Genomic DNA, 576,716 nt, shown 5'->3' on the forward strand with positions numbered 1-576,716 from the left:
ACTTCAAACCAGTGAGCTCAGTGAGAGCAGGGGAGAGAAGGAGATGCCTCCAAACGCCGAGGAAACTGTTGCCATAGCATTTTCCTTCTCGATTCCTGCCTACCCTTCCTTCCCCCAAAGCAGCAACGATTTGTGCTCTACCGTGTTCTTTCAGGAATCAGATACATTTTCAGAAGACAGGAAGGACTCCAGGGATGTGATGTCTGCAGCACGTTATAACTCTGTACTTGGTAGGAACACGGAATAAGTCTGAGGCTGCTATTAAGTTTCTCAGGGCAGACTCATCTTTGCGGATGCAACTGCAGAACACGAAACAGACCCAGGGAGAATTGCAGCCCTTTAAAGCCCCATTGGCCCCCGACACAAGCCAAGCTACAACCACTCCCGCAACCCAACCGAGTTTCTTTCAGCACGCACGGCCGTGGACAGCTCCCTTCACCTCACCGCGCGGTCGATGCCTCTGCAGTGAGCTGACCCGAGCTCAACGTGCATCGGCCGGTGCAGCACCCAACACTGAGTCATCGGCAGCGCGCACCGCACACGCGCGTCCTCCCACCTCCCTCTCCGCCCCCTCCCTTCTCTCACCCCGGCCGGCTCCAGCGGCGACTTAGAGGGATTCCCTCTCCGACGGCCTCCGCAGCAGCACATCAGGCCTCGTTCGCTGCACCGCGAGCATGGATCTCCGAGCGAGGGCTGTTCCCAGCGTCAACAGACTTCGAGTTCTCCTGATGCTGTTCCGTGAGTAGTGTTTCTGCGACTGGGAGGGTGGGGTGTCCTTTTTGCAGAGAAAGAATCGGCAGATTAAAGCCAGTAGTTTAGGATCAAAATGTGGCCCAGGTATATCCACGGGGAGAGGGGGGTGTTGCTTTCCCTCCAGTGTCAGGAAGTTGCCCAGAGCCACACACCTGTATGGCATCTCCCACACAGGGCGCCAGGCGGTGGGGCTGGGGTATTGGCAACCAAATTTGGTGTAGAAGTTCAAGACGTAGAAAAAGACCAGGTGGTTTACAAATAAGCAAGGCTTTTACATTTTTTTTTAATTATTTTACTTATAACTTAACAACGACAGAGCTGAGTTTGTTGGCGCCAGGCTAGAGAAATGGCTGGCAGAGCGCACAGCAGCCGGCGGGGAACTTGCCCGCAAAACACGGTCTCAGCACTCTTGCTCTCTAGACGCGTGGGCTTGCTGGTAGGATTTGTTTGTTTGCTTCTTCCGCAGACGCAGTGGCTCAAATCATGGCAGAACAAGAAGTGGAAAATCTCTCAGGCCTTTCCGCTAACCCTGAAAAAGATATATTTGTGGTGCGGGAAAATGGGACGACGTGTCTCATGGCAGAGTTTGCAGCCAAATTTATTGTACCTTATGATGTGTGGGCCACCAATTATGTCGATGTAAGGAACTCCCCAACCCCCAGCCCAGCTTGCTCCTAGGGCACCAGGGGCGAAAGGCATCTTCCTTTAAGGCCCTGAGAAGACTGGGTCGCCAGCCTTTCCCCCTTCACGCGCCCCTGCAGGCTGCTCCCGAATGCTGCATGGGGGTTCGGGCTTGTAACGCCTTCTGCTCGCTCTGCCTGCTTTGAAAGTAAATCCCCTCTCTCTGCTTCCCTAACGCCCCTGTCTGCACGTAGAGCATCTAACCGCATGTTCCCGGACCTGGGAGCGCGCGCTCGCGCAAAGGAGCACCCAAGCGTGCAGCCTGGAGTTTGGACGCGCCTCCCTTTCCAGCCTCTGGGGGCCTGGCGCGCTGAGGGGGTGCGGGGCGTCTGTGTTCCCAGCTGATCACCGAGCAGGCTGACATCGCGTTGACCCGCGGGGCTGAAGTGAAGGGCCGCTGTGGCCACAACGAGTCGGAGCTGCAGGTGTTCTGGGTGGATCGTGCGTACGCACTCAAAATGCTCTTTGTGAAGGTAACTCCCGGGCGCGATACGCAGAGGTGGAGCAGACTCCGGGTGGGTGCCTGCAGGGACGGCCACTAGATTTCAGGACTGAGAAGGCGCGGGGCGACTGACGCGCACCTCCTCCTCTCGTTAGGAAAGCCACAACACGTCCAAGGGACCGGAGTCGACGTGGAGGCTGAGCAAGGTGCAGTTCGTCTACGACTCCTCTGAGAAGACCCATTTTAAAGACGCAGTCAGTCGTGAGTAGAGGCGGGCAGGGCTGGGGAGGGAGCCTGGGAGAACGCGGACACAGCAGGGAGCGCGGGTGTGGAGGCCAAATTCTTCCTGGATTTGAGTTTTGGAAACCTTTCCCTGCTGTACGCCCCCAGGCCAAGTCTGGCCCTGGCTTGCCCTAGGTGGAGGAAGAGGCTGGAGAGCTGTGCGTCCCCTCAGTCTCCGGTCTTGTAGATGCACTCTAAACCCCGAGGGCCCGAGGACCAGCGCGTCCCCTGTGGCTTGGCCCTGAATGAGATGTTCCTTGAGGGCCTGGCCTCCGCTGGCTGCTTCAGGAGGGCTACTTAAGATTTGCCCTTTAAAGGAGCACAGAGAAAGGCGAAGCTGTATTTTTATTGTCTTCCGTGCTCCAGGTTTTCTTCTCAAGTGCTAAAACTGCAAGGGGGAGTGCGACTTTCTATGTAGATGGGGTTATGATGGACATGGCATCTTTTTGCGCATGGCATCTTTTTGTGCATGGCATCTTTTTGTGCATGGCATTGTGTCTCAGGCATCAACTGCAGCCACCCCAGAGAGGATTCTGCCTCTTGTCTGTATTTACTACACTTCCAGCCCATCACTCCAACAACTCACCCACATCCTCTGAAAATATTGTGGCAAGAGGAACAGCCATCCTCCAAATAACAATGCTCGTTGTTTTCTAGCTGCAGGCACCATCAAAGACCGCATTTAAATTTATTTTTCTTTATAAATTGTCTAATCCACCCATAATGAGGTCCTAGACCACCCAGATATCTGAGTTGGAAAAAGACTTTTATTGAACACTTTTTTATTGTGGCAAAATGCACACACATAAAACTTGCCATTGTAACTATTTTCGAGTGTGTAATACAGTGACGTTAGTCACACAGTGCTGTGCAACCATCATTATGAGTCGGAACCGACTGGATGGCGAGGGGTTTTGGTTTTTAAAAAATGGGTCAGCTTTCCCTTTTTTACCCCTGTTTGTCACCACAGAAGAAAGAACATTTTTCATCAAAATTCATATTCAAGCATTTCTCCATTTAAGTTAGAAAAAGAAGCCAAACTTAAGCCAGAAAAGGAGGCTACCCTTGCTGTTGTGTGCCATCAAGTCCAATCTACTCACAGCAGCTCTATCCAAAAAGGCTGTCTGGGTGCAAGAGCATTCCCCAGGGCCCCGGCCAGCAGCCCTGCTTTGTTGAGGAAAAAAAAAAAAAAAATTTTTTTTTTTTTTTTTTTTTTTTGGTGGGACCAGAAAGAAATGTGGAAAAAAGGTCATTGTTCTTTCTGTGTCTTTGGGGTCTCCATTGTTAGGTTTTGGATAGTAAAATAAATAAATAAAGGCTGGGTTTTTAGTATCATTCATCTCTAAAATGAGTCGGAATTGACTCAAAGGCAATGGGTTTTTTTTTGTTTGTTTTTCATCTCCAAGAAGAAGTTCAAATTTCACATTTGAAAAGTCCCTGCTCAGGAGAGAGAGGGTGTGTTTTCCTTCATGCCCACCTGGGTTTGCAGATCCCTGGACCCAGCAAGGCAGCACAGAGGCCAGGAGTGGGGCCTGGACCTGAGGAACAAGAGCCATCCACCTGGCACAAGGGGTGGGTGAAGAGCAGCTGGGCTTCTCAGGAGCCTGGGCTCTAACCCTGGCTTTGGCCTTCGCTACAGCTGGGAAGCACACGGCCAACTCGCACCACCTCTCTGCCTTGGTCACCCCAGTTGGGAGGTCCTACGAGTGTCAAGCCCAGCAGACCATTTTGCTGGACTCCAGCGACCCACAGAAGACGGTCACCATGATCCTGTCTGCGGTCCACATCCAGCCTTTTGACATCATCTCAGATTTTGTCTTCAGTGAAGGTAAGGGGTGGGGGGTGGTGGCTGACTTCAGGGTGAATGGGGGAAGGGGACCTGCCAGAGCCCCACTTGAATTTTCCCTCTGCTGAGATGACACTGCTTCCTGCTGTAACATTTTCCAAAGACCAAAAACTAAATTGTATCTTCTTTCATCGGTGCCTCTTTCTTCCTTCCTCCTCCTCTCCCTTCTTCCTTCACTTAGGTTCTTCTTCTCTCTCTTTTCCTCTCTCTTGCCTTTTCGTCTTTCTACCTTTCTCTTCTCCCTCCCTTTCTTCCTTTCCTTCTTTTATTCTCTCCTTTCTTTCCTCCCTCCTTCCCATTCTTCCTTTATTTCTTTATTTTTCCCTCTATTCTTCCTTTACTTCCTTCCCTTCCTTCTTCTTTCCTTTGCCAAGATAAACCTCTTAGGGAGAGAAGTAAGAAAGTCACCTTTGCAAAAACCACAGTTCTGATGCAAATTTGTCAAGGAGAAAGCAGCCAAACATCCCAAGTTGTTAGTTATCTAGAGAGCCAAGACAATCACTTCGTCTTACTTATACTGTTTCCCGTGCCCCCTCCCCCCACGCACACAACTAGGAGGAGCTGTCACTTTAACTGTCACGTTTGGAGAAGGGTCTTTCATCCTCTGGGCCTCAGTTTCTCCATGTTCTGTCAAACACTCCCAGATGTAGATTCTAACACTGCAAGTCTGTTTTTGTGTGGCCAGAGTGCTATGGGGGGAGGGGTGTGCAGGTGACAGAGAGAGACACCAGGGTCTGCCTCCATCCAGCGCTCACCTTCATGCGGAGGGACACCTCAGAGGCTCCAGGAAGAGAAGGACCCCTGATGACTGAGTCTTTTACCCCCTGTGGCTTCTGCTGGAGGAAGGCGTCTTCTTAGTCTGTGCTAGCCCTGAAAGGGGATGGGGTGGGCTACAGCTGGGACAGATCCAGGCCGTCCACATTCCCTCGGTTCTGGGCACTCCAGCATAGGTAGGGTTTGAGGGAGTCCACGTTTATACAATTCGTCCAAATCTACTAACAATTTGCTTTGGGCAAAGGGGAGGGGTGGGTGAGTTTTCTATTTGTTCTCTATCTCATTTGGGGTAAGTTGTTAAAGACAGTTGGATACTGTGTTTTCCTCAGGAGTATGAAATGGGGCGGGGGGAGGATTCTGATTGTTTTATGTTGCTTTCCTTTTGGCTGAAAGAAAAGCTTGGCGATCTTCTAAAAAAACAGTGGAGCAGTTCTATTGTGCACACGTGGGGTTGCCATGAGTAAGAGCTGACTTGGTGGCAACTGCTTTATTTTATTTCCTTTGGGCTAGGGATCCCCGAATGAATCGTGTTGTTAGTTCCTGTGGAGTCGATTCTGACTCATGGCAACCCCCTGTGTGCAGAGTGGAACAGCTCCATCGGGTTTTCAAGGTTATGACCTTTCGAAAGCAGAAAGGTCTTCTGAGGATCCTCTGGGTGAGTTCAAATTGCTTACAGTTGAGCACTTAACCATATGTGCCTCCCAGGGACTCCCCCCCCCCAGGTGAATGCAACTATTCCAATGCTCAGGATGTCAGGGACTCCTCAGCTGTGTCACACACGATCATTTTTTCAAGGAATTCCGCTTTTATAAAACGGTAAAGCAATGCCACACTCACCTGTTCTCTTGGAAGGATGGGCTATTCCATTTTAATTAATTTTCTACAAAACTGAAACTAAACTCTTAAGTGTCAAGACCGTAAAATCGAAACAAGACAAAACAAAACGACTCGAAGTATTTACAAATTGTAACAGTGTCCTTCTTAAACTGGAAATAGTAAATGTAATTAAGCATAATTTGACTTAGAATGATTATTGGGCAGGGATTCATTATGAAAATATTGGACTGTATATCAGCAGTCCCCAGGGTTTCTACCATACTTGTTTTTAGGTTTAAGTGGGTGCATTTAGTCGTCTTTAGAGTCCCCGGGTAGCGCAAATGTTTAGCACACTTGGCTGCTAACTAAAAGACTGAAAGTTTGAGTCTACCCAGAAATGCCTCAGAATAAAGGCCTGGTGACTGAAAAATCGGCCAGTGGAAACCATATGGAGCAGAGTCCTACTGGGACACACATGGAGTTGTCATGAGTCAGAATCAACTTGAAGGCAGGATTTTTTTCTTAATAGTTTTAAATGACTTTTTTGTTTTTTTTGCTGGTCAGCTATTATGAGGAAATTTGTTACTTCTTGGCACTACTGCTGCTATAATTACTGCTTTCCTAATTCATTACCACAACCCTCCCTGCAGCCCTCCCTGGCCCATTTCCACGTTGTTGCTTATTCAGGTAGTCCTGACTTACAACAGGGTTCCGTTAGATGACTCCGTTTTAAGTTAGTTCTGACGTAAGTTGAATACCTCTTTTTTTTAGTTTTCGTTATTATTTCCCTTTAATATCAGCATTCTTATAAATCCAATCTTTGTACATCTGTAAGTGAACATCTGAGAATGAGAACATCAGCAAATTACATACTGAAACATTCTGTGTCGTACATATTACTAATGTTAAGATGTATAAAAAAAGATGATTGTGTTCGTTGTAACTTGAATGTGTTGTAAGTTGAGGACTTCCTGTATTCATCTATGGACTGAGAAATTAGATGGCATAAATGGTTAGCATTGTGTCCAAAATAAAAGTAATGAATACAGAATAAGAGCCAGGACCACTTTCCTAAAAGTCAGTGAAATTTAGCGCGTGGCCTGTAGTTACATCTTTTGTATGAAAACCAGATTGTATCAATTTTAAGATCCGAGGTGGGAGAGATTGCTGGGTAGACTTGGAGAGAGTATAAGCATGGCATGACACCTCCAATATATTAAGCACAAGCAAATTGCATTTGTCTCACCAGGCTTTTCTGGGTGATAATTAGGATGTCTCCTCCTGTGTGGTGTCCTAGGGATAAGCCAGGATAAACCCTGACACTCCTAGGGTGGAGCCCAGCCTCATTCAGAGTCACTCACTGGATCTATGTGCCTTTGTGTGGCAGGGGCGCTTTTGTTCTTGGCTTCTTCTGCCTGTGCCTCTCAGCACCTGCCCCCTACTGTGTTTTGTAAGAAATGCTTTTATTTGTCTTGGTAGAGTCTAAAAGCTTCCCCTTGGGATGTCTTTCCAGAACCCTGCCCTGGATCCCCATTCCCCAGAGCAGAAGCTTAGAGGGTTGTGAGTATAGCATACCCATACATCAGGGGTCCACTGCAGTGGTTTGTACATGTGTTCTGTCATGTGCCCATGTGTGTTTGGACAGTGGCCGTTGTCTAGCAAGAACCACAAGCTTAAGGATTTCCTATAAACAGCTTGTTCCCTAGGTAAGGGTGTCATACCTGGCAGTCCGCCGTTTCAAATTCTATGAGGCTGTATGAGAAAAGGCTCTATGAGAAAATCAGTGAGGCATTGATGGTTCTCTAGTAGAATTCTTGCCTTCCATGCGGGAGACCTGGGTTTGATTCCTGCCCAAGGCACCTCAAGCTCAGCTACCACCTGTCTGTCAGTGGAGGCTTTCGTGTTACTATGATGCTGAACAGGTTTCAGCGGAGCTTCCAACCAAGACGGACTAGGAACAAAACCTAGTGATCTACTTCCAAAACTAGCCAGTGAAAATCCTATGAGCCACAAAAGTCCAATCTGCAAACAAATATAGGAACGGTGCAAGACTGGGCAGTGCATGGCTCATCTTGAGTTGGGGACCGACTCAGTGGCAGCTAACAACCACAGCATGAGAAAAGCAAGGAAAGCTTAGTGAAATGGGCGAGTGCATACTCACAGGGGCCAAGAGCAGCCCAAATCAGGGTTAATGTCTTCACCACACAAGTCCCTTTAGTGCATTGAACTTGGCTTCTATTGACCCCGAAACAAAAGCCTCTTCGCCAAGCTTCTGTTCAGCTGTAGCACGCACAGGAATTACCTCGATCTTACTAACGAGCGGAGTCCGGTTCAGTGAGTCTGGGGGGTGGGGACAAGATGCTGGATTTACAGCAAGCTCTAGGTGATGTTGCGTGTTCAAGGCACCCCATGCATCTTAGCTGCGGTTTGATTGACCTGTCCTTCCACAATCAATTCATAGCCTGCTGCTTATCAGGCCCCCGGAGATTTCAGGCTGTGACGGGATGGGGGACAGGTCACCAGGAAGGCACAAACCAGCCTGGGTATTGTAATGGCTTGAATTAAAAGAAAGTTTTATGTATAAGGGGCCCTGGTGCACAGTGGTTGAGCATTTGGCTTCTAACCAAAAAGTCAGCAGTTCGAATCCACCAGCCACTCCCTGGAAACCCTATGGGGCAGTTCTACTCTGTCCTACAGGGTTGCTGTGAGTCTGAATCTACTCAGTGACAATGGGTTTGGGTTTTGTTTTGTTTCTTTTAATATTTAATGATAGAAGAAACATAATGAAACCCAAAGGCTGCTTCTGTTCCCCTTTGTTAAAGATTCATGTTTAACACCTAAAAACTTAACAGTCATTTAAAAAACACTATATACAGGCAGGTCCCTTTTTAATTCTTAGGGGGAAAAAAAACCCAAAACTGTTGGAAAGGTACTGAAATCGCCAATATATAATGGAGAAACTGAAGCTCAGAGAGGTAGAGTTACTTGGTAAGGGCTTCCTTCCTAGGCCTGCAGGGCCACGAAGAGAACCTGCTTTTGGGTGTGGTATCAGATCCAGGGCTCTGAGCCCACTCAGGGCCTCAGTGCTCCTGCTGAGTAATTATGATAAATATATGAATGCAATAGAACACCTTTAGGAAGTTTGTAAGCTATCCTGAATTCAGATGTTTTTTGTGATTGCTTGTAACAGCATGAGCGTGATTGAGAGATGACCCCTGATCTGTGTTACCCAGATCTGTAGGGAAAAAAAAAAGTGTTTTAGTGGAAGTGGACGTGTCTTAAGGAGCCCTGGTGGCACAGTGGTTAAAGTGCTCAGCTGCTTACCTAAACGTTGGCGGTTCAAACTCACCAGCCGCTCAGTGGGAGGAAGATACGGCAGTCTGCTTTAGTACAGGTTATGGCTTTGGAAACTCTATGGGGCAGTTTTACTGTCCTATAGGGTCGCTATGAGTTGGAATCGAATCGATAGCAGTGGGCTTGGGTTTTTGGTTCTGACATACCTCACTGTCTCTCTACACCAAGCGCCTACTAGAGTGCCTTATGGCAAACTGCTGTCACAAACGCAGGACATGTCACAAACGCTCTGATTCAGAGTGTTGTAGAGACCTGTGATTTACTTGGCACCTCTGATCAAGGAACGTGGCACCCTGGATATTTCTCCTTAGGGCCTCCTGAGTGCCATCCAAAGGGAGATAATCCCATTATTAATATCAATAAGACCATATTGAAGGCTCAGCTATGGTGCCCATGTAGGGCCACAGAGCTAACCAGTCATAGACTCCTATGACTTAGACTTCTACTGCCCTAGTGTCTTAGGTTGGGATCCTCCAAAAGCCAACCCTATGTAAGTATGGAGTAAGTTGTTTATTTAGGAGATGATTCTAGAAAGTAGGAAACCCTGGTGGCGTAGTGGTTAAGTGCTACAGCTGCTAACCAAAATGTCGGCAGTTCAAATCCACCAGGCTCTCCTTGGAAACTTGGGGCAGTTCTACTCTGACCTATAGGGTTGCTATAAGTCGGAATCAACTCGGCGGCAATGGGTTTTTTTTTTTTTTTTTTTTTGTAGAAAGTACTGGTAGAGGAGTAGGAAATTGAGATACGAAAGGGAAGGAAGCCAGTACAGGTATATTAATGAGCAGGTTACCATTGTGGGCACCTAGGACAGAGTGTAGGGCACGCCTCAGAGTTCTCCACCTAAAGGGCAAGGGAGCTAGGGTATTTATCCACCAACTCCCACCCGTCATTGGTGGCTGCTCTGGGACTTGTGGCTTGCCTTGCAGAGTGGCAAGAGCTTACTTTCAAAACCCATTGGAATGCGTGGAAATGATGAATGCCAAGAGGATAGGATGGGACATTGTCCATGTCTGTTACATGGAGGCACTGAGAAATATTGCATTTTCCCTGCCCTTGTGGAGCTTACAGTCTAGTAAGTGGGAAAGAGTGTGGACAAGGGATGTGTCATTTTCCTGGTACATGATGGGCATCAATCCATAATCACTTATCTTTTCACTTCTAATGCTTACATCTTGATGGGAGTATCTCCTTGTCTCCAGCTGAAGGTCTCCAAAGTCCATACAGCTTAACAATCTTAACAGCTCCTTAACATGCAAATGCATTTTGTTGAGGTTACAGAACTCCAGAACTAGCCCAGAGAAAATATGGAAAAGGGTCAAGCCCCTCTCTCTAGCCTGTCCTGGCTGACAGCAGAGGGAAGTGCAGCCAGGAAAAGACTTGTCCTTCCCCTCAAACAAGAACAGTCTGAGGCTTTAGAAGAGCTCTAGAAAGCAGAGAGTCTGCCTCTTGGCCCATCGCCCATGTTCCTTTGGGGTACAGTGAAGAACTCATGTAGTTTGTCTCCAGGCATAAATACAACTTTAAAATGCCATGGTCATCAAGCAAAATAAAACACAACGCATGTCTAGCAACCAGAACCTAAAATAAATCATGATTTTAATGGGAGCACATGGGTTTATGGTTGAGCGCTCCTTAGCTGGCAACCCACAGCTGATAACGGATGACTCCTTTCTTGTCTGATTTGTCTTCATTTGGTTATTTCTAGTGGCTAGACTGGTTTTTACCTTTTCCAGCTATGGGCCACCTACCCCGGGCCCTTATTTTGTGTACTCTAGGATGAGCCAGGGCTGAGTCATGAGGGCCCCAAATCCTGTGGAGGTGGACAGGGAATCAGGGGTCTTGGAGCATCGAAAGATGGATGTGGCCTGGGCTTAGCCAAGGGCCACTCTCCTCCTTCACCCAGTGCATTTCCCTAGGAGAGATCTAGGGCCTTCCTTGTTTCTAATCTCTGGGTTATGAAATCAGTTTATTGCACAGGATTTTAACACTGGGGTCCATAGTGTTTGCATATAGAACTCAGGGTTCATAAACTTCAATGGAAGGGGTCCTGGTGGTGCAATGTTGAAGTGCTTGGTTATTAACTGAAAGGTTTGCAGTTCAAACCTATCCAGCAGCTCCCCAGGGGGAGGAAAGACCTGGTGATTGGCTCTCATAAAGATTACAGCCTAGGAAACGCTGTGGAGCACTTCTACTGTCATATAGGTTTGCCATGAGCCGGAACTGTCTCAATGACACACAACAACAACAACAAATTTCAATGGACATATTTTTCATCTTTATTTTCACAAACGTCTAATTAAAATTTAGTATTTTCTGTAATTATAAATGCAAGTAGCAAATCACAGTAGTGGTAGCAGTATATGTGACCTTCTCACAAAAAACAATAATAGTTATTTTCATGTCACATTAGAGTTTTTGTAGATCTTTCAAAATAACTTTCATAGTTATCATTACTTGGCAATCACAGCATGCATACTGATACAGAAGAATATATATTGCTGTATCTAAATTATTTAAAAATATTTTAATAGTTAAATTTCAGTATAATCAGTTCCTTTGTAATTCTATGTGTTTTATTTATTTTTTAATGTATTTATAAACATTATTCTGAGAATTCATAGGTTTCACCAGACTGCTAAAGGGGTCCATGGCACAAAAAAAGATAACCACTGCTTTAGTGGATCTTGGTAAGTGTAGTTTTAAATGAAAAGGAATCAAATAAATTCTTAGATGCACAAAATAAGGATAACTAGTGTTCTGTCAAACGTTCGTTTTAGTTTTGTTTGTGTGCGTGTGTGTTACCTGTGTTCTAAGTTGTAAAGTATGTATTTCTTTTCCTGTGGATCACAGAGTTTGAAGGCACTGGCTTAAGCCTGGAAAGGGATAGCTTGTCCTTATTCTCTGGGTTTACAATCCGTTGACTAAAACCCTTGAAGCTAGATGTGTTTTAGAATTTAGAATATTTCAGAGTCTAGGAAGATAATATAGTGCGTGGTACGTGTATGTATAAGACCCAGAAGAGTCAGGACAGCCCCTTTTTGTAAACAAATATATTAACATGTCTGTTTCCTGCAGTGAACCCAAGGCTTTTCATGCTAAACACGGGGGCTACAAGGAGCTTGACATTAGTTCAAGTCAGGCTTTGCTGCCCCACATGTACTACAGAGTATTGTTGGTTTTCAAAGCTTTGTGGACAAAGGGATTGTGGGCAAGGGATCATGGACTGGGGAATTCCCGTTTATTTGACCACACAGTGGTTGAGGGTGGGTGAGGATGGGGATTCAGTATTCCTCATGATCATTTTTGATATTTCCTTGCTTTGATGTTGCCCCTTCTTTACTACAATGTATTTAGTTCAGGGATCTTTCCCCCCAAGGCATTGAAAAGCAATTTTTTTGAGAAATAAAGATCAATAGTATTTCAAATATAATTTTTTTTTTTTGCCAAAATATATCATGTGTTTCTTCTTTCTTAAAGAATGAGATATAAGATGTTTATTCCTTCTACTCAAATTGTTATCCACTTAAGGATTATACTTTTGGTACTTAAGCTTCAAAGACTTCCAGACTTAAAAGAATTATATACAAGACTTAAAATGTGCAAGAATTCCATCTTTACAGCTAACAATGACTAAAGCCCTGTTGTGTGCTAGGCACTGTGCCTGGCCTTCTTTATTACTGCGTTTGATGCTCACAACAACCCTGTGATGTAGGTGTTATCCCTATTTTACAGGAAACTGAAGCCTAGGTAGGCTAAGTGACTTGTCCAAGGTTACTTAGCTGGCAAGAGGCAAAGCTGGGATTTGAACCCACTTTTATCTGTCTCCCTAACAGTGTTCCATTACATCTGCTTCCTTTTATTGTGATAGCCTGGATCCATGGTGGATCCTATCTATTTATCATCTATGTATCTATCATCTATCTATCTACCTATCTATGTCTGTCTATCTATCTATGTATCTATCATCTATCTATCTATGTCTATCTATCTGTCTGTCTGTCTGTCTGTGTCTATCTATCTACATCTATCTATCTGTCTGTCTGTCTGTCTGTCTATCTATTTATCTATCGAAGCCCTGGTGGTGCAGTGGTTAACAGCTAGGCTGCTAACCAAAAGGTTGGCAGTTCGAATCTGCCAGCTGCTTCTTGGAAACCCTATGAGGTAGTTCTACTCTGTCCTATAAGGTTGCTATGAGTACGAGTTGACCCAACAGCACCGGTTTGGTTTTATCTATCTATCTATCTATCTATCTATCTACCTATCTATCTATCTATCTATCTATCTATCTATCTATCTATCTATCTATCTATCTATCTATCTATCTATCTATCTATCTATCTATCTATCTATCTATCTATCTATCTATCTATCTATCTATCTATCTATCTATCTATCTATCTATCTATCTATCTATCTATCTATCTATCTATCTATCTATCTATCTATCTATCGTCTATCTATCTATCGTCTATCTATCTATCGTCTATCTATCTATCCATCTATCGTCTATCCATCTATCCATCCATCCATCTATCCATCCATCCATCCATCCATCCATCTATCCATCCATCCATCCATCCATCCATCCATCCATCCATCCATCCATCCATCCATCCATCCATCCATCCATCCATCCATCCATCCATCCATCCATCCATCCATCCATCCATCCATCCATCCATCCATCCATCCATCCATCCATCCATCCATCCATCCATCCATCCATCCATCCATCCATCCATCCATCCATCCATCCATCCATCCATCTATCTATCATCTATCTATTTATCATCTATTCATTGGTAGATAAATGGTATAAAGAAGAGGAAAACATGACTTCACAAATTGGCCAGTGTAGCTTGGTAGCCAATATCCAGATTCTTCCTGACACAACTTACATCGCCATTCTTCACCAAATCTTCCTAGGCTGTCCTGCCCTCCACCCTGACCTGATCAGGGATTTGTGGCCACACTGTCTCAGAGAATACCACTTGGCCTTGTTCTCCAATGATTTAGCTACAGAAGCCCTTGCCTCCCAACACAACTCTGATCTCCTTTAGGATCTCCCATGCTGCCTAAGAAGGTGTATGCTGTACTGGGGCCTCCTGGCTGGTAGGTTACCTGGGTAACCAGAGGCAAAGCAAGAAGGAATGAGTTAAAATCGGAATCAAACAAGCTTGTCTGAGAGTCTGTGGGTAGTGAAAACAGTTAATTCACTTGGCTGCTAACCGAAAGATTGCAGAGGTTCAAGTCCACCTTGGAAGAAAGGCTTGGCAATCTACTTCCAAAAAAATCACCCATTAAAACTTCATGAAGCACAGTTGTACTCCGACGCACATGGGTCGCCATGAGTTGGAATTGGCTAGATGGTAACTGGTTTTACAGGCTGGCCTAACCATCCAGGTACTGGTTCTGTGGCAGGGAGAGTAAGAAGGGAAGAGGCAGAGGCTGGAGTCAGGAGGCCAATGTTGCGAAGATGCCTGGGGTCTGCTTTAGCAGCAGCCTGGGGTGATAAGAGCAGCCTGCATAGACTATAGTCCAGAAGGTTCTCAGGTCTTTATTATTTTGTGTATATGTGTGTGGTGGTGGGGGGGGTAGTGGGGGAATCATTTATCTTTTCTTTTTATAATTTAGCAAGGATTCAGCCTCCCCACTTTTATAGTCATTCTAAGTCACATAAAACCCAATGTATATTCTTAAGTAGGTAAGAAATGTATGAAGTTGCTGCTAGCAATTGAGTAAACCCCACAGCTATGTTAACATTACATAAACAACAGGGTGCTGTGATGAAGAAAACAAATAACCTCTGTTCTTAACAAAATCCCTGCCTCAGGAGACCCCATTGCTACTCATTAGTCTCTTTAAAGAGGAGATATGTTGTCATGGCCAAAAAAAAAAAAAAAAAAACCCTCTGCCTACAGAGTTTTAACCCACCACTCTTCCTGGTATGCTGTGTGATCCCAGCAAATCTCCTTCCTGGGAAAATGGGTGTATTGAATGGCAGGCTGATACTGACAGTGTGGAACACACTAGAATTAAATCGAGTAGGGAAAAAGAAAGTGTTGCTTACTAGTTCATTTCAATCCTTCTGGTTGGAATAAGCAGAAAGGCTCAGTTTAGCGCTAATAGATCCTTAACACTTACCTACCATTTGCCAAAGTATCTTAAAAATTCTTTATTAAAAAAAATTTCTCTTGAAGGTGTAGGGGGATGTATGCATGTATATGTTTATTTATTTTAAAGTTTTATTGAGGTATAGTTGACAAATAATAAACTGCACATATTTAAAGAGTACAATTTGATACATTTTGACCTATGTATACAACTGTGAAGCCATCACCACAATCAAGATAAGCAACCTAGCCATCGCCCCAAAATTCCCTTGCGCCCCTCTGTAATAAGTACCCAGCTCTTTGACGAGTATACAGATCAAGAACCAGAACCCAGTAGCCTACCTCTCTGCCCCACCTTGTGATTCTGTAGCCTCTTGATGCCAAGAGCTCAGTCTGCTAAGCGCTGCCCTAACTTTGCTGTTGAGTTAAGCTGTTTGAGTTCAGCTCTCGGGTTCATTTATCCCTGGGCAAATTACTTAGCCTTAGCCTCTTCTCCGCTACCTTATGTGTAAAAATAGTATTTACCTATTAAAGTTGTTATGGGAATTAAATGAAGTATTCTTGATGCTTAGGACTGAATGCTAACTTAGGACGCAGGAATGTTAAGTATACAGCTTTTAAAAAGCTATGTATTTGTGTGCAATTTTGCAGGCAAGATGAGAGGAGGGGCTGTGTCAACAGGGACCCTGGAGGAGCCTAGCACACAGCAGGTGCTCAATAAATATTTACTGGGACATTTTACCTTAAAAAAAAGTTGGTCTTCATGAAGAGATATATAAAACTTGTTTTCTCCAGTTTGAGGAAAAGGCCACCTGTTACCCACATGAAGCAAAAGAGCCTGTGAAAATGTGGTTTGGTTTCTAGAAATGCAATTCTGGTGGACCTTACAAACTCTCAGACCACCAAAAAGTTTCTCAAGAATTGTTTTTCTGGTTCCTTCTAAAAATGGAGGTACAAGGGCTAGTAAACTATCATGAATTAAAAAAAAAAAAAAAATTTAGGAGGGTATAAATTGAGCAAACTCTTGAGGTGCTGGTAATGTTTTTTTCTTGATCTAGATGCAGGTTACATGGGTATGTTCATTTGTGAAAATTCAGTAAAATCTATACTTACTTTAAAAAAAATTGATGTATAATTTACATACCTTAAAATGCACAAAACTTAGGTGTCCAGCTCCATGCATTTTTACATACTTGCAACCATGTAACCATCATTCAGATCAAAATTCAGAATATTTCCATCCTACCCAAAAGTTCCCTGTGCCCCTTTTGCCACATGTAAGCACTATTCTGACTTCTTTCACTGTAGACTTGGTTTTGGACTTCATATAAATGGAATAATACAATATGTACTGTTTTGTGTCTGGAAATTTTTACTCAACATGATGTTTTTGAGATTCACTCATATTGTGGCATGGAGCAATAGTTCATTCCTTTTTATTATTGACTAATTTTTTTTAATATCCATTGTATGAATATGCCACAATTTGTTTATCAACTCTACTATGATGGTCATTTTAATTGTTTCCAGTTTGGGGCCATTATAAATAAACCTTAAACATGTATGTTCAAGTCTTTTTGTGTCTATTATGTTTTCATATTTCTTGGGTAAATACCTAGGAAGGGAATGCAGGGTTTTAAGGTAGGTGAGTATGTTTGCCTTTATTAGAAATTACCAGTTACACGAGGTCATTGTACCATTTTACACTAGTGCTATAGAAGAGTTCCAGTTGCTCCATAATGGTTGCCAACACTTGGTATTATCAGTCTTTTTAAAAGCTGTAGATTTGCAAGCAATTCCCCATGTGTATGTTATGCTTTAATAAAAAGAGAAAAAAATTAAATCAACAATAAAAATAATGGTGGTTTGTTTCTAATGCTGAAAGACTGAAAATCCAAAGAAATCATCTGACTATTTGGTTCACAGATGCCAAGAATCCGGATATCTAAATGTTGCCCTATTCATACTGATGCATTTTTATTTTATATTATGCAGAAATTTTACAGAGCTTAGCCTTGGGGTTGAGTGAGAAAATATTTCTGCAAAAAGTAAATCTCCCCTTTAGAAATCTTTCCATCTTCTTTCCGTTTTAGTTTTGTTAGGAGGACTTACAGCTCAGAGTATTTCAACAGGATCTTACCACTTTTCTCCTTCTTTTCCATTTCAGAGCATAAATGCCCAGTGGATGAGCGGGAGCAGCTGGAGGAGACCTTGCCCCTGATTTTGGGGCTCATCTTGGGTCTGGTCATCGTTGTGACGCTCGTTATTTACCACATCCACCACAAAATGACTGCCAACCAGGTGCAGATCCCTAGGGACCGATCACAATACAAGCACATGGGCTAGGAACCATTAGGCAAGCAGTTCTCAACCCCTCCTTCCCCCAACTGGATCAGGTAGACAAACAAAAGCACTTTTCCACCTCGTACATGAGGATACACCAACATAGCTACAATCAAATAGGCCTGGGTATTCGAGGCTTGCTCAGCCTACATCCGTGCTTAAACCCAGGGATGGGGGGATTCTTTTGGACTCATGGGATGAATGGTAGTTGCTTTCTCTCCATGCTGGGGGAGGAGAAGGAGGAAGTCAGTTAGTTTTCATGCTCATGGAGGTTGGGCTTTGACTTTTCAACGGGCAACACACACAATTTGGAGGGGTATCTGGATTGGGAGTTTAGGGATTGAAAACACACTTCTTTGGGGAGGAAACCCCTGTAGGTTCAGAGGCAGAGGAGGTGCTTTTCTCCCTTGGACATGGCTGGGTTGCCCTACACACCTGTCAGCGCACACACAATACAGCCTCATGCTCCCTGCAGCAAGACCCCCGAGAGTGACCCATGCTTCTGCCTGGCGTTCCGCATGTCTAGTGATTGTTTGGGGAATGTCTCACCGCTCTCTGCACTCAGTGACTCTGCAGCACAAGAGCCTGTTTAATGTAACTATGCAGACTTATCTGGACTTCAAAATGTGTCAGGTCCAGGTAATGGGACCTGAAAAATCAATTCATGTGAGTTTGTTTTTCCAAATGAATTAAAGTCCACTACTGTCTGACCTTTGGCTTGCTTTCTTGAAAGAAGAAAACAAAACTAAAATCATTTCTTTGGTATCTAGAGGATGAAGGGGAAATAATTAAGGTGGATTTTTCATTTTAGCCAGAGGAAAAACACAGAAGGGTATGGAAGCAATAGGAGGAAGCTGGCTTTTCCAGGTAAAAACACATAAATTTATTTTGGCCAATATGTTTACTTCTAATAATGTTTCCTCTTGAATGAGTGGTCTCATATTACTTCTAGATGCTTCTTGGTTTTGTGTTTGACATTTCACTTTGAATTAAAAAGGTGGATTGAACATGGTAGCTTAAACTGAGGTTTATTTGAGTTAAAATATAATTTATGGAAACTTCCTAGAGAAATGCACATTTTGAACATCACTCACTTTCTAACCCCCACTACCTTCCCACACAATCTCCACTATATGACAGGCAGCTCATGAGTTCATCTGTCTGTTTCAACTGCTGACATGGCTCATCCTTGCAAGTTCATTATCTCAGCGAACCTTGATAAGTATCAGCTAGCTGCTGTTCTATTCCAGTTTGTCTACTGCTCCATCAACCTCAATCTTTCCCCTACATGTTGTCTCTTCAGTATCTGTGTGGTACTAGTGAGGAATAAGCCCCAATTCCTCATTAACATTGGTATTGCACCAGGAAAAGGAGACAGAGGGCTGGTGGACAAACCCAAGGATGATTTATTTCACTCTTTTATTCACCTGTGATCGTGTCACCCCCTGGGCTGCAAACAAAGCCATGCTATTTTGTAGCATCCCATGTATGCTTTGAAACCTTCACATTCTTTATTTAAAACCATCCAAGAATTTGGGGAGACGGGAACACTCAGCTGTAGCTAGGATTTCACAGTGAGTTACCATTCCTTTCTGTAAGTCCTTCAGGGAAAAAAAAAAAAACAACTTAAACCTGCCTGAGTCACACTTCTGAAAAGTTCCTTGTGTTTTTTTTAACTTGCTTTCATACCACATAGGACTTCTGGTTACTTTTGGAATCGTCATTCATTTATTCTTTCAACAAATAGTTTTGAGCACCTACTAAGTGCACACTCAGTGCTGGGTACAGGGTGGTGAACTTGAACTCGATAGCTTTAAGCCCACAGGAAGGAATGACAAGAAAAGCTACACACATAAACCTATCATTCTGAGAAAAAAGAGTGCCCTGGCTCTTTTCAACAGGAAAACATCCTGGTGTCTAAGCTAATTAAATTTTGCTGAAATTCAAATTTCTTAATTCTCAAAATAAGGATGACTTTTTGGCCTATCATATGCAGTATGTACAAAAATTATTACTATTATTATTATCATCATTATCATTCATCAGGTCGTCTTTATTGAGTTGTTCTAAAATCGAGTCTCAAACTCAGTCTAAGTTCTTTTGAACCTAGACATTTCTGTCAGCCTTGACTTTACCTCTATTATCAGGTAAACGAAATAAAGAGGGCCTTCAGGTGCAAGGCAGGAGAAATCTCCTCTGGGAATGACCGTGCCCAGCGTTCTCCCAGCTCAAGGAGAAGGCCACGTATCCAAAGGGACTGAACTCAACCCTGGGCCTCAGTCCATTGCCACTGCCCTGCCTTTTGGACCAGAATACAGCTGTGGCAATGGGTCGTCTGTCTGCCTTGCTTTCCAAGCTCAGAGCCGGGGAAAGAACACAAACATAAACCACAGATGTTCAATTACCCCATTAACTGTCATTTTTCATTTTTACTGGGTCTTTAAACATAACCGCCTCTGGGCACAAAAGGATGCTGGGTCTGGTTGCTGGATCTGCCTGCCAGGCCAGATGAACCACACGCAGACTTCTTTTGAGGGGAAGGGGAGTTTGATTTAAATTCTGGGCATGTTTCTTTACAGGATTCCCCCCTTCCCCCCACGCCCAGGAAATAGCTTCTAGTGAAGCTGCCTCCCATGGCAGGGAAGACTCAACTTTCACCCTGGGCCTCTGAACACCTGAGCTGTAACCACTCTCTCCTTGCCAAATGCCCAATCTTTCCTCCTATTGATGTCAACTTGCAAGTAGCAAAGAGGCATGAATGTGATAGAGAACTGTCAGTGGAGGAGTGGGAGGAGAGATGGAGGCTTGACCTGCAGCACCTGGTAGAGGCATGGTGCTGCGTTTGTATTGCGGGGTGTTTTCCTGGGGAGGTAGCCCAAACTGGTCTTGGGCCCAAATGTTTCCCTGGAATAATCTCCCAAATGACCTGAGCCAGAAAGACACAATTTTAAATCAGTGTGTCTCAAAGTGCAATTCGAAGCAGCCTGCGTCAGAATCATCCTATTTGTTGGTTAGGTGCCATCGAGTCGGTTCCAACTCATAGCCACCCTATGTACCACAGAATAAAACACTGCCTGGCCTTGTGCCCAGCTCACAATCGTTGTTATGCTTGAGCCCACTGTTGCGGCCACTGTGCAGTCCATCTCGTTGAGGGTCTTCCTCTTTTCTGCTGACCCTGTGCTTTACCATGCATGATGTCCTTCTCCAGGGACTGATCCCTCTTGACAACATGTCCAAAGTATGTAAGATGCAGTCTCACCATCCTTACTTCTAAGCAACATTCTTGTCGTACTTCTTCCAAGATAGATTTGTTAGTTCTCTTGGCAGTTCGTGGTATATTCAGTATTTTTCTCCAACACCACAATTCAAAGGCATCAGTTCTTCTTCAGTCTTCCTTATTCATTGTCCAGCTTTCACATGCATATGATGCGATTGAAAATACCATGTTTTGGGTCAGGCGCACCTTAGTCTTCAAGGTGACAACTTTGCTTTTCAACACTTTCAAGAGATCCTTTGCAGCAGATTTGCCCAATGCTATGCATTGTTTGACTTTTTTTTTTTTTTTTTTAATTTGTTTATTGTGCTTTAGGGGAAAGTTTACAAATCAGGTCAGTCTCTCATACAAAAAGTTATACACACCCCACCGTGCTCTCCCCTTAACGGGACAGCACATTCCTCCTCTCCACCCTGTATTCCCTGTGTCCGTTCAACCAGCTCCTGTCCCCCTCGTCCCTCTCATCTCACCAACAGACAGCAGTCACCCACATAATCTTATGTGTCTACCTGAGCCACAGAGTTCACTCCTGACCAGCATCATTGTCTATCTTATACTCAGGCCAATCCCTGTCTGCAGAGTTGGTTTCGGGAATGGTTCCAGTCTTGGGCTATCAAAGGGTCCAGGGACCATGACAGTCAGGGTCCCTCCGGTCTCAGTCAGACCATTATACCTGGCCTTTTTACCAGAATTTAAGATCTGCATCCTACTGTTCTCCTGCTCCATCAGGGATTCTCCGTTGTGTTCCCTGTCAGGGCAGTGATCGGTGGTAGCCAGGCACCATCTAGTTCTTGCGGTCTCAGGCTAGTGGAGTCTCTGGTTTATGTGGCCCTTTCTGTCCTTGGGCTTATATTTACCTTGTGTCTTTTGTGTTCTTTATTCTCCTTTGCTCCGGGTGGATTGAGACCAATTGATGCATCTTAGATGGCCGCTTTTTAGTGTTTAAGACCCCAGATGCCTCTAGGGTGAGACTCTTGAATCTGCGTTTTTACTAAGGTGATTCTGATGCAGGCTAACATCTGAAAACTTCTAGGCCCAAATGCTTCACCTATCATTTACCAACATGAAACATTAGCCAAATAGTTGGCTTCTCTGTGCTTATTTTCTCATCTGAAAATCTTGTGTACGTCCTTGTACTTGCAAAGTTGTTTGAGGAATCAAGAAAGTTAAATGTTAATTGGTCAGAGTGTTTGTCACATTGGAAATGCTCCATAAAAGGTATTATTAATGATATATTTCTAGCACAATACATAACAAGTGTATTTCAATTTTATCTGCTGTCTTAGTTATCTAGTGCTGCTGTAACAGAAATACCACAAGTAGGCGGCTTTATCAAACAAAAACTTATTTTCTCACAGTTTACGAGGCTAGCAGTCTGAATTCAGGGTGCTGTCTCCAGAGAAGGCTTTCTCTCTCTGTCGGCTCTGGGGGAACAGCCTTGCTCTTCTGCTTATTTCCTGGTTTCTTGGAGGTCTCCATGTGTCTTAGCATCTACCTTACCCCATCTCTCCTCCACTATTTAATCTCTTTTATATCTCAAAAGAGATGAACCCAAAATACACCCTGTACTAATCCTGACTCAGGAAAGGCAATCATTCCTGCGTGGGATTATAACCACAGGCATAGAGAGGTTAGGATTTACGGGACATATTTTTGGGGAACACATTCAATCCATAACACGTACCAAACAAGGGGGAATGAAAGATCTGAAGGGTCTAATGCAGGGCTTTTTAACCTGGTGTCCACAGTTTTCTGTGCCAGTATATTTTGAATTCAGACTATGTTTCTATGTAGGGATTACCCTTGCCTCCTCCAGACCAGTAAATTGCTTGGGGGTTTGTCAGTTTCAGGGGTAAGAATGGGGCAGGAAGGAATAGGAATCCATGAGCTTGAATGGGAAAAAATTACATCTTTAGTTATTTCTAACTTTATGTGAAAGGTAGAATTTCCTTCAGTTATGAACTCAGGCATCAAACTGCAGTCATATATGCAGGACTTTCTACTGGTGATTACTGTTGTCACCGAAAGACATCACCAATATTTTCATGTCACATAACACTTGTTGAAGATGCTGCAAAAGTCCTGTATACTCATTACTTTGGAATTATGGTCGTCACTAGATCCATCACAAGAACTGGCTATTGCATTATACCACAGAAGTAAAAACATGTTGATAACTATGCTTTAATTGATTTCTTTTGTAAGCCTATGCATTTCACTTTATGCAATTAAAAACATTTTTCTGAGAAGGGAAAAACGTTTTCTCTGTGGTGGGGTCCACAGGCTTCAGACATTCAACAGGGTCCAGGGTGCAAATTAGGCTAAGAACCCCATTTAAAGTGACTAGACCTGCCAGCTTGCCTCCTGGGAAAGGATTGGTACTTCTTGCCCCGCTGTCACAAGGGCTCTTGTGACAAATGATAAGTATTTATTAACTCTGATCATGTGCTTTCTAGACCCTACTTCAGGTGTTGGGGACATATCAGTGAGTGAAATAGGCAAAAATACCTGTCCTTATGGAACTGAAGTTCTAGCGTGGAGTGTGTGCGTGTGTGTGTGTGTGTGTGTGTGTGTGGTCCATTCAAGTATTATGAATAATGTGCTATCATTATCTAACTCTTCTGGGCCTTGGCTAGCTAAGTTAAGGAGGTAAGGAAGATCATACCAAGTCTTGAAGTCCTTCCTAGCTTTAAGTTTTTAGAAATGTTGGCAATGATGAGGAATAATTATGAAAGCATTTTCCACATGAGCTTGATGGCTTCAGTGTGTGTTAATCTCAATGACCATATCAAAGATGTTGGGTGATTGAATGAAAAAAGAAAGAATGAGTGGATGAATGAACAACTCACTAATGTAAAAAAAAATTTTTTTTTTTCACTTTATAGCTAGGAATCTGAGGTTGAAAGAGGTTAAGTTGCATAAGATCACTGAAAGACAGAATGACATTTGAATGTGAAATGTTCCCAATATACCATGCTCACTTGGAAAACCTTCTCTGGGGGGCACAGTCCAGGAGTCTTCTATATCTTAGAAGGGTTACCTCTGACACAACTATTTTCCTGTGCACATCCAGGCTAGAGGAACATTTCAGGATAAGGAATCCCTTTGCTTTTAAATCAGGATATTTTGATCTAGAAATAAGCATCCCATTGACTTCTTCAAGTCTTAGTTTTGATCTTAACCAGACCTCTTTATGTAGGGGATGATGGCAGTGTCCCACTCATGTTTCCTTGGTCCTTCATAGAGGTTATTTGCTAACTGTTTCTGTATATGCCAATGGCTTTCTGTGTCTCTCTCCTAGAGGGTATTCTTTGGCAGAGGGAACAACTTTTGCCCATATGCAGGGCAAGCCGGAAGTTCTGTGCGTTGATGTTCCAGGAGCAATTCTCACCCAGTGATGGTGGACAAATACCCCGGAACCTCCAGAAGGAAAATTGTGGAGTTTCTCTGAGAATGTCTCCAATGAGATTAAGCCCCAGTTGCCTGTTATGGTAACCTGCTCATTAATACACATTTTATTGACTTCTTTCTCTTCTTTGGAGCCCTGGTGGGGAAGTGGTTCAAGAAGGTCGGCAGTTCTAATACACCAACTGCTCCTTGGAAGTCTGATGGGGCAGTTCTACTCTGTCCTATACGGTTGCTATGAGTTGGAATAAACTCCATGGCAATGGGTTTGGTTTTGTTTTTGGTTTCTCTCTTCTTTGTCTCACTTCTCCACTTTGCCACTTGGGCTTCCTGGGGTCAATTCCTAAATAAAGTACTTATGTCTAAATCTTTTCCCTCTTAGTCTGTTGACAGAAAACTAAGTATCACCACACTAAGTATTACTAAGTATTATTATCCCATACTAAGTATTACTAATTAAGTATTATCACACTAAGGTGATATATTAGACTTGAAAATACAACTCAAAATGTATACTCTTCAAGGCTTGAATTGACCAACTTTCCTGCCCAATGTGAATTTCCTACTGTATTATGTTATTTTCACAAAATTTTTCCTGCTTCTACATTTTGTACCCACTTCAGACAATCTTTTCTCTGCTTGGAATCTCATTACTTCTTCCTTGATGACACAGTGCTGTTTATTTAGCCAGTTTGAGCAAGGAGTCTGAACTTATAGAGTTGTTAACTTTGTGGAATGATCTTATCTTTCCAGTAATTGCTACTGAGTGTATTCATCCAAGGGGGTAATGGGGACAAAACCATAACTCAGTCTGATCCATCCGTCTAGTCCAGTTTAAAAAATCAACCTCATTCTAATTCAAATGATTGCTCCTCTCCCTTGTTCAGGCTAAGCTTGCATTAGAGAAAGAGAAATAGGTAGCAATGGGTAGGTAGTGGCAGGAGATATGGTATGCTCTCTTATTCCCCATTTTTTTCTTCTAAATTCCTCCCCTAGATCATGGGGTCTCACACAAAACCATGGCCCAAGAGGAGTATTTTTGTTACCTACCTGGCTGTACTCAGCTGCCATGGAGATGCTATTGTGAGAAGGTAAGGTGCCTGAGTCTCATTTAGGTTCAGTCTAAAGACTGCAGCCCCTGCTATTGAGAAAGGTCTTGGTGTAGATGATATATTTGGTTTTCAGAATAAGGTCCAGCTCCACCCAGGTCCCTCCATTGGGAGGACCCCACTCACTGCAGAAAGCAGCCGTCTCATCCTTTAGTTTCCCCCATTAGTTCATGCCTCCAACGTACTCTCTCTATAGAGCAGCCCATTGCTTGGTTAAGCAGTTCATTCAGTTTAGCTCCATGTTCTCTATTCCCTCTCCCTGCTTCATTCAACATAGCCAAGGGAACCTGGTATTTTCTCTCACATTCTCCAAAACCTGTGGAGACCTGTGTGGTGAGGGGTTGCCCCACCTTTCTCTTCCCTGGAACACAACATACTGCACTCTTTCACATCCTGCATTTCTAGGCTATGTTCTCAGGGTTTTCACCTTCAGAAATCTCCAGATGAGAAATGGGCTCTCCATATACAAGTGTTCACTATGAGTCGGAATCAACTCGATGGCACTGGGTTATATACAAGTGTCCCCTCAACTTCATGGGATACATGTTCATGTCTTCCTTGTCATCCAAAGAGGGAAAGGGGCCCAACACTGGCTTCCAGGCTATCAGAAAGCTCTCCCAACTACACTCTCTCTAACCCAGGTACTTGGTTATATCCTTTATTGGCAGAAGTCCTCAGATCAGCATCTTTGGAAGAGGGAAGTGGAAAGGGAGATTTAGCCATGAATCTGGCATTCATTAAGCTTGGTAAGCCAGAACTGAATAATTCTCTTCTCAACAGTGGTGTCCATACCACAGTCTTACAGTATGTAATCTCTAGGGATGGAAATACTAGTCTTTGCTTTGTGTTATCACTATGCTACGTATAATTTCGTAGCAACTCATTTGCATTCCTCAGGATTATAAAGGAAACTCCTCAAGAAAAAAAATTCTGGAAACCACTGGAGTTTCCAATAAGACAATGGGGAAAAGGCAAACATTTATCTTTATTTGCAAGTGCATTTTCTGCCAATAGGTAGTGCTCACAAAACCTTTTAAGCTACAGTAACTTTTGGTAAACTCAATGAATACTTTAAAAAATACCCAGTGATAAGAAAATTACAGAAAAATTTCCATTACACTGTCAAAATGTTTGGAATCCAAAATCCACTATTTGTTCTGGTTAAAAAGATTTTTCCTTTTTTTTTTTTTCCTTTCTACTTCTATATAATCCTGTTTGAATTTATGTAATCTGTTTCATGAACTTTTAGGACTGCAATATTCTGGATTTAGACCGTTTTTATTACATATCTATATTAGCATTTTAATACTTTACATAAAACATTGATCTACTGAGTTTTAGGAAACAAAATTATAGATCCTATTTATGGTGATGCATTTCCAGTTTTGGGGAAAACCGAAAATCTGATTAGTAGAAGGTCATTTTATGCCTTTGTTTTTTTCCTTTTTTTAACTGTAATAAATAATTAGCAACCTATTAATTACAAAAATTCTTAATTATGCTTAGAGCAACCAGAGCATGTTCACAAATTTAAATTCATATTTGTTACAGTATATCGAGTCATTAAGAAAAGCCTCTGGTTTTCTAGTCTGGTAACAAATGGCTTTTGTTTGATGCATAATTAATAGAAACTAATTAATGATGACTATGTAGCTCTTCCAGAATTTTAAAGGCAAATCTATATTGGCCTACAGTTAACATGCAAATTCTTCCAACAAGCAACACAAAATGTATTGTAGTAGTCATTCATTTTTATCAACATTCAAGAAGATCTAGACAGCAGCACAACCCTCCTATGTCGGCAACACATTAAAACATGGTCACAACTGAAGTCAGACCATACCTGGTAAAACACCCCCCTCGGTAAATCAACCTCTACAGTCAGTTCAGACTTCCAGCACGATACATGAACAATAGCAATTAATACTGCAGTACAAAGGTAAAGAGACAAGAGTTTGGTATGCTAGCATACAGTTTTCAGAACAGCGACAAACAAAACCAAACATCTTGCCCTGTTCTCTCTCCTTTCCTTTTCTAAGACTGGAATTTTCATGGCCTCTTTGAAACATTCAATTTGGGGAACTAAGTCCATTGATCCTAGCACTGAAATTGCTCCTTGGAAGTGAAATTTGGCCACAAGGAACACCATACCCATTTGAGAGTATCCTAGGGGGAACATTCTACCATGCGTCCAGTGGTTTGCTCCTAGTAGCCTTGGAGAAATAGGAGATTTTTCAAATTATTTAGCTCTATCCCAAGGAGTAGTTTGGTGGTATACTGTAGCCCAAATTGTATTTTATTATTTTTTGGCCGAGTAAATGAAACGTGCACCACCATCACTCTTAATTCTTCTTCCATCATATAAGACACTTGTTAAAATAAGAAAAGAGTCTACTAAAGCTGATGGTGATTGAGATTCATTCAGTATTCAAAGTTCCTAAGGAATCGTTGGTTCTCTGAAAGGGATAAAAAAGTAGGAAAGGCTTTGTTCAAACTCCTGCTAGGAAACAAGTATTACTTCAACCAATACAATGGCTACGTGACATCAAAGTACTATAAATTATCAAAACTATCGTACAGAAAAATTACAAATTCATTGCAAAATACATTACACTGCTACCATTAAGAAAAAGTGCTTTTTTGTTTTCCTTTTTTTTTTTTTTTGCCAGAAAAGTATTCTTTCGAAATAGAAAATCCTATGCGTTACCCTGCATGTGGCCAGGATGTATCATAACGGAGTTTGTACTGAGTCCTTCTGACTTGTGGGATGAAGGGCTGAAAAATATAATGACTTAGTAAAGCTGTGCTTCAAATGACCTCACCAGCTGTCAGTGGAGAGATGTCTGTTTAAGACACAATTAGATGCCCTGGTCTGTCAAACCCTGACGGTCACCAAACTGTCCCACCAATCAGCTGGTCTTGAATGCACAGGCCTTTTGCAGTGGTCCATGAGTTCTTCACGTTCTTCTGAATTATTCTCATGATCTCATCTAGTCTTTTCACTTTCATGAATCCTCTACTCAATGATGCCTATATTGTCTCATGAGGGGAACGATGCAAGATGGTGGCCCTGCCAGTTTCAAGAATGGATGTCCGAGGAGTTCCTGGGCTGTGGCTCTTTGAGAGGGCTCCCTCACCAACATCAGGTCTAGGAATCCCCGCAGCACTGAAGAAAACTGCCAAAACACAAAGATGCATGCTGAAGTCTAACACAGAAACCCGACCCAGGTCGCCTAAAATGGTTTCCCAGTTAGGTCCTAGGAAAGTCATTCTATCAACAACATCAAATTCTAGAAAGTCACCATGGGGAGGAAGACACTGTGGAAGCCAAAGCAGGTATTGCCTTTTTTAACACACGGTATTTTCCTCACCTTCTTCAAGTTTGAAATAAAAGGGTTAAATAATAATGGTAATAATAATAATAAAATACACCCAAACCAGTTGGCATTGAGTCGGCTCCAACTCTTGGTGACCCCATGTGTTTCAGAGTAGAACTGTGCTCCATAAGATTTTCAATGGCTGATTTTTCAGAAGTAGATTGCCAGGCACTCAAGGTGCCACTGCGTGGCCTCAAACTTCCAATCTTTGGGTTAGCAGCCAGCTGTGTTAACTGTTGGCACCACCCAGGGACTCCTAATAACGACAACACCAGCTATTACGGGGTGTTCACTATGTACAAGAGGTCGCACACATGCTTTTATGGAGTGTGGTATAAATACAGAATAGTTTTATTTTTCTAATAATGGCAACCATCTAGGCTCTGTGGAATCCCCCCTCCCCCCCTTTTTTTAATAGAAACAAGCTTCCTTAAGGATATATGACACAGATAGCACTTTTTTCCCTTTTATTTCTTATGATTTACTTTTTCAAGGTATACCTTATATACATTCAAGTGCATAAATATAGGGTCACCATGAGTTGGAATTGCCTTGATGGCAATGGGTATACTGGTATAGCTCAATCAACTTTTACATATATTTATACATATTTACTCTCTACCTCAATCAAGATATAGAACATTTTTACCACTCTAGGACCCTACCTCAATACCCATTTCCCCTGTAAAAGGTCATCACTACGCTGACTTCTAATAGCATAAATTAGTCTTGCCTGTGTTTGTAACTTTACAGAAACAGAGTTGTATAGCGTGAACTTTCCTGTCTCAATTCTTTCTCTAAATATTAGGTCTGTGAGATTCATCCCTGATGCGTGCAGCAATAGTTTTATCCTTTTTGATGCTGTGTAGTATTCACTGTTGAAATACACCACACGTCATTTCTTCATTTAGAAACAGCCTTGTGAGGTTCCCACTTTTTGAACCATTATGATTAAAACTGTCAAGAGCCTTTTTGTACATGGCTTTGAAGAACATCAACGCTCATTTCTATTGCTGTGAATCTATTTTGATACTACATATTCTTTAGTCACTTTTCATTATTAAAACAGTCCAATTCAGTTAAAATTTCAATGTCCTGTTTGGTTCAAGCAGTCTCCTGTTTTTGTAGGTTCACACAACTTTTATGAGTTATTTTATTGCAGCCCTACCCTCAGATTTAGGAAAAGGAGACTCTACCATTACCAACTATTCTCCCCCAAAAGGCAGTCTCACATCTTCTTATTGTCATGAAGCAGATGTGAGGGGACGTGTGTGTGTCAATGTTTATGGTACTGATTCTGCAGAAATGACACCTCTAAGCAAGTCTTCCAGGGAGCTGACTACTACCACAGTGGTGATTCTTGAGCATCCTTTTTTTTTTCCTTTTCCTTAGCTTGGTCCAAGCTGACAATCTTGGGAAAACAGGGAAGACACCACTTGGTCCTTTATATGCATTACACTAACAATGACCTTCGCTGTGCTGCATGATCTAGCCCCTGCCTACTTCTCTGACCATCATGTCTTACTCTTCTCCCCTTGCTCACTTTGCTCCAGCCACACAGGCCTTCCTTCTCGGCTTATGGCCTTTGTATTTGCTGTTCCCTCTGCCTAGGACACCCTTCTCCCAGATCTTTGCATGGCTTGCTCCTTCCTTCTATTCAGGTCCCCGCTCAATGGTCCCTTCTCAGAAAGGTCTTCCTTCCCTCTTCAACCCAGACTAGCTTTCGGGACCAACTCTGTACACTTCCATCAGATCACAGAGTTTTATTTTCTTCACACATTACTGCTCTCTGAAAGTAATTCATTCATTCATTTATTTATAGTTTATTATCCACCTCCCCAACTAAAATGTAAGTTCTAGGAGAGTCAGGGAATCTGGGGTCTTGTGCTGCAATACCTCAACAATTAGAACAGCACCCAGCACGCAATAGCTGTTGAATGAGTGAGTGCTGAGTGCCTGGTTTACTCTTCTAACCAACCCAAGAGAAAGGAGCTATTGCTATCCCCATTTTACAGATGTAGAACTTCAAAGTCAGACAGGCGGAATCACTTTCCCAGTGAATGAAAGGAAGAGCAGAGATTTGAATCTAAGTGACTCTAATTCTAAAGTCCATGCCTGTAAACCAGGATCTACTGCCTGGATGAAAAATACCAGTCTTTAAAACCAAAAAATGGCTGACAAATTCTAGATCTATTTTGAACTTCAGCAACAGATGCCATTCCTACCTTGTGTAGGTCCTTCACTCTTGGAGGTAAACTGTCCCGTATCCTCTGCATTGCCTGGAGCGGAGGCTCATTGAAGTAGGGGGGCTCACCATCGATCATCTCTATCACCATGATCCCAAGTGACCAGATGTCCACCTGTTAGGACATCTGACTGGTTACTTCAGGCAAGGGGAACATGCTGATACGTCAGATGTGCTCATGGAACCCAAGAGACTCATACTCATAAATTAATTGTGGTATTTGTAACCTCTCAAAATTAGTAATACTGGTCTACCAGCTGAAGGGTTGGCTTAAGGAGTTTTTGCTAATGGTCTTCTTTTGCTTTTTAAAGACAATGTCAAAGAAGTTTCACCAACTTGGGATAAATGAATATCTTAACATTCTGAAGTTTAGAACTTCAGCTTTCGCCCTGTTGACTTTGTTAGTTAACTGCCTCTCAGGGCAGATGTGAAAAATATCCAAAGTTTTATATTATTAACATAAAGAAAAAAGTTGCACTTAAACCGTAATAAGGAGATTTTTTTACACATTCATAACAAAATGCAAGGAGCTGCATAGCATAGTGCAAAATATATTCTGATTCTTTTATTTATTGATTTTAAAAAAAAAAACAGGTCTATTTCCCCCTCTTAGAGGTTCTTTATTATTTAAAAGGAGCATGCACAAAACCTTCCTTTACAAAACCATTTACAAGGAATGGAGAAAAGAAAAGGAAGAGATGACAAGCAATTCTTTCTGGGTAAAGAACGGGAAGCTTGGACAATGAGAAGTCATAGCTGTGCTATAAATTTCCAGTTACAGTCACTTCCCATTATAGCCTCATTACACCACTTATCTGTTGGCTGCATTGCTATTATAAACCTTGCAGTGACCTTCACTGAGAATTTATGCTCTTGGGACCACAGTGAGAAAAACAAGTCCAGTACTCATTCAAGGTCAAACAAACATGGAAAAGAAAGCAGAGGCTACTTAATTTATGCCGATATACTTAGCTCATTGGTCCACACCACCTGTTACCACTCTTCTCTCTTAGAATCGCCTTCTGAACCATAATGTTTGGAAACACTGTCTGCCGAGTCAAAATCAACTTCTTGGCCTCCACGTGTATGTACATTTGTGTCTCAGAGATTTTACTCACCCCATTCCCACCCTAGGAAACCCTGGTGGCAGAGTGGTTAAGAGATGTGGCTGCTAACCAAGAGGTCGGCAGTTTGAATCCACCAGGCACTCCTTGGAAACCCTATGGGGCAGTTCTATCCTGTCCTATAGGGTCACTATGAGTTGGAATTGATTTGACGGCAACGGATTTTATTCCCACCCTAGACTGCTTTCCTCCACTCTCTCTGTCCCCTCATTTTCACAAACTCTACTCCTTAAGAGGTATGACTATTTCCTTTCCAGAGGAAATCAAAACTGTGCCAGATTTTTTAATATGTTATAATATTTGTATCTGATTTTCTATAAATAGGAGTACATTATTAAAAGGAAAAGGAAAACTACCTCTCTCTCAACTGCTCATTCAAATATTACCTCTATTTTCTGGAGCTTTCTCTAATCGTCTATCTTTTCTCTGACTCACCATGCCTGGTCATCTGTGCCTCTCTCACCACTTTTCAAGAGACATTGCCTTGCTTCGTGTACCTCTTTTACTACTGAGAACAAACAGGTCAGCATTTGAGTGACTCTCCCCCAGTGTCTTACATAGAGCTCTGTCCATTGCAGACCTCAATAAACAGCCCCTTGAGTAAACATGGCGATATCCTCAGTGGTGACCAGTCTCCTTTCTGCCATAAGCCACTTTGCATTCAGTCTAGTGAGTGGGGATCAAGCATGAGAGACAAAAACTCATCCCCGAGGTCTCCTGCGGTTCATAGCTGTCTCAAAACCACTGCATTCCTGAGCCTGTCCTAGGCCACGTTTCTCCAAGCTGGCTGTTATCCCCTTACCTCTGTTCCATAAGGTAGTCTAGAAATCACCTCAGGTGCCATCCAGTATGGAGTGCCAACTAGTGATTTCCTCTTTGGCACCTCTTTGGAGACTTGAGCACAGAAACCAAAGTCAGATAACTTTATCTGAAAAGGAAAGGAATACAACAGCTTACAATATTGTCTGCTAGATACAGGAACATATACATAGAATGTTTTAAGTTCAAAGCAGAACGGTCTCATTAACAGGCTTTGGGATTATTGGAGGAGGGGTTGGTCACAACTTTTTATTAGAAAGGTACAATCAATCAATATTAATGGAAAAATTTCCCATGAATCCATCAGGGTTGAGTTGTGAATGTTTAAATTCCTGCTGTTTGTATCTTTTATAGAATTATGAAACAAATAAAAAACATACAGATTAAATACAGCCAAAACAACAAATTTATTGAAACTCAAATCTACAACTTTAACTTAATATGACATGATGTTGTTTTAGTGTAAATAAACTGCTATTATCCATGTGATTTTGGTACAAACTACTGCAGTTTGGTTTCTTTTGTGTTCAACACATTTAGGTTTCTATGTATTATGAGATGATTCAAATAACCAATGTCTTTGCTCTACTGGAAATATTGTAAACCTTCATTATTACATGATACAGAGACAGCACTTTAAGTATTGGCTCCCCTTCCTTTTTGTTTTCTCCTTTGTCCACGAGGAACGAAGTTGCCAATGTGAACATTAACGTAGGTGGGAATACGAGCACAGAGACTGGGTGTCAGCACTTGGTAATCAGGGGTTAAAGGTGGTCATTATGATAACTTGGTGTGCATGTATATTATTTATTTTAGATTATCCTAACAAAAAATTTAAAAAGCTTTGATAATTCTTGCACAGTCCTCATGTCCTCTTAAGAATACACTGAAGAACATACTTCAGTGTCAGGCACCCTGCTAATTTAGGTATTCCACATGTCCAGGATTTGCCTTACATCTGAGAGGTGTGATTCCTGGCCATGATGACCTGGTGTAGACTTCAGATGGCCTTGTTCAAGACTACTGTGTCATTTACTGTTTGTGGTGATAACAGAATACAAAAAAGCACAATTAGGCAATGGTTCAGAATGACCATTTGAAGTTAAACTTGCTATAGATCAATGGTATGCGGGCACTGGCGGTTCAGTGGTAGAATTCTCACCTTCCAGGCAGGAGACCTGGCTTGGGTTCCTGGATAAGGTACCTTATACGCAACACCACCTGTCTTTCAGTGGAGGCTTGTGTGTTGCTATGATGCAGAACAAGTTTCAGAGAGCTTCTAGACTAAGACAGCCTAGGGAGAAAGGCCTGGAGATCTACTTCTAAAAACCAGCCAAGGAAAACCCTCTGGATCACAATGGTCTGTTATGGAACCAATTATGGGGATAGTGTAAGATTGGGCAGTGTTTCATTCCATTGTGTATTGGGTCCCCATGAGTCAGGGGCTGACTCGATGACAGGTAACAACAACAAACAGATGAATGACCTAGTCTCTAATGCACAAATTCTCTCTTGGTTCTCTTCATAGCTCTCTGAACTTCCTGTCTCAGTGTTTTCCTTTGGTTCTACCTCTTCTGCTCACACCTTAAATACTGGGGCTCCCTAGCACCCGGGTCCCAATTTTTACCTCTTTTAACATACTTTTGACAGTTTCCCTTTTTTCTCCCATGCTTAATTCAGATCTCTCTCCTCCATTCAAGGCCAGTATTTCCCATTAGTATATATTTTCATATGGAGGATTAAAGGCACCTTCAGCCGAACACAGTATACTGTCTCCATTCCAAAACCTGACTCTCATCTATCTATCCTGTCTTAGTTAATGGCACCATCATCCACCCAACTACTCAAGCTAAACCATGAGAATCATCCATTACAGCTTCCTCTATCTTACCCCAAATATTTTTAGTTAGAGTTTAAAAAATACATCTCTGTAGCTTCAAGACCCACAATAGTGATTGGTCTACAATAGGTTCTCAAAATCAAGGTTGTTGAATGAATGGATGAGCCTCAATCATAAGAGACGGAAGAGGTCTCTGGTAAGGAAGGATAATTGTGTTGTTATTGTTATAAGGATCAGGATCTCAAAGCAGAGGCCTCGTCTGGGGGTGTAATTTCCCCCCTAACATTTTATTATGATAATTTTCAAACATTTGGGAAAGTTCAAAGAGTTATAGTGTGAACACCCCTCTGCCCAATAAGTGGATTCTATAACTGTTATTATTTCGCTATTTGAGATTTATCTCTACCTATCCCTCTATACGTCCATGTCAGGGATTGAATTGTGTCCCCCCAAAATATCTGTCAACTTGGCTAGGTCCTGATTCCCAGTATTGTATGACTGCCTGCCATTTTATGTGATTTTCCTATACATGGTAAATCCTATCACTATGATGTAATAAGATGGATTACTGGCAGTTATATCTGATGAGATCTACAAAATTAGGTTGGGTCTTAAGCCAATCTCTTGAGATATAAAAGACAGACACGAGCAGAGAGACAGGGGGATCTCATACTACCAAGCAAGGAGTGCTGAGAGCAGAGCACAGCCTTTGGACCCGGGGTTCCTGTGCTGAGAAGCTCGCAGACCAAAGGAAGACTGGTGCATCACAAGCACCTTCCTCCAAAGCTGACAGAGAAAGAAAGCCTTCCCCTGGAACTGGCACCTTGAATTCAGACTTCTAGCCTACTGGACTGTGAAAGAATAAATTTCTTTTTCTTAAAGTTATCCGTTTGTGGTATTTCTGTTACAGCTGCACTAGATGACTAAGACATTCCATCTATTCACTTTATTTTTTGATGCATTCCAAAATAAGTCAAAGACATCAGAACACTTCACTCCTAATTCAACATGCCTATCATTAACTAAAAAAAAAAAAAAATCATTAACTGGTGGCATAGTGGTTAAGTGCTATGGCTGCTAACCAAAGGGGCAGCAGTTCGAATTTACCAGGTGCTCCTTGGAAGCTCTTTGAGGCAGTTCTACCCTATCCTGTAGGGTCACTATGAGTCAGAATTGACTTGACAGCAATGTGTTTAGTTTTTTTTTTTTTTTAATCATTAACTGGAGTTCAAAATTTATTTATAGTGTATATGACATTGAAATGCATATGGTAAAATGCGCACACCTTAAGTTTACTATGTGATAAGTTTTGACAAGTGCATACACCTATATACCTCAAACCCCTATGAAGATATGGGACATTGCCATCACTGGGCACATGTCTCAGGGTGTCATCTGGATATAGGTGGCATTCGGCCACCCCTGCAGAGCCAGCAGTATCAGAAAAGAAGATGGCCAAAAGATAAAATGCTTGGCAGCTGGGGTGACTGAAATCAAAGCATTATTGGAGGTTAAAGGGAAAAACTCAAGAAGTAAAAAGAGAAGTGAGGAAGAATGGCATAGGGAAGCCAAGGTGGGAATGACCAACATCTATGAAGGACCAGAGAGATTAAACCACATAAGAACTGAGAGTTACTGTGGTATTTGGCAGGATGGGGTCTGTGGTGATTCACAGCTGACGTGCTGAGGTAGGAGCAGAAACCAGGCAGTAGTGAGGTCTTGGTCAAACTGCTCTTCAAGAAATGAGATGTGTTTTAATGTAGATAGAAAAAAAGCCCTGAGGTTTAAAGAATGGGGCCACTGATGATAATGACCGTGATGATGATTATTATTCTAGATAAACCTTACTGAGCTCTTACTACGTGTCAGTTACCACTGAAGCATATGTATTAGCTCATTTAATTGCTCACAATAAACAAATGAGCAGGAACTACTATTTTCATTCCTACTTTACAGGTGAGTAGATCAAGGCACAGAGAGGTTAAGTCACATGCCCAAAGATATAGAGGTAGGAAGTTAGGGAACCAGGATTCCAGGATTCAGGTATTTAACCACAACTCTTGAACAATGGTTAAGAGCTCGGCTGCTACCCAAAAGGCTGGCAGTTCAAATCCACCGGCCGCTCCTTGGAAACCCTAGGAGCAATTCTACCCTGTCCTATAGGGTCATTATGAGTTGCAATCGACTCAACAGCAATGAGTTTGGTCTGTACCACAGAGCAAGTTTATGGGCTGAAAGAAGGGAGTTAGTGAAGTGGTAGAGGTTGAAAATATAGGTTCCTGAAAAGATGGAACAGAAGGGAAAAGATGGACAGTCTTGTTACTCAAAGCAGCAGTAGCAGCAACAGCAGCAGCATCACCTGGGAGCTGATTAAAATCTGTTTTCAGAGAAATTCTCTGCAGAACCTTCAGCCCCACCCAAGGTCAGGGTCTGCATTTTAATAACATCCCTGGACTACTGATGTGTACATTACAGATTGAAACACAGGAGACCACGGTTAGGCTGTGGAAAAGCAGGAAAGGGAGCATCCCATGAAGGGGTGAGGATGGGGAAGCATTTGTTTGCATAGGGTCTCATGTCTTCATTTCAGTATCATTGTGGAAGCCATCTCTTTTCGCTGAGCCCTGTCTTCCTACTGCTGAGGTGAACGCATTGCAGTCCACCTGAATGGCTTTCAAGGCCCTCCATGTAGTCTTTTCATGTAGCCAGCCTCACTTCTTATTTCTTCCTACACATACCAGAACTACTTCCAGGGATTGATGGGGTTCCTGGGATGTAGAACATTCAGTGCTAAATCCAGGAAGGTCCTGGGCAAACAGGGAGGAGTTGGTCCATTCCCAGCTTTGAGTTTTGTTCATGGTTCTTTACTTTCTTCTTGCATATTCAATTCTTAATCACTCTTTAAAGCCCTAATCACATTCCTCTTCCTCCAGAACTCTTCTCAGGTGCTCCTATTGATCTCTCCCTTCTCCACATTCCAGGGAATTTAGTGCTTACTCAATCTTGTATTGTTTTCTGGTGCTGATTTTGTTCCTTTGGCTAGAAAGTACACTCCTCAGGGGCAGCTGCTCTGCCTTTTAATTATGAAGCCCCACTGTGTTCCATAAGAGCTGGCAGCCTTACAGATACTCAATAAACACATGCTTCTAAATTGATTTTCTTTTACATTGACAGACATGTATAAGATAGTGGAGCAAGTGACAAAAGGCCCCATTGGTGCTCTTCTGAAATCATCATTGGCTTACTGAAAACAGCTGCTTCTAGAATCAAAGTTGGAATAGAGATGAAATGGGCTTAATATTTTGGAAATTATTAATGTGAATATTTCTTTTTCCATTTTCTTGTTTGTGATTGTCTCTCTAAGCCCAAGATTAGTAGTGGTGTGGTTTGGGGTTGGAGAGATTGAATTGCTCCAGATGAAAAGCTTGAGAAGGCTGGCTTAATGCAGAGATAACATTCTCAATTGCTTTGACATATCAAGAGTCAAACCCAGACAACTTGGATCATAGACTTTCCATGTGGAGGATGGCACTCAAAATGTACAGGTGGCCACAACAACGGACTCAAGCATACCAACGATTGTAAGGTGATGTAGGACTAGGCAACATTTTGTTCAGGCAACAAGTGACAAACTAGTGAGTACTGGCTGAATATCAGCCTTGGCCATGCCCAACACAGGCTTCATGGAGAGATGACACAACAACATGGGTGGAAGAGACCTTGAGGCAGTACTCCTGGTTCTCCGTGGCCTGTGTGTGGTGTGCAGGGATACAGAAGTCCTCCAAATTTCAGTGAGGAAGTCGGGAAATGCCTGGAACACTGGAGAAGAGGAGGTAGTCTCAAGGACAGATTTCAAGACATGTGGCAAAAGGCTGGAGCTATGAAATAATGCAGAGTGTCCTTTTGAAAAGCCCAGCAGATGATGGGATCAATTCTCCCTCAGTGGTCATTAGTCCAGGTAGCAGAAGAGTCCAGGCAAAGACCAGAGAGGAATAAGAAGATGGGTCTTATCTCCTTCACCTTGATGTCCCGTAAGTCACACTTAACTTTTGTTCTTCTAGACTTCATCTTGAGGAAGAGTGGAAGTGGGAAGAGGGAGTAGGTGGTGGTCACATCTGAATGACTGAGCGTTTTGGTTTCCTAGGACTGCAATAACAAAACACCACAAAGTGGATGGCTTTAAAGATCAGAAATTCATTGTCTTATAGTTCTGGAGGCTAAGAACCTGAAATCAGGGTGTCGGCCATGTTGATTCCTTCTGAGGGCTCTGAATCTGTCCCATTCCTCTCTCCTAGCATCTGGTGATGGTTGGTGGTCCTTGGGTGTTCCTTAATTTGTAGCTGTATCTTTACATGGCGGTTGTCTGTCTGTATCTCTACATATCTCCTCTTTTGTAAGGACACTAGTCATAGAAGATTAGGACCCATCCTACTGGAGTATGACTTCGTGTTAATCTTACTGACAACCTCTTCAAAGATCCTATTTCCAAATAGGGTCACATTCGTGAGTACAGGGGTTAGGACTTCAACATATCTTTTGGGGGATACAATTCAACCCAAAACACTGAGTTTTTAAAGGTATCAATTCAACCTTACAATAATATGTTGACCTTGACAGTCAATGTCTATATTATAGAAGTCAACTAAGTTATATGGACTGAATTAAAATATAGGTTAAAAAAAAATCTGGCCAGTGGAGTCTTATCAAGAAGAAGTCTGGGCTACTTTTAGGAAACAGAAACTACAATTGTATGTGTGTGTGAGAGCTCATTGCCAGTACTCTAGTGTGAGTAAACTTGCAACCCTATTACACAGATAGTAGAGGAGAAACAATCTTTTTTTTTTTTTGTACTTTAGATGATGGTTTACAGAACACACTAGTTTCTCATTTAACAGTTAATACACATATTGTTTTATGACACTGGTTAACAACCCCATGACATGTCAACACTCTCCCTTTTGAACTGTGGGTTCCCTATTACCAGCTTTCCTGTCCTCTCCTGCCTTCTAGTCTTGTCCCAGGGCTGGTGTGCCCCTTTAGTTTTGTTTTATGGGCCTGTCCAATCTTTGGCTGAAGGGTCAACCTCAGGAGTGACTTCACTACTGAGCTGAAAGGGTGTCCGGGGGCCATACTCTTAGAAGGTGAAACAATCTTGCTAATAAATTTTGTCTGCCTATAACGTTAAGATAAGAAACAAGAGAAATATGAATGGTTAAGGAGCTAAACATACCAGCATTTAGATATTGGCAGTTATTTATTTCATTATCTCTAGTGTGGGTTTCTCTTTCCAGACTGTAAAAAACAAAACGAAACAAAACTGACATACTAATAAATACCTCCCTGAGAAAATGTAAGATGAGAAGCTGAAACTCAACACTTGGAAGCTAGGCCTGTTCTTCTGCTGTAGGAGTATAAGTGCTTTTGAAGATTTTTTTTTTACTCATCCAAGTACATAAAAGTGACGATTTTCTAAAAGAACATAATTGCATACAACAGTCGCCCAAATAAATCTGCAAGCAGATAATGAGAACTCAAGTAATGAGTATAATAAAGCACTGTAGGCAGATCTTAAAAGTGAATCACTTAGACTCTTAGCTGAGCCTTATTTTAGATAGAAGTGTATAGCTTTGCTCTTTAGGAAACCACCCTTGCCTCTATAATACAGTTAGGCTAAGAGAACCTCAGCTAGTTTATTGCCTGTCCCCTTTAAGGAGAAGATACGGCTTGTTGTACATGGATCAGACAAAGAACTAGAGTTTAGGGCTCAGACAAAGCTGCCATGTATACCTGAGATCCTACTCCTCTATGATGTGCCCGGCCTAGCAGTCATTAGCGGCCCCACAGAGGACGGGGACAGGGTAAAAGAGGGTCTATTCATGGGACACCTACAGGTTGAAAAATAGAGTTTAAAACCCTTCCACATGTGGAAATCCTGTTGCATACGAGCTAAAGTTGTCTTGTGTCTGCTCCAGGTTTTTGGCAGAAGATGAATGTTTTTTCGCCTGGTGCCTGAGGACTGGAACTCAAAGTGCGTACCATTAGCATCATCTGGGAACTTGTTAAAAATGCAGGTTCTTAGGTACCACCCCAGTTGAAATGAATCAGAACGTTTGGGGAGCAATAATCTGTTTTTTAAAATTTTATTATGGCAATATATATACAATATTAAGATTCGTCATTTTGACTATTTTTGAGTGTATAATTCAGTGACGTGAACTACATTTACAAGACTGTGCAACCTTCAACACTATTTCCGAAACATTTCCATTACCCCAAATAGAAACTGAGTGCCCGTTAAGCAATAATTCCCCAGTCCCCTCTCTTCCCAACCCCTGGTAACTATTAATCTGCTTTGGTCTCTATGTATTTGCCTCTTCTAGATATTTCATAGAAGTGGGACCATACAATGTTTGTCCTTTTGTGTCTGACTTATTTCATTTAGCATCATGTATTCAAGGTTCACCCACGCTGTAGCATGTGTCAGAACTTCATTTCTCTTCATGGCTGAATAATATTCCATTTATGTATATACTAAAAAAAAAAAAATCAAACCCAGTGCCGTCGAATCAATTCCAAAGCATAGCGACCCTATAGGACAGAGTAGAACTGCCCCATAGAGTTTGCAAGGAGCGCCTGGCGGATTCGAACTGCCGACCCTTTGGTTAGCAGCTGTAGCACTTAACCATTACACCACCAGGGTTTCCATGTATATACTACATTTTGTTTATTCATTTATCTGTTGATGAATACTTACGTAGTTTCTACCTTTTGGCTATTGTGGATAACACTGCAATGAACAATGGTGAACAAGTATCTGTTTGAGTCCCTGCTTTCAATTCTTTTGGGTACATACCTAGGAGTGGAATTGCTGAGTCATACGGTAATCCTCTACTTAACTTTTGAGGACAGACGAAACTGTTTTCCTCAGCAGCTGCGCCATTTTACATTCCCGCCAGCAATGTATGAGGGTTTCAGTCTCCCCACATCCTTGCCAACACTGGTTATTTTCTGTTCTTCTTTTTTTTTTTTAATTTTTTTATGATAGCCAACCTACTGAAGTGGCATCTCTCTCATTTTGGATTTGATTTGCATCTCCCTAGTGACTAATGATATCGAGCATCTTTTCATGTACTCATTAGCCATTTGTTTATCTTCTTTGGAGAAATGTCTATTCAAGCACTTTGCCCATGTTTTATTGGATTTTTTTCTTTTTTTTATTGAGTTGTAGGAGTTCTTTGTATATATGAAAGTCTTATTAGGTCTATAATTTCCAAAATATTTTCTAAACAACAAAGGTTGTCTTTTTACTTTCTTAACAACGTCCTTTGATACATAAAAGCTTTTTATTTGATGAAGTCCAATTTATCCATTTCTCCTTTGGTTTCTTGGTCTTTTGGTGTCTTATCTAAAAATCTATCGCCAAGTATAAGGTTGCGAAGATTTACTCCTATGTTTTCTCTAAGAGTTTAATAGTTTTAGCTCTTATATTTATGACATTGATCCATTTTGATGTAATTTTTCTATATGAGTTCCCTGCCACCTGTCTATCTGTTTGTCGTACTGTGGTGACTTGTGTGTTACTATGATGCTGGGAGGTATGCCACAGTATTTAAATACCAGCAGGGTCACCCACGGTGGACAGGTTTCAGTGGAGCTTCCAGACTAAGACAGACTAGGAATCGACTTGATGGCACCTAACAACAACAACATTCCACAGTATGGATGTATCACTGTTTAGCCATTCATCCTTGGAAAGACATTTTGGATTATGATAAACAAAAACTGTTATGAACATTTTTGTGCAAGTTTCTGCATGAAAACAAGTTTTCATTGTTCTGGGATAAATGCCTAAGAATACAATTGCTGGTTGTATACTAAATCCATTTTTATTTTTTAAAGGAATTACTAAATGGTTTTCCAGAGTGGCCACACCATTTTACATTGAGTGACTGGTTTTATCTCTATTTTTTATTTTAGCCGTTCTGGTAGGTGGGTAGTGTTATCTCCTTGTAGTTTTAATTTGCATTTCTCTGATGAGTAATGATGTTGAATATCTCCCAACAAGAAGAGACGGCAGTACACCTGTGTAATAGACAGCATTTTCTAAAAATTCCCACAATAAGTCCCATTCCGTGTGCTCTTTTTACACTTAATTTTCCTCCCACTGAGGGGGTTCTCTATTCCCTCCCCCTTCAGTCTAGAAGAGATTGTGACTACACTGGGAGTGTCACTATGTGACCTTTGAAGCTTGGTCATAAAAGTGTCATACACCTTGTTTTCTTAGTACACCCACTCTTGGAATCAAGCCACCATGTTGTGAGGAAGCCCAAGCCACATGGAGAGGTCACACTGTGGTGATTTCCACTGACAGCTCCAGCTGAGCTCCCAGCCAACAGCCAGTACTTACTTCCTGACATGTGAGAAAGGCTTCTAGTTGGCTACAGCCCCAGCCATCATTCAACCACAAGTCAGAGCAGAACTACCTGGCTGAGCCCAACCATGGCAGAATCAAGTGAGACAATGATAAAATGACTGTTGTTGTTTTACAAGATTAAGTTTTGTGGTGGCTCGTTATATGGCAATAGATACACAAACATATCTTCTCCGCTATTTAATAGCATACTCCAACAGGTTCCTGTAAAAATGTACACTCAGCCTTGTCTTGGAGCAGCCACACTCCATCTCTGCTTTTTTTGCAAAGAAAAAAAAATGTTCTTTGATCTACAGAAACTGAAGAAACCCACTGGGTCAATATGGCGTACTGTTCTGAAATGTGGGCGAGCAAACTGGCCAACGTGGTCAAGAGGCACAGGATCCACTCAACATGCTGTTCCCTCTGCCTGCAACACTTCTGGCCACGTGGTTCACTTCCTCACATGTCTCTGCTGTAATGTCACCACCACAAGGGTACGGCCTTCTTCGTCCAGCCTTTATAACAGAGCACCTCCCTGTCACTCTCCATCCTTGCTCATCTAAATTAATAACTATAGAAATCTTAGCACTTATCACTGCCTTCTGCTGTCTGGTCATGATTTTACTTATTCTCACACTCTCTGATTCCCCAGGTAAGCTTGATGAAAGCAGTGATTTTGCTTTGTTCATCCTTAGGACCTAGAACAACAGTATCCGTCACATAGTAGGCATTTGGCAAATATTTACTGAATGAATGAATGAGTGAACAAACCAATAAGACTTGAAAGCAGTCACAATGTGTCTGCCCCTGTGAGCTCTTTGCTGGCTACATGGAGGTGCAGGAGATGTCTAAGACGTACATTCTGCCCTCGAGGATGACAACTGAATGATGAATAATCTTTTGGACAATGTGGGGTGGGGCGTTCTTAATGTCCACCAATGAAACAACGAATGATTGTCTAGCCTTATGTCTGGTTTTGACATCTGACGTGTACTCACAGCAAGGAAGAATTCACCATCAATATCCAGAAACAGGGAAAGAAAGCGTGGCTCTAAACTGACTGTCCTTCCTTGTTTTCTCTGTAGGCACTAGTTCCAAGAGCCAATGCATGGACCAGCCCAATGCTCTACAAACTGTGTTCTGAGATGGTGGCCTCACCAAGGTGCTTCTGGACTGAGTCAGGCCAGGTGAGGATTCCTGCGTTTTTCTGTAGTTCCTAAGTTCCATGGTAGATTGTGAAAAACTGCCACACATTCTTCCCTTCCCTGTCTCCACGCCCTCTTGCAATGTGACTTTGCAGTTTCTCCCATCTAGAGGTGAAGTCTATTTCCCTGTCCCTTGAATCTAGACTTGGCCATGGGACATTAACAAGCATGATATAAGCAGATGGTCGAAAACTGCTTGTACTTTGGGGTTTGTCCCTCCTGATGCTCTTGGGAACCTTGCCACAGCTGCCTGTGCTAGTCTGCTGAGGAGGGAGGGCTGGTGGCACAGTGGTTAAAGTGCTTGGCTGCTAACTGAAAGGTCAGCAGTTCAAACCTACTAGCTGCTCCACAAGCGAAAGATGTAGCAGTCTGCTTCCATAAAGATCATAGCCTTGGAAGCCCTTTGGGGCAGTTCTGCTCTGTCCTAGAGGGTAGGTGTGAGTTGGAATTGACTCCATGGCAAAGGGTAATCCTCTGGGGAATCTCTAGGTGGCGTAAACAGTTAACATGCTCAGCTGCTAACCAAATGTTGGAAGTTCAAGTCCACCAAGAGGTACCTCAGAAGAAAGGCCTGGAGATCTACTTTTGAAAAATCAGCCACTGAAAACCTTATGGATCACGGTATTATTCTGACTCATATGGGGTCGCCATGAGTTGGAATTGACAGCAGCTAGTCAGGCTGTTGGGAGATGAGTGATGCATGGCCCAGTTACTTCCATTGCCCCAGTTGAGAATGAGTGAATCACCAGAAAAATGAGTGAGGCCATCAACTGCAGGCTGAGCGGGAATGCATGAGTGAGCTCAGCTGATACCACATATGAGCTGTCCCAGCCGAGGTCAGCCCACACGCCAACTCACAGAATTATAAGCAATAATTGGTTGTCATTTTAAGCCACTAAGAATTGGGATGGTTTGTTAGGTAGCAAAAGCTGACAGACATATGCTCCGAATTGCTTAAAACATAAAAAAATCAGTGAGATCAGGGCAAAAAGTAGGAACTTATAACTGTTTATTAAACATAATCCCACATTTTCAAAATATGTATCTACGTACCTATAGGAAAAATGAGAAGTGGAATGATGAGTGATCTTTATTTTGTCCTCTATACTTTTCTGAGTTTATAAAATTTTCTGCAATAAAATTTATCATCTTTTTAAAACAAAAAAGAAAAGCCAAAGTGTTTGGGCAGTTTCTTCTGGCTGGCCTCTGATGTGACGTCAACTTTTTCTGTGTAGCTGAGGTTGTTGGGTTGTACAAGAGGGAGCTATCAAAGAGTTTGGCTGACTCCATTCATTCCAGGGCCGCAATCTGTGGTGGGAGTTTCAAGGGGTCAGAAGGGCCTCAGTGGGTGAAAATCTATGCTCCAGAACCCCTCCAGCGAACTAAGCCTTCTGAAGAATACCAAGTCATGATTTCTTGCTATTGTGTGTATGTTCTGTGCCCTGGTGTGGCTGAGTTTCAGCAATATCTTTAAAAAAAATTTTTTTGTTGTACTTTAGATGAAGGTTTACAGAGCAAACAAGTTTCTCGTTAAATAATTAATACACATATTGCTTTGTGACACTGGTTGTTGACCCCACAACACATCAACACACCCCTTCTTAACCTTGGGTTCCCCATTACCAGCTTTCCTGTCTTCTCCTGCCTTCTCGTCCTTGCCCCTGGGCTAGTCTGCCCCTTTAGTCTCATTTTGTTTTATGGGCCTGTCTGATCTTTGGATGAAGGGTGAACCTCAGGAGTGACTTCATTACTGAGTTATAAGGGTGTCTGGGGGCCATATTCTCAGGGTTTCTCCAGTTTCTGTGAGGCCAGTAAGTCTGCTTTTTTTTTTTTTTGGTGAGTTAGAATTTTTTTCTACATTTTTCTCCAGTACTGTCCAGGGCCCTCTACTGAGATCCCTCTCACAGCAGTTGGTGGTGGTAGCCAGGCACCATCTAGTTGTGCTGGCCTAAGTCTGGAGGAGGCTGTGGTAGTTGTGGTCCATTAGTCCTTTGGACTAAACTTTCTCTTGTATCTTTGATTTTCTTCTTTCTCTCTTGCTCCAGATGGGGTGAGACCAGTGTATTATCTTAGATGGCTGCTCAGAAGTTTTAAGGCCCCAGACACTATTCACCAAACCAGAATGTAGAACATTTTCTTTAGAAACTATGTTATGCCAGTTGAGCTAGATGTTCCCTGAGACCATGGTCCCCAGACCGTTAGCTCAGCAATTTGGTCCCTCAGGGAGTTTGGATGTGCCTGTGGAGCTTCCATGACCTTGCCTTGGACAAGTTGTGTTGGCTTCCCCAGTATTGTGTACTGTCTTATCCTTCACCAAAGTTACTACTTATCTATTGTTTATTTAGTATTTTTCCTTCCCACTGCATTCCCTCCCTTGTAACCATCAAAGATTGTTTCTTTTTCAGTAGCATCTTTTAAGCAGGTTGTAGTGACAGGAAACCCAGAAATCTGGGTCTGGAGATATGCTGGTATGCTGAATATATTCTAGATATCTTCCCTTCAGATCTATTCTCTTCCCTTCTCCAATCCCTGGGGGGCCAACTTGTGTTGACTGTATTGATGGCTTCCAGCTGGGTCCAGCCAATGGGGAAGACCAAGAAAGGAGCAAAATGAGGTTGGGGTATTTATTCCCTCAGCTCCCATTCTGCAGGTTCACTGTGGTCTGTCTTTCACTAAAGATCAAAGCACTCGGCAGGCAGCCCTCTTCACACAATCATCTCTATTTCCGGATTCCAGTAAGCAGTCTCCCACATCACCTCCTCAGGCATGGATGTTAAGAGTGGTACTCCATTCTGAAGTACTACACTAATCCTATGCATTAATCCTTATGATTTTTCTACATCTGCCCACACCTTTATAAACTGTCCATTTATCAAATTCTCCCTGAATTCCCCAAGTGGAACTTGTGGTCTGTTTTCTGCAGGGACTCTCAGAGATACTGCAGACATGCATATTCACAATAATAAGGCGGACACAGTCCTAGAACAGACAGTTTCTCTCCTCCAACAGAAATAAGAATGTGACAGGAAAGAAAAGAAGTTTCCATTACTTCCTACGCGCATTGCTAAGGCGGAAAATTATCTATCAAATTCAGGTCATAGGTAATTCTGACTAACAGGATGACACAGAGAAGAAAAATTTCCTTTTAGTAAGTCCTCTGGGAAGGGCAGTGGCTGACGTGGGACTGAGGAAAATTAGAATTATGAGAAAAGTGTTCTTAGGCGGATAATGCGCACAACAGACACTGAACCATGGAAGGGCCAAACTTGACAGTCTTACCCGGCCATCACTGGTCAGGAGAATGGAGTCACTCTTGATGTCTCTGTGGATCACTCCTTGGTGGTGAAGGTAGGAGAGGGCTCTCAGAACTGACAGACAGACGGTAGCTATCTGTTCTTCATTCATTCTAGAAAGGAAATGACATTCAAGGAACAAGGACAGGTTTAACATCTCTGAAATGACCAAGAGAGGTAGATGCCTTGAGTTCTTGTGAACCAGTCCATGCTCTCCAGCCCACGAATGGAAAATCTGCAGGCAAGGAAAAGCAAGTCTTTGGGCTCTTAGTCTTGGAACATAACATTCAGTGCCAACACTGCCAACACCATCCCTGGTACTGAGGATGACAGGGCCCAAATATAAACCAAAGGAAAGAGGCTCCCATTTGTTGGGTTTTGGGTCATCAATACCAAAGACTTCCATGGACTCTTAGATAATTCCTTGGGCATCGGCAAATCTCCAAAGTCCTACAGAGAGAGCATACTGAATAAGTGGGCTGAGGTGCCAGGTGGCTGCCAGGTGACCTTGAGCAAGGAGTTTCATTTCCTTAGTCTCTGTTTCCTCTTCTTGGAAATGGGACAACCAGTTCTCTTCAAGGCCGGACACAGGCAAATGGTCTTTGGACATCTAAACTCCCCCTTCTGTGACCTCTCTCTACCTCCCACCAACCCTCCCTTTCCCTTTCCCTTTCCCAGGAGATGGCGGTTTTGCTGTTCCAGGTCCCACTTGTTGTTGGAAGGAAATAGGACCTTGGAGTTACTAAACACTAAAGAATCCCTGGTTGCTGCAAATGGTTAATGGGTTTGGCTGCTAACTGAAAGGTTGGAGCTTTGAGTCTACCCAGAGGTACCTTGGAAGAAAGGCCTGGCAATCTACTTCCAAAAAAGCAGCCATTGAAAACTAAAGAACACAGTTCTACTCTGACACACAAGGTCACCATGAGTTGGATTTGACTTAACAGCAACTGGCAACAAGTGTGAATGGATGTCATTTTTAAATTAAATTTTATTTATTTTGTTCTTAAGAATGTACACAGCAAAACATATACCAATACACCAATTAACAGTTTTTAATCAGTGAAACACGGGAAAAAGAAAGGCAAAGCACTGTGTATGTGTGCCCACATTTCCTGCCCGTGCCCCTGTAAGGAAGGCATTCCTGGTTCAGAGGAGGTCACAAAGGCCAGGTGACGTGCCTAAGGTTACACTGCTGAGAAAGGCCAGGTCACAATTCAAACCTCACCTCTTTTTGAGTTGGAAACCCATGCCTTCCTGTTTTTCCCACTGTACCACACTGCCTCGAAGCTCAAAACAATTGATTTTTGTAACGAGTGTAATAATTCAGCCATGGGGAAATCTAGGTAGGAACAATTATCTAGACAGCTGGGGTCTCAGCATCATCAGAATGATTCACTCAGGCATTCCCTTTACTCCTTTACATGTACAGCTTCCCCCCAACACACAGCTACTGTGAGCCACAAATTAGGTAACAAAGGTCAAAGAGCTCCTGTGGTGGGTTTCCCTCTGCTTCACTAGGCCAGTTAAACACTAATCTCAGAGTTGCTGGGAAGGTGTGTTGTAGACGTGGTTAACCTCGACTATCAGTTGACTCTTTTAAGGGAGGGAGATTACCCTCGATAATATGGGTGGGCCTAATCCAATCAGCTGGATGACTTTAAGGGCAAAAATTGAGGTTTCCCAGAGAAGAACAAATTCTGCCTCAAGACAGAAATGTTAACTCCTATTGAATTCTGGAAACCCTGGTGGCACCGTGGTTAAGAGCTACGGCTGCTAACCAAAAAGGTCGGCAGTTCGAATTCACCAGGCACTCCTTGGAAACCATATGGGCAGTTCTACTCTGCCCTGTAGGGTAGCTATGAGTCAGAATCGATTCCAGCACAAGAGGTTTGTTTGTCTTTGGTATTGAATTCTAGCCTGTTAGCCTGCCCTGCAGATTTTGGACTTGCCTACCTCTACAATCACTTGCACCAATACCTTAAAATATAACTACCTGTGTATCTGTGGAGTCCCTGGGTGGCACAAAGGGTTAAGCATCCAGCTACTAACTGATAGACTGGCGGTTCAAACCCAGAGGTGACTGGGAAGAAAGGCCTGGCAATCTGCTTCTGAAGGGTCACAGCCGTGCAATCCGTATGGAGCGCCGTTCTACTCTGCACGCATGCAGGTGCCATGAGTCAGAATCGACTTGAAGGCGACTGGTTAGTCAGGTTATATATCCTATTAGTTCTGTCTCTCTGGAGAGCCCTGACTGATACAGGTATGCCCCGCTTTCTGAAAGCTTGCTCTACGCCTCTTCTTCGCTTTTAGGAAAGACCTCCATTAGTACCTGTTTTCCATAACTGAGAGAAATCCGAAAAGGATCTTTGCTTTTAAGAAAAAAGGTGAAAAACAGAAATAGCTTCCGCGTTCGTTTTGCAGCAAGCCATTAAAGAGGCAGCACGCCCACCCTGAGAAAGGCATCGCCTCCACCTGGGCTTCAGGGCCATCCGTAGCTCCCTGAGGGTGGAATAGGGTAGCGCCCTGGGTCTCCAACCAGTCCTCCCCACGCAGTGACCCTTCTTTTTCCGCCAGCGCACCCCTTCCCCACAGCTTCTTTTGTCCGCCCCCCTCTCTCCAGGCTCCTGGAGGATCAGGATTCCATAGTCTCCAGCCTCACAGAGAGCCTGGGCAGGCCAGCCGGGGGCTGCTCTCCGTCCCTTCCCCTTGGAGAAGTCACCCACCCTGGGGGCACCCCGGAGCCAGGCCAGTCGCTCCCCTCCCCCCAGCATGCACCATCTGCCGCCTGTCAGCCTCTGGGAGGGGAGTTTAGATCCTAGGTTCCCTTGGGCAGGGGGTGGGTGAGGTGGTGGGGAGGTGAGAGGGTGGGGGTGAGTGGGAGGATGGGGGTGGTGAGAAGGAGCGGCTGATTCGGCCCCTCCTTCCTGGCTTCTTCCCAGGTCCCTCAAGGCCTCTGCCCTCACCTCATCCCTGTCGGCCTAGTTGTGGGGGTGGCTCTCAGTTTCTCCAGGAAGACTGAGATGCTGGACACTTCTGGACGCCTGAGCTGGGGAGGGCGGTGATCCCTGGGGGGTGACAGCCGGAACTGTGGAAGGGGGTGGCCCTCAGGGCCTGTGTCCCAGTGAGGGTAGTCTCTGTCCTGGCCAAGCTCCTTCCCCCAGAGCTACACAGCACTTCAGCATCAAGCCACCATAGCTCTGAGCTGTGTCTGTGAGCATCTGTGCTGTATCTCGATTTCTCTTATCGTTCCTGCTTTTACTGTATGTTAGTGCTATTTGAGGTTTCATGTGTTATTTGGTATGGTTTGGTGGATTATTTTTTGGGTCTGGGAACGCTTAAAAATTTTTCCCATATAAATTAATGGTAATTGCTTCTATATGCCATTTGGGCTTATGAAAGGTTTCATAAGAACACTGTAATTTTCAGATAGTGGAGGGGGAACCTGTACAGCACCTATTAAACTATTATGCACACAGAGGAGGATGTCAGGGGGGACAGCGGGTGTAACTGACCAGAGCCCAAATTTAAGGACTGCCTTGGGAAGCTACAATAATAACAGGTAAATATTAGCTCAGATGGACAAGAAAACTGATAGACTTGAATGCGTGTTTTAGTCTTGTTGATGCCAGCAAACCCTGACTGAGTCATATTGGGATTCAAAAGTAAAACCCGAGGAGATAGAAGAACACTGAAGGCATGCAACTGATGAGTAAGACGAGGTATGCCCTTTGCTTCAAAGAACTCCTACAGCAATGAATCAGTCTCATCAAAGGCAGGTGAGAAGGAATGTTTTTGCCTGAGACAGAAAACCTCCACCTTCTGAGCTCTCAGTTTTGTGGCGAGTGTGCTGGACTGTTTGCAGATGACAATTTTCACATTTGCCCAGAGCACATCCCTCAGAGGTTGACAGCATCAGTGGCAGGGACAAGTTCAAAACAAAACCACCATCTTAAATATCATTCATTTTTCTTGGAACCCATAAGACGTTCATATTTCTTGGAACCCATAAGATTTGAGTTATTTGAAGCTGGCATAAAGGCTCTTCACTGGTCAACTATAACAAAACTTAAGATTGTACCTGAGCCCCAATCACTAACTGAAAACTCACCTCTGATTCCTAACTCTATGGTTTTGAAACTGAGACTGGGCCAAATGGAGAATGACTGATGCGTTTCTGCTTCTGCAGGGAGGAAAGCTGGCACGGGTGAAAGGTATCTCCGTTCTGGAGTCAACCCCAACTTCAAGTTCTGGTTCTGCTACTTATCAAATGTGTGACTTTGAGCAAGATACTTCTCATCTCTGACTCACAGCTTCATCATGTCAGACAGTCATATTAAACCTACTCATAGAGGTGAGTGAAGATGACATGAGATAAAGTATGAAGAACCTGACAGTGCTTACCCCTTTCCTTACCCTTCTAGACCCTCTGTTTCTTGGAAATCAGTACGATGTAATTTAACAAGGAACTACCTTAGCGCTCAAACTTCAGTACATAAGAAACACCTGAGAGTCGAGCATACTTGTGGATTTCCCTTCACCTTGAGTAGCAAGGATGGTTAGGTGTTTTATTAACCAACCAATCATTCAATAAAGCACTTCTTGAATATCTTCTACAGGAAACTCTCTGATTATCAGTTTAAAGATTTCAAATTCCAAATTGTGTTCCTTGGTACCCAATTTCTTCTTGTTCTCTGGCGCTACCCTACCTTTAAGGAGGTAAATTAGTTGACAAAAGTTGCAGAAAATTAGAAAATACAATGGGTTACAGAGAAAACCAACCCAAACCAAACCCGTTGCCATCAAGCCATTTCCAACTCATAGCGACCCTATAGGACAGAGTAGAACTGTCCCACAGGGTTTCCAAGGAGCAGCTGGCGGGTTTGAACTGCCAGCCTTTTTGTAAGTAGCCTGAGCCCTTAATCACTGTGCCACCAGGGCTCCAAGAGGCTACCCCTTAATAGGCTCCCATGGATACAAAATAAGAATCGAAAGGAACCTTGACAAAGGGAGAATTCTAGAGAGACATGTATCGCTATCTGCAGCTCCCTCAAAGCAAGAAAAAAGCCCCTCCTCTGGACATATTCTGATGAATTGTTTTATATGTAAATCACATTTGTTGTATTCTTAGGCTCCTCCAGGATATTTGTTTATACAAATTAAGATGATCTTACATGCTTTTTGGTGGGCTGGAGTGGGCACGTCCTACGTCTACACCAACAGGAATCTGCCAGCTGATATGCTGGCAATAAAAGTTCAGTATCTTCACTCACATCCCTTTGTTTTTAGATGGTCTACTAGAGACTGAGTGCTGTAGGGGACCATGACTGAAATTTTGCTTCAAATCAGTGGAGGAACAAGCAGCCTATTCTATTTCCTCCAAAGCTCTCCAATGCTTTCTTGTTACCTTGCTTTCCACCTATTGTTGCTCACCTGGATCCAAGTCTAATTAGGACACCATTAACACCCAGTGCCTCTCCTTCATGAAAATCCTCTCTTAGCTCTTCGGTATTTTATTTACCTGCGAGACCAAACTTAAACTTCAGGTTTCCCAAACTGATCATGCTGTTTTATGTGTCTGTGCTTTAGAACCTTCTTAAACTTTTAGAAACTTTCTGTGGTTCGTGAACCAGAAATATCGGCACCCCCTGGCAACTTCTTAGAAATGCAGAGTCTTAGGCCCCTCCCTAGTGAATTGGGAATTGCATTTCATAAGACCCATAGGTGATTTGCATGCATTTTAAAATTTGAGTAGCACTGTCTTAGCAAATACTCTTTCCTCTCCCTTCAATGTTGTTTTTCTCCCACTTACACTCTTAGCGAGCTCCTATTCTTGTCTCAAAACCCATCCCAGATGTCATCTTCTACTGGAAATCTTTCCTGACTCTCCCTGATGGAGATACTCGGCTTTCTTCTATGCTACTTATGAACACCTTTCTATTTTTTCACAGGTATTAAATATATTTATTTCTTATCTGTGACTTCTGTGAGGGAAGGCATTTGAGTCTAATTCATCTTGTGACTTCTGTATCCCCAGCATCTAGGAAAGAACATGGTACATAAAAGACATTTGACAAATGTTCCAGAGAGGCACTGGGCTGGGAATGAATCATTATTATTTGCAAGACTATTTAAAAACAGAATTGGAGAATTTTTTCTTCTACATATGTTCACTATCATGATGCAAAACTTTGATCCTCCACCTGGTCCATCTTTCCCCAGGTTCACTTGGTGGTATCCACACATGGAAATGGCATGGCAACTCAGGAGAACAAAGATCAGCTATAGAAATCTGTATACGTGACAGGAAATTCTATTATTTGTTACTAAAACTTCATTCCCAGCAGCTTGTTTAAATCAATGGGTGTTAATGAACTTCTGTAGGGCGGGGGTATTGAATGAATGGAACATACACGGATGCTATTATAATAGGTACTTCAGGGAATATAAGAAAAAGGGTAGTTGTGTCCCATGGCTCCGAAGTGCTTACAATTTATGAAGAGTTCATAAAGACTGTCATTAGGGCCTCATACTGGCAGAGAATTAAAAAAAAAAAAAAACCAACAAACCCATTGCCATCAAGTCAATTGTGACTCATAGTGACCCTATAAGACCTACAGAACTGCCCCATAGGGTTTCCAAGGCAGTAATCTTCACAGAAGTAGAGTGCCACATCTTTCTCCCATGAAACTGCTGGTGTGTTCAAACTATCCACCTTTAAGATTAGCAGCCGAATGCTTAATCACTGCACTACCAGGGCTCCTCACTAGAGAACAATAAATACGTTGAATTATTTCTCTAGATAATAAAGAAACTTACCTGGTATGAGTAACTATGTCTGTCAGCGCACCGCCTTCTAAAAATTCCATGACTACCCAGAGTTCATCACCGACAAGGTAGCTGTTGTACATGTCAACCACATTGTCATGGTGGTAATCCCGCATTATGACAACCTAGACAAAAGGGAAAGATAGTTTTTGATTTGTGAAGGTGAAATTTGGCATTTTTTCCTTACACTTGCACTGGTAGTGCAATTGATTGGGAGGTATTGATTGTACAGAATTTATTCAGTACTCTCCTATGGACAAAAAATGGCACTAAGGGTAAAGCTAGTAGAAATAAAAGGAATCAAGTTAGTAAATTCTGGAGAAATTGGGAGGTCAACCAGACACTAGAGGAAGAGAGAGAGACAAAAGAAGGAGCAGGGTGAGGGAACAGGCAAAATCATGGCAAGCTTTGCATTTACGAAAGGAGGTTTAGCTGATTGCCAAGGGGGATATAATCATATACTCCTAAGGGTCTTCTTCAGAATGTACTGTCCATACCCATTGCTGGTTTGCCTAGCAAGACAGTCGCCACCATATGGTAAGAGTCCCATAAGAAAATGAAGTAAACCATTATTAGGGGTAGGGCCACACAAGGCCCACCTAACCTTTCCTTGGGAGAAGGTGTGAGTTGAGTCAGAGAGGTTTGGGCTGAATACAAATAATACATCTTGAAGATAAAAATAGATGTCACCTAAGCATAAAACCACCACCCGTCTGTCAGTTTGTTGTATTGTGGTGGCTTGCGTGTTGCTATGATGCTGGAAGCTATGCCACAGGTACTTCACATACCAGTGGGGTCACCTATGGTGGACAGGTTTCAGTGGGAGCTTCCAGACTAAGACAGACTAGGAAGAAAAGCCTGGTGATCTACTTCTGAAAATTAGCCAGTGAAACTTCATGGATTACAGAATACCATCTGAGTCACTTGCTTTGGACATGACAATGGGGAAGACCAATCGCTGGAGGGGGACACTGTGTGAAATAGAGGGTTTACTAGGGCCTGGAAGACCCTCATGAGATGGGCTAGCACAATAGCCACAACAATGGACAGACACAGTTGACTCCATGCCAACTAACAACAACAACAAGGTATAAAAAGGCTAACTTGATACCTGCTTGTTGAATGAATTGCTGCCCAGTAGCTGCTTCTGTTGATTTTTTGGAGTTAATTTTAAATAATACATTATAGAGTTGTTTATCCATGTTATGGGGTGGCTTCAGGTCAGCCTCCAAAGAAGTGGGGTACACAATCATAACTGACTGCATTTTTACAGCTCCTCTTTACCGATCAAACAACCTCTGCACACTTTTGAGAGAAAGTTCATGATAGAAAGTGAAAGAGGTCAAGCAGCCATACACTGTTTTGGAATTTAGGAGACCTGGATGGTACCCCTTTGGCTAAAGACTGACACATCATTTCACAGTGGAAGCCTGATTCGATATCTTTAGGATTTTCAGTTTTCCCATCCGCAAAAGATCATCTGTCATCCCAAGACTCTCATAAAATTATGAAAGGGATATTACTCCAAAATGCTTGGTGTTTCCTTGACACAAGTTCTCATGTTTTCCCGTCCATGTGCAATTTAGAGCTCGCAAGTGATACACAACGTTAAAAGGCAAATGAAAAATGGAAAAACGTGTGTAACAAATATACAGAAAGGGGTTGATTGTTTAATAAAGGATGACCCAAACACACCATTTACCTCATTAAAAAGCAGCTCTCGTCTTTGTTGCTTTCGGAGGTCCATTTTCTTCACGGCCACTTGCTTCCCTGTGTGTTTCTCTGTGGCGATGCATACAATACCAGTTGAGCCTTCCCCGATTTTGATAAAGTTGTCCAAGTATTCCCTGGGGTCTCCTGGGCTGACCACCAGCTGCAACGCAGCCCGAAACTGTTCGTGGGACACCCTGGAGGGCTGCTGGTCTGAGGAGGAGCTCCAACTGGGTGGGGGGTAGGAGCTGGACGAGATACTAAGAGAGCTCAGATAAGAAGCTGTGGAGATGTACTGGGAGCTGGTCTGCAGAGAGGGGTGGTGGTACAGACTGGCTTTGTGGTACCCAGAGGGGTACTGGTGGCTGCTTGGGGAGTAGCCTGCTTTGCTTTGACTTTGAGGTAGTTTGGCGGGGCCCCTGGGGTAGGTGTCAGACCCAGACAGTGGAGGGCTGAGGACCATCTGTGCTCGGTCATAATCCACCTGTGAAGACAGAGAGGCTGGATTTGAATGTGAAGCAGCCAGTTGGCTAGTGAGTCAACCCACAGCTTGGCCGAGTGACCTTGATTGTGGGAGAAGCTTACCTTGTGAGGTTCCAGGGTCTCTCCTTCTATCATCATTTCTCTGCCCTTACAAACTCATCATCGAGCCTCTCCTTGCTTTCTTCCCCTTTACCCTATTAAATCCCCAGAAGCAAGGAGTAGAAGTTGTTGAGCATGTTGATAGTTTAAATTTTATAGCAAGGGGAGGAGTACTTAATATTTTAGAAAAAACCGTGATTCTCAAACACTACCAATTTGCATCAATTAATGCTCTGATCACAAATGTTAGCTGTTTCAAGAAGGGCCTCCATTTCTCAACAATCTGATGACTTTTTATTCTGTTACTGTCTGCACTTTAAGAAAAGTATATGGTTTAGAATTCTTACCATGTCCGGCATTTTACCACTTTATTGTACTTTTTACCTATCTGCCACCACTGAGGACTGTTTTAGGTATTATTTATTTGTTGATAAATAAATAGAACATTAAATGTCTTTCCATGAAAAATAGGTATTTCACTCATTCAACAAATACTTATTGCATTCCTAGAAAGTGGGGTAGGGGAAGTGGTACTATTTTAGATCGGGGCCTCAGGGAGGGTCTCTCTGATGGAGCAACATGTGAGCAAAGACCTGAGAGAAGTGAGGGAGCAGCCTTGTGAGTATCTGGAGGGAGAAGCCTCCAGGAAGGCGGAACAGTAGGTGCAAAGGCCCTGAGGTGCGTGTGTGTTTGCAGGGCTGATGGGATCAATGTGGCTGGAGCAGAGCAGGGTGGGCATGGATGAGACTAGGAGGAGATGACATCAGAGAGGTGAAAGGGAGCTGGACTGTGCAAAGACATTGATTGGATCTGATGTTCAGTTTAAATAGGAACCAATTAGAGCATTTTGAACAGCAATGGTACATGGCTCGACTTCAGCTTTAAAGGATTACTTTGCCTGCTGTTTAGAGAAATAACTGTAGCAGGGCAAGGGAGAAGCAGAGAAGCCAATCAGCAGACTCCTACAACATGAGCTGTGAGTCAGAATCGACTCAACAGCAATGGGTTTGGTTTGGTTTGGTTTGGACAATAGGAGCCCTGGTGGCTCAGTGGTTGAGCACTTAGCTGCTAACCTAATGTGTGGCAGTTCGAACCAATCAGTGCTGCAGGAGAAAAGACCTGGTGATCTGCTGTGAAGTTTACAGCCTAGAAAACCCTATGGGGCAGTTCTACTCTATCCTATAGGGTTGCTATGAGTCAAAACTGACTCAGTAGCAATGGGTTTGGTAAAGATAAAATAAAAGATTCAGTCCCTCAGTTACACTAATCATACTTTAAAATACATATGGCTGCTTACTACTGCACCAGCCAGTGTAGGCATAGAGCATTTCCATCATGACAGAAAGTTCTATTGGACAGCATTGTTGTAAGTGAATTCATTGCTTCTATGTAATTTTATTTTCTATGTAATACATTCATTCATTAGTTCATTCATACTAAAGATTAATGTCTGAACAGCTATTATGCACTAGGCACTGTTTCAGGGGCTGGGGGTTCAGATGTAACAATAATCAAAATCGATGGTATCTTGGCCTTCCAGGAGTTTACATTCTTGAAAAGGAGACAGATACTAAAGAAGTAAACCAATAAATATATACAGTATAATGTCTAGTAGGGATAAGTGATAGAAAGAAAAATAAAGCAGGGTGAGGGAACTGAGAGTAACTGGGTGCCATCTTGGATGGGATGGTCAAGGAAGGCCTCTCTGAGGGGGTGTCATGAGAGCTGAAACCTGGCTGAAGGTAGGAAACATGCCTGATACTATCTGGTGGTGGCAGTGGGGAGTCCTGGCAGAGGGAGCAGCAGAGGTGGGGATTCTGAGGCACAGACAACCTTGGCAGGCTCAAGGAACTGTAAGGAGGCCACAGTAGCTGAAGCAGAGAAGGTAAGTAAAAAATGTGGACAGAGAAACAACCAAGAATCAGATCATGTAGACCATGATACGGGTGTTGGTTTTTGCTTGAGTGAGATGGGAGCCATTGAAGATTGCTGAGCAGGAAGGAGTGACGTGATCTGACTCTCTCTGGCTGCTGGAGGAGAAGAGAAGTTGATGGCAATGAGTGGAAACCAGGAAGCCAATTAGGTTCCTGTTGTCAATGTGGGCTGAGAGTAGGGTGGTTGCTGTAGATGGGGTGAGAAATGGTGGGATCCAGAGTAGGGTTTAAAGATAGAGATGACAAGGTTTGCTGATGGATTGACTGAAAAGTCTGAGAGAGGAATCAAAGATGACTTCCAAGATTTTGGCCTGAGGAACAGGCCATTTAAATATATGAGGAATACCGGTGGCAGGAGTTTCCAAGATGGCTCCCAATGATCCCTGCCTCCTAACACATATCCTTGTGTAGTCCCTCCCACATTGTATCAGGTTCGATATTTATCTCTATCCACACCCACCACACACATATCAATTTTCCTTGTGTACAGCATAAATGCGGGAACTCAGAAAAAAAAAAAAAAATCAGCTGGATTTTAAGTATAGTATTTTCATTATAATACAATGCTCAATATAATTAAAGAAAACTTTCCTGCTTGTTTTGAGGATTCATGTATAGGAATATATATACCACCAGCACATTGTACACCTTCAATAAATGCTGGCCAATTTTATTAATATTATAGTTACTACCAATTTTCTTTTATATTCCCAATACTATGCTAAGCACTTTATGTGATAATAAAACACCTAATGTTTATTGACCAGCCACTGTTCAAATTCTTGCATGTAAAGTCAATCCGCTGGAGGTCATAATGACTAATGAATACAGTAGAAATGATGGGAAGTGCCTTCTGAGGCTAGGCCATAAAGACATTGTAGCAGCTTTGCTGTCTCTCTCTCTGATCACTTGCTCTGGCTTTCCCCGGCTGCCATGTTGTGAGAAAACTCAAGCAACCCTATGCAGAGGTCCACATGGTTGGAAACTGAAGCCTCCTGCCAAAAACCATCTGCTACCAACCATGTCAGCCATCTCGGAACTGGATATTCCAGCTTCAGTGAAGCCTTCAGATGACTGTAGCTCTGACTGATATCTTGACTGCAACCTCATGAGAGACCCCAGGCCAGAATTGCCCAACTAAGCCAGTCCTGGAGACTTGACCCACAGAAACTCTGTGACAGAACAGGTGTTTATTGTTGTTGTAAGTGACAAAGTTTTGGGATAATTTGTTACACAGCAGTATACAGATAATTAATACATGAGAGAAAACCAAGAGTTCTGTATTGTCCAAGTTTTAGAGAGTAATCAGGCATCCACGTAGAGATGATCTATAGGCAATTACACATGCCTCGAGTTCAGGGAAGAGTTGAGGCTAAAGATATAAAGCTGAGAGTCACCAGTGTTTAGTTGGTATTAAAATCCATGATCCTGAGTGTGTAAAAGAAGGTATAAGGACTTCAACATTTGGAGATTGGGAAGAGAATCTTGTAAAAAAGGGCAGAGAAGGAATGGCCAGTGAAGAAAACTAAGGGAGCAGTGTGCCCCGGAACCAAGGGAGGACAGTATTTCAAGAAGGAAGGAGAGATAAACCGTGTCAAATGTCGCTGGGAAATGAAATAGGTTGGGGCATGTTGCTCATTGGATCTGGCAACATGGCAAGCATTGGAAGCAGGCAGGTGTCTCAAGCTCCTGTCCCATCACACCACACAGATGGGGGCCAATTCCATCAAATCAGGGAGCAAGGTCCGCACACATTGAGCCTGCTACCGTGGCACCATTCTCCAAGATGACAGTGCTGTCTGCTGCACATGCCACCAGTGCTGCCCTTCTCTGCCCTGTGAGTTCCCCGACTCAGACAGCCACAGCACCAACCAACAGCAATCAGGGTAACTGCTAAGCCAGGGTCATGTCCTGGTTGCAGAGTGACAGAATACATGCTTGTAAGGGTCATAATTAGGGGTGAATTCTGACTCTGTATGCCTTTAGTCAAATCAGTCTCTCTGAGCCTCAGTTTTCTCATCAGCAAAATGGGGAAACCATTTTACCTCCCTTGTAGGGTTGTTTTGAGACTTAACTAATGGCCACCTAGACCAGTGTTTCAAAGAACAAGCTCTGGGTTCAAAACTTTTTCTGCCATGTGGAAGCTGTGTGACATTAGGCAAGTATTTGAACGCCCTGTGCTTTGGTTTTCTCATCCATAACATGGTTATAAAAATAATACTCCATTAGGTCATTATGAGCTCTAACGGATTGACTTTACATGCAAGAATTTGAACAGTGGCTGGTCAATAAACATTAGGTGTTTTGTTATCACATAAAGTACTTAGCACAGTACTGGGAGTAGAAAAGAAAATTAATAGTAACTATAATATTAATAAAATTGGCTTATTAATAAAATTGGCCAGCATTTATTGAAGGTATACAATGTGCTGGTGGTATATATATTCCTATACATGAATCCTCAAAACAAGCAGGAAAGTTTTCTTTAATTATAATATATTGAGCATTGTATTATAATGATAATGCTATACTTAAAATCAAGTTTTTGTTTTTTTTTTTTTTTTTTCTGAGTTCCTGTACTTCTGCTGTATACAAGGAAAACTGATATGTGTGTGGTGGGAGTGGATGGAGATAAATATCAGAGCTAAGTTAGACAATTAGGCTCCCTGGGTGATACAAGTGGTTAAGCCCTTGACTATTAGCTGCAAAGTTGGTGATTCAAACCCACCTAGAGGAGCCTCGGAAGACAGGCCTGGAGATCTGCTTCTGAAAGGTCATAGCCTTGAAAACCCTATGTGTACACTGCACCTAAGGAGTCACCATGAGTCAGAATCGACTTGATGGCAACTAACAACGGCAACCAGTCAGACAATTGGATTCTTCCTTTAAATTAAGCTCAAGATTAGCTAAGTCTGGCCTAGTCCTCAAGGCCAGGGCGTGAGATGTGGGATCTATGATTTTATGTCTGAAAGGGTGTCCTGGGAATCATCACGTGCCATGCAAACCCTCATCTCCCTGCATCTTCCTCTGAGGATTTGCTCTTGTATTTTAAGTGAAACTGAATTCATTTCCCAGGAGCATTTAGAGCCGATCTCAGAAGATATATTAAAAATACAAAAGCTGTATCCTATAGGACTTTCTAATGCCTCTTCACACCACATGGGCCACTTTTCTTCCTTATCGCCTGTCAGCAGTGTGAGCAGAGTCCAGGCTAACAGCTGGCACATGGATTTGAGAACATCTGTCTGCAGGAAGGGACAATTTCCAGTAAAAGATGGAACGCATACTAGTTCACTGGGAGCGAAACGTCTTTGAAATGAGGTCTTTGAAACAAACCAAGGCTATTGTCTTTCATGGCTGGCACTCTTAAAAAGCCATCTATGAGGTGCAATCATTCTCACAGGGAACAATTTTTACAGTCAAACTTGAGGTCTATTTGGCAAAGGTGAATGGACTGTTCACCTAAGGTGAGGGACATACCTTCCCTTTGGCTTCCATCAGCTCAAGAAGAGGATGGTGGATAAGTCACTGACTTTGTGAAGGAGAAACACATGGGTGACCCTGTTCAGGACTGGACTATGGCCCTCAGCTGGGTCTGGGTGAGCATCACTGGGCCACACATTTTCAGAGGCAATCTACCCCATTTTATAGGTGAAGAAACTGAGGCTCAGAAAGGTGAAACTGCTCCCAAGGAATCCAAGACAAATGGCTCCATACTCCCAAGAGGACTGTACAACCCAATTCTTCTGCTTAGGCCAGTCCTCACGCCCAGTGGGAAGGTGTCTCGATGGCCCAGCTGTTCAAGACACTGATACCGCAGGCCTGCTTTCTTGCCCACCTTGGCATTTCTTCCATTAACTGTCATTTCTCTGGTCTTTATAATCAAGGCTGGGACACTTTCTCCTTCTTAAAATGCATGGACATCATACTGGGAGCCAATGTAGGGCCCTTTCCATTAAGCGACTGCTCCATTAGAAACCTGACCTTGTGGGAATAGCAATGTAATAATAATGGTGATAATGATGCCTGACATTTATGGGGTGCTTTCCATGTGCCTGGGACTCTTCTAGGTACTTTAGGTACATAATTGCATTTAAACCTCAAATTTCTCAACCAGAAAAGACTCATAGTTTTCCCATTTCACAGATGTAGAGACTGAGGCACAGCAGGTTTAAGTAGATCGTGCAAAGGTCCCAAGCTACTAAGAGGTGGTGGTGTCACTGTAGAACTTGGACCCTCAATAAATTCACAGAGATAAGCTTCAATCATAAGAGGGGAACGTGGTTGGGCCAGTGGCAGGCTCAGTGTGCACTGATAACTAAAGGGATGAGGTCTGGCTAGGGTGTCTCATTTGGGGTCCAGATGTCTGAACAGCCTGGAGCAAAATGCAAGAATTAGGCCAGAAAATGATGGATGACAATGCCCAGAGCAGGGGGATAGAAGAAAAATTAAGGGATTAAAAAAAAAAAAAAAAAGAGCATTGGCTTAAATAAATCAGCTCAAAAGGAGTAATCATCACAGAAAAATGAGCTCACTATCTATACACCTAATTCACTTTTTCCGTTTTTGCTTTGGTCAGAGCAGAACTTGGTATTGGGTTACAACAATGACTGAGTCCAGGTGTTCTTCTGTGAGGAGGCCCCCTTGTGCTCTTACATAGCTCTTGAACTGTTGTAACTACTTAATTATCCTATTCTAAACTGTCTTCCCATTATAGTCTATTTTTGGAAGTGAGTGGGACATGAATGATGGATTTGTCTATACACATTGTTACATACACATGCTCACGCCTGGGAGAACAACAACTTGAGTAAGGCTTAAAATGTGCAACCTTTTCTACAACCTGATTTACAAATACAGTGTATAAAAAAAAAGGAGTAAGTTTGGAGCCCATATGAGCCAATTCTCGCCTTTCTTGTGGGAGGCCTGGGTTTGATTCCCAGCCTATGCATGTCAAATGCAGCCATCTGTCAGTGGAGGCTTATGTGTTGCTATCGTGTTGAACAAGTCTCAGCGGGGCACCCAGACTAAGACAAACCAGGGAGAAAGCCCTGGTGATCTGCTTCTGAAAATTGGTCAGCGAAAACTACGGATCACGACGGTTCCACCCTGTTGTGCACAGGGTTGAGGGCAGCTAACAACAACAACAACACAGTTCTGTGCGTAAGGAACGCAAAGTCTAATCATTTAGTAAAACCATAATGCAGGGATCTGGACTAGCAAGCCAAAAACCAAACCCACTTTCATCAGGTCGATTCTGACTCACAGCAACCCTATAGGACAGAGTAGAACTGCCCCATATGGTTTACAAGGAGCGGCTTGTGGATTTGAACTGCCAACCTCTTGGTTAGCAGCTGAGCTCTTAATCACTGCACCACCAGGGCTCAGCTCGGACCAGCAAAAGACACAGATATTTAATAAGTGTATCTCTCATTGTCCTTGCTTCCAACCATTTCTAAAAGATCTGTTATCTACCTTCACAGACCTTACATTGCCAAGGGCTCCAGGGAGAGGGAGCAGGGGTGGAAAGCTGCTGTGCTGGAGACAAAACAATAAAAAGGTACCACAAATGCTTTCTCCCCACCTCTCTAAAGAAAACAATCCCTTGATTTTGTGAGCAAGTAACTTCTTGGAAACAAGACCACGGTCTGCATAATTTCAAAGGGGATTTCCAAATGGCGCAATGTAATAAGAATAGATCCCTGGTTTTGCAAGTTATCACCCAGGCTGTCAAACTGCTTAGCCGCAGTGTTCTGAGGACTCTAATTGTCATTGAAAATCAGATACATTCAGAGAAGGAACTCTCTCTACAGGAATCTTTTCAAATACTGCCCGAACATATATGCAGTCTTGATTTTTCCTTTTAGAAATGGTTATTAGCATACACTGATACCTTTTAGTACACCATATGAATTCATCCTTAAAGACATGTGCTTTTCCATGTCTCTACTCAAACCCAATCAAAAATAAGAGTGATAAAATAAAAGGCTGTATTATCTGGGAATAAATAATCCCAGTTAAGAACTCCATCAGACCACCCCTTCCACAACGAGAGCAACATCTCCAAGGACAGGGTCAGACACAGGCTTGTGCTGGATCAAAATTATAAATAATTATAGCAATGAATTCATTTAATCAATCAATTTCACCAGTGGTGCGCTGGGGTGGACGGGGCATAAAACTCCACAAAGCTATCAACTGCTACGGTTACAGCTGGCTGTCAGCCAGGATGCCCCTGATCCATGTTAGTTAAACGCACATTAATCTGAATTTGGCAGAGTAATCAAGGACCTAACTGAACTGTGAAATTGAATTCCGCAGTAGAACATCACTGGGCCATTTTATGCCAAGGCTGGAAAAAAAGGCTTGGGGAGTGGGGGGTGGGGCGGGGAGAAAGGAAAGAAGGGGGAAAAAAAATCCTGCTGCAGCATCTATTTGTCACCGTGGCCTTCTGCACTAGTGACAGGGAGGCCACAGCTGGATCCTGCTGAACCGGGGGCGGGGCAAGTGGTGCAAGTCTGGCCACAGGATGGGGAATGCAGAACTTTCTATGAAGGATGGAGAGCCTCCTTTTAGGTGTCCTGTGGAGTTCCAGAGGGGGGAGGCAGCTGGTTCCAGTGCTCACATGTGATGCTCCAATACACCCTTTCAGAGCACAATAAAACAGAGTCTGCTCATCTCAAAAATGAAAAAGCTAGACTGGGTACTGCTTGCTTTTCATAAATCAAAACTTGCTGCTGTCTAGTCGATTCCAACTCACAGCAACCCTATAGACCAGAGCAGAACTGTCCCATAGGGTTTCCAAGGCTGTTACCTTTATGGAGGAGCCCTGATGGCACGGCGGTTAGGAGCTCAGCTGCTAACCAAAAGGTAGGCAATTTGAATCCACCAGCTGCTCCTTGGAAATCCTATGCGGGCAGTTGTACTCTGTCCTATCAGGTCACTATGAGTCAGAACTGACTTGATGGTAACTGGTTTGTTTTTTTGAGATTTAACCTTTATGGAAACAGACTGCCACATCTTTCTCCTGTGGCACCTCTGGTAGGTTTGAACTGCCAAACTTGCGGTTAGCAGACGAGTGTTTAAACTGTGCCACCAGGGCTCATTACATAAATCAAACACAGTATAAAAGTGAATCATAGGCCTCTATTATACGAGCAAGGAAAGGACAACTTAAATCATCCTGGCCTGACTCAAAGGAAAATGTAAACCAGACCAGCCTTGGCTTTGATAAAGGAAAACAACTGCTTTTAAGAATTCTAGAAAGAATCACTCACCCCCATTCTCTGCAGGGACATTTTAGAGTGTGGTAATTAGGGGAGGGATTCCCTGAGCAAACAGTTAATGTGCTCTGCTGCTGACTGGAAGGTTGGTGGTTTGAGGTGCCTTGGAAGACAGGCCTGGTGATCTGCAGCTACTCCCAACAAAATCAGCCATTGAAAACCGTCTAGATCACGTTCTACTCTGACACACATGGGGTCACTGGGAGTCCGAATCAACCCCACAGCAACTGGTTTTTGATGAGGGAAAGGGGATTCACTAAACCCAGTGGCTGGAATGTGTGTCTGCTCTCCTGGCCCCTCTGGCTGTGTGCTGTAATTCCAAATCTCCCTGGCCCGGGCAGGAAATGCTGCTGATGGGGGCAGGGGGCTACTCCCATTCGCCCTGGGGTGCACCTCTCTCTTGAGTTCCCGGTCTCTGCTTCTCTGCAGGGGCGTGTGCTATCCTCAGAGCTCCAGGCTGTCTCTGGGAACCCAGGCTGTCAGTGAACCCTTGTATCTTCAATCACATCCCAACAATCACAGCAGCCACTGATCCTGCTTGAGGCAAAACTTGGCCCAGCCATGCTTAGTTTCTTCCGAATTACGTTTTTCATTTACAAAATTTCCTAGCCTACCATATTCACCCTGAATGGATGACAAAGGTGCACAGCACACAACTTGAGCTGACGTTCAATTTCAGTAAAGGAAGCTAGTGTGCATTATAGCTGCCACTGTGAAGTGTCATGAGCAGGCCCCAGTGGGACCTAAAGAACCAAGGTGTCTCTTAAAGGTCCTGGCGCAGGGAGCCTAGGGTGTTGGTTAAGTTCTGGATGTCAGATACTTGCTGGCTCTCCAAACTACATGCATAGAAATCCTTCCATCATCTGTGGCATCGCTACAACCATTACCTTGGATTCCTATTTAGGCATACGGGGCCTTACACCTTAGGACAGGACGCCTGAAGAGTCATGTACTTCTCTGCCTTATAAAATACACGGCAAGAGTTTGGACAAGCAACTCCTGACCTCCACAAACAGGCAAAGCCTAGCTCTGTGAAGAAATGGCTACATCTGTGATCAGCAGGCTCAAGTGTGCGAGTATTTCAGGCTCTTTCCCCACCACACCACTGGATTGCTGTATCCAATTAACCCCCTGCAGTTGCTGCTTGAAACCACATCCGCTATTGAGGAGCAGTGCGACAGAGCATCACTCTGACCAGAGATCCGTCGCCACCCGCCCGCAGCCACTCGGAGGGGCTCTGCGCCTCTCGGGGGCTGGCAGGCTGCCTCAGAATGTTGTTCAAATGCGTCAGGGCCTGGGAGGGACCTGGGACACACGATGCAGTTTCGATTCACTTTGTTTTTCATTCGGCCATGGGAAAACCCACTCGAATGACCAAAATACAATCTACTGGGAGCCACGAGAATGTGGGCTGGAAGATGCGCCCATTCCTATGCCAAGGACACCTAAGTCTCCATCAGAAGGGACAGATGCGAATCATCTCTTTGGATGTTTTTGAGCCTCAGTGAACATCGTTTAAGAGCTTATATTTGAAGAAAAAAATACTAAAGGCAATAAACTCGTTGTGTTTCTCATGTGATAGCAAGTGCCTCTGACTTTAAATCCTCTCTCTCTCTCTGACTTTTGGTGCAGTTCATCAGACTTCACCATATTGTCATTTCATAGCCCATCAGGGCCCTAATGGACCTCTCAAAGGTCTCCTCTGCCATCCTCAGTCAACAAGGAGCTGCTGTTTTGTTCCTGAAGCTGTGGCTGAATCCAGGTCTGGTAAGTGCCACAGAGAACATGAGTCCCCAAGTTATCCACACAGGAAAACCGAGTACGGCTGGGTCAAGTGTTTTTTTTTTCCTTCCAGGGAAAGCAAAATCATGGCAGAACAGTGAAAAACAGTTACAGGGTGACCCCAGGAGGGAGGTCTGGAGAAGGGGCTACATTTTTCTCACACCTGCCTATCTCCATTCAAAAGCCCTTAATAAACTGTCTGTTTGGGGTCCCCCAGGCTGCAGTACAGGTCACTTTTACTGCCCTGTGCAAAGGAAACGGTGGGGTTGGTTGGAGATGTTCTGTTATGATGGTTCTTGTCCTAATGCAGTTACATTTTCTGCTCTCTCTTGGCAAGGGAGGCCTTGGGATTTCTTTTTCATTCTAGAGACTAGACTGAGCATTGTGGTGGCAGGACTGGGGTTCTCAGTCCAGCTCAGTCACTAAGGGCTTTGCAAGGCCTGGAGGAAGTCCCATGGCTGCTCTGGCCTTCTGTGACCCCATCTCTGAAGTAAGGACAGCCATACTGCAGACTGTACGGAAAGGCTGCAGCAGCAAAGTCTGATAGACTGTTCCAGCATTGTGAAAATGCGTAAAAGATTACACAGAGAGGGAACATTTCCCCAGGCTGGCGTTAGCAGATATGGTGAACATGTTTTCCAACCAGAAATATTGCTGTGAATCAGGGCCAATACAGACTGAGTGCTTGCCATGTGCTTTGTCCTTTCCATTTACTCCTCTCATTTAATCTTCATGACCAGTCAAATTGGGTACTGAAACACTTAATTTTACAGATGAGGGAGCTGAGGCACAGACAAGACCATACAGCTAACAAGTGCATGGCCCCAAGGAATCTGATTCTAGAACTGGTGCTTTCAAATGCCTTCAGTAAAGTCACACAGGAGGGTCACTGAAGGAAGAGTAAGGGCAAAAGCGAGCTTCAGAAATCTCTACTCTTCACTTGATCTTAGCCAAAGGGCTGAGAAATGATTAGAGATCTCTACTCTTAAGGCTTTCTTGGCAGCCTGGAGTTCCAGCTCGTACCCACAAACCACAGTGTGGGTGATGCTATGGAACTTCTCATTGTCCTACCGTGAAAAGACAGAACAAACTGTATTGCCTCTGCACCAACCCCCTCGTGAAGTCATTGCCCATTCTTTACCAGCAACATGAGAACTGCTTGCAGAATGTGTGCCTCGACCAAGAGGTCTCACGTCCATCTTTCTGCCCCTTGGCTTTCTTCCGTGGAAATGGGAATGTTTTGAAACACAGACTTTTGGGGTCAGATGAACCAAGTTTTGAATTCTGACTCAGTTGTCTGACTGCATATCCTTGGGAAAGTCTACAAAGATTTAACCTCTCTGAGTCTTAATTGCCTCACTGTAAAACAAAGATGATTCTGAATGCTTTCAGAATTTCAGAGGACTAAGTTGGGTAATGTTTGCAAAATGCTTGCCATGGTGCCGGGAACACAGTAACAGCATCACATCACAGCCATCATCAGTCTACCAGCTATGCTTGCAAAGTTAGGTACCTGCTCTGTGCTTTGCTCTGTCTGTTAACCTGTTTAATCTTCATGCAACCCTATAAGGCAGGAACTGTCTTTATGCCCATTTTATAGACAAGAAAGTAGAGACAGAGAAGCCAAGAGACTTGCTCAAGGTCACCCACCTAATGTCAATGTCAGGACTCAAACCAGGTGGCTCATCTCCAGAATCTACATACTTAACCACCAAAAAGTGCTTGATAAATGGTAGCTATAGAACAGTGGGGAGCCCTGGTGGCGCAGTGGTTAAGCGTTCCACTGGTAACCACAAAGTCAGCAGTTCGAATCCTTGGAAACCCTACGGGGGGCAGCTCGACTCTTTTGTATAGAGTCACTGAAGTTGAAATTGACTCAACAGCAATGGGTTTGGTTTATTTTTTTGGTAATGAACAGTGGTTCTCAACTGGGGGAAATTTTGCCCCCCATGAAACAGCTGGCAATGTCCGTAGACATTTTGGTTGTCACGACTGGGGGAGGGATGCTAATGGTATTTATTGAGGAGAGGCCAGGGATGCCGCTAAATGTCCTACAATGCACACAGCAGCCCCCATGACAAAGAATTACCCAGCCCAAACTGTCGATAGTGTCTAGGTTGAGAAACCCTGATGTGGATGAGACAAGCTGGTGCAACCCAGAGGGAATTTATTGCTGCTAAAAGGAGCTGGTTGTGAGGCATGCGGAGAGTTTGGTGCCCATGGAAACTCTCCCTGTGCCATGTGGAATGGTGAGAAGTAACATGTGGGAAGGCACCCAATGTCTGGGGAAGGGGGTAGGCCTGGAACCAGACAGATTTAGAACTGGGCCTCAGCTCTGCTATGAGCTCACTGACCAGGTGTTGTGAGCCTCTCAAAGCCCCTGGCTACTTGGCTATACAAGGCAAGGGGGCAAGAATTCCTGCCCAACAAAGGCTCCAACAAAGCAGTACATGTATCTGGCACACAATGAGTACATAATGAGCTGGCACAAATGTGATTACGCAGGGGGTTTCTCAGTGCTTGGAGCCCAGTTGAGGAGTGGATGTGCTGGGTCTGAACCAAAACACAGGAGCCAGCATCTGTCTCGTCCCTGGGGAGCCTGGGATTAGCAAAATCCAGTAAATGCTGACGAAGTCTCCAGCTAGTATCCCTCCCTGTGGGACACAGAGCTTGTCTGCACCAAATGGTGAAAAGCATTCTCTCTCCACAGCTGGCAGTTTTTATAGTTCTGTGGTGAGGAAGGTGCTACGTGGCTAGTGTTTTTGTTTGTTTGTTGCTTGGCTTAATTTTCCTCTCAGAAGTTTCATTTGCTTAGCCCCAGCAAAAAGCATTTAGAAGTAGGGAGATGGATGCCAGTAGCTATAGATTTCATAACATTCTCAATTCCTGTCACGCTAACAGGAAAAATTAGGTAGGTAGACAACAATAGAGGATTTTTACACTGTTAGCATCAGTATTGTTTCATTTTATTTCTTTAGGACAAAATGCAAGCTAGTGTCAAACACATACATACACATACACGTCCTCATTTTTGCTCCATCCAGAGATGTACGCAAGTTTTGTGATTTTTCTTCTTGTTGGGATGTAAACACCACCACCCTCCTCTAGAATTTTCCTTGAGGCAAGGCCAAATTATCTGAGTCGTGATCCCTATTCCTTCCCTCAGCAGGAAACCCAGATGTGATTGGGTAGATTTTTAAGAGTACCTAAGTCTTTTTAGAGAGATGTTATATTTTTAATCAAGTAAACGTTTTAATTACTAACATGCCATCCACCTCCGAACCTCCCACTAAACCTGCTCCTGAATTTCTCACGGCTTCCTGTGAACAGGGAGCAGCAACTTGCCCCTTTAGAATACTGATTATTAGGGCTGATAAAACCCTTGGTAGAAGCTCCCACGGGTGGATATGCTGTTTTATTTTTTACTGAACTACAATAGTTTCTATGGTATTTCTGGGTTTTACAAAGCCAGATTTCAGGACAGGCCCACTCTGCCTCTTATTTGGAGGTCTGTAGGAAGATGGACCCCGACATGTCTGTCAGCTTGTCATACTGTGGGGGCTTGTGTGTTGCTGTGATGCTGGAAGCTATGCCACCAGTATTCAGATACCAGCAAGGTCGCCCACGGTGGATAGGTTTCAGCTGAGCTTCCAGACTAAGACTAGGAGGAAGGACCCAGCAGTCTACTTCTGAAAAGCATTAGCCAGTGAAAACCTTATGAATAGCAGTGGAACATTGTCTGATATAGTGTTGGAAGATGAGCCCCCCAGGTTGGAAGGCACTCAAAAGATGACTGGGGAAGAGCTGACTCCTCAAAGTAGAATTGACCTTAATGACATGGATGGAGTAAAGATTTTGGGACCGTCATTTCCTGGAATGTACAAAGTACAAATCTAGGAAAATTGGAAATTGTCAAAAATGAAATGGAATGCATAAGCATCGATATCCTAGGCATCAGTGAGCTGAAATGGACTGGTATTGGCCATTCTGAATCGGACAATCATATATTCTACTATGCCGGGAATGACAACTTGAAGAGGAATGGTGTTGCATTCATCGTCAAAAAGAACATTTCAAGATCTATCCAGAAGTACAACACTGTCAGTGATAGGATAATATCCATACACCTACAAGGAAGACCAGTTAATACAACTATTATTCAAATTTACGTACCAACCGCTAAGGCCAAAGATGAAGAAATTGAAGATTTTTACCAACTTCTGCATTCTGAAATTGATCGAACATGCAATCAGGATATATTGATAATTACTGGTGATTGGAATGTGAAAGTTGGAAACAAAGAAGAAGGGTCATTAGTTGGGAAATATGGCCTTGGTGATAGAAACAATGCTGGAGATCGAATGATAGAATTTTGCAAGACCAATGACTTCTTCATTGCAAATACCTTCCTTCACCAACATAAACGGTGCCTATACACATGGACCTCACCAGATGAAACACACAGAAATGGACCTCACCAGATGAAACACACAGAAATCAAAATAACTACATCTGTGGAAAGAGACAATGGAAAAGCTCAATATCATCAGTCAGAACAAGGCCAGGGGCCGACTGTGGAACAGACCATCAATTGCTCATACGCAAGTTCAAGCTGAAACTGAAGAAAATCAGAGCAAGTCCACAAGAGCCAAAATATGACCTTGAGTATATCCCACCTGAATTTAGAGACCATCTCAAGAATAGATTTGACGCATTGAACACTAGTGACTGAAGGCCAGATGAGTTGTGGAATGACATCAAGAACATCATACATGAAAAAAGCAAGAGGTCATTGAAAAGATAGGACAGAAAGAAAAGACCAAGATGGGTGTCAGAGGAGACTCTGAAACTTGCTCAAGAATGTTGAGCAGCTAAAGCAAAAGGAAGAAATGATGAAGTAAAAGAACTGAAGATTTCAAAGGGCAGCTCGAGAAGACAAAGTATTATAATGACATGTGCAAAGAGCTGGAGACAGAAAACCAAAAGGGAAGAACATGCTCGGCATTTCCCAAGCTGAAAGAACTGAAGAAAAAATTCAAGCCTCGAGTTGCAATAATGAAGAATTCTATGGGAAAAATATTAAGAGACTCAGGAAGCATCAAAAGAAGATGGAAGGAATACACAGAGTCATTATGCCAAAAAGAACTAGTCGATATTCAACCATTTCAAGAGGTAGCATATGATCAGGAACGGATGGTACTGAAGGAAGAAGTCCAAGCTGCTCTGAAGGCATTGGTGAAAAACAAGGCTCCAGGAATTGATGGAATATCAGTTGAGATGTTTCAACAAACAGATGCAGCGCTGGAAATGCTCACTTGTCTATGCCAAGAAATATGGAAGACAGCTACCTGGCGAACTGACTGGAAGAGATATATATTTATGCCTATTCCCAAGAAAGGTGATTCAATTGAATGCGGAAATTATAGAACAATATCATTAATACCACACGCACGCAAAATTTTGCTGAAGATCATTCAAAAACGGCTGCAGTAGTATATTGACAGGGAACTGCCAGAAATTCAGGCCTGTTTCAGAAGAGGACGTGGAACCAGGGATACCATTGCTGATGTCAGACAGATCCTGGCTGAAAGCAGAGAACACCAGAAGGATGTTTACCTGTGTTTTATTGACTATGCAAAGGCATTCGACTGTGTGGATCATAACAAATTATGGATAACATTGTGAAGAACGGGAATTCCAGAACACTTAATTGTGCTCATGAGGAACCTTTACATAGATCAAGAGGCAGTTGTTCGGACAGAACAAGGGAATACTGATTGGTTTAAAGTCAGGAAAGGCGTGTGTCAGGGTTGTATCCTTTCACCGTAACTATTCATTCTGTATGCTGAGCAAATAATCCGACAAGCTGGACTACATGAAGAAGAACAGGGCATCAGAATTGGAGGAAGACTCATTAACAACCTGCGTTATGCAGATAACACAGCCTTGCTTGCTGAAAGTGAAGAGGACTTGAAGCACTTACTAATGAAGATCAAAGACCACAGCCTTCAGTATGAATTGCAGCTCAAAGTAAAGAAAACAAAAATCTTCACAACTGGACCAATGAGCAACATCATGGTAAATGGGGAAAAGATTGAAGTTGTCAAGGATTTCATTTTACTTGGATCCACAATCAACAGCCACAGAATTGGCAGTCAAGAAATCAAAGGACTCAACACATTGGGTAAATCTGCTGCAAAGGACCTCTTTAAAGTGTTGAAGAGCAAAGATGTCACCTTGAAGACTAAGGTGCGCCTGACCCAAGCCATGATATTTTCAATCACATATGCATGTGAAAGCTGGACAGTGAATAAGGAAGACCGAAGAACTGACGCCTTTGAATTGTGGTGTTGGCAAAGAATATTGAATATACCATGGACTGCCAAAAGAACGAACAAATTTGTCTTGGAAGAAGTACAACCAGAATGCTCCTTAGAAGCAAGGATGGCGAGACTGCATCTTACATACTTTGGACATGTTGTCAGGAGGGATCAGTCCCTGGAGAAGGACATCATGCTTGGCAGAGTACAGGGTCAGCGGAAAAGGGGAAGACCCTCAATGAGGTGGACTGACCCAGTGGCTGCAACAATGAGCTCAAGCATAACAACGATTGTAAGGATGGCGCAGGACCGGGCAGTGTTTCATTCTGTTGTGCATAGGGTCGCTATGAGTCGGGACGACTCGATGGCACCAAACAACAACAACGAGGAAGATGGAATCAAGAAATAAAGGAAATCACCTACCTTCCATCTTTCCTCCCCCTCCCTCTCTCACTCCCCTCTCCTTCCTTCTCTCTCCTTTCTTCCTTTCTCTCTTTCCGTCTTTCCTCTCTCTCCTTCCTTTCTTCCTTTCTCTCTCTCCTTTCCTCTCTCTTCCTCTTCCCTCTCCTCCTCCATTTAACCTAAAGTTCAGGTGGCCACAGGGACCTTTCATAGATTTTACTAGCAAATGAAGCTGAACCCTAGAAATAACATACACCTATATATATTTTTTTAAGATAATGGGAAAATGTGGGCTGGGTGGGACACCATACTTGGATTCTCTGTTTTGCACAACAAACTGAAACCTTAAGTGTGCCATGTGACTTTCTGGACCTCAGTTTTCCCTTTTGTGAAATGGGCAGTTGGGTATTGGTGGTGGATGCAATCAATCCCACATGACTCTAGCGATAAGGCTCCTGAAATAAGTGAATGAAGTGGGTCAGGCAGGGCCTGTGCTAAACTGAGGAGCCCACGCCCTTCTCGTGGAAGCAGTCCTTACCTCCAGTGGGTTCAATGTGAAAATGCGGTGTAGGGACACCATGTCTTCCCTTGTTTTCAAGAGAAGCCTGAAACCCAGAAATCCAGATTTCCACCTGCAATCTCCTGATTTTCCTAGACGTTGGAAATGAATATTTCCAATGTCAGTGAACTAGCTATAGTGCCAGGGCTGAAAGGTTGCAGCCACTGGACAAAATTTTGTCCATGGCTATGACCTACAACTGCTCCTTAAAACAGGTATTCAAAGAAACCACACACATACACACACACACAACGAAAACAACATTCTTTACCCTTAGATAAACCACCAATGATCAAACACCCAAGGATGTAACTGGACTCAGCTGCTAGAAAAAAAAAAAAAAATTTTTTTTTTTTGAACGCGTTAATTCACTGCTTTCGCTCTAGAATGCTGAAGAGGTCCCTTCATCCTGGGGCTCACAGAGAGTGATATGCACAGGAAATCAAATAAACTATTGCATGCTTCCTTATGCATTGTAACTACCAAATTATGTATAGTTTCCTACAGCTTCTGCCTGTTGGTAAATTAGACACAACTCTCTCCAACAATCACCTTGGCAAGAACATGGGAAGCTAATGCAGCCATGTCAACCTGACTGTGGAAGTTCAAAGAAATTAACACAGTTGGGGGGAGGGTATGGAAAAACATTCTCAGTATTTGAATTTTAGCTGAAGGTATATATTTCAGGCTTTTTATTTCCTTAGGATTTATTTTTAATTTTGTATGTTAGGAAATATATTGACAGTTTTTTTTTTTTTTTTAAAGTATGGCTTAAATCCCTCGCAAGATGTCCCTTCAACATCTTGGACTGGGTTTATGAAAAATAATAAGCAAAGGAAAAATATTGACTATCTATAATCAATAAAGCAGATGAATGCCTTGCTCATGAAGCCATTGAGGAGAGAGCGAAGGGCACAAACGTACATGATCCCATTGTTTGAAGTCCTGTTCCTCTCAAGGCTGGTCTGAGACCTCCATGTTATCCAGAAACCCATCCAAATGCCCATTGTCATTTTTGCTGTACAGGCAAGGTAGCCAAAACACTTCTAAGCCACCATGTGAAAATTAATGACTTGCACATTCTTGAAGGTATTTTCCAAAAGCCTTAGATGCTCTGGAAAAGTCTGTGCTTTGAGGGTCAGTAACTTCTCCAACAATGGTTCCCAAATTTTGGCAAATCACAGAACAGTCAAATATCAAAGCAAATTTTCAGCAGCTAACAATTAACAACAATAACAAAAAAATTACTGAGAGGAATGAAAACAATATAAGAAAACAAAAAGCATACCAAAAAAAAAAAAAGAAAATTAAATCCAGAAACCAGATACCATCATCCTCAAAATTTCATTAAAAAATAACATTTTGTCATAAAAATAATAGAAAAAGCATATTGTCAACATAGAGAACAGTCTCCTGAATTGAATAAAATTAGCCTTAATTCAAAATTAACCACATTATCCTGATTTTTTTTTCCCCTTTCCAGCAGGTAGTCTCTGTAAAACTTTGCGAAAGTCCAGATTTTGGGGGGCACTGAACTACACCATCTAATAGTTAAGAATTGTGTGGACGCTTAACAGAGAACTTAGTACACTAACAGAATTTTGATTGTGAGCATTCCAGACTATTTTTCCAATAGATGAAATTTCTTTGCCTTTTAATCAGAAACCTTGTAGGAGACCCCAAAAGTCAGATTTTTATTTCAATGGCCGTATGTACCTTGCCCTAAATGCTCTGCCCTTGGGTTATGTACGGAAATGAGGTAGGATTTCAATATGGATACTATCCAATAGGCAAATAAGCACTGGGAATCTGATTGTATCAGAAGGCCGTGCTAGCACCACCTCCGCGGAGCCTGTCACCCACTTAGTGGAAAAGGAGGGAGTGAACCTTACCTTTGGAATGCACGTTGTGGGCTCGGACAAGCGAGGGTAGGTGTAGGAGTTGTACGAGTGTCCTTGAGGATGGGTCTTAAATGCACTTGCTCCAAACGGCATCGTGGGCTCCTGGAGCCCTGAGCCTGACCTGGACCTCTGCCGCATGGCCGGCTGAGGGCTCGTCTGATGCAGGTAGGACGACTTTGGCCTCCTGTCGTAGTCATCCAGGCTGGGTCCCCACTCACTTTCGCTGTACGCCAGGCTTTCCTTCGAGCACCCGCTGGTCCCTGCAGTTCTAGAAGGAGTGAATTGGAACGGGTCTCGGTAGTCTAGCGGGGAGCTACTGGAGGCTCTGTGATAGTCCCACTTGAGGTCACTGTATTCACTTGGTTTGCTCAGGGAGTCCAGGTGTGTGTGATAATCGCCAGGAAATCTGGAAATATCGGATTTCAAAGGCTTCATGTCAGAATAGTAGGCCTCCCCGGCTTTCATTTTCACTACGTGCCCATTTTGCTTGGCCGCGTGGCTGCCTCTATAATACGGGTCCAAGTCGTCTCCGTAGGGACTCTTTTCCCTGTACTTTTCGGTGGTGTAGTCAGTCGTCGTATCGGATTCACTGGAATATTGTGAGAAGGTGGTGAAGCCATTTTCTTCCGAATGGCGTGGGCCGTGGCTGGAGGCTCCCTGGTCTGGGGTGGGTGGGCTTTCCTTCCTGAGGGAGTTGGAGCGAGTCACCGAGATGTTGTCGAAATCCTCTAGCAGGCCGTTGATGGAGGTTTCCTTGCAGGGTTTGTTTCCTCGAACGATTGTCTGAGAACATTAAAGGGAACAACTTTTAAAGAGACCATTTCATGCTTTTAAATTGATGGGGGACTTCCACCCCCATCCTATCCAGTTAAAACCACAGAAGAAAATAAACCCCAAGGAATATTTCATAATAAAATTAAAAATTTTTTGAAATATATTTCAGTGGCAAAAGAAATAAAATATTAAACAATATCTCAAATTGCAAAATTTTCCTCACCTCTCTCAATAGAGATCGAATAAATGCCATAGAGCCATTTAGAAGACTAGCTATAATTGTCTTCTTTGCCAGTTTATGGGCAGTCCCCTCCCCCTGCCCTTTCACCTAAATAATTGTTAGGGGCCCTTTGGTTGGTTCAGACTCATAGTGACCCTATAGAACAGAGTATAACTGCCCCATAGGGTTTGGCTGGTGGATGACGTTTTGGTTAGCAGCTGAGCTCTTAACCATTACGTCTGTCACCAGGGCTCCATCAACAATATAACACTTTAACCTAAATATAAACCCTAACGGTCTAACAATGTGCCGAGGACTTTAATTTTAAAAGACTACAACTCTTTCTTTATAAACAGCATATTTATCATTCTTTTAGATTCATTATCTAGATTTCCAAAACCAGAAAATCAAGACATCTAAATATAACAATATAACCAGAAATTAGTGCATCTGTTTTCCTTTATGGAAGACACATAAACAATGGAGGTTATCAGATTTCATAGAAGAGGAAGTCACTCTCCGAAACTGTAAATAGGGAACAGAACAAAGATTACTTGTGTGATTTAATTTGTGATCAAATGTGATATTTTATTATGTATAATGCTTGCTATGGTCACACTTTGTGTCTCATCATTGCGGAATATTGGCTGGCTCAGTAATGACCTGGTTGTACCTGGATCTTGGTGACAAATTGCCAAGCCCAAATATTCCCTTTAATGAGCCTAAATAACTCCGGAATACCAGGAACAGAAAGGAATCACAAACCACTGCAGCTGACAATGACAAGGCTTGCAGGAAAATACGATGAGGGCGGATAAGAGAAGAACAAAGAACAAAGTATTGGGACTTTGCATTTTCAGGATTTTACAAGAAAAGTGAGCAAGTAGCAAGAGATTCAAAAAACATCACAGCTGGTATAATAAACGGTTTAAGCTGGAGGAAAAAGTCCAAGTTGTCCTGGAGCACAGTTTTGATAGATCAGTGCTTTTCAAACTCTCCGTGGAGAAAGAGGTTTTGTTATTGTTTTTCCCTGGAAATACTGCTGGGCTAATACTCTTGGCCTGTAACAATTTCTTTTAAATAAGCTTTTTCTTTTAGAATAGTTTTAGACTTAGAGAGAAATTGCAAAGACGAGTTCCCATATACCCCTCACCTGGTTTCCCCTGTTGTTAACATCTTATATCACTCTGTTTGTTGCTGTTGTTGTTAGCTACTGTCTAGTTGGCCCTCTGACTCATGGCGACCCCATGCACAATGGAAAGAAATGCCGCCAGGTCGTGTATCCATCCCCATGATCAGTTGTGGAGTAGACTGTTGTGATTTTCAGAAGTAGATTTCCAGGCCTTTCTTCCACATTACATTGGTAGCTTACTATTAATTAAACACCACAGTTTATTCAGATTTCACTAGTTTTTTTTTTTTTTTTCTGTTCCTGGATCCCATCCAAGATACCACATTACATTTATTGTCCATGCCTCCTTAGCCTTGTCTGGTCTGTGACAGTTTCTCGAATTTCCTTGTTTTTGAGAACCTTTAATGTTTTGCCGTTTTGAGTATGTAGACTGTCCCTCAATTTGAGTTCATCTGATGTTTTTCTCATGGTTAGACTGGGGTTATTGGTTTTTGCGAGGAAGACCACAGAGGTGAAATGCCACTTTCATCACATCATAACAAGGGCACATGATTTACCACTGATGATGTTAACCTTGGTCACCTGACTGAGGGAGTGTTTTTCAAGCCTCCATTGGAAAGGCACCTCCCTACCCCTCCTTTCCATACTCTACACTTTGGGAGCAAACCACTAAGTGCAGCCCACATGGAAGGAGTGGAGAGTTAAGTTATGCCCTGCCTCCTTGATTGGGCATCTACATAAACTGTTTAGAATTCTTCTGCAGGGGAGATTTGTCTATTCTCCCCCATTTAATTATAAATGGGTGTTTATTTTATACTTTGAGTTATAACCTGAATTGTTTTGTTGTTAAAATTGTTCCAGCTTTGGCCATTGGGAGTTCTTTCAGGTTGGCTCTTCTGCCTCTTTGACGTGTCCTCATCCTTTTATTGTTTGAGCGCTTCCTTTCTTTTTGGCACTACAAGATGCTCCAGGCTTATCTTGAATACTTACTGCCCCAGTCCTAAACCAGCCATTTCTCCAAGGAGTCCTGGTTCCTTGTATTGGAGAATGGTATTAGAAACCAAGATCTGGGTGCTGGGTGTGCTTGTTGCTACTGGAGTGTCATTGCTTCCAGGCCCTTTCAGTGGACAGAGCAAGGATATATATATATATTTACTAATTGTATATACCCATTGCCATAGAGTCAATTATATATAAAAAAATACATACATGTATATAAGTATTTCTGTATCTATCCATGTATTTGTATTAAGTTAAACATGCGCTCATACGGATGTCTCTGAATCTGATCTAGTACCACATGGCTGATTCTACCCTCCTCCCTCTCCAACAGTGAGAAACGTGGCTCCTACCACCTGCTATTCATTCACTTATTTGTTCAATCCCAGTAGTTTCAAAATTGTTAATCCATAGTCCCTTGAGAAACAACCTTACTATAGTGCAGTGCTTACGTACAGTTTCTTTTGTCTTTAGTCTTACAATGTCCAGTCAAAACACTATTTTCAAAGTTATTTAGATTAGCATCATTTTCCCCATCTCCTTCAATGAAGTTATGCCATACATTTTTATACAGTTAGATTCTTCAGTTTGCTTTCTATCCCGGGATCCCCTGGCCCCCTGGTTAATTTTTAAGATTGCACATGTCAAGCTTCACTCTTTCTGCTGGTAAAGCTCTACTAGTGTTGGCAGATGCACAGCATCACACGTTCACCATTACAGTGCCATACAGCTCCGTAGTAGTTGCTCCACCCCCAAAAATCCCCTGTGCTTCTCCAAGTCACACATTACTCTGTCCCCAAACCCTTGGCACCACTAATCTATTTTCTGTCCCTCTAGTTTTGAGTTTTCCAGAATATCACAGGAATAGAATCATACGGTGCAGAACCTTTTCACTCTGGCTTCTTTCACTTAGCAAAATGAACTTAAGGCTGATGCCAGTTGTTGAGTTAACTGAAAGCTCTTTCACTGTTATCACTGGACAGTATTCTATTGTTTGGATATATCACTGTTTACCTCTTCACCGTTAAAGGATATCTTGGTTGCTTCTAGATTTTGGCTATTATGAATAAAACTGTAAACATTCCTGTGCAGGGTCTTGTGTGGACATAGTTTTCAAATCATTCAGGTAAATACAAGGAGCGCAATTGTTGGGTCATATGTTTAACTTTATAAAAAACTGCCAAACTATCTTTGAAGTGTCTTGTTAATGAGACCAATGGTGGGTCTCATTGAGTATTACAGCAATGTCAAGTCTCATAAAAGTTTTCTAAATTATTATACTCAACTTCTATACTATTCTCTTTGTGGACTGATAATAAACAATTCTGTCCACAGACCCTGCACTGTTTAAATCATTTATTTCAATGGGGAGAATAGAACTGAATGGCTTATTAGAAGACACCTGAGTAAATTCAAAAGAGACTGCTAGCCAATACAATGCCTCACCCTCAAAAGCTACTTCCAACAGCTCCTTGGAGTTTTATCACCAATTTGTTATCAATGGCAGGGTCTACTCTATCTTTGCTTAAGATTGGCTCCTACCATGGTGTCTTAGTCATCTAGTGCTGCTGTAACAGAAATACCACTAGTGGATGGCTTTAACAAAGAGAAATTTATTTTCTAACAGTCCAGTAGGCTGGAAGTCCAAATTCAGGGTGCTGGGTCCAGGGGAAGGCTTTCTCTCTCTGTCAGCTCTGGAGGAAGGTCCTTGTGATGCATCAGTCTTCCGCTGGTCTGTGAGCATCTCAGCGCAGGAACCTCAGGTCCAAAGGATGCGCTCTGCTTCCAGCGCTGCTTTCTTGGTGGTATGAGGTCCCTAATTCTCTGCTTGCTTTCCTTTCATCTCTTGAGAGATAAAAGGTGGTGCAGGCCACACCCCAGGGAAGCTTCCTTTACATTGGATCAGGGAAGTGACCTAAGCCAGAGTGTTACATCCCACCCTAATCCTTTTAACCACAGGCAGAGATTATGATTTATAACACATAGGAAAATCACAAAATGGAAGACAACTACACATGGCCTAACCAAGTTGGCACATATTTTGGGGGGACACAATTCAATCTATTATACATGGCAAGCAGAATATCCATTCTCTCTGGCAAGACAGAACCCTTCTTTAGTACACTATCATTGTCTGGCTGTGGGTGACTATAGGAGTGAAGAGTTGAATGTGTATATTAAAGGCCAGGCCAGGACGAGCTGGAGTATGTATCAGACCAGGGTCTTTGGGTAGTCTGGGGTCAGCTAGTCACGGCCAAGGGCACATGTAGGAAAAACTGTGAAGTAGCCGGGAGATAGGCTGTTCACCCTGCAGAGGAGGCACGGGTAGGCAGCCAGTTACCATGGAAAGAGAATGGACGTTGTAATCAACCAGGTTGAATTGTTTCTGACATTTACAGGCTGGATCACCAACTTTTCTGGGTTTTAGTGTCCTCATCTGTACAGTGATGACTGAATATCAGTTTTAGGTACTGTCTTAGGGTTTTAGGTGCTAGATCTACAGGGTTGTTGTAAAGTGCCATCAGGTCAATTTTCAACTCATAGCTACCCCATGTGACAAAGAACTGTCCCATCGGAATTTCAAGGCTGTAATCTTTATGTGAGCAGATCTCCAGGTTTTTGTTCTGCAGAGCCGCTGAGTGGGTTCGAACCTCTAATTTTTCCATTAGCAGCTGAGCATTTAACTGTTGTGCCACCAGGGGCCCTGTTGTCATGGAGCTCATATTTTATTGAGATATTAATTGTAGATTGCCCTCAATAGTACCTGTCCCAATATGTTGCTGGACTAGGGTTCATTTCCTTTCTCTTCTTGGCCCTATGTCTATATATAGATAGACCCCATGTGTGTCAGAGTAGAACTGTGCTCCATAGGGTTTGGAATGGTTGATTTTTTATAAGTAGAACGCCAGGCCTTTCTTCTGAGGGGCCTCTGGGTGGACTAGAAACTCCAACCTTTTAGTTAGCAGCTAAATGTTTTAACGGTTTATACTGCCCAGGGACTCCTTACATATAGGTAAAATTACATATAGGTAGCTAGCTATAAATATTTTTTAAACAATGAAACAATAACATAGTGAACGTCTGTCTGTTCTTAGAGAAAGTATTTTCTCTCATTAATTGTGCTATAAATGCTTTACATTTGGTAAATTGAAATACAAAAGCTCATAAAAAAGTATTTCACAGATTCTTTGTCCCCTGAGTGTGCTCTCTGAGATTTGTGTGGGAAATTAGGCGAAGCTGTTTCAACATACAAATTCACCTATGGCCTCAGAACTGGGGAGTCTGCAGGTTCTGGGCACTGGCTATTACACATCCAAAGGCGTACATCCGGTTTACAGTAGAAATTATATCAATTATATATTCCATTTGTTAATATGGAACAATAAATGTTAATATTACTGTTATGGACTGAATTATGTCCCCCCAAAAAATATGTGTGTCAATTTGGCTAGGCCATGATTTCCAGTATTCTGTAGTTGTCCTCCATTTTGTGATTGTAATTTTATGTTAAAGAGGATTAGGGTGGGATTGTAACGCCCTTACCAGGTCACATATCGAATGTAAAGGGAGCTTCCCTGGGGTGTGGCCTGCACCACCTTTTATCTCAAGAGATAAAAGGAAAGGGAAGCTAGCAGAGAAGGGGGACCTCATACCACCAAAAAAGAAGCACCAGAAGCAGAGTGTGTCCTTTGGACCCAGGGTTCCTGCCAGGAGAAGCTCCTAGTCCGGGGGAAGATTGACAAGAAGGACCTTCCTCCAGAGCCGACAGAGAGAGAAAGCCTTCCCCCTGGAGCTGATGCCTTCGCTGAATTTGTACTTCTAGCTTATTAGGCTGTGAGAAAATAAATTTCTCTTTGTTAAAGCCATCCACTTGTGGTGTTTCTGTTACAGCAGCACTAGGTGACTAAGACAGTTACCATAAGCAAAATGCTATTTAGAAGAAAAAATAAGAATTATCCATTGACTAAGACATGGGATTTTTAAAACAATGTAATATTTATTGTCTTTGTTTTCAATCTTAGGTTTATATCATTACCAGTTATGAGATGCTGGACAAGTGACTCAACCTTTTTAAGTTCTAGTTTCTTCATACATAAAATGAGAGAATAAATCCTTACTGCATAGGGTGAATGAGATGATCTAATGAAAGGATATGTATAAAACAGCTGGCATGATTCCTGGCTTATAGTAAGTACTAATAAATGGTAGTTATTTAATGTTTTATGGGTGAAATTCACTTCTAAATTAGGTTGATAATAATTTTTTAAAAAAGGAAGTTGTAAACAATGGATAGTTAGAAATATAAATCTTAGGTTTATCTGCTGGGAAAAAAAAGACAATTGATGTTGTACACTTAAAAAATTACTCTTAGCAATTTTAGATACAAAACACAAATTTTTTTAAACAGCTGTACTTCAAATTAATTAGAATTGTTATATAAATTAAATATAGATACCTCATTAAATCTAAAGAACTGAGTTTTTTCAAATTACAGCACTCTTATTGATATCTTGCTAAGAAATATCATAAATGAGTCAGAAAATTAACAAAGGTAGACCTTCAACAAAGGAAAGACTAATAAAAAAACTGTAGAATATTGATAGTGGTTATCTCTAGGTGGGGAGATTAAGGGTGATTTTTATTTTAGACCAGTGTAGCTCAAACTTCAACGTGCGCACCTGGGGACCCTGTTAAAAGGCCGAGTCTGATCCAGCAGGTCTGGATTCTGGAAAGGTCTGAGGTCCTGTGTCTCTAACAAGCTCCCAGGTGATGATGACTGTGCTGCTCTGTGGATCTCACCATGTACTCAATGGGATTAGTGTGTTTCTCAAATTTTCTACAATCAAGGTTACTTTTGTAATAAAAAAAAGACTAGAATACATTTTTCAGTATACGAAGAGTCAGCATTATACTCACATACACAGAAACATGCATATACCTCTACTATACATACATACGTATCTATATACATACATACAGAAACATATGTAATGTTCAATATATTACATATCTTGTTATGAACTGATGTCCCCCCAAAATATGTGTTGTAAATACTAACCTCTGTGCCTATGGAGGGAAAGCCCTGGTGGCATACTGCTTAAGAGCTATAGCTCCTAACCAAAAGGTCAGCAGTTCAAATCTACCAGGCGCTCCTTGGGAACCCTATGGGGCAGTTCCACTCTGTCTTGTAGGGTCACTATGAATCGGAATTGACTTGATGGCAATGGGTTTTTTAGTTTTTTTTTAAATGCCTGTGGTTATAATCCCATTTGAGAATGGGTTGTCTTTGTTATGTTAATGAGGCAGAATTAGTGTAGGGGACATCTTGAGTCAATCTCTTTTGAGATATAAAAGAGATTAAACAAAAGCTAGTAAGCAGAGATGGGAGAAGAGAGATGCCAAGCCACATGAAGGTCACCCAGAAGCAGAAGCTCAAAAGAGACGAGGACCTTCTTCCAGAGCTGACAGATAAAGACTTCCCTAAAGCTGGCACCCTGAATTTGGATTTTTAGCCTCCTTAACTGTGAGAAAATAAATTTCTGCTTTTTTTTTTGTTAAAGCTATCTACTTGTGGTATTTATGTTATAGCAGCAGTAGAAAGCTAAGACAATTATGTTAAATATGTATGCATATGGTGTTAAAATCATTTGGTGTTATAGTTGGCTGTTGGGAGCTACACTGTTTAATGTTTTCCCATTTCCTATGAAGCTGAAATATTTCTTAGGTTTAACCTATAGAAAGACAAGAACAAATTTAACGGATTCGGTCTTAAAAAATTTCATTATTTTGATATACCCACTTTGCATCACGATCTTACTATAAACCTATAAGCTTTAGTTATTTCTAAGTACACCTCCAGTACCATGAAAGTGATGATGATGAAGATGGCACAGGATCAGGCCACGTTTTGTTCAGTTATATATAAGATCACCGTGAATTGCAGCGGACTCGACGGCCACTAACAACAACAACCATGAAAGCGAAGCTATGGCTGCAGACATGGTGGCCGCATTCATAGGAAGGAATTTTAATCTACTGTTAAGAAACAAAAAAACCCACATCTCAATGAAATTACAACTCAACCTAAACATGGTCTTTTTTTGGAACTCATTTTTAGCATTTGAAATTGTTTGTCGATGGTGTAAATGTGTCACTTTTAAAGGAAGCAACGCTTTTTCTCTTTCAATAAAAGCTATAGGTTCAGTATTAACGAGCAGGGACTCACAATGTAAATCTTTATTAAAAATAAGCTGTTGACCTATTCTAAAAAAAATAAGAAAGAAAACAAAGGGAAAGAAGGTATGAGAGCCTCATTTCATCAGGAATCGAGGGAATATCAGCAATTTGTTTCCCTGACACTGGTTTCGCTTCATGGAATAAGTGGTACAGCAATAACCGTGAAATTTCAACATGCAGAATTTTACAACTTGGTTGAGCCAGGCTTCGAGACAGAGGAACCACTATTTATTTCTGTCAGTATCGATGTTTATGAAAGCAGAAGATTGTGCAGTTTTGTAGAGATCAATAATACAATGACTTCAGGAGTATCGGTGGACTTTATGCTACAGAACAGCCAGCCATTAAAAATCAATGCAACCCAGTCTATTTGGATTGGAAGCTGTGCCTCTCATTGTCTTTCCACGGTGCCCTGGACCATCTCAGCGTCTGCTCTGGCTCCCAGTGACAGCGGCCATATTTCATGGCGTCCCTCCAGTGGGCTGCGGGCCGCTGATAAGCTATAATGGATCTGTCTGTAAGAGCAGCTGTCTCCCCTTGTTCTCGAAAAGAGATGAAAAAAGAGCTCCGCGCTCACATACTGTATTAACCTTGACAATAATGAAGGGTGTAATTAACAGCTTTGCCCTAATAAGACCTCACATTTCTTGTTAAAAACAGCCTCCTTTATGCTCCTTAAGAATTACTTTGTTTTGTCTTTCTGGGTAAACACTTCTGAGGAGGCCCAAAAGCTAAATATTCTTGTGACTCAAGTATAAACCAAAGACTCACCCACTCACTCTCCTTTTAAACAGTCTATCTAGATTCTTACTCTGTTTGCAGGGAACCAGTTTCCTTTTTTTAAAATTGTAGTAAAAATATATATTCCAAAACATTTGCCATGTCAACATTTTGGCCTGCACAATTCAGTGACGTTAATTACATTCATCATGTTGTACAACCATCGCGTTCTTTGGTTTGTGGGAATCCAATTATCCCAGCACCACTTATTGAAGAGACTGTTCTTTCCCCATTGGATGGACTTAGCACTCATTGAAAATCAGTTGACCATAGGTGTACGGGTTTATTTCTGAACTCTCAATTCTACATCACTGGTCTACATGTCTATCACTGTACCAGTAGCAGATGGTTTTGATTACTGTAGCTTTATGTTTTGAGATCAGGAAGTGAGAGTCCTACTTTGTTCTTTTTCAAGTTTGCCTTGGTTATTTGGGGCCCCTTATAGTTCCATACAAATGTAAGGATTGGATTTTCTATTTTTGCAAAGAAGACGTGTAGCATCACAATAGTGCTCTGAGGTAGATGACATTATAACATCCTTTTCACAAAGGAGAAAAAAGAGGCTCAGAGAGGTCAAGTAACTTGTCCACTGTCACTCAGCTGGTAGGTGGGAGAGCCAGTGTTTGAAAGCAATACCTGCTCTTACTGATTACAAACACTGCCTCTTGATATACTATGAAAAACACAGCAAATCCTGTCAACATCCTCAACATTAACCTCTGAGGAGAATGGAAAGGGCATTAAAAGCAAGCAAGAACAAGCTCTATCTATTTGTGATGTCATAAAAGTAATGTACATATACACCTTAGTCAGGGATTATCAAATATTTTCAGAAACAAAACTTTTTAAGAAAGGGTGTTTAGAACTCAGAATTATGGGACTTGGGGAAAAGCAAGTTGACTGTTCTTTGAAATAATTAGCCTTCACAGCAATTTCAAAATTCTGTCGCCATAATAAAAGAAACATCTTGTTACATCATATTTCCTCAAGATTCTGACATTTAAAAATGCAGCAGCTAACAAAGTGCTTGTCTATGCATCAATGGACACCCCCTGAAAAACAAGCCAAATGATTAAATGACGCTTGAAATATTGCTAATCTGCAATGCTAAATGTCAAAATTATTTGCTTTCTCTTTATATAAAGAAGCACAAGGCACATTTATTTTATATTTGGTCAGCTAAATTTGAGTGTCCAAAACTTAAATTGCTGTTGTTTTTTTCAACTTGACATTTCAAACAATCTTTGTAAATGTGAATGTTATCTCTTCAAGGCATAATAAAGGTGAAGAAACTTGTTAATCTGGATATAAAACTGCTCTGTGGTTAAGTAACATTTTAAAGTATAAAGTTGGTTCTGAAGTTATGTACATATTTCAGAAATTGATTGGCCTTAGACCCCAAGGAAAAAGTATGCCCCTGTGGGAAAAAATGGAGCCCTGGTGGTCTAGTGGTTAAGACGTTGGCTGTTAACCAAAAGGTCGGTGGTTCGAATCCACCAGTCACTCCTTGGAAATCCTATGGGGAAGTTCTACTCTGTCCTACAAGGTTGCTAAGAGTCGAAATTAACTCTATGGCAACAGGTTTGGTGGGAAAAATGAGCGGAGAAAAGCCGGGCTCCAAATCTCGCAAATGTTTCAGAAATATGAAACTTCGTAGCCCACTAGAGATTACCAAACATTCCTACTTATTAGTTATACACTTGTCTTTGGTGATTTAAGTCAGAATAGTGGTTACCTCTGTGGTAACCTCTGTGCCACTGACTGAGAAGGTGAACAAGGGAACTTTCTGGGCAATGAAAATTTATATTTTGATCTGGGTTGCACCCACACAAATGAATACATATATAAAATTTGGCAAACTGTATGTTTATGATTTATGTCTTCTATTGATTTGTGTGCTCTTATGGCTTTCTTAGGAGTCCCTCGGTAGTGAAAATGGTTAATGTGCTTGGATGCTAACTGAAAGATTGGAGGTTTGAGCCCACCCAGAGCTGCCTCAGAAAAAAGGCCCGGTGATCTACTTCCAAAAAATCAGCCATTGAAAACCCTATAGAGCACAATTCTACCCTGATACACACGGGGTCACCATGAGTTGGACTCAACTTGATGGCAACTGGTTTTATTCTTTTGTTAAAAAACAGAGTGGCACCAAAGTAAGTGGCCTTTTCCAGCAAGTTTGCAGAACCCTGAGGGCAGCTTCTGAAAAGGCGGCACATTGGAGACATCCCAGGATGGGTGTTCGCCAGGCAGTTGTCATGGAAGAACGATGGTATTGTGGGGTGCGGCCATGGAGTGGGCAGCTGAGCCAGAGAGGAGGCAACGTCCATCGCTTAAACCTAATCAAACATATGGACTACACCTTGACTACTCTTGTAACTGTCAGCAATGAAATTATTAAAAGAAATTATTAAAAGACTCTATTGAGAGTTAGCAGACTCCTCTCATTCTCAGTCTCATTACCATTTCACCAGTAGAGCCTCCTGCCTCTAGCAGCCATGAGAAACCTGAGAATCTGTGCACATTTCCTTCCAGCACGGCAGAAGTGCCAACTCTTCATGTTACTTTCCTTTACATAAACCATCCAGAAGAAAATCATGTGGTTTTTCTTTTCTTTTGATAAATAAGACTAATTTTTCCTGAGGCTATATATGACCTAAGGGTGGTTTGCACTGAAAAGATTTTGTCTCTTTAAAACCCAATGAAAGATTTGAGAAAGCACTTGGAGGGTTTCTAATGGCCCTCAGGAAAGGCTGAGGCAGTACGTACTGCTTCTTCCGGCAGCTTGTACCGCACGGCTCTCAACCAAGGCTGTGCCCTGGAGTCACCTGGCGAACTTAGGAAAATTCTTGAAGCCAAGGCCTCTCCCCAGAAGAATTACATCTCAGGGGATGGTTCTAGTACTTTTAAAAACTCCCTTGGCGTTCCAATGTGCAGCCAAGTTTGAGAAACACATTGCTCTTAGAACTTCTCCCCCTGCTACACAGTGTGTGGTCCTCAGACCCGCAGCAGTAGCATCCCCGGGCAGTTTGTTACAAATGCAGACTCTGAGCCCCCATCCACATCTGCTGAACCAGAATTTGCATTTTAACAAGATCTCCATATACACATTAAAGTTAGACCAGCACTGATAAACCATTTGCCTTCAATTTACTTCTGAGGTTCACTTTTCACAACCCGACTATATCAGTTCAATGTAGATTTCGTGATCAGTTAGTTACCTCTGTGGTATCTCTTTATCTACCTAACTACTTACCTATCCATGGACCTATCCATTGACCTATATCCATCTATCCATCTACCTATCCATCTGTCTCTCTATCCATCTATCCATCCATCCACCCACCCGCCCATCCATCCGTCCGTCCGTCCGTCTGTCTGTGCATCCATCCATCCGTCCACCCATCTGTCCACCTACCTACATACCTTCGATAAAAACATTCCTTAGTTGGTCCCTAAATTCTAGATCGGTAGGGTGATTTCTCTGTTTTATTAAAAAAACAAACAAACAAACAAACAAAAACAAAACAAAACAGAGATCTAGAACTGAAAGGGAAAAATGACTGATTCCCAACACAAAGGGCAGCTGTGGGTATTACATTGTTAGAGCTTGTTCCGTAATTTTATGCTGGAATGTATTTGTCCTATTATATTCTAACATCCCTAAAAATAAGTTTAAGGCTGAGATGCAGAAGTCTGAAAAGAGTTTGCCAGGAAACCTCATCCACTCACTCAAGGGTATTAGCCGGAAGAGAAAGAGCCCTTTGCACCAGCGTAAAAAGACAGTCTCCTTCTCTCTAAGTGGGAGAAATAGCTACCTGGCCAAATTTGAAGAGAAGGTGATTCTATAACTTCTCTCTCCTAATACATGTCTTAGGAAAAGACAGCCCAGAAGAGATGAAAACAGTATTATCTTTCCTTTCTCCAGAATCATACTCCATCAACAGTGTTTTCCTGTGATGACCACTGATGTCATAGACAGATGCTTTAAGAAACAGGTCAAGTCCAGTCTTCTATTTCCTCTAGGAATGGTCTTTAACTCCTGGATCAGTATATTAACCAGTGTCTTCATATAAAAACCTCAGGAAACATTTATTCACAGGTTAGAGTTAGAAAGCTGTGCTTTCCTGGAGGAAAGATTGTTTCCGCCGCTCCTCTCTTCAATTGATGAAAACTTTGTCACTGTTTCAGCTGGACTGCCAGCTGGTTGATAAAACCAGATGTATAGCTTAACTATGGATTATGTTCACATGTGAGGTCTTCATGTTTGTGCTCTTTTCCAGTCTCTTTGTCCATGATTTACATTATTTCTTGGCCCTCACTTTTTAACTGTATTTATAATTTACCACACTTTTAGTATGTCTCATTTCATCACACATTAATGCCAGTCCTTTTTGGGAACAAAGTAGGTTTTAAAAACTTCCCCTCAATTACCAGTTCCAGTGTTTAAACTTCTTCCCTTTAAAAATAGATTTAAATAACCCTCAGCAATTTATAAATCCCTTCTTTCTATGTCTGGCCCATAACACTGGAGTAAGTCCATCAATTAGGATCCTTAGAAGGCTGCATTTACTTATTTAGAAATTACTAGCCCTCAGCGTGGAGAAACCCATTGCTGTCGATTCCGATGCATAGTGATCCTGTAGGACAAAGTAGAACTCTCCCATAGGGCTTCCAAAGCCATATATCTTTACGGAAGCCAACTGCCACATCTTTCTCCCGTGGAGCTACTGGTAGGTTCAAACCATCGACCTTTTTTTTTTTTTTTTTTGGTAAGCAGCCGAGTGCTTAACCATTGTGCCACCAGGGCTCCTTATATTGCACGGAGGGAAACCTAATAAAGAGCTGCCAACATCTTCAGGGCATTAGAGATCAATGATAGAGAAGTTGTGCCTCCTAAGGCAGTATATTACAGTGACTTGGGAGGCTTTTGAAAAGCCCTGTGCCCAGACTGCACCCAAAAGCAAATAAATAAGGACCTCTGGGGTGGAGCCCAGGCATCAGTATTTTTAGACCTTGCCCAGGTAGTTGCAATGTGCAGCCAAGGTTGAGAGGCAGAGTCCTCAAGCAGTACATCTCACACTGCAGTGTGCACGCACATCCCCTGGGCTTCTTGTGACCATGCAGACTCTGATTCATCAGATGTGGCATGGAGCACAAGGGTCTGCATTTCTAACCAGCTCCCAGGTGAGGCTGTTGCTGTTGGGCTGTGGACCACACTGTGAGCTGCAAGGTCCCAAAGATCAGATCAAGTTCCTTTAATGGCTGAGCTGTGGTAAGCTTATTCCCAGGAAAATGAGATCACAACCATGTCTAAGAGAGAGCCCTGGATTGTGAGTTCAGCCATCTGGGTTCTAGTCTGAGCTCTGTCGGTGGCAGCTGTGAAGCCTTTGTGAGTTGCTTTACCTCACTGGGTCTACAGTTTCCTGTCTGTACTGAGGGTGTTTGCCTGATTTCCTCCCAGACCCCAAATTTCTGTTGTTCTGAAGGCTCTCTTGATGTCTCAGCTGCTCCATGAATTATGTCACTACCCAAACCCAAACCAAACCCACTGCTGTAGACTCATAGTGACCCTATAGGACAGAGTAGAACTGCCCCCATAGAGTTTCCAAGGAGTGCCTGGTGGATTCAAACTGCCAACCTCTTGGTTACCAGCTGTAGCACTTAACCACTATGCCACCAGGGTTTCCCATATAGTTACAGCTCCTGCAAAATACTAAGTCTGCGAAGTGTCTGGCTTGCTAGACAATCTGACAGGTGCTTTACACCTTGCAGGGCAAATTATGTGCACGAACTGAAGTTTGTGGTCACTTCCCTGTACTTGTAAATTCCTAGAACAAGGCCCTCCATGTAAACAACTCCAAGGTTAGGCACATGAGCGCATCCTGCCACAAACCATTTGGTGTCCTGATACATTCTCCCTTAACAGTGTCAAACTAGATTAATGGCAGAAATGGCCCCACTTCTCCTCTCCCGTGTGTATCCATGCTCTTTGGCAGCTCCTATGAGTGAGAGATGGAGTCTGTTGCTCCTCCTCTTGATGCTGGGCTTGGTCACATGACTGACTCTGGCCAATACGATGCAGCAGAAGTGACACTATGCCTATTCAAGCCTAAGCCTCAAGAGGCTGTGCCATTCCACTCACTCTCTCTGAACTCTGCCCAGTTGCCATGTGAATGGGGCTAGCCTGGTAAATGACGAGAGACTGTGGAGCAGAGACCAACCATTCCGGGTGGCCCATCCAAGACCAGCCAGCCCCCAGCAACCCAGCACTGACCATAGACACATGAGTGAGCCCAGACAAGACTACAACTGCCAGCCAAGTGCACCCCAAATCGCTGACTTGGAGAAGCATGAGCAATAATAAAGGCTTATTGTTTCAAGAGCTTTAACTTCAGGGTGTTTTGTTACACAGCATTGTTTGCACTCATAGGCGACCTATCCGTTATTGATATTAGTCCATGCCACTGACTCTACATCTACTGATTTCTCTACTGGCCGGGAAGCTCCCAGCAAGGGATAAACCACTTTTATTTGCAAAATAGGCTGTCAAGGAAACTGACTCTTTCTTGCCCTCAAGTCCCCATGAAGGGTCTTCCACTGGAAAAATGCTTTTGGTCTCTCTTTCTTCCCTTACTCCCCTCTCTGCATGTGGCAGCAACAGGTCTTAGCTGACTGGGAAGAAGGTCAGGCACAAGAATAGCTCAAGGGCCCTTTTCCTCCTTTTCCTGGACAGTCTTCCTGTCTGCAGGACCTGTGCTGTACTTTGATGTGTTGAGGACAGGAGCCCCACTCTGACCCAGCACTGGCACTGATGAGTTTGGATGGAAGTGATTCCTCCTACGCTAGGCTGAGGTGCTCTCAGCTCTGCAGAGCTCTCTTGCATTTCACCTGGAGGGTGGGAGTGCAGGTGTGTACTGCGTAAAGGCTCATTAGTAAACGGGGCTTCATAGTAAGAAAGCTGATATCTGGATCTCCACCTATCTTTCCTGCAGTCTAAATACATGAGAAAGCCTGAAGAGATATTCACATTTTTCTGAACCTCATGCTCAAGTAACATACTTTAAACCAGTTCTGGAAGTGAGAAGCCAAGCAAGAGAGTTCCAGAATGGGGGGAGGAAAGGAGAGAGGTGCTACAAGTTGGATGGAGAAGAAGAGGGAACAGAAGAGAAAAAGGGTCCAAAATGGGAAGAGTGGGCTCTGTTACAATAAAGTTAGTCTATTAATCACTTGGAAAACCTGGTGAAGTAATGATTAAGAGCTACGGCTGCTAACCAAAAGGTCAGCAGTTCGAATCCACCAGGTGCTCCTTGGAAACCATATGGGGCAGTTCTACCCTATCCTATAGGGTTGCTATGAGTTGGAATGGACTCAATGGCAACGGGTTTGGTTTTTTTAATTAATCACTTACTGTGTACTAACCTCTATCTCTTGTTTTTAATCATCCCAAGAGCCCTGTTGTTGCTATTGTTAATTGCCATAGAGTCCATTCCAACTCATGGAGACGCCATGTGTGCAGAGCAGAACTGTGCTCCATAGGGTTTTCAAGGCTGTGAACTCTTGGAAACAGATCACCAGGCCTGTCTTCTGAGGTACCTTTGGGTAGGTTCAAACCACTAACCTTTCAGATAGTAATCAAGTGCTAAATTGTTTACAGCACCCAGGGACTCTGCCAAGAGCCCCAGGAGGCAGGTATCATTATGACCCGTTTTAAAAATGAGAAAAGTTAAATTGATTGCCCAAGGTCCCACAGCTCGTTAGTGGTTGTGGAGGGCTGAAATATTGTTTCAGCTCTTCACCGCCCTCCCGGTAATGATTATATATCCAACCCTTTGCACGTGGCTTTTTAGTGCCCAGCAGTAGAGTATGCGGAGTATATATATTCCTGCACCATTGACTTTGAGCTTGGCCATGTGACTTGCTTTGGCCATTGGAATGTTGGTGAACTAACACAAACAAAGGGCTTTTATTGTGATTGCGTGTTTTGGCTTGGCTGCTTGAGCTTCTTCCATCTTTGTGAAAAAGAACCTGAACTGGGTAGGTGTTTGTCCAAGAAGAATGCCAAGAGGCACATGGAGTAAACCTGAACCCGAACTAAAACCTGCAGCCAGCCCCAGCTGACCTGAAGCTTAAAGCAGAGCGACCCCAGCCAAGCTGCAGACTCATGAGCAAGAAAAATAAATGTCTATCATTATAAGTCACTACATTTTTCAAAGCTGTTTGTTACCCAGCATTTTTGCTGCCATAGTTGACTAATACAGTGGGGCAGCCAGGATCGAATTCTAGGACTCTAGGGCATCAGAGACCTCGCTCTTAGTTTCCCCAATATACAACCTAGGGAACGTCACTCCCATGGCTAGCAGTCATTGCACTCGGGGAGCCCAACCCCAGTGTCAGGATATGCCTGGCACAACTTAGATGCTCACCTGACATGAACTAGTCACCTTTATGGATGGGGACTCAGACTGATTTGTCAGATAATTCCTGGGAATCTAATGGTTCTTTGCTCAGTCCATTCTATTCTTATCGTTTTGCTCTGCTGGACTTTTCCGTGCTGAATTGGTGGCTACTAAGGGGCTTGGTTTTTTTTTTTTTTTTGGGCTTGGTTTACATGCAACCCTGAATAGAGCTGAAATTCTAAGCTGCTGCAGATCAGTGGACCCTGACCACAGCATCTGCACAACATGCAGACAGGAAAGTTGCAAGGACCCTGTCCATCAGCCAGTCTGGTTTCTTCTAGGCAGTGATTTGAACTTAATCCAAGAAGGTCCCCATCTTGTCTGAATGTACGTGTAATGGATCTTTAAAAAACAGGTAAAAATATCCATATTCTCAATCTGGTCTTTAGCCACAAAATAATAAAACAGAAAAAGTAAGCAAGCAAAACAAAACAAAGCAAAATCCCAAAATAGCACGTTATTATCACTCGTGCATTTTAGTTCCTATTTCTCTAAGTCACAGATGGTTGGGACGGAGGTGGTTTTGATGGGGAAGCAGAGTTGCTTTATTTTGCCCCATTCTGTCTTGGCACAGAAGCTGGGAGGGACCACTTTCAATATAGATGCAAAGCAAACTGGGAAGTGTAGTGGCCTAGAGGGGAGATCCTTCTGCAGTAAAAAAGAAATGGCCAGCTCTCCCATCAGCTACCAGCCCAATGTTCCTTTGGCTTTCTCGATAGGCTGGAACCTCAGGGAGCTGTGTGGCCACTTTGGCCTCGCCTGACAGGTGCCTCCAAGTGAGTAGCAGCCAGTCTTACCTGCTGAGAAGGCAGCAGTCATCCATCTTGCTGTCTATCAACTCCATCTCCTCTGTTTCCTTCCCCCTGCTTCTGCAAATCCCTTCTTTTTCTCCCTCCTTGTGCTCTGGAGGCTTCAGTTCTGCCATGATTTAACCAGAAAATTTGCCTATCCAAGAACCTGCAGGTTTCTCCTTCTCCCTGACTGATGTCCAGCTCACTCACAGCTTCTTCCCCAGAGGAAAATTCAAGACTGTCTTTCCACATTGTTTTCTTGAGCAACTAATGTCCTCCTACAACCTCATCAGCCAAGACTGTCTGGATCCAAGTTCCACTGTGCCTCCCTGCCTCCAGTCAGCCTCTGGAGTCAGGCTGTTTTTCTAGGTTTACTGACGACATCAGGGTGCTTATTATGCAGTACACACTGTTTTAAGTGCATGTGTGTTCTCTCTCTCTCTTTGTATTTAATCTTCATAACAACTCCAATAATTATTATTATCCCCACTTTATAGGTATAGAAACTAAGGCTTCTGGCTACAGAATCCATGTATTAACCAGTTATTAACACTTCGGAAATTCTTTTGTCTACCAGGAGTTATGTTAAGGGCTTTGCATATATTTTAAAACTTAATCTTTACATATAATCAAATTTAAACACCCATGTAAGATTGGAAGAATTTTTATCACCATATGACAGGAGTCCCAGGTGAGGAAACTGAGGCACAGAGGAGGTTAAGTGGCTTAGTCAAAGGCACATAGCTGGTTTCAATGGAAGAATCAGGAATTCAAAGCTCTTGCTCTTGAGTACTTACAAATCCCTGGTCCAGACCATTGCCTTCAAACCTGTGACCTTCTGTGGGATCCTTCTGCTGTGTGAACCCCTCAGGCTTGATCTCACCCACCCCTTTGCCGCCCACACATTGAAACATCACCTCTTTTCCTCCCTCCTTAGAGACCTGGGGAGAAGGGAAAGCGATGCCTGGTTTTGCTGACACTGTTTTCCTCCTTTTAATGGACCACTGAATGCTGAAGGCCAGGTATTATGTGCCGGGGGAAACTCAGAGCTTGTACGACTAGCTGTTGAGGCAATATCTGGAATTTGACCCCATTCTGAAGTACCAGATAGCCCAGTACAGGGAACTGCAGAGAGAACAGTTGTCCTTATTCAGGTTCTCCCGAAAGCAGACCCCAAGGAAGGACATTGGTGCAGGTTCTTTATTTGGGAGGAGATCCCAGGAAGCCACATGAGAGAGTGGGAAAAAAGCAACAGAAATGAGAGAAATCCAAAATGGTGCATTAATGGTCTAGTTGATGCTCTGGGCAACTGGGGCTTAGTGTTGGGGACCCTCTAAAGAGCTATATAGAATGCATGCCAAATTATCCCACCAAAGGACAGTAAAGCTGGGGTATTTACCCACCAACTTCTTCCCTCATTGGTTGAGCATTACATCTGAGGCACTAAATACCCGGCACTTCTGGGCTGAGCGGCACAGGGAAGGAGCAAACTCCTTTGGTGCCAGGGAAAGTCCTTGGGGCACAGAAGCAGATGGGCAGCTATCAGTGTGCACAAAATTGGTCCACTGAAGCTGCAGGTGAACTCAGGTGAATTCAGGGATCTGAATTAGGGCATCCACATGACCACTAAAATGGGCTTTGCACATGTAGGTTTAAATATTGGCTCTTCTACTTGTTAACTGTGAGGCCTTATGCAAATTGCAGAAGCCTCTCTCTAAGTATTAACTTCTTTGTCTGAAAAATAGACATAATGATATACTGCTAGACTGATAAGAGGAAGGATCAGGTAAGGCAGGATATGAATCAGCACCTGGTACAGTTCCAGGTATGTCAAGCGCTTTGCTGTCGAGTTGATTCCGACTCATAGCAACCCTAGAGGACAGAGTAGGACTGCCCCATAGGGTTTCCAAGGAGTGATTGGTAGATTTCAACTGCTGACCTTTTGGTTAATAGCCATAGCACTTAACCACTGTGTCACCAGAGCTGCTCCAGGTATGTAGTGGGCAACTATTGCTGCTTGCCCTATTGGGTTAAAAGTGAAGAAGATATGGATGATTAAAGGTCTTTCCCTAAAGTGCCGGATGCTTGGTAAGTGTTGAATGAAGGAATAAAAAAGCCCAAATCTGGATGGTGGCCTGGGTGAGACAATAACTACAACTGCAAGGCTGGATCTTTTAGAGCTGACAAAAAGGGAATGAACCTTTGGCATACTGTTTGGCATCTACTACAGCTGAAGCTACTTATCCCTTTGCCCTGGTAACTCCATTTCTGGATATATACCCCAAAGAGATGATGGGAAAGCTCAATATCTTCAGTCAGAACAAGGCCAGGGGCTAAATATGGAACAGACCATCAATTGCTCATATGCAAGTTCAAGTTGAAACTGAAGAAAATTAGAACAAGTTCATGAGAGCCAAAGTACAGCCTTGAGTATATCCTACCTGAATTTAGAGACCATCTCAAGAACAGATTTGACACGTTGAACCCTAATGACCAAAGACCAGAAGAGTTGTGGAATGACATCAAGGACATCATACACCAAGAAAGCAAGAGGTTATATAAAAGACAGGAAAGAAAGAAAAGACCAAAATGGATGTCAGAAGACTCTGAAAATTGCTCCTGAATGTAGAGTAGCTAAACCAAAAGGAAGAAATGATGAAGTAAAAAAGCCAACAGAAGATTTCAAAGGGCGGCTTGAGAAGATAAAGTATTATAATCACGTGTGCAAAGACCTGGAGTTAGAAAACTAAGGAAGAACATGCTCAGCACTTCTCAAGCTGAAAGAACTGAACAAAAACTCAAGCCTTGAGTGGCAATATTGAAGGATTCTATGGGCTGAAAAATACTGAAAAATGCAGGAAGCATCAAAAGAAGATGGAAGGAATACACAGTCACTGTACCAAAAAGAACTGGCTGACGTTCAGTCCTTGCAGAAGGTAGCATATGCTCAATAACCGATGGTACTGAAGGAAGAAGTCCAAGCTGCACTGAAGACACTGGCGAAAAACAAGGCTCCAGGAACTGATGGATTATCAGCTGAGATGTTTCAACAGATGGATGCAGTGCTGGAGATGCTCACTCGTCTAAGCCAAGAAATCTGGAAGGCAGCTACCTGGCCAACTGACTGGAAGAGATCCATATTTGTGCCTATTCCAAAGAAAGATAACCAAACAGAATATGGATATTATCAAACAATATTGATAATATCACATGCAAGTAAAATTTTGCTGAAGATCCTTCCAAAACGGTTGCAGCAGTACGTCAACAGGGAATTGCCAGAAATTTAAGCTGGTTTCAGAAGAGGACGTGGAATGAAGAATATCATTGCCAATGTTAGATGGAATCTGGCTGAAAGCAGAGAATACCAGAAAGATGTCTACCTGTGTTTTATTGACTATGCAAAGGCATTTGACTGCGTGGATCATAACAAATTATGGGTGACATTGCAATGAATGGTAATTCCAGAACACTTAATTTTGCTTATAAGGAACCTGTACATAGGCCAAGAGGCAGTCCTTCGGACAGAACAAGGGGACTCTGTGTGGTTTAAAGTTAGGAAAGGCATACGTCAGGGTTGTATCCTTTCACCATACTTATTCAATCTGTATGCTGAGCAAAATATCCGAGAAACTGGACTATACGTAGAAGAATGGGGTATCAGGATTGGAGGAAGACTCATTAACAACCTGAGATATACAGATGACACAACCTTGCTTGCTGAAAGTGAAGAGGACTTGAAGTACTTGCTGATGAAAATCAAAGACTATAACCTTCAATATGGATTACACCTCAATATAAAGAAAACAAAAACCTTCACAACTGGACCAGTAAGCAACATCATGATAAACAGAGAGAAGATTGAAGTTGTCAAGCATTTCATTTTACTTGGATCCACAATCAGTGCCCATGGAAGCAATGGTCAAGAAATCAAATGATGTATTGCATTGGGAAAATGTGCTGCAAAAGACCTCTTTAAAGTATTAAAAAGAGAAGATGTCACCTTGAAGACTAAGGTGTGCCTAACCCAAGCTGTGATGTTTTTGATCACCTCATATGTATGCGAAAGCTGGACAGTGAATAAAGAAGACTTAAGAAGAATTGATGCCTTGAATTATGGTGTTGGCAAAGAATATGGAATATACCAGGGACTGCAAAGAGCAAACAAATCTTCTTGGACGAAGTACAGCCAGAATGCTCTTTAGAGGCAATGATGGCAAGACTTTGTCACACATACTTTGGACATGTTATCAGGAGAAACCAGTCCCTGAAGAAGGGCATCATGCTTGGTAAGGTATAGGGTCATCGAAAGAGAGGAAAACCCTCAATGAGATGGATTGACAAAGTGGGTGCAACAGTGGGTTCAGGCATAACAATGATTGTGAGGATGGCGCAGGACCGGGAAGTATTTTGTTCTGTTGTGCATAGGGTTGCTATGAGTCGGAACCGATTTGATGGTACCTAACAACAACAACAGCATCCCAAAGAAATGCATAGGTACAATTGCTAAAAGAAATAACCAAAGATAGGTGATAGCTATAGTAAGACTGTTCTTAATAGCTCCAAACTGGGAATTACACAAATGGCCCAAAACTGTAAAATTAAAAATAAATCATGGTATCTTTGTATAAAGGATCACTGTACAGAAATGATCTGTACCAACATGAAACAATAAGGATGAATCACATAACCATAACACTGGGTGAAAGAAGTCAGGTATAACAGATCATATACTGTAGGATTCCTTTAAAATAAAGCCCCCAAACTGGTAAAATCTAGAGGGAATAGTGGTTACCCCGGCGTGGATCGTGAATGGAAGTGGGCCCTCGGTGGGCACAATATTGTGATTTTTGATCCGGTGTGTTCCGTTTGTGAAGATCCATGGGGCTGGACACTTAGAATTTGTGCACCGTTTTGTACATAGGTTAAACATCAATTAAAAGTTTTTAAAAGTGGAGGTGAGGGAGTATAGGTCTTGGTTTTTCAGCATTTCTAGGGCTTACAACTCCAGGCAATGCGAAATATGGAGACACCAAAAGTTCATTTCTGTCTAAGTAGATCATGAACAGCAAGACTTAAGAAAGTCAATCCGTTTTAGAAAATTAACTAAAATTTGGGGTCAAAAAACTTCTTGTTGAGGAGTTGTAGTCTTTGGTAATCCTAAATGGAATCCGGGTGGATGTTTTCAAAGTAAAGAACTATATTTTATATTCTCAAGCTACCCTCCCCCCAATGCTTATTAATTACAAAGAGAAATCGGTACTCTTATGGTGGAGAAACCTGCGGACACCACCTATACCAAGTGATCAGAGTGAACTCCACCAGTAATGGAACAAATGGAAATCATGTGCCACCTGGCCAGATGCAACAGAAGACACAACATCACGTCTTGGTTAGTCCTGCCAGTGGTGCATCACCTGAACCCAAATATGAGGACGCATCAGACAAAACCAAATTGAAGGACAGTCCAGAAAATAAGTGGCCTGTAATTGTCAGAAGTGCCAAGGTCAGGAAAGACAAAGCAAGGGTGAGCAACTCTTCCAGACTGAAGGAGCCATGACAGGAAAGAAACAGAACGATGAAACGCAACGTGTGATTTTCAACTGGGTCCTTTTGCTATAAAGGTCATTATGGGATAGCAAGAAAACTTACTGGGGCCAGAAGATTAGATGGCAGTACAGTATCTGTGTTGTCCCTGGCTAGTGTAAACGGTTAATGCACTTGGCTGCTAACAAAAAGGTTGGAGGTTTGAATTCACTTAGTGGCCTTGGAAGCAAGGCCTGTCAATCTACTTTTGAAAATCAACCATTGAAAACCCTATGGAGCACAGTTCTACTCTGACACACATGGAGTCTCCATGAGTTGAAACGGACTCGATGGCAACTGGTTTACACTATCTGTGTTAACGTCTTGATTTTGATGGTTGTATTGTGGCCATGTTGAAGGATGTCCTCTATGGCAGGAAACACACTACGGTGTTTGGAGGTGATGGAGTATCCGGTTGGCAAATTAATCTCAACATGTTCGGGATAAAAAGCTCTTTATACTGTGTTTACAGGTTTTCTGTGAAATTGAGATGTTTTTGAAATAAAATTTTAAGGCAAAGGAGTTTCCACGTGTGCCTTAGGAAGGAAGATTCCAGATACCAGAGGAATCAGTACAAGAACATAAGATGGAACGCTCCTTGGTGGAGTGAATTGAAAGCAACCAGAAATCCTCAGTTGCTTCCATCTGGGACGAGGTGTTCAGATACCTATGATCCCAACTCATGTCTTTTTATTTGATTTTCAATACCCTTTCTTCAAATCCAGAAAAAAATATTTTAAGTATCAAATACCTTCTCTGCAAAACCTGACAGAGTACTTTTCAAAGGGAAATGAATGTGCAATGTGCACATATTCTCAAATTAAAAGGAAGATTAATAGGGAGACTCTAAAATGAATTAATTTATGGGAAGCACCTGAAACACTGTTTGAATCATTTAGATTCGATTTGCTTTGCTGGACAGGTCCACTTCCACTGTGTTCAATTATCGGTGTTAGATTGGCCCTGACAACCCTAATGAATTAGACTGTTCAGCTGTTGCTCCTTCCTGGGATGCTACTGGAAACTAACACAAGAAAGAAAGAGGAGGAAGGTACAGCTCTAGGAATGAAGGACGCAGAGTGTCAGGAATAAAGCAAAGTATCCACAAATTTAGCAAATTAATGATGCTTCGGCACCAAATCCTAGTCATTGGCTGGAGTATGAATTCAACCTGCCTTCCCAGAAGGTCTGCCCTTTGCAGTCTGACACCCCAGCTCCCTGTCCCAGGGTATCGGCAACCTCATGATGCTGGCTGAGGCTAGGCTCTAAGTGGTCTCTCGAAAGATGAAGAGGAACTTCCCTTCACTTCCCCACTCTCTCACCCAAGTCACAGGCTCCAATTTGCAAGCTGACTAGTTGGCCTTCAGGTAGAATCTGACCATGAAAGTGAGTCCAGTGAAGGGGTCACCCCCAGTTGGACCCCCATTTGTGCTGCCCTAACTAACTGAGCTGTGGTGATCCATAGGGTTTTCACTGGCTAATTTCAGAAGTAGAGAAGTAGATCTTCCTAGTCTGTCTTAGTCTGGAAACTTCACTGAAACCTGTCCACCATGGGTGGCATATATATGAAATATCAGGGGCATAGCTTCCAGCATCATAGCAACATGTAAGGCACCAGTGGGACAAACTGACAGATGGGTGGTGGCAGGACCAGGCAACATTTTGTTCTGTTACATATATAAGGGTGCCAACTTGATGGCAACTAACAACAACCAAGTAAGCTAGCGCTACCTCCCTCCAGAGAATCAGAGACATCGGAGTTTAACTCTGAGCAGTCGCCCACGTAGCTAACCTGAGGGCAAAATATAACATGTGAAAACACTGATATTTTCCAGATAAAGACACCAGAAGGGTCTGAGCAGGCAGAGACATAGCCGTTCCTTTCCTTCTGTGAGGCCCGGGTTTGTGGTGAAGGATCACACTGGGCAAGGGAGCTCACTGGAGGGATGGAACTTGAGCTCTGAGACCAGCCACACACCATCAGCCTCAAAGGATAGGACGCAGGGACACAGGACTTCCATTCTGCATTTGGCCATGGGGTTTTACACTAGCAAAAAAAGAGGACATTACAAGTGATCAATTTTGTCAAATTTGAAAACTGTGTCCTATAGCTGGTGGATATTTAGCACAGGTAGTATATGCTTGTATTTAATATTCCAGTGGATCCTCCAAAATTGTTCCAAATGAAGTAATAAGAAACACACACAGGACAAATGGGTGAAAAAAACCAAACTCTTTGCCACTGAGTCGATTTTGACTCATAGCGATGCTATAGGACAGGGTAGAACTGCCCCAAAGGGTTTTCAAGGAGTGGCTGGTGGATTCAAACTGCTGACCTTTTGCTTGGTGACCATGCTCTTAGCCACTGAGCCACCAGTGCTCCAACGGGTAAGACTTTTAAATCCATTCTACAGGAGGTTTGGAATCTGTACACGACCATGGCAGAAGTAAAATGCCAAAAGACAATTTTCCCTTGCAGTAGCCAAATGTAGCAGGTTTTTTTTTTAAGTTGTTGTTGTTAGGTAGGAGCTGTTAACTGAAAAGTCAGCAGCACAAACCCACTAGCTGTGCCGTGCCCTAAAGATTACAGCCTTGGAAACCCTATGAGCAGTTCTCCTCTGTCCTATAGGGTTGCTATGAGTCATAACTGACTTGACAGCAGCGGGTTTTTTGGTTTGGTTTTGTTGTTTGGTGCCACCAAATGGACTTCTGACTCGTAGCGACCCCATGTGACAAAGTAGCAGATCACCGGGCCTTTCTTTTCAGCGGTGCTGCTGGGTGGGTTCGAGCTGTCAACATTTCTGGTAGCAGCTGAGTGCTTAACCCTTGAGCCACTAGGGCTTCTTCATTTAAAATTAGACACAGATATTGTTTTTTTTTTTTTTTTTTTATTGTTTTGTAAGGAGCTCTCGTGGCACAGTGGTTAAGCAGCTCAGCTGCTAACTGAAACATTGGCAGTTCAAACCCACCAGCCACGGGAGAAAGATGTGGCAGTTTGCTTTGTAAAGACTGTTGTTGTTCTTAGGTGCCATCAAGTCAGTTCCAACTCATACTGACCCTATGACCCCATGTACAACAGTAGGAAACACTGCCCGGTCCTGCACCATCCTCACAATCACTGCTATGTTTGAGCCCATCATTGCAGCCACTGTGCCAGTCTATCTTGTTGAGGGTCTTCCTCTCTTTCACTGACCCTCTACTTTACCAAACATGATGTCGTTCTCCAGGGACTTGTCCCTCCTGATAACATGTCCAAAGTATGTGAGATGAACTCTCGCCATCCTCACTTCTAAGGAGCATTCTGGCCATACTTCTTCCAAGACAGATTTCTTCGTTTTTCTGGCAGCCCATGGTATATTCAATACTCTCCACCAGTACCATAATTCGAAGGCATCAATTCTTCTTCGGTCTTCCTTATTCATTGTCCGTAAAGATTACAGCCTTAAAAATCCTATGGGACAGTTCTCCTGTGTCCTATTAAGTTGCTATGAGTTGGAATCAACTCCATGCCAATGGGTTTGGTTTCAGGTTTTTTAACAACCATTTTCAAAAGAACTCAGCTCTGCCCCCTAACGTTGGAGATAGATAAACGCAAATGCGGCAACTTAAAGAACAAAGCCAGTCAATCCTGACTCAGGGCGACGCCACGTGACAGAGCAGAGCTGTTCCATAGGGCTTTCCTGGCTGTAATCTTTACGGAAGCAGATCACCAGGCCTTTCTCCCACTGCACTGCTAGTTCGGTTCAAACCATCAAACTTGCAGTTAGTACCCGAGCTCAAGTGCTTTAAAATGCAGGCACATTTATTAAAATATCACTGAAATCAGGCTGAAACTACCCTGCTATACACAAAACCAAACTGAGCTAACAAAGTTCACATTGAATGTATTCAGAATTAGACTGGCCACGATAGAAGACATCAGTGAAATGGAAGAATTAGGCTGTGCTTTCCCGATAACCAGATTATTATAAAACACCTCCTTTCCGTGCTATCCCCACGTAGAGTCTGAGCACGGCTTTGCACACGAGGCGTGTGCTATCAGTTATCTTTGCTGTATTTCTGTAGCTTTCTCAGACAGTATTGCTGGGGGTAGGGTGAGGGACAGGGTCTTTTTGTGGTTGTTGTTTCCATTCCCTGACTATAGTGAGAAGTTGCCTGGCACAAGGTACTTGCAGGATTCTTCCTTAAAGTATTTAGTATATTTAACTGAGTAGCATATACGCGACGTGCCTAACATCTGAATGACAAATAGGCAAGTATAAAATGCTGGCATATTTAGAAGATCCTCTTTCTTTTTCTAATTTCCTCTTTGGTCTTCGTAGCAGACATGGCTAGTGGCCTGCCCAGAGTCCCTTCCCCCTTTGGCTTTTGGGTCCCCCCATCTGGCTTCTTGGTCCCCTCTCTGACCAGTTTTTCTTGGGAGCACTTCCTTAATAAACCCTTTGAACATGGATCTTTGCCTTAAGTTTTCTTTCAGGGAACCCCTCTTGAGACAGCCCTGTTCTCCTCAGTTCTTCCACCTTCTATTGGTTACGAGGGAGTCACAAGTCCACCCAGAGTAAGGGTAGGGAAGGTAGATACCACCTCTTGATAGAGAGGGTGTCAAAGAATTTGTGGCCAGTTTTTAAAATCACCACACAAAGCAACCTTGAAACTGTACTCTACAATACACTTACCTGGGGTGGGAGATGAGTAGAGAAGGAAACTAATATTTACCAAGTACCCATCATGAGTCTCGAATTACACAGGTGCTTCACATACATTAAAAAAAAAAAAAACAACAAAATCGAGTAGTTTTTTTGCTGGGTTTTTCACATACATTAATCTACAACAACCCCTGGAGTAAATATGTGCTGTTGTAGTTAGTTGCTGTCTGGTCAGCTCCGACTCATGGCGACCCCACGTACAACAGAATGAAATGTGGCCCGGTCCTGCACCACCTTCGTGATCGCTGGTACGTTGGAATCCAGTATTGCAGCTATGGTGTCGGTCCATCTCATTGAGTGCTTCCTTTGTTTTCTCTGCCCCTCTACTTCACCAAACATGACGTCCTTTCCTAGCAGCTGATCTTTTCCTGAGAACATGTCCAAAGTAAGCGAGCCAAAGTCTCGCCATTCTGGCTTCTAAGGAACATTCTGGTTGTATTTCTTTCAAGACAAGTAAGTATTATACTTCCCATATTACAGACGCGGGACCAGAGGTATGGAGATGTTACATAGCTTGTCCAAATCACACTGGTAGTAGGTAGCAGATGCCAAAGCCAGATCTGTCTCATGGTCACCCTCCAGTCCATGTATGCTTCTGGGGACACAGCAAGGGAAAGCGGACCTTAGGTTGGGAAGGGAACCAGAGTTTTCTTTGGTTTTAAAATGTTTCTGTTCTTTATGGTGGCACTTCTTAAACTATGTGTACGTGAATCACATGGTAAACCTTGTTAAAATGCTAATTCTGACTCAACAGGTCTGGGTGGGGCCTGAGATTCTTCATATAACAAGCTCCCAGAGGACGCTGGGGATTCTGGCCTGTGGCTCACTCTGTGGGTAATGGGACTGTATGGAATAACGGGGTTGTGCACTGGGGTGCCAGGCCCAGATAAGGCCTCATGACCCAAGAAAAATGTGCCTTCTCCCACACGGGCATGATAACCCTTAGCTGCGCTGTGAGCAGTTAGAACCTAAGGACAGAAGTACAGCCCAAGGGGTGGGGGACAGGTGGAGGTGGAACTTGTTAAACTTCCTTGGCAATCGGTCACACACTGCCTTTAGGAATTAAAGAAATTAAAGGGAAGGAGTTCAAAATTGCCATTGTCTGCTGGGTACTTTTTTTTTTTTAGTCCTTCACTTTGATCTTCCTGGAGTTATGTAAAAATATAGGTAATTGCAAGCAGCTGGACTCTTGCAATTTTGTGTGATCCAGACAGAACGAGGCTGAGAGGGTATAACTTTGTCTAGAAAAAGACATTGCCATAAATCAAAAGGGAGATGAACCAATTCTTCCAAGAGAGTTGATGGGATAACATTTGTTTATCTCAGGACAGCATTGCCTTCCCCAGTTAAAATGCAAATACGATTGCTCTTGTAACTGGAAACACCTACAAGTTAAAGCTTCCTTATGCCCTGATGTAACAAGGTAAAACGTTAAAGGCTCCACCCACTGCTGTATCCCTTCAACGTCAATTCTAAGTGTGAGGCTGTGCAAACTCTTTATGGACGCTAGATGGCGCCTTTGTATTTTTCTGGACAAAGCCAGTCGGTCTCAAAGACACTGAATCAAAATTCTGGGAGTTAGGCCCAGGGAATTTGTATTTTAAAGAACTCTTCCCAGATGACATTTTTATACTGCTCAGTCCACGTAATGTGCTGGCCTTAGAAACTGCTGACACAATTAAACCCTTAATTAAACAATGAGGAAATTTAGGCTTTAGAGACATTTACTCATTTTGCTGGGCGAGACTAGGATCCAAGTATCCTGACTGTTGCCTCAACTCAAGATGAGATTTTTTCTAATAGATTTTTTTTTTCTTGCACACAAACCCATTCTAAGCATCAAAGATCTCTTTAAACCTCTCAATTGTGTCCCCAGGTTGAAGACACGCCATGGGAAAAAAAGGTTGACGCTATTAAAATAAATTGTACAACTACTTAACATTCAATTGAACTAATATTTATATGAATCGGAATTGGCTAGACGCCAATGGCTTAATATTAGCATAAAAAATTTATATTATTATATTAGCATACCCCAGTGAAAAATAAACCTTTTATAAGTACATAGACCAATAGGCTTGTAATGTGGCCTAAATTCCGGTAGAGGGCAGCACATTCTAAGGAATACACAACGTTCGTTGCCGTTCTCACGGGAGAAGGAACAGGTCAAAGAAATGCCAGATGAAACCGCACGTAATAGAGTAAATATAACTTTAACACACGAGGTAGATGCCTAACGCATAAAGTTTAAAGTTACTTTGTGTATATGGATGGAAAAAACAGGTACCTTCTTTGAATTTATCCAGCCCACTTAATTTTTTTTACTTAATCACTGTCGGATTGGAGAAACACAACTGGGCTCCACCTGGCTGCAGCGTTTTCTGTGTTAAGATCCCTTGCCCAGTGTTATTGCTTGAAGCATATGCTAACACATACAACAAACTACTATGAGCTGGAACTAATTAATTCCATCATCAAATATTTATTGAGCACCTGCGGGGTGAAGGGCACAGTTCTATAAGTAGGAAGTACAAGCAGGTTAAAGAAAAGCTTAGATGAATGAATATATTCTTAACAGAGCACCTGTCTCTGGACTAGAGGTTATGAGAGGAGGTGAGGAAGGTAAAGGGTAGTTCCTCCCAGACTCTACTGTTTATTGTTGTTTTAGTTTTGGGAAACCAGAGAGGACAAAGAAGAAAAAAAGACATTTGGAAGAAAAGAAGTCATGGCTGTGTCCAGTCTTAGGAAACTTAGATGTCTAAGATATAAGAGAAAAACAATTCCACTCATTCCTCACTTCCCCTTGAAGGGGAGGCAACTGATAAAACCTGGCCACACTTCACATGCTCCCTTTCCACCCCTCCCAACACTCTCGGACACCATATCTCCCGACCAACTTCTCCTCTACTCCCAGTCCTTCCTGGCTGTCACTGTGCCCATCTGCTGTATCCAGCTCCCTTTTATGTGTGTAGTTGACCTCAAGGTGAGGTGAACACGAGGAAGAGAAGGAAAGGTGATGAGCAACATACTAGGTGTGCAGTCTGTCGCTATCTTTCTGTCTCTGTATGTTTCTGAGTGTCAATACTTGAACATTTTGAAAGACAAGGGGCTCACCCCTCCCCAAAGCAGCTCCTTTTCATTACTACAGAACATACATTGTTTTTAAATCTTGCTTTACTAAGTAGAACCCTTTTAGTGACTTCCTTCCAGGGGATTTCTAGAAGATATTGAATTCCCCTCTTAGGGTCATTCAGTTTTTACAGAAAGCCATGTGTGCCCTCCTTCCCTTGAGTCTTGGACAGAAGATCACCAGTGCACCCAACCAGTCATCAAATTGCCTGAGTTCTAGATTCTCCACGTTTTGGACAGGTTTCTTTGAATATACTTGTTAAACATGGTCCAGGGATGAAATGGAATGAAACCAACACCTTTTGGATGCAGGAGACTTTGTTTCATGACAAGGTAGGTACTAAGGGTCAGAGCAGACACGTGAACAAGATCACACCACCTTTCTTCTGCACCTTTTATTTTCCTACTCACAACACTGGTCACATCCACAATTACTTCCCCTCTGGGGTAAACGTTGCTAGAAGGAAGGGTTCATGCATGATTTATTCGCTGTTGTATCTCCAGTGTACAACACTGGGCTTAACATGTGGCAGGTATCCAAAACGTGTGTTGAAACAAAGTGACTTGAGAAGAATAGCAAGAATCTGAACTCAGGCATTTTCAGAAGGCTTGCAGAAGGTAGACAAGGACGCTGGGGTCATGGAGACCCAAACACTGCTCTCTTCCTCTCCATGTTCAGTTCCAATCTGTCTATTTCTCTGGACCAAATGGACAGCTGGACATGAGCAAGGCTTGGTCTCTGAGTTCAGATCAACAAAAAGAGCTGGTAGGAGCCCTGAGGCAAGTACTAGAAGGCAGGAGGAGACAGGGAAGCTGGTAATAGGGAACACAAGGTTGAGAAGGGAGAGTGTTGACATATCGTGGGGTTGTTAACCAATGTCATAAAACAATATGTGTACTAACTGTTTAAGGAGAAACTAGTTTGTTCTGTAAACCTTCCTCTAAAGTACAATTAAAAAAAAAAAGTGAATACTATAAAGGTATTCTCTCAAGATGTTAGTGATCTCAAAAATAAAATTGAGCTAAAAAAAAAAAAAAAAAAGAAGGAGCTGGTGGGCTTGCTTCTGCTGGGCTGGGAGAGAGCCTGAGCCACAGCTGTGCATGGTGGGAAGCAGAGATGGATCCTGGGAAGAAGGTTGCCCACAGCAATATGGGGACCCAAGAGGAAGGTGGACACTGGCACCATGATCTGCCTGGCTCTGGAGAAGCTACTACAGAACAGAAAAGATATGTGGAGTCTCCAACCTAGAGACTGAGAAAGTACAAAAGACTGCCAAAGAGGGAAGCTTCCTTCAGGTGTCTCAATGGGGAACTGGCAGACTCCCTGCCTTACACCACTGCTCCACAGGTATGGGACCATTTTGCTTTCCTCTAATTGTGGGACTACTGTCACACAGGGAAAGAAAAGAGTCAGACCTGGGCATAAATTAATTGAAAATTAAAAGAAAAAAAATCCCATCTAAGGGTGTTCAATAGCCAAAGAGAAAGGATGATGGCCCAGAACAAATTAAACTCATACCCAGCAAAATAGAGGAAGTAGGAGAGACAGATGACTTACATGTGAAAAGCAACAAGGGCATTTCTGATGATTTGAGCATGGTACAAAAGACAGTGTCTGGAATGAGACAATCGATTCAGTGTGTGGACTGAAGCAGAGGATGGCCACTGTTGAGACATGAAGTAGAGGCTGACAAGTGGAAAAAGAGTCTCAGAAATGGCACAGAAATAGAAAGAGATGAAAGTCATGAGAGGAAAGAGAGACCGACCACACAAAATAATCCAAAAACCAAACCCATTGCCGTTGAGTCAATTCTGACTCATAGTGACCCTATAGGGCACAGTAGAAATGCCCCATAGGGTTCCCAAGGGAGCAACTGATAGATTTGCATTGCTGACCTTTTGATTAGCTGCTGAGCTCTTAACCACTGTACCACCAGGGCTTATGCAAAATAACAGGAGCACCAAAAGAATAAAACAGAACAGATGGAGTACATATCAAATCACAGGCAATAATTTTCCTGAGCTAAAGAAAGACTGGTGCATACAGCTTGAAAAGGTTCATTGAGTTCAAGGCAGAACTGAAAATTAACAACAACAACAACAAAAAAGGCACACTTAGGCATCTCTTACACTACTTCCAGGAAAGGGAGAAGAATAAGAATGTCAATAGGGTTAGAGTCTAAAAACCTGAAGCTTAAAGAGGTGGAGTCCTATAGAAGAAACTGTTGACACCCTGACCCGATCCCCTTTTCCTAAGCCATGAGTGCTGGCAACTAAGGGCTCACAGCTATACACTGAGAACTGCCCACAGCCGTGTGGAAAGGCTTTATAGCCTCACCCAGCCAATCCTGGGAAGTTATGCACTTCACTAGGGTTGCCTGAAGCCAACAATTGACTGATAAGTGGGAACAAAATGGCAGGTCCAGCACCTCAATGTTAAATAGCCCTTTGGTGCCGTTCACACTCCAGAGCTCTCCCAGGATCAGGCTGAGGCTAGACTCCAAGTGAAACCACACCTCCACCTAGCTCGTTCTTCTGCCCTGTCCTGCTTCCCCTGCTCCGTCACAAGTTTCTCCTGTGGACTCTCCCTCAATAAAACACTATACAAGAATCCCCAGCTCAGGCTCTGCTTCTAGGGGACATAGCCTGAGAGAAGAAGACCGTTATCTGAAAAGCCTGCACGCAACAAGGTCTCATTCACTCATCAGCTAAACCCAAACCAGAACCAAGACCAAATATACGTACGATCATATGCAAGAAGGGTGAAAGCATGCCACCCACATACTTGTTCTAAAGATAATACCAAAGCTGAGACTCTACCCAAACAGCAAATGATCTAGATCTGACCTGTTCAATATGGTAGCCACTAGCCACATGTGATTTTCTAATTTTAAACAAGATTAATTCAAATAAAAAATCCAATTCCTCACATCATTCTCAGGTTTTCCGAGAGTATGGCCACCAGATAGCCTTTAAACTCAGTACTGAAGCCACTCCTGAGGTTCACCCTTCAGCCAAAGACTAGACAGGCCCATAAAACAAACAATAATACCTGTAGTTCAACCATGTATACAAGACTAAGTGGGCACACCAGCCCGGGGGCAAGGACGAGGAGGCAGGAAGGGACGGGAAAACTGGATGAATGGAAATGGGGAACCCAAGGTCGAGAAGCGGAGAGTGTTGACGTGTTGCAGGGTAGGTAACCAATGTCACAAAACAATATGTGTATCAGTTGTCTAATGAGAAACTAATTTGCTCTGTAAACCATCTAAAGCACAATCGAAAAAAAAAATCCAATTCCTCAGTCACTCATACCATGTTTCAAGTGCTCGGTGTCTCTATGTGGCTGCTGGTTACCCTACTGGACGGCACATACACGGAACGTTTTCATTACTGCAGAAAGTTCTACTGGACAGTGCTGATCTAAAACACTGACTTCAAGATGAGGTGAACACGAAGAAAAGAAGAAAACTGATGAGCAACATATATGGCGTGTGGTCTGTCACTATGTCTGTCTCTGTGTGTTTCTGTCTGTCTCTGCATGTAGCTGATTCTGAATGGATAAAGCAGACTATCTAGGAATGGCATACGATAGAATTGCTAAAGAAGTATTCTAGAAACACAATGTAAAGGAGATTCCAATAAGAGTTTAGTGTTAAAAGTATAAAATAATTTCATTAAAATTTAGGAGTCGGGGGTTAGGGTGATAAAAGTATTTCGAAGTTTCTTGGTGGCAAGGAGTGGGTAGGGGGAAGGAAGGGAATGGATGAAAGTATTCTAATATCTTGTCTTATTGGAGGAGGGATAGAGAGGAGATTCAGCATCCTTTGGGGGGACAAGGCATTTTATTGCGGGAATTAGTTGGAGTTTTGTTTATAAAGTATAGTAAGGTAGGAGGTATCTGATCACAAGGGCAGAGAAAGGCGAGAATTCATTAGTGAATGGAAAGGGGAACCTCTAAGTTAACAAAGGGAAGGAAGAGAATGAAAAGACACTCTACCAAATTAGCAAAAAATAAAGAAAAGGAGAAATAACAATGTAAACTGAATAAAGCATTAAGATGGTGGCAGTGGGTAGTATGGAAGAAATAAAATCAAGTCTATTGAGTCATAATACTACGTATAAAAGTACTAAAGTTTCTCTGAGTCTCAGTTTACCAGTCTGTAAAATAAGGATAAGCCTCACGTCCAAAAACTAAAATCCACTGCTGCCGAGTTGATTGTGATTCATAGCAACGCTACAGGACAGAGTAGAATTGCCCTCATAGGGGTTCCAAGGGAAGGCTGGTGGATTCGAACTGCCAACCCTTTGGTTAGCAGCCAACCTCTTAACGACGGCGCCACCAGGGCTCCACGTAGTAAGACTCAGATGAGGTAATGTGCATTCAGATATATTACTACAGTTAATCCTAGCCCTGCCCCCCAAAGTGAGTGTCACATCCCACAGGAAAAAAACAACCACCAACAAATCATGCATCTATTATCAGCAAATTGGGAAAGAACACACACGCCTGATAATTACACTGGTTTGTGGAAAAATAGACTTTGTAATTGGGCATAGAATACCTGTGGCCATTTTGCATATGCGTATCTTTTCACAAAGGTTAAAAAAGGTATCACTACTCCTATTCCTTCTCTTCCTCCTAACACCATCAGCACTTTATATTTGCAGGGAGCTGTTTTATTTTGATGGTCCCTGGGTGGCACCAACAGTTGGCACTGGGTTACTAACCTGAAGGTTGGCAGTTCAAACCCACCCAGAGGTGCTGTGGAAGAAGCCTGGTGATTTCCTTCCATAAAGATTACTGCCAAGACAAGTCCTGATGGAGCAGTCCTACTCTGCAACGTGGGTTGGCCATGAGTTGTAACTGACTCAACTGCAAAGTTTTTTTAAACATTTTTATTTTATTTTTATTTATTTATTTTTTATATTGAAGTGCTTTTTTGCTTTCTTGTTTGACTCAATCCACATGACAACTTTACAAGGCAGGTATGCCCAAGTTAGAGTTGAGAGAATGATGGCCCGGCAAGGGGGAGGGATTCATCTTTGGTAGAAAACTGGAAACGTGAACCGCTGTCTCTAGCACTACTGTTGAGAGGCAAAATGCTGAGCAATTCACCCATATCTTCTCTTGCTGAGTCACGCCCACCAACAGTGTGGGAGATGGTGCTGAGCCCAGGTATGTGGTGCGAAGTTATCAGGAGTTGCAGTTTTTGAGTTTTACTTTTTTTTTTTATCTGAATCTTTTGTGTTTGTGTGTTCTCCTTGGTTTAATTTCTCTCCACTCGTTTAGCTGCAAACCAAAAGGTCAGCAGTTCGAATCCACCAGCCGCTCCTTGGAAATTCTACAGGGCAGTTCTACTCTGTCCTACAGGGTCACTATGAGTCAGAATTGACTCGATGGCAACAGGTTTGGTTTTTTGGTTTTTGTCGCTAATTTATAAAGTCTTGTCAATTCCCCACTATATTTTTTATTTCTTAATTTAGAAGTCTGAAGCATGGCTGATAGGTTAAAAAAAAAATAGCGTCCTGTTTTAGGCTCATTGTTCATAAAACAGTATCACTGATAGAACCACAGGGATCACAGGATGGGGAAGGCAGAAAATTATTGTATTCAAGTCCATAGTTGCCAACAGCTCCTTGACCTAATTGGGCTCCAAAACTGCAAGGTGAGAATATAAATAGGTGAAATAACTATTGCTAGTAACTGTTCAAAAATTCCATGTTTATATAAGAAACTGGCACATTTTCCCCTTTTAAAGGCAGCAGACTAATTAATAAAAAATTAAATCAGCAATCAACATACATTTCCAACAATCGGCATGTTTTGTGGTGCAGTGATAGAATTCTCATCTTCCACGTGGGAGACCTGAGTTACATTCCTGGCCATTGTACCTCATGGGCAGCCACTGTCTCTCAGTGGAAGTTTGTGTGTTGTTATGATGCTAAACAGGTATCAGCTTCCAGGCTAGGATGGACAAAGAAGAAAGGCCTGGCGACCTACTTCTGAAAATCAGCCAATGAAAACCCCGTGGATCACAAAGGTCCAATCTGCAACCCATCATGGGGACAGAGCTGGGTTGGACAGTGCTTTGCTCCATTGTGTGTGGGATCACCATGAGCCTGGGGTCACCTTGACAGCAGCTAACAACAACAACAATGTGACCACTAAAACTAATGTTGCCCACAATGTAATGATAGGATAGCTTCATGGTTCCCAAACTACATGTGCCAAGGTGCCGCTGGGTATTTTACATTTTTGAAAGAAACAGCAATACTCAACCTGTGTCTGACACTTTGCAAATTACTAGCTTGAGGTCGTTCAAATGTCAGCATTAAATTGCACTTACGCTTTTTGATAACTTCATCATACACAGAGCTGTGTATCTGGTCATCGTCATGATGAAAAAAGCAAGTTTCCACAGGAAAATCAATGAGGAACAGGAAATGAGCGAGCATGTCTAATCTGCCTCCAAGGTTGGAAAACGTGTACAGTGCCCAACAGATCCATACATCTCATTAGTGCCTCCTCTAGGAGGGGAGGAACCCCTGGTGGCGTAGTAGTTAAGTGCTACGGATGCTAACCAAAAGGTCTGCAGGTTGCATCCGCCAGGCGCTCCTTATAACCCTATGGGGCAGTTCTACTCTGTCCTACAGGGTCGCTATGAGTCAGAATTGACTCGATGGCAATGGCTTTTTTTTTTCAAAGAAGGGTATAAAATATTTTTTATATCAATTTATGTGTATTATTTGTTCAAACAGCTACCAAGTTGTTAGGACAAAAATACTGTCTGAGGTGTTTGTATCAAACCACTGAATAATGAGCTGGTTGACTATTTCTTTTTGCCTAGGGGAGTCTCATGACAAAATTATTGAGACCCTAAGAGTGCTACAAACCAAGAAAGTTTAGGAACCCCGCACTAGGTGAAAAAAATGGAATCAAAACTGCAACGCATTGTAATCAATCTTGTTTTTCCTAATGGGTATTTGTGTTAACATTATGGGAAAAAAAAAAATCAAAATTCATAGTGGAGGGATGACAAGTGTTCCTTCCCAACAGTCTTCTATACTTGCTAACCTGTCTATGAGGAATCAAGGTCCCTGGGTGGTGCAAACGGTTTGCGCTCGACTAAAAGTTGATGGTTTGAACCCACTCAGCAGTATGGCAGAAGAAAGTCCTGGCAATCTGTTTCCATACAGATCACAGCTAAGAAAACCCTAGGGAGCAGTTCTACTCTGTAACAGCTGGGATCACCATGCGTCAGAATGAACTCGACACCAACATGTTTGGGCTTTTTTGTTGCGTTATTCTCCCATGCTGGAAAAAAATGAAAGGCTATTCAAAATGATTCCCATTCCCAAAAGGAGCAAATTTGCTTCTACAAATAAAAATATCTGCTAAATATACCACCAGTCTCATTTCTGGAGCAGAAGGTTTTATTGCGCTCTGATAACTTCTCCAGCCTCCCCCTCCGCACATGCAGGATCTGGCTGTATGACACTGAGGTTGTGAAAAAGTTCCTGTCTCTACATGCATCTCTTCTTGGTGTTGCTTAAAAACACGTCCTTATTTCTCACCCCTGCGGCCTTCAGGGCAGTGAACTTGGCTTGGAGTTTCCAGGCGGTGGGGCTTCTCAGTCTAACAGCTGGTGTGTCTAGTAAGATGCTGAAGACTGACAAAGCGGGGAGGCGGATCCTACAAAATAGCAGATGCTTCTCTCAGCTCCTGCTTCCTGGGGAAGTGACGGCCTGCAGCATCCTGCAGGTTCGAGGTGAAAAATCTCCTTGGAAACTTGCCCTTAGGAAATTCACATCTGAAAGCACGCTGGAAAGACAGCTATCTGGAGGGTTTTGCTGTTAAATCGACAGACTCCTGAGAAATCACATTTTGTATAACTTCGAGGGCTACCTATAAAATTGTTCTGGATAGTGTTCTGAAAACAACTGAGATGTACAGATACAGCTTTGTTTTATCAATGGTGAGGGAAAATAAACTCAAAATATTGCTTTCCTTCTAAAGGAGGCAGTTTATAAAATACTTTGTGCCTGGGATAATCGGGGTTGTTTCATTCATTTTTATTTATTGACTCTAATGGTTTAAATGTGGAAACTCTGGTGGTGTAGTGGTTAAGAGCTACGGCAGCTAACCAAAAACTTGGCAGTTTGAATCCACCAGGCTCTTCTGGAAACCGTATGGGGCAGCTCTACTCTGTCCTATAGGGTCACTATGAGTCAGAATGGACTTGACTGCAAAGGGTTTTTTTTTTTTTGGTTTAATGCTCTAAGTGGAGCTCTGGCGGAGTAGTGGTTAAGAGATAAGGCTGTTAACCAACAGGTCGGCAGTTTGAATCCACTAGGTACTCCTTGGAAACCCTATGGGTCAGTTCTACTCTGTCCTATCGAGTTGCTATAAGTCGGAATCGACTCAATGCCAATGGGTGTTTGGGTCCTACTATTGTATGTTGGGTGCGTTGGGGGCCAATGACTTGTCTCTTCAGTGTTACAAGTACACAGATGGAGAGGAATTTGCTCAGCAGCTGCGCTTCATAGATTATAGCCAGGCGTCTCATCCATGCCTGATCCAAATTTAGGTGAAAGGTGTTTGTAATGAGACTTAGGGAATCTTGACCTGGGGTGAATGTATTTTGCATGTGGGAAGGACACAGGGGGCCAGAGCGGACAGGCCCTAGGGTGACACCTCAATGATTTCTGTCTCTTGGTATTCACGGCTTTGTGTAATCCCCTCTCCACTGAGTGTGCGTAGGACCTGTGACTTGCTTCAAGACAAGAGAACATGGCAAAGGTGACAGGACAGCCTGTCTACAGTTGTGTTATATTATATGGCAAAGGTGATGGGAGGCACTTAGGTGATTATGCTATGATATATACATAAGGCTCTGAGCAGACTAGCTTTCTCTCTCCTGCTGACTTTGAAACAGCAAGCTGCCTTGACTTCTACAGCTGCAAGGAAATGTGTTCTGCCAACCACTGAAAGGAGCTTGGGTATGGATTCTTCCCCAGTCAAGTCTCCAGATGGGAATGAAGCCCAGCTGATGCCCTGATTACGGCCTCATGAGACCTCGAGCAGCGGACCCAGCTAAGTGGTGCCAGACTCCTGACTCACAAAAACTGTGAGATAATTGTCAGGAACACATAATTGTGTGTTGTTTTTAGCCCCTAAGTTTGTGGTAATTTGTTACACAGTGTCATGGATTGAATTATGTCCCCCCCCCCCAAAATATGTGTATCAGTGTGGTTAGGCCATGATTCCCAGTATTGCGTGGTTGTCCTCCATTTTGTGATTGTAATTTTATGCTGAGAGGATTAAGGTAGGATTGTAACACCGCCCTTATTCAGGTCACCTCACTGATCCAAGGCAAAGGGAGTTTCCCTGGGGTGTGGCCTGTACCACCTTTTATCTCTCAAGAGATGAAAGGGAAGCAAGCAGAGAGTGGGGGATCTCATACCACCAAGAAGGCAGCACCAGGGTCCCTGCACCTTAGAAGCTTCTCAATCAGGGGAAGATTGAGGACAAGGACCTTCTGCCGGAGCCATCCAAGAGAAAGCCTTTCCCTGGAGCCTGAATTTGGGCTTGTAACCTACTAGACTGTGAGCAAATAAATTTTTCTTTGTTAAAGCCATCCAATTGTAGTATTTCTATAATGGCAGCACTAGATGACTAAGACACACAGCAAGAGAAAACTAATGCAAATGTTCTCAATAGGTGATAGATTGAGTGTTTATAGCAAACTCTTAGACCAGTGCCATTTTGTGCACAGGTTTTTACAGTAAAAATTTAACGTTGTGAGTAGGTCTGGGGTCTTAAAAGCCTGTGAGTGGCCATCTAGGATACTCCACTAGTCTCACTCCTTCAGGAGCAAGGAAGAATGAAGAAAGCTAAAATACAAGGGAAAGATTAGTCCAAAGGACTAGTGGACCACATTTACCATGGTCTCCACTGGACCGAGTCCAGTACAACTAGATGGTGCCTGGCTACCACCACTGACTGCTGGGACAGGGATCACTGAAGAGGGTCCTGGACAGAGCTGGAGAAAAATGTAGAACAAAACTCTAACTCATAAAAAAAGACCAGACTTGCTGGCCTGAGACTGGAGAAACCCTGAGAGTATGACCCCCGGACACCCTTTCAGCTCAATAATGAAATCACTCCTGAGGTTCACCCTTCGGCCAAAGATTGGACAGGCTCATAAAACAAAACGAGACTAAAGGGGCTCATCAGCCCAGGGGCAAGGACTAGAAGGCAACATGGAACAGGAAAGGTGGTAATAAGGAACCCAAGGTTGAGAAGGGAGAGTGTTGACATGTCGTGGGGTTGTTAACCAATGTCATGAAACAATATGTTTACTAACTGTTTAATGAGAAACTAGTTTGTTCCGTGAACCTTCATCTAAAGTACAATAAAGGAATAAAATTTAACCGTGTAAGTAAAAAATAAAATTTAACCTTGTAATCCTATTAATTGGACAGTGATGTGCTACTTGGAAATTACCAAAATGATAGATATGACACTTGTTTCACCTAGGTCAACAGTACAGTCCTCACATTTAAAATGACATACAAAATGGTAAAAACCATAGGATTTGACAGCTCCACCAAAAATCCTACAGCTGCCATCTTAGCGCCCCAATTTCTGTAAGATGTTAAATGAAGATAAACTTAAATCTTTTACGTTCCAAGCATGTGTGGGAGTCGCAGAGAGCCACATGTGTTTTTCTTTTGATTTAGAAAGATTATTTTCAGTTAGGTCATCAGTGCAGGGAGAGAAGAGCTGGGCAAACAAGGCATTCCTGAGAATATCGTTTCACTTGATCTAGAATTTTCCAGTTGTCAAGGCACAACCAGTTCAGCTCCCAGGAGTACAGAGAGGACCACTCTGTGGGAAACTGACAGAGGCCTGGAGAGACATTTGTGATCCAAGGGTTTGCTGTTTGACCTTGAACCTGACCCGCTCACGGAGCAGCAAGGCCATTGTGGAGAGGAAGTGAGCAACGAGAGTTTGAGTGTTGGCTCCCTTGCTTCCTGGTCACTGACATTGGCTGCTGAAATATTCTGCCTAGTTCACTTGAGAAGACTGTCTGGATTACCTGCCTAATGAAAGACTGTGTAAGAGCTCTGAATACAACTAGAAAACCGAGTCACATGGCACCAAGGATAAGACACTGTAGTCAGAGAGGCTTTCAAATATTCTTGTCAGATCCCCAAGCATGTGAGAGTTAGTGGGCTAAACTGAGGCTTTCTAAGTGCAGGAAATCAGAAATTCATTATACACAGAAACAATACCTGACATAACTCCGTGGCCTTGGGAAAAACCACTTCATCTTCATGGGTCTAAGTTGTATCATTGGTTAAATGAAAAAACAGAACTAAGTAAGAAGAAAGGGATTTGTTTCCTGACTCAGCATCACTTCTGTGTGCAACCCCTTGCCATGCCCAAATACATTCCTGTCACTGGGAGGGAAGGTGGTCATAAGCTTGGATTTTCAAATCAGAGAGATTTGGGGTTTGAATCCTAGGCCTCTTCCAGTGACTAGCTGTAGAACTTTCAACAAGTTCTTTGACCTTGCTAAGCCTTGCTTTCCTTACCTCATTGATAGAGTTAATACCACCCACTTGAAAGGTTGATATGAGGGTCAAGTGAGATAGTGTATCAGTCAGCTGGTGCGATAATGCTGCAATAACAAGCCCCCCACACTCAGTGTCATGCAATAAGCATGGGGCTGGGGGGCTCCGTTTTAAGCTGAAGGCCTGCAGATGGCCTGGGGCGACTCTACTCCACGTGCCTCTCAGTCTTCTGGAATCACTGAGCTACTCAAAGCATATTCTTCTCATAACCATGGCAGATGTGCAAAGGGAAAGCCCAATCATACATTTCAGGCCTTTGCTCATATCACACTAATGGCCAAAAGGAAGGCACATGGCCAAGCCCAAAGTCAAGGTATGGGGAAGTACACTCAGCTCAGGTGAGGCTGTGATGAGGGGGATGAAGAATTGAGTTTAATAATTTAATCCACCACAGATGGTATATGTGAAGTGCTTATAGAACACAGCATCTGGTATACAGGGCCATGATTATAATTGATGTCTCCGATTATGATTTTTTTTTGCCAACTTTCTCGAGGCCATCAATCTTCCCTGTACTACCTGAGGCCAAAGAGAAAATGTCTCCTGGTCAAAAATACCACCATTCTACTCACCTGGCTGATATTGCAATATCAGACTCTCTCCTTGGAATGATGACTGTTCTTTTCCTGTGGTCTTTCTTTCAAATACAAGTACTTTGGGAGGGGGTGTACAAGGTAATCCTTAAACCATTAGGGTTGAAAGACCCAGGAGAGGAAAAGAAAGAATCCAAATGCAGCTCAGTCTCTGATATTAGGTCTGGGTTTGTGTCACTAAGAAATTGGGTGAATCCAAACAAATCAGTTAGTCATGCTAGTCAAGGTTTCTTCATCTATAAAACTGGGTCAAAACTATTCAACTGTCACCAGAATACGGCAGGTTTTGTATTCTCTATAACACTGTCCAATGTATGGTTACAATATTACTTCTCCATGTGGGTCAGGCCTGTTTCCTGGGCTCTTTGAACAAAAGCTGAGGGTAGATTTATACCTGCTTTGCCCTCACACTAGGGTCTCCTCTGGAATCGAGTTGGGATGAAATAACATGTTGAGGTAGCTACAGAAAGCTTGTATGTTGTCTTAGTTATCTAAACCCAAAAAACCAAACCTGTTGCCGTCGAGTCCGACTCATGGCTACCCTGTAGGACAGAGTAGAGTTGCCCCATGTGGTTTCCAAAGAGCAGCTGGTGGATTCGAACTGCCGACCTTTTAGTTAGCAGCTGAGCTCTTAACCACTGCACACCAGGGTTCCCTTAGTTACCTAGTGCTGCTGTAATAGAAATACCACAAGTAGGTGGCTTTAACAACAGAAACTTATTTTCTTCACAGTTTTGGAGGCTAGAAGTCTGAATTCAGGGTGCCGGCTCTAGGGGAAAGCTTTCTGTCTCTGTTGGCTCTGGTGGAAGGTCTTGTCTCTTTGAGCATCTGTTCCCGGGTGATCTTCTTGTAGGTTGGCATCACTCTGCCTGGGTCTCTGCTCTGCTCGCTTGTTTAATCTTTTTTTATATCTCAAAAGAGATTGACTCAAGATACACCCTACACTAATCCTGCCTCATTAACATAACAAAGACAACCCATTCCCAAATGGGATTATAACCACAGGCATAGAGGTTAGGATTTGCAACTCATATTTTTGGAGGGCATTATACAATCCAAAACATACGTATTCTGCCACGGTGTGGGGACTGCCCCATCTTCTCTTCCCTGGAGTTATATAAGCGGGACCAAGTCACTGCAGAAATGCTGGGAAAGGGATTTGAACTTGACAGGAGATGTTCAGAAATAGACCTAACCATCAATAAGTCATAAATAGCTTTCCAATATAGCCTATTATTGACAATGGCTTTAAAACGGTACAGTCTATTTCTGTTTACCCTGGTGGTAAGGGTGATTGGAGATGCTAGACTGCTGAGGGGGAATGACTGAGAGCTTTCATTCGAGCATGTCAGTGGTCCATTTTTCACTGGGATGCTGGGAGCCATCTTCCAAATGCAGAGTCATGGAACATGAGGTTCAGTTACTCTCTGTGTGTGCCAGTGAGTAGCAGATGCGGAACCTACCACTTGCAGATACAAAACTGCCACACTGGGTGCCAGGACAAATCAGCCGGGAGGCCTGGAGAAGGTGTTTGGTTAGCATCCCACCCTCTTCAAAATGGAAACAGGGATGAGTGAGTCCCTGCAGTGATAACTTTCCCATGTGAGTCCCTCTTCCTGAAGACCTCAGCCTTTGTTTGCTGGAGCAACAACTAGGCCATCTGAGCTGAAGTTTGCTCAGATTTTGAGAGGAAATGTTAAACTGGCTTAAGTAAAGCACTGCAGTAAAAGAAGGGCAGTATCTATAAGCTGTTGATGTCAATTTTTTAATTTTGAAAGTGGTATGTGTCTGTATGAGAGAGAGGAGAGAGGTTGACATTGATTGATTTAGGTATTTGGGGAGTGTCTCAGTCATCTAGTGCTGCTATAACAGAAATACCACAAGTGGATGGCTTTAACAAAGAGAAATATATTTTCTCACAGTCTAATAGGCCAGAAGTCCAAATTCAGGGCATCAGCTCCAGGGGAAAGCTTTCTCTGTTGGCTCTGGAGGAAGGTACTTGTCATCAATCTTCCCCCTGGACTAGGGGCTTCTCCATGCAGGAACCCCAGGCCCAAAGAACTCATTCTGGCCCAGCACTGCTTTTTTGGTAGTATGAGGTCCCCCTGTCTCTCTGCTGGCTTCTCTCTTTTATATCTCAAAAGAGATGGTTTAAGATACTATCTAATCTTGTAGATCTCATCAATATAACTGTCACCAATTCATCTCATTAACATCATAGTGATAGGATTTATAACACATAGGGAAATCATATCAGATGACAAAATGGTGGACAATCACACAATACTGGGGATTATGACCTAGCCAAGTTGACAGATATTTTGGGGGGACACAATTCAATCCACGACAGGGGGTGAGATGATATTCTGGCATGTGGCATGTTAAAATTCTAAGCTCATTGACACAAAATGGAAAACTGCTTTTCAGAAGTTTCCAGCTGTGGTAGGATCATAGAAATAAGAATGTATAATAAATCTGGCTTTAGTTTTGGTTTTCTCCTCTTCTCTAGAAAAAAAAATAAAAGATTACCTTCCCCAAATCTCCTGAACCTAGGCGGATGGAAGGCTTTGGGGCTGAAGCAGTATTTTCCTTCACAACCTCTTCAGAAGTGAGATGGTTGGGAAGACACATTGAAAATGGAAGGAGGGATTCCAGATAGTAAGTAACAGGCATCAACCGAGTTCTGAGAGCCCAAGCCTGTTAGCCTCACTGGTTTTGCAGGTGTAGAAATCTTAGAGATAATATTAGCAAAGGCTTAACCTGCCTTCCCAGGGAGAGCCTTGGTTCTAATCTTAACAGGCTCTGCTGCCATCCTTTTGAAGTTGCCCTTTTGATGAGAGGTTTTAAAATCTTGGTAATCTGCCCCAAAGCTTTCATTTTATAATTACATTTTGCTTTTCAATAAAATCAGTGCTCTTTAAAACACACGTACACACACTATTCGGTAAGGAGGTCTATGTTTTGCTTACGTGTCTTTTGATAATCTTATAATTGGGAGGACCCCTGCATCCGAAATATTCACACCCATTTAGCTAACATATCCCTAACGTTTGCAGGATGCTGTAGCAAATCTATGTGGTTGGTACACTTTAAATTGGATCTGACCTTTAGACGAATCAATTCATCGTATAATACAATTTCTTGTTCCAAGATCTGTGTCCTTCATGCATGGGGACTGAACAAAGAGTAACCTCCTCACCATGGCTAATAATAGCCCCCCACCATCTTTTTTTTTTTTTTTTTTTTTTACCATCTAGTCCCTGCTTGCCCCTCTGACCATGTCTTCCACCCCGCTCCTGGGCTCACTCTGCTCCAGCCACATGGGCCATCTGTTTCTCCTTCAAACGCCTCAAGCTCATTCCTGCCACATGGCCTTCACACTTGTTCTTCTTTACAAATGTAAAGTTCTCCTCCTTCCGGGTCTTCTCATGCCTGGCTCCTTTGTCACCTCCATAGAAGGACACCCCTCAACTAAATAGTTCCCCACATCCTCAGTTACTTTGTATTATTAGAATGTTTTATATTATTTATAATACTTGCTGCTACTGTTGCTATGTTGTTTTCTTATTTAAGTGATTGCTATGTGTCTTTCCCATGTGAATTCAAGCTTCATAAAACAGGGACCTGGCACCACTTCTTCACATCTGCAACTCTCTTACCTAAAACAATGCATGGCACATAGAAAACCAGAAAAAAAAAAAAAAAAACCCAAACCTTTTGCCATTGAGTTGATTCCAGCTGACTGTGACCCTACTGGACAGAGTAGAACTGTCCCATAGGGTTTCTAAGGCTGTAAACTTTATGGAAGCAGGTTGCCACACCTTTCTCCCTAGTGGGTTTGAACTGCCAACCTTTCAGTTAGTAGTGAGTGCTTAACCACTGCACCACCAGGGCTCCTTGGCACATAGCACTCAATATTTGCTGAATGAATGAGTGAAATTTATGTAACGTTTCTTAAGTTGTGGAGGTTTTCAGATGCAGTTCTCAGAAATGGCTCTGAGTTAACCAACAACTGTTGGTTATGCAGGAGAAGCTAAACTCAGAGGAAATAATAGCAACAACAACATGGTTATTCTCAAAAACAATACAACAATGTTAGGCCCTTCTTAGTGAGCATCTCCCAGCTTGTTTGAGGTGGTATTTGTTATGGGTTTAATTGTTTTTCCCCAAAATATGTATTGAATACTGGACCTTTGTACCCATGGGTACAATCTTGTTTGGAAATAAGGATTTGTCTTTTGTTGTGTTAATGAGGTTATAATTTCTGACAAAGAGATACACATGGGGGAAGATAGATGCCATTTGAAGGATGTCTACAAGCCAAGGACCTCAAGGAACCAAGGAACACCCAGGCTTACCAACAAGGAAGGAATCACAGCCCGAGACCTAAATTCAGACTCTAACCTCCAGAACTGTGAGAAAATAAATTTCTGCTCTTCAAAGCCACTCACTTGTGGTATTGTGCTATCTGTTGCCATCAAGTTGATTCCGACTCATAGTGGCCCTATAGGAGAGAATAGAACTGCCCCATAGGGGTTTCCAAGGAGCAACTGGTGGATTTGAACTGCCAACCTCTTGGTTAGCAGCCATAGCTCTTAACCGCTATGCCACAAGGGTTTCCTATTGTGCTACAGCAGTCTGGTAATACGATGGTAATCCTAGGAAGGTTTAAAAATAAGTATTATAGTGTAACCTTGAAACACTATAAAATACATTTGAAATAATGAGGAGATGAAGCTAAACCACACTATCAATACTTTGTAAGAGGCTAAGTGTTGGTGTAACAACATATTTTCTAACCATTTTATGTGGCTTTACTGTTTTGTAGTTCTACTCTCTCCTATAGGATCTCCATGAGTCGGAATAGACTCGATGGCAATGGATTTGCTTTGTGTTTTTCAGTGTACTGTTTTGTACTGGGGTTTTGTATGTGTACATTTACTCTTTTAAAGGTGTTTATGATGGAGCAATGGTTAAAAGCTTGACTGCTAACCAAAAGATCAGCAGTTCAAACCCACCAGCGGCTCCTCAGGAGGAAAGACCTGGAGATCTGCTCCGATAATGATTACAGCCTAGGAAACTCTATGAGGCACTTTTACTCTATTATATAGGGTCACTATCACCTCAACAGCACACAACAACAACACGGTTGAAGCAGCCAAGAAAATTTGATATATTCAATCTATGATTTTTTTTTGAAATATTTGGGAGAATTTGAATGATATTTAATGTATAATATAATTTGATTGGTGGAATTAATCTAATAGTTAGTAGGTAGTGGTCCCTAGGTGGTGCCAATTGTTATGTGCTTGACGACTAGTTGAAAGGTTGGTGGTTTGAGCCCACGCAGTGGTGCCTCAGAAGACAGGCCTGGCGATCTGCTTCCAAAAGGTCACAGCTGTGAAAACCCCATGGAGCAGGTCAACGGTGCACATACGGGCTCTCCATGAGTCAGAATCGGCTTGACGGCAGCTAACAACAACAGTAGTAAACTAAATACAGATAATAGAATGTATTCTCCACACACTAAAGCCTCTTGGATCTAGCAACACAAGCTTGCAAAGGAAATATTAGCACCTCCATTGTACGAACAAAGAAAATCCTATTCAAAGAGGGTAGGTGACTTATCTAAAGCTGTACCATTTGTAGCTGGCAGATCTTGGATTAAGACTCAACTGCTTTGTCTCCACGGCCCTTCCTTCCATTTCTAAGTGCCTGACTTGGGGAAGAGAAGGACATTGAATTTGATGTTGTAAGAAAGATGCTTCTGTGCTCAACATTTTATTTTAGTAGAACAGATCCAAAAGTAGAGGAAGGCGAAACCATGTTTCAAGAGGATAAGAAAATCATGGAGAATCCATAAGCTTCCAGAGGGGACCCAGTGGAAAACATGGAGATGAAAATGAAAGGACAGAAGCCACTCAGCTCAGCTGAAGGTCAGTGCATGGGTTTTATATTAGAGGCCACAAACAGGCATCCAAACCTGTGGCTGTTAAGACAATTCCAACTCATAGCGACCCTATAGGACAGAATAGAACTGCCTCAAATGGTTTCCAAGGAGTGGCTGGTGAATTCGAAGTGCCAACCTTTTGGCTAGCAGCCAAGCTCTTAACCTCTGTGCCACCAAGGCTCCACAACAGACAGCGGAGCTAGAAAAGGTCAGATGGGGTGGCCTTCAGCTGTCAGAAATGCTGGGAGTTTCATTCTGCTAAATGCACGGCAACCGTCTGATGTACAGTTTGAAGTTCCTTCACACCAACTTTCAGAATGTAGAGGAAGCACTGAGAGAAATCGCCCCTCTAGACTTAATTCTGACCAACAAGGAAGAGCATATGAGTGATATGTAAATGAGAAGGAGCTATGGAAGAAATTGTTACCCTGGGTCAAAGGAAGTCATGCTAGAAAATGTCTGGTATTTACCCTATATTTTAGGAATGCAGATTTCAAAAAATATTCAACAAAAAGGAGAATCTCATAAAAATATGACTAAGGAGCATGGAGTGGCCTTAAAACTTAAATACTGAATGCAAAGTTGTGGATCATAAAAATGAGGAAGAAAAAGTAGGGAATTATAGAGTAATTAAAGGTAGACTCATTCTTTGATGTGTTTTCAACATAAACTATGAGAAGGAGGAATACAAAATGGTGGCACAAGTCTTTAAGAACGGTGTGGTCAGACCGGAGGACTTAGTTCTATTTTACCTGTTTTTGTGAGGAGGATGGTTTTTAATGCAATGGTCAGGAGCAGAAGGTAAATGAAGAAAAGACAGGATTTTGGTTTTAGAAGATTATAAACTACCAGAGATGATGAAGATAAGGCAAACCTACTCTGCCAGTTTAGCTTTGGTTTCTCTATGAATCTTCAAACTTGAAAGAATAAAAAAGAAGATGGTTAGAAAGTATCTGAAGGCCAATTTCAAAAAGGAGATGATGAGTAAGGATCTGGACATTTTAAATGGCCTGAAGACTCTTGAGGATTGTGTGCTTTGCATTCTTATGTTTTTTTAAATTTTCTATGACACTGAAAGGGGTGGGATACTACATATAATGATCTTTGAGAAAGTTGTAGAGGCTGGAAGATTACCAGCCAGTGGGAGAATGCCAAAGTCCCTATTTTCAGAAAAAAAAAAAAAAAAGTGGGTAGTGTATAGTGTGTGAGGAGCAAATTGCAGGAGGCACAGATAACCAAATTTGATGTTCTACCAAAAAGGTTAAATATAGAGGTTGTTGTATAACTTATGCCTTAAGCCAGTAGTTCTCAAAGTTTCCTCAGGAGTCTCTTAAAATTACTGAGGACTCCAAGGAGTTCAGTTTGTGTTATATCTATCAATATTTTCCATACTAGAAATTAAAACTGAAAAAAATTTGAAACACAAGAATGGAAAGCACAGAGACCATTAGCTGTCAGAGTAATGTCATCACATATAGCTTCTAGAAAATTCCACTGTACAATTAGGTGAGAATGAGAATGAAAACAGCAAATGATGCCTTCATATTATTATGAAAATAGTTTTGATCTTATAGATTCTCTAAAAGAGACTGAAGGACCCCAGGGACTCTGGACTAGACTTTGAAAACCGCTGCAGGAAAACTTCTCACCACCCCATGCCCAAGGAGGTGTAAACACAGATGTCATTGACAATATTACCTGTAATAGCAAATACTTAGAAATATCCCTTAGTACAGAAATGGATAAATTATTAAGAAAACAAACAAAATTATAGACCAATTTTAAAATAAACTCATTTTCTGTGGCTCATGTACATTTATCTTAAAACAATGCAAGTTAACCTTTAAAAAACGGTGCAGGGGTGGTATCTGACCTCCTCCAACTTCACAAGGGGGAAGGAGAACCAAGATCAATAGCCCAAGGCTGATTCCTTTGAGGTGGAGGTCAGACATGCCTCCTTTCTCTGCCATATATACTAATTCTGACACCAACTGTCCCTCACATAGCACTCTCTACTTCTCTACTGGGTTCGATAATTCATTGCAATGGCCACACAGAACTTACAGACCATACTCATGATTGTGGGGTTTATTAGGGAAGTAATAGTTACAATTCAGGCTCGGGAACACTCAGGATACAGTTCTTCCATTAGGACAGCCTCTTCCAGCTGCTCTTGTAGGCTCACCTCTCCCTGGTCCTAGGCCTCTACCCAAAGGCACTCAGCTTTCTCTCTCTGTGGGCTGGGAAGCCCACTGTGCTGTCTCCTGCTACCGGGTCTTTGCTGCCACTGCTTCTCCTCAGCTTCAAAGTTACAGCTCTCTCTCTCTGTATCTGTCTCTGTCTCCTGCTTTCAGGAGCTTCTCAGCGCAGGGATCTCAGGTCCTAAGGACATGCTCTCTGATCCTGACTGTTCTTCCTTGGTGGTGATAGGATCCTCCCCCCTTCTCTGGAATTGGCTCTTTTTTAAGACAAAGTTAATCAGTTCTCTTAGTAGGCCACAATTACTCTATCACACAATCGCCTGGGTAGGAGTTACAAGACCGTGGCTAGAAAAGCCACACTGCCGTTGAGTCGACTCCAAATAGTAAGATACATTAGCATTTGTTCATTTTAGGTAGATGCACAAAGGCAGTCTGAATCCACCAGCTGCTCCTTGGAAACACTATGGGGCAGTTCTACCCTGTTCTGTAGGGTCGCTATGAGTCAAATCGATGGCAACAGGTCTGTATTTTTTAGCATTTTTTCAAATGCTTTCTAGGCTCTTACAGAGGGAAGAGCGACCCTTAAGTTTTAGCTTCACTCGTCCTAGAACAGTGGTTCTCAAAATATTTCCCACCCATGAGAGTCATCAGCGTCATCTGAGAGTTCGTTAGAAATGCATGTTATCAGGCCTACCCCAAACCTACTGAGTCAGGGTCTCTGGGGTGAGGCCCAGCAATCTGTGAGATCTGTTGAGCAAGAACAAATGTGACCATTCATCTTGCCCTTTAATGCATCTAATTAGGCAGGAATTTGGGGAATATTGCTTATGATATTCTTGTGAATAAAATGATGTTATATGAAGAAGGAGTTTCTTAAAGATATTTGCAAAGTGTTTTTAAAGGGAAGCCCCCCTCTCCATTTTGGGTGTTCAGGTTATTTTGGTTAGCCTGCTTAGACACATAAATTTTAACTTCTGTGGCCCAGGACAGGAACCATTCCTGAAGCCAACTCTTCAGACAGAGATTGGACTGGACAATGGGTTGGAGAAGGATGCTGGTGAGGAGTGAGCTTCTTGGATCAGGTGGACACTTGAGACTATGTTGGCGTCTCCTGCCTGGAGGGGAGATGAGAGGGTAGAGGGGGTTAGAAGCTGGCGAAATGGGCACGAAAAGAGAGAGTGGAGGGAGAGAGCGGGGTGTCTCATTAGGGGGAGAGTAATTGGGACTACATAGCAAGGTGTATATAAGTTTTTGTGTGAGAGACGAACTTGATTTGTAAACTTTCACTTAAAGCACAATAAAAATGATTTAAAAAAATTAACTTCTGACACAAGTCCTGCGATCCTGGGGCTTCTGGTGAAATTTCTGAAATTTTGGCTTGACAGCAATGGGTTTTGTTTTTTGTTTTGGCCAGTATAAACTTGTATTGATTATACATTACGTTGAAAATTTCTTCATAACTACCTAAATCTTCTCGGCGTGTGGCCCCTAGTCCAGTAGCATCAGCATCACCTGGGAACTTACTAGAAATGCAAATTCCTGGTCCCCACCCCAGTCCTACTGAATCGGGATATCTGGGAACGTAGCCCAGCAATCTGTGTTTTAACAAGCCTGGCAGGTGATTTTTGATGCACAGTATCATTTGAGAAACTGACCAAAAAAAAAAAAAAAAAAAAAATCCAAGTAGAATTTGTGTGTTCTTGGTAAAGCATGACTTGCAATTTAAACAGTTTCCAATATGAACAGCTGAAACTCTAACCAATCAAAGAAAAGACTTGGTTGCAATGGCCGATTCCCACTTAGAGCTAGCCAGCCTGAAGCTTACTGACATGAAACACTGAAGGACTGGCACTTTTCCCCAACATAAAGGGCTATATATGTCTTCCACAGGCTGTTTTAATGATGTCTTTTTCTCATTTTTCTTTGTCCACTTTTAGGAACAGTTTGACCAAATTAGAATTTTTGGTTCTACCTAACTGAAGTCACTTTGTCAAAATGTCTTTAAGTCCGCACAACTCTATCTGGTCAGTCTTGTCCATTAATTCATACCCTCTTATTACAAGGGTTGTTCTAACATGTGAGGTATAGTCTCTGTGGTTTACAAGACGTTGTTCTCAAGCGACTTGGAAGATATTTCCAAATAGTGGGATTATCCAAATTGTATGGCGTATGCTGGCCTCCTAAAAACCTTATAATTTACTTATTCTAGTGTCAATAATTTTGCCCAAGGTATGCCAACAGTACTAACTGCACACAGTATTTGGAGAGGAGATAGGGTCAACCTAAAAGAGTATGGTGTTTATAACAAACATTTTCATTTCATGGAAACTGGCTGCTCATTGATCTGGCATCAGGGTTAGAAAGCCCGTGAAGTGAGTAAGGAGAATCACAGGGCTCAGGATCTCAGAAGTTAGGAAACCCTGGTTCAGCCCTCAGTGGGGCTGACAAATTCTGCTAGAGGGATAATGAGCCAGCTCATTCAGGAGATGGAAGAAATGAGCTAGAAGGTCTTTTCCTAAGCTCTAAATCCACTCGAGCGTGGTGGATTATCACTGAGCATGGGTGTACCTTCGTTCACTGCTGGCCAGGACCTGCTAGGACCTGGACAAGTAAAAACCTACAGTGAAATAAATGATACTCTGTCCTCAACCATTAACAAACACACTCCTTAACAAGGAAGCACACATCCTGAGATATTAGCTAGGAAAGTACACTAAGACTGCCTCCTTCTGGGATATTCCTCATCCAGTGATAAGTGAACTCAAGGGTAAGAAAATAAACCCAAGTTTTACTAGGGCATTTTTCATTCTCCATGATGGTCAACAGCAGAGGACTTTTCTGGGAACACTGCCCATTCCATTTTCTGGATTTCTGTAAAAACTCAGGATATAAGAAAAATAATGAAATAAAACATGTATTCTTTCAAATTCCAAGTTCTTTTTAGATACTGGCCACCCTATTATTTGGTCATCACTGATACATTAGCCTTCAACTCTCTTAGGGAGAAAATTATCTTCGATTGTAGGATATTGTCCAATATTAACCAGTGGAGTGGGTTAATTGGTCAGTTTCTATTAAACATTAATCAGTACCTGTTTAAAATGGAAGATTCCTTTTGCTGGAAAGAGTAGATCCATACGTTCAATATCAGAAAAGAATGAATGAGATTATGCATGAATAATGGAATCCAAATTTTAATTTGGTCAGCTCAGGTGATATTAAGTATTCCCCATAATTTATCAGCTATGATCTTTTTTTACATCCTTTTAAAAATCAACCCACTTATGTTTTGCATATCATTTAAACACATGTAGTCAATAGTCATTTTAACTCCGAATAAGCTATGAGTCGGAATCCACTTGATGGCACTAAGTCTAGGTTTTAAGGTATTCACATAGCTCAGACATCTACAGATACAACAAGCAAGAGGAGAATCTGAACTTAATGCTTTGTCTGGATTACAAAACCCTGGAATGGTCGATTGGATAACACAACATAATTCAACTATGGTCCACCTCCTGTAGATAGCTTTTGGGCAATTATATCACGGTTTGTGGAATTCTTATCATCTGAGATATGGAAGGAAACTGCAATGGCTGGATTTTCTTTGTAGTTATTTGGCATATCTGTAAATACAACACATCTGCTTTCTGCTTTAATGTAAGGATTTTCATGAACATTCTTTACCAAAAATCTACTAGTCATTTATTTAAGGTAAATTATATCCTATCCTAGGCCACAAATTATTTGCTTTTATTTGAAATAGCTCTATTGTCGGCCTGGAGACAAATTTTATATATCTCTCTATATAGATGTGTATATATATATATATATATATATATATATATATATATATATATATATATATATATAGATGTATCTATCAGGAGGGACCAGTTCCTAGAGAAGGACATCATGCTTGGTAAAGTAGAAGGTCACTGAAAAAGAGGAAGACCCTCAATGAAATGGACTGACACAGTGGCTGCAGCAATGGGCTCAAACACAGCAACAATTGTGAGGCTGGCACAGGACCAAGCAGTGTTTCGTTCTGTTGTACATAGGGTCGCTATGAGTCTAACCTACTCAGTGTCACCTAACTACAACATATATATATATAATTACTGTCAAAATCTGGTAGTTCAAAGTTTTATATACAAGAAAAGTTTAAATTTTCTGAGGGAGAATGCAAAACAACCAAAGTTTGTCTAACATGATGTTTAATCAGAGGTTATTGCCAATATTTTAACCAGAGAGGGTGGATAACATCCTTCAGTGTAAAGACAAGCAAACACCACTTAAAGTAGAAACAAACTGTCCTATCTTGTGATTGCACTTTATGTGTCTGACTAAAAAAAAATCTGAGATCTGAAAGCTGAGACCCCTTTTGATATGCTGCAATTTACAATAAACAGTGAATATTATAATCATTGAAGGATGATTGGGCATAATCTGTGGATTTTCTTTTTTTTAATACACAGCTTAGGCATTTTTGTTGCTTGCACATAAAGATGGCGCACGTATCAAATAAGGACATGCTTCTTCAGCCAACTTACAAATGAATCCTCACCATACCTTCATGGGAGCCAGCTGGATGGGTGTGATGCACGAAGGATCTACCATGGGCTTCGGCCTGTTGGCTGTGTCTGCTAACAGGCTGTGCCATTGCTGAGGGAGGCCGGTAAATTTCTGTTCTTGTGGATCAAACCCAGTATGAACCCTGTGTTCAAAGTTGGATGGACCAGATATTTCAATCTTTTTCTTTTTCTTTCCAAACATGATGCAAAAACCTAGGAAACGGAAACAGAAAAGGGGCAGCTGTTTATATCATACTAGCAGAAGACCATAGAAGAGTTATTGTTAATTCACCCACAGTTACATCTTTTCAGTTATTTCTCTCTGTATACTAGCAGCAAAAGATGAATGTTGAGTTTTCAAGGTGTGGTAGATTAGATTTTTTTCATTCAAATTTTTTTGTTCCCTCTTTGCACGTGCCATGTTTCAATGAGAGTGGAGTATGGTTCTCTGTTCCACTGGCCTTTAGACTTGACTATGGAATCTCCTTTGACCAATGGACTGTGGATAGAAGAGACAGTGCACCTGTTTTGGGTGAAGGTTTTTGGAAGCACTGTGTGTTTCTTCATTCCTTCTTGTGTTCCTGCCACTTGCCATGAAGATCTCTCAGGTAGATGATGCTACCTTAGGTTCCAGAAGGAGAGACTCATGAAACAGATACATTCTCAGCCTCCGGTGTGGAGTCAAGCCCATTGTTACAGATTGAACTGTGAGCCCCCAAAATATGTTTTGGTGTCCTGACCCCTATACCTGTGGATATAATCCTGTTTGGGAATATGGATTTCTTTTTATGTTAACGAGGCCATATCGGTATAGGGTGTATCCTAAACCTAATCACTCCTGAGTGATATAAGGAGCAGACACAGAGGCAAGTGAGCACAAACTGGCAAAGATAAATGCCACGTGAAGATCACCAAGAAACTGAGGAATGCTGGAAGAAACAAAGATTTTCCCTAGAGCCAACAGAGAGAGAATTTTACCCTAGTGCCAGGTCCCTAATTTGGACTTCTAGCCTCCTGAACAGTGAGAAAATAAATACTCACTAGTGGTATTTTTGTTATCATGGCACTAGCAAAGTAAGACACCCAGGCAAGCCCACCTGAGCCATAGCTGAGCCATAGCTGAGCCACAGCTGACTCATGAGTAAGAAATAATTGTAATTAAGCCGTTGAGATTTTAGACTTGTTCGTTACCTGGCACTGTCAAAGCAAAAGCTGACTAGTACGTGTGTGTACTTAAAAAACATTTGTATGGAAAAAATATTGTATACATGATAAATAGGGTTAATAATTATACTTACCACAAAAAGTTATTATTAGAATTAAATGCGTAAACATTTTTAAGCACCTAGAAAAGCACTTGGCATAGAGTAAATGCTAGTTGCTTTACGACTTCACATGTTGGAATAGATTGTTACATGGAAAAATCTAATACACCAGTGAAGACCTGATTTATCAGTTAATACCTTGCAACTTCAGATGCTACTATCTGGCTGGTTGAGGGTCTAGGGCATTTTCAGTGTTCAGGAAATTATACAAGATAAGTGTCTCTATGCACTTCTTCCCAGGATTATTTAGTGAAACTAAAACACATTAAAAACTATAACTTGGTCATGTGTTGGACTAATATTTTAGTTAACTTTAGACATGACAATTGTTTAAAATAAGAGATGACCATTATTTCAGATAAGCCATTAGAGAAGAGCTCTTTCGAGTGTATTTATGACTGAACAAGCACTGGAAATGTTAGCCCAAATATTTTTAGAGCTGGAAGAGAAATGTACTACAATTCTGATTGTAAATTTCCCAGTGGTTGCCATGCCATTCAAGTGAAGGTATGAATGCAAAATATCAGTGAACTGATACTTCTCCACTTTTTAAATTAAGACAGCTGTGGAGAGCAAACCAATAGCTGAATTATTCTACCTACACTTTATCCTGTGATATTTCAAAACTGTAATTTAAATGGTAATAAATAATACAGTTTTAGATTTCTGGCAAGGTTGAGTTAAAGGGTTATAGAGGAAGCAACTTAAAAGGAAAATAGAAAGCAGTCTAAATCCTAAAGCAACATTGTTTTAAAGTTCACACTTAACTAAATGCAAGGATAGAATTGCCAAGAAGTATAAGATCCCATTAGCAATGGCCATTGCCCTGTTGACAATGAGGAATCCCACACCCAGGTGAAAGAAACAGATTTCTGGTGCCTTTTAGCACCCTGCAGCAGAGAGATACATAGTAGGGAAATGAAGATCTGCTTGGTAGATGGTTTTTTCTCTCTGATATATCCATGCTTTGTATCTGCCACGTTGCTAGACATTCAATGTATACAATTCCATGTAAAGCTTACAATAATCCTAGGAGGAGGTGTGTTTGGGGTCCCAAGCTCACCCCAAGGTTTGATGATTTCCTAGGAAAAATCACAAGACTGAGCATATAGTCATATTTATGGCTGTGATTTATTACAGAAAAAGGATACACAGCAAAATCAGCAATGGGGAAAAGAAAAAAGGTGCATGGAGCGACGTCCAGAGGATACTAGGTGCAAGCTCCCAAGTGTCCTGTCCCAGTGGAGTCACACAGGATGTACATAATTCTCCCAGCAATGAGTTGTGACAACACTTATGAAATGTTGCTTACCATGGAAGCTCATATTAGGGACTCTGCCCAGGGATTTACTGGGGGCTGGTCAAGAATACGCCCTCTGTCTAGTATGTACCAAAATTTAGACTCCTAGAAGGAAAGCAGGTGTTCAGAATAAACCATATTGTTTTCATAAACAGTTTAGGCACAATGAATATTTCTCATCAGGGAATGGTGGAACCCCTCCCCAAACCTAAGTTCCCAGGTGCCACTCATGGGCCAATCTAGCAAGCAGGTCTTTCTAAGGTAAGTAGTCTCAATCCTGCTATATTAATGTTTTTATGCACAAGAATTGTTATTATCATATCAATTTCCTCAAAGAGGCAACAGAAGCTCAGAGCCCAAGTTAGAAACTGGCAAAACTGGAGACTCAGAACTCCAAAGCATATGTGTTTTCACTCATAGGACCTAGAGCTATTTTAAGCAAGTAGGTGTATGACATTACAAGGTAAATTGTTATTCTTTTTAATTTCAATGAAGTCTGGCTTTATCAGCAGGGAAACAGCAAGTCCAAAGGCCCTGAGGTGGGACTGTGTGTGGCATGCTTGAAAAGCAACAGAAAGGCAACATGACTGGAGTAATTCAGAAGGAAAGAGGAAGGGTTAAGAGGTCTGAGGGATAGCAATGACTAGTTCATGCAGGGCCTTGTAAATGACAGCAAGGACTTTGGATTTTGGAGCAAGGAAATGTTAAGATTTGATGTATGATTTAAATGAGTGTGTGGTGTGAATGTTGTTGAATTAAAAACCCTACCAGGATCCATGGGATATATTGTTGTTCGCCCACTTTTTCCAGCTCTCAGATTTTTTGGAAAGCTGCTTTCCTAATGACAGTGTACAGTGCCTCAAGGCAGGGGCCTTTATGACTGTTCAAAACTGGAAAAAAATGGGTGTGGGCTGCAAATCACTGTTTTACAGGGTACTGTATGAGATGTATGAGGGAAAACAGAAAAATTTTATGTGGGAACCCATATGTCCCAGTGTACTCCAGTGGAACTCTGTGATTTTCAGGGTTCAAATTAGTGGGACGACATATTATCCCACTGGACTCTAAGGGTAGGCTTGTGAAAAGAGGCAGGAAAAAAAAAATCCACTACCTATCAAAAATTCAGACACTCAATGATTCAGCATGCTTCCATTAATGAAAACATATGGTATCAACAAAAAATTCAAAGCAGAAAATAATAGGGTCTTGGAAGGGCTAAACAATGTTATTGCCTCCTCAGGCAACATGATTTTTCATTAATTTAGCATTGTGGTTAAAAGCATCTGCCCAAACTGACTGGAACTGAATCCCAGTTCTGCTATGCCTATTAATTGTGTAATCTCAGGTAGCCTAGCTAGCTTCCTTTTGCCTCAGTATCCTCATTTGTAAGATGGGAATAATATTATTATCCTTACTCAGTTGGTAGTAGTGAAGACTCAGTGAAATAAGACTTATGGCTGGGTCATAGAAATGATCAATACCTGCCTCCCCTTAGTATTCAGTATTGGTTTCCTTGGCCTAAGTGTTTAGGAAATAGAGTAGGAAGGTCTCAGAAAGAGTTAGGACATATTCTACTACTAGCCTGGTCCAACCAGAGGCTCAGGTGCCATCACCCATCAAGTCAGGTGGTTGGGAAGGGGAAGAACACCATTTACTTGGACATTACACCACCTGTGAAAGTTCCAGTGTTCTTCAACATTTGATAACTCATGGCTCTGTCCTTTGCCCCATTCATGGTAGTGTTTTTGAAGATAATAGCATGGATATGTCCCAGGAGCTTAGGCTTTGCATGGGATTAAGTACTTAACAGAGATGGGGCATGTTTAAGATTGGGTGGAGCAAGGAAAAGATGAACAGGGTTGGAGTCCACCTATTAGATAATCTTTTTGTTGATATCCTCCTTCCTATCTCAAACAGCATTAGTCTAATACAATTATAGTTCCTGGGTGGTGCTTGACTGCTAGTCGAAAGGTTGATGGTTCAAACTCATGCAGCGGTGCTTTGGAAGTCGGGCCTGGTGATCTTCTTTGGAAGGGTCACTGCCTTGAAAGCCCTATGGAGCAGTTCTACTCCGCATGGCAACTAAAAACAACGACATAGTTGATCTCAAACTTTTGGCTGTGACAACTAATGAAGGGTCTGATTTTTAAGCCCTACAGTTAACATGAAGAGTTAATACAATTATTGGACCATAGAGGTTTTCAGTCATACACATAGCTGGTTACATAGAAGGAATAACGCCACAGAATTTAAAAAATAGTAATTTAATGTACATCCTAAGAGTGATTCTTTTCTCATTATCTTCCTCATGGAGACATTTTTCTTTTCTTAGCCTCGGGTCTATTTTTAAGAACTTGGTAAATGTAATAATGGATATTTAAGTACTTCAAAAGTGCCTACCTGTGTTCAGACAATTTAGGCTTAATGACTGACCTGTCACTGGTAGAAGAAAGATGGCTGTATGAAAAACCATATTGCAGAGGGGATGGCACCGACCACATCATTCCCTTGTTGAGATGTCATTGCCCAGAGACACATCTGTCATAGCCTCAGAATTATGAACAAAAGATTCACCAGGCTTTTAGTTATGATGCTTTTAAGAAAAAAATAAACAGAGATTATACATTTGGGATTCAGAAGTACATACAGAAAACTTGAGATGGGTTCATTTATAATTTAAAAATAAAGCTGTTTTCTAAGAAGAAAATTACCATCACTATGCCAAAGAAGATGTTTTAAGTCTCTTGGTTTCCCTTCCTTGGATTCTTTTATTGCAACGTCTCCTGGACATGACCTATAAGGCAGTAACTGGGTTCCACCAGGCACTGTCCACTCCAGGAAAGCTCCCACAAAGCATGTTGTGTCATTGTTAGGGTCCCTACTTGTATTGCATAGACACTCATGATGCAGTTGCTCTGTGGTCTGTGCTTGGTTTTCTGACCTGAGCCCTAATTCAACTACATTTGCCTTCTCAACAGCTGTAGCCACCTATCTTCTTTTGGGCATCTGACTTCAGCTTCCAATTTCTATTCTTTGGATTTGAACTTAGCCTTCATGCCTGACTCCTTGTTTCTTATTTGTCCTTTTCTACTTGTGTGAATCCTTAGGCCTTTCCCTCTGGTCAAGTTGTTTGAATCTCACCTGTCTCCTGGTTCTTCCTCATCTGAACTTTCTGATTCTGTCTTGATTCTGGAATCTGTGGCCACAGTTGGATTTGTCACATTCATTTACCTGAGTCTACTACACTGCCTAAACCTCAACATGATAAGACCTCTCTGTTCTTACTTAACTCTCCATTCTGGCTTCAACTCACCTATCCCATTTTTATGCCATTCAACATCCAGGACTGACAAAGGAATGAGTTGAGGAAATGTTCTTAAATTCAAATCATTTTTACACTGTCCATAGTGTTAACATAATGTTGAAATTGTAGGAAGAAAAAAATCATGGTCTTTAGAGTAGCACCAACAGGGTAGTCACTCAAAAAAAATTGCCAGGTAGTTACCAGAAAAATGTGTTAAATTTTATGATCAAAAGCTTCTATTTCAACATGGTCTCATCATGGGTTTACTTCCCCCTGTAGCAGCGACTCCCTAATCTGGAGACACAATCCAGACCTCTCTCATAAGGTCCAGATCTTCCCATGCTTGACTCTCAGGATCTCCAAAATATAACTCTTGATCTTCCTACTTGTTCTACCTGTTCTTCCTCTGGTTATCTCAATCTCAGTATATAGTACCACGCTGTATCGCAGTGCTGAATCCCCAAACCTGGGAGTCCACTCTGACTTCTCTGTCATCCTCCACATCCAATCCAATTCTTAATCCATTCTTCTCCCAAAGTGTCCGTTGAATCTATACATCTTTCTGATTCCTCACTATATTAGTTTCCTATTGCAGCAGTAACAAATTAACACAAATTTAACTGCATAAATAACAAAAGTTACTATCTTACATTACTGTCATCTCTCTCTTAGACCACTACAAAGTCTTCTAGCTAAGTGTCCCATCAACTAAGCTTGCCCCTTTCCAACTTTTCACCATCCTACAGTCAGATAGGTCTTTCCAAAATGCAAATCTAATTGTATCACTCTGGCCTAAATATCTGACAAGACTTTTCATTGATCTAGAAACAAAACCAAAGCTCATAAGGGTCCCAGGGGTCTACCCTTGCACATCTCTCTGTTGTTGTTGTTGTTGGTAGGTGCCGTCGAGTCAGTTCTGACTCAAAGAGATCCTATGTCAACAGAACGAAACACTGCCCAATCCTGCGCCATCCTCATAATTGTTGCTACATTTGAGTTCATTGTTGCAGCCACTGTGTCAGTCCCTCTTGTTGAGGGTCTCTCTCTTTTTCGCTGACCCTCTGCTTTACCAAGCATGATGTCCTTCTTCATGGACTGGTCCTTCCTGATAACATCTCCAATGTAATTGAGACAAAGTCTGTCCATCCTTGCTTCTAAGGAGCATTCCGGCTGTACTTCTAAGACAGGCTCGTCCATTCTTCTGGGAGTCCACAGTATATTTAGCATTCTTCACCAACACCAGAGTTCAAATGCATCAGTTCTTCCTTATTTATTGGATATCTCTCTAGCGTCATAAACCCATTCTCCTCCTCATTAAGTCCTACCACCCTGAGTCACCTTTATTCCCTTAAAGACTTCCTTCCCCCTCCAACTTTTGCCTCTTTCTGGTTTGGTCCCCACCTGCCTCATCTCACCCCAAACCCTAAGTTGTACTTCTGATCTCAGGTCAAATACCACTTCTTCAGGCGGAGGTCACTTTTTTATTTTCTCTCTCTTTTTTATTGTATTTTAGATGAAGGTTTACAGTAGCTTCTCATTAAACAGTTAGTACACATTGGTTAACAACCCCACGACATATCAACACTCTCCATTCTCAACCCTGGGTTCCCTATTACCAGCTTCCCTGTCCCCTCCTGCTTTCTAGTTCTTGCCTCTGGGCTGGTATGCCCCTTTAGTCTTGTTTTGTTTTATAAGCCTGTCTAATCTTTGGCTAAACGGTGAACCTCAGGAGTGACTTCATTACTGGGCTAAAAAGGATGTCTGGAGGCCAAACTCTCTGGGTTTCTCCAGTCTCTGTCAGGCCAATAAGTCTGGTCTTTTTTTGTGAGTTAGAATTTTGTCCTACATTTTTCTCCAGCTCTGTCCAGGACCCTCTACTACGATGCCTGTCAGAGCAGTCAGTAATGGTAGCCGAGAACCATCTAATTTTACTGGATTCAGTCTGGTGGAGGCCGTGGTAGATGTGGCCCATTAGTCGTTTGGACTAATCTTTCCCTTGTATCTTTAGTTTTTTTCATTCTCCCTTGCTCCCAAAGGGGTGAGGCCAGTGGATTATCCTAGATGGCCACTCACAGGCTTTTAAGACCCCAGACGCTACTCACCAAAGTAGAATGTAGAACATTTTCTTTATAAACTATGTTATGCCAATTGAGCTAGATATTGGCCGAGACCATGGTAGGGGGGTCACTTTTGAACTCCAGACTACCTTTCCTGTTATATTTTCCCATGGCTTCTTTAATAACAATTATTTCACTACAAAAAAGATTCTTTCGAATTACAGAAATGGTGCATGAATATGTGCCTGTGAATAAGTCAAACAACGAAGAAACACAGAAAGTAAAAACTAAACGTCAGTTACCACGCCTTTTTCCATCATAAAATCCCAAACCTTCTGAACTTTTTTCAGTTTGTTTTTGCCATCCCTAGAAAATTCACTACCTGAGTTTTTGTGCATAAATATGACCACACTGTGTATACTGTTGTGGTATTTGCTTTTCGTGTCATTTAACCTTTTTGGCAGCTAAGTTAAAAAAAAGAATAAAAGAAAAAAATATAAAAAAGAAAATCTTGGCTATCTTTCCATATCAGTACAACACACATCAGTACTTGCTTTTCTTTTTTCTTTAATCTGTATTTTTTGTTGTTGTTAGTTGCTGTCGAGCTCATTCTGACTGATGACGACGCTATGTGTGCAGAGTAGAACTGCTTCCTAGGGTTTTCAAGGCTGTGGCTTTTGGGAAGCAGATTGGCAGGCCTGTGTTCCAAAGTCTCTGGGTGGGTTCAAACCGCCAGTGTTTCAGCTGGTAATCAAACACTTAGCTGTTTGTGCCACTCATGGACTCCCAAAGTCTGCACAGAATTTAATACACTGGAATGTACTATAATTCGTCTATTGATTCTTTCATTGATTACCGTTTATGGTTTGTTTGTTTGTTGCTCCTAGTAAATCTCCAGTGAGATTCCTTGTTTATGTATCATTCTGCATAAACATGAGCACTTCTGTAGCACAGATCACTAGGTATGGAAATAATGGGGTGAAAGGCATGTATGTTTAACATTTTTAAAATGCTGCAAAATTGGCTTTCAAAACAACTGGATAACTTTCCTCTCCTATCAACATTGTTGGAAAGCAAAGTTGGTCTTCTCTAGTAAACCATAAACCCCATCATTTAATCCCCATGTTATCTGTGCGTGACCCATACTAGGTGATCAATAAATATTCGTTGAATGAATGAAAGGTCGCTGGGATGAAATATTTCAATTGATAAGCCCAATTGGTAGTTTAATGAGATTGGCTTTTAACAAACATGCAGCCCGTATGGTAAGATCAGCAGTGAGCGACAGGGCTCCAAATCCTCGCCTCAGGCTCGACTTGTGAGGAACCCACCTTCAAACACACAGCTCCTCAGAGGCAGAGTGGGGCAGAGTTGTGTACTTGCTTGAAGTTCTGGCAAGAGTAGGTTGACAACCTGACCACTCCTAAAGTCTCTAATTATGTTTTTTTTTTTTAATAAAGTATTAAGTATAAAAAATTATTCCCGTTGAAGAAGTTTGGTCAAAATATCAAGAAGGGGAATTCACTGCTATGAGTAAAGAATGCAACCTCATGGGTGGTTAAATACTAGAAATCTGCAATACAATTTTACACAAAGGATCACAGTTTTTTTTTCTTTAATTTAAATCATTGAGATGTGTCACTGAATTTTGCTTTTCTCCTCAGACAATCTGACACCCTGAACAAACAGGAACTCTACTCCTGACGTGTCAACTGCAAACTGAAATTTCCATGTGCTGAAATTCCAGCCGTAAGGTATAATTCTCACCTCCAGGCTCCCCTCTTCACTTTAGTATCTTCCTGACAGCAGATGTACCCAAAGGGAAGGACACCATGGGCTTGGTTCAGGCAGCCCAACTATAGCAGCAGAATAACAATAATTAGCTTCTGACATGGTACCTGAAGTTGCCCAGTCCCTTGGTAAAATCATTCCAGATTTTCTCATTTAATGCCTGTCATCTGAGGCTCTCAAAACCCGGAAGAGCCTGAGGATAAAGCTGGCAGCAGGGGGATGAAGGTAACCAGTGCACTACAGGCTTTCTCAGTTACACAGGAAGCCAAGGTGCTGCGACTGAATCGCACAGGAACTGGCTGCGTGCCAGTGGGATGTGACTTGCATTACAGCCTGACTATATCTGTTGTAGATGAAGATTATCTTAACACATCTCTCTATTCTTTCTTCCCTCTGTCCTCCCTCCACCTTTTCTTCAGTAAGTACTTTACTGAGCACCTATTAAATGTTAGGCACTGCTCTGGATGTTGAAGACTCAACAGAGAAACAAAGATCCCTGCCACCCTTATGCAGCTCATATTCCAGTAAGGAGAAAAAAGCTATAAATAGCTATATTACTTAGTATATTAGAAGATGATGAGACCTGGGAGAAAGAAAACAAAAAACAAAAATAAATAACAAAAACAAAAGAAACAGGGACAGGGGGCAGTGGTTGCTGGGATTAGGTTCTAGTAGCAATTATGTGGACAGGGATGAGAAGGTGTCCCTGAAAAGGTGATATTTGGCCAAAAATCTGAAGGCAGTAAAGGTGCAAACCAAGAGAACATCTTGCCAAAGAGTTCCAGGAAGAGAAAATGGCAAGTGCTTGGGCCCTGAGACATGGTTGGTATGTTCCAGAAATAGCGAGGAGGCTGGAGGCTGAAGAAAGGAGAGCAAGGTGGGAAGAGGGGAGATGGAGGGTCAGAGATGAGCTCTAAGTCAGTGTTTCTTCAAATATGGGCCCCAGACCAGCAGCATCTGCATCACTGGGAGCTTGTGACACATGCCTTTGTGCCCCAACCAGGACCTACAGAATTAGCAACTCTGAGGGCTGGGGCCAGCAATCTGGTTTTATCAAGTTTGAGAAGCAGTGACATAGGACATCATTGGTTGCTACAGGACTTTGGCATTTTTCCTGAGTGGAAAGGGTCGTCATTGGAATACTTAGTGACTTGGTAGGAAGTAAGAGTAATTTGGGTTATGACGTGAGTTAGCTGATTTTATTCTTTTCAGGTACATTCATTTTCCTAGACCACACAAGGATTGTATGGGGAAAGAGTGATTATTTATGATCTGCCTCCCTTAGCATGGCCTTAGCCTTTCAGAGCTTCTCTCTGGATAGTGGCTGGTCCTGGAAGAGAGGATGCCTTATGTCTTTGTGATGGCAACACACTGCAGTGGATGTCTGGGTTTACCTGCAGATCCTTCTCACTGTGACTCTTGCATAGAAAATTTTCTATATCTGAAGATTGAGATTTAGCATAATTTGGTGTCTACCTGATGGAGAACCAGTTGTTAACTCAGCAAAATCATGGCAGTAGTATACACCAGGCATCAGACATTAACAGCAACTGTGATTACTTCTGCTTGGTCAGCTTTTCTAAGAAAACATGACAGTGTGTACCATTTTCATTGTGATCCTGGGAATGCTAGCATGGAATTAAGGCACTATAGTGAGGAGTACCTAAAATGGTACCGGTGACAAAAAGAATGCTTTGTAATACATGTGGATTTCACATAATTCCCTTCTGTAATGTGGTGCTCACTCTGTGAGGTGTGTTTCTAGCCTGGGACTACATTTCCCAGACCCCTTTGCATCCCTGTATTGCCATATGACTAGTTCTAGCCAATAGAATGTGTGGGGATATGAAGTCACTTCCAGACCAGGGATTTTAGTTGGCTGGATGTAGAGAAAGATGAAACTCAACGGAGTGGTAAAGTTTCAAGGTGGAAGGAGCCCGGGTCTCTGAATAGCTGCATAGAAGTGATCCACCTGCTGACCAGGAGCACCTGCACTGGACTTCCTGCAACAGATAAATAAAATCTATTTGGTTAAGCTAATGAAATTATGGGGTTTAGTTGTTACAACAGTGAGCTTTACTCTAGTACACATCTCACTTTTTCCTGATAACATCATTAAAAAAAAAATTTTTTTTTTTTATGCTGTCTTCAAATAGCATTAGCCTCATATCAAAGAAAAAAAGGCCAAGTATTAGAATGAAAACACTTACCTAAGGTCACCCAGCTAGCTGGTGATGAACATAGGACCATACTAAGCTCTTCTGGCTTTTAATATATGGGTTTTACATTATATTTTGGAGTCTGTGTATGGCACAGTTAAGCACTTGGCTGCTAAGCGAAGGATTGGTGGGTCAAGTCCACCCATTGGTGCCTGAGGAGAAAGTCCTGGCAATCTACTTCCAAAAAAATCAGTCACTGAAAATCCCACAGATCACAGTTCCACTCTGACGTACGTGGGGTCACCATGAGTTGGAATCACCTTGACAGTGCCTGGTACTGCTACTGGCACTGGTCCCTTATATTTAGTGAACCAAGAATCAGACACAAAGATAAAGTAGTAGCGGTGGTGATGATTAGCCTTGGTAGCTCAGAGGTTAAGAGCTCGACAGCTAACCAAAAGGTCGGCAGTTCGAATCCAACAGCCGCTCCTTGGAAACCCTATGGAGCAGTTCTACTCTGTCCCATAGGGTCACTAGGAGTCGGAATCACCTTGATGGCAACGAGTTTGTTTTTTTCTAATGCAAATTTTCAGCAGTAAAAAACCTTGAGGAAGACTGTCCATTAACTTGTTAATAAAATCATTGCATATTTTAGAAGATGGACTCTACTGTGATACAGCAGCTTAAGCCTTGCTCCTTTAGACGTAAAAGTTAACAAAGGCAAAATGATTGCAATGGTAAGATCTGCAGTGGTTTGGGCCAATGTTTTGTTTTTACCAAATCTTGATTTTAGTCTAGAGGTTTGATGTTCCTAGAAAACAATCCCACTATACAGTGGCTGTTTTACCTGGGAAGGTAACATCAAGGAAAAAATACTGCTAGAAGAGTAACTCCTAATTTCCACATCTCAAAACTGTGTCTAAAATGTACTTATGTGAAGGTTCCAGCTAGAGTTACTTAAATAGCATTGTCATTTCCCTCTCTCTGTTATGCATAATAGTAACACTTTGAAATTCAAATCTTTGAAACATGCCCAAATGCGTTTTCCTCTCCCACTTATTGAAACTGTTCAATTTGGGTAGGTTTTCTGGATAATGGTGGGATTTTTAACTCTTTTAAAATGGAAAGTGTCTCATTGTTCCTATTTTCTATACTGTCAGAATTATGAAAGGTGTGAGCTCAGCAGAGATTGTCCTTCCCTTTGAAAATGTATGGCAGGGCGATGCATTGGAGCCCATATCCAGCAGGTTTTTTCTGATTTCTCAAGTAAAAACAGGGAACTTACATTACCACTGAGCAGGTCGTTTTTAGAATATATTCTTTTAATAGAGGAAGACAGGAGCTTTTTGAATGAAAAGAGGATTTAAGCCTGTTGCTTTCCACTTCTACTTTTCTATATGCAACTTTCATCACCTACTTGCACTAAAGCCCCAGACTGGAAGCTACCTTTTTCTCATCAGCAGTAGAACGAATAAATGAATTGTGGTATATCTGTATAATGGAATACTATACAGCAATGAGAAAGCACTATACAGAAAAATTAAGGTGAATTTCACAAACATAATGTTGAGTGAAAAAAACACCAGAAACAAAATAAGCCCATATTTTAAGAGTCCATATAGTCAATTTAGATAAAACTCAAGACAGGCAAAGCTCATCTATGATATTAGAAGTCAACACAGCAGTTACCATTGGAAGGGTTAAGAACTTGAAAGGAATATGGGAATGGGAATCTCTTGGGGAAATGTTTTTTTCTTTTCTTTTTAAATCTGGCTGCCTATTATATGATGTGTTCACTTTGTAGAAATTCACTGATTAGTCTCTTTCTCTGTATGAATGTTATACTTCAACTAAAAAGTTCAAAATATAATGATTTCTGTCCTTTGGTCTGGTCTGCTTCCATATGATGTTATGTGTCACCAGGAAATTAAGTCACTACGATGTATTTCCTTAATTTTTTTTAATTTTTCTGCTCCAAAAATGCCCATACCAAAACCAAACCAAATCAATTGCCATCGAGTTGTTCTGACTCATAGCGACCCTATAGAACAGGGTAGAACTGGCCCAAAATGGTTTCCAAGGAGTGTCTGTTGGATTTGAACTGCCGATCCTTTGGTTAGCAGCCAAGTGCTTAAGCATTGCGCCACTGGGGCTCCAAAAATGCCCATAGGAAGCTTCAAAATGGGTCAGACACAGGCATAACAGTCCCTTCCATCAAGGCAACACTGTACAATAGAAAGAGCCTTAGACAACATGTCATAATGCTTGAGTTAGAGAGGTGACTCCGTTCTGGGGCTCAATTATCTCACCACAGAGAGATGTGGAAGAGAGACTCTGTAGGGCCTAACCAAGCCAACAAAGCTCTGATTCCGACAAACAGAAGCTCATCATTTCCTCTGATTCTTCCAAACAGTTCAATGGATTGACATGTTCTTTTGCACATGAGCAAAGTGATCACAAGAAATGCTTCAACCTCCAGTAGTTCCCTACATCAGACCTCAAAAGATTCTATTGAACTCTAAAATTCTTCTGATGCTCTGGGAATTGGGACTTGGAAAATTAATAAGATTTATATTCAAAATGGCTGGAGAATGCAGTATTGCAGTATAATCTATGCAGAAACAGTCCTGGCTAAACAATGGAACTTTGCCAGATATCCTTTAAATCTCGTGGAACACCATTTGGTTTTTCAAAAAGAACCAAGAGAATATTTGCTGCTGCTGTTGGTTTTAATTATTTCTCCCACATTCTTCTATAATTATCAGCCCATATCTCTGGCAGTACTAAAGGTAATAGTCATGCATGGATGAGGGTTATTGTTTTCACAAAAATGGTTCTCAGCCTCCAGCTCCATGTTATATATCATAGTCTCTTAAATACAAGACTGAAGGACATTTAAAATCAGAAAAAAAAAATTCTCTGAGACATAGCTCTGACCCACAAATGTCAAATTATTTTATTAAAGAAGGGTCTTTCCATAAAAAGGGCACAGAAGGCAGATTTTTGCAATACAACTTGAGGAGGCAGAGTGTGAAGGAGCAATTTGATTGTCATCAGTGTGCAACAATTATTCAAAAGTTAAGTTATTTTATAGAACAGCAAATGTGACATTCCATTAACTATCCCACCCAACCTTCAAATCCCTTCTTCCTGGGTACATGACTACCTGGCTAGGAACCACAATTCCCAGACCTCATTACTGCTAGCCGTAACCAAATTCTTGCCATTATGATGAATGGAAAGGTTGTGTATGACTTCTAGGCCATCTGCTTAAAGATAGAAATGCTTGCCCTAGACTTGGTTCTTTTTTTTCCTTTTCATTGCCTGGAAATGGTGACAATTAAAAGAACTTTGGAAACCACATCTTAAGGATAGTAGAGCCTCAGTTAGCCTGGATCCCTGGATTATATTGTGGAACAGAGCTTGCCTAGGCTACTGAGAAAAAGAGAGAGAGAGAGAGATCTTCTTTGATACATTGTATGTATTGAGACTCTTTCTTATAGAATCTTAGCCCTTACCTTAACGCTTTCAGGACCAGCAGTATATATAGCTACCGCTTACTTTCTGTATCTCTAGGGTTCATTGGGAAGACGCTGTCCCACTGACAGTATGTACTGTTGGCAGGCAGGGTCCTATATAACAGTTTGAAACAGAAAAAAAAAAAAAAGGTATATGCTGCAAATTACTGTTTTTACAGGGTATTGTGTGAGGTGGTGCTGAATCATTGAATTTTTGGGTAGGAAAAACATGAATTTTCAAAATTTTTCATTTGGTACACATATGTACCTCCAAACTCTGGGGGTAGAATTTGTGTTCACAAGGGGTACACATATGTGCTTCTGGACTCCAAGGGTACCATTTGTGGAATGAGGCACAAAACAAAAACCATATTACCTACCAAAAATTCAGACACACTCAACGATTCAGTATGTCCTCCACTACTGAAAACATATAGTATCAACAAAAAATTAAAAGGAAAAGAAATAATTTAGTCACAACCCACTAAGAAAGTGCTATATGCTTGTAAATGAGCTGAAGAGGCAGAATGAGAGGGGAGGAGGAAGAGAAAAGTAGAGTTCATCACTTCTCAGAATAAAATGAATGCAAAAGAATCCAGCATAATTTAACAAAGACAAGACAATTCTACACATGTGCCCATTTAGAAGGAATAACTGGAGCTACATAATTGATAGTAGTCATTGGCTGTGAAACAAGTGTGATATAGCATCCTAACTATTTATAGGAAGCTATTAACAGAGAAAAGAAGTCCCTCACTCTTCAATACAAAGGAAATTTTGGAAAAAATCTCTGCAGCAAAAACAAACTAAGTGGGAAGTAATAAATGTTGACTTATGGAGTTATGTTGCTTGAGCAATGATACCAATTTTCTTGTTCTCTAAGAAGCCTGCCTACTCCTGGCTATGATACCCCCCTACACACACACACACACACACACACACACACACACACACACACACACTACAACCTGCATGAAACAATGAAACTACAAACAACAGCAAAAATTTGTTGAGTGCTTTGTACGTGTGTGTATCTGTGTGATCTGTTGTCTACCCAGTGGATGTGTGTATGTTGAGTTGATTCTGACTCATAGTGACCCTATATGACAGAGTAGAACTGCCCCAGAGGGTTTCCTAGGCTGAAATCTTTATAGGCTCAAATCGCCAGGTCTTTTCTCCCATGGAGCAGCTGGTAGTTTTGAACTGCTGACCTTTCGGTTAGCAGCAGAGCACTTAACCATTGTGCAACCAGGGGTCTTTATAGTGGATATAAGGGAGCCAATTCCTCCATGAACTTAAATCCTCCCATGGCTAGAAAAATAACATAATGTTGCATTTGCATACCGGGATGGTAACTACATGCCTTCAGCAGGATAGCATGCCATGAAGGCTGAACTATTCGCTCTTTTTCCCTTGCCCTTTCTTAGGACCAAGAAAAATGGCCAGGATTAGGTGGGCAGTCAGTGGTTGGATCAGAAAAAACACAAATGACCACTTGGAAAGGAAACCCATGAACTTTATCAGGGTGTAACACTGAAAGTGAGGACAGCATTTTTGTACAGTGCCATCAGTGTGGTTCTCCAACCAATAAACAAAAGCACCTTTTAGAAGTTGCATTAGGGTGCCATTTAATTGGCTGTTACAACAACTTCTGCCCTACTGGGAAAACTTATCGAAACACACGCATTTTTTCCAGTTTCAGCTAGTGATGCTGCATCTGCTAAGACATAGTTGCCTAAATGCAGAAATGAAAGGGAATGTCCATTTCTATAGGGCCCTCCCACTGGAGAAGGCACGATGGAGCACGGGTGCAGACGAGCGCTGACTCCTCTGGAGGCCTGTAAGCATGGAATGTCCAGGGCATATGCAAGAGGGTTCCCTTACTTGGATCCACAAGATCGTAGGGTCATTTTTTATGTGTCATGGAAGACAAAATCCAACGTTGTGCTAATTGCAGAAGTCAGTGGATATTTCTATAATAAAAGGCATTTGCTACAAGCGTGATTGTAATTGTTTCATACAATATATCTAGCAGACCTTTTAAGACTCACACAGCAAATGTTCAAATGGCAGAGAACATCCATTTTTTGAAGGGAAAAGGTCATTTTTTTTTTATTTTCTATTTAATAAAGTTGATTTAGGTTGGTTTTCTTTGAAGCCAGATTACTGCTATATTTACTTGTTTTTTTTTAAAAAAAATCCTTATACATTTATTTATACACATGACATTGTTAAATCCCCAGCAAGTGTCCTTCTTCTGGAAACATCTTGAAGAAACTGAATTCCACTTTGAAGTGGTTTGCATATGCCGTTTTCTTCAATATTTATGTGCAATCATTTTAGATGTGATCCTTCCTTCATTCTTCTGAGACTAGAATTTCCTCTTGCATTAAAATCTGAATAAATCTCTCCTAGAGGCATTTGTAAGAAGGTATGTAAATAAGATGATTTTATTTTTTATCAAGGAAAGAAACAAGGACTTGAGAGTATCATCAACTGAACAACACCCAAGCTAGGAACACACATGCCTTGGTTTGGGTACAGAGAATTGGCCACATGGGTATTTCCAATTCTTTGATTGAAGTAAAGGTGGCCCCGACTTTAAAACAGACCCTGGCCCCATTACAGAATTCCCGATCCTTCCATGAGAATCGGTCACATCCTGTAGAAAGCTAGGTTAGAAAGAGTTTAGTTACTAGTCTTTAAATGTGAAATTTCTTGAAGGAAGGAAGGAACAAAGGAAAGAAGACATTGCCATCGAGTTGATTCCGACTCATAGCAACCCTATGAGACAGAGTAGAACTGCCCCACAGAGTTTCCAAGGATGTAATCTTTAAAGAAGTAGACTGCTGCATCTTTCTCCCACAGAGCAGCTGGTGGGTTCAAACTGCTGACCTTCTAGTTTGCAGCTGAGTGCTTAACCACTGTACCACCAGGACTCCCAAGGAAAGAAGAAAAGGAGAGAATCAGAGGGGGAGGAGAAAAGAATTGGATTTTCTTATAGACCTAACCCTAGAAATAGTCATATACTAGAAATAGTCATATATTATGGATTAATTCGGAAACCCTGGTGGCATAGTGGTTAAGTGCTGCAGCTGCTAACCAAAGGTTTGGCTGTTCGAATCCGCCAGGTGCTCCTTGGAAACTCTATGGGGCAGTTCTACTCTGTCCTGTAGGGTCACTATGAGTTGGAATCGACTCGATGGCACTGGGTTTGGTTTGGTTTTGGTTATGGATAAATTCAGGTTTTGAGGGCAGCTTAGGAACATATACGTCACATACAGGTTCTACGCAAATTTTTACTTCAAATCATACTTACCCAACTCATTATTAAACTCTGGAAATGCAGCCCATTTATACATGTAACATTTATTGCATGTCTGGTTTATGTAGGTGCTTATGGTTGTATTATTCAATACATGTGAAAGCTTGGTACATAATAGATACTCAGTAAATTCTAGGAAACAAAAGTTAAATATTAGTGTATGCTCAATCCCAAAATCACACCATCATAGTGGGTGTTCTTTCCTTTTTACTTAAACCACATAAACAGGTGAAAAAAAAAAAAAAACCCCAAACCCATTGCCGTCGAGTTGATTTCAACTCATAGCCACCTATGGGACAGAGTAGAGCTGCCCCATAGGGTTTCCAAGGTTTTAATCTTTACGGATGCAGATTGCCACATCTTTCTCCCACAGAGCAACTGGTGGGTTCCAACTGCTGATCTTTCGGTTAACAGCCAAGCGCTTTAGCCACTGTGCCACCAGGGCTCCTCAAAAAGACATGGGAGGTGTAAACGCAAACAGATGGGCTCTTGAACCACAATCTGTATTTGCTAATGCTTGCGCAGAAATGGCTTCACCTACAAAGGATGCAGCAAACAGTTGTTGCTGCCTTAGATGGAAAAGGTATACTCGAAAACCCATGAGGTCACTTGCGATTCTCAAGGGTAGAGACTCAAAGTATACCTTCCACCTCCTGTTATCTCCACGTGTTCATCTCTGTGTAAAACCACCGCCCATACAAAAGGAAGAATTACATAGGAAAGAAAGAGATCTTAACACTGAGGGACAGATACAGAATGTTTTTAGTGTGGTTGACATCTTACTGCATTTAAAATAACTACACAATGCCAGTTGGCCTTCCTGTTACAACAGATGGAAGGAACTTACACTTTGTCCTTAATGTGTTTCCAGGAAAGGGACTTTAAGTCTGTTTATTATCATTTTTATTGGTAAAGAGATAAAGAACTCAAAAGAACTGAACCTCTCAAATCTCTTAAGTAAAAGCAATAACCTTTAAAACAAGGCTACTTAGTAGAACCTTCTGTAACAATATAAATGTTGGATATACGCACCATCCACTAAAGTAACCATGAGCCCCATATGGCTTTGAGCACTTGAAACGCGGTTAGTGCTATCAAGGAGTTGAATTTTTAATTGTATTGCATTTTAATTGCTTTATATTTAGATTTCAATAGGCACACATGGCTAGTGGCTACCCCATGGGACAGTGTATCTTGAAAGGCTTATCTGAGATAAGTGGTTAATATTCCCCTATAATTTATCTGATTGATCTAATGACAATTTACCTGTCACCTAAGATTTCCAAATATCTGTTCTTCTTAAAATAATCAAGCTGAAAAATTCCTTTCCAGCCTCTCCCTGACCATCAGTATACTATATTCCTGGTTTGTGGGACTTTTCTGTTTACAGATTCCTTCTGGGTAATTTGTCTCTGCTCACACTCCTACTGAATGGGAACCTAGTTGTTGTATACCACTGGACTTCACTCATCAGTCCCCTGCACTCTGGTGCAGTCTATTCATAAGCTGGCCAATTAGCAACAAAGTCTAGTGAGAAAAGTTACACTGGGCTAAAGGAAGACATGGATTTGGAATCAGAAAACTGGGAGATTTTGTTAGTTAGAATGCAAATGAGACCAAAGTAATATATTATGATTTGTTGTCCTATAGAAGGATCTGGGCAGTCTAATGGCACCATGTAAATTAGAATTATAAGGGCAGAAAAGCTCTGCGGAAGCCAGGAAGTCCAGCAGCAGAACTAGAACGAGAATGGAAGGGCCTTGCTGGAGGAAGTACATAATTATCTCAGCCCTTGACAGGCAAGACTAGTTCCAAAATCTGTTTCCACTATCGTCACTATTCTTAGATATTCTTGAGAACAGGGACAGACTATCCAATAACAAGGCAGGCACGGACTTACCTGTGTTTACTTCCTAGTCTGTAGGGCACAATTTCACCTGTTTTTCACCACATCAATGATGTAATGGAACCCACATGAAATTGTGCCCTACAGATTGGTACACCCATTGCCGTTAATATCTGACTCACAGAGATCCTAAAGGAAAGAGCAGAATTGCCCCATAGGGTTTCCGAGGAGTGGCTGGTGGATTCAAACTGCAGACCTTTTGGTTAGCAGCCTGAGCTCTTAACCACTGCACCACCAGGGCTCTAACAGCTTAGTAAGTAAACACAATTAAGCCTGTGAGTACCTTGCTTACTGTAAGCCTATGCGTACTTTACTTGCTGTCCAACCTGCCCGTGCTTGAGACCCTCGGTTTTAACAAAGACTCCTTATCCCTTTTTCTGAGTAGCCTGAGAAAGCCTCTGTTCATGAACCTACACAGCTTTTATAAACCTATGTGGAACGGAAACACCATCCATATAAACCTTGAGATGAACCTGGGTATCAATCCTAGAGAAAAAATGTTGTTGTTAGCTGTCATTGACTTGGCCCCCGAGTCATGGTGTCCCCATGCACAATGCAACAAAATGCTGCCCAGTCCTGTGCCATCCCCACGATCAGACCGTTTTGATCTATAGAGTTTTTATTGGCTGATTTCTAGAAACAAATCGCCAGGCCTTTCTTCCTAGTCAGTCTTAGTTGGAAGCTCCGCTGAAATCTGTCCTGCATTACAGCAACACACATGCCTCCACCGACGGGGTGGTGGTGGCTGCACATGGGGTGGATGGGCAGGAATCGAACTATGGCATCCCACGTGGGAGGCAAGAATTCTACTATCGATGCCTCATAGATGAAGAATACAACATAGGCTCTACGGGATGGGTTGCCTTTTCTTCCATGTTTCTGCGTAAGGCTTTTCCATGGCTAGGTAGTGCTTCTGCGTACTCTTTGCTACTGAAGTATTAATTGAGTCCATTATTTGAACGTGAGAGAGACCATATGGAGCGGGCTAGGACATCCTGGCTGGGTAGACAGAGGGTGGCAGAACCTGGCAAGATTCTCGATGTCTTAGGTTGGGTTCCTAGAAGCAGAGCCTGAAGCAGAAATTGGGATGCTTGTGATTTATTGAGGGAGTGCTCTCAGGGAAGCAGGGGAGGGGAGGATAAGAGATGAGCAAGCATATGGTCTTAGCTGGAGTCTAGTCTCAGCCTGAACCCATTGGGAGCTCTGGAGCACCCACTGTACCATGGGCAAGGGGGGCCAACAGTTTGTACTCTTATGTCAGCCAGTCATTGGCTATGAGCGTAGCATCTTGGGTGGAGGTGCTCCCGCTGGTCAAGGGCAATTCTCCATAGAAGGGGCCAGCTGTGAGCTGTTAGCAGCCAGTACTCACAGCAACTGGACGATGGCCCACAGGCCTGGTAAGGGGAGTCTGGAGATCTGGGTGGGGCACTTACAACATCTACTATACATTTCTTTCTAAACAGGAACTCCAGTTCCCAGGAGAAAATGCTGTATTTTAGAATTGTTTGTATTAAATTGAGCGAAGGGGCTTTTTCAAATGTAGAATGATCAAGGACTTGGAGATCCTAGAAGCTCTTAAGTAGGTAGAATTGAATACATATATGGCAAAAAATGAATACAAAGAGCGTGTCAAAACAGGCAAGCTGAATACCCACGGAGGCACTGAGTACACCCTTCTCTCATGCAAGGATGGCAAAATGAAGGGTTAGAATACTGTTAGAATACAGTGACAAATGCTTCAATTTGGACTAGAAAGAGCAAATGGAACCAAAAGTGGTTAGAACGAGGCATGGCACACAGTAGTGCTTCTAAATGTTTTTTCAACATTTAAATACATGAATTAATAAATGAGTGGATGGAACTTTCAATGAACCATTAACTGTCCCCAATATTAATTTCTTCCACATTCTGCTTATTCATTGAGTTCACATTTTTATTATTAAAATTTACCACAGGAAGGAATGTCTTTAAAGAAGAAAAGCAAACCATGTAGCATTCAAAATATTTATGTATCATAAACGTATTAGTCCACTGGTACCATGTGTCTCATTGCTCATTTTGCTAGTCACAAGGCTATTGGTAACAGCTTGTTGGGACCCATGTTCAGTTCCCACTTCTAAAACACTTCCTTGCAACACAGTTACAGCTGTAAATTGGTAAAGCAAGCCAATGAAACAAACCACTGCTTTCAGCAATACATTAATAATTTAAATTGGATTGATAAGCATCTTTCCTGTGAATATATAAAATATCATACCTGATAATTTAAAAATTTCATAATTTTCCATTTTTAAAAGACCTGTTACACTATGATTGCTGTCTCCTCAGAAAGAAACTTAGGAGAGTATTCAATATTCCTGGGAATTGTGTGAATATTGCTGATGTCATTTGTTTACAGACAAGCGAGAAAAGAGGGTGGTTGCAATTTCAGTTTTGTTGGAAAACATGGTTGGGAAGAAGAGGTGGAGGGAGAAGGAGCAATATGTCAGTGCTTTGAAAAGCAACAAATAAAGAGGAGTCTTTAGGAGAATACTGAAAGGTATGCACAGTAGACACACAGATAAACATGTCTTTGGAATATAGTCCTTTCTTTGATATAAAATAATTCTGACTGGTGATGATTAAATTCCCAGAGGAAAAAAGGAAACTAGGCCAATCAACTTTAATCATTTTGCTCATGGTTTTACGTATTTGGTAAAAACACACACATACCCCACCTACTATAGGTGGTTAATTTTATGTATTAAATGCATATCTGATACTCTGACAATAGAATTAGAGCAGTAGTGAGTCCAAATGGCTGTTGGCTAGTGTTTCAGGGACCCTAATACTTTGCCACTGAGGAATACCTAAAGACAGTGGGAAATTAATATATCTTCCTAACAGACCTGAGGGCCACATCCTTAGGGGCACACCAAAATGGTATTTTTCTTGCGTGGAGAGAGGAGGGAGTGGCACAATCTTCTCTTTTATCCTAAACTAAAACACTATTTTATTCTAATCTAAAGTAAGAATATTGCCTTTCGCTTCATAATATATTCTGCTTTAATAAAGCAGCTCAGGTTTTCCTCCACGCTCTAGCCCTCATCTCCAGCAAATCTAACTTAATCGACATTCTAATAAGATGCTATTCATCAGGTTTTCACTGGCCAATTTTTTTAGAAGTAGATGGCCAGGTCCTTCTTCCTAGGCTGTCTTAGTCTAGAAGCTCAACTGCAACCCCTCCACCATGAGTGATCCTGCTGGTATTTGAAATACCATTGGCGTGGCTTCCGGTATCATAGCAACATACAAGCCACCACGATATGAAACCTGGAAAATGAATAAAGAAGACCTAAGAAGAGTTGATGCATTTGAATTATGGTGTTGGTGAAGGATATTGATTATACCATGAACTGCCAGAAGAAGGAATAAATCTGTCTTGGAAGAAGTACAGCCAGAGTGCTTCTTAGAAGCGAGGATGGAGAGACTTTGTCTCATGTACTTTGAATATGTTATTAGGAGAGATCAGTCCCTGGAGAAGGACATCATGCTTGGCAAAGTAGAGGGTCAGCGAAAAAGAGGAAGGCGCTTAATGAGATAGGCTGACACAGTGGCGGCAACAAAGGGCTCAAACACAGCAACGATTGTTAGGATGGTGCAGGACCAGGCAGTGTTTTGTTCTGTTGTACACGAGGTCGCTATGAGTCAGAACCAACTCAATGGCACCTAATAACAACGATAAGATGTATCACATTGATTACCCAGCTTAATGTCCTGTACTTAGTGGAAGGAGCACAGGAGCCCCAGGATTGAGAGACTCAGGCTGGTCAACCCTCAGTAACACTCGCCTCCTCTTCCTAGTTCCAATCTGAGCGTCTGGGAACTCAAGGCTGGATCCCATGCTGTTGCACGCAGCCTTAGACATGAGTGTAACAGGCGAGCCCTGTGTTTGGCCACATGTATGCTTCTAAAACAACACTGAGCATGGCAACCCCTTACTTGGAAACATTCAGTGACTATCATTTGCTTGTAGACAGAAGATTAAATTCTTTTCAAAAGCAGCCAACTTGTCACTCACATTTTCTTTACCCAGTTCAGAAGGGATATGAGCTTTGATGGAAAAAATTATAACTTTATCTTTCTTCTTCATTAATTGAAATGGGGTATTTCCTTAAATTGTGTATGTAGGCAACAGACCGTAATAGTACTAGCAGTACTTGTGACTGTCACTCATGGAAATCACAGATATTTTCATATCACATAACAGTTTTTGCAGCTTTTTTTTTTCTTTTATTGTACTTTAGATGCAGGTTTACAGAACAAACTAGTTTTTCATCAAATAGTTAGTACACACATTGTTCTATCACATGATCTAACAACCCCACAACAGACATGTCAACACTCTCCCTTCTCAACCCTGGGTTCCCTATTACCAGCTTTCCTGTTCCCTCCTGCCTTCCAGTCCCTGCCCCAGGGCTGGTGCGCCCCTTTAGTCTTGTTTTGTTCTATGGGACTGTTCAATCGTTAGCTGAAGGGTGAACACCAGGAGTGACCTCATTACTGAGCTGAAAGGGTCCAGGGGCCATACGCAGGGTTTCTCCAGTCTCTGTCAGGCCAGCAAATGTGGTCTTTCTTTTTGAGTTAGAATCCTGTTCTGCATTTTTCTCTAGCTCTGTCCAGGACCCTCTATTGTGATCCCTGTCACGGCAGTCAGTGGTGGTAGCCGGCCACCATCTAGTTTTACTGGACTCAGTCTGGTGGTGGCCGTGGTAGGTGTGGTCCATTAGTCCTTTGGACTAATCTTTCCCTTGTATCTTTAGTTTTCTTCATTTTTTATCCAGCCTGCAGTGTGTGTGGCTTGAGCAAGCTCCAATGTCCAGAGAAAGCCCTCAGGAGAGAATCCTGGGTGCTTGCGGAAAGAAGCTATAGGCATTTAGACGAATGGTGGGTGCTAAGGGAATGCAAAGGGGCACCAACAGTGTCTGCTCCAGAATTGATATCTTCTGAAAATGTTGAATGTTATTTCTTCAGCTATTGCCTCTGCATTGTTTCTTCTCTCCTTCATACTTTCATTTACTAGACTTTCTCATTGACTTGTCTTTTATGTTCTTTTCTCTATATTCGAACTGTTTTCCTCTCCATGCTTCAGTCTGTATATTTTCTATCGTTCTATCTTTTAATTATTCTCTTAAATTTATTTTAAACCTATCTATTGAGTTGTTTATTGAATCACTAAATTCAGTCATCATATTTTTCAGTTCTATAATTTCCATATGGTTCTTTTAATGGATTCCAGTTCTCTGAAGAAATTCTTCATCTTATTATCTATGTTCTTGAATCACAGTAATCATGATTACTTTAAAGTCCATATATGATAGGACCAATAACTTAAGTCATCTGTGGGTCTGTCTCTACTATCCATTTTATTCCTTTTATTTTTTAGTTATTTGATCCTGCTCCTAGCTTTTCTGATAAATTTTTATAAATGCATATCAATGCCTTAGAAGAACTGTAATACTAATTTGGAGCTCTGGATAATATTATCTTCTTACATGAAAGATTTACTTTTGTTTTATGGCAGGCAGTTATATTAGGGGCAGATCAACTTAATTCCATCTGACACTAAGTTATTTCTGGTTTTCCATGTGTATGTGTGTTCTATATTCAGTATCTTATCCCTTGGCAGAGAGCCTTCTGTTTACAGGACCTCTTTGGTGTGCCCTGAACTCCTATTTCCATCTCTCAGGCCCCATGAAATGGAGATTGCTGGAAGTTTCTCTTGGCTTCCCAACTTCTCAGATAATGATTACTATTTGGGTTCTTAGCCTTTCAGACTTAAGCCAATTATTTTAACTGCTCTGAAATTTGGGAAGGAGGAATGAACCTAACATTTTTTTTTTTATTTGAGCAACTAAAATGATCCAGGTACAGTTTCTGATTATCTTACTGAAGCCCCACATGTATCTTATGAAATACATAGCACTGCCCTTATGTCCCAGATGAAAAGTCTGAAACACAGAGAGGAGAAGAAGTAACAAGCCATGGTTACAATGGTGGTAAATTAACTCCACCCCACTCTTCATGCCACCAAAGCCTGTGCATAGATATATGGACCTCCAAAATTAGTAAAATTTCCAAGATAAAAAAAAAAAAAACTGGCTTAATAATCAATATATACATTGCATTTTGCTTGGCATACTGATATCATTTAGGAAATAATTTAAGATAAATTATATAGTATCTCACTATTCCAAGGCTTTGAGTTTTCTTTTGTGTACCAAGTCTTATTAAGTGGTTTTTTTTTGGGGGGGCTATAACTTTTTTTTTTTAATTGTGGTAAATATACAGGCAACAAAACATTTGCCATTTCAACCATCTTCTCACGCACAGTTCATTGACATCATTATGTTCACCACGTTGTTTAATCACCACCCTTAACAGAAGCTCAGTGTCCCTGAAGTACTGAGTCATCCTTTCTCCCTCCATCCCTCCCTTCTGCCCCTGGTAATGGCTAATAAACTTTGGTTTCTATATACTTGCCTATTCTAGATATTTAATACAGCGGGATCATATAATATTTGTCCTTTTGTGACTGACTGATTTACACAGGCAAATTGGAGCCAGGATGACTGTGCAGATAAACAGAATTAATGGTCATTGACTGTATGATTTGAAAATTTCTAGTATGTTTTCCTTATCCTAAGCATTTTTATCCCTGACTTTTTTCAGTTGCTAAAATTCTATATTAAGCTATCTTTTTTTAAAATTCCCACTTCTGGAAAGAGTGGAGTAAATTGTTGCAAACAAACCCTTCTACCTAAAGCAACTAGAAAAGCTTGATAATCTATTTTGAAATTATGTTCATGGGCACTAGAAAGTTACCAACCAAAAATCAAACCCAAACCCATTGCCATTCAGTGTACTCATAGTGACCCTATGGTACAGAGTAGACCTGCCCCAAACAGTTTCCAAGAATTGGCTGCTGGATTCGAACTGTTGACTTTTCGGCTAGCAGCCAAGATTTTAACCACTACGCCACCAGGGCTCCAGAAAGCTACCAAGGCAGATAGAATTTGATGGGCCAGGATCTTGGAGAAGAGAGAGGTGCAAGAAACGAATATGCCATTCTGAGCTTCGTTTCCTCTTAAGGCATTTACTGGCTCATAAGAATTACAGCTACAGAAACTAAGAAGGCAAGCACAAAGGAGTAGCTAAAGGTGGAAACACTGAACTGAGATTTCAGCAGTCATATTGGTCTGGGGAACTAAAACTTGAACATTAGGGTTACAAAAACTTAGGATCCAAGATCCTGGAGAAATGGGAAACAAATAGAAGTGGGTCCTACAACCGTGTGCCATTTTCTGTTTTTGAGGCATCTAATACACTTTTTTTTTTTAATACACAGGTGTCAGAAAGGGAGGCCATCTCTATGTATTCTCTTTGTGAAGTTAAAGCAGGAAAGGAGTCTCTCCTCACCCACTGAAATAACATTCTACATATAGAATGATCCATGGATCAAGTAGAAGTTTCCAATTGTGTTCAAGCTCCAGGAGGGAGCTTTATGGATTCTGTGAAAGAAGCTGCTGGTTTGCCATTTGCCCTAACTTCATTACAGACATTAGGGTACAAGGGTTTAGAAACTTAATACCTAAGTATTTTGCAGTCTCAGTACATTTGTGTTCTAATAGTTAACCTGATACTCTTCCCGTCGGGGACTGATGCAATTCTATACTGTTCATTAGAAGCTGCCAGAGGAGATTATACAAAACTACTTAGAAATTCTGTTCAAATATTCACTCTCTCTCAAACTTCTATTTAACTAAAAATACCTCATACTGCAATTTAGGCTCCTGCCTCTGGTTCTGTTCTTCGAAGAAATGGAAAATATACGTCCTGCAGTCTGTGAATAATTATATTTTCACATAGAGTGAGACCTCATTAGCCATTCTCCTGGGAAGGAACTGCCTATATCCTAAGTCATTCATGTTGAAGATAATTTGTGTTTTTCAGAAACTTCAGAAAGCTAAGCTGCCTGCGTCTCCAGATGAAGGAAAATAAGACACACCTCTCAGCAGATACTGTAAAACTTGGGGGATTTATCTGCTGCCTCTTTTTCTTTCTTCTTTTTTAACCCATGGATTGATCTAATACATGGAGGTATGGCATAAACTGTTTCCTTTTTCTTCCTGGGCACATGGCTAGGCTATATTTCCCAGCCTCCCTTGCAGTTACATATGGTCATGTGACTGAGTTCAGCACTATGAAATATGTTGCTGTTAGTTGCTGTTGACCTGGTGCTGACTCACGGTGACCCCATGTGTGCAGAATACAACTGCTTCATAGGATTTTCAAGGCTGTTAACCTTTCAGAAGCAGATCGTCAGGCCTGTCTTCTGAGGCAACTCTGGGTGGGTTCGAATCGCCAATCTTTCGGCTAGTAGTTGAGTGTTTGACTGTTTGTGTTACCCAGGGTACATTCTAATAAAATACGTAGGAGAGTAATTCACTCCACATCCAGACATGGCCCACAGAACTCCCCTGAGGGGTTCTCAAGTCTCCTTTTTTCCCCATATGCCAGGTGACCCAGAGGAGAGTGGAAACGTCAGACAGAAGAAGCCTGGTTCTCAGACAGTGGGTGGAAGGGTGCCAACCAGGACCACTCCCATTGGACTATGAGGTAAATGAGAAATACACCTTCATTGAGCTAAGCCATTGGTGATTTAGATTGTTTGTTACAGAAGTTAGCCCACTGTGATTATAGCGAAATGGGAACCAGAGGCTGCAGGCAGTATATCTTGGTTGTTAAGAGCAAATTTATTCTCTGGAGCTAGATTGCTTGGGTTCAGATCATGGCTTTTCTACCTACACCACTTATATGACCCTGGGAAACTCCCTATAGATTCTGGCTTCCGAGTGAGTACATGGCAGGCTGCTAGACTGGGAATGTGTGCTTTGAACTGCTATGTGAAAAAGAAAGAAATGTTTATTGCATTAAATCACTAGAGAGTGCTGAAAGTTGTTATAGAGGTTTGCCTACTTTGACCAAATCAGGAGACATTGAAGATATGAAAGCCACCAAGCCATGGAAGATTTCCAGAAAAGGTAGCACTCAAGGTTTAGGAATGTGCAGAAAGGAAACTATTGATAATTCTTGATCATGAGTAATTTGGGGACATCAATTTACTAATGGGACATGGCTGACCTTCCTTCCACTGCCCTTTTCCCCTCTCCTAGGAATGTTTTCAGAGCCTTGGTGGCATAGTGTTTAAGAGCTTGGCTGCTAACCAAAAGCTTGGCAGTTCAAATTCACCAGCTGTTCCTTGGAAATCCTATGGAGCAGTTCTACTCTGTCCTATAGAGTCACTGTAAGTCAGAATCAATTCAATGGCAATTTTTTTTTTTTTAATTTGGTTTAGGAATGCTCTCACTGCATCCCGAATGATCTCTGCTACTTTCTATAAATATATCTCCATTCTCCACTCCCATCAAAACACTAATGACCAGACTGATTAAACTCATTCATGTGGAATGTTTCCTCAATCAGGCATTGGTACGTTTAAGCTTTTAGCCTAGAGAATGGCTTTTCCTCCTTTTTCCATGATTTCCGGTAAATACGGGTAAGACCTTAGTACTAAAAGCTGACTAGGAATATAGACCGGATGGCAATATTGGGACCTTCAGTATGAGGGGTAGGGGAGTATGCCTACCCGTTACTGCAGGTGCCTCCTCACTCTTTTAGAGGCTCCTGTGCAGAGGATCTGCTCTGAACTTCTCTCTGGCTATCTGCTCAGGGCTTACAGACACACCCTCCTTTCTTGCTGTTCATTTAATCCCGCCCATTTTTGAGTATAGCTTGGTCCTAATATCTCTAATCTTAATTCAGCTCTTCCCTTGCCTTTCCATCCCTCTAGCCCCACACTTCTGACTTTTTTTTTTTTTTTCCTAGCACACTGGATATCTTTCAAGCATTTTCTAGTTGTATAAACCTTATGTTGCTTGAATTCTTGCTGACTCAGTTTACTCATCTGAAAACAGGGACAACTCATCTGAAATTGGGTTGTTTTGAGGATGACAAGAGGTAATGATGCTCATAGCACAGTGTCTGGAACAGAGAAATGCTCAAAAAATGTCAGCTGTTACTATTGCTGCTACTGCTACTGCTGCTGCTGCTACTATTACTACTTGTTATTGTTGTTAGTTGCCATCGAGTTGATTTCAATTCATGGCGACCCCGTGTGTGCAGAGTAAAACGGCTCCATAGGGTTTTTAAGGCTATGACCTGTCAGAAGCAGATCTCCAGGCCTATCTTCTGAGGTACCTGTGGGTGGGCTTTGAACTGCCAACCTTTCAGTTAGAAGTTGAGTGCTTTACCGTTTGCATTGCCCAGGGACTCCTATTATTGTTGTTGTTGTTGTTGATAGTTGCTGCCGAGTCAATTCTGACTCATAGCAACCCCATATGTGCAAAGTAGAAGTGCTCCACAGGATTTTCAAGGCTGTGACCTTTTGGAAGCAGATCACTAGGCCTGTCTTCCAATGCATCTCTGGATAAGTTCGAACCGCCAACCTTTTAGCTAGTAGTTAAGCATTTAACTACTTGCACCACTCAGGGACTCCTCCTCCTCCTTATTTATTGAACATTTCATCTGTCAATTGCATCATCCATGTTCCGAAGCACAGTTCCATTCTGCCTGCATTATTTCCATCCCTGGCCGTGAAGTTTCTGATAAGAAGGCTATTATGCTGAAATCCATCTTCTTGATTAGCAAATGTTACTACATGCAATGAACAATATTCATTGATCCTTCTGCCTTCTCTTCTCTGAGCTAAACGAGCCTTGACTTTTTTTAAGCGGGCATTAATGCTGTAACTTTTTAATTATCTCTACAGTAGCTAAGAAAGTGCCTCTGAGTTCTTTAGTAATATAGAATATGACAGGGTATGCAGCAGGAGCCAAGACTCTAACGTTGTGATATGTAGAAATATCACATGGGCGATTTATTCTTTGTGTACTCTGCCAAATCCAATTTCTGCCCTCTTCTGTACCCTCAAAGGTGACTCACATGGACCACTTCACCCAGCCCCCCTTGGTGACTGAGTTTGGCCATTGGGAGGCATCGGGAGATGATGTGAGGGCAGGAGGAGAGACAGGTAGGGGCATTTCTTTCCCTCTTCCTGTTTTGGCACTTCATCTCTAGAAGTAGCTGCATCCCTCCATGATTAGAGCTTCTGGAAGAATACTTGCACCCCTTGTCCTCTTAGGGACAGTAAAAACGCTTCCTCCTGTCCCAGTCCCAGGGGTGTCACCACCCTTTGTTTGCTTCCTTAACCCTGTCTAAACCTCTGAGGGCATCCCTTGGACTGAAGTCTCTTCTTTTGAGTCACCTGGGCTGAATTTCCTTTCTTAACTGTACCCAGACCCATACATTTCTGAAGTTCGAAATTGCCCAGGAGCAGATCCTGAGGCAAGGGTTTTGTGCATGGAATTTATTTGGGAGGTTCACAAAACACTGGTAAAGGAAGTAGGGAAGTGATACGGGGAAGACAAGGCAGTCAATTAAGGGTGAGCTGTTAAGATAGTTACGACAGTGTGTGGTTAGGCTCAATTTCACTTGGGAACACTGGGGAAGGCTGCAAAACAGCCTATAGGGTGAAAACGATGTCCCTTCCTGAGAGATGAACTGCTGGAGAGCTATTCTTGGGGGTATGAATTCACTGGCAGTTCTTGCCTATCTCACACCCAGGCTGTGCAGCTTTGCTTAGGATGGGGAAAGGAAGCCTCAGCCCCCAGGCTGCATACAGCCAAAGGGTTCAATGTATATGGACAGAGCTCAGAGAGCATCTACTGCCTGTATCAAGCCTACCTCTTTTTCCTTTTAGATCCAGTGCCCAGATTCTGATTTTATGGAAGTTTGAGTTGCACCATCCCTCCTGGATATTAGCAAATGACAGACACTTTTACCTACAGTCTATCATTTTCCATTTCACTTATAAAGGATTTCTCATCCCCAGTCATGGCTCCTTGTGCTTGTCTTTATTGGATTTTGTTGTGACACTTCCAATTTTACCATGTCATTTTAAATTCTGATTTCCTCCTCTACACACTGAAAATACTACCTTACATGATTGTCATCATACAGGAACACTTTGGGATATTAACACGGTAGGTTCACCCAGGGTTCATGTTTTTCAGAAGCATAGGGCTAGATACACAAATATTTGGTATTATTTGTAAACACTACAGACTTTGGCTTCAAGATGCAGAGCTAGGCAAGGCAGACAGCCTTTGTTTTCTTCTCACCTGCAAACTCAACGTCTTCTGAGCACCCCTTGAAGAGCCAAAGTGAAATTTCTTGCTTCAAACAAATTCTGCTCCCCTCACGTGCACTTTGGATCATTTAAGAGATAACTGGGCATGCTCTTTGAACTTGAGAAACTTTCTTAAAGAGGATTTGAGATTATTGCAAAGCTTCAGGAACAGAGCGAAGATGCTGTCTGTCTACTTGATTGGTAATCAACCTTTACTCAGGATATCTCTGGTTCACCTGCTCAGGGCTTCTTTGACCTGGGTGGGCATGGGCTCTCCTGCTTCAGGCTTCCTCCCTGGTGCTGACAACACCCTTGTCTGCCTAGGCATGGCTCCTTCTTATGCTCCCAGTAGAGCCAGGTGCAGGCAGAGTCTGGGAAACTCTAGCAATCCCTCATAGTGCACCTGGAGGTAGATGTACACAGCATAACTACAGAATACGGATGAGGAAAGAATAAGGGCATATAAACACTTCAACCTTAGCTGTCTATGCCTGCTTTTTCATCAGCAAAAACAACCCAAGGTTGTTGTTAAAAATGTTATCGTATGAATGGAATACTATGCATCGATAAAGAACAATGATGAATCTGTGAAACATTTCATAACAAGGAGGAATCTGAAAGGCATTACGCTGACTAAAATTTTTCAGTTTCAACAGGACAAATATTGTTTGAGACCACTATTATAAGAACTCAAGAAATAGTTTAAACACAGAAGAAAATATTCTTTGATGGTTACGAGGGTGGGAAGGGAGGGAGGGAGAGGTGTGTTCACTAATTAGATAGTAAAAAAAATTAGATAGTAGGCAAGAACTATTTTAGGTGAAGGGAAAGACAACACACAATACAGAAGAAATCAGCACAACTGGACTAAAGCAAAAGCAAAGAAGTTTCCTGAATAAACTGAGTACTTCGAAGGCCAGAGTAGCAGCGGCTGGGGTTTAGGGACCATGGTTTCAGGGGACAACTAGGTCAACTGGCATAATAAAACCTATTAAGAAAACATTCTGCATCCCACTTTGGAGAGTGGTGTCTGGGGTCTTAAAGGCTAGCAAGCGGCCATCTAAGATCCATCAATTGGTCTTAATCCACCTGGAGCAAAGGAAAATGAAAAACACCAAAGACACAAGGTAATTATGAGCCCAAGAGACAGAAAGGGCCACATAATCCATCAGCCTGAGCCATCTCAGACTACATCAGCCTGAGACCAGAAGAACTAGATGGTGCCTTGCTACAACTGATGTCTGCCCTGACAGGGAACATAACAGAATCCCTGAGGGAGCAGGAGAGCAGTGGGATACAGACCTCAAATTCTTGTAAGAAGACCAAACTTAGTGGTCTGACTGAGACTGGAAGGACCCCTGAGGTTATGGTCCCCAGACCTTCTGTTAGCCCAAGAATGGAACCATTCCCAAAGCCAACTCTTCAGACGGGGATTGGACTGGACTATAAGATAGAAAATGATACTGGTGAGGAGAGAGCTTCTTGGCTCAAGTAGACACATGAGACTATGTGGGTAGCTCCTGTCTGGAGGGGAGATGAGAAGGCAGAGGAGGACAGAAGCTGGCTGAATGGACATGGGGAATACAGGGTGGAGAGAAGTAGTATGCTGTCTCATTAGGGGGAGAGCAACTAGGAGTACATAGCAAGATGTATATAAATTTTTATATGAGAGATTGACTTGATTTGTAAACTTTCATTTAAAGCACAATAAAAAAAATGTTATCATGAGAAATAATTTAAGACATTGCCTGGCAAAAAGTGCTATATAAATTTTAACTGTTATATTTTTCTATTTAGCTCTACTGACAGTTGCCAACTAATGAGAGTCTCAATTGGGTGTAAAGTACAGTTGCATTAACATAGAGTCAGTCCCAACATGTAGACAGTGGTCTCGATGTAGCTTCAGTCCCATGATGTAGATACAGTGGCCTTGATGTAGATTCAGCCCCTTCATTGTAGATACAGTTGCATCGACATAGATATAGTCCCATCATTGCAGACACAGTGACACTGATGTAGATTCAGCCCCATGATGTAAATATGGTGGCCATGGTGTAAATCCAATCCCGTCATTGTAGATACCGTGGCCTTCATGTAGATTCAATCTCATCATTGTAGACACATATTCTGGATCATTTGAAAATAGCTTCCTAGACGAACAACTTTATTTGCAACAGATAAGTGATTTTTTAAACCACTTCCAATGAGCCACCCTCCCTTATTGCTTTTTTTCCTTATAATTAAGGTCTAGAGGGGAATATTTTTTTACTCAGGTACTGCTTCATTTGTTTTATGAGTCAGGAGGTATCACTGTTCTATAAACACCCTTTCCTCTGCAGAAAGCTGTGGGAGGTTCTGTCTGCCACATCCCAGTCCTCAAACTCTGCTTCAGAAAGGGGAGGGAATCAGGACGCAGGATAAATTCAACAGTCCCTTGCTTCCTTTCATTCTGTGGCCAGCCTAATAATCTACTCAGTCAGATTCCAATTACCTGCAAACAGTGTTACAATGAAGTTCGATAGCAGATGGACTCTCTATTGATTTCAAACTGACTCTTAATCGTTTCTACTTCTTTACTCCTTTTCTTCCTTTGTATCTATATCTGGCAGTCTAACTCTCTCTTGGGTACACTAACCTCCCTTGCAACTGCACCAAAGCGACAATTATTCATGTCCCCAGTCTTCATGCTTCAAGTGTTTAATGATTTGGAACCTAGCAGTGAGACTTCTGATAAACAAGGGGCATCCTGAAAACTAGTTTGGAGGAAGCGATCTCTGGTAACTTGAACTAGATAAATGTATTATTCAGATTCTAAATCTTTACCCCAAATGACTTTTTTGATCCCCTTTGGAAACACTAGTGGCGTAGTGGTTAAGAGTTCAGCTGCTAACCAAAAGGTTCACAGTTTAAATCTACCAGGTGCTCCCTGGAAACCCTTTGGAGCAGTTCTACCCTGTCCTATAGGGCCACTATGAGTTGAAATCAACTTGATGGCAATGGATTTTTTGGTTTTGATGTCCCATAATTGATGCTTTAGGGTTTAAAGTATATTGGAACTTAGAGTAAGAAGAATAGTTTTACAGCCAAGCCCCTTTTGGGTATCTCTATGAATTCATGTGTATACGCATATGTATATGTCTGTACACACATGTATATATACACACATATACATATACACATGAATTCATAGAGATACCTACATATATATATGTATGCATACTTATAGTCCTGTGGAGAAATAACTAGAACACATCTGAGCTTCTGGGCTATTCTACTGCTACATGACTGCCAAACTGGCCTGCAGGAAGCAAGAGCTTAAAAGAACCTTTACAACCAAATGCCCACAAAAACATCATTTTTTTTCTTTTTCTAATTTATTTTATTCTGGTGAAAACATACAAAAGAAAACATACACCATCTCAATGATTTCTACATGTACAATTCAGTAGTATTGATCATGTTCTTCAAGTTGTGCGTCCATTCTCACTATCTTTTTTCCAAATCATTCCACTACCATTACCATAAACTCAGTGCCCCATAAACAAAATCTCCCCCTATCTCTCTTCTTCCCACCCCTGGTAACCACTAATAATCTTTGGTTTCTACATATATGTGCTTATTTCATATAAATGAGATCATACAATATTTGTCCTTTTGTGACTGACTCATTTCACTCAACATGATGTTTTCAAGGTCCATCCATGGTGTGGCATGCATGAGAACTTCACTTCTCTTTATGGCTGAGTACCATTCCTTTGTGTATATATACCACATTTTGTTTATCCATTCATCTGTTGATGGACATTGCAGTTGTTTTCACCTTTTGGCTATTATGACAAGTGCTGAAATGAACATTGGTATACAGATTTCTGTTTGCGTTCCTGCCTTCACTTTGTCTGAGTATATACCTAGCACTGAGATTTCTGGTCATATGGTAGTTCTATGTTCAACTTTTTGAGGAGCTGCTAAACTGTTTTCCATAGTGGCTGTACCATTTTACATTCCTACCAGCAATGGATGAGGGCTCCAGTTTCTCCATAACCTCTCCAATACCTGTTGTTTTCCATTTTTTTGATCTTTGCCATCCTACTAGGGTTGATGTGGTATCTCATTGTAGTTTTGATTTGCATCTCTCCAATGGCTAATGGTGGGGCCCTGGTGGTGCAGTGGTTATGAACTTGGCTGCTAACCAAAAAGTCAGTAGTTCGAATGCACTAGTCCCTCCATGGAAACCCTATGGGGCAATTCTACTCCGTCCTATAGGGTTGCTGTGATTTGGAATCAACTTGACAACAATGGGTTTGGTTTCTTTTTGGAATGGATAAGGATGCTGAGAATCTTTTCATGTGCCTTTTGGCCATCTGAATATCCTATTTGGTGAAATGTCTATTCAAGTCCTTTGCCCATTTTTTTACTGGGTTGTTTGTCTTTTTGTTGTTAAATGATATCAGTTCTTTTTTGAGGACAAAAAGGTTGTCTATACTAGATCTTTGAAAAAGTACACCCCTCTCCACCTTCAAAAAACTACCCCCTCTGGCCACTAAGTCAGCCAAAAGTATCATATAGGTAGGAAGCGACTGACTTAGGTCAGCTGATGAAAATGGTCAGGAGTTCTGCCCCTGCTCAGAAAGACAAAAGAGAGCTGTGGTCATGGAAGGAAGGAATCAAAATGGCAGCCAGGTTCTGTAGAGAATGGAATATGTAGAAAGCCACCACCTGGGGTTTTGCGGTAGCTGTTGGTAGTCAACACAACTTCTGATCAAACACAGCATTGGTATGGTATACCATTGTCACTTTTGAAAGGAGAAATATGTTGTCTTTAGGTTGGGTTCTCCAGAAGGCAAACACTGAGGCAAGGAGCTGAGTGCAAGTAGTTTATCTGTGAGGGATCCCAAGAAACAGTGGTAGAGAAGTGGGGAAGTGATTCAGGGAAGGGAAAACAGTCAAAGTAAGGTGAATTAATAATCAGGTTACTTCTGTGGGCAGCTGGGGCTCAATACTGCTAGAGACTTCTGGAAGACAGGGTAGAACGTGCTCAGAGTTGTCTACATCTACCCTTCGTCCCACCAATGGCTACAAAGCTGCAGTATGCATCCATCAACTCTTGTCCATCATAGTTTGAGGGGTGCTTCCAAGGATATTAATTCACACATAGGCTGAGCAGCCACAGAAAGCCAAAAGGATACAAACAGGGCAACAACAGTACCTGTGTCTTGTAGCTGCCTCACAAGTTCCCTAGAAATTCTCAGACATGTTTAAGAAGACATGCATATATAGGTAAGTTTCAAATGCAGGAGTCCCTGGGTTACCAAGGTGTAACCAGTAGAGTTGCAGTAAACTGGAGAACACCTGTACCAAACGATGGACGTGCTTGCTTACTGAGGACACTTAAAGGGTGATAGGAGTGGATGAGGAAAAGAAGAGGGAAGATCAAGAAGAAATGTCATTTAGAGTGCACAGTTATCTAGAAGATCTTAGGTAACTCTGCCACAAGAAATCACAGACTCTAGGGAAAGAAAGGGACCTATGATCATTATCAACCACCCATCCAATCTTTCACATGCTGTCTGAATGCCATGAACTTAAAAAAAAAAAACAAAAAACTTAGTATGGTTTAAAAAGGATACAATCTTATTTTTCTGTAACCGCTCCAAACAAACTCCTTTGTGTGGACCTCTTTTCCCTGTTATGGGCAAAAATTGGGGAAGACACCATAGAATTCTGGTCATTTTCAGTTACAAGGATCATTTAATTTTAAGAAAAAAAAATTTTTTTTTTTTTTTAATAAAGCCACACATCTTACTCTTTTACAAGGAAAAGACAAATGAAATCACAACATATGCCCATAGTAAGTCCTTCTTATATTCCCTATATCCAAAGAATAACATCTATTATTTTATCACAGAACATTTATTTCTTCCCAAGAGGACTCCACATTCAATCTGTAATTTAAGACGTTTTATTTTTATAAACACCTTTATTTGCGGTCACTCAGTTTAACCTTTGATTTAAGAACTAAGGCTTGGTGCCCAAAGGTTGGACAGGTGATCATAATTCTTAATTGTTCTTCAAACTGAAATGGAAAGGCTGGTCCCTCCCTCTAAAAGCCTTTTAGATTGCTAAGCCTACTTTATTATGCAGAATCAGGCCCAGGTACATATAGGTGGTCCTTCACTAATTGTTCAAAAAACTCTACTTATTTTACATCCTTCCCTCTAGAAAATTAACATTTACTAATTACTCATTTTGGTAGCATTCTTCCCCCACCCCCAAATTTTATTTATTTTGGTTTTGTTCTTGAGAATACACACAACAAAACATACACCAATTCAACATTTTCTACATGTGCAGTTTAGTGACATTGATTATGTTCCTTGAGTTGTGCAACTATACTCAACCTCCTTTTCTGAGTTGTTCCTCCCTCATTAACATAAACTCGCTGCCCTTAAGGTTTCGATCTAATCTTTCAAGTTGCTATTGTCAATCTGATCCCATACAGACAGTTCTTAAAAGATCATAATGCTCAAGGCAGATCTTTTTTTTTTACTAGTTAATCTCTGGTTTTAAGATGACTTCAGGGGGATATTTTTGGTTTAAGGTTTAAAGATGACCTCAGGGCGACAGTTTCATGTGTTCATCCACCCTCCATGGCTCCAGAAAGTCTGGAGTCTATGAGAATTTGAAATTCTGTTCTTCATTTTCCCCCTTTGGATCAGGATTTTTCTATTGAATTTTTGATTAAAATGTTCAGTAATGGTAGCTGGGCACCATCCAGTTCTTCTGGTCTCATGGCAAAGGAGGCAGCTGTTCAGGGAGGCACTTAGCCACACATTCCACATCTTCCTTCTATTCCTGACTTTACTTCTTCCTCTGTTGCTCCAGGTGAACAGAGATCAATTGTTGTGTCTTGGATGGCCACTTGCAAGCTTTTAAGACCCCAGGCACTATGCAATGAACTAGGAGGTAGAACAGAAGTACTAAACATAATATGAGGCCAGTTAGTTGGGATGTCCCATGAAACCATGATCCTAAACCTCCAAACCAAGGCTTCAGCAGCTACCCTTTTGTTGTTGTAAATATATCTTTCACACAACTTTTGCCAATTCAACTTTTCACAGGTGTACAACTTACTGACAGCAATTACGATCATTGGCTGTGGAACCCTACCATTAATCAATGTGATTTTTCCATCATCATTATTGGTGGAGTTCTTAAGAAGATTAATTTTCATGTAAAATAAAGCAGCTAGATATCAGGACCTGATATTGCTCCTAATTTGACTTTAACGTCAAGTAATAAAGCCACACTCACTGTGTGAAAGCAATGAGAAGGTTAAAGCTCACTAGTGCAGTCATCTTCTTAAATTGCTTGTTTGTGTTACATTTTCCATGCTAAAATGTAAAAATACATTCCTGGAACAGGATTCGGGGGTGTTAAGTGTCTCATTTTTGCCACTGTATGTGTACAAACCTTAGTTAGGGTCAACCATGATTTTATTTCTGTCAATAGTTAGAGTATGTTTTATTCCATGGGGTAAACTTCCATTTAATATGATTTACGTTAAGGCATTCCAATTCTCAGCGATTTTTTGAAATAGCAGGTCAACTTCATTTATTTAGTTATTTTGGATGAAACAACAAAACACTGTTTAGGAATCACTCATTATCCCAGTTCTTAAGTAGTCATCATGACTTTTTTTTTTTTTCACTAAATGTAAAATATACATTCAGAAACTTTGGAAATGTGTAATTATGGAATTTTTAAAAATTTATGTCTGGTAATGACGTGGTTCCAGAACTGGGAGGCAGGATGTTATCCTGGAAAGAATATGAGTTTTACATGGGTCAGTACTAGGTTTACACACACCAGCTGCATCAACCGGACAGACAGGAACTTCATTTCTTCAAGCTTTAGTTTCTTTATTTAAAAAAAAAAAGGTGTGTGTGGGGAGGAATGATAATAACCTTGTCCCCCAATCATAACAAGCTCACAAAACAAAAAGCCTATCTCTTGGGTTTACTATAAGGATTAAATAAAATTAAAAAATGTAAATTGACTACCAACCAATCATAGATCAATATAATATTTCTTAACTCTATTCTTTGTACTATGGAATTTGACTGAGTTTTTTTTTGTTTAATGCCAAGCAAAGAAATATGGCTGCTTTTCTGGCCCTATCAGTGACAAGTCATTTATGATGAGAGAATGCAATTGATTGTGAAGATGATTGATATTCCTTTCTCAAAAAAGGGATCAAATTTGAATTCCTTGTAAATCTGATATTATTCTTGATACCCTAAGAGTAGGAGAAGACCTTCTAAAATGATGCTCCAAAACACAGTGTGGCAAGGAGAAATTGATTTGACTTTTAATTCCCCAAATGGAGGAAGCCAATACAGAAATGAGTATTTTAGTAATCATAGCCGATTTCTCTCCTCCCTTTCTGCCCCCATTCTTTCTCTCTTCACCTCTCCTGTGTTCCCTTGTCCTTCCATCTCCATCTCTCTCTCCCTTCCTCTCTCTCTTTCATATGTGCATATACACATCCCAATGCATAATCTTAATAAAGCCAAAGAATGGTAATTACAGTCATTTCTAGCTCAAATAGCCATATAACATATTAAATTAGTGGAAGCTTGTCAGAAATGTAGAATTTCAAAGTAGTCATTCATGGTTATTATATGCTACTACATTGTAATTATACACTTACACACGAAAACCAAAAATGCATTTGACCAAACGAGTTTCGAGTCATATAGTTTTTAGTTTACTAGTGTTTTATAAGATACACATTAAGACAAACTTCCTACTAGTGAAGAAAACATCAGTATATGCATGAAGGGTTTTAAACAAGCTGTGTTGAGAAATTACATTTTCTAAAATAATGCCTTCATCTAGTTTATCATTTCAATCTAATGCAAATAATTGGATGCCAGTTGTATAAAATTATGATTTTCATAAATCTTTGGAATCATGTAGGACTATTCAAATCCCACAATCAGAACAAAAACAAAAAACAAATCCCACGATCTATAGAATATGCCAATCAACAAGGTCCTTTTTGTTTTTTTAGGTTTTTTGGATAGATTGAATCATATGATATGTGTATTAGCTAGACAAAATCTCTCTGAATATAGAAGAATGAACTGCTTAAACTTTGGGGTTCTATAATTCAGTGGTTATGATCATGTTTTCCATTTTTAATGTTATATGTTTAATGAGGAATTTCAGATTAATAAAATAGAATGATAGTCCCCCAAATCTCATTATAGTCAGCAATTTCAATAATTCAGCTGAAATCTATGGTTTTAGATATTGTGGGACACAGCCACAGCTTACTCTCTGTGTATGTGTGTGTGAATATATAGGTGGTCCCCAACTTTCAACATATTCAAGTTACAACGAACTGCACTTATGATCACCTTTTTGGTTTCCTTTTTTTTGTATATCCTGTCATTACTACATATAGTGTTGCAGTGGGTAATTTGCTGATGTTATTATTCTCAGGTGTTCACTCACAAATGTTCCGCTTTATGATTTACTGTTCAAAACACTGCTGTGTAGATTCAGTTTTCTGAACTAAATTCGAGGCTTCAGTTGCTTCAAAACATGGACCCAAATGCTGATCACTTTGCTGATGTCGATAGGCAGATTAGGAAAATAGTGGGATGTTACTGCAAAATATATAAAGAAAAAGAGAAAAGGACCGCACAAACGACTGTCATTAATTTTCTGTCTAGAAATGCCATCCCCATTCCCAGGCATAAGCCTTCCACAAGCAGAGTTACTACCACAAGTGACAAAATGCCCAAGCTGTCCAACTATTCTTCATCGTTGGAGGCACTTTTTATAATTTGTGTATTTTTTTATATAAGTGTTATTAAAATATACCTGTGGGTTTATATGTAATGTTTCCAACCCCCAAAGACAAATAAAGATCAGATTTATAAAGATACCGATAATAAAAGGCAATAATAATGAAAACTAAAAAAAGATGAGGCGTTTAACTGACATCAGAACCTACTTATGATGGAGTCGTCAGAATGGAACCCCATGGTAAATCGGGGACTACCTGTACATTTTAAAGGGGTGAGTTACTTTATTTCTGGGGGCAGGGGCTTGACTTTGTGTTTCCTCTTCTCTCTTTTTGTTAAACATTTTATCTAAGTAAAGCACACATTCAGAAAAGTACACAAATCACAAGGGTATAAAAAAAAATTAATAAATTTTCACAAAGGGCACACATTCCTGAAACCACAGGGCAGATCAAGAAGGAAAGTACCAGGATCCCCCGTAAAGCTGTGTCTGAGTCACCAGCTACACTAAAGACAAACCATTATACTGACTTCTACCACCACAGATCAGCTCTGCTTGATTTTTAACTTTATAGGAATAGAATCATACAGCATGTATTCTTTCAGGTCAACCTTCTTTGATTCGACATTTTGTTTGTGAGATTTATTCATGTCGTGGTATGCCACGTTATTTCTCATTGCTGTCTAATATTCCATTGTATAAGTATACCACGATTTGTAAGTTCATTCTACTGTCGATAGACATTTGGGCTGTGACCAGTTTGGGGCTGTTAGAAATAGCGTTGCCATGAACATTCTTATATGCACCTTTTGGTGAACACATGTATGCATTACTGCACTGGGTAGGTATATATATACCTAGGAATGAAATTGTTGGGCCAAAGCGTGTGTGTATTCTTGCCTTTAGTAGATAATTCCAAAGTGGTTGTGTAATATACACCCTGCCAGGGTTTATGAGAGCTCCAGTGGCTCCACGTCGCCATCCACACTTGCTATTGTCAATCTTTTTCATTACAGCCAGGCTGGTGGGTGTGTACTGGTATTTAATTGTGCATTTCCCTGATGATTAATGAATTTGAACATCTTGCACATGCATTGGCAGTCTGGCTATCCTCTACTGTGAAATATCTGCTCAAGTCCATTGCCCATTTTCCCATGGGGGTCTCTCTCTTTTTATTACTCATTTGTACGAGTTCTTTATAAATTCCAGATACAAGTCCTTTGTTGAATACACATTTTGCAAATATCTTTTTCCACACTATGGTTTTCTTCTTCACTCTCTTAATGGTGCTTTTGATGAACATGTGTTCTTAATTTTAATTTAGTCCCATTTAGATATCTTTTCCACTATTTTAATTACTTTCTGTGTCCTGTTTAAAAGTCTTTGCTTTCATCAAGGTCATACATATATTCTCCTACTTCGATAGAAATAGTATTGTTGAGGAGTACCTAATTTATTTATAAAGAAAGCATAATGCCTTCTTTTTCTCTGCTTGTATCTCTTAATTTCTTTCAAATTCTAAAAACAAAACAAAAACCCACATCATACACATTTAGGAAAACTCTATAAACCAATGTTGTCCAGTACAAATACAATGTGAATCACAAATGAAATTTTAAATTTTCTGGTAGTCACATTAAAAAAAATAAAATTAATTTTGATAATACATTGTATTTAATACAATAAATTAAAAAAAATTTCATTTCAACATATGGCAATAGCCAGATCTCAAGAGCTCAATAGCTACATATGGCTACTGGCTACCATACTGAGCAACCCAGCCACACACAGCTACATAAAAACAATAGCCTTCTTTATAAATATTATAATTTGCATACCTACAGATCAACCAATTTTCTATTCATATTATAAAAAAAACCCTGCTGCCGTCAAGTTGATTCCAACTCCTAGTGACCCTATAAGACAGAGTAGAACTACCCCATAGGGTTTTCAAGGAGCGGCTAGTGGATTGGAACTGCTGACCTCTTGGTTAGCAGCTGAGCTCTTAACCACTATGCCATCTGGGCTCCATTCATATTATAGCCACATATTTAAAGAATAACACAGTGGTTCTCAACAGGAACCAGCAGTCTGGACAACACCTGGGATTGTTAGAGAAGCAAATTTTTGGCCCCACCCCAGACATTCTGAATCAGAATCTCTGGAGGTGGGTCCAGCAATCTGTTTCTGTGATTCTGTTGCTTGCTTCAGTTTGAGAACCATGGGAATAACACAACCATATTTCTGTTTTGTACAATCATATTAATTGTAAATATACAGCTGTGTCTAAAGTGGATGCATTTTACTTTTTATATACCTTCAAATTTTTTTTTTTTTCATAGGTTATCATCTGACACATTCCAAATACAGCCTCTGATAGCATGACAAACAGTCTGCTACTCCTTGTGACAGACGTGTGGGAGAAAAGTTTCCTTTTTTGTTTGCTGATGATTTGCAATTGCCAAAGGCACCTATTAAATTTTCAGAAGCAAAGACTTGGGCCCACTGAGTAATAATCAGAGCTAGGAAACTGTATTAGAGAGAAAAGCAAATAACTACTTTCTCCTTATTAGCTCTGTATGAATAAAGTGAATAGATAAAGAGGTGCTCGAATAACTTTTTTCTTCCCCTCTTGGCTTGGGCTATCTGATCTTGAAAGACCCAATTTTATTAATGTCTCCTCAAAGGCGGGGCGGTGGGGGTGGGGGTGGGGGCCGTGTTTCTCACTGAAGTATCCCCAGCTCCCAGCTCAGTGCCAAGCACCTCGCAGGTTCTCAATAATTGTTTACTGAATGAATGGATGGGTACTTGATAAGCCCCCCTCTCTCTCTCAGATTCAGGAGTAGGAAGGCCAGTTAGCTCAGTTTCTGGAGTTCCCTTATTATTTTAGCACTAAATGAGCCGAACCATCCTGTTTTCTTTTCAATTAGTATCCCCTTGCCCCCTTCCCTTCCCCTCCCCCAAAGACTGCTCTTCCATCTAAAAGCTCATTCAGATGAGCTGCAATTTTAGAGGACAGTCTCCCTTATTAGAATGGAAACTTCATAAGGGTAAGGATTTTGTTTGATCCACTGTTGTATTCCCAGCATTTAGGCCACTGCCTCTCATATAACAGATACTCAATAAATATTTGTGGAAAGACAATTTTTTTTTTCTTCTTAAAATTTCTTTACACCCCTTTCCCTCTTTCTCCCACACATACTCATGGAAACCCATTGACTTTGTGTTTCTCCAGGCTGTTCTACTTGCCTAGCATGATTCCCATTAGGCTTTCTCCGTATCTGTTAAGACCCCACCAATCTTCCTGGCCCAGATAAAGCCTTCCCCTCTCAGAAAGCCTCTCCAGTAACTAAGGTCACAGTCATGTCTGAGTCTCCAAACTCCTACCCCACTCAATCCAACACTTGCTAGTATGATCTCTCTCTTTTTTTAATTATTACTTTACTTTTATTATGGTATAGCATATATAACAAAACATTTGCCATTTCAACATTTTACATGTACAATTCAGTGATATTATGTTCATCATGTGCAATGATCACCAGTATCCATTTCCAATTTTTTCCTTCACCCTTAACTCAGTGGCCCGTAAGCACTGACTCCCTCTTCCCTTCCCCTCCTCCCGCCACTCCCTGGTAACCACTAATAAACTTAGGTTTCTACATATTTTCCTGCTCTAGATAATTCATATAAGTGGAATAATAGGATATTTGTCCTTTTGTGACTTATTCTTTTTGCGCTGTTGTATTTCAGAAGCTTTGTTTTCTTCTTGAAGGTGAGAACCATGGCAGACACTTGGTTTTTTTTTAAACCTTCCCCATGGAAGTTTAGTTAGTGCATGGAACATATAGGCATTGATAACGGCTTGACTTAAAAGAAAAGCTTTTGGACAATATTTTTTGGTCCAGGGCAGTCCTAGTTTACTACTATTATTCTGGTATGATTAGTAAATAGCTCCTATTTTCACTCTCAAACCAGTTTGGTCAAAAAAATTATATGTTTTCCCAAGTTATGGCCAATACTGATACATAAAACATTGGCCATAAAGTGTCTCTAAGTTCTTCACAACAGCCCATGGCATTAGAGCTGTTTGACCACTGTGATGAATTTAACACATGTAATACCTTTTGTCATGAGTTGGAATCAACTCTTTGATAAGTTTTTTTTTTTTTTTTGGATAATATCTTTTGCTAGTATCTTTACTTATTTGAATTTATAAAAGAAGAAAAATTAGATAGTGTAGCAAGTGGGCTAGATGGCTTAATTAATCTTATCAGGACCCTAAACATAATGCTTAGGAACTATTCAGGTACATGCTCTGTTACTTTGATTACTTTTAAAGCCTTCTCACATATATGATTTCCTTTGATGTTTACAACACTCCTCTTAAGTGGATCAGGGTGGTAGATGCTGGTGTTCCTGTTTTAGAAATAAGGAAAAGCAATTCCATGGAGTTATACCATTTGGCCATCTAGAAAGAGGTAGAGGCTAGAATATAACTCAATGATTTATATTATATGTACATATTTCTTCCCATTAAAATACATGCCCTTTAGTTATTTTTTCACACCAAATGACACTCACCTTCCCAATGCAAAAGAAAACATTAGTTGCAAGGTAAAAAGTACTCCAACCGAGGAGCATTTACAGACATGACATTTGGTACAATTTCCAAACCACCGAGGAAATAATGACTGCACCTTGCGGTCACTGCACACTTTTCATGGTCTCGGGGTGCCTTTCATTTTCTTTCATGTCAAACATATAGAGTAGACAAAGCAAGTGGTTTCATCTTTCCTGCTTCACTTTGAGGAAGAAAAAAATCCCTCAGAGTGGTTAAGAAATGAGCTCAGGGCTGTACTGCAGCCTGTTTGTGGTGCAGCCAAAAATGACTTGGGTCACCTGAGTTTTAAATTAGTTATTGTCTTAGTTTGCTTGTGCTATCATAATGAAAATACCTCCAGTGGGTGGCTTTAAAGAACAGAAATCAAATTTCTCACAGTTCAGGAAGCTAGAAGTACAAATTTAGGGCATGGCTCTTGAGGAGTGGTTCTTCCTTGTCTATTTCAGCTTCTAGTAGGTGCCAGAAATCTGTGGCAGATCTGGGCTTGTAGCTGGCATCTGGCTCCATCATCTGTCTTCCTTTCCGTCCTCTGTGTGTGTCTCTGTGTTGATCCTGCTCGTTTTATAACTCTGAAGTGATTAGGTTTAGAACTGACCCTATTCTAGATTAAGCTCATTAACATAACAAAAGAAAATTCCTATTTCCCAGCAGGATCACATCCACAGGTACCACAAAAAAAAAAAAAAAAAAAAAACCCACTGCCATCAACTCATAGCAACACTATAGGACAGAGTAGAACTGCCCCATAGTTTCCAAGGAGCGCTTGGTGGATTGAAACGGCTGACCTATTGGTTAGCAGCCGTAGGTCTTAACCACCATGCCACCAGGGTTTCCATTCACAAGTACAGAGGTCATATATTTTGGGGGGACATAATTCAATCCATAATGGGCACTTCTGTTTGGCCGAAATGAAAATCGAATGGAATAAAATGCGAAGATCCCCTTGAAGCTTATTGTAATGAGACTTAACTTGCCTTTAAAATAAAGAAGCATAATAATCAAAAGATGACACGAAGACCATTTTCCAATTTTTATTATCTTTCTTACATCATAAATAAGCAAGTTAAGTGCTTTATAGATATTCTGCATTGTTTTCATTTTTCATGTTTTGAGCCATCACATTTGAACCATGTGGAGATATAACTGAGACTTTCAATTAGGGAAGAATCATTTAGGGATGCTGCTGAGAGCATCACCTGCATGGTGTGACCGCATAGCACCCTGCTCTTCATGTTCTGTACTTGCACCACATCTCAGGCTGCTGCATTTTCTGCTACATCAGTACAGTAGGCAAGTACTACCTACATATGTGTTTGGAATACAAAGCCTTGACTGTATCATCCAAAGCCCTTCCTGGCTTCATGGTTCCATATAGACTTCTCCTTATTCAGCTGCTCCTTTGGTTTCTATTGTAGATAGACTCTCCCTGGTTCACTTTCTGCCGTAAAGACCAGATGTCAAATAAAATAGATTGAGTGCTCTTTTAGCCCTGTCATGAATGTGCTTACCAGTCTCTGGGGCATGACAAACAATCTACACAGTAACACAATTTTCTAGTGGGGAAACAGATGGGGGTGCATATTTTCCTCCCCTAAATCTATTCCTTATCAAACTTTAAATAAATATTAAGCTTCTGAATAAAGGAGAGGGGTTACTCTGTTATCTTTGGCTGGGTTCTCTAAAGAAGCAAAAAGCAAAGCATATAAATATATATATATATAGAAATTTATATCAGGAAATGGCTTACATGATTGTAGGGGCTGGAACATTCCAAGCGTGTGGATCAGCATAGAGGTTTCTCCTGATTCACATAGCCACAGAGGCTGGTGAAACCAAGATCGGCAGATCAGAGAGCAGGGCTCTTGCTCACAGACTGTGAAGATCGACACATGCCAAGATCAGCAGGCAAGATTGCAAGGCTTCTCCTGATTCACATAGCAGCAGGGGCTGGTGAATGCAAGATCGGCAGGTCAGAGAGCAGGGCTCTTGCTCACAGACTGTGAAGATCAACGAATCCTAAGATCGGCAGGCAAGACCAAAAGGCTTCTCCTGATTCATGTAGCTGCAGGGGCTGGTGAACCCAAGATCAGTAGGTTGGAGAGCAGGGCTCTTCTCATAGGCTGTGAAGATCGACGAATCCCAAGTTTGGCAGGTAAGCTGCTAGCACAAGTCCCAAGAACTGAAGGTCAGATGAACAGGAGGCAACTGCACCATCCAGAGCAGCCAAAAGCCAGAATATCCACTTATATTCAGATGCAGACCACACCCCCAAGGAAACTCCCTTTCAACTGATTGCCTACTCACAGCAGATCCCATCATGGGGGTGGTCACTTGATCTCACACTGAGAATCATGGCCCAGCCAAGCTGACACACAATCTTAACTATCACATTTGCTATGTTTTTTTTTTAATGCGCAGAGACTAGGATGCTGCAAGAGGAAGATATCAGATTACTGTACGCAGAAGTAATGCCCCCAAAAGTGCCACTCCTTCAAGCTTGATAAGTTTTACAGACAACTCTAAATTTCTCTGAAGGCTGCATGAAATTGTATATTTCACAGCTGGAGAATGAGGAGGAGGACTGGAAGAACCTGGAATATCCCACCACATAGGAATCAGAATGCCTTCACGTCTACACTGGTGCATTTAAGAGGGAGATATCTCATGTTGACAAGGGATGGGGGAGGACTGGCTTTCAAGCACACAGTTTCCTCATATCTGGGAAAACAGAGATACTTTACAGCCATCTTGAATTATTCAGAGGTCATTCTTGAGCTATACAATCAGAAACTTAACCCAATGTATCACTCACTGTTAGCTATTTATTTATTTACTTTTCAATGCATATGTTGTTTTGTTGTGTTAGGTGCTATCAAGTCAGTTCTGACTCATAGCGTCCCTACGTACAACAGAATGAAACACTACCTGGTCCTGCGCCATCTTCACAATCATTGCTGTGTTTGAGCCCATTGTTGCAGCCGCTGTATCAGTCCATCTTGTTGAGGGTTCTCCTCTTTTTTGCTGACCCCCTACTTTACCAAGCATGATGTCCTCCTCCAGGGACTGATCCCTCCTGATAATATTTCCAAAGTACATTAGATAAAGTCTCGCCATCCTTGCTTCTAAGGAGCATTCTGATTGTACTTCTTCTAAGACAGATTTGTTTGCTCTCCTGGCAGTCCATGGTATATTCAATATTCTTCGCCGACACCATAATTCAAAGTCATCAATTCTCTTAGGTCTTCCGTATTCGTTGTCCAGCTTTCACATGCATATGCGGCAAGTGAAAATACCATGGCTTTGGTCACATGCCCCTTAATCCTCAAAGTGACATCTTTGCTTCTTAACATTTTAAAGTGTTCTTTTGTAGCAATTTGCCCAATACATCATTTGATTTCTTCACTACTCCTTGTAAAATGAAATCTTTCACAACTTCAATCTTTTCTCTGTTTATCATGATGCTGCTTATTGGTCTAGCTGTGAGGATTTTTGTTTTCTTTATGTTAAGGCATAATCCACACTGAAGAACTTGAAGCAGTTGAAGTATTTCATGCACACAGAGTACAGGAATCTTACCTCTAGAGTTTGATGAAAAACCAAACCCAGTGCCGTCGAGTCAATCCCGACTCATAGTGACCCTATAGGACAGAGTAGAACTGCCCCACAGAGTTTCCAAGGAGCGCCTGGCAGATTTGAACTGCCGACCCTTTGATTAGCAGCTGTAGCACTTAACCACTACGCCACCAGGGTTTCCAGAGTTTGATGAAATGCTTCATATATTTACTCCCATATAACCACCACCTGGATCATAAGAGAGACCATTCCTAGGATCCGGGAAAGCTCCTTTGTGCCCTCTGGAGTTCTATCACCATACATTAATTTTTTGAGTTATATAACCATATATTAGTTTTGCCTGTCCTTGAATGTCACATAAATCATACACAAATACTTTTATGTGTCTGGCTTCTTTCATGCAATATAATGTCTGCAGAATTCATCCATGCTGTTGTGTGTCTCAATAATGCATTCTCTTTTATTGCTGCATAGTATTACACTGATAAATTACATTAATTGATAATTACATTAATAAACTAAGATTTATTTGTCATTTTTCTGTTGTTGAACATTTGGCTTGTTTCCAGTTTTGGACTATGATGCATATATCTGTTATGAACATATCTTTTGGAGGACATAAACACTAATTTCCCTTGGACACATACACCTAGGAATGAGTTTCCTGGGTCATAGAGTAGGCCTGTGCTTAGCTTTCATAGATATGGTATCTCCTAGGCTTTTTAAAAAAAATTGTGATTAAAAATATATATAACAAAACATTTGGCATTTCAACATTTTTACATGTACATTTCAGTGAAATTAATTATGTTCATTATGTTGTGCTACCATCACTGCCATCCACTTCCAAATTTTTCTATCACCCTTAACAGAAACTCAGCGCCCCTAAGTAAGACCACCCCTTCTTCTGTCCCTTCCACCCAAGGTAACACTAATGAACTCCATTCTTTATACATGTCCGTGTTCTAGATAATTCATATAAGCAGGATCATACAATATTTGCTCTTTGTGACTGATTTATTTCACTCAGCATAATGTTTTCAAGGTTCATCCATTTTGTAGCATGTATCAGAACTTCCCCTAGGCTTTTAAGTTTTACTAGGGGAAAAAATTCCAAACCAACAAGCAAGCAAGTAAAAATAAATAAGATAGAAAAGTTATTTTCCTTGATGCAAAATAATCAAATTGCCATGCAGACAGGATGTACTTCTCAAAACTCATCAGTCTCAAGCTACATGCTGGCTTATTTGAACCTGTCTGCAGGCTAGATTCAGCTTGTAGGTTGCCTACAAACATACTTTGTTTCCCTACTTAATCAGGTTCTTTGCTTTTTGTATATTTTTTTAATAAACTAGGGTTTAAAAATTGGGAGATTTCACAGAAGAAAACTCCAGCTTTCAAGATACTCTTGAAAAATGGGACTATCTGGTAGACCTGAGGCCACGTTCCCATAGAACAGTAACAGATTGGAGTGAAGTAGGAGCTGCTGCATTTAGATGGGCACAGGCTCTCCTTTCTGCACAGTTCTCACCACTGCCTACTGGTCTACCCATTGGCTGGTCTCTATTGGCATAAGAACCCTTCTCCACCCTATGGCCAAGTCCATTCACATTTCTCTGACTTACAGTACAGGGATCTGGAGATTTCCAAAGTTAAGAGAGTTCCAGACAGTTTAACATTTGTCTTTTTACATGTTAAACTTTGAAATGTATAGAAAGCTTTCTACCATGTATTATATATTAGCCTGTTTCCAAGTAAAGGCAGAAATAAGAGGGATACGTCAATATATGTCAAAGTATATGTAGAATGTGTGTGTTAAATGAGCAGAAGGGAGTGTGTAGAGAGGGGAGCCAGCTGAGCTTGCTCCTTCCAACTAGAGAATCTTCACTCAGGCTATGAGCCCACAGGCCCGCTCTTCTGATCAACACCGAATAACCGTGTGGACAGGATATTTAGCCAGTGATGAGAAAAACAGCCCCTCTGATTCCTTCAATTAAAGATTTCCTGGACCAAACCCAGTTCTATTATGATTAGTGCCCTGGACACCTTTTAGTCATTTTCATGCTGTTAAAGATGTGAGTAGGGAGCCAAAGTTATTTCATTTTTGATACTATGCAGACTAGATAATGTGAAGGATCTGTCTGTGAAAGTAAAACTATATCTGGATATATTAAAAACATGATAAATTTTGCTAGGCTTTCTAGATAGTAAAGGAAATACTCGAGCCTTCCTTACCACCACCAAAAAAGAGACAGAGAAATGAAACCAGAGAACTTACACAGGAGTAAACTAATGAAAAAGGCTGGGTAGCCCTGAGGGAACATGACACAAAACTAACAATACTGATTGGAAGACCAAGACTTACACCTTTAGCAAGGCAAGATAGGGCAGTTAAGCCTAAGAGTCAGATCCTGGAGTGGAACCATGAAGAGGGCTAGAATGGTTCCTGACTCTAGAGAAAGCAATATAGGAAACATAGGAAAACATCCTCAATTTAGGTCCAAAGGATTCCCACATATTAACATCAATACTCAAACATTACCAATTACACAAGAAGAAATACCACCAAGAATAACAGTTAACAAAATAACGAGCAAATGGTTTTCTGTACCCATTGTACCTCATGAATTAGAATTTCCAGATAAATATGACTATGTATAAAATGTAAGCCAAAAAACCAAACCCGTTACCAATTCCGACTCATAGTGACATATGGGACAGGGTAGAACTGCTCCATAGGGTTTCCAAGGAGTGGCTGGTGGATTTGAACTGCCCATCTTTTTGTTAGCAGTTGAGCTCTTAACTACTGTGCCACCAGGGCTCCAAAATGTAAACAAAAAATTAAAAATAGAATAAAAATTAGAATAACCCTGTAATTACATCTTTGTCATCTGTGAACTGACTAGATGTGGAAACTTGGTAAAGAAGGAAAACGTTTCATGGCTCATGAGACTTGAATTTTTTTTTTTTTTCCTGATTATCCAAGTTAAGCAGCATCCCAGACATCTGTTCAACTGTTTGGGCCTAAAGAATTCCAGGATGTAGCAGCCATCGTCAGATCCCTGTGATTCAAGGAACACTGACTGGCAGTTTATTTGCTACCCATTATGCCAGTAAAATTCACCTTGCTTCTAAAGATAAGTGCTGCTACTCCGCTTCTGTCATTCTGGGTCCCATTATCCCAATGATATTAGTAAGCTCAATTCTTTGACAGCTTTACCGAACATCAACCCAAATCCATGGCTGACAGCCTTAACTGAGCCTTCCAAAGGTGCCACACCCCTCACCAGAGAACATCTTATTGTCTTGATGAAAGCAGTGTCCTCTGGGCCCTCTTGAGGAACACAGTAAAATGATAGACACGCAGATTATACCTAAATCCATTCTAACATCCACTCTAATATCTCTCCTCCCTGAGCTGTCTGACCCTTTTATCAACACTAGGCCAAAGAAGTTGTGGAATTTCCTCGCACTCATTAAAGGCCATCACAGCACACATGCTTCAAAGAACCAACTCAGAAAAATATCAAGATCAGCTCCAAGTGTCCTTGACCAAAAATTGAATCTGAAGTTATGAATGAGTGCCCCTAGCTCCATGAATCCTTCTCCCATCCAAATTTTCTTTTTTTTAATTAATATTATATTGTGTTTTCAGTGAAAGTTTACACAGCAAATTAAGTTCCCATTTGACAATTTCTATACAAATTGTTCAGTGACATTAGTTACATTTTTCACGATGTGTCCACATTCTCGTTAATTGCATTCTGGTTGTCGTGTTTCCAGGGCTCCAGTTTCCCTGCCCCCTTATCTTTTCATCTTTGCTTTAGAGTAACTGTTGAAATTGTTGACTTTTTGGTCTCATATAGATGGTTTTTTCATGGAGCACTGTACTCAAGGATATCCCCCCCCCCATCCAGCTTTATATGGCATCCCCAGTCTAACACACTCAAGTCCTACTCCCACATGGGTCACCTAGGTTCTGATGGTATGTATTAGCAAGGTACTTCAGTTTTTCAGTGTGTAGGCTATTTCTTTCTGGAGAAGGGTGGATACTTCTCTGCTTTGATCATACTCTAGTAATCCCTTTGGAGGCATTGAACAGTGGAAGAAAAAGAACTTAAGAAGAACAAGCATCATGTTATGAGGCACCTGCTTCAGGTGAGATCCTTGAGCAGTCATTAAGACAGGGAGGATATTTTTCTCTATCAAGGGAGAAAGGATTATTTCTGCTTGCCAGGAAGGTTTGGGGGAATTTAGGGACTCAAGGCCTTCAAGCTCACCCACACAAGTGAACCCCTCCCATATCTCAGCATCCTTATCAGGGTCTTGAGTTTGAAAGAAGAGATCTTACAAAGCTGTGCACTTGGTCTCTTTTGCATCTCTGCCAACCTTGCAGTCAAATGCTAGACCTGAATTTCATTACAGTCTGCCCTGCAACTGCCAGAGATAAGTCTTTTTTAACAATGCCATATGCCCTCTGGCTTACAGAGCAAACCTTAAGGTGGCCATGAACTACCCTCAGCCTAACATTTTCCTTTTGCAGGTCAGAAGTAGCCACCCTACTCCACAATCCTTATGATTATAATGGCTTTAATGTTGACTGTGTGCTGCAGCTCTGTGATTTCCCAACACGTTTCCCTCCACCCAAGCCACATCCAAATTTACTACAGGTGAGAGCTTAAGTAATTGTTAGCATACTGCATGCCAGCATTATTTTCATCCTAATCTAAGACTAAAAATGTGGTCCCTATCACTTTTGGACAGGTAGGTAATCTAACTCCCAAACCCCCTCGCTGGGTATCCTTTCTAGAACTACTTGTTTTAGCTCAGCTTCCTTAAGAAGCTGACCCCAAAGCAAGGATTAAGTGCCAATGTTTTAATGGGCATATGCATCCCAAGGTAGGAGACAGAAGAAAAGTGAGTGAGCAGGGAGGGTTAGGAAGCGATAGAAAGTGATAAGTTACTGCGTGGCCACTGCATCACCATGAACCATGAAGAAACACACAGCTTAGTAGCTTAGCCAGTGCACCTACTGGGTGACATGCGGCATCTCTGGACGTACTGTACAGAGAAATATGCCTTGGAACAGTCCATCAGAGGGAGAAATGGAGAGTGAATGGCGAATGTATCTGCTTTGCTCTCTTCTCTCTCTTATATCCCGTAAAACAAATCTGCTAAGGATCTAATTCGGTGATTCTCAATTGGATATGATTTTGTCCCCCAGGAGGACATTCAGCTAGAGATATTTTTATGTCTATTAAAAAAAAAAAAAAACCGTTGTCACTGAGTCGATTCTGACTCATAGCAACCCTATAGGACAGGGTAGAACTGCCCCATAGAGTCTCCAAGAAGCTCCTGGTGGATTTGAACTGCAGACCCTTTGGTTAGCAGCCATAGCTCTTAACCACTGCACCACCAGGGTTTCCTTTTATGTCTATAGAGATTTCTTATTGTCATGACCAGGGGATGCTACTAGCATCTAGTGGGTAGAGGCCAAGGATACTGCTAAACATAAATGCTCAGGATAGCCCCTCATAACAAAGACATATTTGGTCAAAACGTCAAGAGCGCCTTTGTTGAGAAACTCTGATCCAGGTGTTGGTAAAGTAAAGAGAACCTGAGATGGCGTGAAAGATGGGTCTGACAGAACAACTCAACAGTAAAAAAGACAAAAGACATGAAAGGCATTTCACAGAAGAGAAAACACAAATGGAAAACAAAACATGAAAGATTTTGAACCTCATTAATAACCAGGGAAATCAAATCATGGTAAGAAACCATTTCACACTCGATCGGCAAAAATTAAGATATTGCAAGCATTGAGGAAGATGGATTTCAAAGAGAATTCTCATATACTGCTCGTTGGGAGTGTAAGTTGATGCCATCACTTTGGAAAATAATTTAGTCTTACCTGGTAAGCCCAAGACAGTCCTGTTCTAGCACTGAAAATGCTGCATTCTGGGAAACCCCTCTGTTCCAGGCAAACTAGGAGGGCTGGTTGCCTGTCTCACATCCTAGCAATCTATTCCTATGTATATAGCCCTGACAAACTCCTGCACACATACCATGAGTCATATAAAAATGATAATATTATTCATAGTATAGAAAATTTAAACAACAGAAATGTCCATCCAGAGGAGAACTGATAAGTAAACTACAGTATATAAACCCAATGTAATATTATTAACTGTGAAAATGAACTACTGTTACATGCAACAAAATGGATAAATCTTAGAAACACAAATGTTCAATGAAATGAGCAAACATCATGTTGATTATATGAACACGAGACGATTAGTATAAAGCTCAAAAGGAAGCAAAAGTGATGGGCATAGAGATAAGTCATATTGGGTACAATTTTTTTTTTTTTTTTAAAGTAAGGAAATGGTACATACAAAATTTAGGATAGTGGTTACCTCTGGAGGTGAGGGGAGAAGAAAGAATGGGGAGCTTCCCTGGTCCCCAGTGAAAAATTAAGGAATAATTACGCCACTAAAAAAAAAAAAAGAGAGTGTTTATTCTTTGCATTTTGTAACTTTGTTGTGAGCGTTAACTACGTTATTTACTTTGTTTTGGTTGTGTTATTTTTTGCTTATTTTACCTCTTTGAAAAATAATCTTTGTCTCACTTTTCGGAAATAGGGAGCACAGAATCACCAAAATATGTGGGAAAGAAGAACGAATATAATGCATTCTCCAACCCAACAAGGGTAGATATTTTGGCCTGGGGTTTTCCATGTATGGGTCTTCCCAGCATTTATTTTGACCATCAAGTGCCAATTCTGCCTCCCAGGATCTTGAGATGCTAATGTCAGCCTGTTAAGCCTCACACTAAAATTTAAGGCACCTGCTGATCTGGGAGGTTACCAGGCTTAAAACTGAGGCCCCGGAGAACAATGAAAGTACCAGGGCTTTAAACTGGTTCGTTCCAGTTCGAACCCCTGCTGAGAATTTGCATTCCCACCCCAGGTATACTGAATCAGAATCTAGATTTTAACAAGATCCCCAGGCGATTCTTATGTATGGTAACTTTTGAGAACTTCTGCTGTACTAGTGGTTGTCAGAATTGGTCCCTAACCAGTAGCATTAGCATTGCCTGGGAACTTGTTAGAAATGCAAATTTGAAGCAGGGGTTCAAACCAGACTGAACTGGCTGGAAATGCTGGAAAGTACTTAGTTTAGAATAACTGTAGGCTAGGGCTGCTACAGTTATTATGAACAAGCTCCATACCTAAATCTGTCTTTAAGTCGAATTTGTACATAAATCAGAACAGTTAGGTCTGGTTCGTTTCTAATGTCAGTCAAATGTCTGTCTTGGTATATAGTATACAGAGTACCTTTCTATGCATAAAAAAATTAAGGAAACCCTTCTAGATGCACTAAAACATCTGTAACATAATAATAAAGTAATAATAATAATGTTTTGATGTGCCTCGCAAAGTAGTGCCCATGTGTTATTATGAACCATTGTATGTATCTTCTCCACAGTTGAAGGGCAAATGTTACCCAGGATGTTACCCAGAATGTTACTCAGAAGATTCTGTTCTATAAAATCGTTTTCTGGGGGGAGGATACAAAATTATTTTATTTGAAGGAATGGTACAAATGGAAGAACTTAAGCGGATGTTTGGGTACAATTTATAGAAAAGGTAAAGTCAGCATACATGCAGTGTCTTAGTGACCACGGAAGTCGCCCGTGTGGTTATGGGGCAGCCAGGCTAAGGCTTAACTCTCTCCATCACTGTTTCCCAGGGTGTGCTTGTCAAAGTGATACTCTGCCAGGCCAGATTCCGGGGCCCACAGCTTGCCCGAGGTGGTTATGTAGTCACCCAATTCCTTGAGGGATTTCACCTGCTCATTTAGGTAATGAGTCTCAATGAAGTCACACAAATGGGGGTCGTTCTTGTCAGTGGCCAGTTTGTGCAGTTCCAGCTGTGACTGATTCATACTCTTTCCCTAGTGTAATGCACACTCCATTGCATCAGCCCGCTCTCCCAGTCATCATGGTCTGGTTTCTCAATATCCTGAAGGAAGATTCCACCACCTCATTGGCTCTACGGCTTCACCGGTTTCTCAGCATGTTCCCTCTCCTTGTGAGATTGGTGAAGAAAATATGTGGCAAAATCCTTCATAAGCAATATCATTGCAGTCGAAGTAGTAAGACCTGAACAGGTAGACGCAGGAGGCGTAGAGCTCCTGGCTGATCTGGCACTTGATGGAGACCTTGAGTCCTGATTGTAGCTATGGTGCACCTGCGAAGAGGATGCGGCGGTCATGGCCGTGGTTGAGGAGCAGCAGTGGGGGCCTTAGGGTGTCAGGGGGGGCCGATGTGAGGGGAGTGGTCAGTTGGAAGGAGGTTGGCCAGCACCAGTTCTGTTCAAGCACTGTTGAAGCAGGAGACCACGGTGACTCTGCGAAGAATGTCTGTGTTCTATAAAATCTTTGAGACCAATTACTTTATTGTAGACTCTGAACTAAAAAAAATCTGTGTTATACCACCAGTTGCATTTCTGCTGGGTTTTGAACCCTCCTCAGCTGAGGCAGGGAGGGTTGGGGGCAGGGAGGGAGGTGCTGGGGCCAGATAGTTCATTCCTCCATCACCTCTTCACCCGACCTGTCAACCCCACGCACCAACTATGAGGCCCCTGCCTTGGGGTGCAAGGGAGAAAATACCTTGCAGGATGTGCTAAGAGGGAGCCTGGGGTACAGGGGTTGGGAAGGAGATGCTGAGGGAAACCCAAGTCTGAAGTTCTTCATGGGCCAGGAAACCATATGCACATACAGTCGTCAGAAATCTAAGACTGGTCCCCTCTCTGCTTCCAACACCAAAAGGCCAAGAGTGGCTGCAACAGTGAAATCCCACGTGTATAAGGTAGGGAAAAGAGAAGCCCAGAGAGGTGCTGTGCTGTGCAGCCCAGGGCCATTGGGATGGGGTGGGCGGGGCTGGGTAAGGGGGTGTTGCAGAGGCCTGCCTTGTGCCCAGCGTGGTGTACTGCCTGGTTGTGCTCGTCAAAGAGCGTGTCACCAGCACCCCAGCTGCTGGCAGCCACCATCTCAGGCACGCTATGTGAAGCAGAGTGGTGGTGTTTAGGGCACATGGGCAGTGGGGCTGGCCCTTTCCTAGTTCTGAGGCAGGCAGGTGCACGTGGGCTCTCTGCCGGCTGCTGTGCACTGTGGCTGGGCCCAGCATATCGCAGGGGCCCACCCAAGGACCCACTGCAGTACCTGAACACTCGGGAAAAGTGTAGCCCATCATGGGAACCTGGGGGCCCAAACACAGAGTTAGTGCTTTCCTGCTAGGCTTTACCGGAGCTGGTTCATAACTACAGGTTGTGGGTAAGTCAGACATTCCTAACCTGGGGACTACCTGTATTTAATTTACACAGTTCAGTCTCAGGGTGAAGAGATTCATAAGCTGAAAAATAATCACTTCATACACGTACCCCAACAGAAACATACATACACTGACCTCTGTATAAATAAATCCGTAAGTGTAAATGGTTAACGCACTTGGCTGCTAACTGAAAGGTTGAAAGTTCACTTGGAGGCACCTCAGAAGAAAGGCCTGGTGATCTACATCTCAAAAGTCAACCATTAAAACCCTATGGCGTACAGTTCTAGTCTGACACACATGGCGTCACCATTAATCACATCAACTCAATGGCAGCCGGTTTGGTTTTATGTCAATGAGGCCCAACTGCCTCACAGAGAGCCAGCCCAGAAATGTGGCCTTGTGAAAGTCTAGAGCCTTCCTTAGAATTTTAGTTTGGGGCAATAAGCCAAATCCTTCACTAGTGTCCACCAAACTCCACTCACTATGCTTCACGTGTTCATTGAAGGTGCATGATAGAGTTTCTGTGCATCATGCAGTCTGCACCATTCCCACATCTCCCTGAAGCCACAAACACACTCATGCTGAACAGTTCTTGCATTCAGGCCCACTCTCAACCTCATCCTTTTTTCCAAGGTAATTTCTTTCTTCTTTTCCCTTCCTCCCTCCCTGCCTTCTCTCCCTCTCTGCTTCTCTTTCTTCTTCCCTCCCTCTCTTCCTTCCTTTTTGAAGCAAACACAAATTCTACAAATACTCTTATAATTTTGTTAACTGCATTGCTACAGCTATCTGTCCATCCAACCATCCATTTATCTGTTGGACTAGCTTTGCTCATCTTCCCATTTGCTTACCATTTTTTCACAAACATATTATTCTGCCTGCAAATTATCATTCCTGTTCCCAGGGATGGATTACCCAATAAGCAAGGTATGCATGGGCTTACTTACTAATTTGTAGTGCACAATTTCACCTGTTTTTCACGACATCAAAGCCTGCTGGAAATGATCCTTGGTCACACAATGGTTGAGCACTTGGCTGCTAACCAAAAGATTGGTGGTTCAAACCCACTCAGTGGCTCCAAGGGATTAAAGACCTGTTGGTCTGCCCCCCAAAAGATTACAGCCTAGGAAGGCTTTGGGGCAGTTCTACTCTGTCCTATAGTATCTCTATGAGTCAGAATCGGCTCAATGGCACATAACTATAGCCTGCTAGAGAATTAAAAAACTACATGAAAGAGAACTGAGTTGCTTTAGCCACATCCAGCCAATTGCCAGATAAGTGAGTGAAGCCACTTTAGACTATCCAGTCCCCAGCCAACCTGTCAGCTGACTGCAGATGAATAAACAAACCTAGGTAAGATCATTCAAGTGTAGCCCAGATCAGCAGAACTCACTCATAGACTCATAAGCAATAATACAACACATATTGTTCTAAACCACTGAGTTAGGGGGATATTTGTTATGCAGCAATAGCTAATGGATACACATCATATTTCTTCCTTGATTGTATTCAATAGCCACATCATACCTCCATTATAGCCCTTGTAATGATAACATGTTTCCTTGTCTTTCTCTTCTACCAATATGTGAGTTCCTTGAGGGCAAGGGCAATTTTTTTCTTTTTAATCCCCAAATCAAACCAGTGCCTGCAATAAATGGGCTGCAGCCGTGATAAGGCACCTGATCTGGCTTCCTTCTATTCCCTGTCTTACATCCCCATTCTTCTGGTATACGGGCATCACTTGCCAAGTAAACACTAGTATCCAAATCCTTGTCTCATGGTGTGCTTCTGACCTAAGACACTATTACTTTTTTTGACTTTATCCTTATTGCTTCAGAATCCCAACTCTTCTCCCAGAGGTATGGGAGATGGGGAATAGAAGGGACACTTGCCTCTGGGCACAAGTCCAATGGGGCAACAGACAAGGAGTGTAATGGCATTCCAAGGCACCACAAATATGTAAGACATCTGACTGAGGCAGCCAGACAAGAGGGACACATATTTCTGCTGACACGTCACCACTATCAGTGCCTATTCATCTTGAAATTGGGATGGGTGGGCACAACTTAGAAACTGCTCCTGGACACTCGTTACCCTCACTATACCCCTGACTTCACAGACATTTTGATTTTGATTTGAAAAGCTTAGCCTTTTAATGATATCTCCAGCTAATCAAAGGTTGTATCCAGTCCAGTGGATGACAAGACCAATCACAGAATGCGGTGTATCATCTTTTTAGGTCTTCTCTGGCTTTCATCATTGCTCAATTTTCCATGTGTACAGTCATATATCACTTAACGCCTATGACACGTTCTGTGAAGTAAGACATTATGTAATTTGGACGTTGTGTGAATATTATATATTTAGCAAAGCTTTATGGGATACCTTTTGTTTCGCTTCCAAATCGTTACTTCTCTTTTGCCTCTTGCAGCTGCTATCACTAGCACTGGTTTCGCTGCACTTGGGAGCCATAATACACTTCACAGTAATATTTTTGAAAGAAAATTAAGCAGAGAGATAATGGTACAACACTCGAGAGATGCGTGATACACGAGATTGGATGTTGCTGCTTATGAGTTGAAACACACACTTCTATATTGTAAACTTTTATTTGTAAGTAGGGAAGTTCACGTTAAAATAATGCTAGAAAATACAGTACAGTACGTACATAAGCCAGTAACTATGAAGACATACCTATTATAGATTATTTTTTTATGTACTATACCAGTATACGCCTGGCAGCGTGATCACTTTGTATACAAGAGACATGAGATACATGTGTTGTATTCTTCCATCAGGATTTCTGATCTCTATTATAACCTTCTGGGACCATGGACATATATGCAGTCAGATGTCCCCCGGATGGACATTATGCACTGGATAGGTGTATAAGAATCAAGTTAACTTGCAGGTGTGGGGTAGCTCTGTGCTTATCTTGAAGGACATCTGGAACCATAATATTGATTCTTGCCCAAGACAAAGGTGAAATGTACTAGCTAGTGGTTTATAATGTGCTCCTTAAAGTCCAAAACTCCCCTGAAGGCACCTTGTATCAGCTTGTCTCTGCTGTTTATTTCAACAGTATAGATTGATGTTTTGTACCTGGCCACAAAGCCTGTTTTTTGCTAAGTGAGCTGTAGGATGTAAAACACGCCTCAGTAAGCTTGTGCTTTTGGCTTCCTTGAGACCATGGTATCTTACACGCATCTCGGTGGTTGATGACCGGAAGATGAAGAGCATCCTTGCAACTGAAAAAGGACCCTGGAACTGTGCCTGTATGTCTCAGGCCTCTCTGATGTTTGCTAGGTTTTCTTTCTCCTGCTGTACCACACCCTTTGCATTTATTATTGCCTAACTCTGGAATCTCATGAGTCCTTTCAATTATCTGACACTTTACAATTGCTGCATTGAGGTTGTTTTTAGGAGGGGCCTGGGGTAAGAAAGGAAGGGTTCCTATAGCACCCAAGTTTAGAATCATTTCAGAAAGTTGGGAATATTAGAAGTCAGGGCTCTGCGTTTTGCTGAGCTCTTTAAAGATTGATCAGCTGAGTTATCATAAATAATGATTCTAGACACAGTTTTGGGGTTGGTCCATGTTCCAACAGTGGCTATTGGTTCTTGCAAACTTGGACCTACTTTCCCAGATCACCACATACATTCCTCATTCTCCCACCCTCCCATGTATCTCTGCACAACGCTCACATTCTCCACGACATGAAGCCTTCGCTGTGCACAGCTTTAGTTCCCCTGGGAAACATTGCTTATACCTATATATTCTCATCTTTCTCAAACACCAATTTTAAGCTGTATTTTAGTTTTTTCTTCACTGTTCATCTAGAAATAACCCAGTATAAAAGTTTTAGTCCTGAAATCATACTTGATTGACCTAAACTACTAGTCCTCAAAAAAACTCGTATATCTAGAGAGGGACCTTTCACAAAGGCTACCTCTCAGCAGCTTGGACAACAATGTTCTTAGAAGTTAGGAACCATACAGGAAGCAGAAGACTAGCTGCAAAAGCCTTAAGTCTCTGAATGCTACAAGATAACCTGCCTATCACGAAAAGTTTCAGGGTAAAATTTTGTTTCTTTTCACAATTTGACACTAGCCCCTTCTATGTTTCAGAAGCAGCCCATAAATATATACATTGTAAGCAGTTTTTTGAAACATTGGAATAAATTACAATTTGACTACCCTCCTATAGTAAAGTCAGTTGTGCCTAATGGCAACTCCATGTGTTACAGAGTAGAACTATGCAACAGAGGGTTGTCTTGGCTATAATATTTATGGAAGCTGATTTCTGGGCCTTTTTTGTGTGGCATTTCTAAGTGGGTTCAAACCACCGACCTTTAGATTAGTAAGGATGCACAAACCATCTGCAACACCCAGGGACCTTATAGTTTGATTACTGTATATTAAAACACAAATGACCAGCACCCATACTCATTGCCATTGAAAAAAACCCCGTCGATTCCATTGAGTCAATTTCAATTCACAGCAATCTTATAGGACAGAGTAGAGCTGCCCCATAAGGTTTCCAAGGAGTGGCTGGTGGATTTGAACTGCCGACCTTTTTGATAGGAGCTGAGCTTTTAACCACTGTGCTGCCAGAGCTTCAAAGGAACAGTACATCCTATATACATGGAAATAGAATTATATTTGGGGATTCATTTAGAGTAGTGGTGGTCCCCATGTTCACTGCAGCACTGTTTACAACAGCAAAAAGATGGAAGCAACCAAGGTGCCCATCAACAGATGAACGGATAAAGTAGTGATGGTCATCTAGTTTAAACTAGCTGGAGCAAATCCAAAATGTATTTCAAATTCGTCCACTTTTTGCCATGTCTGATGCCATGCCCCTAAACCAGCTCACCATCATCTCTTTCTGGGGGTGACAGCACTATTTTCCACTATTACTGAACCGTCACGCCTACAAGTTAGTCACAATAAAGCAGAATTGTCTTTTGAAAATATAAGCTCCTTAACTCCTCTTCTAATGACTCTCCAATGGTTTCCCTCTGTAGTGGAGTAAAATCAAGACATTGTCCCATGCCTAAAAAGCTCTCCAACTTCATCTCCTACAGCACACATCTACAAGTCCTCTTATGGCAATTTCAGACTCGCTTTCTGAGCCTTGAGCATACCGATATGGTTCCTACTTTCGGGTATGTGGAAGGTCCTATCTTCAGGTCTTTACTCAGCTGGATCCTTTGCGTTATTTAGCGTAGTTCAAATTTCTCTTAGCAGTTTGCTCTGACACCCAAGCTAAAGTAGCCCCTCAATCATCCTATATCACAGTAACCTGTTTACCAGTTTCATACAGGTCCCTGGGTGGCACACACGGTTTGCACTCAGCTGGGAACTGAAAGGTTCCAACCCACCCGGCAGCACTGTCAAAATGCCTGGCGATCTCCTTCCATAAAGATTCCAAGACTCCAAACCAAACCCTTGAGTTGACTCCGACATATAGCAACACTATAGGACAGAGTAGAACTGCCCCGTAAGGTTTCTAAGGCTGTAAATCTTTACAGAAGCAGACTGCCATATCTTTCTCCCATGAAGCAGCTGTTGGGTTCAAACCACCAACCTTTTGGTTAGCAGCCTAGTGCTTTAACTACTATACCACTAGGGCTCCCTTCTGTAAAGACTACAACCGAGAAAGCCCTATGGAGCAGTTCTATTCTGTGACACATGGGTTGCCAGGATCAGAATTGACTCTATGGTACAAGACAACAAAATGACCATGTTCCCAGACATTGTCAACATCTGCCAGTTTCCTTTTCACTTATTTACTTATTGTCTTGGTCATCTGGTGCTGCTATGACAGAAATATCACAAGTGGATGGTTTTAACAAAGAGAAATTTATTTTCTCATAGTCTAGGAGGCTAGAAGTCCAAATACAGGGTGTCAGCTCCAGGGGAAGTCTTTCTCTCACTTATGGCTCTGGAGGAAGGTCCTTGTCATCAGTCTTCTATGGCTGAGAAGCTTCTCAGCTCAGGGACCCCAGGTCCAAAGGATGCACTATTCTTCTGGCACTACTTTCTTGGTGGTATGAGGTCTCCATGTCTCTGCTCACTTCTTTCTTTATATCTCAAAAGAGATTGGCTTAAAACACAACTTAATCTTGTAGACTGAGTCCTGCCTCATTAACATAACTACCTCTAATCCTGCCTCATTAACATCACAGAGGTAGGGTTTACAATACATAGGACAATCACATCAGATGACAAAATGGTAGACAATCACACAACACTGGGAATCATGGCCTAGTCAAGTCGACACATTTTTTTGGGGACACAATTCAATCCATGACACTTACTTATCCCCTCCCACTAGAACGTCAATGCCTTCAAGGGCATACCCTTGGCTTTTTTTTTTTGTTCATCATTGTATCTCTAGTGCCTAGAACAGTTTGTAGGCACGTAGATGTCACCTAATGAATTTTTGTTCAATAAACAAATGTATTTTTCTTTTTCAGTATTACATTTAAATTTAAATAAAACTTAAAAGGGCAAAACCATAACATAATGTATCCCCTTACCTTTTTGGGGATGGCTGTAGAGGAATTAAAGACTCCAGAGAAGTGTGGCTATTTCTGTCCTGCAACTTTTCATTGGAGTTCTTCAGTTTTCTTCATTTTCCTCAGTGTTCATATTGGTAAGAGGTGGAAACATCTCGCCACAGTGTATTTCTGTAACAAAACGTACCAACATGACTCAGAACTGCAACCAACATTACACTCTGTTTAAACATAAAATATATAACCTCGCTTACTTCCCATTCTCCTGCATGGTGTACATCATTTATTTACGGGTTCTATCATTTTCTCAGGCATGCAGCTACTGATAACTATATTACTACCTGGATACCTGCAGGCGGTGTTAGTCTCAGCACCTTGCTGTATCTGTGCCGCAGAACTTCTTATACTCTATGAAATTATTCCACTGTGAGTCCATTTTCCCAATAGATGGTGAGCCACGTGGGGGTGGGAATTGTGCTTTTGGTCCTTGAATCTTTTGCATAGGCATGAAAAAGCTGGGCAATGAATAAAGAAGACCGAAGAACTGATGCCTTTGAATTATGATGTTGGTGAATAATATTGAATATACCATGGACTGCCAGAAGAATGAACCAATCTGTCTTGGAAGAAGTACAGCCTGAATGTTCCTTAGAAGGGAGATGGTAAGACTCTATCTCACATACTTTGACCATAGGGCATAGACCAGTCCCTGGAGAAGAACATCATACTTGGTAAAGTAGAGGGTCAGTGAAAAAGAGGAAGATCGTCAACAAGACGGAATGACACAGTGGCTGCAACAATGGGCTCAGGTATAACAACAAGTGTGAGGATGGCGCAGGACCAGGCAGTGTTTCGTTCTGTTGCACATGGGATCGCTGTGAGTCAGAATCAACTCAACAGCACCTAACAACAACAATACATGCATTATATTCTCTGGGTAGTGCAAATGGTTAACACAGTCAGTTGCTAACCAAAGGTTAGAGGTTGGGGTCCTCTCAGAGGTGCCTCAGAAGAAAGAGCTGATGGTCTTTTTCCAAGAAATCAGTCATTGAAAACTCCATGGAGCACAGTTCTTCTGATACCCATGGGGTCACGGTGAGTTAGAATCGACTTGACATCTATTCATTTAAAAAAAATTTTAATATAAATATTGGTGGAATTAAAGTTACATGTGGATCTTACAAGTTCTTAGCTTTGCTTCTGGTTCAGTACAGTATTACCATTTGCATCAGTAAATAATAAATAGTATTGATAAGGACAAAAGGGACTAAAAACACATTTTATGGCTTCATGAAAGGTCCAGGAACTGACAGCAATTATTCTGTCCTATTTTTTTTTTTTATTAAAATACAAATTCCAGAGCCCAGTTCTTTTCTTCTGCCTCATATTAATCATTGCTCATCAAGTTTTCAGGCAAGTTCAAAGAAAATTTCCCTGAAAATAACTGTAGATTGATAGTCCACGCTGTCTGTTCTGGGACGACACAAATTACTTGCAGAACCCTGTTCCGCTTTTCTCATTGGATGATAATAAGAAATAGATGGTTTTATTTCATGAACTGCATCTGTTATCTGTAGGTATGCAATTAACACACTTAGGGGATTTGCATCTTCTGTATGAATACCAGTACACTGTGACACAAACAGTGGAGTGCTCATACTTTAAGTATTTACTTTGCTGTGCATTTGAAAAATATTTAAGACCCCCTTAGGGATATAAATTTATATTTTTGAGCTGTTGTAAAGATTTTCCAATAAAGTTGATCCCTGGATATTTTTAGACTGTGAATTTTAACCTTGATATATTTGTAAATTGTGGACCTTCTCAAAAGCATGTCCTATGTTTTAAACTATCATTGTTCAGATCAGTAGGATTTGCCGAAAAGCAGTGATGAGCATAGGTAACAAAACATCCTAGAAGGGTGGTTTTGGAAACCCAGTTCTCCTTATATGCTTTCACTTAGTTCAAGGCTGGTTAACATATGTGTATAGATAATTTCCTCTTCGAATCTTGTGATATTGTCTTCATATGTTTCTAAGTATCTGAGGACAAATCCCCTTGTCAAGGAATGCAATTTCAGGATTGTGATATTAACTTGAGTCACTTGAGTCTACTGAATAAAAATAATTCAATATATTTTATGAAAGTAATACCTTGATGCAGTAACCCAAAACTAATTAAATGCATCTTATTTATTTGAACACTTAATATCATTATATCATACTTTCCATATAATTAGCCAATATTTGCATTGAGTTTGCTTTGTAAGAATTAGTATTATTTTTAATTTCCTATCTACATTGCAACTAAGGAACCCTGATAGTGCAGTAGTTAAAACACTTGGCTGCTAACTGAAGGGTTGGTGGTTCAAACCTACCAGCTACTCCGTTGGAGAAAGATGTGCGATGACATATTGCAAATCACCAAATTAAAGAAATATGATATTTCATAAATGTACTTTAATACATGCCCTAATCATGGTAAGAGAACTCTCCTCTCAAGTTTCTATTTCTTTAAGCAAGCCACTAAGAAAGTTCAATCTATCTTTGATAAAACTATATTGCCATTACCGACTTATGAAAGTAAGCAGAATGTTCAGCAGACTATGTTCAGACAACAGCTATAACACTCTGAACTGCTGATAATATACATCTTAATATGAGGCACGGATGTCAATTAAACTTAATAGTTGCATTTACAACATTCAGTAGGAAGAGGTTGGCTTTGGCATCAACTGTGTAGCAGCACAATTTTTCTAGGAGCTTATTTACTTATCTAAAAAATAGAGATGGATACCATTTTCTGTAAAGAAGGGTTTTTAGGATAAAGTAGAAAGGGCATATGTAAAGTACCTGGCCAAAAGTGATTATTTAAAAAATGCTAGCTTTGATTTTTACTAAGTACAAAACCAACTTAAACAACATTTTAGGTAATTGGATTTAGCTCTTAAAACCAAAAACTGGTGACCTGCCACATGTAAAAAAACTGAAAGAAAAAAAAGAAAGTTCTAGCTCACCCTCATTTTGATTTACAGGCAAGAAAATCATTAATATGGTTGTGATATTGATATAAATGTGTGTTATAAAAACAGAAGTATACCATCAGAGCAGCATAACTAAATTCTCTCATAAGTTTATGTTGCTTTTACATTTCATTTTCATAGATTCTTTGGTCATTTGTCCCCTCAAAACCGGACAGGTTGACCATCAGGTCCTGCTTTATATATGCATTAAAAAATATAAGAAACACATTAAAAATGGTGCCAGGTTATGAGATCCGGATACATTATTGGGCTCACTGATAAATTGCTAAAAACAAACAAACAAAAAAAAAGATCCAAACTCTAAAATTCCATTTTATGTAAAACAGAACAAAGGTTTACTATCAACTATACTACTGCAAAAAGAGCCCTAGCGGTACAACAGTTAAGTGCTTGGCACCTACCTGAAAGGTTGGCAGTTCAAACCCACCCAAAACATCCCTGGGAAAAAGACCTGGAGATCCGCTCTCATAAAGATTGTTGTTAGGTGCCATCGAGTCAGTTCTGACTCATAACGACACTATGTACAATAGAATGAAACACTGCCTGGTCCTGTACCATCCTCACAATTATTGCTATGTTTGATCCCATTGTTGAAGCCACTGTGTCAATCCACCTTGTTGAGTGTCTTCCTCTTTTTCTCTGGCCTTCTACTTTATCAAGTATGATGTCCTCCTCCAAGAACTGGTCCCTCCTGATAACACATCCAAAATACTTGAGATGAAGTCTCTCTATCCTCACTTCTGAGGAGCATTCTGGCTGTACTTCCAAGACAGATTCGTTCATTCTCCTGGCAGTCCATGATATATTCAATAGTCTTTGCCAACACCATAAGTCAAAGGCATCAATTTTTCTTTGGTCTTCCTTATTTGTTGTCCAGCTTTTGCATTCAAGTGAGTTGATTGAAAATACTATGGCTTGAGTCAGACACGCCTTAGTCCTCAAAGTGACAGCTTTGTCTTTTAACACTTTAAAGAGGTCTTTTAAAAAGGCAGCAGATTTGTCTAATGCAATACATCCTTTGATTTCTTAACTGCAGCTCCCATGGGCATTGACTGTGGATTCAAGTAAAATGAAACCCTTCGCAAATGCAATATTTTCTCCATTTATCATGATATTGCTTATTGGTCCAGTAAGGAAGATTTTTGTTTTCTTTACGTTGAGGTGCAATTCATGCTGAAGGCTGTGGTCTTTGATCTTCATCAGTAAGTGCTTCAAGTTCTCTTCACTTTCAGCAATCAAGGTTGTGTCATCTGCATATCACAGGTTGTTAATGAGTCTTCCTTCAATCCTGATGCCACATTCTTCTTCATATAGTCCAGCTTCTTGGATTATTTGCTCAGCATACAGATTGAGTAAGTATGGTGAATGGATACAACCCTGACACACAATTTTCCCGATTTTAAACCATACAGTATCCTATTCTAATGACTGCCCCTTGATCTATGTACGTGTTCCACATGAGCACAACTAAGTGTTCTGGAATTCCCATTCTTTGCAATGTTATCCATAATTTGTTATGATCCACACAGTCCAATGCCTTGGCATAGTCAATGAAACACAGGTAAACATCTTTCTGGTATTTTCTGCTTTCATCCAAGATCCATCTGACATCAGTAATGATATCCCTCATTCCACATCCTTTTCTGAATCTGGCTTGAATTTCTGGCAGTTCTCTGTCAACGCACTGCTGCAACTGTTTCGAATTATTTTCAGCAAAATTTTACTTGCATGTGATATCAATAATATTGTTTTATAATTTCCACATTGTTGGACCACCTTTCTTTGGAACGACACAAATATGGATCTCTTCTAGTTGGTTGGCCAGGTAGCTGTCTTCCAAATTTCTTGGCATAGAAGAGTTAGCACCTCCAGAGCTGCATCTGTTTGTTGAAATATCTCAACTGGTATTCTGTCAGTTACTAGAGCCTTGTTTTTTGCCAGTGCCTTCAGTGTAGCTTGGACTTCTTCCTTCAGTACCATCAGTTATTGACCATATGCTACCTCCTGAAATGGCAGAATGTCAATAAATCCTTTTTCGTACAGGCCTTTGTGTATTCCTTTCATCTGCTTTTGATGCTTCCTGCATGATTCAATATTTTGCCCAAAAAATCTTTCAATATGGGAACTGGAGGCTTAAATTTTTTCTTCAGTTCTTTCAGCTTGAGAAATCCTGAGCATGTTCTTCCTTTTTGATTGCACATTTCATTATAATACTCTGCCTGTCTTTTTGAGCTGCCTTTGAAATCTTCTATTCAGCTCTTCTACTTCCATCATTTCTTCCATTTACTTCTTCTACTCTATATTCAAGACCAAGTTGAGTCTCTCCTGAAATCCATTTTGGTCTTTTCTTTCTTTCCCACCTTTTAGATGACCTTTTGCTTTCTTCATGTATGATGTCCTCGATGTCATTGCACAACTCGTCTGGTCTTCCATCATTAGTGTTCACTGTGTCAAATCTATTCTTGAGATGATCACTAAACTCAGTAGGATATACTCTAGGTGGTATTTTGGCTCTTATGGGCTTGTTTTAATTTTCTTCAGTTTCAGCTTTAAGTTGCATATGAGCAATTGGTTGTCTTTTCCGCAGCCAGCCCCTGGCCTTGTTCTGACTGATGATATTGAGCTTTTCCATCGTCTCTTTCCACAGATGTAGTGGATTTGATTCCTATGCATTCCATCTGGCAAAGTCCATGTGTATAGTCACCATTTATGTTGTTGAAAAAAGGTATTTGCACTGAACAAGTTGTTGGTCTTTCAAAATTCTGTCATGTGGTCTCCAGGGTATTTCTATAACCAAGGGCATAATTTTCAACTAACAAAACTTTTTCTTTGTTCCCAACTTTTGCATTCCAATCACCAGTCATTATCCTTTTGCATCCTGATTGTATGTTTGATCAATTGCAGACTACAGAAGTTGGTAAAAATCTTCTGTTTCTTCATCTTTGGCATTAGTGGTTGGTGCACAAATTTGAATAAATCATATTATCTGGTCTTCCTTGTAGATTTATGGATATTATCCTATCACTGAGAGCATTGTGCTTCAGGATAGATCTTGAAATGTTCTTTTTAATGATGAATGTGGCACAATTCCTCTTCAATTTGTCATTCCCAGCATAGTAGACCATATGACTGTTTGATTCGAAATGGCTAATGCCACTCTATTTCAGCTCATTAAGGCCTAGGATATCGATATTTATGTGTTACATTTCATTTTTGACAACTCCAATTTTCCTACGTTCATACTTCGTGCATTTCACGTTCTAATTATTAATGGACGTTTGCAGCTGTTCTCGTTTTGAGTTATGCCACATTAGCAATGAGGGGCCTGAAAACTTGGCTTCATCCATGTCATTAACAGGCAGTTCTTCCCCAGTTGTATTTTGATTGCTTTGCCACCTGAGGGACTCATCTTCCAGCACTATATCAGACAATGTTCCACTGCTATTCGTAAGGTTTTCACTGGCTAATTTTTTTTTTAGAAGTAGATCGCCAGGTCCTTCTTCCTAGTCTGTTTTCACCTGGAAGTTCTGCTGAAACCTGTCCACAATGGTAACCCTGTTTCTTTTTGAAATACCGTTAGCATAGCTTCCAGCATCACAGCAACATGAAAGCTACCACAGTGCAACAAACTGATAGACGATTGGTGGTCATAAAGATTGCCCAAACCCATTGCTGTTGAGTCAATTCTGACTCACAAAGATCCTATAGGACAGAGTAGTACTGCCCCATAGGGTTTCTAAACCTATAAATCTTTATGGAAGCAGATGACCACATCTTTCTCCCATGCAGCTGCTGGTAGTTTCGAACCACCGATCTTTTGTTAGCAGCGAGTACGTTAACCACTGTACCACCATGGCTCCTGTCATAAAGATTACAGCCTAGACTACCTATGGGGCAGTTCTGCTCTGTCACACAGAGTTGCTAGGAGTTGAAATCGACTTGACAGCACCTAACAACCACAGAAATATACTGTTACAAACAGTTACAATCCCTACACACTTTTTCCTTCACTTTCAAGGGTGACAGCTCTTCGGCAGATACATTTTAAGGTGGATTAGATGTAGAATGACATGATTTTTGGGCTCATCAGCCCTGCACCTTTACGTCTGTTGCTTTATTCATCCTTTCATCCATTTCCTCTTGAACCCAGTGGTGCAAATTTGTGTGAATAGTAGGTTTGATATGTAGTCTGTGTCATTACATTAGGAAAACAAGACTATTTGTCTCTGGAAAAAACAGGCTTATAACCTTGGCCTCATTAACACTGAGTTCTGGCCAACTGGACTCAAATTGGTTATGAAATCACAAAGGATGCTAAACTCCATTCGGTTAGTCTTCCAACAACTATGAGGCACTGAGGTAAGAAGAGAAAAATAAGTCAATTGTATGGAGACGATCTAACACAAAACTTATTTTTAACCTATCTTTTACCTTTCCAAAAGAAATTAATATGGATCATCCTTCTTAAAACTATTTTCACCATTGAGCCATTTTATAATTGCTTTTTCTTTGTATACACTTTATAATGTGGATTATTCTATACTCTCAGCTAGATACTTGAAATGTTCATATAATACTTTGAGCAATTCCATATCAATTCAAATGATGGGATCTGCTCCTTATCTAACAGGTAAGCTCTAGATACACAAACGGGTTTCATTACCAGGTTTGAGAGTGTAAAAGCCAAGCAGAAAAACAAGTTGGGCGAGACAGTTTCAAGTACTTGAAAACAATATCACCTTTGTTCTCGGCTACTCATCTGCACCTCTGTCATCTCCGTTGCTATATAAAATGAAACATTTATAGCCAGAGCTCGGCATCCGAACAACTTTCCTCACTGTTGGAATAAGGTATGTTCTGCCTCCGTGGGAGAAAAGTACCTAACAGAAACACTAAACATTTGAACAAATAACTTCTGGGGAGTGGCAATCCTAATCCGTTCAAAATCTGATCTTCTTTCATTCGCAGCAAGATAACTGTGACAGAGGGATTGCCTGTTTGCAGAAATTATTTATACATTTGCCGACTGCAGCGAAGCCTCTCCAGAGAAACTTTTCCGGAGCCTACAGGACTATATGCCACCTTTGGATTCCCTCAAATACGCACTGAGCACTATTTTGTTTTTCTTTTCAGGTCATACTAAAACCAGGTGTTAAAAAAAATATCTCATCCTTCTCCACAGGGAAAATATCCTGTTTGAATGTCTGGCCTCCATCTCTGAGGCATTTCCCCTGAGATGATGGGAGGATTGAGCTTGTCAGGGCTGTGAGCTGGATGTAATATTTTCATGTCAGTGCCCTTTCCACCTGGGACAGCAGTTTATAACGTGTTGGCTTTTATTTCATGGGTAACAATTTTTTTTTTTTTTATGCTGAACACCAACTGAATGATTAGGTTTGGATAGACTGGTTTTCTAGCCCAATAAAAAAAACACTTAAAGTTTCTGTTTGCTAGAAGTCCCAGGTTCTAGTTCCATAAACACCTACCCAAAACCAACCTCATTAACACCTGCTTGCTTTTTAAATTTAATTGACTAAATCGTTATGTGTCTGAGTTTCTTCATCTGAAATGCAAGTGGACTCGCACAATGGCATGTACTCACACAATTTTAGGAAGATGAAATGACTTAATGTATATGTAAGAACTTAGATACCTTAAAGCATTTTGCAACATTAGGTTTAAAACAGTTAATCCCTAATGGTTTGAATTATACAGAAAATAACTAAATTTAATCAGATAGAGAAAACAGTAAAAGATAACACCCCCAAAACTGTGTATTAGTAATGTCTAAGGAGGGTGAGGATTCTCTAACCTGCACTTCAAGGGGGCTGCATATATGACAAGATGTGAAAATGTGATGAGGCGTAGTAAGAGATGGAGAAGGAGAGAAAGAGAGACCACTCAGAAGATCCATTTTATAACCACTTCCACACTCTAAAGCAGGGATTCTTAACTGGCAGTATTAACTGTAGACCTCCAGCAGTCCTTAGATAGAATTCAAGGATTCCATGAATTTGAACAGGAAAAGAGTGGCATTAAAAAAAATACGGTAGGGAAAGTAGCCAGTGATCAGACATGCATGGCGTTATTGGTCATGGTAAAGACACTGGATTTTATTTTAAGTCTGATAGGGAAGCCATTGGAGAACTCTGAGCAGAAGATTCTGTGGTCTAATTTATTACATTTTAAAAACATTCCTAGGTATGGTGGGAAGAGGCAGGAGGGCAAGACTGAAAGCAGGGGTATTAGTTAAGGCACTATTTAGGTAGCTTGCACTAGTGTGGTAGAAGTGGAGACAGTGCAAATGGTCAGATTCAGGAGATATTTTGAAAGTGTAGATGATTTATTGGTAAGTTTGCCATGAGTGTGAACAACAGTATTTTGGTCTGAGCAGCGGGGTAAATAGTAGTGTCACTTACTGAGCTGGGAAACAGTTGGAGAGGAGCAGATCGATTAGGAAAATCAAGGGGTCAGATTTGGACAGCATGATAGATTGCATGCACACACAAACACAAAATGGTCTCAATTTGTCATCTTTCACTGTATCCATGACCTTTGCCATGTAATTTTGTAGGCCACTCCTTCTCTGACTCTGGATTTGTCTGTATGAGTTGATTTGGACAATGGACATTAGTAAACATGGTATAAGTAGAACTTGAAAAGTGCTCATGTTTTTCTGGTTGTTCTTATACCTCTGCCATCATCATGAAAATATGCCTGGGCTAACTGATGCAGAATGAGAGACATATGGAGAGAACGTGCATGGCCCTGGTCACCACAGACAAAGCCTTCCTAGATTAGCCAACAGCCATCCTACAAATGTGTGTGAGCCTCTCCAAGTCCACAGAGCCTCCTAGCTGATTTGCAGTTGACTGAAGGTGCAACAGCGAGCCCAGCTGAGACAAACTGAACTCTGAAGAGGTGTGAGCTAAAAATACATACATACATACATACATATATATATATATAAATGTGCGGCTGGTTGTTACCCAGCATTTTCATGGCAACAGATAACTGATACAGGATGTTCCTTCCTCACTCAAATAGGAGTAATGCAATTGCACCTCATGCCCAAAAACCAAACCAAACCTACTGCTGTCAAGTCGATTCCGACTTACAGCGACCCTATAGGACAGAGTAGAACTGCCCTATAGAATTTCCAAGGAGTGTCTGGAGGATTCAAACTGCCGACCTCTTGGTTAACAGCTGTAGCACTTAACCACTACGCCACCAGAGTTTCCCACCTCATGCCAGCCAACCCTAAAAGGTGTAGGTGACCGAATAAGGCTCTTACATTCTAGGCTGCTTGTTGAATACAAATAGAATGAAGTAGGAAATCAGTAGGAGTTCCTGGGTGGCGCAAACAGTAAGTGCTCAACTCCTAGCCAAAAGGTTGGCAGTTCGAACCTACCCAGATGCACTTGGAAAAGAGGTCTGGCGATCTGCTTCCAAGAGGTCACAGTCTTGAAAACCCTATGAAGCAGTTCCACTCTGCACACATTGAGTTGCCATGAGTTGGAATCTATTTGATGGCAACAAAACAACAGCAGAAAATCAGTAACAGACATTAAATCATAAGCAAATGGAAGAGTCACAAAATTTAGGGTCTCAGGTGCATAGGTCCATTCTAAATAAGGCCTAGGCTGGCTGGCTAAAACAAAAATTTTTGATCTATAGTTTAGAAAAGTTGTTTTTGGGTCAATTTTGAGAAACATTTATCAAGTGTAGGAATTCAGAGCCTTTAAAGTTTTCTTTGAATTGCCAACACTCAGCTATTCAGTTGTCATCAACGTTCTTACTGTCTTGGCTTCTAATATCTTTCCTGCAGAATAAGGAGTAGAGGTAGATGTATTATAAACCCAACGAAGCTAGAGGCTCAAGACCACCCACTTGTTCATGGACATCAAGACCATAGTAATGTGTTCATATGTTTTTGTAAAATATGCAAAAGTAAAATATTTTAACAGCAACTTGATTAAGCCAGCTCTCCCTTTCTACCACATTTCTGTATGGGGTTGGGTGGCTACAGGTGTTCCGTGGCTTCAGCTGAGGGTAAACTTGAGTTGAGGTTGCATTTGGTTTGTAATTACTGGGATTTACAAAATTAGTGCTTTGTAATTGTAATGTATGTGTTTTGCAGTCAACTACAGAATAGTTCAGTTTTTGCTGGTCATTCCAATGTAGGAATGACTTCCAGGAATTCTACAACCTCTCTATGTACTGACTGCCCCAGCATCGTGGCTCAGAGATGCAGTGCCTGAGGTCATACTGCAATAAAACTGGACCCAGCAGCACTAGACATACATGTGAAGAGGAGGTCTGCCTTTTATAAAGTTTCTTAAACCTTGCAACAATGGGTACAACAACATGTGAAGGACCCTAAAATTTATTTTCATAGGCTAAGATTATGTTTAGAAAGTTGAGAACATAAAGATAGAAGAAAACTGTGGTAGATTTATTGCAATGTAATTTTTCATACTTCCTTGTATCCACGCCTTTTGCAACATCTACCAGCAAGAGGTAGAGTCTGTTTCCCAATCCTTTTAACCTTGGCTGACATTGTGACTTGCTTTAGCTAACAGACTGTGATAGAAGTAACAGAGTATCAGTTCCAAACCTAGACATCAACAGGTCCTGAGGGTTTCTACTCTCTCTCGGAACCCTTCCACAGATATGTATAATATCCCATGCTAGAGAATTATGAGACACTATGTCAAGTCAAACCCAATTGTTCCAGCTAAGGACATTCTAAACAACCTATAATCAGATCCCCAAATGTATGAGAGAACCCAGACAAGATCAGCAGATGTAACTACTCAACTCAAAGCTGACTGTAGATGTAGGAGAGAAACCAGTCAATACTAGATAATTCTGCCAGCTGACTTGTAGATTACAAGCAATAATGAGTTCTTATTGGAATTGACTCAACAGAATCAAGTTTATTGTTTCAAGACATGAAGTCTGGGGGTAGTCAGCTAGGAATGACAGTAGAATGACATAGAACCTGCATCTCTATTGACCGTGGGGTCACCATTGTAGCCTGAAACTTCTCACCTAAGGTCTTATTTCATAAGAGAGGGAGGAAAAAAAAGCATCTTGTCTAAATCACTCTGACTTTTAGTCTGTCTTACTTGCCAACAAATAGAATTCCTAAGTTATACATAAGGGGCATGAACTACCAACTTTTCCACAGTCTCCACTGTGTCACCCATTTATGTCACCTGCCTTGCCCCTGTAAGCACTTGAATGTGAGACTTCTGCTCTACAGCCACATTTTCTAAGAAGGAGAAGAAAGATGATCTTTCAGTCTCATTTTGTACCAAGAAGCTCATTTAAATGTAATGGATTTTTTCTAAAGGAAGCATGTTAGAGGGAAATCATGTATTTTGTTTTTTCAGCTCAGATACTATACCCAAACAACCTGAGCTGGAGGCTTGCAGTGGTAATACCTGTGGGAAACCAAAGAAATAACTGAAATGATGTTTTTTAGAGCATTTTCAGCTTGCTATGTTGATGCCAGCTTCCCTATATTGTCAAGTGTTGCTGGAAGCTGGATGAAATCCATTTAGATCTGAATCATTTCTCTTAGAAAAAAGGTAGTAAATATCTAGCTTCAACTGTTATTGAAAATAAATGTGAAAATCCAGACTACTGTTTTCTTTAAAATATATACAGATGGCTATACATTTCAAGAGAATTGGAAGTTTCAACAAATGCTAACCCTGTTCTTCTAAAAAGTCATGATAATGCACGTATAAAATATTCAGTTATGTAATAAGCAGGCCTAAAGAATTATTAACAAATTTTGTATTAAAAACATAGAGAAAGTGACAAGAGAAATTAAAAGTGTATATCTCTTTGATAAAAATTAGCACTACTCAATTTGATGTGTTTATATTTAGTATTTTTAAACTGAATGGTAGTTTTCATCAATCAAATTATACCACAACAAAATGATTTTTAAGTTCTTAACTGGTACTCTACCCAATACTTTAGTATATGACTTCTGCATTTTCCTGTGGAATCTTCTACTTTTTAACAATACCTCACTTATATAAGAAACTCAAAGTCAAGGCTGTGCCTTCAACTTAGGTAGTTATTGTTTCATGTGCAGCACAAACCTTTAACAAAAAATTAAAAATATGTACATGTTTAAGAGTGCCTTAGGCTTCGAAAGTTCTTTGTAAAAGGTAAAAGTACTTAACAAAAAGCAGGAAAAGATATGATACTGTAGGGTGTGGCCTTACATGGCATACTGATTCTCATGGAATACAGTGAATGCATACACATGCACGCACATACATACAAATGCACACTAAATTGCAGACACCAGCAACCACTGTTACCCCAAACAAGCAGCTGTTTCATTAAACTCTTGATTGCTGAGTTCCAATTGTCAGCTGGTTTTCTGTGACAGCCCTTGATCTACTGAGCAGGGACAAACAAAAAATGACTGGAATTCATATGCCAGTGGTTGACAGGAAATATTTCTTGAAAACAAATATAAAGTCAGACCTGGGAAAATTTCTGTGATGTAAAATACAGCAAAAAGCAATGCAATAAGGTCCAGTAAAAACTGACATAATGGCAGAAAGCCTGAGTGGGTATTATATTGCCATGTCTTGGCATTGTATGCAAGAACCTGGGGTGGGGCGGTTCATTCACCAACAAATTTTGTTAGAAAGTATCTCCTTGGTGGAGAAGTAAGCTCTAAAACAGTGCTGTCCAACAGAAATATAGTGCAAGTCACAAATATGAGTCACATATGTAATTTTAAATATTCTAAATATCTTTAAAGAGTAAAAAGAAATGGGTGAAATTAATAATATATTTTATATAACCCAATATATACAAAATATCATTTCAACATATATCACCATGAGATAGTTTACATTCACTTCTTCATATTCGGTCTTGAAATCTGTTCTATATTTTACTAACACCACATTTCAATTCAGAGTAGCTATATTTCAAGTTCTCAGTATTAGCATGTGGCTAGTGGTTCCCACATTTGACAGTGTAAGCCTAAAGTAACCCTATGACTGACGGTGATCATTTAAAGATCTCTGCAGCAAAGCTAAGAGAAAAGGATGAGATTTTAAATATGATGGATTATGGGATTATCCAAGAAAAATCTGATAGAAATTATACTAGCAATACAAAAGCTCACACCAACTAGTTGAGCTTTTGTTTTTAAATATGCACCTTTTAAAAAAGATAGTTTGTACTGTGGAGTGAGTATATTACTGAAAATTGGCTTACTCTTAACTCAAATACTTTGCAGGCAGGGGAATTATTGGGATATTAAAATATACCAAAATAAAGCCCATTAAGTTTTAGTTAAACATCTTAAGGAAATACTAAACACATTTATTTAAATTCTACAATATGGATAATAAAACATAACAATATAGGAAATCTGAACTGAATATAAAATGTCAAAATTAATAACACAATTTTATAATTAGCTTCCAACGCAATCCTTAGTCTTTAGAATAGAATTCATTTACAATAAAGACTGACACACGAGGTCTTATTCAGAGTCAAGTGAGCTCTTTAAAATGATGTAGAGATTCATTAGGTCAACTAGAAGCCAATGAGGTCAGGTTGTATGTTAATAAAGCATAAAACCTCTAGAAAAAAATCAGTGCTATACAGAAAATGAAAAATTAAATACTTTCATAAAAGTTTTTTAAGTAAAAACTTAGTTTTGAACAGTTCATGTATGATAACATCAACAAAACACTGTAAGCCTTAAGGCTGCCAAACTACCTAATCACTCAGTAATACATAGATTGTGTGCTTCTTAGATTTTAATTTGCATCCCATTAGATTATAAGAATTTTAATAATTTGTACCAAATATAAACAGCAAAAGTTATACATTTTAAGAATGGTGTACACATGTTCATTTTAGAAAAACTGCAAACCACATAAAAATACAAAGAAAAAAAACACTCAGAATTCCAGCACCCAAGACATCGTTGACATTTTCATCTATATCCTTCCACAATTATACTAGCATAATAATTACCACCAGGTCTTTGTGAAATAATAACTTGATGTGGGCTATCTCTACTCTTGTAGATCTGATTCCTCCAATAGATTTGGATATTCTACTTGTTTTAGATTGAATTGTATCCCCAAGATATTTGTTGGAATTCTAACTCCTATATCTGTGAATGTAATCCTTTTTGGAAATAGGGTTTTGTTATTTGTGTTAATTAGATTAACCCAAGTAGAGTGGATTCAAAATCTAATCACTTCTGTGTAACAAAAAGAGCAGATTAGACACAAGGAAAACACACATGGGGAAGACAGACACCATATAAGGACATCTGCAAACCAAGAAGCCAAAAAACAACCAAGGCTACCGACAAAGAAGGAATCAACATGTTCAAGGCCCTGGTTTCAACTTTTAGCCTCTAGAACTGTGAGAAAAAGAAAATAAATATTCGTTATAGCATTTTAAAGTTGTAGCAGCCCTAGGTAACTAAGATACCCCTTGATACATATGTAACCACACATTTCCCCTCTCCTTCACAAGTGTCTGTCACCACACGTCTGTCATATTGTGGTGGTTTGGGTGTTGCTGTGATACTGGAAGCTTTGCCACCAGTATTTCAAACACCAGAAGGGTCAGCCTTGGTGCACAGGTTTCAGTGGAGGTTTCAGACTAAGATAGGCTAGGAAAACCTACTTTAGAAAAAATTGGTCGGTGAAAACTTTGTGAATGACAGCAGAACATTGTTTGACATAGTGCTGAAAAATGAGCCCCTAGCACTGGAAGGCACTCAAAATATGACTGGGGAAGAGCTACCTCCTCAAAGTAGAGTTGACCTTAATGGTGCTGATGGAGTTAAGCTTTTGAGACCTTTATTTGCTGATGTAGCACAACTCAAAATGAGAAAAAACAGCTGTAAACATCCATTAATAATTAGACCATGGAAGTATGAATCTAGGAAAATTGGACATTGTCAAAAATGAAATGGAGTGCATAAAGATTGAAATCCTAGGCATTAGTGAGCTAAAATGGACTTGTACTGGCCATTTTGAATCAGACAATCATCTGGTCAACTATGTCAGGTGTCTTAGTTATCTAGTGCTCTTCTAACAAATATACCACAAGTGGAAGGCTTCAACAAACAGAAGTTTATTCTCTCACAGTCTAGTAGGGTAGAAGTCCAAATTTAGGGCTCCAGTTCCAGGGGAAGACTTTTTCTCTCTGTTGGCTCTAGAGGAAGGTTCTTGTAATCAATCTTTCCCTGGTCTAGGAGCTTCTCAGCACAGGGACCCTAAGTCCAACGGATAAACTCTCCTTCCAGCTCTGCTTTCTTGGCAGTAGGAGGTTCCCACATCTCTCTGCTTGATTCTTTCTTTTATATCTCAAAAGAGATTGACTTAAGACACAACCTAATCTTGTAGGTTGAGTCCTGCTTCATTAACATAACTACCTCTACTCCTGTTTCATTAACATCATAGAGATGGATTTACAACACACAGAGAAATCACATTAGATTACAAAATGGTGGACAATCATACAATACTGAGAACCATGGCCAAGTTGACAGATATTTTGGAGGGGATACAATTTGATCCATGACACTGGGAATGGCAAACTGAAGAGGAATGGTGATGTGTTCACCATCAAAAAGAAAAGATTTCAAGATTCATCCTGAAGTACAATGCTGTCAGTGATAGGATAATATCCTTATTCCCATAAGGAAGACCAGTTAAAATGACTATTATTCAAATTTACATATCAACCACCAATGCCAAAGCTGAGTAAATTGAAGATTTTTTTTACCAGCGTATTCAGTATGAAGTTGGTCGAGCATACAATCGAGATGCATTGATAATTACTGGTGGTTGGAATATGAAAGCTGGAAATGAAGAAAGATTGGTAGTGAGAAAATATGGCCTTGGTGATAGAAATGATGCTGGAGATTGCGTGATACAATTCTCTAAGACCAATGACTTCTTCATTGCAAATACCTTTTTTCAACAACATAAACAGCAACTATACACATGGACCTCACTGAATGGAAAACACAGGAATCAAATCATCTATATCTGTGGAAAGAGATGATGAAAAAGCTCAATATCGTCAGCACAAGGCCAGGGGCCAACTGTGGAACAGAGTGACAATTGCTCATATACAAGACCAAGTTAAAGCTGAGGAAAATGAAAACAAGTCCATGAGAGCCAAAATATGAACTGGAGTATATCCTACCTGAATTTGGAGACCATCTCAAGGATAGATTTGATGCATTGAACACCAATGACCAAAGACCAGATGAGCTGTGGAATGACATCAAGGAAATCATACATGAGAAAGGCCAAAAGTCATGAAAAAGAAGGGAAAGAAAGAAAAGACCAAAATGGGTTTCAGAAGAGATTCTGAAACTTCCTCCTGAATGCAGAGGAGCTAAAGGAAATGGAAGAAATGATGAAGTAAAAGAGCTGAAGAAAAGATTTCAAAAAGACAGCTTGAGAAGGCAAAGTAATATAATGAAATGTGCAAAGACCTGAAGTTAGAAAACCAAAAGGGAAGAACATACTTGGTATTTCTCAAGCTGAAAGAGCTGAAGAAATAATTCAAGACTCAAATTGCAATTCCAAAGGATTCTATGGACAAAATATTTAATGACACAAGAAAAGCATCCAAAGCAGATTGAAGGAATACACAGAGTCACTGTACCAAAAAGAATTGGTCGAGTCGATGGTACTGAAGGAAGAAGTCTAGGCTGCTCTGAAGGCACTGGAGAAAAAACAAGGCTCCAGGAACTGACCAAATATCAATTGAGATGTGTCAACAAATGCATACGGTGCTGGAGGTGCCCATTTGTCTGTGTCAGGAAATTTGGAAGACAGCTACCTAGCCAATAGACTGGAAGAGATCCATATTTGTGCCCATTCCAAAGTAAGGTGATACATCAGAATGTGGAAATTATCAAACAATATTATTAATATCACATGCAAGTAAAATTTTGCTAAAGATCATTCAAAAGAGGTAGCAGCTGTACATTAACAGGAAACTGCCAGAAATTCAAGCCGGATTCAGATGAAGACATGGGACCACAGTTATTACTGCTGATGTTAGATAGATGTCGGCTGAAAGCAGAGAATACCAAAAAGATGCTTACCTGTGTTTTATTGACTGTGCAAAGGCATTTGACTATATGGACCATAACAAATTATGGATAACATTGCGAAGAATGGGAATTCCAGAACCCTTAACTGGGCTCATGTAGAACCTGTACATAGATCAAGAAACAGTATTTCGAACAGAGCAAGAAAATACTGCATGGCTTAAAATCAAGAAAGGTGTGCATCAGGGTTGTATTCTTTCACCATACTTATTCAATCTGTATACTGAACAAATATCCTGAGAAGTTGGAGTATATGAAGAAGAACGTGGCATCAGGACTGGTGGGAGTCTCATTAACAATCTGCGATATGTAGATGTCACAACCTTGGTTGCTGGAAGCGAAGAGCACTTGAAGCACTTACTGATGAGGATGGGTTACACCTGAACATAAAGAAAACCAAAATCCTCACAACTGGACCAATAAGCAACATCATGTGAAACGGAGAAAAGATTGACGTTTTAAGGATTTCATTTTACTTGGATCCACAATCAATGTCCATGGAAGCAGCAGTTAGGAAACAATGTAATGCATCGGGCAAATCTGTTGCAAAAGATTTCTTTTAAGTGTTAAAAAGCAAAGATATCACTTTGAGGACTAAGGCATGCTTGGCCCAAGCCATGATATTTTCAATAGCCTCACATGCGTGTGAAAGATGGACAATGAACAAGGAAGACCAAAGAAGAATTGATGCCTTTGAATTAAGGTGTTGGAAAAGAATATTGAATATACCATGGACTGCTTGAAGAATGAACAAGTCTGTCTTGAAAGAAATACAGCCAGAGTGCTCCTTGGAGAAGCGAGGATGGCGAGGCTTTATCTCACATACTTTGGACATGTTATCAGGAGGGACCAGTCTCTGGGGAAGGACATCAAACTTGGTAAAGTAAAGGGTTCACAAAAAAGAGGAAGACCCACGACATGATGGATTGACACTGGCTGCAACAATGGGCTCCAACATAATGATTTTGAGGATGGTACATTTTTTTTTTTTACAGGGCCAGGCAGTGTTTTGTTCTGTTATACCCAGGGTTGCTATGAGTCAAAAAGGACTTGGCAGCACCTAGAAACAACCACCACCACAACTGCCTACCAAAGGGTTGTAGGGAATTCAACGGTACCCTTATCTGGAGCTGATCTTTGAACATCTCTCCTCCCACTCCCTCCCCCTCCATCACACTCCAGACACCCACGCACATAATAATAAGACTTGTCTAAACACATCTCATTCTAATTTAGCTCAAACTTTATTGTTGTTGTTAGTTGCCATTGAGTTTATTCCAACTTAGGGTGACACCATGCGTACAGAGTACATATGTTCCATAGGGTTTTTAAGGCTGTGACCTTTCTGAGGCAGAATGCCAGGTCTACCTTCTAAAGAGCCTTTGAGTGGGTTCAAACCCACACTCTTTCAGCTAGTAATTGAATGCTTAATCATTTACACCACCCAGGGACTTCCAAAGCTTTTTAACTCTCCTTTATTTAAGAAGAAATGGTGATTACATAGAGACACAAATTATCAGCTTTGTTTAGTTATAACCCTAGAGCCGTAGAATAATCTGGAAGAGACATCATCTTCTATCTCTTTCTCAGTAATAATACTGGTGCTGGATGATACACATAACCCTTTGTCCTTAACTGTGCTTTGCTTTGTACCTGGAAGAACCTACTTTCTTAGACCTAGATTGAACAGTAAATATTTATCCAGTGCTAACAAAGAGCGGGCATTGGGCTAGGGATGGATAGTGAATTGTGCATGAATCAGACATAGTCCTTTAGCTTCTGAGAAGTAATAGTCTAGTTAGGAAGGTAGTTCATAAACAATGAAACAAATGAATACATAATTACAAACTGGGATAAATGGTATTAAAGTAATGGACATTGATGTTGAGATGGAGAATATGACATTACCTATCTTAGTTCTTGCTGTAATGACTCATTTCAGCAAGAATTCAGGAATTTTCCCACCTTCTTCACCACAGAACTTATCGTTCTTCTCAAGCAGAACGATCTGCACTGAAAGATCTTGCACGAGTTTTAACATACACATTCCAAATGATTTACTAACCTAGTGTCGATTAGATGGGAATGCTTTCTTTTTAATACAAAATAGAAATCCTTCCAGAGACCTCCATGGAGAAAAGGGTGACATGAGGGAGCTTTTATTAGACTTCCTATTGTAACGTGGAAATTTCTTCTTTTAACTCTACTATGGAAGCCCTGCCTATAAAACTGATCTCACATATGTTAAAAAAAAAAAAAAAAACTGTAATCCCAAAGCTTATGACAGCCTTTTATATTAAAAAACCAAAAACCAAACCCGTTGCCATCGAGTCGATTCCAACTCATAGTGACCCTATAGAACAGGGTAGAACTGCCCCATAGAGTTTCCAAGGAGTACCTGGTGGATTCGAACTGCCAACCTTTTGCTTAGCAGTAGCACTCATGAAATTTTTGGATCTTTGTTCAGCAGAAGCACTATGTTGAGCCCTCTTCTCATCAGCTCTTCTTCCTGAATGGCACCGTCATCTATCCATTGGCAAAAGCTAGACACCTGGAAGTTATCTGTGTTTCCACCTTCTTTCTAGCTGCCTCACCCACAAACCCACAAGCAGCCAAACTCTATGGTCTGCCAATCCCAGTTCCTAACTATCACTCAAATCCATCTTGTCCCCATCTCCTGTCCTCACCCCCATCCCCCAGCAAAGGACATCACCATCTCTTCCCTTGGGTTACTACAAAATGCTTCTTACTGGTTTCCCTAACTCCAGCCTAATGCAGCTCCAGTCCACTCTCTACACTGTAACCAGATGAATTTTCTAATATTCATAGCTGAAAGTGATACTTTAAAAAGCAAAAACAAAAACAAACAAACAAAAAAAAAACCCTTTAAAAGCATTGGTTTTCAATTTTGGCTGCAGATTAGAATTGCCTGAAAGCTTTAAAAAAATCTCATAGTTTAGGCTGTTCCCGTGACCAGGGATGTTTGTCCAGCCTGGCTGATCCTCCCCTTTCTATTTATCTATTGCTGATCACCCCTCTTGTGACAGAAACTTTTACATACTTAAATTATGCTTTGGCCTAATAGCCATTCTCTCCTTTCAATGGGTATATATTGCTTACCTCATGCATTTTATGTTAATTTTGCAATTTATCTCTATGAAGGCAATGTATTATCCTTATGTACAGGTCATTGGGAGGAAGAGGACACTTCAATGTTGCTTCCATGGGTCAGTAATGAATAACTTAATAAATGCAACCACATATTTGTACAAGCCCTTTATTGGATTCCAATACAATCTAGCACATTTCATCCTTCCAACAAACTTTAAACTAACTTTTCCTGTTCAGATTAGGAAACCAATGAAAAGATGTTACGTGACTTTTCCTTAATCACACATCTAGTAATGGACAAGGCCAGGATAACAAACAAACCAAACCCGTTGTCGTAGTTGATTCCAACTCATAACAACCCTGTAAGACAAAGTAGAACTGTTCCATAGGGTTTTCAAGGCTGTAATCTTTCCAGAAGCAGAATGCCACATCTTTCTCCCATGGAGCGGCTGGTGGGTTCAAACCACCGATCTTTAGGTTAGCAGTTGGATGCTTAACCACTGTGCCACCAGGGCTCCTAAGGCCAAGATACAAACCCAGATTTTCTGGTCCCAAGTCCAGTAGTGTTCCATCTACAAGATAAGTGTGAGTAAAGAAGTCCAATTTGTTTGAGCAATCGTGAACTTCAGATTCTCCTAACCTGCATTGTGCAATATGGTAGCCACTAGCCATACGCTCACTATCTTGATTGTCCTGATGGTTTCATAGTTATATAAATGTGTATACAGGTATCAAATTGTACATTTTAAATACAGGAATTTTTTTGTACATAATTTATACCTCAATAAAACCAAAAAACCCATTGCCGTCGAGTTGATTCCGACCCTATAGAGCATAATAGAACTGCACCATTGAGTTTCCAAGGAGCACCTAGTGGATTCAAACTGCTGACTTTTTGGTCAGCAGTCATAGCACTTAACCACTACACCACCAGGGTTTCCCTACCTCAATGAAGATGTTTAAAAAAAAAAAAAAAAGTAAGAAATCAGGTCCTAAGTTGTACTACTAATCACATTTCAAGTGTTCAGTAACTAAATGGGCTAATGGCTGCTGCATTCTCAGAGCAGATACAGGACATTTCCATCAAGGCGGAAACTTCTATCAGACAGCACTGCTCTAACTACTGTACTATAAAAGCATAGGGATTATTCGTCTTTTTACAAATTCCTCAGGAGCTTTATTCATTATTTGCAATACTCTGTAATATGTGCAAAATTCCTTAAATATCATGATGCCACAAAATACTGAAGAAATCTTTCATGTTTGGATCAATACAGGGTCTTTCTTTTTCTTTTTTTAAACCACAGCTTGCAACCTTTTTCTAAGTATGAGTTGACTACTCTACTTGGCTATAGCCATACAACGGACCGAGTACTCCATCTAGGTAAAATGATCACCATATTTAACTTCTCCTGAGACACACAGACGAAGAGAAAATTGCATGCATTCTGGGCACTATCCACATTTGTGAAATACATGATTAGACTGCAAATGCTAGACCATCTAACGCCACCCTTCACGTATTTTATAAAAGTGGAATTTAAAATCTTCAGAAACAGGTAAAGTACCTGCCCAAGACAGAGTGCCATTTTTAATGTATCCTTCACTTTCTGTTGATTTTTAAACAGTCTTTTCAAGAGCTAAATGGCATCAGTTTTTAATATGAACCTGCACCCCTGCCTCTGCCGAGCTTGTTGTCAGGCGTCAGAGATTAATGGCTTTCCTGGGGTTGAATAATCAAACTTTCCAAGCATAATTTGAGGGAACCCCAGACTGTTTGAATGACTGATAGAATGGAAGGCTGTTTTGTTTTCACAAGAGTCTAGTTATAAGGAAATGTTTAAGATAGAAGCATATTTTGCCACCATGATTCTCAATCTGGAATCAGTGAAGGTAGAAATGATAGTAGAAAGGCCTAACTAAGATCGAATATTTTCCCAGGAAAAAGCAGGCCCAAGCTAACCAAACCAGTGATAGTCTGCTTTTGTCTAGCTTTTGCTCGGTTTATTATCTCATGCTGACCAGCAACTCTATTTGGCAGTTGTAAATGTTTTATGTTTTTAAAGGCAGAAATAATTATTAAGAACTTTGGTACAAAATGGCTTTCAAACACAATCTATAAGGGGAAGAAATTAAAAGTGCTCTTTGATGGTAAAATGTTGGAGCCACTATGGGGCTTTATCAGCAAACACCTTAATTAAGAGCTAAAACCTCACTGGGATTAGGTGACTGTTGGCAGACAACAAGGCCCCAGCACAACTGGGGGATTAGAGGGGATCCTGGCATCAGACTGAAGGCTCTAAACACCTAGGGTTTATTCTGGTGTGGCGGGGGGTGGTATGTCTAAGACAAATAGGGATGCTCTAGAAATGATGTGGAGTCCCTGGGTAGTGCAAACGGTTAACACTCAGCTGCTAACTGAAAGATTGGAAGTTCAAGCCCACCCAGAGGCACCTGAGAAGAAAGACCTGGCAATCAACGTCCAAAGACTCAGCCATTGAAACACACCATGGAGCACAGTTCTACTCTGACACACATGGGGTTGCCGTGAATCAAAGCTGCCTCAACCATAACTGATTTTTAGAAACTATATGAAGGGCATATGCGTGGGAGTGGGGCAAAAGGCCTGGTTTCTATCCTGTTTCTGTGCCTACCCTGTTAGGTAACTGTGATAGATACAATTATTATTAGCTCCTTTATTCACACTTCTTGTATTCATGCTCTTTGCCATGTGACTTTGAAATTGCTGCGATAAAGATGAAGTATATCTCTCCACCTCTGTGACTTGTCTCGGCCAACAGACTTATGGTTTACCATTCCCAGGCTGTGTCAAACAAGACTTTGTGTGTTTCCTCTTATGGTCATGCACTATCTCCCTCACCATGAGAACATGCCTGGGCTATCCTGCTAGAAGACGAGAGACAAATGGAGCAGAGCTGAGTTGTCTCAATCCTATGCTAAGACCAGCCTGGATTACCCAACAGCCAGTCAAAGGCAATCATGTGAGTGAGTCCAGCCAAGCCAAGATCATCAGAGCCCCCTTGCTGATCCCCAGCTAATAAAAAAACTATGAGAGAAATAGAGCCAACGTGGCACCCTAAACAGACGTACCATGCCATCCCTCTGCAGCAAAGGCCCCCAAAACTAAGTAAAACAAATACAAACGTCAATCCTGGAACCCTAACATCAAATGAAGGGATAAATACTAGAATAAACACTAAATGGAAAAAGAAACTGATGGAAAAGAGAGAACAAGGAGGGATACAGAGTAGAGGTCCCCTGCCAACTAACACAGCACAGCGTGACCATCTTGAAACACAGCCACCAACACCCTGGACAGGGAGTTCCGGAAGGCAACTTCATGGAGCCCCCAACAGGAGACAGAGCACCTGGCAACCAGAGAAACATGCTTTCCCATCTGTTACCCTTCTGGTAAAGAAAAGCAAGAAGCCCCCCATTCCAGCAGCCCCCACTGCTGGGGTCCACAATACAAGTCTCCCTCACCTCCCTGGTCTGCTCCACCCCCTCCCACCACACAGCTTTATTTTTTATCTCTTTCTTCCTTTTCTTTCTCCCTGCAACCTAGCCCCGTACACCATCACCTCACCCTCTTCCCACCAGCCCCTGCCATGCCACCGTGGCTAGAGAGCCACTGGTCAGCCACTGCCCAGGGCACGCACTGCCCCTACCCGCCAGCTCCTGCCACACCACAATTTTTTTCTTTTTTCTTTTCTTTCTCCCTCCACCTAGCCCCAATTCCCCTCCCTTCCTGCCAGACCCCAATTCAGCCCATCTCCACTTGCTGAACCTCACTTCACTGCCATTTTTTCTTTCTTCCTTTTCTTTCTCCCTCCCACCTAAGCCTGTACACTATCTTCCCCACTTCCTTCTGGCCCCCACTGTGCAGCCGCAGCTATACAGCCACCGCCCACCACTGCCCTGGGTTCACCACACCCCCAACCACTGGCTCCAGCTGTACCATTTTTTTTTCTTTCTTTTCATTCGTTTCTTTCTCCCTCTCTCCTATCCCCATAAGCCATGTCCCCTCCCCTTCCACCAGCTCTTGGGTCTGCCCCACCTCCACTCACTGGCCCCCATTGCACAACCATTTTTCCTTTCTTACTTTTTCTTTTCCCTCCCTCTTAGCCCCATATACCACCTCCCCCCCACCCCCATAGGCACCTGCCACACAACCACAACTAGAGCACCCCTGGCACTCAGGCCCAGCACTGCACTGGGCCCATACCACCCCTCCCCTCCTGCCACTCAATCAGTTACTGAACAGTGGGAAGCAAGCCTGTATCGCTCCCCGTCTGATACCCCCACCCAACTGGAAAGGGGCTGTGAATTCTTCCACACTGCTGGGCCAACATAAGGAGGCAGACTGTGCCTGCCCAGCCTGACTACAGCAACCTTGCCAAACCAGTGCATAGTAAAGTAGGCTAGCCCTGCCTGCTGCTTCCCTGCACATCTGGATTAGGTAGTGAGAGCTGTTGTGCCCACAGACTAGCAAGCAGCAAAGCACTCCTAGCCCACCTGCCCTGACATACCAAAACAAAGTAAAAAAGGACAAAACATATGATCAATAAATAAAGAAAATAATAAGGCCTCAGAGACAGCAAACAATATCAAAACATAAAAAAAGCAGGACAAGATGGCTCTGGCAAGTGGCCAAAATAAAGAATCAGATAACTTTCTGGTAGAGGAAAAGGCAGTGGAATTACCTGATATGGAATTCAATAGATTAACATGTAGGGTTCTCCAAGAGATTAGGAAAGAGATCAAGGAAAACCCAGACAAAACCAAGGAAAAAATACACAAAATCATGGAAAACACAGACAAAAACCAATGAAAACATAGCCAAAATCAAGAAAAACACAGACAATGCAATAGAAGAATTTAGGAAAAGAACACAGGAAAAAAAGTCAAAATAAATAAACAGAAATCATACAAAAGCAGCAACTAGAAATTCAAAAGATAAACAACAAAATTTCAGAAATGGACAACTCAATAGGTTTTAGGAGCAAATCTGAAACAATGGAAGACAGAATCAGTGAAAGTGAAGAAAAATCCATGGACATCACTTTGAGGAAAAATCTGAGAAGAGAATGAAGGAAACCTAAGATTTACATGGGACACAAACAAGAGGGAAAATTTGAGGGTGATCAGAGTTACAGAACAGGTGAAGAAAATGAAAAACACAGAGAAGATTGATGAAGATTTGCTAGCAGAAAACTTTCCGAATATCATGAAAGACAAAAAGCTGATGATCCAAGAAGCTCAACAAACCCCATATATGATAGACCCCAAAAGAAAGTCACCAAGACATGTCATAATCACACTTGCCAAAATAAAAAACGAGGAAAGAATCCTGAGACCAGCTTGAGGAAAAAAAAAAAAAAAAACGAAGGGGGAAATGATAAAACTAAACTCTGATTATTCAGAAGAAACTATGCAGGCAAGAAGGCAATGGGATGACATGTATAAAAAAAAAAAAAACACTCAACCAAGAATAATATATCCTGCAAAACTCTCAAATACAATGGTGAAATTAGGGCATTTCCAGATAAACAGAAACTAAGGTAATTTGTAAAAATCAAACCAAACTTCCAAGAAATATTAAAGGGAGTCTTTTGGTTAGAGAACCAATGACGTCAGACAACAATCAGAGTCTAGGACACACGATAACATCAATTGGATACCAACTTGGGTTAAGAACTCTCAGTAATAAAACAAAGCTAAAAGACTTAAAACAGGGAAACAGACATCGGTCCGTAAAAAATGACAATGTCAGTACAAAAAAAGGGGGAATAAATGGTGTAAGTGTAGAACTCCCAAAGAGAGAGAAAGTCAAGGTGGTATCAAGTAGTAAAAGACTTGTTCAAACATAGGAAGATGAGGGTAAATTTCAAGATATCCACAAAGAAAATAATAAATACTCATCAAAATAAAAAAAAAAAGAAGAGAAACATAAATGCTCAGGAAACACAAAATCTATAATAATGAAAAAAGAAAATCCACAAACAAAAGGAACTCAGCACGGGAAAATAAGAAGAAAACATCATCACCGCAAAAACAGCACAACAACATGACTGCCAAAAAACTCATGCCTATTGATAGTTGCACGTTCTTTTCCAATGCACATGGAATACTCTCCAGAATAAACCACATTTTAGGCCACAATGCAACCCTCAATAAAATTCAGAACATCAAAGTAATACAAAACATTCTCTGTGATCACAATGCCATAAAGGTAGAAATCGATAACAAGAAGAGCAAGGGGAAAAAAAAAATCAAATACATGGAAACTGAATAACAACTTACTTAAAAACATCTGGGTAGAAGAAGAAATCAAAGGGGGAATCAAAAAATTACTAGAAACAAATGAGAATGAACACACATCATACCAAAACTTTGGGACGCAGCAAATGCGGTGCTCAGAAGTCAATTTATAGCAGTAAAAGCACACATCAAAAAAGAAGAATGGGCCAATATCAAAACAACTCAAACAAATAGAGAAAAGCAAAAGAAGCCCACAGCCATCAGAAGGAAATAATGAAGATTAGAGCAGAAATAAATGAAATTGAGGACATAAAAACAATAGAAAGAAGACTAAAAGTTGGTTCTTTGAAAAGGTCAAAAAGATCGAGAAGCCATTGGCCAAACTGAAAACAGAAAAACAGGAAAGGAAGCAAATAACCCAAATAAGAAGGGGAACATTACAACAGATCCAACTGACATAAAAAGGATCATAACAGAATACTATGAAAAATTGTACTCCAACAAATTTGAGAACCTAGAGGAAATGGGAAATTTCTAGAAATACACTACTTACCTAAATACAAACTGTGACAGAAAATCTGAACAGGCCCATAACAAGAGAAGAGATTGAAGAGGTAATTTAAAAAAAAAAAACAAAAAACTCAACAACAACAACAAAAAATCTTGGCCTGAGACAGCTTCACTGGAAAATTCTACCAAACATTCAGAGAAGAGCTCAAACCAGTACTACTCAAACTATTTCAGAGCACAGAAAAGGAAGGAATACTCTTGAATTCATTCTATGAAGCCAGTATAACCCTGATACCAAAGCCAGGCAAAGACACCACAAAAAAAAGAAAATTACAGACCAATTTCTCACATGACTATCCAGGGAAAAAAAAACCCACTGCCGTCAAGTCGATTTTGACTCATGGCGACCCTATAGGACAGAGTAGAACTACCACATAGACTTTCCAAGGAGCGGCTGGTGGATTCAAACTGCTGACCTTTTGGTTAGCAGTCCAACTCTTAACCACTACACCACCAGGGCTCCCTCATGAATATAGATGCAAAAATTCTCAACAAAACTCTAGCCAATAGAATTCGGCATTACATCAACAAAATAATATACCACATCAAGTCGGATTTATACCAGGTATGCAAGGATGGTTCAATCTTAGAAAACCAATCAATGTAATCTACCACATCAATAGAATAAAAGAAAAGAACCACATGATCATCTCAATTGATGCAGAAAAGGCATTTAATAAAGTCCAACACGCATTTCTGATTAAAAAACTCTCAATAAAATAGCAATATAAGGGGAATTCCTCAACACAATAAGGGCATCTATACAAAACCATATAGGGTCGCTAGGAGTTGGAATTGACTAGACCACAATGGTTTTTTTTTTTTTTTGGTTTTATATAAAACCAACAGCCAAAATCATTCTCAATGGAGAGAGGCTGAAAGCATTCCCCCTGAGAACAGGAAAAAGACAATGATGCCCTTCAACACCACTCCTATTTAACACTGTGCTGGAAATCCTAGCTATACAATAAGGCAAGAAAAATAAATAAAGGGAATCCAAACTGGTAAGGAAGAAGTAAAACTATCCCTATTCATAGATGACACGATCCTGTACATAAAGAAATCCAAAGATTCCACAAGAAACTACTGGAACTAATAGAAAGATTCAGCAGAGTAGCAGGATACAAGATCAACATACAAAAATTAGTTGGACTCCTATATACCAACAAAGAGAACTTTGAAAAGGAAGTCAGGAAAACAACATCATTTATAATAGCCCCTAGAAAGATAAAACACCTAGGAATATATCTAATTAGGGACGAAAAGACCAATACAAAGAAAACTACAAAACACAACTGCAAGAAACTAAAAGATACCTACACAAATGGAAAAAAATACCACATTCATGGACAGGAAGACTCAACATTGTGAAAATGTCAATTCTACCCAAAATGACTACAGATATAATGCAATCCCGATCCAAATACCAACAGTATTCTTTAATGAGACAGAAAAAGTAATCACCAACTTTATATGATAAGGAAAGAAGCCCTGGATAAACAAAGCATTATTCAAGAAAAAGAACAAAGTAGGAGGCCTCCCACTAGACCTGATCTCAGAACCTATTATACAGCTAGGGTAGTCAAAACGGCCTGGTACTGGTACAAGGACAGACACCAATGGAACAGAATTGAGAACCCAGACGTAAATCCATCCACCTATGGTCAGCTGATCTTTGACGAAGGACTAAAGTCTGTTAAATGGGGAAAAGACAGTTGTTTTTTTTTTTTGTTGTTTTTTTTTTTTAACAAATCGGGCTGGTAAAACTGGATGCCCATCTGTAAAACAACAACAACAAAAAACAGGACCCATACCTCCATCATATACAAAAACTAACTCAAAATGAATCAAAGATGTAAATATAAAACCTAAAACAATAAAGATCATGGAAGAAGGGATAGGGACAACTCTGGGGGGCCTCATACATGGTATAAATATTATACAAACCATAACTAACAATGCACAAACACCAGAAGATGAACTAGATAACCAAGAGCACCTAAAAATTAGAGGCGTAAGCTCATCGAAGTGTTCACCAAGAGTGAAAACGGAACTTACAGACTGGGAAAAAAAATTTGGCTATGGCATATCCAATGAGGGTCTAATCTCTAAAATCTATAGAATACCTGAACACCTCAACAAAAAAAAGACAAATAATCCAATTAAAAAATGGGCAAAGGATACCAACAGACACTTCACAAAAGAAGACATTGAGGAGACTAAGAGACACATGAGAAAATCTTTAGCCATTAGAGAAATGCAAATCAAAACTACAGTTAGATACTATCTCACCCTAACTTTACTGGTACTAATAAAAAAAGAAAATAACAAATGTTGGAGACATTGTGGGAACACTGGAACTCTTATGCACTGCTGGTGGAAATGTAAAATGATACCACCATTATGGAAAACGATATGGTACCTTGTTAAAAAGCTAGAAATAGAAATACCATAGGATCCAGCAATCCCAGTCTTAGGAATATATCCTAGAGAAATAAAAGCTGTCACATGAATAGACTTATGCATACCCATGTTTACTGCAGCATTATTCACAACACCAAAAAGATGGAAACAACCTAAGTGTCTATCAACAGAAGAATGGATAGACAAATAATGGTACATATACACAATGGAAAAAAAAAATTTTTTTTTTTTTTTATACACAATGGAGGAAACCCTGGTGGCATAGTGGTTAAGTGCTACAGCTGCTAACCTAAAGGTCGGCAGTTCAAATCCACCAGGAGCTCCTTGGAAACTCTATGGGGCAGTTCTACTCTGTCCTATAGGGTTGCTATGAGTCAGAATCGACTCGATGGCAACGGGTTTTCTTCTTTTTTATACACAGTGGAATACTACACAACAACAAAGAACAATGATGAATCCAGGAGACATCTAATAACATGGATGAGTTTGGAGGGCATTATGCGGAGTGAAACAAGCAAATCACAAAAGGACAAATATTGTATGAGACCACTATTATAAAAACTCAAGACAAGTTTTACATACAGAGAAAAACAATCTTATTCTTATGAGGGAAGGGAGGGCTGAGAAGGGGCAATCGTTAACTACATAGTAGCCAAATGTTAACTCTGATGAAGAGAAAGACAGCACACGATACAGGGGAAGTTAGCACAATGTGACCAAGGCAAAGTCATAGAAGCTTCCTAGACACATCCAAACACCTTGAGGGACAGAGTTATTAGCGCTGAGGGCTGGGGACCAGGGTCTTGGGGACATCTAGGTCAACTGGCATAACGTAGTTCATAAAGAATATGTTCTACATCCTACTTTGGTGAGTAGCATTTGGGATCTTAAAAGCTTGTGTGCAGCCATTCAAGATACATCTATCGGTCCCATCTCTTCTGGAGCAAAAGAGACTGAAGAAAACCAAAGACACAAAGAAAATGTTAGTCCATAGGACTAATGGGCCACATGAACTACAGCCTCCACCAGCCTGAGCCCAGAAGACTTAGATGGTGCCTGGCTACCACCACAGACCACTCTGATTGGGATCACAATAGGGGTCTCTGAAAAAGCAGGAGAAAAATGTAGAACAAAATTCAAATTCATAAAAAAAGACCAGACTTACTTGTCTGACAGAGACGGGAGGAACCCCTGAGATTATGGCCCCCGGATACCCTGCTAACTCAGAACTGAAGCCACTTCTGAAGTCCACCTTGAAGCTGAAGATTAGACAGGCCTACAAAACAAACAATAACAAACGTGAGGAATGTGCTTCTCAGTTCAATCAAGTATAGAAGGCCAAATGGGCAACACCTGCCCCCAAACAAAGATAAGAAGGCAGGAAGGGATAGGAAACTGGATGAATAGACATGGGGAACCCAGGGTGGAAAGGGGAGAGTGCTGACACATTGAGGGGATTGCAACCTATATCACAAAATGATTTGTGTATAATTTTTTAAATGAGAAACTAACACTGTAAACTTTCACCTAAAGCACATAAATAATATAGGCAAATATTATGATAAAAAAAAGAACCATGAGCAATAAACATTTATTGCAATATGCCACTGAGGTTTTGTGGTTCACTGTTGGGCAGCATTATCATGCATTGCTATGCAGCATTATTGTGGCAGTAGATAACAGATACAGCACCATGCTGAGATGCTTGAAAATGAAAAGTTTTAACTAGATGGTCCCTAAAGTTCCATACAGCTTCAGCCTTCTGCAACTGGACCAGCACATGGTCAAAATCTTTTCTCTATCACCTTGGACATATCTGTCACAAATTACACTGCCAAGCACTACCACCAATCTGGCCTCCTGTTAAGCCTGATTATGTAAGTTCTACAGTATAGGGTCTCTATGAATCAGAATCAACTCAATAGCAATGGGTTTGGTTTCTGATTTACTGCTAGACAAGGAACCCTGGTAGCACAATTAGTTAAGTGCTCGGCTGCTACCTGAAAAGTTGACAGTTTGAATCTGCCAGCAGGTCTGTGGAAGAAAAGACCTAAATAACTGCTCCATAAAGATTACAGCCTAGGAAACCGTACAGGGCAGTTCTACTCTGCTTTATAGGGTTTTTTTTTTTTTTTTGGTTTATGAGTCAAAATCAACTCGACAGCACACAACATTGCTATACCATGGGGGCAGAGGTGGTTCGGTGGTAGAATACTCATCTTCCATGCGAGAGACACAGGTTCGATTCCCAGCTATCGCATTTCATCCCTGACCATTCGTCAGTGAAGCCTTGCAGGTTGCTATGATGCTAATAAACTAGTTTCAGCAAAGCTTCCAGACTAAGACAAATTAGGAAGAAAGGCCTGGAGATCTACTTCTGTAAACGAGCCCATGAAAATCCTATGGATCACAATAATCTGACTGGCAACCGATCATGGAAATGGAACAGTAGCAAGCAGCATTTTGTTCTTCTGTGCATGGAGTTGCTATGGCTAACTTGAGAGCAGCTAACAACAATTGCTAGACAATTATTTGTTTACAAGTTTTGCATACTGTACCTTTTAAATTGTCTGCAAAATTGAAGGACAGGAGTGGCAAATTTACGGCTCTATGAGGCCCCATGAGACTCCAGATTTGCTGACAGAAAATAAAGAAGGAAGTAAGAAAGGAAGGAAGGAAAAGAAGGAAGAAAAGAAGGGTGGGAGGGAGGAAGGAAGGAATGAAAGGAAATAATGACAAGACAGAGACTCTTAAAGAATTGTCCACACTCCTTTACATCACCCTTGAACCCACTGCTCTTTCTCTCACCCCAGCCAACCTCACTCAGTAACATTCCCCTTCAGGTCCCTAAGGGAATTTTGAGTATTTTTCTAGCAACGGTTTGGTGTTTTTCAGTTTATCATGGTTAGCAATAAGAGCTTTGGATTAAGAGCCTGGAAGGATGAGTTCTGACCCACACTGTTGATTAAGAATGATAGGCCTGTGGGCAAGTCACTTAACCTCTCTTAGCCTCAATTTTCTCATCTATAAATTGACGATTCATATGTTCCCTGACTACTTCAGAGGGTTATCCCAAGGAGAAAATGTGGTAACATCTATAAAATTGCTTTTAAAAACCCTAAGGAAATTTACAAAATGTCAGGCTCTATCACGAGGACAGTTGCTAAGGACAAAGGTCCTTTTTAAGGGAGTGATAGGGCCAGCAGAGAAGAAATCCTGCCTCTTTCCTTTTCTGAAACCAATACAGGCAGTTCCTGGGTTACGAATGAGATCAGTTCCTACGTGTGTCATTAAGTTGAATTCGTAGGTAAGCTGGAAGAGGTGCAGATGGTTCTTATTTAGCCTTACATTAGTGCAAGGAAAGTCTCCAAGCTTTGTCAATGATTTAAAAGCTGCACGTGCAGGAAGTGAAGACGGTGGTGATCAGTGGCATCACTAGTGGGGTGCAGCAGAAGGTGGGGGGGATGAGGTGGGGAGGTGGGGGACAGTGTTGGACTGCACCAGGTGACACTGTCAGAGGGGGTGACACCTAAATGATTGTTATAAAATTTTTGTGCAGTGTTTCAGCACAAACCTATTTTTTATAAAAATATTCCTGTAGTTGTAACAACAAAAACGTTTTTCATAAGCCCAGTTACAAATATCAATATACCTAACAAGGCTAAAACTCCATGTGAATTTACATTTTGAATCTTCTAATGCACTCTTGGGAACCCTGATGGCGTACTGGTTAAGAGCTACGGCTGCTAACCAAAAGGTCGGCAGTTCGAAACCACCAGGCGCTCCTTGGAAACCGTATGGGGCAGTTCTACTCTGTCCTATAGGATCGCTATGAGTCGGAATCGACTTGACGGCAACGGGTAACGCACTCTTGTCGGAGCTGTCATTATTACCCAATTACAATGACACTTCGAATAAAGTGGTTTCATTGGCACGCTACAAGTACGTGTTGTTGCTTTCGTTGCTGCCAGTGTTTTTACAGTCACTGAGTTTGTTGAATTTTCTGGTGTTGTAGCTACAATATTGTGGTAATTAGCATGGGGGGGTGACACCATGAGTTACAGCCACTGATTGTGATGAAGAATTTGTTTTGAGTAGAGGTTGGCTCAATTGTTTCAAAGTGAGGGCATATTTACATAACATTAAAGGGCAAGTATGAGTTGTCTGTAAGTCGGACATTTGTAACCTGTAACCAGTTGTCTATAAGTCAGACTTGCTGTACTTTGAAAAATGTCAGGTCAACATTAGAAATAGCTCCTCAGGGATCCTGCCCTTTTGTCCTTACTTTAAATCCCACCTGGAAAAGAATAAAGAGAGACATAAAGGGAGTTTGGAGGCCAGCAGTGGTCCTAAGATGAGCAGGTCTTCTTAAGACACAGAGCAAGAAGAGTGAAATAAAGCAATGTGTTATCCAACCCTCACTAGCCCTAGGGCATTCAGATGTCACACAGAGTTGACCTTCTTAGAAAAGATTCTAAAAGGGATGTCTGTCCCACACACCTACATGTTACTGGGAATCTGTTCACAGCAAGGAAACCAAAAGACAGATGGCATTTTCAATATCAGGTGCCAAGTATGCAGCGATTCCTCCATGCAAAAGCCAAGTGAAGGAGAATCATCTTACTTTTACTACAGTGCTCATAACAGAGGTTAACAGTAAAACTAAGGCAGATCTGGCCATAAATAAAAATAGGAATCCCATTATTCTACCCATCATTCTCCCATTCGTCAGATGAAAGTAGGTTTTAATTGTGTGCAATAAAGGCATCCAAATGTCCCATAAATAAATTACACACACTGCTGATCATTCTCCGGCTGAAGTCCCTGGGGCATCTTCAGTATTAGCAAATACACCAAATTCTGTTCAAACAGCAGACATTATGCCCAGCACTCTTGCTGTGCCATAGTTCTCTTTCATTTCTACCATTTCTCTTATACCCCTTTTGTAGAAAACACACACACACACACACACACACACACACACAGAGTCATTTTAGGACCTAAGAAAATGATTTTATTTTTTGGATTTATTTACGTATTTGGTCTTCTCTAAATGGTAAGGTTTCAAAAGTGCTATCAATATCTAGTTATAATCATAATGAACATTCTCTAAATCTGTCTAAAAACAAAATTCATGTGTAGAAGAAAGGAAATTAACAAAGGGTCTGTCACTTGCTCCCTCCCTCCTTGGGGATGTTCCAAGGAAGCACTGACCTTAACAAGACTAGGCCTCCTTGTAAACACTCTGTTGGGATTTACTAGCTGGAAGACAACACAGAAGTTCTTATCCAAGAATGGTTTTAGTAGGATCATCCTGGTCTGCCTTGATTGCTTCTTGTAATTGACCTGCAATTTATGGATTTATGGGGAGCAGATGGCTAGAGAATGGACATCAGTCAGGTTCCCTACCTGAGTGACTAATGAAGTATAGAACAGAGAAGCCCTAAGTCTAAGTGGCTTCACCTGAATTAACTTGTCTCACACTTTTAGGCAGTGCTTGTTGGTTGCTTCTAAACCAAAATGCATTCCACTGCAAAAAGACAGACTTTGGGAAGCTCCATCAGAAGGTCCCTGCAGAGACAGATGTTGGATTGCTGAGAATGGGCTTAAGTTTTGCTTGTGTCCATCACTGATTATGAGTAATGGTTGATGTTGGTTAAGACCCACGATATTTTGTGGTACAACAATAGACTAGATACAATATCTATTTTCAAAGAATAAATGACATTTGAAAAGGAAATATCTTAATTCCTTGAAGTCTACGGTAGCCTGAACCATAGTCCCACCAAAAGATACCGACTTCCTAATCCCTAAAAAAAATCCCTAGAACCTGTAAATGTTATCTTACATGACAAAGACTTTGCAGATACGATTAAATTAAGGATCTTAGGATGGGGGATCATCCTGGGTTTTCCAGATGGTCCTTGAACGCAATCACAAGTATCCTTAGAAGAGGATTGTTGTTGTTGTTGTGTGCCCAGACAGAGGAAATCACTCACAGAGAAGAAGGCAATGTAAAGATAGGAACAAGAGATATTTGAAGATGCTGGCCTTGAAGATTACAGTATGTAGCCACAAACCAAGCAATGCCAGAAGCCAACAGATGCTGCTAGAGACAAGGAAAGGATTCTCCCCCAGAGCCTCCAGAGGGAGCATGGCCCTGCCCATACCTTGATTGCAGGCCAGGTAAACTGATTTGGGGCTCCTGGACTCCAGAATTGAGAGACAGAGTTCTGTTGTTTTAAGCCACCAAGCTTGTGATAATTTGTCATGGCAGCCACAAGAAACAAAGTCAATGCCTTAAAACATTAGTTCATTGAAAAGAAACAAAGAATCCAAAAAAAAAAAAAAAAAATATGGCTTCTTCTAGAGCAAGTAACTTATGCCTAAGAGCTCACTCAGCTGGCAAAACTGGCCTATGCTCCTAATGTAAGAGCCAGACAATGTAACCTCACTAAAAAAAAAAAAAAAACCCACTGCCGTCGAGTTGATTCTGACTCATAGCGACCCTAAAGGACAGAGTAGAACTGCACCATAGAGTTTCCAAGGAGTACCTGGTGGATTCGAACTGCTGACCTCTTGGTTAGCAGCCGTAGCACTTAACCACTACGCCACCAGGGTTTCCAAGCTAACTCTAAGTAATGTTAATTATCTGACATTTGGGGTTATCCATTCTTTTCCTTCTTTTAATTTCAGAGATTAATTGAAAGCTGTGAGTACCAAGTTATTTCTTATTAAATTGCCATCATTTAGTCAAAGGCTTAAAATGGTCCATTTATCTTTTTATATGTCATTTTTTTGTTCTGAGTGACACTATATCAAAAGCAATTTGCAAGTTTAATGTATAAAGCACATTTCACATATCACATACTTGTTATAAGAAGATGAACTGTGACCTTGGTGACTCAGTTTCTTTGAGAGACACCTAGTCCCAAGAGAAGAAAACCATTTTTGAAAGCTGTTAAATTTAGCAAACAATATATGACCAATTTAATATCTGTAACTCAGCTTAGCTAATAGGTTACAAAATGATTAACCTAATTTATTAGCTTAGTTATGCAGTCTTCCAGGTTCTCTTTATTCCTTTCTCCCATTAATTTTAGACTCCTCTGCCAGTGCTTCCCTAAGTGTACTACGTACATGAAACACCTGGGGATCCCGTTGAAATGCAGGTTCTGGTTCAGTAGGTCTGGTATGAGGCCTGAGAATCTGTATTTTAACAAGCTTCCTGGTTATACAAATGCTGCTGGCTCACCGACCCCATTTTGTGTAATAAGGTCTTAAGTGAATGAAGAACAGAAGAGTGAATTAACTCTGCTGAAATCCTCAAAATCAGAAAAGAAAAATGAGAAAAGAAAAAAGAAGGGGTAAATGTCAATGTTAACCAAAAATAAAAGGAAACTGTGAATCTAGTTTAATAAAATATGTTGGTTTTTCCCTAGTTGTTGCCCCAGATTTTTTTTCCCTAGAAATCGGTGATAAAGATGGGCATCGATCAGAATTAAGTTGTTAAAAATGATTCAGAGTGAGCCTAGTATTAATAAAAAGTGTTTCCAAAAATATTTTGATATCTTGTGTAGAGAACAGGGCCTTCCTTTTCTGGTAGAGGTTTTCCAAAGACTGGGAAGTCTCTTCGATTTGGTGTTTACAGGAGGAACTTGTCCGGGTATGTCCCTTTTGGTTGATGAACCTAAGGTAGGCACAGCCTCTCCCTGCCCCCTCAAACACACATCTTGACCCCTGCACTTAAGGAGCCCTCTCTCCATGAAGGACACCTCTGTCATGGTAGTGCAAGTCTTGGGAATGCATCTTCTCCACATTACCTAAATCCTTACCCAGTTATGTGTTCAGAAATGGCACAGACACTTCTTGAGCTGAACCAGAGAAGAACCTTCAACAGTGCCAAATTTCTATTTTTGTTCTTTATATACTTTTCAAATTGACATATAACTTACTAAGGTAAAGCGTACAAATCTTAAGCGTAGAGCTCAAAGGATATGTAGATATCTGTACACCCCGAGTGACGACAACCCAGACCAAAATCTAGCGCAGCACTCTTCAAGAGAACTTTCTGCAATGATAAAAAAGTTCCATAACAAAATAGAATATAATTACGTGCTGTCCAATATGGTAGTCCTTAGCCACATGTACTTACTGAGAACTTCAAATGTGGCTAGTGTAACTCATGGATTAAAATTTTATTTATTTTTAGTTAATTTACACTTAATTGGAAACCCTGGTGGCGTGGTTAAGTGCTATGGCTGCTAACCAAAGGGTCTGCAGTTGGAATCCGCCAGGCGCTCCTTGGAAACGCTACGGGGCAGTTCTACTCTGTCCTATAGGGTCTTTATGAGTCGGAATCCACTCGACGGCACTGGGTTTGGTTTTGGTTTGGTTTACACTTAATTAGCCACAGTGGCTAGTGGATGCCATATTGGACAGTGCAGGTCTAGAGCATTCTCAGCAACTCAGAAGTTCCCTTGTGCCAATATCTTATAAGGATAACCTCTCTTGTGTCTTCCATTTTCACAGGTTAGTTTTTGGTTGCTGCTATTTTAAATTTACTGTGATCAACACTTATAACTTTTAGTTGGTGTCAAGTCAATTCTGACTCATGGTGACCCTGTGTATCTCACAGTAGAACGGCTCCACAGGGTTTTTCAAGGCTGTGACCTTTCGGAAGCAGATTCCCAGGCCTGTCTCCCGATGTGCCTCTGGATGGGTTCCAAAAGCCAACCTTTTGGCTAGTAATTGAGCTCTTAACCATTTGTACCACTCAGGGTCTCCAACATTTATAGCTTTTAGGTCTGTGCTTTATTTGGATAAATGATGAGTAAACAATTAGGAAACAATCCCTTTGTTGAGGATGAGAAAAGCTGTTTTACTTCATTTAAAAGAATCATTATGATTGTTATTATTACTATTACGATAGTAATAATAACATAATAATTATCATTATTATCTATATCTACAAATGCTCCTTAACTCTTCCTAAGACAAACGACTTTTAAAGCTCTATTGAGAGCTACCAACTCATACACACACACATAACATTGAGAAAAAAAATGAAAGCCTCCACTTATTCAATATTCATTTAAAATACTGTTGTTCTTGTTAGGTGTCGTCAAGTCAGTTCCAACCCATAGCAACCCTATGTACAACAGAACAAAAGGTTCTGTGCCATCCTCACAATTTTTGCTAAGTTTGAGCCCAATGTTGCCACCACTGTGTCAATCCATCTCGTTGAGGGTCTTCCTCTTTTTCGGTGACCCTCCACATACATAGAATTTTCTGATGGGTTATAACTTTTATTAAAAACACCCCTCAGCATTCACCGTATCTAGTATTCGAATGTATACAATTGTTTTTATCTTTTTTTACTTACCAGGTTGAAAAATCTTGATGACTGTGATTATCTTAGATGTTTCTGTAAACCTGACAAAATCGCGACAGTGTCTTACACATTGCAACTATTCAGGGTCCGTTTATGGAAAGAAGGTGAGAATAAATGGGCATTCTACAATTAAACTAAAATGAATTTAAATGTTTGTTTTGAAATGAATGTTAATGTGAGGTCATGTTTTGCTGTTCCATAGATCAATGTGATAGCCTATTATTTCCCGCCTTTTGCAATATTAATTATCCACTAAATTACAGCTGGAGTCCCTGAGTGGTGCAAATAGTTAACATGCTCGGCTGCTAATTGAAAGGCAGGAGGTTCAGGTTCACCCAGAGGCACCTTGGAAGTAAGGCCTGGAGATCTACTTCTGAAAAGTCAACCACTGAAAACCCTATAAAGCAGTTCCACGCTGACTCATGTAGGTTCTCCATGAGTCAGAATCCAACTGGACAGCAATTGGTTGTTTTTTTTTTTTGGTTTTTAAAATTGCTGCTATTAAAATAGCCAGCACACAAACTATCTGTTATGATCAGTGACAGGATAAGGAACCTGGAGAACCTGCACAAGAATGTAAATCAAGTCACCATTTCCTTCATTAAGAAAGTCTTATACAGGAGCAACACCAACTGGACTAAACAGTTTCTGAATGAGTTACATTCTGGCATAAGCTTCTTATCTCTTCCATTACTACACTTTTTCTTTATTTTTTTTGATAGCATGTGTTTTCAGTATTGGAATTCATGCCGTCTTAGTCATCTAGTGGTGCTTTAACAAAAATACCACAAGTGGATCGCTTTTACAAACAGAAGTTTATTCTGTTATAGTAATAGGCCAGAAGTCCAAATTCAGGGCGTCGGCTCCAGGGGAAGGCTTTCTCTGTTGGCTCTGGGGGAGGGTCCTTGTCATCAATCTTCCCCTGGACTAGGAGCTTCTCTGCATAGGAACCCCAGGTCCAAAGGACACGATCTGCTCCCGGCACTGCTTTCTTGGTGGTATGAGGTCCCCCTGATTCTCTGCTCACTTCTCTCTTTTATATCTCACAAGAGATTGATTTATGACACAACCTAATCTTGTAGATTGAGCCCTGCCTCATCAACATAACTGTAGTCTATCACACCTAATTAACATCATAGAGGTAGGATTTACAACCCATAGGAAAATCATATCAGATGACAAAATGGTAGACAATCACACAATACTGTGAATCATGGCCTAGCCAAATTGATACACACATTTTTGGAGGACACAATTCAATCCATGACACATGCTTACTAATTGAATATGTTTAAACTTTTGGTTGGTAATATGGATTTTGAGAAATATGATCTGGTAATACTAGTCACCAATGAGGGGAGTAGCACTGTGGTACCACCTATCTGTGGTATGACAGTATACCAACGAGAGCTAGACAAGTAATTTATTGTATGTGCCTTTCCATTAGGTTACACAGGGAACTCTGGTTTTCCAAATACGACACAGAAAAACCAAAGCAAACCCATCAGGGCTCCCTAACTATCATACAGGACGCCATAATTATGCTTGCAAGCTTTATCTCACAGAAATAAAGGAAAAAGAAAAAAGGCAACGGTTTATAAAATTAACATTCAGGAATCATCACCTAATAGAATGCTCAACCCACACAATAATAAGGCTCCAACTCCAGTCTGCTGAGCTTCATGCATTTCAAAAGGGACCTAACTTGGTGATAAATGCATTAGAACCAGAATAATGCCTTACTCTCAGGTCCAACCGACCAAAACCCTTTGCCGTTGAGTCAATTCTGACTCATAGCAACCCTATAGCATGGAGTAGAACTGCCCCAGAGGGTTTCCAAGGAGCGGCTTGTGGATTCGAACTGCCAATCTTTTGGTTAGCAGCTGAGCCCTTAAGTTACTATTGGGTTAGTGGTATGCCAGCCATTTTTATGCCTCTGAGGTCCAGAGTAACCAAAGGGTTACCTCACTGCTGACCAGTACCAGTTTGCAGACAGCACAGGTCTCCAGACCACATTTGGGTATGGTACCACTACCCTAGACTCTAAGCTCTTTGAGAGATGTATTTCATAAAGAGCAATTACCCAAGAAGCACCATTGAGCTCCGACTTCCTAGTGCTTTATAGTTCCTAGCATTTAGCAAGTATCTGACAAAATATTTTAAATAAACAAATGTTTGGTCAGCTACGAGTCACCGATCTTCAACTCTACAGCACATCAACCTTTATCAACTACTGCACAAACTTTCTACCAGAAAGGAAATTCCTCTCTTGGTGGCGGCAGCCAATGCTTGCCTCCCTTATCCTCCTAACACATACAATGAGTATGATCAGAATATCATTAAACAGACTAACTTTGTTCAATGAGACTCTGTTTTAAGAAAAAAGAAGTGACATATTTTTAAACACAAAGACTATGGCATAACATTGAACCAGGATGTTCTAGTTTTAAAATTATGGTTATGATTTTTTTTTTTTTTATTGATAAAAGATGAACGGGGAAATGAATGAGACAAAACTTTGAAATCCTCCCAAATAAATGTCTCAGTATTTGTGTGGCACTGAGCAACATAATAATATAAGACAGTATATATCTGATTAAATATAACTACCCATTACATGGTTAGCATTTTCTATTGGAGTGCGTTAGTCATGGTTTTTACATGTGAGGGACCAAAAGGGCCCCACTTTAATTAAAGCTGAAGGGAATTTATTGAAAGGATAACAGTAGCTCACAGTATTTCAGGGAAGCCTGAAGATCCAGAGAGGAACGAAGGAGGCTAAGCAGTACGTGGACCATGAGTAGGATTCCCCTCCAGCACCTGCCCAGTAAGGCCCACAAGTGCTGTCGCAGACCACCCCAACTTGCACTGCCACCACCATCAGCAATGGTCACTACAAGTTCCTACTGGCCCCATGGCCCTAAGTGCCACCACTTCTGCCATCAAATGGATTCTCTCCCTCTCCTCTTCTTTGCATTGTAGTCTTGGGTAGTTTTATCTGATTGTAGAGGCCCATGCTACATGCCTGTGGCCTAGAAGCAAATGAAGCTGGGAAATTGAGTGTCTAGCTTTTTTGGCTTCTACAAACTCTTAAAGGAAGGTGCCTCCCAGCTAGAAAAGGGATTGTAGGTATTTTCCCCTCCCCCCTATTTACAAATGTACAGTTGGATGTGTTTTCAAACTCTTCATGCTAAAAGACTATCTGAATCATTACCAAAGTATAGATAACAAATCATTACTAATGTATTGAGGACCTCTAAGTAAACAGGTCCTCTAGCATGTTCCAAACACCAGATGTCTCTTGTTCAAAATGTAGTTCTTACGGCTCATAACATTTTAGCATAAACATGTTTGGATGTTACCCTCCCAGGGAAAGGCTTTGCAATATTCAACTTCCTCCACCATTTCTCCCTCTCCCAATGTATTTCCCAAGGCCATCATCTAATTAACAATTACAAAGCTCCCTATAATACAACTGCCTATGAAACGGCTGGTTTCTTCATTAGCGAGTTTCTTTTTTTCCTCATCTCTTCAGATTAGCAGCTGATAAGAGGAAATCAAAAGCACCTGATACCCATTTTTCCATGATGGAGAGATTTCATTTCTCTCTGAAGCATGAATAAAATTCAATTTCAGAGAGCTCTCTTCTCCATTTGGAAAATGAGGTTTGAACACTGAGGCTTTTATCTGGTAAAGACCCCTTTCTGAAAATGTTTCCTTGCAGTATATTAATTAATATATTAATACATTTCTTTTGTATGTGTCATCCCCATACACACAGCATCAGATGCATGCACGTTTAATTTCTTGAACCTTCACATTTAAACGTCCATCATATAAGAACATTTGTCATGATAGTATTTCTGGTGTACAACTGGGTATACTGTTATGAAAATATAGAAAGCAAAAAGATACATTGTAAAAGGAAAACTTACAAGGATTTCTGCTTTGTTATTTAGTAAAAATTTTGTGTAGGGAGTCTGCTCCGTAGGAGATCAATAAACATTTATCAAGCATCTACTGTGTGCAATGATGTACATAATCAGATAGTACTTTCAACTTCATGAAGCACATATTCTACTGGAAGGGATAGGCAATAAGAATGTAAATTAACGGACAAAATGAAATATACAAAGTGATATGATAGAAAGTATTGAAGGGAGTCACTTGGCATTTCAGGCAGTTAAGGGAGGACCCTTTAAGGATATATGACTGTATGACAGGGAATCAATCATATGACAAGTTGGAGAAGGAACATGCCAGGGGGAGGCCAAGCAAGTACATATTCCCTGAGACAGGACGGGCTTGGTACATTCCAGGACTTCAAAGGAGGCTGGTGAGGCTGGAACTGGGCAGGAGTCAGATCACGGTGAGACCTCTTAAGCCATAGAAAGGAGTATAGATTTATTCTAAGGGTAAGAATGAGAGGCAAGAGTTGATTTATATTTTCAAAGGAGCACCAGGTCTTCTGTGTGGAGACTGGATTAGAGATGTCCAAGAGTGGAAGTAGGGAGACAAGTTAGGAAGTTATTCTGTTCACCCAGGTGAGAGAGAAAAGTAGCTTACAACAGTGGTGGTGACAGGGAAATGGCAAGAAGTAGACAAATTTCAAAATTATTTTAGAGATAGGACAGACAAGAATCACTAACTGATTCAAGATGGGGAATCAGGGTGGGGCAGATTGTGTAAATGGTCATAATTCTCCCTCCCTTCCTATACTCAAACCCTTTGCAATACGACTTTGCAGCTCCTCCCATTAAGAGGAGGAATTGCTTCTCCACCCCTTGAATCTAGGCTTGGACGCACGATAGCTCTAGCCAAATGAAAGAGGTTGAAGCAAGATTGTGTCAGTTCTGAGGCTAGGTTTCAAGATGCCTGGTAGCTTCTGCTCTCTTGGAAACCTGCCACCACCATGAGAACAAACCCAGACTAGTGTACTGGAATATGAGAGGGAAACAGACCCCAATCATTCCAGCCATCCCAGCAGAGGCCGTTCTAGAGCAGCCACCCGCTGGCTGATCTGCCAGCCGACCTTAGACACATGAGCAAACCAGCTGAGAACAACCAAACCTAGCCTAGATCAGTATAACTGCCCAACCAATCTGCAGGGCAGTAAGCTAAATAAATGCTTGTTGTTTTAAGCCACTAAATTTTGGGGTAGTGTGTTACACAGCAAAAACCTACTGATACAAAGCCAAAAGGAAGAATCATGTATGATGTTTACATTAAATATTTTATAAAAGTGCCAAGACCCTACTCTAGAAAGTTTACATTTGTTTTGTTATTCTCTGGGCAGCCCTAAGGAAAGTAACATTTATTATAATTAGAGCCAGGCCATGTTATTTGAGCATGCACTCTAATGTGTCATTTGAGCCTGGATCGACATTAAGCTCTATGGCATACTTAATGATAAGTTCTTGTTCTTTAAGTTTCACATTAACTAAGAATGCCAAGTAAGAGTGCAAGAGTTTACATACTTAAAAGTTTTGCAGAGGAGTATTTTTGGTTCTAACTCTAGGTATCAATTAACATAGAGTTATCCACTTCTTATTTTACCAACTAAGGGTATTACCTTCTCTCTCTCTTTCCCATACATACATACACACACATTCATACTTACATATAAATGCCTCTACTAGTCCCATAGGTCCCTGGGTGGCACAAATGGTTTGCACTCTATTACTAACTGAAATGTTGGCAGTTCAAACCCACCCAGCTGTACTATGGAAGAAAGTCCAGGTGATCTGCTTCCATAAACATTACAATCAAGAAAACCCTGTGGAGCTTGGTTCTATACTCTAACACACGGGGTAGCCATGAGTTGGAATTGACTCAACGGCAAAGGGTTTGGTTTTGGTTTACTAGACCCATCAACCCATAAAAAGTGATGCTCCATAAAGGGCACCTAAGTTAAAAACAAATGAGGAACAGACTATATTTTCCATATTTTGCCAAGGCCTATTGAAAATACGGTTCCAAATAGGCGCTAATCTATAGGCTGTGGCAGAAGAAAGAGTACTGCAGAGAAGCACTTGGGCCATAGCGTGACCTTCATCAGGTCACTTCATTCTCTGTATCAGTTTACTCATCTACAAAAAGAGAATAAAGAGAAAAGAACCTTTGATGAATATCCCAACTCTGACGCTGTACAAGCTACAAAGGGAGGACCCTATGTTTTTTTGGGTTCCCGTTTGGCAAGTTACACCAAGCATAATACCAGGAACATAGTTAAGCTCAAAGTCTTTTATCTTTTCCATCCATCAATAATTTATATGGGACACAACATAAAGCCACCAAGGCAGATGCCAAAGGTAAGTCTCTGTCTCAATATTCTCTCAGATTAATTCCCAATGTAGCTTCAGCTCAAATGAGGAAAAAAGGAATTAAGGAAAAGTTATACTCTTATCTACTTTCATGAAGAAAGGTAGAAAGAGTGGTTGTGATGAAAAAGAAGGAGCCATTTTTTAACCATAGGGTAGAGGGTGAGAGGGGGTACAGAGCATCAGCATCATTGCCATTGTTTTTGTTAATTGCTGTTGACTCAATCCCAGCTCATGCTGACCCCGTGTGTACAGAGTAGAACAGCTCCATAGGGTTTTCAAGGCTGTGACCTTTCAGAAGCAGATCACCAGGCCTGTCTACTGAGGTGTCTCTGAGTGGGTTCATACTGCCAACCTTTTGGCTAGTAGTCACTTAACAGTTTGCACCACCCAGGGACTCCTTGATTATCATTAGGGAGCACATATCACATCATCCTTTTAATACCTTCTCCTGTGACTCAAGCTCTCACCACAGATGTTTCAATCCAAGCTTGACAACGCCTTCTCTAATTTTTTGTTTCATTTTCATATTAGAACTCTCATATCATTAATATGTTATCTATTTTTTTTGTTTTGTTTTTAATACCACATTTGGGTGTGTACTCAGGGGGAGTAACTACTGCTCTCATTCCCACCGACACACCCTGGATCACCACAGAGAAGGGAAGGGAAATTCTTCTGCAAAAAAGACAAAATCAAGAGCGAAAATCAAAGAAGAGGAGGCAGCATTTACGGAATTGGTGTTTAGGTACAAGAAAGGTTTAGATTGCTGGCGTTATTGAGTCATTTGTCATTCTGGAGTGAATCAACTAGATGCCAATGGGTTGGCTATATAAGTGAGAGTTTTCCCACCAAGTACCAGTACTTTCTCATTTTAGCCATTTCTTCATGGATTTGGACAAGTGCTAAGCAGTGAAGACCTCTCCAAACTAGAACCTGAAACTCTCCTCTATCAGTTAGCCTTTCTCCTGCCTGTACCACAGCTCACCTTAGCCTGTGTTGGAAGTGGCCACTCACGCTCTTTTTTGGAGAGCTTCTGCTGGAATATGATATTCACGGGTTGTTTCTTTATTGTCAGAGATGATTTTCTTGCTAAAGAGAGGTGATCCTCAACTTCAACCTGTTCTACAAGGCTGATTTCTGAATAACTCAGGTCGTACTGTAGTAAGCAATGAGGATATCAATGGGGACAAAACAGGAAAAAGAACTGACAGAATTATGTGGGACATAGTAATTGGGAAGTGTGATTAAAATTTAAGAAAGTAACCTGGTATAGAGAAAGATCTCAGACACAGGAGTCAGACAGACCTAAATTGGAACTTGTGTCATACCTCAGTCAAGACACTTAATGATTTTGCCTATGTGTGAAATGAAGATAAGGATATATCCCTGACAGGATATTGTAAAAATTTAATGACATAAAATAAGTATATCAAATAACTGGATTCCCATATAAAAGTGGAATAAACATTAGGAATTTTTAAGAGCTCATGTAACAGCAACACCAAAATAAATGTGGCCTCGGAGTTAGCTAATTTAATAGCACGATGTCAGAGCTACAATCAGTTTCTCTGTGATTTTCTTGGCTTTCCTCTCATTATCACAAGATGACTACCATAGCTCTAAGCATCGTGTTCTGACACGACATCATTTATAGCAGAAAGAAAAGGTGTGGGAGTTTTACGCACGTCTTTCTGCTTTATAAGGGTGGTAAATATTTCCCAGAAAACTAATCTCCCAAAAGACTTCTCCTGAGGACCCATGGGTTGGATTGTGTCATATGTCCTAGCTGCAAAGGATGCTGGGAAAGTCAATATTGGGCATTTTTAGCTTCTTTAGTAGCAACGGGGTTCTGTCAGAAAGGAGGAAGACTAGTGGGAAGGCAGTTAACACTTTCTGCCACATTATACAGAGTGACTAAAAAGGTTGTTGGAAAAAAGTATTGCCATGTAAGTTAAAAGTATTCAATGTTGGTTTCGTCTGTTCCAATACTGCCAATCTCTGCCCCATATGTACAGTGAATATTTGCCACTGTTGCTATCTAGACTCCACTTCCTGTTATGAAAGTTTCCCAGTTTCCTTTTGAGGAATCAGCATTCTCCCAATTTTGCATGGCCTTATTGGGAGATAATACCTGCCTCCTACTACTGAAGCACAGTGAAGCAAATCCTTCCTCATACTTTTTGGTACGGAAGGTGGGCATGTGTCTTAGGCAAGGCCAACTTTCATGACTTTGAGTTTTGAATGAGTGAGTCAAGGGCAGTTAGTTTGGAACCACCGAGGAGGCAGCAGCAGTGGGAGCCTGCCTGCTGACCCTCCTCTTCCTGCTGTGGGATGCTCTCCATGTTCCCTGATGCCAAATCTGTTTCTAGTGAATGGTAGTGATGCTCCACCCAGGTCCTCTTGATGGGATGCACCCATATCAGGCTGCTGTGCCAGCTTCTAAAAGCTCACAGTTGTCCCTTTCTTCAAAGACACTGCTGTCAGCAGACAGGAGGCCACGTCCTCAGGAGATGCCTGGGAGCAGTGATATGCTGGATCGACATCACTGGCTGTGTCTCACAAGAGCTCATTATCTATGTCTCTTCTCAACTCTGCATACAGTAGCTCTGTGTCAGTAGCTTGACATAGGCCATGGTGGGAGTATTTACACAGTGGGAATTGGCAAATGCTACAAATCAGGATATTCCCCCACATACACACAAGGGAGCCACTTTACCAGTACACCAGTGCCTAGGAGGTTATGCTTTACCCAGGGGCAGCCCACAGCCAATGAATGACTGACATAGGGGCACAAAAGGCTGGCCTGTGTGCCTCAAAGTGGGAGAATTCTCTGATGTTATGCAACCTCCAGAGCTCCCTACAGGATCAGGCTGAGGCTAGACTTCATCTGAAACCTTATTTTTTATTTTGCTCAATCCCTTCCTTTGCCTTTTCCTGTTTCCCTCATTCCCTTACAACTTTCTCCAGAGACCATTTCCTTAACAAATCACTTGTACAAGGATCCCCACTCAAGAACCCCAACTTAAGATACTCCTAGAGCACCCTTGGCAGCTGCTGTTTGCAAAGCCTGATGCCCAAGACTCATATCAATTCTTAGTCCTACTATCGTTCCAGTTTCTTTTTGCTTGATGTAGCTTAAGACAGGTTCTATTTTGCTCACAACCACTGAAATAGTAGGAAGTTAAGAAACATAGAAAGGAATTCAGTAACCCCCTTTATCTGTGGAGAAATGGCAAAAAAAAGTTTCAGAAAGCAATATATTCCAGAAAATCAAATTTGTGAAAACAAAACATATGATCTTAAATACTGCATTAACTGACCCAATGTGATGTATTAACAAAGATATTTAAAAAGAAAATGTAATCTTTTCAATTACAGTTACATTAGTACGATCCCAATAACTAAATGAAATACCCACACCCATTAAAGGCAATTATTATGTAATAAAACACTCTATTATACTCAGCCAGCTAAATCCTATGGAAAGAATCTCCCCAGCATAAGATATTATCACTCCAGAAATACCCTGCATGTGCGATCGGCTGCAGCAAAACCATCGCAAGTACTGTGGCTTCGAATTAACATTTTTTCTTTAGTGTCTCAAGCCTCAAAAGTCAATTATGCTTTGAAAACATCAAGTCTTTCAATAATTAAACACTTTCACATTTCACCCAATGAATATAACAACCTTAATTAATAGAGAGATCACAGCCTTGTTCACGTTAGCAACACCAATAAACACCTCAAAGGGTTCAACTGGAGGCAAGGAAATGTAGTCTTTGACCTGTCCTGCGGGTAGCAACTTTTCAAAGGTTTATAAAGTCATGGCAAAAAGATGGCACCAGCAGTGATCCAGCCATTCAGCTGACAGCCCAAGGGGGAAGCGTGATGCTTAAATTGCCCATAAATGAGGTGCCCTGGCAGGCAAGATACAGCAGTGTAAACACTCTCCTGGCCAGACTCCGTGCAGCTCCTTTCACAATATACGTGAGTTCCTGAAAATTTCCCTGTAAATTAATTCAATGAATGACTCTAAATCAAGGTTCCCTAATTAAAGGAACCCTGAGGTAAAAAGTTCTGAAAAGTGAAAAATCCTTTTTTAAAGCAAATAACCACTATCTAATTTTTTTTTTTTTTTAACTTATTTTTACATATGGCCTTTGATTAAGCCTACTAACCCACTGTAAAAACCATTTGCTAAGGACCTTTTCCTCATGGTACTTCTTATTATACTACGTATTTGTATGGTGGTCTGATTACCTAAATGCAAACTTCATGAAGACAGCCCTTTGTCTTGTTAATTGAGGGGCCACAGGGTATATAAATATGCTTGGCTAACAGAAGATGTCCATTCAATATTTGGTGGGAAGAGGGAGAAAGGAAAATAGGAAAAATGAAACCTAATTTTTACTGTCCACCATAGGTGACCCTACTGGCATTTAAATTACAGGTAGCATAGCTTCCAGCATAATATCAATACAGAAGCCACCATATGAAAAACTGACAGATGGGTGATGGACAGGTTTCAGTACAGCTTCCAGACTAAGACAGACTAGGAAGAAAGGCCTGTGGATCACAACAGAATATTGTCTGGTATGGCGCTTGAAGATGAGCCCCCTAGGTTGGAAGCCATTCAGAATACACAGTGGCCACAACAACGGGCTCAAACATAGCAATCATCACGAAGATGGTGCAGGACTGGGCAACATTTTGCTCTGTTGTACATAGGGTTGCCATGAGTCAGAGCTGACTCACTCGATGGCAACTAACAACAACAACAAAAACATATTTTTACTAGTAGAACCCACAATTGGTATACTAACAAAAATAACAGCAACGCATTTGAAGAGACATTCATAGTATCAAGGCTTTCAAAATATTGATAATCCAAATAATTCTGTCGATTAAGCAGAAGATAACATTTCTCTGATCTTGTATCTTAAAAAAATCAGAGGGACCTCATCTAGCAGAGAAAATAGGAGATCAGCTGGACCAGAAATTGAATCTATGTTCTCGATTTTCTGGTATACTGGTGGAACTGGCTTTCAGGGTTACTCAGAGAGAAACTATGACCCATGCCCCACATCCTTTAACTAGTGAGTCAACACAAGTATATTCTCCTAGACCTATGCTGTCTAATACAGAAGCCACTAGCCCCACATGGTTATTGAGCACTTGAAAGGTGGCTAGTTTGAACTGAGATATGCTGTAAATGTAAAATGCATACCAAATTTCAAAGATACAGTATAAAAAAAAATCTGAAATGTCTCCTTAATAATTTTATATTGTGTTATAGATCGAATTGTATTCTTCAAAAATGTGTCTCAACTTAGCTAGGCTATGGTTCCCAGTATTGTGTGGTTGTCCACCATCTTGTGAGCCGATACTATTTTCTCATGTGTTGTAAATCCTACCTCTATGATGTTAATGAGGCAGAATTAGAGGCAGTTATGTTAATGAGGCAGGACTCAATTTACAGGATTAGGCTGTATGTTGAGTCAATCTCTTCTGAGATATAAAAGAGAATCTAGCAGAGAGGAAAGTGACCTCAAACCACCAAGAAAGAAGCACTGGGAGCAAAGCACATCTTTTGGACTCAGGGTTCCTGCACTGAGAAGCTCCTAGACTAAGGGAAGATTGATGACAAGGACCTTCCCCCAGAGCCAAGGGAGAGAAGTCTTCGCCTGGAGCTGGCATCCTCAATTTGGACTTCTAGCCTCCCAAACTGTGATAGAATAAATTTCTATTTGTTAAATCCATCCACTTGTGGTATTTCTGTTGTAGCAGCACTAGATAATGAAGATACATTGTTTACATGTTGAAATTATAATATTTTAGACGTATTGGGTTAAGTAAATATATTATTAAAATTAATTTCACCAGTGTCTTTTTACTTTTTAACATGTCTGCTAGAAAATTTAAAATTACTTGTGTGGTTCATATTAATGGCTCTCATCAAGTTTTTTTTGAACAGCTCCACACTAAGGAATACACTACCTGTACATAGTGAAGGCTCCATACTGTCAACACCTGTAACTTCCCGCAAAAAGAGTTTTCATCAGGCTATCAGAACACCCTTAGCCCACGTTTGAGGCAAGTCAATAATGTCAAATAGTGAATGGCTCTAGAAGTATCCTTTGACCAATGGCAGGAAGTGAGTTGGTAGATAAATACACCAGTTTTTTTGCCTTTCAGTTGGGATGATTCAGACATGTTCTACAATATAAATAGCTCCTTGAGTTCCCCAGCAGGATTGTGCTTCAGTTGCCCATAATGAAACTTGAAAACCTGTTCTTCACTGAATTATTTCCCTTTCCTGTCTTACTTCCCCTCTCCCAACCATTTCTTGGAATCACTTCCGCCAAGAAACTGTTATACTTGCATTAGTACCCTCACTCAGGGTCTGCTTCTGGGAGGACACATACCAAGACAATATGAAAAACAACAATAACAAAAACCCAAACCACCTGCTAGACACACTCCATACCTTTTAATCTGCTAAGGTGTAGTGATATCCTTCATGACTTTCAGACCTATTATCCAGCGTTATCCAGATAGATTAAAATAAAATTCAATTTTGGGGCTATACCACATGAATATAAAAAGAAAATAGAAAAGTTAAATGTTATGAAATATAACACAGTTTTTTCCCCCCTAGATATATGATTGGAAGCTACCACATCCAGTCTTTAAGAAGAGCTTGTAGTTCTGCTATCTTCTTTGACTCTGGGAATCTCTGACTTTTTAAAAGGAGACATTAGAATTCAGAGATTCTGTGATTCCATGGAAGATTCTGTCAAACCTCAACACAGATTTAATCCTTAAACTGGATGTTTCATCATTTTCCCTTTATAAAATGGCCTGATTTAAAGATCGATGTAAATTAATGAATACACTGTAAAAACAGGCTTTTCACATGCCAGATCTTCCAAGAGCATTCTTATCCCCGGTCCTACTGATCTCTGTCATGCTGGTCTATTTTTAAACTTTAACTTAAATTCCTTTCAACTTCTCTGCGAGTGTGTTGGCAGTAATAATAAAATCAGCTCCCTGGATAAAATGCGCCCACTCTTTATTATTTCATAGGGTGTAACCCATCATCAAGTGTTTTCAGCTCTAGGATGAAGGTGACAAGAAGGATCAAACATTGAGTTTAGGTACAGACAGAAGTGAATGTGGATGCTTGCTGCTCTTGGTATAGAAACAACAGAATTCTTTGAGCAGAAGGAGTTCACTTCACAAGTTATGCGACTTTATAGCCTTATTTGGATTGCAGGCTCTTTTATATGCTTCAAAAAGAGCAAATGTATGCAACAGCTTTATAGGGCAACCAAGAAATACGTGCACGTCTGTTGTTCTTGGGGCAGCCTTAGCTGGAAGTAAGAGTGGTGCTAAATCATTTATCAGAAAATCCCAGGTGTGGATATCCTTCTCAGCCTGTGCATGTGGTCAACTCGTCATGCTACTAATGACAACAGAGACTCCAGCATTTCATAGTTTCTCAGCACAGGGGGCCAGAACATTAGCAGGGCAGGGAGGAGGTCAAACACATGAATATCTTCTCATCTACAAAAGACCAATAGATCTGTCTCCCTCCCCCAGTGCCAACCTGTGCATAAACAGTGATTCCTCCTTCCCATCCAGGTCAACCATGGGCTAACTCAATTCCTATCTTGTTTAACCTCACAAGAATGCTGAGAATGAAGTACTTAAGGCAGTGGTATGCTGAAGCCAGCTGGCACAGGATAGCGACAATTGATTATGTGCTCTTTCTCCAGCTCTACTACAATGACATCAAGTTAGTAGCTTGAAATTGGTCGCGGTGGGTACTTGCATCATGGAAATCAGCCAATGCTACAGCACAGGGCTTTTTATCTTCGGAGAGGAGGCTGTTAAACATTTACCAGTATACCACTGGTGCAAGTGGTCAAGCACTCTGCTACCAACTGAAGGGCTGGCAGTTCGAATCCACCCAGAGGTGTGTGGGAAGAAAAGCGTGGTGATCTACTTCTGAAAGATTACAACCGTTGAAAACCCTATGGAGCACAGTCCTACACTGAGAACACAGGGCGGTACCATGAGTCAGAACTGACTTGATGTCAACTGGTTAATATGATCTGGAGTCGTGGTGCAAATGGTTAAAACGCTCAGCTGCTAACTGAAAGGTTGAAGACCGAAGCCTACCCAGAGATGCCTTGGCAAAAGGGCCTGATGATTTACACCTGAAAAATCAGCCACTGAAAATCCCGTGGAGCATGGTTCTATTCTGACGCTCATGGGGTCGCCGTGAGCCTCAACTGACTCAACAGCAGCTGGTTTTTGCTTTAATACGAACACAGCAGCTTACTGAAATCAAAACTCTTCTACCAGTTCAGCAGAAACCCCTGCCTCCATCAAGGTCAAAAAATGCCCCAGTCCACAGGCTCTTCTGGCCATGAACTGATGAACTGTCCACTTCATCTTTTGCCTGGAAGCCTCCTCTAATGAAAAAAAAAAAAAAAAGGTCAGCAAAGCATTTATCAACACAAAAACAAGTTCTGGGGTTCAGGGTCCAGAACTCACTGAATTTAGTTCTAGGCCTCCCTTCCCAAAGAGGCTGCGCCCCTGCTAACGCTAACCACAACACAGCCCTTGAGGACTTCCTAATGTAATCTTCGTTTAGCTCCTAAGGACTCCTAATGAGAACCCAAGCAAGCATCCTTTACAGGAAAAAAAAATTCAAACGGGCAAGATTTCACTTAACACTCTGTCCTGAAGGTAATGCAGAAAAGTCACAAAAAATAAAAAATAAAAATAACCTAAAGGATATGGGAGTTGTACAAAATGCTGCAAAATCCAGCTTTGCCTCTTTACAGGTAGCCCCTGCAATAGGAATGAGTTCCGTTCCTAAGTCTGTCTTTAGGTCTTTAATTTGTACACAAGTCAGAACAGTTTGGTACCTTTTGTATCTACATCAGTTAGTCAAACGTTTGTCTTAGTATATAGTGTACATTTCTATGCATAAAAACATTAAAGAAACACTTCTAGATACACTAAAGCATCTTTAACATAGTAATACAGTAATAATAACAATGTTTTGATGTGTGTGGCCAAGGAGCACCCATTTGTTATTACGAACTATTGCATGTACCTTCTCCACAGATGAAGAGATACCTATAGGGTGAAGGTTACCTAAGATACTCAGAGGATTCTGTCCTGTAAAATCTTTGAGACCAATTAGATACTTTATTGTAAATTCTGAACTAAAAAATCACCTGAGGCAGGGAGGGCTGAGGGGTGGGTAGGATGGTGCTGGGGCCAGACGGATCATTTCCCCATCACCTCCTGACCAGACCTGTCAACCCCACACATCACCTGTGAGGTCCCTGCCTTGGGGTGCAAGAGAGAAAGTGCTGCTCAAGATGTGCTAAGAGGGAGCCCCTGGAAACCATATGGACATACAGAGGTCAGGAATCTAAGACTGCCCCTCTCCTTCCTGCCACCAGAAGGCTGAGAACTGCTGCAATAGTGAAATCTCACAGGGGTAAAGTAGGGGAAAGAGAAGCCCAGAGAGGTGCCGTGATGGTCCCTGGCTGCACAGTACGGACAGCATGGCAGGATGGAGTGGGCAGGGCTGGGTAAGGGAGTGCCTCAGAGTCCAAGCCTTGTGCCCTGCATGGCACACTGACCGGTTGGTTGTACTTGGAGAACATGTAGAGCGCGGCACCCATGTCCTGGTCACCTGCTGCTACCACTTACAGGCCCACCATGCAGAGCAGTGAGGGGGTGCTTGGGGTACAGAAAAAGTGGGGCTAGCCCCTTCCGAGCTCTGAGGGAGGTGGGTGCATGTGGGCTCTCTGCTCGCTGCTGCAGGCTGAGTCTGGGTTCACTATGTCACAGAGGCCCACCCTCCGCCAGCAGCCGCCCAAGAACTGGCTGAGGCGCCTGTGCAGGGGAGAATCGCAGCCTGTCCTGAGATCCTGGGGGCCAAACACTGAATCTGTTTTTTTCCTGATAGGCTTTAAGGGTGTTCAGGTTGTACGAAAGTCGGAAGTTGACTACCAGTATTTTACTACCTCTTTTTACTGCTAAACATCTGATAATAGCACCAAGTTTTAAGGAAATTACTCTGTAGCACATTTATGTTTGTAAGAGCCTATTATCACATCTTAGAGATAAGAATTCATCCATTTGCATTTTGGGAAGCGACTTTCATTTGGCAGAGTGAACAGATTACCATGATTATCTTCTGAGAAATGCTCAGCTCTCTTAGTGATTGTGCCTCACACCTTCTGGAAATCTAAGGTTCTTAGACTGCACACTTTCCTGTCTTAAAACACAGATTCCTGGGTCCCACCGCCACCGATTCTGATGTAGTATGTGGGTCCAGTGAATTAGCATTTCTAACAAGCTCCCAGGTATTGGGGATGCTGCTGGAAGGCAGACCACACTTTGAGTTGCCTTGTTCTGCACAATGCAATTGTTAGTTGCTGTCAAGTTGGCTCTGATTCATGGCAACTTTATGTCTAACAGAATGAAACATTGCCTGGTCCTGCCCCATCTTTATCATCATTGGTATGTTTGAGTTCATTGTTGAGGGTATTGTGTCAATCTATCTCATTGAGGGGTTTCTTCAGTTTCACTGGTCCTCTACCCAGCATGATATCCTTTTCTAGAGACTGGTCTTTCTTGATGACATGTCCAAAGTAAGCAAGGCTACACCTTGTGTAATTATAACATGATTTCATACAGAAAAAGGAACAGAAAGGAGGCACCCCTGGCTCTACACGAAGGTCTTTTGTTAAGCCCACAAGCAGCGTGGTTACAATATTTGTTCAAACGCAGCTGGGGAATGACACCCTGGAGATGGGGGAGAATGTTGCCTGGTGATGGGGAACACTGAACCGTTGAGAAGAGGCTCATATAAGATCCCAGGAGACTTTTTCAGATTCTATGGCTAAAGTTATGTACAACCACTTGATTCTCTATTCAATGTCTGATTTTGAGACATTTGGTAAAATAAAAACTTTTAGGTAGTGTTGTAGTGGAAAAACCACAAGTCTGTTTAAAAATAGAGAGTTTTATTATGGTGAAAAAGTGTTTTGCGAAATGGAAAACACAGCACCATAGTAATATGAACAGTGTTTCAGGGGGCTGTAGTGATACGAAGCTTATGAAGGAAAAAAACGTAAACAAAAGGATACAACGAAAACATTTTTTTTTTTTGGTTAACGTTTACAAAGTTACAGGTACAGGATTTAGCTGATGACTAAAATCACATGTTTCCTGGCTTCTAGAAATCTACAGTTTGTGTTAAATTGAGTTACTTTAGCGTAATGGTGGTGAGTTCTGCTGAAATCCAAAAGCGAAGAGCTTGTTGAAGGAATAGGATGATTATAAGAGAAAATGCTAAGTATTATTCTAATGTTTAAGGGAAAGGAAAAGGGCTTTGATACAGAAAACTATGTTAGTTAGAACAAAGGCTTGGAAAATTACAAGCGTGGTTGAAGGGGCTTAAGGGTGGTGTCTTCTTAGAATTGGTTTAGTTGGCTAAAGTCACGTGTTTAACACCTGTACAAACTGAAGCTTATCTCCCTTTAGCATAGGCTAGTTTTAACCCCATTTTCCTGGAGAACTGCTTATTTTCTAAGTTAAAGTGTATAGTGGGAAATTTTGCAGAGGTGACAAGCTGTATTATGTGATAGAAGCTGCATTTAGAAATCTGAGATGGAGTCACTTAAGACAATGAGAGATTTGATCTAGACCTTAGCTAGAAATTCCAGTCATGTCAAGAAGCCTCAGGCTCTTTCTCAATAACTACACAGCTTCACACTGTGATAAGATGCTCTCCTACTGGGAGGTGTCCCCCTGCCCTCATTTTTCCCATGGCTTGTACTGAAAGGTGTTTAAATATTTGGAATTAAATTGAACAGTCTGGATGCCCTTTCTGTGCGGCTTTACTGAGTAGCTGCAGCAGCTGGAGTGTTACAGCCATGTGAGGCTCATTTACTGCAAAAATGATGGCTTTCAATGAATCCAGTGCCACATTTTTTTTTTTTTTTTTTCAAAAAGCAGAACCAAAGAAGAAAAGGAGAAGCTCAAAAAGCTGATTCCAGACTTGGGCAATGAGAGAACAATGAAAACATTTAAAAACGACGTTATCATTTCTTTCTCCATACTAGTCATCGAGAGTTCCAGTGCTGAGGGCCGAATGGTTAGTTTGATCAACAATCGATTCTGGTAACAACCAAAAAAAAAAAAAAAAAAAGTTCTTGTTTTCAATTCTGAGCAAAATCATCCCACTCAGGTTTTCTGTTCTCCCATCCGGATACAGACTCTGAGAAGGCATGCAGGGTGTCAATATTGCTTATGAAAATCCATCACCCTGCTTCTGGCAGGATGGCCAGGATGTATCCCAGAAGTTCCTAACATGGAATCCCAAGTTTTTGATGGTTTAGAGAAAACGTATATTTATCTGAGTCTAAGCTTCCTTTTCATTATCTGTACCACCTGTATCAATTCATCCGACACTGACATTCTTCCCATGAAATTACAGGGCCTGTTCTAAAAAGATAGCTCATTCATTTAGCACTACAGGTATGCAGAGTAGTTTTCCTTACAGCATAACCATATAAACTATCACTACTGTCATTCAAAGGTGCTATATAGTGGTGCGGTGGTTAACACACTCGGCTGCTAACCTAAAGGTCGGAGGTTCGAACCCACCAGCTGCACTGGGGGAGAAAGATGTGGCAATCTACTTCTCTAAAGATTGTTGTTAGTGCCCTCAAGTCAGTTCTGACTCATAGGGACCCTATGCACAACAGAATGAAACACTGCCTGGTCCTGTGCCATCCTTACAATCCTTGTTATGCTTGAGCTCATTGTTGCAGCCACTGTGTCAATCCACCTCGGTGAGGGTCTTCCTCTTTTCCACTGACCCTGTACTTTGCCAAGCATGATGTCCTTCTCCAGGGACTGATTCCTCCTGACAACATGTCCAAAGTATGTAAGACACAGTCTCACCATCCTTGCTTCTAAGGAGCATTCTGGTTGTACTTCCTCCAAGACAGATTTGTTCTTTTGGCAGTCCATGGTATATTCAATATTCTTCGCCAACACCACAATTCAAAGGCATCAACTCTTCTTTGGTTTTCCTTATTCATTGTCCAGCTTTCACATGCCTATGATGTGATTTAAAATACCATGGCTTGGGTCAGGCGTGCCTTAGTCTTCAAGGTGACTTCTTTGCTCTTTAACACTTTGAAGAGGTCCTTTGCAGCAGATTCACCCAGTGCAATGCGTTGTTTGATTTCTTGGCTGCTGCTTCCATGGCTGTTGATTGTGGATCCAAGTAAAATGAAATCCTCGACAACTTCAATCTTATCTCCGTTTATCATGATTTTGCTCACTGGTCCAGTTGTGAGGATTTTTGTTTTCCTTATGTTGAGGTGTAATCCATACTGAAGGCTGTGGTCTTTGATCTTCATAAGTAAGTGCTTCAAGTCCTTTTCACTTCCAGCAAGTAGGGTTGTGTCATCTGCATAACACAGGTTGTTAATAAGTCTTCCTCCAATCCTGATGCCCCGTTCTTCTTCATATAGTCCAGGTTCTCAGATTATTTCATCGGAATACAGATTGAACAGGTATGGTGAAAGGATACAAACCTGGCGCACACCTGTCCTGACTTTAAACCATTCAGCATCCCCTTTTTTTTGTCCAAACAACTGCCTCTTGATCTATGTAAAGGTTCCTCATGAGCACAATTAAGTGTTCTGGAATTCCCATTCTTTGCAATGTTATCCATAATTTGTTATGATCCACACAGTCGAATGCCTTTGCATAGTCAATAAAACTCAGGTAAACATCTTCTGGTATTCTCTGCTTTCAGCCAGGATCCATCTGGCATCAGCAATGATATCCCTGGTTCCACATCCTCTTCTGAAACCGGCCTGAATTTCTGGCAGTTCCCTATCAATATACTGCTGCAGCCGTTTTTGAATGATCTTCAGCAAAATTTTGCTTGCGTGTGATATTAATGATATTGTTCTATAATTTCCACATTCAGTTGGATCACCTTTCTTGGGAATAGGTATAAATATGGATCTGTTTCAGTCAGCTGGCCAGGAAGCTGTCTTCCATATTTCTTGGCATAGATGAGTGAGCACCTTCAGCGCTGCATCCATTTGTTGAAACATCTCAATTGATATTCTGTCAATTCCTGGAGCCTTATTTTTTTTACCAATGCCTTCAGAGCAGCTTGGACTTCTTCCTTCACTACCATTGGTTCCTGATCATATGCTACCTCTTGACATGGTTGACTTCGACTAATTCTTTTTGGTATAATGACTCCGTGTATTCCTTCCATCTTCTTTTGATGCTTCCTGTGTCGTTTAATATTTTCCCCATAGAATCCTTCACTATTGCAACTGGAGGCTTGAATTTTTTCTTTAGTTCTTTCAGCTTGAGAAGTCCCAATCCTGCTCTTCCCTTTTGGTTTTCTATCCCCAGCCCTTTGCATGTGTCATTATAATACTTTACTTTGTCTTCTCAAGCTGCCCTTTGAAATCTTCTGTTCAGTTCTTTTACTTCATCAATTCTTCCTTTTGCTTTAGCTGCTCAACGTTCAAGAGCAAGTTTCAGAGTCTCCTCTGACATCCATCTTCGTCTTTTCTTTCTTTCCTGTCTTTTCCATGACCTCTTGCTTTCTTCATGTATGATGTCCTTGATGTCATTCTACAACTCGCCTTGTCTTCAGTCACTAGCGTTTAATGCATCAAGTCTATCTTGAGATGGTCTCTAAATTCAGATGTTCTCTAAATTTTCTAAAGATTACAGCCTTGGAAACCCTGTGGGATAGCTCTGCTCTGTCCTGTAGGATCACTCTGAATTGGAATCAAGTCAACAGCAACAGCTTTTTAGTGTAATTTAAGAGTCAGACAAAGTTTTTTTTTTTTCCAACTTTGGCTAATAGTACAAGATAATCTACACTGATGGAAGTTATAAAGGAGAAAGTTATCTTTAGGTTCTCTCCTTCCTGATGTCATGGCTTGTCATGGAAAACTAATCATCATCTTCTGGCGTGATGCTTAGAGTATTACATACACTGGATATAGAACCAGTACAAAAGCATGTTAACTCATAGATAGAAAATATTCTTCATAAGCATTGAACCTGTTATTGCTTACTAGAGAGTTTCTTCTCACTACTTTCGAGATAATGCATTAAAACAACAACAACAACAAAACCCTCAAATTCGTTGCCATCAAGTTGATTCTGACTCATAGCAACCCTATAGGGCAGAGTAGAACTTCCCCACAGGGTTTCCAAGGGGCAGCTAATGGATTTGAACTGCCCACCTTTTGGTTAGCAGCCAAGCTCTTAACCACTGCACCACCAGGGATAACTCTGTGAGCATGGCTGCCAGTTATTTTTGTAGAATAATCCAGATCATGGGTGGAAATGTATAGAAATGAATAAAATGGGCCTCTTTTAAATAGGAAACTCTGGTGGTGTAGTGGTTAAGTGCTATGGCTGCTAAGCAAAAGGTCAGCAGTTCGAATCCACCAGGTACTCCTTGGAAACCCTATGGGGCAGGTCTACTCTGTCCTATAAGGTCGCTGTGAGTCAGAATCAACTTGACGGCAAGGGGTTTCTTTTAAATAACAAATAACTCTGAGTGGATAGTCCCTATAGCAGAGACATTTACAGCACTTCAAATACCCATGTGTTCTCCCACATTTACCAATTGCCCTTGCAGCTAAGAGGGATCAGGTGAACAGTTTTGGGCAGTGACCTATGAGTGGAAGTGACATGTTGCTTCTGGACTGAAGCTCCTACAACTTTATGCACAAGCCCATTTCTCTCCTTCCCTCCAGCCATGATTATGAAGATTGAGTGTTGAGATGATGAGCCATAAGATGACAGTACCCTGGGCTGCTAAATTATTGCATCGAGAACAACTGCCCTGGAGAATGGCTTAGTTTACGGTGGACTCGGCATGAGTGAGAAATAAACTCCTGTGCTGGGCTGCTGTAATTTGAGGTTGTTTATTACCACAGCATAAGACTAAAAACCTAGCCTATCCTAAATAATAGTCTCGAAAAGACAGTTTTAGTCATTAAGTAATCAGATTTTTACACGAACAATCTTTTGGTTAACATGGTAGTTCAGTAATTTATCGATAATAATAATGGAGTCCCTGGATGGTGCAAATGGTTCACGCCCTCAGCTGCTAACAAAAGGCTGGAGGTTTGAGTCAACCCAGTGATGCTCTGGAAGGAAGTCCTGGTCGTCTACTTCCAAAAAACCAGCCTTTGGAAACCTTGTGGAGCCCAGTTCTGCTCTGACACACATTGGGTCACCGCGACCTAGAGTTGACTAAAAGGCAACTGGATTGTTAATCACAGTAAGTGCTTTGGTTGCCTACCGAACAACCTTTCCCAGCCCCACTCCCCCCTTCTCTCTCTCTCTTTTTTTTTTCCTCTGGGAGAGCCAAACTTCAACCATAAAAGGTAAAAATAATAGTTATTTTCAGTGATATTCTGGAGCGTTGATACTGGTTTATGGCAATGATTTGCTATGACTTGAGTAACTTGAAATTGGACATGGTGAGAGTATTTACACCATGGAAATTGGCAAATGACACAGATGAGTGGCCCTCCACCTCCTGCAGAGAGCTGGTTGCTAAACATTTACCAGCACATTGCTGGCTACTTTCTTTCCCAGAATCTGCATATCAGAGAGGGGCATGTGACCCATACTGGTCAATAGGACTTGACTGGAAATTGGATAGAGAACTTCAAGATAGGCTTCCCTCTTTATTAAAAATGAAATTTTCTATATGCCCAAAGGAAACACATATGATCATCAAAACTTGTATTAGAATGTTCATGTTCTATTTTTAATAACCCCAAACTGGTTACTACTTAAATGGACACTAACAACACATCAAATATCCAGAAGAATGGACAATGAAATACTGCAGAGCAATAAAAATGAATTATTTGCAATTACATACAAAAATGGCAATAAATCTCACCAACGTAATGACGAGTGACAGAAGCCAGACACAAAGCAGTACATCGTGTCTGGTTTCATTTAAAGTTCAAAACAGGCAAAAACTCATCAATGGAGTTAGAAACTAAAAACGATCCAACTATACCAACCTCTCTGACTGGGATCACAACACAGAGTCCCAGACATAAAGGGAGAAAAATGAAGAACAAAAAATCGAATTAATAACAAATGTCCAGGCTTACTGGCTTGTTAGAGACTGGAGGAATCCATGAGATGATGGCCCTATGACAACCCTCTGGAACTGCAGCCATTCCTGGAAACCACCTTCCAGGCAAGCAACAGACAGGCCTATAAAATGAGTAATAAGTGAAAAGAACGTGCTCCATAGAACAATTATACAAGACCAAAAGGGCAATATTTGCCCAAAAACATAGAAAAGAAGGCAGGAAGGGGTAGGAAAACCAGATGAAAGGAAATGGGGAACCAGGGCAGAAATGGGAAGAGTGCTGACACAGTGTGGGGTTTGTAGCCAACGTCATAGAGCACTTTGTGTACAATTTGTTGAAAGGGAAACAGATTTGCTCTGTAAACTTTCACCTAAACTACAGTAAAATATTAAAAAAAAAAAAAAGGATTACATCCAAGGGTGGGGAAAAAAAAAAGATCCAACTAGTTACATTTAGAGAAGGTAGAGATTGAGAAGGGGCATATGGGAGACATCTTGGGTGCTAATCATATTCTGTTTCTTGATTTGGATGCTGAGTGCCAGATGTGTTCAGTTCATGAAAATATATCAAGCTGTGTAATTACAGTACGTGCCCTCGATTAATGGCAACCCCATGCACCATGGAATGAAACACTACCCAGCCCTGTGCCATCCCCATAATCAGTTGCAGATCAGACTGTTATGATCCATAGATTTTTATTTTTTTTAATTGTGGTAAATATATTGATAAAACAATGTTTGCTATTTCATCAATCTTCATGTGTACATGCAATTCACTGACATTTGTTATGTTCATCATGTTGCCCAACCGTCACCATTCCTGCCTTTTTCTGTCACCCTTAACAGAAGCTCAGTATCCCCTAAATATTCTATCTTCTGACCCACAGGGCTTACATTGGTTGATTTTCAGAAGTAGATCACTAGGCCTTTCTTTTTAGTCCGTCTTAGTCTGGGAGCTCTGCCGAAACCTGTTTATTAGCATCACAGCAACACACAAGCCTCCATGACAGCTGGGTGGTGGCTTTACATCGGATGCATTGGCCAGAAATCAAACCCAGGTCTCCCACGTGGAAGGCGAGAATTCTACCACTGAACCACCAAGAGACTTTTCCTTCTTGTACAGCATGGCCTTCCTAGTATCTAAAACTATGCCTAGCAGAGTGTGGACACTCAATAAATGCTTTTTAAATAAAGAACTAAAGAAGGAATGCACATTTCCAGGCAACATTTAATTTTCCCACTAAGTACCTCTTGGCTATTTTGGGATTTCCTGGTTCTACCATTCTCAGTCACCCCTCTGCTTCTCTCTGCTTCTTCCTTTCAGACATGAATACCAAGCACGTCTGTGAGGTTGAGGGTTGATCCTCTTACTTGTACTTGGGATTAAGGGAATAGCTTGTCACCTAGTTTTATTCTGAAAGTTTTCCACGGGCTTTTAGTTTCGTTATCTAATTACCCCATCTGTTTTTATAAGAGGATTTAAAAAGATCAAAAAGTATGCCTCCATAACTGTTGACATTTTCCCAGAATTCACTCTAACTGTATTTTTTAAAAGCAGTTACAAAATCACACAAAGACACATTCCTTTTACCCAGAAAATAAACAGCTATAACTTATTAAGCCTTAACTTCTAATTACAAGCACAAGTAGCAAATCTAGCTCAATTAATGTTTGTTAGATAAATGTAAGTACAGGCATCCGGGGGTATGACTTGACCCACGTGATAAACGACTGGACATTGAAGCAGGATACATTTCTGAAAGTTTAGAGATAAAGCCTTCTTCTCTCTTCATCAATATACTGCCACATTATCTGCAAAATCTGCCTGTGAATATGCCATCGAAGGACAAGGCAGAGGCTCTACCAGCTCCTCCACGTCCCTGCCATTCTGCATAAGTACACAGGTATCCCTAGGACACGCCCTGCCCTTTAGTCATTGTACTAAAAATACTTCATTGCTACAGGGTGAAGACATTGGCTTTGACATAATTTATCAGATTTGGCTATAGCTTTTCCTCTTCTTTTTTACTTTCAGTGACGCTCTGAACTCTTCCCCTCAAAACTGAATCTGACAATTGCAAAGTAAAGAGATTTAAAAGAACAAATGGTCTCCAAGCTTTCCTTCAAGCTCGGTTAGACAGGCTTAATGTACCTTTAGCTCAGCTGTGGGCCAGGGAGCACATCTAAGGTATAAAGTAAATTGAAATGCTTCAACAGAGGTGATGGAAGAGAATGGCTTCACCTTTTCTCTAAGTATATGGCTGCTTTTCCTGTCCTTATAATCTATTTTAAACCACCAACCAGCCATTCCCCATCTGATGTGACCTCTGGTGTTGGGATGAAATATTTGTAGAGAAAGATACTCTTTAAAAACTAAATATGGTACAGAAAAATCAGTAGTAGCCAGTGGAAGAATATAGAGCCAGGAGACTGTGGAATGATGTGATCCCTAGATCACATAAATATATCAATAACTCTTTTGAAAAATTTTTGTTCTATGGGCAGTAGGAAAATGGGGTGGTAGCTGAAGGGGCCTATGGTCAAGAGAATTTCTTTTTTAGATGGAATAAGAGTATATGTATAATATAGAGAGTGGAAAACTAGTGATGCAAGAGAGAGGGAAGAGCTTCTAGAATAATATCCTTGACCAGGCAAGAAAGGATGGTGGTCTACTTCATAAGAGGAGGAGTTGGACCCCAATCTGAGCATAGGCAGTTCACTGTGAGGAACAGGAGTGAAGGCAGAGAAGATGGGGACAAATGCAAGGTCAGAAGCGTGATGGTAGAACAGGAGAGTGAATGGACTCAGGAAACTACCCAGCAGCTCTAACGACTCATGAGTGGTTTGTGGTCATGAATTTCAAGTGAAATCAGTCAGCACAATAGTATGTTTTTCTCCAGCTGTGTTTAGCTGGGAGAGTGCAGACAAGGAGTGAGTGAATTGTGAGTGGAATCAGCTTTTGCCGAGTACAAAGAAAGGAGAAAGGGGCAATGTATGCAAAATGCATGCAAGAGAGTAATTATGATTACGGAGAAGAAAATCTGAGCTGGAACAGGTGAAATGTGAGATCAGGAGGGGGATGAGGGACAGTGAAAGGTGGTAGGATCAATGGATTTTAAATTGCAATGAGGGTGAAGAATTGATACCACAATACTAAAGGGAATAAGGGCCCTCAAGGAGTTATCCTCACTGACACACAGGGCTCCAATATTAGTATAAATGGAGAAACAAGTTGTCAAGGATAGACAAACAGCAGAGAGTGTCACCCTGTGGTTCAAGTATGCATGTTGTTGTTGTTGTTAGGTGTTATCGAGTTGGTTCCAACTCACAGCGATCCTATGTACAACAGAACAAAACATTGTCCAGTCCCGGGCCATCCTCGCAATCATCGCTGTTTGAGCCCACTGTTGCAGCCACTGTGTCAATCCATCTTGTTGAAGATCCTCCTCTTTTTTGCTGACCCACTACTTTAACAAGCATGATGTCCTTCTCCAGGGACCGGTCCCTCCTGATAACATGTCCAAATTATGGAAGGTGAAGCCTTGCCATCCTCGCTTCTAAAGATGCATGAGAAATGCCAATTCAGATGACAGCTGTCTTATGAGAAAGACAAAACTGTCTTTAGTAAAACCAAAGATTAAAACAAGACAGAGAAGGGTTCCTAGGTATGTTCTCCTTTCTCTATGAGAATGTGGAAAAAAGAAAGCAAAACATCAACAAGAGGAAAAAGCATCTTAGAAACAAAACTTCTTGTGGCAGCCATAGAAATGACCCACATCCTAGAGCCTTGTCTTCTCCATTAAGATTCATAAAATCAGACTGTCAATATTGGAAAGTTCTTCCTTTTATACCCAACCTCATTTTACAGATGAGTAACTAAGACCCAAAGAGGTAAGAGTGGTAGGAGGCTTTACCTAAAAACCACATAGCTATAACACAGATATCTTGACTCACCTATCTAAAGAGAATATTACTGTTTTTGTATTGGGCTGAACCAAATGAAACGGACATTTTAGAAGTAAAAAATGGTTGAGTATAAGCAATTTCATTTCATTCAACCTGACGTATTCCATCATTCTCTCCACTATAGCAGAGTATCAAGATGGAACAGACATCAATAATTTTTAATAAACTATTGCCCAGTTGTCACACACTAAATCTCTGAATTTTATTAAGAAAATGTTTGCAAGTAGTGGGTGAAGTTAACAGCAAAGAATCTAAAACTGAAGTTTAATGTCTAGAAAGGAAATGATGAAGAATCCAAAGGTAATGGGTGACAGCTGCCATCTTGGAGCTGTAACCAAGAGATTAGTGGTGGCCTCAAAACTAAATTAAGGTGACCTGGGGGAGGCGTAATTGGATCATGATTATAATAAATATAGTGTTATGGCTAAAGAACTGTTTTGTGTCAACAAGGTGGAAAAACCAAAGAGTCAAATCCAAGAAAGAGGGTTCCTAGGAGTCATCTGTAGAAATGGAGGAATATTCCCCCTTTGGGATGGAAGCCATCACTCTACAGAGCTCAATGGCACTAGCCAAGAAGCTCAGGTCACCAACTCCAAAATCCCTCACTATGTGCTCAGAAAATCTCTGAGGTTGGGGGGAGAGGAGACAGAAACCTTCTCAAACTTTCTCCAGTGAAAGTAAAGGGAAGAGGCTGTGATTGATTGGAGAAAATGGGAACTTGCACATAATTTAAGCAGAAATTATGGATAAAAAATCAAAACAAACCTGGAGCAGTACCACAATGAAATAGATACCACCTAACACCTACAAGAATGCCTAAAAGCAGAAACATAAACAACCCCAAATGTTAGGGAGGATGTGAAGTGACTGGACATCTCATACATCACTGGTGGAAGTATAAAATAGCACAACCATTAAAAAAAAAAAAGATTTGGTGGTTTCGTACAAAATTAAACATGTATCTACCCATTACCCAGAAATACTTCAATATTTACCCAAAAGAAATGAAAGTTGTGTAAGATTATTCATAGATGTTTTATTGATAATAGCCAAAAATTGAAAACAACACAAGAAGTCCTTCAACAGATGAATGGGTAAAAAAATTGTGGCACAGTCATACACTGGGCTACTGTTCAGCAAAGAAAAAAGGAAGGAACTACTGATAACATACTGCAGTGGATTTCAGAGACATAATAAGCATGACAGTACATCCTTTCTAGATGAGTCTAAAATAACCAAAGATGATAGAGGTCAGATAAGTGCTTGTCTTGAGGGTAGGAGAATGACTGAAAGGGGGAATGGGGGGTGATGGAAATGTTCTATCTTGATTGAAGTGTGGGTTGTACATATGCATACATTTGTGCAGACTCACAGAACTGTACGATTTAAATCTGTGCCTTTCTCTGACTGTAAATTATACTCAATATTTTAAATAACAATTTAAAAACTGCATCAGTAGACTCTTTCCTATGATCAAGTTTCAGGACAGCTGGGCGAATTCTTTGCTGGGGTGTCTGATTCATCTTAAGTAGTTGAGGAGTGCTGTTCCATACCATAGGGTCCCATGGCCTCATTTCTCCTCCACAAAGTAATCTCCTCAAATCCTCTTGCTGCCATTTCTCACAGGAATAAATGGTGTGACTAAACATGAATCCTCTGATTTTCCTAGAAGTACAAAGTATTAACACATTTATTTCTTCTACACAGAATACTGAGCTTAATTGTAATTGCACCTCATATAGCAAAGTGTTCTTTCCACCTAACACTTTCCTTCATTTTTTCCCCCATGTACATAATAAAATTCCTTGCGAAGATCTAATAGGTAGGGATTGTGCAGTAGCACTAAAGTTCCTCTAATCTAATGTAAATTGATTTTTTCTTCAAAAATTGAACATTTAAGTAACTCATTATGAGAAGAGTTAAAATTTAAAATTTCAACTTCCTATAGTATACATTGGTTGTTGTGAAGGGTGCTGGGGGAAAAGTGGAAAGAAGGGAAAAAATATCAGGTAAACTAAAATTTAAATGTTTGTGCCAAACACTTGAGGAAGCGCTCTGCATATGCAATCTTATTTAATCCTCACAGGATCCCTGTGAAGTAGGTATTAACATCACCCAGATGATAGGTGAGAAAACCAAGGCTCATAGAAATCCCTATGCCCAAAGTTCCGAGCTACTAAAAGGTGGAGCCAGGATTTCATCCCAAGTCTGGAAAATCCCACAGCCTATAGTTTTGCTGCCTAAGAGGACGCCCATCCATTCACTTATTTAACAAATGCTTATCAAGTGCCCACTATGTGCCAGGCACTGTTGTAGGCACTAGGGAAATAGCTGTGAGTAACAACCCATTCCCTGCACTGTTGCAGCTTATATTCCATTGGACAGTGTGGTAGTTTTAAAATATGTCCAAAAGTTCTTTGATACCTTTCAAGAAGCGGCACTTAATTCTCCAATGGACTTAGTAGCTCATTGGTAACACACAGAATATGTCAGAAGAGGGGGTATATCGCTTATGAGTCACAGGTCATAATTATGGCTTTCTCTTTGCTTTCTCTTCTGAATCACTTGCTCTGGGAGAAGCCAGTTGCCATGTTGCGAGAGCACTCAGAAACAGTCAGATGGAGAGGTCCACGGGGTGAGAAACTGAGGCCTCCTGCCAACAGCCACGTGAGTGAACTTGAAAATGGGACCTCCAGCCCAGTCAAATCTTCAAGTGACACTGAAGCCCCGGTGTCACCCTGACACAGCCTTGTGAGAGAGCTTGCGCCAGAGACACCCAGCTAAATCATTCCTGAATTCCTAATCCATGGAAACTATGAGATAATAGATATGTGTTGTTTTAAGCCACTAAATTGGAGCCATTTGCTATATAAAAATTTAATAAGCATATAAAGATATACTCATTATAAGCTAATTGTTTAAGATGAGCCAGGAAGAAAACAAAAGACTGAAAGAAATGAAAAGATGCTGGTGCTATTTTAGGGATGGTGGAGAGTGAAGGCATCTCTGAGGTTTTAATTTTTCATTTGAGACATAAAGGATGAAAAAAGAAAAGCATTGATTGGATTTGGCAACTTGGAGGTAGCTGGTGCCCTTGACAAGACTAGCTAAAATGAAAGAAACCAAGGCCCAAAATATAGTAAAATGAAGAATGAATAGAAAGAAATATAGAAGCATTATATGCCTATGTGTTCCTAAAATTTGAGCTACAAGGAACAAAAACAGTGGGGAAGGTGGCGTGGGATATGAGAGGGCTGCCGTTGGTAATGGTGATGTTACCGTTGGTCTTTTAAGATGGGAAGAGCATTAGTGTATGGCTGTATGACGGGAAAAATGCAGTGAAAAAGGAGAGCATGAAAGGCAATGGTGTGTGATCTGGGACACAGACTGAGGGGTTAAGTAGGAGTGAGATTTCCTGCATCAGGATGGGAGGAAGTGGGTATGCTGAGCACTGGGATAAGTTCGTGTGAAGCTCTGTGGATATGAAGATGAGATAAATCCTGGGTCACTATGAGTCGAAACTGACTAGATGACACCTATCTTAGTGTCTTTATTTAAACAAACAAACAAACAAACCAAACCTGTTGCAGTCGAGTCGATTCTGACTCGTAGTGACCCTATCAGACAGAGTAGAACTACCCCATAGAGTTTCCAAGGAGTGGCTGGTGGATTCGAACTGCTGACCTTTTGGTTGGCAGCCAAGCTCTTATCAGGGTGAAATTCCCTTCACAAAGACGTACTAATTTTAATTATACAACTGCTAACTAAAATATTTACCAAAAGAATCCTAATTGCGTCCATTTTTATCTTTAATTTACTGTTGCGTGGTTTTGAGTCTTTCTCAAGGTCTTCCATGCTCACGTGTATAAATGCCCATGATTATGAACAAATCTGCCAATATTACCCTTTAATACTTTCATATTTTTGGTTTTCTAACATGTAGTTCTTTAACCTTTTTGTATATAAATTAAGGCAAGGTTCTTTCTACACAGATACTCAGCTGCCTCATTAATTTGGTTGTTTACCTTCTCTACACTAACTGGAAACACTACCTATACTAAAGTCTCATAAAATCATGACTCTGTTTCCAGATTACCAATTTTCTCCAGTGATCTATTGGCATATTCCTGCATATAGACTGTATTCTTTTTCTATAGTGAAATACAAAATACACTCAGGAAAGTGCATTAAATATATATAGACAGTATAATGAAAAATTATAAAGTGAATTCTTAGCTAACCACCACGCAAGTCAAGACAGAGAACATTACAAACCCCTCTAAACATCCCCCTACCAAAAAAAAAAAAAAAAAACGACAACCCTGAAATGTCCTTCCCCATTAGTAACTTCTTTCCCTTACATGGAACCATATCTAGGTCTTTGGAATAATTATTTCTTTGCTTCTCTTCACACTTTACGCACACACACATGGACACACCTAAACAGCATAGTTAATTCCCACCTTACTTTTAAAATAATGATAGTACATTTTGATATCTGGCTTGGGTGGACCTCTTTGCTACTCTTCTTTTTTCACTTTTCTTGGCTTATTTTGGGAATTTCCTTTTCCAGGTAAATGCTAGAATCCAGTCTGATAGTTCACAATATTCGATTAGCCTTTTGGTTGGTTTTGCGTTACACTAATAGATTATTTTCTGTCATTTCTAAGAACTTGACATTAGTGCGGGGAAGGGAATGGGGAGCTCACCTCTACAGATTTTCTATTAATTCTGTACTTAATGCTGCAGGTAAAATTGATAGCAATCCTTCAGTCCATTTCATTATTACAACAAAAACATCTGAACAGCATTGTTAGTAGGTTACCCACGAAATATCCTTATTTTCAATTACCACTAAAGGGGAACAGTGTCTATGTACCTTAACTAAAAATAATGATAATCATATACTCTTTACTAATAGCTCAATGCACAAAAAAGCCTGAGTCTGAATAACCAAGTATGTATAAGAAGAATTTGCATTCTGTATGTATATGTATATCTTATGGTAAAATGCATGTCTCAACTTATTAAACTAGACTTCCAAGTCTTGTCAGAACCATTTCTAAGAGATTCTCCTATACAGCTACTAACAGTGCCAGGCACATTTTCTGCATGCTCTGGTGACCAGGCTGCTAACCAGTTTGAGTCTCAAATAACAATTATGCCAATCAAAAGCAAATGTTATCCAAATCCTAGAGGATTCTGAGATATTTACCTTGTATACACCACCATTCAAATAAAATTGCCATATAGAACTGCCGCATAGGGTTTCCAAGGCTGTAATCTTTACAGAGGCAGACTGCCTCATCTTTCTCCTGTGGAGCGGCTGGTGGGTTCAAGCTGCGGACCTTTCAGTTAGCAGTGAGTGAGTGCATAACCACTGCACCACCAGGGCTCCTTACAGTTAATATGTGTATATTTATTTTTTAATTTATATGTGTATTTTGCCTAATCATATGTTAAATATTAATTTCTGTATTTTGATAAAAATATATGTAACTACACACAGATTTTAATTATTTTCTTCGCTCACTCCATTGTATCATCTGGTCTACATCCCTGGGAAACAGCTACTCTACACCATACAAACATTGTACAGTAGCGAACTCTGACCAGGCAGATAGAAAACTAACTTCCTTTGACTGTACTCCATCCATAAGTCACGTACTTTAAATGTTATAATCATATAATAAGTTACGGCTTAGTTCTCTCAACATTATCAAAACCCTAATGTGCTAGTTCTTTTACTTATCTGGTGTCATTATGGTGATTATTTTTCCTTTATTGACAGAAGTCTCGCATGTTGTGTCTCTTTTATAACTGTTCATGGAATGGGCGGTGTCTAATACAGCATAGTCAAGAATAAAGAAAAAGATTCAAATGAAAAATATAAAGTTTTAAACTGGCAGCTATTACTGACACTTATAAAGTATTATAATACTTGATGAGTGAAACCTCAACTTTCCAGAGTATCAAATCTTAATTGATCACATTTCTAAACAGATTCCGTCACTCTCTCGATTTTGGATTTTAGGAACAGAATTGGGTAGGCGTGGGAGAAAGGTATACATGGTCTTTTATGAATTTACTGTTGATAGCATGGTTTGTGTAAAAGACGTAAAGAAATGTAAGAGAAAATTTTGGAAAACTATGTGGGTCAGATCTAAAAGTGACGACTCCTTCAGAGAAGGCTGTCATGACAGTGGAAAGTTAAGAGAATGTGGCGTTTGTTTGGTCTGGAGTTTGCGAGGAGCAAGTAAGTCATGGGAGATGTCACCTATTATATTTGCCTAAATCAAAATGCCATAGTTACGTAACATCCAGACCAGACTTTCCCCCAAATTCTAGACTTCTGTATCCAAAAGCCTCCTTGACATCACTTGTCTAACAGACAACTTAAACTCAACATGTGCCTACCTGGACTCCTGATCTCGCTTCCCAAACCAGCACTACCCACATCTGTCCCCACTGAGGAGATGGCAACTCCTTCCTTTCAGTTTCTCATGCCGAGAACCTTGGCACCATTCTTGGCCCATTCCTCCTCTCACACCAACATCTAGTCCTTCAGGGAATCCTCTTGGTTCTATCTTCATAAAATATCCAGATTCCAACTACTACTCACTTTCTCCTCTGTCACCTGCCCGTCTTGAGCCAACATTCCCCTGAATCAATGCAAAAGTCTTGGAACAGGTATCTTAGTTTCTCCTCTTGCTCCCATATACTCTGTTTGCAGCATGGATGTCAGAATAAATTAAACAAAGAAACAAATAAAAACATGTCAAATTTTTGTTCAAAACCCTGCATTGGTCCCATATGTTATTCAGAGCAAAAGTTTAAGTCCTTACAATGGCCTTTAAGGCCTTACATGATCTGACCCCATGCCCCATGCCCCCGTTCGCTCTCTAACATCATCTCCTAACACTCTTGTTCATTTCATTCCAGCCACCCTTGTTTCCTGACAGGTGTACTCCCACCTCTGCTGTCTAAGCAACTGTCTATTCCCTCTTCCTGGAACATCATTCCCCCAGAGATCTACATGTTCCCTCCCTCACCTCTTTTTAATCTTTCTCAAATCTCATCTTCTTAATTATCCCCATCCTGACCATCCTATTTAATACTGGAACCACCCCTCCTCCTACCCTATTCCAGACCAGTCCCCCAATGCTTCTAATCCTGTTTTTCATTTCAGTAGCACTTATCACCTTCCATTATACTTCACTGGCTCTGAGACACCATAAGTTATAAATCCTATCATTAGCCTGCTACGACATACCAAATCATGACATGTCTTTGTTTGTATGATGAATCCAGATTTTAGGGATATTAAAAAGTGAAAATATATATATCTTAGAATCAATGACATATGGGTGGCAGGCAGTTCTCTATTTGGGAGTATTATTCTTTAGCTCTTACACAAGGTTGACAGCAGGTTGACAGGAGGGGAGCCACTGGGGACTCCAACTTCTGACTCCCATTCTCATTCATTCATTAAAACAGTCTTTTCTGGAAACTTACCTTGTGTTTAGGCATTGTGGATACAGTAATAGAGAAGAAACAGCTCCTGCTCTCGAGAGCAATTGTCAGGTTAGCAGGAAGCCTGACAATAAATCAGATATTAAATTACAGCATGCTAACTGCTGTGATAATTATAAGGTTCCAGAGGAGAGCCCTCAAGCATCACTATCAAACACTTCCAAAGCTAAAGCAAGAGCAAGCACGGTTGTCTACTTTCTCCTCTTTTTTGTTGAACTATGAAAATAGGAAAAAATCACAGTACTGACTTAAGAGGACCAAATAATATATCCAACTAAAGTATGTATGTAAGTATGTATGCACGCATCTATCTATCTATCCATCCATCCATCAATCATCTATTTTGTTTCCAAGTCCACATAGCTAGTTGCCTCTACCACCATGAAGTATGAACTCAGGTACCAGGTTCTTTTTCCATTTTTACCTCTTAGTACTATTTGATGTTCTGAACTCCTATTTCACCAATTCTAAGCAAGGGGTTAGGGAACACTGAGAACCTCTCTATCTCAACACCTCAGATTCTATTACAGCCTAGAAAACTATCAAGTAGCTTATCTTTCCCCTCAGGAAAGGTATCTATTTTTTATTGCTCCTTCTATGATATGTTAGGAGAAACAAGGATGTGTTATAGAACCCTGTGTTAAAGCAATGTCTGTTATTGTTGTTGCTAGGTGAGGTTGAGTTATTTCCAACTCATAGTGACTCTATGTACAATAGAATGAAACACTGCCCAGTCCTGTGCCATCCTCATAATCGTTGTTATGCTTGAGCCCTGGGTGAATCCATCTCGTGGAGGGTCTTCCTCTTTTTTGCTGAACCTTTACTTTACCAAGTTTAATATTCTTCTCCAGGTACTGGTCCCTCCTGATAACATGTCCTAAGTATGTGAGATGAAGTCCTGCCACCCTTGTTTCTAAGGAGCATTCTGGTTGTACTTCTTCCAAGACAGATTTGTTCATTCTTCTGGCATTCAATAGTATACTCAACAGTCTTCATCAACTCCATAATTCAAAAGCATCAATTCTTCTGTCTTCCTTATTTATTTATTGTCCAGCTTTTGCTGGTGGTTGAAAACACCATGGCTTGGATCAGGCACACTTTAGTCACCAAAGTGACCTCTTTGCTTTTTAACACTTTAAAAAGGTCTTTTGTGGCAGATTTGCCCAGTGCAATGTGGCATTTTATTTCTTGACTGCTGCTTTCATGGATGTTAATTGTGGATCTAAGTAAAATGAAATCCTTGACAGCTTCAGTCTTTCTCCATTTATCATGATGTTGCGTACTGGTCCATTTGTGAGTATTTCTGTTTTCTTTTTGTTGAGGTATAATCCATACTGAAGACTGTAGTCTTTGATTTACATCAGTAAGTGCTTCAAGTCCTTTTCACTTTCAGCAAGCAAGGTTGTGTTATCTGCATATAGTCCAGCTTCTTGGATTATTTGCTCAGCATACAGATTGAATAAATATGGTGGAAGGATATGACCCTGACCCACACCTTTCCTGACTTTAAGCCACGCAATATTTATTTTGCAGGTAATTAAAATATGACACTCCGAGTCAAATCTAAATAAATTAACTCCAGGACTCATAATTTTCAATACAATGTTATAACTCTCTGTAGGCAAGAAAGAAGAGTTAGAAATATTCTGTTAGTTGTGTCTCATTTAACATGATGCTCTCAAAGATCCTGAAGACCAAAGCAGCTTTCATCTCCCAGTTAATAGATTTACTCATGCTAAGAATTGGGGCAGTTCTACGCTGTCCTACAGGGTGGCTAGGAGTCGGAATCAGCTCGATGGCACTGGGTACTGGCTTAAGAATCTCTCATCTATAAAAATTCTTCTAACTATCCTAATTGCCATTCAATGCAGGAATCAAATTATTTTAACGTAGAACTTTGGCAAGAAATGGGGGTACATCAATCAACTACAATTCTACAACGAGACCATAATTTAAATTCCGTGGGAGGGTACAAAGTAAAATTAACCAGCAGATGCCAGCGTCTCCTGAGTAATCAACAGTGATATAATCAACCATAGGAATCTCAGAATAGACAAAAAATACAGATAATACAGATTTTTAATGGTTTAAACTTGAATTAAACAAATCATTCTTGATGCTCCAGTTTTATTTCAACAATACAATGTAGAAGCATGTTAAATTCTTTGCTTTGGGGATACCACTGCTGAGATACAGGATTTGGGATGGGAGAGTGGCACTGGAGAGAGATGGAGGTGGAACATAAATTCAGTTTTGGGTGTACGCTTAAGATACCACCCAGATGAAGACATCCAATGCAAGTTGGAAACACGGTTTCCAGCTCAGGGGAGAGTTTGGAGCTGGAGATGTAGACTTAGTGATAAACATCGTAGAGATCAATGTGAAAGCCACGGGAGTGGTTACTTGCATATAGGGAGAGAGTAGCCTGTGGACAAAGGCAGAGAAAAATCTCCTCAAGAGAATGAAGAAAACTAAGAGGAAATGGTGGGGGCGGGGGAGAGAATTGAGAAGGGAGTGAGGTAAGAACTTGAGAAGTCAGGTAGACAGAGGATAAAAATTATTCCACTGGATTTTTATGTTATTTTTTCCCTTTAGTAAGAACTCTGCCCTTGTGTGGGGTCACAGGTGGAGATCTACGAAGAAAAAGAATAAGAAAAATCTTGTCCCAGGTTGAGGAGAAAATGGAGAATACGCTAGTATTCCAAGATGTTTGACAGGGAAGACAAGTGGTGAGGAGACTTGTTAGTATATGTGGGTCAAGGAGAAGAGGCCAAGAAAGATACACTTTGAAGGGCAAAATGTAGGGCTTAGCTGGAGAAGCAAAGTCCTAGACCAGGTGAGAGAATATGAGATTAAAGACACAAAGTTTGCAATGGGTTTGATGTTATTATATATGAGACTCCATTGGTAGGGAAAAAAGCAGAGAAGTAAGGCACAGATGGACTGCATTCTCTGGGAAGTGGAAGGCAGGTTCATGTGCAAAAAGTGAGGTAAGAGACTAAAAGACAGATTACCATCCCATTGCTTGAGATTCCATAGTCCTCCTTCCCTAAGATTTCCTACTCTTTACAGAGGAACAAAGGAGCGGATTGAACAAAATGTAGTTTATTTTCAAATTAAGATGCTTTCTTTATTTTAATATCACATTCCCTTTCCAATAATTTCAGTAAGTCTTCATATTATGTTACATTCACTAAATTTCTTTGTGTCTTCTGACTTTCAAAATACACATTTCAAGTTACGGCTTTCACCAAATATCATAATCTCTAGATATTTTTTGAGCCTATAGCCTATGACCCCTATGAGAATTCCTGAAATTAATACATTATTCTAGAAAAAATGTAAAAATTTTTCCTCCATGATTATTAAACAGATTGAATCTACTTTTCTCCTCAAAGTTGGCAAATTAATATACGACTACATGTTAGTATTATATAAATTATCACTAGGCCTTCGTATAATCACGTGTGTCATGTATAACAACAAAATGCAAACAGAAACAAAAATCTTGGTGATAAGCGACAGTGAGCAAAGAATTTTCATGTTACAGCTTCAAAATGGTTATGGTAAAATATGCTAACTAAACTGAAAGAATCACAGCGTCTGTTTTGCCAACTTTTCAAGTTTACCAAATTCTCCTCAGTCATTCCTTTTCTCTCTGAGTGTATCTTCTTGGAAAATTATCAAGTCTCCAAGTAAAGATAAAATATTCTCTGTGAATATGGGAATGTTGAAAATGTTTCATTTGATAGAGTATTTCTCAAAAACTAGCATAACTAAGATTGCCATCTCAAGAGAAAAGGGGGAAAAAACAAGAAGCAGAAAAGTATTTGAAAAGTAAAAGCTTCCTTTCAGTAACTTAGGAAGCATTGGCAATCAAAACTCTAGTTAATTCAATCACATACTGTCACTTTCAAGATTATGTCCACTCCATCCAAGCAAACACTTAAATAATTCTGACATAAAGTAGCATGTCTGTGGATGACGGTGTTTGTGACGGTTAATTTTATGTGTCTACTTGGCTAGGCTATGCTGCCCAGTTGTTTGGTTAAACACTAGTCCAGACTCTGTTATGAAGTCTTTATATATGATTAAATCAGTTCACCATAAGTAAAGCAGATTACCCCTCATAATATGGGTGAACTTCATTCAATCTGTTTAAGGCCTTAGGGGCAAAAAGGGAGTTTTCCCTTCTTGTTGTTTGACTTACAGATTTGGGGACACAAAGCTGTGGAAATATCCAGCCTGTCACCTGACCTATGGATTTTGGACTTCCCAGCCTCCCACAATCATGTGAACAAATTCCTCAAAATAAATGTGTTTCTCCCTGTATAAATCTCTCTGGTTCTGTTTCTCTAGAGAACCCTGACTAAGGCAGTATCAAAAAGGGTAACCTTTGGACAGCCTCAAAGACAGTGCCTAGAGTGGGCTAAGCACACATCCCTAACCCTCCCACCTTGCGTGGCAGTCAGATACACCAACCAATGAGAAGGACTGCTCTAGAGGGCTTCACTCTTTACATCTGTCCATTCTCCATTCTTTGTGAGTAGACTTTTCTCCTGATGCTTGTCATATTACAGTTCAAAGACTACTGCTCCATTTCTGGACACCATGGCCCCATTCCAGCAGGAAGAATGAAGAAGGCAAAAGGCAGAGGGACTTCACATGTGACCCTTTTTAAAAGGCGTTTCCAGAATCTCAATCAACAACTTCACATTGACATACTTAGTTGGAAGGAAGGCTGGGAAATTGAGATTTTGTGTTTCCAACTTCAGTGGAAAGGGAGGTATGGGTTGTGCACATCTCACTAGGACACAGCTAATGCTCAACAAGGACTTAAATGTTGTTGAATGATTCTGTCTCCTCACCATTATACCTCATCTCATCTTGTGTCTTGCTTCCTTGGTCCAGAACAAATCCTTTCCCTATGTAAAAACCTTAACCTGCTATTTTAAGCAACATTTTCCTAAAATTGCAGTATAATATACATACAGAAAAGTGCACAATATATAAGTGTAGAACCTGATGAATTTTGATAAAATGAACACACTGATGTAAGAGGAAACAGAACGTTACCAAAGCACTAAATCCTGTTAAGTTTATATCATACCTTTATCTTGAGATAATAAAACACACCTATAAAATCGATATGTGTATAAAAAGACTTGTTGACTTATTTTATGGATAATGACTGTTAAAAATATGAAGACCTGGATTTTCAAAATACAGAATGTGTTTAAATAGGGTTTTTTTTTTTTTTTTTTTTTTTGTAGTTTTGTAAAATCCATGAAACTGGCCACTTGGAAGGTGTTACAAAAGAGTGTTCTGTTGGAATTTTACCATGTTCTCTGTAAGATAGCTACAGACAGGCCCCAGTAATCCTAGATGAATTTAAGCTGCACTGCACTGTGAAGTACTGGTTTTAAATAGGCTAATGGGTACCTCTAAGGGGTGTATTTAAGTATTTCTGGAATCACTCATCACACAGCTGCTGAAGATGGCAAGAAAAAATAATTCTCCCTTATATTATATTTAAGTCAATGAAAAAAGAGCACTGACAGAGTCACGGTGATGGCTTAGCTTTCCCAACAATAACTTCCCTAAAGTACAGTAAATTCACATATATTACCTCAGTTGTATCCTTTCGCCATACTTATCCAATCCGTATGCTGAACAAATAATCCAAGAAGCTGGAATATATGAAGAAGAATGGGGCATCAGGATTGGAAGAAGACTCATTAACAATGTGTGATATGTAGGTGACATAGCCTTTTGCTTGCTGAAAGTGAAGAGGACTTGAAGCACTTACTGATGAAGATCAAAGACTATAGCCTTCACTATGGATTATACCTCAACATAAAGAAAACAAAAATCCTCACAACTGGACCAATAAGCAACATCATGATAAACGAAGAAAATATTGAAGTTGTCAAGGATTTCATTTTACTTGGATCTACAACGAGTGCTCATAGAAACAGCAGTCAAGAAATCAAATGATGTATTGCATTAGGCAAATCAGATACAAAAGACCTCTTTAAAGTATTAGAAAGCAAAAATGTCACTTTGAGGACTAAGGTGTGCCTGACCCAAACCGTGGTATTTTCAATCACCTCATATGCATGCAAAAGCTGGAAAATGAATTAGGAAGATTGAAGTAAAATTGATGCCTTTGAATTATGGTGTTGGCCAAGAATACTGAATATACAATGGACTGACAGAAGAACAAACAAATCTGTCTTGGAAGAAGTACGTCCAGAATACACCTTAGAAGCAAGGATGACAAGACTTCATCTCACACATTTTGGACATGTTATTAGGAGGAACCAGTCCCTGGAGAGGGACATCATGCTTGATAAGGTAGAAGGTCAGTGAAAGAGAGGAAGACCCTCAACAAGATGGACTGACATAGTGGCTGCAACAATGGGCTCAAACACAGCAACGACTGAGAGAACGGTGAAGGACTGGGCAACATTTCGGTCTGTTGTACATGGCGTCTCTGTGAGTTGACTGGGCAGCACCTAACAACACCACCACAGTTTACTCTCACCTTGAGCATAAAATGACATTCTACAGATGAGAAGGCATAGAGAGGCCAAATTACTTGCCTGCTTTCAAAAAAGTTAGTGATCCTGCCCTACTTCTCATGCTTCATCTCCTAAATCCTCCCCCTTCTTGCCTCCCTCCCTATACTCCAGCCACAATAGTACCCTTGTTGTCCGCAGAAACTGCAGGCACAATCTCACCTCCGGGCCTGTGCACTGGCTGTACCATCTCCTGAAGTTCTTGGCCTCTAGTCTTCTCTCTCCTCCTCCTTTGAATCTTTGCTCTATACTTCTATTCCAGTACAGCTTCCTCTTTCGTAACCATTCCCCATGCTTACTTATTTTAAATGTTTGAGGCAACTCTTAGTCCAAGCAGGTGTCATTTTTGCTTCCTCTTGCTGCCAAGGCTCCATTTCTTGGGGACAGATTGCTACCAAACTGCTTTTCCATTCAGAATGCACACCAGATGCCCTCACAATTCAAAGTGAAATACTAAGTTCTTAACCATGTGAGGATTTACATTCTAAGTTTTAAAAAACTCACTTAACTTTCTACTCTTCTAATAGAACAAAGTTTCCATTAAGCCATCCTTTTCTGTTAGTCGTAACACATTGCTTATATACAGTTTTACTCTCCCCATCATTAGGTGTTAATATTTGAGGCAACTTCAAGAGCACCTCAAGCTAGACCCATCATGGACTAAGAAGGGCTCACTATATTTAGCAGATACTGCTGTTGCCACTGCTGGATTCTCTTTCCTAGTCCCATACATGCAGGTTGGGGGAATCCTCATGAAAGCAAAGAACTGTCTTCTAATTTCTTGTTGAGTTTCCGGGAGAGACTGAAGTAAGGCTTCCCTCTCCGTTAACCTTCAGAGATTGCTACAAAGTCACTTCTGAGGACCATATGAAGCGGCATCAGTCACAGATTACCCCAGAAATAATGCCAATTAGACTAAATAACTCAATTTCCCATAATCCCAACCACATGGGTTTATAAAAACATGCTGATCCAAGTCAGGAAAGGTGGGGGTCTTCCCACACTCAAAACCCACATCAAAGAATAAGCATCAGCTTGAAGGTAGTGAGGAGGGAACTGGCAGAAAATTTAACTTGAGGATCTCATTCCCCAGCATAGCTTTCTACCCCAACTCCAAAACAGATCTCCCGGGACAGCTACCAGGGTCCATCTCAAACTGTACCCCTCAAAACTTCCTCTACTGGTTCTGCTATTGTGTTTGAAATTCCTGCAACCAACTGCTTTGGTTCAAGGTTTTGAGAACCAAAGTTAAGACACAAACCTTAAAAGGGGCAGAAACATACTACGCCATAGCTTAAAATATAAATGACATATAAATCAACTAATCACATCTGTTTGCTAGTAAAAAAGCAAGTGTTGCAAAAAGGGGCTCAATGACAGATATTTGTCTTTGTTTTATGACGTGTTTCTATCGCTCTCTTCTTTTATTGTGATAAGTCTACACACAACATAAAATTTGCCATTTCAATATCTTTACATGTATAATTGACATTAATTACTTTCATCATTGTGTAAGTATCACCACTATCCATTTCCAAATTTTTCCATCACCCTTAGGAGAAGCTCAGTGCCCCTCAAGCAATGATTCCCTTTTTCCCACCCCTGGTAACCAATTTTGTCTCAATATATTTAGCTATTCTAGATATTTAATATAAATAGGATCATACAGGATTTGTCCTTTTGTGGCTGACTCGTTTCACTTAGCATAATGTCTTCATGGTTCATACATATTGTAGCATGTATCAGAACTTCATTTCTCTTTGTTGTTATGTGCCGTCGAGTCAGTTTTGACTCACAGCAACCCTATGTATAACAGAAGAAAATACTGCCTGGTCCTGCACCATCCTCACAATCATTGTTATACTTGAACCCATTGATGCAGCCACTGTGTCAGTCCATCTTGTTGAGGGTCTTCCTCTTTTTCACTGACCCTCTAATTTACCAAGCATGATGTTCTTCTCCAGGGACTGGTCCTTCCTGATAATAAGTCCAAGCAAGACGAAATCTCGCCATCCTCGCTTCCAAGGAGCATTCTGGCTGTACTTCTTCCAAGGCAGGTTTTTTGTTCTTCTAGAAGTTCATGGTATATTCAATATTCTTCACCAACACCGTACTTCAAAGGCATCAATTCTTCTTCCATCTCCCTTATGCATTATCCAGTTTTCATATGCATAGGAGGCAACCAAAAATACCATGGCTTGGGTCAGGCGTACCTCAGCCCTCAAAGTGACATCTTCGCTTTTTAACACTCAAGAGGTCTTTTGCAGCAGATGTGCCCAATACATCATTTGATTTCTTAACTGCTGCTTCCATGGGTGTCGATTGTGGATCCAAGTAATATGAAATTCTTGACAATTTCAATATTTTCTCCATTTATCATGATGTTACTTATTGGTCCAGTTGTGAGGACTTTTATTTTCTTTATGTTGAGGTGTAATCCATACTGAAGCTGTAGTTTTTGATCTTTATCAGAATGTGCTTCAAGTGCTTTTAGCAAGCAAGATCGCATCATCTTTTTTCAGAAGTAGACTGTCAGATCCTTCTTCCTAGTCTACCTTAGTCTGGAACCTCCACTGAAACCTGTCTACCAAGAGTGACCCTGCTGGTATTTGAAATACTGGTAGTAAAACTTCCGGTATCACAGCAACACAGAAGCTGCCACAGTACTACAAACTGACAGATGCATGGTGGCATTTCTCTTAATGACTGAGTAATAAACCATTGTATGTATATAGCACATTTTGTTTCTCCATTCAGCTGATAATGGACATTTGGATTGTTTCTACCCTTTGGCTATCGTGTGTAGTGCTGCAATGAACATTAGTGTGCAAGTATCTGTTTGTGTTCCTGCTTCAGTTCTTCTGGGTATATACCTAGAAATGGAATTGCTGGATTATATGGTAATTCTAAGTATAACTTTCTGAAAAAGCACCAAATTGTTTCCCACAGTGGGTGTGCCGTTTTACATTCCCACAAGCAATGCACAAGGGTTCTAATTTCTCCACAGCCTCACCAACATCTGTTGTTTTCCATTTTCTTGATCATAACCATCTTGGTGGACATGAAGTGATGTCTCATTGTGGTTTTGATGTGCATTTCCTTAATGACCAATGATGCCGAATATTGTTTCATGTGCTCATTGGCCATTCGTATCTCTTCTTTGATGAAACGTCTATTCAACTCCTTTGCCCATTTTTAAATTCGGTTGTTTGTCTTTATTTTGAGGCAAAGCGTGGGAAGAAGAAGAAAGGAGAGAGATAAACCTATTCAAGGCATGGGGAAGTGGGAGGACAGAAGGGCTGGGATGGGAAAGTTCCATAAAGGGAAGACAGTCTCTAAAATAAGCCACCTATGAAGACGTCTATATTTTATAGACTGCTCTTGGATCAAAGATGGAGAAAGAGAGAGAATGCTTGTAAAAATAAACTTCTACTAATTCAGAGACAATCTCAGGTTGAATCAAGGCTAAGAAAAAAGGGAAACAAAACTAATGTATCTGAACACTTGATAAAGAATAATGCTATCGTACATAGTCACCATAGGGCAGCTTCCAATTCAATATAAACTGCTACAAAGGTAAAAGGGTGAGACATGAGGATGTTTGTCCATATTCAAGAAAGCAACTACCTTTTCTTCCCCCACACTGCCTCCTGAGCTCTGCCATGATTACTTGAGACAGTACCACTCAGAAAATTGTATTCTCTGACCACACCTCCCTGTCTCCCCAGTTTTCTCACTTTCTTGCTCCTCGTACCCTGGCTTTGCAGCCTCCTCACTATCTCCAGTTCCCCTGGCAATGCATCACTCTATGCCACTTTCCCCTACTGGATCGCTTAAGGAACTCTAGTGACACAGTGTTTAAAGTGCTGGGCTGCTAACAAAAAGGTCAGTGGTTCAAACCCACCAGCAGCTCCATGGCTGAAAGATGTGGTAGTCTGCTTCTATAAAGATTACAGCCTTGGAAACCCTATGGGGCAGTTCTACTCTGTCCTATGGGGTTATTATGAGTTGAAATTGATTCTATGGCAACAGGTAAAAAAAAAAAACCCACTGCCATTGAGTCCAACTTGGAGCCAACTTGACAACAACAACAACATCCAGGCTCTAGGCTGAGATGTCCAGACATTACCACCTGTCCTAGAGACCTGAAGTGCAAAATGCTGCTGATCTTGGGAAGACTAAACTTTTCATCTTGTTCAAGCCCATATCAGGCCATCTCTAGGAGATAAGATAGGACACACTAGATATTATTCTTTCTGTTTCTAGTATTTTAAACTGCCTTTCTTCTGTTGGCACCACCTCACCTCCCATCCCTCCTCCTCCATAGGCAAAAAAAAAAAAAAAAAAACAACCATTGCTGTAGAGTTGAATTCCAACTCATAGCGACCCTATAAAGCAGAGTAGAACTGCCCCATGGGGTTTCCAAAGCTGTAAAGTTTTATGGAAGCGGACTGCCATATCCTTCTCCTGCAGAGTAGCTGGGGGGTTTGAACTGCTGACCTTTTGGTCAGCAGCTGGCTGCTTAACCACTGTGCCACCAAGACTCCTCCACAGGCTGTAAAGGTGCTTAATTCCCTTTCATGTTATAAATTGATATTTTGGCTTCTCCAAAACCCCATCTGGTCATCACTCCATTTCTCCAATCCCTCCCTTTTTACTGAGTTCCACAAAACCACAGCTTTCACTAAGGACATCGCATTCTTTACCACCTACTCTCATTGCCCCCTTGCCTTGATTAAAAAAAAAAAGGCGATAGTACTCTTATAATAATGTCGGTTTTGATTTGTTATTTACCAAAATCAGTGGTCCTCAGACTAGGAATGGGTGGGTTGCATTCCCTGGCTTCCATGACCTTCCTTCTCCTATTTTTGCTCCTCCCTCATGGAGATGGGTTTTCTGACCCCTTCCTTATGTGATAACAGAAGACAATATCCAGTTTCATTCTCTTGGCTTGATTCTCTTTTCATTGCATCATGCTCATTCACTGCCTTTAGTCACAATCCACATGTAAATTACTTTAAAACCTTAACTTTTGGACCAGGCATCACCGTTAGATGCCTTAGACCTCTGCCCCAAATTCCTTGCTTCTTGGACAGATCCACCAGGATGCCTTCAGTCAACACATCTGTCTGCTGCTGAACGCCTTATCTAACTTCACAAACTGGTCCAACTTCTCTTCCATTCCTTATTATGGTGGCCACTCACACTACCACCTAAACCAGAACCCTTGGGAGCCATCTCAGATTCCTGCCCCCTCATACCATCCCTACCCCTTGTCCGTACCACTTCAGTATACAAGAAACTTCCAATTGCTGGCCAAGCATTCAGAGGGTGGGCTAAGCAGGCATCAATCCTTTAAAAAGTGCAGTTTCTAACACAGCACTGATGTCTAAATCTAAACTATTATAATCAATTTGCATAGGCCTGCTTTCTATCTAAGGCCTATGGGCTGAAGATAAAGCAAAGAAAGACTCTTTATAAAAGTATTTGATTGGTAGGTCATGGGTGCATAAAAACAACTGTCCCAGGGACCCCCCTCTACTGACAGGATGACACCTCCATGGCTTCGCTCAAGCGGCTGGCTTCACCTGGAACGGCTCCTCACCATTCTCTGGAAGGCTTTGTCTCCTTTAAGGCCTTAAAAAAAAAAAATTGGCTTCTTCTGCCTGTACCTCCTGCAGAGCTAGAACAGACTCCTCCCTCCAGAATCCTTCTGCCAGTTATATCTCAGAACTTCTATTCATATTATTGCTCTTATTTATAGATCTATCTCCCTTACTAGACGTTAAGCATCTTGAGGGACAGGATTGGGCTTGATGACTATTTTGGATCCCTGCTACACAATGGCATATTCTACTAGTTTGTTAGATGGATAAATAAATCTGAGCTAACAACTTATGAAAAGAAGAAGATACTTCTGACACCTTTACATTAGCAGAGGAAATAAATGAAGATGTGTTGAGTATTTGAAGGATCCTTTCCAAGAAATAGTCTTTCATTAAAAGGAAGTGGAAGGAGAAAGCCACAGAATATAAAATTCCACAGAAGAAACTTAGTAATCATGGTCAACAAAATCCCTAACCTGGCTCTTGTATTAAGAACACATCTTGTATTAACAAGTCACAATAGCTCTAGAACAGAGTCAAGTGTTTTTTCAGAAGTGCTGTTCGTAGTAATTATAATCCCCAGCCCGTAAACAATATAGGGTGTTACTTTCACACAAGGATGTATTGAGGAGTTGCCATAAATATTTTAAGTGGGACAATAATGTATGGCAGAAATATCTCCAATTTAATTGTCAAGAAAGTAAGTGGAGATAATCCTTTTGAGAATATTGAATAACAGACGCCAAAGAAAAATATTTGAATAGAAGCCTGGAGAATATATTACCGTCTCAGAGATGACTGACATCCCATTTATATTTCACTATGTGTTAAAGTGGTAACCCCCTACAACGTGATTATTTTCAGAAGCAAGATTATTTGAGAGATTCATAAGTTACAGGAGATATAATTAACCTTGGATCAAGTGCAAGTTGGCAACTCAAATCCTTCTAGAAATCAAGCAGAGTATGACTCAATCAATCAAGCATGCTGGCTGGCAGAAAGGTAACAGTCAGGTAACTTAGATGATGCTTGCTTAGAGAAAAGGGAATAAGTCAAGTTTGCTCTACTGCATCAGTTGAGTATCTTGAAAAATTAGGGTTTAATATTTTTGACAGTGCCTCATCAATTTCTCAGCACAATGAGGATGCTATTGTCCCATGGAGGCAGAGATGTATATAAATCATATCAACATAGTAGTCACTCTCTCTCCCTCTTTGTTCCTTCATTAGTGTTACCTTTATTCGTTCAACAATTATTTGAATATTAATTCTGCAGTAGACACTGGGCTAAATTTTTCGGGATATGAACTACATAATCCTGTCCTATGAATCTCACCATTTGCTAGTAGAAGCATAAAACAAATGAGCAAACACATAAATGTTTCAAAAAGATAAACTTTTATGAAGGATATCTGTGTATGCTGTTACAAAATAACTTGTGGGTCAGGCTGCCTATGTATACATAGGTTAGTCAGATAAGGTGGAAAGGATGCCAACTCAGCATACTAGAATTCTGAAGCAAGTTTCAGGGGAACAAAAGGCAAGAGAGTTAATGGAGGTAACAAGGAAATAATTGTAAATCATTGAACCTATCTTCATAAACAACAAAGACAAATAGAGACAGTGCTAAAGGAAAGAGAAAAATGTGAACTAATAGATTGGTGGTCTTCTTGAGAGTGAAACATCATTGGTGGAAGTATATAACCAGATGAATAAGGACAGGAGGTTTGGTCAGAGAATAGGACATATGTGACTTTGGTATTGAAGGTGGTGGTATTTCCAGTCACAACAGGATCTGAGGTGTGGCCCCAGGCGGTGTGGTTAAGGTGGAATGGACAAAAAAGTCACTGGAAATGAGAAGATCAAAGAACTAAGAGACAAGAAAAGGAATTTAGACAACTCATTCTTCCCAGTTTTTGGAAAAGCTGATCCATAAAAATATTTGCTTAAAGTTGACATTTCACTTTTCTTTAAGGCAATGGCCCCCAAATCTGATACTTATCTTTCTTTTTTCCTCTGAGTAATACACCTGGCATTACGCAAATCTGTTGCAAAAGACCTCTCTAAAGTGTTAAAAATGCAAAGACTTCAATTTGCAGACTGAGGTGTGCCTGACCCAAGCCATGGTATTTTCAGCTCATATGTATGTGAGACCTGGACAATGAATAAGGAAGACTGAAGAAGAATTGATGCCTTGGAATTGTGGTGTTGGCAAAGAATATTCAGTATACCATGGACTGCCACAAGAACAAACAAATCTGTCTTGGAAGAAGTACAACAAGAATGCTCCTTAGAAGCAAGGATGGAGAGACTTTGTCACATACTTTGCACATGTTATCAGGAGGGACCAAGCCCTGAAGAAGGACATCATGCTTGGTAGAGGGTCAGCAAAAAAAAGGAAGACCCTCGACGAGATGGATTAACACAGTGACTGCAACAATGGGCTCAAACATAGCAATGATTGTGAGGATGGCATAGGACCTGGCAGTGTTTCATTCTGTTGTACATATAGGGTCACTATGAGTTGGAACTGACTCCGTGGTACCTAACACACAACAACAATACGCTCTAAATAAAGGAGGACTCATGACTTCAATATATGAGAGTCCCTTTTTTTTTCACTCCCGTTCCACCAGGTCTTCCTTTCCTATTCACAACTGTATCATTTTTCCTGCTAAACAATGACATTCTCCAACCCCCCAAATCCTCATTCAACACACTCCACTTAGAGCATAGCTCTGCTACTCAGAGAGCTTTGACCTTCTGGATCTAATATGTGGCTTCCACAAATATCCTCAGGTGTGTACAACAAATATTAACTTATTAACAAACCCAGACCCGGTGCCGCCGGACAGGAGACCCTGAATTTCCCCTGGTTATTCATTTTCCACTAAGCCACCAGGAAACCCTGGTAGCTTAGTGGTTAAGAGCTATGGCTGCTAACTAAAAGGTTGGCAGTTCAAATCTACCAGGTGCTCCTTGGAAACTCTATGGAGCAGTTCTACTCTGTCCTATAGGGTCTCCATGAGTCGGAATTGACTCGATAGCAGCAGGTTTCTGGTTTTGGTTTATTCATTTTCCAAGATGAACATGTCACCAGGCCATCCATGTTTTAAAGAGATCAGTCTCCAGAAAAAGAGAAGAAGACTGAGTTTCATGTTTCCTACTGGGAACTATTGCATATTTATAAAATTTCAAGCTGTATTATACATATTTTTATAACTGCATCTACACCAAAGGTATTTATACAACAATGATTTTCTCCATCAAACTGAAAAGTGTGCACCTGCCCAAGGTAAACTGTTTCAAAATTATTAACGAGTGTTTTTCATACAAGGATTTAAATGGCTTTAAAAATAACTTATGTAATTACAAAATCAATTCTGTTTACCATTGAAAATTGGGAAATAAAAAGGCACAATGAAATACAATCATAATCTCACCACCCCTAGGTATAAACTTTGGTAATATTTACCTTCTTTTTAGATATCCAATTCTGAAAAAAAAAATACATCCCACTGTATATGAGAAGCCCTGGTGGCATAGTAGTTAACAGCTTGGCTGCTAACAAAAAGGTCTGCAGTTCAAACCCACTAGTCGCTCCTTAGAAACCCTGTAGGCCAGTTCTACTCCATCCTCTAAAGTCACTATGGGTCAGAATCACTTCAACGGCAATGGGTTTTTTCGGTCCTGTATATGAAGTTCCCAGCAGTACCTGATTAACAAAGGTTTGTAGAACGGATGAATATAGAATACATTCTGTTTTGTTACCTACTTTAAAATGTCTTTATTTTGTTGTTGTTGTTAGGTGCCATTGAGTCAGTTCCAATTCATAGCGACCCTATGTACAAGAGAATGAAACACTGCCCCAACTTGCGTCATCCTCACAATCGTTGCTATGCTTCAGCCCATTGCTGTAGACACTGTGTCAATCCATCTCGTTGAGGGTCTTCCTCTTTTTTGCTGACCTTCCACTTTACCAAGGATGATGTCCTGCTCCAGGGACTGGTCCCTCCTGATAACATGTCCAAAGTACATGAGACGAAGTCTCATCATCCTCACTTCTAAGGAGCGTCCTGGCTTTACTTTGTCCAAGACAGATTTGTTTGTTCTTTTGGCAGTCTATAGTATACTCAGTATATTCTATTGTACATAGTGTCTCCATGAGTTGGAACTGACATGATGGCACCTGACAACAAGTATATTCAATATTCTTAGCCAACACCATAATTCAAATGCATCAATTCTTCTTCGGTCTTCCTTGTTCATTGTCCAGCTTTTGTATGCATATGAGGCAATTGAAAATACCATGGCTTGAGTCAGGCACACCTTAGTCCTCAAAGTGGTATCTTTGCTTTTCAACACTTTAAAGAGGTATTTTGCAGCAGGTTTCCCCCAATGCAATAGGTTTTTTGATTTCTTGACTGCTACTTCCACGGTTGTTAATTGTAGATCCAAGTAAAATGAAATCCCTGACAACTTTAGAGGCTTAGGGTTGTAGTTTCATGAGACATCCTACTTAACTGGCATAATAATGCGTTTAGTGTTTCTGTCCTACCTTCTAGTTTGTTGTGTAGTTTCTGTGATGTTAAAAGCTTGTAAGAGGACATCCAAGGCACACCTATTGGTCTCTATTCACCTGGAGCAATAGATATCATTTCATTCTACTAGGTTGACTAAGATTAAAAACAAACAAACAAAACAAAACAAAAAAATGTAAAATAACAAATGTTGGTAAGGGTGTGGAAAAATTGGAACCCTTATCTATTGCTAGCGGGAATGCAAAATGGTACCGTCACTGTGCAAAACAGTGTGGCAGTTCCTCAAAAACCTAAAAATAGAAGTACCATAAAAACCTGTTGCCATCAAGCCCGTTCCAACTCACAGCAACCCTATAGAACAGAGTAGAACTGACCCATAGAGTTTCCAAAGAGCATCGGTTGGATTCAAACTGCCAATCTTTTGGTTAGCAGTCATAGGTTTTAACCCTATGCTACCAGGGTTATTCCACTCTTAGGTAGAACACTTTGGGTGTATACTCTTAAGTATCTACCCCAAAAATTTGAAAGCAGGGACTCAAACAGAGATTTGTATACCGATGCTCACTGCAGCACTATTCGCAATAGCCCAAAGGTGGAAATAACCTTAAATGTCCATCAAAAGATGAATGGATAAATAAAATGTGGTATATAATGTAATACTACTAAGCCAGTAAGAGAAACGAAATCTTGATATATGCTACAATATGGATGCAGCTTGAATACATTATGCTGAGTGAAATAAGTCAATCACAAAAGGACAAATATTGTATGACCTGACTTATATAAAAAGACAAAAATGCAAATGTATACAGACCAAAGTTTATTTGTGGCTACCAGGGGTGGGAGGGAGGAGGAAAGGGGGGTTATTGCTTTGTAGTATTGAGTTTTGATTTATGTTGATGGAAAAATTGCATTGATTAAGGGTAGGGTTGCATAGCTGATTATTTTAAATTTGGTCAATAAGTTGTACACCTGTAAAAAGTTGAACTGGCAAAAGTTGTATAATAGACGTATTTACAGCAGTGATTTAAAAAATAAAGAAGTTGCTGAGGCTGCTATGTACAACCAAACACCTCATGGAATTTGGTTCCTTGTTTTGGAGTTTTAGAGTCACGGTTTTATGGGACATCCTAGTTAATTGGCATAATACATGTTTAGTTTTTCTGTTCTACTTCCTAGTTTTTTGCACAGTTCCTGGGGTCTTAAAAGCTTGCAAAAGGCTATCCAAGGCACAGTAATTGGTCTCTATGCACCTGGAGCAACAGAAGAAGAAGGAGAGTCAGGAATAGGAGGAGGAAATGGAATGTGTGGCTTATTGCCTCCATGAACGGCTGCCTCCTTTGCCACGGGACCAGAAGCGCTAGATGATGCCCAGCTACCATTACTGAACATTCTGATCAAAGATTCTTTAGAAGAATCCTGGTCAAAAGTAGAACAGAATTTCTACAGAATTTATCAAAGAATTCTGATCAAATGTAGAACAAAAATTCAAATTCTCATGGACACCAGACTTTCTGGAGCCATGGAGGCTGAATGAACCCCTGAAACGATTGCCCTGTGTAATATTTATACCTTAAACCTTTATACCTTATATCTTAAGCCAAAAATAATGCTGAAGTCTTCTTAAAAACTCAATATTCACCTTGAGCATTATGCTCTTTTAAGAACTACCAACCATATTTTTATGCAAACAATGTGCGCTTTCTACATTTGTTTGCCAACTGTGTCCTCCCCCCTCGAGATATTTTCGTAAACCCCACGATACTATCATGGCACTTATGAAAATATCTTGTTGGGGGAGGGCGCAGTTGGCAAACAAATTTGGAAAGTATATGTTATTTACATCAAAACATGGTATATAGGATCAAATTGACAACATCAACTTGAAATATTCTATAGGAACTTTATGGAGCAGTGAATTTACGTTAATGGGAGGGGAATAACTCAGAAATGAGGGGTGAGAATGGTTGCACAATTTGAAGAATGTACTCAAAGTCAATGAATTATACATGTGGAAACTGCTGAACTGGTGTATATTTTGCTGCGTATATTCTCAACAACAACAAAATAAATGAAATTTCAAAAAAAAAAAAAAGAATGAAAGGATATTTGTAAGACCGTGATTATACTATGATCCATAGAATGAAAACTTTTAGAAAAATACATTTTTAAGAGTGTTATTCTTAAATGAAAAGTATGTACATTTTTAATTTTGATAATATTGCACAAAATCTCTCTAAAATATATCACCATCATAGCGTAAAAGAATGTTCACTGCACTATCTTCTTGTGCCACAATTTCTTTAATTTTTGTCCATTTGATAGGTGACAATGGTATCTTTTGGTTGTTCTTTGAGTTGTTATTGTCCATTTGTTTTACTACATTTATGTCTCTAAAATGAAATGTACAGAAACAGGATAGAGGTATTTGACAACAACACATTAGAAAAGAGGTCAGAGCAGTTTTAGTTGGAACGTGCAACGACTCTATGGTGTGATACCGTTCCATTAATAAAGTGTGTCCCATTCACCAGCAGTGATAGTCCCATTCATTTCTATCCTGGAAAGATTTTCTAGGGTCTTATATTGAGTTCTGGATAACACACTTTGAGAGAGGTACTTATAATCTGGTACTTTGCCATGACGATAAAGTACCTTCCTGAGGCCAATGAATATAAGACGTAGTTAAACATTTTGGAAATATTTGGCCTAAAATGGAGACTTCCATGGAGGGAAGAGAATGTAGCAAAAAGAAATTACCATGACACATGTAAAGAAATATCTGAATAACTGATGGATGATAGACTACAAAGTTCATCATCATAATTAAAAAAAAGAAAGATTTGAGAGTAGAATTTATAAGGAGACTCTTACAACCTATGAAAATATTTCCTAACAAAGTAGAACTGTCTTCTCTAATCCTCTAGAGTTTTAGACTGAGGTTGAATGATAATAGCTAAGGGCTAGAACAAGGATCTTTACCTTCTTCTCTAACTTTGACATCACTGATGATTTGAGGGTACAAACCCCGTTTTCATAGAGATAACTCACTTAATCTAGTTCTCTCACTGAAATTTCTAGCATGGTCTGTTTTTCCAACCAAATGATGTGAGTGTCTCATTTAGCTCTCAGCATAGAGGTAAATGCCACTTTGGTTTATTAAACTTTTAGTTTATTACCCAACCATTATCAAAAATGTATATTTAAATTTACAACTGTTTGTCTTGAAGCTTAATATCTATTTGAGCTTCATGCCTACAGGATGGCAAGAAGAATGTACTCAGAGGCCTATTACTTCCCAATTTCCTTGTGGTAGGACTAGCATTGACAGAACGACAAATATTTCCAGTAAGTGAAAAATGAATATTTAATACTGGACCTAGTGTCTGAATTTATAAAGATGCAGTTCATTGTAGTTCTTTCAGAAGATTCTCTTCAACTTCTCTGGCTGACGAAATGACAGACTGTGGCCTAGCAGCCTTTGCTATCTCCACAATCTACTTTCTAAGAATAAAATCTAACTCTTGAGTGTCAACCTGATGCCAACCTGCTCAATTCCTAAAGAGATTAAACCAATATCACTGTCATGGATTGAATTATATCCCCCCCCCCAAAAAACATGTGTATTAACTTGGCTACGCCATGATTTCCAGTATTCTGTGGCCGTCCTCCATTTTGTGATTGTACTTTTATGTTAAAGAAGATTAGGGTGGGATTGTAACACCCTTACCAGGTCACATTCCTGATGCAATGTAAAGGGAGTGTCCCTGGGGTGTAGCCTGCACCACTTTTTATATCTCAAGAGATAAAAGGGAAAGGAAGCAAGTAGAGAGTTGAGAACTTCATACTACCAAGAAAGCAACCCCAGAAGCATAAAGCATCCTTTGGACCTGAGGTTCCTGCACTGAGATGATCCCAGACCAAGGCAAGAATGATATATTACAAGGTCCTTCCTCCAGAGCCGACAGAAAGAAAAGGTCTTCCCTTGGAGCTTGCACCCTGAGTTCAGATTTCTAGCCTACTGGACTGTGAGAGGATAAACCTCTTTTTTTTAAGCCATCCACTTGTGGTATTTCTGTTACAGCAGCACTAGATGACTAAGACAATCACAAACATGACTAACTGGCTTCTCTCATGTATAAACCCTCCTCCACCAAGGAGTTAGAGATTCTACATCATACACCTAGCTCCAGAAGGACAGAGAACATTGAGAGTGGCCAAATGCATTGTAGAAGCTAAACAGTAAAAGACATTAATATAAAGACACATGTTGAAAAGTCAAAGACTATGGGAGAGACAGTATGGAAAGGCATCTAACAATGGTCAAGGTAGGTAAAAAAAAAAAAAAAAAAGAAAGGGATATCTAATTATCCAGTTTACTCTTACAAACCTTTACTTTTACAACAAGATACGGAGCTAGTAAACAAGAAAGATTCTGGGGAGAGGTCCTACTGTTTTAGAGATCCTACTATGTTACTACTGGAAACCCTCGTGGTGTAGTGGTTAACACCTATGGTTGCAAACCAAAGGTCAGCAGCTCAAATCCACTAGGTCCTCCTTGGAAACTATATGGGGCAGTTCTACTCTGTCCTATAGGGTCCCTATGAGTTGGAATATATTGGACAGCAACTGGTTTGGTTTTTGGTTATATCACTATTGTCCCTATGGGAAAACAAATCACGAAAGCCTTATACATAACCCTTGTCAAGAAGGTTTTTCAGGTCATGGCTGAGAATAATTTAATGGGTCACTCTTCTTCTTCACTACAATCTGAAAGGAGAAGAGGGTCACTGGCTAGAAATATTGACTCATCCATGAGGAAAATGTTAGATAGTTGTTGTTGTTAGGTGCCACCAAGTCAGTTCTGATTCATAGGGACCCTATGTACAACAGAACAAAACACTGCCCAGTCCTGCACCATCCTCACAATCGTTGTTACACTTGAGCCCATTGTTGCAGCCACTGTGTCAATCCATCTTCTTCAGGGTCTTCTTCTTTTTCACTGTCCCTCTACTTCATCAAGCATGATGTCCTTCAGGGACCGATCCCTCCTAATTAACATGGCCAAAGTATGTGAGACAAAGTCTCACCATCCTCTCTTCTAAAGAATATTCTGGCTGTACTTCTTCCAAGACAGATTTGTTCATTCTTTTGGCAGTCTACAGTATATTCAATATTCCTTGCCAACACCATAATTCAAAGGCATAAACTCTTCTTTGGTGTTCCTTATTCATTGTCCCACTTTTGCATGCATATGAGGCAACTGAAAATACCATGGCTTGGGTCAGGCACGCCTTAGTCCTCAAAGTGACATCTTTGCTGTTTAACACTTTAAAGAGGTATTTTGCAGCAGATCTGCCCAATGCAATGCATCCTTTGATTTCTTGCTGCTTCTTCCATGGGTATTGATTGTGGATCCACGCAAAATGAAATCCTTGACAAGGTCAATCTTTTCTCCGTTTATCATGATGTTGCTTATGGGTCCGGTTGTGAGGATTTTTGTTTTCTTTATGTTGAGGTGTAATCCATACTGAAGGCTGTAGTCTTTAACCGTCGTCAGTAACTGCTTCAATTTCTCTTCACTTTCAGCGAGCAAGTTTGTGTCAGCTGCATAATGCAGTTGCTAAAATGAGTCTTCTTTCAATCCTAATGCAACGTTCCCTTCGTATAGTCCAGCTTCTTTGATTATTTGCTCAGCATAGGATTGAATAAGTATGGTGAAAGAATACAACCCTGACACGCATCTTTCCTGACTTTAAACCATACAGTACCCACTTGTTCGTTCAAATCACTGCCTCTTGATCCATGTACAGGTTTCTCATAAGCACAATCAAGTGTTCTGCAATTCCCATTCTTCGAAATGTTATCCATAATTTGTTATGATCCACAATGTCAAATGCCTTTGCATAGTCAATAAAACACAGGTAAACATCTGCTTTCAACCAGGATCCATCTGACATCTGCAATGATATTCCTAATTCCATATCCTCTTCTGAATCCAGTTTGAATTTCTGGCAGTTCCCTGTCATAGTACTGCTGTATCTGCTTTTGAATGATCTTCAGCAAAATTTTACTTGCATGTGATATTAATGGTATTGTTTGATAATTTCTGCACTCAGTTGGATTACCTTTCTTTGGAATGGGCATAAGTATGGATCTTTTCCAGGTGGTTGGCCATGTAGCTGTCTTCCAAATTTCTTGGCATAGACAAGCAAACACTTCCAGTACTGCACCCATTTGTTGGAACATCTCAGTAGGTATTCCATCAATTCCTGGAGCATTGTTTGTCACCAGTGTCTTCAGTACGGCTTGGACCTCTTCCTTCAGTACCGTCGGTTCTTGATCATATGCTACCTTCTGAAATGATTGAACGTCTACCTATTCTTTTTGGTACAGTCACTTTATATATTCCTTCCATTTTCTTTTTATGCTTCCTGCATTGTTCAGTATTTTGCCCATAGAATCCTTAAATATTGCAATTTGAGGCTTGAATTTTTTCTTCAGTTATTTCAGCTTAAGAAATGCTGAGTGTATTCTTCCCTTTTGGTTTTCTAACTCTGAGTCTTTGCATATGTCATTATAATACTTTATTTTGTCCTCTTGAGCTACCCTTTGAAATCTTCTGTTCAGTTCTTTTACTTCACCATTTCTTCCTTTCGCTTAAGCTACTCTATGTTCAAGAGCAACTTTCAGAGTCTATTCTGACATCTATTTTGGTCTTTTCTTTCTTTCTTGTATTTTAATGACCTCTTGCTTTCTTCATGTATGATGTCCTTGATGTCAATCCACAACTCGTCTGGTCTCCAGTCATTAGTGTTCAATGAGTCAAATCTATTCCTCAGATGGTCTCTAAATTCCAGTGTGATATATTCAAGGTCATACTTTGGCTCTCATAGACTTGTTATAATTTTCTTCAGTTTCAACTTGAACTTCCATATGAAAAGCAGTTGATGGTCTGTACCTCAATCATTCTCTGGCCTTGTTCTGACTGATGATATTGAGTTTTTCCATTATCTCTTTCCACAGATGTAGTCGATTTGACTCCTGCATATTCCATCCAGCAAGGTCCACATGTATAATCGCCATTTATGTTGTTGAAAAAAGGTATTTGCAAAGAAGAAGTTGTTGGTTTTGCAAAATTCTATCATGTGATCTCCAGCATCATTTCTATCACTCAGGCCATATTTTCCAACTACTGATTCTTTTTTGTTTCCAACTTTTACATTCTAATTATCAGTAATTACCAATGCATTTTGATTGCATGTTTGATCAATTTCAGACTGCAGAACTTGGTAAAAATCTTCAGTTTCTTCATCTTTGGCATTATTGGTTGGTGTGTAAATTTGAAGAATATTAAGTGGTCTTCCTTGTATCCATATGGATATTATCCTATCACTGACATTGCTGTACTTCAGGATAGATCTTGAAATTTTTTTTTTTTTTTGGATGATGAATGCAATGCCACCTCTCTTCAATTTGTCATTGCCAGCATAGAAGACTATATGATTGTCTGATTCAAAATGGCCAGTACCAATCCATTTAGCTCACTAATGTCTAGGATATCGATGTTTATGTGTTCCATTTCATTTTTGATGATTTCCAATTTTCCTAGATTAATACTTCATACATTTCACATTCCTATTATTAACGGATGTCTGCAGCTATTTGTTCTCATTTTGGGTCATGCCACATGAGCAAATGAAGGTATTGAAAGCTTGACTCTATCCACATCAGTAAGGCTGGCTCTACTTTGAGGAGATAGCTCTTCGTCAGTCCTCTTCTGAGTACCTTCTAACCTAAGGAGCTCATCTTCCAGCACTATATCAGACAATGTTCCACTGCTATTCATAAGGTTTTCACTGGCTAATTTTTTTTCAGAAGTAGACTGCCAGGTTTTTCTTCCTAGTCAGGATTAGTCTGGAAGCTCAGCTGAAACCTGTCTGCCATGGGTGACCCTGCTGGTATTTGAATACTGGTGGCAAAGCTTCCAGGATCACACCAACATGCAAGCCCCCACAGTACGACAAACAGTACACACAGCTAATTCCTCCTTTTCGTCTTGTTCCTAAAAGTGTCATTGAAACTTCAAACTCTGCCAAGTATGTATGCTCTTGTCAATCTTAAAAGTTTATGATATGCTGAAGACAAAAATAATTAGATTGCACATCCTGTATTAAATATATCATGGACTACTAAAAGAACAAACAAATCTGTCTTAGAAGTATAGCCAGAATGCTCCTTAGAAGCAAGGATGGCAAGACTTCATCTCACATACTTTAGACATGTTAATCAGGAGGGATCAGTCCCTGGAGAAGGACATCATGCTTGGTAAAGTAGAGGGTCAGTGAAAAAGAGGAAGACCCTCAACAAGATGGATTGACACAGTAGCTGCAACAATGGGCTCAAGCATAACAGTGATCACAAGAATGACACAGGACTGGGCAGTGTATCGTTTTGTTGTACACTGGGTCACTATGAGTTGGAACTGACTCAACAGTGCCTAACAACAACAAACAATGTATCTCATGAAATAGCCTGTTGTGTTCTAAATGAAGATTTTCCTATTCAGTACATACAGCAGCAGCAAATTTTTAGACCAAGCTTCTGAAAGACTTGCCTAATCACTTGGAAAGAAATTCATGAAATTCATTTCTGTAAAAATATAAGATAGATTTTCTATATAGTATATAAAAAATAACCAGGTAAATTATTTTTACCAGCTAGAAAAACTAAAAATTTTCTTCCTCCCTTCATCTCCACCATGATTTCAAATTCATTTTTAATTAAATGTGATATTGGCAAGATTTGTAATTAAATGTTTGAATATAATAAAACCTTATTAATAATAAAAACTTATTTATTCAGACTAGCTGTAGAAAAGTCCAGTATGAATTAAGTTATCTCAATTCTGGATAGGCTGAAAGAAATTAAGATTCATTAATTCTATGTATTAAAAGTAACTCAAATTGAAGTAGACGGTCAGAGGCAAAGAATTGTGCCCTGCTGATATCAGGGAGTGAAACCTCAGGGAGCAAGAATGAGGGGCACAGGAGTTGCAAGAGGGAAGCAAGAAGAGCCAATTCAAAAATGGCTAATTTCACTTACTCGCATGAGATCATCCTCTAAGAAGCCATAAGGAACACTGCTTAGGACAGTTGGCATAGGGGAAGAAAGAAGCAAGTATGTTTTGAGTCATTTTTCTTTCCCATTGTTCAAAGATCCATTCTTTGGGGCATTAATTTCTCCACATCTCTACATTGTGCATGCATGCGCAACAAATGGGCTACTGTGGTATCCCATGCTTTGGATATAAACAACAGCTACCGGGGCAGGGAGTCCCTGGGTGGTACAAATGATTAATTGAAAAGTTGGAAGTTTGAGTCCACCCGAGGTAGCTCAAAAGAAAGGCTTGGTGACCTACTACCAAAAAGTCAGCCATTGAAAGCTTTATAGAGCACAGTTATACTCTGACACATGTGGGGTCACTATGAGTCAGAATTGACTCAACAGCCATGTGTTCTTTACCTGGGGCAGGAGGCAAGAGCCATATGGCTCAGGCGTAATGTAAGATGCAGCCAGGTTGTACTCATGAGATGATGGCTGGAGCCCACACAGATCTGGTGGCTGCTGCAGTAACTGGAAGAAGAGGTGAGGCCAAGAGGATCTGCAGTGGCATAAAAAGGATGTCAAATGAAGCCATCATTGGAAATATGGGGGAAGGAGCTAGTGTGTACATCTATCTGCTTTCATATGCATTTAAAGTGTCTGGAAATGCACAATACATGGGAAGTCAGCACCAGTGGACTAAACCAAAAGCTAAGAAGTTTCCTGAACATGATCACTTGGAGGGGCAGTGTAGCAGGGCGGGGGTCTGGGGACCATGGTTTCAGGGGATGTCTAGGTCAATTGGCATAGAAAAGTTTTTGTTTTTTTTTAATTTTTATTGTGCTTTAAGCGGAAGTTTACAAGTCAAGTCAGTCTCTCATATAAAAATTTATTTACACCTTGCTATATACTCCTGGAAACCCTGGTGGCATAGCGGTTAGGTGCTAGGGATGCTAACCACAAGGGTCGGCAGTTCAAGTCCACCAGGCGCTCCTTGAAAACTCTGTGGGGCAGTTCTACTGTCTCGTATGGGGTCGCTATGAGTCGGAATCGACTCGACGGCACTGGGTTTGGTTTGGTTTTGGTTATATACTCCTAGTTGCTCTCCCTCTAAGAAGACAGCACACTTCTTCCCTCCACTCTCTATTTTCGTGTCCATTCAGCCAGCTTCTGACCACCTCTGCCCTTTCATCTCCTCTCCAGACAGGAGCTGCCCACATAGTCTCATGTGTTTACTGGATCCAAGAAGCTCACTCTTCACAAGTATCATTTTCTATCCCACAGTCCAGTCCAGTCTCTGTCTGAAGACTTGGCTTTGGAAATGGTTCCTGTCTTGGGCTAACAAAATCTGGGGACCAGGACCTCCGGGGTCCTTCTAGTTTCAGCCAAACCATTAAGTCTGGTCTTTTTACAAGAATTTGAGGTCTGCCTCCCACTGCTTTCCTGTTGCCTCAGGGGTTCTCTGTTGTGTTCCCCTCCAGGGCGGTCATCGGATGTCACCAGGCACCATCTAGTTCTTCTGGTCTCAGGCTGATGGAGTCTCTGGTTTATGTGGCCCCTTCTGACTTTTGGGCTCATAATTACCTTGTGTCTTTGGTGATCTTCATTCTCCTTTGCTCTAAGTGGGTTCAGACCAATTGATGCATCTTAGATGGCCACTTGCTAACATTTAAGGCCCCAGACGCCACTCACCAAAGTGGGATGCAGAACGTTTTCTTAACAGATTTTATTATGTCAATTGACCTAGTCATCCCCTGAAACCATGGTCCCAAACCCCACCCCTGCTATGCTGGCCTTCAAAGTGTTCAGTTTATCCAGGAAACTTCTTTGCTTTTGGTTTAGTGCAGTTGTGCTGACCTCTCCTGTATTATGTGTTATCTTTTGCTTCACCTAAAATAGTTCTTATCTACTATCTAATTAGTGAAAACCCTTCTCCCTCCCTCCCTCCCCACTCTCATAACCAGCAAAGAATATTTTCTTCTCGGCTTAAACTATTTTTCTTGTTCTTATAACAGCGGTCTCATACAATATTTGTCCTTTTGCAACTGACTAATTTCACTCAGCATAATACCTTCCAGATTCCTCCATATTATGAAATGTTTCAGGGATTCATCATTGTTCTTTATCAATGCGCAGTATTCCATTGTGTGAATATACCAAAATTTCTTTTCCTCTGATAGGCACCTTGGTTGCTTCCATTGTTTTGCTATGGTAAACAGTGCTGCAGTGAACATGGGTGTGCACATATCTGTTCATGTAAAGGCTCTTATTTCTCTAGGATATATTCCAAGCAGTGGGATTGCTGGATCATATGGGTTTGGGTATGGTAGTTCTATTTCTAGCTTTTTAAGGAAGCGCCAAATCGATTTCCAAAGTGGTTGTACCATTTTACATTCCCACCAGCAGCGTGTAAGTGTTCCAGTCTCTCCACAATCTCTCCAACATTTATTATGTTTTTTGGATTAATGCCAACCTTGTTGGAGTGAGATGGATTCTCACTGTGTTTTGATTTACATTTCTCTTAATGGCTAGTGATCCTGAGCATTTCCTCATGTACCTGTTAGCTACCTGAATGTCTTCTTTAGAGAAGTTCCTGTTCATATCCTTTGCCCATTTTTTAATTAGGTTATTTGCCTTTTTGTTGTTGAGTTTTTGCAATATCATGTAGATTTTAGAGATGAGACACTGATCAGAAATGTTAAAGCTAACAACTTTTTCCCAGTCCGTAGGCAATCTTTTCACTCTGTCGGTAAAGTCTTTGGATGAGCACAGGTGTTATCTAGTTTCTCTTCTGCGTTGTTAGTAATGTTTTATATACTGTTTATGCCATGGATTAGGGCTCCTAGCGTTGTCCCTATTTTTTCTACCATGATTATCGTTTTAGATTTTATATTTAGGTCTTTGGTCCATTTTGAGTTCATTTTTGTGCGTGGTGTGTGGTATGGGTCTTGTTTCATTTTTTTGCAGACAGATATCCAGTTATGCCATCACCATTTGTTAAAAAGGCTGTTTCTTTCCCATCTAATCAACTTTGGGCCTTTGTCACATATCAGCTGCTCATACGTGGGTGGATTCATGTCTGGATTCTCAATTCTGTTCCACTGGTCTATGTATCTGTTGTTGTACCAGCACCATGCTGTTTTGACTACTGTGGCAGTGTAATAGGTTCTAAAATCAGGTAGAATAAGGCGTCCTACTTTTTTGTTCTTTTCCAGTAATGCTTCATATGGAAGGGCCTCTTTCCCTTCCATATGAAGTTAGTTATTTGTTTCTCCAACTCATTAAAAAAATGTCATTAGAACTTGGATCCGAATTGCATTGTATTTATAGATCGCTTTTGGTAGAATAGACATTTTTACAATGTTAAGTCCTCCTATCTATGAGCAAGGTATGTTTTTCCAATTATGTAGGTCTCTTCTGGTTTCTCGCAGTAGTGTCTTGTAGTTTTCTTAGTGTAGGTCTTTTACGTCTCCGGTAAGATTTATTCCTAAGTATTTAATCTTCTTCTGGGCTACTGTAAATGGCATTGATTTGATGATTTCCTCTTCGATGTTCTTTTTGTTGGTGTAGAGGAATCCAACAGATTTTTGTATATGTTTATCTTGTATCCTAATACTCTGCTGAACTCTTCTATTAGTTTCAGTAGTTTTCTTGAGGATTCCTTAGGGTTTTCTGTGTATAAGATCATGTCATCTGCTAATAGAGATACTTTTACTTCTTCCTTGCCAATCTGGATGCCCTTTATTTCTTTATCTAGCCTAATTGCTCTGGCTAGGACCTCTAGCACAATGTTGAATAAGAGTGGAGATAAAGGGCATCCTTGTCTGGTTCTTGATCTCAAGGGGAATGCTTTCAGACTCTCTCCAGTTAGGATGATGTTCGCTGTTGGCTTTGTATAAAAATTTATGCTGAGGTATTTTCCTTCTATTCCTATTTTGCTGAGAGCTTTTATAATGAATGGATGTTGAACTTTGTCAAATGCCTTTTTTGCATCAATTGATAAAATCATGTGGTTCTTGTTTTTTATTTATATGATGGATTATATTAATTATTTTTCTAATGTTGAACCGTCCCTGCACTGCATACAAAAAACCTGGTATGAATTCCACTTGGTCATGGTGAATTATTTTTTTGATACATTGTTGAATTCTATTGGCTAAAATTTAGTTAAGGATTTTTGCATCTAAGTTCATGAGGGATATAGGTCTATAATTTTCTTTTTTTGTGGTGTCTTTACCTGGTTTTGGTATCAGGGATATGGTGGCTTCATAGAAAGAGTTTGGGAGTATTCCGTCCTTTTCTATGCTCTGAAATACCTTTAGTAGTAGTGGTGTTAATTTTTCTCTGAAAGTTTGGTAGAACTCTGCAGTGAAGCTGTCCAGGCCAGGGCTTTTTTTTTGCTGGGAGTTTTTTAATTACTTTTTCAATCTCTTCTTTTGTTATGGGTCTATTTAGTTGTCCTATCTCTGTTTGTGTTAGTTTAGGTAGGTAGTGTGTTTCTAGAAATTCATCCATTTCTTCTAGGTTTTCCAATTTGTTAGAGTATAATTTTTCATAGTAATCTGATATGATTCTTTTAATTTCAGTTGGGTCTTTTGCAATATTGCCCAACTCATTTCTTATTCAGGTTATTTGCTTCCTCTTTTATTTTTCTTTTGTCAGTTTGGCCAATGGTTTATCAACTTTGTTACAAAGAACCAGCTTTTGGTCTTGTTAACTCTTTCAATTGTTTTTCTGTTCTCTACTTCATTTAATTCTACTCTAATTTTTATTACTTGTTTTCTTCTGGTGACTGAGGGTTTCTTTTGTTGCTCTATTTGTTTGAGTTGTAGGGATAATCCTTTGATTTTGCCCCTTTCTTCTTTGTGTGTGTGTGTGTGCGTGTGCGTTTATTCATATAAATTGACCTCTGAGGACTGCTTTAGCTGTGTCCCAAAGGTTCTGATGGGAAGTGTTTTCATTCTCACTGGATTCTATGCATTTCTTTATTCCATCCTTGATGTCTTCTATAACCCAGTTGTTTTTGAGCAGTGTATTGTTCAGTTTCCAAGAGTTTGATTTCTTTTCCCTGCTTTTTCTGTTATTGATTTCTACTTTTATGGCCTTACAGTTAGAGAATCAGAATCGACTCGATGGCACTGGGTTTGGTTTTTTTGGTTTTTTTTATGGTCAGAGAAGATGCTTTGTAATATTTCCATGTTTTGGATCCTGCTTAGGCTTGCTTTATGACCTAATATGTGGTCTATTCTAGAGAATGTTCCATGAGCTTTGGAAAAGAAAGTATACTTGGCTGCTGTTGGGTACAGTGTTCTGTATATGTCTACGAGGTCAAGCTGGTTGATTACGGTATTTAGATCTTCTGTGTCTTTACTGAGTTTCTTTCTGGATGTTCTGTTCTTCACTGAAAGCAGTGTGTTGAAGTCTCCTACTATAATTTTGGAGCTGTCTTTCTCTCTTTTCAATGCTGTTAAGAGTTTGTTTTATGTATCTTGCAGCCGTGTCATTGGGTGCATAAATATTTAATATGTTACATCCTCCTGGTACCTTGTCCCTTTAATCTTTATATAGTGTTCTTCTGTATCCTTTGTGGTGGATCCAACTTTAAAGTTTATTTTGTCAGAAATTAATATTGCCACTCTTGCTCTTTTCTGATCATTTTTGCTTGATGTATTTTTTTCCCATCCTTTGAGTTTTAGTTTGTGTCTCTAAGTCTAAGGTGTGTCTCTTGTAGGCAGCATATAGATGGATCATTTTTTTTTAATCCATTCTGCCACTCTCTGTCTCTTTATTGCTGCTTTTAGTCCGTTTCCATTCAGCGTAATTATGGATAGATATGAGTTTAGTGCTGTCATTTTGATATCTTTTTTTGTGTGTTGTTGAGTTTCTTTTTCCCACTTAATTTTTTGTGCTGAGTAGTTCATCTTTACATATTGTCTTTTCCCCTTTATTCGTTGTTGATTTTGTTTCTGCTGAGTCTCTATTTTTCCTTGTATTTTATTTTGTTGAGTAGGATTGTTAGTCTCCTTTGTGGTTACCTTAATATTTACACCATTTTTCTGAGTTTAAACCTAACTTTTATTTCTTTATATCACCTTGTCTTCCTCTCTGTATGAAAGATCTATGACTACATTTTTTTAGTCCCTCTCTATTGTTTTAATGTTGTTTTCTTTTACATAATGACATCACCATTTCCCTGTTTCAGGCTTTATTTTTGTTTTTTATCTTGATTTATTTTTGTGATTTCCCTATCTGGGTTGACATCTGATTGTTCTGTCTGGTGTTCTCATCTTGGGTTGATACCTGATATTATTGATTTTCTAACCAGAGAACTTCTTTTAGTATTTCTTGTAGTTTTGGTTTGGTTTTTTATGAATTCTCTAAATTTCTGTTTATCTGGAAATGTCCTAATTTCACCTTCACATTTGAGAGACAGTTTTCCTGGATATGTGATTCTTGGCTAGGAATTTTTTTCCTTCAATGCTTTATATGAATCATCCCATTGCCTTCTTGCCTGCATGGCTTCTGCCTAGTAGACTGAGCTTATTCTTATTGACTCTCCTTTGTAGGTCACTTTTCATTTAACCCTAGCTGCTTTTAAAATTCTCTATCTTTGGTTTTGGCAAGTTTGATTATAATATGTCTTGGCGACTTTCTTTTAAGATATACCTTATGTGGAATTTGATGAGCATCTTGCATAGATATTTTCTCATCTTTCATGATATCAGGGAAGTTTTATGCCAACAAATCTTCAACAATTCTTTCTGTGTTTTCTGTTATCCTTCCCTGTTCTTGTACTCCAATCATTCATAGGTTATTCCTCTTGAAAGAGTCCCGCATGATTCTTAGGGCTTCTTCATTTTTTAAAAATTCTTTTATCTGATTTTTCTTCAAATATATTGGTGCCAAGTGCTTTATCTTCAGTCTCACCAATTCTGCCTTCCATTTGGTCAATTCTGTTCCTCTGACTTTCTGCTGAGTTATGTAATTATGTAAACTTTATTACCAATCTTCTGAATTTCTGATTGCTGTCTCTCTATGGATTCTTGCAGCTTATTAAATTTTTCATTATTTTCTTGAATAACCTTTTTAATTTCTTCAACTGCTTTATCTGTGAGTTTCTTAGCTTGTTCTGCATTTTGCCTGATCTCCTTCCTGGTCTTGTTCCTGATGTCTTGAATCATTCTGTATAATAATCTTTTGTATTCTGCACCTGGTAATTCCAGGAAGGCACCTTCATCCAGAAGATCCCTGGATTCTTTGTTTTGAGAGCTTGTTGAAGTGATTATGGTCTGCTTCTTTATGTGATTTGATATTGACTGTTGTCTCCAAGCCATTTATAAGTTATTGTATTAGTTTATCTTATGTTTTCTTACTGTATCCTAGCTTCTTGCTTTGTTTTGTTTTGATATGCTCAAATAGGTTGCTCCAGTGAGCTTGCCTGATTATTTTTGCCTTTGAGGCTCTAACTTCCTGTCACCAGATGGCTAGAGCCGTTGTCAGGTACATAAGCCTAGGAGTCCATTCACTTTTCTTGTATGGATTCAGCTCAGGTGTCCAGGTAGTTGGTCATCAAGTGTGTGGTACAGGCTCTGTCCTACAGTCTTAGAGGGGCAGCAGTAATTGGTGTAGGTACTGGTGTCTGGTTGCAGCAGGAGGTCATGCTCTGGACAAGGCAGGGGGCTGGCAACTATCCCAAGTGTCTGTGAGGAAACCGCGTCCTTGTTCCCTAGAGTGCACAGGTGGGTGGGTTCTGCAGATGGTCCATGGGCACCCAATGCTTTTGGTTGTAAGGACTGGGAGGTAGCAGTTATCCTTGGACCCCTGTCATGCTGGATGACCTGAGTGGAGCCACCAGTCCTTAGGCCTCTGATGTGGGTAGGTGAGGACCCTATTTAATAGGCAAAGTGGTGTCAAATATCAAACACCCACCTCTCCACCACACAGCTGAAAGACTTGTAGTCTGCCAAAAAGGGCCTATTCTCCTGAAACAGGCCAACACAGGACTATGCAGAGGTGAAAGGCACTCAAAGTCCATAGACCATTTATGCCTGGACAGGAGCCGCTTCTGTCCTGAGCACCCCGGTTAGTGGAGCTAGCAAATTATCTTTTCCCCCAACTGTGAATTTATTCCTTCTCCAGGGCTTGGAGGATGGCTCTAGGTGCTCAACAGGGCCTATCTCAGGCCCAAGGAAATTAACAGCTGCTGATGCTTGCTTGGGGGCTGAGGGTGCAGTAAAATATACGCAAGTACTTAGCTTTTGTCGAGAGCTCCATTCTTCTTTTGTTCCAGAGGTGTGAGTAGGTCATGTGGCTGGCTGTTTCTCCCTGAGGAAACTGTGGCCGAACACTACCACCAGCCTACTGCAGTTGTTCTCAGGGATGGTGCCTGAGGTCTCCCTGTGATCCAGGTCCAACAACTCCTCTCTACTTCTGAACCATCTCTCCCTTCCCCTGTCACTCAGTCCATTTTCTAACTTTGCCTTTGATGTTCAGGGTTCCTAGCTTGTCATAAATATAATCATTTCATTTGTTTTTTCATGTCTTTGTTATAAAAGGGTTCACCAGAAGAGTCTGACCATTCCGCCATCGCAGCCCCGCCTCCCCAACTCTGGCATAGGAAAGTTTTGCATCCCCCACTTTGGTGAGGGGCGTCTGGGGTCTTAAAAACCAGCAAGTGGCCATCCAAGATGCATCAATTGGTCCCAACCCACCTGGAGCAAAGGAGAATGAAGAACACCAAAGATACAAGGAAAATACTAGCCCAAGAGACAAAAGGGGCCAAATAAACCAGAAACTCCATCAGCCTGAGACCAGAAGAACAAGATGGTGCCTGGCTACCACCAATGACTACCCTGACAGGGAACACAACAGAGAATCCCTGTGGAGCAGGGGAAAAGTGGGCTGCAGAACTCAAATTCTAGTAAAAAAAAACAAACTTGATGGTCTGACAGAGACTGGAGGAATCCCAGAGGACATGGCCCCCAGACTCTCTGTTAGTCCAGAACTAAAACCATCCCTAGGCCACCTCTTCAGATAAAGAATAGACTGGACTATAAGACATAAAATGATACTCATGAAGAGTGTGCTTCTTAGCTCAAGTAGGTACATGAGACTGGATGGGCAGCTCCTGTCTGGAGGTGAGATGAGAAGGCAGAAGGGGATAGGTGCTGGTTGAATGGAACCGGGAAATCCAGGGTGGAAAGGAGGAATGTGACGTCACATTATAGGGATGGCAGCTAGGGTCACATAACAATGTGTGTATAAATATTTGTATGAGAAACTAACTTGAGCTGTAAACTTTTACCTAAAGCACAATACAAATGATAATAATAATAAGATAAAGTGTCTGGAAAGGTACCCAAGAAGCCCTGGTGATGTGGTGATTTAAGCACTCGGCTGCTAACCAAAAGGTTCGTGGTTGGAACCCACCAGCTGCTCCATGGGAAAAAGATGTGGCGGTCTGCTTCTGTAAATATTGCAGCCTTGGAAACCCTATGGGGCAGTTCTACTCTGTCCTAAAAGGTTGCTATGAGTTGGAATTGACTTGTGGGCCATGGGTTTGGTTTTTATTTATTTATTTGGTTGGAAAGGTACCCCAGCAACTATTAGCACTGGTTACCTACTGTGGAGAAATAACCTCATAAGTGGGGAAAGGGACTTACCTGTGTACATTTTTATATGTTTTAATTTTTGGACAATATGAAATGTTTCCTATTCAACAAATTAAATCATTGAAAAATTAACAAAATCTTGAATAAGAAATGGGATTTAAGCTTATATTTAAAAACCATACAGAAGAAATATATAATCTTGGGAGTTGGAGAAACTGGGAGTTAGAGAGGGGCAAGAAAGTTAGGAGATAATATCATTGCCCTAAGCTGCTCATTTTTTCCAAGTGGGGGTTTAAGATATTGTACATTAATCAAGAAACATTAGTGTCAAAATATTATTTAAAGCTAAACTGTAACCAACAGAAGAAATGGAGCTAGAAATGGGGGAGTTAATTTCATTTTATTCCCTTCTGTATCATTTGAAATTTTCAACATGTGAAAATATTACTCTAATATTAAAACACTACTTAATAATTTTTTTTTAAAGTATAAGTTTTGGGGGAGTGTGCTGTCACATTACAGGGATTGCAATTAATGTCACATAACAATATTTGTATAAGTTTCTGTACGAGAAATTAACTTGAGCTGTAAACTTTCACCTAAAGCACAATAAAAATAAATAGAATTTTTAATCTATGCCCCCAAATACAGGCTAAACACAGAGACATTAAAGTGCTGCTGCACAAAAATCACCATTAACCCTAAACCAAACCAAAAAACCCAAACCAGTTGCCATCAAGTTGATTTGGACTCATGGCAACTCCATGTGTGTGTCAGCGTACAACTGTGCTCCATAGGGTTTTCAAAGCTGTGACCGTTTGGAAGTAGATTACCAAGCTTTTCATCTGAGGTGCCTTTGGGGAAGTTCAAATCACCAACCTTTTGTTTAGTAGTTGAGCACTTAACCATCTGAGCCACCCAAGGACTATTCACTAACCCTAAAAAAAAAAAAAAAAATTCACTAACCCTAAGATACTATTATTTAAAGGGCACCAAAGTTTCCAGTAACATTTAGAAAACAATTAAGGACAGCAACAACAACAAAAAACCCAAGCACTTGTAAATCAAAATACTGCCACTGTTCTGAAAGAAAACAAATACTACACAGGAAGAGCTTATTTTAAAAATGTGGGTTTACTAGAAATTGACATCCAGAATTAACAGCTGCAGTTGCCTGAAACTACAAAACCCCTCTAACAGGAAATCAATGACCACTGACTACACCAAGCCCAGTAAGCATGAAATGATATGCAAGGGCACATTGCAGCACATATTTGAGGGCTGTGACGTGCAACACTCTAGCAAAGTACTCGAGACACAGCAGTTTTCCTGAGAGTATAGGGACAAATGCTCCTTCCGTAAAATGGAGATATTCTACATCCAAACGATTAGAATGACTTACTAAAGACAAGGAATAAGAAATGAAAAACACAACAGCCTTCTAAATAAACCTTCTCCTATATAAAGGCAGATCAAGAGGATGCTGGGAAACGGATTTCCTCTGCTACTGGTACCTGCTGCTGTCAAGTCGGTTTGCACCTGCGATTTAATCTGAACGGATTTTCAGGCACACTCCATCAGAAAACATGATGCAATTATATACCTGCATTAAAGTATCAATTGTAAAAGAAAAATAACCTTCCAAGAGACACGTTGTCGGAAAAAGTCAAATTAAAATAAATAGGGACATTATAGTCTGTATGTTGTTCAGAAACCAGTGAATCCCTTTCTCAGTTAAGCATTCCTAACTCCAACATCTTTTTTCAGAAATAAAAGCTTGGAGCCTTTGCAGAAAAAGGCACCCCCCCCAAAAAAAAAAAATCTGACAGTAAGGCACCATATATGGGCTAGAGAAGTTCATTATCTCTGTAGTATAAAAGTGAATAAAGGCAAAGACTAACAAGGAAAAACATCCACATATCTAATTAAGGTTTACAATGCCTCCAGAAGCGCACCTGGAAGGCAATGGAGTCCTAGCTTTTGTGGTGACATCCTAGGACCTGGCCACTCACAGTATGGTCTGTGTAGAAGCAGCAGCTGTGTCAGCTGGGAAATACTGACTCTCAGGCCCAGACTGGCTGTATCAGAATCACTTTTAGCAAGAGCCCCAAAGATTCCTATTCTCACTGAAATTTGAGAAACACTCTCCCGGATCCTCAGTCTGGGGACGCTGACGTAAAATACAGATTCCCACATGCCTTCTCAGACCTATTGAATTTGCGGGATCATTTTTACTGAACAATCCAGTTAAAGAGCAAACGATGTTACTTTTCTGTTGAGCTGATGCAAAACTGTGTTACTGTTTTGGCAGCCCCATCATAATGATGACTGAGATCTTGGGGTCTAGGTATACCGCTGTATTTTAAAAAAGAGAAAATACGTATATACCATGAGACAGTGAATACTTTTAGAAAGGAAAGTAATAGCTAATACAACTGAATGATCACAGCAGGCGAGTGACTTATTTTTCCCTCCCATCAGGGTATTAATTAATTATCCACGCATAGTTGGACTCTATCTCTTGAAAAATGCCTTGTCTTCAATGGTGCAATATTTCTCAAACATTTAATTATTTACATCCCAACTTCTTTATTTCTGCCACATCCCTATACCACCTGTACTATTATTTATTACAATTGTATGTAACCAATTTTAAATTGACTCACTTTTAAAAATTAAACTCATCCATTGCCAATAAATTCATGAAATCACAAGTTTGATGTGCCTCTTACATGTTTTTTAAAAAAAAAAAACCCACTGCCGTTGAGTTGATTTGGACTCATAGTGATCCTACAGAGCAGAGTACAACTGCCCTATAAGGTTCTCAAGGCTATAAATATTTATGGAAGCATACTCTCACATCTTTCTCCCATGAAGTGGCTGGTGGGTTCGACCTTTAACCACTCATATATGTTTACCCACTGCCATTGAGTCAATTCTGACTCACAGTGACCCCACAGGGTTCCCAAGGCTGTAAATTTTTATGGAAGTAGACTGCCACATCTTTCTCCCAAGAAGCTGCTGGTGGTTTTGAACTGACGACCTTTCAGTTAGCAGTCGATTGCTTTAACCACTGTACCACCAGGGCTCCTTTCATATATGTTTAGTACATATTCAAAAAAATTCATAGCTATTATTAATGATGTCTAAGTTTTAAACTATCTAATATAACACATACCACAAGTGGTACCTGAACCCCCTTTTGGAGGACATTGTTTAAAAGGCTATAAAATTAGGATTTTATTCTGAGTAAACTTCTCTGACCTCTTGAGATGTCAAACCCACAGGATCCTGATTATCTTCCCTCTGTTTATTTTCTGTTCTGTAAGCATTTCCGAACACCTAATCATGGCCTTCTGATGTTAAAATGATATTGTCACTTCCTCCTAAGAGTTTACTCACTAAAGCACTTACCCTTGTTGGTTGGAGTTAAGTCTGTGGTAGCAGACATCCCTCATTACTCCTTCTACCTTTCAGGTAGTGGTTCTCAACCTTCTCTGTACCTGAAGGGCCTTCAAAATCCTGGTGTCCAAGCCATACCTTAGATCAATTAAACCAGAATCGCTTGCAGTAGGGCCAGGACATCAGGATTTTGATAGCTCCACAGGCGAGTCCAACCTGTAGCCAATTGCACTCCTTTAAAAAGACACAAATATCAGCAAGACAAACAAGGACACTGAGGCAGTATTTAGCTAGATTTAATTTAGCAGATAAGTGCTTTATGGACATTCCCAGATACTGCATTTTGTATTTCCAACTGCATGACACCAAATTCTAAATAAGGTTTGACCAGTAGCTACTAAAATTGTGCAATTGCAAAATGCACCCTATTCACTATTACCCTAAATAAAGAATCCATTTGTATTGCACCATGTTGGTATGGTGGGCAGTGTGGGGGCCTGCCCTGGACACAGGGGCCCTGCTAAGCAGTGGCCCCACACAACACCCTGGTATCTGACCAGACTGCCCCCAGTGCTGTCGCTAACCCAACACCACCCAAGTGGGGCCCTCCCCAACGGACTCTCCAAGAGCCTTGGCCCTCTGCCCATCCAGACCAACTATTTCCTAGCCCCTGGAATACCACAAAAAAAAAAAAAAATTTTTTTTTAAGGTCCCAGCCCACTGAATGATGGACAAGACGGAGTAAGGAGAGGGGCCTCCCAAGAACTGAGGTTCCTGCCAGCCCTCTTCAACCCCCAGCTCCCCAGGGCCAAAGTGGATCTAATGCTCAGACACAGCTCTCTGGGCCAGGGACTCTTAACCTTTCACATTGTTTCCCTGTCCCTCTGTCTATCTGGGCTACTCCTGTCTCTCTGTTGGTCTATTTCTGGGAATCTCATTACTGTAGGCCCTGTGCCTTTCCAGTCGGTCATTCTCATACCATTGCCCCTAACCTGATCTCTTACTGTAAAAAACAATCATATATATTTATGCAACTGTCAGTTTGTTGAACTGCGGTAGCTTACACGTTGCTGTGATACTGAAGCTATGCCACTGGTATTTCAAATACCAGCAAGGTCACCTAGGGTTGACAGGTTACAGCTGAACTCCCAGACTAAGAAAGACTGGGAAGAAGGATCTGGCAGTCTACTTTTGAAAAAAATTGGTCAGTGAAAACCTTATGAACAGCAGTGGAACATTGTCTGATATAAAGCCGGAAGATGAGCACAACAGGTTGGAAGGCGCCCAAAATACCACTGGAAAAGAGCTGCCTCCTCAAAGCAGAGTCGACCTTAATGATGTAGATGGAGTCAAGCTTTCAGAACCTTCATTTGCTGGCGAGGCATGACTCAAAATGAGAAGAAATAGCTGCAGACATTCAGTAACAATTAGAACATGGAATGCAGAAAGTATGAATGTAGTTAATTAGAAGTTGTCAAAAATGAAATGGAAAGCATAAAGATTGATATCCTGGGCATTTGTGAACTGAAAAGGACTGGTATTGGCCATTTTCAATCAGACAATCATATAATCTACTATGCTGGGAATGACAAACTGAAGAGGAATGGCATCACATTCATAGTCAAAAAGAACATTTCAAGAACTATCTTGAAATACAATGCTGTCAGTGACAGGATAATATACATACTCCTACAAAGAAGACCAGTTAATATGACTAATATTCCAATTTATGCACCAGCCACTAAAGCCAAAGATGATTTTTCCCAAATTCTGCAGTCTGAAATTAATCAACATACAATTAAGATTCACTGATAATTATTGGTGATTGGAATGCAAAATGTGGAAACAAAGAAAAAGGATTGGTAGTTGGAAAATATGGCCTTGGTGATAGAAAAGATGCTGGAGATTGCATGATAGAATTTTTTAAGACCAATAACTTCTTCATTACAAATACCTTTTTTCAACAAGTGACTATACATGTGGACCTCACCAGTTGGAAAACATAGGAATCAAAATGACTACATCTGTGGAAAAAGATGATGGAAAAGCTAAATATCATTAGTCATAACGAGGCCAGGGTCTGACTGTAGAATGTACTGTCGATTGCTACCATGCAAGTTCAAGTTGAAGATAAAGAAAATTAAAACAAGCCCATGAGAACCAAAATACTACCTTGAGTATATCCCACCTGAATTTGGAAACAATCTCAATAGATTTAACACACTGAACAACAATGATTGAAGACCAGATGAGTTGGATGATATCAAGGACACCATACATAAAGAAAACAAAAGATCATTAAAAAGACAAGAAAAAAAGAAAGACCAAAATGGATGTCAGAAAAGACTCTGAAACTTACTCTTGAACATAGCTAAAGTGAATAGAAGAAATGATGACGTAAAAGCTGAACAGAAGATTTCAAAGGACAGCTCAAGAAGACAAAGTAACATAATGCAATGTGCAAAAACCAGGAGTTAGAAAACCAAAAGGGAAGAACATGCTCAGCATTTCTCAAGATGAAAGAACTGAAGAATACATCTGCAATGTTTGAAGGATTCTATGGGCAAAGTATTGAATGACTCAGGAAGCATCAAAAGAAGATGGAAGGAATACACAGAGTCACTGTACCAAAAAGAACTGGTCAATGTTCAACCATTTCAGGAGGTAGCTAGCATATGATCAAGAACCAGTGGTATTATACATGACATAAACAGTATACAAAACATAACTAATAATGCACAAACCCCAGAAGAGAAACTAGATAACTGGGAGCTCCTAAAAATCAAACACTTATGTTCATCCAAAGGCTTCACCAAAAGAGTAAAAAGATTACCTAGGGACTGGGAAAAAGTTTTTGACTACGACAATTCTGATCAGCACCAGATCTCTAAAACCTAAATGATAACTTCAAAAACTCAACAACAAAAAAACAAATAACCCAACTAAAAAATGGGCAAAAGATATAAACAGGCACTTCACCAAAGAAGACATTCAGGTGGCTAACAGGTACATGAGGAAATGCTCACAATCATTAGGCATTAGAGAAATGCAAATCAAAACTACAATGAAATACCATCTCACCCCAACAAAGCTGGCATTAATCCAAAAAACACAAAATAATAAATGTTGGAGAGGTTGTGGAGAGACTAGAACACTCATACACTGCTGGTGGGAATGTAAAATGGTACAACCAGTTTGGAAACTGATTTGGCATAGAACTACCATATGATCCAGCAATCCCACTCCTTGGAATATATCCTAGAGAAATAAGAGCCTTCACACGAACAGATATACACATACCCATGTTCACTGCAGCACTGTTTACAACAGCAAAAAGATGGAAGCAACCAAGGTGCCCATCAACAGATGAATGGACAAATAAATTATTCAGTGGAATACTATGCAGTGATTAAGAACAATGATGAATTCGTGCAATATCTTATAACATGGAGGAATCTAGAAGGTATTATGTTGAGTGAAATTAGTCAATTAAAAAAATAAATTCCAAAAGGACAAATATTGTATGCAATCACTACTGTAAGAACTCAAGAAAAAGTTTAAACACAGAAGAAAATATTCTTTGATGGTTACGAGGGTGGGGAGGGAGGGAGAGGGGTATTCACTAATTAGATAGTAGACACTCACTTTGGCGAGTGTCGTCTGCGGTCTTCAACATTAGCAAGCAAGCATCTAAGATGCATCAATTGGTCTCAATCCACCAGGAACAAAGGAGAATGAAGAACACCAAAGACATAAGGTAAATATGAGCCCAAGAGACAGAAAGGGCCACATAAACCAGAGACTACATCAGCCTGAGACCGAAAGAACTAGATGGTGCCCGGCTACTACCAATGACTGCCCTGACAGGGAACACAACAGAGAATTCCCGACGGAGCAGAAAAACAGAGAGATGCAAATCTCAAATTCTCATAAAAAGACCAGACTTAATGATCTGACTGAGACTAGAGGGACCCCAGAGGTCATGGTCCTTGGACCCTCTGTTAGCCCAAGACTGGAACCATTCCTGAAGCCAACTCTTCAGACAGGGATTGGACTGGACTATAAGACAGAAAATGATACTGGTGAGGAGTGAGCGTCTTGGCTCACATAGACACATGAGACTATGTGGGCAGCTCCTCTCTGAAGGTGAGATGAGAAGGCAGAGGGGGACAGGAGCTGTTTGAATGGACATGGGGAGTACAAGGGGAAAGGAAGAATGTGCTCTCATTAGGGGGAGAGCAGCTAGGAGTACATAGCAAGGTGTGTATAAGTTTTTGTATGAGAGACTAACTTGATTTGTAAACTTTCACTTAAAGCACAATAAATTAAAAAACAAACAAAAAAGAAATGGATTCAGCGCTGGAGGTCCTCATTCATCTATGCCAAGAAATTTGGGTGACAGCTACCTGGCCAACTAGTTGGAAGAGATCCATATTTGTGCCATTCCAAAGAAAAGTGATCTGACAGAATGCAGAAATTACCAAACAATATCTTTAATATCACATGCAAATTAAAATTTTGCTGACAATAATTCAAAAACAGTTGTAGCAGTATACTAACAAGGAACTACCAGAACTTCAAGCTGGATTCAGAGGAGAATGTGGAACGAGGGATATCATTGCTGATATCAGGGGCTCTTGGCCAAATACCACAGAATACTAAAAGATTGACTATGAAAAAGCATTTGACTGTGTGGATCGTAACAAACTGTGGAAAACATTGAGAAGAACGGGAATTCCAGAACACTTAATTGTGCTCATGTGGAACCTGTACCTAGAACAAGAGGCAGTCGTTCGAACAGAACAAGAGGAGTACTGCGTGGTTTAAAATCATACTTATTCACTCTGTATGCTGAGCAAATTATCTGAGAAGCTGGACTATATGAAGAAGAATGTGGCACCAGGATTGGTGGAAGACTCATTAACCACCTGTGATATGAGACGACACAACCTTGCTTGCTGAAAGTGAAGAGGACTTGAAGTGCTTGCTGATGAAGATCAAAGACTACAACCTTCAGTACTGATTGCACCTCAACATAAAGAAAAGAAAAATCCTCAATACTGGACCAGTATGCAGCATAATGATAATGGAGAAAAGATTAAAGTTGTCGTGAATTTCACTTTTCTTGGATCCCCAATCAACACCCATGGAAGCAGCAGTTGAGAAATCAAGTGATGTATTGTAGTGGGCAAATCTGCTGCGAGAGACCTCTCTAAAGTGTTGAAAAGCAAGGATGTCACTTTGAGGACTAAGGTGTGCCTCACCCAAACCGTGATATTTCCAATCACCTCATATACATGGGAAAGCTGGATAAGGAAGACCAAAGTAGAATTGATGCCTTTGAATTATGGTCTTGGCAAAGAATACTGAATATACCATTGACTGTGAGAAGAATGAACACGTTCTGTCTTGGAAGAAGTACAGCCAGAGTGCTCCTTGGAAGCGATGATGGCCAGACTTTATCTCATGTACTCTGGACATGTTATCAAGAGGGATGAGCCCCTAGAAAAGGGCATTATGGTTAGTAAGGTAGAGGGTCAGCAAAAAAGAGGAAGACCCTCAGCAAGATGGATTGACCCAGTGGCTGTAACAATGGACTCAAACATAGCAATGATTGTGAGGATGGCACAGGACCGGGCAGTTTCATTCTGTTGTACATAGTGTCGCTGTGAGTATATATATGTGTGTGTATATATGTATACACACACATATATATATACATGTATATATAATAAAAACCATATATAGTTCAAATAACTTTAGAGATATGGCAAACACTATGGAAATTAGCTCATAAAAGAAACATCTGGCAGCCACATCAGCACTGGAAGCAGTATAATAGTTTATATAGATAGCAGGATTTCATATACTACGTGCTGCCTAAGCAGTACTTGAATATCTTTTTAATGGCTATGGAATATTTAAAATGAGTATAATGAGTACGAGATTGTTTACAAAGAGCCGGCCAATGATCCTCTCCTTACAAATTAATCTGGCCCAGAATATGACAGAATTTGATTTCATGAAAGGTACTAATCATTGCAACATTGTGTACTCACACCACTTTCCTTTTCCTGTGACTTCCCAAAGATTATCTGACTATTCTAAAAGCTACAACATCTACCTATACTATGGCATAAAAACAAACTCATTGCTATTGAGTTGATTCAGACTCAGTGACCCAATAGGACAGGGTAGAACTGTCCCACAATGTTTCCAAGATTGTAAATCTTTACGGAAGCAGATTGCCACACCTTTCTTCTGCAGAGTGGCTGATGAGTTTGAACTGCTGACCTTTTGGTTAGCAACAAAGCACTTAATCACTGTGCCACCAGGACTCCTTTGATGAGTACCATGGAATAAAACCCATCGCCGTCAAGTCGATTCCGATTCATAGCCACCCTATAGGACAAAGTAGAACTGTCCCATAGGGTTTCCAAGGAATGGCTGGTGGATTAGAACTGCCACGCTTTTGGTGAGCAGCTGAGGTCTTAACCACTGCGCCACTAGGGCTCCAGACCATCGAATAGATTTATGCAACAACATGGATGAATCTCAAAATAATTGTGCCGAGTGAAAGAAAAATGTACAAAATATATGATTCCATTTATATAAATCTAGAAAATACAAGCTAATAGTATAACAGAAAGCAGATCAATAGTTGCCTGGGATAAGGGATGCAGGAAGAAGAGGGAGAGAGGCATTGCTGGAGGCAAACGCAAACTTTTGGGAATGACATATATGTTCATTACCTTGATTTTGGTAATGGTTTCATGACTGTATACGTATATAAAATCTCAACAAATTGTACACTTTAAATACACATAGTTTATTGTGTGACAATTTTATCTCAATAAAACTAAAAAATAAATAAAATATAAACAACACCTCTACCTTCAAAAGGCTTACATTTTGATAGCTGGGCAGAAAATATTTGAATAAACAAGTACATACCATGTAGTGGTAAACATTAAAATTGAAATCAATTAGCATGATGTTCACCAAAAAGTACATTCAAGAATGCTCACAGCAGCACTGTTTGGAATAGCCCCAAACTGGAAACCATCCAAATGCCCATCAACAGTGGATTAAGTAAATAAATACATTTTGTGGTATATTAAATTTATTTATTAATTTAATTGTGGTATATTCCCACAATGGAATACTCCACAACAAGGAGAACGAATGAACAACTACTACACATAATGACATGGAAGAACTCACAAAATGCTGAATGAAAGAAGCTAGGCCCAAAGGAGTACTGCTTCTATGTTTCCAGTCTTAAGCAATGTTGATAGATGTCCGGATGGCAGTTACCCTTGGGGTACAGTGACAAGAAGCAGATGGCAAGGGGGCTTTTAGAGGCTGGTGATGTTCTCTTCCTTGACTTGGGTGCTGGTTACACAGGTGTGTTCACTTTGTGAAAATTCATCAAGTTGTACTCTTAAGATTTGTGTACTTTCTTTTTGGTATGTATGTTAAGTATTGATAAAGATGATATTCTACGTAAACGAGCAATGAAGTCACATGATGTGATAGGAATGACTGGCTATTTTAAGTTGCATACCTAAACATCTAGCAAACACCTCTCCAAGCAGGTAGCATTTAAGCTGAGACCTGAATGAGCCGGGTATGTCAAGTTCTTGGGCTCCGCTTATTCCAGGAAAGGTAATGGCAAATGCAGGGAGTGTAAATAGGAGAACCCAGGAGACAATGGTATGCAATGAGGTCATAAAAGGACATCATAGGCTATATAAGGGATTTAGTTTTTATTTAGATCCAATATGAACCCACTGGAAGGTTCTCCAAAGGAAATGTTGAGAACGGATGTGTTTTTCTGAGTTTCCGGATCTGTTCAAGCCACAATTTTGTCTTCAGTAAAATGAGGATAATGTAAAGATTATAATGCATATGAAGGGCTTAATACAGTGCCCAGCAGACCTTCAAAACTGGTTGTGGTTCATATTACCATATTTCACTGAATCTAAGATACTGGAATTGCAAGATGAGCCATTACTTTACGAATCATTAGAAAGAAAAAGAGTTGGCAATTAAAATACTTATCACTCAGAATTTTTAGTTTATGCCTTTTAAAAGAGTTCTTTTAGACTTCCATAAGTTTTTCATATGTCACTCTTATGCATATACAAGACAGAAAAATACAAGCAAAATCGATCAGTTATTCCCAGAATTTCTTCCTATTCTGAGTCTGACAGTTCTGAATATTTTGGACTTAGCATCCTCAACTTCCAAGTCAGAAGAACTTGTACGACATGAGGGTGGCCCCCTGAAAGTCACGGGATTGCTTTTGCCATCCACACTATTAGCTGGGCTGTGTAAATCTGGGTTAATACTTGCATTCACAACCTGAATATGTATGCCTGCCCCTCAGAAACACAGGGAGTGGAAACTGAAATGCATTGTGGAACACTTGGAGTTTCTTAGGAAGAAAGGCACTGCATAGGGTCTAGGTGATGTTACTGGGCTGTCCCTCCTGGAACGGCTCTCCAAATCATAGTCATTTCTCCAACCCCTATGCCAACAGTAATGCAGTATGCTTTTTATTTGTTTCATATGTCAAATCCTTGTTCGGATATAATTTTGTAATGGTCCCATCTCTGTTATGACTCCTTGTGTTCTGGATTTACTGTTGTTCTCACTGCAGCACTTAAAAAAAAAAAGTACTTAGTGATTCAAAAATAAGTCCTTCTATGGTTAAAGGTCTACTACTGTAATTCTTTTTTTTTTTTTTTTCCTACTATTTGAAAATATTCCTTTCTTCTCCCTACTAAAACGATAATTTTATTTAATTCCACAGTCTACTCAGGGGAAAATAAAACCCAATACTTTTCTATTTCAGATGCCAGATGATAACTTCTGCTTAACTCTTAAACAACTCAAACCAACCGGCCATTTCTCTGGTTTTCTTTTCCTTGAGGCCAGACGCACAGCTTCTCATAATGGATTGTGAAGGTTGATTTTACAAAGCAGAAATTAGGTGCATTATTCGAGAGCTCAAAAGTCATACTATAGTAAACCGGTTGCTGTTGAGTCTATTCCAACTCATGGTGACCCTACATCTATCTGTCAGGGTAGAGCTGTGTTTCATTGGATTTTCAATGGCTGATTTTTCAGAAGTAGATCACCAGGTTTTTCTTCTCAGGCTCCTCTGGGAGAACTCCAACCTCCAAACTTTTGGTTAGGAACCCAGTACATTAACCATTTACACCGTCCAAGGACTCCCACATAGAGCAGAACTCCCAATCCTGAGTAACTTGGTCAGTGAGATTTAATGCAAACTCTGAACTACTGGAGATTGGAACTTAAGGGTCTGAATTGCACTGCAACTATGAGTGCGGGCTCTGGAGAGAGGCTTGGCTGGGTTCAGAAAGTGTGAACCTTGGGCAAATTGTTTTACTTTTCTAAAGCTGCATTTTGTCATCTGAAATATGAGAATTAAAGTAGTACCAATCTCATGGGACTATTCTGAATGTAATATCTGATACATTAAGAGTGAAAAAAAGGCTAGCTGTGATTACTATTCCTATCAGTTCTATTATTCTACTCAAACTACCACTACCCAAGCCAATGCAGTGTGGGGAGAATAATAGAATAGGAAATAAAAAAAAAAAAACCAAACCAAACCCATTGCCGTCGAGTCGATTCCAACTCATAGTGACCCAATAGGACAGAGAGGAACTGTCCCATAGAGTTTCCAAGGAGCATCTGGTGGATTCGAACTGCTGACCCTTTAGTCAGCAGCCGTAGCTTTCAACTGCTATGCCACAGGGTTTCCATCAGAATAGGAAACAGGACACCTAAATCTCATCTTGTATCTGCTACTGCTTGTGACTAAACACATCTCTTGACTTCTCTGGTATTTCTTTGACAGAAGCTAAATCATGGTATAATATCAGTTTAAAAATTATACATATAAGGGCATGGGACATAATGACATCAATGTGGTAGAAGAGGGGCCTCAAAACCAATATAACTTCAAGCTCTAAGTTTCCATGATTTCAAATCTATACAATAAAAAAATCTCATTCAAGTGAAGAACTTTCAGTTCCACAAGTAGAAGAGCCTCATGTGCTACCATTTACTGATTGCCGACTAATGGCCTAGGTCTGCGCTAACTATGATTCATTTCTTCACTATTTCATTCAACGCATATTTTCTAAACCCCTAATATGTGCTAGGTCCCACTCCAGGTCCTGGGAGTAAAATGCTAAACAAAACAGATGAGGTCCTTGATCTCATGGTGTGGGTATTTTAACAGTGAAAGAGAAAAACAAAAAATGAACAAGGTAATTTCAGACAGTGAAAAGTACATAGAAAATAAATCAGGGTCACATTTGGGGATGCAGATGCTGATAATGAGATTCCTAGCAGTATTATTCATTTTTTACTACTCAGGGAAGCAAATGAATTTAATCAATTTGCACTGTTAGAAAGGGACCAGGCAGAGGCCTGGGACCCAAGTCTGCCAAGTGGAGACTCCAATGTCTCACCTACTCTGCAAGCTTCCTTTGTATTATGAGGTGTTGCTCGTAACCTGCCACAGTTAGTACAAAGTTGTACTCCAGGTCCACCCCTGTGATTTTTATCAAATTCCAAACCTGTCAGTTCTGAATCAATGACATCTCATCAGGCATGGGTCAGGTATGACCAGCTCTCAGCAGCAGTACCTTGTCTGTGGGATCACAAAGCAGCTGGGTCATCAGCTAGCTACTTCTGTCACCTAAAATTCAGCTGCCATTTAGAAAACAAATATTCAACTGCTTCTATTGTGAAAAATGAAAGAAAGTTAAGTTTCTTTTGAAAAGCAAAACAGAAAAGAAGAAACGCAAATTCAGAATGAACACACCCATCAAATACATTTCTATTTACTGTTCTTCCCAATTTGATCTGGAAGAAAATTGTCCCAGGCAACTTTTTTTTTTTTTTTTTTCCTGGAAGGAAACAGAGGTCTTAAATCTCTTCTTCTCTGGAGGAGAGAGTGAAGGAATATACAGATTCTTCCAGATGGCAACCCAAGAATCCCCAAAGGAGATAAAAGAAAGGAAATGATAGGGACCTGAGGACCTTCAATTCGTTAACGTGGGAACAGTGGCTCACAGAGCTGAGTCTTGGAGGGGCTGACTATCGGCAAGAACCAAGAACTCAAACCATTTCAGGGAAGCAAACATACCTGCACAGATGCACACAGACCCTAATGTTCCTTAGGCCACTTAATGAAAAAATGAAATGATCATAAAGTACATATCCAATACTATTCCATGGTGAATTCTAGAAACATTATGGTCTCAGAGGATCTGAGGTCAATCATTAGCTAGGATTCTAGATTTGCCATTTTCCCAGAAATGCATGAATATCCAAAACAAAACGAAATAGTAGTCAGGTATCACTCTTAAGATAGACAGAGCATAGGCTAGCAAAAAGGATGGCAGAAATAAGGCATACAAGGGTATTGAACATTGTTACAACTAAATAATAATGGCCAGAATAATACATAATAGTCACTGAAGTCTGCTTACGCAGATGACACAATCTTGCTTGCTAAAAGTGAAGAGGACTTGAAGCTCTTACTGATGAAGATCAAAGGCCATAGCCTTCAGTATGGATTATACCTCAACATAAAACAAAAATCTTTACAACTAGGCCAATAAACAACATCATGATGAATGGAGAAAAGATTGAAGTTGCCAAGGATTTCATTTTACTTGGGTCCACAATGAACACCCATAGAAGCAGCAGTTAAAAAATCAAAAGATGCATTGCATTGGGCAAACTGGCTGCAAAAGACCTCTTTAAAGTGTTGAAAAGCAAAGATGTCACCTTGAGAACTAAGGTGCGCCTGACCCAAGCCATGGTGTTTGCAATCGCCTCGTATGCCTGTGAAAGCTGGACAATTAATAAGGAAGGCTGAAGAACTGACGCCTTTGAATTGTGTTGTTGGCGAAAAATATTGAATATACCATGGACTGCCAAAAGAATGAACAAATCTGTCTTGGAAGAGGTACAACCAGAATGCTCCTTAGAAGCAAGGATGGCGAGGCTACGTCTCACATACTTTGGACATGTTATCAGGAGGGATCAGTCACTGAAGAAGGACATCATGCTTGGTAGAGGGTCAGAAAAAAAGAGGAGGACCCTCAACAAGATGGACTGACACAGTGGCTGCAACAATGGGCTCAAGCATAGCGAAAAATTGTGAGGATGGTGCAGGACTGGGCAGTGTTTCGTTCTGTTGTGCATAGGGTTGCTATGAGTTAGAATCGATTCAATGGCACCTAACAACAACAACAGTCACCACGGTTACTTTCCAATTAATTTTTTCCAAAAGTTGAACTGACCTAACAAAGTATGAAGCTGTATAGGGCAGCACAATTCTAAATCACTAAAGAAAACTATATTCTGTATGACAAAGAAAGGAAATATCAGGATAATTTGGGGGCTTGAGTTGCATACATTTGATGTTAGTTTGCAACAATATGTCCCCACTAACTCACATAAGTTCATTTCCATGAGAAACGTTTAGGTTGCAGTTATCACTGATTTTCCTCTCATTACATTAGGTTCAGCATATGCAAATGACTTTTCATTTTAATTTCAGACTAAATCAGTATGTCAACACAAATCTATTTCTTACCAAGGTTCTGAAATAGAAGTAGCAGTACAATGGCAAAAACTAGGGCACAAAGATGAAAAACTAAGAGTACAAGAGCATGAGAATAAAGAATTCATGTAGATTGTCTTTGGAAATTGGTAATTCATTTCCTGGAAGGACATATTTAAAATATAATCAGTCCAGTACATTAAGACTGTCAAAACTATGACACAAGAGAAATTTCACTGGGAAAGAAAACTTTGTGGAGTCTATAACTACATTGGTCAGTTTCACCTTTATTCACTCTAATAAACATTTTTTTTTCCCTACCCACATCCATTGCTCTGCTTCTGATAACCCACCCACTGCCATCAAGTCAATTCCAACTCATAGCGACCCTATAGGGCAGGGTAGAACTGCCCATAGGATTTCCAAGGCTGTAAACTTTACGGAGCAGAGTGGCTGGTGGGTTTGAACTGACAACCTTCAGGTTAGCAGCTGAGCTCTATAACCACTGCACGATCAGGGCTCCTTTTCCTCATAACAGCACTCTGATAATCCTTATGGATCCTTACTACCCCCATCTTCAGTACAGGTGGTTTTGGAGAAAGTAACTCCATTCTAACTCTAGGGGTGAGTTTGGACCCAGGTGGTGCCAAAAAGAGCAACACACTCCTCAAGATGCAATAATTAGACTAGGAATGAGCACTGACACATGCCCCACGACAGTCATATCACTGGAATTCAATCCTGAGACTTTTGTTGGAACTACTGGGCTAGAGAGCATTTCCTGCTGGATTTAAAGTTAGCAAGATCTAAACCTAGAGCTGTAGAGAGCCATCTTGCCAGCATAACAGGACAGCCTATCTGAGAGTGAAGCCCACACAGAAACACACAGAGCTGAACGATAAGGAAAGATGGCACCATAATAATATTCTTGAGCTCCTGAACTCAGTCGGATACCTGGACTTTTCAGCTGTACAGGTCAATACTTCCTTCATTTGCTTGATCCATTTTGAGGCGGGTTTCTATCTCTTTCAACCAAAAGAATTCTGTTAGAGGTACTCACTCTCCACTTCCCATAGCATCTAGCAGCAAACACAAACTTTAGCCTATAGAGGAATCACCCAGTATTTCCTCCCAGTAATACAAGCTCTCATGAAAATGAATCAAGAGGTAGAATTCAAAGAAAAGACTATTTTCTTTAAATGCATTTGAGAAATTTGTCATCTTCCCTATATACAGAAAGCCTCTCCTACTTTATTTTAGATTCTAAATAAATTTGGCCAAAATTTCTTTTTCTGGTAGATACAAAGAAAATAGGCACTTGGAATTTTACTTCACAATCATGGTTTCATTAATACAAACTGGTGGAAGTACGTGGAAATGCTAGGTCTCTGATTGACTCAGTCTCTGAATTTTTGCAGAGGCCATTTCATGCCAACTCCACTTGCCTCTAACTCTGCCATCTCCGTTGCTACCACCGCCACCACTGCCACCTCCCCTTTCAAATTCAAGAAATGGCTTTCCTCCTTCTTCAGAGATAAAAGGAGGAGCCTTAAACAAGAACTCCTTCAGCTTCCCAACACCAAGTTTCCCTGGATCTACCCCATCCTGTCATTTCCTTCTGTTCCAGTAGAACAGTCCCCTCTCTAGAGCTACTCCCTCCATGTGTTTCTGGGTACCTCCCTCCACACTCTCTCAATGGTATAAATCATCAGTTCTCTTAACTTCATCTTCCATCTCCTTCTCTCACCTGAATCCTTGCCATCAACATTTAAACACACTCAATTCCTCTCATCTTTACATAAAATGTTCTCCCTCAACCCCATATACTACTCCAGCTACAACTTTCTCTCTCTGTCTCTCTCTCTTTTTTATTTTTTTCTTAACTGTTTTCAGTCCTTCATGGTCCTAGCAATCACTGATATGACCATGTCAACTTTGGATCCCCTTCTTGCTCCACAGTTATTTCAAGCAGATGGCAAATTTTAAAAACACTCTCCTCACTATCTTAAACCACTTCAACAGATATGTTCTTATCAGGGAAACCATCTAGGTTATTTTCAAAATTCCCACTCCAGGCTCCTAACTGCCTACCCAATATCCTCCTGTCTTCCTGACCAAATACATTTTCACCATCCAGCTAATATTTGCTGTATGCCCATAAATAAATATGACTGAGGCTAACCTATCGACCCTCAGCGTGCTTATTACAATCTCTTCTTTCTCCATGCAAAACAATTTTCAATTTGGGGTTTCTAGCAAGACCTATACTCAAAATCATTTTTATTATTCATGTCAATAGATATACTTTTTATTATGTATTTTTCAATTTACCCTACTGCCATGGTATCTATCCTAAAAATTGTCATGGGCTTGAACTACATTATATGGGACATAGAGTTCCATTAATGCCTTAGGAAAGCCAGCTTACCAACTGGTCCACCAATGCCCTACAAGAATGTAATTGCATTACATGGGTAAATGCTTTACTCCTGGGGAATATTTTACCCTTCCTGTTTCATAACAAGGTCAGCTTCAGCCTTACTTCTGTTCTATTTTTCAACATTGGATGCATTTAGCAACTACATGTTTAATTACCTAAGACTCCAATTCATCATCTACAGTTATATTGTCTCATTCATTTGGGGTGGAAATGACTTTGGGTACCACTTACCTCTTTTGTTCAATGCCCTTTTACCAACTGTGCATGAGTTGTCCTTGTTTACACAAGTAGACGGTCCAACCAATATATTGTATTGGCTGTAAACAGTTGGCTAGCAAAAAAGAGGATGTTTTACAATGACTTCTGAAGGACCTCTGAAGTTTTCCAGGCACATGCTAAGGGGACAACAGGTATGAATGTAGCAAACTCTGTTCATGTCCACCCACATGCAAATACCCTATTGGCATCCAAATGCCAAAAACTGTGTGACTGGGAGCTTTTTCAAATCATGGAATGAACAGCAGAACTTCTAGCAGAGGAATTAGCATCCCTTGGGAAGACCCTTCAACCAATGACAGATGGGAGTTGGTGTATAATGCCCAGCTCCCCCCTCTTCAGATGGACTTATTCTGAGGCATGAGTTTTACACCATTTCCGTTTCCCCTGAGCATTAAACTTGAGTTTTGAAAGAATTTCCTTCTTTCTGTTGCTTCTCCTCTCTTTGGCTGCTGCTCATTGAACTTTCCAAATAAACTACTTGCTCTCAAATTCTTGCCTCAAGGTCTGCTTCTGGGGGGAACCCAAACTAAAATAGAGAAGATAAATGGAATTAGTCTTTAGAACCTGAGGAAATAATTACAATTAACAATGTCCAAAGCTTTACTCCTGGTTTTTCCCTGGAAAGTTACTTCTCCTGGTCTTCACTTTCTCAGCTGATGGCAATTCCATTCGTCTAGTTGCTCAGGACAAAACCTTGGAGTTATCCTTGATCCCTCTCTTTCTCTCATACCCTTTACCCAATTCTGAGAAAATCCTATCATCAAAACACATGAGAAATGGGTCATTTCTCACCACCTTCCCTGCCGCAAACCTGGTCAATCACCATCATCTCTGACCTAAATTACTCGATGTCCTTCCGAACAGTCTCCCTGCCTTCATGCTTTATCCCTCTCAACAGAGAAGCCAAAGTGACTCCCATAAAATTTGTCCTGTGGTCAAATCCTTCCAATAGGTCCCCATCTTGCCCAAAGTAAAGGCCTCGGTGTTTACCTTGGCCTCCGAGGCTCGACATTTGACCCCTCAGGTCCCTGACCTCATTTCCTTCTGCTCTCCTTATTCACATTGTTCCAGCCACACTGGCCTCCTTGCACTTGTTAAAAAAAACCAGGCATTCTCTACCTTGGAGCCTTTGCTTAGGCCATTCTCTCTGTCTGGGATGCCCTCCAGTAGTTACCTATATGAATACTTCTCTCACCTCCTTCAAATGTTACCTTCTTAATGAGGCCTACCCTGACCATCCATCCCAGCAATCCTGATCCCCTTCATCCCAGTCTGTTTTCAAAGCACGTATCATCTTCTGACATTCACGTTGTTGTTGTTAGGTGTCATCAAGTTGGCTCTGACTCATAGCGACCCTACGCATGACAGAATGAAATGCTGTCCAGTCCTGTGCCATCTCTACAATCGTTGTTAATCCTTGAGCCCATTGTTGTAGCCACTGTAGCCACCTCGTTGAGGGTCTTCCTCTTTTCCACTGACACTGTACTTTGCCAAGCATGATGTTCTTCTCCAGGGACTGATCCCTCTTGACGACATGTCCAAAGTGTGTAAGACTCAGCCTCGTCGTCCTTACTTCTAAGGAGCATTCCGTTTTTTCTTCTTCCAAGACAGATTTGTTCATTCTTTTGGCAGTCCATGGTATATTCAATATTCTTCGCCAACGCCACAATTCAAAGGCATCAATTCTTCTTTGGTCTTCCTTATTCATTGTTCAGCTCTCACATGTATGTGATGCAATTGAAAATACCATGGCTTGGGTCAGGTGCACCTTAGTCTTCAAGGTGACATCTTCTTCTTCTGAAAATCATACATTTACTTATTATGCTTATAGTTTACTGTCTCTCCCTCCATCAGATCAAATCAAACCTGTTGCCATTGAGTCTATTTCGACTCACAGCGACCCTACAGGACAGAATAGAACTGCTTCATAGGGTTTCCAAGGAGTAGCTGGTGGATTCAAACAGCTGACCTTTTTTTGGTTAGCAGTCGAGCTCTTAACCACTGTGCCACCAAGGCTCCCTCCCTCCATAGGAGTATTTTTATCTGCTATGTTCACTGTTGTGCCCCCACATGCCTAAGTGCCAACCTAAATAGAACATAGTAGGTGCTCAGTGAATATCTATTGAATGAATGACACTGAGTAACCATTTAGGAATGGTTATTGTAATAGCTGTTCCCTATAGTTTATCTAGCCTGGTCAAAAGAAAAAGAAGTAAGCAGTTGCCATCCTAATAGACAGATGCAGTTATCTTTGCTTATTTTAATCCTATTAGTTATGTGATTAACTTAGAACAGAAGTTCATTTTTGTTTTTGTATTCTTCTGTTTTACAGTGACACCTATAGTAATTGCATACCTTGGCCCATGTAGAAAAGAAAACCTTCTTCAATGGGTGGGCTGTGCTCTGTGTTTAAAATAAAATTAGGTCTGAAAATAAATGGGAAAATACTGTCTAAAGTCTTCTCTCACTCTTCTATCCCAAGTAAATAAAAATTTCAGGGACAGCTCTGGAATTTTTTATCCCATTTGTTTTTCATTATTCTTTAGAAAGGTACGGTGATATCATTATTCTTAGTCTCCCTGGGTAATACTAATGTTGATTTTGAGATTCTTCCAGCCATTCTATAGAATGCATATCATTTACAAGGTTCTGCTTCAATACTGTGGGAATATTTACATACTGAATATTTTACATTTTCCAGATGAAACTATCATATGAAATAAAAACATCCTTTTGAGTTTTGATAATCCTTAACTCCAGTAAGCTCAAGACTATATGATTGCTCCCACCCCATTTTAGTTTAATTCATATGGAATACAAGTGGAAATTTTTTATAATCATCCAGTGTTGAAAAAAATATTGAAAAAGTTAGTTACTGAGGCCTAGCTATACAAATATTTCCACCAACTAGCCCAAAACTCGATCCTTTTAAATAAAACTTACACCACACAGGAGGCCTTATTCTTGATTTTTTTTTCTAGGAGAGGATTATAAAATGCATCTTTCTAAAATGCAGCTTGTCTTATATTTAAGTTTTTAAATAAATTGGCCCGTATTTTCAAGAAATAAGATTAAGAAGGCACATTATATAGGGATAAAATAATCCAAAAACATACAGCAATCCTTCCTCTAATCCAAAACTAACAAATTCAAAAACCTTCAGGGACAAAGAGGGTAATGTAAATGGTTCCTGGGGGAGCAGTGGTTGAGAGTTCCATTTGCTAATCAAAAGGTAGACAGTTTGAATCTACCAGTTGCTCCTTGGAAACCCTGCAGGGCAGTCCTATAGGGTTGCTAGGAATCGGAATCAACTCAACATCAACGGATTTGGTTTGGTGTTTTTTGGATGTGGAAGGCAAGTGCTACTCCATCACTCAGCCAAGGTGGATGAATGCCATGAGGAAACATGGTCAGTGTTGCCAAATTGTACTTTTCTGTGTGTATGAATTTGTCTTTTTTTTAAAGAGAAGTGAGAAATCTGGATTTAAGAGTACATTTCACACTCCTGGAAACCCTGGCAGCATAGTGGTTAAGAGCTACGTCTGCTAACCTTTTAAAGGTCGGCAGTTCGAATCCACCAGGTGCTCCTTGTAAACCGCTTGGGGCAGTTCTACTCTGTCATATAGGGTTGCTATGAGTCGGAATCGACTCGACCGCAACGGGTTTGTTTTTTTTTTTGGTTTTTCACACTCCTGTGTGTGAAACAACAAATTTAGGCCACAAGAATAGAAACTCTGCTCTAAAACAGGATCACCAAATGTTTAGTATCTAACAGAATACTTTGTTGCCATTGAGTTGATTATGACTCATGGCGACCCCATGCGTTATAGAGTAGAGTTGCTCCACAGGGTTTTCTTGACTGTAAACTTTACAGAAGCAGTTTGTTAGGCCTTTTGTCCTAGTCCATCTTAGTCTGGATGCTCTGCTGAAACCTGTTAAGCATCATAGAAACTCACAAGCCTCCACTGAGGGATGGATGGTCACTGTGCAGGAAGTGCACTGGCTAGGAATTGAACCTGGGTCTCCCACATGGAAGGCAAGACTTCTACCACTGAACCACTAATGCCCTCAATTGCTGTCAACCTGCTCATATCCCTTCTGGATACCACGCTAGAATCTTCTGTCTTTGGGAATCCTGTCGCAAATATATCTGACCAGAAGCCCAAAGAGTCCCCTGAACTCACATTGGGGAATTCCTTGCTTGAATCACTTACTTTGATTCATTTCCATTCCAAATCTTCCTAATTTTTTTTTTCACTTTACAGTGCATCTGTAACTGTAGAAAAGGGAGCCCTGGTGGTGCAGTGATTAAGCACTCAGCTGCTAAGAGAAAGGTTAGTGGTTGAAACCCACTAGCTGCTCCATGGGAGAAAGATGTGACGGTCTGCTTCTGTAAAGGTTTCAGCCTTGGAAACCCAATGAGGTGGTTTTATTCTGTCCTAAAGGGTCTGCTATGAATCGGTTTTGGATGGCAATGGGTTTCGTAACTATAGAAACAGTGATGCTAAATACTTGGGCAGAACTGAATAAAACCCAGCTTTTAGTATAGAAATCAACTGATGTTCCAGCAGGGGTCACATCACCAATCAAGCATATTCATACCACGTTTGGGACAACACAGCAGAACGTGTCAGGTGCATCTAGTAATCAAATAATTATTCTCAGTGCTTTTCAAGAAGCTCCATCGATTTACTGTCTTGGTGGAGAGCTGGCTCATAACTTACCATTTGTCTCATCACCTTCTCACTTTTCAGCGTGTTTAGAATCTCCTTATCTCCATACCCAATACTGGAGTTTTTGTTTCTCTCCAATCAGAAAAAGCTTGGGGATATTAATCTTTTCATCCGCCTGTGTTTCATTTATAGAAGATAGAAAACTTAGTGTCAAGCTTATAGAATTTCTAGTTTCCACTCCAGAATTTTAAATCTTGGCATTACTCTTTTGCAAGTATACCCATATTTTTTTAGCTTGGGTAACATCCATTCAGTCACAAACATTTATTAAACACCTGATGTGTGTCTGCATACTGTTAGAGATTCAAAGATGAAGAAACAAGATATCTGCTTTAGAAGAGTCTCTAGTCTAGTGCAAGAGGGGTGACAAGTAAGAAAAAAAACACCTACAAAGCAATGTAGGGAAGGTTTTGGGAAGGGTAACCCACAGCCATGTGGAAGAACCTTATTTGCAGGAGAAGAGGCCAGATGGATAGGAAGATTTCAATGAAGAGGTGATAATCAAATGTCTACTTTGGGGTGGGCGTGAAGACAGGAGGAATGGCTAGGAGGCTGACACATTGATCTAATTGGGAGTTGCTAAGGGGTGTGACAAGTCAGGAAAGGAGTGCATCAGGGTTGTATCCTTTCACCATACCTATTCAATCTGTATGCTGAGCAAATAATCTGAGAAGCTGGACTCTGTGAAGAAGAACTGGGCATCAAGATTGGAAGAAGACACATAAACAACCTGCGTTATGCAGATGACACAAACTTGCTTGTTGAAAGTGAAGAGGACTTGAAGCACTTACTGATGAAGATCAAAGACAGCAGCCTTCAGTATGGATTATACCTCAACATAAAGAAAACAAAAACCCTCACAACTGGACCAATAAGGAACATTATGATTAAATGGAGAAAAGATGGAAGTTGTCAACGATTTCATTTTACTTGCATCCACAATCAACACCCATGGAAGTACCAGTCAAGAAATCAAAAGACACAATGCATAGCGCAAATATGCTGCAAAAGACCTCGTGAAAGTTTTGAGAAGCAAAGATGTCATCTTGAAGACTAAGGTGCACCTGACCCAAGCCATGGTGTTTTCAATTGCCTCATATGCGTATGAAAGCTGGACAATGCATAAGGAAGACCAAAGAAGAATTGATGCCTTTGAATTATGGTGCTGGAGAAGAATATTGAATATATCATGGACTTCCAAAAGAAAATCTGCCTTGAAAGAAGTCCAACCAGAATGCTCCCTAGAACAAGGATGGTGAGACTAAGTCTCACATACTTTGGACATGTTATCAGAAGGGATCAGCCCTGGAGAAGGACATCATGCTTGGTAAAGTAGAGGATCAGCAAAAAAGAGGAAGATCTTCAACAAGATGGACTGACACCATGGCTGCAACAATGGGCTCAAGCATAACAACGATTGAGAGGATGGCGTAGGGCAGTGTTTCATTCCGTTGTATACAGGGTCTCTATGAGTCGGAACCAACTTGAGAGCACCTAACAACAACAACAAGGGGCATGGCAGTAGGGAAAGAGAGAGGCATATGCAAAAAAAGTTTAAGTTGATGAGATTTAGTGACTGCCTGGCTGTGAGGGAGAGTGGACTGTACTTGGAGTAGCAAGAAGATAGGATACAACTTGAAGGTAGATATTGTCTTAAAAACTCTTATAAAGGGTAAAACAAGTAAACCCTTCTATTTAACTGAAATCATGAATAGATGTTATTCAAATATTATTGGAAAATTCCTTTTATCATTTATTTCCATGCCTCTAAAACCTAAAGAAGAAAGAATATTGTCCTAAAGACCACATGGATGAGGAAAGCTCTAAGTTCATTTTCTCTAAAGTCTTTTTTTCTCCCCTTTAACTCTCCTCCATGAGTATTTTTATTTTGAGAGGTTAAATCATACCCACATAACAACTGTTCCTACTTTGGAGAAGAATTTTTCTTTTATACAAATGAACTATAAGTTTTCTACCCATTACTTGCAGGAAATTCTCGTCCTGGGTCAGTAAATTGCATTGGAGCTAAAAGATTAGGCAGGTGGCAACTCCCTTGACAGTTAAGAAAAACTAGCTAGAAAATCAGACTCTTACACCAATACCCATCTGTATGACTCAAATGAGCATTCATATAAGCAAAAAATCAAGTGCATCCAGAAAATAACTAAACATACACAAAAACCAATTCAAAATGGATCAAAGACCTAAATATAAAACCAAAAATGCTAACGATCATAGAAGAAAAAATAGAGTCAGTGCTAGAGGCCCTACTACACGTCATAAACAAGATACGAACCAGAAGATAAGCTAGATAACTGGGATCTTCTAAAAATTAAACACTTATGCTCATCAAAAGACTTTGCCAAAGGAGTAAAAAGAGAACCTACAGACTGGGGAAAAAATTTTGGCTATGACAAAGGTCTAATCTCTAAAATCTATAGAAAAACAACACTTCTACAACAAAAAGACAAATAATCCAATCAAAAAACAGGCAAAGGCTATGAACAGACAGTTCACTAAAGAAGACATTCAAGTGGCTAACAGGCATATGAGGAAATGCTGGAGATCACTAGCCATTAGAGAAATGGAAGTCAAAACTACAATGAGATACCATCTCACCCTAACACTACTGGCACAAATAATAATAATAATAATAATAAACAGTAAATAAATGCTGGAGAGGCTTCGGGGAGATTGGAACTCTTATGCACTGCTGGTGGGAATACAAAATGGTACAACCATTTTAGAAAATGATATGGCATTTCCTTAAAAAGCTAGAAATAGAAATACCATAGGATCCAGAAATTCCACTTCTGGGAATATATACTAGAGAAATAAGAGCCATCAGACAAATAGACATATGCACACCCATGTTCACTGCAGCATTATTCACAATAGCAAAAAGATGGAAACAACCAAAATGCCTATCAACAGATGAATGAATAAACAAACTATGGTTCATACACACAATGGACTACCATGAAAAGGTAAAGAAAATGATGACCCTGCAAAATATCTCACAACATGGATGAATCTGGAGGGCATTATACTGAGTGAAATCAGTCAATTACAAAAGGACAAACACTGTATGAAATCCAAACCAAAAAACCCATTGCCGTTGAGTCGATTCCAACTCATAGCGACCCTGTAGGACAGAGAACTGCTCCACAGAGTTTCCAATGAATGCCTGGTGGATTCGAACGGCTGACCTCTTTGGTTAGCAGCTACAAACTACGCCACCAGGGTTTCCTATATGAAATCACTACTATAAAAACTCATGAAAAGGATTATACACAGAAAGAAACAATCTTTGACGGTTATCAGGGAGGGGAGGGAAAAACACTAATTAGGCCAAAAAAAGAAAGAAAATAGCTAAAGATTTCCTAAATAAAAAGTATATAGACCTTGAGTTTTAATTGAAAAGTGAAACAAGTTTTGGCTCTCTCATAGATCTTATATTTGGAACCCAAGTATGAGTGTGAGTTCCTTTTCTCTCTGTCTCTGTCTCTCTCTGTCATTTTCTACATTGCTATTAAAAGGGTGGTGGAACACATAAGGTTTGGAAAAAAGTCTTCTAGATTCAGCTGGACAGTGAAGTAATAGTGAGTAGAAATATGAGCCAGCACCTTGTACAAGAAACCAAGGCACCTCTCATTGACAATTTACCTGTATCACCAATGACACAAATGGCAATTCTATTGAAAATTGGAACAGGGAACCCCATAGCTGATATCTGGTTTAAATAAGTTAAATTTGCTTCTTGTATAAGCAAGAAATGCTAATTTTTGGTCTTTCAGTTAGTCATCGGTTAATCGTGGTACTGAACCCAGCAAGGCAGCCAATGCATCCTCTTGCCTTTTCAAGAGGAAATTTGCATGAACAGAAACGCTGAATCAGAGGATTTGAGCGGATTGGAGAATCAAAGTGGTTTGATTAATCCAGTGATTTTTAAATTATTGAAGGTTCAAGGACTCCAAACAAAAATTCTCTTCTTATCCACAGAGTTGCTGTACACCACAATGTTTATGAACTTTCAATTCAGATGACCCAGGCTTTGACTCCCATTTTCTACCTCATCTAGCTGTGTGATATTGTGCCTCGAGTGTCCTATTTTATAGTGCTCTTTTGAAGATTAATTAAGACACACAGGTAAATTACCTGGATTAACACATCATGCTCAGTAACTGCTAGCTATAATCACAGAAGTGTAATACACTTTTCTCACAATCTATATTGCTGTTGCATGGATAGCTAATTGTGTGCATGTGTGTGCGTGTGTATGTGTGTGTGTGTGTGTGTGAACAATTGAGTGTTACCTTTCAGAAACAGACCTGAGTAGGGCTGCTCCTAACATCTGAGAAGGTCGAGGGCAAGAGTACAACTGGAGTCCCCGATACTATATATCTAAATATTTTAAAATATTAATCAAGTTTAAAACTATTAAACGTGTTCTATCTAGCCTGACAAATGTGCCTGCGTAACATCCTAGAAGCCAGGTTTAAATTTAGAATACTTGAATTCCAGACCACGGCAAAGCAGAGTGAGCCAGCCCCCAGGCCCAGCCCAGCTCCTTCTCTGTCCACCCTGTTCTCGAGCCCCTGGGCGTGGACTACAAAGTCCACGTGTCCAAGTTCCATCTACAACTCTCATTAATAGTCTTCCCTCAGTACCCCTGGGGACCCAGGAGCCTTTTGAGCAGGGAATCCCAAGGTCCCAGGTACCCAAAGCAAGGTCCAAAGGGGGTCAAGGGCTCGATGGCCCACGGGCTCTTTGGTGCAGAAGCGCATGTGGTATGGGTGCTTAGAGGGTGTAAAGGGAGGAGCAGGGTGCTCTAACGTGCAGGGTCAGGGAAGGTCCCTCTTGGTAATTCAAGGCTATTTTCTCTGACATGTTTTCACTACAATTGAAGAACAGTTAATTAACTCCCCTCCGCCTCCCCCCCCCATTTATAAGTCTTTCATCACAGATGCCCCATAGGGTTTTCAATGGTTGATTTTTCAGAAGTAGATCGTCAGGCCTCTCTTCTGAGGTGCTTACGGGTGGACTCAAACCTCCAACCTTGCAGTTAGCCAAGTGCTTAACTGATTGAGCCACCCAGGGACTCCATCATACTCCATCACTTGCCAAATATAAGATCATTCAGAAAAAGAGCAGCACAGAATTGTGCTGGTGGCCAACCTACTTTCACGCTATACCTCTTGGTTCTGCTAAATGCTTCTGTTCAGATTATCTTTTCACTCCTCTCTTCCTCACCTTCACAAATCCTGCCTGTACATGAGGATCAAGTTGAAAAAGCCACACTGCTCATGACATGTCACTGCTGACTGCAGTAGAAAGAAGTATCTCCCGTTTGGGACACTTCCATTGTACATTTTTTATCATGTACATCAAAGGGAACATTGTACCCATTGTGTGCTTGTGTTGGTCAGAATTCCACACGACAGTGGAGGACCCCTAGGGGATGGAGGGAGGGATGACTGGTATTCAACCTCTTTGCCTTCAAGATCTGGGGTAATGGGCCATTTCTGTCTGTCTTTTCTGTATTGGTTTGGTTTGCTTTTGGTTATTAAGCATCCATTCCATCTTTTTTATTTCTTTCATTGAAAAACAAATGGTGGGCTTACTAATCAAGGGGCCCTTCCCTCCCTGATGCTGTGTGGGCTAGTGTGGGGGGTAAGACCCAAGCACAACACCCAGCAAGCTATGCTTGGACGGAGCCTATTGCTCTAATGCCTGGTATCTGGACTCTGAGCTGGCTAGCTTCTTGTCTGCTTCCGAGCCTGGTTTTATCACTTATTTATTTGTTTGTTCCCCCCCTCCCGCCCCCACACCCTAGCAATTCCTTTAGCTATCTGATACCCTTCAGGTAAATTTGTTGTGCCCAAGTTCGGCAGAGTTTCTTTCCTTTATTTGTATGCAAACTAAGAGCCATTGCTGATACACTTGGCAGAGCCCCTGGCACAGCAGATAATCAACGAATGTTTGTTGCATAAATGAACAGTTATGACCAAAATGTGTATGGCCTCCATCTTTGTAAAACAGTGCTTTTTTTCTGACTCATAAAACAATGTGATTATTAACTAAATTTTGAAAAATCTGGAAAGATATAAGAAAGAAAAAGCATCAATCTTCCTACTACCCAAAGGTAATTACTGTGTAACCTTTTTACGGTTTTCTTCTCAGCTTTTTTATATGTCCATATGATGTCTACATTTCACAAAACATATATCATTGGTATGATACAATATATGCAGTACTATATTTTGATTATTCCCACTTAAAATTTTGGCAAGCACTGTTCCATGTCATTACATAATCTTCAAAACTATCACTTCTAATAACTACATGACAGTCTATCGTTTGAGGACCTTAAAACATCTTTAACTGGTCCCTATTTTTAGGTATATATTTTTTTAATTTTCGTATTATACAATATATTATAACAAGCAATCCTCTATATAAAGTTTTGCCTGAATTCACTTCCTTAGCAAAGACTTGAGAGAAATAGCTGTGTCAAACAATTTGAACTTCTAAAAGCTTTTGATAAATATTTTCAAACTGTTCTCCAGGAAGGTTGCATCCTGTAAGCCTCCTACCAGTTGTGAATGATAATGACCTTCTTATTGTAACCCTGCCAGTCCTGGGTGTTTGTGTTTGCATATACATATATTTTTGCTCATTTAATACATGAAATATGGCACCTCGGTTTTGTTTTAATGTACACTTCTCTAATAGTAAGAGCAAATATTTATTAAATATGTGAATCGGCCTTTTTATTTCTTCCTTTGGAATTGTTTATTCAAATACTGGGACAATTCTATTGGGATACTTACTTATTTGCAAGAATTCTCCAGATGTTGTTATTATATTACCTGTCTGACATGATTGCTGTCAATATTTTTCTCCACAATGATTTTCTGCTTTAAAATATATATCATTCACATAGGATAATTTAAAATATACTCAAATCTATCTTTTACTTTGTGATTCTTTCCTTTGATTTTATACTTAGAAAGTCCTTCCCATAAAATCAAATATTTTCATCTAGCCTTTTTTTTCTTTTTCAATTTGTATGTAAGCTTTTCCATTTCTTTGGAATCTAGTTTAGTGAGTCATGTGAGTCAAGGCTCTAAATTGAATGTTTTCCACATACTCAGCCAATTACATCAACTACTTTTGTTACGTAATCTGCACTGTTTCATAATGCTTTCTCCATCACATTTCTATTTACAAAAGCCACCTGGGCCTGTTTCCAGGCATTTTACTCCATTGAAATATCTACCGATTCTTTCACCAGTATTACATGGCTATCACGCCTATAGTTCAATAATTAGATTTGTTTTTATTTCTGGTTGGGCAAATCACCACCTCTACCCTCTCCATAACTCCCACCACCTCCACCTCTCCGCCATCTCTACACCACTTCCATCTCCACCACCATCCCACACCAATTCTACCACCAACAACCACCTCTATCGCCTCCACCACTTCCCTAGCAACCACCACCTTTACCACAATCTCCACCGCCACCACCAACAACGATCACTTCTACCACCTCCACCACCTCTACCACCACCGACCACCTTCACCACCTCCACCACCTCCCCATCACCGCCTCTACCACCTCCACCAATAACAACCACCGCCAGCACTTTCCTATTAACCAACATCTTTACCTTCATCTTCACCATCACCTTTACCACCACCATCACTCCTACCACCTCCACCACTACCACTACCACTACCACCACCTCCAACACACAGCTATTCTTTTGCCAAAAAAATGTGGGCTATTCTCATATAGTTATTCTTCCAGATGGATGTTTGTTGGAACCATTTTGTCAAGCTCCCCCAAATCACAATGCAATAAAACTATATAATTGATCTGAGAAAAATAACCATTTCTTAATATCCATCTTTCTACCCAAGAATAAGTAAGGCATATCCTTCATTTGTGTCTAAGTGAAAATGTATAGCTTTCCAAATAGGTCCTTGCATATCTTCATTACTCCCAAGTATTTCATGTACATTTCCTATTTTTCTTAGGTAATTTGTATTTTTGTGAATTCATGAATAGAATCATTTTCCATTGTATTTTACATTTGGTAAATACTAGCCTTTTGGGTAGCCATTGATTTTTGAAAATATATCTTATAACCAAACACCTTACTGAAATCTCTTATTTGTTCCTTTAGGTTTTAGCTGACCCACTGGATAGCCATCATTCAAAAAAAAAAAAAGACACAATGTCTGATTTCTGCTGGTACTTACATGAAAAGCTTTATTAAATCATATGCATTAAATGATATTTTATTATTTATTTAACAAATCACCTTTAATGAGAAAAATAAAATGACATGAAATTAAGGCCACCCTAGAAATCCAAAATGTCACCTTGTGTCAACACAGGTTGAACCAAATCCACTGTCCTTGGGCACTCAGTCTTGCTATTCGAAGCCACCCAAATGGGCTCTAAGTGAGAGAGACATTAAGTTATCTTCCCTTTGAGTTAAACAGAACAAATAAAACAATCGAGTTGGTGATTATGAATTCTGATAACAGTGGAAGACAAACACACTGGGAACTTGTTACTATAGAAAGAGCAATATGTCTCTTAATTTAACCCTAGAGAAAATGGCCACGATGACTTTCAAAATTAAATAGGTCCACCCACCCAGATATATTCAGAATGTCATTACAAGCTCTTCCATATATGGGTAGATTCCTTTTTCCCCAGGTAAGTGTAAGTTTCCTAGATTTACAAACAGGATAACAATCCCAATTAATTATTAATTCTTCAAATATTTGCTGTGTTTCTATGTTATTGGGAAGGATTAGAGGATTATAGTGAGTCTTAGGGATAGGGACTGTAGAGGACCTGGCACATAAGAGAAACAATAAATATTATTATTATTTTTATTAATCTTTAGAAGGCTAAGAGTCTTTTTATCACTGTCTTCCTGGGTCCTAGCATGGCAAATCAAATACACAAGTCCAATGAATATTTGTTGAGTATCTGTCAACTGACTGATGTATTTTACAAAATCCTCAGTTGCCAGAAAATATTTTGATTCAATTCTTAACTGCTAGCTTAAAACCAATTCCTAGAAGATGCATTTGTTAAAGCCAAGAACACTCTTCTTTTGAAGTCAGAGTGAGATTCTAAATTGCTCTTTTATACAAGTTAGTTTCTGAAAAATCAGACCTTTAAACTGGCACAGAAAAACATTATGAGGGAATTCATTCCTTCACTCATTCATCAAACATTTAATGAGCATCTACTGCATGCAAGACACAAAACAAATGGCCATCACAAAGCTTACAGACATTAAAAGTATAACCAAACAAATAGATTGGTAGTTGAAATTGAGGTAAGTGCTATGGAAGAAAAGAAAGGGGTGATGAGAGAGTTGGATTAGTGGGAAGGCTAGGTCAAAGAAGTGCAAAGGATAAGCAGAACTTTGACTGGCAAAGAATAACGGCAAAGAATAGGAGGAAATAATTGGAATGTTTAAGAAACAGATTGCAGGTCAGTGCGATGGCATTGGGAGGAAGACATGTTGAAGATGAGGCTGGCCCCGTACCCAAGACTTCAGGAGTCTCTGTAATCCGTCCCAGCTGTATGGATGTGTTGTATGCAGGGAATTCACATGATACTGCCTTTTGTGGATGAGAAACTAGAAGGATCAAGAAACCAGGAGGTCTTCTTAGGAAGTTATATTAGTAGCCCAAGTGAGAGATGATGACTTGGAGTTTGATGGTGTTGGTGGTAGAGATGGAATGGAGGCTCCATTGAGATATATTTAGAAAACAAAATTTATAAGACCGTGTGATGGTTTTGGATGTGAAATAAAGGGAATGGAGGTGTCAAAGATGATCCTCGGGCTTCTGGCTGAAGCAACTCCATGGACGATAGTGCCATTTACAAGGATAAGAAAAACTAGAAAGGTGTTAAGTTTGGGATATTTTTGTTGCTGTTGTCATTTTGGTTGTTTTCTTTGGATTTTTGCTCATTTGTTTTGCATTGTGTTGGTGGGGTAGCAAAAGGGAGGAAAACCATATCAAGAAATCAGTTTGGGACAGTACATTATAGATAAGATCTGAATCCTGGATTGTCTGGGTTTCCAGATAAGTGAATCTGTGTAAGTGAGGTACCTCTAAGCTCTGTTCTTCCCTTCACCACGGAAGGGTACATAAACCCTCAAACAGGTTAGTTGTATTAAATTATTTTTAAGGTCTTTTTTGACCTTATCTACTTTACTTTACCTTCTTCTTTTAGGCTGACATAATATTAACATTGTCATTAAAATGGTTCATAGGGATTTTGGGAAGATTAAATGCAATCACATGTTTGAACCTGACTAGCATAATATGGGAGCCCTGGTGTCACAACGGGTCAGCGTTTGGCTGCTAACCAAAAGGTCGGCAGTTCTACTCTGCCCCATAGGGTCACTATGAGTTGGAATCAACTCGACAGCAATGGGTTTGGGTTTTTCGGGTTTAACATAATATGGGGCACATAGTATAGGTTCAATAAACATCCATTTCCCTTCCCCTTATAATGGTCATCACTATTTCCCTGGCGGTTAATACTATAAGTAATCTTCACACTTACCTATTTAGGTATTACTCTTCCTACTTCCAGGTTTGTTTTACAGATGAGGGAACTGAGGCTTGCGAAAGCTAAATAGCTTACCCAAGATCACAGAGATAAGTGTGGAGGAGCTAGAGTTCAAACTCAGCTTTGTCTCATCGAGATGATACCATATCCTAGAACACCCATTTCTAGTACCAGTAGTGTTGGTGTTTTCAATGCGTGCAATGAAAATTCACACTCATCACCAAAGTAATGAGTTGCAATCAATCAATCAATCTCTATCCATTCACAGAGGAACACAAAAATTTTATTCTAAGACCAATGGTATCAATGAACTTGCCATCAACTTCTATTGCTTCCATTAGCAATGCTTCTGCTTGGTACATACGTATTCCAAGTCAAGGATTTACTTAAATGCATTTTTCTCAAGCATTTCCCATTTTATTTTGATGATACTGGCTCATTTTTGCCACCTAAGGAGACCAGAAAAATGAATAGTGTCAGTGTAGAAGTGTCTCTAAACTTCATATTCACAGATGTCCATCCTTTATATCATAAAGAAAAAAATTAAAATGTTGAATACATACAAATGTAGGAGAGAACTTACAGGATCATGTCAATTCCCTGAATGGGATATGCAAATGTAAGGTTGTAGTTAGGGACTGGTTTCATAGAATTCTAATTTAGAAGGAGCCTTTAAAGAGCATCTTGTCCTTCTAGACTCAGGAAAGAGGGTGTACCCTCATGCCACCAAAACAGAGAAGAGAAAAGAAGGTGCAGAGAGGTTCTCTAAGTTCCCTAGGACCCTACGACTATTTCCTGGTAGCATCTTAGCTGAATGCCAGGTTTCCTGATTCCCCACCCCCCCAAACTGTATTCAGTCTTGCAAGCTGTCATCAACTATTAACAATGACACTTCTCTCTGGCTTTATGCCAACTTCTCTTTCTCTTTATTGCCCTGGCCTTGAAACGTCCATCATAAAAAAAAAAAAAAAAAAGATAGCACCAATACTTTCAATGTCCTTTACTGATATGTAATGTTGAGGCATTAACTCATGTCCTATGTTTAAAGCTCCAGCTAAACACGTTTCAAGAGAGGTGATCAGGCTTGTCCTCCAAACCCAAACTGGGCACTGATGGTCCCTGGACTTTTCAAGTTTACCCTCCAGGAAGCCAAAACCGCTCACAATTTTGACAAGAGTTTGGAACCGAGATCCTCTTCCACACTCTGCCCACACCCGTGCCCACAAGCAGAAGTTGGTTCTCTCCATTACAACCCACCACGCGCACACACACATACCGAGGCAAGTAACAAAGGAAAACACAGCCCTATAAAGGCTCAGCTATTGGTTCTTCCAGTCCACACCTGCCAAGAGACAAAAATCATACCGGAATCCTGCCCTGGCAATATGTCCAACACTACTCGGGAGAAACAGGCATCGTGGCACCCCCGGGCGTGCGCGGCTGTATACACAAAAGAACCGGTGCTGGGCTTGCTAGAGGTCCGGGGTACCAGCGCGCTCCCCGGGCTGCTATCTAGGTTTCTTCCCCACGCCCTCTCGCCCAACAGAAAGGAACTACCCTTTATTTGACCCATAGGGATCCCAAGCTGAATGGTAGCGCATGGGGGGTGGGGGGATAGTCCTTGGATCCCTTCCTTCTAAGCAGCCGGTCCCCAGCCTTGGGCATCTCCTAGGAGATGCACAATCGCGCGCTGTCACTGATGTCCTCTTCGCATCCTCTCCCGGCAAAGCAAGATGCCCCGGGTCCCAGCCGCGCGCATCCCCACAAGCGCCCCTCCCCGTGCGGATGTCCACCCAGGCAACCCCGCCAGGCGCGCCTGCCTACCTGGTGGCTGGCTGTCAACGAAGCGCGGTGGCTCATCCCTTTCTTCTCCTCAGCCGCTACATCGCTCCGAGCGCCATGTTCCCGGTCTCCCCGGGCGCACGCTGGGGAACTACTACAAGCTGAGCAGGGGCAAGGGGGGCGGGGGCCAGAGGGAGGGGGTGGGAGGTAGAGCCACAGCTTTCTACTCTCCACCCAAAGCTCCTCCCGCTACTGAGCATGTCCGGCTGCCGGGCTTCGCCCCTAGGAGGACGTGGCAGGAGCACGCGCCACGACTCCGGGTTTTCGTGACAGCCGGGGAGGCGAGCTGGAGCGGCGCAGGCCGTGGAGAAGGGGTGGGTCGGGGGAGTGTCGGCTCGCCCTACAGCAGAGTGCGGGGCACGCAGCCCTTAGCCGGTCACGCTTTTCCCTCTGGCCTCTCCGCGGGGGCAGCTCGTGCGCGCCCTCCCCACACCCTCCGGGTTTGCCGAACTGTTGCGCGTGCAGGACAAGGCCGGGCTGAGCTTCGCTTAAAAAGCCAGCAAGGGGGAGGGGGGGAGGAAGGGCGGAGCCGAAAGGCTGATCAGCTGCTAGCAGTGGGGACCACCTGGACCGGCACTTCTCAAACTTTACTGTGCCTGTGAGTGAAATGTAGATTCTGATTCGGTTCTGGAGAGGGGCCTGAGATCCCACATGTCAAAGAAGCTTCCAAGTGGTGCTGATCCTCCACACTGGGTAGAAACGACCCGGACAACTCCTCATGGGTGGCTTGTGAGTGGCTGTCCCTCAATCAGCTGTCCCAGAAATGGTCTCTGGCCCCACATAGGCCCCTTCTACCTACAGATGACTTGGTAACTCCACAAATGTAGTAGCACCTGGGGTTGCTGTGCCCTCTAATACCGAGCTCTGATGTCCCAGCCCTAACTGGCTACTATCTGGTTTAGAAAATGAGGTCTGGGCCTCTTGCTGCCAACTTTGCTCGTTAGCCACCACTGAACTGCTCCACTAAGTGTGAACCAGTGTGCCTTGCTTGTTCCCCAGTCTGGGCTTCAAAGTGTCAATTTATTGTACATGTAATGATAGGGCTGGGAAGCCCTGGTGATGCAGTGGTTAAGGACTACAGCTGCTACCCCAAAAGTCGGCAGTTCAAATCCACCAGCTGCTCCTTGGAAATCCTATGGGTCAGTTCTACTCTGTCGTATAAGGTAGCAATGAGTCAGAATTGACTCAGTGGCAGTAGGTTTTTTTTTTTTTTTTTTCGGTTTTTACCTGACTAAAAAGAACTGACAGATTCTGATAAAAGGAGGGCAATTTTTGTGCCAAGAGATGACAGGCTTTTCTCTTGAGTGATGCTTGGGCTAAAGCTTCTAACGTATCTTGTGGTTCTACTTAAATCCTCCAGTTACCCATTCCCCTCCCAGCTCCCAAAGGCTCCAGCATCGTCAAGAGTATTCCCTGCCCACACGACAGTGAGAGAAAGACATGAGGAAGCCAGGCATGAATTTTCAACCTTGGAGAACAAATACTAAGAGTAAACAAGTCATACCCTCTTCTGTCCTCAGCTGCCTCAACAATACACTTATGAGCTAGTGCATATGGTATCATGGGAGCCCATAACTGAATAGATAGCAGATTACAAAATGAGGGTTTGTATCTATCAGTACTCTATTATACTCAATAACCATAGACTGTTTTCTCGTTAGTGGTGGAATAGTTATCATTTCCCCTTGTTTGTCTTCTGTTCACTTAAAACCCTCATGCAGCAGCTTCTGTATCAGAACAGGAATTGTGGGCTAAATGGTTGATGACTTTTCTTCCTCAGTACTCCTGTGTATGGTGGGGAAATATATCATGGCATATCGTACACTCATGGTGTACCAATCAGAGGAATAGGAGTCTCCAAACCCATCTCTTTAATTCTCTAAGCTGCACACATAGCCCTAACTACCCACCTACCACCCCCACTGCCACCTGCACCATTATTTGCATAAATATTTTCTATTTTGATTTTTTTGTATGTGAGTGAGCACAGATGCAAAAGAAAACATATTCACAGAGTTATTTATTTGTTGGCTTGGTGGTATCAATTAAAATTATGCTTTGAAATACAGTGCTTTGATCATTTAAAATATCTCTCCTATTATATATAACGCTTGTGTTCATGTGGTTATTTCTACTAGATAAATACTATGATTATTGTTAGCTGCCTCAAATTCATTTTGAAAGTTTGCCAGGTAAAAATTATAAATTAATACTAATAATATTTCTGTAAATACTTTATTGCATTAAGTGCCAAGGGATTTCTTTTTATATAATGTCTTTTCTTGATAAATAAGTGGAACTTAGAGAAGTCATACAGCAAAGTATCTAAGTAGGGCAGAAAATTTAGGAACTTAACTTGTGATTCTGTCTTTTCAACTCGCTGTGTGAACCCGAGAAATTAGTGAGCGTTCTTTCTTACTTTCCTCACTTTTGCAGGCTGGCTTCCGCATGATGCTGGCTCTGAGACAGAGTTTAGCATGCAGGCTGTTGATTAAGGAGTGCCCTTGGGCCCAACACCTATGGCTGAGAGATGGTGGAAGCAAGAGTGGGCACAGGGAGAAGTCAAGCTGTGACACAGGCCGATGACAGGCTTGGCCAACCTCACAGGGAGTTCTGGAGTGAGAGTGGCCCTCAGAGTTCCCCCAAGATGGGCTGAGATGGTCTGGTCTTTGTATCGCCTTGTGAATCATTGCGTATGGGCTGCCCCTGGAAGGGGCTTGAACTTCAGATGAGGCAGCTCCCTGAAGCTGAGGCAGTGGAACTCAACTGATTTGCCAGAAAATTTCAAAAAGTGTAAATTTTTAAATAAGTAATGGCTTTTCTAGCCAGCTCAGGGATTTAAAGGTTGGGCAATAACCTGTAATCAGAAGTTGGAAGTATTTTATCTGATTATTTAGTTGTCTAGGTATATACATTCTTTTTTCTTATGTGAAGAATTATAATCTATTGAGCAGGCATATATTCATTTTCTGCTATTCAAGAAGTCTTTTCTCTGCTATCAAAATCTATAGTTAAAATCTGAAAGCTTTGGGATATTAAATATTAGATTGACCTAGAAGAACATGTTTTTCAATAAAACAGACCTACCCATTGGTCAATATTTCATGAAAAACTGACCTCAACCAATCTTATAAAAAACCTGTGGAAAAATGTACCTCAGCGGTAGTAAACTTAGTAGATGAGTTGAGGAAGATGTTTAAGACAACACACTGGAATCAAGGTTCAGCTTACTCTCCCTACTATTTACTCTCCCCCATGCTGTTAATCAGCAGATAGCTTGTTGTTGTACTGTTAGGTGCAATCTAGTCAGTTCCAATTCATAGCGACCCTATGTACAACTGAGCAAAACACTGCCCAGTCCTGCGCCATCCTCACAATCATTGTTATGCTTAAGCCCGTTGATGGAGCCACTGTGTCAATCCATCTTGAGGCTTTTTCTCTTTTTCGTTGGCCCTCTACTCTACCAAGCATGACGTCCTTCTCCAGGGACTGATCTCTCCTGATAACATGTCCAAAGTATGTGAGACATAGTCTCACCATCCTTGCTTCCAAGGACCATTCTGGTTGTATTTCTTCCAAGACAGATTTGTTCAATCCTTTTGCGGTTCATGGCATATTCAATATTCTTTGCCAACACTACAATTCGAAGGCATCAATTCTTCCTCAATTTGCCTTATTCCTTGTCCAACTTTTGCATGCATATGAGGTGATTGAAAACACCATGGCTTGGATCAGGTGCACCTGAGTCTTCAAGGTGACATCTTTGCTTTTCAACACTTTAAAGAGGTCTTTTGCAGCAGAAGCAAATAGCTGGCATCCTTCAAAGGTCAGTCACAATAATAATGGAACCAGCATGGATTCCAGAAAAGAACTGGGCATTTGCTAGATTATTGGGTTAGAAGAAGAACAGGAGTTGGAAAAGAAGATTTCAACTAACATAAACAAAAAGCTTATAGGATATACATCTGTCTTGGTCATCTAGTGCTGCTATAACAAAAATACTGCAAATGGACGGCTTTAACAAAGAGAAGTTTATTCTTTCACAGTCCAGAGGGCTAGAAATCTGAATTCAGGGCACTGGCTCCAGACGTAGGCTTTCTCTCTTGGTGGGCTCTGGAGGAAGGTCCTTGTCATCAGTCTTCCCTTGGTCTGGGAGCATCTGAGTGCAGGAAGTTCAGGTCCAAAAGACGCGCTCTGCTCCCAGCACTGCTTTCTTGGTGGTATGAGGTCACCAACTCTCTGCTTGCTTCCTTTTCTTCTTGAGAGATGAAAGGTGGTGCAGGCCACACCCCAGGAAAACTCCCTTTACATTGGATCAGGGATGTGACCTGGTAAGGGTGCTACAATCCCACCCTAATCCTCTTAACATAAAATTACAATCACAAAATGGAGGACCACCACAGAATACTGGGAATCATGGCCTAACCAAGTTGACACACACATTTTGGGGGGGACGTGATTCAGTGCATGACAACATCTAAAGGAGAGTTTAGACAAATATTTTCCCATAGTTTCAAAGAAATTAAACATAATATAAACTAATTAAAAATACAAATACCACAAAAGAAATACAAGGATTTAAAAAAACAATAAGACCAAAATGAAAGAGAAATTGTGAGAGTTCAGGAAAAAAACTAAGTTATCAAACCATTTGAAAGATAAAAGCCACATTAGAAATAAGTTTAAGAAATAAGACTAGTCCAGGAGCAGGTGGCTTTACTGGTGAATTATACCAAACTTTGAAGAATGATTAGTACCAACTCTTCTCAAATTCTTCCAAAAAATAGAAGCAGAAGGAACACTTCATAACTCATTCTATGAGGCCAGAATTACCCTGATACCAAAGCCAGATAAAGATATCGCAAGGAAGAACAATGAAAAAATGACATATCAATATCACTTATGAATATAGATGGAAAAAATCCTTAACAAAATACTAGTAAACCAAATACAACAGCTTATTAAAAGGATTATACGTCATTTCCAAGTGGGATTTATCCCCAAAATGCAAAAGAGGTTCAATATAAGAAAATCAATTGATGTAACACACCACATTAATAGAACAAAGTAAAAGTACTCTATTTGCAGATGTTATGATCTTATATATGGAAAATCCCAAAGAATCTATAAGAAACTTACTAGAGCTAATAAATGAATTCAGAAAAGTTCCAGAGTAAATATCAACATGGAAAAATCAGTTGTGTTTCTGCACAGCAGCAATGAACAAGCTGAAAAGGAAATTAAGAAAATAATCCCATCTAAAACAGCATCTAAAAGAATAAAATAGCTAGGCATAATTTTTTTTTTTTTTTTGTAGAGGCATAAATTACTCATGGACGTGAAAGATTTATACACTGAATATTATAAAATATTACTGAAAGAAAAAGAAGACCTAAGTAAATTGAAAGATATCTTATGTTCATAGATTGGAAGACTTAACCAAAGTACTCTTCAGATTTGACACAATCCCTGTCAAAATTCCAACAGCTTTTTTTCTAGAAATAGGAAAGTCGATCCTCAAATTCATATAGAATTGCAAGAGACCCTGATAGCCAAAACAGTTTTGACAAAGAAGAACAATGTAAGAGGACCCACACTTCACAATTTCAAAATGTTCTATAAAGCTATTGTAATCAAAACAATGTGGTACTGGTATAAGGCTAGACATACAGACCAGTGGAATTAAATTGAAAATTCTAATTCTAATGCATCTATGGAAAATTGATTTTAGACAAGGACGCTAATTTCATTCAATGGTGAAAGAACAGTCTCTTCAACAAATGGTGCTGGGACAACTGGATCTCCACATGCAAAAGAGTAAAATTTGACCCATATAGCTTATCATATACCAAAATTAACTCAAAATGTCTCAATGACCAAATTATAAGAACTAACATCATAGAACTCTGAAAATAAAACATAAAGATAAATTTCAAGACTTTGTTTTTGACAATGGATTCTTATATATGACATCAAAAGTATGAGCAATAAAGGAAAAAATAGACTTCATCAAAATTAAAAACTTATGTGCATCAAAAGACTTTATCAAGAAAGCGGAGAGTAAGCAGGGCCAAGATGGTGGAGTAGCCAGATGCTTCCAGTAGGCCCTCTTACAACAAAGACCCGAAAAAAATGAGTGAATCGATTACATGTGACAATCTAGGAGTCCTAAACATCAAAGGCAAAGTTGAGGCATCAGACTGAGCACCAGGGGAAGGGAGAGACAGTTCAGAAGCAGCAAGGAGTTGCCAGACCTGACCTGGCAGGAACCGGCACCCCACAGGCCAGATCCACTGGCATGGTGCGAGCGTGGTGAGACAAACAGTGGTGCTCGGGATGTGTTTTCCACATTGGGAGAGATGAGGCAGCGGAGGGTTCACTCATGCCTCCAGGGTCAGCAAAGAGAGGTGCTCTCAGCATAAGTACTTGCATCTAATCTACTCTCCAGACCAAAAAAACACCCCTTTGGAAAAAACTCTCTCATTTAACTGACCCCTCCTTGCTCTACACTGGGTCTTGAGCCAGCTTCAGTGATAGTTGCTTTCCCTGAGCTGAAGTAAGATTTGCCATGCACCTGAGCCATCCTCCCAGCCTTGGAAAAGGAACAAACTAACAAACAGGGGGAAAAAAATAATCTGCCAGCTCCCCTAGGCAGTGAACTCAGGGTAGAAATAGCTCCTTTACCTAGGCACAGGCATAAGTGGTCCACAGATTTTGAATGCCTTTCAACCCTACCTAGAACTGTGTGGGTCCATTTCAACAGCGCAGGTCCTCATTAGCATAGTACAACAGTGTATATACCTGAAGTCTAACTTCAACTGTTTTAGCTATAAGGTGGTGAGGCATGTTCACGACATTTGATACCACTCTGCCTATTATGCAGGGTCCTCACCTACCCACAACAGGAACCTGAGGACTAGTGGCTCCACCCACAACACCTAGCCATTCATGATAGGGGTCCAAGAATAAGTGATGCTTACTAGTCCTTACAGCCAATGGCATTGGGTGCCCATAGTCTGGCTGCAAAGTTCTCCCACCTAGGCACTCTAGGGAGCAGGGACACGCTTTCCTCACAGACACTCAGGGGCAGTTGTCAGTCCACTGCCTTGCTCAGTGCATGACCCCCTACTGTACCCAGATACCTGTGCCTACACCAATCACCCCTGCTCATCTAAGACTGTAGGTGAGAACCTGTACCACGCACTTGGTGACCGACTACTTGGACACCTGAGCTGAATCCATACAAGAAAAGTAAACAGGCTCCTGGGCTCATATAGCTAGTAACAGCTCTAATCACCAGGTGACAGGACATTAGAGCTTCAAAGACACCAATAATCAAAGTAGCTCACTTGAGCAGCCTATTTGGGCATATCAAAACAAAACAAAACACAAAGCTAGGACACAGTAAGCAAACATAAAATAAATAAATACAATAACTTATTGAAGGCTTGGAGACAACAGTCAATATTGAATCACATAAAGAGGCAGACCATGATGGCTTGAGCAAGCTCCCAAAACAATCAAGAAATCTTCTGGATGAAGAAAACTTCCTGGAACTACCAGAGGTGGAATACAAAAGATTAATATACAGAATTCTTCGGGAGATCAGACAAAATACAGAACAAGCCAAGGAACACACAAACACAGCATTAGAGAAACTTACGAAGATTAGGCAAGAGCATAATGACAAATTTAATAGGCAGCAAGAATCCATAGAGAGACAGCAAACAGAAATTCAGAAGATTACCAATAAAATTACAGAATTAAACAACTCAATAGAAAGTCAGAGGAGCGGAATGAAGGAAGTAGAAATCAGAATTAGTGAGACTGAAGATAAAGTACTTGACTCTGACATATTTGAGGAAAAATCAGATAAAAGAATTTTTAAAAATGAAGAACCTGAAGAATTATGTGGGACTAGATCAAGAGAAATAACTTACGAGTGATTGGAGTGCCAGAACAGTGGAGGATACCAGAAAATGCAGAGAGAATTCTTGAAGATTTGTTGGCAAAAAACTTCCCTGGTAACACAAAAAATGAGAAGATATCTATCCAAGATGCTCATTGAACCCCACACAAGGTAAATTCCAAAAGAAAGTCACCAAGACATATTATAATCAAACTTGCCAAAACCAAAGATAGAGAGAATTTTAAGAGTGGCTAGGGATACACAAGAAGCCACCTAGATAGGAGAGTCAATAAGACAAAGCTCAGACTACATAGCAGAAACCATGCAGGCAAGATGGCAATAGGATGACATATATACAGCCTTGAAGGAAAAAAATTGCCAGCCAAGAATTATATATCCAGCAAAACTATCGCTCAACTATGATGGTGAAATTAGGACATTTCCAGATAAAAAGTAGTTTAGGGAATTTGCAAAAACAAAACCAAAATTACAAGAAATACTAAAGGGAGTCCTCCGGTTAGAAAGTCAATAATATCAGATAACAACCCAAAACTAGAACACAGGACAGAGTAACCAGATATCAAACCAAAGACGGAAATCACAAAAATAAATCAAAACAAAAATGCTCAAAACAGGGAAACAGACATTATTATGTAAAAGATGACAACACTAAATCAAAAAAGAGGGACTAAAAAATTTACTCATAGATCTTTCATATGGAGAGGAGGTCAAAGTGATATAAAGAAATAAAAGTTTGTTTTAAACTTAGAAAAATAGGGGTAAATAGTAAGGAAAGCACAAAGGAAACTAACAATCCTACACATTAAAATAAAAAATAAGAAAAACATAAAGACTCAGCAAGTAAAAAAACAACAAAAATGGAAAAGACAATATATAAAGAAAACCTATTCAGCACAGAAAATTAAGTGAAAAACAAAAACTGTCAACAACACACACATCAAAATGACACCGCTAAACTCATACCTATCAATAATTACACTGAAAGTAAAAATGGACTAAGTACACCAACAAAGAGACAGAGAGTGGCAAAATGGATTAAAAAAAAAAAAGATTCATCTATATGCTGCCTACAAAAAACACTCTTTAGACTTTTAAAGAAACAAACTAAAACTCAAAGGATAGAAAAAAAAATTATCAAGCAAACAACAATAAAAAAAGAGCAGCAGTGGCAATGTTAATTTCCGACAAAATGACTTTAAAGTTAATCTACCACAAAGGATAAGGAAGGACACTGTATAATGATTAAAGGGTCAATATACCAGGAAGATATAACCATAATAAATATTTACACGCTCAATGACAGGGCTCCAAAATACATAAAACAAACTCTAACAGCATTGAAAAGAGAGATAGACAGCTCCACAATTATAGTAGGAGACTTCAATACACCACTTCTGGTGAGGACAGAACATCCAGAAAGAAGCTCAATAAAGACATGGAAGATCTAAATGCCACAATCAACCAACTTGACCTCATAGACATATATAGAACACTGCACCCAACAGCAGCCAAGAATACTTTGTTTTCCAATGCACATGAAACACTCACCAGAAGAGACCACATAGTAAGCCATTAAGCAAGCCTTAACAGAATTCAAAGCACCAAAATATTACAAGATATCTTTTCTGACCATAAAGCCATAAAAGTAGAAATCAGTAAAAGAAAAGGCAAGGAAAAAATCAAACACATGGAAAGTGAAAAACACTTTGCTCAAAAACTACTAGATTATACAAGAAATTCAAATGGAATAAAGAAAATTCATAGAATCAAATAAGAATGAAAACACTTCCCACCAGAACCTTTGGGAAATAGCAAAAGCAGTGCTCAGAGGTCAATTTATATCAATAAATGTACACATACAAAAAGAAGAAAAGGCCCAAATCAAAGGATTATCCTTACAACTTGAACAAATAGGAAGAGAGCAGCAAAAGAAGCCCTTGGGCACCAGAAGAAAGCAAATAATAAAAATTAGAGCAGAATTAAATGATATAGAGAAGAGAAAAACAACTGAAAGAGTTAACAAGACCAAAAACTGGACCTCTGAAACAATTAACAAAACTGATAAACCAGTGGCCAAAATGACAAAAGAAAAAAACGAGAGGAACCAAAAGACCCAAATAAGAAATGAGATGGGAGGTATCACAACAGACCCAGCTGAAATCAAAAGAATCATAACAGAATAGTATGAAAAATTGTACTCTAACAAATTTGAAAACCTAGAGGAAATGGACAAATTTCTGGAAACACACAACCTACATAAACTAACACAAACAGAGATAGAACGACTAAATAAACCTATAATGAAAGAAGAGGTTGAAATGCTAATTAAAAAACTCACAACAGAAAAAAAGCCACAGCCCTCATGGCTTCACTGGAGAATTCTACCAAACTTTAAGAGAAGAGTTAATATCACTATGGATAAAGGTATTTTAGAGCATAGAAAAGGATGGAATACTCCTAAACTCATTCTATGAAGCCAGCATAACCCTGATACTAAAACCAGGTAAAGATACCACAAAAAGAGAAAATTACAGACAAATATCCCTCATGAACTTAGACACAAAAATCCTCAACAAGATTCTAGCCAATGGAATTCAAAAACATATCAAAATAAATAATTCACCATGACCAAGTGGAATTCATACCAGGTATGCAGGGATGGTTCAACATTAGAAAAACACTCAATGTAATCCATCACATAAATAAAACAAAAGACAAGAATCACATGATCTTATAAATTGATGCAGAAAAGGCACTTAACAAAGTTCAACATCCATTCATGATAAAAAAACTCTTAGCAAAATAGGAATAGCAGGAAAATTCCTCAATATGATAAAGGGCATTTATACAAAGCCAATAACCAACATCATCCTAAATGGAGAGAGTCTGAAAGCATTTCCCTTGAGAATGGGAACCAGACAAGTATGCCCTTTATCACCACTCTTATTCAACATTGTGCTGGAAGTCCTAGCCAGAGCAATTAGGCTAGAAAAAGAAATAAAGTGCATCCAAATTGTTAAAGAAGAAGTAAAAGCATTTCTATTTGCAGATGATATGATCTTATACACAGAAAATCCTACAGAATCTACAAGAAAACCACTGGAACTAAAGCAGGAGTTCAGCAGAGTATCAGGATACAAGATAAACACACAAAAATCAGTTGGATTCCTCTATACCAACAAAGAGAACATTGAAGAGGAAATCACTAAATCGATTCCATTTACAATAGCCCCCAAGAAGATAAAATACTTAGGAATAAATCTGGTCGGAGATGTAAAAGGCCTATACAAAGAAAAACTACAAAACACTCCTGCAAGAAACCAAAGGAAAAACCGTATGTGGAAAAACATACCTTGCTTGTGGATAGGAAGACTCAACATTGTGAAAATGTCTATTCTACCCAAAGCGATCTATAGATACAGTTCAATCTGATCCAAATTTCAATGGCATTTTTTAATGAGGTGGAGAAACAAATCACCAACTTCATATGGAAAGGGAAGAGGCCCCTGATAAGTAAAGCATTACTGAAAAAGAAGAACAAAGTGGGAGGTGTCACGCTCCCTGACCTTAGAATATATCATACCACCGCAGTAGTCAAAACAGCCTGGTACTGGTACAACAACAGATACATATACCAATGGAACAGAATTGAGAATCCAGACATAAATTCATCCACCTACGGGCAGCTGATATTTGACAAAGGCCCAAAGTCAGTTAAATGGGGAAAAGATAGTCTCTTTAACAAATGGTGCTGGCATAACTGGGTATCCATCTGCAAAAAAATGAAAGAAGACCCATACCTCGCACCATGCACAAAAATGAACTCAAAATGGATCAAAGACCTAAACATAAAATCTAAAATGATAAAAATCATGGAAGAAAAAATAGGGACAATGCTAGGAGCCCTATTACATGGCATAAACAGTATACAAAACATTACTAATAATGCACAAACACCACAAGAGAAACTAGATAACTGAGAGCTCCAAAAAATGAAGCACTTATGCTCATCCAAAGACTTCACCCAAAGAGTAAAAAGACAGTCTACACACTGGGAAAAAAATTTTGGCTACGACAAATCTTATCAGTGCCTAATCTCTAAATCTGCAAGACACTGCAAAACCTCAACAACAAAAAGGCAAATAATCCAGTTAAAAAATGGACAAAGGATATGAACAAGCACTTCACCAAAGAAGACATTCAGGCAGCTAACAGATACAAGAGCAAATGCTCACAATCATTAGCTATTGGAGAAATGCAAATGAAAACTACAATGAGATATCATCTCACCCCAACAAGGCTGACATTAATCCAAAAAACACAAAATAACAAATGTTGAAGAGGTTGTGGAGAGATTGGAACACTTATACATTGCCGGTTAGAATGTAAAAATGGTACAACCACTTTGGAAATTGATTTGGCATTTCCTTAAAAAGCTAGAAATAGAACTACCATAAGATCCAGCAATCCCACTCCTTGGAATATATCCTAGAGAAATAACAGCCCTCACATGAATAGATATATGCACACCCATGTTCATTGCACACTGTTTAGCAAAAAGATTGAAATAACCAAGGTGCCCATCAACGGATGAATGGATAAACAATTAAGGCATATTCACACAATGGAATACTATGCAAAGATAAAAAAAAAAAAGATGAATCTGTCAAAAATCTCATAACATGGAGGAACCTGGAAGGCATTACGCTGAGTAAAATTAGCCAGTCACAAAAGGGCAAATATGGTATGAGACCACTATTTTAAGAACTCAAAGAAAGGTTTAAACACAGAAGAAAACATTCTTTGATGGTTTCGAGGGTGGGGAGGGAGGAAGGGAGGGAGAGGAGTATTCACTAGATAGTAGACAATTATTTTAGGTGAAGGGAAGAACGATACACAATATAGGGGAAGTCAGCACAACTGAACTAAACCAAAAGCTAAGAAGTTTCCTGAGTACAACCAAACACTTTGAGGACAGAGCAGCAGGGGCGGGAGTCTGGGGACCAAAGCTTTCAGGAGACATCTAGGCCAATCGGCATAACAAAGAGTATTAAGAAAATGTACTGCATCCCAGTTAGGTGAGTTGTATCTGGGGTCTTAAAAGTGAGCAAGCAGCTGTCTAAGATGCATCAATTCTTCTCAACCCACCTGATGCAAAGGAGAATGAAGAACAGCAAAGACAGAAGGAAAATATGACCCCAAGAGACAGAATGGGCCACATAAGCCAGAGACTCCATCAGCCTCAGACTGGAAGAACTAGATGGTGACCACCTACCACCAATGACTGCCCTGACCGGGAACACAACAGAGAATCCCTTGTGGAGCAGAAGAAAATTTGGATGCAGACCTCAAATTCTAGTAAAAAAAAAAACATGCTTAATAGTCTGACTGAGACTGGAGGAACCCTAGATGTCATGGTCCCTGGACTATCTGTTAACCCAGTGCCGTCGAGTCGATTCCGACTCATAGCGACCCAAAATGGTTTTAGCCCAAAGCTAAAACCATTCCTGTAGCCAGCTCTTTAGACAAAGATTACAGTGGACTATGAGATATAAAATGATACTGGCGAAGAGTGTGTTTCTTAGCTCAAGTAGACACATGAAACTATGTGGGCAGCTCCCGTTTGGATGTGAGATGAGAAGGCAGAGGAGACAGGAGCTGGTTGAAAGGACTTGAGAAATACAGGGCAGAGAGAAGGAGTGTGCTGTCACATTGTAGGGAGAGCAACTAAGGTCACATAAGAATATGTGTACCAGATTTTGTATGAGAAACTGACCTGAATTGTAAAGTTTTACTTAAAGCACAATTAAAAAAAAAAGTGAAAAGGCAACCTACAAAATAGGAGAAAATATTTGGTAACCATATACAACTCAACAACAAAGTGACAAAAATCCCAATGAAAAAAAACAAATGACTTGAATCAATATTTCTCCAAAGATATACAATTGGCCAATAAACACATAAAAAGATGTTCAATGTCTTTAGTCATTAAGGAAATGCAGATGAAAACCCCAATTAGATACCACTCCCCTCCATTGTAGGATGGCTGTTATCAGAAAAACAGAAAATAACAAGTGTTGGTGAGCATATGAAAGAATTGAAACCCAAATGCATTTCTGATGGGAATGTAAAATGGTGCAGCTGTGATGGAAAACAATTTGGCACTTCCTCAACAAATTATACATAAAATTGCCATATGACCCAGCAAGTCTACTCCTAGGCATATATCCAAAATCTTGAAAGCAGGGACTCAGACAAATACTTGTAAGTGAATGTTTGTTGCCACTTCATTCACAATAGCCAAAAGGTGGAAACAATTCAAGTGTTCATCAGCAGATGAATGGATAAACAAAAAGCAAAATGTGGTATATCCATACAATGGAATATTATTCAGCCATAAAGACAAACGAAGTTCTGATACATGATACAACATGGCTAAACTTTGAAAATATTATGCTCAGTGAAATGCACAAAAGGATAAATATTGTATGATATCACTTATATTAAAATATCTAGACCAGGTAAATGCACAGAGACAAAAATTTATCTGTAGTTACAAGGGACTGAGAGCGGAGGAAAGTGGAGAGTTATTGCTTAATGAATACTGAATAGATTGTGTTTGGGTGATGAAAAACCTGGGGGAACAGATAGTGGTAATGATTATATATTATATATTATATATATATAATATATTATGGTGAATGTAAATTGTACACTTAAAATTGGTTACGATGGCAAATTTTGTGTTATGGCTATTTTACTATGATAAAATGAAAAGAAAAAAGACTAACTGAACTGCAGACACAGTGATAGACAGTACTTAGATATGAGGTAATAAAGTATAAAACCTATCATGGTAAAATGATATGGAAGACAAACAAACAAACACACGTGCAACCAGTAGTCTACTGGAGCTGCCCTGCACCAGCTTGCGAGAGCTAATTAGTATCTCTGTCTAACTCCACTTTCGGTAACGTCACCTTGGTAGACTGAAATCAGTGGTGGAATTTATACTATCTGAATCTGTGAACACTACAAATCAGAGCTTTGTGTTTGTTTCCAGAGAGCCAATTGTTGAACATTTACAATCTTTCTCAAAATAAAACTGAATGAAATATAAAAAAAAAGCAATCAAAGATATAATAGAAGTTGATTTTCTGAAATAAAGTCTTAAATCTGCAGTACAAAATAAAACAGTTGTCCTGTGGCAGGAGGTGGGGGCGGGGAATCAATACAGAGCAACTAACCTCAAAGCACAATCGGGTCAAGTTATAGAACTACAAAGACAAATAATCTTTGGGGCATCCAGGCAGAAAAGGTAAGCTACGTTCAAGAAAAAGAAAATTAGGCTGCGTTTAGATTTCTTCACAGCATTCCAGCATGACTGAGGGAAAGTTCTGAGGATACAAAAGAGTGACCCAAGTATGTTTGTTTTGCCTAGCCGGGCTGTTTTTTAAGTTTTTAAGTCAATGGTTAATTGGTTCAAACATATAAGAAATCAAGATATATAACAGACCTGAACCTTTGAAAAAAACTCTACCTCATCATGAAGTCCACTCATTTAAGACATCAATTAATTAAAAAGAAATAAATAAGAAACTTCAAGAATATTGAAGCCACGGTGAAGTGTTGTGATAATGATGAACAAATCTATTTTTAAACGAATCTAAGTCTGAAAAACTAAGTATTTAGGGGTATTAGAGCAGAACATAAATATCAAAAACCTTGTCAATGGAAACATTTTTGTGTAACTCACTAAAACCTAGAGGTAGTGAAGTTTTAGGGAACTTTAAGTGCAATAATTTCTTTGTCTTCCTCAGCAAAGGTCAATAAATATCATTAAAGTTGACGCAAACAGAATAACAACAAAAAAAACCACCTCCAATCTCATCATGGTTTTTTGCAGTCTGTTTTTCTTACGTCAGAGTATATTTTCTCACTCATGTTGTGAAGAAACATTTTTTCTGAAATTCAGAAGTTACTTCAGGTATACTTTAGTTTTTCATTCCATTTCCTTTTAGAAAGATTAAATATAATTTAGTTTTAAAGTATCGTGCATGGTACTATCCATATATAAAAAGAAGTCTATTTTTCCTATTTATCACCACTTCACATTTTTAAATATATGGGAAATTTTTTGGAAAATTATTTATTGCAGGGTATTTCTGACAGAATTGATGCCTTTGAATCATGGTGCTGGTGAAGAATGTTGAATATACTGTGGACTGACAGAAGAATGAACAAATCTGTCTTGGAAGAAGTACAGCCAGAATGCTCATTAGAAGAAAGATGGTGAGACTTTGTCTCACATGCTTTGGACATGTTATCAAGAGGGACCAGACCCTGAAGAAGAACATCATGCTTGGTAAAACAGAAGGTCAGCAAAGGATAGGAAAACCCTCAATGAGATGGATTGACACAGTGGCTGCAACAATGGGCTCAAACATGGAAACAATTACAAGGATTGCACAGGACCGGGCAGTGTCCCCTTCTGTTGTATGCAGGGTCACTACGAGTTGGAGCTGACTCAATGGCACGTAACAATTTCTGACAGGAAGAATTTGCTTGATTATTTACTCACTATTCTGCAGTTTTCCAAATCACTTGCATTTTTAAAACAATGAATAACATGTTTTTTAAAAACTAAATAAGTCATTATCCTTCTAAAAAAATCTCAACAATATTATTCTTTTTTGTGATGTATTGCCACATTGCAGAATATAAACATGGGATGAAAATAGATAATTAAAATAAATTTGGAATAAAGACACAAATCACCAATATTGGGAATGCAATAAGAGATATACTAAAAATCCTCTAGCCATTAAAAGGACAATATGTGAGTACTAAGAACAACTTTATGGTCAGAAATTTGACAACTTTGGAGAAATTTACCACCTCCTCAAAATTCATTAGTTACCAAAACTTAAAAAGATGAAATACATAATCTAAAGAATCATTAAAATTGAATTTATAATTAAAAAGCTTCCCCAAAAGAAATCTCTAGGCCCAGACAGTATCACTGGAGAACTCTATCAAACATTTAAAGAAAATTAACACCACTTTTGCATAAACTCTTCCAGAAAATAGAACCGGGAACACTTTATAACTTATTTTATGAGGCCAGCATTACCCTGATACCAAAACCAGATAAATGCAGTATATACAAAGGAAAGAGGGGGAAATATAGATCAATATCTCTCATTTTAAGTTTGATTAAATATTAGCAAACTGAATCTAACAATGTTTAAAAAGAACTATGCACCATGATAAAATGAGGTTTACCAAATGCAGAATTGATTCAACATTCAAAAATAAATCAATGTAACTCGCCACGGTAAAAAACAAAAATAATATAATCTTATAAATGGACACAGAAAAAAAGCATTTGACAAAATCAAACACCTATTTACACTAAAAATGCTCAGCAGGTTAGGAATAGAGGGGAATTACCTTGACTTGCTAATGGGCACCTACAATAAAGCTCCAGCTAACAGCATACTTAATAGTGAAAGAAGATACCTGTTCTCACAACCCTTACTCAACATTCAAGAAACAAAAAACAAAATGCTTGATGTTGACTCCAACTCATAACGACTTCATATGTGTCAGAGCAGAACTGTGCTCCACAGGATTTTCAGCAGTTGATTTTTCAGAAGCAGATCACCAGGACTTTCTTTCAAGGCACTTCTGGGTGGACTTGAATCTCCATTCTTTCAGTTAGCTGCCTAGTACATTAACCATTTTCACCACCCAAGGACTCCTTACTCATCATAGTATTGGAAATTGTAGATACTGTGATAAGGCAAGAAAAATAAATAGTAGCCATCAGATTGGAAAGGAAGAGATACAATTGTCTCTATCTGCAGATGCTATGATGGTCTTATCTAAAAAATTCCAAGGAATCTGCAAAATAACGCACAAAACTCATAAGTGATTTCAGCAAGGCAAGGCTACAGTATACAAGATCAACACACACACATGCAGAAAGTAATCACATTTCTATACATTAACCATGAATATGAGGAAGGTAAAATTTAAAACATAATACAATTTACAATTGCTTCAAAGAAAATGAAACAATTAGTGCTGGCAAAACTGGATGTCCATCTGCAAAAAAATGAAACAGGACCCATGCCTCATACCACACACAAAAACTAATTCAAAATGGATCAAAGGCCTAAATAGAAAACCCAAAACTACAAAGATCATAGAAGAAAAAATAGGATCAACTCTAGAGACCCTAATACATGGCATTAACAGGATACAAACCATAACTAAGGACATACAAACTCCAGATGATAAGTTAGATAACTGGGATCTTCTAAAAATTAAACCCTTAATCGTCAAAAGACTTCACCAAAAGAGTAAAAAGAGAACTTACAGACTGGGAAAAATTTTTTGGCTATCACAAATCTAACAAAGCTCTAATCTCTAAAATCTACAGGAAAATCCAACATCTGTACAACAAAAAAGGCAAATAATCCAATTAAAAAATGGACAAAGGAAATAAACAGACACTTCAGCAAAGAAGACATTCAAGCAGCTAACAGACTCATGAGAAAATGCTTGTGGTCATTAGCCAATAGAGAAATGCAAATTGGAACCACAATGAAATACCATCTCACGCTGGCCGTACTGGCACACATCAAAAAAACAGAAAATAAGAAATGTTGGAGAGGCTTCGGGGAGATTGGAACTCTTAAGCACTGCTAGTGGAAATGCAAAACGGTACAACCATTTTGGAAAACGATATGGTGCTTCCTTAGAAAGCTAGAAATAGAAATACTGTATGATTTAGCAATCCCATTCCTACAAATATCTCCTAGAGAAATGAGAGCCATCACACGAATAGACATATGCACACCCATGTTCATTGCAGCATTGTTCACAATAGCAAAAAAAAAAATGGAAATAACCTAGATGCCCCTCAACAGATGATTGGATAAACTAACTATGATACATACACACAATGGATACTACACAACGATAAAGAACAATGATGAATCTGCGAAGCATCTCACAACATGGATGAATCTGGAGGGCATTATGCTGAGTGAAATAAGTCAATCACGAAAGGACAAATATTGTATGAGACCAGTATTATAAAAACTTATGAAAAGGTTTACACACAAAAAGAAACAATCTTTGATGGTTATGAGGGAGGGGAGCAGTGGTGATGGCAAAATACTAAGCAGACAATAGATAAGTGGTAACTTTGGTGAAGAGTAAGACGGTACACAATACTGGGGAAGCCAGCACAACTTGTAGAAGGCAAAGTCATGGGAGCTCTAAAGACACATCCAAACTCCCTAAGGGACCGAACTACTTAGTTGAGGGTTGTGGGGACCATGGTCTTGGGGAACATCTAGCTCAATTGGCATACCAGAGTTTATAAAAAAGTGTTCTACATTCTACTTTGGTGAGTAGTGTCTAGGGTCTTAAACGCCTGTGAGCAGCCATCTAAGATATTCCACTGGTCTCATATCTTCAGGAGCAAGGGAGAATGAAGAAAACTAAAGATACAAGAAAAAGATTAGTCCCAAGGCCTAATGGACCACAACTACCCCAGCCTCCACCAGACTGAGTCCAGTACAACAAGATGGTGCCTGGCTACCACCACTGACTGCTCTGACAAGGATCACAACAGAGGGTCCCAGACAGAGCAGGAGAAAATGTAGAATGAAATTATAAATCACAAAAAATGACTAGACTTACTGGCCTGACAGAGACTGGAGAAACCCTGAGAGTATGGCCCCTGACACCCTTTTATCTCAGCAATGAAATCACTCCTGAGGTTCACTCTTCAGTCAAAGATTAGACAGGCCCATAAAACAAAATGAGACCAAAGGGGCACACCAGCCCAGAGGCAAGGACTAGAAGGCAGGAGGGACATGAAAGCTGGCAATAAGGAACCCAAGGTCGAGAAGAGAGAGTGTTGACATGTTGTAGGGTTGTTAACCAGTGTCATAAAACAATACGTGTACTGACTGTTTAATGCGGAGATAGTTTGTTCTGTAAACTTTCATCTAAAGTAAAATTAAAAAAAAAGAAAAGAAAATGAACTAATCAGGTATACACTTAACAAAACACGGATAGGATCTGTCTGCAGAAAATTACAACATAGAAGTGAAACAAATCAAAGACCTAAATAAATGGAAAGACATACCATGTTCATGTGATGGGAGACTCAGCATAGTAAAGATATCAATTCTCCCCAAGCTGACCTGTAGATCCAATGCAATTCCTATCAAAATTCCAGCATAGTTTTTTATTGGTATAGACAAGCTTATTTTAAAATTTATATAGAAAGGCACAGACCGTGCAATAACTAAAACAATTTGATAAAGAAGAATAAAGTGGAAGGGATCACTCTACTTGATAGGAAGATTTAGTCTATAGCTACAGTAATCAAGACAGGATGGTATTTGGTGAAAGAACAGACAAGTAGACCAAAGAAACATAACAGAGTACACAGAAATAGACCTACACCAAAATGACCCACTGAATTTTGCCAAAGTTGAAAAGCAGTTCAATGGATAAAGGATAGCTTTTTCAACAAATGGAGCTGGAATAATTGGACATACGTAGACAAAAAAATGAACCTGTGCCCAAAATGTAAAACATAAAACTATGAAACTTTTAGAAAATGGGTTGGAGACAAGAACAGACATTTCACTGAAGGATGTATGTATATATATATATATATATATATGGCAAATAAGCACAGGAAAAGATGTTCAACATCATTAGATATCAGAGAAATGCAAATTAAAACCCCAAAGAGATATCACCACATATCTATCAGAATGGCTAAAATAGAAAATAACGACAACACTAAAAGCTGCTGAGGATGTGGACAAACTGGATAATTCATACATTGCTTTTAGGACTGGAAAGTGGTGCAGCCGCTCTGGAAAACAGGTGGAGAGTTTCTTATAAAACTACGTACGTAATTGTTGTATGACCCAGCAATTGTATTCTTGGGCATTTATCTCAGAGAAATTAATCTTCTGCTCAAATAAAAGCATGTACAAGAGTGTTCATGGCAGCTTTATTTGTTGGCAGACAAAACCTAGAAACATTCCAGATATCATTCAGCAGGTAAATGGTTAAACAAACTGTGATAAATATATACTATGGAATACTACTCAGCAATAAAAAGAAACAAACTATTGATCCATGCAAAACTTGCATGAATCTCCAGGGAATTATGCTGAATGAAAAAAGCCAATACCACAAGGTTACATACTGTATGATTCAACCTTTAATTTTTCTAAATGGCAAAATTTTAGAAATGTAGAACAGACTGGTGGTTTCCAAGGGTTCGAGAAGAGTTGAGGGTATGGGAAGATGTGGTTATAAAAAGAGCAACAAGATGGATCACTGTGGTTTTAATCCTGTTGTATACCTTGACTGTAGTGGTAGATAAAAGTACTTAGACAGGTGATTTAATTGTATAGATCTACACACGTTCACACACTCACAAACAAAATTAGTGCAAGTAAGACTGGGAATATCTGGATAATAAATAGAATCAATGAATTGTGTCTATGTCAATATCCTGGTTGTGACATTATGCTAGTCACAGCAATTTCCCTAGAACTGACTGCCCATTTGTGAACATCTTTCTCTTAGTCTCTCACTCTTAATAAATAGTTGATCTCTTTATTGTCAAAGTCTTTTTGTTTTCAACAGTGACCAGTGCCTAGTTCAGAGTTTGGCATATAGGACTGGGCTGTCTAACATGGTAGCCATTAGAGGTTTTCTGCTTATATGTCATTTACAATATCATGATAAAAGAAAGAATTTACAGTAGTGGCTTTACTGTAGTGTAGAAGAACTAGTCACATGGAATATATAAAGCTTTAGAGATACAGGTCATGGGAAAAAGAAACTTTTAGGTTAAACATCATCTGTGACTTCAAAGTGAGTAAGGTCCTTAGGGAAAAAGAAGGCACATTCTTGAGGTTTGTTGGTTTGCAGGGGTATGTTGAATAAGACATCCAGAAGTCTTGGAGTGTTGACCAGACTTCTGGGGAGTTGTTTAATTTTAACAACACCCAAAAATGAACCCTTGCCTTCCAGGAGCTCACAGTCTACTTGAAGGGCTAGTAAAAAGTATTAATAATTACAAACTAAAAAAAAAAAAAAAATTTTTTTTTTTGTATGCCAGTGTAGGATTGTTCAAAGGTATTTTGAGAACAAAAAGCATGGACACCTAACACAGCTTGTGTTAGAGAGATCATTAGAAAATGCTTGCAAAATGAAAGACCCTTGAGTTGAGTCTTCAAGGGCAATCAAAGTAGAGCAGATGAGTTAAGGCAAGACTGGGTAGGAGAGATATTGTCCCAGGCAGAGGGAGCAGAATTTAGAAATACATGCAGATCTGAAGGATATTCATGAAAAGCAAGTGTTTGGTATGTTAGGGCAAAGTCAGTGTACCTGGAGAGATAAGAAGGTGCTGGTTGGTGAAGGGTCTCAGATGTCATGCCTTGTGGACTTGAATTTCATCATTAAGATCATAGAAATACCATTGAGATGCTTTAAGAAGGACATAATTAGGTTCACATCTTTAAAATGTCATTCTCCAAGGGGTGGACTGGAATAAGGCAAGACGCCAGATAGGGAGCAACTGGCGTACCCAACAAGAAAAATAATTAAAGGCTCAAATATGGTAGTGGAAGCACAAGTGGGAAGAAGGGAATGGATTTGATTGAATTAAGAAGTAGAATCAAGAGGATATCCAAACAGATATAGGCGATAAGGGGCAACAAGCAATTGAGATGTTTTCCAGGCATTTGGCTGTGATAACTTCATGGATGATGGTGCTATTGGCTGAGATCGTTAATGAAAGAGAAAGAATGGTTTGAAGTAAAAGATGTATGGCTTGACTTTTTTAATGTGTTGAGATTGATGGGCCCAGGAAACCTCCAGGATCCACAGATGTCAAGTAGTCGGTAAGAAGAAGAAATTTGGGGCTGACAAGAAAGAATGGAAGAGATGTTAGTTTTAGTGTTAGCTGAAGCTATAGACATAGTTAAGATTGCCCAGGGAAAGTGTATTGAGTGATAATGGCCAAAAACAGAACTCAAGCAAACATCAGCATGAAAAGAGTAGGCAGAAGTGATCATGAAGACCAATGAAAAAGAGGACTTAAAAAAATCTTTGCTGTGGAGTCGGTTCTGACTCATGGTGACCCTATAGGACAGAGTAGAACTGCCTCATAGAGTTTCCAAGGATTGGCTGGTAGATTCGAACTGCCAACCTTTTGGTTAACAGCCAAACACTTAACCACTATACCACCAGAGTTCCAAAAGAGGACTAGAGAGGTAATATGAGGAAAACCAAGAACAATGCTAGAGAAGGCAAATGAAGCAACAGCTTCTATGAGGTGGGAGGAGTCCACCATGACAAATTCTCATAGAGGACTTTCTCTCCCATTTCCCTCACCCTCACCCAAAAAGAAAACATTTTGGTGTCAGCACATGAAATAGATAGACATCAATAGAACAAAAGACTCCAGAGCAAACCCAAATCTATAGGAGAAAAAAAAAGAAAAAAATTTAGTTCATAATAATGGTGGCATTATAAATCAGTGAAGAAAATATGAATTTCTATTGGTGAAAGAGTATAGCTGAAGTTCTGTAGAACTGAGCTGTAAGTGCCAGAGGCTTTAAGCAACAGTAAATCACTCTATCCTGTTTGGTTTTTTCCTCTTTTTGAAAGTGAGACCTATGTACTTTTAAGATCATGGACTTCAGTGAAATTTGTATGAAATCCCTTAAATGATTTAGGTAGAACTTCACTCCAGGACAAGGTTATGAATTCCAAATGAGATGCCAGATCTTGAAAAATTAAAATATCCACTGCTTATATATTATAGCTCAGAAAATATGAGGCGTGCCAGCTGAGCAATTAAGGCCTTTTGCTTGTGAAAGTAGTTAATACACAAGTGTGTATAATTACTTCTGTCTTGCTGAAATCCCAGTATGCTCATGAATATCAATACCAGACATTTTTTTCTGTAAGAAGGAAAACATCATCAACACTACCACCATATAAAGGCTATTCTCTAATGCATTTCCAAAGTATTGTTTAATTTTGAGGTCAAAGGGTGGAAAATAAAGCACAAGCTAAACCACCTATTGTGTATCTACAGCCACTTTGTTGTGGTCCCTGGGCCATGCCCAGCTGATAAAAAATTATGACTCAGTTGTCATTTAGATAAGTTGTCAGCATGGAGACAGCATGGATTCCTTTGGAGGGATTATAGGACACCTCTTTGCTTTGCACAGACCTACTGGTTTAGAGAGAATCAGGGATTCGATGGAAGATCTGAAGAAGACATCACAGGCTCACACCAAAACAAGTTCTGTCTCTATTGAACCCACCCTATTTACATCTTACTTGGGTCAACAATCAATATCCATGGATGCCCCAGTCAAGAAATCAAAAGATGTGTTGCATTGGGCAAATCTGCTGCAAAAGACCAAGGTGTTAAAAAGCAAAGATGTCACTATGAAGACTAAGGTGCACATGACCCAAGCCATGGTGTTTTCAATCACCTCATAGGCATGCGAAAGCTGGACAATGAGTAAGGAAGACCAAAGAAGAACTGACACCTTTAAATCGTGGTGTTGGAGAAGAATATTGAATACACATACCATGGACTGCCAAGAGGGTGAACAAATCTGTCTTGGAAGAAGTACAGCCAGAATGCTCCTTAGAGACAAGGATGATGGGACTATGTCTCACATACTTTGGACATGTTATCAGGAAGGATTAGTCCCTGGAGAAGGACATCATGCTTGGTAAAGTATTGTTGTCGTTGTTGTTGTTAGATGCCATTGAGTCGGTTCCAACTCATAGCGACCCTGTGTACAACAGAACAAAACAGTGCCCAGTCGCCCTCACAATCCTTGTTATGCTTAAGCCCATTGTTGCAGCCACTGTGTCAGTCCATCTCATTGGGGGTCTTCCTTTTTTTTGCTAACCATCTACTTTAGTAAACACTGCCAAAGAACTTTCCAATTTCTTCTCCCACTAGCAGTGTACTGCTCCACATCTTTGCCAATATTTGACATTTTCTCTCATTTTATTTTAAGCCAACCTATTTACGTTGCCCTGATGACTAATGAAGTTGAACACATTGTCATGTTTTATTGGTCATTTAGATATAATTGTGTGAAGTGTTTTTAAACCATTTTTCCCTATTGGTTTATGCTTTTATAACTGATTTATCATTCTTTATATATTCTAGATTTGAGTTCTTTGTTGGTTATGTTTTGCAAATATCTTCTCCAACTCTGTGGTTTACCTTTCTATCCCTAATAGTGTATTTGATCAACTGAGCTATCAACTTTATTCCAATGCCATTTCTATCATTCTTTTGCTCATCAAGTATTTATTAACTGCTACATACCTTGGCACCTTGTAGATATTGGGGGGAAATAATAAGCGCAATGATTCCTGTTTATCCTGGTCCTGAAGAAGTTAATATAGTTTACTTTCACACTGAGCCTATTCATCTTAATTATTTAAAGAATGTGGAAACATATCATTTTGAGTGTTTTAGGATTCTGTTTTCAAGCATATTTACTAACCAGTTTGTTAGGGGTGTGTCAAATCTCCTCTGTTCTACCACTGAAGACTGGAACAGAATGTTAGAGAAAGGCAAAGGTATTGTTGGTCTACTTTTCAATCATATCATGTTTATATTATTTCTCTGGCCATAAATGTTTTCACTGCCAATCAAAAATACATAATGGAGAACTTTTGGTTCCCCAGAAGCAGACCCTAAGATAAGCATTCGTGTGCAATAGTTTATTTATAACATTGTTATGGATTGAATTGTGTCCCCCAAAATGTGTATCAACTTGGATAGGCCATGATTCCCAATATTGCGTGGTTGCCCACCGGTTTGTGAATCTGATGTGATTATTCTGTGTTGTAAATCCTAACCTCTATGATATTAATGAGTCAGGATTAAAGACAGTTACATTAATGAGGCAAGACTTAATCTACAGAATTAGGTTGTATCTTCAGGCAATCTCTTTTGGAACATAAAAGAGAGAACTGAGCAGAGAGGAGAGGAACCTCATACTACCAAGAAGAAGAATTAGGAGCAGAGCACATCCTTTGCTCCCAGGGCCCTTGCACTGAGAAACTTCTAGACCCAAGGGAAGATTGATGACAAAGTCGTTCCCCCAGAGCTGACAGAGAGAGAAAGCCTTCCCCTAAAGCTGGTATCCTGAATTCAGACTTCTAGCCTCCTAGACTGTGAGAGAATACATTTCTCTTTGTTAAAGTCATCCTTTTTGGTATTTCTGTTGTAGCAACACTAGATAACTAAGACAGATGTGAACCCAGGAAATAATGGTAAACTGGGAAAGTGAGGCAAGGAAGAAAATGTAGCTAACAGAAAGTATGTTATTAAGCTAGTTTCTACTCTTGGAAAAACAAACAACAACAAAAACAGACCAGTCTCTGTGAAGTTGATTCTGACTTATGGCAATCCCATGTGTTGCAGAGTAGAAATGCACTGCACAAGGTTTTCAAATCTGTGACCTTCCAAAATCAGGTCATCAGGCTTTTGTTCCAAAGTGCCTCTGAATGGGTTTTAATCACCAACCTTTTGCTTAACTGTCTGTTACACTGAACTGGATCTTAATCCTATTGGGGAATCTGAGAGCAAGTATAGAACACATGCTTTGAGTTAATTCATCTGTATGGTGTCCTAGGGCTGCTGTAACAAAATACCACAAACGGTTGATTATAACAACAGAAATTTATTGTCTCACAGTTCTGGAGGCTTGAAGTCCACATCACCAGGTTGGCTGGGCTATGTCCCTTCCAAAATCTCTAGGGGAAGATCCTTTACTGTCTTTCCCAGTTTCTCGTAGCACCAGGCATACCTTGGCTTGCAGCTGCAGTGTAACTCCCATGGAGTTCATCATATGGAGTTCTTTCCTCTGTCTCTCTCTCTAATGTTTCTTCTCTTGTATTAGGAAACCACTCAGATTGGATTAGGAGCAACTCTACTTCAATATGACCTCATGTTAACTTTACTGATGACATCTTTAAAGACTATATTTTCAAATGTTCACAGGTACAAGGGGTTGGAACTTCAATGTATCTTTTTGGGGGGACACAATTCAATTCATAACACCATCCAAGAGGGTAAATGAGCTGGGGTATTTATACATGGACTCTTATCAGCTGCTGGTTCAAGTCTAGTCCTCATTAGGGGGTGGGTGTTAACTCCCCAACACACTCAGCCTTCCGCACCCTCAGGAAGAGCAGGTTCTGTTGCTAGATCAAGCTCTCAGAAAAGAATCACAGCTTCTGGTGGTTGACAATTCATATTTTTGGTGCTAAGTTATATAAGATCAGTTTTATAAGATAAGATGCTGAAGAGAACTTGAAAAATAAAAAATATCTTAGAGGATAAAATAAATATGCACAAAACTGCATTTTCTTTTGGTCTTTTCTTCATGTGAAAAGATCTTGACTGCCTAGCGATTACACAAGAGAAGTTAAATCTCTTAAAACTTTCATTCCAATTATTCCTATCACTATTTGCATGTTAGTTGGCAATGGTGTCTGCTAGAATGATCTTTTGTTAGAAGGACACTGTCTTAGGTTGGGTTCTCTAGAGAAGCAAAACCAGTGAAGTATATACATACATACATATATATATGTATGTATATATATAAAGAGAGAGAGATTTATCTCAAGGAAATAACTCACACAGTTGTAGAGGCTGACAAGTCCCAAGTCTATGGATCAGGCATCAGGCTGGAGGCTTCTCCTGACTCATGTAGCTGCAGGACCTGATGAAACCAAGATTGGCAGATCAGAAGGCAGGCTGCTGGTTCATGGGATGTGGAAGCTGATGAATCCAAGATTAGCAGGTAAGACAGCAGCCTGCTGGCTCACAGGCTGTGGAGGCTGATGAATCCCAAGATCGACAGGCAATACAGCTGGCTCGAGTCCCAAGGACCAGAGATCAGATAATGTTGAACCAGATGCAGAATCCTGAGCAAGGAAGTGAGCTTTGCCAGAATATTGTCAAGGATTTCATTTTACTTGGATCCACAATCAACAGCCATGGAAGCAGCAGTCAAGAAATCAAGAGACACATTGCATTGGGTAAATCTGCTGTAAAGGACCTCTTTAAAGTGTTGAAGAGCAAAGATGTCACCTTGAAGACTAAGGTGCGCCTGACCCAAGCCATGGTATTTTCAGTTGCATCATATGCACGTGAAAGCTGGACAATGAATAAGGAAGGCCGAAGAAGAATTGTTGCCTTTGAATTGTGGTGTTGGTGAAGAATATTGAATATACCATGGACTGCCAGAAGAATGAACAAATCTGTCTTGGAAGAAGTACAACCAGAATGCTCCTTAGAGACAAGGATGATGGGACTATGTCTCACATACTTTGGACATGTTATCAGGAGGGATCAGTCTCTGGAGAAGGACATCATGCTTGGCAAAGTACAGGGTCAGCGGAAAAGAGGAGGACTGTCAACGAGGTGGATTGACACAGTAACCACAACAGTGGGCTCAAGCATAACAAGGATTGTAAGGATGGCACAGGACCAGGCAGCGTTTTGTTCTGTTGTGCATGGGGTCGCTATGAGTCGGAACCGACTCGACAGCACCTAACAAGAACAACAACAAATATATATATATATATAGGATACAGGCCGAATCCCCAAGAAAATGCCCCTTACAACTGTTTGGCTGATACCATGAGATCACATCATCGAGAATGACTACACCATTACATAACTGCGAAACTACATCATTACACAACCGTCGAACCACTGAGAATGGTGGCCAAGCCAAGTTAACACACAACCTTAGCCATTACAGACACTATCCAATTAAAACTATGTGTATATGTAATAAAAAAAAAAAGTATATGTAATAGGTAATGATTAATAAAATACCCACAAATAAAAGAGTACTATAAAAAAACAAATTTATTTTGCTGTCACATTTAAGGAGTCTGATGGGTGTCAATCAATGGCTGAAATGATGTTCTATGTCATCAGAGACCCAAGCTACTGCTATCTTGATGTTCTTCTAGTCATGGTTTCTATTCCCAAAGTTATCTCATTGTCTACAATGGCTGCTGGGGCTACTGCTGCTCCATTCTTTCATTACCACCTAAAGGAAAGAGGACAGTCTGAAGAAAAGATGTAGTGCACTTCTCACAAGTTGCACATCCTGCCTCAACTTACACTCCATTGCCAAGAACTTGATTACATGGTCAGATTTAGCTGCAAAGAAGGCCATGTCCCCAATTAAAATGGAAGATTTATTACTAAAGAAGAAGAGAGGAAAGAGATACTTGGAGCAACTTTCACTTTCTTTCCCCCAAATTAAAAAATGTGAAATGTGAATTTTTAAAAATCTAAAATGCCACTATTTGGACGTAAAGAGAAATCAGTTTTTCCCTTAGACCCCCTCCTAAATTCAAAATTAGCTCAGAATCTTATCAAACTTAAAACAAATGTGATAAATCAAAATATATCCTGCAAATACCAGGGGTTGTAGCTCAGTGGTAAAGCACGTGCTTCACATGTACGAGTTCCCTACTTCATTCTCTGGCACTTCCACTTCTCCTCTGGGGCCCTGGTGATACAGTGGTTAAGCATTTGGCTGCTAACCAAAAGGTTGACAGTTTGAATTCACCAGCCGCTCTTTGAAAACCCTATAGGACGGTTCTATTCTTTCAGAGCCCTGGTAGCCTAGTGGTTAAGAGCTCAGCTGCTAACCAAAAGGATGCCAGTTTGAATCCACCAGCCACTCCCTGGAAACTCTATGGGGCAGTTCTATTCTGTTCTATAGGGTCTCTATGAATCAGAATCAACTTGGCAGCAAAGGGTTTATGAGTATTCTAGTGAATGTGAATTAGAATTTTACATAATGCTTTCTCTTTGATACAAATAATGCTATAGAGATGACCATACAGCTTTAACACATGTGAAAAAATTCTCCAGCGTGAATTTGTGTTTGATAGCATAAAATTTATGAACACATAGAGAAAAATTCTCAACCCTGAATTTGTTTTTATAAGTCTCATTTCTCATCAGAGTGGTATTCTTATTCAAGGTATTCATTTGGCTTCTGAGTCTCAAGTTGTAATAACACGATAAACATTTTGAAGTTTCATAATTACTGGGAGCATATATAGTCCCTCAGAAAACTAATTGTAAGGTTTTTGAAAGAGGAAAGGTATGTTCAGGTAGACTTTCTCTCCCCAGAAGAAACAAACTCAAGGAAAAACAGACCATTGGCATTATTATTGCCCATAAATTCAGAGACAGATTTTGTGGTTAGAAAGAAAACCATAGGTCTCTTGACAAGGGAGATAGGTAAAAGCCAAAAAATTTGAGGTTCTCCTTGGGTGATTGCGATGGACGATCAAAGATACAGCTTTTTCATATTGATTGGGCTCATCTTTCTGGAAACCAGAAATGAGATTCATCTGGAAATTTGCTAAAGAAGAGCAGATGGGGTTCTCGTTATCACAACCCATCGATTGTGTATGTGTGTGTGTTTGCAAGAATAATATTACCGGAAACCTGGAAGTTCATTTTTATCTAACGATTTAACTCCAGATTTACTGTCTGTGGATTCTTCATATGAGGACAGGAAGTTTCTTAAAATTTTTCTCAGTGTTTTTCTTTCCTTTTTTAATTTGGAAAATAAGGAGGGACCTGGAATTATAGACCAGCTAGCATGACTCTGTATCTAGAAAGGCTCTGGAGCAGTTCATTCACAGCACATTTGTAAGCCACCTGAGAATAAACATATGCTAATGAGCAGCAACAATAATTTTTCTTAAGTGAATTATACCAAACAGCCCTTAATGTTTTCTTTTCACAAAGCTAATGCCCTGTCTCGGTTATATAGCGTATCAGTTAGCAAGTATCAAATGTAAAAATACTTGGATTTGTCCTATTTATAATTAGCACCTTCCTCAAATCCTCATTCTCATAGACCCCAGATCTACATTGACAGCAGTCTTAAGGACCTAGTTTATATTTTTCCCTTCACTATATCTCTTGTTACTATCTGCTTTGTCTTTATCATCTCTAATGTTGGTCTCATTGTTCCTCTATTTCATCAACTTCCATTTCCATCCCACACAATATACTCACCAAATAGATAGGTAGATAGACAGATAGACAGGTAGATAGATAGACAGATATAGATAGCTGGCATGGAGCTGTCTCCAACTCATAATGAACTTAGGTACAACAAAATGAAATGCTGCCCGGTCCTCATCATCCTCACAATCGCCAGCACGTTCAAGTCCTTTTGTGCCAATCCGTCTCACTGAGAGTTTCCTTTGCTCTCACTGGCATTTTATTTTACCAAACATGATGTCCTCCTCTGGTGATTGATCCTTTCTGATGATGTGTCCAAAGCAAGCAAGTTGGACAACGTTGTATCATAAGGTTTTCATTGACTAGTTTTCAGGTGCAGATCATCAGACCTTTCTTCCTAGCCTGTCTTAGTCTGGAAGCTCCACTGAAACCTGTCCACCATGGGTGGCCCTGCTGGTACTTAAAATATTGGTAGCATAGCTTCCAGCATGACGGCACATGCAAGCCGCCAGAGTAGGACAAACTGACAGACCAGTCATGGACTCAGTCTATTATTATATTTCCTAAGTCCCCAAATAAGTTGTTTTCAAGTCTTACAAAAGATCTTCATCATCCACTATCTTTCCCAAACACCCAAAAATATTATTTCAAGTTCAGGACCATGCTGAAGTCACTGAGACGCTTAGCCTTTTTTTTGGAAACGTCTTAACTAAGCTGACTAAAAGGGCTACATTTAGTTTTACTCATTTTCTCAAAAAGGTTATAAAAATCCATGGAACCCCTTAGTTCTGGCCCTAAATTTCAAAGACAGAAAGGCATGAGACAATGCCATTAAAAACTAAGTCACTATTAAAAAAAAATATTAGATGATTGCAAATACACACTGAGACTGGATCTTGGTGCAAAATAGAACTTTACTTTTCTCATTGAATTACCCATCAGTCCCTCCAAGGTCCATCTTATGTAGACATTAGGTGATCTCTCTCGTTCTTACTCTTTCCCCTGGTTCCTTCCACAGTTTTATGCTATGCTCCACCCTTTAGGGTCTCACTACTCCACCAATATGTTCCATCTGCTCCTCCTCCCCTCTATAGAGATGAAGAATCTTTATCAGGTCATTCAGATACTGTGAAGCATCTGGAGATGGCATCAAGGCCTCCAGTTTCTTTCCCAGAAAAAGCTCCAAGTTTAACAAAATGTTCACCTGTTAATATAGACCAACTCTAAAACATAGCTTAGGGACAATTTTATGTTACTGAAGGACCTTTTCCCCAGAAAGTGGAAAGGGAAAACAAAACACTTTGGGGATAATTTAGACTAAATGAGTTGTGGGATGACATCAAGGACATTATACCTGAAAAAAACAAAAGGTCATTAAAAAGACAGGAAAGAAAGAGAAGATAAAGAGGATGTCAGAAGAGACTCTGAAACTGGCTCTTGAACATAGAGTAGCTAAGGGAAAGGAAAAAAATAATGAAGTAAAAGAGCTAAACAGAAGATTTCAAAGGGCAGTGCAAGAAGACAAAATAAAGTATTATAATGACATGTGCAAAGACCTGAAGGCAGAAAACCAAAAGGTAAGAACGTGCTTGGCTTTTCTCAAGCCGAAAGAACTGCAGAAAAAAATTCAAGCCTAGAGTCGCAATACCAAAGGGTTCTGTGGGCAAAATACTGAATGATGTATGAATCATGAAAAGAAGGTGGAAGGAACACACAGAGTGGCTGTACGAAAAAGAACTGGTCCATGGTCATCCAGTTCAGGAGGTAGCATACGACCAGTACCAACGGTACTGAAGGAAGATGTCCAAGCTGCCATGAAGGCACTGATGAAAAACAAGGCTCCAGGAACTGATGGAATACCAACTGAGATGTTTCAACAAACAGATGCAACACTGAAGCGCTCACTTGTCTGTGCCAAGAAATTTGGAAGAAAGCTACCCGGCCCATTGAATGGAAGAGATCCATATTTGTGTCCACTCCCATGAAAGGAGATTAAATGGAATGCAGAAATTATCAAACAATATCATTAATATCACACACAAGTAAATTTTTCCAATTAAAAAATGGCTGTCGCCGTACAACGACAGGGAACTGCCAGAAATTCAGGCCAGATTAAGAAGAGGGCTTGGAATGAGGGATACCATTGCTGATGTCAGATGGATCTTGGCTGAAAGCAGAGGACACCAGAAAGATACTTACCTGTGTTTTACTGGCTTTGCAAAGGTATTCAACTGTGTGGATTGTAACAAATTATAGGTAACATTTTGAAGGATGGGGATTTCAGAACACTTAATTGTGTTCATGAGGAATGTGTACATGGACCAAGAGGCAGTCATTTGAATAGAAAGAGTGGATACTGAGTGTTTTTAAATGAGAAAAGTTGTGTGGCAGGATTGTATCTTTCCACCATACTTATTAAATATGTATGGTGAGTAAATAAACTGAGAAGCCAGACTATATAAAAAAGAACACAGGATCAGAATTGGAGGAAGACTCATTAACAACCTGTGATATGCAGATGGTACAACATTGCTTGCTTAAAGCAAAGAGAGTTGAAACACTTACTGATGAAGATCAAAGACTAGAGCTTTCAATATGGATTACGCCTCACAATAAAGAAAATAAAAATACTCACAAATGGACCAGTAAGCAACATTATGATAAATGGAGAAAAGATTGAAGCTGTCAAGGATTTCATTTTACTTACATCCATAATTACGCCCATGGAATCTGCTGTCAAGAAATCAAATGATGTATTGCATTGGGCAAATCTGCTGTAAAAGACCTCTTTAGAGTGTTGAAAAGCAAAAATGAAACTTTGAGGACTAAGGTGTGCCTGACCCAAACCATGGTATTTTCAATCGCCTCATACTTTTTTTTACATATGCATGCAAAACCTGGACAATGAATGAGGAAGACCGAATAAGAATTGATGCCTTCGAATTATGGTGTTGGTGAAGAATATTGAATATACCATGGTCTTCCAGAGAAATGAATAAATCTGTCTTGGAAGAAGTACAGCTAGAATCCTCCTTGGAAGCAAGGATGAGACTTTGTCTCAGGCACTTTGGACATATTATCAGGAGGGACCAGTCCCTGGAGAAGGACATAGTGCTTTGTACAATAGAGGGTCAGTGAGAAAGAGGAAGACTCCAACAAGATGGATTGACACGGTGACTGCACCAATGGGCTCAAACATAGCAACGATTGTGGGGATGGTGCAGGACTGGGCAATGTTTCATTCTGTTGTACATAGGGTTGCTATGTGTCAGAACCGATTCCAGTGCACCTCACAACAACAACAAAAACCCTGGTGGCGTAGTGGTGAAGAGCTACGGCTGCTAACCAAAAGGTCGGCAGTTCAAATCCACCAGGTACTCCCTTGAATCCATACAGGGCAGTTCTACTCTGTCCTATAGGGTTGCTATGAGCCAGAATCTACTCGATGGCAACAGGTTCGGCTTTGGTTTATTTAACAAAAGCAACAACATATTTATGCTATTTTAATCATTCCCAATTTTCAATAATCTGCTTTAATTTAATCTTCTTACAGCATTGCTGGAGAAAATCAGAGAGGAAGCTGATTTGACTCACTACAAATTTCTATTCTGTAACTTCACTGAAGTCAGGGCAAAAAGACAAGTCTATCTTCCATGGAAGCTTAAAGAGCCCTGGTGGCGAAATGGTTAAGTGCTTGGATGCAAACCAAAATGTTGGCAGTTGGCACCCCTGGAACCTCTGAGGAAGAAAGACCGGGCAATCTGCTTCCCTAAAGATTACAGCTGGAAAACCCTGTGGGCAATTCTACTCTGTCACATGGTATCGATATGAGTTGAAATCAATTCAATGGCACCTAACAACAACATGGAGGCTTATATACAATTTTCTCTTAGGTGCCCATTCTTGCTTCCCCAAAATCTCTCCGTTCCTTTTCTCCACAAAACTGTATCTATTTATACAGTGATAAGTGTAAGATTAGCAGACATGCATTCATTGCCTTATCTCTTCTTTCATCTATTCAGCCAATTGAGCAACTACTAAGTGCAATGTACTGTGCTAGAAACAAAACAATAATTACAAAGATCCCATGCAAGGAAGTAAAAAATTTAAAGAAATTGAATGCAAGAAGGACTGGATGGCTGGAAAGTTGAAAACAAAGGGCTTTGGAGTGAGGCTAGAGATGGGAGTTGGGGCCCAGTTCCTGCAAAATCTTGCAGGCTGTGTTAAGGAGTCTTGGCTCTACTTTCCATCTATAGAACAGGAAAAGGCATTAAAGGGTTTTAAGCAGGGTGTGGGATATAAACGCAGAAGAAAATCCTGAAATCTACTTCTAAGGGGGAAAAAAATTGCCATTAAAAACCCTATGGAGCACAGTTTTAGTGTGACAAACATGGGGTCACCGTGAGCCGGGATGGACTTGACAGCAACTGGTCAACTGATTTGTGGTATGTAAAAAATCAGAGTTAGCTTTGCAAAGCTCTCATGTTGTGACTGAGTGCAGCATGCATGGCTTTGAGTGGGATCAGAATGAATGCAGAAATCAGTTACAAGGCTGGTGCAAAAGTCCACGTAGGAGATGAGGTAACCTGGCCTAGGGTTGCGCAAAAAGCCATGGAGATAAGTAGATCTGAGGGATATTTAGGAGGTTAATCTACAGGACTTATTTGGATATAAGATGTGAAAGAGAAAGAGTTGTCAAAGATAATTTTTAAGTTTCTATTTGGCAGAATTGGGTAGATGAGAACCAGGTTTATAGGGACAATATAGACCTTGTTGATGACCTCTAGATTTTTTTTTTTTCCTGTACAGAATTTCATTTTACTGTGTATTAGGCTAAATTTCACTAGAAGTTAACCTGAGACAAGGATTTAAATGCAAGTAATGTTTTTTTGTTGTTGTTTTTTTGGGCAGGGGGAGATGTAAGTGTGGAAAGTAAGTGGAGAAGTAGGAAGTAAGGAAGAGAAGAAAGGGAATCCAAAACCTGCTGAGGAACAGTTTTTCCTTATTGGCAGCTAAGGCTCATTCTTGCAGGGGACCTCCGGGAGATAGGGAGAACAGGCTTCAGAGTTGTCCTACCTGAGGTATGAGGGATCTTGGATGTTTATATTCTAAATCATGTCCATTATTGGTTAAAGGACCCTCCCGGGGGCATTAACTCATGGAGCTTCCGGCCTGTCCTGTGCTCTATCCAATGATGCTTCTAGAAGCCAGAGAAAGCATCACACTTTCTCAAGAATACATCACAGTGAATTGGAAAGGTGAATGCTGAGTGATATGGGCAGAGCAGGCTCAATGCATGTTTCCTCCCAATTTCTTCCTTTAGTATTTTTAATTTCACCATTTCTTTATTTACTCTCTCTTGATAATTGCATCCTTTATAATTCCAGCTGTATTTCGCAATTTTCTTTCATTGCCACATTTCAACTAAGTCATTGACCCATGAATTCTTTGATCTTCAAGTCAAAGTGATACTTTCTATATCACTCCACAACCATATTACTTGTTTTTTTATTATAATGAGACAACAATTTATTAAGTATGAAACCAAGTGTGATTTTATGCAAGCTGTGATGAAAATAAGAAGCTAGTCCAAAAACATGCAAAATATAGTTCACATTGAGAAACAATGAAATGGGGCTATAAATAATACTGGTTTAAAAATTTTCAAAAGTAGCTCACAGTGGCTTGGTCTTAAACCAGAAAAAGAAAGCAAGTTGGGTGCTGTAGAGAACTTAATGCAAAATGACTCATTTTTATTAGTGGTTTCAATGAGGGAGTTGAGAACACATTTTATAGTATTAGCTGATATTGCCAAGTTGGCAGCAATTGCCAGCACTTTGGAAAGCAGAAATACAATATCTAATACACCATTGGGCACAGACTAGATGTTCCAGAAATACTTGGTGAATTGATGGATTAAAATCCAGTATAATCTTTGTAGATATTCTTCATAGATCCTATGCCAAACTGTTCTGTTTCCTTGGGACCCATCCTCACCCACTCCCTCTTCGAAGATGACTTCCTGTCAAATCTTATTACAATCAAGGTCATCTGATTTTGGCTCCCACTCTTTCCACTTAAAAAAAAAAAAAAAAAACCCTGAACCCCTGGTAGCATAGTGGTTAAGTGCTACAGCTGCAGTTCGAATCTACCAGGTGCTCCTTGGAAACTCTATGGGGCAGTTCTGCTCTGTCCTAGAGGGTCACTATGAGTCAGAATCAACTCGATGGCAACGGGTTTTGTTTTGTTTTTTTATTTCCACTTTCCCCACCAAAGGAATTTCTGTATAAACTCTCCACTCTTTCTAATCCTCCCTCTCCTACTACAATCCCTTCTTCTACCTCAACCAAGTGCCTTCCCCTCCCCATCTCTTCCATTTTGAAGTTTTTCCTCTCCATTCCCTCATCCTCTTGGCTAGAAATCTGTTCAAGTGTCCCATATAAAAACTCATCTGTTCCCCTTGATACTACTACTCTCAGCCCCTCAGTGCTTCTCTGGAGAGTAACAACCTATACCCACACCTCCACCGCCTCCTCCTCATCTTTTTTTTTTGTTAATCCTTCTTGCTTAGAAGGAGCTGAATGTAAAAACTGTCACACAACCTTTTATATCCAACTCATGACACAGCTCCAGTCACTTCATAGGTAATAACTGAAGGACTAGTCAGCATTTTGCAACTTCTCTTCCCCCGACCCCAATATTTCTTGAAAATCTGCTTCATTGTCTTCTTCCACTGGTTTATTAATTCCTTTCAGAGTTCTCCTTCTTTAGCTCTTTTTCTTAACATGTTTAGTTTCTCTCAGAGTTTTCTTCTGTCATTGGCCCTTTTCCCGAGGAGCTCTTTTGCTCCCATAGGCTCCACTATCTCTCCAGATTACCTAGGATCAAAACCTGAGTCACCTGTGAACCCCCTTTCTCTTGCTTATCTCTCACCCATATCTCTTAGTACTGCCTCTTGTATAATTTATAGTCTGTGAAAATTAAACAATTTGTTGTTTTTCTAGCACTCCTTGAACCTTCCTACCTTCATGCCTTGGGTCATGCAGTTTCCACCGCCTAAGGTGTCTTTTTTTCCCTTTTTCTCTTTTGCCCTTTCTCCATATCCACATTCCCAATTCTGCACATCCAGAAAAGCCCAACACAAGAACTCTCCTTCCTAAAATCTTTCCAGATATCCTGCAGCCAGAAGGCATTTACCGCTCCAAAAACTCCCATGCTACTTTATCTGAACTTCCCCATAGTACTCATCACTCCCTCCTATGTACAAGTTATGTGTCTATGTGGCATCTCCCCATGCTGCAGCCCGTTCCTGTCCTTCAAATGAATCTAAGATCAGTCATATATACAGTTCATCAGGAGTTGGTAGAAACACATCGCACACACAGGAACTCATTTCTGGAATCGTGCCAGACTACCTATTTCTTCTTCCATATTTTTGTACATTGTCTGTTATTCTCTCAGCTTTGTTTTCTAATTCCCCTTCATTTCATCACTGGGACTTCGACTCCACTCACAACACACCTTCTACTTTTGCAGTCCAGTTGGAAATGCTTCATAACTACCTTCGGATATAATTTATATTACTCTTCAGAATAATGAGCCATCTTAAATTTCTTTCAGCAATGATCTATAGTTTATAGAGTATAAGTCTTCACTTCTTTCATTAAGTTTACTCCTGGGTATTTTATTCTTTTAGATGCTTTTATAAATGGAATTGTTTCCTTGATTTCCTTTTCAGAGGGCTCATTTCAGTTATACAGAAACCTGACTGATTTTTGTGTGATGACCTGGCATCCTGCCACTTTGTTTAATTCATTTATTAGCTCTGGTAGCTTTCTTGTGGGTTTTTGGAGGTTTTCCATATAGTAAGTCACAAAAAGACAAATATAGAATGAAACCAGTTATATTAAATAGTATAATAAACAAACGTATAGAGACTAAAGTTTATTATTGGTTACCAGGGTTGGGAAGGAGGGGGAAAGAGGACGTTATTGCTTAGGGGACTGAGCTTTTGTTAAGGGTGAGGGAAAATTTTGGAAACAGTGGTGATGGTTGTACAACGTAATGAACATAATTCATGTCACTGAATTGTATATGTAAAAAACATTGAAATGGCAAGGAAAAAAATGTGCCAAAGATATTCCAAACCTCATCCCAGAGCTTATAAACTTTCTGGATTCCAAACAGGGTAATGTAACCAGATGATAGAGACCAAAATCTTCTTGAAGTCAGGTACCAAGTTTTGTGCATTTGTTATTATAGCTAATACGAGTCCTTTAACATAGTGAACGCTTAATAATAAAATTTTAACTAATCTATTAGATGCTTTACATAATAATGTTTAAAGGAATTGGATTTGGGGTAGCATATTTTGAAGGGCATAAGAAGGCAAGGAGTTACCAAAATCACATATCATTCCTGCTAGAAGCTGCCTAGAGATCACCAACATAAAACTAATTAAAAAAAAAAAATCACAGCTTCATTGAGGTATAATTAATATAAAACAAATGACACACGTTTGAATTGTATGATTTGGTAAGTTTTGACATATGTATACGTCTGTAAAACCATCACCACAATCAAGATAGTGCACATGTCCATGACCCCCAAAGTATCTTTGTACCACTTTGGAATTACTCCCAAAATGAAACTTATTTCATTACGCAGATTATGTTCTAGCAGATTATTGACCACGGCATTGTGTACATTTAACCAGGCCCAACTGCAAAAAAAAAAAAAAAAAACCTCAATCAGGGATATATAAGGTCCTTCAGTGTTTCACCTGTAACGTTAGGTACCATCAAGGCGGTTCCGACTTACAGAGATGTACAACACTGCCCAGTCCTGCGCCATCCTCACAATCTTTGCTATGTTTTAGCAGCCACTGTGTCCATCTCACTGAGGATCTTCCTCTTTTTTACTGACCCTCTACTTTACCAAGCATGATGTCCTTCTCCAGGGACTGGTCCCTCCTGATAACATGTCCAAAGTAGGTGAGATGAAGTCTTGTCCTCCTTGCTTCTAAGGAGCATTCTGTCCACACTTATTCTAAGGCAGATTTGTTCGTTCTGGCAGTCCACAGGATATTCGATATTCTTCACCAACACTGTAATTCAAAGGCATCAATTCTTCTTCGATCTTCTTTATTCATTGTCCAGCTTTCACATGCAAATGAGGCAATAGAAAATACCACGGCTTGGGCCAGGTGCACTTTAGTCCTCAGAATGACGTCTTGGCTTCCATGAACATTGCGGATCCAAGTAAAATGAAATCCTTGACAACTTCAATATTTTCTCCGTTTATCAGATGTTGCTTGTCGGTCCAGTTTTGAGGATTTTTGTTTTCTTTATGTTGAGGTGTAATCCATACTGTTGAGATGTAGTCTTCTGTATTGTTGTTGTTAAGTGTCGTCGAGTCGCTTCCGGCTCATAGAGAGCCAAGCACTGCTTAGCTCTGCGCCATCCTCGTGATTTTCATTATGCTTTAGCTCATTGTTGCAGCCATTGTATCAATTCATCTCATTGAAGGTCTTCCTCTTTTTCACTGACCCTCTACTTTACCAAGTGTGATGTCCTTCTCCAGGGACTGGTCCCTCCTGATAACATACCCGTAATATGTGAGACATAGTCTCACCATTCTTGCTTCTAAGGAACATTCTAGTTGTACTTCTTCCAAGAGAGATTTGTTCATTCTTTTGGCGGCCCATGGTATATTCAATATAGGGTGTATATATTGAATTAAAAGGACTCATTATACATTAGGGAGCTTGGCCCGTAATGTATAATGAGTCCTTTCAATTTATTTTGGGCTAATATTTAAATTATTCTTAGTTGCATTCTTACTTTTAAAGGAGGAACTTCCTTTTCAAAGTTTGGATGAGTGTTTGAGGCAGCATGGTGGAGCCATTAGGAGGAAAAACTAAGAAATCCATTTCTATGTGTCCATCCCCAGTCTGTACATCTAACTCACAGATTAAGTTATTTGCTCCCCAAAGGGAATGGGCCCCCACCCCCCTTGCTGGTATTGCAAGGAAGCTATTTTCTAGCAGAACCAGAGAGCTTTCACTTCACCATCGGAGCCGCATGAAGATTACTAAGATTATTACAATACCGATTTCTTATACTAAAATTACCGAGAATGTAATGCTCATGAAAATTAAAGAAGATACGGTTATGGGGTGGGGTGGGTGGCAATTATACTTGGATCCTGAAGTCAGCAATTAGAAAGAATAGACACTGGCAGCACTTTTATGCAGGTGTATTTGGGGTGGATACTCATTTATTTCTTCTAGTGAGGAAAGAATTACAGGCAATTTGAGGTTTCCATCAAAGAAATTCTATACAGCAGGCTGTAGCAGGATCAGTAGATTGCTCCCCAGGCTAGAGCTCTGCATTGATACGGATTAGAAAGCACCAGAAAGTTACTTCTTCAGCCCCTGAAAGAATATCTTTCCCAACATGCAGACTGGAACTAAAGAGAGTGTACAGATACTTTATGGGCAGTAAGAGAAATTCTCATACTACTCCTAATTCGAAGATGACTCATTAGAAAAAAATTAGGGCTATAAAAAGGTTGAGCAAACAAAAGATGAGATGTATCATTCTTAAGATACACAGCAAGCCAATACTTAAAATAAAAAATACTCTAAAGTCTAGAAAATAAGCATAAAGATGGGAAACATGATGTTTATGCTGCCAGCGACATTCAGAAAACCACACATTGCACAATGTAAAAACTTAAATATAAGCAAACTGCAGGTAAGAAAATACCTAAGTAAGAGGAAGAAAGAAAATTCAAAAGACTGGAGTAAGGTAATAATGCACAGAAATCTTCATATTACTCTTAAAATCTTTTAGTAAATAAAAGGGAGATATGAGCTAATGAAAGGGATGGGTGGATGGATAGATTAATGTTGATGGCAGATGATGTACATAGGGGCTCATTATATCACCTCTAGAAGTCACAAGAGTATTTTTGCTTGGTGGAAGGATCACATACAAAATTCCACTTGCAAGGGAGTCTGGGAAATGTAGTCTTTGGCTTTCAAGCTTCTGTAGACATGCTACTCAAAGTATGTTCCATGTACCTGCAACAGATTATGAACTGTTTGTTACTTGTCCATGAAAAGATAAACACAGAAATTGAGAGCAGATATTTAGAAATCTTTTTATCTGACAGGGTAATTTTACATATGTTGAATCTAATATTTTTTAAAACAGAGCAAAAATTTTTGTTTTTTATTTCATTTTTTTCTAGTAGTTTATTGTATTTTACAAAAGTTTTTGGTCTATGACAGATTGAAAAGGATGATACTTCACCACTGCTTTTTAATAAAGTACTGGCCAGTGAGCTCAAAGTTTGTTTCAACGGGTGCTGAAAAAACCAATGTATAAAAAAATTTTTTTTTCTGTATAAGATAACATAAAGGCACTCTCACCTATGCAAGGATGTAGAAAACATAAGACTTGATAGCCTACCTGAAAAAAAAATTCGAGATGGATCAGAATAAAGACTCAAGAATGGGAAAGTAATGATATAAAAAAACAATTGGTGTGTATTTAAATCAGTTAAACTTAGGATTGTAAGTATGGTTGAAACATAAAGATTTTTGTGATGAATCTTTTTCTTTGTAAGGGTCTATGGTCACTGGCCTCCAAGATGGCGCCATATGATCCCAGCCTCTGATATTCACTCCCTTATGTAGTTCCCTCCCACACTGAGTAGGGCTGACTTGTGTGACCAATGGGATATTGTGAAAATCATAGCATAACTACAAAAGCAAGATAATAAAATACATTACAGCTTCAACCTTGCTCTCTTGGATCACTTACTTTGGTGAATGCCAGCTTCCCTGTTGTGGGAGCATTCAAGCAAACCTATGAAGAGGCCCACATGGTAAGGAATTAAGACCTTCTGCCAACAGCCAACACCAACCTACCAGTCATGTGAATGAGCCATTTTGGAAGCAGGTCCTCTAGCCCCAGTCCAGCCTTCAGATTACTGCAGCACTGACCAACACCTTGTCCAAAACGCCATGAAAGACCCCTCATTCATAACTGTCCATCTAAGCAGCTCCCAAATTCCTGACCCAAAGAAACTGTGAGATAGTTTAAAACTTTATTGTTTTAAATTTAGGAGGTAATTTGTTAAAGAGTGAAGATATATTTTACAGGGTAATTTGTTACACAGAAATTGGTGACTAATACAATGGAAATATTTTTATTATAAAATAATATAAATTGGTGTAAAAATAATACAATAAAAAAATGTAAAGTGTAACACGTAGAAGTCCTGTACAATCCTATCTCATAAAAATGATCAATGCTGAACTTTCACTGTTTTTACTCTCAGATTGTTCGATGTGTATATATGTGTATATAAATATAGTTTATTTTAAAATATAGATCCATATAGCTGTTCTGCAATTTTCTCTTTCATCATAAAAGTGGGCATTCAATATCTTCCTAAGTCAGTGCATAGAAATTGAGCTCAGTTAAACATTTTATTAGCACATAAAAAGAAAAAACCAAACCCACTGCCGTCGAGTCAATTCTGACTCATAGCGACCCTATAGAGTTTCCAAGGAGCGCCCCATAGAGTTTCCAAGGGTTGCCTGGAGGATTTGAACTGCCAATCTCTTGGTTAACAGCTGTAGTAATTACCCACTACTTTTCCTGTTGTAAACTGTTTTTCTCTAAACCCTTTGTGTCCTTTATGTTGCAAATGCTTTCATCATGTTATCATTTGTCTTTCAGCTATGCTTGAGGTGTAACCCAAAAACCAAAAACCAAACCCAGTGGGGTGGAGTCAATTCCAGCTCATAGCGACCCTATAGCTATACAGAAAATTTTAGTCTCCCTACATTGTCCTTTAGATTTTTGACCTGGAGGTTATCTATATAATGTTTTTCCTTTACATCCCTCGATACAAATATATATATATGTATGTATGTATTTCTCCATTTTCTTAGTTATTTTTAGGTTTATGTTGCATTTGAAATATTAATCTATCTGTAATTCTTTTTATATATGGTATTAGGTAACTACTCTTACTATTCTCCTAAACACTACTCATTTATCCCAAACCATTTGTTTAACTATACTTTTTTTTTTATACACTCAACTTGAGAATTCTGCCATATGTTAATTTCTTATACACACAGGTCTGTGTTCAGGTCTGTTTCTAGATCCTGTATTTTTTTCCATTGATCTAGCTAGCAATTCCTGTACCATAAAAAACCCAGAAAAACCAAACCCAGGGCCGTGGAGTCATTTCCGACTCCTAGAGACCCTATAGGACAGAGTTGAACTGCCCCGTACACTTTCCAAGGAGCCCTGGCAGATTCAAACTGCCGACCCTTTGGTTAGCAGCCATAGTGCTTAACCCCTACGCCCCCAGGGTTTCCTGTACCATAAACACTTTTTTAAAAATTATATCTCACAAGGAAAATACTCTGTCTTTATGTTTCCAAATTTTACTGTGTTCCATATTTATTCTCTACTACAACCTTTCTGGAAACCCTGGTGGTGTAGTGGTTAAGAGTTCTGCTGCTAGCCAAAAGGTCAGCAGTTCGAATACACCAGGCACTCCTTGGAAATCATACAGGGAGTTCTACTCTGTCCTATAGGGTTGCTGTGAGTTGGAATGGATTGATGGCAACACGTTTTGTTTAATAACATTTCTAAGTTTTCCCCTTCAGTAACTCAAAGTATCTCTCCATTTACTCAGGTTTTCTTTCATATGTATTTTTTAAAGTTTATAGTATTCTATAATATTCTTCATATTATTATTACGTATTTTTCGTTAATTCTGTAAAATGTTAGTTTCTCCTGAGATTGTGAATGTGGTGTTTTATGTGTTTTAAGTGACATAAAGTTATTTATTTTGTAAAATTGTCTTGTATCCAGCACGCTCACTCATCTCTCCTATTAATTTTTCTGTTGATTCACCGTGTAACTTTAATCAGTACACCAAGTTATTGACCTTATTGGTAAATCATTTCTATTTTTTTTTTTTTTTTTTGGACTATTGATCTGTTTGGGATTTTTACTTCTACTTGAGTTATTTGGTAATTTCCATTTTTTAAGAAAACAGTATTTTCAAATCTACAGAAATTAAATTTTCAAATTTTTCATTACCTTCCTTTTCATTCAAAAGATTGGATTATTTCTTTGGGGGGATATTTTTGGTTTAAGGTTTAAATATTATCTCAGGACAATAGTTTCAGAGGTTAATCCTGCCTCCCCTGAAGTCTTCTTAAAACTAAACAATAGTTTAGCTTAGCTAGTAAAAAAAAATCTGCCTTGAATATTACATCCTTTTAAGAACTATCTGTATGGGATGAAACTGACAACAGAAACTCAAAAAATTAAATAGGAATCTTAGGGGGGCAGAGAGTTTATATGAATGGGGGAGGAACAACTCAGAAAAGAAGGGTGGGGAATGTTCACACAACTCCAAGAATGTAATCAATGCGATGTAATCAATCAAATGGAATCAATGTCACTGAATTGTACATGTAGAAACTGGTGAACTGGTATGATTTTCTGTATATTCTTAACAACAACAATAACAAAATAAATACGATTATAAAAATGAGATTATTTTATTTCTTTTTCTTTGTCTTATTAATCGTGGCTGTTTTCAAAGGGCCAGCTTGTAATTTTCTTAAATTTTATTTCTATTTAATTTTATTTAATAATTCTACTCTTTCTACCTTGATTTGTGAATCTTGTAACTGCATGAATTCCTTTCCTCCATTAAAAAAAAAAATTATTTATTTATTTCTTTTAGCATCTTCAATTGAATTTCTAACTCACTTCTTTTAAATCTTCATTGTTAAATAATTAAATGTTTATGGATGAAATTTTCACACTTGATTACAGATCTGGTCATATTTGTTAAATTTTGATATGCAATATATTTCTTGTAAAGAAGATACATGGTAAAACTTTTAAAATGTTATATATATATATATATATATACACACATATAAACACACATATGGAGCCCTGGTGGTGCTCTGGTTAAGCAGGTTGGCAGTTTGACTCCACCAGCTGCTCCTTGGAAATGCTACTGGGCAGTTCTACTCTGTCCTATAGGGTCCCTGTGAGTCGAAATAGACTTGATGGCACTGGGTTTTTATATACACATACATATATATGTAACAGGCATATTGTAATTTAATTGAACAAAACTCTTAAGCTCTCATAGCTCTTAAGCTCCTCAGTTCTTCCTTTGAGAAAGGAAATGTAATCCAAACTAAAGACAGCTGGTAAAGAAAAAAACTTCCTTTAATGAACATTCTAAGGACGAAAAAATCTCTGCCTAGCACAGGATACAAAAAGCATCGTTATGTTCTGATTTTCTCTCTCACTCTAAACTAGAGGTGTAAAAAATTTTTTTTTTCATTTTTACTTTTAACATCTGCTGTGAGCTTTGAAAGGCATGTGAGAGGATCATCTAAGTGACAATAGGGTTAAAATAACTAGTTTTAGTCCAAGATGACAAAGGAAAAATCCCGTTATGCTGCTTCATGTAGATTAACATAGGGTGAAAAATTGCCCGGTAGCTGTATCCAGTGAAGGGTTTCTCTCCTGTGTACCTCCTTTGTATTTTGTGTAGCCAGGCTGGAGAAAATGAGCTTACCCGAGGTGCTGTGGTATTCATGAGTGACCGTGTACTTAAGGAAAATGGAACTAATGAAATACCAAACTCACTGTGGTTAAGTGTTGTGTAAATTGTTAAGTCATTTTCATCTAATAGTACTTAAACTCTTTAGAGCTTTTTATTGGTTGCCCACTATCTCTTATTGCTTCTACTACCAAGTTTTTATCATCCTACTTAATTTTATATACATATAAAAGCTGATATTAATAGTTCAGTAAGGAGTGTCAAAGAGTCAAATCTTACTCATTTTTTCATTACGCTAAACACCTTTTCCATTTACAAACTACTTCTTATGAATGAGAATAAAATTGGAAGGCATTTGGAGATTAGAAACACTGCTAGAAAATTAATTTCCCTGTCCTTGTTAAAAGAAGCATATGATTTTCCATTTCTACTTTTATATAAAAGACTTATCTATACTAATACTCAGTTTATTTGGTTTCTCTAATTTCTTACTTTCTCTGGGCTATAAACAGTACTCTAAAGAAGAGAGGAGCATAGAAAGCACACATCTCATTTAACGCATAGTGAGCAAAGGGCAGAAAGAACTTTTGCAGCCCAACGTTTAAGTGAAAGGGCCTTAAGAACAGTTTCATTTTGGCCATTTGGAAAGTATATGAGCATTATTATGAAAGAGCATGTCATAAAAGCAAATTTAATTTAAACCAATGCCATTTTTCTTCCCCACAAAAGAAAAAAAAAAAAAGTAAAGCAGCATTTCCTGAATTTAAACAACAACAAAAAATTTACACTCTGTAAAAAGAGAAACTACAGACTGGAAAAAAAAAAGTTGGCTAATCTCTGAAATCTATAGGAAAATCCAACACTTCTACCATAAAAAGTCAAACAATCCAACTAAAAAATGGGCAAAAGATATGAACAGATGCTTCACCAAAGAAGACATTCAGGCAGCTAACAGACTCATGAGGAAATGCTCATGATCACTGGCCATTAGAGAAAGGCAAATCAAAGCCACAATGAAATGCCATCTCACCCTGACATTACTAACATGATTAAAAAAATAAATAAAAACAGAAAATAACAAATGTTGAAGAGCTTGTGGAGAAATTGGACCCCTCATGCACTGCTGGTGGAGATATAAAATGGTACAGCCATTTTGGAAAACAATATGGTGCTTCCCTAAAAGGCTAGAAATAGAAATACCATGTTGTGTTGTTGTTGTTGTTAGGTGCCGTTGAGTCGGTTCTGACTCATAGCGACCCTATGCACAACAGAATGAAACACTGCTCAGTCTTGAGCCATCCTGACAATCACTTTTATGCTTGGGCTCATTGTTGCAGCCACTGTGCCAATCCACCTCATTGAGGGCCTTCCTCTTTTCCTTTGACCCTGTACTCCGTCAAGCATGATGTCCTTCTCCAGGGACCGACCCCTTCTGACAACATGTCCAAAGTATGTAAGATGCAGTCTCTCCATCCTTGCTTCTAAGGAGCATTCTGGTTGTACTTCTTCTAAGACAGATTTGCTCATTTTTTTGGCAGTCCATGGTATATTTAATATTCTTCACCAACACCACATTTCAAAGACATCAATTCTTCTTCGGCCTTCCTTTTTCATTGTCCAGCTTTCACATGCCTATGATGCAATTGAAAATACCATGGCTTGGGTCAGGCTCATCTTAGGCTTCAAGGTGACATCTTTGCTCTTCAACACTTTGAAGAGGTCCTTTGCAGCAGATTTACCCAATGCGATGAGTGTTTTGATTTCTTGACTGCTGCTTCCATGGCTGTTGATTGTGGATCCAAGTAAAATGAAATCCTTGACAACTTCAATCTTTTCTCCCTTTATCATTATGTTGCTCATTGGTCCAGTTGTGAGGATTTTTGTTTTCTTTACGTTGAGGTGCAATCCATACTGAAGTCTGTGGTCTTTGTTCTTCATTAGTAAGTGCTTCAAGTCCTCTTCACTTTCAGCAAGCAAGGTTGTGTCATCTGCATAACGCAGGTTGTTAATGAGTCTTTCTCCAATCTTGATGCCCCATTCTTCTTTTAGTCCAGCTTCTTGTATTATTTGCTCAGCATACAGATTGAATAGGTATGGTGAAAGAATACAAACCTGGCGCACACCTTTCCAGACTTTAAACCAATCAGTATCCCCTTGTTCTGTCCGAACAACTGCCTCTTGATCTATGTAAAGGTTCCTCACGAGCACAATTAAGTGCTCTGGAATTCTCATTCTTCGCAATGTTACCCATAATTTGTTATGATCCACACAGTCGAATGCCTTTGCATAGTCAATAAAACTCAGGTAAACATCTTCTGGTATTCTCTGCTTTCAGCCAGGATCCATCTGACATCAGCAATGATATCCCTGGTTCCACATCCTCTTCTGAAACCAGCCTCAATTCCTGGCAGTTCCATGTCGATATACTGCTGCAGCCATTTTTTAATGATCTTCAGCAAAATTTTGCTTGAGTGTGATATTAATGATATTTTTCTATAATTTCCACATTCTGTTGGATCACCTGTCTTGGGAATAGGCATAAATATGAATCTCTTCCAGTCAGTTGGCCAGGAAGCTGTCTTCCATATTTCTTGGCATAGATGAGTGAGCACCTCCAGTGCTGTATCTATTTGTTGAAACATCTCAATTGATATTCCATCAATTCCTGGAGCCTTGTTTTTCTCCAAAGCCTTCACAGCAGCTTGGACTTCTTCCTTCAGTACCATCGGTTCTTGATCATATGCCACCTCTTGAAATGGTTGAACATCAACTAATTCTTTTTGGTATAATGACTGTGTATTCCTTCCATCTTCTTTTGATACTTCCTGTGTTGTTTAATATTTTTCCCATAGAATCCTTCACTATTGCAACTCAAGGGTTGAATTTTTTCTTTGGTTGTTTCAGCTTGAGAAACACCAAGCGCATTCTTCCCTTTTGGTTTTCCATCTCCAGCTCTTTGCACCTGACATTGTAATACTTTACTTTGTTTTCTCCAGACGTCCTTTGAAATCTTCTGTTCAGTTCTTTCACTTCATCAATTCTTCATTTTGCTTTAGCTGCTTGACGTTCAAGAGCAAGTTTCAGAGTCTTCTCTGACATCCATCTTGGTCTTTTCTTTCTTTCCTGTCTTTTCAATGACCTCTTGCTTTCTTCATGTACGATGTCATTGATGTCATTCCACAACTCGTCTGGTCTTTGGTCACCAGTGTTCAGTGTGTCGAATCTATTCTTCAGATGGTCTCTAAATTCAGGTAGGATGTACTCAAGGTCATATTTTGGCTCTTGTGGACTTGCTCTGATTTTCATCAGTTTCACCTTGAACTTGCACATGAGCAATTGATGGTCTGTTCCGCAGTCAGCCCCTGGCCTTGTTCTGACTGATGATATTGAGTTTTTCCATCGTCTCTTTCCACAGATGTAGTCAATTTGATTTCTGTGTGTTCCATCTGGTGAGGTCCATGTGTATAGTCACTGTTTATGTTGGTGAAAGAAGGTATTTGCAATGAAGAAGTTGTTGGTCTTGCAAAATTCTATCTTTCGATCTCCGGCACTGTTTCTATCACCAAGGCCATATTTTCCAACTACTGATCCTTCTTCTATGTTTCCAACTTTCCCATTCCAATCACCAGTAATTATCAATGCATCTTGATTGCATGTTTGATCAATTTCAGACTGTGGCAGCTGATGAAAATCTTCTATTTCTTCATCTTTGGCCCTAGTGGTTAGTATGTAAATTTGAACAATAGCCGTATTAACTGGTCTTCCTTGCAGGCATATGGATATTATCCTATCACTGACAGCATTGTACTTCAGAATAGATCTTGAATCGTTCTTTTTGATGATGAATGCAACACCATTCCTCTTCAAGTTTTCATTGGCAGCATAGTAGACTACATGATTGTCCAATTCAAAATGGCCAATATGAGTCCATTTCAGCTCACTAATGCCTAGAATGTTGATATTTATGCATTCCATTTCATTTTTGATGATTTCCAATTTTCCTAGATTCATACTTTGTACATTCCAGGTTCCAATTATTAATGGATGTTTGCAGCTGTTTCTTCTCATTTTGAGTCATGCCACATCAGCAAATGAAGGTCCCAAAAGTTTTACTCCATCCACGTCATTAAGATTAACTCTACTTTGAGGACACAGCTCTCCCCCAGTCATCTTTTGAGTGCCTTCCAACCTGGGGGGCTCATCTTCCAGCACTATATCAGGCAATGTTCCACTGCTGTTCGTAAGATTTTCACTGGCTAATGCTTTTCAGAAGTAGACTGCTGGGTCCTTCTTCCTAGTCTTAGTCTGAAAACTCAGCTGAAACCTCTCCTCTATAGGTGGCCCTGCTGGTATCTGAATACTGGTGACATAGCTTTCAGCATCACAGCAACACACAAACCCCCACAGTATGACAAACTAGAGACATGTGGGGCAGAAATACCATATGATCCAGCAATCCACTCCTAGGAATATATCCTAGAGAAATAAGTGCTGTCATACCAATAGAGATATGCACATCCATGCTCATTGCAGCATTATTCATAGTAGCAAAAAGATGGAAACAACCTAAGTGCCCACCAACAAATGAATGAATAAACAAACTGTGGTACGTATACACAATGGAATAGTATGCAACAATAAAGAACAATGATGAATCTGCGAAACATCTCACAACATGGGTGAATCTGGAAAGCATTATGCTGAGTGAAATAAGTCAATCACAAAAGGACAAATACTGTATGAGACCATTATTATAAAAATACATGACAGTGTTTCTACACAGAAAGAAACAATCTTTGATGGTTATGAGGGAGGAGAGGGGAGGTAAAAACACTAACTAGATAGTAGATAAGTGGTAACTCGGGTGAAGGGTAAGACAGTACACTATACTCGGGAATTCAGCACCACTTGACAAGGGCAAAGTCATGGAAGCTTCACAGACACATCCAAACTCTCTGAGAGACTGAGCTACTGGGCTGAGGGTTGGGGACCATGGTCTTGGGGGACATCTAGCCCAACTGGTTTAACATAGTCTATAAAGAAAATGTTCTTCATTTGACTGTGTTGAGTAGTGTTCGGGGTCTTAAAAGCCTGCAAGCAGCCATCTAACATACATCTATTGGTCCCATCCTGGCTGGAACAAAGGAGACTGAAGAAGACCAAGGACACAAGGAAAATATTAATTCAAAGGACTAATGGACCACAACTACCACAGCCTCCACCAGATTGATTTCAGAACAACTAGTGATGCCTGGTTACCACCACCAACTGCTCCAGCAAAGATCACAATAGAGGGTCCCAGACAGAGCCGGAGAAAAATGTAGAACAAAATTCAAATCCCCGCCCCCCTCCCCCCCGCCAAAAAAAAAGAGAGACCAGGCTTACTAATTTGACAGAGACTGGAAAAATTCTGAGAGTATGGTCCCTGGACACCTTTTTAACTCAGTACCCAAGACACTCTTGACTTTCATCCTTTAGCCAAAGATTAGATATGTCTATATGGCCAACAATAACACACTTGGGGGATATGCTTCAGAGTTCAATCATGTATACGTGACTAATGGGCATACCACCCCAAAAGCAGAGACAAGAAGGCAGGAAAGGACAGGAAAACTGTATGAGTGGAAAGCGGAAAACTGGGGTGGAGAAGAGGAGAGTACTTACACATCGTGGGTTGGCAACCAATGTCACAAAATAATTTGTGTATTAATTATTTAAAGAGAAAGTCATTTGATAAGGAAAGTTTCACCTAAATCACAATAAAAAAAAAAAAGTATACCTGTATTGTCTGCTCTGGAGCCATGACTCTGGCTTTCATTAAGCTTTTAGTTTGAAAAGAGAAAGAATTTCAATTTGGTGGGACTGACACACTAGAGGAAGGTTGGAGATATTATGAGCCTTGTGCTTTGGCACAGCTCAGGTAGTTTCTAGCTCCCAGTTCTTCATATAAGATAATAAGAAGAATGCTAAATCTGAGATTCTAAGAGATCCAACTTGATTTAATCCTGAAGAACATATGGTGTGCATTCCTGTTTTGGTAATCGTGTGCAAAATTTTTCCAGAATTTTCTTAAATTCTCATTTTTTATCCTCTTCTTAAACCAGTGAATTTAATACTGTTTCAGTTAGTAATAATACTACATGTCCTTCTACCTAAATAATAATTTTCTATATTTTCAGGTAGTGCATTAAACTTACTCAGCAAGGAAAAAAAAATTTTTTTCTTTAAGCAATAGACATCATGAATCTGCTAGAACAATCCCAATGAAAAATTTCTTAAAATTAATACATTGATTATAAAGGAAAGGAGTGACTACTTGGTGAATACCTATATCATCTCAAGTCTTTCTCTGTATTTTCTTATTTATCCCTCATTAAATGAGGAATCCTTGAGGAATCACCAACTTAGAGGTCAGGAAACTGAAACTTAAAATCAATGGATAAATACTGAATGAATGGCCACTTGTGTGAGCCTAAAACTCATTTTCTTTAAGAAGTGTCCTTGTCCTATGACTATTCACATCGCTTCTTGTATACCTGAAAAATTCTTACTCATCCTTCTAGACCTTGCTCAAAGGTCAACTGTCCTGTGACATTCTGAACTCTCTGAAGATATTATCATTTTGGCACATAGAAAAGGTACCGCCATTACCTGTTCACGTCTCACTCTGTTTCTGAGCCTATAAAAGCTCCTGAAAAGAAAGGATATCTTATCTTTTTATTTTCAGGGTCTAAGTAGTTTGGTCCATAGTAAAAACCTAAGAAATGTTTTTGAATAAATAATGAATATATGTATGCCTCTCTGGAGGGATTCATTTGAGTTGGTAGGCTCTCATTTGAAAATCAAAATTGACTGTTGAAGTAAATATGTATGTATTATCACGTTAATTACATGATACTTGAAAATTAAAATCTGACTGTTGTGGTAAATACATAAATGCACATTTTATTAATGACATGATGTTTATGCTTCTTGCCTAGCTGACATAAGCTTTTCTGCAGATATAGCTGTTGTATTCACTGGCTTTCAGAGTGCAGTGATGATAGTGATCTGAGAGAAGGGAGGACCTTGCAGGCTGTCTTATGGGAGACGTACAGTGGTAGACCACTGACATTACGGTGTAAACCACAGAAAACAACTTTGGTTAACTGAAGTAAAAAATGAATGTTTATATTGGTCAGCTTTTAGAATGAAAAGTAATTCAGGAGAATCAAGTTTGGAAAATAAGCAGTAATCAAGAGAAGCTTAGCTGGGAACATAGTCAAGATAGGCTCTTTGAGTGCCATTAAGGACAACTGGTAACTTCTCATTGAACTTTGGACCCTCAGTCACACAGCTGCCATGGAAAATTGTCTTCATCTTTCAAAATCCTGGATGGGATCATCCCACTGTTTCAAACTAGATCACGTGATCATGACCTAATTGCCAGGGAGTGAGGAAAGAGAATATTTGCCCTCTTTGTCTTCCATGGTGGAAATTACGCTCTACAAAAAACTTATTTTCTGATATTCCTTAAATGGGAAGAGTAGATCCTTGCAAATTGATGTCACAGTTAGGTGCCATCCAACCAATTCTGACTTATAGTGACCTGATGTACAACAGAACAAAGCACTACCTGGTTCTGCATGATCCTCATAATCACTGTTATGCTTGAGCCCATTGTTGCAGCCACTGTGTCAATCTATCTCATTGAGGGTCTTCCTCTTTTTCACTGACACTCTACCAAGCATGATATCTTTCTCCAGGAATGATCCCTCCTGATAACATGCTCAAAGTATGGGAGACATAGTCTCACCATCCTTGCTTCTAGGGAGCACGCTGGCTGTACTTCTGCCAAGACAAATTTGTTCTTTTTTTGGTAGTCCATGGTATATTCAATATCCTTCACCAACACCATAATTCAAATGCATCAATTCTTCTTCGTTCTCCCTTCTTCAGTTTCTAACTTTCACATGCATATGAGGCAATTGAAAACATTTAATTTCGCTCATTAGGAACTCATACATAGATCAAGAGGCAATCGTTCAAACAGAACAAGGAAATACTGCATAGTCTAAAGTCAGAAAATGTGTGTGTCAGTGTTGTATCCTTTCACCATACTTATTCAGCCTGTATACTGAGCAAATAATCTGAGGAGCTGGCCTATATGAAGAAGAGCAGGGCATCAGGATTGGAGAAAGATTCATTAACAATCTGTGATATGCAGATTACACAACATTGCTTGCTGAAAGTGAAGAAGACTTGAAGAACTTACTGATGAAGATCAAAGGCTACAGCCTTTAGTATGGATTACAACTTAACATAAAGAAAACAAAAATCCTCACAACTGGACCAGTAAGCAACATCATGATAAATGGAGAAAAGATTTTCATTTTACTTGGATCCACAATCAATACCCATGGAAGCAGCAATCAAGAAATCAAATGAAGCATCACATTGGGCAAATCTGCTGCAAAAGACCTCTTTAAAGACCTCTTTGCTAATAATCACATAAAAGTAATAATAATAATGTTAGATTGCTGTGATGGCTTAATGAGCCCCCAAAATCTAGATGCTTGGCATATAGAGAGCTTCTGACAAAGATGGAGGCCAGACTCCATTTTTGTTTTTTACTGCTTATTTTGAGCTGACTCTCAAAAGTCAGGTAGCCAGAATACCTCAGGGAGCTTGTGAACTTCCTTTCCTTCCCCTCCCTCCCTCTCACAACATGCTTCCAGTAAAGATATTCACTCAGGCTGGCCCTCGAAATATCCATAGACTAGCAAGAAGTTAACTGACTCAAAGTTTTTGATTAACAAAACAATGCTTAAGGGTCTCATAATTGGTGTCTGTTAAAGTATGATTTTGTAGATGTCAACCAATCAGAATTTTTCCTTGTAAGTTCCTGGATTTTTCTGTACTCTATAAAAAATTCTTTTTTGCTGGAGTACTTTCGTGAATCATTACAAAGTGCTGCCCAATCTGGATTACTTTATTCCTTCAAGAAAACTCTTTTGCTTTAATCTTAACAGAGACTCCAGTTTGCTCTTTGACATTTTCTGGCGTCAGAAGTGGGATTTGAAGGTGCCTTATCGTCAGTGTCCCTGAGAGGTCAAGCATCCAGTGTTCTGGTGCCAACAGGGGCCCATTGAGCTCATCTGTGTCCATGGTCTCTCAGGAATTGCTAATGTAAGCCCCCTCAAATTTAGAGCTCTACTTTCCTGTGTTGAGCTCTTTGAAATTTATTGGAGAATCTGTTTCATTTTGTTATTACAAGAATTTGCCTCTGCTATGGAGCCTTTTTTTTTTTTTTTTTATGGAGCCTGAGATTTCACAAACTCGACAACTTCTATGACAGCAATTTACCAACTTACCCAGAAACTCACACTAAAAAAAAAAAAAAAATTTCTTTCTTTTAGTGGCAGTAGTGTGAGTTTCTGGGTAAGTTGGTAAATTGCTGTCATAGAAGTTTTCGAGTTTGTGAAATCTCAGGCTCCATAAGATTTTGTTGAATCAAGGAGTCCTAAATGTTGAACAAACTTGAACCTCCTTTGAAAATGAGAAAAGCCATATTTCGGGGCAATGTGAAATTCCCGTATGGAACTCCTGCTCAATATGTAGACAAGCACTATGGTTCTGCTAACTTCTTATACCTATCCGTTTGGCATAATCTCACTAAGGACAGTCTGGAAAAATTGTGGACAGTTTTTGGTTCTTTTAAATTATCTAAATTAAGTTTTCTGAACAGTAAATTAGAAAAGAAATGCTCCCAAATTAAGCAGAAACAAAGAGATGCCTGTTTTAGTTGGTATTTTGAAGCCTCTAGAAGATGTGATGAAAGTAACATCTTTGGGATAAAGTTTCTAGATTAACTAAAAAAAATACAGAATTGCAATGCTAAATTTCTATTCCAACTACCCAAATTTTCCCAGGGCCATCCGTTTCTTTGCTGGCCGCATCTCCTTTATATCCTCTTCTGTCTTCTTACTTCTCTGATACTACTAAAGAGTCCGCTAATTACACTCTCTCTGAACTTCCTTTTTTTCTCTAAAGAACCTATGGAGAACATAAACCATATTCCTGAGACACTGCTTTTAAAATCCATCCCAGTGTGGATATTGAGGGTCCTCCCCACAATACTTTTACCCCCTAAAGTTGCTCAGAATTACATAAAATTGTTAAAGATTTCCCAAAACTGTGGGGGGATCCTTACATGTTTGCTGAGGAATTTAGAATCCTTGCTGAGGCTTACCAGCCTGGACTCCCTGATTTGTATCAGCTAGTCCACATGATAAATGGGCCAGGGGAGGCCCACTTGTGGTTAGAACAGGCTGGATGGAGAAATCCCAAAGATAATTTAGCTCTAGGCCTAAGTAGAACAGCTGCCCAAGTATTAGAATATTTTCAGGCTATGAGTAAAAAATTAATAGAGGCCATTCCAAAGGTTTTCCCCATAATAATATGAAAAAAAAATTTTTTTATAAAAAATAATATATTAGAAATTCAGTCTTGCATATGGAAAAAAAAAAGAAAAAATGTTTATGCTTACAAGATCAGATTATTTCAAAGTTTGCTGAACATTCCAGGATTGATCCATCATCCTTTGGGGCTATATGAGCTTTCGATTCAATATTCATATCTGGTCTCAAACCTGAACTTTCTGCCCCGGTAAAAAGACATTGACTAGATTGGAAAGCAGCTCCCATTGCTGAGCTGGCCAATTTAGCTCACAAACTTTCTTAGACTTTGGAGACTAAGCAAACCTCCAAGGCTAATAAATTAATGGCCTTACAACTACAACAATTACAGTCTCCTAACCAAAAAAGTAAACCCAAGCCCTTTGAAGGCACTAAACCAGGTACTTGCAATTATTGCAAGAAACCTGGGCATTGGAAAAAAGACTAAAAAGTCAAAGAACAATAAAAAGAAATAGCTGAAGTCAGAGACCCTTCAACCAGATATGGAATGAAGGGGTTCTGGGATACAACAGGGAGTTTTCCTATACAGGCACTAAACCCACAAGGAGAAACTACTATGTACATTAATTGAGAGGCTTGCAAATTTTGTGTTGATTCTGGGGTTACCTTCTCTGCAATTAACCCTACTTGTTTACAAAAGCCCCTGCCATGGAATGCTAAAACTACAAAAATCATGGAGGTTACAAATCAAGAACAGACTTTGATTCATTCAAAGCCTGTTCCAATATTCGTTGACCCTATTTAAGATTTACACCCCTTTCTGCTTATCCCTGACACTCCTGTTAACTTATTCAGCCATGACCTTTGGTCTAAATGGGCCTGCTATTTACAGTTTTCAGAATAAGGAGAAATATTATTGAACTTACCAGATTTCTCCCCCAAAGGGGGTAAAACCTCTTAATGAAGGATCTGAATTAGAACAAATTCAAAGGGAAGAAGCTGCTTGCTGTTTGCAAACCATGCACAAAGACAATTTAACCCCCATTTCACTCTGACCTATTTTTCAGCTATTCTTAAAACCTTACAGACCACCACATCTACTGATGTGGGACAAGTTTTAACAACATAAGTCATTAAAATTCAGATAGGCTCCTAACTTTCCAGTAGTTACAAATCCTCATTTACTACTTTCTAATGTTCCTCCAAATGCTATATTTAGTTGCCAGAGTGTGTAAAGTTTACAATTGGCCAAGCCTTCTGTTAAGTATTTAGGTCATTTGATTTCTGCAGAAAGCATTTCTATTGATCCTAAATGGAAAGAAGCTGTAGTAAACACACCTGCACTAGGCTTTTCTATCACCTAGGTTTTTCCTTGTTTATACAGGAAGCCTCTGGAAACACTTCAAGTGTTTTAACATCAGAAGCCAATAGACTATTACAGTCTGCAGCTTGACCCCGTAGCTACAGGATACCCACCCTTCCCACCCCCATCTCAGGGCTATTACTGCCACAACCAAACTAGTTGAAAGCACTGCAGATATAGTGCTGGGAAAATTTCTAAATGTTAATGTTCTCCATGTAATATCTGCTATTTTTAATTCTGCTTTGACCCAACATCTTTCTACCAGTTGACCCACTCCCTATGAAGTGCTCCTCTTGGCTGTACAAGAAATTTTCTAAATGTTTATGTTCCCCGTGTAGTGTCTGCTATTCTTAACTCTGCTTTGATCCAACATCTTTCCACCGGTCAACTCACTTCCTATGAAGTACTCCTCTTGGCTGCACCTAATATTAGCCCACATTCTGTGTCTATTTAAATCACTCACTCTCCTTCCAGAAACTGACAATAAGCATTACTCAACAAATGATTGCTTAAATTTAACTAAACTACTTTTACCTGCCTAAAAAGATTTGAGACCAACTCCTTTGGCTAATCCTGATTTAATTCCACTTGTTGATGGCTCCTATTTAAAACCTGATACTACTGGCTCTCACTATCAGGATGGTTATGCCAACATGACCTCTACTGTGGTTCTTGAAAGTTAAGGCCTTCCTAAAGCTACTTCAGCCCAACAAGCTGAGTTAACCGTTCTTACCAGTGCCTGTAAACTTGCTAAAGAAGGTCCATGAATGTTTGCACAGATTCTAACCATGACTTTGGAATGACTCATTTTAGCACGTTATAAAAATAGACTCTTTGCAATGATGGGAGGACCCATTTTACTGGACAAGTAATTAAAGAAATATGTAAGATTTTTCCTATTTATCAAAGACTGTATTGCCCTTACCATCCACAATCTCCCAGGCTAGAGGAAAGAACCCAGCTGGCCAAAGTTTCTGAATCCCTGACTTTATCTTGGATTAAGGTCCTCCCTTTAGTCCTAAATTTGAGGTCCACTCCATTTGGGCCACAAAAGTTAACCCCATGTGAAATTATTACTGGAAGGCCTATGACTTTCCTTTATTTTTCTTTTATTCTGATTCCAATTTAATTCAACCAGAATTAATGAAATATTGCCAGTTTTTTATTCAGTACTGTAAAGAGCACCTTTCATGAGTCAAGGAAGATTTGACAGCCAAAATATAGAAATACCAAAATGAATTATTATTGAACCAGGTGACCATGTATATTGGAAGAGACACCAATTAAAAAATTCCCTGGAGCCTTCTTCGAAAGAACTTTATTTTGCTCTTCTTATTAACTCTTGTGCCAATAAATTACAGGGAGTTAAAACTTGGATCCACCTATCCCAGCTTAAGAAGGTTAAAGTCCCTGCATCACTGTCAAACCTACTGATGGACTTAAATTGAAGTTCAAATGCCCCAGTGGGCAGAAGCAGACAACTTCAAATTAGATGGCTCCTTCCAAGATCACAGAACAAGATTTAATGCAATCTGCTGAAATTTTTGGACTTTGTTTCCTGTTTACTGGTATTTATTTATTTATTATACTCTTGTGGTATTATCACTTGTTTTAATATCCTCTTTTTCCATGCAAATAACTGCAGGAGGAGTTTGATTCATCATAGCTATTATTTTTATGACATTTGCCTTATTGTACTACTTTCTAGTTAGTTTTCTTACACTATGAGGCCTTTCTTAATTATTTTCTTACTGTATATTGTGACTCTTGATGATGCCTGGCATTATAACACTTTTGTTAGATTAGCTCAGTCAGTAGCTAGTTCCTGTTATCTGACTATCAGACATACTAATTCAGACCTTTTAGCTATGCCTGTGTTTAGCTATAGTTCTATACCTGATTCTATTATAAATCCTAATATTTCCTTTAAACTGGCTGTGTGTATCAGGTTGTGGCACCCTCCAGAATTACTAACAAGCCCACTAGAAAACTATGTAGGTTCAAACAACCCCTACGTCCAACTCCCCTTTTCTTAATATTTTTAGTTGGCTACCTGCTGAATTTGGCTCTCAGCTACATTCAGTTTTACAAACTGGATTAATTCTCTTACTAATTATAACAATTATTACAGGATTAATCAAATGTTTTATGAAATGTTTATCAAACACTTGTACTCACAGTGCAACACTGTTTGCTATGTGAAAGGTCATGTATTTTGAAGAAGCAGCAATTCCTTAGAGAACAGTTTGGTTTTTCACCTTGGCTGATGCCCCTCTATGCCAAGTATTCCTATTAATTTGGCCCAGCTCTTACACACCCTTTCTTATAAGATCACAGAAGCAGAAGTCCTAGCTATAGCATGGTGAAGACAGAACAGATAGTGTCCAGCTGTGTTTCATGGAAAGCATACGTGGTCTTAAAAGCCTATTTTAAATAGGCAGCCATCTAATAAATGCAAGGAAAATAAGTCCATGCACAAGAAAACACTCTCATAGTGATCAGTAAATTTCTGTAGAAATTCTTCATCAGAAGGGGTGGGGGGTTTTAAAGGAGCCACAAAAATCTAGGTGCGTGGCATAAGGAGAGGCTTCTGACAAAAATGCAGGCCAGACTCCATTTTTGTTTATTGCTTATTCTGAGCTGGCTCTCAAAAGTCATCTAGCCAGAATACCTCAGGGAGCCTATGGGCTCCCCTCCGCTCCCTTCTCACAGTATGCTCCCAGGAAGGATATTCATCCAGGCTGGCCCTCAAAATATCCATAGATTAGCAAGAAGTTAACTGACTCAAAGTTTATGATTAATAAAACAATGTTTAAGGAGTCACATAATTGTCTGGTGTCTGTTAAAGGATGATTTTGTAAATGTCAACCAATCAGAATTTTTCCTTATAAATTCTTGGATTTTCTATACTTAAACTCTATAAAAAATTCCTTTTGCTGGAGTATTTTTGTGAATCCTTACAAAGTGGTACGCAATCCGGATTACTTTATTCCTTCAATAAAACTCTTTCGTTTTCATTTTAACAGAGAATCCAGTTTGCTCTTTGATACCTTGCTGGTGCTGAACTCTGGGGAGTCTATTTCTGGGCTGTCCTCTTAAGCCTTCTTTTCATATCCGTAGTACAATATGACCCTTTGTTACTTCTGTTCTAGGAGTTTGCAGTTGGCTTCTATTGGCTTCTTGTTCCCACCCCGTCAAATCATGATTCAACACCTCCAGTCTACCCTTTCTGAGATGCCAGAGTATAGGCAATGACCATGTGATTTCTTCCTCAAAATAATAATATCTTTTGCTTTGGAATAAAGTCCAAATTCCTTTAGGTAGGACTGGATTTGTTGTCAATTTATCTTTTCAGGGTTTTCACATTCTCTGGTCCACATCGGTACTTTAGACAACATTCTCAAAGGACACTAGAAGTTACTAGAGCATACTTTTAGCTACAAACATTTCTTCCAAATATTTACTCTGTGCCTAGCTACAGGAGAGGTAACAATGAATGAGGACTGGTTCCCTGCATCTCAGGTGTGCGATTCAATATATTTAACACCAAAATGGGCATGAACCAAATAGGACAGACAACCAAGCAATTAGAATTTGACTGTAAACAAGACCCTATCCAAATCTATGAAAGAATTTATGATGATCGTCCTTTGGAGTAAGTCTGCCTCTTTTCTGTGTTCTTATACCTTTCTGTCAATACATATAACACATTGTGTCTGTAATTTTTTACATTTGTCTGTGCCTTTTTCTCTCCCTAGATTCTTGAGAATAGGGACTCTAATCTTATTTGTCTTTGTGTTCTCAAAATATGTAGCCCAAGACTTTTCAAATGGTAAATAGTCAACAAATACCTGTGAAATTGAAAACCATCAGTTTTAAGTAGGAGACAGAGAGTGAGATATCTCAGTGCAAAGCTGTTGCCAGTGCTTGAGACTTACCCCGTTGACAATCTGTTATTACATCAGTCTGTGTTACCGAATTACTGCAGGGCATCACAAATTGTAGAAAACCATGATTTGCAAATGTTTATTTTAGCCTTGGTTAAAGTTAAGGCACTGTTTCAGACTTTTAAAAAGTCAACATAAATATGAACACACAATGACTGAGGTGCACTGTGATAGAAAGATTGTTTTTCCTTTGGTGAAAAACAGAATTAAAAAATAGTAAACTTACTAAAGGGCAATAATGGCCAATAATAACAATTTACCATGTACCAGTTCCTATACTAAGTGCTTTATGCATGTAAACTCATTAATTCCCGTGATATCACTACGAGATTAGAGGAATTATTGTATAATCTTTTTATTGATAAGGATTTAAAAACTGAGAAGTTAAGTGACTTGTCCAAGGCCAGGTTAGCTAGTAATTGTCCAAGCTAGGATTAGGACCCAAATCTGTTCAATTCTATTTTATGTACTATATTTCTTATCAGGGTATTTTTACAGGGAGAAAAAAAAACTAACTTGATTTAATTGAACGTTAACAAATTTAGCACTGACTTAGCCAGGGTTGCTTTTCCTCTTCTCTTTTTTTTGTCCATTTATGACAAGTTACACCAAACTAACAAAAATTTTAATGCTTTTGTGTAGCCTTTGAGGTTCAGCCAATTTGGACAGGACAGGGTTTGAAACTGACATAAATAAGCAGTAATAAGTAAAAAGGAGAGCAAATCTTAAGCACCTTTGGGAGGATAGAGTTGAAGGTGGAATGATGTGCCTTCAATTAGTTGCCATCATGGTACCCTTCATGGAGGCCATGTGGCTTAGCACAGGGAGGTAATCATGGAGTTGGAGTCAAAATTAGAAGTTAAAATCTGGCTTGATCTCTTACTATTTGGACTCCCACAGGCAGTTTACTTAACTTTAATGAGTTTTTATTTTCATTTATAGAAAAGAAATAATATGAACCATATGCTTCAGAGTGACTAAGAGGATTGTAAATGGCATATATAAAGTGCCTGGTGCACAGATCAATAAATGGTAATAACCATGATTCACAGGACTTACTTTTTGTGGAGGCCATATTCAAAGAGAAAGGCCCTCAATGAGATGGATGACACAGTGGCTGCAACAATGGGCTCAAGCATAGCATCAATTGTGAGGATGGCGCAGGACCAGGCAGTGTTTTGTTTGTTGTACATAGGGTCACTATGAGCTGGAACCGACTCAACATCACCTAGCAACAACAATGTATTCAAAACTAATTGGTTTTTTACCAGGGGCATAATATATTGTTACATTCCTTCGTTATATTGACATTTTCTCCTTAACATGAACTGGATTGCAGTGAATTACCTAATATGGCCCTTTTAGCCATGAAGGGTCTTGTAACTCCCATAAAATGATTGGGTAGAATTATGCAAATAAGGTACTTGTGGCCCACCAGGGAAATTGGACAGCCTACTAATAATATAAATAAGGTACATGGAACACTTGTGGGGATGAGACCATGCAAATAAGGTGTATGGAATGCTAACAAGTAGATAGGTCAATTTCGCCATCCTGCTAGGCTTAAAATGAGGCAATTCCAAAGGCTGGGGTTGGGGGGGAGGAGAGAAGAAGAAAGAAGAGCCAGGAGGAAAGCACATCCTTTGGACCTGCAGTCCCTGCTCTAAGAACCTCCTAGACCCAGGAGACAGAGAGCTGTAACACAGGAGATGGCATGAGATGGCAACAAGCAGTGGCAAATGCGGCAGAGAAATGGCTGCAGGAGAACCAGAAGACTGGCATGAGATGGTGTGGTGGGCTTCCTACCCATGGAGTGAGGTGGCTACAGTGGATGTGCCGACACATGGAGACAGTGAACTGAGCACCTTCAGGCCCAAGGGTTACTGGTGGAGTGGGTGCCTCTGGGCACTTATTGGCAGAGCTAAAGATCTCTATAACACTTGCTCAAGCAGGGCAGGGGCTGAGGGCCAAGGAGCTGAGAGCCAAGAGAGAGAGGCCCACCCTCAGGCATGGCTGAGAAGCTGTCCTGACTGAAGAAGTGTACCCTAAGTCATTACTGAGTTGTAACCTGCTACTTCCCTAATAAACCCCATAACTGTGAGTATAGTTTGTGAGTTCTGTGGCCATCGTAATGAATTATCTAACACAGCAGAGAAGTAGACAGTGAAGTAGGAGGGACGACTGGTGGCAGAATTGGTTAAAAGGTTGGAAAGAGGAGGTATGTCTGATCTCCACCTCATAGGATTCACCATCTTGGGCTGATGATGATCTTGATTTTCATTCCTCACCCTTGTGAAGCTTGAAGAAGTCTGAAGCTGCCAAGCCATTTTTACATGAACGTACAAGCAGGCCTTACTGCTTTGTAGCAATATAACAGAGATGCAGTTTCTTATGCCCTCCTCCATGCCCCAAGATCCAATGCACCTCTTGTCATGGCATATGATAGGCTCAGTAGAGCCTGTGTTGGGTGCTCGGTTCTCACCCTTCCACAATGTATTATGTCTAAATGACCATAATACTTCGTGGTTAGTATTGGGCTTGTTGTGAATATTTTTGCATAATTTGAAAAAATCTATTTATAAAAAAGAAACGCTGGTCTACTGAAATAAAATTTCATCAGTGAAATTTGTATAGAGACAACATGAACAAAAAGACAATTGAAAGTATCAAGTGTGGGGGGTAGGAGTTAAAATGTCAGATGAGGCAGAGATGTCAGCTAGAAGGCCACAGAAGACATTGCTACAGGGCTTGTCCTTCGCTTTTTGGAGGACCAGAAATTAATTTTTTTTAATGGCTGATTTTTGTTTTTTCACTTTATTGTGCTTTAGGTAAAAGTTTGGAGTGCGAATTAGTTTCTCATTCAAAAACCAAACCTGTTGGAGTTGAGTTGGTTCCAACTCATAGTGACCCTACAGGACAGAGTAGAATTGTCCAATAGTGTTTTCAAGGAGTGGCTGGTAGATTTGAACTGCAGAACTTCTGGTTAGCAGTTGAGCTTTTAACCACTGTACCACAAGGACTAGAATTTTGATGAGTGTAAGTATTTAATTTTTAGGAGCTCCCAGCTACCTAATTTATCTTCTGGTGTTTGTGCATTGTTAACTATGGTTCGTATTCTATTTATGCCATGTATTAAGGCTCCTAGTGTTGTCCCTGTTTTTCCTTCCATGATCTTTATTGTTTTAGGTTTTATATTTAGGCCTTCGATTCACTTTGAATTAGTTTTTGAGTGTGGTGTGAGGTATGGGTCCTGTTTCTTTTCTTTTTTTTTTTTTTTCACAGATGAACATCCAGTTTTGCCAGGACCATTTATTAAAAAGACTGACTATTCTCCATTTAATGGACTTTGGTCCTTTGTGAAAAATCAGCTGAACATAGGTAGATGAATTTATGTCTGGGTTCTTGATTCTGTTCCATTGGTCTATGTGTCTGTCATTATACCAGTGCCAGGTTGTTTTGATTGTTCTGAGATCGGTTAGTGTGAGGCCTCCTACGTTGTTCTTTTTTTCCCAATAATCCTTTCCTTCCATAACTGAGTGACCAGCCCTGCCCACTTGGATAAGGTGGTGAGAAGTATCGTGCTCACAGATGAGCAAGCAACAAATCATGTCTAGCCTGCCCAGACGTAACCAAATAAAAAAGCAGGATGAAACAAACAAATCTACAATCAAAAATGCTTCAGTTATCTGGGCCTCTTTCCTTTCCATATAGTTGGTGATTAGTTTTTCCATTTTGTTAAAGAACTAGTCACCAACTACATGGAAATTTGGGTCGGGATTGCGTTGTGTTTGTAGATCACTTTAAGTAGGGTTACTTTTCTACAATGTTGAGTCTTTCTATCCATGAGCATGGTATGTTTTCCCATTTATGTGGGTCTCTTTTGGTTTCTTGCAAGTGTTTTGTAGTTTTCTTTGTCTTTTGCATCCCTGGTTAGGTTTATTCCTAAGTATTTTATCTTTTTAGGGGCTATCATAAATGGTATTGTTTTCATGATTTTGAAGTTCTCCTTCTTGGCGTATAGGAATCCAACTGATTTCTGTATGTTGATCTTATATCCTGCCACTTTGCTCAATATTTCTATTAGTTTCAGGAGTTTTCTTGTGAAACCTTTGGGGTTCTCTATGTATAGGATCATATTATCTGTGTATGGGGATAGTTTTATTTCTTCCTTTCCAATTTGGATGCCGTTTATTTCTTTCAGTTGCTTTATTGCTCTAGCTAGGACTTTCAGCACATTGGTAAATAGGAGTGGTGATAATGGGCACCCTTGTCTTGTTCCCATTCTCAGGGGGAAATGCCTTCAGACTCTGTCTGTTGAGAATGATGTTGGTTGTTAGTTTTGTGTAGATGCCCTTTGTTATACTGAGGAATTTCCCTTCTATTCCTATTTCATTGAGTTTTTTTTTTTAATCAGAAATGGGTGTTGACTTTATCAAATACCTTTTCTGTGTTGATTGAGATGATCATGTGATTTTTTTCTTTTGTTCTATTTATATGGTGAATTACATTGATTGATTTCCTAATGATGAACCATCCTTGCATACCTGGTATGAATCCCACTTGATTGTGTTGTATTATTTGTCTAGAATTTTGTTGAGAATTATTGCATCTGTATTCATGACAGTTATTGGCCTGTAATTTTTTTTGTGTGTGTGTGGTGTCTTTGCCTGGCTTTTGTATCAGGGTTATGCTGGCTTCATAGAATGAATTCAGGAGTATTCCTTCCTTTTCTATGCTCTGAAATAATTTGAGCAGTAATGGTATGAGCTATTCTTTGAATGTTTGGTAGAATTCTTCAGTGAAGCTGTCCATGCCAGGTCTTTTTTTGGTTGGGAGTTTTTTTTTTTTTTTTTTTTTTTTTAATTGCCTCTTCGATGTCTTCTTTTAGCATGGGTCTGTTCAGATTTTCTATCTCAGCTTGTTTTAGTTTAGGTAGTAACATGTTTCTAGAAATTTGCCCATTTCCTTTAGATTCTCAAATTTGTTGGGTTACAATTTTTCATAGCATTCTGTTATAATCTTTTTTTTTTTTTTTCAGTTGGGTCTGTTGTAACGTCTTTCATCTCATTTATTTGGGTTATTTGCTTCCTCTCCTGTTCTTCTTTTGTTAGTTTAGCCAGCGATTTGTTGATTTTGTTGATCTTTTCAAAGAACCAATTTTTGGTCTTATGGATCCTTTCTATTGTTTTTCTGTTCTTTATTTCATTTATCTCTGCTCTAACCTTTATTATTCCCTTTCATCTGGTGCCTATGGGCTTCTTTTGCTTCTCTCTATTTGTTTGAGTTGTAGGGCTAATATTTTGATTTTTCTTACATTCTTTTTTGATGTGTGCTTTTATTTCTATAAGTTGCCTGTGGAGCACTGCTTAGAACCCTAGTAGTGCAGTGGATAAGTGTTACACTGCTGACCAAAATGTTGTCAGCTCGAATCCACCAGTCACTTCTTGGAAACCCTATAGGGCAGTTCTACTCTGTCATATAGGGTCGCTATGAGTTGAAGTCTACTCAAAGGCATTATGTTTATGGAAGGACTGCTCTTGTTATGTCCAAAAGGTTTTGGAATGATGTGTTTTCATTCTCATTTGATTCTAGGGATTTTTCAATTCTGTCTTTGATTTCTTCTTATTATCCAGATGTTTTTAAGCAAGGCCTTACTCAGTTTCCATGTATTTGATTTTATTCCCTTGCTCTTCCTATTAATGATTTCTACTTTTATGGCATTGTGATCAGAGAGAATGTTTTGTATTATTCTGGTGTTTTTGATTTTATTAAGGGCTGCTTTGTGGCCTAAAATATGGTCTATTCTGGAGGAAGTTCCATGTATATTGGAAAAGAATGTATAGTTTTCTGTTGTTGGGTGCAGTGTTCTACGTATGTCTATGAGGTCAAGTTGGTTGACTGTGGCCTTTAGATCTTTTGTGTTCTTGTTGAGTTTCCTTCTAGATATTGTTTTACCAAGAGTGGTGTGTTGAAGTCTCCCTCTTATTGTGGAAATGTCTGTTTCTCTTTCCAGTGCTTTTAGAGTTTGTATTTTGTATGTCGGATCCCTGTTGTTGGGTGCATAGGTATTTATTAGGGTTATGTCTTCTTGGTGGATTGTCCCTTTAATTGTTATATGGTTGTTCCTTCTCTTTCATGGTTGATATAGCCTTAGTCTATTTTGTCCGAGATTAGTATTGCCACTCTTGCCCTTTTTTGGTTACTGTTTGCTTGACATATTTTTCCTCCTTTTGATTTTTAGTATGTTTGTGTCTTTGTGTCTAAGGTGTGTCTCTTGTAGACAGCATATTAATGCATCATGTTTCTTTCATTCATTCTACAATGCTCTGTCTCTTTGTGGGTGCATTGCAGCCATTTGTATTCAGTGCAATTATTGATAGGTAACAGTTTATTGCTGTCATTTTTTTTTTGTGTGTGTGGTGCTAACGTTTTCTTTGTTCCTCTTACTTTTCTTTGCTGAGTTCCTTGTTTGTGGGTTTTATTTCTTTACTATTATAGATTTTGTGTTTACTGAGTCTATGTTTTTCTTCTTTTTTTTATCAACAGGTTTGTTAACTTTCTTTATGGTTACCTTGAAATTTACTTTTATCTTCCTAAGTTTGAACCAGTCTTTTATTACTTGATATCAGCTTGACTTCCTCTCCATTTGAAAGATCTATACATACATCATTTATTCCCTCTTGTTTTGATATTGTCATTATTTACAGAGTGACTTCTCTGTTTCCCAGTTTTAAGTCTTTTAGCTTTATTTTATTATTGAAAGTTCTTTACATAGTTTGTTATCTGGCTGATGCTATCGTGTGTCCTATACTCCAGTTATTGGCTGATGTTGTTGGCTCTCTAACCAAAGGACTCTCTTTAATATTTCTTATAAGTTTGGTTTGGTTTTACAAGATCCCTTAATTACTGTTTATTTGGAAACATCCTAAATTTGCCATCATGTCTGAGAGAGTTTTGCAGGATATATTATTCTTGGCTGGCAGTATAGTTTTTTTTTTTTTTTAATTTCAAGGTTTTATGTATGTCATTCCATTGCCTTCTCACCTGCATAGTCTTTGCTGAATAATCAGAGTTTAGTCTTATTATGAAAACTCTGGTAGCATAGTGGTTAAGAGCTAAACAAAAGGTCAGCAGTCCAAATTCACCCTATGGGGCACTTCTACTCTGTCCTTTAGGGTTGCTTTGAGTCAGAATTGACTCACTGGCAATGGGTTTGGTTTGGTTTGGCTTTAGTCTTATTGTCTCCCTTTTACATGTGACTTTGCATTTTTCTCGATTCTTTGTCTAGTTTTGTCAAGTGTGATTATGATATGTCTTGGTGACTTCCTTTTAGGGTCTATCTATCCTATACAGGGTTCGTTGAGCTTCTTGGATAGTCAGCTTTTTATCTTTCATGACATTTGGGAAATTTTCTGCCCACAAATATTCACCAATCTTCTCTGTTTTTCATTTTCTCCCCTTGTTCTGGAACTCCAATCATGCACAAATTTTTCTCTTGATTGTGTCCCACATAATTCTTAGGTTTTCTTCATTCTTTTCTCTGCTTTTTCCTCAAACAAAGTGGCATCCATGGGTTTGTTTTCAATTTAGCTCATTCTGTCTTCCATTGTTTCAAATTTGCTCCTAAAACCTTCTACTAAGTTGCCTATTTCTGAAATTTTGTTATCTTTTGGATTTCTAGTTGCTTTTCTATTTATTTTGACATTTTGTTTTTGTATTCTTTTCCTGAATTCATTTATTGCTTTGTGTTTTCCTTGAGTTTGGATATGTTTTCATTGGTTTTGTCTGTGTTTTCCATGCTTTTGGTTATATTTTCATTGATTTTGTTTGTGTTTTCCTTGGTCTCTTTTCTAATCTCTTAAAAAAAAAAAAGCCCAAAAGATTAGTCTTTTGAATTCCATATTATGTAGCTACACTGCCTTTTCTTCTACCAGAAGGTTATCTGCTTCTTTGTTTTGGTCACTTGCCGGGGCCATCTTGTCTTGTTTTTTTTTTTTTTTTTTTTTAATGTGTTTTGATATTATCTGCTGTCTCTGAGACATTAAGATGCTATTTTCTGTATTTATTGATTGTATGTTTGCTTTTTTGTCTTGATTTTTTGTTTTGTTTTGATATGTCATGGCAGACAGGCATTGTGTGCTTTGCTGCTTGCTCATCTGTGGGCATGATAGCTCTCACCACCTTGTTCTGGTGGGCAGGGAATCAGCAGGAAGGGTGAGCCCACTTTCCTGTTCACTGGTTTAGTGAAGTGGCTGTGGATGGATTGGGCTGGTGCTGGCTCCCTCATGATATTTTTCTAGCAGCGTGGGAGCATTCATAGCCACTTGCCAGTTGGACAGGTATGTTGGACAGCGAGTAGTACAAGCTCACTTCCCACTGTTCAGCAGCTGGTTGAGTAGTGGGAGGGGAGGGGCAGTGCAGATCCAGTGTGGCAGCAGACCTGAGTGTCAGCGATGCTCTAGCCTTGGAAGTGTGATGGGGGCTGGTAGAAAAGAGGCATTGTGGCATATGGGTCTAGATGGGAGGGTGAAAGAAAAGAAAAGAGATAGAAAACAAGGGTGGCATAGTGGTAGCTGGCAGGTGGAGGTGGGACAACTCCAGGGACTGGTAAGAATGGGGTTAGGTAGAAGGGAGAAAGAAAAAAAGGAAAAAATTAAAAATAAAAAATGAAAAAATAAATGGGTGCATGGTGAGATCAGTGGGTGGGCATGAGGCAGACCTGGGGCAGTGGCTGGCCAGTGTGCTGGTGGTATTCTACCTGCAACAGCACGGCAGGGAAAATGGGAAAGTGGGGTGGTGCCATATGGTGCTAGGTGGGAGGAAGAAAGAAAAGTTCCATTAAGTGTTTGATCTAGTTCTTCATCCTTTCATTTGAAGCGCAGTGTTCCAGGATTGATGTTTGTTTCTGCTTTATCTAGTTTTTCAGGTCTTTGCAGCAGAGATATGGCATAGTACAGCTACGTAGGCACCACATAGGCTCTGCCCCACCAGAAATTCATTTTTGATGTTATACCAAGAAGTGATTAATCTCTGACTCTAAACAAGAAATCTTTTGAAAGTGGCAGATTATTCAGATTGGCAATACAATAAAAATAATAAACTATGCTTTAGAGCCCTGATGGCACAGTGGTTAAGAGCTCGACTGCTAATCAAAAAGGTTGGGAGTTTGAATCCACCAACTGCTCCTTGGAAACCCTATGGGGCAGTTCTACTCTGTCCTATAGGGTCACTATGAGTTGGAACCTTGATGCAACAGGGTTTTTTTTTTTTTTTTTTTTTTAACAGAGTCATACTTTTCTTAACATTGTGCTAGGATGATCTGTCTACATGGCTTAGAGTATTCTCATACTTTGAGAGCAATCTTCTAGTACTTCATGTACTCATTAAAGAATTCTTATCTTCACACCCTTAGAAATGTAGTCATTGATGTCTTCCACCTAAAAAGAAATTAGGAAAGGAATTTGAAGTATGTCATACTTAATTCCATTAATGCAGGCGATAACACTGATGCAACTAGTAAGAAATTAATTCTGGGGGATGAGAGGGTGGAGTGGAAGGAGGATTGGAGGGAGTGAAACCTCCAAGTCAAGCCATTCTAATACACCCTCCATTCCATGGAGACCCAGCCTACAAGACTAATTTCTGCTAGCTAACTTCAGCAAACCCCAGCCTCCTGTCATGATACCTTGAGCCTCCTCCCATCATCACTCTTTCCCAAGGGCTTGGCAGTGACCTGGCTTTTGGAATAGGGTCTAGCTCTGAAATGTACCAAGACTCTTGCTACTCTCCAGCCTCTGCTCTTTGGTTTTTGTATCTCACAGTGCAATGACTTACTTACCCACTTGAAATCCTACAGATGGAAATAACCCAAAAACCAAATCCACTGCTGTCAGGTTGATTCCAACTCATAGCAACCCTATAGGACAGAGTAGAACTGCCCCATAGGGCTTCCAAAGCTGTAAACCTTTGGAGAAGCAAATTGTCACATCTTTCTCCCGAGGAGCACCTGTTGGGTTCAAACTGCCGACCTTTTGGTTAGCAGCCAAGTGTTTTAACCATTTTGCAACCAGGGTTCCTTCCTGATAGAAATGGTAACCTGAAATATGCCCGAACTTGGTGTCATCCCTAACTTTGACCATCACTTTTCCTATCAGGAACAACTTCCATCAGATATGCTTTATCACTCCTATATGGCCCCAGTTGTCTTCTCTCTCGTAACTGTCCTGCCAAGATGTCAAGAGTTCCCAAACATGAGCTGGGACAAGAAAGTCCTGGTGATACATTTTTGAGACACCAGGCCCTGAAAATCCTGTGGAGTGCAGTTTTACTCTGAAACGTGGGGTCACCGTGAGTCAAAATCAACTCATCAGCAATAGGGATTTTCTATTAAAAGTAACTAAAATCTATACAAACAGGTATAAAATATAACTCTGACTTATAATACACAGATATATACAACTACATCTTAAGTAAAATATTATTAACCCCAGAGTAGGAGTTGGGACAATAAGTTTCATTTGCTTCAATATTCTCTATGTTAGCTTTTTTAAATTGGGACTTCTGATTTTAACATGACTAATTGATCACATGCCTTTCTTTTCTATACTTCCTGAAATTTCACTAAGAAAAAATGCAGGTATTAAAAAACAAAACAAAACTCTAAACCCATAAGGATAGAGAGAACAGGAGGCGAGGCATTAGTAGATGAATAATCTCAACTGCTACTGGAGGAGAGACAGGCAGAAGTGGTAGCTGATCCAGGTATGCAGGGGGTCAGAACAAGAAGAAGAAAGTTCATTTGCTCTGTGTAATCCTGGAAGGCGTAGTATTTGGAGGCACCAGATACATCAAAAGAAGTAAGATCTGGTGTTGAATGGCAGAGTAACTATGTAAAGACCGCATATGGGGTATGTGACAAGCCCAAACAACACACTACTTCTTAGTGCTTTTCTCTTCAACAAGAAATAAAGGCATGTGGGAGAAAAAAAAAAAAGAACAAACAATTGAACAGGCTGATTAAAAAAAAAAAAAAATCTGGAGAGAAGAGAGACAATGAAGGAAATGGAAAAAACTTAAAAACTATAACTAGTACCCTCAGAGAAAAAAGAAAATATACATCTATGATACAGGAAACAAACACTAGGGCAAAAAACACATAAAAAAAAAAAGATCTTGAGATTTTTAAAAAATTATGGATACTGAACTCTAAAAGTGTAGTGGAAGTTTAGAGAAAATCTCTTAGAAAGATGACCCAAAAGAGAAAAAGGAAAATAGAAATATAGGAAAGTTAGCTAATTCCAAGTTTGTTTTGCCTGGTTTGTGGAAAGAATATGTTTCAAATTAGCATGGTTGTATGGATGATAGAATCCCATGAATTTCTTCAGATAATAAAGTTGCTTCTCTAGTGTGGTCAGAGCCCCAAGTTACTTACTTGAGAATACACCCTGACTTCCAAAGCCGGAAGACTCCCACATCCTTTACCTTGGCTGAGCTCTGCCAAAGCCTGAAGACTTTCATGATCATAATCTTTGCCATTCTGACTTGGGCCTTATTTAAATAATACTCAGGCCACGCCTCCATCAGGGGTGAACTTTTGCTGAGGTAAAAAACAAACTTCCTTAGTGCTCATGAAACTGTTAGGCTGCTGATTGCTGCATGGGTCAATAAAGGGTGGAATCATCCACATTGATGCACCATCTGATTGCTTAAATGTGAAGACCTGTGCACACTATATATCAAGTTCCAGGTGAAAGCCTGGGCCAGTAGTTCTACTAAGCTTCATATCCCTCAATGAAAGTCTTTCTGACTTTGTAATATTCTCAGTTCAATCCTGTCGATTCTTGCTCCCGTCAACTCATCCTCCGTCTCAGACCTGCCACCTACCTTTTAAAGGACACTACAACCAATCTATCACCCACACTAGAAACTGGAGTGTCATCCTATCATCCTAGAACTATGCTTCTCAAACCTTAATATTACAAAAATGCAGATTCTAATTCAGTACATCTAGGGTGATGCCCAACTGTCTACATTTCTACCATGATTCCAGGTGAGGTGATGCTGCTTGTCCAAGGATCACCCTTTGAGCAGGAAGGGACGAGACATATATTCCCTTATCCTCTCCACCTATCAGTTACTAAGTCCTATAGTTCTATCTCTCAATAAATCTCCTCTCCACTTTTCTTACCGCCATTGATGGGGCCAGGCCAGGATCCCTGCTCCAGGTGGATCAAACGATACCTTCTTAACCAGTTTCCCTGCTTCTAATCTGACTTCTCTAAAGGCAATAATTTTGCCAGAGAGATTCTTCCTTCTCTTCTTCCTCCTATCATCCCCCCATCCTTCCTCCCTTCATTTCATCTTTATTTTCTTCCTTTCTTCCTTCTTCCTTCCTACCTCCTTCCCTTCCTTCATCTCTTCTTTCTTTTTCTTCTTATCCATCCATTACTTTTCTTATTGCAAAATAGGAAACATAAATTGTAGAAAAAAAATCAAAATCTTCCAATCACCCATTATTTTACTACCTAAAAATAGCCACTGTTAACCTTTTAATTCATATCTTTTCTCTCTCACACACACAAATTGGATCTCACTTACACTAATTTGGTAACTGCCCTTTTCAGTTTCTTATTAAGTTTACTTCCCATCAACTTCTTTCCCAGGATACGGGTGTGATGGTTTCTCTCCCTTCCCTTACATCCTTCGATTTTTTTCTTCAGTTTTTTCATTAATGCTTCAACTCCTTACCGTTAGCCTGTAAGAGCCTTTGATGTCAAGTCCCTGCCTAGCTTTCTATTTTCCACATTTGTCACCCGTTTACTAATTCATACTTTCTTTGTGTGTTATTCTGTGACCCACTTATCTTAGCCAGCCTTTTTTCCAAAGTTCATGATTACATAGGTTATAACTGTTATCAATCCAATAAACTCTATGTATGTGTGTGTAGTAAAACTGTTTGCAAGGAGTTTTCTTCCTAACAGTTCACCAGCTTGGTTGCTTAACCAATTCTTTTTTAAGCAAAATTTTCTCCATAAATGGTTCTTAAATTTTAGTGTTTATCAAAGTTACCAGAGGGACTTGTTAAAACACAGATGGATGGGTCCCACCCCCATAATTTCTGATACTCTAGGTTTGGGGTGATTTCTGAGAATTTGCATTTCTAACAAGTTCCCAAGTGATACTGATGCCTCTGGTCCTAGGACCACACTTTGAGAACCACAGCACTACATAAATAGCACAAGAATAAATGTCACTGCAGGCTGAACAGCACACACTCCAAATCCTCAGAGTCCTGGTAGATGAGGTTGTTCTGTGATTACTAATTTCCTCCAAACTAAACATTCTTATTGCCTTCTCCTATATCTCCATTGTAGCACTAGTGATTGTACCAATATCTTGTAGCCAAATGAGAAGCTGTTTTACTAGAAATTCTTCCAATTGTGTTTGTGTACCTGTTTCAATGTAACTGTCAAGCTCTCTTAAAATGGCTTTTTAAAAACTTGTTTGCTTTAGTTTTTGAAAAAAATAAAAATAAAAAAAGCCTTCTCCATATATATATATATGTCTTGTGTGTTTGCGTGTGCATGTATATAAAAAACAAACCTGTTGCCGTTGAGTCAATTTTGACCCATAGTGTCACTATAGGATAGAGTAGAACTGCCCCATAGGTTCCAAGTACTCTTTATGGAAGCAGACTGCCACATCTTTCTCCCACGGACTGGCCATTGAGTTAGAACCGCTGACCTTTCAGTTAGCAGCTGAGAGCTAAACCTCTGCGCTGCCAGGGTTTGTTATGTATGTGTGTGTGTGTGTGTGTGTGTGTGTGTGTGTGTATTGCCCTCGTTGAGGAGATTCATAATTTTCACTTCCATTGAGTAATGCCAGAGATTGTTGCTTTTTCAGTCTCGCAAAATGGGGAAAGAAAAGGGAGAATACAGGGTAGAACAGGCAATGGGCTTCTCACCGTAGAAAACAGATTCCAACCTTTAACTCTTAGAGCTTGGATTTGAGTAGCCAAAGAAGATTTCCTCCTTCAAAACCCACCATATTCCATGATAATAAGAAGTACAGGCCTTGACCAAAGTGTCATTTGTTTGGAAACTGATATTTGGCAAGCCCTCATACAGCAGAGAGGTGACGGTCACAAAATCTTTTTGACAGAAAAGGAAGAAAGCAGAAAAAGGGAGAAGTGGTAGAACAAAGTTCAGTGAAGGATAGAGATGGAATGAAGAACTGCACGGTAACATCTAATGGGACTCAAACAAAACAGGTCACAGTAGGCTAACAAAGTGACTTCAAATGCCACCAAGACATTCTTAACAAGAGTGGGAAGATGAATGTAACTGTTCTTATTGTATAGCAGGAGAACCGTGTTCTCCTAACCATTCACCTGGCCTTGTGAAAGTCACTTCCTCTCAAGTGGTTTTCTCCTCTTCAAGCATTGGGCATTCTCTGTGTCAGGCTGACAATTTTGCCGAGGAATGAATTCTGCGTTGTTATCAGAATGGTACCAAGAAAAGACAACTGTGCTGGGGTTCCTGAGAATGGGGTTCTAATCTTGGCTCTGCCTCCAACAACTGTGTGCATGAAGACCAGTCAGTGATCCTACTGAGCCTCCCTCTCACCAGTGAAATGAGAAGGTTTGGTTAGAGGTTCCAGGATGCTTTCCAGCTTAAAGGTGCTGTGGCTGTATCTCTTTACACAGAGGAGCTATTTATGCATCTCTTTAAAACTCTTCAAATAGCTACAATACATGATCATAAGACTGTCAAACTACATCATAATTGCCAAGCTGACACACACTCTTAATGATCACAGTCCACCCCTTGTCAGCTTGGCACCTGTACACATCTCCTTAAATCATACTTAATCTCTGAATAAAGACAATTATAAAGTCATACTGGACACCGAAGGTGTATTGCTGGCCTTGCCAACTGAAGAAAACTTCTAATGAGCCTTTGAAACTGGAATCAAGTAAAAGGCATTGGCCAGATCAACAGCTGCATACCAGCACCAAGGGATGCATTAATTTGCTAAATCAATGAAACCACATCTGGAACAGCAGCTGCAATTGGAGTCACGACCTCATTAAGTTTACAATAATCCACAGTCATTCTCCAAGATCCATCTATTTTTTGCACAGGCCAAATAGGTTGAATGGGGATGTGGTAGGAATCACCAGCCCTGCCTCCTTGAAGTCCTTGATGGTGGCAGTAATCTGTGCAATTCCTCCAGGAATGAGGTATTGCTTTTGGTTTACTATTTTCCTAGGTAGGAACAGTTCTAATGGCTTCCACTTGGCATTTTCTACCATAAAAACCCTTATTCCACATGTCAAGTACCAATGTGGGGGTTCCGTCAATTGCTGAGTATGTATATTACGTTTATGCAGTCTGCAACTGGGGAAATTTCTGCAGGATAGTTTGGGGATCCACTGGACTCACTGCATGACAGACCTGAGCTAAGGCTCTGCTAATATCATGACCTCCGTATGCCCCCACTCCCCTGACTGTTGGCTGACAGTGACCTTTTGGGTCTCCTGATATTAGTGTCAGTTCAAAGCCGGTGTCTAGCAATCCCCCAAAAGTCTGATTATTTCCTTTTCCCCAGTGAAGAGTCACTCTCATAAAAGGCTGTAGATCCCTTTGGGGAAGGCTGGGAGAAAGATTAATGGTATAAATTTTTGGCAGTACCATAGGGTCCTTCCTCCATAGGACCTGGGCTCCCCTTCATTCAAGAAATTGTGGGTCTCTGCACTGGCTCAAGTCTGGTAATAGATTGAGGAGTCGTGACTCTCTATTCTGCCAATTTTAGTTAGAGTGCCATTCATTTGACCTAGAATTCTTCCAGTTGTACAGATCAAGTAAATATTTAGTTGATTTCCCATCTATTTCACTCCTAGGGACACCATGTCTAAGTGGCCAATACCAAAAGTCCATATAAGTCATATTATTCTGATTACTATTTTGACTCTGTTGTCCATTATAGGGGAACCCTGGTGGAGTAGTGGTTAAGTGCTATCGCTGCTAACAAAGAGGTCAGCAGTTCAAAACCACCAGGTGCTCCTTGGAAACTCTATGGGGCAGTTCTACTCTGTTCTATAAGGCCGCTATGAGTCGGAATTGACTTGACAGCAGTGGGTTTTTTTTTTTTTTTTTTTTTTTTTGTCCATTATAGTAACTATGTCCACTTCATCTTTGGCAATGAAGTGCAACCACTTGGCCACTACTACCGTGGGGTCCAATAGGCTTAATTTTAGTTAGGTGTCTTAATTCATTTAGGACAATTCTTACTATCAAATTTGACTTACATAAAACAGCAGTTACAGTAGTCTCTTCAAGAATGCTGGGGATCCCTTTGCAAATTTGCTCCTCACCATTGTGGTGAAAGGTCTGTTCTCTGGGCATTTCATGTGTGGGTCTGTGGGTCCAATCTGATAAACCCACTCTAATATGCCAATTTCCCTAAGCCTTTAGATACCTTCTTCTACAGTATACCCAGGCAGGTCTGGCATTTCAACTTGATTTAGCATAGGCAACCACTTAATCCATGCTTCATGGAACAAACCAAATAAACTATTAGACCCTTTTCTAACCTCTCAAGCTGAAGCACTAAAGGAAGAACCAGTGCTTAAAGGGACTATATCAATAAACTGAGACTGATTCAACTTTTATGTTTCTCTTGCTATTATCCCACACACTTAATAGCCATTCACATACACATTCCCCAACTTTCTGTTTGTATAGATTAGAAAAATCAAGCAGTTCTTTTGGAGCATAGTGTATCTCTTCTTGGGTCACTCTTTGCACTTCATCTCTTGGGGTTTGCTGAGACTTAAGTCTAGTTATAGGTCTAGAAGCAAAAATGGGTGGTGGGGGTGGGTCCAGGAGACAAGCATCAATGTCTTGTAAGGTATCTGCCTCAGGCGATGCTCCAGGCAATGCTCCAGACACCACCCCAGGTGATATCTCAGACAAAAGCTCTTCAGACACAGCTGGCTTAATCTTATCAGATGAGAGTGGAAGGGATAATGATTTTACTGGGAAGGATGGCTTAGCAGACAAAGATGATGTAACCTCTTCAGATGGGAGTAAGAGGGCTGGTTCTTTTGTCAGGAGTGATTCAATGGAATTTAAGTGCTCAGTGTACCCAGCCTCCTGATTATCTCCAAATATGTCCCCATTCCAAGTTTCAGGATCCTATTTCTTCCCAATCAATGCCCTCACTTTAACTTCAGATGCCGCCTGAGGTTGGGAATTCAATTGGCATTGTAATTCAGCTACTTCTATGATAAGACTCTATGTTTGGGTTTTGGCGATATCAGCTCTGTTACTACAAGAAACAAGAGTTTCTTTCAGGGCACAAGTGGTGATTTTCAGGTCTTTTATGCAGTGCTTGAGCTTTGACACTGAAGCCCTGAGCTCCTTTCTTTCTTTCACCACTTTGTCTACTGAAAGTAGGACCAACTAACCAACTTCCTTGTACTTCTTTTTCTGACAAAACTGTAGCAAATATCAACTATGCAATCACTCAGAGCCTCATTTCTTACAAATATTTGACTTATTGGTGGTGATTTTTGTGTATTTCTATTGCCACGTCATACCATGGGTTAGCAGTGTCCTCTTTACTCCTAGAGGCAGAGTCATCAGTGCCTTTTAAGTCTAGCCAGACTTGAGATCCAGTTTAGAAAACTCACCATTACAGTTTTGTTTCTCTGGAACCACTCATGGTACCAAATGTCTTAGGCTGAGTTCTCTAGTGGAAGCATATATATATACTTCACTGGTTTTGCCACCCCCCCATGTATATATATACACATATGGAGAAAAAAAGAGAGAGGTTTTATTCAAAGAAATGGCTGTCAAGTCCCAAATCCATGGGTCAGGTGACAGGTTGCTGTCTCACGAGCTGCGGGAGCCAGCAAATCCCAAAATCTGCAGGTCAAATGGCAGGCTGCTGGCTCATGGGGCTGTGGGAGCTGGCAAATCCCAAAATCTGTAGATGAGAGGACAGGCTGCTGGCTCACGTCCCAGGAACCAAAGATCAGATGATGACAAGTCAGATGCAGAATCCAAACAGAGTGAACTTTGTTAGAATATCCATATATATTGGATGTAGGCCACACCACCAAGGAAACTCCCTTTTCAACTGATTGCCTATTCACATCAGATCACAAAATGGAGGATGATTACATCATTACAAAACTTCCAAATTACATCATCACATAACTTCCAAACTACATCATTATGTAACTGCCAAACCACTGAAAATCATGGCCCAGCCAAGCTGACATACAACCTTAACCTCACACCCATGCACTAAGGGAGGGCATGTGGTCTCTGTATTTTGTTGGTAATTTCAAACCCTGGTACAATATTAGGCGTGTAGGATGATCTGAATAGAAGATCTTATAATCTGATCATGCCATATTCTGTTAGTAGAGCATATAATATCCTATTTTCATACTTTTTTAAGCTTCCAAAGTAGCATTTTCCCAGAGTCTAAAGATGTTGGAGAATGTGATCAGTTCTGATAAATTCACCAGCTCCAACAGTAAATATAAAAGCATATGTAATTGTGATTTGGTATTTAGTGCTCATGAAAGCTTCAGTAATTATTTACAAGTGCATTTGTATTATTATATATTTCTATTAGCTCACCTATATTGGGTACATATCGTCCCTTTCACTATGTTAAGTGTATGTCACTAAAAGAAAAAAAAAAAAAACTATGAGAAAAGAAAACATTTCTGTACCCATTTTTCAGATAGAAATATTGAGACACAGAGAAGTACAAAAGGTTTAAATGCCATGTCTAAGTCTGACAGTAAGAAATGACATGGTAATATGCATGTTGCTGTCATAGAATTATGAGATGGACAGACTTAAAAGGCTGGATTAAAATTCAGGGTTCCTGACTTCTAATCATGTACAGTTATCATACGTCAGAAAATATTATTGTTAGATCTTTGGGCCCCCTGAAATTCTAAGTGAACTTTGTTATGTTTGTTATGCTCCCCAACACCTGGTAGGAATGCAGGTAGATCCCCTCTGCAGAGTCAGCTAAACTTGATTAATTAAGGCTTAGCACAAATGCACACAGATGCAACAGGGTGGTGCAAACTTCTCTTAGGTTCCCTCTCAGGTCATGTCCAGTGAAGCTATTGGAAATTCTATTTCCCTCAATCTCCCTCCCTCCATCCCTTTCAACCCTTCCTCTTCTATAGTTCCAGCTTCATTCCTGTGTTTACTGGCATATCCTGTCCTAGATATTCACCTTCTTCAGCACACAGAACCTCAAACTTCCCTCCCGTGATTACCCCTCTTAACAACTGTGATATGTATTTATGCCAGAAGACCTCTTATGTATTGGGGTGCAGGTATGGAAAGAAAAAGCAGACATACAGAGGAGGGAGAAGGCTGCTCTGCACACACACCAATGCATTTTGCAGGGAGGAGAGTCCATAGCATTGTCTTGTTGCCTCATTTAACGTTGATATCCAAATGCAATCAACACTTAATGAACTAAAAGTGCGGAAACCATTTTACAAAATCAGTGACTGTGTGTTGTGTCTAAATAATATGTTCTGCTTCCATTGAGCAGAGGTAATTATAATGCATTGGGATATCCCTCATCAAGTTGAGAACCAGACTTGGTCAATGCCTTCCTAATTCTATCTACAATTATGGCAAGGTCTTTTGTAAGCTGATTAAATAATTATTCTGTGTTTAATAAATTAGGTATCTAACTCGACTTCTAATCCATTAAGTTAATGAATGCTACTTGTTCTTGGCAATTGTGAACATTAAATGATATAGTTCCACTGCAATATACATTGTATTAGCCAGCTTTGGTTTGCTTTATTAAAAACATCTTGGAAACTTTCCCTGCAGAAACTATCACCCATCCTCTTGGCCTCCACTCGTTTTTTTACCTCTTGGATTAGCCCCAGGGCTGGGACTGGGTGAGGCAAGTGAGGCTCCTAGGATGACCAATTCAAAAAAAAAAAAAAAAATTTTTTTTTTTTTAAGGAGGCACTAATTCTCAGGGTCATTCAAGTGCTGGGCTAATCATTCTAGCTGTCATTGTAGTGGGAAAGCAACCATAGACAACACATAAACAAATGGGCATGCTGGTGTTCCAAGAAAACTTTATTTACAAAAGAGATGACAGGCTGGATTTGGCCAATAGTATGCTCACCTCAGCTATAGACTATGTTATAAAATATTTTACTATAAGCCTTCCCATCCATGGCATGTCAGTATGTTTAACTTTTGCATATTTATCCTTGCAATTTACTCTTCAAAAGAAATTATTGAGCACCTGCTGGGTTCTGGCTAGCATTCAGAAATGTTTGGTCTGTCACAGTGAATATGCTCTAATTCTTCTTCTCCAGGAAGTCCACACAGTTGAAGGTTCTAAGATAGAATTATATTTAGGGAAAGGAAGCTACAAAAGAGAATGTATTCAACTCCACCTGGGGACTAAGGAAAGGATTTGTACATGAAGTTATGTTTGTTATGGGAACTATAAAATACATAAGATTTTTCCAAGTAACCTGAATGTTTCAGGCAGATGATGGGATCAGAAGGACCATTTTAAGTTCAAAAACCTGCAAGGAGTTCCAGATGGATAAAATCGAGCCTTTTGGAGGGATGGATTTTGTCAGAGAAAGTAGACAAGGATCAGTTCATGTAATGTCTTAGACTTTATATCAAAGGAGTGTTTGCTTTATTCCCTAGACAATGAGAAGTCATCAAATGATTTTTTGACAAGGAAAAATATGATTAGATTTCTATTTTTAAAGGATCAATCTGATGGTGGAATTGAGGATTGACTGAAAGGACATGAGACTGAAACCAAAAACCTCACTTAAAAATATTATTGACGGGGGAGATCTTGTAAGATGGCAATGTGAGCAGCTCCATGCTCCCATCCCCCACAGCAACACACACACACACACACACACACACACAAAGCAGAAACTGGCAGAACCAGCCCTATCAATACTCCAGAAACCAGCTGAAGTTTTACAGCAAGTATTTAACACTGAATCAAGAAAAAGGCAACATGTAAATGGTAGGAAACCTTTGAAATTTTATTCATCTGCATGACAGCCATCTTAAAGCTGTGGCATCACTGAGCCTGGTTTCTGGCTCTAGAGGGAGCAGAAAAGCAGTTGCCATTGAGTTTATTCTGAATTGATAGAGACCCTATAGGACAGAGTAGGTTGCCCCATGGAATTTCCATCCAGCGGTTGGTGGATTCAACTGCCAACATTTTATTTAGCAGCCGGGCTCTTAACCACTGTGCCACCAAAGGGAGCAGAGCAGATTTTATTTGCAAATTACTATGTGTGTATCTTAACCTGTCTTGTGGCAGCCTCAGGGCAGAAACAAGGCTCCCCTCACAGGTTGGCCTGTCTCAGAACTCACTCAAGGGTGAGGGGCAAAGGACACCATCAAAGGCTTTAACTTCCTGTAGCTGCCTGGGGCTAAAGAGCAGGGCTTTGAATCTGTTCTTTGGGTTCGCACCCCTGCTGAGAATTTACATTTCTAACAAGTTCCCTGCTGAGAATTTGCAGTTCTAACAAATCCCCAGTAAGTTATATATAAGAGTGACCTGGGATCTTGTTAAAACGTAGATCCTGATTTAGTATATCTGAGGTGGAAATGCAAATTCTTCAGTGCGGGTTCAAACCAGAATAAACCAGTATGAAGCCCAGCAAAAGGATGAGATTAAGGTATATAACAGGTGTCTGAAAGCTAGAAGGAGAAGCCAGGGTGAATTCTACCAATCATTTAATTAATGTCACTGCATTGTATACTTAAAAACGGTTAAAACGGCAACTTTTTTGTTATATCTATTTTATTACAATAAAAATTAAAAAAAACAAACTATTGCCATAGATCAGGTGAGAGAGATAATCAGGGCTTGAACTAAGATTATAAAGGAGGGAATAGATATGTGAGATGTTGGGGTATTTTAATCAGTAGACTTTTTACTACCTGGCCCTGAGGAAAAGGGAGTCTGGGTGAACTTTAGGAGTACACCTTGGATGACTTGATCAACTGTGGACCGTTGACCGAGATCGGGCATGCAAGAGGAAAAATGGCTTTGGGAAGACAGACCATAGGTTATAGTTTCGAAAAGTCAATGTGATATCCGTTTGCGGAAGTACTGTATTCTGGGGAGTTGGGCTTATGTATTCGCAAGTAATATAAAGATGTAGGCATATAGAGAGTGGATAAAACTAGACTGGTGAAGAGATCACTCAGTATAGATTCTGGAAAGAAAAGAGAAATTCCCAAGAGTAGATTCTTAAAAAACCTCAGCATTTAAAGCTATTTAAAAGGAAGAGGAGTACTGAGAACAATCAGAGAGGTAGAAGAAGAATCCAGGAGAGTGCACACAGTCATGAATTAAAGAGAGGAGTTAGTTTCAAGAAGATGAAAGAGTCGGTAAAGACAAGTACTTCAGATAAATATAATGAGACATGGAAAATTGCCCATTTGATTTGAAAACCAGGAGGATACTGGTAGCATTTCCCAAAGCATTTTCAGGGTAGTGGTTAGAGGGAGTTCTACTCTGTCCTACAGGGTCACTATGAGTCGGAATCAACTCAACAGCAATGGGTTTGGTTTTGGTTGGTTGGAGGGAAACTAATTTCAGAAGAGTGAAGTGAACATGTTGGGACAGAAAGTATAAGCTATTCTTTCTGAAGTGAGAAAAAGGTAGGAGACAAAAATGTTAACTAGAAATAGACACAGATTCAACGAAAGGGTTGATTAAAGGCAGGTGGAAACTCCCATTATAAAGGGAGAAGTTGAAAATACCTAAAAGATTAGTCAAAATCAATACAGCAAAGAGATCAAATGTAGATCAAAAACACAGGTGGAGGATTAGCCTCATAGAAGAGAGGCTGCCTCCTGGGACAGGCAAGTGCTGAGAGTGAGATAAATTTCTGGTGTCAAGACTAAAAGCTGAGAGTATTCAGATTTTAAACTTCTCTTTGTTAAAGCCATCCACTTGTGGTATTTCCGTTATAGCAGCACTAGGTGACCGAGACAATTCTACATCTTCCTCAGTTTTTAAAGAAATAAAGATTTGAAAGTGCATGTCATCTCTGACAGCTCTCAGTTTCTCTCATCATTTCCAAATCTCAAAAGTGCTCTTAGCCAAGTAGTTTACAGACTGTATTTTTCAATCCATAGCACACACTGCTTCTTGTCTTTGAACTTTGGTAGAGACTTGGTCAAAATGATTAAAACCTTGCACACATCGAATAAATAAGAAGGTGGAAGACCATGTAGTGGTTTTCCTTTTGTTTCCAGAAAAATGTAACTGTTTTAGAGTCTTTCTTTGACTTAACCCTGTGCCTTGTGCTAGTCTATCAGGAATCTTTAGACAGAGGGTGGGGAGAGATGCATTTGTTGATGAATGTTAATAAGTGTGTGTTGTGTTATTAGTGATGAATTCAAAACTTAAGAGTATTTTCCCTCTGTGCATATCCATTAGCCTTTTTTTTCCCCTTTTTCTCAAATTGGACCTTCCACTAAAATCAGTTACCACTGAGTTGATTCTGATTGTTCCAAAAAAATAAACTCAATCTGCTCCCTCTTGCCTGTTCCCAATGTGTTGAGCCCTTCTGAAACAAGTAATAAAACAAAAATAAAACCCGTTGCTGTTGAGTCAATTCGGACTCATAGAGACCCAATAGGACAGAGCAGAACTGCTCCATAGACTTCCAAGGAAACAAGTAATAGCCAGCTTTAATTACACATGAGGGATGCAATTCCCTTCACTGAGCAATCTGGGGGTGCACAGGGCAGCAGAATCTCCGTTTGTGCATACCAGTATCAGTTGCAGTCAAGTCAATTCTGACTCATTGCACTACCTGTATCAGAGTAGAGCTGTGCTCCACAGGGTTTTCAACGGCTCAGTTTTTGAAAATAGATTGCCATGCTTGTCTTCCAAGTACCTCTAGGTGGATTTGAATCACCAAGCTTTTGGTTAGCAGCCAAGTGCATTAACCACTCAGGGACTCTAATTGTACCTTAGGTGTTCAGAATAGGACTTAGCATAATTCTCTGCTCTTGATGTGCTGTGTTACTGATCCATACACAGCTCTTTTTGAGTTATCTATTCATTATTCATTTACTTTTAGATTATGTAATAAAGGTCTAGGACCCTTAATTCTAGAGCTAGAAATTTATATACACTTGCTTCTATGTACTTCTTCCTTTTCTCATTCTTTTCTCCTCCCCACAAGTAACCACCATCCTGAATTGTGTTATAATTTATATATACAAATTACAAAATTTTATGTCGATTTATTTAAAAAAATGGATGTAAATTTAAACAACATATTGTTTAGTTTAAACTGTTTTTGAAATTTCTCAGACAGGTACCATGTTCTGTGTGTTCTTTTGGGACTCGCTTTTTTTATTCAATATAGGGGCCCTAAAGTTCTTCTAGGAGCCCTGGTGGCATAGTGGTTAAGAGCTTGGCTACTAACCAAAAGGTCAGCAGTTCAAATCCACCAGCTGCTCCTTGGAAACCTTATGGGCATTTTTACTCTGTTCTGTAGGATCGGTCTGAGTCAGAATCAACTCAACAACACTTAACAACAACAACAATAAAGTTCTTCTATGTGATCACTGTATAATATTCTTTGAATAGGCTTCTCTTATTTATGTTTTCTCTGTCTTTGGACATTTCAATTTCTTTCCAAATTTTTGTTATTACCAACAATGTTACTGTGAACCTTTGTGTACACATCTCCTGGCACACATACGGATGAACCTGTTTCACGTATTTAAGAATACAATTGCTGAGTCATATGACCTACTTTTTTCTATTTTTCAAGATAATGCTATTTCCCCCCACCCAAATTTTTGAATACATTTACAGCCCCACCATCAATAAATCAGAGTACTAGTTGCTTCACATACTCTCCAAACCTTGGTATTGTCATTCATAGAACAACTTTAGGTTTCGAAGGGTCTTTTGGGCTTAGAGTTAAATTTCACCCTCAGCTTCCATTCCTGGGTCTCATCTAAAGATCCACGTATGTATTGATTTAGTACTTTGACCTTAGGGCAATGCTAGTTCTCCCAGCTTCCTGGGTCCTGTGGGGGTCTCTGTCACTGTAGCCCTCTGCCTCTCACTCCAAAAGCTCCTGGCCTGATTCTCATGCGTGCCCACCTGGTTCCAGAGATGTTTTTGCCAGTTGCACCTCTTGCTCAGCCTTTCTGCCTCAGAAGCTGAGGCCCCTTGCATCCTAGTTCCCACCTTCCTTTACCCCCTTTGTTTGTTTTGAAGAGGATGCCTAGAGATTTTCCTACCTCCTGTGAGATTAACAGTGGCCCAAATGCATATGGTACCTGGGATCCACTTGTTGCGAATCAGAAGGGTGCCTTAGAATAATACTTTGTCACGACCTGGAAAAGTCCTTAGAGTTAAAACAAGAACAACAAACCAAAACAAGTGCCTAATCTTTATTTTGAAATAATTTCATACTTACAGAGAGTTTCTATATACACTTTACCCAGTTGCCCCTAATGTTAACATATTACATAATCACATAAAACCAGAACTTGTTTGCATTTCACCACTTTTTACTTAAATGAAGATTCATGTTCTTCAAACATCCAATCCAGGATCCCACATCGCATTGAGCTGTCACATCTCCTTAGTTTCCTCCAATCTGAAATAATTCTTTCATCTGTCCTGTTATTTATGATCTGGGCATTTTTAAAATGTGGTAGTCTGTTTCTGTATTAATTTCCTCTTTCTGTGTAATAAATTACTGTAAACTCAGTTGCTTAAAATAACACAAACCTACTATCTCTTGGAAACACTGGTGGCGTAGTGGTTAAGTGCTATGGCTGCTAACCAAAGTGTCGGCAGTTCGAATCCACCTGGCACTCCTTGGAAACTCTATGGGGTAGTTCTACTCTGTCCTATAGGGTCACTATGAGTCAGAATTGACTCGATGGCACTGGGTTTGGTTTTATCATCTCACAATATCATATGCTAGGAATTGGATACTCTTTTCCTGGGTTCTCACAAGCCTGAAATCAAGGTGTCAGCAAACTGTGTCCTCATCTGGAAGCTCAACTAGGGAAAGATCCTCTCCCAAACTCATTCAAGTCATTGGCAGAATTTAGTTCTTTGCATCTATAGAGTTGAAGTCTCCATTTTCTTGTTACCAGCTCCTAGGGGCCACCCTCAAGTCCTTGCCTCATGGCTCTCCATCAAAGGCCCTCTCAAACTCTTATGCCTTGAGCCTTTTCCTTCAGCAATGGCCCAGTCCCTTTTAAATACTTACCTGATTAGGTCAGGCCCACCCAGGATTATCTCCCTTTTGATTAAAGCAAAGTCAACTGATTTGAGATTTTTATTACATCTACAAAATATGTTTACTTTTTGTAACATAATGTAACCTGATAGTGAGAGTGAAATCCACTATATTCACAGCCCAGACCATAATGCCTACACTCAAGGGGAGGGGATTACTGAGGGAGTATATGCAGGGGGGAAACTTGGTGCTATCTCAGGGTTCTGTCCACCAGTTAGACATTCACACAGTTAGACATTCTAGTTAGAATGAGGTTAATACATCTTATTACATGTAGTATTAACCTTGTATCATGGATTGAATTGTGTCCCCCCAAAATAAGTGTCAACTTGGCTAGGCCATGATTCCCAGTATTGCATGATTGTCTACCATTTTGTCATCTGATGTGATTTTCCTATGTGTTGTAAATCTTACATCTATGATGTTGTTAGGTGCGGTCAAGTCGATTCCGACTCATAGCGACCCTATGCACAACAGAACGAAACACTGCCCGGTCCTGCGCCATCCTCACAATCGTTGTTATGCTTGAGCTCATTGTTGCAGCCACTGGGTCAATCCACCTCGTTGAGGGTCTTCCTCTTTTCCGCTGACCCTGTACTGTGCCAAGCATGATGTCCTTCTCCAGGGACTGATCCCTCCTGACAACATGTCCAGAGTATGTAAGATGTTAATGAGGCTGAATTAGAGGCAGTTATGTTAATAAGGCAGAACTCAATCTACAGGATTAGATTTTGCTATAAGTCAATCTGTTTTGAAATCTAAAAGAGAGAAGCAAGCAGAGGGACATGGGGATCTCATTACCACCAAGCAAGAAGAGCCAGGAGCGTGTGTCCTTTGGATCCCAGGTCCCGGTGCCAAGAAGCTCCTTGACTGGGGAAAGATTTACAATAACGACCTTTCCCCAGAGCCAAAAGAGAGAAAGAATGCCTTTCCCTGGACCTGGCACCCTGAATTCAGACTTCTAGCCTCCTAGACTGTGAGAGAATAAATCCTTCTTTGTTAAAGCCAACCACTTGTGGTATTTGTGTTATAGCAACATTAGATAACTGAGACATCTTGATTACTGATTAAGACATGTCTGCCAGAGTTAAAATGTGTGTTTTTTAAGATGTGTCTGTTCAAATTGTTCTCCACTGTGAAGTTACTATTTTCTCCTTTAAAATGAATATTTGGAGGAGATACTTTGAAATTATGCAAATATCCTATTTCTCCTCATTCACCCATTAATATTAATGTCCATCAGTGGATCGTGCCTGCTACAATTATCACTGTGGTGTTTGCCTAATGTTCAGTTCATATGTCCCTCGTTTCTTCTGCATTTATTAATTATAGCTACACTGTAAGGAAGAGCTCTGCCCTATGTCTCATTAACACGTGTTCAACTATTTATATTAACATGGACTCATGGATATTTATTTTATTTTATGAGTTAAACTCCAATCTTATGATTACTTTTTTGCTAAGATTGTTCAGCTTTGGGAGCTCATGAAGGTGGCTCCCATGTCGTTTTGACAGGCTCCCATCCTTTTTCAAATACTTCCTTACTTTCTTCCATCACAAGATGTTCCAAGCTAATTCTGTATTTTCCTTACCCCAGCCCTGGAATCAATCACTTTTGCCAAGAATCCTGATTGCTTGTATTGAGAAATGGTGTTTAAAAATTAAGATCCGAGCTCCGGGTATACTCATTGTGTCTAGGCCTTTTCAGCAGACAGAATCATGAGATGTGTGCACATATACAAGGACTAGAACAAACTGTTTGCTTCATTTCCAAATCTAACCCATTCTTTAAGCCCTGAGGCAATTGTCCTTTGTTCTATGGAATCAACCTTGACACCCCAGCTAAAGGAATATTTCACTTTTCAGAAATTGCACAGAACTTCATCTGTGTCATTTATGACTTTTTCCCTTGGATTATGTGGATTTATATCTGTACATTTAAGCTGATGCTCAACTGTCATTGCCTTGAGAACAGGATCCAGTTTTAAGTTTTGTTTTTAACATGGGACTTTTCATAGTGTTTTGCATATAGGGAAAACCTGGTGGCCTGGTGGTTAAGAGCTAGGGCTGCTAACCAGAAAAAAAAGGTCGGCAGTTCGAATCCGCCAGGTGCTTTTTGGAAACTCTGTGGGGCAGCTCTACCCTGTCCTTTAGGGTCACTATGAGTCAGAGTCCACTCCACAACAGTGGGTTTGGTTTTGGTTTTGCATACAGAATTGGCAATAAAACTTGCTTTTCTTGGACGTTGCACATTTCAAAACAGGTAATTATTTTATTTGTGAAAAGAAAATTAATTTCAAGAAGGATTGTAGGTCTTCTCATTATAATTATGCAGCTTAGAAGGCAACAAAGTTAGTAAAGCATGTAGAAGGATGTCTATAATATTGTAGATAAAATATACAATTTCCTCCCCTTGTCACTTACAAAATTCCATTCTCAGAGGAATGATTTAATGATCTCTCAATAATCTAAATTAATTAGTCCAGTCTAAATGAGCAGCTATCTTCTTGCTTCCTTTTTGTGTCTTAGAATATAAAACAGCCATTAGAAATAAAAAGACCGATAAACTTGGGACGGAACTAGTCAAATATTCATTTTATAAATCAAACTTAATATTTGTTTTGCTCTTTTAATTATGAGAAATCATCAACATGTCACTTTCCTTTCTTCTGCTGAGATTTATTAAAAAAAAAATATCCCCTTAAAAAAAAAATTTTAGAATATCGATTGAATTATGCTTTTTAAAACATGTTTTTGTTTTTCTTTTAAAAAAAACTTTTGCAGTTTGGTAAGTCTTTTGATATTTTGAAATATTTGCACATACTTATTCAAGAAGCCAGCTGGCCATATGCCATCAGAATGCTTTTGAGATGTGTGTGCGTGCAGAAAGAAAATCTTTTATTGTAAGTTCTGTCTTTCTCTCTTCTCTATCCCTGAATTGGCAATGTCATGACGATCGTATTTCACCCTTAGGCTAATCAGACATTTATTCAGCATCCAGTCAAGCTTCTTTATTATTTTGTGATTCTAATCTTGTTTCCTGGCATTAGAGCACACGCTATTGTTGGTGGCAAGGTTAATAAATATCATTGCTCTAAGAATTACCAGAAAAAGATCAGTTCATCTTCTCCACTTGATTCCTTTTCTCAGAGTTGGGTCATTTCACTCCACCTTCAATTCTTTAGAACCGATTTGACCCTAGACAAAAGATTCAAAGTGTTCATAACACTCTGGTGCTCAGAATCAAATCTCTCCTGCTCCAACTCTGAATGGTCACTGAACAAAACCAAACAAGTTGCTGCTGAGTCGATTTCTACTCATAACCCCATGTGTGCAGAGGAAAACTGCACTCCATAGAGTTTTCAAGACTGTGAGCTTTTGGAAGGAGATTGCCAGGTGTTTCTTCCAAGGAGCCTTGGGTGGGTTTGAATCTCCAACCTTTTGATTAGTAGTTGAGCGCTCAACTGTTTCCACCACCCAGGAACTCCAGAATGGACATCGGGCCTTTGCAATTTTTTCCTAGGCCTGGTTCCCACTTTCACCCTAGTCCTTGCTATTGGATCTCATATTGTTCCCTGTCATGGCAAATTGCTTAATATCCAAGTATTTTTTGTTGTTGTTGTTGTTGTCATTAGGTGCCGTCGAGTCAGTTCCGACTCCTAGCAACTCTATGCATGACAGAACGAAACACTGCCTGGTCCTGCGCCATCCTTGCAATCGTTGTTATGCTCAAGTCTTTTTCAGGATCTAGGAACCCACCTTTCTCCTATCAGTCAACCTCCCAGGGTCTGGAGACTTTCTTTCAAGGAATATCCTGAACAATTCCTCAGATACCTACTTGAGTTTCTCAGAACTTACAGAAACTGTGTGTGCAATATAAAATGCATTAGGCTGTAGGAGGTGTATGTTCGAGTCTATTCAATTCAACTCAACAAAGATGTATTAAGCAACTACAGTGCTAGATATAAAGATGAATGAGATACTGAAATGCTCTCAAGGAGTTCCTAATCTTGTTGAGGAGGCCAAGGTGTAAATACAGTATATCAGCATGTGTTAAGGACTAGACATATAACCTACTCAGAGAGGAACAGCTCAACAGCTTAGAGAAAGGAGTCATCAACCATCTAGAAGGAAACCATGGCGGTGACAAAGCTTCCATGTGTATAGGATGATGCTTGGATTCTGACCTTTAGCAGTTAGGAGCTGTGGTATATTGCCTTACTGGCCCCAATTTTCACTATTCCCTGTATGCATATCCTTTGGCATGACCTGTGGGCAAGGTTACCTGGACCATTTCCTAACATGGGGCTCAGCCACTAACTCAGTGATTTTCTTTGGCCAGTGAGAAATTAGTGGATATAATATAAGCAGAAATGTGGAATAGATTTGCACATTGCTTTTGTGCTTCTGTCCTCACCGTAAGCACATGATAAGGCTGGTCTTCTTGTCCCAGGAGGGATGTAGGTGCTGAGTCAGGGAGAGGAAATAATGCAAACATTTATTTCAGTTGAGATGCCCACTGGATAACCATGTGGATATATTCAAAAGAATTTTGACCAATATGCCTGGAGTCCCAGGGATTGGTCAGGGTTCAGGATCTTTGGGTGTAGCTTGTAAGCGGGTATTTAAAGCAAAAGAGTGAGTGAAATTACAATGAAAATTCATAGAATGAGAACATACCAGATCCTGGAAAACACTGGCATTTAACTGGCAGGGTGACTAAGACAATTCAGGTAAAAAAAAAAAAAAAAAAAAGACAATTCAGGTAGGAGATACAAAATAATGATCAAAATAATGATCAAAACATTAGAAGAGATTCAGTAGAGTGTGGGATCTTGGAAGCCGCTCAGGAGTTTCAGGAATAAAAGAATGTCTCCAGTGTCAAATACTATAAAAATATAACAACAACAAAGGTAATAATGATAATAATAAAAAATGTGGAGAATTTGCTTCATAAATTATTTCTAATCTTCACTATACCACTGCAAGCTCGTTATTATCATCACTGTTTTTACTGAAGTGGAAACTGAGGCTAAGATGGGTTAATTTACTAGACCAAGATCATGCTGCTAAGTGTTTGTGTGAGGGCTCTGACCTGGTCTTCTAAGTAGAAGCCCTGCATTTGTCTTATTGTTAGGAATAACAAAAAAGCTCATCTGTCCTACTGATTTCAAGATGTAATCCTCTAGGGAATTGCACTATCATTTATGTGATTTCTGTGCTTGCTTTGTCTTTCCTAGAAAATTTTAAGCTCTTGGAGCTCAGTTATAGGCATAATAACAATAACAACTACCTCAATTAACATTAATCAAACATTTGCTATGTGTCAGACATTGTGCATTGATTTTATGTACATTATTTCAGGAAATACTCAACAACTCTGATATCCCTACTTTACAGATGAGAAAACAGGCTTCGAGAGGATAAATAACTTACCTAAGGCATGGCAGAGACTACAAGTTTCAACCCAATACCATTTCTCCATTTCCTCTCTGGTAATAGAACCCCAATTTCACTTGGGGCAGCAATGCAGCTAGCTAAAATGTCTCCTTTCCCAGATTCTCTTGCAGTTAGGTGTGGCCAGGCAACCAGGGTGTAGCCAGTGAGATATAAACAGAAGTATTATGTAGAACTTGAGGGTGCGTAAAGGCAGTTGACACTACAAGGAGTGAAGCATTTCTCAAGATAAGCACTTGTAACCCTCTGACTTTCTTCCTTGGTTAGGCCTTCAGTGATCACTTGATGGCTTCAAGCTCTGGCAGCCATTTGGGACTACACAGAGAGTGGCCTTGGGGATAAAAACTATCTACTTGGAAGGTAGAGTGACAAAATAGGAAGAGCCTGGGTCCCTAATGACCTTAAGCTATACTTCAAATCCAGAACTACTACCTTTACACTTCTATTACGTGAGAAAGAAATACATACATACCGTTCTGCCATTTTAGATTTCTGTCACTCTCAGCCTGACCTTACCCCAACTGATGCATATCTCACAGATGATAATAAGAGATACTGCTGAGATTCAGTACTAGGCAATTTGTTTTTTTTTTCTATCGTCAGTGCCTAACTGCATGATAAGTACATTGTATTCTTTGCTTAGTGTGACCTTATGATGGAACTCCTTATTGAGGGAAAAAAAAAAAATGTATATTTTTCTATACTAAAATAATCCTTCCCAGGGTTTCCTTCCATGATCTGCTTTAGCACATAAAAGCCACGAATATATTGGTATCCCCTTAAATAATTAGAAAGTGTGATAAAGATATTTCTTAAAGGTTTCAGATGCTTTTCAAGATTCTTATTATATTTGACATTGTTCCTGTTGTGCATTTTTCTCATTTGCAACCCTGTATCATTTTTTTTATCTGAGGTTTCTATCATCATTCGTTCATTCATTCAGCAAATATTTATTAAGCACTTCCTGTATGCTAGGAATTAGTCTAGTCGCTGGGGCCAGGAGAGTGAATAAAAGAATGATCAGTTTACATCCTTGTGGAGGGGAAGCGAGGAGAGGACAAACAATAAATAAATATAATACGTCAAGTAGGGATAAGTTTTATGGAAAAGTGCAAAAAAAAAAAAAAATAGAGCAGAGCAAGGGGATAGGGTCGCCAGTGTTAGGTAGCTATAGTCTTTAGTAGGAAAAAAAGGCCTCTTATAGATGGTGCCTGGATTAGCTTCCTAAGACTGATGTGACAAGGTACTACAAAATGAGTGGCTTAAAGCAACAGAAGTGTATGGTCACAAAGTTCTGGAGGCAAGCAGTCAGAATGTAGGACCATGCTCTCTGCAAAACCTCTGGGGGAAAATCCTTGTTGGATTTCCCAGCTTCGGGGGGCCCCAGAGGCTCCTTGGCCTGTGGCAGCTTAACTCCATCTTCGCATGCTTGTCTGCCCTCTTTGACTCTCTGTTTCTGTGTCTCTTCTCCTCTTCTTATAAGTCATATTGGAGTAGGGCCCACCCTACTCCAATATGACCTTAGGGTAACTAATTACACCTTCAAAGACACTATTTCCAAATAAGATCACATTCGTAAGTTAGGGAGTCAAGACTTCAACATATCTTTTGGGGGGGACACAACTCAACCGATAACAATGCCCCTTCAGGCACAAACTTGAAACAGATAAGAGATCAAATCAAAGACCTTTTGCTTCCCAGCCAAGGGTGCCAACATACATTTTTAGTTTGGGAATGGACATATCCTGATGACAGAAGATTAATACATTTCTGAAAACATTCTACATCGTGCTGAACAAATTTAAACACTTTCTGTGGATTTTCCTGAACATCTGTTGCCCAACATTCCCAACTGTACAATAACTGGTTTGTTTTTTCTTTTACTTTCCATCTGCTGTGTTACCATGAAAGGAGCCTTAGTAACGCAGCAGTTAAAGCCATTGAGTGCTAAGAGAAACGTCGGTAGGTTGGAAACCTCCAGTGGCTTCTCTGGAGAAAGACGTAGCGGTCATTGAGGTTTGCAGCCTTGGAAATCCTATGGGGTCGCTATGAGTTCGAATTGACTTGGCAGCAGTGGGTAGTTTTGGTTTGGTGCTACCATGTCATTGTACCAAGAATCCAATTACTTCTTTCCTCAAATGGGATGTACTTTTTTTAAACCAACTTGAAGAAGAGAATGTAAAGGAGTAATTGAGTGTATGTGGGAGCGTGGGTATGTGCCTCAGGTGTGCAAGCACCCATCAGATGGGAGCTGGAACACACGAGATAATCCTGATATTCGTTTGGTAAAAGGATTGAAACTTCTAAATATTAAGCTCAAATTCTTCTTCAAAACCAAAGCCAAACTCGTTGCCATCAAGTCAATTGCGACTCACAGTGACCCTATAGGACAGAGTAGAACTGCCCCGTAGAGTCTGCAAGGCCGTAATCTTCATGGAAGCAGACTGTCACATCTTTCTCCTGAGGAGCGGCTGGTGGGTTTGAACCACTGATCTTTTGGATAGTAACTGAGCACTTAACAACTGTGCTACCAGGGCTCCTTTCTAATTCTCAGTTCTCTTAAAATACAAACTTCCTCCCAGTGTCATGGTCATATATGTAAATGTAGTTAGAAAGAGAAGTAGGAGGAGATTTGAAAGTGGTAAAAGGAAAGATAATGAGGCAGCTGCTGAAGTTTTTTGCAAAAGGTTGGAAAGACATCCCTCAAGGTTTAAAAACATGATCTTGTGGCCTTTTGCCTTTTGGTTTCCTTTTCCTCATCTACTGAACTAATGAGAACGCGGATGATCTGAAGGTCAAGCATTTTCCGCAAACAGAAAGTCCAGAGTTAACAGCCCTTGGCTTTGCCCTTGGACTGAAATCTATCCGCCTAGCACAGACCAACAGAAACCAACATTCCTGTCATCGTTTACTGGAAGCACCTCAGAAGCCTGCGCTGACTGGCAATATTCATCATTGAAATCAAAGTTAATAATTTCCATTTCCTGTGTGGAAATGTACACACTTCTAGGACAGTATACTCCGTCTCTAAAGAGGACTACACACTGAGTTTTGAGTTTAATTGTGGTAGATAAATCGTGCCGTGACATTACCGTCTTTGCCTCCTGATCTAGGATAAGCACCTCCTAAGATGCTGCTATTTTCCTACTTTCTAATGAGACAATCGTAAATAAATCTTTTATTGGTCTTTGTTGTTTATGTTGATCAGAATTTGCTAAAAGCAGAGCCTGAGACAAAATTGAGGGGTAGGCGACTAATTGAGGCAGAGTTCTCAGGAGAATAAAGGTGGGAAAACTAGGTTAGAAAATGGGAAAAGAGATAAGCCAGGACATGTTCTCAGGTGGTATCTAGCCTCAGCCTGATCCCACAGGGAGCTCTGGAGCATGAGCTCTACTATTCTCACTTGGTCTTTTGTACCCTGGTGTCTGTCAGTCATTGGCTGAAAGATGCCCGCCTCTCCTGGAGGGAGAGCTACAACCAATGGTAGAAGACAGCTCCCACTGGCTGAGGGCAATTCTATGCGGAAAGAGACAGTTCTGAGCCATTAACAACCAATATTTATAGAAGCTGGCATAAGGGTACCCTGACCATGTTGCACCAGCCTATGTCTTTTTCATCCAGGATAATTCTCTGCTTACCTTATTTTGTGATGTTCTCTCAAATTTCCTTATTCCTAGAACTTTTGCTTTTCCTTCAATACTCAAGCTTTTTGTTCCACTCCTGAAAGTCATGAATAATTGCATTATTCTGTGAATAATTGATTCAAACTGTGAATGAGTAATAGTTTATCAGGAGGGACTAGACTTTTCCATTTTGTAATCAAAGCAACTTAATTCAAAACTAGTACCCTGAGACCCTTTTGGAGTTGTATACAACACAACAAGGATTTTCTAAGTCTACATTTTTTCTTCTTTTGATTATTCTATGAATAGCTTGGGACAAGAACCGTTATATTTGCTTTTCTATTCCCAGCATCTGGCTTGGTTCCTAGCATAGAACATTCAACAAATGCTAATGAATAACTGAATACATAAAGAAATGAATATTAGGGGTAGGCTTTTCAGATATGAAAATATACTGTAAGAATCCAAAGACTCAAAGGATTGAAATTTTGTAGGGACCAGGCAGGTGATGTAAATATATAAAAGGGGTTGATGGCCAACTGGAGCCCATACAATAGACTACAGATGCAACAGCCACTATGAAACCAAAAAACCACACTCACTGTGGCTGAGTCAATTCTGACTCATACCGATCCTCTAGGACACAGTAGAACTGCCCCATAGGGTTTCCAAGGAGCGGCTGGCAGATTCGAACTGCTGACCTTTTGGTTAGCAGCCAAACCACTGTGCCACCAGGGCTCCAACAGCCACTACCAGATAGTACATATTAGTTGGAAATGCTGGCCTAGATGGTTCTTTCTCTCTTTTTTCCCAGTGAAACCTAGAAATAAATTCTTTTTTTTCATATGTAGACCAAAACCAAACTAAACCCATTGCTGTCCAGTCGATTCCAACTCATAATGACCCTATAGGACAGAGTAGAACTGCCCCATAGAGTTTTCAAGGAGTGGCTGGTGGATTTGAACTGCTGACCTTTTGGTTAGCAGCCATAGCTCACAGAAGCTCTTAATCACTGCGCCACCAGGAATCCTTCATATGTTGACCCCAAAAACCAAACCAAACCCAGTGCCATCGAGTCGATTCAGACTCATAGCGACCCTATAGGACAGAGTAGAACTGCCCCATAGAGTCTCCACAGAGTGCCTGGTGGATTCCAACTGCTGACCGTTTGGTAGTGCTTAACCACTACACCACCAGGGTTTTCATATGTTGACAGCTAACAGAAATACTTCTTGACTGGTAACTACCATTTTTCCTGTTTGAGTGAATGACTTAAGAAAAATGGAGAAACCGCGGAGAAATATTATCCCGTCATCTCTTGACCCCCTGCCTCTGTTTCCCCTCCAAAACCTTCTGCTAATCAGAAGTAGCTCAACCAAGAGCATCCTTAGGATTTTCCCTACAAAACCCAGCTTTGAGTCTTCCTGTCCTGATAACAGAGTCTTATTCTACCTTCTTTATTCCTGCTGATGCCTTAAATGTTTAAGGTTATTGTTCCCAAGCCTTAAATTCCTCAGCTCCCTTGTTTTCCATTCAACCCTTGAAGTTCATTACCACTCTTCTATCAACCTTAAGACAGGTCCCTGGCTGTAATTTGAAGGGGGTCTCTGAGAACACCTGGATATTCCTTTGCAATATTTTGTGTATATGTGTCTATGGAGAAGTTTATAATTTTTGTCAGATGCTAAAAGGAATACTCTCCTGTCCTGGGTGATTTCATTCACTCTTGAAGCTTCACCTGCACTTACCTGTACCTTACAGCTGGTCCAAACATGTTCCTTTCCCCTCTTTTTAAAAATTTTCAATGGATCCCCTACTGCCTCTAAAATAAAAATGCATATTATTTAGATTAGCATAGAAGATCCTTCATCATCACTCTCAAACTTTGTACCATCATGCCCCATCAATTGTAAACTATTCACAGTCTTGGGTTCCCTCATACTTTCATGCGACCAAGACTTTCTTTCCATTTGCACATGGACTGCTAATATTTATCCTTGGGTTGGGATGTCCTAGAAGTAGACCCTAAGACAAAGACTTGAGTGTTTTTTTTTTTTTTTAATTTGGAGTTGATGCCAGGAAGCACCAATAAAGGAGGGGAAAATGAGGCAGAGAAAAGAAATTCAGTTAAAGGGTGTATTATCAAGCCAGTTAGTGCTGTGGGAAATGAGCTCAATCCCATCTAAGAACTGTAAGAGATAGTGTAGAACAACTTCAGAGTTAACTCAGCTGTAAAGTAAGGAAGCTGGGGTGTTTAGCCACCAACTCCTGGAAGACATTGGTTGAGGACTGCTCCTGGAGCACTTCAGGCGGCAATTGAGTGTGCTTCCAAGGCCAGGAAAAAGCCTTCAAGTGGTGATTCTTAGGTGTTCCTAGTAAGTGCTTTTAGCAGAGAGGTGAGCACTGAGGGAACATGGAGAGGGGATATGGGCAGGGTAATCTCAGTTTCTACTACAAAAATCTGAATGTAGAGATGACACTGTAAACAGAAAATCAATGAAAACTAATCCACATGAAGTTCTCCAAGGGTCCTCTTCCCTGTTTGAATTATAAACCTATCCTTTAAGCTTTCTTAGTGTCCTATGATAACTTCTATAAGCATATTCACCACATACTTAAGCAAGTATGTATTAAGTAGCCACCATGCACCAGGCATTATTCTGGACAATGAGGGTTTAGCAGCAGAAAGGACTGGCATTGGACAATCGATTATGTATGCGATGGATGTCACACACTTCACACACCTATAGCAAGTTGATCACTTGTTTTACATCTGTAGATATGAATTCTCAGCCCTTACATCATTACTCATTATGAGTCTGAATCGACTCAGTGGCACTGGGTTGGGTTGGGTTTACTCATTATGAGGAGTCCCTGAGTGGCAAAGCGTTAAGCAACTGACTACTAGTCGGAACTTTAGCAGTTTGAACTCAACCAGAGATGCCTCGGAAGACAGGCCTGGCGATCTGCTTCTGAAAGGTCAAAGCCTTGAAAACCCTATGAAGCAATTCTCCTCTTCACACATGGGGTCACCATAAGTCAAAGTCAATTCAACAGAGCTAACAACAACACTCATTACCTGGCACAGAATGGGCTTTCAATAAGCATTTGTGAATGATTGGTGAATAAATGAAGCACATTTCCCAGGCTTATTGCTGTTGTTAGGTGCTGTCAAGTAGGTTTCAACTCATTGTGGTCCCATGTACAACAAAATGAAACACTGCCCAACCTCACAATCATTGTTATATCTGAACCCATTGTTACAGCCACTATGTCAATCCATCTAGTTGCAGGTCTTCCTCTTTTTGCCGGCCCTCTATTTACCAAACATGATGTCCTTCTCCAGGGACTGGCCCCTTCTGATAGCAAATCCGAAGTACCTGAGACGCAGTCTCACCATCCTCTCTTCTAAGGAGCATTCTGGTTGTGCTTCTTCCAAGACATTGTTCGTTCTTCTGGCAGTCCATATTCTCTGCTAACACCACAATTCAAAGGCGTCAATTCTTCTTGAGTCTTCCTTATTCATTCTTTGTGTGCATATGACACCACTGAAAAATACCATGGCTTGGGTCATGTGCACCTTAGTCGTCAAAGGGACATCTTTGCATTTTAACACTTTAAAGAGGTCTTTTGCGTCAGATTTGCCCAATGCATTGTCATTGTTCTTATTAGGTGCTGTCGACCCAGTTCCGACAGTATGTACAACAGAATGAAACACTGTCGCTCCTGCACCATCCTCACAATCCTCACAATTGTTGGTATGTTTGAGCCCATTGTTGCAGCCACTGTTTCGACCCATCTTGTTGAAGGTCTTCCTCTCTTTCACTGACCCTCTCTACTTTACCAAGCATGATGTCCTTCCCCAGGGACTCTCCCTCCTGATAACATGTCCAAAGTATGTGAGACAAAGTCTTGACATCTTCATTTTCAAGGGGCTCTCTGGCTGTATTTCTTCCAAGGCTAATTCATTCTTCCGGCTCCATGGTACAGTCAATATTCTTCATGAACACCATAGTTCAAAGGTGTCAATTCTTCTTGAATCTTCCTTATTCACTGTCCAGGTTTTGCATGTATATGAGGCAATTGAAAATATCATGGCTTGGGTCAGGGGCACCTTACTCCTCAAAGTGATGTCTTTGCTTTTTAACATTTTGAACATATTGCCCAATGCGATACGTCATTTGATTTCTTGACTGCTGCTTCCATGGGCGTTGATTGTGGATCCAAGCAAAATGAAATTCTTAACAACTTCTCTCTTTTCTCCATTTATCATGATATTGCTTATTAGAACAATCGTAAGGATTTTGCTTTCTTTATGTTGAGGTATAATCCATACTGAAAGCTGTAGTCTTTGATCTTCATCAGTAAGTGCTTCATGTCCTCTTCACTTTCAGCAAGCAATGTTGTATCATCTGCATATCACTGGTTGTTAGTCTTCCTTCAGTCCTGATGCCATTTTCTACTTCATATAGCCCAACTTCTCAGATTATTTGCTCAGCATATAGATTGAATAAGTATGGGGAAAGGATAGTACCCCGACACACATCTTTCCTGACTTTAAATCACACAGTATCCCTTTGTCTGTTCTAATGACTACCTTTTGGTCTTTGTTCAGGTTCCTCAGGAGCACAATTAAGTGTTCTAGAATCCCATTTGTCTTAGTCATCTAGTGTTGCTATAACAGAAATATCACAAGTGGATGGCTTTAACAAACAGAAGTTTATTCTCCATCCATCTTCCCTAGAAGCTTCTCCGTGCAGGAACCCTGGGTCCAAAGGACATGCTTTGCTCCTGGCGCTGCTTTCTTGGAGGTGTGAGGTCCCCTGTCTCTCGGCTCACTTCTCTCTTTTATATCCCAGAAGAGATTGCCTCAAGACACAATCCAGTCTTATAGATTTGAGTCCTACCTCAAAACACAACCGCTGACCATCCCCCCATTAACATCATAGAGGCAGGATTTACAACACATAGGAAAATCACATCAGATGACAAAGTGGTGGACAAAATTGGGAATCATGGCTGAGCCAGGTTGATAAACACATTTTTGGGAAACACAATTCAGTCCATGACACCATTCTTCACAATGTTCTCTATAATTTTTTGCAATCTGCACAGTCAAATGCCATTGCAATGTCAATAAAACACAGATAAACGTCTCTCTGGTATTCTCTGCTTTCGGTCAAGATCCATCTGACAACAGCAATGATAACCCTCATTTCAGGTCTTCTGAATTAGAATGGAATTTCTGGCAGTTCCCTGTTGATGTACTACTGTAACTGCTTTTGAATGATCTTCAGCAAAATTTTACTTGTGATATTGTTTGATAATATCTGCATTCTGTTGAATCACCTTTCTTTGGAATGGACACAAATATGAATCTCTTCCAGTCAGTTGGCCAGATAGCCGTCTTCTAAGTTTCTTGGCATAGAAGAGTGAGCACTCCAGTGCTGCATCCATTTGTTGAAATGTCTTTACTGGTGTTCCGTCAATTCCTAGAGCCCTGTTTTCAACAATGCCTTCAGTGCAGCTTGAGCTTCTTCCTTCAAGTGCCATCAGTTCTTGATCATATGCTTCCTCATGAAATGGTTGAATGTTGACCAATTCTTTTTGGTACAGTGACTCCGTGTATTCCTTCTATCTTCTTTTGATGTTTCCTGTGTCGTTCAATATTTTCCCTGGAGAATCTTTCAATATTGCACCTCAAGGCTTGGACTTTTTTCTTCAGTTCTTTCAGCTTGAGGAAGGACAAGCATGTTCTTCCCTTTTGGTTTTATAACTCCAGGTCTTTGCACATTTCATTATAATACTTTACTTTTTCATCACGCACTGCCCTTTGAATTCTACTTCCTCAATTTTTTCATTCACTTTAGCTACTATATGTTCAAGAACAAGTTTCACAGTCTCTTCTGACATCCGTTTTGGTCTTTCTTGTCTTTTTAATAATTTCTTGCTTTCTTCATGCATGATGTCCTTGATGTTATTCCACCGCTCATCTGGCCTTTGGTCATTAGTGTTCAATGCATCAAATCTGTTCTTGAAATGGGCTCTAAATTCAGGTGGGATATAGTCAAGGCTGTATTTTGGCTCTCCTGGACTTTTTCTAATTTTCTTCAGCTTCAACTTGAACTTGCATATGAGCAATAGATGGTCTGTTCTACAGTTGGCCCCTGGCCTTGTTCTGCCTGATGATATTGAGCTTCTCCGTCATCTCTTTGCACAGATGTAGTCAGTTTGATTCCTGTGTATTCCATCTGGCCAGGTCTGTTGAAAAACGATATTTGCGATGGAAAAGCTGTTGGTCTTGCAAAATTCTATAATGTGATCTCTGGTGTCATTTCTATTACCAAGGCCATATTTTCCAATTACTGAACTTTCTTTGTTTCCAACTTTCACATTCCAACCACCAGTAATCATCAATGCATCTTGATTGCACGTTGGTCAATTTCAGCAGAAGTTGGTAAAAAACCTTCAATTTTTTTCATGTTTGACCTTAGTGGTTGGTGCGTAAATTTGAATAATAGTCATTTTGATCATTAAGGTTGTGTGTCAAACTTGGCTGGCCTATGATTCTTCGTGGTTTGGCAGTTATGAAGTATTTTCGCAGTTGCATAATGATGTAATCACCTCCGTGATAAGATTGGATATAATGTGATCACCTACACGATGAGGTCTGCCATGAGTAGCCAATCAGTTGAAAGGGATTTTTCTTGCGGGTATGGCCTGCATCCAGTGCAGATGGATTTTCTGGCAAGGCTCTAAGGCTTTTGCACAATCTGGATCCTGCAGCCGGCTCCTGTTCATCTGGCCTCTGGCTCTTGGGACTTGAACTAGCAGCTTACTGCCAACCTTGGGGTTTGTTAGCCTCTGCAGTCTGTGAGCCAGTAGCCTTCCAACTTACCTGCTGATCTTGGAATTTGTCAGCCTCCAAAGTCTGTGAGCCAGAGGCCTGTTGTCTGACCCAGATTCACCAGTCCCTGCACTTATGTAAGTCAGGAGATGCCTCCAACCTGACCCATGGACTTGGTACTTTCCAGCCTCTACAACCCTGTGAGCCATTTCTTTGTTATAAACCTCTGTCTCTCTCTGTATATATAGATGGTTCACTGGTTTTGTTTCTCTAGAGAACCCAGCCTAAGACAGTTGTATTAACTGGTCTTCCTTGCAGGCATGTGGATATTATCCTATTAGTGATAGCACTGTTCTTCAGGATAGAACTTGAAATGTTCTTTTTGATGCTGAATGCAACATCATTCTTCTTGAATTTGTCATTCCCGACATAGTAGACCATGTGATTGTCTGATTCTAAGTGGCCAATACCAGTCCATTTCGGCTCATTTATGCCTAGGATATCAATCTTTATGTGTCCCATTTCATTTTTGATGACTTCCAATTTTCCTAAATTTACACTTGTACATTTCATGTTCCAATTATTAATGGATGTTTGCAGCTGTTCCTTCTCATTTTGAGTCATGCCACATCAGCAAATGAAGGTCCTGAAAGTTTGACTTCATCCACATAACTAAGGTTGACTCTGCTTTGAGGAGGCAACTCTTCCTCAGTTGTCTTTTGAGTCCCTTCTAACCTGAGGGCCTCAACTTCTCACACTATATCAAACAGTGTTCCGCTGCTATTCATAAGATTCTCACAGGCCAATTTTTTCAGAGGTAGACTGGCCAGGTCCTTCTTCCTTGTCTGCTTTAGGCTGGAAGTTCCACTGAATCCTGTCCACTGTGAATGACCCTGCTGGTATTTGAAATACTGGTGGCATGTCTTCCATCCTAACAGCAACAGGCAAGCCACCACAGCACAACAAACTGATAGAGAAGTGGTGGTAGGCTTATTGAAAGCCCTTCATTTGGAAACTGTGAGGATGCTTAACAGTTCCAAGTTGAGCCAAGCACTTAAACTCTACTTGCAAACCGAGATCTGGGAAATCACTGCCCTACTTTGGAACATGCAACTTGTCTGGTTGCTTTTGCATGGTATAGTAATCTCTGCCTAGCTGTCACCCAGAAAGAGTACTTAGTACACTTCCAAATAGCATGTTTTTTTCAGTAATCTCAAAACAAACCGACTTTACAGCCAGAATCGTCACAGTTGAACAGCTGTAATTAAACTCAGGCCGGAGAGGCAACATTTCAGTCTTTAAAAGTAATTCCCAATGTGAATCTTTAGGGATGCTACCCTAGTGAGCCAAAACCAGAGGAGAATGAATCCCCTCCGGACCTTTTGGCATCGTCAAGAGCAGCCTAATGTATGGAGAATTTTCTTGATCATTTTATCTTGTCACGACTGAATTTTTTGTATGAAGGAATATAGTGAAATAAAAATTCAAAAGAAGTATTTCTGGGTTCAAGAATAGAAAGGTCCTAAAAGACTTGTTAGGAGTCTCAGTTTCAAACACATTAAAAAAAGAAAGGGCATTTTAATTATTCTACAAATGTAACTGTAGTCTATTTACTATTTATTTCTCTGGCGATGCCCAGATTTGCAACGACTCCTGTTTCACTGAGCAGTTTTCTGCCTGAGTGAGCCACCTGTTGGTCATTCCTGACAACTGCACCATAATGAAAACTTTCAAGGATGCCTGGTGGTGCAGTGGTTAAAGTGATCGGCTGCTAACCAAGAAGTTGGCGGTTCAAACTCACTAGCTGCTCTGTGGAGAAAGATGTGCCAGTCTGCTTCCATAAAGATTTATAGCCTTGGAAACTCTATGGGGCAGTTCTGTTCTGTCCTATAGGGTCACTGTGAGTAGGAATCGACTTGGTGGCAGCATGTTTGGTTTGAGTTTTGTTTTCTTTCCATGTGTTCCCATGCTGGAATTTGCTATGTAGAGCAGGAGTTATTTAATTTTGGTGTATCTCAGCAACACCTGGAGAACTAACAAAACACCAAGGGGATCAGGCTTCTTGAATTAGGACAGGGGCTGGGGCTTTGCATTTTTACTAAGTTCTGACACTCACTGAAATTTGAGAATCACTGCCTTGGATTATGCACGTGGGTTTTTCTCAAACATTTTGATCAATTACTTTTTGCTGAACACCTATGAAAGTTTTCTTTTAAAATTTCAATCTAAAACATCTATTCTAAAATTTTCTTTTAAAATTTCTTTTTTTACAGTAATAACAGTCAAAAGCACATATCATTAAAACAATTGGAAACCATTTAAATATTAGTCTAATGAAGAAGTAACATTTCATTTTCTTTTAATGGAGAAGAAGCTGTAATCGAATTACTTTCTAAGTGTTCATGGAAAACCTGCAAGCTATTCTCAGAATGGTGGTTTATCATACACTGGTCTCGTATATCATACCTTCCTTTAGTTTTCAGATAGGGTCGCTATGAGTCAGAATCGACTCGACAGCAGTGGGTAGAGTGGACTTAAGTTATAATCTTACATCAAGTCCCTCCATTTTCTATATTCCAAATTTGTCTTCCAGACTATACTTCTTTTTATTGTAATTTAAATTCTGTTTATTTAAAGGGCATTCATTTATTCCATAGCATTGTAAATCATTTCAAATTACATGAGATAAAATTAAAAATAAAAGCCAGGTCATATTATAGAGGGAGGCTGTAGCTCAAAAGATGATTTTCCTCAATAGCAAATTAAAACACACACACACACACACACACACACACACAAACGTTAGAATTAAATTATTTGGCTCAAATATGAATAACTTCTAGTCAAGTTGAAGAAGAAATTCTGTAAAAATAGTAAACCATACCACTTCAAATCCACCAGAAGGGTTGCAATGAAAAAGACTGACCACATCAAGTGTTGGTGAGGATGTGGAGCACCTGGAACTCTCATACATTTTGTTTCAGTGTAAAATGGTACAATTACTTTTGAAAAAAATCTTTTATAAAGTTAAATAGTTATGGTATAACTCAGCAATTTCACTTCTGGATAGTTACTCAAGAGACATAAAAATATATGTCCATAAAAAAACTTGTATAAGAGTCCTCATAACAGCTTTACAGATAACAGCAAATACCTGAAAATAATTCAATGTCCATCAACATGATAATGGATAAAGTAATTATGATATATCCAAATAATGGTATGTTATTCAGAAATGCAACGGTACAGCAATATGGATGAATCTCACAGTCATTATGTTGAAGAAAAAGAGCTAGACACAAAATAGTACATAGTATGTAATTTCCTTCATATAATGTTCAAAAACAGGCAAAATTAATAAAAATCAGAGTAGAGGTTGCTTATCAGACGGGCTGAAATGAGACATAAAGGAACTTTCTAAGATGATACAAATGTTCTATATCTTGATTTGAGTGATGTTTTTCTCAAAATTTGTCAAATTTTATACTTAAGAACTATGCATTGCTCTGTATATGAATTTTACCTCAAAAAAAAAAATTGGATTTTGAATCAAGTGAAATGTTCAAATAGTCCATTTATTCACTGTCTTAGGTAGAAACATGAAACCAGCCTATGAAGTGCCCTTTGTATGGCTGTGAGAAATAGATGCGTGTGTGCGTGCATGCCCACCCACACGGTGAGGGAAGAATTGAGGAGCTGATAAACCTGAAACTGAAAAGGGTCTCGTAAAAAGTCTGATCCTGTTGCGCATAGAGTCACCATGAGTTGTTGGGGACTGACTAGAGAGCAGCTAACTGCAACAACTCTAGATCTACCAAATCAGAAATTAGGGGTGGAGCCCAGCCATCTTTGTTTCAACAAGTCCTCTAGGTGTATCATATCATATGAGTTGGAACCAACTTGATGGCAAGGGTTTTTCTCCCCTTAAGCATTTTTGATGCGTTATATAGTTTGCCCACTAACGTGGAAAATTTCTTTTGGGATATTTCAGGATCAAGTCTTCCTGGATTTGGATTTAGAGTCATTGGTGTCTGAAGCATTTCTCTTTTTGTATTGTTGTTAGCTGCCTTCAAGGCAGCCCGAGAGTCATGGCGACCCAAGTACAATGGAACAAAACACTGTTAGCTCTCAGGCTATCCCCATGATTGGTTGTGGATTGGACTGCTGTGATCCATAGGATTTTCACTGGCTGATTTTTGAAAGCAGTTTGCCAGGCCTTTCTTCCTAGTCTTTCTCAGTCTGGAAGCTCTGCTGAATTTGCTCAGCATCATAGCAACATGGAAGCCTCCACAGACAGATGGATGGTAGCTGTGCATGAGGTGCCTTGGCAGGGAATTGAACCCAGGTCTTCCGAATGGAGCATGAGAATTCTACCACTGAATAACCAATCTTTCTCTTTTTATATAAATCCATTGCCGCCAAGGCAATTCCGACGCATAATGACACTACGGAACAGAGTAGGACTGCCCCAAAGGCTGTGTGATCTTTACAGAAACAAACTGTCACATCTTTTTCCCAGGGAGCAGCTGCTGGGTTCGAACCACCAACCTTTTGGTTAGCAGCCCAGTGCTCAACCACTGCGCCACCAGGCTCCTTATATAGTGGTATTAATTTTTGTCTTAAGCAATGATGAGCTTTCTTATCTTTAGTTGTGTATGGATTTTATAGGATATCTCTGCTTTTTGTAATTCTTCACTCATTTCTTGAATTCTCTGCCTATAAGTTTTCATCTCCTCTGCAGCTGATTACGTTTGCTCTTTCTTTGCCCATTTATTCTTACTGAGCCAACTTCTGTTACAGAACTATATTTTTATGTTCCTTAAGGACCCCTACGTTGTACTGCAAGGTTTTGCGTTTATTTTCCTGTAGAGCTTTGCTGAACGCAGTGAACAATTCTCACATTGTTTATTTGTTCTTCCAGTTCATGCCTGCTTGGCATCTCATCACTCATTTTGGATAGGAAGTGGCCTTAGTCTTTTCCAGCTATTGTTAACAAAGATTATATCCAGGAGATATATATCATCTGTCATCTCTGATTTATTTTATCTTTTCACTCTGGTGAGTTGCCAGTTATTTCAGCTGCCCAATGCAATTATTCAAAACTTCAAATTCTTTTTTTTTTTTTTGTAAACAAGAGTTGCTTCTACATGTTTCTGTATTTTATAATAAGCTGTTATTTGATTGGTTTGCTCAGCTCAGTGGTGCCCTCACTCCAGTTTTCTGTTTCCTGTGGTAATGTTCCATAGTCTGAAGTCTTGATTTTTTTTTTCTCTTGAACCTCCTAAGGGTCAGACTTCATCTTAGCTTTGCTGAGTTAATGTCATAGGCTATTTGTTACATTGAAAATTTTACAGCACTCCTTGAAAATATTTGTAATACTTCTGTAGACTTTTGGCCTTCCAATATCTTATTCTGTTTGATTTTGTTTCACTTATTTGTTTTCTTTCATGTTTTGCATTCTGTATTTCCTGTTTCTCAAAACAGCGAAAAGACTTTCTACCAACATTTCATTCAATTTTTGCATTTTGGGGAGGCTACTTATTTTCCTTGGCTGGGAAATGATCTTTGTTTGCTTCATTTGAGACTTCAGTTCCTGGAGAGTCTTGCATTCTATTTCTTATTCTTCAATGATTATCAAAGAACTTTCTTCTAGAGTAAACTTGATGCTGTCAAGTTGATTCCGACTCATAGTGACTTAGGAACAGAGTAGAACTGCCCCATAGAGTTTCTAAGGAGTGGCTGGTGGATTTGAATCGCCCACCTTTTTGTTAGGAGCTGATGTCTTAATCACTGCACCACCAGGGCTCCTCTTCTAGAGTAGGGGCTAGCAAACTATGGTTCACAGGCAAAATCTGTCCCACTGCCTACTTTTGTAAGTTTTATTAGTACACAGTTATGTCCATTTGTTACCTACTGCCTATGGCTTCTTTCATGCTACAACAGTAGAGTTGAGTAGTGGTTGTGACAGAGATACATGTCTTCTACCATTTGCACAAGACTGGAAGTTGTCTGTGCCTCATGCATAGCAACTCACTATTGAAAGGAGAATGGCACTTCTAAGGTATGCTTGTTGTTAAGTGCTGCCAAGTCAGTTCTGACTCATAGTGGCCCTACACCTGGGCCAGCCCATCTTCACAATTGTTGCTGTGTTTGAGTTCACTGTTGTAACCACTATGTCAGTCCATCTCATTGAGAGTCTTCCTCTTTTTCGCTGACCCTCTACTTTACCAAGCATGATGTTCTTCCCCACGACCTTGTCCCTCCTGAGAACATGTCCAAAGGACGTTAGACCAAGTCTCGCCATCATCACTTCTAAGGAGCATTCTGACTATACTTCCTCCAAGACAAGTTTGTTCATTCTACTAGCAGTCCATGGTTCATTCAATATTCTTCACCAACACTGTAATTCAAGTGCATCAATTCTTCTTTGGTCTTCCATATCCATTGTTCAGCTTTCACAGGCATATGAGGCAATTGAAAGTACCATGGCTTGAGTCGGGCCCATCTTAGTCCTCAAGGTGACATCTTTGCTTTTTAACACCTTAAAGAGGTCTTTTGCAGCATAATTGTCCAATGCAATATGTTGTTTGATTATTGACTGCTGCTTCCATAGGTGTTGATTGTGGATCCAAGTAAAATGAAATCCTTGACAGTTTCAATATTTTCCCCATTTATCATGATGTTGTTTATTGGTCCTGTTGTGAGGGTTTCTGTTTTCTTTATACTGAGGTGTAATCCATACTGAAGGCTGTGGTTTTTGATCTTCATTAGAAAGTGTTTTAAGTCCAAATGGTGTGGTGGGGGCAGTGTCTGACCTCCTTTCTTTACAAGGGGGAAGAGAATCAAGATCAACAGCCCAAGGCTGATTTCTATGAGGCAGAGGTCATATATACCATGTCTCTCCAATCTTTTTACCATCTGACACCAGCCATCCCTCCCATGGCACTCTCTACTTCTTTTCTGGGTTTGATAATTCATTGAAATGTCCACACAGAACCCACAGACAATACTCACAATTATGGGGTTTATTAAGGAAATAACAGGTTAGAATCCAGAATCAGGAAGGACTCAGGTTATGGTTATCTAATCAGGACGACCTCTTTTCAATTGTGCCTACAGGCAGGTCTCTCTGTAGTCCTCAGCCCCTCAGCCAGGCCTTTCTCCTGCTCAGGCAAGTATTACAAAGCTCTTTGGCTCTGCCAGTAAGTGCCCAGAGCACCCCAGTCTGCTAGGAATCCTCAGCCAAAAGGCGCTCTGCTCTCTAGCTCCATGGTTTGCCAAGCCTAGCTCCACTGACAAGTGTCTGGGGGCACCCCACTCCTCCAGCAAGCCTCCTGCCCGAAGGCACTCAGCTTTCTCACTCTGTGGGCCAGGAAGCCCACCACACTGTTTCCTGCTGGTCTCCTGGTTCTGTTGCCTCTCCTGCCACTGTTTCTCTGCTGCTACTTCTTGCCTTCTCTTACTTTCTCCAGCATTATAGCTATCTCTCTTTGTCTTCTGAGTCTAGGAGGTTCTCAGCACAGGGATCCCAAGTTCAAAGAACACATTCCACTCCTATCTCTTCTCAGTATTGAGGTTGCCCAGTCTGCCTCTGGGATGGCTCATTTTAAGCCTAGTGGGATGGCAAAACAGACCAATCTCCTTGTTAGGTTCTATATACCTTATTTGCATGGCCCCACCCCTACAAGAGTGCCAAGCACCTTACTTGCATTATTAGCAAGGTATCTAAACTCCTTGGTGGGCTACAAGTACCTCATTTGCATAGCCCAACCCAATCATTTGATTAGAGTTACAAGACCATGGCTAAAAAGGCCATATAAAAGCATCCCATCACACTGCAGGCCACCCCCTGGTTTTTCTAGCCATGTACTTTTATACTTGGAAGATAAGATCCCCCTTTTACCAGTTCAAAACAGTCATTAACAATTAGCCCTCCAGTAGGACAGTCTTCAGGGTGAGGTTACTCAGGCACTATCCAGGTCTGCTGCAGGTATCTATCTGTTCTGTTCAGGTTATCCAAAAGTCATCTTGGCTTCACCCTTTCTGGTGTTTGATAAAATTTAACTGAGAGAAGATTATTCCCTTACTCTGAGCCTTTCAAGGTATCAGCATAGCAAAACCTTTAAGGGACTTTATGTTCAGCCACTCCATCCCAGCAGTGCCTCCCCTTTGGTCCATTCTTTCACAGTTACTGCTTCTACAATTATAGTTTTTACAATTACAATTAACCCTGTTAACAATCAACACTCACAACTGAATCATATAATCCTATCAGCATCTTCACCCATCCTTCCTTCCCTAGACCCATCAGGAAAAGAGGAAAGTATTCAATGGGGATCCTCCCTTGTCCCCCTCATTTTGAGTCTAAGCATACTCACAAAAGCATGTATGCCAGCCACTTCATACCTTTATCTCACCTTATTTTAGATAGCCAGTGTTGAAATTGCCCATCCCTATTTTTTTTTTATTTTTTATTTTGTTGTCTTTATCAAACTAGTACTCTGAGGAGACAAGCATGTTCCTTGATTTCAAGAATCTTCTGTTCCAGTTGGACATCTTTCTCTTCACTAGATCAGGTTCTGGTGGGCTCTTTCATAGCCATCCAAGCTAAGTTAATGGGTACCAGCCATGGAATTGGGAGCCCACACATGTCCCTGCACTTCAGACCAGCTAACCCCTTCTCTCTCACCCCTGCCCCCTATGAACTAAGTCAATGTGTGCCTGTGCAACATGTTCAACCTGAGCACATCGTTTCATTGCTGCACCTCCTCCACTTTCGCTCATAGAGTGGACCCAGGTGGTCACCACAATCCAGCATAGTAAACTGTCTACTTGCAGGCTCCCTTTAACTTCTAGTCCTAGAAGGGGTTCTTTTGATAGGCACTAACTTTTCCTGCCTCAATGCATCCAATGTCAAATTGCTTGCTTGAAATTGAAAAAGCAAAACAGTCTTTTTTTTTTTTTTTCCTGCAGGTCCTTCCTTAAAATGCAAGTTTCCTCCTCTCCCAGCAGTTCTGGGTAGGTATGTATGTCATGGACAGGAACTGCCAGAAATTCAAGCTGGATCCAGAAGAGGACATGGAATGAGAGATATCATTACTGATGTCAGATGGAGTCTGGTTGAAAGCAGAGAATACCAGAAAAATATTTACCCGTGTTTATTGATTATACAAAGGCATTTGACTATGTAGATCATAATAAATTATGGATAACATTGCAAAGAAAGGGAATTCCAGAACACTTAATTGTGCTCACAAGGAAACTGTACATAGATCAAGAGGCAGTCTTTCAAACAGAGCAAAGGGTTACTTTGTGGTTTAAAAGTCAGGAAAGTTGTGCGTCAGGGTTGTATCCTTTCACCATGTTTATTCAATCCGTATGCTGAGCAAATAATCCAAGAAGTTGGGCTATATGAAGAAGATGTATCAGGATTGGTGGAAGACTCATTAACAACCTGCAATATATGGATGACAAAACCTTGCTTGCTGAAAGCGAAGAGGGCTTGAAACACTTACTAATGAAAATCAAATTCTACAGCCTTCAGTATGGATTACACCTCAACGTAAAGAAAACAAAAATCCTCACAACTGGACCAATAAGCAACATCATGGTAAATGGAGAAAAGATTGATGTGTCAAGAATTTCGTTTTACTTGGATCCACAATCAACACCCACGGGAACAGCAGTCAAGGAGTCAAATGATGTATTGAATTAGGCAAATCTGCTGCAAAAGACCTCTTTAAAGTGTTAAAAAGCAAAGATGTCACCTTGAGGACTAAGGTGCACCTGACCAAGCCATGGCATTTTTAATCACCTCATATGCATGTCAAAGCTGGACAATGAATTAGGAAGACCAAAAAAAGAATTGATGCATTTAAATTATGGTGTTGGTGAAGAATATTGAATATACCACGGACTGCCAGAAGAACTAAAAAATCTGTCTTGAAAGAAGTACAGCCAGAATGCTCCTTAGAAGTGAGAATGGCGAGGCTTCGTCTCATGTCCTTTGGACATGTTATCAGTAGGGATCAGTCCCCAGAGAAGGACATCATTCTTGGTACAGTAGAGGGCCAGCGAAAAAGAGTAAGACCCTCGATGAGATGAATTGACACAGTGGCTGCAAAAATAAGCTCAAACATAGCAACAATTGTGAGGATGGTTGCAGGACTGGGCAGTGTTTCCTTCTGTTGTCCAAGGGTTGCTATGAGCCAGAACTGACTTGAGGGCACCTAAGGCACCTAACAACAACAACAATACAAAATGCCTACATTGCTAATAAGGAACCCCCTGGAAGAGGTTAGTGATATTCCCTGTAGAGAGGTTGTATTTAGAGGTCTCAATGGCCAATTTGTTAATATGGTAAGATCCCCAAGGGCAGTAACTGTGTCTTGTGGTTATCTCATACTTAAAAATAACTCTTTTTACAGTGAGTATGCACTAAAGAGAATGAGAACTCAACCCTTGGAAGTGTTCATTATTCTCATTTTGCATCTTTTGGTACACACTTTGTTCTGAGGATCTATAAAAATATGCTGAGAAGGCACTGATGCAAAAAGTAAGGTACAGAAGTTTCAAAAAGATCAAACTATAATATATACTATGCTTATAATTTAGTAGTTTGCAAAAATGACCCTAATCCTCTACCCTCTTCCTAAATCCCTTCCCAGTGTGATTCTACCACACCTCCCACAAAAATATTTCCCCACCCATTAAATCCAGGCTGGCCTTGTGATTGGCTTTGCCCAATAAAAAAGGGGGCAAATAGATGTTGAGCTAGTTCTGAGATTAAGCCTCAAGAGACCTTGTTTTCTCCTATCCTTATTCTTAGATCCTGGCCACCAGCAGGAGATGAAGCCCCAGCTAACTTGCTACAAGATGAGAGCTTATAAAAAGAGGGCTCAATTGCCTGTTCTAGGGCATCTAGCCTCAAGCTGACCCACTGGTGGACAAGGTTCTCATGAGAGAGCTCAGCCCAAATCAACAGAACCACCTAGCCAACCTGTAGATGCATGAGGAGTAATAAAGGGCTATTGTTTTAAGCCACTAGATGTTGGATAGTCTGTTTCTCAGCAACAGTTAACAGATGTAATTGTCTTCTAGAAAAAGTTATCTATCGTTATGTTAATATGCTAGGCCAGCCCAGGGTAAAACTGTATATTCCTCACAAGCTTGTATTTGGAGCTCACATTACTTCTCTTTTTGGCAGTCTTCCTAACCAAACAGTAGTTTCTCAGCGTCTCTTTAGATAGATATCGAAATTCATAGTTCAGTTCCCTCAATTTTTTACTTCCATGTTTGTTGTTCATTCATGCTAAAGTGTAAATGACTAACAGAACATTAAAGAATTTTTCTCTTTAAGGGACTTCTGCATTTCAACTGAGATCAGGGTTGTTTTAAGTTGCTTCAGGGAATGCCATGTAGCAAAAGGTGGGGGCAGAAGAAAACATCCAGAAGCGGGGAGCTCTGCGAGGCTGAATTAAGGCCAGTAAATACGAGGAAAGAAAAGGGCTGGGAATTTCAAGCAGGTGAAGTAACTTGTTTTAATTGAACACTTGTTACTGATAGGCACTACGCTGAGCACATTACTATGATATCTCAGGCATTCATCACAGCAACCTATTACATATTTCCTATTATTTTCACCATAATTACATTTTCTAGGTTACACAGTGATGTAAGTGGGAAGGTTGGATGTTAATTCACTCTGACTCTGAGGTTCATGATTTTTCCTCTAGTAAATATGAGAAAGAATGGGGTTCCAAACAGTTAAGTAATTAAAGGGTGTTCCAGATTATAGCCACTAGCAAAATCTGAGGACTAGCTGAATTCAGTAAGCAGTAGATGGATTAGATGGAAAGTGGCATGAGTATAATTTTCAAAAACACGTGTTTTTGAAACACATATGTCAGTGGGTATACATTGAAGAGAATGAGAACTCAACCCTTGGAAGTGTTCGTTATTCATATTTTGCATCTTTTGTGCACATTTTGTTCTGAGGATCTATAAAAATATGCTGAGAAAGCACTGATGCAAAAAGTAAACTACAGAAGTTTTAGAAAGATAAGATCAAAATATAATATATACTACTATGCTTATAATTTTTTTTTATAATTTAGTGGAGCCCTGGTGGCAGAGTGGTTAAAGAGCTCAGCGGTTCAAATCTATCAGTGGCTCATTGGAAAGCCTATGGGGCAGCTCTACTCTGTCCTATAAGGTCACTATGAGCCGGAATCAACTTGACGGTAATGGGTTTTTGGTTATAATTTAGTACTTTGCCAAAAAGACTTGTGTCAAGGATATTTTTAACTCATTAATGGCAGAAACAACAAGATGGTAAATCTGGTTACAAGGAGAATCCAGAAGACCGAAGCAAATATTGTCAGTGAAAGAAAATGTTGAAATAAGGTTTCTAAGTTAAATACAAAACTGGTTAGTGTACTTGCAGGATAATAAAAGTTTTACCACCCTATGGTATAGGATAAATATCATTCACAACTTCTCAGTTTTTTTAGAGGTTAACATTTAACTTTATAGAGTCTGAGCTCTAATCAATACTAAATCAAAAAAAGGCTCCTTATGGTACAGTTGTTTTGTCCAATTTCGTAGCCACTAGTCACATGTAGGAAACCCTGGTGACGTAGTGGTTAAGTGCTACGGCTGCTAACCAAAAGGTCAGCAGTTCAAATCCACCAGGCGCTCCTTGGAAACTCTATGGGGCAGTTCTACCCTGTCCTATAGGGTTGCTATGAGTCAGAATCAACTCGACGGTAACTTTTTTTTTTTTTTTGCTTTAGTCACATGTAGCTATTTAAATGTAAAATTAAATTAAATAAAGTTATATAAAGTTAAAAATTCATTTTCTCAGTTGTACTAGCCATATCACAAGTGTTCAATAGATACATGTGCCTAGTGGCTACCTTACTGAATAGCTCGGATATAGAACATTTCCATCGTCACAAATGGTCTATTGAATAATACAGCCCTAAAGCATCATCAGCTCAGAACCCTGGTGTCACAGTGGTTAAAGCACTCTGCTGCTAACCAAAAGGTTGCCAGTTCAAACTCACTAGCTGCTCCATGGGAGAAAGATGTGGCAGTCTGCTTCTGTAAAGATTTATAGTCTCAGAAGCCTTACAGAGCAGTTCTACTATGAGCCAGAATTGACTAGGCAGCAACAAGTGTTTTTTTGTTTTGTTTTGTTTTTAAGGGCATCAGATGACCTGTAGGTGGGCCATACTCTAACATGACATGAAAAGGTCAAGTTTTGGATAATTTTCCTGAATAGCAGGAACCTTTAATTGCAGAAACTAGGAGTTCCGTTGGAAGAGCCATGAAAATTGAGATTAGAGGTTAGCTGTGTGGCAGCTTGCATGCCAAAAGGTTTTTTTGAGATATTTGCTTGGAGTTCCACCATGGCCCAGCACACTTTCAAAGTAGTTACCACATGGTGGCTGGGATGCTATGTGGGCTCTGATGGTGCTCACGCATGAGCCTGTTTCCCTAAAAAAGTGGCATCCTAAAACAATGGTCTTTAAATGCTTTGCTTTCATACCCCCAAAATAATTTTGAAAAACTGTACATCCACTTGCAAATTTTAAGTTGAATCCAATGGCTATTGTAAATAATAGCATTTTAAAATAAAACTGTTACATCATATTTTAAATATAACCAAAGAAATCTAAGTCCAAATGGAATTTTGAAATTTAACATCATAGAAATCATACACTAAAAAAATACAAATTCTCTTATAATAGAAAATTTACATAATTTCTTTTACTGCTTGAGATAAAATTTTTATTGTGGTTCCCCCACAAAATTATCCTAAAGCAATTTGTTTTATATTTTAAAGTTTTTATTGATCATTCTGTATTTTCTTAAGCACCAAAGATATGTATAATAAGTTGAAGTTTTTTTTCTACTGGTGATTATTATAAACGTTGAAATATTTAAAAATATATTAAAATAACATTGCAATTAATAATACACAATTGATCAAATCATGTAAATATACTATAAATTTTGATTAAAGTTATCAAACATAAAAGTAAATTTTTATTGAAAATATATGTCTTAATGAGATAAATGGAATTTTTTACCAATTCATGTATTTGTGGATATTTTATAAAGTACACAAGTATTTCTTTATAGCTAAAAGAACATAGGGCTGATAATGTTCTATTTTTATTCTTTTTCATAGATATATTTGCTGTGAAAGCTGGCTCTTGTCAATACGTAGATACGATTGGAAGAAGCTTTGTTATAGCAATGACGTTCAATTATTTGAACTTTCCAAATATATGCCAGAATCACGTTGTGATCTATCATAAAAATTATTTAATACTTCCATCAACCATGAACTCAATTCGATCCTCCTTCAATTTTGCTGTAAGGTCATGATTGGAAACTCCAAGTTTTGTAAAAGGTTTTTTTATCCCAATCACTAGATTTGTTCAATATCTCAATATCTGGGAGGAATAGCCAAAAGATTTCACCAAGTATAATTAAACGCTATTAACTATGCTCATTACTCTTTCAACTAGACGTATCTCATATAGCCCAATATACTCTGAAAAGGTTGGTAAACACCTTTGCCAATTAGTGTTTTATCAAATACCTTAATAATATTACATGCTTTAATCTTTTTTTTTTTTTTTGGATTCATGATCTCAGAACTGCAGATCGATTCATGGAAAAGTCCCCTGAATGACCTAATTGGCAAAACCAGGCTCATTTTTAAACCTATCAGCCAAACACATCTGACCTGTCAGAAATGTTGGGACATCATTTTTCAATTCACGTAGATATGTTCTGATGCATATCAGAGTATCCGTCTTCCAGGATGCATCTTATAAGGCATATTACTGAAAACAGGATAAAACATTTATTGTTTTGTGGTAAGGTACCAAAACAAGATAATAAATCAGTATGCTGCCTCTCATTCTTTAATTTGTAATTATTTAGTCTAGCAAAAATTATACATTATTTGTGAACCAAGGAGTGTGATAGAAAACGTGGGATTTGGTGCCCACACATGTGAACGCATCATATTTTGGTATCCTGCTTTTGAAAATAACAAAATAAGACTCATGCATTAAAAATTAGAAGGAACTTCTTAAATTTCATGAGATAGCATGATCAAACTTTCTCTGTGTATTTAATTCAAAAGAAAAGCATAAACTGCTAAGAACAAATTGACCTGACAACCAGCATATAATTTAATTTTATGTTTTTAATTGGAAGAAAAACCATTTCACAGTTATTAGATGAAATTGGATAAGGTTCCTATAATTTAGATAAATAGCTAGTTATTTGATAAAATAGGCTTTTATTCCCTTATTTAATAACAACAAACATGAAAGAAATCTCATAAAGTTTTATGTCTGGTTTTTATCAAGAACAAGCAATAGTCGTAGAAAAAAAATTAAGTGAATTGGAGTTACTAACTTGCACCCTTCTTTCATTCAGAGTTGTTTACTTCCTTGATAATTATCTTTTCCTGGGATGAGAGTTGAGACTAGACTGAAAAATTGCCTATATTTAAACACGAGAATGAAATCTAGCTTTCCATATTCCTTAGGCTCTCTTGCTTTGTTCTCATGGAAATCTACCTCTAGAGGGATTCCTTCTTTGAGAGTAATCAGGGATTTAAGAGGTTAGGTCACTCACTTCCACCTCCCCACATCTGAATTAAGAAACATTTAAAAATGATACTCTGATAGCCCAAAACTAAAACCTTCCCCAAGCCAACTCTTCAGACAAAAATTAGACTAGACTATAAGACAGAAATGATACTGGCAAGGAGTGTGCTTCCTGGCTCAAGTAGACACATGAGACTGTGTGGGCAGCTGCTGTCCCGAGGTGAGATGAGAAGGCAGATGGGGACAGGAACCGGTTGAATAGACAGGGGAAATACAGGGTGGAGAGAAGGAGCGCACTGTTACATTACAGGGAGAGTAACTAGGGTCACATAACAATGTGTGTATAAGTTTTTGTATGAGAAACTGACTTGAATTGTAAACTTTCACTTAAAGCACAATTAAAAAAAGAGAAAAAAAATAAAAATGAACGGTAATGAAACACCCTATGTAAAAATCTAAGGGACACAAAAGCAGTACCTAGGAGAAAATGTATAGCATGTATCAAGAAACTGAAAAGGGTATGAAATAGTGAGCTAGCGTTCAAATAAAAAATATGGGAAAACATTGAAAGAAAATCCAATAAACTTAGGAAAAAGGGAAGATTAATGTAATAGCATAAATCTATGAAATTCTGAATAATACAAATAGCTAAGATTAAGTAAAGCCAAAAACTAGTTTTTAAAAAGCATAACAAAAAGGACAGAATTGGTGGGGGGAGGTGTTTTAGTTGTTAGCTGCCTTCAAGTTGGCCCGGTACTCATGGTGACCCCGTACACATCTGAACGAAGAGATGCCCAGTTGCTGCCTGGGCAGGAGCCATCTCCGTGGTCATTTGAGGATGGGACCATTGTGATCCATTGGGTTTTCATTGGTTGATTTTCAGAAGCAGATTACCAAGCCTTTCTCTCTAGTCTGCCTGAGTCTGGAAACTCCACTGAATGCTGCTCATCATAGCAACAGGCAAGCCTCCAGTGACAGATGGGTGGTGGCTGTGCAGGAGATACACTGTCCGGGACTCAGATCTGGGTCTCCTACGGGGAAGGTGAGAATTCTACCACTGAACCAAGAATGGGGGTGAGAGAATGCAAATAAGCAAATACCCAAAGGCAAGGAGAAAAGCTATACATGTAACAGAAATTTAGACTTAAAAAAGCATACTATCTATTACTCTATGTCTACGGATTTGAATACCTAGCCGGAATACAGAAACTCCTAGGAAAATAAAAACTTCAAAATCTGGTGAATATAGAGAAGACGTAAATGGAGCAGTAAGGAATTAAAGAAATTAAAGTAGTTGTCAAAAAATCCTTTTACAAATCTGGGAGTTTCCAGTCATGAACTTTCAGCAAAATTGAAGGAGGATTTAATCCAGTTCATAGCTGATGGAAATATTAAATGGTTTTTATGATAGATCACAATGTGTTCTAAAACACCCCAGGTTCAACTGGTTTTACAAGTATTAGCTTCCAAATATTTAAGAACTGGCTAAGTCCTATTATTTACCACTTTGTCCAGAAAAAGCTGCCTTTTTGTAACTGACAAAATAAAACTGAGTTTAGAAATGACTGCAACAATCAAGCGTCATTAAAAGTATTTAAGGAAGGGAGTGATATAAACAGATATACTATTTAAGATCACTTTTCCTGCTGTGTGGGGCACGGGCTAGATGAAGGTTAAAGTGCAGACAAGAGGAGGTCAAGTCAGGAGAATGTTGTAATAGTCGAGGTGAGAGGTGATAAGGACCTGAACTAAGAAGATAACAGTGGTGGTGGAAGAGGTGGATTAGAGAGTTTTTAAGGAATTAGAATTGACAGGTCTTAATAACTAATCAGCCATGAGAAGTGATGGCAAGGGAGGACTCCAAGGTGACTGCCAGACTCCTGGCCCAGGGGACAGGAGGAGTCACAGTTCCATTAGCCAGGATGAGGGATAGCGAAGTTCAAAATAAAAAGGAACCAAATTGATGATGTTGAGATGCCATAAGTCCCCAAAGCAGATGCCCAGTAAATAGGTGAATATCAGGACTCAAATTGCAGGGAGAAAATCTGGGCCAGAGATTTGAGAGGTTTCAGTAAATAGAAGGTAATGAAAGGAACAGACATTGCTGAGATACCTCAGCAGCCAAGACTGTGTACAGAGTGAGAAGGGCAGGGAAGGAAAGACGACCTTTGCAGAAATTTTCAGAGCCCCTCAAATCTCCTCTGCTAGCACTTGCTGCTCTCCACCTGAGGCCATTTTTCAATGAACATTGTTGCAAGCTGGAAATGCCATAGAGTTAAACCTCTAGGAAGGGCCCTCAGCCAGTGAGGACTGGGCATTGGCAGATAAATACCCCAGCCTCCTTCTTGCTCGGCTGGGGCAGATCTGAGCTACGTACACTGTGTTCTACACTCTCAGGGCCCCCCAGTGTGATTAAGCCCCAGTTGCCCACAGTGGTAATGCACTTTTTATTGATAATGGACCTTTGACCAGCTTTTCTCTTGTTGTCTCACTTCCCCGGTCTCATACCGTTGTGCCCTAGGACGACTCTGAAATAAACCACCTGTGCGCAAATAATTGCCGCAGGGTCTGCTTGTGAAAAAAATCCAAACTCTCACTGGGAAGGAAGAGCTAGCAAGGGGTGGGAAACTTTGCAAAGCAGTAATATTTGGGGTCTGGAAAACAGCAAAGGGGCTGTAGAAGAGACTGAAAGAGGGCAGCCATTATGATGCCATTAAAAGAAAAGAGAAATTAATTTTAAAAAGAAAGAGTCACTTATGGTGTCAAATCCTGCAGATAGAGCACAAAAGATAATAAATGGGAGCTGTCTATGGACTTTTTAGCAAAATTGGGGTTCTGGTGAGCTTGAAGAGCTCTCATTGCAGTGAGGGTGGTACAAGCTGGAAAGCAGTGGAGTGAGCTGTGATTGCAGGCGATTGGTGTATACAGAATGTTTATATTAAAGCCAAGAAACCAATGAAACAGGAGGGAATTCAAGACCTGCTTCTTGAGTAGCCCTGTAGTCCTGTGAGGAAGCAGAGCAAGACTTTTTCTCTACTTAAAGAGCACTTCTCCCTTTCATGATTCTTGGGATATAGAATATCCCAGCCACTTTTTATGCCTCAAGATGGGAGGCTTTTGAAATGCATGAAACTCAAGAACCCTGAGTTGGAGCCTCATTTTTGGGTAGATTGAGCATTATCTTAGGTGATGTCTCCTGGATATGTGAATTTTCTAAACTTTTGACAAGGTTTGCCTTTGTTTTTGTGAGATAATCCTCAACACTGTATTTCCCAGTTACTGTGTTCTCAGGAGAATGTACTTATCACGAGAAAAAGCTATTTTCAGTCTTCATTCAGTCATACCCAAAACCAAACCCATTGCTGCTGAGTCAACTCTGATTCACAGTAACCCTGTGGAACAGAACAGAACTGCCCCCATAGAGTTACCAAGGAACGACTGGTGGATTGGAACGGCTAACCTTTTGGTTAGCAGCCAAGCTCATAACCACTGCACCACCAGGGCTCCTCATTCAGTCACGGTGGCCATTTTCTCCCTGATGCCATTCATTGTTTCCACATGTTACTGGCTCCCTGCTTTTCTAGCTTCTCATAGTAAATAATGCCTTTGCAATAAGGAATAATGTATTGTAGTGGTGCTTTTCAAGAGACTCAACTCCTATAAATCACTCTTAAAAAAAAATTTTTTTTTTTTTAAATCACTCTTACAGTATATTTAATCTTATGGCCCAATCATTGCTTCCACATATAACTGTGAGCACTTCTACAGTGTTTCAGGGCAGCTGTTTCTGCTTCTTAGTACTGCCTTAGTTATAATGAAGAATACATAGTACTGGTAATTTTCCTGAGATTCAAATTCATTTAGTTTTATTTATTTGACCCATCAGTACTGCTTCTGCAGTAATGAAGAATGCATCGTAGGGATAATTTTCCTGAGATAAAAAATCCCTTGGCTTTATTTATTTGGGCAGTAAGTATTGCTTTTGCAGCAAGGAAGGGTTCATTGTACCATGTTTTGAAAAGTTTCATGAAAAATAATAAAAAAAGCTAAGAAGAAGGAGACTAGAAAAAAATGTGTGTGTGGTCATTGCCAGGTGCCTTCATGTTTTGCAGATTTTCAGGAAAAAAAGAAAAGATTTTATCACTGACTTATATTGGCATGATTTATGACATCAAGGGTCCTGTGGAACATATGTGATGCTGGGTACTGGGTATCAAAATCCATAAATCATAACAAAAACTCTGAATTGGCTTTTTAATCAACATGTCTCCCATTAGTGAAAACACATGGTATCAACAAAAAATTCAAAGGAAAACATAATCAAGCCTTGGAAGGGTTATAATGGTGATGAAAATCAGGCATGGTTCCTGCACCCAACTCCTTCTAATATAGTACTGGTCCAGTAAGGTGAATGAGAGTAATCAAATACTTAAACAAACTTACTAAAAATTGCATCTGGATTAATGCTTTGAGAAACAGAGAGATATGAGGTGCTTTGAGAGCCCAGAATTGCAATTTGTCATAGCCAGGAAGGCAGGGTCAATTGAGGTAAAACAGAATGAGTAGTAGAAGTTCTTATCAGGGATGGAGTAGTGAAGGAAGAGGACTAAAGACTCAGAGAATATCATGTGCAAAGGGTCTGTAAGAGGAGGGAGCATGATAAAAAGGTAAAAAAAAAACTCCAATGCTTGCTAAAATAGAGCACAGGTCAAGAGCTATAGAGGGAGGTAGGGCCTGACAGATGCAAGCTTTGCTGGCTATTTCAGAAAGCATGGATTCTATATTAAAAGTAAGAGGAAGTCTAAGAAACCTTTTAATGGGGGGAAGGGGAGGCAGGAATGGGTGTTGGGATGGTAGATGGGAGCACGTCATGATCACTCTGGTTCCTAAAGAGAGAATGGATGGAAAGGGGCAGTAGTGGGTGAAGTGACATCAGTTAGGGAGGTACTGCTGCAGTCCTGACAAGAGGTAACAATGGCCAGAGTTCAGGTGGTGCTAGTGGAGACTGGTGCCAACGGAAGAATTCAAAAAAATATTTAGGAGATAAGAGATCAGAAGGTCTTGTGTCTTCTACAGGAGTATGAATGTAAAGAGTTTCAACAACATGAATGGGAACTTAGGCAGAATCCAGAACTCACTCAGGCTAGAGTAACAGGGTCATCAGAAGATATGTCATCATACATCATAGTATTAGGGTAGGGGTAGGAGGATAGTTGCTGGTAAATGAGTCAGTACAAATTACCGTACCCAGACCTATTGGGTCAAAAAGAGGTCCTCATGATGACAGGTATGGAAGGCTGCATTAGGGCAACTTGAGGCCCAGTTTGGGTCAGGGAGGTGAGGATCCTCAACATTATAGGATTACCGAAGCCATCAGAGGATCACAGAAAGCCTGAGATCAAGACCTGTTTTCTACCTATTGGCCATTGGATATTCATTCATTCATTTATTCATCTATTAATTCATCAATTCATCCAACTGTTTAACAAATATTGGAGTGCTATTATGTGAAGTCTCTATGTTAGATGCTGAGGAAATGAGAAAAATGGCAGATAAGCTACTGCTTTCATGGAAAGTAGCCATTGATGTGCTGGTAAATGTTTAATGTCTCACTCTCCCTTCTCCCTTCTCCCCACATCAAAGCCTGCTTTGTAGTTTTTGCCTGTGTCCATAGAGTATCCCCACCATGGCTGATTTCAAGTTGCCAACATGATGTCAACTGGCTCCAAAATTCCTGTACATTTAACAATTGGCTCTCATTACCTGGTAAAAGTGGCTCAGCACATCACTGAAACTTACACTGTAGTGGGAGAGAGGAGAAGTCAATAATCAAGAAGGAAAATAAATAAGAACACTAATTTATTGGTAGCTAGTGATCTACCACTCCGTCAGTTTGTCGTGCTGTGGTAGCTTGCATGTTACTGTGATGCTGGAAGCTATGCCACCAGTATTTCAAATACCAGCAGGGTCACGCATGGTGAACAGGTTTCAGTGGAGCTTCCAGACTATTATGGATTGAGTTGTGTCCCCCTAAATGTGTATCAATTTGGCTAGGCCAAGATTCCCAGTACTGTGATTGTCTACCATTTTGTCATCTGATGTGATTTTCCTATGTGATGTAAACCCTACCTCTATGATATTAATGAGGTGGGATTAGCGGGAGTTATGTTAACAAGGAAGAACTCAATTTACAAGATTAGATTGTGTTTTAAGTCAATCCCTTTTAAGATATAAAAGAGAAACGCAAACAGAGAGACATGGGGACTTCATATAACCAAGAAACAAGAATCAGGAGAACAGTGGGCACTTTGGACCTGGGGTCCTTGTGCTGAGAAGCTCCTAGGACCAGGGAGATTGATGACAAGGAACTTCCCCCAGAACCAACAGAGGGAGAAAGTCTTTGCCTGAACTGGCATGTGAATTCTGATTTCTAGCCTACTAGACTGTGAAAGAATAAACTTCTGTTTGTTAAAGCCATCCACTTGTGGTATTTCTGTTAAAGTAGCACTGGATAACTAAGACACAGACTAAGGAAGACTAGAAAGAAGGACCTGGCAATCTACTTCTAAAAAAAATTGGCCAGTGAAAACTATATGAATAGCAGTGGAACATGGTCTGATAGAGTGCTAGAAGATGAGCCCCTCAGATTTGAAGATGTTTAAAATAGGACTGGGGAAGAGCAGCCTCCTCAAAGTGAGTTGACCTTAATGATGTGGATGGAGTAAAGCTTTTGGGGTCTTCATTTTCTGATGTAGCATGACTCAAAATGAGAAAAAAAAAAAACAGCTACAAACATCCATTAATAATCAGAATGCAGAATGTCTGAAGTATAAATCTAGGAAAATTGGAGATCAAAAATGAAATGGAACACATAAATATTGATAATCTAGGCATTATTGAGCTGAAATGGACTGGTATTGGCCATTTTGAGTCAGACAGTCATGGTCTACTATGCCGGGAACAACAAATTGAAGAGAAATGGTGTCCCATTCATCATCAAAAAGAATATTTCAAGATCTATCCTGAAGTACAAAGCTGTCTGTGATAGGATAATGTTCATACGCCTACAGTTAATAATCAGAATTGACTGATAACAAAGGGTTTGGTTTTGGTTTTTTACAGTTAATGTGAATATTATTCAAATTTATGCACCAACCACTAACGTCAAGGATGAAGAAACTGAAGATTTTGGCTAACTTTTGCAGTCTGAAATTGATCAAACGTGAAATCAAGATGTGTTGAATAGTATTGGTAATTGGAATATGAAAGTTGGAAGTAAAGAAGGATCAGTAGTTGGAAAATATGGCCTTGGTGAGAGAAACAACACTAGAGATAGCATGATAGTATTTTGCAAGACCAATGACCTTTTCATTGCAAATACCTTTTTTCAACAACATAAACAGCAACTATACACATGGACCTCACTGAATGGAATACACAGGAATCAAATCAACTACATCTGTGGAAAGAGACAATGGCGAAGCTCAATATCATCAGTCAGAACATAGCTAGGGGCCGACTGCAGAACAGACATTAATTGCTCATATGTAAGTTCAAGTTGAAGCTGAAGAAAATTAAAACAATTCCGTAAGAGCCAAAATACAACCCTGAGTATATTCTACCTGAATTTAGAGATCATCTCGAGGATAGATTTGACACATTGAACACTAATGACTGAAGACCAGATGAGTTGTGGGATGACATCAAGGACATCATACATGAAGAAAGCAAGAGGTCATTAAAAAGACAGGAAAGAAAGATCAAAATGGATGTCAAAAGAGACTCTGAAACTAGCTCTTGAAAGTAGCTAAAGTGAAAGAAAGAAAAGATTAAGTAAAATTGCTGAACAGAAGATTGCAAAGGGCAGCTCAGGAAGACAAAGCATAGTATTATGATGTGCAAAGACCTAGAGTTAGAAAACCAAAAGGGAAGAACACACTCAGCATTTCTTAAGCTGAAAAAACTGAAGAAAAAAATTCAAGCCTTAAGTTCCAATTTTGAAGGATTCTATTGAAAGATTCAGGAAACAGCAAAAGAGGATGGAAGGAATATGCAGAGTCACTGTACCAAAAAGAAGTGGTCAATGTTCAAACACTTCAGGAGGTAGCATATGGTCAAGAACCAATACTACTGAAGTAAGAAGTCCAAGCTGCATCGATGAAAAACAAGCCTCCAGGAAGTGATGGAATACCAACTGGGATGTTCCAACAAATGAATTCAACACTGGAAGTGCTCACTCATCTATGCCAAGAAATTTGGAAGACAGCTACTTGGCCAACTAACTGGAAGAGAACCATATTTGTGCCCATTCCAAAGAAAAGTGATCCAGTGGAATGAGGAAATTATTGAACAATATCATGAATATCACGTACAAGTAAAATTTTGCTGAAGATAATTTAAAAAATGGTTGCAGCAGCACATTGACAGGGAACATCCAGAAATTCAAACCAGATTCAGAAGAGGACATGGAATGAGGGACATCACTGATGATGTCGGTTGGATCTTGGCTAGAAGCAAAGAATACCAGAAGGATGTTTACCTGTGTTTTATTGACTACACAAAGGCATTTGACTGTGTGGATCATAACAAATTATGGGTAACATTGGAAATAATGGGAATTCCAGAACACTTAATTGTGCTCATGAGGAACCTGTACATGGATCAAGAGGCAGTCCTTTGAACAGAATAAGAGGACACTGCGTGGTTTAAAGTCAGGAAAGGTGTGTATCAGGGTTGTATCCTTTCACCATACTTATTCAATCTGTATGATGAGCAAATAATCTGAGAAGCTGGACTATATGAAGAAGGATGGGGCATGAGGATTGGAAGAAGATTTATTAACAACATTCATTATGCAGATGACGCAACCTAACTTGCTGAAATCAAAGAGGACTTGATGAAGATTAAAGCCTACAGCCTTCAGTATGGATTACACCTCAACATAAAGAAAACAAAAATCTTCACAACTGGACCAATAAGCAACATCATGATAAATGGAGAGAAGATTGAAGTTGTCAGGATTTAATTTTACTTGGATCCACAATCAATGCCCTTGAAGCAGTAGTCAAGAAATCAAATGACATATTGCATTGGGAAAATCTGCCCCAAAAGACCTCTTTAAAGTGTTAAAAAGCAAAAATGTTACTTTGAGGACTAGAGTGTGCCTGACCCAAGCCTTGGTATCTCCAATCACCTCATATGCACGTGGAACTCCGGTTGTGCAGTAGTTAAGAGCTTGGCTGCTAACCTAAAGGTTGGCAGTTCTAATCCACCAGCCTCTCCCTGGAAGCCCTATGAAGCAGTTCTACAGTGCCCTTTAGGGCAACTATAAGTTGGAATTGACTCAGTGGCAATGGGTTTTCAATGGGTCATATGTGTGTGAAAGTTGAACAGTAAAAAAAGAAGACCAAAGAAAAATCAACACATTTGAAATAATTCATAAAATAAGCCATAATAAAAAAAAATAAAATAACCCATAAGGTATTGGCAAAGAATATTGGACTGCCAATATTGTGGACTGCCAGAGGAACAAACAAATCTGTCTGGAAGAAGTACAGCCAGAGTGTTCCTTAGAAGCAAGGATGGCAAGACTTTGTCTCACTTACTTTGGACATGTTATTAGGAGGGACCAGTGCCTGGAGAAGGACATCATACTCGGTAAAGTAGAGGGTCAGTGAAAAAGAGGAAGACCCTCAACAAGATAGATTGGCACAGTGGTTGCAACAGTGGGCTCAAACATAGCAACAATTGTGAGGATGGTGCTAGACTGGGCAGTGTTTCTTTCTGTTGTACCCAGGGTCTCTATGAGTCAGAACTGACTTGATGATACCCAACAACAGCTAGTTATAAGTGTGAAGGGAGACGTAACAGGATGCTGTGATAGGAAATGATAAAGGGGGAAGTGTGTCTTTAGTTAAAGTGGCGAGGCAAGACCTCTCCAAGGAAGAACACAAACTGAGACCAAATAAATGAGAAAAACCAAACAAGAGTATTCTAAGCTAAGTGAACAATGAAGCAAAGCTCCTAGAGTTTGGGGTATTTATTTCTCTATTCCGCCCTCTGAGGGAATTCATTCAGGCTGAGTTCCTCCACTGAAGTTCACAGCTTCTTTTCTCCTGCTTTTCCTGCTCCCACCCTTTTTGGTAATGCCTTCCCACAATGACCTTGAAATTGGTCATGTGACTTGCTTAGTCCAAGGGGTCAATCATGGAGCAAGTACAGGTTTAAAACAGCATTTGTGCATCTCCATGTTTACTCCTGCTCCTCTGCCTTCAGGGTGAGAACATCTTAGAGGATGAGAGAGATGTGGAGCAGAGCTAAGCTGGCTTAGTTGGTGCAACCAAAACCCAGACATGTCAGAGAGTCCAGCCAAGATCACCAAAACTTCCCAGCTGACCCACAGCTGACCACAGACCCATGAGTGAGCCCTGCTGAGCCTAGGTCAGATCAGCAGAACTGGCCAGCCCACTGTAGACTACTGACAGATAATCAATGATTTTAAACCACTAAATTTTAAAAGGAATCCCTGGGAGGTGCAGATGGTTAAGTGCTGGACAGCCAACAGAAAGGGTGGCAGTTCAAATCTATCCAGAGGCACCTTGGAAGATGGGCCTAGCCATCTGCTCCTGAAAGGTCACAGCTTTGAAAACCCTAGGCGTAGTTCTACTCTGCACACATGTGGCTCCAGGAGTCGAAATCAACTAGCAAGTTCTAAGATGGTTCGTCAGGCAGCAATAGCTAATACAAATGGCTTCTTAATGTATTTTCCCAAGTTGACAGCATGGGATAATACACAGATCAACAATATGGAGAGTAAGAATTTGTTTGTAGGAAGACAAGTATTTTTCTGTTCAGATGACAACGACAGCGAAATCTGCGAGAGCCAGAACTCGACGGGGCTGCCTTGTTTTTCCAGGTCTGGCAATTTTCTGCCTTTGACAGGTTTTCCAGGTCTCAGAAGTTTTCTGCCTTTGACAGGGTACAGTCTTTCCACTTTCCTATTGCTTTCTCTTCGTGGAAAATACTTGAGTTTTGCTTCTCTGACGGGTTTTTGCCTTACAGAGTTTCCAGCTTTCGCACATTTTACTGTATATAGAAGCCCTCAAGTGTTTAAAAATTTAGGGAAATGGTACCTTTTTATTTATAATTAACAATAAATTAATATCCCTATTTCAGTAAATGTATGTCTTAGGGCAAGGCAGAAATGGGAATCTGTCTCTGCAAGCATAGATTTGTTTTTCAGCTCCAATTAGCTCTAGAAAATGCACCCGCTGGTCTCGTTTTCTGGGTATTGGAATCAGATATATGTGCCTTTGCTGGTTTCTCCATTCTTCAAGAGAGGGCGATTTTATAAAAAGCTTTAAAAAATAACATACTGTAATGTTATCTGCCTTGCAAAATCTGTGCTGTCTCTGGCCAGATTTAGTTTTTCTGCCTTCTTCCCGTGTAATCTCCCCTCCTGCTCTGCTATGCTGAGAGAAGTTGTGCGTATCCTTTGTATGGAAAACACACACTGTGTCTATTAACTTACGCGGATTCCTTGGAAATCCAAACAAAGGAGATTTAAAAAGAAATGGACAGTATACTCAATTTCTCTTGGGCCTACGCTATTTATTTTAATTTACTCTGATAAGATTAACTGAAAACCTATTGCCGATGAGTCAATTCCGGCTCATAGCAACCTTATAGGACAGAGTAGAACTGCCTCCCCACCTCCCCCATAGGGTTTCAAAGGAGCCAAACTCTTAACCACCGTGCCACCAGGGCTGATAAGATTGGGCAGAGGAAAAATCGTGTGTTAAAAATAGCATGTATTGTAATAAATAAGTGAATAACCAGTTGACTTTTATTGACTTGTGACCTTTGGGCCTGGAATATAGTAGGTAACCAAGAATTGTTTGTTGAGCAACTAACTTAAAATTAACACACCTAACCAAACCAAAAACCAAACTGGTTGCAGTGCAGTTGATTCCAACTCATGGTGACTCTACAGCACAGAGTAGAACTGCCCCACGGGGTTTCCAGGAAGTGCCTGGTGGATTCCAACTGCTGACCTTTTGGTTAGCAGCCATAACTCTTAACCGCTATGCCACAGGGTTTCTTTAGGGACCTATTTAAGGAGCCCTGGTAGCGCAGCGATTCAGTGCTCAGCTGCTAACTGAAGGTTTGGTGGTTTGAACCTACCAGCTGCTCCACAGGAGAAAGATGTGGTAGTCTGCTTCTGTGAAGATTTACAGCCTTGGAAACTCTATGGGGCACTTCCAAGGGTCACTAGAGGTCAGCATCCACTCAATAGCCCGGAGTTTGGTTTAGATGTGTAAGTATAAAAAAATATATTTGGATTAAGTACTCATCCCCCAAATAATGCTCAAAATGTTCCTATAAACCTGTGTTGTTTCATCACATCTAATCGCTGAGAAATTTACAGCAGTTCCAAGCAACGTATCAAAATAATTTTCATCCCTAAAGTTTGAGGAGGGAGAATTTTTCTCGTTATGCTCATCTATGGATTAAGCCCACCTCACTCTTGTCCTGTGAAAGGGGAATGCTTTGAAGACCAACTGCTGAGAATTTAGCTTTTTTCTTCTATGTTGATTATTTTTACAAAGGCTAATTTGCCTTAAAAGCTGATGATCATGGTAGAAGGACAATGGCAAATTGCTAAAACGTTTACCTTTAAGTTACAAGCACAGGCTTTGTGTAGGTATTTTTTTCAAATCTTGATTTTAAAATGCTTTTTGACAAAGGCAAATTAAAAAGCGAGGGTCATCTGTTAGTGCTAGATTAATTTTAAATGGGTGTTGATCATATGAGGAGTATACCTGAATGAAAATTGCTCACAAATCCCGCTTCAGTAGAGACTTTACATTCCTAAAATGTTCTCTTTGTACACATAAATTAGTGTATGAAGAGAGCCTTAGAAGGCTGCATGGAGCCTTGTAACACTACTTAGCAATAAAAAAGAACTACTGATACATGCAACAGCATGGATGGCTTTTAGACATTGCAATAAGGGAAAGAAGTGTATCCCAGAGAGTACATACTGCATGATTCCATTTATATAAAGTCTAGAACACTTGAAACTAATCGTGATGGTAGAATTCAGGAAGTGGTTACTTCTGGGAAGAGACTTGACTGGAAAGTGGCACGAGGGAACTTTCTGGGAGTGATGACAATGTTCTATACCTTATTTTGGGAGGTGGTTATACAGCCATATTTGATTGTCAAAATTCATCAAGCTGAACACTTAGGAACTGTATGTTTCATGTAAATCACACTCCAATTAAAAAAAAAATCAGACCTTCAAAAAATTTTGAACGTTGATATCTGGAATATAAAAACAATGGTTGATTTTATGATGGGAATATTGCCAATTAGAGAGCAGATATTCTCAAATAGACAGAGCACTAAATTAATGGTGGTTGACTAATTGTGCTGGAAACAGCATTCAATTTTGTGATGAAATGGGAAAATTCGCACACAAAGAAATTGTGAAATTTGTAGAAAATTGAATAAGCATTAGGAGACTATGGGTGTGCGACTAACGGAGTGGACAGGTGCAATGCATATGTAACCCCTTATAGTGATTATAGCTATCATGTGGATGTATGGGTGTTTATATCCATAATTAGTTTCCGTATTTCTGTAGAGAATGGTATTCTAAGATGGTGTCTAGAGCTAAGAGCCTGCCTGAGCCCCTGGGCCCATAACTTTTTTCATTCTGAGAAGTTCTTCTATTTTGGGATTCTGCATAAAATTTCATAAGGGAAAGAGGTTTTGTGGTTGATGAATTTTTCACTGCAGAAATCAGTATACTAATTCTCCTGAGGTAGGTCAAGAGAATATGTTTAAAATTTTTTTCCAGTAACACATAGTAGTTAGCAGTTATAGTGGACTCTTCTAACCCTCCACACACACACTCTCTGTCTTTTTTATTGCGGTAAATATATATGTAACAAATCATTTGCCATTTCAACGTTCTTCACAAGTGACATTAATTATGTTGTTCAATTCTCTTAGTTACTCCATTTTGTGACCAGAGGCATCCCTTTTCATATTGGCAATTCCAACTCAAATTCATAAGAAGTTGCTATATTTCTTCCTAGAGATGCTGTCTACAAACTTTGTTATTATAATAACTTGTGTTCTGACTGTATAGACCAAATTTTTCTCATGGAGTGGATGACCAACAGTGTTGAAATATAACAGATTTTCGCATGCTTTTTTAGAAACTCTTTCTAGAAAAGTGATTTTCAGTTATCAATTTCTGAATCCTGTTATTAGCAATGTTCCAAATTTAGGGCAATTATTTTTTAAACTTTTGATTTAGCAGCAACTTTTTTTCAAAGAAATTTTACAATAAACCCAATTAAAACAAAGAAACCTGTAATGCTAGAGCTTCTCTGGTTGCAGTGGGCTTAGAGAACTTGGACTCTCACTCACTTGGTTTTACCATCATTCTCTGTAGCAGCCACCAAGGAACCACAACATAACCCAAGAGACTACATAACGACACTGATTTAGAGCAGCAGTTCTCAACTACGAGGGATATTGTCCCTCAGGGAATGTTAGGCAATGTCTGGTGTCTTAGACTGGGTTCTCTGAAGAAGCAAAACCAGCTTAATGTATAAATATATATATATAGAGAGAGATTTGTATCAAGGAAATGGGTCACACGGTTGTAGAGGCTGGAATGTCCCAAGTTCATGGGTCAGGCTGGAGGCTTCTCCTGATTCACACAGCTGCAGGGGCTGGTGAACCCAAGATCATCAAGTCAGACTGCAGGGCTCTGGCTCACAGGCTTTGAAGACCTACAGATCCCAAGATTGGCAGGCAAGAGGGCAGGTAAGCTGCTAGCTCAAGTCCCAAGAACAGGAGATCAGATGGACAGGAGCCAGCTGCAGGATCCAGAGAGAGAGAAAAGCCTTTGAGCCTTGCCAGAAAGTCCAACTATATTGGATTCAGGTCACACCTCCAGTGAAATTCCCTTTCAACTGATTGGCTGCCCACAGCAGATCCCATCATGGAGGTGATTGCATTATATCAGATCTCATCATGGAGGTGATCACATTATATGAGATCTCGTCGTGGTGGTGATCACATCATTATTCGGCTGCCAGACTACACACAACGGCCAAACCGCTGAGGATCATGGCCCAGCCAAGTTGACACATAACCTTAAAGATCACATCTGGAGACATTTTGATTTTCACAATTGGGTGGAGGGGCTACTAGAATCTAATAGGTACAGGCCAGGGATGCTACTAAGCAGGCTACAATGCACAGGATAGTCTCCACAACAAAGAATTATCCAGCCCACAGTATCAGTAGTACCGAGGTTGAGAAATCCTGATTTAGAGCAAGGTTTAAAGAAACATAAACACGTATGTTTTGTTCCATCTAAGGTTAAGTTCAGCAAAATCCACTTAAATATATTGTTATATTATGGGGTAAAAATACAGGGTTTGCCTCTGATTCTTACATTTCCGAACGATTGCTTGTAGCATCACTTTAACTACTTACCTAGCACTAGTAAGAAAAAAACACTGTAAGGTGTCTCCTCGGTGCTCTAATATGGGTCTTGGCATACTTGGTCTACATTTTTCTTCCCTAGCTGGCTTCCTAGGGGTCAGAACTATCAGCCTCCTCACAGCTCTAAAGCAAAAACCCACTAAAACCAAACCCACTGCCGTCGAGTCGATTCCGACTCATAGCGACCCTATAGGACAGAGTAGAACTGCCCGACAGAATTTCCAAGGAGCGCCTGGTGGATTCGAACTGCCGACCTCTTAGTTAGCAGCCATAGCACTTAGCCACTACTCTCTAAAGCAAAAGGCAAAAAAAAAAAAAAAAAAATGACCATTTTCTGAGAGCATTGATGCAATCATGGCTCAAATTGCTGACTATGCTACCATTACATCCATGTTACAGATAATGAAACTAAGAAGTAAAAATTCTTTGTATAAGAGTGTTTTCCCCATAAATGGAGAATAATACCTTTCTGCCTATAAGACCTAAAATAAGTGTCCACTGTTTAGGACGACAGATCTAAGTAAACATTTCCACCAGGTTTTATTGTTATCAAAAAATCCACCCCATTGCACAATCAAGCAACAACTCATGAAAAACAAAGCAATGGATTATTAACACATTTTCAGTGCCAAAAGTTATAAGGGCTACGTGTCAGTTTCATGTAATACTATTAAAAGAAGGATTTTTTTTTTAACTCATCATGTTAGAACTTGACTAATTAGAAAGCTAATTTGTAACAACACCTTCCAGTCCAAAGACAAAATGGCACAGGCAAGTCTGCATGCTTAGAGTGTTATGTTTGTTTTTTAAAAATATGAACCTTTTTAAGTTCTGATTCTGCACATGTGGTCCATACATGCACTTGCAAACTCCCTCTATCAAGTTAGTTATTGCTGCATAAAAACTACCCCGAAGCTTAGTGGCTTAGAACAGCAACTGTGTATTTAGCTCATGAGTTGAGGAGTGGTCATAATTCAGCAGTTTAGGCTGGGCTCAGTTGTTTCAGTTGGGTGCTGATTCTGGTCTTGTCTAGGCACCCTCATGCATATGCAGTCAGCAGTATATCAACTAGATGGTCCTGCTTTTTGAGGTTGGCTAGTTGTTGGCTGGAACAAAATGAGTACTACTAGATTCTCAACCAGCAGGCTAGCCCTGGTATGTTCACATGGAGGGGTGAGAATCATGAAAGACTTGAGCAGAAGCATGCAAGACCTCTCGCAGACTAAGCTCAGAACCATCACGAAATTGCTTTTGTTACATTCTTTAGGCTAAAGTGAGTTGAAAGGCCAGTGCAGATTCAGGAGAAGTCAACTCTACCACTTAATGGGAGGAGCTGCAAAGTCATATTGCAAAGAGCATGGATATGGGGCAGAATAGAGAATGGAGGCCATTTATGTATTCAATATGCCACACTTGACCAGCATGCTGTTGTCACCTTTAATTTCATGAGATTGGGCTTCCTCTGGGATGACTATCAGAAGGACAGTGTAACACAATTCAGAAGTACATGGGGATCGATTCCTAACAGAACAAAACCAGAACCAGTGAGAGGCAGGAAATGGAAAGCAGTTAGTAAATTTATTTTCTCTTCCTCCCCCTTGTCAGACTTTTCCAAGATGTTCTGTGTCTTCAGAAGATCTCTCCTGTGAACAAGCTACCAAACTTTTAAAAAATTGACCAGCTCTGAAATGCTCCTCCTTGTATTTTCTTCCTCAACTTCCTTGCCTCTCCCCTTTTCTTCCTTCTCACTACAGTTGCACTCTCCAATAAAACATGGAAGGACTAGATGTTTCTTCATGACAAAATACCCCAAAACCTAGTGGCTTAAAATGGCATGCTTTTTATTTAGGTCACAATTGTATAGGTTAGCTATTTGGATTGGGCTCAGTTGGGCAGTTCTTCTGTCTCAACTATACTCACGCACACATCTTTAGTAAGGTGTGAGTCTGGCTAAGGGTTGGTTAAACTAAGATAGCTCATTATTGCTCTCCATGTACCACATCCTCCAGCCTGCTAGCCCAGGTTTGTTTTCTTGGCAGCTGGGAGGGCCCCGAGAGAACAAATGGAAGTAAATTTAAGGCCTAAGCTTGGAACTGCTGCATTATCACTTTCACCACATTTCATTGGTCAAAACCCATTATAAAATTAGCCCAAACTTGAGAGGTAGAGAAATAGAGTCTGCCTCTTGTTGAGAGGAACTTTGAATACACATTTCAAATATGTAAATATAATGAAGAACACATATTTGGGACATTTTTGCAAGTCTCATAATTTTTAGTCTACGCAAGCACATAAATTTTGTTTCAGGCTTTATTTTTTATGGGAATCAGGACATGCCAGTGTTTATCACAAATTTTCTTCTTCTTTTTGGTATAAGCAGTATTAAACTAACTTTGATTAAAATGAAAAAAAGCAAGATATTGCACATAGTCTTGCCACCTCCGCAATATAAACAGCCCATTATTTTCCAGCTTTCTTTTCTAGTTCTTTTCCACATGCATACAAAATGTTACATCAATATATACTCAGACCCCTTTTTAAGCAAGGCTGGATATAGGAAAAATATCACTTATAGCATACTCTATTTTCCTTCACTTAGCCCCGTATCGTAGCCATTTTCCACTACTAACAGTACAATACTCCAAATTTAAAATAGTGTGTTATCAATCCCCTCAACAGACATTAGTCTGTTTTGTTCTATTATTGACTCTTTGGGGCTTTACTATTTTAAAAAATCCTAAAAAATTTATACATAGAGCTTTTCTAACCTCTGCTTTCTTTAGGATATTTTTAACAATCAGGGTAACTGCATCAAAGACCTCATGAACTGGATATGATTTGAAATATCACTTGGTACAGAACATCATACAAAAAAATAAGTTCTAACAATAATTGGATTGTTAATTTTATAATTTTCATGCAATCTATGGAAAACAGATGAGTTAATGAATTGCTTGATTTTGTTCATTCAAAAAAATAGTTGTTATATGCCTGACATCACTGTAGTCTTCATGAATACAAACACGAATAAAATGTGAAATCTACTTCAAGAAGTTTTCAGTTAAAAAAAGGGGCGACTCTGAAGCCTTACTAGTCTGCTTTTGACAAATTGCTTAACAATTTCTGAGTCTCATCTGTAAAATGTGTTTAATACATTTAATTGTAAAACATGCTTCATAAGATTCTTGTGACCATAAAATAAGAAAGTGTCACTTATGTTAATGATTCTTATTATCAGGTTTAATATCATTGTAATTAAATTAAGAAATCAAAATTATATTTTAAAGTTATGATAAATAAAACAATGTGATATTTGAGTAGGAATGTTGTTGTTGTTGTTAGGTGCCATTAACTCAGTTCCAACTCACAGCGACCCTATGCAAAACAGAAGGAAACACTCCCCGGTCCTGGGCCATCCCCGTGGTTGTTATGCTTGAGCCTATTGTTGTAGCCACTGTGTCAGTCCAGCTCTTTGAGGGTCTTCCTCTTTTTCGCTGACCTTCTCCTTTGCCAAGGAAAATGTCCTTCTCCAAGGACTGGTCTCTCCTGATAACATGTCCAAAGCATGTGACACGAAGCCTCATCATCCTCGCTTCTAAGGGGCATTCCGGCTGTATTCTTCCAAGACAGATTTGTTCCTTCTTCTGGCAACATGATGTATTTAATATTCTTTGCCAACACCATAGTTCAAAGGCATCAATTTTTCTTTATTCTTCCTTACTCATCGTCCAGCTTTTGCATGCATATGAGGTGATTGAAAATACATGGCTTGGGTCAGGCACACCTTAGTCCTCAAGGAGATATCTTTGCTTTTTAACACTTTAAAGACTTTTTTTTTTTTTTGCAGCAGCAGATTTGCCCATTGCAATGCGTCATTTGATTTCTTGGCTGCTGTTTCCATGGACGTTGATTGTGGATCCAAGTAAAATGAAATCCATAAGAACTTCAATCTTTTCTCCATTTTTCGTGATGTTGCTTATTGGTCCAGGTATGAGTATTTTTGTTTTCTTTTATGTTGAGGTGTTGTCATGGATTGAATTGTGTCCCCCCAAAATATGTGTCAACTTGGTTAGCCCATGATTCCCAGTATTGTGTGGTTGTCCTTCATTTTGTGATTGTAATTTTATGTTAAAGAGGATTAGGGTGGGATCGTAACACCTTTACCCAGGTCACATCCTAGAGCCAATGTTAAGGGAGTCTCCCTGGGGTGTGACCTTCACTACCTTTTATCTCTTAAGAGATAAAAAGAAGTGGGAAGTGAGCAGAGAAGGGAGGACCTCATGCCACCAAGAAAGCAGTGCTGCTGGGAGCAAGAAGTGTCCTTTGGACCTGGGGTCCCTGCATGGAGAAGCTCCTAGTCTGGGGAAAATTGATGAGAAGGCTGACAGAGACAGAAAACCTTCCCCTGGAAGCATCACCCTGAATTTTGACTTTCAGCCTACTTTACTATGAGGAAATAAACTTCTCTTTGTTAAAGCCATCCACTTGTGGTATTTCTGTTATAGCAGCACTAGATGACTAAGACAGAATTTGGTACCAAGAGTGGGGCGCTGGTCTAAGAGATATCTAAAACGTGGAAGCAGTTTTGAAACTGTGAATGGATAGAGTTGCAGCAAGGCAGAGGACCAGCAGCAGCAGAGAACCTGGTGCTGCAGAGAAGCAACAGTAGCAGAGAACCGGCAGAAGCAGAACCAGGAGACCAGCATGAGATGGTACTGAAGCTGACCCATGGAGCAAGAGAGCTGAGTGCCTGTGCACAGGAGGCATCCTGGTGAAGAGGGGTGTCTCTAGGCACTTATCGGTGGAGCTACTGAGCTTTGGAATACTTCTCCCAGCAGTGCAGATGCAGGCATGAGGCCCAAGGAGCTGAGAGGCCAAGAAAAAATGAAGCAAAAGCTGAAGAGACAAAGAACACAAGAAGCCAAGCTGCCTCAGTCTCAAAAGGTATGGCCATGACCTCAGGGGTTTCAAAGGTGCAGCTGTGGCCTCTGGTGTTTCTAAGGGTGGAGTTGCCACTCAGAGGGACTAGGAAATGGTGTGCTTAAAGCCAAGGGAGCAGAGTTGCTGTCCCAGTGGGCCTGGAAGGTGGAGCTGGAATCCAGGACAAAGGACCTCCACTCAGAATCTGGAGAGTGTGGCCAATACCTAATGTCTGGAGGGGAGGGCCATTGTGTAAATTGTCTCAGAGGATACAGGATTATTTCACAAGCCTTGAGGGCTAGTGTAATATGTTCTGCTCTCTTGCTTGGTGCCTGTTAACCCTTCTTTTTTTCCAGTTTCTCCCATTTGTAATGGAAATGTCTGGCTTGTGCCTGTTCTGCCATTATTCTTTTGGAAGCAGATAACTTGTATTCTAGATTTCACAGATGGAGAGGAATTTTTGTATTTTGGGCTTGGAATTAAAACTTTTGCTATGATATGATGGAATGAATATGTTTTGCATGTTGCAAGGATGTGATTTTTTGGGGGCCAAAGGGTGGAGTCATGGATTGAATTGTATCCTCCAAAAATGTGTCTCAACTTGGTTAGACCATGATTCCCAGTATTGTGCAGTTGTCCTCCATTTTATAATTGCAATTTTATGTTAAAGAGGATTAGAGTGGGATTGTAACACCCTTACCTGTGTCACACCCTGACTCAATGTAAAGGGAGTTCCCCTGGGGTGTGGCCTACACCACCTTTTATCTCTCAAGAGATAAAAAAGGAAAGAGAAGCAAGCAGAGAAGGGGGGACCTCATACCACCAAGAAAGTAGTTCCGGGAGCATGGTGCTTCCTTTGGACCTGGAGTCCCTGCGTGGAGAAGCCCCTAGTCCAGGGAAAGATTGATGAGAAGGCCGACAGAGAGAAGAAGTCTTCTCCTGGAGCTATTGCCCTGAATTTGGACTTTTAGCCTGCTTTACTCTGAGGAAAAAAATTTCTCCTTGCTAAAGCCATCCACTTGTGGTTTTTTTAGCACTAGATGACTAAGACAGGTGTAACTCACACGGAAAGTTGTAGTCTTTGATCTTCATCAATAAACGCTTCAAGTCCTCTTCACTTTCAGCAAGCAAGGTTGTGTCACCTGCATAATGTAGGTTGTTAATGAGTCTTCCTCCAATCCTGATGCTGTGTTCTTCCTCATATAGTCCAGCTTCTCGGATTATTTGTTCAGCATACAGATTGGATAAGTATGGTGAAAGGATACAATCCTGACATACATCTTTCCTGATTTTAAACCACGCAGTATCTCCTTGTTCTGTCCGAACAACTGCCTCTTGATCTATGTACAGGTTCCTCATGAGCACAGTTAAGTGTTCTGGAATTCTCATTCTTTGCAATGTTATCCATAATTTGTTATGATCCACACAGTTGAATGCCTTTGCATAGTGAATAAAACACATTTTTTTTAAACATCTTTCTGGTATTCTCTGCTTTCAGCCAAGATCCAGCCGAGATCAGCAATGGTATCCCTCATTCCATGTCCTCTTCTGAATCTGGCCTGAATTTCTGGCAGTTTCCTGTCAATGTACTACAGCAACTGCTTTTCGATGATCTTCTGTAAAATTTTACTTGTGTGTGGTATTAATAATATTGTTCAATAATTTCCACACTCGGTTGAATCATCTTTCTTTGGAATGGTCATAAATATGGATACTTTGCTGTCAGTTGGCCAGGTAGCTGTCTTCCAAATTTCTTGGCATAGATGAGTGAGCACATCCAGTGCTGCATCCCTTTGTTGAAACATCTCAATTGGTATTCTTTCAGTTCCTGAAGCCTGGTTTTTTGCCAATGCCTTCAGTGCAGATTGGACCCCTTCCTTCAGTACCATAGATTCCTGATCATATGCTATCTCCTGAAATAGTTGAACATTGACCAAATCTTTTTGGTATAGTGACTCTGTGTCTTCCTTCCAGGATTTGGAAAAAATACTAATGGAACAATTTAGAAGCAGATTCATACTAAATAAGAAATTAATATTTGTTAGAGGTGGCACTTCAATTCAAGGGAAAAATTTAGCCTGTTAAATTAACACTATCATCTCTCAGTTTGGGTAAGTAAAATTAGGTACCTACACATACCATTAAAACAAACAAACAAACCCTGGGTAGATTAAATTTCTAGACATAAAAGTGTAAGAAAATATAGCAGAACATGCTTGGGGTGAGGAAGTTCTTCCTAAGCAAGACCCCAAAACCCCAAGCTTGTAAGGGATTGACAGGTTTGACTTCACAATTTTTTTAAACTTCTGTAAAGTGAATGTAATATTATAAAATGAATGAAGACTGGAAGGAAATGTGTATAACATATAAACCAAAACAATGAAACATGTTGCTGTTGGGTCGATTCTGACTCATGATGACCTTATAGGACAGAGTAGAACTGCTCCATAGGGTTTCCAAGGAGCAACTGGTGGATTCAAACTGCCAATATTTCGGTTAGTAGCTATCATGGACTGAATTGTGTCCCTCAAAAATATGTACATGAATTCCCAGTACTGATTCCCAGTGTTGTGTGATTGCCCACCATTTTGTCAGCTGATGCGACTTTTCTATGTGGTGTAAATCCTACCTCTATGATGTTAATAAGATAGAATTAGTGGCAGTTATGTTAATGAGGCAGGACTCAATCTACAAGATTAGATTATGTCTTGGGCAAGTCTCTTTTGAGATATAAAAGAGAGGTTTTAGTGGAGAAACAGAGGGACTTCATGCAACCAAGAAGCAAGAATCAGGAGAATAGCATATCCTTTGGACCCAGGGTCCCTGTGCTGAGAAGCTCCTCGACCAGAGGAAGATTGATGACAAGGACCTTACTCCACAGTCAACATAGAGAGAAGGCCTTCCCCTGGAGCTGATACCCTGAATTTGGACTCATAGCCTACTAGACTGTGAGAGAATGAATTTCCATTTATTGGAGCCATCCACTTGTGGTACTTCTGTTACAGCAGCACTAGATAACTAAGACAGCAGCCAAACTCTTAGCCACTGTGCCACCAGGGCTCTGTTTATAACGTATAGAATGATTAAAAATAGATAACATTTCTGTAATGTTCAGGTTTCAGCTGCAGAAAACAAAATTCACACTAGCTAGTTTAGGCTAAAAGACTCTAATGCAGGGAATAGGCTGTGTAGAAAACCAATGTAAGGACTAAAAGAGGAGAGATTATTTCCTGCCTCAAAACTGTTCCGTCCCAGGTGTGATCTGGAAAGCTGCCTCTGCTGCTACTATAAGGAGCGAACACACCCAGAAAGAAGCTGCAGGTACTGCTGACAGAAATTCAAGCTACCCTGGCCTGATTCGGGAAAGTTGCTTTCATTAATAAAGGAAGTAGCTAGATCAAGAAGCCACATGATGGATTAGGAAGTTGACACTATATGCACTGATCGCAGAAATTCACGTCTGTGAAACATATGTCCCGGACCCTGCCTCTCCCTCTCTTCTAAACAATGTACTATGTAATTACATCGGGTTGGTGGCTCTTAAATTATGTCCAGTACTCAAAGTTCAGGGGAATCTGGGAATGGTAGTTTTTACCTTCCCACCTCTGCATGCTGGAAGTTCAGTGAGTCAATCCACAGTTTCCACCACCATCCCTAAAATGCAAACACTTCCTACAAATATATAAGAAAAGGATGATGAGCCACTTACCAAAAATATTTCACAGAAAAAGAAATACAAGCATATTGTGATCAATCCTTCCTCATTTCTTGTCAAAAATTACGGTAGTATCTACATTGCTCATTAGTGTGTGTGTATAAAAGATCCTGGAAGAATACTCTTCATACTATTAACAATTTCTTCTAGGATAGTGGGGTTGCGGAGAGGGAGACATTGATTTTTACACTGCAGATTCTTACATTGTTGGAATATTTTACAAGTTAAAATGCTCTTATAACTTAAAAAATGTATGATGTACCAAGGAAAATGCTGTCAACAGTTATTCAAGCTTTATACTGTCACTTAAAACCCTCATTCCAAAAGCTGTCAACAATAATTTCCAGGTTTATCATCCTGAAATATCCCAGAGGCCTAAAAACTTGCATAGGAAATCTTCTAAGATTGTATCTGTCTGATAATCCTCCAAATGTCAAGTTAATTTAATTAACCTTGAACTCTTCCTAGGCCTGCGCATACCACAGATAATCTTAGCCCATTGTAGCGCTCTGCTTCCAGTTGACGAATAGACGTTATGTGCTAATGAACGCGGCTCCCAAGTTCCAACCTAATAAAACGCTACTCAGGACCTTGCCAAAAAGAGCTAAAATATAAATCTCCGGTGAAATTTTTCAGGCTACTCCTTGACCTAAGGAAGTAAACACAAACTTAAACTGTGCTAGATATTTAAAATTAATAATAAAAATAGCTTGTAAGTCTGTTCTTATTTTCCTTTATATAAACTGCCTGAATTCCGTACACCTCACTCTGGTTTACTTTTGGCCCTGAGTATTTAATGAGAATGAAAATCATACAATGCAATTTTGGGGCAGTTTGCTCCTTTAAGTGATCAAACTCAGACTTAGTGGAAATGACAGTCTATTATTGTTATAGGCAAGTGTCCTACCCTCATCAAAGCCTGTGAGGGCAAACCAACACTGAGAATATATTTTCAAAGAGCAATATTCAGTTTTGTCTTGCACAAATCTTCTTTACACCCAAGCTGATAAGAGCTGTCCAAATCATTTAAATTGAAGAAATACTGGGATAATTCCAATCTGGTATGTATAAACCTAGAGGAAAAACTCTTAATAAATTAATCTCTAAACTAGGTGGAAATTAAAAAATATGCCAATTAGAGGCTGATAACTATAACAAATGAGGGAAAGTTTAAAATAAAACATATTCTTCCCAAACACGGTTTTATTTTATCCCTTGGAATTCTTCCACATAAATAAATATATTCCCTAGAAATAAATGTTCTCTGAAATTCGTATTTTTCCTTCTTTGCAAGTGACAGTCATTTCAGGCAAAGAATTCCCCACCCATCTTGATTCCATGGTTATGATTTCCTTCTTAACTCCCTCCTACTCATTATTATCCTTTTATTGTTTGAGAAAAGCCTCGTTGCAGAAACAAGCCTTAATTCCTGAAGCCTCAAATTTGTTTCGTGGAGACCGTCCTGGTGAGGCGCCAGTTTGGATCGGTTTGTTTTAGGTAAGGAGTCCCTGGGTGGTGCAAATGGTTAATTGCTCCACTACTAACCAAAAGGTTGGTAGTTCAAACCCACCTACTGGAGTGGCAGAAGAAAGACCTGGCAATCTGCTTCCAAAAGGTCACAGCCGTGAAAACCCTATGGAGTGCAGTTCTACTTTGAGTCATGCAGGTCGCCATGAGTCAGAACTGACTTGACGGCAACTGTTTTTTTGTTTCAGGTAAAGGATTCTGGGCAAAGAAGGAATGCCACGTTCTCTGCAGCACTGGTTTCTGTTAAAAGTAATAACCATCCCAATCACACATGTACCATTCCAGCCCCATAGCAATGTTGCCAGAATAAATCATTGAATTTCTGCTCACTTTCTCTCCTTTATTCGTTTTCCTATTTATCTAATTCCCACCCTTCATTTAGAGCAAGTTTAAATTCAACCAAGACTTTTAAGATTCCTCAAGCTTTTCTGGTCTGTAGATTTCTTCTTGTTTTTATCAATTAATACCTGCAAACTTCAAGTGTTGTTGAGCTCAATTATTCTCATATCCTTAATAAGTTTGTAAGAATAGTGTCTGTTGTCCAAAAGGAGATTGAAAATGCTTTTAGGCTAAAGTCCTAATTCTAATACTTTTTTTTTCCTGTTTTTAAAAATTAAGGATAATCCTCTGTATTAAAAAATACATTTTGACAAACATATACTGTGATGTAGCCACCATCACAAACAAGACGTAAGGCAATTCCATCACCTTGGAAAATTCCTCCATGTTCTTTACCTTCATCCCCTCCCCACAGCCCTAGCTCCTGGCAGTTGCTATTCTGTTTTCTGTTCCCATAGTTTTGTTTCGCGGCAGTGTCGAAAAAGATGGAATCGTACAGTATGTACCCTTTGGAAGCATAATACTTAACAGTCAACCATGTAGTTCATTCCTTGTTATTATCAAGTAGTATTCCATTGTGTAGATGTGCTACTGTTTGTTTATTAACTCCAAGCTGAAGGACATTTGAGTTATTTCCTTCTTGGCAAATGTGAAAATAACTTATAAACATTCATGTACAGGTTTTTGTGTGAATACAGAGTTTCATATTATTTGGGTAAATATCTCGGCCTGATTGTTGGGTCCTATTTTTTTTTTTTATAGTACACGTATGTTTAACTTCTAACATATTTTCTAAAGTACCCCACAACCTGGCATGCTGCCTTATGTAATTGAGGCATCAGCTGGGCTCCAATCCCTTAGTGGTCTGGGCAAATTTGGTTCAGACCACTACCAAGTGCACAATCTCAGTAAAATTAAAGTTCTCCTTTCATGTAAGCTTATTTTCAGGAATGTTGACTTTGCTACATCCTGGGTCCATTCATGATGTTCTCCCTCAACAACTCACCAACGGAATTTGCTACATCTTCCAATTACTCATATAGTGTCCAGCCATATAAAAAAAAATGAGTAAACATTGTAGATTTTACCGAAAGATCATGGAGGCCATAAAGTATGTGTGTCAAAGGGTTACGTTGTACACCCCACAACAAACAGCAGAAAACTGCTTCTTAGACATTCCTGTTCTTTCATGGAGTCCCATCTTGAACAATTCACCATTCTGGCTTCTTACTGCTTTTCCCTCTTTTAAAAGCTAGTCTTATTAACATCTCTCCCAACCCCAAAGCAATTTTCCTCCAAAAAAAAAAAAAAAATTTTTTTTTATATTTAGGGAGGGGCCCTGGTGGTGCAGTGGTTAAGATTTCAGCTGCTAAACAAAAGGTCAGCAGTTCGAATCCACCAGCTGCTCCTTAAAAACTCTATGGGGTATTTCTATTCTGTCTTATAGGATCACTGTAAGTCAGAATTGACTCGACAGGAATGCGTTTGGTTTTGGGTTTTGGTTATATTCAGGGCAACTCAGCTGTCTGTAGTTTTTCTTCTCAATGGTGCATAACCCAATGCTGGCTAGTCAATTCCAACTCTTGGCAACCCCACGTGTTACAGAGTAGAACTGATCCGTATGGTTTTTTTGGCTGCAGTCTTCACAGAAGCAGATTGTCAGGACTTTCTTCCATGGTGCTGTTGGGTGGGTTCAAACTGCCAACCTTTATGTTAGTTAGTAGTCAAGCTCAAACCATTTGTGCCACCCAGTGGTACATGTGTGCACTCTCAGCCGAACAAATACTTCCCCATGAAGATAATTTCCCCTACTTAGAGAGCATCACAGCATTTGCTTTTTGTGAAAGATGCTATTCTCTTTTTAATTTTTATTAAGTTCTTATTCCTCAAAAGTTAACTATTCATTTATAGTACAAATTGATAACTTAGTGTATCAGCTATTAACCAAACCCATCGTTGTCAAGTCTATTCCAACTTATATGACTGTATAATAAACCACCTCAAAATTTAGTGGCTTAAAGCAACAAATATTTCTATTTCTCACAAGGTCTCAAGTCAGTGAGGCAGTTCTTCTGGTCTTGGCTAGTTTCACTCGTGTCTTGGCTGGGTAGATAGCTCTGCTGTTCTAAGCTGGGCTTTATCACATGCTTCGGGGGTTAACTGGCTGGAGGATGTTCTAATATGGCCTTGGCTGAGACTAATGAGTTTTCAGATACACTGCCTCTCATTTTTCAACAAAATAGCCTAGCCTGCTTTCCTAGCAGTGGTAGGGGTCCAAGGGAAAATGTGGACAGATGCAAGTCTTCCTCAGAATTGATACACTGTTACTTCTAGCATTCCATTTGACAAGCAAATGACAAGGCCAGCCCAGATTCCAGGGTGGGGAAATAGGTTCCACGAGCCAATGGGAATCTATACAAAGTCACATTACAAAGAGCATGCGTATAGAAAAGGTGAAGAATTGGAGACATTTTTACAATCAATCTACCACACTTATATAACCAGAATATTTTATTAATTAAAAGGTTTGATTTTCCTATAATTCTAAATAAGTAAATGTTTTACTTTATTCAGCTCATAGACACAAACCTAATTAAAGTAAAAGTCACATAACATTAAATAATGTTGTATTTTTCATACTGAAAATCTAGAGCTTAGTATTGAATTTCTTTCGATTTAATGAATACACATAACCAAAGTTGAAGCAGTGCCACTATGATATTTTTTTAGTTCTTTTAGTCAATATCTTTGAATCTATTAAATAAATATTAAAATAAATATTCAAAGGGTTGCTGTAAAAAAGTTGACTAGAAAGAAAATATGAAATAAAAAAGCAGTTATCATTTAGAAATCCTCTAATATGTCCCTTTTTTGGAGGGGGAGTTGATTTCATGAAGTTATACGTGCACACGGTTTAAAGAATAAAATAGTTCTCCAGTACTTATTATGAAAAACACGGTCCTTTATATCCTCCCAGCCATTGTCCTCTTAAGGCAAGGAAACATTATCAAATTTTTTAAATTTATTCTTTTGGTTTAGACATGCATATTGCTTATAATGTATGCTTATATTGGTATTTCTTGATTTTTCACTCTTGGGCATTATCTAGTATCTTCCTAATATAAAAAACAATGACTTACCTCTCCTGCATTTTCTGGCTCCCTTATCTCCCCCAGACATGAACCTTGCCACTCTCCCTACCCTCTGTATAGCTTTGTCCCAATTTGGGTCAGAACAATGTGCAATTATTATCATACAAGTGTTATCCACAGCTGAGCCATGTAATATACCAAAATTACTTTTCATTTCTTGCAAACTTTTCGTTTTTTCTGCAATTAAAAATTGTGTTTTATTCCCTTAATTTTCTGTTTTTTAGCAATTCAAACCCAAATTCCCTGCCAATTATTTATCTCTCCCTTTTAAATGTTCACATATATCAGTATCCAATAATTTTATTTTCTGAATATACCTACTCCTCACTTATTGACTATCTCTATGCAGCATTTAGCATCTATGACAACAGTAGAAAACTACTACCTGATGATTTTGCACATTAATGGTGTATATCTAGCAGTAATCTAGAACGCCCAGGCATGAGGCAAGAGTAATGCTGGCTTGATGGTTAAGGTTATGTGTCAATTTGGCTGGGAAGTGATTCTCAGTGGTTTGGCAGTTACGTAATGATCTAATTTGGCAGTTATGCAATGATGTAATTTGGCAGTTATGTAATGATGTAGTCATCCTCCATTTTGTGATCTGATGTGGTCAGCCTCCATTTTCACGTAACAACCTGGTCTTTGGAACCACACCTAACCACATTGATAAGTGAGGAGTGGGTATAAATTTTCTTATATTGAGCCACCTTTGCATTTCTGGGATTAATCCCACTATTTTATTTAGGATTTTTGTATTTATATTCATAAGAGATATTGGTCTAGAACGTGGAATTTTTGGTGCAAAAATCAGAACTGCCCTGGGCAAAATGGGATGGTTGCTCATCTTAGCTTGGGCAACACTCTTTAAAGGTCCCTGCTCTAGTCCTTCTCTGCTAGTGTTCCTCCCCACACAGTCAAGGGAACCTGCCCTTACATCTAGGCCATGCTTTGGAATTCCTGTCCAAATGCCCCAAGCCTGCGTCCATGGCCTGTGTGGGCCTCTCCTGTCCTCCAGTGTTTATACCCCTAGAACAAAGAGATGGGCAAGGACTACAGTGTGCAGAGGCTTGAATGAAGCTTCAACAGAAGAGCTGGGTGAGCACAGGTGCTCATTTGAGGCCTTTCCCTGAGAGATGGAACCGGGATGGGAAGAGAGGGTAGGCCAGGAGCTATAAGCCCGCAAAGGACTCTTGTTTCAGGATCTGCAAATGTCAGGTGCAGACCTGAATATCCCTGTTTTCAATATGACATATACCCTCAACTATGCCTAGAGTCTTCCAGGCAAGGGGCCTCTCAATTACTCTCTCCTGTAACTAAACTTCTTTATCTTACATCTGTATTTCACCAAGGTACAGATGAGTGACTGCTCAGGTACAAAGAGTGGACAGTAGGATCTTGGAATCAAACCTCCTTAAGAGACTTCTAACCAATCCATCTGGTTTGGCCTCACTTTCACCCCTACTTCCAGGGGTACCCAATGTTGTCAGTTCCTGAGTCTATTGGAGGTCAGTGGGCTGTTAATTGGCTTATAATTTAGTCTGCTAAGTTAGTCATCTATTTCAGAACTTCCAACATCTTGTGGTCTAGTTGCCTCTCCTGGCCTTTGTATGAGTAGGTCTTATCCCTCCAAAAGTTACTTTATGATATGTTAATAAGGTTTATGGGGAGTGGGAAGAAAGCAAAAGTGTGTGTTTGATCACCCAGCTCTACTAGGAAGTTGAAATACAAAAAATATTTCTGGCAAAGGAGTAAATGATAATAAAAAAAAAATCAACTTGGGGAAAGGGTAAGGATGAGAAGTGAGAGAGAAACAACCAAACTCTATTTGACCCACTAATGACATAACATCCTGAAATTACATGAGATAACATCTACCAGCTTGTTTGCCACCAAATTTGTTATATCAGCAAACACACAGCTGCTCTGGAATTGGCTGAGAAAGCACATGGAATTGAATTTCTTTCCAAGATATTATTTCCGACCTCTGCTGGTGATAAGCTATAGAGATTATGCTGTTTTATATTACAGGTGAGTGACAGAAGCAATGGCAAGCTCTCAAATGGTAAGAAAAATAATTGATATAACATTTTTAAAGATTAAATATTTTAGGATGGCAGCAGCAACGCAGGCCCATAGTCTCAATTCAGCCCAAGTCGCTAGAGATGTTCCATTTCTGGAGCAGTGCAGGCTGTTGCAGCCACGCAGGACTGGAACCCTCTGAGTGTGGAAGGACAGGGTTCTCTGCTGGGAAGCGCCATGCAGCCACCAAACCACCCTTTTCTGGCCATGAAAAAAAGTACCAGTTAAAACCCACTTCCGTCACGTTGATTCTGCATCATAGCAACCCCATGTGTGTAAAAGTAGAACTGTGCTCCACAGGGCTCTCAGTGGCTGATTTTTTGGAAGTAGATAGCCAGGTCTTTTTTCCCGGGTTCCACTGGGTAGACTAGAGCCTCCAAACTTTTGGTTAGAAGTTCAGCATGTTTTTGTTTGACCACCCAGTGACTCTGCATGAAGGCCAAATGGAGCAGCAGGTATTGCCTTCAACTCAAGCCAAGCCCTCATTAGGAGCCCAGGGAAAAGGCATTGACCTTGACTATGTACCTAATATGGATTCGTGTAATGTATGATTTCACTGAAACCTTCCAGTAACCCCATTTTATAAGCAAGAATGGAAGGCCAGAGAGGCTAAGTAATTTGCTCACAGCTCACACTGGCTAGTCAATAGTAGAGATGAGCATCACATGCAATTCTGTCTAGTTCTTTTAAACATTCTGCATTAAAAATAATCAGGAATCTAGGCAGGGGAAAGCCTTCTGTCTATGGTTGGTACTACTGCTTCCCAGGCAACAAGTTGAGGGGCCTTCAGACAAGCTTTTCTCCACCCGAATACAGGTGCCCTGGGTCCACCTGGCAACGTGAGTTAAGGAGCAGAGTGTGTGTCTGGCAGATACAGCCCTCTTGATGGTGTAGTGCAGCCTGCTTCCCCCATAGGCAGCGCCCAGCTGGCTTTCGGAGTTCAAATCTTCTCTCACGGAAGATCACGGGACACCATTTTAGGGAGAATGGATTCACACCATTAAGTGTAGTGACAAGATCTCCTTGTCTTGATATTCTGTAACTTTTTTCCCTTCTAATTGGCTGGGCATGTTTCACATTAAAGACCTCAACCAACAGAGAGTAGATGGGGTCATCGTATGGTAAGATTAGAGAATCTTTTTCTTTCTGGGTTTACAATTTATTTTTAATCGTTTTCGTTGTTGTTGGGTGCCGTTGAGTCAATTTCAACTCCTAGCAACCCCATGAGACACAGTAGAACTGCCCCATAGGGTTTTCATGGAAGCAGATCGCCAGGTCTTTTTCCCGCAGATCTGCTGGGATTAGCAGCGAGTGCTTAACCATTTGTACCACCAGGGCTCCTTTTTAATCATTTAAAAAAAAAATTTTTTTTTTTTTAGACTACTTTTAATCCAGTTCTCCACCCAACCCCACCCCCACCCCCAAACTCACTGGGTTAGGTTTTTTTCATTCAGGAAAAGCTTATACAAGTCATCTTAACTACTAGAAGACTTAATGAAGTACTTGAGATAAAAGTGCCCATTATCGTTAACAACAATTCACCAAGGCCTTGTGGGGGATCTAAGAATTGAGTAGGGCTGGGCCCCACGTAAGAGTCAGAATCGACTGGATGGCACTGGGTTTGGTTTTTTTGGTTCGGGCCTCGGGTCTTCAGCAATACACCCCGGAACAGCAGGGTGGGCAGTTCTCCAGAGGAAAGGATGTCTGAGAGCTTGCAGCCAACACTTGCAGCACAGGGTGAAGGGTGTGCCTCCCCAACAAGCACAGGGGGTCAGGACAGCCAACCGAGCCACCCTCAGCCCAGCCCCCCAGATGCACAGGCAGCAGCCCACTCAGCTGCTCTCTAGTCTCTACTTCTCTCTGACAGTCCTTCCTTCCCTTATGCTACCACTTTCAAATAATCGTTTTTTTAATTGGTATTATTCAATTTTTTTTGAGACATTAAATTATTGAATATGATAAAAAATATCAAATGAACCTCAATCATATGATCATCATCCAGAATTAGCAACTATTAATATTTGGTTGTATTTCCTTTCTGGAGTAAATGAAATGTTGCAAACATAGTCCCCTTTTAATCAGACTTTCTTTGGGTTCCATTCCCCAAATCTCTCCCCAGAGAATAGCGGTCAGCAGTAGGTTTCCATCCGTTCCACTTTTATACCATTACAGATAACTAGAATATGATATATGCATGTTTGATTTACATAAATGGTATAAAGTGCATCTAGCTCCCCCCCCACCCCCACTTTTACTTTAAATTATGTTTTGGAGACCTAGTCATTTAATTTGTGTACATTTATGTATTCTTACACACACATAACAGTTATCCTTTTGGCTGCTGTATAGTATGTTATCGTATGAACATGCTGTATTTTTTTCAGGAGTTCCTGAGTGGTGCAAATGGTTAAGTGCTCCACTGCTAGCTGTGAGGTTGGCAGTTCAAATCCACCCAGAGGTGCCTTGGAAGATGGGCCTAGCTTCCGAAAGGTCACAGCCTTGAAAATTCTACTCTGACACACTTGGGGTTGCCACGAGTTGGAGCTGACTCGATGACAATAGCAACAACATGTCTTATTCATTCCCCCATTAATGGCTATTTAGGTTGCTTTAATTTCTCTGTTAACATAAGGATGTTTCGGCAAACAGCCTTGAAACATCAGCTTATGTCTATGTGTAAGAGTGTATCTAATGGGGATCCCCAAATTGGAATTGCTGTGTCAAATGTTAAGCATATTTTTAATTTTATGCTGCCAAGTTCCTTTCTGAAGTGAGTGTTTCATTTGACATTCTCAGGGTAATGCTTGAAATTTCCATTTTTTTCAATAATTTGCCAAGACTGAGTTGTGGCAGACTTTTTTGTTTTTGCCCATCAGATGGTGAAAATTATATTTTCTTCTTTTTGTTTTTTTTTTGTTTTTTTCTCATTTCCCTAGAAGCTAATTAGGTTGAGTTTCTTTTTAACTGTTGATTGGCCTCTTCAGTTTCCTTTCCTATTTTTCCTTAATTTATAGGATGTTTGCTCATTCATTTATTCACAAGTCACTCCTTCAGCCAATATTTATCAATTGCTAATACATTTTTTTAAAATACATTATGGCCAGGAACTTTTCTAGGCACTGTGGGTACAGTGGTACACAAGATAAACTAAGGCCTCTACTTTCTTGGAGTTTGTATTCCTGTGGAGGAGAAAAGAAGCAAGAAATAAATTAATTAAGAAACAAAGACATTTTAGAAAGTAAGTGCCAGAATTTTAGACCATGAAGAATATAAACATGGAATGTGACGGTGACAGAGAAGGAGCAATCGTTTATAGAAAGGCTCCCTGAGGAGGGGACATTTGAGCTGAGATGTGAATGACAAGAAGGAGCTAGCTATGTCCAAACTGTGGTGGAGATTTCAGCAGAGGAAGCGGCATGTGCAAATGTCCTGAGAACACAAGCTGAGTGTGTTCTGAGGAAGGACTGAAGGCCTGGTGGTTGCCTCCCAGTGAGAAAAGTGCAAGGAGTAAAGAGGTACTATCTGAGAGGTAGCAGAGGCTGGGTCAGGCAGGGACTTTTTGTTCATGCTGATTTTGAAGTTAATCTTTCTTCTTCTTTTCTTTCCTTTTTTGGTGTTTCTCAGTCAGCAGAAGAGCATGAGCTAACATGTATATGCATGTTTGTGTGCATGTGTGTGTTTATAGGAGATGTGGGGTGCTGGGAATTCAGTAGAGAAAGGTTGTAGGAAGATGGAACCAATGATAGGTATGTGATGAAATGGCACCTTAGTCATCTAGTGCTGTCATAACAGAAATACCACAAGTGGATGGCTTTAACAAAGAGAAGTTTATTTTCTCACAGTAAAGTAGGCTAAAACTCCAAATTCAGGGTGTCAGTTCCAGGGAAAGGCTTTCTCTCTCTGTCAGCTCTGGAGGAAGGTCCTTGTCATCAGTCTTCTCTTGGTCCAGGAGCATCTCAGGGCAGGAACATCAGGTCCAAAGGATGCGCTCTGCTCCCATGCTGCTTTCTTGGTGGTATGAGGTTCCCAGCTCTCTGCTTACTTCCGTTTCCTTTTATCTCTTGAGAGATAAAAGGTGGTGCAGGCCATACCCCAGGGAAAGTCCCTTTATATTGGATCAGGGATCTGACCTGGGAAATGGGTACATCTGCTAGGAGTTGAGGATTAGGATTAGAGTGTGTGTCTGTGGGGTGCAGGAGGAGGCAGGACTCTGCTGAAGGATGCGGGAGAGTGTAGTCTGATTCACTTATTAAAAAGGTTACTCTAGTGCTGGGTGGAAAATAAGCCAGAAGGAGGCAAGAATGGAGGTGGGGCATCCAGTTAAGAGGCCATTGAAACTAGCCAGGTTTGAGATAATGGTGGCATGGACTAAGGTCTTAGCAGTGGAGATGACGAGACGTGGACAGATTCAGGACATACTGTGTCGGAAGATGTGACAGGACTTGCTGATAGATTGGGTGAGGGCTGGGAGTTGACAGAATTAAAAGGACTCCTTAGGTTTGAACAACTGGTTTAAGTGGTGGGACCATTTATTGAGATAGTCAAGACCAGAGGAGATGGGAATGAGTAGAAATAAATAGCACTGGATGCAAAACCTCCTGGGATGGTTGAATGACCTGGAACTAATGCCAGTGTCAGGGACCTAGAGGTCCCTAGAGACTATCTCAAATCTCTGGTAATCAGAATGATGTTCCTGAGAAATTATAGATCAGGAGTTGAAAACTGCATCAATTCCAGTTATTGAACTCCCAATTCCTATTATTCAAGAGACTCTTGTGAAAGGACTACATACAGAGATTTGGGCAGGGTTAAAGGAATCGGTAGGGAAGGTGTGGTCTCTGGGGACTAGCAACAGTGTGATCCAGGATCTAGCAACAGTGGGATGCTGTTACAACCTCTGGGTCTGAAGGGGTAAAGGGAGGAATCAAGGTTAATGGAGCCTAAAGAGACTCCCAACAAAACATGGCACAGAGCAGGGAGGGAGGCAGAGGAATAAACACCCTGACCTCTCTCTCCTTATACCATCTTACCTCCTTCTGCTCTCTCAAACCCAAATAGAAGCCAGAGGGCAAAGGAGTTAGGACCATGAGGTCCATAAGAACCAGTACCCCTCACCCCTAGGTCATAGAGTAGGGCAGAAAAGGGAATAAAATGGATGTGTTTGGGGGAGAAAAGTTGGCAAATGGAGACTGAACTGCAATGCAACCTATAAGATGCTTTCTGTGACCACATGGAAATCCCTATCCATGCTGCTTTTGAGGACATAAGAGTTGGCAAAATACCCTTTCCTCTCTCCACCACCTCACCTCATCCCTCCCAACCATGTTCATAAGAGACAGTGGGCTATCAGTTCCCACTTTTCCCTATTCCAGTAAAATAAACAAAGAATGATTTCATTCAAAATTTAGAGTCCAGATGATCCCTGTTCATGTCTGACTTCTTACCTAGATCTACCATCGTCATAACTTTGACCTTCTTAAGGGCTCCCTACTGTTTAATGGATAAATCCTATTGTTTGTCTTGGATTCAAGGTCAACATACACAATTTGGTTTTAGCCATCATCCTAGATGTTTCTCCTACTGTTTCCCCCCAAATAGGCGTAGTCAGTCTGTAATATGGCCTTGCAGTGTCCTCACCTCTCTGCCTTTATTCTTGCCCATTTCACCTTGTAAAAATCCTGTCTTTTTTTTTTTAAGGGCCAAGTGAAATGTTGCTTACTCTGATGGTCCCCCTGTAAGCAGCTCCACCAGGCAGGAGTCTTCCCTCTCACTGCTCTCTCTCGTATCGCACGCAGCCTGTCCCTCGTAAATCAAAATCATGAGGGTTAGGGAAAGGAATTAAGGCCAATGTACATGAAAGGTGCTCAGGAGTTGAAATGTATTATCTCATTTACTCCCACACAGCAATCCAGTGCAATCAGCATGATTATCCTTATGGGGAAATGGAGGCTAAGAGGGGTGAGGTGCTTATGACATGCGGATTACAGTCACTCACAGCAGAGATAGGTGTTATGATCTGCCATTTCTCAGGTAAGAAACTGAGACTCTGAGAGGTTAAAGTAACTTTCCCAAGATCTCACAACTAATAAGACAGAGGTTGCTTTCAAACTCTGCTCTGTGTCCTAAGGCATCACACAATGGTCCTCTCACAACAAAAAAAAAGGAAGAGAGGGAGGAAGGGAGGGAGGGAGGGAGGGAGGGAGGGAGGGAGGGAGGGAGGGAGGGAGGGAGGGAGGGAGGGAGGGAGGGAGGAAGGAAGGAAGGAAGGAAGGAAGGAAGGAAGGAAGGAAGGAAGGAAGGAAGGAAGGAAGGAAGGAAGGAAGGAAGGAAGGAAGGAAGGAAGGAAGGAAGGAAGGAAGGAAGGAAGGAAGGCGGGCGGGCAGGCGGGCAGGAAGAGAGGAAGGGAGGAAGAAAAATAAATAAATAAATAACCACTGGCTGCCCTCTCTGTCCAATTTCATGTAACATTGTCTCACTTCATCCTAAGAACAGCCCTGGAAAGGAAGGAATGCTAAATGAAGACAGAAAGCAGAGCACATGGAAAAGACTCAAGCCCTATCAAAGAATTGTTGGTGACTTCAAGTTAAGTCCCCTCTCTTCTCTCCTCCTCCACTAACTTGATCTGTTGATAGCATTACTCTATAAAGAATGAGGTTAGAGGGTTATTTAGTAAAAATTGCCTCCATGGGTCTTCCAAGAGGTGGTCCTGATAGGTTTGGTAGTGACCCCCCCGGAAGAGAGGTGGATGCGTTCTGCATCGCGCATGGTGAAAAAACACTGGCTCCTCCTTTGCTGCCACCATCTTGCCGGTAAATTTTCATTGAGTCTTTATTCATAATAATCCATTGTCATGAGTTCTGAGATTTAAAATGTGGTTCATGGTTTTCTTATTCTGGCATCTACCTTGAAATACAGTTGCATACCCAACCAGAGTTGGCAGGAAAATAAAAATCCAAATTTATTTTTCCCTCTCACTTGACTCAAACACAACATTGATCACACCCAGGTCAGTGCTAACCTACTTCTTTATGCCCACTAATCTTTTTCTGCAATACCCAGATCTTGCCTTCCCCCAACATTTCACCCCTATGGTAGTCAACCAAATATTATGAGACTTACTTTCATTTTCTAAATAGACAACCAGGTCACATAATATTAATAAAATAATATCTAGTCCCTAGGGCTATTCCCCTTTACGTATAAATAACTGACTGTAAAATCCTATTTTATTATAATATAATACCTCCTACTGTTTTATTCAAACCCTAGCAGGAGAAAGGATCCTGCTGTGATGGTTCAGTGGAAGACATTTAATGAAGAGTCAACTTACAGAAATGTTGGCAGAGCTAAAGGAACCAATGAGAAAGGATAAGACATCCAGAGACTAATGACAATGGATGCTGGTATCACTCATAAACCTGAAGGGACACAGGGAAGTGACAATGTTACTAGAGCCCAGTGAGAACTGAAGTCTGGTGGATGCTATAATTATGAAGGACAAACATTTCCAGAACTGGGGAGCCAAAGATGGCAGGGAGTGGGAAAGAAACACCTTGAGCTTTTTTTCTCATCCTCTGATCTCCTGCACAGCTTCCTGCTGGCCAAATTCAAAAGGAAGCCAGGTGGCAAGAGAAGCAGGTAATACAACCCAGAGTGATCAGCTTCCTGGAGCACAGAACAGAGCAGAGAAGGCTGAGGACCAACGGAAAATAGCCCCACACCTACCTCCCTTATTTCATAGATTGCTACCATCAACGATATCACCATTCTAGCAGTACATTCATTCATTCATTCATTCAGCCAATATGCACTCACTAACTGCATTCTTAAATCATGGGAGATTTAAGAAAATTTAAATATAAGTTCAATTTATATTTAAATATAAACTTGAATATAAATTTAAATGTAAACAAAATGTACTGATAAGAAACAGATGATCTAGTTATATGAGAAGACATACCTGGTTAAATATACCTTTGGAAACATTCCATTGACTTCCTTGGTATTCTGCAGTGGGCGCTTTTTCAGGAAATTTATTTTCATAAAACTATGTCAGTGTTGCCTCCTGGTAAACTGTATCTGAACTTTCACATAGATTGTACTTCAGTTGATGCTGAAAATCTATACTCTGGCATGCTTTAGAGGGTTCAGTCTTGAATTTGTTGATCTTAAACCTTTTCCAATAGCACATGTTTACAGGTACTTGAGAGAAAAAATTTAGTAACTTAACAATTCCTCATGAGCCTATTTTTTAGAATATTATCGTTATATTGAGTTGGAATACCAAAAACAAGCCCTTCTAGACTAACTTTAGCCCATCTCTCCACTGAAAAGCCTTCATTAAGCTATGGTTTAATTGAAGGTCAGTATGAGAAATGACTGTGTGAAGCACGTTTCTGCTTACTCAACAAAACTGCATTTATAGATGGCATCTATTATATCCTGCAATGTTCCTTATGTAAGAAGCCACATAAATTGCTACGAGAAGAAATTCTTTGAAAATGAGAGCACTAGTTTTGTTTCCCTACTTACCACAATTACTAAAGCAACTATTTCAAATAGGGCTTCTAGAACATTGCTACTGTAGAGTGATTCCTGGATTCTCTTTAACATTGACTTAAAATGTCCTATTCTATATTTTTGAAAAATATATCACTTCTAATTATTTTTTAGAAGAACGTATAATATAAATTAAGAATTTGGAGCTAAGGAATGTGTAACATTTATTATTAGGTTTATAACATTTGTTATTAGGATTAGAATAATTAAAAAATATATAAGCCATATCCACATATAATATATATCTATGTATTCATATATATATATGAATATGGATACATATGTGTATAGGATATATATGTGTGTGTTTGGGTATGGGTGTGTATGTGTATATACATGCATATTGCATAATATATCACAAACGGAAAAGCATCATGTGAGTGATAAAGACAATTCATAAAATAAGTCACTTAGGAAAATTTCACAACTTGTTGAAGAAGGTAGCTAGGGATTCATCTATTAGCTTATTAGTCCCATAAACATTATTAAACTGTTCATAGGTGCTAAACAAGGAGCCCTGGTGGTGCAATGGCTAAGTGCTTGGCTGCTAACCAAAAGGTCAGCGATTCAAACTCACCATCCGTTCCACAGAAGAAAGGTGTAGAAGTCTGCTTCCGTAAAGATTTACAGCCTTGAAAACCCTATGGGGTGGTTCTACTCTGTCCTATAGGTCTCTATGAGTTAGAATTGACTCAATGGCAATGAGATGGTCTATCTAGATGGGAGTGTTCATGAGTAGATATTTGACTTGAAAAAGAACTCCATACACGGTGTTAATTTAATTTTTCTACAAACTGTTATCTCTCTGTCACACACCTGTCAACTTTCATGATTGTTGCAAAATAATTCTTAGGATTGATTGCAAAATAGCCCCAATTTTTTTACCCCTTCCTGTTTCCACAGAGGGAGGTGGTATCTGATTCCCCTCCACTTGAATTGGGCTTGGCCTTACGACTCATTGACCAATATCGTGTAGAGGAAGTGAAGGCATGGCAGGTCCGAGCTTAGGCCTCAAGAAAAGTTACACGTTTCTCCTTTCTGTCTTTTGGATTCCTTCTTTTTCTGTGACATCAAGCCCAGGCTAGCCTGCTGTGAGATCTTAAGAATTAGTGATGTCATCCTAGCCAACGTCTCAGACATGTCAAAGGACACAGCCATAATCAATAAAGCTGCTAGTTGACAAGCAACTGACTGAGATGAATGAGTGAGCCCCAACAAGCCCAGCTCAGATCAGCAGAACCATCCAGTTGACCTGAAGTCTTATAAGAAATAACAAATTATATTGATGCTTTATATCACTCAGTATTGAAGTGTTTTATTATGCAGAAATAGCTTGCTGAAGGATTCAATAAAAAAAAAAAAAAAAAAACAAAGTATTATGGAACCATAGAGGAAGATGAAAACAAAATACTCTGTTATAAAGTCAAAGAGATTTCAGTTCCCAGCTCTACTGTTAACTTGCTGGTGCCCTCAAGCAATTGATGTAAGCTTTTTGGATTTTGGTTTTTACATTCATGGTTTAGATAAAATAAGGATATTTCTGGTTAAGGATGAAAAAAAAAAAAACATTTTTATCCCACCCCCCTTTTGATACTCACCAGGAAAACAAACAAAAAGAATGACAAATAGAGGAGAAATATTCCCTTTATAAAGAGAAATGTGTACCCAAGAAAATAAAAAACTTATGTCCACACAAAAATTTGTACAAAAAATTTTATAACAGCATTTTTCACAATAGCCAAAAACGGAAACAACTCAGATGCCCAACAATTGCCAAATGGGTAAACAAAATACAGTATATCCAGTGATGGAATACTATCCAGCCATAAAAAAGAATGAAGTACTGATACATACTACACCATGGATGAACTTTGAAAAAAGCCATTATGCTAAGAGAAAGAAGTCACATATTATATGATTCCATTTACATGAAATGTCCAGAATAGGCACATTATAGAAGTGGAAAGTAGATTAGCAGTTGCCAAGGGCTGGGGAATTGGAGAATGGGAAGTGAGAGCTAACAGGTATGGGTTTTCTTTTTGGGGTGGTGAAAATATCCTGAATTGTACTCTTCAAAAGGGTGAATTTTTGGTATATGACTTATCTCAATATAAATATGTTTAAAAAGAGAGAATAGGGGTTACAACCTCAGACCATAGACTGTGTGATACAGTTGCCCAATACTGCAAAATATGCATGAAAGTGAGAGAGGAGGCTAAGAGGGCATGCATCACCGCACACATGAAGCAAGATAGAAGAACTCTGGTTGCTATGCTAAAAGGTCTGCCCAAAAGTTCTTTGAGGAGAGCATTGAATTCTGGGCATGTTGAGTAGGCCACTGGAAAAATTGTTTTCTCAACCTATAGAATCTAGTTATCTACCACTCAGGGAGGTAGAGCTGAAGGGAGAAACTTTTCAGTGAGCCATAGTTATTTCTTATAATTTAGGCTCCTGGGTAAGAGAGACTGCAAGAGGTAAAGCAAGATAAAAGAAGGAAGAGAGAGAGTGATTGTCAGATTTAAAAGGAGAGCTTAGATTTAAGGGATTTAGTTGTGCATCACACCAACTTCTGAGAGCGTAGCAGTAGAGATATAACTCTAAGGCCCAAGGAAAAGAAAAATTTATTAAGAGCATACTGGAAGTATCATATTTTATCAGTGCTACGGACTGCCCCACAAGATTCCTTCCTTACCCCCCTACAACATTATCCAGTATATAAACGCCGCCATTCAAAATGAGTATTAACTAGGTACCAGCTTGAAAACCATTGACAGGTCCAAAACCTCTTGCCCTTGAGTTGATTCCAACTCATAGTGATCCAATAAGACAGAGTAGAACTGCCCCATAGGGTTTCCAAGGAGCAGCTGGTGGATTTGAACTGCCAACCTTTTGATTAGCAGCTGTAGCTCTTAACCAAGGCACCACCAGGGCTCCCCGAACCTCAGAGATAATACACTATTCTGGTTCTAATGCATTTAGCATCAAGGTGGGTCCCTTTTCAAATACGTGAAGCTCAGTAGACCAGAGTTGGAGCCTCATTTTTATGTAGGCTGAACATTCTAATTGGTGATGCTTCCTGGACATGTTAGTTTTGAAAACTTGTACCTTTTTTTTCCTTTATTTCTCTGAGATAAGGCTTGCAAGCATAATTACAGCTTTCCTGTGTGACAAAGAGTCCTGATGGGTTTGTTTTGTTTTTTTCATGTCATATTTGGAAAACCAGAGGTTCTCCATGTAACCTAATGGAAAGGTGCCTGCAGTAGATTGCTTATCTAGCTCTCACTAGTATATTGTCATGCCACAGAACAGTGGTGCTACGGTGCCACTTGCCTCCTTGGTGGCTTGTATTACCAGATCATATTCCTCAGAATCCATATTACCCAACCAAATTTTTAAACACACGGAATTCATAAGCGTACATCTCAATACTGAAAACACACGCCATCAAAAAAAATTTTTTTTTAAAGAGAAAAAATGTAGTAGTGAAAGGGATAAAATGAGGGGAGGAAAAACATAAGTAAAAGGTAGATGAAGAAAATACATCTCAGAGGAATCCTAGAGAAACATATCCTGTTGTTGTTAGCTGCCGTCGAGTTGGCCCCTGACTCATGGTGATCCCATGCACAAAGAAACCAAACGCTGCCCCATCCTACACCAATCCTATGATTGTTTACAGATCAGATCATTGTGATCCATAGGGTTTTTGCTGGCTGATTTTTGGAAGTAGCTCATCAGGCCTTTCTTCCTAGTCTCTGTTAGTCAGGAAGCTCTGCTGAAACCTGACCAGTATCAGAGCAACACGCAAATGTCCAATGACAAATGGGTGGTGGGTGTGCATAAGGTGCATTGGCTGGGAAACAAAGTTGGGTCTCTTGAGTGGAAGGAAAGAATTCTACCACTGAACCACCACTGCCCCCGTAGAGAAACACATAGTTCTCCATATTCTCAAAAAAGAAAAAGAAAAAAGGGGGGGGGGAGGACATATACCAAATACACCAAAATTACTCCAAACGAAAAAAGTTTCTTTTATTCCCTCTTGCAGGGTAAGCTCAAAAAAAAAGAAGCAAGAGTTGAAACAAAAAGATTGGAAAGCTATAGAAAGAGATGAAAAATTAACTGTCAGAGCTTAATATAAAAATAGAAATATAAAAGCATTGTTGAGATGAACAGCATATTAATAGTAATGAACACTGAAACCTAACTGCTAACCATACAATCAGGATCATAATGGACAAGTTTGAGGAAGTCACAGAATACAAAATGGAAAACAACAATAGAAATGGTTATAGAGGAGTCGATACATGTGGAAGACACGCAGAGGAGATTAAGTTTGGATGGCCGTCAAGACATATTCTAGTGGAACTACAGTTTCAAGGATAAAGAATCATATGGTCAGAATTGAGGTAGAAAAAGCGACACACAAGGGGGGGAAAAAAAGGTTTGGCTTGTACTTCACTGCAGAAATAATCAATACCAGAAAACTAAGGTTTATAAATACCTGAGGAGAAAAAAGTGTGACCAAAGAATTTCATACCCTCTTAAGTTGTCTTTCAAGTATACAGACAAAATACAGACATTTCGTGTATGTAAGTGCTCATGCCCATGAAACCTTTTTGGAAAAAGGAAACTCTTAAGGATGAAATGCATTGTCTCTTTCCACAGATGTAGTCGATTTGATTCCTGTATTCCATCTGGTAAGGTCCAGGAGTATAGTAGCTGTTCATGTTGTTGAAACAAGGTATTTGCAATAAAAAAGTTGTTGGTCTTGCAAAATTCTGTCATGCAACCTCCGGCATCATTTCTATCACCAAGGCCATATTTTCCAACTACCGATCATTCTGCATTTTCACCTTTCCTGTTCCAATCACCAGTAATTATCAATGCATCTTGATTATGTTTGATCAATTTCAAACTTTGGAAGTTGGTAAAAGTCTTCAATTTCTTCATCTTTGGCATTAGTAGTTGATGCCTAAATTTGAATAATAGTTGTATTAACTGGTCTTCCTTGTAGGCATATGGATATTATCCTATCACTGACAGCATTATATTTCAGGATAGATCTTGAAATATTCTTTTTGACAATGAACGCAATGCCATTCCTCTTCAATTTGTCATTCCCAGCATAGTAGACCATATGATTGTCTGATTCAAAATGGTCAATACCAGTCCATTTCAGCTCACTAATGCCTAAGATATCAATGTTTATGCATTCCATTTCATTTTTGATGATTTCCGATTTTCCTAGATTCATACTTCATACGTTCCGTGTTCTAATTATTAATGGATGTGTGTGTGTTTGCAGCTGTTACTTCTCATTTTGAATTGTGCCACATCAGCAAGTGAAGATCCCAAAAGCTTGACTCCATCCATGTCATTAAGATCTACTCTACTCTGAGGAGTCAGCACTTCCCCAGTTGTATTTTGAGTGCCTTCCAACCTGAGGGGCTCATCTCCCAGCACTATATCAGACAATGTTCCGCTGCTATTCATAAGATTTTCACCGGCTAATTCTTTTCAGAGGTAGACTGCCAGGTTCTTCTTCCTAGTCTGTCTTAGTCAGCTGAAGCTCAGCTGAGACCTGTCCACCATGGGTAACCCTGCTGGTATTTGAATACCAGTGACACAGTTTTCAGCATCAAGCAATACACAAGTCCCCACAGAACGACAAACACCCAAGCCATGATATTTTTAATGGCCTCCTATGCATGCAAAAGCTGGACAATGAATAAGGAAGACCAAAGAAGAAGTTATACCTTTGAGTTGTGGTGTTGGCGAGGGATATTGAACATACCATGGGCTACCAAAAGAAAGAGCAAATCTGTCTTGGAAGAAGTACATCCAAAATGCTCATTAGAAATGAGGATGATGACCGTTCATCTAATATACTTTGGACATGTTAGCAGGAAGGACCAGTCCCCGGAGGACATCGTGCTTAGTAAAGTTGAGGAACAGAGAAAAAGTGGAACACCCTCAACGAGATGGATTGCCACAGTGGCTGCAACAATGGGCTCAAGCATAACAAGGATCATGAGGATGGCACAGGACCCAACAGTGTTTCATTCTGTTGTACATAGGGTCACTATGAGTTGGAACCGACTTGAGGGCACCTAACAATAACGACAAGAGTGAAATCCAGTGAATTCAGAGCTGAGTAAAAATAAAGAACTCAGAAATCTTGTTGTCGGGTACGGTCAAGTCAATTCTGACTTACAGAGACCCCATGTGACAGAACAGAACTGCCCCATTGGGTTTTATTGGCTGTGATCTTTATGGAAGCAGATCACCAAGTCTTTCTCCTGCAGAGACAGGTTCAAATTGACAACCTTGTGGTTGGTAGCCAAACACTTAACCATTGCACCACCAGGGTTCCGTGAACCTAGGAATAGACAAAGTAATTGATGGTGACTATTGAACACATTTAAAAGTGAAACACATTTAAAAGTGAAACTAAGACTAAATAGCTGTTAGAATTATGACTGCAAAAATAGTATAAATACAGTCAACACGTATAATTCATAAAAACTCTGGAGATAAAGAAAAGCATGTTATCTTGCTAATTTGCTCATTTTTGAAAGCAAATAACACTGAATAAACTTAAAAAATATGACTAATTATTGAAGGAAGGTCTAAAGATGCTCGAGTCAATTCTCAAATGTCGAAGCCAAAAGGTTATTCTTCTTAGTTCTACAACTGTTTCTTAAAGCAGAAATGACCTGGTGAAAATTCTAATAAACAACAACCAAAAAACCAATATCCCATGTTTATAGGCTTTTATACCTGAATTTTGAGCCTTGCACCAACCCAGTGAGTGTGCCTATTATCTTTATTTGTCCCTCAATATGATCTACTCTCCTTTCTCAACCCATACTGCTCACCAGGAGGCTGACTCATGCTGGTTGCATACAGGGAACTTCTGTGCCCTCTGACTTGGTTGCTTTGGGCCAAGTGGGAGCCCCAGTAAATTAGAGGAAAGAAAGAAACAGAGATTCTTTATTTCCCTACAAGATAGCCTTGGCCTGGCTCTGTGCATCTACTAAAAGTCAGGGCTCCTGCAAGGCAGCCAATTCTACAGGACTCCCCCTCCTTCATGTTCTGGTAACCACCTACTTCCTTCGTCACTTTGGCTACAACAAATTCCACTATCATTGATCCCCTCTACCCACACTGTTGTGGACAGCCTTTTTGTAAAGAAACCCTCCTAGAATTATCCTGATTGAAGTTGGCTAAGCATTCTTATTTCCATTAAATTGTTGTTATTATTAGCAGTCTTGGAGTTGTTCCCGTAGGTGTTTCTCCATAGGGTTTTCTGGGCTCTAATCTTTATGGAAGCAGTTTGTCAGACCTTTTTCCACAGAACCACTGGGTGGGTGGTTCGAACTGCCAACTGATTGCAAACTGCTTGCATCACTCACGTTCCTACTTATTTCCATTTTAAAGATGAGAGTAAGCCATTGAAAACCCTATGGAGCACATTTCTACTCTGACACATATGGGGTCACCATGAGTTGGAATCAGCAACAACTGGACGGTACAAATTCTAGGCCTAACTGTCATCCCACTATATTGTTCTGCCTCCTAGTCTAGAACTAGACGTGGTTCCAGCCTAGCTTACAGCAGGAACAGTTAAGGCACCCGCTTGTGATCTTATGGTCTGAAAAACTTTAATTAAATTACTTGAATTTAAGAATTTATGTCTCTAACTAGTTTGGTTAAATTAGAAATAAGTTTGCAATGGCTTGTACAACAGTTTCAATATTATTCTTTAAATCTAATTTACCGATAATATCCTGGATTATAAGCAGATATGCAAGAACGAGGAACAGTTGCGTGAGGGAGAAGTGCGAGAAGGAAGGCCTAGGAACTGACAGCTGACTTCAGATAACGCTGCAACGGAGAAAACCTAGGCTGTTACTGATGGGCCACTTGAAGGCACTGGATGCAAGGGAACACTAACAGGGACAGCTAAGTATGGGACAAAGGTAAGTGAGGGTAATAGACAAGAAAGACTAGCCATGTGCAACTCAACATTAGCCATCACCTTGCTATGAGGACAGGAGCTGATGACAAACGGCATACCGCAGAAGTTTCATAGCTCCCAAGATGCTCTTAACTAAGCCAGGCACTCATCCCCCAGGGGCTGTGAATACTGGATGCTAATGGCTCCCAGCTGGGGTCGCTGTGACTCAGTTGACTAGATGGCAACAAGCACCAGTATTATGTGTGAGAGACATCACTTCAAACAAACAAACCTGTTGCCTTCGAATCAAGTCCGACTCATAGTAGCCCTATAGGACAGAGTAGAATTGCCCTATAGAGTTTCCAGGGAGCACCTGGTAGATTTGAACTGCCAACCTTTTGGTTAGCAGCTGTAGCTCTTAACCACTATGCAACCAGGGCTTTTGAGGCATTGCTTACATATAGTCAAATATCAGGAAGCTGTGGGTGAGACTGTTTGTGCTCACTACATTTGTTGAGAAGCCAGTCCTGGCCTGGAGATCATTACACCCAACTTTAAAACAATCTTGACTTATGTTTGATCTGATCATTCCGTGCCACAACAATTTAGCAAAAAATGTGACCAGAACAAAGTCCTCCTGCTTTCTCCAAGTGCGATCTTTACGTGAACAACATATTCATAAAATTCTTCCAAGATTACAAAAGATAGTATCATGTATATGTGCCAAGTACAGTCTCTAGTTCTTTTTAGCCAAGAAGGCAATATGAACTTATAAATCTAAGTTTATTATGTCTATTCCTGAAAGCAGAAACAATACTTGAGGTTAAGGAAATAAAACTGAATTAAGATAGTTAATTTTCCACTGTTATTAAACAGTTAACTTTATGGGCCTCCTAAAATGGCTCATTTAGTCACACTATAATATAACAAAAACCAATAAGAATTTGTCATTTATGGTTCTTATACAACTCGTTATTTTGAAGAAGACTTGAGGAGGTAAGAAATAAAAAAAAAAAAAATCTTAAAATATCTTCTTAATAATGGTGAGCTTTTTTTTTTTTTTTATTAAAGGAACATCAAAACTGCTGTACAACGAAGCTGCTCAGTAGAAAACAAAAGTATGGTGATAAAAGGGAAACCATGAGCTGCGTCCGTAAAAAAAAAAAAAGTGGCATTAGGTAAAAACCAAAAAAAAAAAAACACGTTGCGGTCAAGCCTCTTCAGACTCACAGCGCGCTTAGGTGAGTGATCACCAAAATTCTCACGACAGCAAATCAACAGAATGGGCCAATAGGTGGCGTTATTGCAACGTGTAGTGCCTGGAGAGGACCAAACGAAGGAGACAGGCTGGAAAAATATTTGCCAGCAAGAACGCAGAACAAAAACACACCCCTAACTTCTGACTGCTCCAGAAGATGGCAGTATCATTTCTTCATCTCTCCCGTATGAGCTTAAGCCCTCGCTTGTCACTATCTCATTGAATGAATTGAAATGCTCAGTTTTTGTGTCCCTGTTTTCCTACGGAAACCCTGGTGGTGTAGTGGTTAAGTGCTACGGCTGCTAACTGAGAGGTTGGCAGTTCGAATCCGCCAGGCGCTCCTTGGAAACTATGGTGGAGTTCTACTTAGTCCTATAGGGTCGCTAGGAGTCGGAATTGAGTTGATGGCAGTGGGTTTGGGTTTTTTTTTGGTTTTGTTTTCCTACGGAAGTCACAAGCAAGAGTTTCTATTTAATTAAAAAAATTTTTTTCAATAGATCCCTGATATTTCTCAACTGATGTGAAAAGCCATGTTGGCCCACAGGCAGAAGAGGGAAAGACCCATTGGGATGGAGACTGTTAAAAATAGAGGGTGGCGAAATCTCAAAGTGCATCTGACTTCTACAACTTCTGGTAAAATCATTTTCCAGTTATGTTTTAAAAATATAGACTGAAATAGCTCCTAAAGTAAAAAGACAGAAAATTTGCAAATTTTTAAAAAAAGGAGTTCCAAATAGCTCTCAAGAGAAGGGTTAGCCATGCTAGAGGAAAGGGAAGAAACGTGAGTGGTGAATAAATAGTAAAGAATCTTTAAAGCTTTGCTTTTTTTTTTTATGCATGGGGAATGGATTTGATTTTTTTTTTTTGCTTCAGTGAGGTTTATCATCCTAGCATTACTTTTGTAAAATCCATCCTAATTCTTCAGAAAAAGATCCAGGTGCATAAAGGAAGTCATCTTGGGATTAAAAATTAGACACAAATAGTCAACCAGATTGTGAAGATTTTTCTGTATTTGACATACATTTTAAAACTGATTGGTGGAGACAAATGGTTTCTGAATCCAGTGGTTTCCAAAGAAGATACCAGTCTCATCAAACTAATCCATTAAGTGCCTAAAAATTATTACTACCCATCTCAATCAAACAAACAAAAAAAAAAGCGATAGTGCATAACAAAATGAGAAATAAGAGGCAGCAAAAATAATGCTTCATAAAATTTATGAAGTTCTTTCTAGACACTATGTTACTCAATAGTCTCGGCAACCCTTTCAGATAAGCAAGATAGCTAATAACGATAGCTTACGGGTATTGAGTGCGCCGTAGGATTTTTAATGGCTGATTTTTTAAAGGTAGATCACTCAAACCTCCATCCTTTCAGTCAGCAGCCAAGTGCTTTGAGTAGTCCCTGTACAAACCATTAACAGGCTTGGCTGTTAACCGGAAGTTTGGAGGTTAGAATCCACCCAAAAGTGCTTTGGAAGATAGGCCTGGTGATTTACTTCTGAAAAAGCAGCCGTTGAAAGTCCTATGGAGCACAGTTCTACTCTGCCACACGTGTAGTTGCTATGAGCCAGAGTCCACTTGTTACTGGTTATATTTACTGAGTGCTTTAGTGGTGCCAGAAACTGTTTCCAGCACTTTACATGTATTAATTCATTCAAATATTAAAGTAACCCTATAAGGTAGGGATCACTACTTGTCTGTCAGTTTGTCATACTGTGGTGGCTTGTGTGTTGCTGGAAGCTATGCCACCAGTATTTCAAATACAAGCAGGGTCACCCGTGGTAGACAGATTTCAGCAGAGCTTCCAGACTAAGATAGGCTAGGAAGAAGGACCTGGTGACCTACTTCTAAAAAAAAAAAAAAAATGGCGAGTAAAAACCTTATGAATAGCAGCAGAACATTGTCTGATATAGTGCTGGAAGATGAGCCCCTCACACTGGAAGGCAGTCAAAAGATGACTGGGGAAGAGCTGTCTCCTCAAAGTAGGGTCAACCTTGATAACATTGATAGAGTAAAGCTTTTGGGATCTTCATTTTCTGATGTGGCATGACTCAAAATGAGAAGAAAACAGCTGCAAACATCATTAGTAATCAGAAGGTGGAACGTACAAAGTGTGAATCAAGGAAAATTGGAAGTTCTCAAAAATGGAATGGAACACTTGAAAATCAATATCCTAGGTGTGTCTGACCCAAGCCATGGTATTTTCAATCACCTGATATGCATGTGAAAGTTGGACAATGAATAAGGAAGACCAAAGAAGAATTGATGCCTTTGAACTATGGTGTTGGCAAAGAATATTGAATATACCATAGACTACCAGAAGAAGGAACAAATCTGTCTTGCAAGAAGTACAGTCAGACTTCATCTTACATACTCTGAACGTGTTATCAGGAGGGACCAGTCCCTGGAGAAGGACATCATGCTTGGTAAAGTACACTGTGAGTGAAAAAGTGGAAGGCCCTCGACAAGATAGATTGACACAGTGGCTGCAGCAATGGACTCAAACATAGCAAGGATTGTGAGGTTGGCACAGGACTGGGCAATGTTTTGTTCTGTTATACTTAGGGTCACTATGAGTCAGAACCGACTCTATGGCACCTTAAAATAACAATGAGGTATGCACTATTATTGGCTCCTGTTTAGAACTGAAGATATTGAAACACAAAAAAGTCAAGTAGCTTCCCAAGGGTACACAGCTAATAAGTGGCCAGCTTAAAACACCAGCAGGCTGAAAGACTCCCTCAGTCACTGAATCACCATTTTTAGAGATAAAGATGTACATTAAAGTTTATGTAATAAGCTATTAAAAGTGGAGCTGAGTTTATAACCCAGGTCTTAATGATTTGTGGCTTGATGGTCTTCCCCAAGTTATACTGCATTTTCATTTAGGCCTTTTCTGAATTCTGTCTGCCAAAATTATGTTCCCATTGCATATGAGTGCCATACTTCTGTGCATCTGACCAGCATGCTGTTTGGAATTCCATGCCCACTCGTCTCTGCAGGCTCCAGATACTAGCTGTTACTTGAGAAGTCTACGATGGCAGGCTTAATGCTAGCATGGATGGAGAACAGAAAAAGAGAAGCCACCCTACTTTAAGACTGAAGACTATTTCCAGGCTGGCAAGAGAAGGGGAAATTATCAGATATACCCAAGTACAAGTGTTCACAATCTATGAAAGCAACATGTCCAGTCTCCGGCATTTTCCCAAGGACACATAAGGATAATAGGCCAGGAGTATAGGAGTCCAAATCTTGAGAAATAAGATATCACTCTCATTGGCCAAAGCTTTGTGACTTTTCTTGGTTTATTTATACTCAGGCAGTTCTTAAGGTTTCTACAAAGGATACTAATTGTATTAGTCAGCTTAGGCTAAATTATGCTACAGTAACAAAAGACACCCCCACCCCCCCATTTTAGTAGCTTACAATAGAGTTTGATTTTTTGCTCATTGAACTTGTCCATCATAGGTTGTTTTTGGCTCTTCCATCTGGAGCCCACCAAGACTGAATGAGAGGCCTCCATCTCAGACTTGTCAGCCTAGTGGCTGTGCGAAAAGAATGATGATGGAACCACACAATAGTTCTTAGAGTTTTTGCTAAGAACTAGCAACTGGCATTTCAAGCCACATTTCATTGACCAAAGCAAGTCACATGGCCATGCCTGAGGTCAATGGGCAGGAAGGTTTAATCCCTTTATAGGGAAGGTCACCTAATGCTGGGAACAATAATAGAGTCATCAGATTTATGTTACATATTATATTAGGTTTATATTAGGTTTAGGAAGGCTCCTATCTCAATAAATTAAAATGATAAAAAATGCAAGCAATCTCCAGCAGCCTCAATTGAACACATCTTAGCTAGTACTGCTGTAACACAAATACCATAAGTGGGTAGGTTTAAAGAACAGACATTTATTTTCTTACTGTTCTGGAGATTAAAAATCCAAATTCCTGGTGTTGGTTCTAGGGGAAGATTCTTGTCTTTTTCAGCTTCTGTAGACCCAGTGTTCCTGGGTTCTCTGGTGATCCTCACGTGGAGCTTTGCTTGCTTCTGTGTCTAATCTGCTCTTTTTGAAACTCAGAAGTGATTAGGTCTAGAGCACACCCTAGACTAACATAACCTCGTTAACGTAACAAAAAACCTATTTCCCAACGGTATTACATGCACAGGTATAGGGGATAGGATTCTGTGAAATGGGTGTAGTAGTGCCAAAACCTGTCTGACTTCAGGGGGAATAATGACCAGGATCAGCCTAAAGCTGATTGCTATTAGGTGGAGGTCAGACATACCTCTATTCTTCAGCCTTTTTACCAAATTTGACACCAGCCATCCCTTCCAGGGCACTCTCTACTTCTCTGCTGGGTTCGATAATTTGTTGTAACGGCCACACACAACTCACAGACCACAGAACACACAGAACTTACAGTTAAGTGATTTGTTAAGAGGTAACAGGATAGAACTCAGGATCAGGATCAACAGGCTACAATTCAGAATCGGAATCAGGAAGCATGTAGGCAAAGTCTGGAAGTCTCTCCTGAAGTGGAGAATACATCCCTTCCTTCTTCAGTGCTCCTCTTGGCCTTTCAAGCAAGCAGGCCCTTTTGTCTGCCATGCACGCCTCCTCTCAGCCATGCAGAACTCCTTCCAGCCTCCTCAGCCTCCTTTGGCCTCCCTGCCGTCAGCCTCTCCACTACTAACTGACCCAGCTCATAGCCAGTGTAACAGTTTTGTTCAGCTGTCTTAGCTGCATTCCTAGTAGAAGGTTTCTGTGTCACCACTGACTCTGTCAGAGGGCCCCTTCCAGGCCTGTCACTGCCTGCTCTGCCATAGGGCCTCTTTTAGGACTGTCACCACTGACTTTGCTGCAGGACCCCTTCTGGGCTTTTCATTATCGTCAGTGTTACAGCCTTTGACCTGTGTTACAGCTCTTTCAGAAGGTTCCTTTCCTCGTCTCTCTCTCTGATTCTTCTATCTTCTTTCTTTTCCTCCTTTCTGCTTCTTTCTTTCTCTTTCTGTCTGCAAACCTCTGTGGGGTTGGCTGCATATACAAGCAAACTCCTCATTAATTTCAAGGCATGGCATTCCCACCAGGGCCACTAACTGACCAAACCCCTCTCTGTAGGCCACCGATGCTTCATTTGCATAGTATGCTATAATCACTCCATTTGCATAAGTATATTGACCAATACCTGCAAGGTGCATAAAACAGACCAATCACAGGGCAGGCCGTAGCCCAGGGCCAGAGAAAAAGTATCAAACCACAAGTTGTTTACAGCTTACCCAGGAAACGTCAATCAACCTGAACAAAAGTAACAAACCCTCTGGGGTGGAAAACTAGGACAAAGGTAACCCCTCACGGCTTAGGGGCAAATCTTTCAAGCTGTTTTTCCAAAGAACCAAGGAAAAAAGCTTCATAAAAGAACTCGTTTTACCATAGATTCTAACACATATTTGGGGGGTGCTCAGTTCAATCCATAACAACATCATAAAATAAATATTAAGGAAGTCCTCTTATTAATATTAATACAAATATTATTGTTTAATATAAATTATGTAATACTTCATTGTTATATAAATTCTTAATTTATATTATAATTATATAATATAAATATTTTAAAAGCTTCTCTCAACTTTCTCAGCAGCCATATATTGGAAAAAATAAGTCATTTCAGGCCAGAGTGGTTGACTTCAGAGAGCAGGATGCAGAGCTCAGGGGTCTGCTGAGCCCACAGTGGAGTCTCTCCTTTATCGCCAGCTACACAGCACGAGTCACGTGGGACAGCTTCTTATCTTGTAACGTTGGCGAAAACCCAGGCCTCATGTATACCTCACTGCATTGCAGTTCCATTCACGTACTTTACTAGGAATTTTCAAAGATTGATAGAGTGCTGAGAAGCCATTGGGTCAAAAGTCCAGATGTACATAAATCAAGTCATAGCATCATTTAATTCAGAATGTTTCTCCCCGAGTCATTTTGGGGTCGGAGTATAGAGATTTATGGTAAGTCTTATGATCTGGAGAGTAAAAGAGATATTAAAGGTGTGATTTAGCTTCAGGAGTCACTGTGGTAGTTAGGTTTAAATCGACTGAAGCCTTGGGTTGCTACTGATTTATAATGTATTTTAAATAATCAGAAAGATATATCGTGGGTGCCTTGGGATGAAGAGCTGAATGTGGTTTTCAGCAGTCAAAACTAAATCCTGATTTGTGTAAGGAAAAAACACTTCCATCAATAAAAATACATGTCAGCAAGCTTCTTTATACATTAAAGCACTGCTCTCTGCTATGCATTGTTCTTTATCTAAGGATTTGTACACAGGGACGGCTTACCTGATAAGCAAGGCACACACAGGTTTACTTGGGCTTACTTGCTAATCTGTAGTGTACAGTTTCAGTTATGCCTGTTTCTCACAACATCAAAGATGAGGTGAATCTGCACTAGATATTAGTAAGCAGATGCAATTAAGCCTGTGGTACCTTTTTTTTTTTTTACCTTGCTTACTGTAAGCCTATGAGTACCTTGCTTACTGGTTAATCCGCCCTGTTTTGTACATAAATCTATTCTAGGATAAAAAACCAAGACCTCTGTCTTTGATAGTCAGGATTTTCCTGATCTTTTCACTCTACATTTGAGAACTGGAAATGAGTCTACATTTAAGATCTAGTTTTTATACTGAGGGACATGAAAAGCCATATCGGGGTCTAACGCCAGCTACCTGGGCTCGCTCTAATCTTCCCTGAGCCAAACCCTTTCTAAATCACGTCCCATGTTTTTTAAAAGCCTCAATCTTCCTTTTCCCTGTTCTTATCAAAAGCTATTCTTTAAAAATATATATTTTTACTAACATTTGCCAACAAATATCAATACCTTAATGGTTGAGCAAGCTTAATCTGTTAGCATAAGCCATAGTATGCAAATATCAACAGAAAATAAAGTTTTAGCCAAAGCAAGGATGATCTAATGGGAAATTAAAGAAAACTGAAAGTGATAAATGTCTCTTTTGTAAGATCACGTAAGTGGAGAAAAATTTAAAACAATGATTCAGAAAGATGATGGTTCATGTCCACTGCTCTGAACATTTTATAGACATTTTTGATGGAACAAAAAGTTTCCTTCCCAGTGCAACCTCTGATAACGTACTCTTCAACGTGAAGGAAAGACTGACCTCATATTTTTTTCCAATACTAAAGCCAATTTAATTTTACTTAATTAATGTGCTTGAGAAGTGTTGAATATACATTTTATCAAATGTTGCATGTGGATTTAGCTTTACTAAATTTTCTTTAATTACAATCATAATAAAAAAATAATAGAGAATACAAATTATTTTCCTGGCTATGTTAATCAGGGGGATGAATTTACAAATCATATTTGAGAGTGTTAGTTAGATTCTGAAGCTCTTTGTTGGTTCTTTTGTTAAGGACAAACTTCTTTAGAAAAGTGAGCAATCACAACCACGTTTATCTTGTTTGGTTGGAGAATGTATTACTTAAGCATAAAACTAGATACACCTGTATTAGCATCACAATGCCATCCTCTACCAAATATTTTACATTTGTTATTTAATCTAATGTGCAGAAAACTACCCAAGGATTCATAAAATTGGATTTTAAGCCTACAAGGTGCACTATTGATCCATGTAATCCATGCTACAACCATAAACTCCCTTTCTAATTATAATTAGCTACCAACTCTTTCCTTCACCTTGCTGGAAGTGAAGAGAATTTGAAGCACTCACTATGAAGATCAAAGACTACAGCCTTCACTATGGATTATGCCTCAACATAAAGAAAACAAAAATCCTCACAACTGGACCAATAAGCAACATCATGATAAATGGAGAAAAGATTGAAGTTGTCAAGAATTTTGTATTACTTTGATCCACAATCAACACCCTGGAAGCTTCAGTCAAGAAACCAAACAACGCCTTACATTGGACAAATCTGCTGCAAAAGACCTCTCTAAAGTATTAAAAAGCAAAGATGTCTCCTTGAAGACTAAGGTTCACCTGTCCCAAGCCTGTATTTTCAATTGCCTCATATGCATGCGAAAGCTGGACCAAAGAACTGATGCCTTTGAATTATGGTGTTTGTGAAGAATATTGAATATATCATGGACTGCCGAAAGAACCAACAAATCTGTCTTGGAATAAATACAACCAGAATGCTCCTTAGAAGCAAGGATGGCGAGACTGCATCCCACATACTTTGGACATGTTATCAGGAGGGATCAGTCCCTGGAGAAGGACATCATGCTTGGTAAATTAGAGGGTCAGCGAAAAAGAGGAAGACCCTCAACAAGATGGATTGACACAGTGGCTGCAACAATGGGCTCAAACATAGCAAGGATTGTGAGGATGGCACGGGGCTGTGCAGTGTTTCATTCTGTTCCACATAGGGTTGCTATGGTTGGAACCGCTTTGATGGCACCTAACAATAATAACGACAACCATCTATTTTTCTATAGATTGAAAGCTGTGTAGTTTTCACACTTCATCTAAATTATCTTCCTCATTTTGTGCTTTTGGCTTTTGCCGCCAGTCCTCCCTCCTACCTAATACACTGCTTAAAATATTACCTTTTTTATCATATTAATACACACACAACAAAACATATAATATCTCATCAATTTCTACATGTACACTTCCACGGCATTAATTATATTCTTCAAGGAATGTAACCATTCTTGTTGTCCTTTTTTAAATCATCCTACCATCATTAACATACATTCAATGCACTCCAAGCAAAAATCTTCACTTTCCTTCCCCCTCCTGCCCCTGGTACCTACTAATTACGTATGTTTTCTACATATTTGCTTATTTCATATAAATGATATCATACAATATTTGTCCTTTTGTATCTGACATTTCACTCAGTGTAGTGTCTTCTAGATTCCCCCACCATCGTGTCATGCATCAGGGCTTCATTCCTCTTCACTGCTGGGTAAATAGTCCATTGTATGTATGTGTACCACATTTTGTTTATCCATTCTTCAGTTGATGGACATTTCCATTGTTTTCACCTCTCGTCTATTGTGAACAGTGCTGCAATGAACATTGATGTGAAATAACGTCTTAATTTTTATTGCATATTTTATTTTTATTCAGTGAAATGTTTATTTAAAGAATAATAGATGGACTTGCTAAGAAAAATTATGACCATACAAAAGGGCACAAAGTGAAAATATAAAGACTTTTTACTCTATACACCTTCTTTACTCTCCAGAGAGAACTATTTTTAACATTTTTTGTTTTTGCTGTTGGTTCTGGTGGCGATCTCCAAAACACTGTCCAATAGAAATATAATGTAAGCTACATTTCATTTGTCTATTAGCCACATTTAAAAAAATAAAAAGAAACAGGTAAAAATAATTTGAATGATTTATTTAAACCAATGTATCCAAAAATATTATCATTTAGCATATAGTCAATATAAAAATATGAATGAGACATTTTAAATTCTTTTTTAGATACTAAGTGCATAGTTGGAATCAACTCGGTGGCAGTGGGTTTTTTTTTTTTTAAGTGCATGTTTTACACTTACAGCGCTTATCAGCTTGAACTAGCTACATTTCAAGTGCTCAATAGCCACATGTGGCTAGTGGCTGCCATATTGAATGGTATAGGTCTAAATAAAATGCTTACAAATCTAGTTTGTAATTTATCATTTTAAAACAGTATCAGTTAGCTTCCTGCCATGAAAATGAAGAATTTAACACTCTATACTAACCATCCCACCTTACAAATTTTGTTACGTTTATAGTTTGAGTTCTCCCATTGGTCCTCTTTATTTTTTTAAACTGCACCTAATTTTTATTTCTTGATATACCAATACTAGACGGTGTCCTTTGATTTCCAGTTATGCAAGATGTGTGAATTGATATTCCATCTCTTCTCTCCACTGCTCTCACTATGCCTCCCAGCTTTTGTCAGCTATATCATTACTTTTATATCGTCAAGGTTTACAACCTATACAGTCTCTTCTCTCACTATAATAAATTCAATTTTATTAATTTCTTAAGGTTTTAGGTTTCTAGAAATACAAAACCAGCAAATAGCATTTAGGATATTGTGACTTTGTAAATATTCATTGTAAAATCAGTGTGATGGAGCTCTTTGAAAATACGATCTCACGCTTTCAATCTGTGCTACTTGAAGAAGGAGATTTATTAAGGAGAAATAGAATCTCATTCCTCATATCGCATTGATTTCTCAGAATCATGCTTCGGTTTAGTTTCCTTCATTTGGGGATCATGGCTTTACTACCCAACTTTATATTTTTCTCAGATTCTCTTACTACCTTTCATTTACCTTATTAGCTGAGGAATAACCTTTATCATTTTATTTTTGTGCTTTTTAATCATACTGTTTAATACAGGAAAGTGACTATTTCTTAAAGGCTATTATCTCTGGTAGCCCATTAACTTCCTTTTCTAATTTGAATTTATGACATTTTATGTCTGCTGCAAGCTCTGATTCTGGGATTCAATTTCATTGTGCTATTGGTTAAATGCACAGTTTCTTAGATGCCTTGAGTTCCTCTTTCAATAAAGAAAAAGTTTTATTGGAGTATATCCCCTAATTTTTATTTTCAAACATATATCAAATAAGTAAACCTTCTGAGCTTTCCTTACATGTTTGGAAATGTTCTTATTTTCCTTCATGCTAGACTGGCACTTTTTAATTTTCTAAGAAATGCCAGATTTCTGATAGCCTTGCATGTTATAAACACACAACATTATTATATTCCTACCTATTGGAAATTACAATCCAAATGAATTGTTTACGCAGTTAGGGACTAAAATAAATCCTTGCCCTTCTCTCTGTTGGAGAATTCATGGTGAAGCAAGAGCCCATACTTTACCTCTAGCTGCTGTTTTATGCCAGTTGGGAAATCAAAAGTTTCATTATATAAGCCCTGCTGGTAGATACTTGGAGGCATTACAACACACTTCAGCATGTTTAGAAATGTTTTTTTCTTCCTGCCTACATTTTACAAAAAAACACAATTGCACAGTGGGTGCCTTTGGGACTTTTTAAATATCTTCTGTGAACAAAGAGGAATGCAGACATGTTGGCAAAGCTGATCATTTTTGTTGTAGATCTCACTCTTGCTTTGACCATTTTTGTTATCTTATATGCTGTTTTCTTAATAGCAGCAACAGCTATTTTCCTCGCAGCCCTTTTCTATATTTTCAGAGGAGAGATGGAAAAAGACAGTGACTTCAACAAGGGAATCTGGGTGCTGAATCCTAGCAATGCTACTGGGAAGCCATTTGCAGGCAACATAGGGGAAGTTGGCTCCAGAATGCTTCCTGTCCGTATGCCAGCTCTCAAAGAAAGGGCCTTCTTGCCCAAGGCAGGTGGATTTCTCTTCTAAAGAGTGAGGAGCTCCGTGATGTGGAAGAGACATACGAGAAGGCTTTGAGAGACTTGCCAGAATGCTGCAACCATCCAATCAGAAGGTATTTGTTCAAGGTGAGCACATAGAAGTTTTAATTCTCCCTTTTATGACTGAGATAATACAATCAACAGGTATACTTAAGGTTAAAAAAAAAAGAGAGAGAGGTGGAAAATAAGAACTTTTTATTACTGCCTCCCATTTTTGAAACTGGAGTTGGCAGCCTCTGTAGATATGATAAACACAGTCCTTGTTTTTTGTTTTTGTTTTGCCTGAAAGTCTCGTTTACTGAGTAATCTGGGAGTTCCATCTGTGTCATTTTTCTCTCCCAAGCATTGTTTAGACCCAGGGCAAAAAAGATTGAAGCCTCTGTTTCAACCTTCCCTAGCCATTTGACTAAAAGACTTGGTAGGAGAGAAAGTTTGTGAAAATGGATGTTTTGGTCATCTGAGAGTTTTTTTTTTTTTTTTTTCCTGAACTCCAAGTGGCAAAAGTAGTTAGTAGTTGTTCTTGCATGAATGGGGTATTCTCAAAATGTTCTTTGGAGCAGGAAAAAAAAAAAAAAAATGTTTGCACATGTGAAACATGCAGAAAGGAGATTTTTCTCTTTTTGATTTGGTGTCCAGTGGTATTGCGGATTTTAAGAACATTTCAGTGTGGTGTAATAAAGACATCCCAAAAAACTTAAACTAGACTCATTTGGAATTACCTGGTCCCTTGGTGTATTTCATTATTTTTGTTCAGAGGAAGCAAATGAATTCATTTTGCTTTGATTTTTGTCACATCAATTGCTACCATAAGTGCTCTGTATTTGAGCTTCTATGGCATAAATCTATACATTTTATAGTATGTACACCTATATGTATATTTAGGAAGAATATCTAGCTGATTTGCAGCAGGCTCTGGTAAATTGATTCCATTTTAGTAACTGTGATTACAGCGTCTTACAGCCAAGCCCTTGTCCTCATATTTCATCTCAAATACTTTGTGGATTTTTGATGTCTTGACTTTTAAAAGCATTTTTTTCCAATAAACTAAGAAGTCATTTTAGTCTATATGTAAAGTAACACTTGAGTCAACTTTTTACACAAAAGGCAGCAACTCAATAAAGAAAAATAATAAGTTTAGTCCCACAGATAATAAATATTTAAATTTTTGGAGAACATTGAATTAGCTTTTGTATAATGTTATCCATATTTCAGTCATGAAGTTTGTTGAAAGACAATAGCTGCTTTACAAGAGAAATTGATTTGTTTGCTAAATGCATTCAGATTAAAAGAAGTGATTTAAAATCATTCTTCTTTCCATAGTTTCCAACTATGGAAAAATGCAGAGGGGAGATCTACCTGGTGGGATGTGGGGTGTATAACTGAACCACACTTTGAATTAGCACTCCCTATTGCTGACTGTCTGCTAATTACAGACACATTATTTAATGAAATGGTTTTTCAAGTCTAAGAAAACACACTCGAGTATCACAGGAAGAAGTATACAGAGTATGTTTTTATTTGTCTTGCCATTAATTCACTCGGCAACATATCTAGAAGGCCCAGAGAGATGAGGATATAGCTTAAGTAAACTTTGTTTTTCAGGGAAGAGTCCAGAAGAACGAGCCTCGAAAGTGAGGCACTACCTGAAATCAGATATCCCAGGGAAGAAGTGAGGGGCAGGGTAAGGGAGAAAAATGTGTCAAAGAGGAGAAGGGGTATAGAATGTGAGCACTGGTTGTGATAAATCTGAGAGTGTCAAGGCAAACTTTGCTCATACAATTTTGCCTTAAGTAAGGCTTTTAGATACATAATGAACTTCCATACTCAACTGTGCTAACATTCAGGGGTAATGGGCCATGGTTGGGCCCTGTCTTATAACAGTACTACTGTTGTAACAGAAATGCCACAAATGGATGGCTTTAGAAGCCATCTTTACATCTATTCTCTCACAGTGTAGGAGGCTAGAAGTCCATATTCAGGGTGCCAACTCTAGGGGAAAGCTTTCTGTCTCTCTAGGCTCTGGGGGAAGGTCATTGTCATTAATATTCCCCTGGGTCTAGGAGTTTCTCAGCACAGGGACCTTCAGTCCAAAGGACACGCTCCCCTCCCAGCTCTGCTTTCTTGGTGGTAGGAAGTCCCTATCTCTCTGCTTGCTTCTCTCTCCTTTTATCTCTTGTAAGATAAAAGGTGATGCAGGCCACACCCCAGGGAAATTCACCTTACATCAGATCAGGGCTATAACCGTGAGTAAAGGTATTGCATCCCACCCTAATTCTTTTTAACATAACCTAATCTTGCCTCATTAACCAGAAGCAGAGACTAGGATTTACAACACAGGGAAATTACATCCGATAACACACCACTAGACAACCACACAATACTGGGAATCATGGCCTAGCCAAGTTGAGATACATTTTTGGGGGACACAATTCAATCCATAACAGGCCCCAACAAAGATTTCTTGTGTGGTCTTTGCCATTTGTCCCATGGTTTTCTTGGTTATATTTGAGATGTTTCTAATGTAAAGGATTAGGGTCAATGTAATAATTTGATAAGACAGGGAATGAATGATTTTTTAAGTTTTGAATATCTTTTGAGGCTTGCCTTCCACCTCCTGTCCTATACCTGCTGTCTGAGTACCTGCTGGCCCCACAGGGCATCTGGGTTTGCTTCAAGGCTTCGAACGGGTTCTTCCCAGTTCAGTCATGGCCAAGGAAGCAACACTGGAACAGACCTGAAGTTTTAAAATTTGGGTGAACCAGAACCATAACCAGAATGAGAAAAATTACAGGTTGAAGCCCTGCTAGAAACTTATTTTCCCTCTTATAGAAAACAAGGGCAGCGTATGTGTTGCACAGCAGCCAAATCTCTTGCCCGTGGGATTTTGCACTGTAACAAAAAGCTGTGCCCCTCTCAAAGATAGTGGCCAACCACACTGCTTTAGTATGTGTTGCTCTCCTCAGGCCTGGCAATAATCCAATCTCATGCATCAGGTTCTTTTTTTTGTGTGTGTGCTTTGAGTGAAAGTTTACAAATCAAGTCAGTCTCTCACACAAAATCTTATATACATCTTGCTACATATTCCCAATTTCTCTCCCCCTAATGAGACAGCCTGCTCCCTCCCTCAACTCTCTCTTTTCATGTCCATTTCACCAGCTTCTAACCCCCTCCACCCTCTCATCTCTCCTCCAGGGAGGAGATGCTAACATAGTCTCAAGTGTCCACCTGATCCAAGAGGCTCACTCCTCACCAGCATCCCTCTCCAACCTGTTGTCCAGTCCAATCCATGTCTGAAGAGTTGGCTTTGGGAACGGTTCCTGTCCTGGGCCAACAGAAGGTCTGGGGGCCATGACCACCGGGGTCCTTCTAGCCTCAGTCAGACCATTAAGTCTGGTCTTTTTGTGAGAATTTGGGGTCTGCATCCCACTGCTCTCCTGCTCCCTCTGGGGTTCTCTGTTGTGTTCCCTGTCAGGTCAGTCATTGGTTGTAGCCGGGCACTATCTAGCTGTTCTGGCCTCAGGCTGATGTAGTCTCTGGTTTATGTGGCCCTTTCTGTTTATTGGGCTTGTACTTACCTTGTGTCCTTGGTGTTCTTCATTCTTCTTTGATCCAGGTGGGTTGAGACCAATTGATGCATCTTAGATGGTCGCTTGCTGGCGTTTAAGACCCCAGACGCCTCTCTCCAAGGTGGGACTCATGCATCGGATTCTTGAAAGAGACTATGCCTTTTCCGAGTCTCCCATTCTGGGGTTTGACTCATAATTTTTCCCATTCTGGTTATGATTCCAGATCACCCAAACTGTAAAAATTTGATGCTCTTCTGGTTTTGCTTAATCAGCCATGGCTGCACCAGTTTGAACCAGTTTGAAGCCCTGGTTTGCTCATCTTGTCAGGCTCTTCCAACTTCACTTGATGTCCTTTTTGCACCTAAAGCTATGACTGCTCCTTAGCTTCTATGTGGCTTCCGGAAACTTAGAGTTAGCCCTACTAAATTCTAAATTCTTTTAGGCAAGAGTTAATTTCTAAGTTTTATTTTTTCTCAACTATTCAACTAGGGACCCTTTTGGCTCTATTTTACAGACTATGGTAGCACAGTCTTAAAAAACATTCAGAGCACCTTGGGGGTCATTGAGTACACCTCTCATCCAACTAAAAACATCTTCTACAGTATCCTTGAAAGATGGTTGTCCAGCTTCTGCTTAAGCATTTTTCACGAGAAGACAGTTTTTTACTTCATGAAGCAGCTGTTATCAAGAAGTTCTTTTAGATACTCAAGAGAAATCTAATTCCCCACAAATCCTATCTCTTTGCCCTCTTTTGCTCCGTTAAGCAGCCCAGAAAACAGCTGACTAAGTATAATGACGTAACTGGAATCACAAATTCTAAGATGAAAGGTGAACTCCCCTTGTTATGAATTTTCTACTTGCTGCTCAAAGCATTGAACAATGTTGCCTTTTTCAGTGCAAATCAGCCCCATTTCAGATCATAACTAGTCAGATAATTCTAGGTCACACTGTGTAGTTTAACAGAGAACTCTTAATTTGCCTTTTCTGACTTATTGTACACATTTGTTAAGCAGGAATTTTGAAATACATTTCTTCAAAGCTTCCTAAAGTCTGGGAGTGCCGCCAATTTGCATGGAAGAACAGCATTTTATTAGCACATTCATAACTATTAAAATGTAATTCTAATGCAGGGACAGAATTTCACAGCATATGGAAAAATTTAATTCAACCACAAATGACTCCCACAGATGTCCAGTGATTTCCCAGTGCATGTTGTTATTGGAAGGTAAGGTGAATTTCAACATTTGGGAAAATGGGCAGTCTTGTGGTCAATACAAGTTTTTGTGAACACGAAGCAGTAATACCTTGATTAGCGAGCTATGCTAACGTTGCGGGAATAACCAACTAACTGTCTTTGTCTATTCCATCTCATGGTGACTCATGTGTCAGAGCAGAATTCTGCTCCGCGAGCTTTGAAAATGGCTGGTAGTAGGTTGCCAGGCCTTTCTTCAGAGGTGTCTCTGGGTGGCCAAGGAACCTTTTGGTTAGCAGCCGGGCGTGTTAACCCTTTGTAACCACCGAGGGGCTCTTCAGGGAATGAAGTCCCTTTTATCAAAGGAAGCCAGGAACAGAGATCAGGCAAGGGTCCAGTCATCCTGTTGCTGGCGGCAGTGAGATGAGCTAAAGAGGACCTGGGGCTGGCTGAGGGCAAGTTCCCATGGCCAGGGTCCCGTGGTGTGTTACTAGGTTTCGGGGGCTGGGGGGTGGGTGTTGTGGATTGAATTGTGTCTGCCAAAAATACGTGTTGGAATCCTAACCCTATACCTGTGGATGTAATCCCATTTGGGAATAGGATGTTCTTTGTTATTCTAACGAGGCTGCATCAGTATAGACTGTGTCTTAAACCTAATCATTTTTGAGACATAAAAAGAGAGATTAGGTAAAGAGACCATCAAGCACAAAAGGAGATGGCTGGGAAGATAGATGCCACGTGGAGCTCACCAGGGAGCCAAGGAGTCAAGGAATGCCAGGGCTACAGAAACTGAAAGAGATCTCCCAGAGACGAGATAGAGAGCCTTCCCCTAGAGCTGGTGCCCTGAATGCGTACTTCTAGCCTCCTAAACTGTGAGAAAATACATTTCCGTTCTTTAAATCCACCGCACTTGTGGTATTTTTGTAACAACAGCACAAGAAAACCAAAATAGGGGGTTAGAATGTTGAAAGTCAAAAATTTCTAGCTTTGTGGATGGCTTAGGAAGGGCTCAAGCTCTCAGAAGCCAGAAGGCAAGGACAGAACTCATGTCCTGGGAAGCCTAGCTATTGCCTTCTTTTTGGTTTCTGCCTCTAGCAACATTTTTGACAATATAATATAAGCTTTTGGATCTGGAAGTCCAACTAGGATCTTCAAAACACCACTTACTGGCAGCTTATTTGTGGCCAAGTCACTGCCTCCCTAAGCCTCCGTTTGCCCAACTGAAAGGACAGGGGGAGGGAACTTGATGATTCCTAAGGCTTCGTCAGCTCTAAAATGCTGTAACTTTATAGATATAAATGAGTTAAAAATATGAAATTTACTTGAAACCCAGTCAGCCAAGATGGCAATTTATATAAAGATTCTCACAGCATCTCTCAAAATCCTCTGCTAATACCTGAGGGAAGGATACGGTGTGGGAGACCCCAAGGGACAAAGTGACAGTTTCCAGGAGCATTTACAAAATTGAGGGGGAAACTCGTGGAATAAATTTTCTTGGAGATCCAAAACTTATCCCGCGGCCGCATAGCACTACCTGCTCACTGTTAGAGTGCGATATCATATGCACAACTGCATCTGATAGGCAGTGATTACCCAGTTCAAAAAGGATGTCCAGACTTCTAAAATCTGTGCATTTGTGTTCTATGGCCACCTGAGGCATCTCTTTTATAGTCAATATTGATTACTCAGATTACTTTTCCTTCAGGATCTAAATTTGCTCATCTATATAACGGATACATGGTGCAGACAATAGCAAGAGCCTCTCCCGGGCTAACATTTTATTATTTTAAAGGGTTTATTGATTAATTTTGCTGATCGCTGTATTTAGGCAGTTTGACAAAACAAAGATACATAGTACACAGACTGACTTAGAAAAGATTTCCATTATGGTTCAGTGTGAAAGGATCCGTGAGGCAGGCACAAGTTAGGGACCTCAGGCCAAGCAATCGACTAGTTAAACAAATAATACTGTTTCAACAATCAAAGTTTCAATAAAACCGCAGAGTTTGCCAAGAGTAATTTGATTCATTTTTAATATTCTGTGTTTTCAATGAATGAATTAATCCAGGTTAACCAATTGAACTGCATTGTAAATCACCTTTATGCCTTAGAGACAGGCTTTGGTAAAAGTAAATGAATTGCAAATCTGGCAATATTTTATTTAGTTTTTGAATCAACATAGAGAATAATGTACAAGTGAAGGTTGGCTTTTATCTATTCATTTTTGCCTGACTATAAAAATTAGGCTGCAGAGAACCACCCTTTCCCTAGAATATTTTGTGTAAGTAAATTATTCAGATTATCTGGCCTTTTAAAAGTTGCATAGACCATATACACCCTACCTTAATGCTGATGACACAGTAAAATCACTGAGGAAACTTTTAGAAATTAACTGTATTTTGGTCTGGAGTGAGGCCCTAAAAAAAAAAAAAAAAGTGAGGCCCTAGCATGGTGATTTTTCAAAATATTCACAAAAATCCAAAGACAGTGTCCTATGCTCTCCACCACCTGAGTTACCTCTATTAACTCGTGATCGTTTGTGCATGGCACTACAAGCTGTGGGTCAAGGAATGACACAGCCCTATTGTTAGTTAGCTTTTTATAATGAATAATTCACTATTGGTAAGCCCCAACATGGCCATCCAGGCCTACAAATAAGTGCTGTAGGTTCTTAGGTAAAATGAAATCAATTCAGAACACGACTGAAAAGCTTAGGTTTAAGGGAGAGGTGATAGCATAGTTGTTAGATTTGCTTTTAGTCTTGAACAAGAGGAATTCACTTGGTGTTCAGATGCGGTTAACTCTTGGGAGGGCCAATCAAATACTACTTAAGAAAACCTGAGGACTGAACTGAAGGCCTCACCTGAAGGCTCCCATCCAGAAAGACCAAAATGAAGACAATCAAAAATAATTGCAGAGTATTTGCCCTGTGATCGTTTCTATGCAAGACTCCCCAAATTGGTGACAACCGTATTTCCAGAGGTTTGGGTACATTATTTCCTTTGGGTAATTAAGCCATCATGCTCCAAATTTCCAACCTGGAGTACTTCACATAGCCCCAATCATTCCTCATAGTTTTTGCATCCACAAATCCCAGCACCAAATTGAAATCTTGCTTTTCTTTTTCTGTGAAAGCTAAAGAGATAGAACACATCTGTAACTCCTTCCCCTATACCCTGAACATTGCTTCCAAAATAATCTTAGTAAAATACAACATGAGTACTTGTGTTTATGCTCAAAGATCTCCTGTAGCTCACATGAAAGAGAATTGTGTGAGCATCTTGATGTATTCTTAGCCTTCTACACACTATCTTTCCAACCTTATCACTAATGATTCTGTCGTGGGTTGCCTGAGATTCAGTTATCTAGTCTGGACATGGCTGGGCTGGGCTCCAAGCTGTAGGTTGGGTCCATGTCTGGCCCGCATGTTCCTCATCCTTCTTGGACTGGCAGCTATTTGAGGCATGATCTTCTCATGGTACAAGAGGGACAGGCGAACACTTGTATTAACATTTAAGGCCCAGGCTTGGAGTTGGCACGCTGTCATTTTGGGCCCTCCTCCATTGGTCAAAGAAAGTCACACGGTGAGACCAACATCAGTGGACAAAGAACTACACTTCTACCATGTTGATCAGAGTGTGGGGGTGGATATTTGCTAAACGATAATTTAATATATCCACAATACATAATTGTTATTGTTCTTTGGTGCCATTGAGTGAATTTCGACTCATAGCGACCACATGTGACAGAGGAGAACCGCCCCACAGGGCTCTTGAGGCTATAATCTTTGTGAGGGCAGATCACCAGGACTTCTCTCGCACAGAGCCGGAGCCGCTGGGTGAGTTCAAACCACCAGCCTTTCAGTTAGCAGCCCAGTGCTCCACCTTTCAAGAATAAAATTTTCCATAGTCAATAAAATTACCAATATTATTATATGGTGCTTATTTGCTGTAAAAAAAAAAAAATGCAGGCTTAACATTCCCAAGGTGAAGCTTAATATAGGATTTGAATCCACATGTTTACTTTTTAAAAAATTTTTCTTGTGTTTTAAGTGAAAAGTTTACAATTCACCAGTTTCTCATACAAAAATGTATGCCCACATTGTTATGTGACCCTAGTCTCTCCCTACAATGTGACAGCACTGTCCTTCTCTCCACCCTGTATTTCCGTGTCCATTCAAGGAGCTCCTGTCCCCCTCTGCCTTCTCATCTCACCTCCAGACAGGAGCTGCCCACATAGTCTCATGTGTCTACATGAGCTAGGAAGCACACTCCTCACCAGTATCATTTCATGTCTTATAGTCCACTCTAATCTTTGTCTGAAGAGTTGGCTTCAGGAATGGTTTTAGTTTTGGGCTAACAGAGAGTCCAGGGACCATGACCTCTGGGGTCCCTCCAGTCTCTCTCAATCAGGTCTTTTTACTAGAATTTGAGGTCTGCATCCCCCTTTTCTCCTGCTCCGTCAGGGATTCTTTGTTGTGTTCCCTGTCAGGGCAGTCATTGGTGGTAGCTGGGCACCATCTAGTTCTTCTGGTCTCAGGTTGAAGGAGTCCCTGGTCACATGGTTTACTTTTTGAGATTTTCCATGAACCTAATTACATAGAGCTTGGAGTCCATTTTCTGAGAAGAAGTGTTTAGAAATTAAGTCTGCCTTTGCTGTATCGAGCAGTCTGTGACCCTTTTTCAAGGCTGGAAATTGTTCTATCATGTGTCCTTCAAATCTCTTTCTCTACCTCTGTCAAACCTGATTGTGGCTCAGCTCTCCAAAAGTATATACAGATGAGGCCAAATGTCAGTGCCTGCTTGATAGCAAGAACAGGGGTTGGGGGACAGGGAACATGCTTATCTACCACAGACTGATTCAGTGAACTTGGACAAGCCATGTAAACTCACCAGCCCTTAGTTAGTTTAGCAAAACTTGCCAGAACTAATAGGTTGCTCTGTAGATTCAGTGAGATAACACACAGAAACGCATTTCAAAATACCAACCAGAAAATAGAGTCATTAACAGTTTGACTAGATTAGAGTCTTCGTAGGGTTTAGTTCTCATTCACTGCATTTATTTGCTTAATTTAATTTGTCTTTAGCCAGTAGTCAGGTATCATTAAGAGCAAAGCAAGATTCGGCATTTATGGATAAAAGGCTAATAGCATTGCTGTATTAATTGCTCTCAGAAACCACTGACTAAAATAGATCATAGTAAAAATGATCAATTATCTCATTATTTAAACCTGATTTTCATAATTTCAGAACCACAATTGTTTCCAAATTTCCATTTAGGAATTAAGAGGTATTGACCACAAGGAGATTTTTTTTTTTTTTTGAAGCAGGTGATTTTTCCCTCATTTTTATTATAATTATCTCAATAAATATCTCAAGGCTTACTAAGATTCAATTGGATAGCTTCATTGAAGTCTTTACAAACTGCCAGAATTTTCCACCTCACTTTATATGGGAATGGTTTACTGAATAAGAGAAAAACAGTACATTCATTCTGGATATATGCATATACGTATCTTTCATCTCAAGTTTTGATCCACAATTTTACTTAATAACATCTCTATAGAACACTATGATTCCATGTCATTGTGCGTTTTCACAAATCCAAAGGAACAAATCACAGATTTCTTTTAAAATGAGATTTATGTTTCTGGCATAAAAAAATGAGATTTATGTTTCTGGCATAGACCTTCCAAATTTAGAGTATAGGTTTGGAAAGGCTTTTATGCCCAAGGCTTATGTTCTTTACAGCTAGGTTTATTTTCTGGAGAGTGGTTATAGTATGATAGAGAGAAATTATATAAACATAACTTTTTATACTTTGTATGCTCACAAATTTACAGCCTTTAATTGTTCAAAGAAAAAGAACTACTCTTAAATATGGACACTACTATAATAAACCTATCAGAAGCTGTATAAAATCCATCTTTCTTGAATGATAGTAGTGTTTCTTAAATACTACAAATAGGAATAAATATAAATTTTCTCCAAATCACTTTTTGGTTTGCAAAGCATAGACTTTTGCAAAGTTCATAAGTTGCTATTTAAACATTTTTAATAGTCCCAGAATCAAAATGATCTCAAAGCTTCAAGTGAAAAGGCTGACTTCAGAGCATAGGCAACACATCACCCAAACTGAATCAACCCAAAATGAATTGCTATGTAACAAACCCCATAGAAAGCCATCCTTGAGTCCTGATACCCATGGGACAGCTAAAGCTGGGATTTTCTTTTCTTTTTCCCATGTTAATTTGCCCAGTTCAAATTCTTATACCAAAATAAATTTCTGATGCAGAAAACACTTGAACACACACATATATGCACACACGGAACCATAAAAGTACTAGTAGAAAATAGAAAGTATGAATAGACTAAATGTTCAGGGCTACCTGTCTCTCACCTGCGGGGAGAGTAGTCTGCTGGCTTATTGGTCCCTCCTTGGGAATAGCTTTGGCTAAAAAAGCTGCCTCGCTGTCTTAGGCTGAGTTCTCTAGAGAAGCAAAACCAGTGAACCATCTATATATATATACATAGAGAGAGAGAGAGAGATTTCCTATATCAAGGAAAATGCTCAAGTAGCTCTAGAGGCTAGAAAATCCCAAATCTGTGGGTTGGGGTAGAGGCTTCTACTTACTCACATAGCTGCAGGGGCTGGTGAAACCCAGATCCATACTGCGAAGGCTGACGAATCCCAAGATTGGCCAGCAATCTGCTAGCTCATGTCCCAAGAACCACAGGTCAGATGAACAGGAGCCAGCTGTAGGATCCAGAGCCAGCAAAAACCCACGAGCCTAGCCAGAAAGTTCACCTATATTGGACACAGGCTACATCCTCAAGGAAACTCCCCTTCAGCTGATTGGCTGCTCACAGCAGATCTCATCATGGAGGTGATCACATTATATCAAATCTCATCACGTAGGTGATCCTTATTATTTAGAAATCCCTGTTGGCAAACATTTTGTTGGCTTCAGCATTTTATTATTAAAAACAGTTCTGTAATGAGCATCCTTGCCCTTGGTGAATGCTTTTGAGTGCATCCCAACTTACAATCTGTGGCTATGTCAGTGACTGTCTTGGTTACCTCAAGCTGCCATGACAGAGATATCACAAGTGGATGACTTCTAAGAGCAGAGATTTGTGGATACTTGTTTTTATACTCAAAGATCTTCTGTAGCTCCCACTCACATGAAAGAGAAGTATGTGAGAACCTTAATGTATTCTTAGCCTTCTTCACTCTATCTTTCCAACCTTATCACTAACAATTCTGCTGTTTGTCAACAAGGATTGCTAAATAGTTGGTAGTTGTATCCTTGTTAAATATATAAATATATACAGGCATTAGACCAAAATATGTCTCTAAGATATATTATTAAGTAAAAAACATCAAGGTATGGAACTGTATATAGGACCATGTCAGTGCTTCTCTGTCCTTCCATGTCCCCACCAGTCACACACAAGAATGATTTTCCCTTTTAGAGCTCTGGACTACTTATGCCATTCATTATCCAATACAGTGGGGAAAAAGTCTATCTTAAAAAAAAATTAGTTTTAAAAATTATAAATGTGGCTGAGCATCATTTCATTATACCTCTTGGATGTTTGTAATTTGGGCAGATATTAAATATTTTTTTTTATTCTTAAAGGGATACAGTTAGTACGTGAACATTTAAGTGGTTCTAAAGTTCTACAGCCTAAAAAGTTTCCCCCATGAATCAGGAGTACATACATGACCAGAGCATAGAAAATGTACCACAGTAATTAAAGATTCTTTAAACCTATAAATTCACTTGTTTTAGCAGAAGCAAAAATATCTTTACTAGAAATTACTACTTCAAAATGTATTTATACGTTCTAAAATCTAAGTGCCGCAGGTTGTCCGTTGTCTTAACAGTGTTCCATGTAGCTGTATCCAGCAGTCTGTGACCAGAGCAGTCATTGGTGGTAGCTGGGTACCATCTAGTTCTTCCGGTCTCAGGTTGAAGGGGTCTCTGGTCACATGGTTTACTTTTTGAGATTGTCCATGAACCTAATTAAATAGAGCTCGGAGCCCATTTAGCAGATATTAATACGATTAGGGCTAAAGGTCAGTCTGAAAACTTGCAGACCCATAGTTCTAGAAAAAGTAAGATCAGGGCTTCTCCAGCTTTAATATGCTCATGAAGCATCTTGTTAAAATGCAGATTCTGAAGCAGTAATTCTGGATTGGGGCCCGGGAGTCTGCATTTCTGAAAGCCCATAGGTGCCGTTAATGCTGCTGGTCCAAAGGCCACACTTTCAGTAGCAAGGCTTTTAGACCTCAGCTGGCTTAGCTCCTCATTTTACAGACACAAAAATGAATGTGGGCTAGAGAGATAAAATAACCCTTAGCAAAGTTTCATAAATAAACTAAGAAGAAACCCTATAGCTTTATAAATTAAATTACAAATTAAAATGTTGAAATACACATTAATAAATTAAAAAATCTTCCATTTAAGTATGACCATTATAAGTGAAAAAGTGTTTAAACAATGGACTTAATAAGCTCTATCACTTCAGAAATCAAGTAGGTCCTGATAGCTGCTTTTTTAAATTTTAAAAAACCTACAGAATTTGCTTGCATGTTTCAAGCTGACAAACATCTTATTTGTGAGACACAAATAATAAGTGAACAGACTGTTGTGAGCAATATAACGCCTTTAGCTCTTAGAAAATAAAATATAGTTAATTAGGAATGGCATGAAATATGCAATCATTTTTAACATTTTGTTCTTTCTAGGTTAATCAAACGGCCATATACACAAGTAATGACGAAATTCTCATAAAGAAGCAGAAATACCCAGGGGCCATACAGAATCAGAATGTTTCCAAATGCACGAATCAGGACATCACAACCTCAGAAAAAAAATGGATCCCTTAACTCTAGAAGCTCCATGATGGAGACATAAACATGCTATTAAACGACATAGTATTAAATCTCGTTGAAACGCCTTTGGACCTTGAAATATCCAGAGCCACCAGAAATGTTCTCAAGAAAGAAGTTGTAAAATATTTTTTAAAAATTCCTTGGCCAACTAAACACAAGCCTTTTTACTAGCTGTGATGAAGATGAGGACTTTGGTTTCCTGGTCCCTCGGCATGGTCCAAGTTGAGCAGCTTCTCCCAAACATTTGAAAAATGGTTTGAAGTCTGTGTTTCCTTCAAGTCTTCCCAAGATGTGATTTTTCTGTCAAACATAACACTTTGTCAATACTTTGCTTGTGACACATTGCATTCTGAATTGTATTTGCTTTGGTTGTTTGTGAAGTTTTTCTGGTTTATCCCAGTTAGATTGTATTACTCTTGAATTTTAGAAACTTCATTTTATATTCCCCATGGTACCCATCTGTTGTTACTGTTGTTAGCTGCCATTGAATCGGGCCCTGATTTATGGGGACCCCATGCACAACAGAATGAAACACTGCTACCATTATGATCCGCAGGGTTTTCATTGTCTGATATTTGGAAGTAGATCACCGGGCCTTTCTTTCTAGCCCATCTCAGTGTGGAAGCTCCACTGACACCTGTTCAGCACCATAGCAACACTCAAGCCTCCATGGACAGACAGGTGGTGGTTGCATATGAAGTACAATGGCCAGTAGTCAAACCTGGTATTCCACATGGAAGGTGAGGATTCTACCACTGAACCACGTAGAATACTATGAGTCTAATGCAAATCTGTCTGCTCTAGGAATAATGGTGAACATACACCCATCCCTTGTGGACAACAGTCAGAGAAAGGGGCAGTAGACTGGCTACCTCTCCTCTAGGTCATAGAAAGAAAGAACACGGTAAAGCTGACTGCAGAGTGGAAGAAGCCCAGGGCATCTGCTGAGGACCAAACTTTACCTTCTCTGAGCTTGCAAGACAGATCAGCCCCTGGAAGATTTTCTTTCTCTTCGTTCACGTTTTTGGTGTCTGGCTGCTACTTGTTTTAACTTGCCACCTCTGACAAAGCAGTGACACCTGCCAGCCAGTTTTCTTTGCAAATAAATTAAGTTACTTTTATTGCTTTAGGTGTTCTGAGTTTGGTGCATTTTTGGGAAAGCCCTCAGCTTTTTCTGCTCACAACCTCTCTTAGTTTGAGTTCCTCCAAAGCCAACACTGAGAAAAGGACTTGGGTAAAAGTTCGTTATTTGGGAAGAGATCCAGTTAATGGTGCAAGGGAGAGGGGGAAGTCAGGGAAGGAAAGGAAGGCAGCCAATAAGACGTGTGTTCATGAGAAAGTTGCTGCTGTCTTAATCTTTCTGGGAACTCTCTGAGGCAGTGAGACCCAAGGAGTGTCAGGGAAGCTGTGGTGTTTATGCACTGGCTCCAGTTCCCCACTGGTTGAAGGTTGTTGCTGGGGATATTAAATCCATGGCATTTCCAGGCTGCACAGGCAAGAAAGTCCTCTGGCAGAGAAGCAGAGAGTGTGGGTGGTTGAGGTGGGAAGTAATTTGTATGTCCTACAGCTGTGGTGAACATAGAGCATGCCTGAGGGGACTTGGAGTCCCTGGGTGTTGCAAATGGTTAACAGGCTTTTCTGCTACCTGAAAGAGTGGTGGGTCGAGTCCACCAGAGGCACAAGAACATAGAGCATGCCTGAGGGGACTTGGAGTCCCTGGGTGTTGCAAATGGTTAACAGGCTTTTCTGCTACCTGAAAGAGTGGTGGGTCGAGTCCACCAGAGGCGCAAGAAAGGCCTAGCAACCTACTTGTGAAAAATCAACCATTGAAAACACTATGGAACACAGTTCTACTCTGACACACATAGGGTGGCCATGAATTAGAATCATCTCGACAGCAACTGGCTTGGGCTTTTTTGTTGTTGTTGTTGTTGCCTGTTGTTTTTTTGAGGGGGCATAAATTCAGACATCAACAGCTTCTGCTATATACACTGACATTATTTTGCAAAGGGCAAAAATCTTCAAACATGGAGAAAAACAACAGCAGTGGCCTCTGTCTGGCATCTAGGTGAAAAGGAGAGCAGCCAATTAACAAGCGAAGAGTTAGAGGCAATTAAAATTAGCTTTGAAGCTGAGATTATTTATTAAATTTTGCAGACATAAACTTCAACCTGGCATTAGATCCCTTTGATGAAAATCCCCTTTGCAGCTACTGAAGAACAAATTGGGAAAGAAACCAAAATGTTTATTGCTCTGGCCTATAAACCAAGGACCTCTTGGAACTATGTTATGTAACAGGATGAACACGTGGAAACCACTGGGAATTTTTTCATTTTCTTGCGCCCATTGTTGTTTTGGACCATAACCAAAGTGAGGTCACTCAAAGATGAAAAGGGGCTTTGCCTCTTTTCTTCTCCACCCCGTGCTTTCTGATGGAAAAGTCAATGACAAGATAAGGAAATTTGAATGCAGTGGATTTCACCAGGGATACAAGACTAAACTGAGCATACATGAGAGAATAGAAGGAAAATATCCTTAACTGTATCACAGATTTAAAATTTTGCCCCAATTCTTTGTTCTCTTTTAATAAAATTATAAATACTTATGTCTACCATGGCCGTAAGTGAGCTGCGTGAACTGCCCCACCCCTTGATTCTAGTTTGGCCATGTGACTTTGCTTGAACAAGGTGTTAGCTGATATGACATAAACCTGCATGTTGGACTTGTGCTCTTCACAACAGAGAAGTCTGAAATTATAACCTTTCTACAAAACACAAAACGATTTAGTTATTTTTAGGGGAAAAATATTTAAATATTGGCATCATAAGAAAATTAGAAAATGATGAGTTTTTAAAAAATATTTGTCAAAATATAATTAAACCAGTCCAATAACCTAGCCTCAATCTTGTGAAAAGACCCATAATAATTCTACAAATTTTATTTCTAATTAAATATACCATCACCCACTGACAAGCCATCAAATGAATTCCAACTCACAGAGACCCCATAGCATTCCCAAGGCTGTAAATTATTACCGAAGCAGACTGCAACGTATTTCTCCCATAGAGTGGCTGATCTGACATGCCATACCAGTTACTAACTCATATTTCAACTGTCTTCTAACTTAATTTATATAGTTGATGACATAGACCAAATACTCTGGCCTTACATGCCAATAAATAAGAATCTAATTGCTTCTGGTAGCTATTGTAGTTCATTACTGGATTTTAATGACAAAATTTATAAAAATGCATGAAGTAATTCAATACCATTAGTAATCAATAGGATTACTGTTATTTACCAAGGATTTTGCAGAAGGCCTTAGACTATATAAAAAAAAAAAAGAAGGACTAAATTTACAACCCCTTTGAACAGTTGCAATTTAAAGATAAAATTTTATTTAATACCAACGAAGAATAGAAAAAAAAAAAGGATAGAAGCACGTGTAAGGTTCATGTTTGTATCATAGTTTGGGTCAGTAAAAACTACACAAACATTTTTGTCACTTCTCAATTCGTATAAGCTTTGTTTTAAGCCATAGGATAATTAATATCATTTCCACCCATTTTTCCTTTGTGTTTCACAACTTCTGATAAATTTAATTGCCAAACAGCTAAGGGCAAAGAAGGTAAAGTTCAAGTTACGTAAGCTTTGCAGTGTTGTCAAGGCCTCTGGTGAAAGAGGGGAAAGATTGCATCTCTTTGCTAATCTGTGGGATTTCTAAAATTTCACCCATGTCTGCCCCCTTATCACATGAAGCTTCTATTGAAGTAGCTAGGCCATGAAAAAGTTTGAAATCAAATGTGATTACCTATTGCTAAGGTAGATAATTTTCAGTTCCAGTTCCAGTTGCCATTGAATCAGCCGTACCTACCGGTGGCCCCGCATGTGTCGGAGTAGAACTGTGCTCCACAGGTTTTTCAGTGGCTGATTTTTTCAGAAGTAGGTTGCTAGGCCTTTCTTCCGAGGTGCCTGTGGGTAGATTCAGACCTCCAACCTTTCATTCACCACCCAAGGAATCCTGCTCATAAAACCAAAGAGAGTTTTTATGAAATTCAGATTATACTCTTTCAGGGAAAAAGTTTCCTTGAAACCAAGTTAGGAGGGGCGTCAGACTGATTTGCTTATCTCCAAGGTCTCAACAGGAAACCCTGGTGGTGTAGTGGTTAAGTGCTACAGCTGCCAGCCAAAAGGTCAGCAGTTCAAATCTGCCAGGAGCTCCTTGGAAACTCTATGGGGCAGTTCTACTCTGTCCTACAGGGTCACTGTGAGTCGGAATCAGCTCGACAGCAGTGGGTTTGGTTTTTGGGTTTTTTAAGGTCTCAACCAATCAACAACTCTTTATCTAAGTTCTACTCAAAATATTTTGCACCAATAGCTGTGAAATAATCTGAGCATAGTGTCCATTTCACTAACCTATTCTTGTCAGTCTTCTAGATGTGTTTTCCTCCAAAATCTTAGAGATTCTCAAATATCTTTACGACCCTTCTCCAGAGTTAGATGCTTGACCCCAAACGTGCCTCCAAAATGAGGAAGTTTATTGTTGTAAAAATCCACTCATGGCCTCTAATAGAGTTAGAACTCTTCATCTAGAGAAACGTTACCCAAGAATCAACCACGTTTGTCCACCATAACCAAGATAGAGATCGTTCCAATATTATGTCTACTTTCTTTGTTCCATGTAAGAGAAGTTAATGCAATTCTGATTTTACAAACCGAGACCCAGGTAACCTGAGTGATTTACTCATCTTTGCCAGAACTAGTAGTTCAACAAACCAAACTCAAATGTGATGAGGTTTTCCCTACAATGTGAAACAGTAATTTAGAAAATGTTGCCCAGATTCTGTTAAAATAACCTAAGAAGTAGACGTGGTAAGGATGAATAAAATTACAAATAAAATTACTTTCAAGTATCTTCAAGGAATTATTTCTTAAATCATATACTATCAGCCACCACTATGATCATCAAAAATTATTAAGAACCTGTCACTGATCGAATTATGTTCCCCCAAAAATGTGTTCATCAATTTGGCAGGGCCATGATTCCTGGTATTGTGTGATTTTCCTACATGTTGTAAATCCTGCCTCTGTGATGTTAATGAGGGAGGATGGGCAGCAGCTGTTAGTGAGGGAGGACTTAACCTACAAGATTGCATTGTGTCTTGAGGCAATCTCTTGAGACATAAAAGAAGCAAGCAAAGAGACAGAGGACCTCATAATACCAAGAAAGCAGTGCCAGGAGCAGAGCACATCATTTGGACCCAGGGCCCCTACGCAGAGAAGCTCCTAGTCTAGAGGAAGGTTGATGAGAAGGCCGTCAGATAGAGAAAGCCTTCCCCTGGAGCTGATGCCCTGAATTTGGACTTTTAGCCTACTTTATTGTGTGGAAATATTAAAGCCATCCACTTGTGGTATTTCCATTACAGCAGCACTAGATGACTACGGCAGTACCTAAAAGGCTTTGATGTTCTTATCTAGGTTTAAGGGTACACTCTTAATTTCATAAAAGCACTTATTAATTTTATAAGCAGGTAATTTAATAGTAGCTTAGCAATAGATAATCATGTTTGTTTTCAAATTTTCAGGAAATTGTAATATTCTTTACCTTTAATTAAAGAAAATCTCTCTTTATAGTACATTAAAATAGTTTCTTAGTTGTATGGGAAAGTAGAAGCCCCAAACTATGGCCTCTAAAGATCAAGAGTGAATTTTTACCATGATCCTTACCAAAAATCACATATAAACACCATTTTCTTTATCATGCATATATCCAAAGATATTTCCACAAATTATCTCCCTTACGTCCTCACACCACATCTAGTATATTTGTAGAGACGATGCTATTATTTTTTATAAGTAATAGTGTAATAACTTTTTTATTGTGCTTTAGGTGAAAGTTTACAAAGCAGATTAGTTTCTCATTAAACAATTAATATACATGTTGTTTTGTGACATTGGTTGCCAGCCGCTTGACTTGTCGACACTTTCCCCTTCTCAATCTTGAGTTCTCCATTTCCATTCGTCCAGCTTTCCTGTCCCCTCCTGCCTTCTTGTACTTGCCCGTGGGCTGGTGTCCCCATTTAGTCTTGTATACATGGTTTAACTTGTTATTGTTTGTTTTATAGGCCTATTTAATCTTTGGATGAAGGGTGAACCTAAGCAGTAACTTTAGGACTGAGTTAAAAAGGTGTCTGGAGGCCCTACTCTTGGGGTTTCTCCAGTCTCCGTCAGACCAGTAAGTCTGGTGTGTGTGTGTGTGTGTGTGAGTTTTAATTTTGTTCTACATTTTTCTCCAGCTCTGTCCAGTACCCTCTATTGTGCTCCCTGTCAGAGCAGTCTGTGGTGGTAGCTGGGCACCATCTAGTTTGTGCTGGACTCAGTCTGTGGAGGCTGCAGTAGTTGTGGTCCATTAGTCCTTTGGACTAATTTTACTTCGTGTTTCTTGTTTTCTTCATTCTCCCTTGCTCCAGATGAAGTAGGACCAGTAGATGTATCTTAGATGGCCGTTCACAAACTTTTAAGACCCCAGACACTACTCACCCAAGTAGCACAGAGAACATTTTCTTTATAAACTATGTTATGCCAGTTGAGCTAGATGTCCCTCAAGACCATGATCCAGAGCCCTCAGACCAGTAACTTGGTCCCTCAGGGAGTTACGATGTATCTCTGAAGCTTCTATGACTTTGCTTTGTCAATTTGTTCTGACTTCCCCAGTATTGTATACTGTCTTATCTTACACCAAAGTTAGCATTTATCTATTGTCTAGTTAATGTTTTTCACTCTCCACCCCTCCCCGCTGTCATAACCATTAAAGATTGTTTCTTTGTGTGTAAATCTTTTCATGAGTTTTTATAATAGTGATCTCATATACTATTTGTCCTTTTGTGATTGACTTATTTCACTTAGCATAATGTCCTCCAGATTCACTCATGTTGTGAGATGTTTCATAGATTCATCATTGTTCTTTGCTGTTGCTTGGTATTCTATCACATATATGTACCATAATTTGTTTATCCATTTATCTGTTGATGACCACTTAGGTTGTTTCTATCTTTTTGCTATTGTGAATAATGGCAAAATGAACATGGGTGTGCATATGTTTGATCATGTGACTTCTTTTTTTCTCTAGGATATATTCCTAGGAGTGGGATTACTGTAGTAATTTTTAATGTGAATTGTACAGGCCACAGAGTGAGTCTACGCCAGAAGACGAACTACAAACTACATCAGGGGATCTTAATATTGTTCACAACATAGACCACTTTGGCAGTCTGCTGAAACCTGTGGAATCTCTCAGAAAAATGTCCTGGAATGTCGGAAATATAATACATGGAATACAAAGAAAACAAACTATATTAAAAGTCAATTTTTAGTCTCTCCGTGCTGTATTCTGTGTAATTTCTTTTTAGGTATCTTACAATTCACTAATTCTCTCTTCAGCCAGATCAAATCTGCTGGTTAAGCTATTTACAATTCAATTTAAAAATGGGAGAAAGTCATAAATGAGCATTTCATAAAACAAACACCAAAGACCAGGAAATTTATGATAAAGAACCTCAAACTCTCAGACAAATAATCAGTAGTGGAGGAATGCAAAGTAAAATCATGAAATATCATTTTATACCTACAAAAAAAAAAAAGGGTAATGGGTTTATATGGACAAAAAGTTTACAGTATGACAAAACCTACTTTTGGTCAAGACACACAGTGCTGATGAGAGTCTAAATTGTTATATATACTTGGAAAACAAGTTGCCTTTATCTTTTAAGTTTGAAATTATAAATGACCTATGACCCAGAAATTTCACTCCTAGGCATGTGCTCTGGAGAAACTCTTGAACCCTGCCCCTAAAGACATGTGCCAACATGACCACAGGGGCATTGCTTTTCGTAGTAAATACTAGAAACATTTCAAATGCCCATCAGTACTAGAGGTGATTTTCAAAAAGGTATGGAAAGGTCATACAACAGAATGGCATACAGCAACTAAGGTGAAAAAACTACAGCTATATATTATCTACAAAGTTACATCACAAACATAAGATGCCGAGAGGAAAAATACTGTCAAAAGAATGCTCACCATTTGACATCATTTTTGTATTTCTCCAAACATGCAACACTCAACACACCATTTAGGGAAACATATGCATAAAGTTTTTAGAAAAGTTTAAAAGATTTTTAAAAGACAGGGGAATGATAAATACAAAATTCAGAAAAGCAGTTATCTCTGGGGAGGAAGCAGATGATACAGTACTGGGGAAAAACACTAGGGTTCAGGGGTAGAGGCAGCATTTTTAGCCATATATGCTTCGTAGTCTTCATTTTTTCCATACATCACATAGTGTATTGTTTTGCATGCATGAAATAATCCTTAATAATATTTTAAATCAGAGTCTCCAGGTAGAAGATAAGATGGGCTGGGTGGGGAACAGTTGCTTTTAATTAGAAGCTCTTCCATGCTTTTTGAAAACGTATGCATTTATACACTCATATAAGCAAGCTACGGCTGCTAACCAGCAGGTCAGCAGTTCAAATCCACCAGGCGCTCTTTGAAAACTCTGTGGGGCAGTTCTACTCTGTCCTATAGAGTTGCTACGAGTTGGAATCGACTCAACTGCAACAGGTTTGGGTTTTGTTTATAAGCAGGCAGACAAACAAAAACTTTCAGAACTTGTCCCCAAAAAGTATGTGGGAGGGCAAATTTATTAAAAAACAAAACAAAACCTAACCCACTTCCAACAAGTCTATTCTGAATCATAGCCACCCTAAAGGACGGAGAACTGCCCCATAGGCTTTCCAAGAAGCTCCTGGTGGATTCGAACTGCTAAACCTTTTGGGTAGCAGCCGTAGCTCTTAACCACTACCCCACCAGGGTATATGCCCTGAAATAAAATTATCTCTAGAATATATTTATTTCAATTTGTGTATAAATATTTTTAAGCATATATGCATACTCGGTCCTATAGGGTCGCTATGAGTCGGAATCAACTTTGACGGCACTAGGTTTGGGTTTTTTGTTTTTTGTTTTTTAATGCATCCTGGAGTATGCAAAGAAAATTTCTGGGAGGATTTACAAATTTGTTGACAGCAGTAGTCTCATTTAATTTTTTCGTTTCATTTTACTTCTTAAACTCTTTTATTTATCTTTTATTTTTTTACCCATGTAGCTGTTATTTTTCCAATTAAATTATTATTATTATTTTTTATGAGAGCAGGAGATTGGAGAAGAGGATGAAAGAAGTGGGGAGTTCCGGAGACCTTAGCCTTTGGCCCGCACTGCCCCCTCGCAACTACCGCCCAAGGAGGGCTGAGCCCTCTCCAGCATCCTACCCCGGGGGCCAGGCCACCTGGCAGGGACAGCAGATGGGCGGGACCCAGGCGAGCCCCTCCCCGCCGCGCACCTGAGCTGTTGCCCTAGCAGCCTGGCTTTGCGTGCCCAGAGCTCACAATTGGCCCTGTCCCTGCGGCTCCCCACCCCGCCCTCCGAGCTCACCTGGCCACTAGCGCCCTGCGCAGACCTGGGGCCCATGGACACGCACCCCCTTCCCTGCTGTCCCGCGCGCCTGCTCCCCTGCTCTGCAGAAAGAACTCCATTCATGCGTGGGCGCCCCAGCCGGGCTCCGGGAGGCGCCAGAGAGCTGGAGTCTGGGCCGCGCCCGCTGCTCCCGCAGATCGAGAGGCATCGAAGCCCCAGGTCCTCGGCATCTGATCTCTCTCATGATTAGGAGGTGAGCTTGGGACCTCTGTTCCCCGCTACCCTGACGCTTCCCTTAAAGTTAGATTTCTTTCCTTCCCTTTCTCTCTCCAGATATTTCTGAGACTTTAAACCGAAAGTGACAGTAGAGAACCACCTAAAAGTCATTGCCCTGGGAGAGCTGAAACCAGCAGACGCTTGATTTATTGACTTATTCAGGGCGAGCCTGTACTGAAGACCTTTGCTAAGCACTTTACAAAGATCGTCTCATTTCCTCTTTATACAGCCCTATGAAGTGGGTATTGTTTTTATCCCCAGTTCAGGGGTAAAGTCACTGAGGCACACACTAGGTAGGTAGCCTGCTAGGTTTACATACCTAATTTTTGTAAATATTGACATAATGGAGGGAGAATCACAAGCAACAACAACAACAAACAGATTTCCCACGTCCAATCCTATGTTCTTTCCACTCTACCAGGCTTGTCTTCCTCTTTTCCTCTTTCTAACCAACCAGCCTTGTCTCACAGACCCTTTGAGAATTTGATGAGCTCTATGGACCTCTCCCCAAAGGGGGAGAATGTACCTGGATAAATACATACCCACAGATTTCCATATAATTTCAGAGTATTCATAGATGCTCCCAAACATGGACCTCAGGGTAAGAAATTCTGTTCCATCCCACTATCTTTTGAGACTATCAGTACAAATGGATAGATGGAGTGTGCCAAGGTGTCCCAAGGCGGTGGGGAGGGAAAGTACAGTTGTGTATATATGTGGGGACCCTCCTCACCATCAAATATACTACACAGCGTAAGAGGAACCCTGGACTAGAGAGCAGACTTTGGTTGTTTCCTGGTGGGAGCAGGGGTGTTCAGTGATTTACTGACCAGCCTTGACTGCATATGGGGCCGCTCTCTCCCCAGCATTTGGGGGCTCTCACTGGAAGGGATGCAGTCTATTGTGAACCTACCCATGGATGGTTGAATTCATCACGGTAGCTTGATTGAACAACGCCAAACCCTGCTAAGTCATTGTTAGGGATGAGTGCTATCAGAGACTGCGTTTGTAATTCTCTGATTAGGAAGCCCCTGTCCACACAAATGGGAGGCCATTGCTTCAATACAATCAATAAGCTGCTTAGAAGCATCTTATCCTATTGCCGTAAATGTATGTGAGACTGCACCTAACCAGAGTATGGTTAATACTAATAAAACAAGCCACAAAAAGCAGCCAAAATCAACGTCAACAAGCCACGCAGCAAGGTAAAGTGGATGACTGCGAGGATGCCTTGGGGCTTGACTCGAAGCCTTATTTATCCGCACATTTCTAAAGAGCTGCATTAGACGGTTTCTAGTCCACCACACATTATACACAGATTAGAAGGGAAGCGAGGGGCTACAGCAAATAGCACATTGAAGCCATGAGCCATCCCATGGCTGATCTCCCAGCAGCAAAGGAGGAAGCCCAAAAAATAAAAACAGGTGAAGAGTAGGGAGAAACAGCAGACATTTGCCCCTAGTGAACATGCATCTCACTTGGAACTCTCTCCTCCTTGCCTTTTCCCAGCCTCAGGCTGCCTGCAACTGCCAATACCAGTAACTCCCCGAAGACCAGACTCAGATCTCTCTCCTGACCTCCTGAACTGTGCACCCTCTTACCTGCTGGATTCTCACTCAGCATGTCCAGTGCTTAACTCTTTACTCTCCTTGACCCGGCTGGAACCCATTCTGAACTCCTGATCCCAGATCAGGTATCCAGTTGCACAGTCAGTGATCTGGGAGTTTTCCTGGATTCCTGCTTCTCCCTTAATTCTTTTAATTTTCAATTATCATTCACTCAGCAGACAGTTTTTGAATGCCTTCTATGAGTCAAGTTCTGGGTAGTTATAATATAAAGCTTCTGCTTCCACAAAGACCACGTTCTAGTGGGGGAGACACAATGCACAAGTTAAAAAAACATGTGTCACCTTTGAGTGGATTCCAACTCATAGTGACCCTACAGGACAGAGTAGAACCACCGCATAGGGTTTCCAAGGTGTGGCTGATGGATTCGAACTGCTGACGTTTTGGTTAGCAGCCATAGCTCTTAACCACCCTGCCACAAGTATATCTAACTATATATATGTCTGTATCTAAGAGTCCTGATGACACAGTGGTTAAGCGCTCGGCTGCCAGCAGAAAGGTCAGTGGTTCAAATCCACCAATTACTCCTTGGGAGAAAGATGTGGCATTCTACTCCTGTAAAGATTACAAACCCTATGGGGCCGTTCTACTCTGTCCTGTAAAGTCACTATGATTTGGAATTGACTTGGCAGCAACAGATTTGGTTTGGTTTTATGTCTGTATCTATAGTCTATATAATATACAGTGTTTTCAGGTATTAATCATGTGCTTTGAAAAAAATAAAACAAGATAAAGGTACGAAATAACATGGTGGTTGCAGTTTGAATGGTGGTGAGAAAAATCAACCAATGGAAATTATGAACACAGAACATTCCAGGCAGAAAGATCAGAAAGTACAGTGGTTCAAAGGCTGGAATGAGCTTTTGATCCATAAACAGAAGGCCAGCAAGGTTGGTGATCACTGAGTCAAGGGAGATGAGGTTAGAGGGTAGGAAAAGAGGCCTTAAGAGATCCTCTTGAGGCATGTGGATTTATTCTGATTACGTTGAAAAGCCACTCAAGTGTTTTTAAAGGATAGTCTGGTGGGAACTTTCTGAAGTAATCGTAATGTTCTATATCTTCCTAGGGTTTTGGGTTACACAGGTGTATGCATTTGTCAAAACTCATGGAATAGTACACGTGGAAGGACGAAAAATAAAGCATAAACAAATATTGAACTCTGGCTAATGATATGCATGCTGGAGTGTGCCTGCAATTTATTTTGAAATGGATCAAAAAATAAAATGAATTAATAGATAAAAAATGGGTAGATATATAACAAAACATCTAAAGCATAAATGATAGGTTCTTCTGGTGGTATATGGGTATTCAACTCCTATTTATATTTAAAAATACTTATACCAAAATTTTGGGCAGTGAAAACTTGTCTATTATTAGATCTACATTTTTGAAGGATTTTTCTGGCTACTGTCTAGAGAATGGACTATTGGGGGCTATTATAGAAGCAATGAGACAAATTGGAAGAAGATAGTTTGGCCTAGTATAAAGAATAGTACTGGGAGTTGATCTCAGGATGTATTTTGGAGATAGGGCTGATAGAAGTTGCTGATGGACTGGAAGAGTGAGGGGATCTGTGAGGGAAAGGCCAAAGGATAACTACTAGTATTTTAATCTGAATGTGTAAATGATGGGTGATGCCATTAACTGAAATGCAGAAGGCTAGAGAAGGTGAGGGTAATATCAAGAGTTCTGCTCTGGACATGTTAAGTTTGAGGAGCCCTGGTGGTACACTGGTTAAGAGCTATGATAAGCTACGGCTGCTGACCAAAAGGTTAGCAGTTCAAATCCGCCAGCTGATCCTTGGAAACCCTATGGGACAGTTTCACCCTGTCCTGTAGGGTCATTATGAGTCGGAATCAACATGACAGGTTTGGTTTTTTTGGTATTGGACATCTAAGTGGATACAAATAGTAGACAAGTAAATGTATAAATTTGGAGAGTTCTGGGACTCTCCAATCAGGGATGCCAGTACAAATTTGAGTGTGGACAATCAGAAACTTCAAATTGGGATGAAGTTCATGAGATGAAATGGGAGCACCAGAGGAATGTGTGTGAGGGCCTACCCTGGGCACTCTAACAATTAGGCTGTGGCAGAATAGGGGGGAGCCAGCAAGGAAGACTGAGAAAGAATGAGCAGTGAGGTAGGAGGGAAACCAGACAACAGAGCCATTATGTTTGCCTGTTGCTGTCAAGTCAATTCCGACTCATAGAGACCCTATAGGACAGAGTAGAACTGCCAAATAGAGTTTCCAAAGACTGCTTGGTGGATTCAAACTGCTGACCTTTTGGTTAGCAGCCATAGCTCTTAACCACTATGCCACCAGGGTTTCCTATGGTTCCTAGAGAGAGAAATTTAAAGAAGAAATGAGTAGTCAACAGTATAACCCACTGCCATAGGGAATACAGGTGAGAGAGCAGGTTTGGGGTGGGGGAAAGATAGTGCATAGTTTTAGATTTTATATTAACCTGCAATCTTTTCATTATAAATGACAGACATCTAGCTGAATAAATTGTGCCAAAATAAAAGGCAGGGGGAGGATTTATTTGGTGACTTCTGGCACATCTGAGTCCAGGGCACAATTGATGCCATCCATCTCAATCTATCTCCATGTCTCAAACATGCTCACTTTCTGTGACAGCATGCAGCCCCAGCCCCATGCCCTTAGCGACTTCTGCTTAGCAACTTCAACAGAAACGTCAGTCTTTGCTTTTTCTAGCAAAAGGGCTCTGTAGAATGTTAACTGGCTGACATCTTTTTGACCATATGCTTGAGCCTTCACTGTACCTGGAGGGACTCAGATGAACAAAACCTCGGTCATGTATGCATCCCTATGGTACGGGGCAGAAGGGACCTCTCCATCCAAACTACTTGGTATGATTCCCCATATTGTAACAGGGTTCTGTAACTAGAAAAATAATGAAGTCAGGAAAGCAAGCTGGGCAGACAAAACTGTACCTAGCATGACCTACCACTCAACCCCCCAAAATTTTTTTCCATAACAAGAAGATGAAATTGCATATTAAAATGCCCAACACAGTTTAACAGTGGGATTGTTTATGACAACACACAGATGTCTGTCAATCATTTACCTACCTCATTCCCACTGAGATGACCCAAGAATCACCCACTGCTTCTTTGTTATCTCACAAAGGCTAGTAGATTCCTGCTTATAGTGAGCACCTCACAATTCTACCTGTTCACTGCAACATTTTTTAACTACTAAAACCTGTATGGCCTTTACATTGTCAGGGGCATACTAGTATGGAGCCAAATAAATGGGTGCTAAACCCTTACCTTGCCAAATTAGTTAGCCTCACCTTCTTCATGGGTAGAATGGGAAGGCTCTGGTCAGGAGGGAAGATTAAATGAGATAACAAGAAAACCACCTAGCAAGATTCATATAAATTATAATAGCATATTTGCTGTTAAATATTGAAATGATTACACCAGCTGAATATTTGTGTGTGTGTGTATATATACATATAATTCTACTTTCATGAAATCAGTCACAGTAAATTATGGCAAAAATGTTTCATAAAAGTACCTATCTTCTTAGATATTAAGAAATATGACTGCCATTGAATCAAAACGTAAATGATAAAATTAACTTTGAATTATATGCTTTCTTTTTTGGCTTTTGTAGTTTTGATTTTGGTCCAGAAAGCATTTTCAAGAAGTTGGTCAAGTATGGCTTTAGCAGATAGGAGACTTGAGAACCTGCAGATCTACAAAGTTCTTCAGTGTGTTCGGAACAAAGACAAGAAGCAGATAGAGAAGTTGACCAAGCTTGGATACCCTGAACTAATCAATTTCACTGAACCTGTCAATGGCCACAGTGCTCTGCACTTAGCTTCGGTTTCCAATGACGTCGATATGGTCAGCTTTCTCCTTGATCTTGGTGCTCACCCTGATGTACGAGACCGAATGGGCTGTACTCCAACTATGAGAGCCGCAGAGCTGGGCCATGAATTGTCAATGGAAAAATTAGCCAAGGCAAAGGCAGATATGACTATAGTTGATCATGAAGGAAAAGGTAAAAAAATTCCAACATTCTATCCAACAGATGCAATTCACCTTATAGCCAGAATTAATAAAAATGCACTTTTTTTTTTTTGCTTTCCAGTTTTAGAAGTGAATTATACACGAATTAAAAAGCTAGATTTTCACTCCTATACCTAAGGATACCATTTTCCCATAATTGGAAAACGGTTTAGGTATATCTTAGGGAAATCAGTTTTGAGACCTTTCCCATTTAAAATGAAAACCAGAATTGGGCTAATCTGTGTTTGGTGTTTTATTTTAAATGTGGAGAATTTTCAACCTTATACACATTGATGGCATCATAGCCATAATCATTCAATATGAAATATAAAACCCTATTTAGGACAAAAGATGAGGTAGAACATGGTGTTGCCCCATTTCATATTCTTATTATATTTTAGAATGCTTAGGTGTTTTTTTTTTTTTTTTTTTTTTGGTGTAGACTAAGGATTCCAGAAAGATTTTGTCTTCTCTCTATAACCTGTTGCCATTGAGTAGCTTCTGACTCATAGTGACCCTATAGGACAGAGTAGAACTGCCCCATAGTAGCCTGATATAGAAAGGAGTTCCACTTGGGAACTTGAGAGAGCTAAGGTGGTTTTTGGCACAAACTCCAACTTTCTTGTTAGCTGCTGTCAAGTTGGCCCCGACTCATGGTGACCCCATGTGATACAAAGTAGAGCTTCATAGAGTTTTTTGGGGCTATAATCTTTACAGAAAGGAATGCTGTGGTGCAGTGGTTAAAGTGCTTGGTCGTTAACCAAAAGATTGGTGGTTAGAACCCACCAGCCACTCCAGTATGTCATATGTGGCAGTATGTCATAGGTCCTGGATGTGAAGGTTTAGCATTTTTCTCTCTTTGATGGAACAAAATGACCTGCCAAAGGGACATAGCCATTTGCCATCTGGTTTTTCTTTTCACTGCTGCCACCGTGACAGCCTGCTTCTTACAAGCATGGCTGGTCTGCACATTTCATCATTCAGTATCATCTCTATTGTACTCTCTGCAGTTTTACGAAGGGCCCAGCAACCTGTAAGTGGACAAGGCCCTGCACATCCCAAGAAGGGACACTTGGGTATGGACTGCAAGATGCCAAATACCCAGGGTCAGCACTGATTTATGTATCAGCATTCAGATTCTTCCCTAAACCAGGTCTTTTCATATTTGGTTGTGATTGTTTTCTAACACTGTCAGAGAAAGAGCTTCTTTTTTCTTGCTCTCTCTTGGTATTTCAGTTGGTTTCAGAAATGCGTTTGTTCTGCTAGCTAATTATGGATTTTTTATTTTTTTTTCTTCCTGAAAGATATATATAGATTACTAATTCAGTATTCTTTGGGGACTGTATTTCTCGGCAGGTATTTTATTTTACTGCATTTTACCTACCAAGAGGCACTATCGCTGTGCTCTGATTGCCCTTGAACACGGTGCAGACGTCAACAACGCTACGTTTGACGGAAAGCCAATATTTCTTAGAGCTTGTGAAGAAGCACATGATGTTAAAGATGTGTGCCTGACGTTTTTGGAAAAAGGAGCTAATCCAAATTCTATTAACTCAGTATGATTATTCCTATGATTATAAATATTCCTTTTTTCAGTTATAGAATATTATTAGTATAATTTGTCATTTCAATGTATTTATAGACTTCATATCTATTCAAAATGCTTTAAGATGATGTACTTTCATTATCATTATATTGCCATTATTCTATAGTCTATTTCCTAATTATGCTTGGAAAATTAGTGTGTATTATGCATAATGTTAAAATATAATTGTAGGAAATAGTAGAAAGGGTATAATACCCAATAAAAGTTTATCTTCTTTATGTAGTTCTGCTATTTCCTTATCTATTTTGATCCACCCCTTATTTGGCTAATTTTTTTGAGTTTCCTTTTCTTGTAATTGCCATTTCTAGACAATTTCTATCAATCTACCCCAAAAGTAGATTTCCTTCTAACTGGAAAACACCTATAACCCAATTTTAGCATACATTTTCCATCTTCCTTTTATGCTCTGCTTTCTCTGCAAGAAAAGCATATTTTGGCATGATTTTCTCCCAAAGACCTCAGTATGACCTTGACTCTGAGTTTAGAATGCTACATTTTGGTTATTGGCCCATTAGACTTGCTTAATTTTTCCTAATTATTACATGAAAGTAATAAAAATGTTGAGAACATGTTTTCTGTATCTCTCAGGCCAAATGGATTTAGGCCATACATGTACTGAATTTTAAACTTGGCAGCACGTGTTATTTAATATGACGGTTATAAACAGCGTTTGATCTGTTTAATGTCCAGTCCACAGGGCGCACTGCTTTAATGGAAGCGTCACGAGAAGGCGTGTCGGAACTGGTTCGAGGGATACTGGAGAGAGGAGGCGAAGTAAATGCATTTGACAACGAAAGACATCACGCTGCACATTTTGCTGCCAAAGGAGGCTACTTCGATGTAATAATCTGCACTTTAAAGTTCCTCGCTAAGAATGTTCTCTTTCTCATTTTCTCAAACTCTTCTATATCACATAGGTTACACTACGGCAGGATTTTTTCTGAGTTACCTATTTTGCATTCATCTCGATTTCTCCAAATAATTCTAAAATTATATTTTATACCAAATGTTATCAAAAGAACATCTTCCAGCTCTGTATTCAGTTTTATCTGTTTCCTAACTTATTTAATGTTACTAATAAGATTTTTCTGTGTACTTGACTATGACAATATAAAAATTCCTGCCAGTTGGGACCACGCTATAGTATTCCTCCATCACATGTTAGAGCCTTCAAAACACGCTATGATCTAATTGTGATGGGAAGAGTGCCATCACGTTCTTATCTCCCTGGTGTTTCTGTGCACCTATTGATTCACCTGACCTTTTAGGCACTAAGTACTCTGATTACTTGGACATTTCAGCAAAGGATATCGGCTAGATTTAGTGACATTGCAGAAATAAAATAGAAACCAATGGTATGCTATTTTTTAAGTTCTGAATGTCATCTAAAACCCCTTTACTCAATTTTCACTGAGCTTTAGCATAGCTAGCTTTATTTTTGTCTTTGAGTCTCTTCTCTGCAATAAAATTATACATAAAAATAGAAGTCACATTTGGTAAAGAATTTGCTCCCCTGATGATGTTTGCTAGTTTCTGAGGCTCTCATAAATTGCCTGAATTTACCTAACTAAGAGTGAGCAGGCTGAATTCCGTGGTTTCCTCTTTTCTATACCTAGATCAACACTGTTGGATAGAACTTTGAGCAACGATGGAAAGGTTCTACATCTGCTGTATTTAATATGGTAGCTAGTAGTCACATGTAGCTTTTGTATGGCTAGTGAATACTTTAAGCACGGCTAATGAATCTAAGGAACTGAATTTTTAATTTTTTTAAGGTAATTAAATTTGAAATAGCCACGTGTGTCTTGTTTGTAATGTAATGACTAGCAAGGTCTAGGTGCCAGTCTTCAGCCAGTAAATGTTCATTCCCATTCCCCTACAATATCCGCTATTTCCTTTGCAGATATTGAAGCTTCTTTTTGCCTACAGTGGAGACCTGGGGCTGATTGCAATGAATGGGAACACACCACTTCATTATGCTGCCATGGGTGGTTTCACAGATTGCTGTAAATATATAGCTCAGCGAGGTAAAACTGCCTAGCAAATGTATGCTGAAAGTATTTTTCATTTACCACGACATAGATGAGCAGAGAATTTGGACCTATAACTTGCCAGTAGCTTATATTTCTCAAAAGCCAAACCTTACTCACGTACGTAGAAAACTGACACTTTTTTCTTAGAGTAAAAAAAAAAAAAAAAAAAAACCCTCCTATTAAAACATGAATCTAGTCTTAAAAGTAATGAAAATCCACTTCTCCAAATATGTTAGGTTATTTTTCTTTAAAGGGGATTGTTCATGTATCAATCAATTATTAAAATACTTATAGCTCATTAATTCCTTATTTTAAAAAATGCTAGCATCAACATAAAGAGGGGCAAGCACTGAAAACCATATCTTTTGGCTGAGCTTTTTATAATTTTATCTTTAAAAGTACTCTATTGGGTTAAATACGAAGATGGCTTTTCTGGATAATTTGAAATTATGGGGGAAAATATTTTGAGGGGAAACAAAATGAAATGAAAATTTTCATGGAAAATTTAAAATGTAAGCAATTTTATTGTTTTAGGCTTTCCTATCGCTTTTAAGTAACTTTATTCATTTAAGCATATAAGCTATATTATGTATAGTTCAATGTGTTCCTTAAAAGATATTAGCTAAGTTTAAAGATGTAGGTCAACTTGGCATTAATAACATGCTACTTGAATGCATTTTAAAGTTTTCAACTTCTTATCAGAGATCAAACAGCATGCAGCTGAGCTTCATCTTAGATTTTTTTTTAGGTTATGAGAAACAGGCAAAAACTTAAAGTATGACAACTCTTTAATAGAGCAGAGAAAGTGTTTTTGTTTTCTGTTAGTCACAGAGGCCCAGAACTTTAGAAGTCACTGGGACCTTTGAAATCCTATGTTGTGTCCGCTAATATTATAAATAAGACAAATGTGCCTGCATAACTAATGAGTGTAATGATTGATCCATGTTTACTTGTCTAAGTTCACACTCTCTCCATCTACCCAAAAAATACTTGAAAAAGTGAAACAGTAAAAATATTTCAAATGCAGCTTTGTCCTCTCAAACTGTCTCATCTTTGTTTTCAAGCCTGCTGCTCTCAGCAGTTTATTCTGACTCTTCAATTTTAATATCGGGTATTTCTAAAAGCTGGAAACCCTGGTGGTGTAGTGGTTAAGTGCTAAGCTGCCAACCAAGAGGCTGGCAGTTCGAATCTACCAGGCTCTCCTCGGAAACTCTGAGGGCAGTTCTACACTTTCTAAAAACTAAAGATCTGCACAGTTTGACACAAGTTTCTTTGACTTTCACATGCTGACTTATTTCTTATTTGGATAAGAACCACCAAACATATACTCCATCCTTTGTGTAGTCCTGAGATGACGATATGGAGGGCAAGTTGAGATGCAAAGGACCAGAACTTGTGTCATCCAAAAGGCCTTCCCCGGTGATGCAGAAAAGATTCATCTTCCTGGCAGAATCATAGACCGCTGTTTCTTAAAGCAAACGTCTGAAACCGTTTGGAATTCTGTAGCATGTTAGGAAGTACGACCACTTCACAAATCCTGTAGGTGACGCGATACCACAGTAGAGGTGTTATCAGTCATATTTCCACCTTAGAATCTTAGAGCTAAGGCAGTCAGGGCAGCAAGAGACCACTAGTAATAAAATGCTCATTTCTGAATAAATGCCCTGGATTTTGTCTTGCCAATACTTAAATGTAAAGAGTTGATGTTGGCTGGATTCCTTTCCCACGTTAAAATAGCTTCCTCGGTGTGCTCCCATTTTGGCGCCTAGCCATGTCACCGGAGCGATTTACAGCTCCACATAAGCAGTGTCAGAGCCGTTATCCAAGGCAGAGGAAGACGGCTTTTGTATCTCTCCTGAAGGACCCCATAGAGAATTCTCCTTCTCATGGGCCTCTGGGTCCTTGTATTCTAAAGCACCAGGCACCTGAAAGTTGAGTATTTTGACTATTAAAATAAAAACAACCCATTGCCCTCAAGTCGATTCCAATGCGTGGCAACCCATGTGCTATAGAGTAAAACTCCGCTATAGGATTTGTTTTTTTACTGTAATCTTTACGGAAGCAGATCACCACGGCTTTCGTCTATGGAGCTGCTTGGTGGATTCAAACCCCCAACCTTTCAGTTAGTAGCCGAATGCAAACTGTTTGTACCACCCAGGGACCATTATTTGACTATAGATTAATATAAATCATAAAGGGAATGAATGGATTTTTTTCTCTACTAATCATAAAAAAAGCCCAGACTAAACCTGTTACCGTCGAGTTGATTTCCACTCATAGCGACCCTATACGACAGCGTAGAACTGCCCTGTAGGGTTTCCACGGGGTGGCTGGTAGATTCGAACTGCTGACCTTTTAGTTAGCAGCTGAGCGCTTAACCATAAAGGAGGAGACAAAAATTCCCAAGTCAAAGGGAGAGACAAATGCCTTCAGGTCTTTAAGCTGGGATGTTGAAGTCTCTTATCCACATAAAGGTTTCTAACTAGGAGGAAACCGGAAGCAGAGATGGGCAAGCTAACAGCATGTTTAAAATCTTTGATCCTTAGAGTTGGGATGAGTACAAATGGAGTGGCTTGAAATGGCAGATAAAACCTTCAGACACTCTGAATAATGATGGTGTTAGGTACCATGGAGTCGATTTCAACTCCTAGCGACCCTACGTACAACAAAAGAAAACACTGCCCAGTCCTGTGCCATCCTCACAATCATTGCTGTATTTGAGCCCACTGTTGCAGCCGCTGTGTCAGTCCATCTTGTTGAGGGTCTTCCTCTTTTTTGCTGACCCCTTACTTTACCAAACTTGATGTTCTTGTTCTTCTCCAGGGACTCGTCCCTCCTGATAACATGTCAGATATGTGAGATGAACTCTCATCATCCTTGCTTCTAATGAGCATTCTGGCTGTACTTCTTCCAAGACAGATTTGTTCCTTCTTCTGGTAGTCCACGGTATATTCAATATTCTTTGCCAACACCATAGTTCAAAGGCATCAACTCTTCTTTGGTCATCCTCATTCACTGTCCAGCTTTCACATGCACATAAAGCGACTGAAGACACCATGGCTTGAGTTAGGTGCATCTTAGTCCTCAAAGTGACATCTTTGCTTTTTAACACTTTAAAGAGATCTTTTGCAGCAGATTTGCCCAATGCAATCTGTCATTTGATTTCTTGACTGCTGCTTCCATGGGCATTGATTCTGAATCCAGGTAAAATGAAATCCTTGAAAATTTCAGTCTTTTCTCCATTTATCATGATGTTGCTTATTGATCCAGTCATGAGGATTTTTGTTTCCTTTATGCTGAGGTGTTATGCATACTGAAGACTATAGTCTTTGATCTTCATCAGTAAGTACTGCAAGTCCTCTTTCCTCTCAGCAAGCAAGGTTGTGTCATCTGCATATCACAGATTGTTAATGAGCTTTCCTCCAATCCTGAGGCCCCTTTCTTCTTTTTTTGGCAGGGGGACAGCCTTGAGGAAATTTTTTTTAATTATTAATAAAATCTCTTTATTGTACTTTAGATGAAGGTTTACAGAACAAACTAGCTTCTCATTAAATAGTTAGTACACATACTGTTTTATGACATTGGTTAACAGCCTCACGACATGTCAACACTCTCCCTTCTCGATCTTAGTTCCCTATTACCAGCTTTTCTGTCCACTCCTGCCTTCTAGTCCTTGCCCCTGCACTGGTGCACTCCTTTAGTCTCATTTTGTTTTATGGGCCTACCTAATCTTTGGATGAAGGGTAAACCTCAGGAGTGCCGTTCTTCTTCATGTCGTCCAGCTTCTTGGATTATTTGCTCAGCATACAGATTGAATAAGTATGCTGAAAAGATACAACACTGACATACACCTCTCCTGACTTTAAACCATGCAGTATCCCCTCGTTCTGTTTGAACAACTGCCCCTTGGTCTAAGTATAGGTTCTTCATAAGCACAACTAAGTGTTCTAAAATTCCCATTCTTCACAATGTCATAATTTGTTATGATCCGCACAGTCAAATGACTTTGCATAGTCAATAAAACATAGGGAAACATCTTTCTGATATTCTCTCTAATAACGAGAGCTAAGTAAAAACAACATGCTTGCAATAGAATTACTCTATCAAGACCAGTAAACTGCTGTTCCTGAATCTCCAGTAGAGAAATTTTAGAATCTTTAATTGTCCTTATACTCTTTTTGTGTTGGCCTATCACTGTTGAAATTATCTGCCTTAGTTTAAAAATTTAATTTTTGATAACAATCATTTTGAAAAAATGATTATTTTTTCCTGGTCTTTAGGCATCTTTTTTCTTCTTGCAAGTATGCCAAAATGGAACAGTATAATAAGCCCTAATATGCCCCTCGTGGCAAACATCTTTTTGACAAGAAATAAAACTATAAAATGTTGGCAAGGCATGCTTCATTTTTACATAAGTTGCGTATAAATTTTCGTTACTGACTGAGTGCCAACCTTTTTGCTTATGTGATATTGGCAGAGCAGTAGAAGAACCTTTTAGATTGAAGACTTTAGAAAGCTTCATCATAGTCTGACTTATTTATACACATCATGTATTTTTTAATACTTTTTATTGAGCTTTAAGTGAACGTTTATAAATCAAGTCAGTCTGTCACATGTAAGCTTATATACCCCTTACTCCATACTCCCACTTACTCTCCCCCTAATGAGTCAGCCCTTCCAGTCTCTCCTCTTGTGACAATTTTGCCAGTTTCTAACCCTCTCTACCCTCCTATCTCCCCTCCAGACAGGAGATGCCAACACAGTCTCAAGTGTCCACCTGATATAAGTAGCTCACTCTTCATCAGCATCTCTCTCCAACCCATTGTCCAATCCCTTCCATGTCTGATGAGTTGTCTTCGGGAATGGTTCCTGTCCTGGGCCAACAGAAGGTTTGGGGACCATGACCACTGGGATTCCTCTAGTCTCAGTCAGACCATTAAGTATGGTCTTTTTATGAGAATTTGGGGTCTGCATCCCACTGATCTCCTGCTCCCTCAGGGGTTCTCTGTTGTGCTCCCTGTCAGGGCAGTCATCGGTTGTGGCCGGGCACCATCTAGTTCTTCTGGTCTCAGGATGATGTAAGTCTCTGGTTCATGTGGCCCTTTCTGTCTCTTGGGCTCATAGTTATCGTGTGACCTTGGTGTTCTTCATTCTTCTTTGATCCAGGTGGGTTGAGACCAATTGATGCATCTTAGATGGCCACTCGTTAGCATTTAAGACCCTAGACGCCACATTTCAAAGTGGGATGCAGACTGTTTTCATAATAGAATTATTTTGCCAATTGACTTAGAAGTCCCCTTAAGCCATAGTCCCCAACCCTCCGCCCTTGCTGCGCTGACCTTCGAAGCATTCAGTTTATCCCGGAAACTTCTTTGCTTTTGGTCCAGTCCAGTTGAGCTGACATTCCATGTATTGAATATTGTCCTTGCCTTCACCTAAAGTAGTTCTTATCTACTAACTAATCAGTAAAAAACCCTCTCCCACCCTCCCTCCCTCCCCCCCTCGTAACCACAAAAGTATGTGTTCTTCTCAGTTTATACTATTTCTCAAGATCTTATAATAGTGGTCTTATACAATATTTGTCCTTTTGCCTCTGACTAATTTCACTCAGCATAATGCCTTCCAGGTTCCTCAATGTTATGAAATGTTTCACAGATTCATCACTGTTCTTTAGTGATGCGTAGTATTCCATTGTGTGAATATACCACAATTTACTTAACCATTCATCCATTGATGGACACCTTGGTTACTTCCAGCTTTTTGCTATTGTAAACAGAGCTGCAATAAACATGGGTGTGCATATATCTGTTCGTGTGAAGGCTCTTATTTCTCTAGGGTATATTCCCAGGAGTGGGATTTCTGGGTTGTATGGTAGTTCTATTTCTAACTGTTTAAGATAATGCCAGATAGATTTCCAAAGTGGTTGTACCATTTTACATTCCCCCCAGCAGTGTATAAGAGTTCCAATCTCTCCGCAGCCTCTCCAACATTTATTATTTTGTGTTTTTTGGATTAATGCCAGCCTTGTTGGAGTGAGTGGAATATCATCGTAGTTTTTATTTGCATTTCTCTAATGGCTAATGATGGAGAGCATTTCCTCATGTATCTGTTAGCTGCCTGAATATCTTCTTTAGTGAAGTGCGTGTTCATATCCTTTGCCCACTTCTTGATTGGGTTGTTTGTCTTTTTGTGGTTGAGTTTTGACAGAATCATATAGATCTTAGAGATCAGGCACTGGTCGGAGATGTCATAGCTGAAAATTCTTTCCCAATCTGTAGGTGGTCTTTTTACTCTTTTGGTGAAGTCTTTAGATGAGCATAGGTGTTTGATTTTTAGGAGCTCCCAGTTATCTAGTTTTCCTTCGTCATTTTTGGTAATATTTTGTATTCTGTTTATGCCTTATATTAGGGCTCCTAACGTTGTCCTTATTTTTTCTTCCATGATCTTTATCATTTTAGTCTTTATGTTTAGGTCTTTGATCCACTTGGAGTTAGTTTTTGTGCATGGTGTGAGGTATGGGTTCTGTTTCATTTTTTTTGCAAATGGATATCCAGTTATGCCAGCACCATTTGTTAAAAAGACTATCTTTTCCCCAGTTAACTGACACTGGGCCTTTGTCAAATATCAGCTGCTCATACGTGGATGGATTTATATCTGGGTTCTCAATTCTGTTCCACTGGTCTCTGTGCCTGTTGTCGTACCAGTACCAGGCTGTTTTGATACTGTGGTTGTATAATAGGTTCTAAAATCAGGTAGAGTGAGGCCCCCCACTTTCTTCTTCTTTTTCAGTAATGCTTTACTTATCCGAGGCTTCTTTCCCTTCTGTATGAAGTTGGTAATTTGTTTCTCCATCACATTAAAAAATGTCATTGGAATTTGGATCAGACGTGCATTGTATAGATGTATAGATGGGTTTTGGTAGAATAGACATTTTTACTATGTTAAGTCTTCCTATCCATGAGCAAGGTATGTTTTTCCACTTAAGTAGGTCCTTTTCACTTTCTTGCAGTAGTACTTTGTAGTTTTCTTTGTATAGGTCTTTTACATCTTTGGTAAGATTTATTCCTAAGTATTTTATCTTCTTGGGGGCTACTGTGAATGATATTGTTTTGGTGATTTCCTCTTCGATGTTCTTTTTGTTGATGTAGAGGAATCCAAGTGATTTTTGTATGTTTATCTTCTAACCTGAGACTCTGCCAAACTCTTCTATTAGTTTCAGTAGTTTTCTGGAGGATTCCTTAGGGTTTTCTGTGTATAAGATCATGTCATCTGCAAACGGAGATAATTTTACTTCCTCCTTGCCAATCCGGATGCCCTTTGTTTCTTTGTCTAGCCTAATTGCTCTGGCTAGGACCTCTAGCACAATGTTGAATAAGAGCGGTGATAAAGGGCATCCTTGTCTCACACCATGTGTTTTTAATACCTCTAAGATCCTTATTATAGACAACATAGCCTTCCTGGTGTAGCACTAAGTAGATTCCCTGATGCATTCAAAAAAGTTCATTTCTTTGGAGACTTTCATGGATAATGTGGGTCTTACCATATAGTTAATTGAGAGACCAAAAAGTAGAATGAATCTTATGTCTAACTTGCACACAAATGTAGTACTGGAATTCTCTCAAATTTCCTTGGCAAATACCTTTGCTTCTGTTAAGGTTTTTCATGTGACCTTGCCACAAAACAGCAGATAAATCACATTAATTTCATGGAGAATACAGATACAATACAGTTTAAGGTTTTACGCAGATTTACAGTCATAATCATTAACAAAGAAATGAGCGTCATTCAGTATTCTGAGCTCATAAGGTCATACATCAGCTGTCTGGATCAGGATTTCCAAAATCAAATGTCACCTTTGTTCATTCCCTGCTTGGCATGATGTCACCTTAGCAAGTAACCCAATATGATATTTGTTTCAAATATTGAAAGGAATAAACCTTCTAATCCTTTAGGTCAGAGAAAGTAAGTTAGAAGCATATCTATATCAGGATTCACCAAAGTGAAGTCCACACTAGAAAAAAAAGAAAAACCACGGCTTAACTTTACAATTATAGTAGTTAGCTTTTGACTAAAAAAACAGTGACCCATAATTACAGAAAACAATTAGATGGATATCATTTGTAGGGCCATGCAGATGCCTGGGTACCACTCATAACAATTGATGTTTCACGTTTTAGGCTGTGACCTGAAATGGAAGAACTTAGAACATAAAACCCCCAGGACTGTGGCTAAGGAAGGCGGCTTCAAAGCAGCAAGCAAAGAAATACGCAAAGCAGAGCGAATTGCTAATAAACTTGCCAGGCCAGGAGCCAAAAATCCTAATCCACTCTGGGCCATTAGACTACATGATTGGTCCATAGAGCGTGAGGCTTTCCTTCGGGAAGCCTTTTCGTTTGTGGACAGAGGCGATGGGACAGTCAGCAAGGAAGACTTTGTCATGGCGCTCGAGGAGAGGCAAGATTTTGTGAACTCGGACCAGCTGGCTGTCATAGCACAACTTCATGAAAAAGTCCGGGGAGGTGGGATTAACATTAATGATTTTTTTAAAGGAACAAGATACTTAACCAAGACTTATGTCTTGTCATCCTATGGGCCTAAGAAAAAGAAAAAAGGGATAGGCAAGAAAGGAAGGAGAGGCAAATTTGTTTTGCCTCTCCCAATCTGCATCATCCCAGATAATGCATTTCCACTGCGGAGAGATGGTGGGCCGCCATATTACATGATTGAAACCTACGAGAACATAACTGATTGCAATCGTTTCAACCGAGATCGGCCACCAGAGCATCCCATTCAGGACGACTCTGCTTGGTACATTGATGATCCAACGAAAGTATTTGCAAATATTAATATTGTCACCAAAGCAGGGGATTTGGCTTCTCTGAAAAAAGCATTTGAATCAGGAATACCTGTGGATATGAAGGATAACTATTACAAAACACCGCTAATGACTGCCTGTGCGAGTGGAAACATTGATGCCGTCAAGTTTCTTCTGGAAAAAGGGTATGTTTTTTGGTTAAACGCAGCTTAAGGTTTTATGACTGTTTGCAATTCAAGGAAGTGAGAGGATGGCTAAGAAGGAAACATTCAGCTCTAGAATTTTAAGATGCACAGAAAAGAGCCTCAACACTTAAGTTTAGATTAGAAGTAAATCTTACATGGGGAACCAGGTTAGTAGGGATGTGGGATATGTGGACACAAAGACCATTTGTCAGTAACAACTAAACGCAAAGTGAAGGCCAGCAAGTTTCCACCGTGGGGGATAGGGAAGCTTTCAGATTGTATTATCACTGGCCTCCTTGGATAACTGAGTTTGGTCTCAGGACTTTACCTACATGGTGTGGGAAAGAAAAAAAACACTTGCCCTGGAATTGATTCCAACTCATGGCGATACCATGTGTGTCAGAGTAAAACAGTGCTCTTTAGGGTTTTCAATGGCTAATTTTCAGAAGTAGATGACCAGGCCTTTCTTCCAAGGAAAGTTTGAGTGGACTCAAACCTCCAACCTTTAGGTTAGCAGCTGACTGCATTGACCATGTGCACCACAGAGGCGTGGAGTCACTTTTTCATCAGTCTCTTTTTTGGTGGGGATGCCAATAAATTGAAACAAATTGGGATGCTGGCTGTAATGACTGAGGACATGTTTTGACCCATTTAAAATTTACCGTCCCACTTCAGGAGGGTCAGTCTTTTCCTTGGGTCCGTTGAAAATACTTTTGAAATATCAAAGCATAAGATTTTTTTTTTTTTTAACTAAAACTATTGCTCAGGTTTAATTCCTTTTTCTACCATAGATATGTAACCTGGAGTAAGTTTCTTAACTCTTTTGTGCCTCATTTTTCTCATTTATATAATGACTATCTAATAGGACTCATAGGGTTTGATGACAGTCAAATGAATTTAAAGATGCAAAGCACTTATTAGCAGAGTGATAGCTGTGATAGCTTTGATAAAATGTATTTTTGTTATTACTACTACGTTTAATGACAAAGAAAGATTCCAATTTGTATATTATCAGGAGGAGTAAAAAGTGATTAATGAGAATTTAAACTTTTGGACAGTAAGTTTCTAAAAGGGATTATGTTTTTTAAATAATATATTATAATGCCCATAATTTTAACAGGAAACGCTGTGTTTTAAAAATTCATAAGGTGCACAGAAAGTAGACACAAAATTGGATAATATAACTTTTATATTGCCTGGAAGCTTTTGTCTTGCTTGGACCTAATTGTGTAATTTTCCTTTATTTAACCTTGGCAAAAATGGCTACCACCAGGATCTAAGGGCTTTTTAAAACTAATCACACTGTGTATATCTTCAAAGAAATTTAAGATTTTCAAATACTGTAGAACGAAAAGATGTCAAGAAAAATTATGGCACAGAGCTTGTTTAACTTAAAGCTTCCCTGGCTTATAGTTTAACAATTTGATAAAACTGAAATCTTACTTTGCATTTTTAGCCCTGCATGCTGGGAGCAACAACCATGTTTAATTTGTGCATCTTTCTTATTTCATAGGGCCAACGTTAATGCAACAGATAATTTTCTGTGGACGCCACTTCATTTTGCATGCCATGCAGGTCAACAAGATATTGTTGAACTTCTTGTTAAATCTGGAGCTATAATAGATGCCCCTTCAATCAACAACTCAACTCCTTTAAGTAGAGCTATTGAGAGCTGTAGGCTGGATACTGTAAAATATCTGCTTGATATTGGTGCTAAGTTCCAGCTGGAAAATAGAAAAGGTAGGTGTTCAACTTATTGATGGTTAAGGTTAGAAAAGGAGAATTTGTTAGGTTCTGAACCCTTCAAATTCTACTCTTATAGAGCCACATACTAGGGCAGACACAAGTCTGAGTTAAATATTGTGAAGTGTGCAGTGGGTAGTTTGTCTTATACCGTGTTTCTCAAACCAGCTGTGGTGAAGGACCAGTTCTTTATATTTCCAATCTGTTGTGGATGGATAACTTTTGTAAAATAGAATAAAAAATGATTTACTAGAAAAATGAAATGCAAAAATATAAAATATAAATATGTATCTTGTTAGGCACCGTCGAGTTGGTGCCAATTCATAGTGACCCTATAGGACAGAGTAGAACTGCCCCCATAGGGTTTCCAAGGAGCAGCTTGTGGATTTGAACTGCCCATCATTTGGTTAGCAGCCAAGCTCTTAAACACTACGCCACCAGAGCTCCATAAATATGTATATTGAGCTATCACACTGTTATAAATGTCAGTTGCAATAATTAGCTTAGTCTAAAGACTCTGTAGACTTTGATTGCCTTCTAAATCTAGACAAAGTAACTCCTGAATTGTGGCTCCCTTGATTCTAGAAAACAAAAGAGAGGCATACCTTACATCATAAATACCATATGTGGTGATGAAAAACTATTTGCCAAAATATTTTGAGCTCCTTTTCTGGAGATTTTACTTTCTTTCTTATATTGGAACCTCTTGCTTCCTTTTGATCTGCGAGAGCAGATCAGATCAGGTTGCCTCTGAGTCACAGGGAATATTGCATCAGGCCTAAGGACGTTATAGGGCGCATAGTGCCCAGCCATCTGCATGGAAGACTTGTGGCCACCAGCTTCCCCAGTCCATTTGGGCTATATATAGTTATGTTACAGAAATGGGAGAAAAATGTAAAAATATCACATCAAAAGAAAATGTGCTTAATGTGAGAAGAGAACCATCAATTGAATATTCAAAATATAATCCACTAATATTTCCCATCAACTTTTTATGAAGCCTGCTTAAAAAAAAATAAGAAAGAGAACTAATGGTTGTGCCAGTAAGTGGCATTTTACATCCTGGGAGTTTAGAACTGGGTCCACCTTAGAAAATATCTGATCTAGCTCTGTGGCCTTTCACATGCCGTTTGCTTTAGTAATCGCCCTTAGTGCCACATGCTTAGGACTGGTGTATTGAGAGTTTCCTACATGGCTTATCATTAATCTGTTTATCGTAACTCTATGTGTTAATTAGGGCATAGTGCCATGGATGTTGCAAGGGCATATGCTGACTATAGAATAATGGATCTGATTAAAGAAAAGCTAGATAACTTGCCAAAGCCAGCAGAAAATCAAAAAGTGAAAGGCAAGCCACCTGTTAAACCAAAGACTGAAGGCCCTGAAATGAAGAAAGAGGAGGTAAGAAAAGAGATTGACTAACCATTCTTAAAATGTTGGGGCAGGGGGAGACACTATTTAGATACCATTATACAACATGAGAAAAACAGTATGTTTTGCAATTTGTATTTTCAGCATCGTTATGCAGTACTTTTAAAGAAATATCTGGTGGGAAAGTGTATAGCTATTGCTGAAAAGTCTGAAACGTACTCACTGTAAACAGAACCCACGCAAAACCAGATTAGTTCAACCAAATACAATTAGAATATTGAAACAGGAACAGATATTGAATATGTATATATTTAGTTCTAAATTATGTAGATATGACGAGATGGCCAAACAGAGAAGGAGGGCAACTCTTATGAGGAATGAAGCAAAGCATGATTTTCCTCCATTTTGGTCCCCAAATCTTTCATTACCTACACCCTCTTCTAAAGAATTTTAATGCATATGACTGAATCCTGTGATGTGGAGCCATTTGTAACTTAGATATCCTGAAAAGTAACTCTCAGGTTCTTAAGGTGCCAAGCTGACAGTTCCTGGTAATCTGGAGTGGTTCTGGTGCCTGTAAACTACCAGGGAAAGGTTGAGGCTGTTGCCTGTGGTAATTACTGAGACATCAGATGTTGCCATTGGCAGGGGAACCCTAAGTACATTGCCAGGCTGAGAGCATCTTTTAGGGAGACAGAAGGTCAGGAAGGAAAAGCCTTAATGTCCTCAAATTGCAGAGAGTTCAAGGGTTGAGAAAATGTAGGTGGTAGGAAGTAGATAAGTTAGAGGGATGGTAGGCAGAGGGTAGAGAGCAATGAACAGAGGACTTGAATAAGAGTGGCAAGAGGTGAAGGAGGATCAACCTCATAAACCTCCTACAATATGCATCATTATTTTAGTAGGAATCCATCCTTCTGATTAATGGGATGGCCACAGGTCAGTGGTGGTTATCTTGAAGACTCATGTGATCTGTCACTGATGCTACTAATTAAATATGTTTAAACAAGGCAAAGTAACCATCTCCCCCCACCCAAAGTTATGCTGATACCCTGTATTTCATCTCAAATTGTAATTTGTATAGTGGGGTTTTTAGTTTGTTTTTATCTGGCTTCAGAAGAACGTGTCAAACAACAAATAGTAGAAAGTGTAAATAACCTTTTTTTGGCAATTGATAGATTTTCTTTTGTCTTCTTTCCAGGAATCACTTTACTCAATTTATGCTGTACCGACAGTATTGGAGGACAAGAAAGTGCGTAAGGATAATGTGGTTTATCTCAATTCTTTGATTACCAGTGGTTATACCAAGAAAGTGGACATCACATTTGTTCCACGGAGGGTAAGTACTCATAATGTCATTTTGCAAAAGCTTTTGATGCAGAGCACCCAAACAAATGCCCAAAGGTCATCTTTCATAGTTATTATTTGTAGGCGTCTACAATTATTTCCAACTCAATATGTCTAACTTGTTTAGCCTCCAAAATCTGGTTCCCTATATTCTTATTTTTATATCTATATTGATAGTTTAATTCTTGAAAGACTGAAATCTTCTTTGGTCAATGCCATTCCCTACAGCCATTTAGTCACCAAATTCTATAGATACTTTTTCTTGGTATTTCCCAGACTCTACTTTTCTTCTTTGTACTCACCACTACCATCTCAGTTGCATGTTCCATATCAATCAAGCCTAGATTTATTCAGTAGCCTCCTGAAATGTCTACAGTTAAGGAGATGAAGGCATCTTTTGGGGATAAGAGTTGTCTTGCCAGTACCTATCAAACCATGCTGAATAAGAGACTACTATCTTACTCTGCCTTCCACTATGAAAATAATTTTGACTTCCATGTGAGACATAAAGGTAGTAAACCCAAATGATCTTCTGATTCCTTTGTTTCCCTGTCTTGACATCCTAAAAAGTAATATCATCTGGCCCCAGAGTCATCAGGGAGCTAACTAGAGAGCATTGCCATGTTCAGTTGTCCAAACATCTACCATCAGAAATAGTGATGCTTATATAATCATTTATATGCTGTAAGAGAAGGTAAAAGTTACATTAAGTTTGATAGTTTTAAGTTAACTGTATTGAAAATTGTCTTGATATGAACATATGTACTGCCTGTCATACTGTCCCTGACATGGGTGTAACTGTTTATTTAAGATTTGGAGTCCTGAGGCCACTACAGCAGAGCTGATCAGGAAGAGAGAACTGATGCGGGAGCGGTTCACCTATGAGGTGGATTTTGATGATTTCATGATGCCCTTTCAGAAGAACATCACAGAGAAAGCTCGGGCATTGGAAGCTGCCTTCAACATATAAATCACAGCAGTTGCTCCTTTGGGTAAATGTTTCGAGGCCCAGAGACAAAATTATGGAGCAAGTAGATATTCTCATCAAAGCCAAAGCAATCCCCAAATTAAGAATTTGTAACCAAATATGTGTTTTTCTTTAAAAACTGTAAACATTCTAAGGTATTCTGGAGAATATGTATTTTATTTTGTAATGAATTACTTTATCTGTACAAGCAGAATCATATCATTCTAGATAAAGCCCCTAATCTGCTTTATGAGTGAAGTGGAATAAATGGCATTTGGATTATAAACATGGCATTAGTGTCTAAAATTTACCAGATCTTTAGGCTGGGTTCTCTAGAGGAGCAAAACTAGTGAAACATATATATAAATATAGAGAGAAAGATTTACTTCAAGGAAATGGCTCATACAATTACGGGGGCTGGCAAGTCCCAAATGTGTGGGTCAGGTGGCAGGATGCTGGGTAATAGAATTGTGGGAGCTGGAGATTCCAAAATATGTGGGTCAGGTAGCAGGCTGCAGGCTTCTCATGTTCCAAGAACCGGAGGTCAAACTGGACAAGCGCAGGATCAAGAAAGAGCAACAACTTTGCCAGAATTTCCATTTATATATTGGATGCAGGCCACACTCCTCTTCCAGCTTATTGGCCACTCACATCAGATCACAAAATGGAAAATGATGTATAGCGTCTGCTAAACCACTGAGGATCATGGCCTAGCCAAGTTAACGCATAACATTAACCATCACAGTCCACACCCCTTGTCAATTTGGCACCTAGACACATCTTAAACCATACATAATTTCTAAATAAAGACAATTATAAAGTCATAGTTGTGCCTAACATGGTACAACTAACGTGTATAAACAAAAATACACTAGCCCCGTTTATAGCTTATATTGTATGGTAAGTAATGGGATAAGGGAGGGAAGAAAACAAAGATTATACACACACACGAGTACAACAAAACAAGGAAGAAATACTCATAACAATTGCAGTCCTCGCCTCAGCAA

The 576,716-nt window shown here is 40.1% G+C and overlaps 3 protein-coding genes across 6 annotated transcripts; 2 read left to right on the top strand and 1 right to left on the bottom strand.

Moving 5' to 3' along the window:
• Positions 1 to 674: 674 nt before the first annotated feature.
• On the top strand, positions 675 to 17,501 carry LAMP5 (lysosomal associated membrane protein family member 5). Of its 2 annotated transcripts, XM_049869733.1 has the most exons (6): positions 675 to 738; positions 1,220 to 1,392; positions 1,776 to 1,907; positions 2,032 to 2,137; positions 3,798 to 3,986; positions 17,229 to 17,501. In XM_049869733.1, exons 1-6 carry the CDS (start codon positions 675 to 677, stop codon positions 17,405 to 17,407), a joined length of 843 nt encoding a protein of 280 aa, XP_049725690.1. In that variant the 3' UTR covers positions 17,408 to 17,501. The 2 variants fall into 2 exon arrangements, with proteins under 2 accessions (XP_049725690.1, XP_049725691.1); XM_049869734.1 differs by lacking the exon at positions 1,776 to 1,907.
• Positions 17,502 to 27,863: 10,362 nt separating this feature from the next.
• PAK5 (p21 (RAC1) activated kinase 5) lies at positions 27,864 to 347,899 on the bottom strand. Of its 3 annotated transcripts, XM_049869540.1 has the most exons (12): positions 347,795 to 347,899; positions 233,159 to 233,269; positions 201,434 to 201,583; positions 139,633 to 139,792; positions 134,573 to 134,787; positions 76,798 to 77,589; positions 56,036 to 56,527; positions 54,325 to 54,458; positions 47,495 to 47,621; positions 32,741 to 32,866; positions 30,795 to 30,929; positions 27,864 to 28,368 (listed from the first exon to the last, which is right to left on the bottom strand). In XM_049869540.1, the coding sequence occupies exons 4-12, from the start codon at positions 139,670 to 139,672 to the stop codon at positions 28,213 to 28,215; spliced, it is 2,217 nt and encodes a 738-aa protein (XP_049725497.1). In that variant the 5' UTR covers positions 139,673 to 139,792; positions 201,434 to 201,583; positions 233,159 to 233,269; positions 347,795 to 347,899; the 3' UTR covers positions 27,864 to 28,212. The 3 variants fall into 3 exon arrangements, with proteins under 3 accessions (XP_049725497.1, XP_049725498.1, XP_049725499.1); XM_049869541.1 differs by lacking the exon at positions 233,159 to 233,269; XM_049869542.1 differs by lacking the exon at positions 139,633 to 139,792.
• Positions 347,900 to 551,864: 203,965 nt separating this feature from the next.
• ANKEF1 (ankyrin repeat and EF-hand domain containing 1) lies at positions 551,865 to 575,712 on the top strand. Its single transcript, XM_049869153.1, has 10 exons — positions 551,865 to 551,955; positions 557,248 to 557,637; positions 559,002 to 559,201; positions 559,942 to 560,091; positions 561,155 to 561,278; positions 569,462 to 570,284; positions 571,798 to 572,024; positions 573,265 to 573,428; positions 574,597 to 574,734; positions 575,554 to 575,712. Exons 2-10 carry the CDS (start codon positions 557,292 to 557,294, stop codon positions 575,710 to 575,712), a joined length of 2,331 nt encoding a protein of 776 aa, XP_049725110.1. The 5' UTR covers positions 551,865 to 551,955; positions 557,248 to 557,291.
• The last annotated feature ends 1,004 nt before the right edge of the window (positions 575,713 to 576,716 follow it).

The sequence above is a fragment of the Elephas maximus genome, chromosome 25, assembly GCF_024166365.1.
Source record: "Elephas maximus indicus isolate mEleMax1 chromosome 25, mEleMax1 primary haplotype, whole genome shotgun sequence".
In the NCBI taxonomy this organism is placed as follows: Eukaryota; Metazoa; Chordata; class Mammalia; order Proboscidea; family Elephantidae; genus Elephas; species Elephas maximus.

What these genes read in the sequence shown, in the direction of transcription:
- LAMP5 (XM_049869733.1), top strand. Translation starts at nt 675, where the DNA reads ATGGATCTCCGAGCGAGGGCTGTTCCCAGCGTCAACAGACTTCGAGTT. An exon ending in AGTTCTCCTGATGCTGTTCC is followed by an intron (nt 739 to 1,219) that starts GTGAGTAGTGTT and finishes CTTCTTCCGCAG; the next exon opens with ACGCAGTGGCTCAAATCATG. An exon ending in GGGCCACCAATTATGTCGAT is followed by an intron (nt 1,393 to 1,775) that starts GTAAGGAACTCC and finishes CTGTGTTCCCAG; the next exon opens with CTGATCACCGAGCAGGCTGA.
- PAK5 (XM_049869541.1), bottom strand. Translation starts at nt 139,672, where the DNA reads ATGGTTTTTCATACAGCCATCTTTCTTCTACCAGTGACAG. An exon ending in TCCAGCTGGCTCCCATGAAG is followed by an intron (nt 77,590 to 134,572) that starts GTATGGTGAGGA and finishes TAATGTTCTCAG; the next exon opens with ACAATCGTTCGAGGAAACAA. An exon ending in GACATAGTTACTCATACCAG is followed by an intron (nt 47,622 to 54,324) that starts GTAAGTTTCTTT and finishes TTTCCTTTCTAG; the next exon opens with AATGAATGAAGAACAGATAG.
- ANKEF1 (XM_049869153.1), top strand. Translation starts at nt 557,292, where the DNA reads ATGGCTTTAGCAGATAGGAGACTTGAGAACCTGCAGATCTACAAAGTT. An exon ending in AAGTTTCTTCTGGAAAAAGG is followed by an intron (nt 570,285 to 571,797) that starts GTATGTTTTTTG and finishes CTTATTTCATAG; the next exon opens with GGCCAACGTTAATGCAACAG. An exon ending in CCAGCTGGAAAATAGAAAAG is followed by an intron (nt 572,025 to 573,264) that starts GTAGGTGTTCAA and finishes TGTGTTAATTAG; the next exon opens with GGCATAGTGCCATGGATGTT.